The following is a 576,716-nucleotide window of genomic DNA, read 5'->3' as shown; positions in this document are numbered from 1 at the left end:
TATCCACAGTTGGAAAATGCACGTTTAGCATCTTTCTCATGATCCTTCTGGACAACGGGTTCAGTATCGAAGTATTTACACCATTTTTTGTCTACGCTAATACACGTTAACATTATGAAATTGTCCTAACCCGATTACCCAAACTTACGTGACTTCGTGACTTAACTCGGTATATTCTGACTGTAACGGAATTTTAGAAAAGCCATCCTTTATCTTCTGCCTTCTTGTTAACAAAAAGGCGAATGTATTCGATCTCTTGTAGATGACGAAAGATCTCAGTGCGCGTGTTGACTCTCATCTTGGCTTTCGCTTTTCAGTCGCGGAGCGTCTTGTTCACATTCACAGCTGCTCGCACACGAATGCCGCTGCTGTCTGCAGCGAATCCCGTTTGTGAGCTCTCGAGGAATTCAGCTACTTACATTCAGGGCTGACACCCGTGTGCCGTAAAGTTTCTTTAAATTTACTGGCTCGCATTCAGGACGGCTGTCCTCCTTTAGAGATGGAGCCGTCTTCCCGCGCGCAGCCGGACGCTACTTCTGCATTTATATACAATATAAGTCGCATGTGTAGCACATAAACACGAAGACCGTGCGATATATGTGTCTCCATTTCTCCGCTGTCACTCGCTCCAAGCCTTTTTTTTTTTCAGACTGAAGCAGTACCTCTAAGTCGTTTCTCGTAAGTGCAAGGTGTTCAGATAGTTCATTGTACTGTAACGTTCTTTAAAAAAATGAAATAATAAACTTCACGATGACGTTGAATGAATGTCTGATCTGTGGAATGAGTACTGAACTCGAATTTTCGTGTAGGGAGTTGTAAGTGCAAGTGGTGTCCTTACTTTGTGTTATTGTTAGCAAAACGTACACGAATTGATTGGGCAATGCAACTCCCAATACCAATAAAGAAATACAGTCACTGCAAAATACATTCAGTCTCTAGGCACTCTTTCTCTGCCTCGTGATGACTGGGTGTTGTGTGATGTCCATAGGTTAGTTAGGTTTAAGTAGTTCTGACTTCTAGGGGACTGATGACCATAGATGTTAAGTCCCATAGTGCTCAGAGCCATTTGAACCATTTTTTTTTCTAGGCACTCAATCATCTGGCCCTGTTCAAAACTGATAACTATGATCCCTGTGCACATAGTAAATTAAATTGTCTTACCTTTAAAGCAGCATGGTGTAACGCGGCATGTTCTGGTCTCTCATAAAAAATTATGGGTTCAGCAGTGTGCAGTGCTGCCCATATTACTTTGAAATGCACATGCCATTCTTTTGACTGATGAACGAGAACTTCTTTAAAAAATGTATGACCTGGATAAGGAGGCGGTACTGATTGTAGTGATTACTAACACTGATCATTTTTTACCAAAATTATATTGCAAGTTATCTTTTCAAAAATATCTGTCAATTGAAGTTACATTATTCATAAGTGAATTTGAAACAAATGAGCCCTCGGTCACGATTTTTTAGTCTTATTTACCAGGTTTCAACACTTCTAAGAGTGCCTTCATCAGAATTTAGACATTGAAAGTGGTCTATAACATAATTACAAATTTGTGTAATGAAATTTTTTTTTACATAACAAAGTGTAAGTACTGACTAACGATATAAGACAGAGTCAGTTCTTATATGTCACTTATAAAATAACTAACAGGCCAGAAGGGTTTTAGTTACAAAATATTTAAAAGAAATTGGGAAGGGGAGCCTCTAAAGGCTGCTCATTACCTGTACAGCCACAGGTTGCAACAGCATCCCAAATTCGGTAATTCTGTGCATTCATTGCACCCTGTAGCTTAAAAATTTGCCTCGCCACTCATTAGAATATTGCCCAGCAACATATAATCAACTTCGAACAATGCTAGAAACCGAAGAGCAAATTCAGAACGTTTCAGTAGCTGCACCGTCTGGATCTGGTACGGATACCAGTATGATACAGACCGCTAAACTTTCCGTACCGTTGGGCACGGGATGGACACTGCACAAGCATTACCCAGGGCACATACTGATTGGTCAGTTACAGCAACAACACTCTCTTCAATACTTCCTCTCGGCTAAGACTTCTTCTTCTTCCATTTAATGTATCAGACATCTCCTCAGTCCTTCTTGTCGGCGATGCTCTCTCAATGCAGCACTGTAATCGCTGCCGTTCGCAAAACACAGTTTCACTAACAGCGCATGGTCTCTATTCTCGATAGCCATACTATTAACTCACGTTACGGCCTGTCAAATGACAGTGTGGATGTCCTACCCTCATACGAACAGTGTACAGAGCCAGATTTGCACCTGGTGGCCAAAATTGGTACTATTTTTTCCAGCGGAAATCGTTCCTCACTAAAGTATCGTAACATCTAGTAAGCTTCTCTGCCATACGACAGTCACAGGCCACTGGAGCTCTGCGAGTAGCTGCACTTTAATTACAGCCACCCAGTTCTTTTGCAGGAGACTGAATGACAAATGGACATGTGCCGCCAGCGTACGATGCAGGTCAACTTTCACCAAAAGTTCAGACAAAAGCTGTCTTTCGTTTATTCGAAGTTCGGACGGTTTGTATTTAAGTAAGACTCAGAGTTGTTTCAGACTATACAAACTACACAAACATGTACACTCCACACGAGATCGTTTGTAAGATGAAATCCGTTACACTACACCAGCAGTCCGTTGTCCTATAAGTTAGCGTTACAGGCTCTCTAGCAGTGGACCTCGAGCACAATACACATCTGTGTTGGAATTTTCTGTGCTAGGAGCAGTAGTAGGACAAAGAGAACGTCACCCAACTCTGCATTGCTACCAAATTTATTTAAGATAGAGGATCCAAGATGGCGGCGAGAGATGTGGCAACATCGGAATGGCGTTGTGACGTGAAATTCAAATTTTTTAGCCACACAGGGTAGCTGTGAGGTCTGAGGCGTCCTGTCAAGGTTCGAGTGGATCTCCCCCCATCGGAGCTTCGAGTCCTCCCTTTGTCATGAGTGTGTGTGTTGTCCTCAGCGTAAGTTAGTTTCATTTAGATTATGTACTATGTACGCTTAGAGACCGATGACCTCAGTAGTTTGGTCCCATAAGATTCTACCACAAATTTCCAAAATTTTGCATATTTTAGTGGGAAAATAGGGCACTTGGACTACCTCCACTAACCTAAGTCATCCGACTGCCCGCTCTTCCTTGGAATTGGCGGGGAAAGGATTCAGTCTCTGCTGTGCTGCTGGACATAAGTCTTTATTTTGCGTACAGTGTTTATTTAATCAATTTGAGGTCTGGAGTCCAAATGGCCTAGTACACAGTACTGCAGCCACATGGAGCTGTCATCCCTTCCGTGACATAATCCAAGAAGGCGGTCTTGGGGCGAAAATGGCGGGAAAAGGACTCAGCCTGTTCACCGCTGCTGGAGAGAGAATGGATTGTACTTTATTTATTTTTGAATAATTTATTTTTGGGCAGATTACAAGTGGTTCATTTATTACACTGAAACAAAATACTCACCCTGGCGTGCTTCGGGTCACAGAAAGTAGTCTACAGACCTGCAAACTACATGTAAATCACCGAAATAATGCAGTACACTGAAGTGCAGAGGCGCAAAGAACTGTCAAAATAATGCATGTAAAAGGCTCTGCAAACACGCTTGCTGATCGTGAACTGTAGAAATAATGCACTGCACAGCCTGCACAACTGCTCACAAAATAATGCAATGGACATGAAAACAACTCATAAATTGTCGAAAGATAACTCATGCATGCACTGGCACCGCCAACTCTGGACGTGAGCCACTGCCAAAGAGAAGAGCGCAGGGACAGGAGCTATTGCTCTCAGGCCGCTACCGCCTACAGGCAGCAGGTGAAAAATGTTCTGTTTTTTGGGTATACAGTTAGAATTCTTCGAGTGTTGTACTGACATCACATGTCTACGTAAATAAGAGCCTAGTCACCTTCTGGAGGCGCACGTGTCCACCTAACTACCATGCCTGAGGCATACCTGCCAGTCCAGCGCCACGAGATATGTTTGCGTAGCAGCTCACCCTTGCAGACACTGCTAAAGGATTCTCAACGTGATACTGATGTCACACGTGTATGTAAATAACAGCCAAGTCTCTCTCTCTCTCTCTCTCTATCTCTCTCTCTCTCTGAACACACTATAGAAATCTGTTGCAATGCTTCCAAGAATAGCACAGGGTGCATTGTTACCAGCGTTCCTAATGGGACACACGAGACATGTCGGCCATGCACTTGTATTCACCTGCCCAGTGAAGCTGACGCATCACCATGAGATGTGTGCACAGCGTAGCTGGAATTTTTGGTGTTCTACAGCTACTGGTCTGAAGATATCCTAATACCATGTCAGATGAGCGACAGCATCATGCTGGAGATGGATGGTGTGCTTTGAACACATGAACGAAGAATACATCACGTTACACTCAGAACTTTCTGTAGATAACTTGCCTCCCGTCTTGTTCAAACTAGTCTGTAGAGACTCCTGTGTCCCAACACAAAGGATGCCTTGTGAATGAATGGAGCATTCTGATTGGCTCTTACTGAATTTACCTGTCAAATTACTGATTCTGCTGGTGTGGAAACACAGTCTGCCTTCTTTTTTTTCTGCAGACGAGACTCTCAGCGACAAAACTATTTTGTACAGATCGCCATATTGCACTGACTGTTAAACCCCGCAAAAGTGGTCTACAGATCGTCAAATACATTCCACGTACCCACAATCCTGCTGTGCAGAGCCGATGGAAGAATCTGACGCCATAAACGCGGCGCACGACCACAGCTGCAGAAGGGCATGTCAGTCAGAGAGAGACCAGCCGGCCGTGGACGATCCCGCATCCCAGGAGGACCTGAGTGGTAGGAGTCTGAACGCTATCAATACTCCCAGCACAAACACCTGTCGTATTGAATCTCCTCAAACATCCGCAGGGTATACTCGCGACACGCATAGTCCTGAAGGCGACCCATCCAGGGAGCTGCGAGCCAAATCATCATAGGTGAGAATCTTTCTCGGACTCTCTGAACTGGTGTACAATGGCTGGGCAAGTCCCAGTATGGAACAAAGGTATCTGCTGAGATGCTGTTTCCGGCCCTCACCTGCTTCCTTGCTGCTGTGCTTTCTACTGCCAACTCCAGGCTCACAAGAATATTGGGAACCAGGCGTGTATTTAAAGTGTAATTGTAATTAAATATTAGGACTGCTGCCACACCGAGCAATGTACTGGATATGTCTCCCGTTTACAACTGTGGTTCTGGAACGTATCTCAGCATGTACAGCGCACATAACTTTCCATCTAAAAAAAGTCTTTCATTCGCCTTACAGCTATCAATGTGCTGAATCTATACCTCCCTCACGACAGGGCACGCAGTACCGACCGCAAAGACTGTTCTACAAAGGCTGGGTCGGTTCCCCTTGGCACAAAGGCATCACTGTTGCCTGCTTGCTTTCTAGACCTATCTCCAGACTCTGGGATTACAAGAACACATGTGTTTGGACATGGTTTGCCAGAATATCATACCGTTTACGCGATACTTCTCCATATCAAGCACATAGCTGTATGCTACCGATCGCTTGCACAGTATAATTCAGAAGATATAGGCTGAAAATTATTTCCTTAGAAACCCGAAACTTTAGCGAGGTGCAGGGTGCTGCAAACCACTGAGTAACTAAAAACTTATCTGCGTAGATCTTTACGTGAAAACCCGATAAAAATAGCGGAAATACCAAAGTCGGGGATGTAACAGATTCCCAATCATTCATATAATTTACAAAGCCAACTAAGGTATTTCTATTGTCTAGAGAACGAGCAAACGTGTCTTCCACTCATCTTTCACATGCTACATGCGCACAACACAATCGAAAATAAAGGCGCGAAATGTGCAGAAGCAATCAACCGAACAATTTACATGGGAGAGAATCATGATTCAGCGCAAACAAACGTCCATATTGAACCTTCCCAAATTTGCACGCGATCACGACAGCTGTCCAACATACACTAAGTATTAGTTCGCTATTCGACAGTATAGAGGACGACACGATTAAGTCAGCTACATTCCTCCATCCCAACAGGCTCCTACATTCGTACAGCTCCTGCTGTTAGTCAGAAACATGAATCATTCCCTCCACGCACCCCCAGAGAGAAGTTAAACCGCTACGTTGTTTCTTCCACTGTACCAAATTCGAAAGGTGATGATTCTTCCAATGTCATACTATGTTTCTTTCCACACTGTTTATGGTTCACAATGAACGATGTTATGTGTCTCCATAGCATAATACTTTTGTTTGTATACACCGTATGTGTCGCTGCTGTTGTTTATTGTTCATTACTTTTAACTGTCCTGCTATTTTTGAAAAAAAAATTAAAGAGCATTTAAATCTCCAGCTGTTCCTGGAAAATTTTAAAAAGCTGAAATGTGGTAGTCGACTCTTACTTTTATTGTATTAATTTTTTGTCCTTTTTGATTGGAAACTGTAATAAACAAATTCCCTGCGTTCTGACAGGTAGCCCCCTACCTTAAGTTTTCCCTGTGGCAGCATAGGAAATCGATTGTCAGTTATATGTTTGTCCCGCCAACGTTTATTGGGAATCTTGATTTTGATGTAAGTGTGCGTACAATCTTAACACTGACTGGAGAACATACCGTGTTGTCTGTTTGGTATGTATATCCTGGTACGATATGCTCCGTGTCCTGTTATGTTTTCTCTATCTTTGTAATAGTTTACTGGATAAATAGTAATTTTTGCTCCCGTCTCACAGGACTGTGTGACAAATAGATTCAGGTAAGCCGAAACTAGCCATCAATTAAATAAAAACCACTGAATCTTGCAGCTTTGGCTGTTTTCTACATCAAATAAAAAGTTTCTGTTCGAAGGCCTTACAGCCCAGAATAGATATGCCAGTCAGGCAGCCGTACAGTCCAGAATTGGTATGCCAATCGGGCAAATCGCAGTGTGGATTGAGGCAATCAACCTGCCGACTCGCCAGGTTTAAGATATCCATTTGGTAAAGCACTGCCTCCCACTGCGTGAAGAAGTCCGTAACAGCCAGCTGCACATCCTCGCCCGAAAGGAATCGTCGATCCTGCACGACCTTTCTTAAGGGATCGAAGGCGTCATAATAGCAAGGGGTGAGATCAGGACTATAGGACGGATGCTCCAGTGCCACATACGTGACATTTGCAACATGGGGACGTGGATTATCATGAAATTGGCGCACCATTCCACAACTATGGTTTTCGACAGATGTGCTACCCTATACACATTCTTCATTCTCCGATAGATGTCTGCCTGTGATTGTTCTTAAAGTAGCCAAGAAAAGAATAATAGCAGTCCGAGCCTGTTTGGACGCGTTTGGTAACACGTCGTCTTAGTTAACGTTCCGCACGCACGCAAGAGTGACCCGAATACTACGCTAATCCCTTGCCTACAAGTCAGTGCTTATATACCTGTATCGGAGTCGGGTACGTTAAGCATACGCTGCAGCAACGACCTCAAACAGAAACTGTTTGATCGCTCCTTGTAATTCTTTCAGGGAAGTGCAGCTGAAAGGAAGTTGTTAGATGATCATTAACAAAACAAAGCAATGGTAATGGAATCTTGAATTAAATCAGGCCATGCTGAGGAATTAGATTAAGAAAAGAATTACACGAACTTCGCTATTAATACAGTAAAATAACTAATGACAGCCGAAGAAGACACGACATAAAATGTAAACTTGCAACAGCGTTTCTGAAGAAGAGAAATTTGTTTAGCAGCGAATTAAAATTTAAGTCCTAGGAACACTTCCCTGAAGTCATTTGTCTGGGTCCAGCCTTGTACGTAGGTGAAACGTGAACGCTGAGCGCTTGACGCAAGAAGAAAACAGAAGCTTTTGAAATATCGTAAGGGGGGAAAGCATATGTATGTGCGGGAGGAGGGGGCGAGAGGTTGAAATGAGAGGATACCAAGATACGAGTACAGTAAGAAGGAAGTGGGTTCAAATGTACGTATTCTGCAGCTGTTATTCGTAGCAGAAGAGGATGGAGTAGCGTGGAGAGCTGCATCAGACCAGTCTTTGGACTGAAGGTCATAATAGCAACGTATGACATTTATGAGTGACAGCGTGGTTCGAGGCGCCATGTCACGGATTACCCCCCCCCCTTCCCCCACCGGATGTTCGTAGCATAAGTTAGTATAAGTAGTGTGAAAGTCTAGGGACCAATGACCTCAGCAGTTTGGTCCCTTAGGAAATCACACACGTTTGAACATTTGAATAATTGCAGCCAACCTCCTGACAAACGTTCCGAGAAAAATGAGCCCTCTATCCATAGTCACTACTATTGACTTCGCTTCTCCATTCGATTCCTAACGTCAGTACTAGATATTTAAATGAAGTGACTGTCTCCAAAAGTTGGTGGTTAATACGACAATCTTATACTGCATCAGGTTACCTTCCATTCAGAAAGCTGCTGCATTCTGCGTCTGGTATTTTGGCTTGTAAATTACAGATTGCAGCGATTAGTCGTCCTTTTTAAATTTTATTGTGCAGATCTAGTTTTTGGCTAGAAGCTGGCCATTCTCAATGCACTATTATTTTCGCTCAATATATGTAATGCCTGTAGGTATTCAATGAACTGTAGATGAAGCCAGACCAAAAGGCATTACATGCATTCAGCGAAATAATAGTGCATTGAGAATGGCTAGCTTCTAGCCGAAATCTAGATCTGCACAATAAAAAAAATTAAAAAGGACGTCTGATCGTTGCAATCTACAGTTTACAAATCTTATACTGTCGAATTCTTTCATTCTTTGATGTGACTATGTTATATCTGAGGAGAGATCTCTGTACACCGAGTAAAAATCTGCTAAATCATTCTGCAGTTCCAGTGGCGCCTATTCCATGGACCATGAGGGGGGAGCATTCCCTCCCCCCTCTAGCGCTCTCGGAAAGGAAACGCAGGTTTTTAACACGGACGGAACTGGAACTTCTTGATGACTACTTACAAGTCGCCATTCATCTTCGAAAATATTAAAAGTACTCCTTAACCCGGGTCTAGCCCTCTCGCTCCACCCCACCCCCTCTACCCCTCCCCTGCAAAGTATCGTATGGGGGCCCTCGTGCTGTTCCTTCTGTCATACAATAACAAAACAACAATTTTTCCTGTAAGCAAAAAAAAAAAAAAAAAAAAAGTTTCCAGAATGAGATTTTCACTCTGCAGCGGAGTGTGCGGCGATATGAAACTTCCTGGCAGATTAAAACTGTGTGCCGGACCGAGACTCGAACTCGGGACCTTTGCCTTTCGCGGGCAAGTGCTCTACCAACTTTCTTTTTTTCGAGTTGACGCCACTTCGGCGACTTGCGTGTCGCTGGGGATAAAATGATGATGGTAAGGACAACACAACATCCAGTCCCTGAGCGGAGGAAATCTCCGACCCAGCCTGGAATCGAACCCGGGCCGTTAGGTATGAGATGTCGTCGCTCTGACCACTTTTTTTTTAAATATATAACACGATGACCTTTATAAAATAAAATATTTCTGGGAAACGTAAATAAGTGGACTTTTTTTTACATAATGGTGTAACAATAACAAACATAAACTGCTTCTAGCATTTTTTTAATACATAAGACGATGACCTTCATAATATAAAATATTTCTGGGAAACGTAAATAAGTGGGCTTCTTTTTTTTACATAATGGTATAACAATAACAAACATAAACTGCTTTTACGATTGTTTTTTTATATATAAGACGATGACCTTTATAAAATAAAATATTTCTGGGAAACGTAAATAAGTGGACTTTCTTTTTACATAATAGTGAAAAAATATCCTGCTTCTGTCAGTACAAAACTATAACGGAACTGAGCTACCCAAGCACGACTTACGCCCATTCCTCACAGCTTTACTTCTGCCAGTATCTCGTCTCCTACCTTCCAAACTTTACAGAAGCTCTCCTGCGAACCTTGCAGAACTAGCACTCGGTCCGGCACACAGTTTTAACCTGCCAGGAAGTTTCATATGAGCGCACACTCCGCTGCAGAGTGAAAATCTCATTCTGGAAACACCCCCCAGGCTGTGGTTAAGCCATGTCTCCGCAATATCCTTTCTTTCAGGAGTGCTAGTTCTGCAAGGTCGCAGGAGAGTTTCTGTAAAGTTTGGAAGGTAGGAGACGAGATACTGGCAGAAGTAAAGCTGGGAGGAGGGGCCGTGAGTCGTGCTTGGGTAGCTCAGTTTCAGTCAGCCTTCGGCGGCGCAGCGGTTCGGATGGTGTTTACGTCCCTGCCGCACGTCTGCGCGAGAGGTGTTTACGTTAAGTGTGTAGCGGTGTGTCGCGGTATACATAGAACGAATCATGGCCTTGTCATTCCGCAAATCGACACTGAAATTTAGTTTTGTTAACGAATATGCTCGACCGAAGGCTTACGAGATCGAACGTTATTTACGGGACGAGGTGAAAATCGAACCTGACGTTCTAGTTGGCATACACTTATCTATAGTCAGTAGCGTGGTTTATGTCAAGCTCATAAATGAGGCGGCATGTGACGAACTACTACTTCGACACCGACAAGGACTTCGTTTCTGTCATTCGGACGGGAATGTTGGAGCGGTAACAGTTGAACACGCCGGCATGGGCCTCCGAACGATCCGCGTCTTTGAGCTTCCATTCGAAGTGCCAGAAGAATTGGTGACAGACGCCCTGCGTCCTTACGGAACGGTCCTATCCCACGTGGCTGAGAAATGGGCGAGTTTCAAGACGTATCATGTCCTCAATGGCGTCAGACAAATACAGATCGAACTCCGAAAACACGTTCCGTCATACTTGTACATCGCCGGTTGTAGGGCGATTGTCATTTACGACGGACAACCAAGGACGTGCTCTGGATGTGGGAAGGAGGGACACATACGTTCTGAGTGTGCTCAACGAAGGTTATTACAGCTGCCATGGGATGATCCACCCCTCACGCCGCATCCGACTGTGCTCCCCATGACTTACGTCGCCGCATTACGCGATGACGTGGGCCGCGAGACAGACGCGTGCCAGAACACACAGACAGCGGCGGATCGTGGCGCGCCACAGAAAGACGACGTTGCGCTGGACTGCCTGCAGCAGTCACAGGAAGCCATCTCTTCTTTTCCGCTTGCGGCCCCTTCAGATAAGGCACTTGGAGACGTCGATAATACGACAGCGCACGATTCCGACGTGCCCCAGGAACAACTGGAGACCATGCTGACCTCTGATTCCGAGGCCCGGCAACGTAAACAGCGCTCACCCAAACGCCGGAAGAAGCGCCGCCTCACGGTGGAGAACGACCACTCTGATCTAGCAGATAATTCTGAGAAGTTTACGGGTACAGGACAGACGACCATGGATACAGAAGAACTGCCTAGCGTGGATGCAACGCTGGCCAGCGGGACGGCGTCACGACCTACCGCTGACGATGCTCCAGACACAGCGAAGGAGCTCGATAGACGGCAACAGGCTACTGAGGAGGCTACGGCGCCTACACCGCACGACAACGATGGGACACTAGGGGACTGGTCAGAAGAGCCACCCCCGTGGGGAACAGATGATGCCGGAGGAACTGCCCCCACGCACTCCTCCGGTGTAAGACCGGCAGAGTGCACGGAATAATGGCAGACCATATGAGGGGACGGCGGGGGACGCTAGTCCGACGGCAGCCTATGTACGGTAAAATTAGCGACCGTACGGTACCCTATCTACGTTGACCGCCATGCAACAAGCTTATCGGATAGGGTCTGTTAACATCAATAGTATTGGGACGCCGGTAAAAATCAAGATGCTCGGTGACATGATAAAGGCTGCGGATTTAGACATCGCACTATTACAAGAAGTTCGGGTACTTCCCCCCTCGGACTTTACGGTTACGACATTTACTGTTCCCCCTGTGACGAGAGAGGCGTTGGCACAGCTATACTATTAAAGGAAGGGATACGTGCAGACGAAGTAGAGTATTTGCCTTCTGCCCGTGGTACGGCCGTGACCATAGGAGGAATACGTTTGATCAACATATACGCACCGTCAGGCTCGGATAAGAGAAGGGACAGAGCAGATTTTTACGCCCATGAGGTTGCATCGTTGTTCCAGGGACGATACGATGGTTGCATACTCGGCGGAGATTTTAATTGTGTGCTCGACAAAAAGGACCAACAACCTAACTATACTACTAGCCCAGAACTTAGGGAGCTGGTCAACGGGATGGAATTAGTCGATACATGGGACCTGAAGTATCGCGACCAACCAGGATATACATTTTTTAATAGCCACTCCGAGGGCCGTTTGGACCGAATCTACGTATCAAGGGCGTTAGCAATGTCGACGGTGGACGCAGAAATATGGCCGACAGCGTTTACAGACCACGAGGCATATATTTGTACGGTTAACCTTGATAGACAGCAGGTATGGAGACGGAGGGGTAATTGGAAGATGAACGTCTCCCACCTGCGAGATGCAGAATGCCGACGCATGGTGGAGGACGCGTGGCATGGCTGCCTCCGTCGACGAAATTCTTTCGGTTCTGTCCTGCAGTGGTAGATCGAGTGCGCGAAGCCAGCTTTACGGAGGACGTTAATAGGTTACGGGAAGGAGGTTTCTCAATGGCAGCGCACGACCACTGAGTTTCACTTTACGGCTCTCCGGGAACTGTTAGCTCAACCACCTACACCAGAACGCCAGACGGCCGTCCACCGAGTTAAGGCGAAGCTGGTACAACTTGCGAAGCAGAGGATGGCAGGTACGATGATACGCGCGAGGTCGCAGGATTTCCTGCCCAACGAGGTTCCCTCGATGCATTACGTGATAAAGGAAAGACGAAGAAGACGCAGGAATTTAATACATGAGATCGATCTTAGCGATGGCCGTGGTTTTACAACACAAAGGGACATCACACAGGCGTTCACGGATCATTTTAGCAGATTCTATGCGAGCAACGGGGAGGGTCCGAGGGAGCTGGGGAACGTCCTGGAAGAGATCCCAGACGCGACGAGTGTGAACGGGGAAGCAGACGGGTTATTTGAAATTACGTGTGAAGAGCTGGAGGAAGCGATTACACGAGGTGCTTGTAACAAGTCCCCAGGTCCAGATGGATTCCCGGTGGAATTTTACCGTGCCTTTGTGACCATTATGACACCGATGTGGCTATGTATGTTTAATGAGCTTCTGCGGCAAGAAGTACCTGTTCACATTCAGTTCACGGAAGGGCTCATGATACCGATACCGAAGCCCCGTGGTGGCAAACGGCCTTGTGATTATCGCCCCTTGACCCTCCTTAATAGTGACTACAAGATCTTCATGCGCATCCTGGGACGTCGTATCAAACAGTCGCTGGAGAATCGAATACATGCCGATCAGACTTGTCTTGGCGGCATCAGTAATATCCACACAGCCTTGGGAGACTACCGTGACGTCGTCGCCCTCGCGGCTGCATGCCGCCTCCGGGGGGCGATGGTTGCAGTAGATTTCGATCATGCTTTTGATCGCGTGGATCATGTCTACCTCGCGGCGGTGATGAACAGGATGGGTGTCTCTTCATTATTGACCAATGCTGTGATGCGGCTGTTGCACGGCGCCAGATCAGCGATGGTGGTCAACGGAGGGAGAACTGAGTATTTTAAGATCTTAAGATCAGTGAGACAGGGTTGCCCCTCGTCGATCCTGCTTTATGCGATCGCCTTAGAACCGTGTCTCGCAGGCCTTCGCCGCCGTCTTACCGGGATCTCCCTACGGCATTTATCATTCAAATGCAGAGCATACGCGGATGATATTGTGTTCCTCGTACGGAATGAGAGGGAGACTCAAACGGCACTGGATTGGCTACAGACGTATGGGATGGCAGCTGGAAGTGTGGTCAACTACCGAAAATCATAATTCATGCATGTGGGGCGTGGACTGGAACCAGGTACGGAAGGACCCTTACCTGCGGTGGAAACCCTCCGCTATTTGGGTATCACCTTTCATAAAGAGACAGCGAGAACGGCTGCGGACAACTACCGAAGACTGTTACTCAGAGTCCGCACGGCAGTACGACTAAACGCCCTACGGTCGATGGATATGCTGCAGCGAGTGTTACTCGTCAACCTTTATCTCGCGCCCATGATGTGCCACCTGACACACCTTCTCCCCTTGACGCGCACGATGGCTATGAGGATTCAGGCGGCTTTTGGGTACTATGTGTGCCTGGAACAACTCTTTAAGATACAGTACAACACGCTTACCCTCCCAGCGCGAGAGGGGGGCGTTGGTTTAGTGAACGTGCACGAGAAGGCGCGTGCCATGTATATTAATACTATGCTCAAACGGTGGCGCAACAGGAACCACTCCCTTACGGGGACGATCATCGAAGAACTCGTACCAACATCGCATCTTCCTCCAGTCAGTGTCGGCCATATATCGCCCCCTTTAACGTATGTGCGCACGTTCATCGTGGAACACAGTTACGTTCGAGAGCGTTTACCGACGACCCGACAGTCGACATCGAAGGACGTGTACCATCTGCTTCTTCGACAGATCGCCCGGAATAGGGTGGAACGCAAACATCCAGCTGTTAATTGGCACGTGGTGTGGCGCACGGTCCACCACCCCCACCTACCTACATCAGTCAGATCAACATGGTACATTGTCGTCAACCGAAAATACCCTACAAATGATAAAAAGTATTGGCGGATTCGCCCTTGTGTCAGCAATGCGGCGTGCTGGATACGGACGACCATCGGCTGGTCTGCGGCGAGGCATTGGCTGTCTGGACTTTCGCAAGAAAGATAATAGCAGTCTGTTCTGACATAGTATTTTTTCCAGAGGAAACATCCTTTCCGCGTCATAAGACGAACGCAGTGGCGTGGATCACAGGTATGACGGTCCATTACATCTATAGAGACACACGTACGAACTTACTGAACGCCCTGGATTACTGGCAGTACTTGCAAGATCGACACACAAAACTATTACGGCTACAAAAGTACAAGGATTGGTATGCCAATTTCCTCGTAACGGTTTTTGCGGACCCGCCATATACTTGGGGTGTGCCGGGTGCGCAAAGATGAGCGGCGGTGCTTTCGTTGTGAAACCGACCAAGTAATGTGGTCGACTAAGAACACTATGCGAGTATGCGACCTACGAAAAGCTCACGCTTGAACAGTTAGCAAATGGATGTACTTCAAATTTTGTTTTCATATCCAAAATACTTTTCTTTAGGGTGCCGGAGGTGGCCCCACTTCGATTTTGTTGTTATTTCATGCTGCATGGTAGGACGGCAGCGAGGTTCCTTCCAGAACAGTTATCATGTGTCAGGACTTACTATGTTTATTTAGTGAATACTAAAGGTTTGTGTTTTTCCAACCTTCCTTCATATAAAATAAATAAATAAAAACCCTCACTCCCACAAAAAAAAGCGGTAAAAAAAATGACACTAAGGAGTGGGTCGTAAAAAAAATTACGCTCCAGAAAAAATTCTCTTATGGCGTTGGTCGTCTGGCAGAAGACAGTGTTATCTATGCGAAGATTGAAAAAAAAAATTGGTAGAGCACTTACCCGCGAAAGGCAAAGGTCCCGAGTTCGAGTCTCGGTCCGGCGCACAGTTGTAATCTGCCAGGAAGTTTAAAAAAAAAAAAAAACAAATGTTATCGAACAGCCTGAGAGAATCCGTGACCCTGTCTTAGACAATTTGTCGTTAAAATTATATCGCATTCATGACTCAGGCAATTACGACCACATGTTTTAATAGAAGGATGAGCAACACTTCAGCAGGTCGTCATTCACCACAGCTTTATTATTTACTTATTGTAGTGTCGTACAAATTCAGGACAACGTCCGAGAGAATACTAACAGTTAATTTAGGTACCAGAACGGAGGCGAAAAAAAAAAGTTCGGTAATATTTTAACAGACCTAACTAGGTGCCAACAAGCTATCAGCAACGATATGACAGGACCCAGAAGTCCAGTATTAACGCTGCAATACGATGCTGTCAGGTTCTCATCCTTGGGGAAGGTGCTTTAACTCGCAGCGGAGCGGCCACTTGACCATCGCTGAGGTCACTGGCCGTGAGAGCGTAGGACGTTACGGACTGTGTGGAAGGTGTAAGTGTCTCCACTTCTTCTCCTTCACGGGAGATAAAATCGGCTGTCAGGTGTACAACGCCGGTTTCGACTAACGGCGCAGCGCTGCGCGTCCGTCGGCCGCGCGGTCGTCTGGAGGCGGCGGCGGCGGCGGCGGCGGCGGAGGCGGCATACCTCAGACTAGCTGGTCGGGCGGCGAGAAACATCGGCCCTGGCCGTGGCTACCGCCACGACGCGCGCCCGTGTCCGCGCATTCCTGCAGCCCTTCTGACAGGTTCCAGCCTCCACGCTACACAAAGTACCTGTTGTCTTCTCGGAAATTCTGAGGTAACAACAGTAAATGCTCTCCCACTCAGTATCTACGATGGCCCCTTCTGTTACAAATGGCTACGATTGCGGTGAGGCAGTATACATATACGCGGTAAGCATATCCATTACTTACTGTTACTATACAAAAATATTGTGTTTTTGCTCTATTTCATCTTACGAACCCTCCTAAGGACGCCACGCACAGTGACAAGCGAGTCGGCGGTCGCGCAAGGCCGGAAGCAGTGGATGAATCGAGAAATCATTCATGAATAGAAAATCAGGTGACATATTCGGAACCTTTTGATGAGGAACAAATAGCTGCTCTATCCGTAATTTGTATATCAATTTTATTTCCAAGTATCTGAAGAATCAGTCGCGAATTAAAACACCTAATGGTGACAGATGACCTGAAACTTGCCATGGACAGACAATAAGCGACTATCATTTTCTTCTTACATTTCAGCAAAGCATTTGATACTGTCGACTTCGACATCTTACTAGCCAAACTTAGCGGTCTATATTTCTCACCCAGTGCAGTGCAATCGTTTCGCTCATACATGACGTCTCGTCAGCAACATGTCCTCTCCGGGAATATAAAATCACGATGGCGGCAAGTAGTGTCAGGCGTTCCCCAAGGCTCAGTATTAGGTCCTATACTCTTCTCTCGGTATGTCAATGATGTGTCATCGGTTCTGATCTATTGCAAATATCATATGTATGCTGATGACCTTCAGTTGTATCTAAGTGCGAAACCAAGCAATCTTAAGAAAGTTATTGAAAATTTCAATACTGACCTCGATGCACTATCAAAATGGGCACAGGACATAGGACTAAAACTAAACCCATGTAAAACCCAAGCGGTACTTTTTGGTCACTCTAAGCTCATTAGCCCAAAACATCGGGAATCCGTACCATCTCTTATCCTAAATGGAACAAATATTAACTTCTCTCCCTCAGCAAAGAGTTTGGGAGTAATAATGGATGAAAATCTAAATTGGACAGAGCACGTAACTGCAGTGTGCAAAAAAAAGCATCAGCATCCCTTCGTGTCCTACAAAAATATAAAAACTCTCCCCTTTCGAACTGAAAAAGAAATTAGTACAAACGCTTATACTCCCAATCATTGACTACAGCTATGTTATCCTACAAGGCCTCTCTTAGGAAAATTCGCGACGTCTGGAACTGGTTATGAATGCCTGCGTCCGATATATCTGTGACGTTCGACTTTTTAATCATATTTCACCAGCATATGCAAAATTGTCCTGGCTGCGTGCACACAAACGCAGAGATTTCTATACACTCTGTCTCATCTACTGCCTTATAAATGTACACTGTCCCTCATATCTCTCCTCGTCCTTAACGCTTATGTCGGAACAACATGACAGAAACACACGTTCCCATCATAATAAAACCCTCTCTTTTCCACTGCATCGCTCAGTCACCTTCTCCAAGTCCTTTACAGTAGCGGGAACCCGACTAAGGAATAACCTACCTAGTTATGTTAGAGAACTTAAAAACATGTCCGGCTTCAAAAAACAGTTAATGACGTATCCACTTAAGCAACAGCAATGCCTTCCTCTGTACATGAATGCACTTCACCTCAATACTTCCCTTTTCCCCCTCCTTAAATCTCCCTTCACCAAAACTAGCTATACTAGTAAATATCTACTTTACACACCAAGATATTAATGGATATCTGCACAACTCTTCATTACTATTGCCAATTTTTCTCATGTTTATCATTATTATTTGATTTTTTTTACTGTTATTATTATTGCTTTTATCATAATTTGTATGTGTAGCACCTGTTGCAAAAATACTGCCAGCATTTACTTTATTAGGTCTTAGTCATTAATCTTTATTCATACTGTCACCAGAGTAATCTAATTTTCTTATTTAAACTGTTGTCATGATGTAACTCTGATGTGTGAAATGCTGCATGTGTGGAACACTGGTCCGATGTAGGAGAGGGCCTAATGGCCCTAATCTGATCAGGTCAAATAAATAAATAATAAATAACTACAGAAACGAAGGAAATCTCTAATAATAATAATTTCCTGCTGACAGAAGATCCTAAATCTCTGAACAGATTTCGGCTACCGCCATTTTGAGAGGAATTAATAAATTGTTCAGTGTGGCGGCGGTCATTAAAAAGACTAAAGTTCAGAATGAACGTCTCCTTGACTCAAGCAAGGCCACGGAAAAGCCTGTCGTCCCAACGGCCGAGGCTGGGCCACGTTAGGAAATCTGAGGTGCAAAAAGGAATTGGCTAGTTCTCTATCCCAGCAGGTGACAGCTCGTCCGCAACCGTCTCTTGCTGACAGGTGCGCTCCGCCCAGCTATGGGAAGATTAATGGCTTGTTCCTATGGGCACAGTCTAGTAATGATGCTCTGTTTCGATCGCCGGTTTGGTCGTTTGGCGATCTGAAGTATTTCACGATAGTAAGGCAGAGCAGTGGTACCGGCCACTTGCTAAGGTTCTCCTGAGTCTATCACCTCCTTTCGTTGCCGAAATCTAGGTCTCGTGGTTCAGTATTCTCCCTACGAAGTATTCTCAGTTAAACTTTTGTAGGTACAGGTGAATGCCATCCTGTGTGTCCTCCTGTGAATGAGTCTATGAGACTGGAGACTGCCCTCGGCTGAGAGTGCGTTGTTCTGTGACAATTTCAATCTCTTTGTGTTAGTTTCTAATCTTTTATTTGTATTGCAATTTCTACCACCTTCCCAGAGCACCTACTCAAAGCAGCGTCTCCATGCCTTTCCTCGGTCTGATTCTGGGTAGAAAAACAACATAAGACCGCTATAGCCTATTAATATTCAAACTGTGGCAGTCAGTTTAGGTGTGGTAACACAAATGCAGTGTATGTTACCTTGCGGTAGGGTGTAATTTTTCCAAGAATGCGGCAGGGGATAACTCTATTTCTGCTTAAGGAAAAGGCACATCATAGCGTACAAGTTATTGATACACTGTATAGCTTTAGCTAGCATCTTGGCAAAGCAGTACTGCTGGTGACTCGACGAATGGTTCGGTTCGACGTGCCTAGGGCTGCCAAGCATCCAGAGGGTTTCTCCGGATTTCTCCTGGGTTTGAGGGTGTCTGGGGACATCCTGGAGGGGGGTTCTTACAAATTTTAACTATTCTGTTTGTTTTTTATGTATAAATTTCTCCTATTCTTAATTTTCGTTTGTGTGTATATATTATAATGTGAATGATCTGCCGACTGAACAGTGGAAGTGCTATGCTTACGTTAATGCTAGCGGATCAAAAGACTCGCCAAATCTATCTGAAACTGTGTCACTGTGTTCCAGTTAACTCAAACAATATTATTGTCTCCTAGGAGTGACGTTAAACTGCCCGTAACAAACTTTCGTAACTTATGGCAACGGAAACACGGTGAACGTTAAAATTCAGCGCAATTTCAAACCAGCTAAAGGAAAACCTTGTCGAAGTGCAATGCAAGGAAATGCAGCTATGCTAAACATATCATATTTTAAGCTTTGAGCAACTGTGTTCCGATAAGTGGAGTGCGGTAACACACAATTACGAAGTAAACATTAATAAGGGGACGGTGAAACAACTGAACTTACTGAATGATACAGAAGAGACTAGCATGTAAAAACTGTAATGTGAAACTCACTTTTATCGATTACTGAAATATTCACAAAATTCACTTATCACGAAAAAAATATATGATTCTACTTCTCCACTTGTCTTGTATACACCTTTTCCTTTAAACCAGATAAATACAGATTCATTAGGATTGAGTTTTCTTTTGTTACGTGTATACAATACAAGTGGAGAAGTAGAATCATAAGCAGATTTACCAAAGTCTTTATTAGCAAGTTCAAACATATGGTAGGTACGATAGGCAATTACATCCCTATCATTAAAACTTTCAAGTCCTGGTACACTAGACACTCCGCCACCACCTCTCACAATGGTGACAGTGAATATACTATGCCTCGTAACTCGCAAATGATATTATAAGGCATTAGTGAATCTATATCTCTTTGTCCAAGCCATGCCTACAGATAATTTTGATTAATCTCGCCTCGACAATCGAATTAACCGACTCGAAACAATAAAGAAAAACACACCAAAAATTTACTTTTTTTAAGCTCGTCATAAATTATACACAAGCGACCAATGCAGCGACAATATTGCCTGGATATCTTCAGTGTTCTAAAATCAATCGTTACGAATGGTTACTACCAAAAATTAACATCCACTGTATTTGCATTCTGTGTTCCGCTAGTTATTCCCACACCGCTCAGCTGTGTGACCGACACCAGCTTCTCTCACTGAACACTTTGGAATGCAGCACAGGCAACAACACTACTGACAACCAAAGATCATATTATTTCTACTCAGAACCACTGTGGCGTAACAAATCGACTATTAAAGATTTCTACCTGAAAAACTAACCAGTATTTAACTACAAAACATGACTAAGGGAATAAAAAGAGACCTCGCATCCCCCTCATCGAATACCCAAAAGTAAGCTATAAACCTTACAAACTCTCTGGGGTAAAACGAGACCTCTTTTGTGTCTGGAGGTAGTCCATGAAAATAAACAGATTTTTACAAATCTTAGTTAAAATTCAGTGAATGAGGACGGTGGCGTAGGTTCCACTTATATTAGAAAACCAGTGTCAAGCACCCTTAGGCGCTCTCCTATGCACATATTTTCCATACCTCTATACCGAGAACAGTGAGAAGCTGCCGATAATCGATTATCGCATGCACGCCCCGCCGCCCCAGCCCGCCCCGCCATGGCCAACATTTTGTCGACAGACTTTATGTGTCCGGGAAAATATTCGATTTTACATAGACGTCCGAAGTTTTCGGAGTCTTCGTCCGTGGTCCGCAGTTGAAGTAATAGCAAGTCTAACATGCCAGATAGCAGGGATATGGATAGCCATTGTGACTTTCTGTCATCATCTCACACGTCCTGTTATCACACACACACACACACACACACACACACACACACACACACAAATATTAGTTTGGTAGCCCCATCTCTCTTTGGGCTCGGTCATGTTGACCAGATCGGGCAACAGAGAGACGCTTTTGCAAAGTAATCTTTGGCACTGGTTTCAGGATGCACACAGTGATAATGCTGCTGGTACGTGTAATAACAACACCAAACTTCACAGATTTTGCGTAAACAGAAGATGGAGTGGAGAGAGTCGTCCAGTGCTTTTCAACTGGACTGGTTACAGTGTTTTTCCTTTAACGCAGCATTCACAGTTCAGCGAACTTGAAACACATCACATCCTTCCATACAACTTCAATACCCTCCCCTTTCCTTCCAAACTGATCCTTCCTTACGATTGTCATAAACATCAGCCTGCTCTGCATCATTGCTAAATTGTGATCTGAGTCTATATCTGCTCCTGGGTGTGCCCTGCATTTCAACACCTGATTTCGTAATCTTGCCTAACGATGAACCTTCCTGATGTCTCCAGTAGCTAGGTGAAACGTATTACAGAACTTAATTAGTCTGTCTCATCTCGCAGTCCTACTCATCCACCCGTAACCCTTTCTTCTATTTCTTCCGATACAATTATATTCCAATCGCCCACTATCAAAAAATGTTCAAATGTGTGTGATATCTTATGGGACTTAACTGCTAAGGTCACCAGTCCCGAAGCTTACACACTACTTAACCTAAATTATCCTAAGGACAAACAAACACACCCATGCCCGAGGGAGGACTCGAACCTCGGCCGGGACCAGCCGCACAGCAGTCACTATCATTAGATTTCAATCTCTCATTACATTCTCATTTACCCATTCAATATCCTCATATATTATCTCTGTCACTTCATCATCTGCTTGCAACGTCGCCGTAGATGCCTTGGGTTGCTGTCGTTTGTGATAAGAAGAAACCTGTGACTGAATTTTTCACAGTAACACACTCTCTGCCCTACTGACTGGTTTGATGCGGCCCGCCACGAATGTCTTTCCTGTGCTAACCTCTTCATCTCAGAGTAGCACTTGCAACCTACGTCCTCAATTATTTGCTTGACATATTCCAATCTCTGTCTTCCTCTACAGTTTTTGCCCTCTACAGCTCCCTCTAGTACCATGGAAGTCATTCCCTCATGTCTTAGCAGATGTCCTATCATCCTGTCCCTCCTCCTTATCAGTGTTTTCCACATATTCCTTTCCTCTCCGATTCTGCGTAGAACCTCCTCATTCCTCACCTTATCAGTCCACCTAATTTTCAACATTCGTCTATAGCACGTCATCTCAAATGCTTCGATTCTCTTCTGTTCCGGTTTTCCCACAGTCCATGTTTCACAACCATACAATGCTGTACTCCAGACGTACATCCTCAGAAATTTCTTCCTCAAATTAAGGCCGGTATTTGATATTAGTAGACTTCTCTTGGCCAGAAATGCCTTTTTTGCCATAGCGAGTCTGCTTTTGATGTCCTCCTTGCTCCGTCCGTCATTGGTTATTTTACTGCCTAGGTAGCAGAATTCCTTAACTTCATTGACTTCGTGACCATCAATCCTGATGTTAAGTTTCTCGCTGTTCTCATTTCTACTACTTCTCATTACCTTCGTCTTTCTCCGATTTACTCTCAAACCGTACTGTGTACTCATTAGACTGTTCATTCCGTTCAGCAGATCATTTAATTCTTCTTCACTTCCACTCAGGATAGCAATGTCATTAGCGAATCGTACCATTGATATCCTTTCACCTTGTATTTTAATTCCACTCCTGAACCTTTCTTTTATTTCCATCATTGCTTCCTCGATGTACAGATTGAAGAGTAGGGGCGAAAGGCTACAGCCTTGTCTTACACCCTTCTTAATACGAGCACTTCGTTCTTGATCGTCCACTCTTATTATTCCCTCTTGGTTGTTGTACATATTGTATATGACCCGTCTCTCCCTATATCTTACCCCAACTTTTTTCAGAATCTCGAACAGCTTGCACCATTTTATATTGTCGAACGCTTTTTCCAGGTCGACAAATCCTATGAAAGTGTCTTGATTTTTCTTTAGCCTTGCTTCCATTATTAGCCGTAACGTCAGAATTGCCTCTCTCGTCCCTTTACTTTTCCTAAAGCCAAACTGATCGTCACCTAGCGCATTCTCAATTTTCTTTTCCATTCTTCTGTATATTATTCTTGTAAGCAGCTTCGATGCATGAGCTGTTAAGCTGATTGTGCGATAATTCTCGCACTTGTCAGCTCTTGCCGTCTTCGGAATTGTGTGGATGATGCTTTTCCGAAAGTCAGATGGTATATCGCCAGACTCATATATTCTACACACCAACGTGAATAGTCGTTTTGTTGCCACTTCCCCCAATGATTTTAGAAATTCTGATGGAATGTTATCTATCCCTTCTGCCTTATTTGACCCTAAGTCCTCCAAAGCTCTTTTAAATTCCGATTCTAACACTGGATCCCCTATCTCTTCTAAATCGACTCCTGTTTCTTCTTCTATCACATCAGACAAATCTTCACCCTCATAGAGGCTTTCAATGTATTCTTTCCACCTATCTGCTCTCTCCTCTGTATTTAACAGTGGAATTCCCGTTGCACTCTTAATGTTACCACCGTTGCTTTTAATGTCACCAAAGGTTGTTTTGACTTTCCTGTATGCTGAGTCTGTCCTTCCGACAATCACATCTTTTTCGATGTCTTCACATTTTTCCTGCAGCCATTTAGTCTTAGCTTCCCTGCACTTCCTATTTATTTCATTCCTCAGCGACTTGTATTTCCGTATTCCTGATTTTCCCGGAAAATGTTTGTACTTCCTCCTTTCATCAATCAACTGAAGTATTTCTTCTGTTACCCATGGTTTCTTCGCAGCTACCTTCTTTGTACCTATGTTTTCCTTCCCAATTTCTGTGATGGCCCTTTTTAGAGATGTCCATTCCTCTTCAACTGTACTGCCTACTGCGCTATTCCTTATTGCTGTATCTATAGCGTTAGAGAACTTCAAACGTATCTCGTCATTCCTTAGCACTTCCGTATCCCACTTCTTTGCGTATTGATTCTTCCTGACTAATGTCTTGAACTTCAGCCTACTCTTCATCACTACTATATTGTGATCTGAGTCCATATCTGCTCCTGGGTACGCCTTACAATCCAGTATCTGATTTCGGAATCTCTGTCTGACCATGATGTAATCTAATTGAAATCTTCCCGTATCTCCCGGCCTTTTCCAAGTATACCTCCTCCTCTTGTGATTCTTGAACAGGGTATTCGCTATTACTAGCTGAAACTTGTTACAGAACTCAATTAGTCTTTCTCCTCTTTCATTCCTCGTCCCAAGCCCATATTCTCCTGTAACCTTTCCTTCTACTCCTTCCCCTACAACTGCATTCCAGTCGCCCATGACTATTAGATTTTCGCCCCCTTTACATACTGCATTACTCTTTCAATATCGTCATACACTTTCTCTATCTGTTCATCTTCAGCTTGCGACGTCGGCATGTATACCTGAACTGTCGTTTTCGGTTTTGGTCTGCTGTCGATTCTGATTAGAGCAACCCGGTCACTGAACTGTTCACAGTAACACACCCTCTGCCCTACCTTCCTATTCATAACGAATCCTACACCTGTTATACCATTTTCTGCTGCTGTTGATATTACCCGATACTCATCTGACCAGAAATCCTTGTCTTCCTTCCACCTCACTTCACTGACCCCTACTATATCTAGATTGAGCCTTTGCATTTCCCTTTACAGATTTTCTAGTTTCCCTACCACGTTCAAGCTTCTGACATTCCACGCCCCGACTCGTAGAACGTTATCCTTTCGTTGATTATTCAATCTTTTTCTCATTGTAACCTCCCCCTTGGCAGTCCCCTCCCGGAGATCCGAATGGGGGACTATTCCGGAATCTTTTGCCAATGGAGAGATCATCATGACACTTCTTCAAATACAGGCCACATGTCCTGTGGATACACGTTACGTGTCTTTAATGCAGTGGTTTCCATTGCCTTCTGCATCCTCATGTCGTTGATCATTGCTGATTCTTCCGCCTTTAGGGGCAATTTCTCACCCCTTGGACAAGAGAGTGCCCTGAACCTCTATCCGCTCCTCCGCCCTCTTTGACAAGGCCGTTGGCAGAATGAGGCTGACTTCTTATGCCGGAAGTCTTCGGCCGCCAATTCATAATGACTCCTAATCCCCTTACAAAATTTTCTCCTGCTGCTGATACTGTCCTATACTTATCAAACCAGAAATCCTTGTCTTCTTTACATTCCACTTCACTGACCGCCGCTATACCTAAATAGAACGTTACAATTTCCCTTTCCAGATTTTCTAGCTTACCTAACACGCTGAAGCTTCTTACATCCACGCCCCGACTCATGGAAGTTACCCTTTCGTTCTTTATTGCATCTTTTTCTCATGGTCACCTCGCCTTTGGCAATCCCCCTCCCGGAGGTCCGAAGAGGGCATTAATCCGGTGTCTTTTGACAATGGTGAGATTATCATGACCCTTTTTCAGTTACAGGCAGCATTTTTGCTGTGAATATAAGTTATGTATCTTTAATATAACGGTTTCCATTGCTTTCTGCATTCCCATGCCGTGTCCCGTGCCAAGGGCAAGAGAGTGCGCTTGACCTCGGTCATAATACGGGTCCCATTACCCTGAACGTTATTCATTTATGGATCGCACAAGTATTTTTTATGCACTATCTTTCACAGACAAATTGCAGTGCCTTCAATGAATAGGAACAGGTGGTTTGGCTTACCTACAGCTAAGACTTTGTGGTCGTCCTATTTCATAACTCCACGCATAGCTGCTCCCAAATATTAATGTGACATGACGTCCGCAACTTCGCATTTCTCTACGTCAAGGGTAAACTGTCTCTTTTTTCACCAGTCTGATATTATTGCAATTTTTACTGATTGTAGTTGTATAATAAATAACTGAATCACCTGCGAAAGCATGAGACTGCAACTAATACCATTCGCAAATGATTCATGTACAGCATGAAAACAACGAACCACTTACAATCTCCTTTGGTGCACTAGACGTTTCTTCAGATGACTCTCCATTCAAGTTGACGCACTGCGTTCTGCCTGTCAACGAATGTTCGAGCCATTCTAAATGCTGATTAGATGTCCAATAGAAACGTTTTCTATGTACGCAAAATTCACAGTAAGCTCGGTATTCTGCAATGTATTATTCTCTTTCCTCAAACATCTTATGTTTATGATTATGATGATGTTGTTTCATTTATCCACGGGCTTTCAGATGCAATGCTAGCGTCTCACTGGCACATTGAAATACGAGGGCAGTTCAATAAGTAATGCAACACATTTTTTTTCTGAAACAGGGATTGTTTTATTCAGCATTGAAATACACCAGGTTATTCCCCAATCTTTTAGCTACACAACACTATTTTTCAACGTAATCTCCATTCAATGCTACGGCCTTACGCCACCTTGAAATGAGGGCCTGTATGCCTGCACGGTACCATTCCACTGGCCGATGTCGGAGCCAACGTCGTACTGCATCAATAACTTCTTAATCACCCGTGTAGTGCCTCCCACGGATTGCGTCCTTCGTTGGGCCAAACATATGGAAATCCGACGGTGCGAGATCGGGGCTGTAGGGTGCATGAGGAAGAACAGTCCACTGAAGTTTTGTGAGCTCCTCTTGTGTGAGGTCTTGCGTTGGCATGAAGAAGGAGAAGTTCGTTCTGATTTTTGTGCCTAGGAACACGCTGAAGTCGTTTCTTCAATTTCTGAAGAGTAGCACAATACACTTCAGAGTTGATCGTTTGACCATGGGGAAGGACATCGAACAGAATAACCCCTTCAGCGTCCCAGAAGACTGTAACCATGACTTTACCGGCTGAGGGTATGGCTTTAAACTTTTTCTTGGTAGGGGAGTGGGTGTGGCGCCACTCCATTGATTGCCGTTTTGTTTCAGGTTCGAAGTGATGAACCCATGTTTCATCGCCTGTAACAATCTTTGACAAGAAATTGTCACCCTCAGCCACATGACGAGCAAGCAATTGCTCTTTATGATGTTCGGTTAGACAACGAGGGACCCAGCGGGAACAAACCTTTGAATATCCCAACTGGTGAACAATTGTGACAGCACTACCAACAGAGATGTCAAGTTGAGCACTGAGTTGTTTGATGGTGATCCGTCGATCATCTCGAACGAGTGTGTTCTCACGCTCCGCCATTGCAGGAGTCACAGCTGTGCACGGCCGGCCCGCACGCGGGAGATCAGACAGTCTTGCTTGACCTTGCGGCGATGATGACACACGCTTTGCCCAACGACTCACCGTGCTTTTGTCCTCTGCCAGATCACCGTAGACATTCTGCAAGCGCCTATGAATATCTGAGATGCCCTGGTTTTCCGCCAAAAGAAACTCGATCACTGCCCGTTGTTTGCAACGCACATCCGTTACAGACGCCATTTTAACAGCTCCGTACAGCGCTGCCACCTGTCGGAAGTCAATGAAACTATACGAGACGAAGCGGGAATGTTTGAAAATATTCCACAAGAAATTTCCGGTTTTTTCGACCAAAATTGGCCGAGAAAAAAAATGTGTTGCATTACTTATTGAACTGCCTTCGTATTCTACGTGTCAGATACCGGCGTACTAAAGAACGTCCGTGAAGACTTCAGCCTGATGAATCTTTGTTATATATATATATATATATATATATATATATATATATATATATATATATATATATATATATATATATATACATGCAGTCGTTGTTTCTCCTTTCCTGAACATTTTCCACTCTCAATTGACCTTAGCGTTTGCTTTTCTGTTTATTTTTAATGCCACCTTCTTTCTTATTTCATCCTCTCTGTTAACACTTTCTACTCATGTAGCATCCACGTCTACAAGCTCTTTTCACATCCTCATCAGTGCATGTATTTCCTCACCGTGAGAGACTATACAGTTCATAAGAAAAACTTTGCAAACTTTCCCATTTGGCGGCGTATCCAGTGTGACCTGTAAAATCTCGTCATTGAACTGTTTTTCTCTAAAAAGTACAACTGTCATCAATGCGACAGTTGTTTTAATCTCTACAGTGCTTTACTAGGCGTGGTGTTATTGCTGTGCCATTGCCTTCCTCCTATATTTGAAGTGAATCACCCTGCCATTTGTAGAGAGACGCGAGTTTGCCGTGGACTTCGAACCACCTGTTTTCTAGATCATGTGCCAGGAATACAAATGCACGTATTATGCTCTGTCAGTCGCATTAATGTGTCCACCTGCTCAAGACCGTGAAAAGCCACCTTTTGCAGCGCGGCCCGCTTCGAGACGTGCAGGAAGAAAGTCAATGACGATCTGGAAGTCACCGACAGGGACGTGGAGTCTTAACTGACTACAGTGACGTGGCTAGCTGCGATAGGTTTCTCGGTTGAAAATCCGTGGCACGAACAGATTGATAGAGGTGGTCCCACAGATTCTCGATTGGGTTTAAATCCTGGGAGTTTGGTGGCCAGGGGAATACGGCAAATCCATCCTGGAGCTCTTCCACCGTTGCACGTACACTACGAGCTGTGTCCGCCCCCGGTAGCTGAGTGGTCAGAGCGACAACAATGTCAATCCTAGGGGCCCGGGTTCGATTTCCGGCTGGGTCGGAGATTTTCTCCGCTCAGAGACTGGGTGTTGTGTTGTCCTAATCATCATCATTTCATCCCCATCGACACGCTAGTCGCAGAAGTGGCGTCAAATCGAAAGATTTGCGCCCGGTGAACAGTCTACCCGACGGGAGCCCTTAATCAAACGACATTTACATTTACTACGAGCTGTGCGACACGTTGCATTGTCCTTCTGATAGATGCCATAGTGCTGAGGAAAAACAAACAAAATATAGAGATCCCAAAATATAGATGTACTTCTGTTGGTCCATTGTGCGTTCTTGAATGGCCGGCCGCTGTGACCGAGCGGTTCTAGGCGCTTCAGTCCGGAACCACGCTGCTGCGTCGCGCGGGATTAGCCGAGCGGTCTAGGGCTCTGCAGTCATGGACTGTGCGGCTAGTCCCGGCGGAGGTTCGAATCCTGCCTCGGGCATCTATGTATGTGATGTCCTTACGTTAATTAGGTTTAAGTAGTTCTAAGTCTAGGGGACTTGAAACACTTTCATGCCGATGTGCTTTTTGACTATTTATTATTGTATATATACTTGCTTTTATCTTTATATAAATTGATATGTACACGATGTATGAATTAATTTATTTATTTTTCTGTATCATCAATTATGTATATTATGTAAATATCGCTGAGTAATCGCTGAAGGGATGTTAGGGAAACGTTAGGTTTTACTCAGCGAATAAGTATCGTTAGACTAGCGGCGTCTCTGGACGCGGGAGGATGTTACGTCAGAGCGCGCGCTACACAGAGAGAGAACTCTGGTGTGAGACTTGGTGAAGTGCGGACGCATGGATGGCGTGCACTGTAATGGAGGAGTGATTGTTTAGCGCCACGTGGCAAGTGATGAGCGTGGGCGGTGGAAATATTGGCTGCAGCAACATCAAGAACCCGCCACGCCAGTATCATTGCCAACAACTCCCGTGCTCGCTAATTATCATGGAAAGGAGCCAGCAGCAGTATCGTCGTCAGCAACTTCGTCACGGCCAGAATGGACTGAAGTAAGATAGCTGCATCACAGCTTATTGTCAACTAGTTTTGTAACGGCGTTACTCAGCTTTGTGGTGTTTTGCGAGTGAATAATTACCATAGTTTAATCAAAACTGTTTACCTGTGAATCTCCTAAAATCATTCACCAAGTAGGTTCCTGTCCAGTCAAATGGCTCTAAGCACTATGGGACTGAGGGAATCAGTCCCCTAGACTTAGAAACTACTTAAACCCAACTAACCTAAGGACATCACACACATCCATGCCCGAGGCAGGATTCGAACCTGCGACCGTAGCAGCAGCGCGGTTCCGGACTGAAGCGCCTAGAACCGCTCGGTCACAACGGCCGGCTCCTGTCCTGTCCTATTGTTACAATAATCCGAGTACCGTTTATGAAAAATGAAAAATTCAGTGCCAGTTAATTTTGCTTATGAACTATATGATTCAGTTAGATTAAAGATTTGAACTTAAAGCATTCAGTAATTTCAGTCTCACTAATTTAAATTTGAGCTTTAATCTGAGGCGATCTAATTGTTGCAAATAGTAAATGAACTAATCAAATTAAAATGATTCCTGGCACTATGAACAAAAGCACTGACTAGAATTAATGAGTGAGTGCAAATATCAGTGATTATTGTAATTTGTTGGTAGTAAAGTTCTGGTTCACATTTTGACTTGCAGTCGTACTAAAGTATAATTATTACCTTTTGATACAGTAATTATCAATCTCTACTTCCCTGTTCAGAAGTCAATAGAGTTTCTTTTAATTATTTTTTGCTATTTTCCAAAATTCATATGAAAATGGTAGACGTTATTGTGAGGTAGCGCCATTGTCACTTACAACAGTAAGTAACCATTAAACTATGTGTTATCTTGTATGTTTTCAAAATTTCAGCTTTATTAGTTAATGATATTTCGAGTGCAAATTATTTTCTTTCTCGCTTTATTACGTAAATGTTTCAATTGTTTTTGCTAACGTGCGTCCAGCCCTCTGTTGCCACGCGTGTTCGAGTAATCCTTGATACTGACTGTTCGGCTCATTAATTCACCTACCGAACAGAAATTTTGCCCAATTGGGCTGACGACCGTATTTCTCTTAACTCTCATTATTCTGTTCCGATGCACGTGGTACCCCTTCTCGTTGGCACAGTACGTGTATGATAGCACAAACCTTTGGAACAACCATACCAAATTTTACAGTAATTAAGTAGGCGGAACAAGTTGTCCTAGAAGGCGTCTTGTTGTTAACCTCCCCCTCATTTATCGACTTCATATTGGATCTTCGGAACGATAGCCTCTTCAAAATTTCATTCCAATTGTGTAGGCACATGCTTATACGGTCACATATTTCTAACACTGTCGATAGAAGGGAAGGGGGACGTTACAGACTGATGACGTCAGATGTTTAGTCCCATAGTGCTTGGAGCCATTTTGTTCTAGAACGAGGAGATCACGCAGACAATGCCACGGAAACATTCCCTAGACCACAAGACTCCCTTCTTCGCGTTCGCCCCTTCAGATGACTGTTGAGGGGTGTTAGGTTTCATACGTTTCACGCCACAGGAGTATAAAACATGATTCATATGAAAGGGGTACCTATCGCTATGCATTAGCCGCCCAGTTGCGGTGTTGGTTTGCAAATTCCAGTCTTCGTCGCCGATGAACTGCAGTCATCATCGGTGGGTGACCAGCCGCCTGCTGCTGATTCATCTGGGTGGTCAGCAGCTCAACAGCTGTACGTCATTTCGCACATGGACATCGCAGCCGTCCTCCACGCCTGCCGTCTATGGCCCGTGTTGCACTACAGTTGCCTCCTCGCCGCTTTCGGAGAGCGCCATTTTGCCATGCACAGTATAACCACGGCGGCACACAAACAGTTTACAATCTTAGTAGCTTCAATAATGGCTCCACCCATGGTCCTGAAATCCAGTGACCATGCTGAACGTCAGATAAATCGATCCGTTTCCCCAAAACGACAACGACTGCACTGTTTCCCGCCTCCCGCGAACACGCTCTGTACTGTATGCCCTTCACTGCTTCTGCCGTCTATGAATGGCTTTTGCACGTTCACGTCGAACACAGACGATGGTGACTTAAACGAGAGTGGAGTTCGTTGGGCGAGATTGAGTTTGTATGTCAGCCCCGCACTCTGAATTAAAACCGCCACAACTTTGTATCCAGTAGCTGCCTAGATATTACCTCCTGGAACGCCAGCTGTTTTAAGTGTTGATAAAGTGCAGTCCATATCGAGAATGACTGTACTCACCTCCTCCTCCTCCACTGTGACCACTTGAAGCTTATCATTACGAACGAGACGTAAAAACTTTTATGACTGCCTGGCCACTCCATCTCCATGAACTGCCACATATCTCGACTAGTACAGCTGCTTCGTACCCGCTAAATAAATTGTAACAGTGTGTCCTAGAGCCAGAAGAGGTGTGTATGCAGTGGCTATCACTCACCATTCTCTGTTCATGATTTGCACCTAAGCAATAATGTTGTACAAACAATGTCTCTTTTTATCGGTAAAATACTACTTGCAAGAGATGTGTAATGTCTTGGAAGAAGACAGTTAAAGACAACAGAGGTCGGTAATACCTCTCTTAATCACAGCACGTAAAGTTGTTACGTATTTGAGGCAAAATAAAGTAGGTTTTCTTCATTAAATATAGCTATTTACATTTAAGTTGTTGCAACGTTTAAGATTTTTACGTATTTTACTTACTATCATTAGCAAACGAGATATGTTAAGAGAAGAAGTACAGTACGAGGTGCTCAGAAACAGTCTGACAAGTTAGTAAGGGTATTGGAAGGTAGGTTGTGCTGAGAAATAATTGTTAAAAAAAAACATTCGATACGGTGCTCCTTTTCTGAAGTAAAGAGCACTGAAATTAGTCAACCAAGCCGATTTGCACACAAATTGAAGCCGTCCGCCAGACACAACTGTCAGTTGTTCTCATAGTGCAGATGACAGCGCATGAGACTGCTCACACTTTGGTCAGGGTTCGATCTTTACCATCATCCCATGTCCAACTTTCGTATAACTCTCTTGTTCGGTTTTAGAAAACCAAATGAAGGACACATTTGGCAACACCGTCTCTGATTTTGCGCGTGCAAGGGCGTTATTGGTTAACTTCAGTGGTCTCCATACGACAGACGGATCACCAACGTCTTAAATCACGAGTCACTGTAGAGAGTAGAACCTTGGTGCATGGTTAGCTTTTATAGACTACCGATGTTTGTGAAATTTCAGGACGTGGCCTTCCCACGAGAAATCAATTGGAAATCTGAAACTCAAGAGCTACCTCACCATAAATAACGTCCATCAGTTATCTCGGCCACAGAATTAGCTTCCGCCCAATTCGTCATTAATCACACAATATATTTGAAATATACTCTTTTATCCACAACTGTCTTGCTCGGATTTGGTCAAGCCGAGTTGATTTTAAGTGATAACGATGAGTACTATCTAGAAATGTTACTGATTTTTTTGTTCTGATGACGACTCCTTACAGCCTGTAACGGCACATGGCCCTCTAGCATTGCTTTCCCTCAACAGTAATTGCCGATACCAATATTATTTTTCGAATTCTGGTCATATTATCTCAGTTACTTTTCTGAAAACTTTCACATTATTTTATACACAGTATGTTATACTTCAAACTAAAATTTATGAAAAGGAATTAATTTATAAAATATTTTAGTGTCAATGTTATAATCGATAAGTACTAGTTCTGAATGTACAGTTAAAATTATTCTTCAGAAACATTTGAAATTACGAAATATTTGCAGACTTAAAATTTCTATTATTAACTACGCAAACCAGTACTGATTGTTATATTTCTTTCTTGATTCATTTATGAAATAATAGTCGAAATTAATAGAAATTCGTTTGTTAAGAAAAGTTGTAAACCCTTTGGAATATGTTTATTTCCGCAGTCGTAAGCATGCCTCTGATGTGTTCAGACGTATTTTTTGTGCGAACAACGTAATTTCGGCTTTGTTAACGTGAAAAATTAAATACTGTATGATATACTAAAATGTGAGGAAATGTAGTAACGTAAAACCAAAAACTCTGCAATAACAATCTCCAAATTTATTTGGTTCAGTACAACCGTGAAGAAATAAAATGTGAGATTTTCAACTTCAAGAATCACACACGCAGGCAAGAAGAACTGGAGCCATTTCAACATGACAAGCTAAGTAAACTAGAAAGTTTATTGTGATCTTCGCTCGTCTCAAATCTTTTAGTGTGGACAGTAGATGGAAGTAGGAAGGAAGGGGCATATTACAAGCTGAAACCGTTTAACTGCAATATATGTAGTAAATCCGATCAAGATATTTGTGAATGAAAGTATGTATCTGTTGCTAATAGCAACTCATTCTCCAACATTCCACCACATTCAGGGCGGTCAGAGAAAGCCTGGAAGTGTTGTAAGAGTGTCACAGGGCAGGTAGTGCCGAGAAATAATGGTCAAGAAAAAAATTCTACACATTGCCCCATTATTTTATACGCAGTATGTTGTATTTCAAACTAAAATGTATGAAAAGGAATTAATTTATAGAATATTTTAGTGTCGATGTTATAATCGATAAGTACTAGTTCTGAATGTATAGTTAAAATTTTTTTTTAGAAACATTTGAAATTACGAAATACTTGCAAACTTAAAATTTCTGTTATTAAATATATTTCTGTTATTATATTTAACTATATTTATTTATTAAATTTAACTATATTTATTTACTATATTTAACTATATTTCTATTATTATTTCTGTTATTAACTACGCAAACCTGTACTGGTCTTACTCTGGGCTAGTAGCCTCGGACGAGTACCAGATACCATCCTGTCAAGTCACTGTCATATCCCCCACCCCTCCCAAAATAACTAAAAACTACGAACACGAATATACTCGTCACACTCATCTACACACTGCAATTACAACTACAGCACTTACACTTTGCAAAGAGAATGTAGTCACTCGCTACGTATTTTCGTTTTAGGAGCTGAATCATTTAGGTCACAACACGCCCAACAATTTTATGCTACCTTAACATTTATGTATTGGAGGAGAGCAGTGAACAACCTAGAAATATGACGAGTGCAGAACAATTTATATTACATAATACTAGGTTGCACCGGAAAATGAATTATAATACAAGCAAATGGAAGGAAATTATTGTAAGGGTGAGAGGTTCCACGCCCTGTTTTGCATGTCACCTCCCGTTTTCATCAATCTTATTCATATTTTATGTCATTGCACGGTGGTAACAGGCCAAATAAGGTTATTGTAATGAGAGCATTTGTATTGAGAGCTCAAAATACTATTCAGTTGATTACTATGCATGTTGAGTTACTTTCCTGGGTGGCTTGCGCGAGGCGAGAACCGGAGGACAAGACACACTGTGTTTCCGGTTGTGGGCTGCATTTCTGCGGATGCTGAGAGGGTCATACATCAATGGCCTTAAGCGCCTGGCAGGACGACTGACGTCCGTCAAGTATCGCCTATTGTACGCAGGGCGAAACGACCTGCGAGACGTCTGAGTGTCGCCGCAGTTTATGCGTTTACTGTTCCGGCGTGTCTGGAACGAAGACTGCTGGCGCCGAGTGACTGCATTGTCCTCATGATTCTGAGAACACTTGTGGACTGTGCTCTGCTGGGAGCGAATGTCTGGCGCCGGATGGCCGCTGGTCTAGGGATGTTTTTTCATAGCCGGTGAAACGACAAGTTCTGTTCCTTAACCGAATAGCAGAGGCATGACTGGTCAACTTAAACTGAGGCTAGTTGACATCATAAAGCCCTGCTCGAAATAGAAGGGAACGGTCGCTATTGGCGCGAATGATCTTCTTAGATAGTGTGGGAGTATTTTGGAATCAACACTGAATGCTGATTCGCGGTTTTCGAGGGTAGTAGGGAGATGAGCAATGTTGACTTCGCTCTTTCGTTGTGTGGGCGCAATACATTCAGGATCTGTCCTTAGTCGGAGTTGGACGGTCTTGCGACTGAGTCGCACTTTTTCGGCAGAACTAAGATTTCTTGGACAGCCTTCGAGGCGAGGGCTTGAAACAGAGTTGCTGCACAGTAGAAGTCTGTGTCTACATCATCAGAACGCTTCCTACCGACGACGTGCTGCAGACTTCAGGACTGGTACAGTATTTTGCAGCTTCGGCATTGTAGGACCTATCACTTTTATACTGAAACCCTGAGCAGCACGCGTGCTCGCTTTGCTTCAAGTCCACCTTCCTTGTTTCTCCATGTTATCCCATTTGAGCTCTCACTACTAATCGCAATACTGCATTATAGTCAGGGGAGTATTATTTGATTCATTAGGTCCTCCACTCATTATCGGCTCTCTATTGCATCACAGAGAGTGGGAGCCCCTTGTTCTTGAGCCAACTCTTATTCTTATAATAGTTCTGTATAACCTACTCTATAGCTTACTGTTTGTATTGACCATGAAGTACCTTTGTGTTCTGATTTATAATAAAACACACTGTAATATTTAATCCGCATATCATTTCATAGAGAGATGTAGAATCCCATTTCCTGTCGTTTGTTAAGATAAAATTTCGCTTTTTATTTAGTGAGTAGATTACAATTGTTATTAGATTATTGCGTGTGCACTTCTAATTTTACCAACTATCAGGCTTTACCATCAATTCCTTTTGTTACCGTTGCACACATAATCAGTTTGGAGGTAGGTAAGGAGGTGGTCGAGAGCACGTCCAGTTCTCAAGCAAAATTCGCCAGGATTAAAGAGGTACAAACTCTTCTCCACCCCGGCACCTCGCAGGGGAACTACCTCCATTTGTGAAGTTCTTGTAAAATAATCACGTGGTTCAATTTCACGTATAAATTCAAGGCTATAGTGGTATCTGAAATATTAAAAATGAGAGACAAAATATGTGACTAGGATGCAAGGGAAATTATTATAGTTCACAGCCTTCAGGAATTTTTGTGACATCTATGCCATTGTCATGCAAGTAGTGGGGCAAATATCAAACCAAAGCTCTGGAAATAACAGCTACAGGACGCTGAGCAAGATATGAGCAAAATATTGACTGCGGCAATAATTTTTCAATACCAGCCTTCCACAAAATACCAGTCAAATGTACGTAAATGGTGATGACAATGAATGGATGATAATGCATCTCGAAAAAATGAAATCCTATTTCCTAGCACCAACATTGTTAGGCAGCCTAGACAGAAGGGGAAATGGGATTATCCTTTGCAACATTTTTTGAAGCTATGAAACCCAGTTGGAAGAAAGGAATTATTAGTTTATCTGGATATGCATGTTAATCTTAAGGCGTTTTTTTAAAGTATGTTGCTGAAGTGCACTGGTACCGTGCATGTATATTTTCATTTATTGAAGTAGCTTCAATTTATATGAAGTAGAACAGTATCCCAATTTGGAAGAATTCGTGTATTACTGCCCGCAGGCAGCTCCTAAAACTGCCCTCACTCACTGGGTCCTTTTACATACTGGAGAAGATTAAACGCATTCGTAGATGTGTAAAAATCTTTTGCACTTCATTTCAATTAGCAGCACTTGGAAGTTTTCCTAGTGATTTTCAGTTTATAATTCAGGAGCTTCAGGAGGAAGGTCCACGGTGGAGGTAACGTCGCTAGTAAACATTGTTTATTGCCCTCTCCAGAGGACAATTAACGTTTTCCGAGTTGCTTAGTGTGTGCCTCACACGCTGATGAAACTAGCGAGGGTAGCTTTTAGTGGCCGTAAGAAGTGTGTGTCAGCGTCTGTTTAATTTGTTCGGCGGGGTCTAGAGAATTTATTACGCGCAGTCCGCTGTCGCTCCCTCTATCTGGAGAGGCTAAATCAGCGCATTATGTGGCAATTGTGAGCAACACGGAGCCATCGTGTGGGCCTAAACCGAAGGTGATGGGGCACGGGAGGCGATCTTGTGTATACATCGCCGTTAAATGTAGGAAGGCGGCTTGTAGACAGCCGACGAAGCCGCCAGCTCGGTTCCTCGTCGTACAGCGGCAAAATTATAGACACGCGTCGGAGGCGGAGAAGGCATTTCGGCGGCGAGTTACGCTTCTGGCTTCTCAGGCAATTACGGGCCAGCCTGCCACGTCGGCTGCATTCCGCCTTCGATATGCCGGGAACGCGGCTGCAGTGTCAGGGATAACACGCCGGTCGTTATCGGGCAGGTTTAGGGCCGGTATCCGACGCAGGTTGTGAAACACTTGTTCGTCGCTTGCTTTCAAGATCCAGCGTCAGGTTTTGTCATTCACTAACAGCGCTAGTACATTTTGCCGTACGACCATTTCACGAGTGTACCGTGAATATCAGCAATCCGGTTGAACATCGAATCTCCGACAACACTGCGGCCGGAAAAACATCCTGCAAGAACGGGACCAACGACGACAAAAGAGAACCTTCAACGTAACAGAAGTGCAGCACTTTCGAAAATTGCTGCAGACTCCAGTGTTCGGTCATCAACAAGTGTCAGCGTGCGAACCATTCAACGAAACATCATCGATATGGGCTTTCGGAGCCGAAGGCCCACTCATCCAACCTTGATGACTGCACAACACAAAGCTTTACGCTCTCCTGGACCAATGAAACTGTCATTGGACTGTTGATGACTGTGAAACGTCCCCTTTGAACATTTATACACGACTGTCCTTAAACTGACACACAATATTTTTTTTAGCGCAACGCAATCTGACTTTCAAAAATCCCTACAAAAGAATGGCCCTGACTAACATTAACCTATACCTTTCACAAATCACTTACCTCACAAAAATCTTGGTTACTCGAGCTACTGCAATAACCCGAGCGCCACTACTGCCAGCTAAATAAAAGATTCAAACTACTGAAGGCACTAACTACTGATAGGCATACTTAGCAAATGAAAGATTTTGATAGAGAACAACCAATGTATTTACCTCAATAGTCATAATATATATAGCAGTTCATGACAAATTACAAAAGTCCGCCATCTCTCTCCCCACATCCACCACTGCTGGCGGCTCACCTCCAACTGCGCAACGCTGCGCGCTGTTCACAGCCAGCTGCCTAACACTACAATGGCGAGTATTACAACAATGCAAAGCAGCCACAGACTGCACACAGCACAGCCAGTGATTTTCATACAGAGGTGACGTTACCAATAAAAAAACCTAAACAGCCTACTTTCATAGCCCCCATGCTCCCCACAAAAAATTTTACAAATTGGTTTGGACAGTGGCCAATACAGATTTGAAAAAATTTTTCAGAATTACAATAACAAAGAAATCAAATGCACACACTTATTGATACAATGTTGGTCAAAAGCTAAACTTTCTCACAGTCCATAAAGACAGTCCTAATCGTTCATCACAGTAAAATATCAGTGTTTTTCTCAAAGTCTGAGCAGTAAAAGAAAATGCACACGGAAGTAGTGGATTTCCATGCAGTCTTGAAGAAGTAGTGTTGTCCTTCCAACGGAAAGACAGTGCTGACTCTTGACATGCAGGCAGGTCATGGGCCACAACAGAGCAAACCCACAGCGGAGTCAATCGAAGTTTTGAAGAGTATTGGTGGGTAGGTCATCACAGAGCAGACCCACTGTGGTCCTGGTAGAAATTACGGTATTGGTAGGCCACCAGAGGTGCAGACCCACTGCAGTCCTTGTAGAGACGGCCAGCAGCCATCTGTTGCGACTGTGCAGATGCTCAATCACCATCAAAGAGTCTTGCGGAGAATATAGCAAGTCCATAAACCACCACTTGTGCACTCACAAAGTTTTTTAATTGTCCTTAGAACCAGCAATGCTGTTATCCAGTCCCTTGCTGAATTATTAACACACATGCAAACACTAACAGTCCCTACTTCTCACATATTGTCCATATACTATGACCAACAGAAACGTGTGCAGTGAAATGTAACTTACAAGTTACTTAATTTGATGAACTGGTGTCAATTACAATTTTATAACATAAGAATACAATTACAAAGGTACAAAATACATCATTAAAGAACATAACAATACAGATAACATTTGTAGTACAGGCTTTACAAAAGAATCAAAATAACATATACAACAGTGTTACAGGAATTATGACATAAATAAATAAATAAAAGATCAGAATATCTTTTGAAACATCAACTTCACATATGAGCAACGAAACAGAATAAATAATGTCTCAACATCTTTACAAGGTAAATAACATATTATTAATGCCAATTATATTTGAGGATAACAGTATTCCTCATCATAGTGAATGTAGCTTAGTATTAGAAAAATTCTACAACATAAGTCTTATCAGATAAACATATAAATACAGGAAAAACATAAATACACAAGGGAACACAAACACATAGTGGGATAACACAAAAGGAAAGGACAGGGTTTGTTTTACTGCAGTATTTTGCATGGAGATCTCCCTTTGTTCATCATTATTCCCAAAAGTACTATCTAGGCCGGCTTTCTGTATTCTGTTCACATCCTCTTTCAAAATAGTTTTTCTCCACTGTACACTACCTTTTTTTTTGGCCAAACCATTTTATTATGTCTTCTCAATGCATTTCTTCCAATTCATCATAGTTAGTTTCTTATATAGTCTACCCCCTCTTAAGCTAACTTAAATCTACTGAGCTCAGATGCTAAACTAAGGGACGAGGCAATGCAGCAGCACAAAACAATTAACACAAACAGCAATGACAAAAAAAATACAAAAGGCAAAGCAAGCAGCATAAATTACAACTAATATAAGCCAATGAGCAGCAAACAAGAAAAATAAATCAGTAGTAAAACTGGCTTAACAGCGTAATACAAAGTCAAATTCAGTAACATTATGCCTGGCAAACAGCAGCAGAAAATGAAATACCTAAACATGACATAGCTCAAGCAGAAAAAATAGTACACTAAAGATAACAACGCAGACAAGGGAAATGTCTATTCACATCTTAATGTCTAAGTAATTGAAGTGGTGCACCACAAAAATTAATTCTACAAAAATTGCCAAGTACTCGAAAAGAAAATTATATATGCAGTTACTGTTATTAGTCCCTTCTTATTGTTCTTTTCATTCCAAGAGCTCCTTTTTTTAAGAATGTGGATTACAAAATTATTATTTAATAGATCTGTTGACAGAAAGTGTTCACATTAGCAAATGCATTTTATTTTATAAAAGCAATGCTGCAACACAGCTGGAAACTAGATATCAAATGAAATAAGCAACTATGAGAAGCAAAGCATAAAAATATCATTCAATAGTCATGTGACATTTCATAATTTAGTAGAAATTCTCTCAACTCTCGTAGAAAGACACTTGTCCTAATCAGGTGTGCAGTTGTACGAATATTTCCCATCAATTCATAAGCATTTCAGAAAGTAGCACAAAATACGAGTAATCATATGTTTCCAAGTAATGAGCGTGTCGTATTTGCGATGCTTTCTACAAAGGAATGTCAATAGCGAGGTTAATGGCCTCCCTTTTTTTACCTAATGACTGTTTCTCCAGGTGGCTGGCACAGGTGGCCACTCAAGACGCATTACGTCAAGGTCACTTACCTTTCATACCGAAATATTTATGACAATAGTTTCCGCTACAGTGGCAGTCTCGTATAAAAATATTTCACAGGTCAAGAATTTGCGTTACAAATCTGTAGAAACAAAATCCTATTGATATAACAGTGTCCAAAAAGTTTTCCTCGGCATTGTAATACATTCACGCATTTACATACATTTCATAACTCTTAAAGTATGATTCTTGGTTTCCAACAACCTGTTTCACAAACCAGAATGAGTCCCTAACCACTACTCATTATTCCTTACCTTATTCGTCGACACTTCTTCAATATTTTATGATAACAGATATGTAGCATACTCAAATAACTCATATAGCATCAGCTTATTGATCATAAACATACCGCAACAGCATAATACACATAGTCATCGTAGTAATATCATAACACCTCAGTCAACTCTCAAAATCGTCATAGCTTCCTCCAATAATTTCAAAACCTAAAAAAAATTCTCTGCTCATGTCAAAAGTGTCATCTGCCTCAAACGTACTTTAAAAATCATGATCCCAAACTAAATACATCTTTCAAAGCTCTCATAGTATCACAATGGTTCCGAAAAAATATGAACAGTTCACAAAGTACAAACAACATACAATTTCGTAAGTGTGAAGTTATCCAACTGTGTAATTACGTAAACATCTGTCACTGATGTAGTAAAATAAATGTTTCTTTCTCTGTTAAATGATCAGGTAGCTGTGTAATTTATGTGTTAGAGAAATATGGTACCGATGTGTAAAGTTGTATAAGCAAATACCATATTAGCTAGGGCTCCTTGTGCTTGCCAAACACATGGTACACAAAGCAAGCGTGTACCCCCCTGAGGATTAATGTAATTATACCCTCAGGTGTTACAGATTACAGCAATGGAATGAAATCTATCACGGAAAACTTTTGTATCATTGTACTCCAAATATCTTCAAAAATAAATATTTTGAGTACAAAATTAATCACTCAAATACGTGTCCTGTAGCGCTAAATGTGCGTCTTGTTGCAACATAATCTCTGTGGAAGTGTCGTAGATATCGTCCTCCGAAAGCTAAGTTCTGCAGAAGTCAATGTACTTACCTTGCTTTGCGTATAGATATCTTAGTTATTACGCTTATTGCCGTGATGAGGAAACTACTGTACTGTAACGTATTGTTGTGCTACAGAAAACCCTGTCTCATTGTAGCTATACTACAAAAGTTACTACTAAAATATGTTTTACTTTCCAGAAGAATTCAGAAAAACTGTGCAGATATAAAACAGATACACCGCAAAAGCAACAATGTAAATTGTGGCACACATTAGTAGCGTCGTGATATAGTCGTGTAGCTGTCAAATAAACTAACCACTGTGTCATCTGGTATCTCTCAGAAAGCACCTTGAATCCATAATGTATTTTCAAGTAAACCAAAATGTTGCATTAAAATCTCATTACCAGTACCATTATGTGTCCTAAGTATGTAAGCCTTATAGTCGTTACGTAATCGTGCAACTACCAAGCAACAATGTACAAATAACAACATTGTGTCATCTGTTCACTATAAGAATACATTCGCAATTTCTGTTGAAATACGTTCTCTTGGTTCTTGACTGAATATTTAACTTCAAACAGTGTTGCATGTTAACAGTTTCTAAGTCTGACAATGCATACTAGAAATGTGAAGGGAAACGTTTTATGGCAAAGACAAAGTTAAAAAGCAGATTATCTTCCAATAAACGGTTTTACATGTGAAATGTGGTGTAAACTTTTACTCTTCCTAGTACGCAGAGTTTCAACTGAAAAGCAATTGTCATGTTTTATACGTCGGTAAGGAATATTAAATCATTTCTCAAGGTTAGCGTCTGTGTTATTTTTCTCTGAGCCAGCCGGCACAGGTGGCTGCCTGCGGTGCGAGTCATTGTCTGTTCCTTTGTTGGCGCGCGTCGTTATTGGGATTAGGAGACCTAACTTCTACAAATTCGCCTTGCCGAGAGGGCCCAGCTCTGTTAGAATCCCGCCAGTTCTGATGCAATTCAGGTCTGTCGTTAGGTATATATCGTCTGTCGTCATGTCGGTAGATTCCGTAGTTTCTTCCTTGTCCGTCACGTGGTGGAGAATTTCTCCCTGAATCGTAACTGTGCGCCGAACTGTTGCGTCTGAAGTTATTCTGCCTCCCTTGATAATAATTGTTTTGGTTTCCATATCGTCTGTGTCTCTGGCTGTCTCTGTGATAGTCATTACTATGGAAATGCAATCTTTCTCTGTAATTATTTTTACTCTGCCAACGGTTGTCATACGGGTGGTGTCTGTTTTGGTCACGATTTATGTTGTGAGAATAGCCTTGTCGTGTCCAGTTATTATTTCTTTCATCTCGGAAATGTGACGGATGTGACCTGTAATTGTTGTGCTCCAGTTTTCGCGTTCCGCGACTGTCAGTGTCAATTTCCAGTTCTTGTAAGAGCCCCTGAAAAGCTTCAATGTCGTCTTTGCAACGTCCTGCCAAAATAATATGTCGTAAATGTTCAGGCAATTTGATTAAGCAGATGCGGATGAGTTCTGAGGGGCTGTATGGATTTGACAGGTACTGATTCTTGTGCAACATGTCTTCAAAATATTTCACAAGACTGGAAAATTCAGATTGTTCGAAATGATTCATCATTATGATGCTATGTTTTACTCGGTCTTGTGTAGCTTGAGACCAATATGCTGAGAGGAAGGCATGATAAAATTCTCCTTCACTGTGACAATCGTGAATGACCGATCGCATTCTTACAGCTGGTTCATTCTCCAAGTAGCCACACATAAATTCTAACCTGTGCTCCAATGACCAGTTGGAAGGAAAACAATGAGAGAATTGATGGAGCCACGCTTGTGGATGAATGTCGTTGGCAGAATTCTTAAATGTTTTGAATTTACGTGTAGTAATAAACAGCTTATAGTCAAAATCATCGTGTCGGCGAGTAGCATATCTGTCATTGTTACGTCGTGTCGGCGGTTCCATCTCAAAATTCGGTGCACCTTGCCAATTTCTTTCATAATTTCCGAAGTGTCCTGTGTTATTATCTTGTGGGTGTTCCGTATTTCTAAGTCCCTCTTCCCGTGCTGGGGCGCGAGTGTCCTCTGAAATACGTAATTCTTGTATTACCTGTGTCAGCTGATCTTGTACTTACCGGATTTCTCTTTGGTGTTGCGTATTAATTTGATTCAGATTTTGTTTCAGTTTCCTAATTTGTTCGCACTCTTCTGTCTCATTAAAGACTACCGGTTTTGTGTCATTCAGATTATCATCTACCTTTGTAGATAAGTTAGTGAACTGATCTGAAAGTTCGGCTACTTTATCCGATAGTGAAATTATTTCCTCTGTATGTTTTTCTGAACCAAGTTTTAGAGTGTCCATTTGTGTTGAAATTGTATCTACTGTGTCCTTTAAGTTTTCCTGAGTTTTTGCAAGTTGCATAACCGAATCGGTAGATGCAACTGAGTCAATTTTAGCTTGCAGGGTGTCGTGATTTTCATGAACAATAGTTTGCAGTTCTTTTATGGCTGCTTCATGATTCTGTAATGCATTTTCATGACGCGAAAAAATAGGTTGGAAATGCTCACAAATTTGTGTTTTTACGTCATTACAGACTTTTTGACATTTCGATTCGATTTTATGTAACTCAGTAGTTAAATCTTCACGTGTTTGTTCAAGTGTGGTATCTAACTTTTGAAGATATTGTTCCATTGTGTCTAACTTTTGAAGCTTTTGCTGTGTTTGTCTCTGATTTTGTTCCATTGTGTCTAACTTTTGAAGATTTTGTTCCATTGTGTCTAACTGTTGCTGTGTTTGTCTCTGGTGTTGTTCCAATGTGTCTAATTTTTCAAGCTTTTGTCCCATTTGTTGCATTAATTGTAATAACAAAGCACTGGTGTCTGAAACATGTTCCTCAGTGCTTTTAGGCAGTGAAGTTGCACCGGCAACATTCACATTTTGACAAGCAGAAAATGTGTCTTGACTCATTTGAGAAAACGGTGAGAACCCAAAACCTGAGTCTACAGTATTTGCAATATTGTGCTCTGTCATTCCCGATTCCTGAGGCGAGCTGTTGCCGACCAATCGATCGATAATACTTCCTTGTTCACTACCTGTTTCACTGTCTACACCATTATTTGCCGCCCGCTCCATTTCCCTATGCACAATTACCAAATTACTACTTCGAATGTCTGTTAATCCACTACACAGTGGTGCTGATAAGCTACGCTCGTCGTCACTATTATTTCTCAGTTTACTTTGTAGCCTAGTGTTACGTTTTTTACACGCCATTATTGTCACAATATTTCACACGATAACACAGAAAAGCACAATTTGAAGAGCAAAAATAAGAGAACACATTAACATAGCACTGAAAATAATATGTAGTTAATTGCAAGCGCAGCTGCGAAATACTTGGTGCAAATCTACATGCATGCCACAAATGTTTTACTGTACAACAATGAAAAACTACAACTACAATGGAAATTCTCTCTATAATTACGCTCTGGCAATAAACAATAGCTACACTAATTACACAAACTACAAGAAAAAAGTCAGAAGATTCCAGTGAGGTATCCTGGCAGGGTCGCCATATGAAACGTCCCCTTTGAACATTTATACACGACTGTCCTTAAACTGACACACAATATTTTTTTTAGCGCAACGCAATCTGACTTTCAAAAATCCCTACAAAAGAATGGCCCTGACTAACATTAACCTATACCTCCACAAATCACTTACCTCACAAAAATCTTGGTTACTCGAGCTACTGCAATAACCCGAGCGCCACTACTGCCAGCTAAATAAAAGATTCAAACTACTGAAGGCACTAACTACTGATAGGCATACTTAGCAAATGAAAGATTTTGATAGAGAACAACCAATGTATTTACCTCAATAGTCATAATATATATAGCAGTTCATGACAAATTACAAAAGTCCGCCATCTCTCTCCTCACATCCACCACTGCTGGCGGCTCACCTCCAACTGCGCAACGCTACGCGCTGTTCACAGCCAGCTGCCTAACACTACAATGGCGAGTATTACAACAATGCAAAGCAGCCACAGACTGCACACAGCACAGCCAGTGATTTTCATACAGAGGTGACGTTACCAATAAAAAAACCTAAACAGCCTACTTACAACTGGAAGCATGTTGCCTGGTCGGACACGTCTCATTTCAAATTGTATCGAGCGGATGTACATGTACAGGAATGGAATCAACCTCATGAATCCATGGACCCTAGACCGCGCGGGATAACCGCCTGGTATAAGGCGCCTCGTCGCGGTCCGTGCGGCTCCCCACGTCGGAGGTTCGAGTCCTCCCTCGGCTTTGGGTGTGTGTGTTGTAATGTGTAGGCTTGGGGACCGATAAGCTCAGCAATTGGGTCCCATAAGACCGTACCACATATTTACAAAAATTTCCCTGCATGTCAGCAGGGGACTGTTAATGTTGTGACTTGGCAAGACAGCCAAGCCACTAGGAGGTAGCCGAATGGCACTCGTTTAAGCTCACGCAGGCTGGCGTGAGGTCTGGAACAGGTAAAGTAATTATACTAGCACAAAAGGTTCGTAGCTTCTGGAATACTTAACTTTAATCCATAATTGGTGAACATCAGTCTGACGGTACATGCATCACAAGATAAATAGCAAATGATAATGGCGCCTTGCTAGGTCGTAGCAAATGACGTAACTGAAGGCTATGCTAACTATCGTCTCGGCAAAGGAGAGCGTAATTTGTCAGTGAACCATCGCTAGCAAAGTCGGCTGTACAACTGGGGCGAGTGCTAGGAAGTCTCTCTAGACCTGCCGTGTGGCGGCGCTCGGTCTGCAGTCACTGATAGTGGCGACACGCGGGTCCGACGTATACTAACGGACCGCGGCCGATTTAAAGGCTACCACCTAGCAAGTGTGGCGTCTGTCGGTGACACCACAGTTAAAGCTGGTGAAGGCTTTGTAATGTGGGACATGTGCAGTGGAGTTCGACCCCTTACACGTCTAGATACGACTCTTTGAGGTGACACTTACGTAAGCATCCTGTCTGACCACCTGTCTGACCACTTGCATCCATTCATGTCCATTGTGCATTCCGGAAGACTTGACCAGTTCCAGCAGGACAATGCGACACCCCTCAGTCCAGGATTTCTACAGAGTGGCTCCAGGAACACTCTTCTGAGTTTAAATACTTCCGATGGCCACCAAACTCCCCAGATATGAACATTATTGAGCGTATAACTAATGGCTGATGCTTTTGCTGCTAATAAATAGACGTAGTGTGTGATTTAGCATGGTGTAAGCCTTTCAGTGTAACTTACGCGTCAGTTTCGATAATTTTGAGTTCACGCTGGTTTCCACAGACGGAGAATCAAAGCCGTGACCTCGGTGCTACAATCCAAAAACACTGACCACTCAACCACTATTTTATTGTTGTGATATTGGAAAACTAGAAGGGCCACTCACACACTAAAAAATGTTTGAGGACTGCGGAAGCTGAAATATTTTGACGGACGACGAAGCAAAAGACAACAAAATCCGTCGGCATTTTTTTTTCTGAAAGCAGGTTGGTTTTATTCGGGATTCCAATACACCGTATTAGTCCGCACTCTTTTGGATACAACACTCTATTTTTCAACGTAATCTCCGCTCAGTGTGACCGGAAGGGTCTGTACGCCAGCGTGGTAACACTCTGCTGGTCGGCTGGTAGGCGTCCCCATCAACCAGATACTGTTCCAAGCAGAGTGCATCCTTCATTTAGCCAAACAGATGGAAGTCGGAAGGTGCGAGGTCTGGGCTGTAGGGTGGATGAGAAAGAACAGTCCAACATGAAGTTTTGTGAGTTCCTCTCGGGTGATGCAGGGTTGGGTGAGGCCTTGAATTCTCATGGTGAAGCAGAAATTCGTTTGCATTTTTGTGTTGACGAACACTCTGAAGTGGTTTCTTTAGTTTCCTGATGGTGCCACAATACACTTCGGAATTGATCGTTGCACCATGAGGGGGTCCCAGAAAACCGTCACCACCATGACTTTACCGGCTGAGGGTTCGGCTTTGAAATTTTTCTTCAGATGAAAGGTGGTGTCGCACCACTCCATGCATTACCCAATAGATGAACCCAAGTTTCGTCACCTTTGCCAATGTTCGACAAAACAATTGGCACTATCAGCCTGGTAAAGTGCAAGCAATTCCGTAAAGATTGTCCCTCGTCGCTGTCTATGGTCTTGTGTTAGTCGGTGACGAAACCAGCAGGCACGCACCTTTCAGTGCCACAACTGGTGGACGAGTGTGTTAGCCCAACCAACAACAGAGTCGTCCAGTTATACAGCGAAGTGATTCATTGTGATCCGCCGATCACTCGAGTTAGAGTATCCGCACGTTCCAACATTGCAAGAGTCACAGCTGTATGTGGCAGGCCGGCACGCGGAAGACCAGACACTTCAAAAATGGTTCAAATGGCTCTAAGCACTATGGGACTTAACATCTGAGTTCATCAGTCTCCTAACTTAGAACTACTTAAACCTAAATAACCTAAGCACATCACACACATCCATGCCCGATGCTGGATTCGAAGCTGCGACCATAGCAGCAGCGCGGTTCCGGACTCACGCGACTAGAAACGCTCGGCCACAGCGGCCGGCCATCAGACAGTTCTGAGCGACCTTGTTGCTATTATAACAGACGACTCGCCCAAAGACTCACTGTGCTTTTTTTCACTAACAGGTTTCCACAGACCTGCATGCGCGTGTGTATATCTGCCATGCTATGGTTTTCCACCACAAAAGACTCAATGACAGCTCTCTGCCTGGAACGCACTTCCTTTTCAGATGCCATTTTGAAGGGTAGGCACAGCGCAGCTACCTATCGGAACTTCATGAAATTATAGGGGCTGAAGAAGGGGTATTGCACGATGTCCCACAAAAAATTCCGCATTTTCTCAACGGAAACTGGACGGGAAAAAAAGTGTTACTTATTGAACGGCTCTCGTAGTTCGACAGATACTGCCAACGTTGCTTCCCGGGTGTATACTCGTCCATGATGCCACCATGGTCAGGTAATCAGTTCGTCATGCTATGTAAAACTGTAGCGGTGAGACTGAGAAGCTATGAAAGCTTACATCAGCGGTAACTAATCTTCGTTGGGAACTTCAGACGTTACTCAGCTTAACATTCAGAAAGCAGTATCAGCAATCATTTTTTGTGTTAGATGATGATGACACTAAATAACGATTTTAGTAGCGATTGCTTCCTGTAACAGGCTAAACGCTAGCCACAATTAAAAACTTTCTGGGGATGCATCGGGTGAATAATAGAATGTATATTAATAACGTAAATACTGAAAAACAATTGCGGAAAGCTGGAAAACACTATAGCTCAATCATGACTTGGTCAATTCGCCGATTACGATACGACAAGGTTTAAATCATTATATTTCATTGTAGGCATGTAGAGAAACGAAATATTTATTGCAGGTAACGTTGTTTCCTACTCTTTAACGAAGGAATTCGAACTCTCCGTGATTTTGGTATTCTATGCACTATGTGAAGCTACTGAATCAGCGAGCAACTGTTGAACTATTGAGATCGTTTTTCATCTGCATACGAGTATTTTTTTTTATTCAGCCTTCACCAATCCCTGCGCGCTCCATGATGCAATCCTGTTGTGCAAACATTTGTGCGTAATCACAATAGCACTAACTTCGCAATGCATTTCAAAATTGCTACGTAGTCTACTGGATAATTACTACGTGCATTATGAAGGCTTCTAGCGTATCCCCGGTTAGCACAGCGAAACATTTCCATCAAAAGTGGCTGAGTTCCATCAAATGTTTCATACACGCCCCCTTGCGGAAAGAGCCCGCTGATTACACAGGTGTTCCGTCGCAAAATACTACCTTCTGAAATGCTACGATGGCTTCATCAAAAGGTCACTAACACCTTTCATGGACATTTCTGTAACCATCAGATCGATAACTGTACGGAAGCTGCAGAAGGCAGTTGCAAAATTCTTATCGATTTAATATACAGTCAACAAAAATAGCCTAATCTTGATGCCAAATAGTTAAAAAAAAGGCATTTTAGTGACTAGGCAACAACCAGGAAAGAATTCTCATAAGATTCACACTGGCATCCACTGCATTTTCTTGCACATAGTGTTCCAAAATGATTTTCAGATCCTCATTAGGAGACTTTTTTTCGTCCAGCCTCGTAGTAAATGTTTTGTCCCGCCTCGTCATCAATCTTGTTGTGTCTAGGAATCTTGCATACTCGGTTCGCTAGACAAACAATCAAACAAGTCTTATCAACGAGTTTTACTACAACAGGAAAATTACAGATACTTAACTTTGGCAATTACACATATTCGTCGCAAGCAAAGGGCGACATACGAAATAGTCAGCCTTTGCAGTGACTGCTGATCTCTAACTGAAAAAAGTCTTGTCGAAACTGCTATCGAAGTGCCTAACGTTGACGCTGCTATCCAAGTGGCTAATCTTGAAGCTGCTATTGAACTAGGGCGTCTCCAGTCGGTCGCGGCGCTTGTATCCTTTCACATAGGGACCGCTGCTGTCGCGTTGTCGTCCTGGAAGGAGGGTCGGTCAGCATGCTATTGGCCGACCTATTCTCACAGTCTCCCCTTCACTGTCGTTGCCGACTGGCGTGCCGGTGCTTTACGCAGTAACACGTTTGTTACATAATGTTCACACTCAGATAAAGTTTTAGACGTTGTTTAACAGAGATCAATGTATGTATCATCCGTAGGACACAGGATATCTAAACGACATTCGGCTTCTTCCCTTATCAGACCTAGCATGTCCTCATCAGTGTGTCCAATCGCTGCTCCAATGTGAGCTCGCAGTTCCTGCAGGTTCTTCGGCGGAGTCTCACTGACAGTATTCTTCACAAAGCCCTCCAGAAAAAACTCTAAAAGGGTTATGTACGGAGATATTGAAGAGACAGAAACCGGGTCCTCCTTCGCCAGTCCAGAGACCTGGAAATGTGTCGGCCAAAGTCTTCCTTGAAATCGAGGCGCAGTGAGGAGATGCACCATCTTGCTGTAGAAATGCAAACATTTCCCACATATCCAGAGAAAATGTCAATGTTACTGACGTCTCCTCACATTATGTTGGTTTACCTTCTTGAACAGGTGAAAGCAAACTTCGTCCGAGAGCATCGCCTTTTTTTACATAGTCTGGATCATCATCGACGCGACATACAATCCCAACTCCGTAGCTTTGCGCTTTGGCTTCTTATCAGATTTGAAAGGCATGCAGCAGCTGCACCGTGTACGCCTAAGGTTTCAGTTACTTTTGTAGCAACCAGTGCAGCGGGATTGGTGGTAACTGCAACCGCCGATACTCTTGGCAGATTGATTTGGTTGTGGTCTGAGCAAATGGCTGCTGCAATAAATGTCTGCAGGTGAACCCATTCCGCATCTGCATCACTTGTGCTCGGATGTCCAGACCACGTCGTTTTGATGACACTTACGGATTCCTTGAACCTCACTTGCCGTTGTGGGATGATTTTGATATGCTTCTGTAACGTGTCCGGAAGTTCCGCCCGATCTCAGTGTTAGATTTAGTCCTTAGCATTCCAGACACTGTGCTATCTGCTAGGTGTGGGCATTTCCTTCAATACCTAACCTTAAAACACAAAAATAAAAAGTGTTTCATGTTTGTGGACATTATGACGCAAGCCGCACCATTCAACATATCCCTAATTCTGAAATATACATGATCAAATTCGTTTTGAGAGACCCACATATGTGAGTGACGTGCTGTGTAATATGCCTCACGTAGTATCAATATGTTTTGCAGTTTAAATGTGTGCTGATATTAATCTTGTTGGACAGACTACAAAGCAGGGAAATGTCAAATTTTTCATGTTTTCTAATGTTATCTACCGATCCACCACGAGGCGTTGTCTCGTCTTTCCATATGTCTTGACATCTAGGAAAGAAATAGATACATCATCCACGTTACAGTGCAGCAGAGTAAGTTTTGAATCACAATTTTAAACGTTCCTTCTGACAATCCTTAACTTTACTTTAATGAAAGCTATTGTGGTGTATGGTACAGACGATAAAAACATCTATTTTTGTGGTTGGGTATTGTTTCGCTAGTGGCTTGTCTAGCATAAAAAACTAAAACATTTATTTTTGGTGGTTGATTGTGTGAAGGCTGTCAAATACAATACTTTTGGTACAGTTAAGCCACTGTGATACTTCGCAGTCTGCAAACTGACACATGTTACTATACACATAAACAACACTGATACACGTAGCCTACACGCAAAATTATTCCAACCCATTTCTGCAGGACTCTTGCAGATGGGCTACGAAATACGGATTACGTATGTTACTAACAAATTTCTGCTTTTATAATATCATTGTGTCTATATAAAAACTTGTATCTAAGTGTTACTGCCAGTTGTGTCCTAATTAAGAATTTCATCTGCATTAACAGACGTAACGCCTCGAAGGATACAAGATCACTCTTCTCTGTGACCCCATTATTCTCTTATCTTTTATTGGACTTATACCTTGCAGGTAATGGGATAGAAGTGCAGAGTGAATTTATGCATTCAATGAGTGAGGATAGGAACTGTGAGAAAATCTACATCGCTCTGAAGGTAAAATTATAGTCAAAGTTGTCTTTGGTTCTAAGTTGTGTCATTTATTCAAAAGTTGTTCGTACACTGCGCTGGTGTATTTGCATAGGTGTGACAGAAAATAATAGGATGGCAAGTACGCTTTTCGTACAAGGAGTGTAGAGGAGCATGTCGTCCACACTTTCCAGGCGACACAGCAGCACTCTGCGAACTGACATGAGATGTAGAATCTTGCTGAGGGAATCGGAATTCTGTTCTCGTGCTTTCTGTACTAGATTTTCAAATGGCTCTTTTCTGGTTGGGTGAATCAGCGACTCCATTCACGACAAAGAAAAAACTTTGAGCAGCAGTCTGAAAATCTCGGCTCGTTCATAGTTTACGTACTACAGTTTTCTTTTTCAACCCCAGATTCAAAAACACATAAGAAATCATTATACTGACGGTAAGATGTTTGTGACCCAAATTAGTCAAGAGATCACAATCACACAGAAATCCACGAAAGTCTTGTTTAAAACTAACACTTAAGTCTTTCTCATGGGCTCCTTCATTTACGTTCAGCAGATCTTCATCTCTTTACATCAATAATCTACACGCATTATAAAAGGTTTAAAAAAGGTCATCGTGTTTCTGTTGTATGTTACCTATCTAAAACCCTTTAGGGGCAAAAAATTTTATTTTAAGAATTTGATATAACTATTCACCGAATTTAAAATTTTTTTATACGTTGTCGTATACTATTCAGTAAGATGTATGACATTACTGATGTGTCAACATCGAGTCCGCCCCGTCGATTTGTGCTATGCGATATCGCTGATATCGCACTCAAGTGACATGGATTCTGTGGAGCGCGAAGTCTATAAAATAGCACGACACACGCGCAGAGAGGTCGATTGTTGTCGCGGAGGCTGCCAGCAGGCACAGTACATAATGGCGCCGGTAGCTGCTCTGGACGGCGACGTGCAGAAGAAGCGAGACACGGCCGCGAAGCGGGCGCTGTGTTCAGTCTTGGTATACTTGGGTTTCGGCCGTGACGATGGTGTGTGCGACCTCGACATGTAGCTGGACGTCCTTGCAGATACGGATAACCGTTAACTTGTTGAGCTGCTCTTGGGAACTGTGTGGATATGTGGTGACAGGCTAACTTTGTTACACATATCCACGGTGTTGAAGGCAGCAGCTGAAATTTTTATAACTTCAGATGGTAACTGTGTGGCGTGCTGACGGTTCTAGAACCTTTTGCTTAACCGTCAAGTATTTGAGCTGAACAGGGGAGAAGCTGTCATTACGATACTGTGGCCTCAGTACTTTTCTCAAAGACTGTGTTCCTGAATTATCCAATTACACGAAAGGAAGTTTGCGTGTGTGTGTGTGTGTGTGTTACTTCTGATAAACTGACGTCGCCTCTCTGTGTGTTCTAGAAGCCTGCTCATTTTGCCTTCCACAGGTTTGTTTATGACTGCCGGTGACTTGGGGCAGGCTTGACTATTCTGTGTAGGGCCCATTGGAAAAGAGCGCACTCAAAACAAGTCTGTAGTGATTGTAAAAAGAAAAAAAAATCATTACTGATGGTAAACTGTATATGTTGGTGTCTGTAACCTATCCTATAATTTTTTCCTGTTCTAATATAGTTAATATCAGTATAGTGAGTGTTGGCTAAAGTTTGAAGCCTAGAGCGCTAAAGAGACTTCTACTGTTTTTCTTGAGTAATACGGACGCAGATTTGTGGCGGTCTGATCTAATTTTTTACTAAACGTATAAAAACGTGTTATGTCTAAGTTTGAGTGAAGTGTAAATAACTGTTATAACTTACCGTGACGACGCACGAGCGACTCAAAGAAGACAATGGCTATATAAAAGAGCGCTCAATGGACATGATACGGACATAAAAATCTACCGTCATTGTAGTACTAAGCTTAAGGTACGATATATGTTTTAGTTATAATAAATATTTGTTCTGGGAATACTGAATCATTTAGCAGTGCTCATTCCTATTATCTTCTCAGTATTATTTTCATTTTAATTATGCATTTTGCTAATATTACAGACACCAAGCTCAGCAGTCGAATGTGCGTGTTACATTGATAAAGAGAAAACTGTTTTATCGTCTTCTTGCATCAGCTTTAATATTGAATTTCCCTTTTGTGTGATGTTACAGTTGTTTTTGCGCCCTTAAGAACTTTCTGGTCCCTTAGGAAATTGTTTTGTCATAACAATAACTTCACAACCGGGTATGATCGTATCTACGATCATGAAGTAATTAGAAAGACGATAATGCGATTTCTTAATCAATAGCACGCTAGTTGTGACTGCCTCAAGCCACGCGAAACTGCAAGTAAAAACTATTCATATCTCATAATGCAATATTTTATGACAATGGTCAATCCATGATTCTTACGCCAATTGTGATTGATAAAACAGTAAGCTAAATCTCAATTTCCAACTTTCCATTGAATAACAACACCACTTTTATTTTGTAACATCACACTTGGCGCCCGAACAGGGACTTGACCAAAAATTAGTTCATATACTTGGAAAATTTTCTATGTGCTTGTGTTAATAAATGTTCTGTCGTTTCATGTACACATCATCTCTCTGTGAGAATGACGGAAAATATGCTGGTCAAGAATGCAGTTTAATTATCGAGGAAAAGAAAAGAGACGCGAATTTGCTGAGACAACATAGTGCAAACCAAGCCATCAAAAAGTAAGTCAGAATTTTGCATACGCAGTGTAGTGCTTCAGTAGCAACGTTGCTTTTCCAAGTCGATCCACATCCTTTCTATCTCCTTCCCGCTATAGAAAATCTGCTTTATTTCATGTTTCAAAGTAAAATTCTTCGTAGTTTGATGATAGAAATTATTTCTCCCCATTGTTAGTATAGCTGTATTACATTTTCAACATCGTGGATAGTGTGTGCAATTTGCAGTGAAGAGCATCTTCATTCATTTGTCTGAAATGTTTAGGTTCCATCTTGTCTTCTCGCTAGATAGAATTTCATTTGTTGCTCACGCGAGAGCGCTGCTCTTAGCGGACTCACCACGTCACTGACAAACGACGAAAGCCTTGCGTAGCACGTGGTTTACTGACGAAAATGGCAGATAGTAAACACAGACAGGTGACAACAGGAGACGGGAGTGAAGACGTTAATAGTATTCCATACCCTTTACGATCGCGAACGGTAGGTTCCCGTGTGGAAACTGAACTAACCATGTCTGTAACAGGGGAAAGTGACCCTAAAGTCCAAATTCTTCCCGCTGCAGCTACAAATGATCTCGGTGCGTTAATGGAAATGCTGAAACAACAGTTTGACGCAGTAAATGAGACTATAAAAACACAAAATGAGACTGTTAACGCCCGATTAGATGCTGTAAGCGAATCAGTAAAAACACAAAATGAGACTATAAAAACACAAAATGAGACTGTTAACGCCCGATTAGATGCTGTAAGCGAATCAGTAAAAACACAAAATGAGACTGTTAACGCCCGATTAGATGCTGTAAGCGAATCAGTAAAAACACAAAATGAGACTGTTAACGCCCGATTAGATGCTGTAAGCGAATCATTAAAAACACAGCTAGGCACAATCAAAACAGATCTGCATAAAGAAATTACGGCTGAATTAAATACCCATTTGGGTGAGGTGCAAACTAAGATCAGTGATCAAATTCAGAAAATGCAGAAACAGGTGAAAAGTGAAATAGCTGAAGTATCTGGAACATTAAACACAAAAATTCAGGCAGCTACCAAAGAAATAAACTCAGTTAGAAATGCAGTATCTGACATTGAAGGTGTAGTGGAGGATCTGTCGAGGCAGATAGACTCAATCAATATTGAAGAACAGGTTAAGAGCACCGTGAAAGCACACGCGGAGGCATTGTCGGAACACTACGGTGAATGGATAAAGGGTAAAGATATTTTTATCGAAAAGAAGGTCAGGGAGGAGCTTAGGGAGACTGTCAAGGATGTAACTTATGAAATCTTAGCTGCTCCTGGTAAGTCGGGAGACACAGTGGTTTCTGAATTGGGACAGATTCGGAGAACACTTACACGGGATCTTCCCGAGTGGAAGCAGCAAGTAGTGGACGAAGTCAGAATGCTGAGAAACTGGGTAGAAAATCCGCACACGCATACGCAAACTATAGGGAACAACTCTACAGACGGTGACGAATGTCAGTCAACTCCTTATCATTCACCGCCTGATTACATTCAAAACAACAGTCCTGTTGAGCCCCGAGTAGGGAAAATAAATGATCCGCCCACAATCGAGAGTTTAATGCAAGAGGAAAGTGTGATTAAGCATCGCACTTTTCCTGTTTTTCATCCGCAGAAGCGAGAAATACACCCCATCGTGTTCCTAAAGAATTTTTCCGGCATATTTCCCATGAGCTGGACAGACAGACAGCGTATTCAGTTCGTCACTGGCTTTATTTCTGGTGATGCAGCATTATGGGGAACGGAAATGGTAGACACGTGTAGGAATTATGAAGAGTTTGAGAAAATGTTCTTGGCAAAATTTTGGAGTAATGGGGTACAGCAAAGATTAAGGAAGGAGGTGTATGGTGCGGAAATTTTCAATGAGAAGCATGGAAGTCTCCGGCGATACTTCGAGAAGTATCTAGCAAAAATTAAATTCTGGGATTCTCCGATTTCTTCCAAGGACGTAATTATGATTCTCAAAAGCAAACTCCCTGTGTCTATTAGAGAGAAACTAGTAAATGTGTCCGAAGAAGACACGGATGCATTCCTTTCTGTGCTGGATTCCTTAGATTTAATTAGCGAGGATGTGCGCTCCAAGGTTGGCAGCGGCAAATTCTTCCCTGGCAGCCACCAGAATGCATCGCACGCGGACAACAATGCGCCGAAGGAGAGAGCGAGCTACTGCGACCGCTGTTGCCAACCTGCCAGCCGTTATGAAAACGCAAACTTTAAACGGAAGCAGAAAACCAATTACAGCAATCAGCAGAGATACCACCCAATTTACAACCACCAGGTACAACATCAGTACGGAAACCCACCCTTTAATTCTGCGCCTGAGCAGCATGGAAATTCTCCACAAACTAGTAATTTTTCAAATGGGCCAGTGTACAATCAAAGTTATAGGTCGAAAAATAGCAAGTGGCATGGGCAAGGCGGAGGCCACCCAGCACATCAGAACTTTCCTTCACAAGGAAATGGTTCTGCCGGCAACCAAAAGATTGGGCGACAGCAGCCGTCTCAAGTATTTTATTCACAAGTGAATGCACCCAGTGGATTTTACCCCTTTACACCGGCATTTGTACCACATAACCAGCACCAATATGAAACGGAACAAACACTTAAGGCCATGAATGACAAACAGGTTAAACATCCTGCGGAAAATTAGAGGCAGCGCCTTTCAGCCTCCTAGAGGTCGCTGACGGGTCCAGTGGGGGTATTAACGAATACTCTGATTCTGAGTATGTTAATGCGATACGGTACGACCATGAGACCGACTTACGAGATGACCTTGCACCTGACCTAGAAGCTCAAGACATTAATGACACTTATGATGAACAGGTCCAGGCTTCGATTAAGATTTCTATTGCCAACATTCCTGTCACAGCCATTGTTGATACAGGAGCAAACATCAATGTCATGTCATCATGTCTCTTCAGACAGGTGTCTTCTGTTTCAAAAGTTTTATCATTTCCGATTCAGGGTTGCTCCATATCGGGAGCGATTGGTCCATTGAAACAGAGAGTTAGTTTACAGACACAGCCTCAACTGCAGATAGAATCTGTTTCAGTTTCCTGCCTCTTGCGTACTGGAAATTTCCCTGTGTGAACTGTTAATGATAAGTATTGTGTTGAACAGCGCACTGACTACATGGTAACGGCTATTACATGTAAACTTTAAGTATTAAATGTTAAGTATGAAAAACTTGTTTATAGTGATGGACATGAACTGATATTTCTTCAACAAGCTGAAGCAGGAAATTAAGGTTGCAGAAAGAATTTCAATTTAGCTTTAAGTTAGTATAAAAAAATGTGCTTGCGAGGTGATTGCCCGGAGCTATATAAATATGTAAAGGTGAGAAATGGAGGAGGATGCGTAAATAAGCACTTCTTTCAAGGTACAAGCAGATTTATAGATTTATTTTTAGTAATGTAAGTACTTGAAGTTCTGTTGTAAAAGCCCAAATTACCTGCTTTAAAAAAAAAGTTCCATGTTCAAGCACTCCAGACAGTGGACAGGAATAGAAGAAATAGCTTAAAGTTCAGTTAAAGCGTGCTGTTAAATGGAAAAACAAGTGGTAACCCGCATGTGTTCACGCAAGGAGACAATAAGCTGTAGTAAACTAAGTTAGGTGAAATACAGTACAAATAGAGGCAAACCATGAAGCATCAATAATGTAGCGTAAGTACTCCACGAGGCCATTAATTGCTATGAAAGTAAACTATTTCCCTGTGATCTGAGCTCAATGTAAAGAGTATATGAGGAATGTTAGCTGACGAATTGATTTCAGTAGAATCAAGGTACTAAATAACACACAGCAAGCCACCTGTATCATAAATAAGACCAAGTAAAGATCTTCAGAAGATTTGTAGTGTAATGTAGCGACCATTCAATACCCTAATTGAAGGCTAATCTAAAGAACAAGCAATGCAGTGATATTTAAACTTAATACTGACTATAACCAGAGTAAGACGTAGAAGTAGCAAAGCATGCTGTAATGAAAGAGGTTGAAATTTATATATGTGCCTATGTTTATTATGATAATTTTATTTACATACAGATTTTATTGCAAAAATGTCTCCTAAGACACTCCTCTTATGAAATCCATTTTCCTTGTGCCCGTTCCTTTTGATCCTGGTTCATTAACCCAGACCAAGGGTCGACTTGTAAAAGGCACGTGTGCTTCGAGGCAAAGCAGTGCTTATGAGAAATGAGACACGTAGCGTGATGAACTTCGCTAGCTTTGGTAATGTTTGTTATGGACCGGTTGCGAAAACCCAGTGAACTGTCGGTAATTCTATTCATGCGAAAAATAGTAGACACGCCTTAACCTATTTTTTTTTTCAACAGAGAACGATTGCTGAGTACATGAAGCGAAGAGGGAGACCTATTGTTATCCAGTCTGCCCTCAAATATATAAAAAAAAATTTGGCAAGCAAAAAAGGAAAGCACAAAAAAAAAAAAAGATTCAGCGTTAAATGCGTACTCGTTAAGTAGTAGATATGCTGCGTGGCAGTAGAAAATGATCTTGGGTGCACTAAAGAATAAATGCAATGAGTGTTGCGAAATCTGTAGTTTTCATAATGAGGAGATGAGCCCTTAAAAGAAAGTTTGAAAGAATATTTTTAGGTTCACTAGTGAAAGTAAATCGTGAGATATAAAGAGTCCATTCATAAAGCAGTTGTTCACTGGACTTAACAAAAGGAGTGACCATTAATTGTAAATATTAGCTCGTAAGTGATCTTTTGTAAATAGTAGAATATAAGTCTTTCTGTACCAATGGAGGAAACCTGCAAAGTTGATTGTTTTGTAAATGAACTCTATCGGCGAAGGAACTAAGCACGAATGCTGTGTGAAGATGCACACTAAAGTGCGACGTGCATAATAAAAATAACTGTTCACTGTATATTAGTGGTAGTGTTGTACTGCAAGTGTAAAAAGAAGTCAAGGCTACGACAATAGGTGCAACGCAAAGTTCAGTGTTGTTCTAAGTGCAGCGACAGCTAAAACATTCGTCGTCACTTACCTGTGGGCCTCATGGGAGGCAGTTGACAGAGAAGTATGGAGGCAGCTTCAGTGTCCGGCTCCTCCGATGGAAAACGCGCGCGAGGTGTTTGTAGCGATGCACTCGTGTGATACGAAGTTCACAAAAAAAAAAAAAAAAAAAAGAAAAGAAGGAGCAATCGACGACCAGCAGCTCTGTTACAGCCTGAGCGCGAACGGATACTGAGTATTGGAGCTCACGCAACACTGTGCAGCCGCTGTGAGTGGCTGACGTGTGGGTGACGAAACAATCCAAACTTTAAACTGCTAACCGCCATGACTTCCATCGTACATCGTACATTTGCACACTTGTGTGACTACATTTACATACGTAAATTAAGCAATTTTCTTGAGTTGTAGTTAAGATGAGTGAGAAGTAGATTGTTAGATTACTCAGACCTGAAAGCCATTAATACCGGCACTCCTGAACACTGCTAAAATGAATTATAATCCTGTCTCTTGATGGACAAAGAAAATGAATGTGCACTATAGGAAGACCCTAAACTCCAGACCAGTCCCGATCCTTAACAAATGTATCCAATAAGTTGTAAGTTATACTAATAATTTTCCACTTCTTCTGTTTCATATTGTAAATAAAAACCCGGGAAGCCACTTGAATTCCTGGCACCACAGTGGAAAGGACAGATGTACTGCATGATGAACGCCGTAGACAGCTAACACAGAAAGTGAAAGCATCACGAAGTGTAGTGCTACGCTATTAAACTGTAATTGAACCACAATGAGTCAACAGATGCTCGAACATTGTCCACTCTAGTTTAGTGAAAATAAGCACTCACTGTACTCATGTATTAGTTGTTAAGCTCAAGAGAAAGTAATTTCTGTATTCTATCCCCTGAAGAGCGAAACGAACGTTCACTTATTGTTATAAGCAAATATGGACCAAACTTAAATATGCTCATAAATGTTAATCTTGGTATTATGGAATGAAGTGACTGATGAACAAAGAATGAAAAAGTTTATTTTGAAAAATGATAAATATCTGATATATGTTTATAAATGTAATTTCAATTTATGTACATAGTACGCCAGTAACATGATGTAAATGTCACACCAAAAATCACGAATATCTCATGAGGACATGAGGATCGAGGTAATCCTTCGGCATTCCCTCTCTCCTCATGGGAGGCAATGTGATATTCGCTATTTTTGACTTAATTAAAACAGCAAATACGAGTAGTTAATACTTTCAGCCAGAAGGCAAATACTTGCTTGTAAATAATGATTAATGTATAATGAGGCGTCGCATGGCGACGGTGGAATTTTCTAAATAATGTAATTTGTCGTCTTTGGGCGGCAATATAAACAGAAAAATACGGATAGATATGCGATCCTTCACTATTTTGTTCGCTGGAGAACAAATGAAGCCTAGAGCGCTAAAGAGACTTCTACTGTTTTTCTTGAGTAATACGGACGCAGATTTGTGGCGGTCTGATCTAATTTTTTACTAAACGTATAAAAACGTGTTATGTCTAAGTTTGAGTGAAGTGTAAATAACTGTTATAACTTACCGTGACGACGCACGAGCGACTCAAAGAAGACAATGGCTATATAAAAGAGCGCTCAATGGACATGATACGGACATAAAAATCTACCGTCATTGTAGTACTAAGCTTAAGGTACGATATATGTTTTAGTTATAATAAATATTTGTTCTGGGAATACTGAATCATTTAGCAGTGCTCATTCCTATTATCTTCTCAGTATTATTTTCATTTTAATTATGCATTTTGCTAATATTACAGACACCAAGCTCAGCAGTCGAATGTGTGTGTTACATTGATAAAGAGAAAACTGTTTTATCGTCTTCTTGCATCAGCTTTAATATTGAATTTCCCTTTTGTGTGATGTTACAGTTGTTTTTGCGCCCTTAAGAACTTTCTGGTCCCTTAGGAAATTGTTTTGTCATAACAATAACTTCACAACCGGGTATGATCGTATCTACGATCATGAAGTAATTAGAAAGACGATAATGCGATTTCTTAATCAATAGCACGCTAGTTGTGACTGCCTCAAGCCACGCGAAACTGCAAGTAAAAACTATTCATATCTCATAATGCAATATTTTATGACAATGGTCAATCCATGATTCTTACGCCAATTGTGATTGATAAAACAGTAAGCTAAATCTCAATTTCCAACTTTCCATTGAATAACAACACCACTTTTATTTTGTAACATCACAAGTTGCACGGCATGTTTGTGGGCTAAAGGTGTCTAGCTGTAATTCTGTGGTAACTGATGAGTTTTATTTGGTCATGACTGCCGAATTGTTATTTGCCATTCTCAGAATCTTCTTAAGTTCTAGTTAACGAGCGCTACCAGTGTTGGTTAAGCCATCTTTATTCAGGAGTAACTTGTTTCGAACACCCTTTCATGATGACACTGAAATTTAGCCCTGTGCGAGATTTTATTGAAAACTTTTTAATTATTAAAATGGATTCCTGTTTCTTTAAATATTTGCTTAAAGCGATTCTGGTTTGCTTTTTAAATAAATCAAAATGAATCTTTTTCAGTTATTGGAATAATTAATACCTCTAGAATGACTGAAGATGTTTTAAACGCCCACTAGAAATTAGGTGTCTTTGTGTTTGTAGCAAGTAAGTAGCAAGAAATGAAAAAGACCTATCATGAAGGGATTTTGTGATAAGTTAACTTTTGAAAATCTTGGTTCAGCACCTTCCCTCAATGGAACCGTGTTGCCTGACCTTTAAAAACAGAGTGGCCTTTTCAGTTACGTTAGAGGTTTAAACCAATAAAGAATTATTGATGTCAGAAACAGTGTATATGTCTTGAGACAGATCGACTCATAGCACACAAATTACGCAGACTTGTAAGTTAAGAATGCGACCACTTGGTTGTTCCCTACAAACTTATAAATTCAATTTTTTTTGAAACTTTTCCTCGCTGCCACCCCTACAAAATAGTGAAAGGAAAAAGTTTATCACTTATTGCATTTCGCTGTTCATGGAGTATAACTACCGCATCAGGAATGACATTTGAATTTATTACTCGTTTGCTATTAACTCTACTCGCAACACATTTTACAGACAATATCCAGATATAGCACTGACTCATTCTGCCAAATATCATTGTACGACACATAGTTCAGGAGACATGACGCCATAAACATTGACATGCGTCAAATATTTAGCATATTAACTCATTTGTATAATAATCGGATGCTGGAGGCTGTTTTATGCATGGTAGTTCGATACTTTAAACAATCCGGCGGGGGAGGGGGGACGTTACTGGTGTTGTATAATCGGTAACTCAGGCCTGTGGTAGCTGTAATGGAAGCATCTGCTTTAATACAAAAAAGTCAGAAGTCTAAGTTTTAATTTTAATTACCAAATATGAATTAGTCATACTTCCCGATGAATTTAAGTTGATTGTCAAACAGGGTACTGTTATAAGTACCCGAAGGTGAAATTAAAAGCATGGCCGGCAACACTGAGACCACAGTGTGAATTCCACTGTTAAACGCAGAAGACTGAGAAGAAAGAACATTAACGGCCTCTGTGAAGAGAGGAATTTTCTGATGACATGACAGAAAAAGAAACAGAGGTCAGTACGAAAGAAACAGGAGATCCAATAGCAGTTAGAGTATGAAACAGCTTCGTAAGACTAGCATCAAGTAAAGCAGAAGGGATAGATACCATTCCTTAGGAATTTCTTTGAGCATTTGTGGATGTGGCAACCAGATCTGAAAAGGACTGAAAAGCTATGAACCATCCATCCCGAAATTACAAGCTTGGGTTAAATTACATAAAGTGGATAAGAGTGTTTGTCCAGTATTTAACAGTATTAAATGTTCCGGCTATGTCCTCAACAAACAGCTAAACAAAAAACTGGGAACCTCGTATTACCCTCAAACATTTTGCATTAGAAACAGCTGCAAACTAGTTGACCGAATCTTAGATCTTGATATTCCTCACGATATGGTACTAGCATCGCTTGACGTTAAAAATTGGTGTACCAGTATACGTATTAACGAAACCATTCAGATAAGCAAGACCGCTACGGTCGCAGGTTCGAATCCTGCCTCGGGCATGGATGTTTGTGATGTCCTTAGGTTAGTTAGGTTTAACTAGTTCTAAGTTCTAGGGGACTAATGACCTCAGCAGTTGAGTCCCATAGTGCTCAGAGCCATTTGAACCATTCAGATAATTAAAAATAACCTAATGAAGTATAAAAAAGCCAGTTTAGGCGAACTGCAGATCTAGTAATTTCTGGAGTTTACACTCTAAATTTTTTCATGGCTGGCACTGGACCTTGACAATGAATTTTTTTCCGAAAACATCCATTACCGTAAAGTCGAGTTCTTTACTACTAAGGAATGTCAATTTCGCTATTGTTTTATTTCATAGGAATGTGGGAGATACAAAGCAGATGGCTGAGAAAATGTGTACCATGCATCCGAAAATACAGTTTGCTTTAGAAACAGAGAACGATAATATTCGCAGTTATCTAACTTCAAAAGCTAATGGGAAACACAAATTCGTCATTTTTAGAAAACCTACGTGTACTGATATTACAATCCATGCCACATAGTGCAAATCAAAGCGGTATTAGGAGGCCTGCTTCCACTCCATGTAGTGTAGGATGATGCGACTGCCTTTGCACACAAAACAAGATACAAGCAGATAGAGGTATTGAAACAGATTACGGAAGCAAATGGGTATGAAGTTTTATGGTTACGCGCAAACGCAACAAATTAAAGCCTAGAAAATGTGATCACGAACTACGAAGAAGGGTACTTAGGTCCCTAGGTAAATCTAACGTAAAAGTCAGCTTTAAAATTGAAAATACTTTCGGATACTGGGTTCGTCATAAGATTTCATAAGGAAAGAGTAAGTGTTTATACTGCGGTGTTTGTAAGACAACGGGTGTTGACTGCCAAGAGAATTACATTGGGCAGACAGGACGAACATCAAAAACACGCTTTAATGAACATACGCTTACACAAAGTAAGATTACATTAGCTATTAATTTATCCAAGTACAAAGATGAAATTACTAGTACTGACAACAACATGGAGATGGTGCATAGAGCAAACAAAGGACGGTACCGTGACGTGCTCGAGTGACTTGAAATTTATGTTTCCAAAAGAAAAGAACGTGACAGAATGACGACGTTATCGTAGGTACGCAGTGCCTGGTGTTTCTCCTCGTTCCACAATCAGGAATTTGTGTATCTTGTTGTCTACTAGGAGTTGAAAATGCCGCAGACAACAGTCTCTGACACGCATAAACATGCTACTACATCGATTATCACTCAAACTGCTATAGCCGCGGCCGCTCTAATGCATTTCTCACACTATCACAATTAAACATCTTGGTAATTTGTAGTGCTTGCAAGAAACTAGTTATTTTTGTAACCGTATTCCCTCTTCTCCCCCATTTTTGGCTTATAGAAATGGTCCTCAATATATCTGTATTCGTATTCATTAAAATGAAGATAAAATCTTGAAGTCATATTGTGACAGATGGAAGATTCAGACTATGCTGATCTGTGCATGGGGGCTTATTTATTATGAAATGCAAATAATTTTGGTAGCTGTATGTCCGATTACGCTATGTCTCGTAAACGGTTGGCCATGACTAGTATTATTACGCAATCTGACTGCATAGAACAACAACAAAGAATGAAATGGAAATTTTCATTAACACAATTAATTAATTAAGTCCCCAGCAACTATAAAACCTACGAAACCAAAGCACAAGTGTAACTGTTCTGTGTGTGGAAGTATGACTCAACGTACGCATCTGGCACGGTTCTTCTTCAACAACACAAGAAATTTTAAATATCATTTATACTGAATTAATTAAAGAAAATAGAAATACCATAATTACTCAAGAAAACCAGAATTACACTCTAATACAAGAACACAAGCCAGATGCTTTGTTGACTGAACCTGTAATGACGCATTATTCAGGACATTGAAATAATGAGAAAAAAAAGAAAAGTAGTTTGTTACCTTAATTTATATTGATGAAAAGCACTCTAGACATTACAATCTCTCCACACCGACTCGCTACTATCACATCTCAACAAGAACTTTTCAGTATCACATCTCAGCAAGCACTGCCTACTAGCTCATCTCAACAAACACTCCTCACTACGACATCTCAGCACTGACTACCACGAGTTCTCCCAAAGCACTGCCCACTACGACATCTCAATAATCACTGCCAATGGAGGCGGCGGAACAATACTCTCAAGCGCGATCTCTGGCGCTGTGGCTCAGTGTAGCCACCTTTCATATGCCCTTCCTCCACAGGCTAGAATTTGATGGTATTTCTGCCAGCATTGGTGGTGAAAATACCACCAAATTCGTCAAAAAAAATACAGACAAAAATAAAAGATAATATTAATGCGTAAATATCATATAACTAGATAAAATTTTGGCTTTGCACTGACCTTTCAATAACCTATTATATAGAATACAGTAAGCAATACAAATTCTTTCATACATGTGACTTTACATAATAGTTTACACAAGTATTATGTGGTTAAACAATTCAATCCATAGCGTCAGCAATGACGAATATGTGCAGGTAAGAGTCTCATAGCTTTTCACAAACAGTAATACACAAAAAATCAGTTTATACAAATATTCACATAAACTCTTTCCATAGCCCAAGAAACAAGTAGTTGACAGTCCCAGCAGTAGCACCCAGCAATGGTCAACAGGTGCAAAACCAACAAATGACATTTTTTTTAGTAGAAACAGTCCATCAGTGGCACCCAGTAATGTTGAATAGGTGCAGACACCAACAAGTAACACCATTTCAGTATAAGCAGTTCCATTAGTGGCACCAGCAATGTTGAACAGGTGCAGACCGCAGTCCATAATATTCACTTTCACTAATCACACTGTTCATCAGCAGAAATTAAACATGACTAAATGTCACACATCATGTTGAAAAGTGCAGCACCATCACTAATCAGACAGTTCAGGCATGAACAATAGTTTGAATACACATACAATGCTTTTACACTAAACATACAAATCATAACAAACACACAAATGATATCAGATAATTTTCCTATTAACTATTACAATACACAAATACCAGTAAACCTATAATATTTATGGGTGTCAGTGAAAGCCACAACAAACAAGTAAAATAATATTTAGGAGATAGGTTTTGATCACTTCTCTGGGATTATAAAAGGAAAACACACAAAACACACTCACTCATCTTTCATCCACATTTAGTGCTACTGTGTAGTTGAATAGTGTTAACTGTGTAAATGCAATTCTGTCAAAATTTTATGTTCATCATGTGTATCAAGTAGTAGTGGCAGCAATGTATAACAGTCAATAATAGTTAGTCAACGTCATAGTCATCATGTCAAGACCAATGTTTGCCAAGCCAGATCAAAATGTACAGTTGCTGAACAACTGTCAGTGAGCCAAGATATGCAATTACTTCCTCTCTCCAAAAAAAAAAAAAAGTATTTACTGCTTAGTGATTTGACAAAGTGTGTGTGTAGACAATCTTCTTTCTACTTGAGTGTTCTAGTCTGCCATCTTCATCCTCCTTGTTCCATATGGACCAACAAAAAAAAAAAAAATGCTCCTTACTTACTTCACCTCTTATCCACCAAAACTCCAATAATCATCAGCATCACATAATCTCAATACTTCAATAATACCTCTTCAATACGTCGATCATCAATATCATTTACCTTACCTCTTGTCCACGAAAACTCCAATAATCATCAGCTTCACATAATCTCAATACCTCAATCACACCTCTTCAATACGTCGATATATATAAACCTCAGCACCAATATCATTTCACTTCCATAACAACTCTTTCCTCTAGTCAGTCTCCTCGAAAAAGTACAGACAAAATTCTAGTGCAAACTTCAATTCAGCATCCCATACAATCCGAAGACACAGTGTCCACACACAACCTCTGTGTAATCCATCTGACACAAATTTTCTACTCATTATAAATTATAAGATACATTTTGGTTCCTTGTCCATCATTAAATAAAAGAAATGCATACATGACCTCTAACAGACTTAGTTCGAATAACTCTCAGTAATTAAGTACGATTACGAAGTGTTAATGATCGTGATATTTCAGTGTGTACACCACTTCAAAAATTATGGCAAACAGAAGCAAACATGTGGAGTATTTCTTGTGTCAAGTGTCACTACCTATTTCAATTGCTCACGAAGAATGCAGTGTAATAACTGTCAATGGTCTAACCCTAGTTTTGGTATGTCATGTCGTTAGCTTCCTTCCTATTAGTATAACTTTATACAGCTTCCATAAAACCTCCAGCTCATGTGACTTCTATGCAGTTTCTTGTACCAATGTCGTTCGTAGAATTAGCAGTTCATTTTCTTATCTTAAAAATATAAGGCACTGAGCGTAAGCAAAACATGCAATAGCGAGTAAATATACCAGTAGAGAACAGAATGTCAACAAGTGGATGCAGCACAATCCCTACAACGAGGCTCTGCCAAGCGAACAATCTACAATTAATACCATAGTGTAACCTAAACTCCATGTTCGTACACCGTATATCAGCAATTCTATACACCAAATTAAAGAGTACTTATGACAACAAAAGGAAATGTGTTAATATGCAATACATACGCAAAGCAGCAAATATGTATCTTACGTAATAAACAAGTCATTAGCATCATATCAGCATAAGCAAATAAATGTTCATATGTAATCTTAATAAGTAAACATGAAGGCGCAAGCAGATAAATCACAAAGTGTAACCTACATACATAACCACAGTCAGCACAATTAATCAGTTGACAATTACAATTTAAATAAATAAGCACAGCAGGCACATAATAATAAAAATATAACATCAGTGAAAAAGCATAGCAGCCAAGCGATGCATAATATACATAAGTAATAACACTGTTCATTAATCAATAATTGTCAAAATCAGCAAATGTACACAAGCACGTCGCTTCACAAGTAAATTCATAGAACATGAAATTTAGCACAAAGTATGAATCACGTAATCGCAAGCAGCAAATTACGTCTAAAGTACGTACCTAGGTGGAAATATGTTACCTGAAAAATAAACTCAATTAATAGTTACCCTTTTTAGTTTATTACTTTTTTCTTCGAAATTACATTCTTCCTGAAATTTTCTCCAAAGCATGTCGTCTTAACGTCGGACACGCACAGAATTTACCTGAAGGTCTTAAATATTTTACACAACCGTATCCTGAAAAATACTGAACGTTAATAACATAATTTATAAAGTCACCATAGCTTTATACTGAATTTAATCCGAGAAATTAGACTGTGTATTTGTTTACGTCTGTCAGTGCATTCGCACTGAGCGCTCGATCAGCTGTAGACGCGTGACGTAGAAGGTGATTGTTTGCGGTCAACGACAGCCTTGTGCGGCGCGCAGACTGACTGTTGCTTTGAGTATGTGCCGCCGCCAAAACACAGCGCGGTATCCTTGTATTCTCTGCATGTTTACATGTAGCTGTTAGTTTCTCTAAAGTATGTCATTCCACAAAAATTTTAACGTTAGATATGTGATGTATTCCCTTAGAGCGCCGAGATTTAAGAGTTTCTACTTCGACAGTGTTATCATGGATAATTTTGCGAATCCTATATGGACCGTTATAAAGCAGAAAAAATTTGCGACATAAGCCTTTTCCTTTATGAGACAAACGATGAGACATAATTAACACCTTTTGACCAACTGACAAAATTTTTAAACGACCAGGACGTTTAGCTGATTTCTCTCTTCTAGCAGCCGCAGACGCAATATATCGTAGAGCCAGGTTGACAACTTCAGAATGCCGCAGTTTCCGTGAAGGCGGAAAAGGAACGATTTCAGAAATGCGATTTGTTGGTACTTTATTTTTTAATATCAATCGAGGCGGTAAAGAAGTTGAGTCATTAGGAAGTTCATTCAGAATGTTTTGAAAAATATGAAGATACTGATCCCAAGTTCTGTGATTCTGATGACAATAAAGACGGCACAATTAATTGATTTCCTTCATTCATCTCTCTGAAGCATTAGATTGAGGGTGAAAAAGTGAAATAAAAATTGGTTTAACCTTACGGCGCCGTAGAGTACGAAGCCAAATTTTAGAGCGAAACTGTGATCCATTATCTGATATAACCTTATCAACATGACCAACTTCTTTAAGAAAATGTTTGATGAAAGCGTTAGATACTGAACGAGCTGTTGCTTTGCGTAAAGGTGTAAAACACACATATTTTGATGTCAATTCCACTGCTACGAAAATGTACGCAAAACCATTAGTAGAACGAACCACTGGACCGAACAAATCGACTGCAGCCATGTCCCTTAATTTCGCTGGAATGATAGGAAACAACGGTGCTCTGTGAGAAATCGTTGGCGGCTTAGCCTTTTGACATAATTTGCATTTGGCAAGAACAGATCGAATACGTTTTTCCATATTACTGAAGTAGCAATTTTCTTGTAATTTACGAAAGCATTTTCTGGGACCAAATGTGCATAACGGAAATGTGTAAACGAGGTGTGGCCAAATCATCCAATCCAACAAAGCGTCTAAGAAAATTACAGACACCAAGGAAACTACGAACAGCACGTTTTGTGGAAGGAACAGCATAATTACGAATAGCGTCTAGTTTCTCTGAATCAGGAAGAATACCGTCTGTAGAAATAATGTGACCGAGAAATTTCACCTGAGAACGACCAAATTCAGATTTTTCCAAGTTCACTGTCATGCCAACTCGTGCAAAAATACGTAATAATGAATCCCAAATTTTGTTATGCTCACTCCAAGAACGTTTAGCAATAAGAATGTCGTCAACATATGAAGTAATATTGTCACGAAGATAAACAGGTAAAATTTCATTTAAACTACTAATGAATGCTGCAGAAAATATAGTAAGTCCAAACGGTAATTTCCAAAGTCACTTTTGGGTTAATCTTTACCTACTGTCTAGATAGATGGATAGTAGAAGAATTGTTTTTATAGAGACAAAGAATTGTGAAAGAATAGGCAGCGGTGCAGAAAACTAAAAGGGAAATAGCACCACTACAGCTCGGGGCCCTGTGAACGCTACGGCACATATTCACTTAGTATAGTGAATCCCCTGAGGACTTTGATAGCTGCACATAAATTTCAGTTTGTGACTTAGTGGCAAATTTGGCGGAAGTGCGTACGTAAATTGATCTAACCATGCACATGGATGTATGTCATTCTTAGAATTGCGGAAGATCTTAAATTTCCGAACAGTCAAGAAGTGTTTATAGTCAAAGTTTTCGCCTCGTGGCGACAAAGACCTACCGCGTCTGTCCCAGTCCGAGTGTCGATTATTGTCAAGTTCGCGCGCCTGGCGCTCTCTTGTTGCATCCCGTAAATAAAACAAATTACTTTCTTCAAACCCCTCTTCTATTTGTGATTCTAAATTTCTTTTGCTGTCTTTTCCTACAATTTCGCCTTCAATTTGTTTCACTTGCTTTCCTAATGCTTCAAATTCCCATTTAACGCGTTCATTAAATTTTCCGTGATTTTCAACATACTTATTTATGCTCTGGTACTCTTCGGTTTCTGAAAATGGCAATGGAGCTATATCATCTGAATCTCTGTCCCCATTTAAACTAAAATTTGTCAATTGATCTGAAATCTCCTCAACTCTTTCCGATAAGTTTACGTCTTCCGTAAGTGTCGCAATTCGGGTTTCGGTATTGTCACATTTAGTAGTTGACTGTTCACACTGTTGCGTTAAGTCATTTGGTACTGATTCCTCAATTCTTTCAAATATTTCTTCCTTATCGTGTGCTCGTTGTAAATTTAACTCTGAAAAATTTTGTATTATCACGCGATCTTTTTCTTCCCGTTCTCTGTCCTGTTCCTCTTGTCTGATTTCTGTTGAAATTAAACTATTATTGTGAGCCTTCAAAATCGGTTGTACTTCCTCTCTAATTTCTTTCTTTGATTCATCTTTCATGTTTTTGAAACATGTCCCTGTTCGTGAGCCTAACTGTGTTTCCATTGTTTCCATCTCGGTTTTACTTGTTCCTATCTCTGTTTTTAATTCAGATCCTAACCCTCTTATCATTTCTATCATCTCAGTTCCAAATGTTTCTATTTGTGATCCCAACTTTAATATTGCACTCATCAACTGCGCCGTTTCTTCTGCCGTTAACCACGCAATCTGAGAATTTTTCGATTGTGAAAAATTTTTAACTGTTTCCGGCCTATTTTCCCGACTTGTTAAATTGTTTTCAACTCCATTATTCATCATCCCTTTCTCCTGTGTTGGCGAGTTCGCCATGTTAACAATTTCGTTATTCTCACTATTCATCATTTTTTCCTTTTTCATCGGTCACGTAATCATTTACAAAACATACAAAACTCGTCACTATATGAAAATTACACACAATGACACTTTATCTCCAACAATACCATTCACACGAAATGTTTCCCTCAAACACGATTAACCGAACAATTGAAATAATTGCACTAATTTTCAAACCCGTAGACAAGACAACAGAAATGAAATTTTGTAAAATAAATACCATTAGAAGAATGACAATTACCAAATCTACACATGCAATATAGACTACAATTACTAAACTACAAATTACTACAACAATCCTACTGTCTACTATTTTTACAATCAGAAGAATTCCAAGGGACGATCCAAAGCAGCGGTCGCCACGTGCATGGGGGCTTATTTATTATGAAATGCAAATAATTTTGGTAGCTGTATGTCCGATTACGCTATGTCTCGTAAACGGTTGGCCCTGACTAGTATTATTACGCAATCTGACTGCATAGAACAACAACAAAGAATGAAATGGAAATTTTCATTAACACAATTAATTAATTAAGTCCCCAGCAACTATAAAACCTACGAAACCAAAGCACAAGTGTAACTGTTCTGTGTGTGGAAGTATGACTCAACGTACGCATCTGGCACGGTTCTTCTTCAACAACACAAGAAATTTTAAATATCATTTATACTGAATTAATTAAAGAAAATAGAAATACCATAATTACTCAAGAAAACCAGAATTACACTCTAATACAAGAACACAAGCCAGATGCTTTGTTGACTGAACCTGTAATGACGCATTATTCAGGACATTGAAATAATGAGAAAGAAAAGAAAAGTAGTTTGTTACCTTAATTTATATTGATGAAAAGCACTCTAGACATTACAATCTCTCCACACCGACTCGCTACTATCACATCTCAACAAGAACTTTTCAGTATCACATCTCAGCAAGCACTGCCTACTAGCTCATCTCAACAAACACTCCTCACTACGACATCTCAGCACTGACTATCACGAGTTCTCCCAAAGCACTGCCCACTACGACATCTCAATAATCACCGCCAGTGGAGGCGGCGGAACAATACTCTCTAGCGCGATCTCTGGCGCTGTGGCTCAGTGTAGCCACCTTTCATCTGATATATATGTTAAGTTTACACCGTTTTTTTAAAGCATACAAAGGAGAGCAAAAATGTACTATGACACTGTACTGTGAGGTCGATTTTTTAATATCTGTGTTGATCTTTTATTGTATGACGCATCATACATACGGAAATCTATTTCACTACCATTTCTTTTAGTCATTGATTTCATTATTTTAGTTTATTTTATAATGGAGCGAATACTTTACACTGTTTTAATATGCTAGCCTATGACATATGCAGACGTTACGTGGCCATACAAAAAAATTTTAGTCCACCCTCAACCTTCGTATTTTACGTTAGTAGACAAACTGCACTTTGTGGTACCAGGTACGCGTGGCTTCTCACAATATTTTGTTGCCAATTGTGCAGCCTCTGACGGTAATGTTTGTAATGCCACACTTGGTAATTTTTGTTGTTGTTACATCGTTTTCCTTTTTTGTTTATATATAACTTGTGTTTGCTTCTTTGTTACCTAAGTTGATTTGTAGAATCTAACACATCTCATAAGACATATTGAAAAACATCATACACACAATCCCACAGAGAGAATAGCGGATTGAAAGACTTTTAACAAAAAATTCTTAGTTTTACTGACAGTTCCTATTTATTGATTCAATATTGGTAATTGCTTTGCTTCGATTATCTGAAATGTTGTTAGAAAAGCAGCATCTATTGCAAACAATGAAGCATAAAACAAGTTAATTTGACTGCACGATTGCCAATGAAAATGTATAGTAACTCACCTAATAAAGAAAACCAGATTCTACCTAAGTTCTCTTTAAAAACCATGTTTCATACTTTTTTACTTCTGTGGCATGAAATTCAACGACACCTCAACTGATTTCTGGCCGTACGAAACAAAGCCCCTTGAAACTGAAAACTAAATTTTCTTTTTGTCTTTTGCCTTACCTGTGGCAATTAACAGCTCTGGGGCAATTGCTCTCTGGAAACCGCTGCTGCAGCTTTTGAAAGCTACTAGAAAGGCGATTCTCATTTACTTGGCGGCAAACTAACTGCAGGTGAACTCTGTGTTCAGTGAGTCTCATAATGTGTCTACACTTGAAATTGCAGTTGTGAAACTTTATCTAATGAACGACAAAAATTGGGAAATGGATGACGACGCGGTAAATCAAGTTCAAGCTAATTCGTTCAAAAGGTGTATTGGCAGTTTTTAAAAAAAAAGTCACTTTACAAAAGTATTCTCGGTTATAATCAAGAACTGTAAAGAATCGCCAAACTCTGAATAGACGTTAAAGATGTTTGCCCAACAATGTCGTGTTCATAGAATTGTTACAAAATATATACGTTCACCATAGATTACAAAAGGTTGCATTAAGTGAGTTAATCTTTTCCGAATTGTCGTTAATGTTACTTTGTTTGATTCTAAATTTGTTTCAGTTGTAAATATTTGTCATGTATTATTGTTTTCCTGACATTTTCTACATTCTGGAGGACCTCCTCACCACGGATCAATTGGAATGAACGTAAATCTAATGTATAATGGTGTGCAGGCAGCAGCTAGCACATAGTTAAAGCAAAGAACATAATTATTTCCTTACTATGAAGTTCTCGTCAGTCCAATCAAAAAACTTTCATTCTCAGTAAAGATATCAAAAATCATATTATAAAATCAATTTCATCAATAAAGATAATGTATCTGTTGCCTTGCCGCTTCCTTGGACATGGCTCTCTTCACGGTTACACGATGCGAACTAACTGTCACTATGACAAGCATCCGTGGGTAGAGGCTGAGGCAGAGATGTTATTGCGGACGCGCATTGTCGCAGATGACGTTTCGCGCTGTCTGACAAAGTAAGCCCTACAGACGTCCGTGTAACCAAGTTATAAGGGAAGCTGATGGTGAACAATCATCAACACCCCTCTCATAACCGCCTTGCCTCACCGGCCAAAATTTTGCTGAGTAACTTTTGTAGATTGCAAGGCTTAGTCTCCGAAATTCGCTAACGAAGTTGTGAAAGAACTCTCTCTATTGTGTACAGGAGCGAGATAAAACAATTGTTTAAATAAAGTTACGGGATGATATGAGGAACTATCTCAAATTACAAATAACTTTGAAAGATACATAATGAATAAAGATGTAGCAATTGAAGCATATGCTTCGAAGCTGTAACACATTGAAGATATTTACATTTGTTACACTCATTGCTCAAGTGTGTGGTACGTTATTTTTTGTTTTCACATGAATTGCAAAAGTTATACTTACCAATATTTACATGTTTATATACAAATACAAATGACAGGGTTAAGTTGAGTGGTATCCCATCGTTCAAACTGCATAAAGAAGGCACACAACACATCATTTACAATTTCGCGGAATGTTCTGCTCACAGCATGGAAGTTCGTAGCACTTCACGAAAGGTCGTTGTACATTATCGTCATAGTAACCTTCGCCAGAGATTCAGTGCGAGATTGAGTTCCATACTTGATCCACTGACATCGACAAAGAATCTGGTGAAAACTTGGTCCATAGATGATAGGCCAGAGAAGGCTCAGAGGATGTAAAATAAATAAATAAATCCATGTGTGCAACCTTCTGACAACTCAGAGCTCAAATGTTTGTCATTTATTCTCATCCAGAAAATCGCAGATCTAGGCCATAAAGCATCTCGTAATAATTGGTACACGTGTTATGTAACTTGCTAAGAGATGACTCAGAGCCTGAAGTACCAATTTCTAGATCTCCGCTGACAGCTCAAAGCTCAAATATTTATCAGTTAGGCAGAATGGCATAAACAAACAATGAGAAGAAGACGAATTGCCAGTCCACTAAATGTTCATTTGCAATTGTAGCACTTTGCTATAAAGTTGACAGTCTCTTTCTTTGCTGGGTAGATGCATGTTGATTCATAAAACGGGGTTCAGATTGTATTTGCAGGTGTGAAAGAGTGATATGTGAAGCTGAAAGAATATTGTTCTATTTGTCATATCGATTATCGAGGAGTTTTGGCCACAACTGTGAATGAAGTTGCGAATCTGATAAATATACTCAACCTCCGTAGTATCGATGTAACTAGCTACCGGATTATTTGCATTTGCATGTTGCATATGCATTTGCGTATGTGGCTCCTTTTCACCAATTATTGCGTATTTTAACTAGAAAGTAATAACGATGCATATATTCGCTCTATGTTTACAATACTTTAAAAATTTTGACGGGCGGTCTCTAGCTCGATCTAGTTTCGATGTCTCACAGATTGACCACAACCTAGAATTGAGTGCAGTCGCTAACCGAGAGACCATTGCCTAGCGAAATCATGACAGAAGAGGAACAGGAACAGGCAGGCAGAGTCATTGCCCCTGTGCACGCGCCCCCGGCTAATACGCTCCACTGTCATACCGTACGCGTCGGTAACAATTAAACTACGGAAGCTTTTAGTCGCACGTCCTTTGTTTCACTTTAGCTTTCTATTTACTTGTAGACAGCTTAACGTGTTTACGATGTGTTGTGCGCCATGCATCCCGAAAAAAGAAATTTCGTTTCGAGGACAGCTGCCCATCCTCGAACATTTACATATGACGGAATTGTTTTATATCATCGAGTTTGCGAGAAAAACTTTTCGTGCAAAAAACAGTTTCAAAAGACCAGCATGTCAAGACAAGTATTCATATCACCGGAATGCAGAAGAAAAGACCACGACAACAACTTCTGACAGTGGCAAGTTGCAGCAGCAGGGTTTGTCCAAAGGTAACCAAAAAAGTTGGTTTAACGTGGATCTAGGTAAAGCAGTCATTGCAAGCAACATTCCTCTTCACAAACCTACAAGCCCTATCTTCAAAGGCTTCCTGCGCAAATATTGCTCAAATCAAAATATGCCAGATGAATCAACAATGGGTAAAAATTACATACCGACAATTTACGTAATTCTTCTGGAAGAAATACCCAATGAACTCAAGGACAGCGTTATCTCTACTGCAACTGACGAAACTACAGACACTTGTGGCCGTTATATTGCAAGTTTAATTGTTGGTACTTTACAAGAAGAGCCTTCTTCTTCATATTTAGTGGCCGGCTAAGAATTTGAAAAAGTAAATCATTCCACGATAGTTAGATTTGTGAATGAGGGTAGCAAAAGAATATTTCCAGAATCTTCTGCAGATGAAAGGGTGTTTGTGTTTATGTCAGGTGCTGCTTCCTATATGATCAAAGCAGGAAAAGTCCTCCGAGTATTTTATCCCCATTTAATTCACGTGATGTGTTTTGCTAATGGAAGAAATCGGCCTGGTGAAGAAGTACGTTCCACGTTTGTGAATGTAAATAAACTGATTCCATCCACAAAGAAAGAGTTTCTAAGGGCTTCTGCTCGCATTAAGACCTACAAAGAAAAACTACCAAATGTGCCTTTACCTTCTGAATCAGTGGTAAATCGTTGAGGTAAGTGGGTCGACGCTGTGTTGTTTTAAAGTGGACATTTCGAGGCCATTAGAGGGACAATAAACGACTTCGATAGTGCAGAGACTTTGGCAGTTTGCCAATGCAAGGAAGTTTTTAATGATTCCGGTACTAAAAAGCACATTGCTGTGATAAGCACTCATTTTTCCCGTGACCTGCAAGTATTTAAAAGCTTGAAATTCAAGGTTTGGCGTTGGTTTGGCGTTTAGTGAACTCCTCATTGCTGGAGGTATTCCCAAGAAAACTTAAAGAAAGGTTTGAAAACATTGTAAACAATAACCCAGGCTTTGAACCCTTGTGCCAAATTGATAGCTTTATTAATCGGATAGGTGAACTTTTACGACAAACAATAAGCGCCAACATAGCACCCAAATTGAAATACTGCCCAGTTACCTCAGTCGATGTAGAACGGTCCTCTTCTGCTAAAAAAATGTTTTGAGTGATCGAAGACACAATCTTACTATCGAAAATTTGGAACAGTGCTTGGTCGTTCATGTTTACAATACTAGTAAAATGAAAAATAAATTGTAAAAGATGTTTTGGTCCAATCAAGCTTTAAGCGTGTCCCTCAGCTTGAGATATATCTCGAAGTTGGGCCCGTACATATCGATTGTTTCGCTTCGAATCACTCGCATCGCATCCCTTTGTTACCGACAACAATATCAAAGAAGGAACAATTCTTGAAACACAGTATACATCCCCATTTTGCAAATTTCCGAAAATAATCCAAGGCTCCCTCCCTAGGCTCTACCAGAAAGTATTCAGAAAATGATATCAACGTTCTGCATGTTTTCGCGTGGGCGGCGCTCTTCCTCGTAACTGATATGCACAGATTCGACTTCGAGATATATCACAACAAGCATGTTTTTATGCCATGTCTTCTTTTTCACAACCAATATGTAAAATGACTTAATACTGGATGTTTCGTACACTTGTTTGCGTGTATGTAATTTTACTTGTATTTTGACTTACATAACATATTTGTAACACGTTGTCCCTCTTCACTGGTATTTTGTATGTAGTGCCAACCACTTTAGGTATTTGTAACCATACTTTTGTACCATCATTTTGTGATTGTTTCTTATGTAGAATATTTCTGTGTGCTTCCTGCTATTGGATCACCAGAAACCACTCTGCAATATTCTTTTTTATTAGGGGAGGGGTAATGAAAGGGGACTCTCCTATTTTCCATGTTGATTTTCAAGAAGTTTTGGCTACAGTTGTGAATGAAGTCGCCAATTTGACAAATGTACTCATCCCCTGTAATATCGATATAGCCTTCCTGAGACCACAGATCTTTATCACTGAGGTTAGTTTTACTTCGTCAGAGTAGGGGTCAGTGTGTGGTAGACAGCCTTGCAATGTACTTGGTTTGAAAAGGATGGAAGCTGACCTACCATGTAGTGGAGGTAACATTAATTAGAAAGGATTTTGTAATGATACTTTTTGATGAAAAATACTAAGTGTGGTTGTATTAATGAAAGAATTATTTAAACCAACGTCTAAGGTAATCCAATTTTTATATATTCGTAATGGTTTACTTTATTACTGATAACACTGTGTATGGTTAAAGTTTACTGTAGATATTTTATATTGAAGCACATAGATATGTCTTACAGTTGAAACAAGTGTCATGGAAAGTAACTGTACACAGGAAAATTATTAAGAAATATTTTCATAATCTATCAAGTTCTGTGAACTTTTTGAAAGGGTGCATTCTTACAGCATAATGAAGCAAGGTTTAACTGGGAGTCTTCGTTCTCATTTATCAGTCGTGAAGTTTAGTTCCTCATTTTCCATTTTTTGCTATGTGAATGTGTTTGTATACTCGCATTGCTCATTGCGAGTTGTGTACTACCGAAGCACTGTTTACGAAAATTTATAAGACACCTACGTGCACTGCACATCGCAAGTACGGCAAATGGAATTTGTTTTTTTTTTTTACAATTTTATCATTATCTTAATAATAACAGGTTGCAGAACAGAAGACCATTCCGTTAACACAGATAGGCCAACAAATTTAATTATCATCAATTTCATGCCCATTGTAGGTCACAGTAATTGCCAAAATGCTATTTGTGAAAATAGTATATTAGCTCAGAGGCTTAATACCAATGGATGGTCTCAGTAAACTGCAATCTTGTGAGTTTCAAGCAGAGTATCATACACTCAGATGCGTTAATTTATACGTTCATTTTCTGTGTAATTACAGTACGATAAATATTCTGGCGTAGTGATTTTTTACATGATTAATATAAAGATTAGCTATATTCATGGCGAACATTTTTATCTGAATTATTTTGTTTTGCAGTCAGAAAGCATATGTAAATTCTATTGAAAACAGATTCCTCTCTCACAGGCAAATCGTTTGATGTTCTGGCTATCCTGGATTTCGCATCGTGTAACGTGTGGTTCAAATACTTTCGTTCAAAATTTAGCTGTAACACAGGTCTGTTGCCGTGCACTGAGATTTACGTATTTCCGTATCAAAACAAGTTTTACCAGTTTCTCAGATACCAACCAGACACATACAAACATGAACGTAAGTTGAATTTTTTACATTATACTTTCAAGCTAACTACATCTGCAATTACAACAGTTGAAAGTACTACTTTTACAGAATATTCAAGCTCAAGTTGTTTCTAAAGGATACAGCGTTAGTTCTGGGAAAGAAAGGTTTTGTGAAAAAATAACACGTTGTTACTGGTATAATAATGCAGTAGTCATTACGCCACTCAGATGTGAATCGTATATGTAATACAGCTGCAGAAAAATTAAAATCTTAATCTATCCTCTTGTCCATTACCAATATTGGACTAACATTAACATCCTTATTCTACCCCACTTAAGAAAGAAATTTAAAACTTCACACATGCCTTAAAGTTACACATAAAGTGAAGTATTGGTCTACCTGAATGGCTACAAACTGAATTCATTAACAGTACGTACATAATAAGAAAAAATGTCTGAAAGGCGTAATTATTTGTGGGTTAACACATTCAAAATTTTCTTGTCACAGGTTATCTAACGTTAGATGTCAAAATTTCTTTGGAATTTCCCTCCTGTGTAATTTAAGTTTCCTTCTCTCGCATTAGCTCATGTTTTTCACCTTATCTTACGTTCCTATACCTGTGCTACAATTACCAAGGAGAAAAAGGGTGTAAGAACAAACAGAGATGAATTCACAAGGAAAGTTACCAATTCATGGAAACCATACTACTTTCCTCCATGTCAAACTGCATGTACCTACCAGACAGCTATCTAACACAGAGAAAAAAAAATTACTTACTACTGTAGTACAACATCAAAGTATTAGGTCCCTAATTCATGTACTGAAAATTACACATCGACTACGGTACAGCAAATAGCAAGCTGTAAAAACAAAGATAATTGCATAGCTAAAGGAAACTCCCCTGTATCTATAAAGAACATTGCTTCATTGTACTTCAAATCACTCATCATTAGATCCGTGAAATCCCTAACTCAAATTCATATCTCTTATTATTATTAGCAGAAACATATTGTAAGATAAATTCTTAGTCGTGTGCACATTTTCTTGTCAAAATCTTTAACCATGGAAGTCTCATAATTATCATCTTTGTCTCTATCCATATCACACCTCTTTCAGCATCATTATTTGTACTTAGTGAAAATGACTCCTTATGACTCTCAGCTCGTCTCGTCTACCCTGTCCTACTCTTCTACAACATCCATCTCTGAACAGATAATTACCTCCTTCAGTTATCTACCTGCAATTCTAAACACAGCAAACACTATACTCGTACATCTACACAGGCTCACGTGATAGAGAAAGTTGTGATTATTTCTGTCTCTGCTAAATATTAGATGTTACCTCTTCCTCTAACGAAGACTTCGTTAGTAGCATACCTGTTCGATGATGTCTCCAGTTAAAATGTTACAAGAATGTGCATGGTTAGTAAAAGTAAGGTCATTCTTTGCAACGGTAAAAATACATATTTACATGTGAATACCAGATGTGAAAAAATAGTACAAAAACTAACAATCCCTTATAGTCACAGAAGTTATAAAAGAAAACCTTATAAGCCTCCACAAAATAATGTCCAAGAAAAACGTATATACACTACTGGCCATTACAATTTCTACACCATGAAGAAATGAAGATGATAAACGGGTATTCATTGGACAAGTATATTATACTAGAACTGACATGTCATTACATTTTCACGCAATTTGGGTGCATAGATACTGTGAAATCAGAACCCAGAACAACCACCTCTGGCCATAATGACGGCCTTGATACGCCTGGGCATTGAGTCAAACAGAGTTTGGATGGCGTGTACAGGTACATCTGCCCGTGCAGCTTCAACACGACACCACAGTTAATCAAGAGTAGTGACTGGCGTATAGTGACGAGCCAGTTGCTCGGCCATCATTGACCAGACATTTTCAATTGGTGAGAGATCTGGAAAATGTGCTGGCCAGAGCAGCAGTCGAACATTTTCTGTATTCAGAAAGGCCCATACAGGACCTGCAACATGCGGGGTCGCGCATTATCCTGCTGAAATGTAGGGTTTCGCAGAGATCGAATGAAGGGTAGAGCCACGGGTCGTAACATATCTGAAATGTAACGTCCACTCTTCAAAGTGCCGTCAATGCGAACAAGTGGTGACCATGACGTGTAACAAATGGCACCCCATACCATCACGCCGGGTGATACGCCAGTAAGGCGATGACGAATACACGCTTCCAATGTGCGTTCACCGTGATGTCACCAAACACGGATGCGACCATCATGATGCTGTAAACAGAACCTGCATTCATCCGGAAAAATGACGTTTTGCCATACGAGCACGCAGGTTCGTCGTTGAGTACAACATCGCAGGCGCTCCTGTCTGTGATGCAGCGTCAAGGGTAACCGCAGCCATGGTCTTCGAGCTGATAGTCCGTTACAGCTATGCGGATAAGATGCCTGTCATCTCGACTGCTAGTGATACGAGGCCGTTGGGATCCAGCACGTGGTTCCGTATTACCCTCCTGAACCTTCCGATTCCATATTCTGCTAACAGTCATTGGATCTCGACCAACGCGAGCAGCTATTTCGCGATACGATAAAGGACAATCGCGATAGGCTACAATCCGACCTTTATCAAAGTCGGTAACGTGATGGTACGCATTTCTCCTCCTTACACGAGGCATCACAAGAACGTTTCACCAGGCAACGCCGGTCAGTTGCTGCTTGTGTATGAGAAATCGGTTGGAAACTTTCCTCATGTCAGCACGTTGTAGGTGTCGCCACCGGCGCCAACCTTGTGTGAATGCTGTGAAAAGCTAATCATTTGCATATCAGAGCATCTTCTTCCTGTCGGTTAAATTCGCGTCTATAGCACGTCATATTCGTTGTGTAGCAATTTTAATGGCCAGTAGTGTAAAAACCTTCTGTCTTCCTCAACAAAGTTTCCTCGTCTGACATGCCAGTGCAATCCTTTGTCAGTCAGTAAATGCCTTAACGTTAGTTTCTTGGTTTCCAACATTTCTATGTGAACAGCACTGGAATGGGCGATCAGTCATATGTGATAAGGTCTGTCGTGCAAGAGAAAGAATTTCTGAGGCTTACCTTACCTTCGTGACATAGGCAGTGGGAGTGAAATAAAATGTTTTGACCTATGTACAATTCTTTATCCACCATTTTTATCTTTGAGTGTGTTTCCTCTTCTCTGCTGCTCTTTTTATATTTTTGATGGCATTGTCAGTGATTTCACGATGTCATAAACATTGTAGCTGTGAAAAATGAATAATTTCTGTAATGCGATCGACTGGTAGCTTGTTCTTCAACACTAAATGTAGAGAAAGCAATGTGGAGTAATCTGCAAAGAATTCATCAGTTCCTAAAAAAATGTACACATTTAACCCGTTGTGGGTTTCCTGTGACAGTAGAGTCTAAATCATTTAATTCATTCAGTATATGTTCTGCAGGATTTGATTGTTCATGGTACCGGGACGTAAAGATTGGTTGAGTTTTCGTATTTTTCAAAGTGCAGATCGAAAAACTAGATGAAAATTGTGGTCCGTTATCAGAAATTACCTTGTCTACAAGAGTTACTTCTAGTAATAAGTTCTGGATAAAGGCTGCAGATACGGTTTTTGCTGTTGCTTTTCTTCAAGGTGCGAAAGAATCAAATTTAGAAGTAAACTTCACTGCAAAGAAAATGTAAGAAAATTCTTGCTTTGTTAGTAGGAATGGTCCATAGATCAATTGCATCTACATGACGTAATTTTGCTGGAATGATAGGAAAAATGTGAGTGAAGTGTGAGCCATTCTGACGAAGTTTGCATTTAGCAAGAACACCATAAATACGTTTTTCCACTGCTTTTTACTGTAACATTTTTCTCTCAAATTTTCTGGCATAATTGTACACTAAGTGCAGTCTTAGAAGAATCTGTGGTAAAGCAGAAATCACAAGAAAGGTCATGATGGAAAAGCTATGTTTCGTGAATTAATGCATTTTTTAAACTATCAAATTCTGTTGGAGCTTGTTAATCCTATTTCCAGACTGTCTTCTTCCTGTTAATTGGCATAACCGTAGAGTGATAAGAGCTTTGCAGTCAATCAAACGACGAAAAACATTTCTGAGACCAATGAAGTTTTTAACTTGACGTTTTGCTGTAGCAGTTTGAGTGTCAAATTTCTCTGCATCTGTTAGAATGCCTATGCGCAAAATGATACGTCCTAAAAATGTAATGTGCGATTTTTCCAATTCATATTTGCCAATATTGAAATTAATGTCATGATTTGAGAAGGGTTCTAACAATAATTTCAGAGTGGAGTTTTGGTCATACCAAGTTTTCTCCGCAACGAGAATATCAACGAGGTTTGAAGATACCTTGTTGAAGCATAAGCTCAGACTCCAGCTAGATCAGTGAAATATTATATGATGGAACTGTAAATTCACTATGTGGTTTCACCTTAAATTCACTCACAAATCCTCGAATTGTACCTGAAATGCTATCAAAAACGTGGGAGTATGCGGTGTAATTGTTGCTTTTCACCGCCTGTCGCAGCTTCATCTTGTTTGTTCTGAATTACCTGAAAATATCTATGTCAGATTCGTAGTCTTCGTTGATGCGGAAAATTTCTACGTTAGTATAAATAGATGAGTACCAATTCATATTTCTATGTGAAGTCTAAACGTAAAGTCCCTTAACATCTTGTTCTTCTATTGCCGAACAACAGTCGAAATATAATGTAAACACAATGCCGTCATTTCTTAGCGAAATGTGAGAATTATTGAAATCAAGTATATCTTTGTGTATACTCAAGATATCCATATTAATCAGAAGTTCGGTTCATGTAGCGGAAAGATTAAGAAATTTGCAAAAAAAAGTGTGGCCTAGTGCAGTGAATTCTAAGATGTTTGCATTTTAACATCTACCGCTCTTGCCCTCTAGACTGATCATGTCAGTAATAATGTTGTAGGAATGAGTCCTTTTCTGTGTTGACAGTGCGAGCGCATCGTCCAGAGGCGATTTTTCTAGTCGTTGTTGTCCCACCTTGTCGCGGCTCTGGGTGGACTAAGCTCAACAATCTGAACTGAAAATTGCGGTGGTGACTTGCCTCGGTTGCCTTGGATGAAATATCCTGTCAGAAACGGCTAAAGAAAAATGTTGTACATGTCCGTAATGTCATATGTTCCAATTGCCCTGTCCTCTGTTTCTATCCATATCGTGATCTCTGCGTTCGTTATTCTATGGTCTGTAAATGGACCGATTTGGATGGTACGCATCACTGTCGATGACAATGCAGTATGTAATTGTTCCCTGTTTTGTGTGGATGGCTGTATGTTTGAAGATGTGAGTGTCGATTTGCTTCATTATTCATGTTTCTGTCTGAGTTAAATGGGGCTGATCATGTCGTCAGTAATTTGATTCGGATTGAAAGTGGCCGTGTAGTTGTGTGTGACTGTAGGCTCCTTGGCTGAAGTGTCTCTGCAATCCTCTGTATTTTCTGTCATCATAATTACGTTCGTTGCTGACGAGTGTTTGCGATGTATGACAAAGTTACATTGTCTATTTCCGGTAATTGTAATACACCAAGGAAAGCAATGATGTTGTCTTTCTTATGTCCTGTTGGCAATGATATTTTAGTGATCTGGGTAATTTCGAAATGCAAAGCTGTATTAAAGCAGAAGCGCTAAATGGCTCTGTCAGATGATTTTGTTGTACCATGTGATCGAAAAATTGAGTCAATGTTGCAAAATGTGTATTTTAAAAATTATTTTGTCTTTTGACCAAAATGCGGCGAGAAATGCCTTTGGAAATTCTTCAGATGAGTAAGGCTGTCTAGCGATCGGTGGAATTCGCATTTCAGGTTCATCTTCTAAAAAACCGCAAATGAATTCAAGCTTAAGTATGACCAGCCAGCTAGGTGGTAGAGAGAAGCTAAACTGCTAAACCCAGTCTAATAGATGCAAGTCATTCGTACCTTTCCTGAAAAACTTAGAACTTTCAGATGGAGAGGAAGTGTTTGTAACCAAAACTTTCGTGTTTTTGTGTGGCAGAACAGTCACGGCCGTTGAAGAAAGTGTTTGAGAATTCACTTATGTATGTCTTTACCTACTTATTCTGTGATTTCTCCTGCCTTTGTCTGGATTGTGCCAGAAAGTTCCCCCAGGTTCGTCTAAAAAAATTAAATACTTTCCTCCTGTTTATCGATGAATTCGTCAAACCGAGTAGTGAAGTGAAATGTGTTTTCAGTTCTTCTCCTTGCTTTAGCATGTTTTGTAACGTGTACGGTACGTGCGGCATACGTGGGTGACGGAATGGATTGTTTGTGTTCTTCGTGGCGCAGTTTGTCGCGGCAAAATTTCGTCATCTGATTAGAATTGATGCCTGTTGGAATGGGATCCTCGTTTGTCACTCTAAAATCGCGAGAACTGTCGGGGAATGAGATGTTCAAATTGGAAAATTCGTGCGCATTCACTGCTCTGTAACATGTCTTGTGTTGAGCGGAGGTTGACTCTTCGCGCTTGCATTGTTACCTCAGGGTTGCATAAACTGTGCGGTGGGAATTGAAGAATTCTGATTCTAAGGTTGATTGTTGTTCGTGCTTCTGGGCTTAACCTTTCTGTCAGCATTAGGCATATTGCTGAGATGTATTTTTACGAAGTACAGAAAACTGGGAATACAGCACTACTCCTACTATGCTGAAAAAAAAGAATACGCAAATTGTTAGTAAATAGAGCAATGATACTAAAAATATAGTACACTTGTAGCAGAAACTTACTAGTAAACAGTCGTAGACGAGAGCAGTGCACCTAAATATGTAATATTCACAAAAAGTCTACGAGAGCTGTCCTTTGAAGATAAGCCGCCAAGTGAAAGTTTCTTTAAAAGTAAATTATTAGTTTCACTGATAGTCTCTGTTTATTGGTTTTGCATTGGCAGTTGCTTTGCTCATAAAGAAAACGATATTCTATTTAAGTTTGCTTCAAAAATCATAACATTCTTTTTCATACTTCTTTACTTCTCTGACAGGAAATTTAACGAAACCGTAACTCATTTATGGTCATACAAAGGAAGTCTCTTCAGTGTGAAATGTAATTTTTTCTTTTTCCCTTTTGGCTTACCTGTGGTAGTGAATAGCGATCGGGCAACCGCTCTCTGGAAACCACTGCTGCTGCTGCCATTGAAAGCTACTAAAAAGGTGCGCGTCATTTAACTGGCGGCAAACTAACTGCAGGCGAACCCCGTGTGCAATGAGTCCACATAATGTGCCTGCATTTCAATTGGCAATTGTGAAACTTTATCTAATGAATGACGAAGATTAGGAAATGAGTACTGATTCCTTTCAAAGGTGTATCGGCAAATTAAAAAAGTCACTTTACAAAAGTATTCTTAATTACAGGACTTGCAAGGAAATGGCAAACTCTGAAAATAATTTAAAGTTGTTTGTTCAACAACGTCATGCTCAAAGAATTGTTACGAAATATATACGTTCAGCATAGATTACAATATGTTGCATTAACTGAGCTAACCTTTTCCGAATTGTTGCTAATGTTACCTAACTAAGAAGAGGGGGAAAGTTCTGGTTGTTGTAATGACGTGCAGGCAGCAGCTCGCGCGCAGTTAAAACAAAGAATATTAATTATTACCTTATTATGAAGTCTTCATTAAATCAATCAAAAAAGCTTTGTCCCTCAGTAAAGTTGTCAAAAACCATATTATAAAATCAATTTCCTCAATAAAGATAATGTATTTCTCGCTCTGCTGCTTCCTTGGGCGTGGCTCACTTCACGATTGCATGATGCGAACTTACTGTCTTTACAGCCAAGATCCGTAAGTAGCGGCTGACGCAGAGATGTTACTGCAGTCTCGCAGATGACACTGCGCGCAGTCTGACAAACAAAGTAAGCGGAACAGCCATCTGTGTATCCAAGCTATAAGAGAAGCAGATAGTGAACAAATACCAACACCCCTTCCAAGATAAGCGCGAGAACTATCCTGCCATCAGCTCAACAGCTCTTTCATCAGAGATGCTGACAAGAATGGAAAACTGAGGATATGTTAGATGACGATCAGTGTGGTTTTAGAAAACGTGAAGGCGTTAGAGAGGCGGTCTCGACGTTGCGCTTGATAATCGAAGCAAAACTGAAAAAATTGTCTAGACACCTTCATAGTATTTGTCGACGTCGAAAACGCGTTCGACATGGTAAAATGTATAAGATGTTCGAAATTCTGTGAAAAATGAGGTTGAGCTACAGGATAAAGGTAATATACAATATGTACAACAACAAGGGGAAACAATAATGCAGGAAGATCAAGGACGAACTGTTCGGAATTAAAAATGTTTAAGAAAAAGGAAAAGCACTGCTGGGAACAAAAGGAAGGGTCAAGAATAAAGTATAATTCATGGTGAAAAGATATCAATGATAAGATTCGCTGATGATACAGCTACCCTCAGTGAAAGTGAAATAGACTTACAGGAGCAGTTGAATGGAATGACCAGTCTAATGACAACAAAACATGGATTGTGGGTAAACCGAAGAAAGGCGACAGTTGTGAGGAGTAGCGAAAAAAATACCATCAAAAGTACCATCAAAACCGACGGTCACGAGGTAAATGAAGCTACTGGATCCGCTACCTCTGAAGCAAACTGAACCATGATGAGCGACGAAAGGACACGAAAGGCCGACTATCACAGGTGAAGATGGCATTTTGGTCAAAAGAATTTAACTAGTATCAAACAAACGCTTTTATTTTAGAAAGGACTTTCTGAGAATGTACGTTTGGAGCATAGCATGTACTGTGGAAGAACCGAAGAACCGGAGCAGAGGAGAATAGAGGCGTTTTGAGATGTTATGCTACAAAAGAATGGTGAATATAAGGACGACTGATAATGTAAGGAATGATGAGGTTCTTCCCAGAATAGGCCAAGAAACAACCATATTGAATACACTGTCAAGATGGAAAGACAGGATGATAGAACATCTGTTAAGACATCAGGAAATAGTACTCTTGGTATTGGAGGGGACTGTAGAGGATAAAAATTGTAAAGAAGGATAGAGATTGGAATACATCCAAAAAACAACTGAGGACTTACGGTTCAACTACTGCTCTGAGGTAAAGAGGTTGGCACAAAAGTTGGTGACGAGCAGCAAAAAAGCAATTAAGTATAGAGTCGAAAATACGGTGAGCTTCTGGCGCAACACGGTTTTTTCAAAATGTCTAAGAATGCGGGTATACGTCCGGTACGGTCTGCTAACCATTATGTGTGTAGGTATAAAGTGTTATACGTGATTGGAAGAAATGTAGCGTTGTTGTCGTTCTGGGAGAATGAAAATGTTAATTGATGAGAAGCGTATCTGTACCACATGAGTAAAAGCAGCACCACTATATTCAAGTTTTTCTTCGGGTTCAAAGAGTACTTTCCATGGGGCAGTCGAAAACCACCTTTGTGGATTGGTGTTTCTTCATGACAACGCACATTCCGATATCGCAAATGTCGTAATGCTCGAGTTACGCCAACTGAAGTGGGAGACGCAAAAGCACCTGCTCTTTAGTCCTCATCTCTCCCAATGCAAGTATCATCCCATTGGTGTCTTAAAAAAGGCCATGAACGGTCGGAAGAGGATGAGGACACTGTGTTCTACCAAAATGGTATCCTCAACCTGGTGCGTCGGTTGGATGATTGCCTCAGTGCTCACGGCGATTTTGTCTGATTGACCTGCCATTTCCGGACTGCACGGCCTTCGACCGACCCTAATCCGTTTGAACTAACAAGTACTACATATCATACTGCAGCAAGTGGTTCCTATGAACTCACATTTGCAGTCTATTTGTAAACGGCTTGTGTACTGAGACCACGTTTCTTGGAACGTTTTTGCTTCACTGTCGTGTTGTTTCCACCGTGTCAATGTTCGCTCTGGATTATGCTACACCTTGTCTACCTCTCACTGCCTCGCTGTCACTAATGCTTTACCTTGCCCCGCACCACCTCGCAAACACCTAGATGCTGCTTGTGGAATTATTAAGGAGAACTTTGTACATGCTTCAGCGGCTGTCATCCGACGGAAGAGCAATGGCGTCAACGATGTATTGGCTTCACATCTATCTTGCGGACGCAATCCCATCCAAAAGCCTTTCATTGAAATGACAAATGAGTTTGATACTAAACCAAAAAACGTAAATTTTTCACAACAGGTGTCTCACGCTACGTCACATCCAAACAAAAGAAAAATAAACGCAGCTGTTATTATTCTAAGGCGGCAGGTTAAAGCACTATGTTCAGAAGGTGACGAGAGCGCAGCGGAAGACGCAGAGGCAGCTTCCCGTACGCCTCCGCATGATCAAAGGCGCTTTTCAAGAAGCCGACTTTGATGTGATTCACAGGTTCGCTGCAGACAGCCACTGCTCATCGATCCAATCAGCGTGTTAGCACAGCGCGGCAAACACAGACGAGTGACAGCCGCCTGTCAAAATACGCTCACCCCCACCCCCACCCCTCCTCCTCCTCCCTCTCCGTTACTCCTGCCAGCCGCTTCCTGCTGTGTATCCCGCCTGCCGACCGTGTTGGCTCCTCCACGTGTACACCAAACTCCTCTACGTGTAGCCAGCCGCTGCTGGAGTGTCAGCAAGCAGCAGTGTGGGCAATCGGCAAACGTCCTGTTTTCCGATCAGATTGTATTTATAGCACTGGCAAAGCTGTTTCCAGGAGCGATAAATGTATACTAAGGTGACAAACGTCACGGGACAGTTACATGCACATATACAGATGGCGGTGGTATCGCGATCACAAGGTAAAATAAAGGCACTGCATTGACGGAGCTGGGGATTAGCCGAACGGTCTAGGGCGCTGCAGTCATGGACTGTGCGGCTGGTCCCGGCGGAGGTTCGAATCCTCCCTCGGGCATGGGTGTATGTGTTCGTCCTTAGGATAATTTAGGTTAAGTAGTGTGTAAGCTTAGGGACTGATGACCTTAGCAGTTAAGTCCCATAAGATTTCACACACACACACACACACACACACACATTTTGACGGAGCTGTTATTTGTGCTTGCGTTGTCCTCGTGAAAAGGTCTCCCACTTGATTGCGGCCGCAAGATGGGAATTAACTGACTTCGGATGCGGAATGGTGGTTTCAGCTAGACGCACGGGAGTTTGCATTTCGGAAACCGTTAGGGAACTGAATATTCCGAGATTTACCGTGTCAACAGTGTACCGAGAATACCAAATTCCACGCATTATCTCTCCCCACAGAAAACGCAGTGACTGATTCCCTTCACTTGACGACCGAGAGCAGTGGAGTTTTCATTGTTAAAAGGCAAGTTAACAGTGCATGAAATAATCGCAGAAATCAATGTAGTGACTGATGACCTCAGCAGTCAAGTCCCATAGTGCTCAGAGCCAAATCAATGTAGTACCTGTGACGAATGTATACGTCAAGACAGTGCGGTGAAATTTTGCATTAATGGGCTATGAAAGACGATCGACGATAGTGCCTTTGCTAACGGCACGACATCGCCTGCAGCCCTCTCCTGGGCTCCTCGCCATATCCGTCCGAAGCTACAATACTGGGAAACCGAGGCCTTGTCAGATGAGGCCCGAGCTGATGGTAAGGTCCAAGTGTGGCGCAGACCCCCACGAAGCCACGGATCCAAATTGTCAACAAGGCACGGTGGAAGCTGGCGGTGGCTCCATAACGATGTGGGATGTGCTTACGTGGAATGGACTGGGTCCTTTGGTGCTACTCAATCGCTAATGGAGATGGTTATGTTCAACTACTTGGAGACCAATTGCAGCCATTCATGGGTTTCATGTTCCCAGACAACAATGGAATTTTTATGGATGACAATGCTATATCACACCGGGCCACAACTGTTCGAAGAACATTCCGGAAAATTCGAGTGAGTGATCTGGTCAACCGGGACCGCCCGACATGTATCCCATCGAACACTTGAGGGACGTTATCGAGAGGCCAGTACGTGCACAAAATCCTGCACCGGCAATGCTTTCGCAGTTATGGACGGCTGCGGAGGCACCATGGCTCAGTACTTCTACAGGGGACTTCCAAAGACTTGTTGAATCCTTGCCATGTGCAGTTGCTGCACTACACCGCACACGGAGTTAGGAGATAACCGATGACTTTTGTCACTCTTTTGTCACTGCGGTGTATACGATCGTGGTTAAGTTCCTACGAATATTGGCAGCTGTCTTTTGCTTGTTGAAAAATAAAAGTGGCTGTTGTTGTTGTGGTCTTCAGTCCTGAGACTGGTTAGATGCAGCTCTCCATGCTACTCTATCCTGTGCAAACTTCTTCATCTCCCAGTACCTACTGCAACCTACATCCTTCTGAATCTGCTTAGTGTATGCGTCTCTTGGTCTCCCCCTACGATTTTTACCCTCCACGCTGCCCTCCAATACTAAATTGGTGATCCCTTGATACCTCAGAACATGTCCTACCAACCGATCCCTTCTTCTGGTCAAGTTGTGCCACAAACTCCTCTTCTCCCCAATCCTATTCAGTACCTCCTCATTAGTTATGTGATCTACACATCTAATCTTCAGCATTCTTCTGTAGCACCACATTTCGAAAGCTTCTATTCTCTTCTTGTCCAAACTATTTATCGTCCATGTTTCACTTCCATACTTCGCTACACTCCATACAAATACTTTCAGAAACGACTTCCTGACACTTAAATCTATACTCGATGTTAACAAATTTCTCTTCTTCAGAAACGCTTTCCTTGCCATTGCCAGTCTACATTTTATATCCTCTCTACTTCGACCATCATCAGTTATTTTGCTCCCCAAATAGCAAAACTCCTTTACTACTCTAAGTGTCTCATTTCCTAATCTAATACCTTCAACATCACCCGACTTAATTCGACTACATTCCATTATCCTCGTTTTGCTTTTGTTGATGTTCATCTTATACCCTCCTTTCAAGACACTGTCCATTCCGTTCAACTGGTCTTCCAAGTCCTTTGCTGTCTCTGACAGAATTACAATGTCATCGGCGAACCTCAAAGTTTTTATTTCTTCTCCATGGATTTTAATACCTACTCCGAATTTTTCTTTTGTTTCCTTTACTGCTTGCTCAATATACAGATTGAATAACATCGGGGAGAGGCTACAACCCTGTCTTACTCCCTTCCCAACCACTGCTTCCCTTTCATGCCCCTCGACTCTTATAACTGCAATCTGGTTTCTGTACAAATTGTAAATAGCCTTTCGCTCCCTGTATTTTACCCCTGCCACCTTTAGAATTTGAAAGAGAGTATTCCAGTCAACATTGTCAAAAGCTTTCTCTAAGTCTACAAATGCTAGAAACGTAGGTTTGCCTTTCCTTAATCTTTCTTCTAAGATAAGTCGTAAGGTCAGTATTGCCTCACGTGTTCCAGTATTTCTACGGAATCCAAACTGATCTTCCCCGAGGTTGGCTTCTACTAGTTTTTCCATTCGTCTGTAAAGAATTCGTGTTAGTATTTTGCAGCTGTGGCTTATTAAACTGATTGTCCGGTAATTCTCACATCTGTCAACACCTGCTTTCTTTGGAATTGGAATTATTATATTCTTCTTGAAGTCTGAGGGTATTTCGCCTGTTTCATACATCTTGCTTACCAGATGGTAGAGTTTCGTCAGGGCTGGCTCTCCCAAAGCCGTCAGTAGTTCCAATGGAATGTTGTCTACTCCGGGGGCCTTGTTTCGACTCAGGTCTTTCAGTGCTCTGTCAAATTCTTCACGCAGTATCGTATCTCCCATTTCATCTTCATCTACATCCTCTTCCATTTCCATAATATTGTCCTCAAGTACATCGCCCTTGTATAGACCCTCTATATACTCCTTCCACCTTTCTGCTTTCCCTTCTTTGCTTAGAACTGGGTTTCCATCTGAGCTCTTGATGTTCATACAAGTGGTTCTCTTATCTCCAAAGGTCTCTTTAATTTTCCTGTAGGCAGTATCTATCTTACCCCTAGTGAGATAAGCCTCTACATCCTTACATTTGTCCTCTAGCCATCCCTGCTTAGCCATTTTGCACTTCCTGTCGATCTCATTTTTGAGACGTTTGTATTCCTTTTTGCCTGCTTCATTTACTGCATTTTTATATTTTCTCCTTTCATCAATTAAATTCAATATTTCTTCTGTTACCCAAGGATTTCTACTAGCCCTCGTCTTTTTACCTACTTGATCCTCTGCTGCCTTCACTACTTCATCCCTCAAAGCTACCCATTCTTCTTCTACTGTATTTCTTTCCCCCATTCCCGTCAATTGTTCCCTTATGCTCTCCCTGAAACTCTGTACAACCTCTGGTTCTTTCAGTTTATCCAGGTCCCATCTCCTTAAATTCCCACCTTTTTGCAGTTTCTTCAGTTTTAATCTACAGGTCATAACCAATAGATTGTGGTCAGAGTCCACATCTGCCCCAGGAAATGTCTTACAATTTAAAACCTGGTTCCTAAATCTCTGTCTTACCATTATATAATCTATCTGAAACCTGTCAGTATCTCCAGGCTTCTTCCATGTATACAGCCTCCTTTCATGATTCTTGAACCAAGTGTTAGCTATGATTAAGTTATGCTCTGTGCAAAATTCTACAAGGCGGGTTCCTCTTTCATTCCTTCCCCCCAATCCATATTCACCTACTATGTTTCCTTCTCTCCCTTTTCCTACTGACGAATTCCAGTCACCCATGACTATTAAATTTTCGTCTCCCTTCACTACCTGAATAATTTCTTTTATCTCGTCATACATTTCATCAATTTCTTCATCATCTGCAGAGCTAGTTGGCATATAAACTTGTACTACTGTAGTAGGCATGGGCTTTTTGTCTATCTTGGCCACAATAATGCGTTCACTATGCTGTTTGTAGTAGCTAACCCGCACTCCTATTTTTTTATTCATTATTAAACCTACTCCTGCATTACCCCTATTTGACTTTGTGTTTATAACCCTGTAGTCACCTGACCAGAAGTCTTGTTCCTCCTTCCACCGAACTTCACTAATTCCCACTATATCTAACTTTAACCTATCCATTTCCCTTTTCAAATTTTCTAACCTACCTGCCCGATTAAGGGACCTGACATTCCACGCTCCGATCCGTAGAACGCCAGTTTTCTTTCTCCTGATAACGACATCCTCTTGAGTAGTCCCCGCCCGGAGATCCGAATGGGGGACTATTTTACCTCCGGAATATTTTACCCAAGAGGACGCCATCATCATTTAATCATACAGTAAAGCTGCATGCCCTCGGGAAAAATTACGGCCGTAGTTTCCCCTTGCTTTCAGCCGTTCGCAGTACCAGCACAGCAAGGCCGTTTTGGTTATTGTTACAAGGCCAGATCAGTCAATCATCCAGACTGTTGCCCTTGCAACTACTGAAAAGGCTGCTGCCCCTCTTCAGGAACCACACGTTTGTCTGGCCTCTCAACAGATACCCCTCCGTTGTGGTTGTACCTACGGTACGGCTATCTGTATCGCTGAGGCACGCAAGCCTCCCCACCAACGGCAAGGTCCATGGTTCATGGGGGGGGGACTACACTGAAATAAATGTAAAACCTAGGACAGATTTCATTATTAGTCTGCTGAATGCCACTGCATTAACAGTATTCCAGCATTTAATACCGTAATTTTATTTAACTATGGGTCCGTCTAGAGCAACCACTTAAGCTACGGCAAAGTAAATTTGTACAACTTAAGATAAATTCATACAAAACCCATTCATATCTGGCAGTAACGAAAAACCAATGGCCACATTTTCACCGGGAAAATTAGACTCATCTCCAAGTAAATCATCGAGTCATAACAAATTACTTTCTTTCTACTTCACGAACGATTATCATGACAAACATGCTGTTGAAATAGATAATACCGATTATTCATATGTTGCCTAAACAGCTTAAGTCATCTTCCGAATTGTCAGAAAGTGCATTATGGAGGTCATCTATTGTTGCAGTGAACTGCTGTTTGTTAATGCGCCACGTGAATGTCCATACAAAGCGAACATCAGTCTTCCACGTCAGAATTCTTGTTTACGTCATAGATATAAACCGGCCGTATTAGGAATTAAATCAACTCAGGAAAACAAAATAAATGGCTAAATGGAAGATATAATTATTTACTAAACAAGTTCCACTTTGCTTCTCTAATTACTTACGCCTGGAACGACTCTGAAATATCACTCCTAATTAACTTTTTTGAAACCACCAGTTCCTTAACATGTTTCAAGCCCATTATTTTCTAGTCTTTTTCCAAACAAACCCTCACTGATATCTAGTTTTACCTTTACAACTGTTAACACATTTTAGTAACGCAATGTGGGTAGTTTTTATGTTTCACATATTTAATGCATTCTGTGTATCGGTTATTGCTATCTACATTTGTAAGAGTTTCTTTTGTGAATATTCTTTTCCCATTATTCGACTTAAATTTCAGAAGAATCACCGACTAATCCAAGTCGTGGCAGGGAGGAGAAATCGAGGTAGACGTAAGTAGAAGGATCCACCAATTGCTAGAATACATTGTGGCGTTGCTACTGGCGCCCTTGGTGCATACCGAACATAAGTGTACAAAATAATTAGATATTTCCGTAACGAGTACACATGTGGTAGTACACAAACATCAATGGAAAACAGTTGCAGAGAAACACACTCAAGTAGGGAAAAGTTGGATGCATTTACATGATAGGAAAGGCTATGTGCGCTATGGGACTTAACGTCTGAGGTCATCAGTCCCCTAGAACTTAGAACTACTTAAACCTAACTAACCTCAGGACATCACACACATCCACGCCCGAGGCAGGATTCGAACCTGCGGCCGTGGCGGTCGCGCGGTTCCAGACTCAAGCACCTAGAACCGCTCGGCCACTCCTGCCGGCTGATAGGAAAGCCACGCAATTCTGTGTAAATAATAAACAGATTTACTCTATCTTCAACTTCCATGTTCGTTTGGCATTAACCATTTCAGTATTTTCCTTTCTGGCACTTCACTGTTACCAGTAAACGATACTGGATATTACGTTAGTGCTGTGTAGCTCTTCAAAAAATAACCTGTAGCTACTCATCTTTTCAGTAACTGAGTAATTACTGTAAAATAGATATTTCAGAAGATAGTAATTCGCTAATCTACACTATTTGAAGTTGAGTTATAACTGTAAATGCTAGCAAAAGCATGTGAATCGGTAGGGTGTGTGAATTAATAAATGATATGTAATTTTTGGTACTCTGTTTAATGACGCTAAACACTGTCCAAATTATAGATAGAGCATTTTCTTGTATTTCCTTTTTTTTGCACTATGTAATACTATAAGGGACGATATCAAAGATACAGACTGAGTTGTAAAAAAATAAATAACAAAAACATTTATTAATAATTTACATACATACAAAATAAGTAACTTTGCTTGAAACTGCAGCGCTACAAAACGGTGAAGGCACATAGCTACATATTTGCTAATGTCTTTGATATACGATTTCATGAAAACAGAAATCAGGCAAGCATATGTCCTCTGAATTAAAAATAAAAAATCTGACGTTTCAGTTCAAACTTCAGTCTTCCTGAACTGCAACGATTAGGCACACATATTCTATATTTGATCAAAAAAATCAATCAACGTTCTAAAAATGACATAGTAAACACACTGTTAATCGATATCGGCAAACTGATAGTCGAAGAACGAAAGACCTCAGAGAAGCTGGGAAACACACTCAAGTCTGATCACAATTCGCAGTTACAACTAGCGACGTAACTGGAGCTTAAGAATCTGAAAAGATTATCTTGAGTATCACTAGCGTCCCTGCTGTACTGCATCTTCCCCAGAGCATCTGAACTCATCTCAACGACCTCTTAATGAAATGAGTTGATCACCAGCACAGAGCCGCCGTTACACAGGCAGGAGCGAATATAAGCTACGTCTGCTGCACATCTGTAGTTGCCTTTCCCGTGTCTTTCTCCGCGTCACTGTAGATGGCGGAGTCCACTGGAGTGGCTGAAAAAAGACAAAATAATGCTTCTTTAATCTGTGAAGAAATTGCTATCAATATGGGACGAAACATAACTACATTTATGGTAGTGTTCCAGAGCGCATTGTAGCCGAGACCGCTGCAATCGACGTCCGTTGGACAGCAGCTTATGGTCCCTAGAGATTTAATCGTCACGACTTGTGAATGGAGATTTCAACAAAGCAGATATCATTCGTAACCATCCTCACATTAACTGCAGAGCTTTTGTCTATGGTATAAATGGTAAGTTCCTTGGGACCAAACTGCTGAGGTCATCGGTCCCTAGGCTTACACATTACTTAATCTAACTTTAACTTACGCTAGGACAACACACGCTCTCATGCCCGAGGAATGACTCGAGCCTCCGACGGGGGCAGCCGCGCAAAACGTGGCAAGGCGCCCCAGACCGTGCGGCTATCCCGAGAGCATTAGCAATGTCGCAATCCGACCCTTGTAGGGTAACTAAAACAACTGGATATGAGTGCAGAATATACAGGGATCGACCAGTCGCTGTATCTATACAGGTATCAGCGTGTTCTGGGTTGGCGCAATATCTACGCTGTACCGTTATCGTAAAATATACACTCCTGGAAATTGACATAAGGACACTGTGAATTCATTGTCCCAGGAAGGGGAAACTTTATTGACACATTCCTGGGGTCAGATACATCACATGATCACACTCACAGAACCACAGGCACATAGACACAGGCAACAGAGCATGCACAATGTCGGCACTAGTACAGTGTATATCCACCTTTCGCAGCAATGCAGGCTGCTATTCTCCCATGGAGACGATCGTAGAGATGCTGGATGTAGTCCTGTGGAACGGCGTGCCATGCCATTTCCACCTGGCGCCTCAGTTGGACCAGCGTTCGTGCTGGACGTGCAGACCGCGTGAGACGACGCTTCATCCAGTCCCAAACATGCTCAATGGGGGACAGATCCGGAGATCTTGCTGGCCAGGGTAGTTGACTTACACCTTCTAGAGCACGTTGGGTGGCACGGGATACATGCGGACGTGCATTGTCCTGTTGGAACAGCAAGTTCCCTTGCCGGTCTAGGAATGGTAGAACGATGGGTTCGATGACGGTTTGGATGTACCGTGCACTATTCAGTGTCCCCTCGACGATCACCAGTGGTGTACGGCCAGTGTAGGAGATCGCTCCCCACACCATGATGCCGGGTGTTGGCCCTGTGTGCCTCGGTCGTATGCAGTCCTGATTGTGGCGCTCACCTGCACGGCGCCAAACACGCATACGACCATCATTGGCACCAAGGCAGAAGCGACTCTCATCGCTGAAGACGACACGTCTTCATTCATCCCTCCATTCACGCCTGTCGCGACACCACTGGAGGCGGGCTGCACGATGTTGGGGCGTGAGCGGAAGACGGCCTAACGGTGTGCGGGACCGTAGCCCAGCTTCATGGAGACGGTTGCGAATGGTCCTCGCGGATACCCCAGGAGCAACAGTGTCCCTAATTTGCTGGGAAGTGGCGGTGCGGTCCCCTACGGCACTGCGTAGGATCCTACGGTCTTGGCGTGCATCCGTGCGTCGCTGCGGTCCGGTCCCAGGTCGACGGGCACGTGCACCTTCCGCTGACCACTGGCGACAACATCGATGTACTGTGGAGACCTCCCGCCCCACATGTTGAGCAATTCGGCGGTACGTCCACCCGGCCTCCCGCATGCCCACTATACGCCCTCGCTCAAAGTCCGTCAACTGCACATACGGTTCACGTCCACGCTGTCGCGGCATGCTACCAGTGTTAAAGACTGCGATGGAGCTCCGTATGCCACGGCAAACTGGCTGACACTGACGGCGGCGGTGCACAAATGCTGCGCAGCACAGTTACTGCTGCACACCTTGTCTTTAATTTATCCTCACAAAAAGGAGTCGCATGTGTTCAGATTCGGAGAATATGACGGCCAATCGAGGCACATGCCAGTGGTCTCTGGATACCCAGAGCCAGAATGCGGTCCCAAAAGTGCTCCTCCAGGACATCGCTCTCCTGCTTCGATGGAGTCGAGCTACGTCTTGCATGACCCGAATCTTGTCGAAGTCAGGGTCACTTTGGGTAATGGGGATCAAATCATCTTCCAAAACATTCACGTATCGTTCGGTAGTCACCGTGCCATCAAGGAATACCGCACCGACCATGACTGGACATTGCACACCACACAGTCACCTGTTGATGGTGAAAAGATTTCTCCAAAGTTAAATGCGGATTCGCAGTACCTCAAATACGCCAGTTTTGCTTAGTGGCGGATCCATCCCAGTAAAAGTGGGCTTCGTCGCTAAACCCGACCACACCGCGCAAACTAATTCCCATCATGCCCCGCGGGCAACCGTGTAATTCGAACGTCCTAACGGAAACAGTTCAGAAGTAATGACGATTTTATTTCAATAATTGTCAACCTGTACCTACATTGCCGATAGTGTGCAATACTCGATTGATTTGCTACAGACAAGTCGTTTACCTGTTATTGCCTCGACAGTATGTAGAGAGCAGACTAGTATGTAAGACACTATAGTAAAGAAATACACTACTAGGTATCCTCAAAGCCGGCCGCTGTGGCCTAGCGGTTCTTGGCTCTTCCGTTCGGAACCTCGCTGCTACTACGGTCGCAGGTTCGATTCCTGCGTCGGGTCTGGATGTGTGTGGTGTCCTTAGGTTAGTTAGGTTTAAGCAGTTCTAAGTCCAGGGGCTGATGACCTCAGATGTTAAAGCCCATAGTGCTTAGAGGCATTTGAATGATTTTGTGTCCGCAATCTCCTATGTAATGCGGAATTCGCCACTAGATGTCACGAGAGGCGGCGGCCCGTATAAATGGAGGCAGGGGTTATTATATTTTCAATAGTGAAGCAGTAACAGAAGAGTGGATCATGAAGGCCTGACCGGATGCCGTCTCATCCTCAGCCCACAGGCGTCACCGAGTGCGGATATGGAGGGGCATGTGGTCAGCACACCACTCTCCCGGCCGTATGTCAGTTTACGTGACCGGACCGCTACTTCTCAGTCAAGTATTTCCTCAGTTCGCCTCACAAGGGCTGAGTGCACCCCGCTTGCCAACAGCGCTCGGCAGACCGGATGGTCACCCATACAAGAGGTAACCCAGCCCGACATCGCTTAACTCCGGTGATTTGACGGGAATCGGTGTTACTACTGCGACAAGGCCGCTGGCATCAGGGACATTCCAACCCTTCTAAAGCTGCCCAAGGCGACTGTCGGCGATGTGATTGTGAAGTGGAAACGTGAAGGAAAAACCACAGGTAAACCACAACCAGGTAAACCTCATGCAGTGACGAACAGGGATAGTCGACCGTTGCTGACGAAAGTTGTACAAAGTCGCATATCAGCGGACGGAACCATTCCTGAATTCCAAAGCGCTGCCAGCAGTCCTGCAAGCACAATGACTATGCAAAGAGCGTTAAAACCAACGAGGTATAATGGTCGAGCAGCTCTTCATCATCCGTACAGTTCTGTAGTCAACGCTGAACCACGCTGGAGATGGTGTAAAGAGCGATGTCGCTGGATAGTGATTGACTGGAAACGAGTGATGTGGAATGATAAGTCACGCTATACGCTGTGGTAATGCGATGGAAGGGTCTGATTTTCGTGGATGCATGAGGAACGTCATCTGCCATTATTTTTAAGTGCGGAGGACGTGGTGTTAGGTACTGGGTGTGTTTTTCATTGTTAGGGTCTGATCCTTTTATTGCGCTTGAGAGGACGATAAATGTGGAAGGATACGAGCACATTTTACAGCAACTGTACTGCATACAGTAGAGCAGTAGAGGAAGAGGTCAGAGACCATGATTATTTGCCACAGCATGACAGCGCAACCTGTCAAAGCAGCACCTGTGAGGCAATGGTCTATGGAAAATAACATTCCTGAAACAGATTGGCATCTCTGTCGTCCCAACCTGAACCCAACGGAACAACTTTGGGATGAGTTACAATGTCGACTTCGCACCGCATTCCAGCGTGCAAGATCGCTACGTGATTTGCTCTTTGATCTTGAGGACTCACGTTTCACGACACATACACTCCCATTGAAGCTATTCCCAGCAGAGTTGAAGTCGTCGTAAAGGCGAAAGGTATTCTCACCCCATAGTTACGTCGACTAGTATCAGATACTGTGTTGTAAAAGAAAAAGGTGCTTATTGGTTCAGTGCGGAGCTTTGAGAAGCTCCGTCGAAAAATTCTATATGATTTCTAACAAAATAGGGCATGATGTTTCTAAATTTTTGGATTGTAAACCGCTGAAATAATACGGTACTATTTTGTATACCAGTTTATTGCCTCGCGATCGCTTGAACATACATAAAATATTCACATTAGCGGTTTCTGAAAGTACTGACCATCTTCAGACGTGCTGAATCCACTAAACGCTTCGTACAGACATATAAAAAACAGTTATGCATTTGAAGTCATCTAAAATATTTTAATGATTCTATGTCATATTTGTCACATGGCAAAAAGGTTACTTTTAAGTGTGTCAAAAAGCCATACGGCATTAAATAAATATGAATGGAGCTACTACCAAAAAACTGCGTTCAGAGCATGCTGTAATGATAGATAAAGATCTCTTCCTGCAGTAGGAACAGGGAACTAATGAGGCTAAGACTAATAAGCACAGAAATTGGAACAACAGATTGATTGAGAGGCGTAAGTGTATTGAGTTTATCTGTTATGACAGTGTTGTTTACCTCATGCAGTGTTGAAGAAAATATTTGAAGCGCAATCATTTCAAGATTATTAGTTGTAACTATAATATTGAACTCAAATGGGGACAGAGAAAAACCACAAAAGCCTAACTGTTGAACAGGCGAAGAAATTCTATGAACGTTGGGTTAATCCGAAAGAAGAAAACTAGGTAACACAGAATTTTCACAAAACTTGTTTCTGATATAAAGTTGGCTCTTAAAATTACTCAGAAGTCTATGTTCACACTGCAGTATACAAAAAAGCAGACACCATATCTTTACCGTAAGTAAGTTTTCAACTGACAGAAGCAAATCAGCTACAGCATAAGTGCGCACAAATGCCAACCGTTTAAGTTGTTCGCTCACTAAGACATATTTCCAGATTTGTGTTACCCACTGAAAAACAACAGTTTTGTCTACGTAGGAAACATCGCAGATAAGCTATTCCATACGGGGCACTGAGGACACACATCTGCTTTTTTTCCGAATTGCCTTCTACTCTCGCGACATTGATACGAGCGTTATATGTTATGTTTTTCAAAGCAACTTCGGACGAGGTATAGGTAAATAAGATATATATTTGCTTCGAAAAAGTGACCGTTCGAGCACCTCAACTGATATTGGTCATACTGTAAACGACAATGTTAAAGTGATCTTCGTGACGAAGATAGTGTGGTATAGATTTCTGCAACTATAAAATCTTCGTACCAAACAAGTAAGTATTCATTTTTAGGGATTATTAAAGAAGCCTTGCACAGAACTATATGACGTTTTACAGTGTAGTGAAGAACACGGAAAAGCGAGTGGTGCAGTCCAACGAAGTGATTTGTTTTCTAACAATTTACTGTCGCCAGATGATATGCATTTTCTACAAATATACAGGGTGAGTCACCTAACGTTACAGCTGGATATATTTCGGAAACCACATCAAATACTGACGAATCGATTCCACAGACCGAACATGAGGAGAGGGGCTAGTGTAACTGGTTAATACAAACCATAAAAAAATGCACGGAAGTATGTTTTTTAACACAAACCTACGTTTTTTTAAATGGAACCCCGTTAGTTTTGTTAGCACATCTGAACATATAAACAAATACGTAATCAGTGCCGTTTGTTGCATTGTAAAATGTTAATTACATCCGGAGATATTGTAACCTAAAGTTGACGCTTGAGTACCACTCCTACGCTGTTCGATCGTGTGTATCGGAGAGCACCGAATTACGTAGGGATCTAAAGGGAACGGTGATGGACCTTAGGTACAGAAGAGACTGGAACAGCACATTACGTCCACATGCTAACACCTTTTTATTGGTCTTCTTCACTGACGCACATGTACATTACCATGAGGGGTGAGGTACACGTACACACGTGGTTTCCGTTTTCAATTACGGAGTGGAATAGAGTGTGTCCCGACATATCAGGCCAATAGATGTTCAATGTGGTGGCCATCATTTGCTGCACACAATTGCAATCTCTGGCGTAATGAATGTCGTACACGCCGCAGTACATCTGGTGTAATGTCGCCGCAGGCTGCCACAATACGTTGTTTCATATCCTCTGGGGTTGTAGGCACATCACGGTACACAGTCTCCTTAACGTACCCCACAGAAAGAAGTCCATGGGTGTAAGATCAGGAGAGCGGACTTGCGAATTTATGCGTCCTCCACGTTGTATGAAACGCTCGTCGAACTTGTACCTCACCCCTCATGGTAATGTACATCTGCGTCAGTGAAAAAGGCCAATAAAAAGGTGTTAGAATGTGGACGTAATGTGCTGTTCCAGTCTCTTTTGTACCTAAGGTCCATCACCGTTCCCTTTGGATCCCTACGTAATTCGGTGCTCTCCGATACACACGATCGAACAGCGGAGGAGTGGTACTCAAGCGTCAACTTTAGGTTACAATATCTACGGATGTAATTAACATTTTACAATGCAACAAACGGCACTGATTACGTATTTGTTTATATGTTCAGATGTGCTAACAAAACTAACGGGGTTCCATTTAAAAAAACGTAGGTTTGTGTTAAAAAACATACTTCCGTGCATTTTTTTATGGTTTGTATTAACCAGTTACACTAGCCCCTCTCCTCACGTTCGGTCTGTGGAATCGATTCGTCAGTATTTGATGTGGTTTACGAAATATATCCAGCGGTAATGTTAGGTGACTCACCCTGTATACTTTAATAGGTCTACACTTATACAAGTTCGTTAATTTTTTCGCTGAATGGAGAATCTGGATTAATCCTGCCGTTTCGGATATTCTGAAGAAGATGGTTGGGACGGAATTCGAAGTATTGCCCTTGAAACTCGGAAAACACCCGGAAGTATATCATTAATCAGTTACCCCGAGAGAACGTATTTTATTCGTAAACTACTGTTCATGGCATGTAATTACTTTTAAAAAATCGCGCTTTTGTTGCAAAGTAAAGTTCAAGTGCCATCACCGGCTCAATTAAAAAAAGGAATATGTTTACATTTTACAAGGTGTAAGATTAGTTCAAATGGTTCAAATGGCTCTGAGCACTATGGGACTCAACTGCTGAGGTCATTAGTCCCCTAGAACTTAGAACTAGTTAAACCTAACTAACCTAAGGACATCACAAACATCCATGCCCGAGGCAGGATTCGAACCTGCGACCGTAGCGGTCTTGCGGTTCCAGACTGCAGCGCCTTTAACCGCACGGCCACTGCGGCCGGCTGTAAGATTAGTTTTCAAGTACGTAAGCTACAATATTACACGTATCATCCTGTCTATACTTACCGATAGGAAGGGTCTGGTACTCGGGGTGGAACAGTTCGAGCTCCTCAGAAGCGTAACACAGGAACAGCGGAGGCTTCTCGGCAGCGCCAGGGTTCGAGTAGTGGTCAGCATTAGCACCCATCACCTGTTGGACACAACAGCTCACTGCAAATGTCACTAGCAGCTGCCACATTAACTGTACAATCTATAGAATTAAATTTACTCATTTATGGATGACCACTCACATAAAGGTGTCTATTTATCACAATGAACATGTCATTCTGTTGGTAAAATTTACTAAGTTTGACGAACGTTGCTGCAGTAGAAAAATCTGTGTTTCAGTTTTCTGCATAAGCCAATGGCCTTGCCGCAGTGATAACATCAGTTCCCGTCAGATCACCTATCTTAATCCCCAGTTACTATCGTGGGGTCATATTTGGCCCCAGCATAAATATTATTTTATTTATCTCTGGAATAACGCCACTCGTGCGCCAAAGACTGTATGTATTCTTTTAGAAGTCAGTTGTCTTCAAGGAAACGTGTTAGTGCAAGTCGTGACATTGTTTGTTACAGGGTAATTGGATTTTGGGGTCCCTGAAGATCTGAGGATAGTACTTACGTGAACATTATTTCTGCATATTCCATTGTGTTAGATATAACAATGAGTAGTGAATCTATTCGCAACAGCGGACATGTTATGATGGCGGAAGAGGTTATGAACTATTTAGATAACATAGAAAATGAATATGCAGAAGAAGAACGAAGCCTGGAATATGATTTGGATGGAGCAGAAGACGAAATCTCTGAAAATAATTCTGGTATTGACTTCTATGGAAAAAAAAAACATGTTCAAATGGTCGCGAAACCAGCCCAGTAGTTCTAGAAGGAGAAAATCTAATATTATTGTTCAATGACGGGGATTGATTGGACCTGCTCAGCAAAGTAAGCTTTCTACGCCATTTGAAGCATGATCTCTGCTTATTAGAGATGATATGCTGAACACTATAGTAGATCATACAAACGCACAAATTCCTGAAGTGAGTGCAAATTCTGGTGTGACAGCGACTTAGGTTGATCATGTGTCTCTAGAAGAAATGCGAGTTTTTTTCGGATTGATTTATCTCGCGGTTGCCTGTAAATCTAATCATGTGAATGCAGACTCGCTTTTTTCTACCTCGTTAACAGAAAGACCAATATGTAGAGAAATAATGTCCAAGGAACGATTTCTTTTTCTTCTGTCTGTTATCAGATTTGATAATAGGGCAACAAGGGAACAGAGAAAACAATCAGGTGACAAGTTGGCAGCTATTTCTGAATTGTTTAATAAGTTTATATCAACTTTGCAGCACATTATAGCTGCTCACAGTTTGCAACAGTTGATGAAGTGCTAGTAGGTTTTCGTTGACGCTGTTCTTTTAGAGTGTATCTACAAAACAAACCCCAAAAACATTGGTTAAAAACAATGTGTTTGTGTTGTGCAAAATCCCACTGTCTGCTAAAAGCTTTTATTTATTCCGGGAAGGCGACAAAGCCAAAGCCATCAAAACTAAGCATCCCAACACAATCTGTTCTGAAGCTGATTCAACATATTGCTAAGACAAACAGAAACGTAAGTGGAGATACCGTAGGTGTAGAACTGCCTAATGAATTACAAAAGATTGGCCTGACATACGTCGGTACACTTCGATCGTGAAATTCGGGCAGAATTCTTGCCCAATAAATCATATGAATTGGAACATATGAAATTAGGTTTCACAGTTGGTTTAATAATATGCTCCTATGTCCCCAAGAAAAGTAAATCGGTAGTCATGGTGTCTGACAAGCGCCGTGATCAGCAGAGTGGTAAACCTGATATTACTCTACTTTACGATTCTACAAAAGGGGGCGTGGATGCTCTTGATCAGAAGTGTGCTCTCTATAAATGTGGAAGAAGATATAAAAGGTGGCCACTAGCCATATAGTGACTGTAATGGATATTGCTGTGTTAATAGTTACGTAATATGGCAGTACTTCAGTCCTAACACAAAGGCCGGCCGAAGTGGCCGTGCGGTTAAAGGCGCTGCAGCCTGGAACCGCAAGACCGCTACGGTCGCAGGTTCGAATCCTGCCTCGGGCATGGATGTTTGTGATGCCCTTAGGTTAGTTAGGTTTAACTAGTTCTAAGTTCTAGGGGACTAATGACCTCAGCAGTTGAGTCCCATAGTGCTCAGAGCCATTTGAACCATTTGAACCTAACACAAATATGTCACGTTGTCAATTTATGAAAGAACTGTAAACAACTCGAGCTGAAAAGCACGTGAAACTACGTACTGTACCAACTCTATCGACAAGTTTGAAAACGTTAATTAATTCAGCATTTTGTTTGGAAGAATAGTTCCAACCATAAAGCTCATGTGGACCTAAAAAGCGTCAAAGATGTAATTTTTGAAACTTCCTGGCAGATTAAAACTGTGTGCCCGACCGAGATTCGAACTCGGGACCTTTGCCTTTCGCGGGCAAGTGCTCTACCAACTGAGCTACCGAAGCACGACTCACGCCCGGTAATTTTTGCTCAAGAAATCATGACAAAAAAGTGTCAGTCACTTGTTCAAGATGCAACAAATATGTCTGCAAAAACCACTCTCAGCAGAAGACATTATGTGTAGAATGCAACAAAGAGTAACTTTATTACAGACAACAATATTTTAGAAATTGAAATTTTTGTTAGACGTAAAGTAATGTCTGTTAATTTCCTTTTAATGCTTTTAATGCACCAAAGATCGTCGCCAGTGTGATAGTATTTGTCTTCCCATCAGTTACAGCGTCTCTCCTTCAGAGCTCTTCCGTTCACGTGTGAAACTCTGTGTCTCCGTTGTGTACCGTGCCGACTGTTTTTATACAAACAGCGCATCCGTGAACGCCTTCATTTATTGTAATATGTCTGTTTCCTGTTTTTATCCTCCATGTATGTTTGTATATGTGTCTTCTTGATCTATGTATGTTTCTTCTGTGGCCGAAGAGCGGCATAGATAGCCCGCTGTTGGCCTACCTTTTTGTAAAGCTGTTAAAATTACAATAAAGAAAAAAAGTTTCTTTTTTTTCTATATTAGTCATGTTGCTTTTTGTTAAAGGCGGTGTCTTCCTGTATATTTAATTTTACCGAAACCGTGGTCAAGCATATCAATAAATCTTTATCCGGCAATTGTTTGACTGTTATCGTTTACGTTGAAGATTTTCAACAGTTCCTTCTTCAGCGATTTTTAAAATTTTGAAATATGAATACATTAGAATCCTCCGCTGAGGTTGCGACATTCGAATGGTTCACCACTGCCTAGTGCTAGAAACATTCAATGGTGACTAGCTGGGTCTGTCAAGATCGTTAATGGTAATAAAAAGAATTGCTGGCGATCTTGGAAAACTTGATTTTTTCAAGAAAAATACTGAAAAACATTGGCCATTTTTATCTGGTGAAAGATCTCCTGTCCTATGTTCAGATCTTTCCACTGTAACAGAGACTCGACAACATATAACTTGAGAAAACTATTCATTAGACTAATCTGACCCATGAAACCTCACATATTGCTGCATGGTTGAGTAATTATGTTGCTGAAACAGGGAATTCTCTGAACTGAAGTTCTATTTTCTAGCTCCTCAAGACTTTCACTTTTCCTTTCTTTCACATTACGTCCAGCAACAAAGAAATTGGCATCTCCGAATTTTAGAAATACTATCACTTGCCATTGGAGCCGGCCGGAGTCGCCGAGCGGTTCTAGTCGCTTCAGTCTGGAACCGCGCGACTGCTACGGTCGCAGGTTCGAATCCTGCCTCGGGCATGGATGTGTGTGATGTACTTAGGTTAGTTAGGTTTAAGTAGTTGTAAGTTCTAGGAGACTGATGACCTCAGATGTTAAGTCCCATACTGCTCAGAGCCATTTGAACCGTTTGAACTTGCCATTGGACTTTTACCTCAGTCGCCATGTTTCTGTTTCTTCATGTCTTCCGAAAGGTTTTGAACTGTTGATCGAAGAGTATTCTATAATTTTATCGTTCCGCTTAGAGGACACTTTATTTGAATTTCAACGTTTTTAATGACACTCTGCCCTCGGAAAGACATTTTTTTCAACGACTGACCATCAAATGTTTTAATTCTTTGCAATATTTAACATTGCTTCTTGCAATTTGCTACAGCAAAAAGGGATGATCTGCTTTACATTAAATGTAAGGATGGAAAGAAAATTCGAGTTTAACTTCCTGTTGACAACGGGGTCATCAGTGACAGAGCCCAAGCTCAGATTACGAAAGGATGGTGAAGGAAATTGCCTGTACGCATTTCAAAGAACCATCCCGCCATTTGTCTGGAGCAGTTTGGGGAAATCACGAGAAACCTAAATCTGATGGCCCATACGGGAACATGAAGCGTATCCAGAATGTGAGTCAGTGTGTTAACAACTGGGCTACCAAGCTACATGAATTGTTCCTTGTATTACATCTACGAAGTTCTGATCATGCAGCCTAATAATTATTCTCCTCGTTACATACTGGTTAGAAGCATGAGTACTAAAGAACGTCTAAATAACTACAGCGTCCGAACAGATCTGAGAAGGCCCAACGGCACCGACCGACCGCCACGTCAGCCTCAAGGCACAGACGTCATCGCATGCGGATATGGAGGGAATGGGATCAGCACACGACCCTTCCGGCTGTTGTCACGTAGCGTGACCTGCAGCCGCAACTTCTCGCCTCAAGTACCTCCTGAATTGGCCTCACAAGAGATGAATACAGTCCCACTTACCAACAGCTCAAGACCGGCCCATCCAAGTGCTAACCACGCCCGGCTGTGCTTCACTTCGGTGATCTAACTGAAACTGGTGTATCCACAGCGTCAGGGCCTTTGGCATATCAACACAAACGCTCGAATAATTTTATATCTGTTATATCAGGTAAATACTTAGATCCGTATCGTAAGCTAATTGGATAGTATTTGGATTTCTGCTCTTGTGACTGAAAATCTGTTTCATCAGGTGGGTTGTTAGCATCCCACTTAGTAAATGAATCGACTTCATTTACTTCCGCTACGATGGACGTGGAAGACTTATGGGCAAATTTTAAACACTTTTTAAATCACGTATTGGACAAGTACGTGCCGAAAAAATGGGTTACGGACAGAAAAGACCCACCGTGGTTTACAAGCGAAATTCGGAAAATGCTCAGGAAGCAAAGGCAGTTGCACTCGCGGTACAAGAAAGATCGGGAGAACGAGGACAGGCAAAAGTTTGTAGAGATTCGTGCTGCTGTAAAAAGAGCGATGCGCGAAGCATTCAACCACTACCATCGTCATACCTTAGCAAAAGATCTTGCTGAAAACCCAAGGAAATTCTGGTCTTACGTAAAATTGGTAAGCGGGTCGAAGGCTTCGATCCAGTCATTCACTGATCAGTCTGGCCTGCCAACGGAAGACAGCAAAACGAAAGCTGAAATTTTAAATTTAGCATTTGAGAAATCTTTCACGCAGGAGCATCGTACAAACATACCGCCGTTTGAGTCTCGTACAGATTCCCGTATGGAGGACATACTGATAGACATCTCAGTGGTTGTGAAGCAGCTGAATGGGTTGAAAATAAATAAATCGCCAGGTCCTGATGGGATTCCAACTCCGTTTTACAGAGAGTACTCTACTGCATTGGCTCCTTACTTAGCTTGCATTTATCGCGAATCTCTTGCCCAACGTAAAGTCCCGAGCGACTGGAAAAAAGCTCAGGTGACGCCTGTATATAAGAAGTGTAGAAGGACGGATCCTCAAAATTGCAGACAAATATCCTTAACATCGGTTTGTTACAGGATTCTCGAACATATTCTCAGTTCGAATATAACGAATTTCCTTGAGACAGAGAAGTTGCTGTCCATGCATCAGCACGGCTTAGAAAGCATCGCTCCTGCTAAACGCAACTCGCCCTTTTTTCACATGATATCTTTCGAACCATGGATGAAGGGTATCAGACGGATGCCATATTCCTTGACGTACGGAAAGCGTTTGACTCGGTGCCCCACTGCAGACTCCTAACTAAGGTACGAGCATATGGGATTGGTTCCCAAGTATGTGAGTGGCTCGAAGACTTCATAAGTAATAGCACCCAGTACGTTGTCCTCGATGGTGAGTGTTCATCGGAGGTGAGGGTATCATCTGGAGTGCCCCAGGGAAGTGTGGTAGGTCAGCTGTTGTTTTCTATCTTCATAAATGATCTTTTGGACAGGGTGGATAGCAATGTGCGGCTGTTTGCTGATGATGCTGTGGTGTACGGGAAGGTGTCGTCGTTGAGTGACTCTAGGAGGATACAAGGTGACTTGGACAGGATTTGTGATTGGTGTAAAGAAAGGCAGCTAACTCTAAATATAGATAAATGTAAATTAATGCAGACGAATAGGAAAAAGAATCCCGTAATGTTTGAATACTCCATTAGTAGTGTAGCTCTTGACACAGTCACGTCGATTAAATATTTGGGCGCAACATTGCAGAGCGATATGAAGTGGGACAAGCATGTAATGGCAGTTGTGGGGAAAGCGGATAGTCGTCTTCGGTTCATTGGTAGAATTTTGGGAAGATGTGGTTCATCTGTAAAGGAGACCGCTTATAAAACACTAATACGACCGATTCTTGAGTACTGCTCGAGCGTTTGGGATCCCTATCGGGTCGGATTTAGGGAGAACATAGAAGCAATTCAGAGGCGGGCTGCTAGATTTGTTACTGGTAGGTTTGATCATCACGCGAGTGTTACAGAAATGCTTCAGAAACTCGGGTGGGAGTCTCTAGAGGAAAGGAGGCGATCTTTTCGTGAATCGCTGCTGAGGAAATTTAGAGAACCAGCATTTGAGGCTGACTGCAGTACAATTTTACTGCCGCCAACTTACATTTCGCGGAAAGACCACAAAGATAAGATAAGAGAGATTAGGGCTCGTACAGAGGCATATAGGCAGTCATTTTTCCCTCGTTCTGTTTGGGAGTGGAACAGGGAGAGAAGATGCTAGTTGTGGTACGAGGTACCCACCGCCACGCACCGTATGGTGGATTGCGGAGTATGTATGTAGTTGTAGATGTATACGTAACGAGCAGACGATATTTACTCACCAGCTGCCTTTGATTGTTTAGCGGAACTTCTGCTGCCACTCCTCGGTACTCTCCTGCGCCCGACCTGCGTCTCTGTCTCTTCCGCCGATACCTGCAACATTCGATGAACCCGTGACATGAGTAAAAGTCGTAGAACCGCGATTACCTTAGCAGCTACAAGAACCTGTGAAGAATAATTGCATCTGGAACTGGTGAAACTAGCGCGTTCTATTCTGTTTTCTATGACTTGCCAGGTAGAACTTATGCAGACGTCTGGAGGCAAGGAACTAACTGATAATAATCTAGCTAAGGGAACAGCCTGATCACGGAAAACAGTAAACTACAGCAAAATACTTATAAGTGCATAAACGAAAAAAACTAAGAGACGAGTTTAGAAACAAATGGAGAGTGAGTGGCAGCGAATAGAAAATCAGGAAAACACAAAACCGTATTTTCTTATGAGCTGCCAACGTTTAAAGATCAAGTTACCACTATCACAGAACTTTACAGCCATGTTAACACTTAATGGAAAATTGAAAGCATACTATAAACACTTCAAAATATTTAATGATGCGCTGTGCACATGTAATGCGGAGATAGAACGACTGACCACCTATTTAGCCTGCGGTAATTATAGAAAACTGGCTCCCTCAAGAAACAAATAACTGAAAAAGGAGGATGATGCTCTTTCAGCACATCAGGTATAGATCAAAAATTCATAACTTTCATAATTCAACAAGTTCGTCAGTTGTGTGACAGTGTTTTAGTGTGAAACACAGGGTGATTCCGTGACAATGATAGAAACTTTCAGGGATGACGGTCAAGAGTAAATGTATCAAAGAGATGTAAAGGACCATGGTTCGGAAACGATCGAGTCGAAAGTTATAAGTGAAACTCGTTCTTGTAGCTCTGACCGTAGAATACATATACTTGCATTGTCGTTGCTAAGACTGCAGGTTAGGCTACTTTCAGGTATGGACCAAAACAAAAAAAGTCCTCTAAAAATGGGATCTAAAATGCATACCATAAGAGCTCTGGGCGTTTGTTCAGAAGAAGTGACTTGTTTCGTAGTAGCATAGATGAGTAAATGCCCATAGATCTTAAGATATGAATTTTAGATCCCACGTTACTGCACCTTTTTGTCTCGTTTTAGTCCATAATACAGCCTTTCTAAGTTGCGTGTCCTACAATCTTAGCAACAACGATAGAGGTACATGTATTCCACTGTCAGAGGTCTCAGAACGATTTTCCCTTATAACTTTGAATTTGTTCGTTTCCGGAACAAGATTCCTTACATCAAACTGATACACTTACCCTTGTCCAACATCCCCGAAAGTTCGTAACATCGTCACGGAATCGCCCTGTATAACTTAAGACACACTTTGAAAACCCTGATTGTATGCCAGAAGGCTAACAGATTTGTAATGATAAACTAGATAAAGAACCATACACGTAGATACAAATCCGATGTTTCAGTAATTTTTAAGTCTTGGTTTAATCTAATTTTTTATTTGAAAAGAAACGTATCCGAAACAGCTGCAAGAGTTGTTTTTTCCTTGTCAGTAACGTTTTATGTTATCCTTCACATCTGTAACATTATAATGTAATGGTAAAAAATAATTAATGTCAATAAAAAGCAGTATCGTTGCACAAAAAGTAGATGTATACAGCAAATAAACTGAATGGTGGACGTACATATTGTAGTCGAGATGTGCTGCGGTCCTCCCAGGAGATCAGCCTGTGAACGTGTGGATAAACATTACGTCAACGTGTTACACGTACTCTTCACGTTGCCCTATAGGCTACTTTAATTCAGTACACATGGTTTAGGATAGTTCCCCGCTTCGGGGTAATACAAAATTTTCTGAGAGGTAAAAAAAAGTTTTCAATTATGGTTCAGTTATGAAGCTAAATTATTTTAAATATATCTTTATTATGACTGTGTTGCTAGACAAATATTTCACACAGTTAAGACTCACGCTAATCAAGTGAATAATTTTAGCCCGGTAGCCAAATGGTTCAAATGGCTCTGAGCACTATGGGACTCAACTGCTAAGGTCATTAGTCCCCTAGAACTTAGAACTAGTTAAACCTAACTAACCTAAGGACATCACAAACATCCATGCCCGAGGCAGGATTCGAACCTGCGACCGTAGCGGTCTTGCGGTTCCAGACTCCAGCGCCTTTAACCGCACGGCCACTTCGGCCGGCCCCCGGTAGCCATCTAACTACCTCCAGAGATATTCCGTGATTCTATCGGTGAACTGGAAAATACACAGCACTAAATGTCCAGACTCCAGCTAGAACCCAACAACTCCAGCTGATAATTTCCGCAAAGAGCAAGTACGATTAAAGGTGAAAGTCAACAGGTAAACGTCACACGGAAAAAGAACATTTCAAGTTTCCGCGGAAATAGAAGTAATTTATTGGCATCAATCGAAACTCAACAAGTCTGCTTCGTTTACTGAATGCAATATTCAGTACTATCCGCTTTTTGATATAATGCCTCACCTGATGAGCATACGCATGTTCATATTATAGCAACATTTCGCTGGAAAACTGGGAAGGGACTACACACTGTTCCACACCTGTGCATGGGAATGTTTTTCCGGACTGTTGCAGGCTGTCTGTGTCTTGAAAGTAACTTCTGAGATCGATAAGAATCGTTCACAGGCGACTTCACTTCAGAACATCACCTCCGACCTGCGACGGCTGTCCTTTGCCAGGCCTTGCAGCCTATCAGCTTCCGAAGCAGAATGCAGACCGAATTAGTCATTTTCTGGAACCACTAGTAGCAATACTGTGCAAAAACTGATTCCTGTCAAGTGTTTGATCTCTACTCATTTAGGCACGTTAGGTGTTCACTAGTAGCAACACTCCGCAAACCTATTCTCTGTCAGGTGTTTGACCTCAACAATTTTAGGCAGTTTTGGGAAAGATAGGCCTATTGTCGCCAGGCTGGTCAAAAGTCCCCTCCCCCAGATGCCGTAAACCAGCTCTGCCGTCCACAGTAACTAACAATAACGGCCAGTAAGTGACTTGTTACAACTTGCAAGCCAATGTTCTGGAATTTTAACAGCACAGAATGAGTTTTCTTCGTAAATCGGAGCTTTTCCAATGCTGTGTGAAAGTTGATAACGTTTCGATGTTCCCACAATTGACAAAGATCATATACACAAGTAAGGAAAAGGGCACATTTAAAGATTAAAATAAGTCTACACTTGTATTAACAATAAACAACTATTTTCCTGATTTAGAAAATCGACAGAGTAGTTCCTGTATTCTGAGAAATTTTCACTGCATGAGGGAATTTTTCCAGTTAGTAATGTTAGCGTCGTCTCGAAATTTTTGTTTCCCGCGGAGACAACACTCTAAAAATAAGTTTTAACACAACTAGAAGCACTTTGACGATAAGTTGGTCGGAAGTAAAATTATGATAGGAAAAGTGTAATGATTCCTCTCGCCACAAAGCAGTTGTGGAAGGTGATTACGGCAACAGGTACAAAGAAAACCAAGGAGAGGAACTGAGTGACTATAACTTGTGGTACGCATTGTCTGAGTCCAAATCCGAAGACAAGAAAGTATTACCAGACATCTGTAGCCTTTTAACTTGGTTCAAATACTTGAACGTTATTTGTTTGAACATCATCCAAATATTATTTTCAATTTCAAAGACATTAGTAATCATAAACATTTTCTATTAATCTGAAGTTTAGGTAGGTGCTTTACTTTGTTATGGGTAAATGGTCTCAGAGAGAGTGGCAGCCATTGCCTTAATCAGAGGAGGTAAGACATGAGAGCACCTAGTCTACTGAAACCTGCCATTGTAATTGCAGTATCCAAAGCAACAATGTAACTGGATGAACGTATTTCATTTGTCGGAGCGAATTCGGTTAAAATTACGAGGTGTTGCCACTTTTTGGCATGAAATGCATCTGACAGCTATGAATGATCATAGTAGCTTCTTTTAACGTCGGTCGGCTTCTGGTTGTCCAATATGGCGTCGTAGAATGGAGGAATACCAGTATGTGAATTCATAATTTGGATCCGGAAGTTTGGTAGGGCAAGAGGTACTGACGAAATTAGAGCTATAAGGCTGGATAGCTATGAATCACATCACAGACGCCATCACACCCCAATGGAACCACAATTCACGCAGTATTCTCCCCAAAAACGTCTGATAAATTGGATTTCCTGAAATATTTGTAGAATGAACACGGAAGAGAACAAACACGGTAGAAATATTGTTACACCTTTGCTAATTTCGTGACAATATCTTTGCAAAAAGCTTATGGTAATAGGGACTACAATTTATTTGTTCTACTTTTCCTTTTGTATTCTCGTTTCCCTTCATTTAATGATTACGTGATTTGCTGTGCTGTCCGAAGTACTTATTTACTTTTATATGCTAAATTTGCTGAGATCTTTCGTTATGTAACACTTTATTACATAAGTACTAACACACAAACAGACGTAGGAAACTTGTCTCAAGACAGTTCTGAACTTGGTTGGTGTGGTGCACATTCCAATACATATCTCCATATGTACTGGGAATAGGCGGCTTGTCTGCTGCGTGACATTGCCTAAGACTGGAACTCTAGAAGAGCTGGAGGCAACTTCTATTTCAGTTATTTAAGGTACATTACTTTTTAAAACGTGATCTAACCTCTGGAAGTGAACATTTATTTTCGAGTGTCAAGGCTATGCTAAGTTTTATTCAGTATTTCCGTCAGGGTTTTCGAATTAAAAGACGTTTACTTTGTTACAACCATTACTCTTTTGTACGGCATCCAGTGATTATTTTATTTTCCGTCTGACAACCAAGAAAGGCCGCTGGCTTTAAACTCCTGTGAAGAATTGTCAATTCGTCCATCTGCTATTGGCTATGTTTTAGCCTTCGTTCTTTATTTGGCTTTAAGAAATACTGTACGTCGAGATATTCGTTATGAAAATTGCATTATGAAGAAATTCACTTTTTGTTTTGCTATATATTACGAAGATTCAGTTCACCACAAGGAACTTTCGTCGGGGCACATAGATTTTGAGGAACCCATACAATTTTATTTCACAGCATTTATTTCTTGATTTCGTTCTTCATTCCTTGATTTGGTTCTTTATTGCTGTAAAGGTGTGGAGACTATGTATCACTCTTTGTCGGTATATGATATTTACGTTTAAATTTAAAGAAAGCAATGAAGCTCTCCGATGAAGGCACCCTTAGAGAGCGCAAGGAAGACTGTTGCGGGAGAAAGGAGGCCTTTAAAAAAAGGAACTTACTTGGATAATTCAGTCGTTAGAACACTTGAGCGCGAAATGGCAAGATCCAATATTCGAGTCTCGGTCCGGCACACAGCTTTAATCGGCAAGAAATTTTCAAGTATGGTACTTCTGTAGTGTACCAACACGCCTCCCTTTCCACAACAGTCCTCTGAGACGCAGCGATGGCCATAAACAGGCTTATGAACACGTACAACAACGCCAGCAGGTCCTTATGTGGTCGATGCTTTGAATTATTGGGAGTTAATCTTAGGGAAGTCATGGTAACGATAATGAGCGCAGCTAAATACAATCGAGTTGTATACTCTTTAATGAATGACGCAGAGCATTTAGTGGCGAAAGGCTACAGGAAAATATGCTCGAATGGTTTTCGGCCTGAAGTTATAGTTTTCAGATGCAAGAGGGCTATGATGCTGCGGGCATATGTTATTGTTGGTATCTATGTGATCTCTGACCTTAAAATGAGTTCCAACTTCCATTCTTGTCATGATATTGTTTTTACCTTGTATTTATACGTGACTCCTTTCTGTTCGCGTTGGAACCTTGTTAGTTTCACATCATCCCCTTGCTAACAACTCCATATTTTGCTTTCATTTACCGCACCATGCACTTTATGTCAATCAGCAGATGTCTGTGTAGTGGTTGTCCCATACTATGCTGCGTACGTACAAAGCCTGAAACATAACTAATAGCGAAAAGTGAATCGGGTGAAAGTATGCAACAGTAGGAGAAAGAAAGTTCCGATGAACATAAGTCCGCAAATCAGTTGTTTGCTAGATAATTGCGAAATCGTGTTACAAGCCGCCACTGACTTCAGTAAAAAAATATCGTCTTAGTTAGTGAGGTGATAAAAGCCATGGGATACCTCCCAGTATCGTGCCGGATCTCCTTTTGCCCGGCGTACTGCAACAACTGGACGTGGCATGGACTTAACACATCGTTGGAAGTACCCTGTAGAAATACTGAGCCATGCCTCCGCTACAGCTGTCCATAATTGCAGAAGTGTTGCCAGTGCAGCGTTTTGGGTGCACGAAATGACCTGTCTACTGTGTCCCATAAATGCTGCGATTCATGTCGGGCGATCTGAGTGACCAAATGATTTGCTAGAACTGTCCAGAATGTTCTTCAAACTAATTGCGAACAACTGTGGTCTGGTGACATGGCGAATTGTTATAAAGTCCATGAATGGTTGCAAATGGACTCCGGGTAACCGAACATACGAGGTGTGGCTAGAAAAAAACCGGACTAGTACTGGTGAAACAATAAAACGAATGCAATAAGGCTGAAAGTCGCGTGGCCTGTCGCGTGACTCTCGCTCCGCCTACTGCTCGAGTTTCATCTGCCTCCTGCACTCAGTCTGCCCGTGGCGTCTGTTTTAAGTAGTTGACGTTTTGTCTGTGCGTCGGGAAATGTTGAGTGTACAGAAAGAACAGCGTGTTAACATCAAATTTTGTTTCAAACTAGGAAAATCTGCAAGTGAAACGTTTGTAATGTTACAACAAGTGTACGGCGATGATTGTTTATCGCGAACACAAGTGTTTGAGTGGTTTAAACGATTTAAAGATGGCCGCGAACACACCAGTGATGACACTCGCACTGGCAGACCATTGTCAGCAAAAACTGATGCAAACATCGAAAAAATCGGTAAACTTGTTCGACACTTTCCTTGTCAACTCCTTTTAACTCAGACACTGCTCTGATTGTTAAACGGCGATCTTGTCGAACAAGTTTACCGATTTTTTCAATGTTTGCATCAGTTTTTGCTGACAATGGTCTGCTAGTGCGAGTGTCATCACTGGTGTCTTCGCGGCCATCTTTAAATCGTTTAAACCACTCAAACACTTGTGTTCGCGATAAACAATCATCGCCGTACACTTGTTGTAACATTACAAACGTTTCACTTGCAGATTTTCCTAGTTTGAAACAAAATTTGATGTTAACACGCTGTTCATTCTGTACACTCAACATTTTCCGACGCACAGACAAAACGTCAACTACTTAAAACAGACGCCACGGGCAGATTGAGTGCAGGAGGCAGATGAAACTCGAGCAGTAGGCGGAGCGAGAGTCACGTGACAGGCAACGCGACTTTCAGCCTTATTGCATTCGTTTTATTGTTTCACCAGTAGTAGTCCGGTTTTTTTCTAGCCACACCTCGTAACCATTTCCAGTCAGTGATCGTTTCAGTTGGACCGGAGGACCCAGTCCATTCCATATAAACCCAGCCCTCACCATTATGGAGCCATGACCAGTTAGTACCGTGCATTGTTGGCATCTCGAGTCCACGGCTTTTTTTAATTTCAAAAATAATTTATTATTTATTAATTAATTAATAATTATTAATCTCTGAAGATAATATAGATATATTTACAGCAAGTATCACACGAAAGTGTCTTTTGTTATCGGCACATTTCATAAGTTTCACGTTTTATTATATAATAATTAGCATTTCTTTCTTTTAGAAGCTGGACCTACAGCATCATCACTACCAGCAATCTGATCGTTATCATCATCATCTTCTTCTTCTTCAGCATCTTCACTGCCGTCACTTTCACTGTTTACAGAGTCTCCTGGTGCACTGTTGTGGATGAGGTTTGTGAGGTATGTATTAACTTGCTTCTGAACATCCTTCAAAGTTTGTGAAAATTCTTTGAGATCCTGGGATTTATTGCCTTTTATTTCTACCAGAACCATTCCTGTTTTGTCTTTAACTGTTACAGTTGGCACACTGCAAGTTGACATTATGTGGCAGATCTCATCCGGCTTCGTAGGGCCTGTGCGACACTCGAACCCTACCATCAGCTTTCACAAATCCGAAATCGGATATCATCTTACAAGGCCACTGTTTTTCAGTCCTCTAGGGTCCAACCGATATGGTCGCCCAGGAGAAGCGTCCAGGTGAAGTCGTGTTGTTAGCAAAAACACTCGCGTCGGTCGTCTGCTCTCATAGACCATTAACGCCCAATTTCCGTGCACTCTGCTAATGAATTATTTCGTCCCACGTCCCATATTAATTTCTACGGCTATTTCACACACAGTTGCTTGTCTGTTAGCACTGATAACTCTACGCAACTGACGCTGCTCTCTGCCGTTAAGCGAAGACCGTCGGCCACTCTGTTGTCCATGGTGAGAGGTAATGCCTGAAATTTGCTCTTCTCGGCACACTCTTCACACTGACAAGGGAACCTCCCCATCGCACCCCTCTCAGATTTAGTTATAAGTTGGCACAGTGGATAGGCCTTGAAAAACTGAACACAGATCAATCGAGAAAACAGGAAGAAGTTGTGTGGAACTATGGAAAAAATAAGTAAAATATACAAACTGAGTAGTCCATGTGCAAGATATGCAACATCAAGCATAGTGTCTGTTCAGGAGCGCCGTGGTCCCGTGGTTAGCGTGAACAACTGCGGAACGAGAGATCCTTGGTTTGAAGTCTTGCCTCGAGTGAAAATTTTACTTTCTTTATTTTCGCAAAGTTATGATCTGTCAGTTCGTTCATTGACGTCTCTGTTCACTGTAATAAGTTTAGTGTCTCTGTTTTGCGACCGCATCGCAAAACCGTGCGATTAGTAGACGAAAGTACGTTCCTCTCCAATGGGAACCGAAAACATTTGATCGAAAGGTCATAGGTCAACCGATTCCTCCACAGGAAAACACGTCTGATATATTCTATACGACACTGGTGACGGCATGTGCGTCACATGACAGGAATATGTTGTCGACCCACCTAACTTGTACACCTGGCGAATGGGTAAAAAGATTCTTCTACCTTGCCCGATTTAGGTTTTCTTGTGGATGTGATAATAACTCCCAAAAAAGTGATGAAAACATAAGAGTTTGTCACATAAACTGCAACAAATGAATGCAACAGTTTCACAGTCACACAGTTTTCCCTGTGCTCTGTCAAAACATATGTTTTTAACGTTTTCCAATTTTTTCCGTGTGTAGACCGTCAAATCCTGCATATGTCCAAGCAAATCTGAACATGTCCTGGAATTTTCGAGAGCGAAGTTGATTGTGTGAGTGCCTGAACTTTGATAATTGACACACGTCAATTGCTAGAAAATAAAAAAGTTAAAATTTTTACTCGGGGGAAGACTTGAACCATCGTCCTCTCGTCCCGCAGCTGCTCACGCTAACCACGAGACCACGGCGCTCCTTAGATCACGTTGTCCATGATGTGGCTTATGTTACACATCGACTACTCAATTTGTATATTTTGCTTATTTTTTTCATAGTTCGACAAAACTTCTTCCTGTTTTCTCGATTGATCTGTGTTCAGTTTTTCAAGGCCTATCCACTGTGCCAACTTATAACTAAATCTGAGGGGGGTGCGATGGGGAGGTTCCCTTGTGAGGATCTTGGAATATTCAATTCCCTTACGCTTTCCGAGATGGGATGACCCATGTGTCTAGTTCCAACCAGCATTTCGCATTCAAAGTCTTTTAATTTCCGTCGTGCGGTCGTAATCACGTCGGAAATCTTTTCACATGAATCACTTGAGTACAAATGACAGCTCCGTCAATACACTGCACTTTTACACCTTTTGTACGCGATACCACCGCGGTCGGTATACGTGCATATCATTATCCCATGACTTTTGTTACTTCAGTGTAGTTTATATGCTATCTTTTCCGTAAGGCCGCATTAATGGACCTCAAATTTCATCCATGGCCTAGGGTTGGAGACTGTGGTGTGCTCACGATGGAGCACCGTTTCTTTTTACTTCTGATGTAAGAGGGTACCTCACACGCCGACACGAAGCAGGAGGTGTCTGGGGTTACCCAAAAGTTATGTGCACAGCACTCCCGTTGATACGGTTGATGAACTGGAGCAGCAAATGGTACAGTCTTCCCAAAACTTATGAGATAGCCCCTTTTTGCTTCAAACAATTCGTGACCCACCGCAGAGATGAAAGTAGTAGCATTGTATCCAAATGTGGAGACGCGTGAAACACATCTTTTAACAGATATGAGTGTATGAAGCAGTAAGCTAAGGAAGGCCATGGGTGAAATTTGAATGCAATTAGATGAAGCCGTAACCGCGGGACTGCTACGGTCGCAGGTTCGAATCCTGCCTCGGGCATGGGTGTGTGTGATGTCCTTAGGTTAGTTAGGTTTAAGTAGTTCTAAGTTCTAGGGGACTTATGACCTAAGATGTTGAGTCCCATAGTGCTCAGAGCCATTTGAACCATTTTTAGATGAAGCCGTGATGGTAAAGTTTACATGTCTTATATGTTTGTACCAAATAGGGCAATACTTTGTAATGTAGTCAGTGGCGGCTCGTAGCAACAAATTCCGAAATACCTCGCCACTGACTGGTTTCGTCACTTATTTTCACTGGAATGTTTTTCCTTCTAATGTGTATTTTATCCCATGTTGGTTTCTGTTATTAATTATGATATTCACTTCATTACTCGACACGAGTAAAAAACTTTTAAAAATTTAGGGGGCTGTGTAATGTTCCCCAAGTGTTAGCGGATTTCGTGACTGTGTGTTTTCGCGCATTAGCGCTGAGACCATTTTATCGCTGATTAGTAAACACTGCGATTACAATAAAATCCCTCTGTAAACTACAGTATCTATGTAATGTTAAATGAACCGGACCGGCAACTTTTGTTCGCTTCTTCCCCTTCAGCCATTGTCCGGTACGGTCGCAATAATCTATATTACGTAGAGATTCAGTTTTTTTGTACTCATTTTGTGTAATAACAATTATTTAATTTCATTCTGTCTATCATTACGACTAATCATACTTTTTTCCTCAGCTTTTTCATGAATTTGATAAGAAAATGCGGCTTACTTTGTGTGGGGATGTCTGTTGGTGAATGACCGCACATTAACGGCACCAATCAGTGGAATACGACTGGTTTGCTTTCAGAATAGAACCTGCATCTAAAATTTCACTTTTAGCAAAAGGAAGTCCGATAGCGATTAGGCGTAAATCACGCCCCAAAATTATACTCGCCAACAGACTATCCCGGTAGAGAAACCTAGCTAAAAAATATGGTGGTAATTAAATTCCTAAAGTTCAATATTTTAAAAATAAATAATAATATCAAAACAAAATAATAATAATAATAAACCCCCCACCATAGAGACTGCTAGTGGTGTTGGTAATAGTCTGTCATGACATATTGGAACGTGAATGTTTTTCGACCTTGAACCGTGTTCTTAGCTGTAACAAGTTTTATTAAATCGTTCAAATGGTTAACTACAGACGTTCTCCTGCACTCGAGATCCGACTCACATCACAGACACTAGCCAAGTGCTACTAATTTGTGCGCAGCTTTGATGAAATAAAGTTGGCAGTGAACCTTTCACTCTGTAGCAGCAAAGTTTGCGCTGTTCTAAAATTCACTGACTTTAAGTAATGTGCCGGACCAGGACTCAAATTGAATAAAATTTTACATAACATGACAATCTGGAAAGCAATAATGTTGATCGAAATTATTATTTGATTGTCTTGATCGCGAAGTTTTTTGAATAAAATTGCCGGTTGGTAGACGCAGAAACCATCTTCACAATCCACAATAAAATTAAAAGGAAGCAAATTACTAGCCACTACATTAAAAGGTAGAAAACAAATGACAGAAGTGAGAACAAAAACAAGTTATAAGATGCAAAAATAACACGCCCCAAAACTGCAATACATGTTTCTACCAGGTATATATTGGATGCAAAGCGATCCGAGAGGGCGTTCATACATGGACTACGTATAAATAGTCATACAAAGTAATTAAACGGAAGTTCATTTATAAGTACAGATCCTTAAAATATTTTCAGTTGTAAGTAAGAAAGCAGGATTTATAAAAAATTGTTTCACCATATGAAAAATGTATTCCTCCGCTGACGGTTTAAAGCTAGTCATAACGTAACAGAACGGTCGAAAACTAAAAAACCATTACATAAATCAGTCCAAAATTGAGTACATTGTGATGGCTCTAAAATTAGTCCTATAAAGGATGAAGATGAAATAAATTTAAACAGCGTACACACTCTCTTGTGTTTCATATTACATTTTATGTTTTGATTCGGACAGTAAGTAAGAAAAATTTAAATGAAACAGAACCGGACATCAAGTAACGAAATTAATTAAATTCTGACGAGCTATAAACTGTCAGAGGGCGAATACGTTTTTCATAGGGTTAAACAATTTTTTTTAAATATCGTGCTTCTTATATATACACTATGTGACCAAAAGTATCCGGACACCCCCAAAAACAAACGTTTTTTATATTAGGTGATTTGTGCTGCCACCTACTGCCAGGTACTTCATATCAGCGACCTCAGTAGCTGATGACATCGTGAAAGAGCTGAATGTGGCACTCGGTGGGACTCACGGACTTCAAACGTGGTCAGGTGACTGGGTGTCACTTGTGTCGTACGTCTGTACGCGAGATTTCCGCACTTCTAAATATCCCTACGTGCACTGTTTCCAATGTGATAGTGAAGTAGAAACGTGGAGCGACACGTACAGCACAAAAGCGCACACGCCGACCTCGTCTGTTGACTGACTCCGCCGACAGTTGAAGAGGGTCGTAAATTGTAACAGGCAGACATCTATCCAGATCATCACACAGGAATTCCAAAAGTGCATTAGGATTCACTGCAAGTACTATGACAGGCGGGAGGTGAGAAAACTTGGATTTCATGGTCGAGCGGGTGCTCATAAACCACACATCACGCCGGTAAATGCCAACTGACGCCTCGCTTTGGTGTAAGGAGCGTAAACAATGTCCGATTGAACAGTGAAAAAACGTTGTGTGCAGTGACGAATCACGGTACACAATGTGGCGATCCGATGGCAGGGTGTGGGTATGGCGAATGCGCGGTGAACGTCATCTGCCAGCTTGTGTAGTGCCAACAGTAAATTTCGGAGGCGGTGGTGTTACGGTGTGGTCGTGATTTTCATGGAGGGGGCTTGCACCCCTTGTTGCTTTGCGTGCACTATTACAGCACAGGCCTACATTGATGTTTTAAGTACCTTCTTGCTTCCTCCTATTGAAGAGCAATTCGGGGATGGCGACTGCATCTTTCAAAAAGATATAGCACATGTTCATAATGCACCGCCTGTGGCGGAATGGTTACACGACAATAACATCCCTGTAATGGACTGGCCTGCACAGAGTCCTGACCTGAATCCCATAGATCACCTTTGGGATGTTTTGGAATGCCGACTTCATGCCAGGCCTCACCGACCGACATCGGTACCTCTCCTCAGTGCAGCACTCTGTGAAGAATGGGCTGCCATTCCCCAAGAAACCTTTCAGCACCTGATTGAACGTATATCTGCGAGAGTGGAAGCTGTCATCACGGCTAAGAGCGGGCGAACACCGTATTTCATTCCAGCCTTACCGATGGAGGGCGCCACGAACTAGTAAGTCATTTTCAGCCAGGTGTCCGGATACTTTTGACCACATAGTGCAACTGATAATGTTTTACAGGTCTATAGTTTTAAATTAACTTGTTTTTAATTATTCTGAATCATTATTTGTACGTTATGTTAGCATCAACCCCCTCTAGGATCACTTTGCATCATATATACATCTGGTTGAAGCATGCACAGCAGTTTTCATTCGTGTTATCTTTATATCTTATGACTTGTTGCAGTGCAGCGGAATGAGAGGTATATCGTGTTTTTGTTGTAACGACTGTCATCTTGAAACTTCCTGGCAGATTGAAACTGTGTGCTGGACCGAGACTCGAACTCGGGACCTTTGCCTTTCGTGGGCAAGTGCTCTACCATCTGAGCTACCCAAGCACGACTGACGCCCCGTCCATACAGCTTTTTCCGCCAGTACCCCGCCTCCTACCTTCCAAACTTTACAGAAGTTCTCCTGCGAACCTTGCATAACTAGCACTCCTGAAAGAAAGGACACTGCGAAGACATGGCTTAGCCACAGCCTGGGGGATGTTTCCAGAATGAGATTTTCACTCTACAGCGGAGTGTGCGCTGATATGAAACTTTCTGGAAGATTAAAACTGTGTGCCGGACCGAGACTCGAACTCTGGACCTTTGCCTTTTGCGGGCAAGTGCTCTACCATCTGAGTAATATGTCTGTAGTAAAATGCTCAACAACTGGTACTAAGTTCATAGATTTTGATTAAACTTGTCACAGTTAAACTTGTAAGAATAAAGTTAAATGCCTAAAAATAGTTGCGTACTAATTCAACGCAACATGGCCGTAACAGCTGCTGCTCCAAGAGGGGTAGAAACCAACGAAATTTCCAACGAAATTATTGTGTACACAGTACTACAAAGAATAACTGAGTAAATTCGTAGTTACTTTGATGTTACACAGCGTTGCGAAATTTCGTACACAAATCTGACACTTCTACTAGCAACACGAATCAGCAGAGCATAACGTCGAAATTAACAAGGAAGATGGATACGGGTACATCATTGAATGATCCATCAAATCAATGCCAGAGTTCATCAACTGTAGTGGCTGGCGATTGGTGGCGGGTAAGTCTCCCAAAGACAGATGACCAAACGTTTGAGTGAGTGATTTGGACAGACTGTCTAACACTCTCTGCATCAAGTTATACCAGGAAAATACAGAAATATACAAAGTTGCGTTATCGTGTTGAACCATAACGTTAGAGAGACCTCGAAGATAAAGCTCAGTCACCAGCTTTAATACGTTAGAAACATAATGGCTGCTTCCCAAGTTACAAGCTGTGCGAACCAGAAGTGACTATCTTGCGTGTCCAACGTAGAATCCCATACCATCACGCTGGATCAGTATAACAATGGCGAATGCAACGTTCGTTCACCTCATAGTCTACACGTATCGGTATGTCCATCGCGATTATACACGCACAACGGCATTCTTCTGAAAAGACCACATCTTGCCATTTTTCTGTACAGGGTGACCCAAAAGACTGTTAATGTGGGAATATTCAATTCTTCACGGAATAAAGTAGGTAGAGAGGTAAAAAACTCAAACACGTGTATGAAATGACATGGGTTTTATTGAAACCGAAAAGTGTGTACAAAACGGCCAACAGATAGCGCTTCATATCGGCCGTTATTCATCGACAATATCTTTAGCTGTGCGCAGCATATCAGTAGATATGATTAGTAATTGCCGTCAGATGTCGTATATTAGCATTCCCAATGGGGTTGGACAATTACGGTAGACTTACGCCTTGACGTAACTCCACAAGCAATAATCAACCACACGGATTGAGGCTTGGGGACCTGGGATGTCACGGATGACTAAACTGGCGGCTTGTCACGCCAGTCTCACAAAACTTGCGTCTGGTCGCCCACCACGGCACTAAGGCGCGGATCGTCTAAACAGATCGTGGCTTCGAACTTTCTGGTAATTTTCTTCACAGTAACACTTGTCACAGGACCTTTAGCCGTTGTGATACCCTTCTTATGGTGATAGGATTGTAAAGCTGCAGTAGCGGATTCTCCATTCCGATAGTAAAGCTTAACTAACAGTGTATTTTCTGGCAAAGTCAACATGCCGCGACTGTTGGCGCGTCTGACTCCCTCTCTCACTGCGGATCATCTTAAACACGATTCTCATGCGGTGTCACTGACGTGTTACTCTTTGGAGTCATATGTCGGCCGGCTTTTGCCCCCTTTTTGGTTTTAATAAAATCTCACGTCGTTTCAGGGATTTGTGTCAACCTTTAGCTGTCTGTCAAGTTTTACCTCTCTACCTACATTGAGACTGGTTTGATGCGGCCTGCCACGAATTCCTCTCCTGTGCTAACTTCTTCATCTCAGAGTAACACTAGCAACCTACATCCTCAATTATTTGCTGGATGTATTCCAGTCTCTATCTTTCTCTACAGTTTTTGCCCTCTACAACTCCTTCTAATACCATGGAAGTCATTCCCTGATGTCTTAAGAGGTGTCCTATCATCCTATCCTTTGTCACTGTCAGAGTTTTCCATATCTTCCTTCCCTCTCCGATTCTGCGCAGAACCTCCTCATTCCTTACCTCATCAGTTCACCTAATTTTCAACAATCGTCTGTAGCATCACATCCCAAATGCTTCGATTCCTCTGTTTCTGTTTTCCCACAGTCCATGTTTCACTACCAAACAATGCTGTGCTCCAAACGAACATTCTCAGAAATGTCGCTGCGCGGAGCATCCACGGGGTCTAGGGTGTGTTGTCACAGTGCGCACGGCTCCCTCCGTCGGAGTTTCGAGTTCTGCCTCGGGCATGAGTGTGTGTGTTGTCTTTAGCGTAAGTTAGTTTAAGTTGTGAGTAAGGTTGGGGACCCATGACCTCAACAGTTTGGTCCCATAAGACCGTATCACAAATTTCCAATTTTCAGAAATGTCTTACTCAGATTGAGGCTTATGTTTGATACTAGTAGAATTCTTTTGGCCAGAAATGCCTTTTTTGCTATGCTAGTCTGCTTTTGACCTCCTCCTTACTCCGTCCGTCATTAGTTACTTTGCTGCCTAGGAAGTATAATCAATTAACATCATCTACTTCGTGACTATCAATCCTGATAAGTTCCTCCTGTTCTCATATGTGTTACATCTCATTGCTTTCGTCTTTCTTTGATTTACTTTCAAACAATATTCTGTACTCATTAGGCTCTTCATTTCATTCATTAGATCACGTTTTCCTTCTTACTTTCACTCAGGATAGCAATATCAGCGAATCGTATTATTGATATACACTCCTGGAAATGGAAAAAAGAACACATTGACACCGGTGTGTCAGATCCACCATACTTGCTCCGGACACTGCGAGAGGGCTGTACAAGCAATGATCACACGCACGGCACAGCGGACACACCAGGAACCGCGGTGTTGGCCGTCGAATAGCGCTAGCTGCGCAGCATTTGTGCACCGCCGCCGTCAGTGTCAGCCAGTTTGCCGTGGCATACGGAGCTCCATCGCAGTCTTTAACACTGGTAGCATGCCGCGACAGCGTGGACGTGAACCGTATGTGCAGTTGACGGACTTTGAGCGAGGGCGTATAGTGGGCATGCGGGAGGCCGGGTGGACGTACCGCCGAATTGCTCAACACGTGGGGCGTGAGGTCTCCACAATACATCGATGTTGTCGCCAGTGGTCGGCGGAAGGTGCACGTGCCCATCGACCTGGGACCGGACCGCAGCGACGCACGGATGCACGCCAAGACCGTAGGATCCTACGCAGTGCCGTAGGGGACCGCACCGCCACTTCCCAGCAAATTAGGGACACTGTTGCTCCTGGGGTATCGGCGAGGACCATTCGCAACCGTCTCCATGAAGCTGGGCTACGGTCCCGCACACCGTTAGGCCGTCTTCCGCTCACGCCCCAACATCGTGCAGCCCGCCTCCAGTGGTGTCGCGACAGGCGTGAATGGAGGGACGAATGGAGACGTGTCGTCTTCAGCGATGAGAGTCGCTTCTGCCTTGGTGCCAATGATGGTCGTATGCGTGTTTGGCGCCGTGCAGGTGAGCGCCACAATCAGGACTGCATACGACCGAGGCACACAGGGCCAACACCCGGCATCATGGTGTGGGGAGCGATCTCCTACACTGGCCATACACCACTGGTGATCGTCGAGGGGACACTGAATAGTGCACGGTACATCCAAACCGTCATCGAACCCATCGTTCTACCATTCCTAGGCCGGCAAGGGAACTTGCTGTTCCAACAGGACAATGCACGTCCGCATGTATCCCGTGCCACCCAACGTGCTCTAGAAGGTGTAAGTCAACTACCCTGGCCAGCAAGATCTCCGGATCTGTCCCCCATTGAGCATTTTTGGGACTGGATGAAGCGTCGTCTCACGCGGTCTGCACGTCCAGCACGAACGCTGGTCCAACTGAGGCGCCAGGTGGAAATGGCATGGCAAGCCGTTCCACAGGACTACATCCAGCATCTCTACAATCGTCTCCATGGGAGAATAGCAGCCTGCATTGCTGCGAAAGGTGGATATACACTGTACTAGTGCCGACATTGTGCATGCTCTGTTGCCTGTGTCTATGTGCCTGTGGTTCTGTCAGTGTGATCATGTGATGTATCTGACCCCAGGAATGTGTCAATAAAGTTTCCCCTTCCTGGGACAATGAATTCACGGTGTTCTTATTTCAATTTCCAGGAGTGTATTTTCATCTTGAATTTTGTTCTTTTATTTCCTTCATTGCTTCTTCGATGTACAGACTGAACAGTTGGGACGATATGAGACTCCATCCCTGTATTACATCCTTTTTATCCGAGTACTTCGTCCTTTGTCTTCCACTCTTATTATTCCCTCTTGGATCTTGTACATATTGTCTATTACCCGTATTTCCTTATAGCTTACACCCATTTTTCTCACAATTTCGAACATTTTACACCATTTAACATTGACGAACGCTCCTTCCAGGTCGACAAATCCTATGAACGTGTCTTGATTTATCTTTAGTCTTGCTTCCATTATCAACCGCAAAGTCGAATTGCCTCTTTCGTGCCTTTACCCTTCCTGAAAGCAAACTGATCGTCATTAAACATAGGCTCAAGTTTCCTTTCCATTCTTCCGTATATTATTCTTGTAAACAACTTGGATGCATTAGCTGTAAAGCTGATTGTGCGATAATTCTCGCACTTGTCTGCTCTTGCAGACCTCGGAATTGTCTGGATGTTATTTTTCCGAAAGGCAGATGGTATATCGCCAGACTCATACCTTCTACACATCAGCGCGTATAGTCGTTCAAAATGGTTCAAATGGGTCTGAGCACTTAACATCTGAGGTCATCAGTCCCACATAACTTAGAACTATTAAACCAAACTAACCTAAGGACATCACACACATCCATGGCCGAGGCAGGATTCCAACCTGCGACCGTAGCGGTCGAGTGGTTCCAGGCTGAAGTGCCTAGAACCGCTCTGCCACAGCGGCCGGCGCGTATAATCGTTTTGTTGCCAATTCCCCCACTGATTTAAGAAATTCTGGTGGAATGTTATCTATCCCTTCTGCGTCATTTGGTCTAAGTCGTGAAAGCTCTCTTAAACTCTGACTCTATTCCTGGATCCCCTCTCTCTTCTAAATTGACTCCTGTTCATTCTTCTACCACATAAGACAAATCATCCCTCTTATGCAGGCCTTCAATGTACTCTTTCCACCTCTCCACTCTCTCCTCTGCATTTACCAGTGGAATTCCCGTTGCACTCTTAATGTTATCGCACTTGCTTTTATGTCACCGAAGGTTGTTTTGACTTTTCTATATGCTGAGCTAGTACTTCCGACAATCATTTATTTTCCGATTTCTTCACATTTTTCCTGCAGCCATTTCGTCTTAGCTTCCCTACACTTCCTATTTACTTCACTCCTCAGCGACTTGTATTTCTGTATACCTCAATTTCCTTGAACATTTTTGTGCTTTCTTCTTTCATCGATCAACTGTAGTACTTCTTCTGTTAGCTATGGTTTCTTCGCAGTTATCTTCTATGTACCTATATTTTTCTTTCCAACTTATGTGACTGCCCATTTTAGAGTTGTCCATTCCTCTTCAACGGTACTGCCTACTGAGCTATTCCTTATTGCTGTACCTATAGCCTTAGAGAACTTCAAGCGTATCTCTTCATTCCTTAATACTTCCGTATCTCAGTTCTTTGCACATTGATTCTTCCTGACTAATCTCTTAAACTTATGCCTACTCTTCAGCAATACGATCTGAGTCTATATCTGCTCCTGTGTACGCCTTACATTCCGGTACCTGATTTCGAACTCTTCCCCTATCACCGGGCCTTTTTCCAGTATACCTCCTCCACTTGTGATTCTTCAACAGAGTATTCGCTATTACTGGCTGAAGTTTATTACAGAACTCAATTACACTTTCTCCTCTCTCAATGCTTGCCCCAAATCCGCATTCTATTGTAACCGTGTCTTCTGTCCCTTCCCCTACATCTGAATTCCAGTCCCCCATAACGCATCGATTTTCATATCACTTTACATACTGTATCATCCTTTAAATGTCCTGATATACTTTCCCTGTCTCCTCATCTTCAGCTTGCGACGTCGGTATGCATACCTGAACTATCGTTGTCGGTGTTGTCGGTGCTGGTGTGCTGTCGATTATGGTAAGAACAACCTTATCACTGAAATATTCACAGTAACACACCCTCTGTCCTACCTTCCTATTCATAACGAATCCTACTCCTGTTATACAATTTACTGCTGCTGTTGATATTACCCTATACTCACTCAGTAAATCAGAAGTCCTTGTCTTCTTTCCATTTCACTTCACCAACCTTTACAATATCTAGATTGAGCCTTTGCATTTCCCTTTTCAGATTTTCTAGCTGCCCTAACACGTTCAAACTTCTGACTTTCCACGCCCCGAATCGTAGAACGTTATCTTTTCGTTTGTTATTCCATCTTTTTCTCGTGGTGACCTTCCCATTGGCAGTCCTCTCCCGGAGATCCGAATGGGGCATTATTCCGGAATCTTTTGCCAATGGAGAGGTCATCATCACACTTTTTCAATTACAGGCCACAAGTCCTGTGGATACACATTGTGTGTCGTTAATGCAGTGGTTTCCATTGTCTTTTGCATCCTCATTGCGGATTCGTCAGTCTTTAGTGGCAATTGCCACTCCAAGGGCAAGAGAGTGGACTGATGTTCTGTCCACTCCTCCGCCCTCTTTGATAAGGCCATTGGCTGGATGACGGTGATTTCTTATCCCGGAAGTCTTCAGATGCCATTACTGATATTTTTATTCAAAATTTAAGCAGTGACGGTGTTTCAACTCGGGATCGTGGACGTTTGGGTTAGTACTCAAAGACGTTACCCTAAACTACGGATGCAATGCCACTGCAGTGGTTAGATACAAATCAGAAGTCCGGAATGAAACAGGACAGGCTGCGAACTGCGGTGGAACTGAAATCAGACTTTAAACCTGGGCAGAGTACAAGTGCATCTGAACACACAGTGCACCGAACACTTCTAAAGATGGGTCTCCGCAGCCGACGACCCAGCATGTGCCATTGTTAACAGCACGACAGCGGTAGCTACGACTGCCATGAGCACGTTCGGCGCTGGACGTTGGTGCAGTGGCAGAGCGTTGGATGATCCGATGAATCCGATACGTTCTACATCGTGCCGATGGAAGAGCGCGAAGCGATCTTCTTTCACGGGAACATCTCCTTGAGACCTGTTACTGTGGGACGGAGGCAAGCTGGCGGTGGTTCCATTCACGTGGATAACCATGGGTCAAATGGAGCTCATGCAAGACCCCATGACGGCCAAGGAGTATCATATACTGATTGCAGACCACGTACACCCCTTCAGGACCATCATTTTTTCCGACGGCAGTGGCATTTTTCAGCAAGATAATGCGACATGTCACAAGGCCAGGAGTGTGATGGAGTGGTTCAAGGAACACAGTGACGAGTTCCAATTGATGTGCTGGCCACCCCACTCGTCAGATCTGAATCCGATCGAACATATCTGGGATGTGATTGAACTTGGTGTCAAAGCTCATCGCTCCCTTCCCAGATATTTATAGGAATAAGGAGATTTGTGTTTGGAGATGTGGTGCCAACTCCCTCCAGTGCACTACCTAAGCCTCACTGTTTCCATGTCACGACTCGTTGTCGCTGTTATCCGTGCCAGACGTGGACATACAAGGTACGTGGTCATGATGTTCTGGCTGACCAGTGTACGGTATTCCGTTAATCTGAGCGTTTACAGTGTTAACAGACTTCGGGCCAATCTGATCTTCTTGTCTTGAACACATCATTGTCAACACGTATCCATAATTGCTGCCACGTCAAGGGAAGCTACAAGGTGGCCACAGTACTAACAAGTTGTAATGTTCCAGGCATCGTTGTGTCATATGTGTAGATGTCTCACTGTATACCTGCTCATGTCGTAACTTGAGATATATGACGTTTCTGTACAATCCTACACGACCAAGTAAACAATATGTCCTTTAGGGCGCTAATCGCATGGGGCATTTTAGACCAAACACGGGCACGACTATGAACCTCCCGGACCCACTGATTTCATATACCCCATCAAAGCGGGCACCATATCATGAAACAGTAAATGCAGTCTCAATAAGCCACAAGTGTGCACTTTCTAATTTCGGCAAGCGCTGACGTTTCTCTTAAGTACTTGATCCTTTCACAAACAAATTCAAATCGAATTTCTGAAGGAAAACCTACGGCGTGATCTTTCTTTATATACAGAATGAAGGGAGCGTTCTGCGGTTACCCTAAAATGCTATCTAAACATGTTGTAAACTTCACGCCAATTTGAAGCTTGTTGCATGCCCTCTTCACGGTTTTGCAATTGTGATGACTATCAGGGTAGCTGCTTACGAAACAAGTAGTCAGTATTGTTTTATGACGATGTGTCATGCACTAGAAGTGTTGAAAATGCAACATCAAGAAGGATATACGTGGATGAAGTGAAATTTACGGTGCAGGTAATGCACGATATAAAACAAAGTCGTCAGATCTACAGAACTATACGCGATCACTGTCTATGAGCATTCACTGTAGCCCGAAGCCACCACGTTCTGCAATCAGAGCCTGTAATGATAATGACACAGAATAAAAAAGGGAATATTACGTTTGTAGTAGAATTTACACATCACCAACACTTTTGGTTGGAAAACCATTGCCAATAATTTGCCAACCAGCCGTATCCAAGACATATTTGATCAACGAATGTGAGATCTAGGGAATCGGGTATACTCGTCGATCTAAAAAAATGACCAGGTACTGATCTGTTGAAATACGGTAAATGGATTTTATTGAAGGGTGGAAACATTCTTTGCGCCTAGAGCCTCCTTGATGCAGCAGTTCGCTGCTCGTATTTTCGAGAAACCATACTGTGCCTGAAGTAGCTTCACGCCATTACATGCGCTGTTTATCTGTTGTGGTGCTCTGCAATCGAAGCTGTCATCCGTACAGGATAGGCTGAAGCTGATCCCGAATGTCCACACTTTGTTTCGCAGCTCAACATGCAAGAAACAGTATTAATGTACCATCACAGTCTGCGATATACGTGGTACCTGTATAGCGGAAATCAACATAATTCCACGTGAGGCATGGATCTAGCCTGCAAATGAGGCGTATCGAAGCGTCGTCACAAAACAAAGACCCATGCGGCATCGACAGTCATGAAAGCCAAAGGGATTGTTCAACCGATACCCAACCTACTGCTCTCGAATAGCGTATTGGGAACCGCCATATGACGGATGCATCACATCAGCAGTGTCACTTAGTAACATACATTTATCAGTTGCTATGAGCTTATATTTATTTCATATACCTGTCCTGAATCAATGATTATTTGTGCGATCGCAACTTTACTTTTCTGCTCTGAGGCATAGGTTTGGTAATGTGATGATTACGCGCCACCGGCGTACTATTACATGACTAATTCCTTCAGTTACTTTAGATATTGCAGTTTGATTTGCCTTACTTTCGAACTCCGTATTTTTCCTGCCGTGTGATGCGATATATTCCCTCTGCAACTCTACTCGATCGCACAACACCCCAATTTATTGCTGTCCATCAACAAATTCTGCGCCTGTTCCCTCAATACAGCATGAAAAGAAACGGTAATATGTATAGAATCAGAGATGGTTTGAATTTCATTCAATCATATTTTACTAAAAAAATATTCGAAGTCACTTCCTCTCCCGCTGCAGATCTTATAATACACTCCTGGAAATTGAAATAAGAACACCGTGAATTCATTGTCCCAGGAAGGGGAAACTTTATTGACACATTCCTGGGGTCAGATACATCACATGATCACACTGACAGAACCACAGGCACATAGACACAGGCAACAGAGCATGCACAATGTCGGCACTAGTACAGTGTATATCCACCTTTCGCAGCAATGCAGGCTGCTATTCTCCCATGGAGACGATCGTAGAGATGCTGGATGTAGTCCTGTGGAACGGCTTGCCATGCCATTTCCACCTGGCGCCTCAGTTGGACCAGCGTTCGTGCTGGACGTGCAGACCGCGTGAGATGACGCTTCATCCAGTCACAAACATGCTCAATGGGGGACAGATCCGGAGATCTTGCTGGCCAGGGTAGTTGACTTACACCTTCTAGAGCACGTTGGGTGGCACGGGATACATGCGGACGTGCATTGTCCTGTTGGAACAGCAAGTTCCCTTGCCGGTCTAGGAATGGTAGAACGATGGGTTCGATGACGGTTTGGATGTACCGTGCACTATTCAGTGTCCCCTCGACGATCACCAGTGGTGTACGGCCAGTGTAGGAGATCGCTCCCCACACCATGATGCCGGGTGTTGGCCCTGTGTGCCTCGGTCGTATGCAGTCCTGATTGTGGCGCTCACCTGCACGGCGCCAAACACGCATACGACCATCATTGGCACCAAGGCAGAAGCGACTCTCATCGCTGAAGACGACACGTCTCCATTCGTCCCTCCATTCACGCCTGTCGCGACACCACTGGAGGCGGGCTGCACGATGTTGGGGCGTGAGCGGAAGACGGCCTAACGGTGTGCGGGACCGTAGCCCAGCTTCATGGAGACGGTTGCGAATGGTCCTCGCCGATACCCCAGGAGCAACAGTGTCCCTAATTTGCTGGGAAGTGGCGGTGCGGTCCCCTACGGCACTGTGTAGGATCCTACGGTCTTGGCGTGCATCCGTGCGTCGCTGCGGTCCGGTCCCAGGTCGACGGGCACGTGCACCTTCCGCCGACCACTGGCGACAACATCGATGTACTGTGGAGACCTCACGCCCCACGTGTTGAGCAATTCGGCGGTACGTCCACCCGGCCTCCCGCATGCCCACTATACGCCCTCGCTCAAAGTCCGTCAACTGCACATACGGTTAAGACTGCGATGGAGCTCCGTATGCCACGGCAAACTGGCTGACACTGACGGCGGCGGTGCACAAATGCTGCGCAGCTAGCGCCATTCGACGGCCAACACCGCGGTTCCTGGTGTGTCCGCTGTGCCGTGCGTGTGATCATTGCTTGTACAGCCCTCTCGCAGTGTCCGGAGCAAGTATGGTGGGTCTGACACACCGGTGTCAATGTGTTCTTTTTTCCATTTCCAGGAGTGTATATCAGGTCAGAAAGCAAATAATAATCTGTCTTGACAACGTAATTCAACCAACTTACGGGATATATTACAACTTGTCCTCACTTAATTGGACACTGCGCAGAGGCTTGGAATTTAATGCGGAACGTAGGCGTAAATGTGGTTATCAGGAACTTTTAGTCTCACTTGAAAAACGTCTGAAACGTTGTGAAGAATCTGTCATTCTTTAAGAATTCCCCAGAGTTCTTCTTCATTGGTTCTGGAATATTTCATATTCAGTCTACCGCCATGAGGAAGTTGTCCTGTCACCTGCTAGAGGTTGAAATAGGCGCAAATTACTAGCGTGAAGAAGGAGAGAGGTGGAATGCGAAAGAGTAGGATGAAGATGGTAGATGAGACAGGGCAGAGAAAATATGCGAGGGCAGTCGACTCTGCGTACGATCAATGATAGCCCAAAGACATTTAACAAAAAGTCTTCTAGAAGACCTCAATGTTATCTAGGAACGCATCTAGTTCCCCATGATTCAAAGATTGCCGCTGCGATACTTCTGCATCGTGTACGTGATTATCATTGTACAGCGAAGCTGAGAAACAGAAGCTATTCTCGGAATTTCGCAAGAAAGACATCTTGTTTGCATAGCAAAGGAAACAATGCAGGTGTCGTATGCAATGTTTTTATTTACTGACGATTCTGCGGTCGGCGAATAAAATAACGAAACATCGTACACAAATTTATTTATTTATTTATTTTTATCAGACTTTCAGCACTGTAGAATCCGATAATATTTATACGTTGCGTTAACTAATAGAGGACAATTTGTTTGATGTTTTCATCCTTTCCAAATTAGCCTAGGTCAATTTTTTTCTTTTATTTTATTTATTTTAGTCTGTTACCGCCATCCGTAAGGCATGCGTCTCCTCAAGTGTTGTATCCTTCCAGTTCAGTATGCTTTCATCTCAAAAACGTATATCACTTGACCTCTTTTCCATACTCATATTTTGTTTAATCTAATTTATCTGTAACATTTTCATTCTGAAAAAGCTTATTACTTCATTTCCTTCATGCTTGCTGAATTACGAGAAATGTTTCCAGTAGTCTTTTCATACAGGTAACAGAAAGTCTGCGCCGTAAAGTAACTGCCATACAATTTTTATGTTCCTAGTTTGGGAATAAACAAATAACAAAAGTTTTTTGACCAAGGCGGAAGCACAATCCCTTATTGTTGCTTTTGTATGCAAGCACGGACCAATGGAGGAGATTCAAAAACAGCTGTCTTAGTAATTATCTATATTTCTTGTTCAACCAATTATCGCAAACATGTTTCAGTGTATTTCATTGATTCTCGCTCACATTTAATAGCAAATCATCCACATAAAATATATAAATTTAGCGATCATGGTACGAAAATGCTGGCACCAACTGTAGAAGACAAATTCGTGTATCTGTGATCATTACACACAGGGTGCTCTGAGCAAATTCGATACTGAACGGGAAGAAACAGTGTCTATGCTACAATGAGAAAAAAACTGTAAACTATTTATATGTTCTGCGACAACTAGAAGACTCACGCACACACCATAGCCATTTTGTGTTTTAGCATGCCACATAATATGTGGTTCAAATGGTTCAAATGGCTCTGAGCACTATGGGACTCAACTGCTGTGGTCATCAGTCCCCTAGAACTTAGAACTACTTAAACCTAACTAACCTAAGGACATCACACACATCCATGCCCGAGGCAGGATTCGAACCTGCGACCGTAGCAGTCGCACGGTTCCGAACTGCACGCCTAGAACCGCGAGACCACCGCGGCCGGCCATAATATGTGTTACAGAGAACTGCAAAAGGATGATTTTACTCACTTGTAGAAGTAGATTACGGTGGCTGCTGCTCCTCCTGCGACTATGAGGAATGCAGACACGCAGAGGACCACAACTACGATGAGAGGGAGACCGTAGCCAGAGTGCAGCACCTGTAACAGACGCCAAGTGTCCAGTGAATCTGGCTTCTTCGCGAATAATCTCTTCACTGCCACGCAAAAAGAGGAAATGTTATTTCTATAATAGTGTTTGTGGTTACTGAAGCAGTTTGGAGCTATGAATGCCGACAGTAAACGAAAAGAGATTTTGAATTCCTTCAGTTTTAAATGTGTTGTCATGCAATGAATTTTGCACTGCATCCTATAAACAAAAACTAAACTAAACTCAGTTTGAACAGGCCATGATGGCCCTCCGGCACCGACCGGCCTCCGTGTCATCCTCAGCCCACAGGCGTCACTGGATGCGGATACGGAGGGGCATGTGGTCAGCACACCGCTCTCTCGGCCTTATGTCAGTTTAGGATACCGGAGCCGTTACTTCTCAATCAAGTAGCTCGTTAATTTGCGTCACAAAGGCTGAGTGCACCCCGCTTGCCAACAGTGCTCGGCAGACAAGATGGTCACCCATCCAAGTGCTAGCCCAGCCCAACAGCGCTTAACTTCGGTGATGTGACGGTAACCAGTGTTACCACTGCGGCAAGGCCTTTGGCCCCCTGTAAACAAGAGGACCGCCATATAATGCACAACCGCGGTGTAGACTGATCATTCTCTATTTTCTTCCCATAAAGTTTCTCAAGTTAATGTCGAAATGAGAAAAACCTTCATGGCACAAGAATGACGGCTCCGTTGAATGTGGCAATAGTTAATGCAAATGATTTGAAGTATTACTGAAGGATTGGTGAGAGTTGTGGTGTGGACAAAAAACATGGAAACACCAAAAACACTACACATTACCATGCCTAATATAATGTTGTAAAACCGTTGGCATTCAGTCGTCTAGGAGTAAATTGATACAGATCCTCTACGGTTATCAAGGGAATGTTATACCATGTTTCCAGCAAAATAATGGCAAGTTCAGGTAACGAAGATGGGGGTGTATAGCTATCGCGCACCCTTCTCTCCAAAGCAGACCAAAAAGGCTCAACAATACTGAGATCTCTATGACGATGGTATCTGTTCTTTCGGACATGTCTGATACTATCTTCATATAGATAAGGCTTACCGGCCAATGCTCTTCTTCAGTGCGGATGCACTCGCATTGCTCAAACTCTAACGGGAATCGGTAGAATGGCTGCCGCGCGTAATGAGTATAGCGGACAGGGGCACTACAAATGTAGTGTGTGGACAGTAAGTTGGAAATGTGGGTCTCACAGCGTGCCAGAGATAAGTTCCTACAGTAGCACTATCCTGTGTGTCCTTGGTGGCTCAGTTGTATAGAACATCTCCCATGTAAGCAGGAGATCCTGGGTTTGAGTTCCGGTCTGGTCATACATTTTCAACTGTCCCCGTTAATATTTATCAACGCCTGCAAGCAGCTAATGGTTTGAACTTCATTGCAATTTCATACTGAGATCTGGTGACCAGTGCCTCCCGCAGAACGGACGCTTCCTTGTTTACCAAGGCTTGCATCACCAGCGACAAATGATGTTCATCTTCACATGTGGAAATTACGTAGCACTAGTTTTAAGTAAGCAACACGCATCTCGCCCTGCAGAGTCCCAAACAGTCACCGACACTGTGGAATAACGTACGAAATATGGCCAAATGATTGCAATTTCCGCAAATCGTACCTCACAAAACCCGTGACACAATTTAAATGTAGCACATCCGAAAATTCGACTGAAAGAATTAATTCTATAAAACTTATAGTGGAACAGTATAAGCTAGCTTCAAATTTCAAGTAAGTATTGTTGGCTGTAAATTCCATTATATTTTTCTAGTACGTTGGGACGCTTGGCACGTATTTTTCAATGACTTACTAAAAATGCTGTTTTCCATTTGTGTTACTTTTCTTTCCGCGGTGCGATATAGAAAGAATCTCTGTCAATGTGTCTTACATATGACGAGCTAGTATTCTGTACTAATTTACAGCATTGTTGCTTTGGATAGTACAACAAACGATTCTGCTCATTCAAATTATTACAGTGTGTCTCGCCGTTTGGCAGTTGTACACTAATCAACGTAAATTATTTTGATCTGGAGATGGCTTGCAGATAATCCGAAACTCGTAGTTAAATACAACTGTATTTGTGATCTTAAATATTATGGATTTTTCGGAATCCACAATTCTTATATTGTATAAATCCTCCCATTCTATGGCCAAGGTACTGCAATCGTGTTATATCTTCAGTAGGGAAAGCAGTTTAGGTTGTACTGACAGCGGAATCTTTGTTTACACGTTTTGTTTTTTTGAAGAATCTTCAGAATACAACTATATTTATGTGTCAAAATTAGAAGTGTTGCCGTATCTTAGCATAGATGCATCCCTTCGCCGAAGGTGCATACCACAAATTTTAGCTATATATGTCAAATGCGTTACCCACTGTACATAAACAAATTCTGAAGATACCTCAATGAGGCGAAACGATCCATAAAGCTTCTGCTGCAGTTGCCACCTAAACGGTTTTTACCTACTGAGAAGCTTTTATGTCAGTTTTGTCACCTCAAGCGTCATACTTCAGGCGAAAACTTTCGCGACAAGGAGCTGCAAAAATAGAAGTCGTCATCTTGTTCGAAACGCTAACCAAAGAACCAGGCCGCTGGCTTAAACGAGAATTTGGAAAGTTGTCAATAAATACGAAAATCCACGTTTGCTATTAACCAATAAACCGAAGTAGTACAGGATACAGTCGTTAAAATCTTCACGGTAGAACACATCACACCATGTTGATTGAAGAATCTTCCACGCAAGTAATTTAGGGTATACTTCGGGAAAAACTAATAAAGCTATTTCTCGTCATGTCAGATGCTAACGACGAGACTGTAATCACTTACATTATCTGTGAGGAAATGTTATTCTATAAAAACTGTCATAATGTCTAACCCGATCTGAACAAAATGAAAATATTTTGAGGATTTAAAGCTAAATTCTAGTGGGAGAAACGTAAGCTTAAACCGTTCCAGAATTATAAAATTATGCTATGATTCTAACTACATGATTGATCTGGTACGTTAGGAATCAGCTGTTTCATACACTGCCCAGTCACATTAATGTGACCTAACGTCAAAACCCTGAATAACCACATTTTTCAGCGCGAGACGTGCAGGGAGAAGGTCACTCAGGTTCTGGAAGGTAACGACAGGGACATCGAGCCACGCCGAGTCTGGCACCGTAGCCGCCTTTTCTAGGTTTCTCGGTTGTGGGACCTCGGCGCACACAACCCGGTGGAGGTAGTCTCAAGGATTCTCGATTGGGTTTATAACTGGAAATTTGGTGGTCAGGGTCCCCAAGGACAGGTAAATATTGTGTTGATCCGTTGTGCCTTCCAGAATGACGAGATAACCCGAGGAATGCCGCGAAAACATATCCCAGATCATACCGCTCCCTCCTCCTGCCTGAGTACGTCTGATGATTGTTGCAGGGTGTTTGGTTCAAATGGCTCTGAGCACTACTGAGGTCATCAGTCCCCTAGAACTTAGAACTTCTTAAAGCTAACTAACCTAAGGACATCACACATATCCATGCCCGAAGCAGGATTCGAACCTGAGACCGTAGCGGTCGCGCGGTTCCAATCTGAAGCGCCTAGAACCGCTCGGCCACTGCAGCCGGCAGGTCAGGATGTTTGCTTTCAAACATTTCACACCATATACGCCGACGGCCATCTGTTCGATGGAGCATGAAACGTAATCTGGAAAGAGCACTTGTCGCCATTCAGTGAGAGTCCAGATGAGTTACTGCGCAAATTCCAGCCCTCCTCGCCGATGAATAGCAGTCAGCACGGGTGCACGAATAAGGTGTCTGCTACGGAGGCCCGTACACAGCAACGTTTGCCTTCAGGAGACACTACAGGTAACTCCTTGGTTCGCCTGTGCATTCAGCTGTTCATCAGTTGCACGGCTGTTGGTTCGTACACACATCTGCAACCGTCGCTCATCCGTGTCATCTACGGCCCGCGGTGCACCGCAGTTGCTTCGGCGCCGGTTTTGGATAGCGCCGTTTTGTCATACACAGTATACTTTAGCCATGGCAGCACGCAAACAGTTTACAAACTTTCAAATAACTTCCGGGAATTCAGCCAGGTAACACTTTCAGCGACCGCCGATATTTCGGCGGGAGAACACCCCGCCATTTTCAAGGCAAACTGCAACGGACAGGCGGCGTACATGCAAATTTAATACCTCGGTTCTCGGACAGAAGCAGGAAAGATAACACACACACACACCGAACACTAGTGCCACCAAAGATAACCAAAGTCAGAGCTATCGATAGTGAGACTATGAATTCGCAGGTGAGGCAGCATTGACTCTGTTCCTGTGTTTTTTGACAAGGGAGAGAGCCGGTTTCCAAACAGAGTTTAAACAGAAACCTCCATCCCTGTTAACGAGGTTGCTCGCTAATTTAATCTCAACCGCCTCCCTAATGACACTGTCCCAATAGCTGGACGTGCATGCCAATATCTCGGTGTTATTATACAACATGGGGTGACCAGTATCCAAGCAATGTTCGGTAATAGCAGATCTATTTGGCTGCTGTAATCGTGTGTGTCGTTTATGCTCAGTACATCTGACCTCCACGGTCCTGATAGTTTGACCAATATATGCCATGCCGCAGCTACAAGGAATACGATATACACCCGCCTTACGCAGTCCAAGATCATCCTTAACGGAACTCAAAAGTGCTCTAATTTTAGATGGAGGTCGGAAAACACATTTCACATCGTATTTCCGTAAAATACAACCGATCTTATTGGACGTGTTTCCTACGTAAGGCAAAAATGCAGTAGACTTAGGTGTTGACTCAGAATTATCATCAATCACCCAATGTACAGTTGGTCGATAGCACAACGCACGTTCAATCTGTCTATCACTATAACCATTTTGACGAAATGTAACTTCAAGATGGGACAGCTCAGCTGGCAAAGTCTCAGCGTCAGAAACGACATGTGCCCTGTGTACCACGGTACGAAGTACCCCTTCACGCTGAGCCGAATGGTGACAACTATTAGCTTGTAAGTACAAGTCGGTGTGAGTACGTTTCCTGTAGACTGCATGTCCCAATGATCCATCATCCTTCCTCCTAACCAACACGTCGAGAAAGGGAAGGCAACCATCCTCTTCCACCTCCATCGTAAAACGAATGTTCGGGTGGATCGAGTTCAGATGTTCTAGAAAGACATTGAAATTCTCCCTACCGTGAGGCCAAACAACGAAGGTATCGTCAACGTATGTAAAGAAACAGGCGGGTTTTAAAGGCGCCGACTCCAATGCACGTTCCTCGAAGTCTTCCATAAACAAATTTGCGATCACAGGAGACAACGGACTACCCATCGCAACTCCATCTGTCTGCTCGTAATACTGGTCATTAAATAAAAAGTAAGTGGATGTCAACACATGCTCTTTAGGAAATGTCTCCACCCTTCGCCGGAAGGCCAATGAGTATCTCCTTGTGGACGTCAGATAAATCGCTCAGTTTCCGTAATACGACAACGGCAGCACTGTTTTCTGCATCCCCCTACACGCCTTATATGCCCTCCATCGGTAGTGCTGTCACCAGCTGCCTGTGATTGGTTAGTGCACGTTGATATCGATCGTAAGTGGTTGTCACATTAATGTGACTGACTTTGTATAAATAAAACTGCGTAGAGCTACAATGTCGAACGACCACGATGGTTTACATACAAGTAACGCAAATGGTGGACTTCGATTTCGTTGCACTTTTTGGATGCTTAGAGATTGTTGTTTACCTACCAAAGATACTGCTTGCAAAACACTTGTAAGTTGCAGAAAGGCTGGGAACAAATTATTTCTATGAACTCTACGCATTGAGCATTTATAAAGAAGGCCGACATGAAATTTCTCCGGTTTGACTGGAGGCTGAGAGTAAGAGAAATGTCAAAAAGTACAGAATGGCAGAGAGTCAAAACATCGTATTTAAAATATAGTTAAAAATTCCAAGGACGGTTTTCAGTCTTCAACATATTGTTATGGAGGACACAGTGAAGATAAACACATACAAATTCCAGATTACACAGAGACAGTTTTATTCTCTCGCTCAGTCGGTGATAGGAACGAGAGGTAACATAAATGTGTGTTACGATGAAAAATACCATCGTTCATTGTACATCTACTTTCGATGTGTAGCCTGGTTCTAAGTCTAAAGACTAAGAGGTACTTTTGTGAAGCTAAATTAAATTAAGAATAAATAGTGTCATTTGTTTAGGTACTCTAGCCATTCGTTACTTATTTACATGGGTATATTCGCCTTCTTTCAATACAGTGAGAAATAATTTAATCATAAGTAGTTTGCCGGCCTATGTACTAAGTATGGTACAAGTTTCTATAAAAAAATTATACTGGCTCAGATAAGATTGCCAAGATGTCAAATTAAAATGGCACTTAATGGGACTTCACGTATATCTGTCCGCATCACTTCTAGTTCCAGGCACATGCTGAATCACACTTTCAGTATGTTTAGCTTGGAATTAGATTTTTTTAAACATATGAAGCCTATTGATACCCTAGTGAAGAAGACTATTTTTAGGGGTCATAGTGGAAGCCGTTCATGGGTGTATACATCGTACATCTTTCATTGTCCAATATAGGAGAGTATTACACGTGAAACACGACCAAGATGGCGATGTCAAGGCTAGGTTAGCGGTCTGGAAGTTTTCCTGGAGGACCCAGGCCAGTGTAGGCGCGTGCGCTTTGGACTAAGTTCGCTGTTCGTGATGCAACTTTCCAACTAAATTCGCATGGCAATAATTCAATGCAGAATACGTAGTCGAAAGTGTGAAAGAATCCTTCTTTCCGAACCGTTTTCACAAACGCCCTCTCTTTCTACATTTTCTTGCCCCTTCATGAATTAGGTAGCTTCACCCATTCTGCTCTGTTTCCACCATCTGTTTCTATTTAGATCTACTTTCTTACGCTTTGAATCAACTCGTAATTCACTTCTATTGTGCTCGTTTGCGAGTCTATCTTTTCCTGTGCGCCCTTCAACACAACTAAGAAATCACATTTTTGCAGACTAGATCTTTTTCATATCCATTCGCGTAGGAACCCAGGTTTCCATTTCGTTGAACACAGTAAGTATTGCCATAACTTTGTGTCTCCTTCGTGGCCTACTTTTGTGTCGCATATGTGTTACGTTTTCACATAAAGTGTTAAACAGTAGGATCTTTTTATCCATTTCATTGTCGAATTTTCGTCCTACAACACAGGCGAGTTTTTGGAAGTGATTATCTGTTCCAACATTACATTATTCATTACAGTTTGCGACCTCACAAGCGATTTTCCCTTGAATGCCATAACCTTCGTTTCATTAGTGGAGATGATCACATTATACACTCCTGGAAATTGAAATAAGAACACCGTGAATTCATTGTCCCAGGAAGGGGAAACTTTATTGACACATTCCTGGGGTCAGATACATCACATGATCACACTGACAGAACCACAGGCACATAGACACAGGCAACAGAGCATGCACAATGTCGGCACTAGTACAGTGTATATCCACCTTTCGCAGCAATGCAGGCTGCTATTCTCCCATGGAGACGATCGTAGAGATGCTGGATGTAGTCCTGTGGAACGGCTTGCCATGCCATTTCCACCTGGCGCCTCAGTTGGACCAGCGTTCGTGCTGGACGTGCAGACCGCGTGAGACGACGCTTCATCCAGTCACAAACATGCTCAATGGGGGACAGATCCGGAGATCTTGCTGGCCAGGGTAGTTGACTTACACCTTCTAGAGCACGTTGGGTGGCACGGGATACATGCGGACGTGCATTGTCCTGTTGGAACAGCAAGTTCCCTTGCCGGTCTAGGAATGGTAGAACGATGGGTTCGATGACGGTTTGGATGTACCGTGCACTATTCAGTGTCCCCTCGACGATCACCAGTGGTGTACGGCCAGTGTAGGAGATCGCTCCCCACACCATGATGCCGGGTGTTGGCCCTGTGTGCCTCGGTCGTATGCAGTCCTGATTGTGGCGCTCACCTGCACGGCGCCAAACACGCATACGACCATCATTGGCACCAAGGCAGAAGCGACTCTCATCGCTGAAGACGACACGTCTCCATTCGTCCCTCCATTCACGCCTGTCGCGACACCACTGGAGGCGGGCTGCACGATGTTGGGGCGTGAGCGGAAGACGGCCTAACGGTGTGCGGGACCGTAGCCCAGCTTCATGGAGACGGTTGCGAATGGTCCTCGCCGATACCCCAGGAGCAACAGTGTCCCTAATTTGCTGGGAAGTGGCGGTGCGGTCCCCTACGGCACTGTGTAGGATCCTACGGTCTTGGCGTGCATCCGTGCGTCGCTGCGGTCAGGTCCCAGGTCGACGGGCACGTGCACCTTCCGCCGACCACTGGCGACAACATTGATGTACTGTGGAGACCTCACGCCCCACGTGTTGAGCAATTCGGCGGTACGTCCACCCGGCCTCCCGCATGCCCACTATACGCCCTCGCTCAAAGTCCGTCAACTGCACATACGGTTCACGTCCACGCTGTCGCGGCATGCTACCAGTGTTAAAGACTGCGATGGAGCTCCGTATGCCACGGCAAACTGGCTGACACTGACGGCGGCGGTGCACAAATGCTGCGCAGCTAGCGCCATTCGACGGCCAACACCGCGGTTCCTGGTGTGTCCGCTGTGCCGTGCGTGTGATCATTGCTTGTACAGCCCTCTCGCAGTGTCCGGAGCAAGTATGGTGGGTCTGACACACCGGTGTCAATGTGTTCTTTTTTCCATTTCCAGGAGTGTATTTAGAAGCCAACAAATTGAAATTATTCTTTTCATTTTTTTAACTAATTGATCACCTGCATATAACCGAGTATTGAAGCACCTTCATGCCATAAGTGATATTTAGTTTCGAAGCCCTGGCTGCATGAAAGTCAAATTGAGTTGCAGACATGTCGCAGCCTTGTAGACATGTTATCTTCATCCTCGATTGCGGTTTTTGTCTCATTGTAAAGAGCTTTTAGACATTTAATTACATGCGTTAGGAAGCCATTTCTTTTTATAACCTGTCACAGCAGACGTCTACTGACTTTGTGGAAAGCTTTTTCATGATCTACAAACGCTGTGTTCTTCTTTACATTAAATTCTTTTCTCTACCTGTGGTTTTAGACTAGAAGTAATTTTTGCAACGATATTTCACAGCTCACAAACCACTGTGATAGTCTCTGCTACAGTACCTTACCAATAGGCCAAAGAACAGTGGCAGAATATTACTGTTAGAGAAAGTAGTCGATGTCGAGTGATGGCATAGTCTGCCCGTTTCTGCGTCGTTGGCCTAGCTTTAAGTTGTTGTGCCGAACGAAAAAACACTCTTCGGCACTTACATTTACTTCTGGAAGAGGCTGAACGGATACTAGATCATTCTATTATAACTTGAACAACATGGAATACTTAACTTTGAAATAGTCCATGTCCACAGGACTGTCTATGTACTGGGTGATCAGAAAGTCAGTATAAATTTGAAAATTTAATATACCACGGAATAACGTAGATAGAGAGGTAAAAATTGACATACATGCTTGGAATGACATGGGGTTTTATTAGAACAAAAAAAAAACTAAGTTCACAAAATGCCCGACAGATGGCGCTAGACAGCAAAACATGAGTGACCGCGCATGACAATCGTGTATAAAAGGAACTGTAATGAGGGAGAATCAGATGCGCCAGCAGTCGCAGCATGTTGACGTTACCTGAAAAGGTGCTTTTAGTGAAGCTGTATTATCAGAACGGGGAATGTGCTAGTTCAGCGTTACGATCCTATCGACATAGGAAGGGGATTCGAACGGGTAAAGGTCCGTTGACAAATGCAGCTGTGGCGAGACTGATTTCGAAGTTCGAAGCCACGGGTTGTTTAGACGATAGACGCCGTAGTGGCCGACCGAGCACAAGGCGTAATGCTGCTGAGACTGTTCAGGAAGAACTGGAGATTGTAGCGGGTTCGTCTATGCACGGGGAAGTCAGCGCTCGTGCAGTCGCTCGTCGCACCGGCATTCCACACACTACTGTTTGGTTGGTACTTAGGCGTACCCTTCGAAGCTATCCGTACAAAATCCATCGGCGTCATGAACTGTTACCTGGCGGTTTAGTGAAGCGGAGGGCATTTGCGGTGTGGGCGTTTAAAAAGATGGCGGAAGATGACGATTGGTTGAGTAACGTGATGTGGACCGACGAAGCTCATTTCAGGCTCCGAGGGTCTGCCAACGCTCACAAATGCAGAATTTGGGCTACCGAAAATCCTAGAACTGTGGTGGAAACTCCATTGCACGACGAGAAAGTCACGGTATGGGTTGGATTTACCACATCTACCGTTATAGGGCCTTTTTTCTTCGAGGAAATGTGCGATTCTGGTTTTGTAACTGCTACCGTGACGGTGAGAGGTACGCCGGTATGTTACAGAATCGCATCATCCCCAGCCTGGCTGATAAACACCTGCTGCAACGTACGATGTTTATGCAGGATGGCGCTCCACCCCACGTTGTTAGACGCGTGAAAGATCTCTTGCGCTCGTCTTTTGGTGATGATCGTGTGCTCAGCCGCCACTTTCGTCATGCTTGGCCTCCCAGGTCACCTGACCTCAGTCCGTGCGAATATTGGCTTTGGGGTTACCTGAAGTCGCAAGTGTATCGTGACCGACCGACATCTCTAGGGGTTCTGAAAGACAACATCCGACGCCAATGCCTTACCATAACTCCGGACATGCTTTACAGTGCTGTTCGTAACATTATTCCTCGACTACAGCTATTGTTGAGGAATGATGGTGGACATATTGAGCATTTCCTGTAAAGAACATTATCTTTGCTTTGTCTTACTTTGTTATGCTAATTTTTGCTATTCTGATGAGATGAAGCGCCATCTGTCGGACATTTTTTGAACTTTTGTATTTTTTTGGTTCTAAGAAAACCCCCAAGTCATTCCAAGCATGTGTGTCAATTTGTACCTCTCTATCTACATTATTCGGTGATTTATTCAGTTTTCAAATTTATACTGACTTTTTGATCACCCGGTACATTTTGTTACTGTCACTGGACACTAACGTATCGCTTGATATAGTACAGAATAAGAGTGTCTTACCTCGATCTACAGTTAACAATAAACAATACAACTCTTCCTCTGCTTGCTCTGTAGCGAGACAATGCTGTCGTCTTCGGCGTTGATAGCAGAGTGGGCTGAGCGGCACTCCGTTCTGACGTAAGTCTTCAGCAGCGATCGAGTATGGAAACTCTTGAGGGCCTGTCTACGCTATCTCTCATTCGTCATTGAGTCTGGCAGTGACTGACGTTACTTGTGGTTCTGGCCGTAAGGTACCATGTTTGTCATGCTATCTCTTTCTTCGGACGACACCACATAAGCACTATGTGACACAGCTGGCATTACGATCTTCCGACAGATCACGGTAAGTCATGACAGGCGTTGACGCCACACTGGTTTTACATGTGCCCAAGGTTTGCAAGGGGTGTGTAAGCGGGCGTGTACATTGAAAGGCGAATTGCCCAACACAGTTACTACAGCAGCGGAACAAACTGCACAAATTCGCTCAGCCAGTTAACTACGGTACTGACCTGTAGCAGGTGGCAGGTCTCCTCCCAAGTAAGGTCGCATCCCGCCTCTGACTGCGGGAACGGAGGCAGCGGCGGCGGTGGGACACGGAACACGGGCGGCGCCTCCAGGTCAGAACAAGCAGCATCCATCCTGCAACACGACAACACCAGCTGCCACATACTCTGGTTACCCAAACATTACGGCCACTGGCCATCGCGAGATTCAGTGCAGCCTGGTGTCAATGTGAAAACTTAGTTTGGTAAGGAGAGCAGACGGGGCAGAGACGAATGGGAAACCATTCTAGAGTCTATGCGGGCAGCAAATAGGGAAAGCCACTGAAATATGCAACTTCAACAAAGGCGACAATGTTATGACTTGGCGACTGGGAGCAGAATCTCGGGAACTGGTCGGCTGTTAGCGTGCTACTGTCGCGAGTAGAGGCGATTATCTCAGCTGTCGCCGTCTTGTCGTATACACGCAGCAGCCAAGGTCCGAAGGAAGCAGGGTTGCTGTAATATAAACCGATTAAAAAAAAAACCGATGAAGTTTAAAAATTTCTTAAAATCAAAATCCAATTACATTTAATTTTTAAAATTTAATTAACATGCAGAATATTACAGAGTTAACCTTACACAAATTAAAAAGAGGTATCATACTTATTGAAAGCAAACTATTTTGTTTCATAATTTATTTTATTAATACTGTGTTTAACTTTTCTTGCAATATAACAAACACTGTTAGAAGACATTTACACTTTGAGAACAAACTTTAACTTTATGTAGAATGACAATGACTATGAAGTACAATTTAGTTTGAATGCAGAAATTTACAGAGCTTCACTAATTTCCAGGTCTTGTGTCACCTAAATTATTTTGTAATTCTGACCAAACAAACCTGTAGGTAGCGAAGATTCAATGGATGAAGCGCAGGCACAGCAAGAAAACAAACAAAATTGTTATAAGAATGAGTAGATGTTTCGAATAAATTAACTACGGGAATTTAAACTAATTTAGCCACTCGTTTTTTTTAAATACCCTTGTTTCTCTCAACCCTCATATGAAGTGCAGTTGGAGCAAGACCTAGTGACTGACATCTGGCTCAACGAGCCTACGAGACTATCCCCTACGCTCCCAAAGCTCATATGACATTCTACGAGTGTTAGCAGAGAGAACGTACATTCTACTGGACAGTCCCGGAAAAAGGTGAGTTCCAGTAGGGGTAATTTCAAGTTATTAGTTTTTTAAATCGGTACATTTAGTGTCAGATAAGAGGGAGACCCACGCCAGTGTTACCAGCTTTTTCTTTGTTCTTTCTTACAATCACTGGAAATCTGAGTACCTAGGCTTATTTTTATACCTCTTACACTTCATGATAAGTGGCGAGATAAAATCGCAAAACTGAAGTATTTTTTCGCTAATCGATTATGGAAGAACGTTCAGAAATATCTCCGGATATCACATTAAATAGTTAAAACTGGAATGCAAATTAAATTTCGTGAACTGGTTTACAAAAGAGGGTTCCTTTGATTCCTTCTAAAAATCTTTGTTTTCTTGCCCTCTAGATTCTTAAAAGATTATTTCATTATTTTAATGAGATATTGTATGTTAACCGGGGACCTAGAAACGATGGAGAGGCTACGTCCCCGCCGCAGCCGCAGTGGTCCACAACCCCACGACGACTACCGCAGTCCACTTCACCCCTCCGCCGCCCCACACAGAACCCAGGGTTATTGTGCGGTTCGGCCCCCGGTGGACCCCTCAGGGAACGTCTCACACCAGACGAGAGTAACCCCTATGTTTGCGTGGTAGAGTAATGGTGGTGTACCCGTACGTGGAGAACTTTTTTGAGCAGCAATCGCCGACATAGTATAACTGAGGCGGAATAAGGGGAACCAGCCCGCATTCGCCGAGGCAGATGTAAAACTGCCTGAAAACCATCCACAGACTGGCCGGCTCACCAGATCTCCACACAAATCCGCTGGGCGGATTCGTGCCTGGGACTAGGGCTCCTTCCCGTCCGGAAAGCCGTGCGTTAGACCGCGCGGCCAACCGGGCGGGCATTATCACACTTAGTCAATTCTCCTTCCGCTACAAGTATAACCGAGTCGCCTTGCTCTTGAGCGCTTTTACTCGAAGCATGAACCACTTGCTACCCCCCTCCCGAACAGCTGCCAAGGTCACGGGTAATGAGCGAGCTTGATACGTGTGGTAATTCCTCTAGTCATGACTATCTATGGAAAGTGGTGCAAAGACGATAAAACCACGAACAAGCGACTAGATATTCGACGTCCAGTCTTCATTACAGAACATGGAGGCTTGTCTGCTCTGTAAAGGAGGATAGTTGCCGATCTGCAGAAGACGTGATGAAAGAGTACAATACTTGTGCAAGCACCAGTGTTTCTGAGCCAGTCGGTCAGCGCACGTTGATGAGCCCTTTCTTCTTCCCATACTGACCCAACGACATAGTCAGTTACGAACTGCATTGGGCAAGGGATCATCGAGATTGCACTGTGGATCAAAGGAAACGTGACGCCTGGTCGGCTGGCTCACTTTTCGTGTTACACCAGATGGATGGTAGTGTCCGGATGCGCCGTCATTTAGGTCAACGGCTGTTCGAAACGTGCACAGTGCCACAGACGCACGCGGTGAAGGCTATATTATGCTATGGTGGCCGTTCACGTGGGCTTCTACCTGTTGTAGGAATGTACCATGTCTGCTGTGGATTATATGAACATTATTGCAGACCATCTGCATCCCCTCGTGCTTGATGTCTTTCCCAAGACCGACAGCATCTTCTAGCTGGATAAGTGTCCATGTCAGAAGGCCAGAATGATGCTACAGCGATTTGAGGAGCGTGACGATGAACTTGGGACCAAATTCGGCCACCTAATACTCGTGATATGAGCCAATTGGAACACATTTGTGATGCTGTCGAGGGCCAGTCTGCAGTCAGAAACAACCGACCCGTAATTTAAGAGAACTGCGTGACCTGTGCCACGTATCACAAAAGACTTACCTATTCGAAATCATATCATGAAGACTCAGCATTGTATTCAGTTCCAAAATTTGAGCAGCGCGCAATTAAGCAGTTGGTCATGATGTTTAGGATCAGCATTGCATCTGTGTCCACAACCTAGCCTGCATACGTCATAATCTTTCCTAAGTAGGCAGGGAAGAATATATTTGCCGCAGCATATTCGTCCTCCTGTTCCTCTTAGAGGAAGATCTGAGTTCAGTGTCGTATCGGGCGACGAGACAGGAACATTCTCGAACTGGGGAAACGGGTTAAGTGGCGCCGTCGCGTAAGAGGGATGTTCATGAAATTGATCGGAAATGCCAATTTTCAGTTTATTATTTATTTATTAGTAGATCTCATGAACAATAAGTTCCCAAAGTTTCAATGATGAAATCGCATTCAAAGTGACTGAAAAATAATAAAACGTGTGACGCGACCTTGCAGCCACGCCCAATTTTTGAAGCAACGCTACAACATTAGCCCAATGATCAGCGTTTCCGTGGATCACTTTCAAGCAAACTTCTAGGGACGGATTTAGAAGGCTGTGATGTATACCCTTTGGGTTTATAGATCATCTATGACTCTGTTCCATATCTTAGAAACAATAACTAATCAGTTGTTTTGTTTATGAAGAAGCAATTCTAGTTTTACCTGGTGCTACTGGCGGATTTTATCCAGCATTGCAACTTATGATACCATTCTTGCATTTAATGATGGGAACGTAGGAAGGATGAAGGTATCAGACAGAAAGGGCTTCAACATTGGAAATTTAATTCAAGACATCTTGAAAAAAAAAAATACATTAGAGCGCTGCTCTGCAGCTGAAAAGTTAGTTGAAGAGTTGGTAAAAGAAAGGAGGCAGAAAACCAGAAACCAGAAGAAGGGAAATAGGGCCCTGTGATCAAATCTGGGACCTTCTGGATATATTACATAAGAAAAAATGTTAGGTTGAACTTCAAATTGCAATTCCTGAAAATTATGTTTTTTTTTTATTTATGTACTTCTTTCTCATACAAGAATTATGAAATTTTGTACACTTATTTCTAAAAACTCAATAAACGTTGTCGCTACAGTAAGTTTGATAATTCTGAGTGTAGGCTGAGATACGGGGCAAAGTGTTTGGATTTTGCGTGAATTTTATATTGCACTTACAGAATTGAAAGTAAAAAAATTATTCAAATTATCCTATTCGAATATTCAAAACACCTCGTGAGAGAAGCTTACAATATGCAAAGAGATTAAACAGAGAAAATTTTGTAGAAATCTCTGTAATAGTTTTTGAAAGAAAGGTGGATATATTAATTTTTTTAAATAATATTTTTAAATTTCGTAATACGATTAAATACACCACTAGCCATTAAAATTACTACACCAAGAAGAAATACAAATGATAAACATGTATTCATTGGACAAATATATTGTACTAGGACTGACATGTGATTACATTTTCACGCAATTTAGGTGCATAGATCCTGAGAAATCAGTACCCAGAACAACCACCTCTGGCCGTAATAACGGCCTTGATACGCCTGGGCATTGAGTCAGACAGAGCTTGGATGGCGTGTACAGGTACAGCTGCCCATGCAGCTTCAACACGATACCATAGTTCATCAAGTGACTGGAGTATTGTGACGAGCCAGTTGCTCGGCCACAATTGACCAGACGTTTTCAATTGGTGAGAGATCTGGAGAATGTGCTGGCCAGGGCAGCAATCGAACATTTCCTGTATCCAGAAAGGCCCGTACAGGACCAGCAACATGCGTTCGTGCATTATCCTGCTGAAATGTAGGGTTTCGCAGGGATCGAATGAAGGTAGAGCCACGGGTCGTAACACATCTTAAATGTAACGTCCACTGTTCAAAGTGGCATCAATGCGAACAAGAGGTTCTGCTAACAATGGCACCACATACCATCACGCCGGGTGATACGCCTGTATGGTGATGAAGAGTACACGCTTTGAATGTGCGTTCACCGCGATGACGCCAAACACGGATGCGACCATTATGATGCTGTAAACGTAACCTGGATTCATCCGAAAAAATGACGTTTTGCCATTCGTGCACTAAGGTTCGTCGTTCACTACACCATCGCAGGCGCTCTTGTCTGTGATGCAGCATCAAGGGTAACCGCAGCCATGCTCTCCGAGCTGATAGTCCATACTGCTGCAAATGTCGTCGAACTGTTCGTGCAGATGGTTGTTGTCTTGCAAACGTCCCCATCTGCTGACTCAGGAATCGAGACGTGGCTGTACGATCCGTTACAGCCACGCGGATAAGATGCCTGTCATCACGACTGCTAGTGATACGAGGACGTTGGGATCCAGCACGGCGTTCCGTATTACCCTCCTGAACCCACCGATTCCATATTCTGCTAACAGTCATTGGATCTCGACCAATGCGAGCAGCAATGTCGCTATACAATAACCACAATCGCGATAGGCTACAATCCGATCTTTATCAAAGTCGGAAACGTGATGGTACGCATTTCTCCTCCTTACACGAGGCATCACAACGACGTTTCACCAGGCAACGCCGGTCAACTGCTGTTTGTGTATGAGAAATCGGTTGGAAACTTTCGTCATGTCAGCACGTTGTAGGTGTCGCCACCGGCGCCAACCTTGTGTGAATGCTCTGAAGAGCTAATCATTTGCATATCACAGCATCTCCTTCTTGTCGGTTAAATTTCACGTCTGTAGCACGTCATCTTCGTGCCGTAGAAATTTTAATGGCCAGTTGTATACTGTGTATATAAACCAAGAAACTTAATAGTAAATGTGTTAATTTCATGTAAAGAGTGATACAAAATTTCATTGCCGTATCTTCAGAATTGTGAATTTGGTCCATCTTTTAAATAGTGTGTGGTTTTGATGAACGTCTCCCCTAATGGCAACCGCCCGAATCATTCAGTTAAAAAGTTCTGAGTAGATTTCCTTCCTGATCCTACCCGAATCCGAGCATGCGTTCCGTCTTTAGTGACCTATTTGCCGACGAAACGATAAGCCCAAATCATCCTTCCGATTGGGGAACGCCGGGGATGGAAATTGGTGCTGCCTTTTCAAATAAATCATCCAGTATTTCCAGTATTTGTTTAATCTTGCAAGGAAATGAAGAAAAAAACTCTTTGCTGCAGCGGCATAGTAGCACATTGTATCTCGTCGTTAAAAGAATATGTCAGCAGTTTGGATAACTACGCACCCTTAGGCTTTATTAATGTTACGTTCGAACTATATAAAAACTATAAGTGAATAAGTCTTTTTCTTTTTTTGTTCGAAAAATCAGTGTTCGAAAAAACAAATCCCTATACGGAAATGCGGCAACGGCCTTGCCGCAGTGGATACACCGGTTCCCGTGAGATCACCGAAGTTAAGCGCTGTCTGGCGTGGCCGGTACTTAGATGGGTGACCATCCAGCCGCCATGAGCTGTTGCCATTTTTCGGGGTGCACTCAGCCTCGTGATGCCAATTGAGGAGCTACTCGACCGAATAGTAGCGGCTCCGTTCATATAAAACCATCATAACGACCGGGAGAGCGGTGTGCTGACCACACGCCCCTCCTATCCGCATCCTTACTTGAGGATGAAACGGCGGTCGGATAGTCCCGATGGGCCAGTTGTGGCCTGAAGACGGAGTGTCTATACGGAAATGCAGCGTATCACTAAGAGAAGCCGACCCAGAGCAGCTTCATGATGCTCATAAGGCTGCAAGTCTAGAAGGCGAGACGTCTCAGCAGAGTGGGTTTCTTACAGCGGTGTCCGGGTAAGAATGTGGTGCGCAGTTCGCATAGAACGAACTGGATATGAACCCAACACTTCGCCTGAAGGTAACGGGTAGGAAACACTTAGAAGCTTTGATACAACACCCGAGAAGGTTTCATCAAAAAATATTCCTTATTTTCATCGTCCTAATAGTTTATCATCGAATTTTCTAGGCTCTCAGTGTGATGTACATCAGCCACGATGCCGCTTGTAACATCGAAACCTGACAGAAATTTTTTTCATTACAACGCTCCGGGAGATCATTCAAATGTTTTTGCTGTTCTTTTACAGTGGGTCTGAAAATTGTTGACACTCCTACTGAAAGGTGAATAGACCTATAGGGTCAATCAGTTAAATCTTGCACCGAAAATATTGCGGAAATGGAAAGTGTTATTAATGTGTGATTTTCACAGAATGAATTGGTAGTCATAGATTCGTGTTGTTAGCCAATCAACAGATTGTAATAACATTTAGAAAGTATGTTTTAATGCAAACATACACTTTTTTAAACGAAACTCTGATTATTGACATAAACAAACTAAAATTAGGGAAAATTAGAATGTCAGTGGTGCTTATTGCAGGATTCTACTGCAAGTCATTTACGAGATATCGTATTTTGAAAAGTTGCCACAGCCACACTTGCACAATACCTCTTGTAGCCCACACTGAAGAACAACATAAGTGCATACGATAGATATGTGGATTCTGACCAGTAACGAGACAATTGACCATCACAGGTTGTGTTCAAACTGACCACTAGCAGCGACAATATATGCTTCAGTCTGTTGTGGGACGACAGCTACTCACATCTTAGCATTGCAGCAGATATGTCCGAGCAGGGTGCAGTAATACGTCGTTGCATGTCATTGGATGTGGTTGGCATGTCCTTGTAGACAGCGCCTTTCAGCTTGCCCCAAAATCACAGGTGTCAAAACCGGGGAACGTGTAGCATCTGTGGAAGATGGTTTGTTAGGAGGCTGCTATACTGTGCACACTCAGCGTTTCGTCTATAAAAAATGGGCTTGTGATATTTCTCTATCCCACACCACATGTTTCCACTACATGGACACTGACGTTCCAATCGACGAAGCCAAAGAGGATTTTCAGCAGATCAACAGTGCATGTTTCGGTGGTTCACCTGGTCATGATTCGTAAATGTGGCTTCATCACTAAACAAAATATGTAATATATCTGGAGTATCCTGTCTTACCATGTACAGAGGTTAACACGATTCTCAGAATCGTTTTCATACAGCTCTTGATGGAGAGAGATGTGAAAGGGATGGAACCGATGTCGATGGAAAATGCTTAGGACACTTGCCTGACTGTACCGCTTCCTCGTGCGATTGGGCGGTAGTTAAGTTGCGGACCAACTGCAGCAGCAGCAGCAAGAACAATAATTTACTCCTCTTCTGTTGTCGCTTGTTTCCTTCTGTCACATTTTCTAGGTGTTACACAAACACCTTCACTTAACTGGTTGAAGAGATTATAATTGCCGAGTTGGTTGACTTCTATTGTGATATTTTGCTGCATATACCGTACGAGAACGTTCTTCCTACGCGCTCCATACACCATGAGTATGTCGGCTATTTCTGCATTGGTAAATCCCATCTTCGAACACTACCTACTGCTTAGATTGTCACGCACTAACTGATTAGCAAGGAACACACAATTATGGACACTATAAGCAAACACAACACCGTATCTAGCAACTACGAAGCTGGAACGGCACAAACAAGTGTCGGTGTGGAAAATTTTGAAAATACGATACCTCGTAAACGAATCAGACTAGAATCCTGCGACAAACACCACTGATATTTTAAATTAGACTTCTTTCAGTTTGTTGATGCCATTTTTAAAAGTGTTTGTTGGCACAAAAAATACGTTTTCTAGATATTATTATAATCAGTTGATTGGCCAACAATAAAAGCCCCTGACTACCTATCTATTCTGTGAAAATCGCACATCATTAGCACTGCCGGCCGGGGTGGCCAAGCGGTTCTAGGCGCTAAAGTCTGGAACCGCGCGACCACTACGGTCGCAGGTTCGAATCCTGCCTCGGGCATGGATGTGTGTGATGTCCTTAGGTTAGTTAGGTTCTAAGTTCTAGGGGACTGATGACCTCAGAAGTTATGTCCCATAGTGCTCAGAGCCATTTGAACAATTTTTTTCATTAGCACTTTCCATTTCCGCAATATCTCCGGTGCAAGATTTAGGTGATTCGCCCTGTATAGCATGAGAAACTGGAGTCTGTTTGAAATGTTTTCCACTACGAGCGTCTTTGGATGCCTCAACACGTGAATTATACGTATTCTTCGGCCACCAGAGGTTGTGTTATTAGTGGAGCACGAGCGGGAGGGTGGTCCGGCTGCAGTGAGTCAGTGTTGAGTGGCTGCTGAGTGAGGAGCTTCGATGGCGGAAGTGCAAAATTAAGTACACAGTTTTATTTGCTGTATTCCCTTATATGTAACTGAGGAAAAAGGACCAGTATGGAATGAAGGTACGGAGAAAGGACACTTTCAGAGAAGGACAATGCAATGAATTTTATCTATTGCAAGCTGAGTAATGATTGTAATTTAGTACCCAGGGAGAATTATTTGTCGTATGTTGAGAATCTTAATTATTGTTCTTCACACTCCACCTTCAGTTACAAGTAGTTCATTAGACAAGCAATGAGTAAATTTTACGTAATTTACATATTACTTGCATGAGTTAATTTTTATGGTGGATTAGAATGCTAGGAAATAATCATAGTTCACTTACGAGTCTCTTCTGTGTTATTAAAAAGACGTTACCGTAATATCCAAATACCGTTTTACTCGTTTACAAATATTTCACTGAATCTTATCCAGACTAATTGAATCAGAATTATAATTTACGTGCTCTGTCATGCCTTGTACTATTGCGTGGAGAGAGAGTTGCACGTCTGGAAAGATTTTGTGACCTATCAAAAGCCTTTGACTATGTGAACCACAGAATATTCTTAAGTAAATTAGAATATTATGGTGTCACCGGCAATGCTGCGAAATGGTTTGAGTCTTATATATCTAACAGGAAACAAAGGGTGTCGTTGTGAAATACCTGTGCAGTATGCAGTCAGTCTTCATCTGACTGGGAATGAATTACAATGGTGTTCCGCAAGGTTCCATCTTGGGTCCATTGCTTTTTCTTGTGTAGATTAATGACCTCTCATCTGTTACTTTGCCAGATGCTAAGTTCGTTTAGTTTGCAGATGATACAAACACTGCAATAAGTAGCAAGTCAAGTACAGATTTAGAAATAGCTGCTAATCAAATTATCACTGGAATTAATAAGTAGTTTAAAGCTAATTCACTGTCATTAAACCTTGGGAAGACCCACTATGTGCTGTTCACAACCTGTAAGAGAATTCCTTCAAACCTGTGGATAACATATGAAGACATGCAGATCGAAGAGGTTGACAGTCTTAAATTTCTGAGACTACAACTCAATAATAAATTCAGTTGGGAAGGGCATACCACAGAATTGCTTAAGCGCCTAAACAAGTCTCTACTGGCCTTGAGAATGATGTCAGATGTAGGAGATATAAATATAAGAAACTTGCGTACTTCACTTATTTTATATGGGAACATATTCTAGGAGAACTCATCAAACCGAGTAAAAGTTTTCGAGTCCAAAAGTGTGTGACAAGAATCATTTGTGGTGAAAATTAAAGACCATCATGTAGAAACATGTCCAAGGAACTCTGTATTCTAACCAATGCTTCTCAGTATATTGATTCCTTAGTTAATTTTGTTACAAGCAATACCTCTGTATTTTCAACCAATAACTCAATACACACAATACACAGCATCAGTACTAGGGATAAGAACAGTCTACATAAAGACCTAAAATCACTTATCTTGGTCCAAAAAGGGGTTCAATATTCAGGAACACACACTTTCAATAAATTGCCAGCTATCATTAAAAACTTGGTTTCAGATAAAGCACGATTTAAACAAAATTTGAATGACTTTCGAACAGGCAACTCCTTCTACTCCATAGATGAATATCTTAACAGAGACTGTGAAGCCAGCTTAAGTAAAAATATCTGTTAGATTTCTGTTTTGACAGCACTTGGTCACAACAGTCAAGATTACGTATTTTGTATGTCATAAATTTATTAATAGTGCATAACAATGTTTAATTCTGACAGCGTGTTAATTTTATAAATATTAGCTGTTCCAGTTTACCGCATTGTATTAACACATTTCGACAATCTCCTGATAAATGATCAGGGTAGTAAGTATTATATTCAAAAGTTTTATGTTATTTTGTATTATTATATTTTTTTATATTATTATATTTTCCGACACGTTCCACATCCACGAGAATCATTTCATTTTTTGGGTCTATGAAACGAAAACTGAATCTAATCTAATCTCTCTAATCTAACAAAAGTCTCTTTTGGCTGACTAGCCTAATGTAAGATAAGGCAGATAACCGCGCAGGTCACGCAGTTCAGTACTTCATAGTCCTGCACTATGCAGGCCGAGCAGAGCTGAGTTATCTATTCCAAGGTAAGAAACAATTGTAAGGACTAAACGAACCTTCTGAGCTGAAATTAATACAGTATACATTTGCAAAATTTCCATGATATTAAGTTCTTTTTTTTTTTTTTTTCTAACAGTGCACAGTTTTCCACACGCATCAGTTGGTCTTGCGTGTGGCTGTTTTGTGAGGAAGCCATTCTGCTTATTATTGATAAGCATTGTATGCATACAGTTTCATGTATAAATAGTAATATTTAAATGTGCGACTCTACAATCGGAATTTAAAAACTCGTTCATTGACACTTTTAGAGAGAGGTTTTGGCACACTTATCAAGTTTACGCGAAAGAATTTCATTGCTAATAGATGCATATTTCTCTCAAGTGAGATCTCGGGTGAAGGAGTTGCTAGTTTACACTTGCCAAGAGGTCTAGGTTACACCAAATGGCATTTTTCGGAAAAAATTAAGAAAATGAGGCGACTATATTATAGAACCTGCCTTATACGAGAGAAAGGGTCAGTGTTTCAGTATGACACAGAGATATTGGTGATATTAAAGACTTTTTGTCAACTGTGAAATTAATTTGAAGAGTATTTTTATTTATATGGTTTTCTAAAGTAATTGCAACGCCAATGTTTCGTTGAAATGGTTGAAATGGAATAGGATGTAGCCTTTAAAAAGAAATCTCTGTTTTGGGTGCTTAATCTCCGAGTGAAATTAAACCAAAGTTCCAGCTAGTTGTTACTTTATCTGGAGAGTTCTTTGCTATATTTTCCGAGCACTCGCTGGTCGACTTCGATGTCCATCTGCTACACAGCAAGTATTTAAGTTTCACTGGCGATATTTGGAGTGGGTATCTCAGTCAATCAACGGTTAGGGCGCGGTGGTGCAACGTCAGTACGTTATATTTGAAGGAGAGAAGGGAAGTACTTGCGAAAAGAATAGAGGAGCATATACTGTATTCAAACATTATGAATCACCTCGAAGGCAACGATCTATTGATACGCAATCAGCATGGTTTCAGAAAACACCGTTCTTGTGCAACGCAGCTAGCTCTTTATTCGCACGAGGTAATGGCCACTATCGACAGGGTATCACAGGTTGATTCCGTGTTTCTGGATTTCCGGAAGGCTTTTGACACCGTTCCTCACAAGCGACTTCTAATCAAGCTGCTGGCCTATGGGGTATCGTCTCAGTTGTGCGACTGGATTCGTGATTTCCTGTCAGGAAGGTCGCAGTTCGTAGTAATAGACGGTAAATCATCGAGTAAAACTGAAGTGATATCAGGTGTTCCCGAGGGAAGCGTCCTGGAACCTCTGCTGTTCCTGATCTATATAAATCACCTGGGTGACAATCTGAGCAGCTCTCTTAGGTTGTTCGCAGATGATGCGGTAATTTATAGTCTACTAAGGTCATCCGAAGACCAGTATCAGTTGCAAAGCGATTTAGAAAAGACTGCTGTATGGTGTGGCAGGTGGCAGTTGACACTAAATAACGAAAAGTGTGAGGTGATCCACATGAGTTCCAAAAGAAATCCGTTGGAATTCATTTACTCGATAAATAGTACAACTCCCAAGGCTGTCAATTCAACTAAGTACCTGGGTGTTAAAATTACGAACAACTTCATTTGGAAAGACCACATAGATAATATTGTGGGGAAGGCGAGCCAAAGGTTGCGTTTCATTGGCAGGACGCTTAGAAGATGCAACAAGTCCACTAAAGAGACAGTTTACACTACACTCGTTCGTCCTTACCAGGTGGGATTGACGAAGGACATCGAAAGGGTGCAAAAAAGGGCAGCTCGTTTTGTATTATCACGTAATAGGGGAGAGAGTGTGGCAGATATGATACACCAGTTGGGATGGAAGTCATTAAAGCAAAGACGTTTTTCGTCGCGGCGAGATCTATTTACGAAATTTCAGTCACCAACTTTCTCTTCCGAATGCGAAAATATTTTGTTGAGCACAACCTACATAGGTAGGAATGATCATCAAAATAAAATAAGAGAAATCAGAGCTCGAGCAGAAAGGTTTAGGTGTTCGGTTTTCCCGCGCGCTGTTCGTGAGTGGAATGGTAGAGAGATAGTATGATTGTGGTTCGATGAACCCTCTGCCAAGCACTTAAATGTGAATTGCAGAGTAATCATGTAGATGTAGATGTAGAAGTAGCAGCTGGCAGGAGTCAGTACTATAGAAGCAGTTGTGCTACCCGATATTATTGCACTTGGCCTCGCGTGCCCGTTACAGGATACACGTGGTGACATTACAGTAGACAAGTACAGTGATGACTAAGCAAAACGCACTGCACTGTGAATGGCATCAAGACAGCTGACCATATATTATCAGATGGTTCAGCGTGACCTACTGAAATATCACGATAAAAACTCACGATCAGGTGACCGAAAAGCCCTCACTCCCAGCTGAAACAATACTGTGTCGACTTACACTGAGGCAGTCAGGCTACTGCTGTCACATATGCGCAGCCCTAAGCGGACTTGCCATAAACTGCAGTGCATATTATTATGAGTTAGTTCGCGCTGTCAAGGAGACAGTACGAATCTTCCCTTACCGATTTGATTCTTACTGTCGGGAAGTGTAGAGGACGACTACGAATTTAACATAAGTAAACAGGAAAACTTTTAACCGTTTTTGAGAAAACCGAATTTGAAAACTATAAGAGTGTTCATGTTGTACGTTTTGTAGGGCCACTAGTGTTCACGGGATCCGCAGCCGAGCGAGTAAATACTTAGTTCCACGAGCGCCAGGTTTTTGGATCGAATCTCGCTGCCAACATTTTATATTTAAATCCAAATTACGTCTAACAATATACTTATTTTGACCATGTACAGTATAAATAAGTAATCATTCATCGACTTTTTTTCTAATTTTTTAACATGAAAAAGCGGAATCTTTCTTACTGAAGGAGACTGGGAATCAGAAAAGGATACGCAAGAACTTTCAATCAAATCAGTGAAACCATTTTATTTATATTGTTGTATCTAAGTTTGTGACAAGTATAATGTGTAACCTATGCACGAATCTGGGTGGTACTGACCGTAGAAACACGGAAAGCAATAAACATCGCGACATACAGCAGAATTAAGGAACGCAGAATTGTGCATAGCCATGGTTTTCTTTCCACTGTGTCTACTATAATTCAAACTTGGTTTGCATTCGTAAACAGTTCTCAGTCGGCATTCAATTGCGTACGACGCATGTCGAAACTTAGCACCGAGCATTGGTGCAGATAATTCACAAAAATTACTAGTACCGGCAGCGAGATTGGACCCAGAGAACTCGCTCTGATGAAAATAAGCGCTTACTCTCTATGCTGCAGAGTCGTTGCGTATTGCCGAGTATAAAAAGTACAGGGTGACAATTATTTAATTATAGGAAAAAAAACATAAATTAGTTACAAACTACTGCGTGCACACACTTTATTCAACAAGTAAACGTCATTACAGATATTCGGATTTAGGTTATGACATGTTCGATATGCCAGACGTCATTTACGGTGATGTGACGCACACGAATAGCGAAATTCTGCATGACACGCTGAAGTGTCGGAACATCGATGCTGTCGATGACCTCCTGAATGGCTGTTTTCAGCTCAGCAATGGTTTTGGAGTTATTGCTGTTCACCTCGCCTTTAATATAGCCCCATAAAAAGAAGTCGTATGTGTTCAGATCTGGAGAATATGGTGGCCAATAGAGACCCATGCCAGTGACCCGTACTTAGATTTAGTCATATGTTCTTCGTTTAACAGACGCCATACAAAATATGACATTACCCATGGCGAAGTTAATCCATGAGAAGGAAAAAAAAAAATTTAGCTAAGGATGAAAACGTCAAGAAAGTGAGCAATATTGTGACAAATAATAGCTATTAAATGCGCTTGAATGGTTTAGCACTGTTAGCATATCATAAGAAAGAGTACAGCGCATTCTATGTAAAAGATAAACATTGAAAGGAAATATTTGAGGTTAGATCTAAGCGCGATGGTTACGAATATCAATTGAAATAAATAAACAATATTTATGTTTGCGTTACGTGTTTCGATTATACCTACAATATCGGAGAGCTTCATTCATATTGAATGTATCTTAGACTATTTACGAGAACGAACTAGTTGTATTACGTTAACCTAAATTCTATTTGTATATTTCAAATGATGGGTATCGGAAAGTTTTGCGTAAGAGCAGTCACACACTTGTTGAATACCGTCAAAAAGTAAATGAAAAGAGGATTGCTTGAGTGGTTTTAAAAGGAATCTAACTGAGGTCATTTTTGATTCGTTACCGTTGTTGAGACATGAATCCGTTGATTCGCACCTGACGTGAAACAGCGATCAAAGCAGTGCTCTGAAATGAAAAGGGCAAAACCGATTTCATCTACCGGAAAGGTCATGGCCACAGTTTCCTGCGACGCAGATGGGGGTTGCTTTCATCGATTATCTTTCAAGGGGTAAAAACTTAACTGGCGAATATCCGGCATCAACGGGACGAAAAACTAAGCAACAGGCTTGGTTTCAAAGTAAAATATTTCTCGTGAAAAGAGTGCACGATGCTTTGGAAATGGAATACCTTCGAGAGAATAAGCTGCTGGAACATACAACCACAGTTGCTGTTATACTACACTTACGTTGGAACGTAAGGACATTTCCATATCCGAGAAACGTTTTGGAATCAATGAAACGGTTATGTCAGCTGCAGACAGGTAATTTGCAGACCTCCGAAACTCGCACTAAAGAGGTGGAGTCCATCCACTGTAGAAAAAGTACATTCATGTAACTGGGTGTTACGTCACACGAAAGTGTTATTTTTTCTAAATAAAACACACACATCCTTGACAGTTGGGAGAGAACAGCTGACATCTTGAAGCCTTCAAGGAACCGATGTATTGGCCTTCGGTCTACTGACTACAGAGCTGGATGCTATTCCCTAACACCGAACCACGTGGTACAGTGGCTACGACACTGAACATGTATTCGCGTGAGCACTGGTTCAAATTTCTGTTAAGATATCCAGAGTTAGGTTTTCTTTTGTACACGTGAGGCAAGTATTGAGATGATTCCTTTGAAAAGATCGCGGCAGGTTTCTTTCCTGGTCCTTCCTCAATCCGAACTTTTGATGAGTCTCAAACGACTTCGCCGTCTACAGAACGTTAAGCCCTAAGCATCAACCCCATTTATTAAGGAACTTTCAACGTAGTTTCTGTAATAATGCTTAAATTGCACTGACCTTAATGAATGCTACATTAAGAGTTTTATCTAATAGGCGTGCAAACAAAGAAATCCCCAACGCTTTCCGCATTCATAATCCCGGTACTGGAACCGCATTTCTACTCCTCTATTTTTCCGCAAAGCTGTTATTCTGCAGCGCAAACGGAGGTCCCGCTAAATGTGAACAAGAATTACCGCTATGAAAAACATCCACTGTGTATCCTGCTATATCCGACAGTTACAACTTCTGCGACGCAAGTACGCTGAAATGGAAAGAAGGTTACAATTTCCTTCACAAAAAGGAGTTTTTGGAATTCACAAATGTATTTGAAAATGCATCAGAGAGATATCTTATAGAAATGTAGATGTAAGTAGCGACTCAAAATGTTTTCGCTAATAGATACGCAATGAATAAACTAAATTGTGGAACTTTCAAAATAACTCCGTGCGAGGGTGGGCTGGCAGCAGCGAGTAACTGATTTCAGCCAACAGTTTTTTAAATATAAAATTTGCGTTACAAAGATCATATTATTAAAAAAAAGGGTGATATTATGTGGTAAAGCTGACTTTGTCTGGCGAGCTGCCCGGAAGTGATGACTTCAAAATGGTGATGCAGAAGTCGTTTCTTAATGACTAAATTACTAACTCCGGGTAATAGTTGTATGAAGAGATCATGGAGGAAGTAGATGGAGGATTAGGACAAGGAGCTGACATTAGAGTCACTGGGGAGGAAAAAAAGCTATTGGGCTGTGGTTGGCGACAGCTGTAATGATGGGCTTGAGGATGGATGGTCCAGGATAGGATATGCCGCACAAACGTCTGGGGGTAAATATTTGGCGAGGATGTCTTGGAAAAACAGGAAGCGAGAGTGCTTTTGGGATATGTGGCGATTGTCTTTAAATACAGTACGGAAGGTGTAGCCATGTTCAACTGATGGGTGATATGTAGATGCTGAAATTGGCGTATATTTTAAAAGGCAGTGGTAATGAAGCGGATGATGTCTTCAGTGGTGAGGCAGGGCAGGGTTGTTTGGGTGACGTGGTGTGTCGATAGGGCAGACTGCGACGGGAAATTAAGGTATAGCTTGAGGGGGTATAGCGTTACAGATGTAGGAGTAAGCATAGGGGGATTGGTTGCAGGTCTTACGGAGGAGTGGGGACTGAAGGTTAGAAGTGGGGGAATATGGATGGGTTTTGGCAATCTGGAGTTAAATTGTCATTGTAGAGAAGGCGTTTGTGGCAACAGTACGCTTGGACTTGAGATGTATCTGCGGCCCCTGAGTCGAGTCTGCTCAGCGTTCCAGCTTCCCTCACAACTACACTGTTCTGAGAAGGTATATGAGGCAGAAGGCTATATATTGAAGGCTGTAAATGCAGTAAGCTTACGAAGACATTTCTGCAACACTTACAACTACTTCTAAGAGCAAAAACAGCGGCATACTTTTATAAGCAGCAGTTTATCATGTCGGTCTATTTTCAACTTTTTATTTTTCTGTCAAAGTAATAACCTTTATTAGTTTACTAAAGATGTACATTGCATAGTGCTAAAATGGTGAGCAGAATTACAAAAAGCTTTATGTACAGGTATTAAATACTACATTGTGATGTTTATATTCGCCTCGATTTTATAATATGTGCTATTTCAAGAACTGTTCTTCGTGATACAGTCGAACGCATGGAGTTATGCAGATTACAATCTGTTTTAAACCTGAACATTGGCGGGACATTGTCAATTTCATAAACACAAAAAAAGTACACACACATTGCCGAACAAAACATTGAAATGCGCCGGCCGGAATGGCCGTGCGGTTCTAGGGGCTGCAGTCTGGAGCCGAGCGACCGCTACGGTCGCAGGTTCGAATCCTGCCTCGGGCATGGATGTGTGTGATGTCCTTAGGTTAGTTAGGTTTAATTAGTTCTAAGTTCTAGGCGACTGATGGCGTCAGAAGTTAAGTCCCATAGTGCTCAGAGCCATTTGAACCATTTGGACCATCGAAATAATTATAGTAGCTTGTCTGTGCAGTTGAGAATATTGCTCTTTGGGTAACATTTTATAAAAGTTTTGTAAATACCTGGATTGGACAAACAGGTCGTTCAGGCGTGCACTTCATTGTACGTCTATCAGCTCAAATTGGAAATAATGAGGTACATAACCATTATATCCCAAAAGAGAGAACAATCCGGCAAATAAATCGAAATATGTTTTCAGTTACTCAGTGTCTTGGAATCTCTTTCAGAAATCATGATGAAAATTTTTAGTTTTTAAAATGTAGTCAATCATGTCTGGTTCACAAATGACTGCCTTGAATTATGGGAAATGGTCCATGTCATGAACTTGAAGCTGATTTTTTCCACAGGATTACCTTTTCTTTGATGACACCAATCTTGTCCAGTATATGTTACCAAATGATTCTTCCCTTGCATTAAGACAATTACTGTATTCAAGTAATATGTGCTGTTAACCACAATATATTCTGTCACAACTCTTCTTACCTTTAACTCAGTTTCTTCCATAATGGCTGCCTTCAGCTGAGCAAGCATTCCCTGTCATTTGTCACAAGACAAGTGCATTATATCGTCTTTATGGTTCGTGTTGTAATGACGTTTCAGTAATTGTTTTCTAGCCATAATAGTGCGATGGCATATTCAGCACTTTGCATGGCCTTTCAACCATGTGAAAAATAAGGAAATTCCCATTCAGCATTATTTTTTAGACAAGTATGCAGGCGCCAAAATAAGGAGAATGTAAATCTTATTTAACGCAAGTGGTATTGTCAGCAAACTGCTTGGCGCCCGACAAGACGAATGCTTTGCCTTAGCGCCGTCTTTCCTTTCCCTCCACATCCCTTTGCCCAATCCACCAATCTGCTCGGAGCACTAGGCGGGAATGCGGCCGGAGCCGTCGCGGTTGCGGAGTGCTGTTTGGGCATGCCTGTCCTACGTCTTACATCTATTAGACATTTCCAGGTAGCATGCTGGCATTGCAGTTCCTACATGACAAAATTAGTAGTAAACGTCATAGTAAAATTTTTCCAATCAAGCAGAAATGTCGCCAGGCGGCAGTCAGGAAGTAAAAAAGTACCTACATCGTTACTGGGTCAGGGAGACAGCCAGCTCGACATTTTTGACAGAGACTGCGAGCATCTCAGCAGAAAATGGTTGCAACAGCGCACACCAAACAGCCCTTGTCACTCCGTAACATTGCATCAGAAACACTAGATAGGATGCAACAACGCCTAGCGGGAGTTTGACTGAGCCGTAAAGTCCCTGTAACAAATTCTTTAAGCAAATGTAGCGTAACTGAAGACTACTGACGACATGGGAAGAGCAGAATAAATTCGGTCATTACGAATGACGTCGTGCAGCAGAGCCCCTCCTCGGCGGCATAAATACTCCACCCGACTATGGTCGAGACCACATAAGAAGTTGCAAGCTTTCAGCTGTGTAGTGGTGGCGCCTGCAGATGAAAACAGTAACCGTCTACAGAGCTGTCACAACAGTGAGGCTTTGCCATAGAGGCGCTTACAATATCGCGGTAGTTGTTGTTACCGATACGCCCGCAGAGCTACTATGTCCAGTCCACTGTAACTATCAGTGATCATCTTACGCCGACCTCAACAATAGCTCCTGGTAATTGATTAGTTGGACTGATGGTGTTCATGTCATTCACAATTCCCTGGTTAACGTATGGTAAAATCTTTTCTGTGAGATTTTTCTAGTCTTGCTCTTGCTGCGCTAAGGACGATCAGCGATCCGAAGCCAGGGCTGATGGAGTCCACCATCTGGTACAGACATCATCACAGCAACCAGCGCTGACGGGTAGTCTGAGGGTCTACGTGCACGCCTCTGGTCAAGGGCAGAAGCCTGCCCATAACTCTAGTGTTGCACGGATCTGAAGGTCTACAGTAGCGGCGGGCCAGGCTCAGCATTCACCACCACTAAACAGGATCCGAAGTCGCAGTCTAGCTGAGGGGAGATGTGGCCAGCGCTTTGGGAGGGACTGAGTACTCCGCACTACGGCGTGTGAACCAAATCACACAACTCGCGGCCACCGTCACCTCCAAGCTGACTTACCGACGGCGTTCGCCTACCTTGCCAGCGGGCAGCATGACGACCGCAGGGTGTAATCGATCTCTACTCCGATGTGACGCAGTGTCCTCGCAGCCATGAGTCCGGTGTTGGGTTCAGCGAATTGTTCTCCTGATTACGTAGACACAGAAGAAGCAGGAATGATTTGTATTTTAGATAACAACTGGAATTCTTTTGGTTATTGTTTTATTATGTCTGACGACGCCACATGAGTACTCGACCTGCGTCCTGAAGAATCAGTACTGGATTCCAGCCCGGCAGAGAGCGGAACCTACACATGGTAGGGGATAAGTGTGATTTAAACCACATTTCTGCTGAGTAGCACAAATCTCTTTTCTGTTTAGATGACATTGATTAGTACACTGTTAGTGTGTATTTCTCTGTACCGCCTTGGAGGAAAATTCACAATTTTAAAATTATGCTGTGGATGGAAAATGTACAATGTTGCTTTGGGCCTTCGATCTGGCTTTCGATACTCCGCCCGTCCATCAGGCTTTGATCACCTCTAGAGACATACACTGAGGTGACAAAATTCATAGGATACCTCGTAATTTTGCGTCATGTCTCGTTTTGCCCTGCTTAATGAAGCAACTCGACAAGTCGTTGGAAGTCCCCTGCAGAAATATTGACCCATTATGTCTCCATAGCCATCCATAACTGCGAAAGTGTTGCCAGTGCAGGATGTTGGCCACGAACTGACCACACGATTATATCCCATACACGTTCGACGGGATTCATGTCAAGCGATATGGGCATGTTGGGCTATGAGTGGCCAAATCATTCGCTCGAATTGCGCAGAATATTCTTCAAACAAATTGCGAACAGTTGTGGCCTGGTGACATGACCTCGTTCTTTGGGAATATGAAGCCCATGAACGGATGCAAATGCTCGCCAAGTAGCCGAACATAAACATTTCTAGTCCATGATTGGTTCAGTTGGACCAGAGGACCCAGTGCATTCCATGTAAACACAGCCCACACCATTATGGAACCACCATCAGTTAGCACACTGCCTTTTTGACAATTGGGGTCCATCAGCTCTTACGAAACAAAATCTGGGCTCTCCTGTCCAGGTCACGGTTTTCCAGTGGTCTCTGATCAAAATGATGTGGTCAAGAGCCAGGAGAGGCGCTGCAGGCGATATCGTGGAGTCAGCAAAGGCACTCACGTCGGCCATCTGCTGTCATAGCCCATTAACGCCAAATATCGCCGCACTGTCCTAATAGATACGATCGTCGTACGTCCCACATTAATTTCTGCGGTTATGTCTGTGTTGGTTGTCTGTTAGCATCGATAACTCTGCGCCAGTGCCATTGCTCTAGGTCGTTAAGTGAAGGCCGTCGATCACTGCGTTGTCCATGGTAAGATATAATGCCTGAAATCTGGTACTCTCCACTCACAGTTGACACTGTGGATCCAGGAATACTGAATTCCCTAACGATTTCGGAAATGAAATGTCCCAAACGTCTAGCTCCAACAACTATTCCGCATTCGAGTCTGTTAAGCGACGTCGTGCGGCCATAATCACTTCGGAAGCCGTTCCACATGCATCACCAGAGTGAAAATGACAGCTCCAGCAGTGTACTGCCCTTTTATACCTTGTCTACGCGATACTACCGCCATCTGGATACGTGCATACACCTATCCCAACACTTTCGTCACCTCTATTTACATGCAAGGCACCGTTATGACATCAAAACCAGTTTGAGGCAATGTAGTGCTGGCATGACGGCCATTTGAATTTGTGAGTCCTTGCAGTGCTGCAATCGTACGGCAACTGCTAAAGGTGACATTCTAAATTCCCTATGTTATGCACTGTCATTTGAAAGAGCTGTAAAATTACGTTGGCTCCGTCACGTTTTGTATGGTTTTCTTCTGATGTAAGGCAAGTAATCACTTCATCCAGTTATTACCAATTTTCATAACAAGCTAGGCTTTTCTGGCATAATTTAGCAACAAATTCCCCTGTCGACGAATTCGTCATCGGAGGTCATCTGTTAATGCGTCAGGATTGTCCAGGAGGGGAAAGCGGTAGGCAACCGTTGAGGTGAAGAATAAAACATAGTTAAACCTGTGTGAAGTTTTAATGCCGTAAAGAAAGGCAGATCTGGAGAAGCCGTCGAGAGTGAATGGGCAGCCGCCCAAGAGAGCAGGTGAGGAGGGCGTCTGATCGGTTTGGAAGCTGCCAGCAGAAGAGGGCGAACGGCGTGTCCGCTCCCGGCAGCTGGCTGCGGTTCCACACGCACTTGACCACCTCCAAGCCTCCCTATTGGTCGGTCAGGTCGTAAGACGCGCAGTTCGGTAGCGTTACCTCGTCAGCAACACGTGAGTTTAGCTGCTGATGGTTCAACACGTGAGTTTCAGGGTGGTTCTATCCGGTTCTGGGCAACGTGGCTGAGACGCTGCAGCTTAACGCCAGGCAGAAGGCACTGACGAAGTGAAAAAAAAAATCAAATTCTTGTCTTAATAAACCCATTCAGTAACAAACCCCTACTGTGCACATCATATGCCCGTCGCTGTGGCCACTACATCCATTCTATACTAAAACCTTTTTTCTTCTATTTTACTATTGTTTATATGAACAAACGTAAAATGTAACTATAATAAATAAGATTAATAATAAAGGGGTGGACACAAATATATAGCCCGCATCTCGTGGTCGTGCGGTAGCGTTCTCGCTTCCCACGCCCGGGTTCCCGGGTTCGATTCCCGGCGGGGTCAGGGATTTTCTCTGCCTCGTGATGGCTGGGTGTTGTGTGCTGTCCTTAGGTTAGTTAGGTTTAAGTAGTTCTAAGTTCTATGGGACTTATGACCACAGCAGTTGAGTCCCATAGTGCTCAGAGCCATTTTGAACCACAAATATATAAACGGCAATATCAAAACACAATGCTTAACACGTTGTAGGAAACCTCTTGGCATTCAAAACAGCTTCCAGTCGTCTCTACATCTACATGGATACTCTGCAAATCTTATTTAAGTGCCTGGCAGAGGCTTCATCGAACCACCTTCACAATTCTCTATTATTCCAATCTCGTATAGCGAGCGGAAAGAACGAATGGGCAGCCGCTGATGTCCAGCCCAAATCCTGTATCATTTCTGTGACGCTCTCTCCCATATTTCGCGATAATACAAAACGTGCTGCCCTTGTTTGAACTTTTTCGATGTACTCCGTCAGTCCTACCTAGCAAGGATCCCACACCGTGCAGCAGTATTCTAAAAGAGGTGGGACAAGCGTAGAGTAGGCAGTCTCCTTAGTAGATCTGTTATATTTTCTAAGTGTCCTGCCAATAAAATGCAGTCTTTGGTTAGCCTTCCCCACAACATTTTCTATGGGTGTCTTCCTATTTAAGTTGTTCGTAATTGTAATTCCAAGGTATTTAGTTGAATTTACGGCTTTTAGATTAGACTGATTTATCGTGTAACCCAAGTTTAACGAATTCCTTTTAGGACTCATGTGGGTGACCTCACCCTTTTCGTTATTTCGGGTCAACTACCAATTTTCGCACCAATCAGCTATCTTTTCTAAACCGTTTTCCAATTTGTTTTGATCTTCTTGTGACTTTATTAGTCGTCATCTGCAAACAACCTAAGTCGGCTACTCAGATCGTCTCGCAAATAGTTTATATAGATAAGGAACAGCAAAGGGCCTACAACACTACCTTGGGGAACGCCAGAAAAAACTTCTGTTTCACTCGCTGACTTTCCGTCAATTACTACGAGCTGTGACCTCTCTGACAGGAAATCACAAATCCAGTCACATAACTGAGACGATATCCCATAAGCACCCAATTTCACTACAAGTCGCTTGTGTGGTACAGTGTCAAAAGCCTTCTGGAAATCCAGAAATACGGAATCGATCTGAAATCCCTTGTCAATATCACTCTCAGAATGGATAAATAGAGGTCGTGTATGATTTTCAAGTGAATATTATACCAGTCTTCCGGCAAAATAGTGGAAAGTTTAGGTAAAGAGGTGGATAGCGATCATGCACGCTTCTATGCATTAGACGATAAAGGCTCACTAATATCGAGATATGTTGGCTGTGGCGCCCAGGGGAGGTGCAACAGTTCATCATCGTGCTCACAAAATCAGACGGTATTAACAGCTGCCCTGCCGGAACGTGGCATCACCACTATGGAACAAACATTGTGCCATGTGAGCCGCGGCGGCTCACATCGATTCTATTTTCACAGGAGTCGCTCTCTTTGGTTTCCGAATGTATGAGTGGTCTAGGTGGGGTGTGGCGGCGGCTGGAGTGTTGCGGCGAATGAGGAAGTTGGTTAGTTGATTTGGGGGAGTGGACCAAACAGTCATGTCATAGGTCGCAATGAGAGAGTGGACGCGAAGCGGTACATACTCGGAGTGCCTCTCAGTACTGCCGGGTATCTGGATTTGGCATCTGCTTGGAAGTAACGTGATGTGCCCGGGGTCGTGTTGGTCCTGCCATAGAGGCTTCCTGAGCGTTACCATGTTGTGGAACATCGGAATTTGTTTTGGTCAATGATCTACTCCGTGTTTTGTAATTGCTCCATACTTTGTAATTGCTTTTGCTTTTGACGCCGTTCATTGCGTGATATAGAAAATTCCTTTTTAGGCTGTTATATGAGGTTCGAGCAGCGATATACTGTTCTAACATTCTGCGTGGTGTCTGTTTGTTCTGTATCGTGTCTCCCTACCACTTTCGCGCAACGACGCTCTGAGCGTGTTTTTTAGGGAATTGACTAGTTTGATCCTAGGACCTGTTGCTGGTAAGAAGACGCCAGACCACACATGACATGTAGAATTCAGAAAAGTTCAGTGAGACTAGCAATGATATAACCAAATACTTAATGATTTCAGCGTCAGCTCCACTGCACTCCCTGTAAAAGAATCTTAATACTAACTAAATTTAGTGGAAGGGGTTCAAGGTTTTCCTATTTTTAGTTAGCTGGTAAAATAACGTCGAAAAAGCAGTTAAGTTTACCATTGGAAATTTTATTCTACTCACAAAACATTGTTTATAAATTGCACTATTGATAAAAGGAAATGTTTTAATACAGGATGGTAAAAACCAACTGCGTTCAAGAAAAATGTGAACGAATATTCCCTGAAAGGATTTCCAAGTTCTACAATGGATCGAAGGATGACCTATGCCATATCACATCTATAATCTAAGTTTAAATTAAGTTTCACAAAAGAGAAAACTATCAAAATGGTCTACAGTGACCCTCAATTATCTTTAATTACTTATCTAACTTGTCGTAAATTACAGTGGCTGATGTGGTTTCTCAATAACTATATAACAGAAAAATCATCGCGTTTCAGATTTTTACTTCAAGTGGCAAATGTGAACACCATGAGCTTTAATTGACGATCGACACTAATATTACGCAAAAAGGGGGTGTAACAGATGAGACTTCTGCAGTTCTGAGTGAAGCTTCGTGCGCTGTTATGCGGCATCGCGTGCGTTCATTACCTTGTCGGTGTTCGTCAGGGGGTGCCGGGCAGCACAGCTCCGCTCACCTCGCCGTCTTGGAAGCAACTCTCTCCTAACTTCTCCTTACTACAATTTACCGAAGTTGGTTTAAAAAAACTATCTGGCTGTGTTTTCATCTGACCAATCAGGGTCTCAATGTTAACCTTAAGCTCTGCCTACAAAAATTCTGTCTATCCAATGAGAAACGTTATACTTTTCGTGGTGGGGCAATGTTTTTAAACTTTGCAACGTAACAGAGACGCGAAAAAGTCTCACGCTAAAACTTGCGGCTGGGGTGGTCCTAGCGGTTAGCTGGCAACGTGGGTGTCCGTCCCTTATCGTAGGGCCTTCCAGCTTAACACGGTTCTGCTCTCGGCTTCTGTTCTCGTTTCTCCCCTCGGAACTGCGTCTGTCTCACGGTGGGAAGGTATGACTTGCATTTAGGCATTCTTGTGTTAGTCTGTGGTATTCCATTTGCTCACTCGTTATTCATATTACTTTGGTTAATTTAATGTCACGATTTATTCGGAGGTATGTGCCATACTACTGGATTTGCTTATCATGTCAGGGTTTTCATGGAAGGTGTTGGATTTGCCTGACACCTTACACTGTGCGTTACCTCGTCTTTTTGAAACAAAGAAAAAGAAAAAATATTGCCGCTAATGTGAGGGTTATTTAAGCTTGTTGAGCTGGCGTTAACTTCATCTTGATAAGAAAGGAGCTCTTTCTATGATACTGAGAATAAACTGTGAGCTATCATTTTCTTTTTTTTTAATATTGAAACTTTCGTGTGAACTTGTTGTTTTCATTCGAGCACCGGTAAGAGTCGTTGCGTGCTGGAGCACGGTCCGATTGCGGCGTCTGACGTTTTGGGCATGTGCTAGTTTGTACCAGCCTGCGTATTGGGTGAAGGATAGCAGGTTGAAAAAAGCACGTGTCTGTGTGCTCCTGGATATTTAAATGCCGTTTATTTGAATTACGACGCTTGAGCTCCTCCGAAGACTAGTGCTATTTCGTAGCACTAACATTATTAGAGGTGTTTGTTTTGAGTACCTGTGCTTTGATTAGCAAGTCCTCACAGGGTGCATAATTGTCTGTTATATGTAATTAGACGAACCCTACCTGACACATTTTCTCTTAATTCGGCTTTAAAGTTTGTTAATGAACTGTTACCACAGATGAACTATTGTCACAGGAATGATTAAAGTTAGAAAGCATATTTTAAAGCTGCTGTATTTAAATTATTTGTAGCTTGCTTTTACTGACTTACTTGAAACGTACCCATTCTACTATTTCGTGTCAAGTATTATACTGAATAATTATTAAATGTTAACTAATAGTCAATGTCTGTACTACAGGTGCGCCTAGGCATACCTCTGATATTTAGAGGCTTGGTAAAGGTTACACTGTTCTTGTGTTTTGACCTATCTCAGCAGTGGATTTTGTTTCGCGATCAGTGTATCAGAAAGGTCAGCCATCAATTCAGGCAGCTTGGGTTGCATGTATTCCGCAAATCAGTATTTTTTTGGGGCTGCTCTCCTGTCATGAGCAAAGAAGGAGTTAATTGTTTTTTCAAATTTTAAAACATTTGTAATTTTAGGACTGTTTCTGTGGTTCTTTTATTTGTTTGAATTTTAAAGGCTGCTTTCCTCTATGAACTAGTGTTTCGACTGTTTAGTACCGTTAATTTATTTTACCGCGCTTTTACCTTGGGTGCCGCTACTGTTTTATGCAATTTAGAGTTACTATAAATTTGAGGCCACCTATTGTTCACTTGGACGGTTAAAAGGATGCTCACGTAATTTCATACAGGTGAAATTTGAGACCGCTCACTGTTTTCTTTGAAAGTAAAGTAAAAAGGAAAGTTTTAGCTATGTTTGATTCCGAAATTGTTATTGTCAATCCTTTTAAATTCTGAGTGTGAAATAAGGGTGTTTTTTTGTTCAATGATGTTTTAAATTATCCGAGGTCCAATCCTTCCACTCAATAGCCTTTACTGGTGCCCACTTAGACGTAGTAACTAGGCTGACCACAGGGTGGACCTGATCAGCCGAAACGATTAGATAGTCCTTGACAGTAATGCGACACATAGGGGTCCATGAATTACCTCGATGTGGCTGCCCAAATCATCACCGCACTGCCACCACTTTTCACTTCTGGGACATAAACTCGGCCGTAAGTTGGAAACAGCATTCAACAAGACTTACCCTGCCGAATTACTTTGTTCCTACGCCGCAGTTCAGGCTTCATAGCTTCGGAACCACGTTTTCCTATTAACGTCATTTGCATCTCTGATGAGTGGTTTTGGAATTCCAGCTCGCATCATTTGAGAAAATACGTGGTACGTAGCTGCAACAATTTAGGAACAAACAGTGCAACTTAGTAATGTTTGAAATGTGTACTGCGGGTATATAGGGATTGGATTGGATTGTTTGGGGGAAGAGACCAAACAGTGAGGTCATCGGTCTCATCGGATTAGGGAAGGACGGGGAAGGAAGTCGGCCGTGCCCTTTCAAAGGAACCATCTCGGCATTTGCCTGGAGCGGTTTAGGGAAATCACGGAAAACCTAAATCACGATGACCGGACGAGGGATTGAACCGTCGTCCTCCCCAATGCGATTCCAGTGTGCTAACCACTGTGCCACCTCGCTCGGTGGGGGTATATAGGGCGTGAAGTGTAATGTGTACTTCAATGACTAAGATGTTGCTGTCGACTGTTTACCGCCTAATAAACTTATCATAGCTTACGATAATCCCTAAGGATGGAAAGAGAAAGTGTCACTTTTCGGATGATAACACAAAAGAGTGTTCTTTTGTCATGAGAGGACGCACGGGTCAGGAAGCGTTGTGCGAGATTCGTAGCTGTTTCATCTTAGTAGTGGCATCACATTTCTACTAAGAATCATATAAACAGATTCGCGGTAGCATCGGCACCAAAGCCTACTTCTACATTCATGATCAACTTAGATACGTCGGAAGAAATGCTCGTTGCTGCTGCATGACTAACAAGAGCTTATAATCAAGCATCATTAGTCCTTCAGTTCTCTTGACCTACTACTTCTGCCATAACAAGTTCCATTTAATTGTGGTGGTAAGTTCCTATGGGACCAAACTGCGAAGGTTATAGGTCCCTAAGCTTACACACTACTTAATCTAACTTAAACTAACTTACGCTAAGGACAACACACACACCCATGCCCGCTGGAGACTCGAACATCCGACGGGGAGAGGCCCGCGAACCGAGACAAAACATCTCATGTAATTACACTCCTGGAAATGGAAAAAAGAACACATTGACACCGGTGTGTCAGACCCACCATACTTGCTCCGGACACTGCGAGAGGGCTGTACAAGCAATGATCACACGCACGGCACAGCGGACACACCAGGACCCGCGGTGTTGGCCGTCGAATGGCGCTAGCTGCGCAGCATTTGTGCACCGCCGCCGTCAGTGTCAGCCAGTTTGCCGTGGCATACGGAGCTCTATCGCAGTCTTTAACACTGGTAGCATGCCGCGACAGCGTGGACGTGAACCGTATGTGCAGTTGACGGACTTTGAGCGAGGGCGTATAGTGGGCATGCGGGAGGCCGGGTGGACGTACCGCCGAATTGCTCAACACGTGGGGCGTGAGGTCTCCACAGTACATCGATGTTGTCGCCAGTGGTCGGCGGAAGGTGCACGTGCCCGTCGACCTGGGACCGGACCGCAGCGACGCACGGATGCACGCCAAGACCGTAGGATCCTACGCAGTGCCGTAGGGGACCGCACCGCCACTTCCCAGCAAATTAGGGACACTGTTGCTCCTGGGGTATCGGCGAGGACCATTCGCAACCGTCTCCATGAAGCTGGGCTACGGTCCCTCACACCGTTAGGCCGTCTTCCGCTCACGCCCCAACATCTTGCAGCCCGCCTCCAGTGGTGTCGCGACAGGCGTGAATGGAGGGACGAATGGAGACGTGTCGTCTTCAGCGATGAGAGTCGCTTCTGCCTTGGTGCCAATGATGGTCGTATGCGTGTTTGGCGCCGTGCAGGTGAGCGCCACAATCAGGACTGCATACGACCGAGGCACACAGGGCCAACACCCGGCATCATGGTGTGGGGAGCGATCTCCTACACTGGCCGTACACCACTGGTGATCGTCGAGGGGACACTGAATAGTGCACGGTACATCCAAACCGTCATCGAACCCATCGTTCTACCATTCCTAGACCGGCAAGGGCACCTGCTGTTCCAACAGGACAATGCACGTCCGCATGTATCCCGTGCCACCCAACGTGCTCTAGGAGGTGTAAGTCAACTACCCTGGCCAGCAAGATCTCCGGATCTGTCCCCCATTGAGCATGTTTGGGACTGGATGAAGCGTCGTCTCACGCGGTCTGCACGTCCAGCACGAACGCTGGTCCAACTGAGGCGCCAGGTGGAAATGGCATGGCAAGCCGTTCCACAGGACTACATCCAGCATCTCTACGATCGTCTCCATGGGAGAATAGCAGCCTGCATTGCTGCGAAAGGTGGATATACACTGTACTAGTGCCGACATTGTGCATGCTCTGTTGCCTGTGTCTATGTGCCTGTGGTTCTGTCAGTGTGATCATGTGATGTATCTGACCCCAGGAATGTGTCAATAAAGTTTCCCCTTCCTGGGACAATGAATTCACGGTGTTCTTATTTCAATTTCCAGGAGTGTATTTTCTAAACACAAAGCAATTACACTAAATAAACATTTTACTTAATTTCTACACCCCATATCAGAATGACCCGAGGTGGTCCCAGCTAGATAGGGCAATCTTCCCCTGGTGCAATAGTACTGTGGTTCACTACAGTGCCCCATTTGTATAGGCAGTTAGGGCCGCAAAGAGTGTTGCAACGTACACAACGCAACGGAATGCCACTCGCCTCTAATGCAATTTTATGCAGCACTGCTTCCCACACTAGCTCTGGCCGTGAGAGGCATGGCTGGGTCGCCCACGCCAAAGCGCTCCTACACTAGACGCCGCCCACACGAAATATTCTAGCTGCTAACTCCGAGGGAGATACCGCGCTGGTGACTGAGAAATGTGCAGTTCGTGCTGTTTCTATGGTGACCACAAAACTGAGCTGGAAAGCGCTTACGTTTCTTCACCTACAATGTCTGCAACATACACTGAAGCGTGTAATGACACATTCCGACGCAGAGACATACCTTAAAGGCTGCGTCAAAGATTAAATTGGGAGACATGTAGAATATAATCTTTGTAATGTTCATATTGGATTCTCATTTGTTTCATATTCCAAGGAGGAGTTAAGATACCCTTTCGATTGTTACCTTGTAAGGGACGGACGTAATTTTTGATATGTGTAGAAAGCAGCCATCTTGTTAGTATTTATGGTTTGTGCGACGAGTAGAGCAAGTCTTATTGTCTTGTGAATAAAAAATAGTGAGAAGTATCGAAGTTTTACGAGAATTACTTAAAGTGACGTAGCATTGTCTTCCTTGGTTTCCACCGTCTTCGTGAAGTAAACCTATGCCGACTTCGGAAGATACACACGGTCAACAAAGAGAAGAACATCGATGGCGACTAATGAATTAATATTGTTGCAGAAGGACTAATTCTACGTCTAAGGTGAGAAATCTGATTAAATCAACAGTGACGTAGAATACAAAAATGTAATTAATCGGAATCGTAAATTATATCACAGGAAAATTTTACGCAGCACTAATTTTGTGCGCATTCAAGCCGGTCAATACAGTCCGTAAAAAAGCCTTTCAAAAATTCTAAAGTTACAGTTCCATATCCATATTTTTTTCCTCTTTTCAAAAAAACAGTAGATTTATTTATTTTTTATTTATTTCACCATAAGCGCCAAAGAAACTGGTATAGGCATGCGTATTCATATATGATGATATGCAAACAGGAAGAATATGGCGGGTAGCACCATTGTCGATCATGAGTAGTTAGTATAGTGTAACTAAATGTATGTTAACTATGAAGTGTTTATTCTGTATGAGTTAAGATCTTTGAATTGTTGGAGGGAAATGGAACTTAATGATGCAACTTCATAGTGTGCTTGAATAATGGAATTTTATAAAATATGTCTGTTTGTAAAAAATAAATTGTATGTAAATAACATGTTCATACTTAGGGAAATTATATGATGTAAGTTAAGAGACGTAGGGAACACACTCCACTACGGAAGGAGTTTGGCGCGCAAGCAAACGTGGAAGTGGCGGTCAATCCGGGTGGCAAGAAAGAGAGTTCAGTAGGCAGTCAGTGGCCAGCAGTCGCACTGTCAACACCGCAGGTGCAAAGTGAGGCGTTCTGAAACCAAATCTATGATGGAAGGGCTGTAAAATAGTGCTCTCGTATTTGGAATTGCTCTAAACATGATTAACTCGCCGCCAAGAAGAAACGAAATAGAGCATTAAACTGCCAGGGTTGAGACCAGGTAGCCGCCACGTTATTGCCATCAGTGTTGACCAACTGCTTCAACAACTTTGGAGGATAGATATGTATACCAGTATGAACCAGTGTGCTTGCGTGTGTTTGTTTGCCATAATAATTCAAGTGCTGCAAAATTTGTGTTTGACCATTGAAATTGACTACTTCATGATACCAAGTAGGATTATATCCTAAAAGTGCTAAAGACCGGGGATCCTGTTTGTGCAGTACTAATAATTTGTTTTTCATTTAAATGTGTCTACGTTTTAGTGCTAAAGATCATAAATATTGTTACTTAAAACTACTTGCTGCACAAGTAGTTAAAGAGGAACATAATATTAAACTGGTGAAAAGTTTTAATTTGCTATAAACTGCTTTACTTTGAAAGTGCCAAAGATTTAGTACTAATGAACATAAATGTGGTCAGTTGAAATCACTTGCTTCACATGTGGTGTTATGAGGCACTTAAATATAATCCAGTTTGAAACGTAACTTGAACTTGAATTTATTTCCAAAGCTTAATAAGAATTCTGCTAGCGTACATTGTTGTAAAGCACTGAGGGCTAAATAATCTGAAGTTGAGTTTTAATTCAGCATTTCTGTGATGTAAAGTGTTTCTGAAATGTGAGCATAGTTACCTATAAATAAAGGGACAGTTTAAGGGCCCTCACTTTAATCTTTATTAGCAGGGGAAAATCAATTTGAATCTGGGTTTTGCAAATGAATCTGAAACATTGCAACAGTGGTATGAATATGAAATGTGTCATATTATTGCACTTGTGATGTGTATTGTAGGGAAGCAGCATACTCACGCCTTATAAAATTCACATCAGTCTTTCCATTGTGTGCCAGCCTAGTCCGCTGTAACTAGCTCTGATGTCATAAATATTGCGCAACACTTTAAAATGAAGTAAATAACTTGAAATGCTTCTAGCATGTCAGGAGTAATAGAAAATCAATATGTGTTCGATATCAGTTCAATAACTTTAACCATTTTCGAAATTTGGATATTTTTCTGTAAAAATCATTGGCGCAACAGAAAAGAGCTCGAAACTTAAAAATTTATATTTAGATTCCTTTTGCTTAATAATTTAGTAGAAACAGTATTCTGGATCTCGCAAATTCAAATTTTAGTTGAAATTCATGATTTTCTGGTTTTTGTCTTAGAAATTAAGGAAGCAAGATAGATTAAGTAGGCGAATATACAAAGCTAGGATGTTTAAATTTTTAATCATAAATATGTGAGAAGTTTCAACTGAATAACTATAAAACTATAGCTATAGCGTATCTCCAAAGAGCAAGTTCAAAGCTCGTCTACTGCGTGTAGTGTAATTAAATTAATTCTCTCGCCCAAAATATGTGATTTAGCCACGCCAGACTTTTATTATGATTACTTACTTGTGTGCTGATTGCACAATTAAATTGAAAGCTTCATCGGCCATCAGCAAAGGAAGCAATGATTTCTTCGATAACTTAAAGTGGTGCATTACTAGCCCAGCGGCTAGTCGGGAGAGTAGATTTGATCAGGCGTTCCCTTAGCCGTCCGCACCGCGGCTTTATATGTAAGAACGCTGCGCGAGAAGGAAGGCCCCAGTTCTCTCCAGACGCTGATTAGAGCACCACCTGTGCCGGGAGTCGCGTCGGTATCGTTGATATAAACAGCCTCGGATGCAGTTACTCGGGATATGCGTAACCATGAAATCGTTTTCGAGTGAAGTGTTAATTTTGGGATGACGTTAATGATCTATCTTTAGTTTGCATATGTCATATTTTCACGTGCCGCCGCAGGACAGACATTCTACCATTATTAGTGTGGCGTTTGATGAACATTATCATCAAATTATGGCGAGCATTCACTTAAACATTTAATTTGAACAGTTATAGTTGCATCAGAGCATTAGACTCTGAACTGCTCTGGTAGTTGGATTGTGTGGATTCTTTTTGGTCTGTGACTTTCAGAATATAGTGAACATTTTAGAGAGAATGGTTGTTGATTATGAATCCCAGACAATCTCCTAATTCCTCAGAGCTATAAGCTGTAGCTATAAATGTATTTCTCAGATGAAGTGGGCACTAGGAATTCTAATTACAGGCTTCACGTTTTGCTAATCACTTTCTGGTTGCCAATATTGTAGTTAAGAGAGCCAGTGTTGAGAACGGCAAACAGCATAATACAAAACCCATTAACAATTATTCCACCCACCTCCCCACAGTATGTTAGTTAAACTTTAACTCTTGTCAGGTACTACTTAGTCTCCTGTTTTCAAAGGTTGAAATGATGATTCTAGTTAACAGGGGTAAAGTTTCTTTTCATGTCTGTGATTGCTAACCTATGCTACCCACAATGTAGTTCTTATTATTGTTGTAGGTGTTCATTTCATTTTACTAAGAAAGAATTTATGAAACTTCCTTTTGCTAGAGTAAATACAAATCCATCGAGAATAATGTTTGCACATTATTATGCCTAACTAGGTTGGGACCGTTGTTTTTGTTTCATTTACGTAAACTTTCACTACTTTCATTATTTTCTAAATTATAGTCTTTCTGATTACTACTAATTACCACAATACGAAGTTCACGTTGAATACCCTCTATCCGTTAGGCTAATGCACGGTCAAACTTTCCAAAATTCCTCCCAGAGGGTAACGCTTGCTGCATGTTAAAGTCATATTTGGCACATTTAACCTTCTGCAGTACCGTTATATTTGGTTTTCCTGTGACAGAACTAGAAGTTCGGTTATTAGGAAACAGGTAGTGTTACAGGCTCTGCGGTCGGCAACGCCTATATAAGACAACAAGTGTCTTGCGCAGTTGTTAGATGGATACTGCTGCTACAATGGCAGGTTATCAAGATTTAAGTGAGTATTAACGTGGTGACGCAGTCCGCGCACGAGAGATAGGACACAGCATCTCTAAGGTAGCGATGAACTGGGGATTTTTCCGACCAACCGTTCACCAGTCTACTGTGAACATCAGGAATCCGGTAAAACATCAAATCTCCAACATCGCTGCGGCCGGAAAAAGATCCTGCAAAGTGAGTCCAACGACGACTGAAGATAATCGTTCAACGTAACAGAAGCGCAACCCATCCGCAGATGTCAGTGCTGGGCCATCCACAAGTGTCAGCGAGCGAACCATTCAACGAAACATCATCGATATGGTCTTTCGGAGCCGAAGGTCCAGTCATGCAACCTTGATGACTACACGACACAAAGCCTTACGCCTCGCCTGAGCCAATGAACACTGACATTGGACTGTTGATAACTGGAAACACGTTGCCTGCTCGGAGGAGCGTCGTTTCGAATTGTATCGAGCGGATGGACGTGTACGTCAGTGCAGACAACCTCATGAATCTACGGACCCTGCATGGCAGCAGGGGACAGTTCAAGCTGGTAGACACTCTGTAATGGTGTGAGGCGTGTGCAGTTGGAGTGATCTGGGACTCCTGATACGCCTAGATGCGACTGTGACAGGTGATACGTACTTAAGCACCGACGGACTTGGGCAATTCCAGCAGGACAATGCGACATCCCACACGTCACTAATGGCTACAGAGTAGCTGCAGGAACACGTTTCTGAGTATAAATACTTGCGCTGGCCACCAAACTCGCCTGACATGAACATTATTGAGCTTATACGCGGACCAAGGCGCTGCAGTCATGGCCTGTGCGGCTGGTCCCGGCGGAGGATCGAGTCCTCCCTCGGGCATGGGTGTGTGTGTATGTCCTTAGGATAATTTAGGTTAAGTAGTGTGTAAGCTTAGGGACTGATGACCTTAGCAGTTAAGTCCCATAATATTTCACACACATTTGAATATTTTTTGAGCTTATGTGGGATGCTTTCCAACGTTCTGATCAGAATAGATCTCAACCCCCTCGTACTCTTTCGGATTTTTGGACACCCCTGCAGGATTCATGGGGTGAATGCACTCTGGCACTACTTCAGATATCAGTCGAGTCCAGTTCTGCATGCTCGCGGGAGTCCTACACGATATTAGGCAGGGGTTTCTTTGGCTCTTCAGTTCTGCATGCTCGCGGGAGTCCTACACGATATTAGGCAGGGGTTTCTTTGGCTCTTCAGTGTGGTGAATATCGACCTGTTTGTTAAAATGAAGCTCATAATTAGAACTGAATTATTGTCCTCTAGAGCGACACAGATATAAAATCAAACCATGCTCGTACCTTGCGAAACACGGACAGATAATGAGGAAATTGCGATACTAGCAGTGTGCTTTGACCAATGACATTGTGAACATGCGATAGACGAGGTATGGTGCCTATAAGGTCATATCATTGTCGATATTTAAACATAAATCACACATACAGATCCGATTAAGAGAATTTACTATCTCGTGAAAAACAGTTCTAATTACTATTATGATCAACCACGTATAAATAATAGAAACGGATCTAGTATTGGAAAACAAGTTGTAAAGAAGTAATAGGCCTCAAGAGACACAATACGAACTAACAATTACGAATCTGAAATAAATTTTGGCTACTGTGAAAAAATACATTTAGCTGCGTAGCTCAAGTGGAGACTACGCTGTTTCAAATACACGCACTTTCCAGTAGTAAATTGTAAAAATACGAACAACTGTAGAGGTTACCTCGATACACAGTACGTACTAAGCTAGTATCGGGAGATACACGAGTTAAATAAAAAAATTCTCGTCTACGAAGAAACATCAATAAATCGACAACATTTTATAATTCTTTCCGAAACAAAGGAGACAGTAATCTGTTTATCACAAGCAGGAGAGATTTAAAATAATTTTTTTCTCAAAATCAATGAAAATAGGACACTACATAGCGCTGCGAAGAAATGGAGTTCAAAATATCCACGAAGAAGTGACGTCACACCATCCCTTACCATTACGTCACTGGTCAAAGCCGAAGATAAGTATCGAAAATTCCTCTTGGGCACAACTGGAACTATTTTTAGAGTTAGAGCTATAGTTCTGTTTCAGGACAATAAGATGATGAGAATTTGATGATTCCCAGAAAGAATCTCATGGGACAACAAGAAAGAAGCGAAAAGATGGCCGCACTGAGAGTTCGATTCCAGAGATTCCTCTAGACTCTTGGATAGAAACGTAACCCGTTTCTTCAAACGTGCTTATTGATGATACCGGGCAGCACTTAAGGCTTGTTGGCCAGCTATCGGTAGCAGCCAGTAAAACGCGAGTTTTTACATCCGTCATGTTCTCTGGCCCTCTAGCATCATCAACCGCCTGTTTTGCTTCGGCGGAATGATACGTGGCAGCCTACCAAGCATCGTCTTCTGTGAATTCAACGACCAGCTGGGCGGTCCAACGTTACGATTTTTCACTGGTCTCGCAACTGAACGTGGCATTTGTTCTTTGAGTTCCGATTAAGTGTATTTCTGTTTCAACAGCATGCTCGAAAGCGCACTGATAGTTTATTTCCACAATGTATCGACTTCGTTTCTTCGTAGCAATTAGCAGATCTATGTCATTCGGACTGCTGTATCAAGATGACTCTATAGTGACGATGTCTGTCACATAAATAACAGGGAACGATGAAACATCAATCCTGCCTCTACTACTATCATATGATCGTTAATTACCTAGCGGTAAGTTTCAAGTTGTCAGGTGTGGGAAGTTGAAGAGAAGTCAACGGATAAACATATCATAAGAGGCTACTGATTTGTGTCGCGTGCGATACATCGTATGACAACATTTTGCTCCTGCGAGATGGAAGAGTACAGGGAATGCTTGCCCAAACATTGTAACGAATCTTCTCCGATAAAGTAGAACGGTAAACCGACACGGATTTTAAGCCAGGGAGTTATTTTATAGCGGTTTTTCGAGAAATTTTCTTTTTAATTAGACATCAATTACAACCGTGGGGCATTGTTTGTCCAAAAGCTGCTACCAACCAGTAACACATGAAGTTTCAACGGCGTATGTTACTCAGTCTTCGAACCTGGGATTCTGCCGAGAGCTATCACATATGAACAGAGCTCAAATCACCTGCGTTTCAGTGGTAACAACCACGTTTCGATAGTCAAAAAAATGGTTCAAATGGCTCTGAGCACTATGGGACTTAACTTCTAAGGTCATCAGTCCCCTGGAACTTAGAACTACTTAAACCTAACTAACCTAAGGACATCACACACATCCATGCCCGAGGCAGGATTCGAACAAGCGACTGCAGCGGTCGCGTGGTTCCAGATTGTAGCGCCTAGAACCGCTCGGCCACCACGGCCGGCTTCGATGGTCACAGAGAAGAAAGAACATTTAGCTCTGAAAATACATTGAGGTGACAAAATTCATGAAACATCTCGTACTATCGCGTCGGACATCGTTTTCCTTGCGTATTGCAGGAGCTCAATGTGACACTGACTCGCAGGCCGGAGTGGCCGAGCGGTCTTTCCTGGCACGGTAGCTCAGCGTGTTCCGTCAGAGGGCCGGCTGCTCTCTGTAATAAAGAAACTGAGTTAATGGAATAACGACGAACTGAAACGGGTGTCTCTCGACGTCCGCCCAGAGCAGATACAACGAACGTAAACGATCAAAATGAGATTTTTTAAAAAAAAAAAGAAAGAAAAAAAGTGTTTAAAAAAAAGCTATTCTAGGCGCTACAGTCTGGAACCGCGCGACCGCTACGGTCGCAGGTTCGAGTCCTGCCTCGGGCTTGGATGTGTGTGATGTCCTTAGGTTAGTTAGGTTTAAGTATTTCTAAGTTCTAAGGGACTGATGACCTCAGAAGTTAAGACCCATATTGCTCAGAGCCATTTGAACCATTTTTTGACATTGACTCAACAAGACATTCGATGTTCCCTGGAGAAAAATTTAACCATGGTGCCTCTACAGCCGTCCGTAATTGCGATAGTTTTGCCGTTGCCGGATTTTCTTCACGAACTGACCTATTAATTATGTGCCATAAATATTTGATGGGATTCATGTCGGGCGGTCTAGATGGCCGAGTCATTCGTTCGAAATGTCCAGAATATTCTTCAAATCAGTCGCGAACTGCTGTGGCCTGGTGCCAATGGTGCATTGTCGTCCATAAAAATTTCATCGTTGTTTGGGAACATGAAGTCCACGAATGGATGCAGTGGTCTCCAAGTAGACGAACATAACCATTTCCAATGAATGATGTGTTCAGTTGGACCGGAGGACCCAGTCCGCTCCATGTCAACACAGAGGCCGGCCGAAGTGGCCGTGCGGTTAAAGGCGCTGCAGTCTGGAACCGCAAGACCGCTACGGTCGCAGGTTCGAATCCTGCCTCGGGCATGGATGTTTGTGATGTCCTTAGGTTAGTTAGGTTTAACTAGTTCTAAGTTCTAGGGGACTAATGACCTCAGCAGTTGAGTCCCATAGTGCTCAGAGCCATTTGAACCATTTTTTGTCAACACAGACCACAGCATTATGGAGTCACCACCAGCTTGCACAGTGCCTTGTTCATAACTTGGATCCTCGGCTTCATGAGGCTTGCACCAACCGTACCAGCTGAAGGCGGGACTCATCTGGCAGGCTACGGTTTTCCAGACGTCTGTAGTCCAACCTATATAGCCGCGAGCCGTACCTTACGTACGTTACCTAAAGATTCTTCAAATTAATCTTAGTACGACAGCTGCTTTCTGTAGAGTTTGCCTGAAGTGATCATTCCATTTACATCACTCTGGACGAGAAGTCACCGACGAGTAATTTGTTTCTTGCAAGTGAAGACTTGTTTATTACAAGAGATGTGTATCACTGTAGCGAAGATGAATAAGGTGGTCATAGGTCTTAAGGTATGCGCTTTAGAGGTCTTGTTTACTGGACAGTCTTCTCTTGTTTTGACCCATACTACCAGCTCTCAAAATACGGAAAGCAATGAGCTTGCCGTAGAAGTCGTTTGTTTCACAGTATCGAAAAAGAAGAAGTGTTCACAGCTTTAAAGCTATAACTCTCACAGCCTACACGAGCTACCTACCCTAGCACGCCTCCCAACATACCCGGATTCCCAGCTTACCGACACACAATTAACGTAGTGCTCACTGCCCATTATTCTCAAATCTCGCGGCATTTCGCCGATTCCCTTAAGCGTTCGAGACTGGTGTACAACCATATCGAAGAGTTGATTAGCCGTCCTCGCCTGGATAATATGGTTCAAATGGCTCTGAGGACTATGGGACTTAACATCTGAGGTCATCAGTCCCCTAGACTTGGAGCTACTTAAACCTAACTAACCTAAGGACATCACACAACATCCATGCCCGAGGCAGGATTTGAACCTGCGACAGTAGCAGCAGCGCGGTTCCGGGCTGAAGCGCCTAGAACCGCTCAGCCACATAGGCCAGCCCCTGGATAATATATTCGTTCGTGAGTATCATGAGTAAAAGAACAGAGACAAGTTACAGGGAGGTTTCAGGCTGGGAAGGACAGCAGAAACGAACATTCAAATGGTTCAAATGGCTCTGAGCACTATGGGACTTAACATCTATGGTCATCAGTCCCCTAGAACTTAGAACTACTTAAACCTAACTAACCTAAGGACATCACACAACACCCAGCCATCACGAGGCAGAGAAAATCCCTGACCCCGCCGGGAATCGAACCCGGGAACCCGGGCGTGGGAAGCGAGAACGCTACCGCACGACCACGAGATGCGGGCGAAACGAACATTAATGAAAGTGTGGTAAAGGGGGGACAAACAGCAGAGTGATAAAACGCAATTAAGGGAGGTAGGGAAAAACCCAGGGAGGCTTTAGACTAGGGTGATGATGATGATTGGTTTTTGGAGCTCTCGACTGCGCGGTCAGCAGCGCCCGTACAAAGTTCCAATTTGTTCACAGTCCGATTTTTTACACAGTCCATCACGAATGATGATGTTTAAACTAGGAGGGACAACAGCAAGTAACATGAATGAAGGGGTGGAAGAAGGACACAGAGGGGAGAGCGATAAGACACAGTTAAAGGAGGTGGAGAAAAAGAACACGACGTGACGGGGGAAAAAACGGAAAGAGAAAGAAGCGTAAGTGGTAGAAAATGGGAGCATTTGTTTTACTGTTTGATGGAGGGAAAACTGGCCAACTACGTTAGTTTTAGGGGATACGGTATGAGGATGAGAGGAAGAAATGCCTCAGCTTTTTCTTAAAAGCAAGAGGGCATTGAATTGTGCAGACAGTGCAGGGTACTTTGTTTCAGAGGCGGACAGCAGCGACAGAGAAACAGTTTTCGAATGTTTCTGTTTTAAAATGGCTGCATCTTTCTACTGAAGTAGGTAAGTGACACCCTGAAGTTTGATTAAGATGGGATGACACATCGTATCTGCTGCGAAGTAGCGGAGAGCACGTGCACTGAGGAGCGAATGCAGTAAACATAGCGTGTCATGTCACGTGACTTCCCCAGCCGCCACCGACATAACGGGGTGTATGAAGCACTGACATGGTCAAATATATAAAACAAACAAACAAACACCGTACGAAACTGGCCTTGAAGGCCGAACGGTACGGACTGACCGCTGTGTCATTCTAGTCTTACCATAGTTTTTGGTCCAATCCAAGACGTCTTACCTTTTTGGTTCAAACCAGGACACATTCTTGAAATTAATTAAAAGTGTTATTGAAATTACAAAAAGGTCTTAACGTTTACTGAAACATTAAAACGTTATTTATTCAGCAGCATTTTTCACTAAACATGATTTTCGTCAGACATGATTTTTATGTACAATGTGGGTTAAATAACAAGTTCCTAAAATAGGTCTGTCTAAATCACTTCCAACTTTTCTGAAGACATTTTCATTCCCCTTCGTCCTCACACTGCGAGAACCCCAGCACTTGAACTAAATCTGCAGAAATGCCTCAGTTTAGTCACTGAGTCGTTAGAGAATAGTAGAAGAGGTGTACAGTAAGACCCACCGTGCTTTTCGATTCGAGTTATGCGGAGATTAAATCAGCCCGTCCTTGGACTACTGTTGTGATTCGTCGTGTAGGATCCCTTCTACCTGTTATACGCCGATCCCTCGAATTTTATGTCACTCGCAGAACTACAGGTAGTATCAGCGCCATCGGATTCTCTGTAAAGTGCAAGTCAACTTCATCTGACTGTAAGTGATGAAGCGGGAAGCTACATTATTCAGAATAACGTTCAAAAGGGGTGCCACTATGATATAGTTATTTACTAAACACGATAAACTGATGACACAGACACAATTTATAATGATTAACTGAAAACTAACAATTTCCTAAGAGCATGGTTTTACAACAGAGCTAAATCGGAAGGCATCCTAACGGTGACGTGACTGTGGCTAGCAGCCTGTACCTAGTACTTCCACTCGTGATATTTCGTAACCGTTCGTACAATTTCGGTGACCTGAACAGTATTCATTTATTTATGAAGACGGTCGATTTCTTGCGTTGTAATACTATAAGAAAGTACTCACGACCTGTAGGATTTTCCTAATATCTGTATTGTAAAAAGCGACTTTTATTAGCAGATATACATTAAGCACGATTTCTCTTGCTTCGCGCCGGAATAACTGTACTTTCCCCACGTATCTCGCTGCTGACGTAACTGGCGTTCTCATGTCTAGCCATAGCTTTTCACCCCTCCGTCCATTGGCAACGCCATGTGGTCGTCCAGCTCCCTTAGCCAACGGGGAAACTGAAATCTTACTCCCGACTATGTGCGGTCTGCTGTACCGCTTTACTCACTGAATGCTACAGCACTTTTGCAGATGCGACACAAAATTGTAAAACTGGGATATAAGGAAATGAATTGTGTATTGAACAGAAGGAGTAGCTTACAACATCACCAATATTACTGTTAGAGGTACCAGCAGTCTAACAAACCAACTTTCATTCAAGTTTTTATTTTTTTACACACTGCCGAATACAATGAATCAAAATTTGAGCAGTTTCACCTGGCACATAATCTTTTAGAAGTTTAACTTGAATTCGATCCACCAGACTGAAATATCTTACAAATCGAGAAATATCTTACTGCGCTTGTGTTTGAGCCATCCATCGTTACTGTTACCGTCAACAATAACTGCACTGATTTCGGTTCTAGTAGATGGAAATTTTGCATGATATAGCCTTTTAGCCACTTTAGATGTGTAGTCTGACGTCTTCAGACATTGTTAGGGTCTAGTAAAGTATTATAAATTCCCATCTTTGGCTCTATAAAAAAAGCTCTTACGTTTGGTAAAGCAGTAACATTAACAGCACTCTTATGTTAATACCACACTCTTCCTCATCTGCAAGAGAGAATCCCGTATGTAGTGTCCAATAAACACGTTCATTTTGCTGTCATAACATAGTTCAAGAAATTTTTATTCCTGTTGCAGTTTAACAACACACTCTTACTTTTACTCATTGCTAAACGATGAGACAAATCACGAATAAGAATAAAGTGATCAAAAACTTGTAGACGAGCTACTTCACAAACGAAAACACAAACACAACGCCTCCTTTGTGTCACCAGCTGACTAACGGTAAGTGAAAAATTGTGGCGGAACTGGTAGCATCACCTCCCAATCACTGGTCATCGCTTGCCCCAAGGTCGGCTGAGAGACGCACGTCCGTACGAGTATGTTTCAAAACGCATTGTCGATCATACACGACGTGTGTGGAAAAAGCAACGAAACTTGAGTCTTTACCTACCAAAGTTTATTTTTTTTCTAACAACAACATTGTCCCCTTCAAAGTAGTTCCCTTGGGGAACTACCGGTATACACTGGCGGAACCGTTTACCCCAGTGCTGTTAGCAACGCTGAAAGGCTTCAACTGGTTGGGGATTTAACATGTCAGTCACATTCTTTTGAATGCTGTCAAGAGTCCCAAAATGACATCCTCTAAATACATTTTTCAATTTCGGGGAAAGAAAAAATTCACAAGGACTAGGACAAGGTGAATAGAAACGGAGGGGTGGGGGGTGGCTGTGGGAGGGGGGGGTGGGGGCTGTGGAACAACACGAAGGCCTTTTATGGTCAAAAATTCCGTTAAGGAAGTGGCCGTGCGATATTGGCCGTTGTCACGGTGCAGCATCCACTTGTTCGCAATGTCCTGTCTCTCCCTTTTCCTGAGCCTTTCAAAGATATCTTTCTAAGACAACTGCTTGACAGTTTGTCCTGAAGGTCTTGATCTCACAAGAGCACACATATGTTCCACGTTTATTCGGTTTTTGAAGATTTCCCTTAGTGAGGTTCATCTTCAAAGTGTTCTCTGCCTTCCGAAAATGTTTTGTACATTTGTGCTCTTCGTAAGGAATGTTCCCCATAGACATGTCTAAACTTTTCGAAGGTCACATTCACGGTTCCCCAAGTTTAACACCAAAACGTATGCATGACGTCGCTCTAATTTCCGCTGTTCTATTTTTGTAACACACAACTAAAATACAACTTCACTGACGGCGGTCTGAAAAATCACGTGACGGCTGTAAGGAGTTGAAACTCGAACTGAGTTGAACACACGGGTCTACATAAGAAGAGCAACACATTGTTGCCATATAGCTCGCAGCGAAGTCAGCCTCATCATTTTTCTCGTATCTCTACCAAAACTGGTTATGGACTGTGCGGCTGGTCCCGGCGGAGGTTCGAGTCCTCCGTCGGGCATGGGTGTGTGTGTTTGTCCTTAGGATAATTTAGGTTAAGTAGTGTGTAAGCTTAGGGACTGATGACTTTAGCAGTTAAGTCCCATAAGACTGCACACACATTTGAACATTTTTGATTTTACTAAAACTGGAAAACTCCTCGCCAGTATAAAATTCTCAGATAGCGGACATGTCTGAAAATTCTCAGATCGCGGACATTTCTGCAATCCCGGATAGCGCTAAAACGTCAGGACTGTCCAGCCAATCCCGGACTAATGGAGCGCCTACAAATTGACGGATGTTGCCGATTTAATGCACACTTGCATTCATGATTAGTTCCAGCTTTCTGCTGTTCTCAGTACTCGTGCGGTGAGGCGATTCTGCAGAATAATTGCAAATGTTCACGTTTCACATCCTGTACAAATGTTCACATTCCGAATGCTTTTAGGGCTATATAATGACAGGTGGATGTCTTCCTACATACGGTAATAGTATTTTGTGCCCAGCTGATATATTCATTCAAAGGTACACCCAAATCCTCCAGAATATATGGACAGTGTAAAATCTGAGGCTGAGTCCTACAAATGAGCCAAGATATGTAGATGTAGATGGTTGGAATGTCGGTTACTGAAGGTATCTCAAATTCTTATACGTTTGGTGGATAGCTTACTACATTGTGTTAACTGTAAGACGGCCGAGTTGTGAGGGGAATGCAGGGAGAGGAGGAAGCAAGCATTGGCTGGCGAGGTGAGAGGAGCCGTTGGGGGGGGGGGGGGGGGGGGGGGGGGGGACAAGACACGCCTACTAGTTGCAGTGCTGACACTGCAAATAGCGCGTCATGCTTACACGAAAGCAGACGAAAGGCTTGGAAGTAAAACTCGCTTTAAATGTTGTTCGTAAACGAAACTGAAATCGTCATGTACATTATAATCTATTTATATATATATAAATGAATGTATGTATGTTTGTCTACTATGCGGACACAAACCATTCATCCGATTGCAATGAAACTTTGGTGAGTTGTTCTCCGAACGCCCGAAAAGAGAAATGGACAATGTATCAACGGTTAGGTCAGTGTAGCATCCGTAGCGTAATTGATAAGGTAAAGGCTTGTCGTGCTATGGACCTGGGTTTGATTGCAACTGCTCGCGATTTTTTTTTCATTTTATTTCATTCCCCGCAATGTTAAACTATTAATTATAAAATTTAAATATACTTAAACATATCACATAGTAAAACGCAACTGTCAATCTCTATATATAAAAATAAATGTACATATGTATGCCCTCTCTGCGTTCCCAAACCATTCATCCGATTACGATGAAATTTTGGTGATTTGTTCTCCTTACGCCCACGAAGGTTCCTAGCCGAAAAAAAAAGAAATAAGACACATTCTGGAGGAGATATGACGTCATAAACAATGAGATGCCACCGCGGGAAAATGCCCAGATTTATACATCCACTATTAGAAAATGAGAGCACTTAGCGACTAGCAACAAACGTTACATACAATTTCAAACCTTTACGAAAATTTTTCTCGCTGACACCCCCCACAAAATAATGAAAGGAAAAAAGGTTGTCGCTTACTACATTTTCTCAGTGCAAACCGTAAATCTGCCGTAGTAGGCATGAAGTTTTAATGTATTATTTCGTTACTATTAACTCTAATCGCAACATATTTCGCATGCAGTATCCACATATATCAGTAATTGCGCCGGCAAATTTGTCTCTCTTTACGACATATAATTCAGGAGATATGACGTGGTAAACATCGAGATGTGTGAAAAAGTGCCAGGCATGACGTTTTGTTCTATTATTTCTTCACTACTAACAGTATTCGCAACAAGTTTCGCAAACGCGTTTAAAAAAAAGCAACTGCCTCTTCACTCATTTTGATAACGTTTAGGACAACTGCACAATAAAAACACGCACAACAGTACAGCGCAAAACAATAACGAAGCAGACGGCAATGGCTACCTTGTACAACACAGTGAGCTACGTGATGTTGGCAGCAGTCGAAACTGCGTGCCTACCGAAGCCTCCCGACGTTTACCGACTTGTGCCGATTTAGGACTAGGGAGAGGTCTGCCATCTAAAACTTTACAGTTTACACACTGTACTGAGACATCGCACGTCCGAAACAGACAAGTGGCGGGAAAATACAACTCTTCGTGCAGTTCTGCACATACTTAACGGTATTTCCACTCACGAGCAAATCGCTGCAAGTTTTCACTTTCTCAGCGACACTGGTAGCCGCCCGCAGTGGCAATAGAAATAGAAAGCGGAGCCAAGCTCAGGCAGTCCTTTGTTTCCGGCGGCGCCACGCATCACTGGCGGCCGGCTGGAAAAAAGGTTCCGCGGCGGTGGACACAGCACACCGTGACTGACCGACTGGCGGCGCGACGCGGGGAGCAGCCGGGGCAGCGCGCCGCGGCTGTTCTCACAGCACGCTCGCCAAGCTTTCGACTCGGTACCACAACAACGGAAGTGCAAACATGCACTATGAAGCGAAATTTCTAACTGGATTTAGGATTTCTAAGTAGGGAGGACGCAACATGCTATCTTCGATTGAGAGTTATATACAGATGCAGGATTCAGGTGTGCCCCAAAGAAGTGTGTTACGGCCTTGCTCCACATCTTGTACACAAATTTCAGCAATTTAGTATATTCAGACTTTTTACAAGTGATGCAATTAGATCTTGACAACATTTGAAAGTGGCTACTTGCTTTAAATGTTGAGTTGCCGTCACAGAATTTGACAAGTCAAGGTCATATGCCCACTCCCACCAGTCTGCGGGCCGGGCGCTGTGACCGAGCGGTTCTAGGCGCTTCAGTCCGGAACCCGCTGCTGCTACGGTCGCAGGTTCGGATCCTACCTCGGGCAAGGATGTGTGTGATGTCCTTAGGTTAGTTAGGTTTAAGTAGTTCTAAATCCAGGGGAGTGATGACATCAGATGTTAAGTCCCATAGTTCTTAGAGCCGTTTGAACCATTTGGACCACCAGTCCGTGGGCACTAAGCGCTGTGATTCGTCCGCCGCATAGCTCTGTTGGCGCACGTACACTGTTAGCAGTGCATTAGGTCAGCGCCGGCTGAATGATCTATGTATCAGTGAGATATCGTGTCTTTGCCTGAAGTTTCCGTCTTAGCGTTGAACGGTGCATTGATGTGTGTTTTGTAGTGTGTGAAATGCAGGAGAAACAGCCCACGCGTAGAGCTACTCCAGTTGGGCGTTGAGGGCGAAGGACATTCGTAATCAACGTAAAATTGTCACATTGAATGTAGTGAAGTTTTTATGGATCTGGCCAAGAGTAAAGAAGCCAAGAATAACAAAAGTTCGTAAAATGACAATGGAACGTTGTGCCTATTGCGAATCGGCTGCATCCCGTATTAACAGTGCAGTAAAATCGGCAGAACCTCTAGATTCACGTGTTTTGATTCTCCATGAAAGGGATATAAAATGAAAACGGAAATTTACAGAATTTGACGAGTCGTACAAGAAGCTATTGCGTGGAACTGTACTTCGATACTACGACAGAGGAGAGTATCCGACGGCAACAAAAATACAGTGCCATCTCCGCGAAGAAATTAATTATTCTTGCTCAGAAACCCTCGTTCCTTGTCTTCTCCGCTCACTTGATTTTTGAATCAGAAAATGTAATGATGGACAAAAATTTTTAATGGAATGCAGTGACATTGCAGCAGCAAGAATGAAGTTTTGTATAAATTGCACTTAATGCGAGCTGAGGACAAGTTTCGTACTATATTCGAGAAACCTTGCGTTTCACAAAACCATACGCAAAAAATATGTTTTGCTCGACTTCAACGGAAAGTACCTTACTTTTGTCTAGCGTATATCGGCTGTTTGAGTGATGGGGGCAGCGACGAAGGATCATTCAAGAGCAGCAAATGAAAAGTTGTCGGGAGGCTTATTATGGCCAGCGGTCGAAATTAAAATCCAGGCGACGGTGTACAAGTACTCGCACTTTGTCTCGCACGGCGTCTGCCATAAGTAAAATGCGTTCATACGTCAAGCGATACAATAACGATGACTCAAATGTTGCCAAAACTTATTTCTTAGTTTTCTTAACAACTTTCTCTCTGGAAGTTTCTACAAGGTGCAACAGAACGCAAATTCATTAGCGACGATTTTTTCCTTACACAAGCGTAACAGTTTCACACCTCTTACAGAGTTTTATTTTTTATCTCGGAATACTTGTACGTTTTCACGATAAAATATGTATCACGTGCATCTAAACTATGAGAATGTTCATAGATTATTTTCAGTCCACATAAGTCAGCGGTTTGGTTTTTTCCACAGGTTGAAGTAAAAAAGTATTTTTCTTTAAAATATGTTGTAATGTTAGTTTTTACATTTTTTCGCAGTAGCGGACAAGACTTTTGTTTTGGAAAGTACTCAGTCGTATCGTTAGATAAAAATGTAGATGTCTTATATTTTTCGGAATTTTTACTAACGTTTGAAATTATAATTACTATCAATGCTGGAGGAAGATGAAATGACCTTGAGGTGCATATTTTCGTGACGGCCGCTGTAGGAAACTGTAGTTCGTCTGCAACGGAGATAGCATCCTGGAATATTTTTCAATTGTGTAGGACCCATGTCAAATAGGACTAACTGGGAATATTAAACGTCTCTGAACTAGCAGGTGCTTGAAGACAAAAAGCCAACTATTCTGCAAAAGCCTACTTACACAGTTTTAAGAGGCAGTATTACGCAAGGAGTCTGGGAAAATATTACTGCTTGCTAGATATCACTCCCGTGGGGAACGCGTAGACACGATTAGACTATTTACGGCGCTCAATGAGTCGTTTAAACAATCATTCTTCCCGCACTCCATACGCGAATGGAGCTGGAGGGGGTCATGGTATGCGGTACAATGGCAGGTACCCTCTACCACGCAGTTCACAGTGGTTTGTAGGGTATATATGCAGATGTAAATTTAGATGCTTGTAGCAGTGCGTTTTCTTAATTCAAGAGTGGCTCGTATTGCAAGTTAAGTTTGACTGGTCCATTATGGTAATAATAGCAATAAAATAAAATAACATAATATAATAATAAATATAATAATAAAGTAAAATAAAATAAATAAATAGATACAGGTTCTAAAAATCCCTCTACAGCTGTTACTTTCCTGGAGTAAGAGTTGCGTATTAGTACAAACCACAGCTTCTTCAGTTATTCTGCTACACTTTGCGAAATTAGGGCTAGGAGCCGTTTATAGATATTGACCCGCCAGGGTAGCCGAGAGCGCTAACGCGCTGTTTCCTAGACTCGGGTAGGCGAGGGCCGATATGCCGGCTAGCCTTGATGTGGTTTTTAGGCGGTTTTCCACATCCCGCTAGGTGAATACCGGGCTGGTCACCATGTTAAGGCTCGGTTACACGGCTCGCAGACATCTGAACACTTTCGCACTATTCCATGGATTATACTAGACGCAGACAGTTGGGGTACACTAATTCCGTCCCGGGGGGTACGGGGTGGCGGCAGGAAGGGCATCCGGCCACCCCTTAACCATTAACATGCCAAATCCTATCAACGATGGCTGACACTGTGGGACAAGGCTCAAGCGATAGAAGTCGTTCATAGATATTGGCTAAATAGTAATGGCTGTACGCTGTTTGGAAGAGGGGGGGGGGGACCAAAACTATTGGTTCTCTTGCCAGGGTTAATTGTCACACATCATAAATGCGACATTGTGCAGCTAACCCTCAAAACGACAGCTAATCCGCAACGAGTGCACAAAAGTGCAATTACCAGAATCGAATTTTTAAAGGTTTCGATAGTGAATTGTAGATACAATATCTCTGCGTTGTCCATCGCCCTTCTCTGACAGGTGGACGATGTGCTGGCAGAGATTTGTGAAATACAGTTGCATGCAATATCGTACTTGTAATATATTTTTCTGTCATCCCGTGTCATGTGAACAATATTAGTCGCTTCATTGTAGTAAGAGGGTTCATCGTCGTAAACCAATTTCACTACCACTCTCTCGACAGCCCCTATGCCACCTTCTACCTCTCGTTGTGTTTATTTTCTAATGCCACTACACCTCTCACATACTTATAGCAGACAAACTACGGTCAATCTCTTACCTAACGCCGGCCGGAGTGGCCGAGCGGTTCTAGGCGCTACAGTCTGGAACCGCGCGACCGCAACGGTCGCAGGTTCGAATCCTGCCTCGGGCATGGATGTGTGTGATGTCCTTAGGTTAGTTAGGTTTAAGTAGTTCTAAGTTCTAGGGGTCTGATGACCTCAGAAGTGAAGTCCCATAGTTCTCAGAGCCATTTGAACCATCTTACCTAACAGGACGTTGTGGAGCATTTGGCATGCTTCACTGATGACCTTGGCTAAGTATCAGAAACATTAATTCGTTGTTGGTTTCCACCTATCTATCTAACATATAGCTTGTGTTTCGCAGTAAAAGTTGAAATTGCATCGTTATATGATTGTGTTGTGATGGAGAAGGGAGATACAATGAAACATTACACCAGGGATAGGTAGTAGAACGTAGTATATCTACGTCCTAATTTAAGAACAATACCATAGCTGTCGGTGTCACTTTCGGCAGAAATTCCTAGCCACCCAAGTCTCTTGCTCAGTGAAACTGCTTGTGTTCCCGCACTGTCTCGTTTCTCCTACTGCCTATGACCTAAACGCAGTCACACATGTAGATAGAGACGCACACCTGTTTGTTATATGCTCAGCAGGAGAAGAAAGTAATCACATCAGTTACTTAGCATTAACATTCTTGCAGATGTCACTTCATTCTTTGGTATGGAACGAGTTGTGACGATGGACTGTGACACTTCATTCATATCCCAAAGGAGATGGTTTCAAATCGCAGTTCTGCCATCAAGACCTAGATTCTATGTGGTTTCACTAATTCACTTCTGGCAGTGACATGAAGGTGTCTTCAACAACGCTGCAGTGATTCTGTTGTAATTACGCTCGTGCCCTCCTGACTTCATCGTAGATTCTTTGAAAAATTGGCTGTGCTGATGCACGAGTTCAAATTCATAACCGTTTATTATCCAATTAAGACATCTTTGCAACAAAACGCACTTTTTTTACACATAATAATTTCATGTGTGAGATAACAGTCCAGAAACGTAAACAAGGATAGAAAAAAATTAAAAATAAAACGAACACGTACAGTAGTTTTCATCGTCAGAGAGGGATGTTAACACCCTAAGTTATTTGAAATGTGGCGTAAAATGACATTTAGCAATTCGTTACTACGTGATAACTAACCGTTTGCCACAATATACCCTTCATGTCCCGTGCAACCCCCAAAAGTGTACTTCCATTCAGCACGTTGTAGGGTGTACATTCCTGGTGTATCCAGGCCAAGACAACTAGTTTTGTGTAGGTTCTGTGATACATGGACCAAGGAATGAAAGTACTCTTGGTTTATAATGGGCGTGAAGATGGTGTAAGTGTTGCGCCGAAACTAGTTATGATACAGCTGTTTCGGGTCCTTTTCTTTATTTGAATTATTTATGGTCTAACACCAGAAACAAATTGAGTGTCGATATAGTAAAAGAAGAATTATGCATTCGTTGTAATCTGAAGGTTGCTACATTCAACGGCTTGCACCGAAAACTTAAAAGGTAACAAAATTCTGTTGAAAGCCGTAAGTAGTAGTAATAAATGTAATTTTTAATATTTCATAAATGTTTCACTGGGTTCAGCCTCAGCCCTGAGGACAGAAATTCCTTTCGCCAGGAAATGTACGGTAATTTTGTCAGTTCTTAGTAAGAGCAGTTGTTCTGATTCAAAATCGCGTTAGTGGTCTTGTTCCTCCATTGTTCACACTGCCATAGTGACTCGGCAGGTGCTGTCACTGGCGATAGAGTTTACAAACTGCTCTTGTACGACACAATCTTCTGTGCGATAATACCTGATCTTCTCCTAGCCCACCCGTCTTCAGAGTGGGTGAAGTGGAGGGGCGCAAAAAATAATAGAGAGTGGGGGCGCAGGATTTCTGTAAAATATTTCATATTTGTATTATGTAAGAAAGACACTTTCGGCGAACAAATTAGTGATAAGTAGTACCTGTCAGCAGGAACGGTGAGAGAAGTCAGCGATTCATATTTCATAACACAGTCTCTTTCAGCTACTTAAACAAACATTTTACAACCACTATTGACAGAAAGTCGCTTGACAGTGTGATAGAGGCACTTTCCTGCTACACAAACTACATGAATAGATTGTTATTCACAGCCATTTTGACTGTCCGCCTGATTTCAGGCAGGCTTCTGCAGTCACATCAACGGTAGTGAATAGCTAGAAGTTGGAGTCTAGTGGGTGCTCAATGGAAATAGTTAACTGGAATTAAAATAATGTGATACAAGTTCCGACCTTGTCATGCATAAGTGGCTGATTCGCAGTGGTAACATAAGAGCCGATGGAAGTGATTCAACTTGTGCCTCTTCTCGTTCGAAAGTACGTAGTTCTATTACGGAAACAGATTCGAAATTAGGGAAAATACGTTGTTCTTTGGCATCTTCTTCTGTCCCTATCAACAAAGTTAGGTGTAAACGCAAAACCAAAGTGAGTAAATATCTAGTTTCTTTGTCTGATATTAGACTTCCAGTATTCTTTTGAAAAATAAGGAACGACCACATTAGCTAACGATAACTTGATGCCTACAAAATTAAAGACACACATATAGACAAATAAGTAGTGAAGCACACATATTTGCTCAATTCCAGAAACTACACTCGTAACCGTAGTTATTATTTTATACATCTTGCACCTTCTTTGAATAATAAAAATGTATTATGATTTTTTTTTAAAGTTTACCTCCGATGAGCTCGAATGACACACTAATTATTGTTGACGTCATTGTTGTTGTAGCAGATTGTTGCAATGATTAGACGCAAGTAAATAAAAAGTTTGATAAACCTGCCCTAATCCATTGATAATGGCAGAACTCTACTGAAGCATACTTCAACAATAAGAATTCGTTAATCAAGCAGAATCCCATTGCCATAATTTTGCCTGAAAACACGACTACTGTTAAGAGTGTCAAAAAGTAAATTATCTTGAGTTCCATGTACAGTTTTCGATAAGTGTGTCTAAATGCTTTGCGCCTTAGAGCGAATAGCTAAAAACTCCATCTACAGTTTCGGATATGGCGTCCAGCACACACGCTGTTGCAAGACCCACCTAAATTAATAAAAGGGGGGAGAAGCATATTGTTTTTCTTTTGTTTAGTGGCAGGTAAATCTAAAAACAATGTGAAGCGCCGTCGCAAAATGATAGATGGCTATCTCGCCTGTCGCAACAGCGGCGGCGACAGCTCCTGCCGTAATCAAGCGGGCACGCCCCCGCCGTCGAACTGATACGAATTTCATGACCGGCATTATTAATTATTGTCCCGTAATGGCGGCGGGAGCGGGGGTGGGAGACATGGAACAGGCGGGTGGAGTGGGGGGAGGGAGAGGGGAGAGGGGCAGAGTGTCGCCCACGCGCAGATGTCGCTGGCCGGCGCGGCTTTTTGCGACGGGCGACATCGCCCCAGCTGCCCCAAAGCACGGCGGGCGATCCCTGGAAATGCACGGACGCTAGGGGCGGCTGTGCGAACCGCTGGAGCATAGCGCGGTACCTGGAATTTCAGTCGAGAGCGTCCTCTTCACGCGCGTCGGCGGAGTGGTGCCATCTGCAGTTATAACCGAAATGGAAGCATCTGTTGTAGCAAGCACACTTGAAGCGAATTCGACCAGCAGACTTTAGAATATTGTGCTCGAAGTTGTAGAAGCAGCAGTTAAATCTAAAAATAATTTCATGATGTCATGTTATGCAAGTAGAGGAAGTAGTCCTAATTTCGGCTGGGGTCTAAATTATGGTTAGCTTGTTATTTGGTACTGAGAGGTGCTGCAGCCTAGTAGAAACAGGCCAACTCGTCAGACGAGCTGGTCTGGTATATTACGGTTACTTCAGCGGCAACTGCGAAACTGGAGATTTATATACATTATCCTAACGATAGGATATAATATGCAACCATTTTGAGATTTGCCGAAAGAATTTGAAAATCGATTTCAGGATTTTCGGAAAAAATAATCAAAATTTTTGTATTTAAGCCACACCTTTTACAAAAATACAGAAATGTTGTCAAAAGATTTTCTTGTGGAATGCCTAGAGCTGCAGTCTCACGTTCAACTGCAAGAAGTACCTGATCACGCCTTTTTGTTGAACTGCTACAAATCATACCTGTCCAGAAGCAAATATCCTTTGCTGCACAATCATGCGTTATACATGTCATTTATGTCTGGAAGCACATACGCTTGTGAAATGCTACTTTCAAAAGTAAAGCACACAAAGTGCAGAAATAGAACCAAAATCTCACATGAACACCTTGAGAGCACCCAGAAAATTGCAGGCACTTCCATCCAGCCTGAAACTGATACATTAGTTTTCCAAATACAAAATCAAATGTCACATTAATTCTATGATTTGTAATGATTTGCCGCGCGGGATTAGCCGAGCGGTCTAGGGCGCTGCATTCATGGACTGTGCGGCTGGTCCCGGCGGAGGTTCGAGTCCTACCTCGGGCATGGGTGTGTGTGTTTGTCCTTAGGATAATTTAGGTTAAGTAGTGTGTAAGCTTAGGGACTGATGACCTTAGCAGTTAAGTCCCATAAGATATTACACATATCTGAACATTTTTTTTGTAATGATTTGAATACAAAATTAGTAATGAAATCTCATATATGAGTTGTCAAATCAATTCCATCTTATTTTTTTACATTAATCAGAAGTTAATAAATTATGAATTACGTAAATGTGTTAACAATAGTGTATACTAATGGGCGTCCCCTTTCTCGTCTGACAGGTTATTGTTAATATTTAGCATATTGCATGTGACCCAAAAAATAATCGACTTCCTTCAGTGTCGCCCAGGTAAGATAAAAAGTTGGACACCCCTCTTTTGGAGTATAATTTCAATAGTTACAATTTTTTTGTTTTGTAACATAAAAATTACGCAGTGGTAATGGATTAAATTCAGGCGATTTACGATGGTCTACATTTGGGCTACAGTAAGATCCTGAGGAATTTTCTCAGTCGGCTACCCTGTCCCGTTTTAGCTCTGGAATTCCGAGAACGAAGTTAAAATATGTTTCCCAGGGAAAGAAGAAGAAATTATTCGAAAGATACATGACAAAGGCGATTCGTGCAGTCAGATATAAAGCAATGGGGACAACCATGTCAAGACCTCCCGTCCTTCTCGGATAGTCTTCCCTTTTTTTTTTAATTCAACAGTCTTCTTACTGGTTTGATGCGGCCCGCCACGAATTCCTGTTCTGTGTCAACCTCTTCATCTCAGAGCAGCACTTGTAAACCTACGTCCTCCATTATTTGCTGGATGTATTTCAAACTCTGTCTTCCTCAACAGTTCTAGTTCCCTGCAGCTCCTCTAGTACCATAAAGATCAGTCCCTGATGTCTTAACAGATGTCCTATCATCCTTTCCCTTCTCCTTGTCAGTGTTTTCCACACACTCCTTTCCTCTCTTCTGCGCAAAACATTCTCCTTCCTTACCTTATGAGTCCACCTAATTTTCTACATTCGTCTGTAGCACCACATCTCAAATGCTTCAGTTCTCTATGAACGGCTATTTCCAGGAGTAAAGCACACCAAGTTTAGAAACATAATCAAAATCTCAGATGAACACCCTGAGAACTGCAGGCAGTTTCATGGAACTGTCACATTAGTTCTATGATTTGTAAATTATTAATGAAATCTCATTTGTAAAATATCAAAGTAACCCCATCTGGCTTTATTACAATTATCATAAATTAATAAATTGTAAATAGCGTAAATGTGTTAACTGTACTGTACACAGACCGCCCCCTTTTTCGGTTCAACTGTTATTGGTAGTTCAAATGGTTCAAATGGCTCTGAGCACTATGGGACTCAACTGCTGAGGTCATAAGTCCCCTAGAACTTTGAACTACTTAAACCTAACTAACCTAAGGACATCACACACATCCATGCCCGATGCAGGATTCGAACCTGCGACCGTAGCGGTCACGCGGTTCCGGACTGTAGCGCCTATAACCGCTCGGCCACTCCGGCCGGCTCTTGTTAGTGTCTACTGTGTTACATGCGGCCCAAAAGCACTCGACCTCTTCAGTATCACTCTGGTAAGCTAAAAAGTTCGACACTTCTGTTTCGGAGTATAATTTCAATAGCTTCAAATTTTTTTGTTTTGTAATTAACATAAAAATTAGATAGTGGTAACGGAGTAAATTCGGACTATTTACCTGTGCTCTAAATCTGGGCTGCAGCCAGATTTTGGACAATTTTAGTTCTAGAATTCCGAGAAAAAAACCAAAATATATCGTCCAGGGAAAGGGGGAGAAATCAGTCGAAAGAGATATGACAAAGGCGAAAGTGCAGTCAAACATAAAACCACGGGTACGACTTTCTCAAGACCTCCCACCCACTTCGGATAGTCCTAAGCCGAGAATATCTGTCATTTTAGTCCCTTTGATTCATGCACCTCAGGCAAACTGGTCTTCTTCACCAGCTCTTAGTCCTTAGAGCCATGCTCCTGTTCGTACGGCAAACAAACTAAAAGACAACAACTGACACACAGTCGTAGGATGTGTTCTGACAACTGGCACTATTTATAAAACAATGTTATAAATATACCTGGTTCCTCCTGAAGAACAAATTTGTACTAACCCTCGCAGACGAAACGTTGTTAAAAATAAAGAAAAGTTTCATAAAGAGTGTGAAATCTCATTCAAAAAAGTGAAAAAATGGTTCAAATGGCTCGGAGCACTATGGGACTCAACTGCTGAGGTCATTAGTCCCCTAGAACTTAGAACTAGTTAAACCTAACTAACCTAAGGACATCACAAACATCCATGCCCGAGGCAGGATTCGAACCTGCGACCGTAGCGGTCTTGCAAAAAAGTGAATTTTGAGAAAAATAAAAGAAAAGAAAAGGAAAAAAATAAATGAAGAAAGCAAGAATATAGCTCAGAGGACTCACAGACAGATGAATGGACCACGTACTCGCTGATGATGACTTGAGTGTTTTAGACTTACCTGCTGGAAGAAAATAAGCCAGACACCGTGACGCAGAATGCATTTTTTGTAATGGTAACTTCTCTGATGACGTGCAAGGAAAGGTGTGTGTTATGTGCATCAGGTGGACACACAACGAATCTGCATGGACTGATAGATCGTAACCACATTTTTTGATTAACCCCAGTGATTTAAAGTTAAAAATATGCCACATTATTTTTTTGCATTCTGTAAATAAACTGTTTTTCATTCCTTGTAGTGACTTTTCTCATTGATTCCTTAATGTTTGTAGGACTAGAGCAGGTTCAGACAACACCTCTAAGTTGTGTCAACATTCCCATATTTTTTTAAGTCCAAACTACAGTTTACGTGAATGTGTTTTACATTTTACATTAATGGTTTTGAAGCAGGACACTTCAAAGTAGTAATTACTGCAACATTCTTTAATTTATTTGAGCATCAGTTATGTATTGAAAAGTAAATGACAGCATGAATTTATACTGCTTACTTTACCATATCAGTTGAAATATAGTCATCGGCGACAGAAGAAACGTATCGAAGAGTGGGAAAGGTTCTAAAATTAACATCTTTTTTTTTATAACTGATTCTATGAATCTGAGAACGTTTCATGCTCCAATAATTAGACTTTACAGGACGTACAAAAAGTGTATTGCATCTGAAACGATAGATATCCAGGCCTTGGTACAAATTTAATTCATCGCTTCAGCCTGATACATGATACGTGATAGGTATGTGCCTGCTCACTTAGTTTAAGATAGATTACTTTGATATCTAAGTGCTAACATATTTCATTAGTATATGCAAAGCATATATTTTATAGTAGGGAAGAGTGCTGTACTTGGGAACACGTTTCAGACTTGCCCCTGCAGTAGAAGTTTAAAATATTTTCTTATTCCGATTTTAAATTATGGTATTCAATTTTTGTGTGCTGCAGTTCTTTTCTGAAATTACAAAATTTGCTCTGAAAAAATTATTTTATTCTGAATGTGAAAAAATGCTCCGAAGTACAACTTGGCCATGTTCCTGGGAATAAATTTTCCACTGAATAGCAAAATTGCTGAAATGGAGAAAATACAATAGTGACAAGATTTTCTCTACTATACTTCACAGTCTATTTGGCACATATTACTCTCCTACACACCAAATAAAATTAAATAGAAGTATTATTAAAAACAGTTGAAAGTTAAATATATTTTGAAATACAAGCTATTAGAAAGTAACAAAGTAACAAAAGTTTCCATTTTCAAGACAGGTTATATTGTAAGGACCTCAAAGAAACTCTGTTGATTTGCAAATATCATACGTTTCATGGGAAAAGATGATCTTCCGTTTCAAGGTATCGAGATGGTACACGACCGAGGAAGCGCGGCTAAATCGTCCACACGTTATATAGCTAGTTTTCAAGCCAAGTCCAATGGACAAAAAGTTAGTCACTCAGTGCGCACGCGCAGATGAATCGTTAAGCCATTACAAATAGTGTAGTGTTCGATTCACGTGCTCAACCGCGCTCGCACTGCGTCTACGTGAAAAGGTAATTGAAATCAGTGAGATATTTACCTTTCAAGAAGACATCGTATGTAAACATGGGTAGATGTATCGAAGCGACAGAGTGTCAAAAGGTGGCAATCCTATTTGGCCGTCTCGATGGCCATACGATGTTTGATGTTGCTGGATTTGTTGATCATTCACGGCACACTGTTCAACATGTACAAGCATTGGTGTAACGCACGTGGCAACGGAACACGACGTCAGACTTGTAGTTGGTAGAAGATCTTGACTGAGAGGGACGGGGGACGTGTTTCACGGATTGTGATCCATAATCGCTTTCAAACCCGACAGGTATTGCCACAGGCAGTGAATAAAGGTCCATCCCAACCTGACAGCGAAAGAACATTGCGCGAAATCTGTGGGACATGGTGGAACAGCAGGTAAAACGCCGACTTCAGCATCCCCTCATTTCAGCTGAATTACGCTGTCAGATCCTCAGTGAATGGCTGAACCTGGATGCGACGTACCTGCAAAATCTTGCGGACTCATTGCCAACCGAATCCAGACAGTTATGAAGTCCAGGGGCGGAATTACACGGTATTGAATGATGCTTGTAATGATTTCTGTAGGGGTGACAATTTTTTTGTCTTGTGCGCTTATTTCGGTTGCCATAAAATTTATAACTGAAGACTTAACAATATCTTCCAAAAAGCTTTAATATATCGGTCACTAGAGGGAAGTACTGAAAAGCAACATCATGTGATCCTGTGTACACTATCTTCGAGGTAAAACACGCTCTCTTACTCATATATACTCCACCTGTATGATTCAACAACATTATTCCATCTTTTTTACAATTAAATCGTGAGTAAGCAAAGAGTTATTCGCGTAAGACTATTTTACTCGCAACCCGGTAACTTTAGGTTACGTGACCCTAAAAAGTAATAAATAGAAATGAAAGAATAAGAATAACAGAAAATCGTGTTACTAGCAAAGAAAATAGCCTGCAACAAACGTCACATTAATTCACCACAGAGAGCAGTACAAGGAAATAAATTTAAGAACCGCTTCGGTGTCATTTCTTACACTGTTCGCAGATAAAATTTCACACTTGACAATTGTAATGGATTTAGTGTATTATTTTCATAATTTTTGTTATTTAATATTGACTGGCGTCATTAGAACTGAACAAAATGTAGTATGAAAACTACGTTTTTAAATTGTTTGGATAAAGTTTAACACAAGGATCATTCGATTACATGACCATGGGAAACCTTCCGCAAATACTTTTAACGGCCTTGGATTGAATTATGTTGCTGTTCATCTCCACTGTGGGACGTCATTGGGCAGTAGTACCAACTGTACGGCAGGAATCGCAACTCTTACTGCACACACAGAGTTTGAGAACGTTCCGATTTCTGGAGAGATGTTTTTGATCTTCCTCATTTACACGGTATTTTCCATTTTCTCGGTTGGTGCAGTTGGGTGCGTAGATGTATAGATCTACACACCTCGAATATAGCATATCATAGCTGTTGTTGTTGTGGTCTTCAGTCCTGAGACTGGTTTGATGCAGCTCTCCATGCTACTCTATCCTGCGCAGGCTTCTTCATCTCCCAGTACCTACTGCAACCTACATCCTTCTGAGCCTGCTTAGTGTATTCATCTCTTGGTCTCCCCCTACGATTTTTACCCTCCAAGCTGCCCTCCAATACTAAATTGGTGATCCCTTGATGCCTCAGAACATGTCCTACCAACTGATCCCTTCTTCTGGTCAAGTTGTGCCACAAACTCCTCTTCTCCCCAATCCTACTCAGTACCTCCTCATTAGTTATGTGATCTACCCATCTAATCTTCAGCATTCTTCTGTAGCACCACATTTCGAAAGCTTCTATTCTCTTCTTGTCCAAACTATTTACCGTCCATGTTTCACTTCCATACATGGCTACACTCCATACAAATACTTTCAGAAAAGACTTCCTGACACTTAAATCTATACTCGATGTTAACAAATTTCTCTTCTTCAGAAACGCTTTCCTTGCCATTGCCAGGCTACATTTTATATCCTCTCTACTTCGACCATCATCAGTTATTTTGCTCCCCAAATAGCAAAACTCCTTTACTACTTTAAGTGTCTCATTTCCTAATCTAATACCCTCAACATCACCCGACTTAATTCGACTACATTCCATTATCCTCGTTTTGCTTTTGTTGATGTTCATCTTATATCCTCTCTTTAAGACACCATCCATTCCGTTCAACTGTTCTTCCAAGTCCTTTGCTGTCTCTGACAGAATTACAATGTCATCGGCGAACCTCAAAGTTTTTATTTCTTCTCCATGGATTTTAATACCTACTCCAAATTTTTCTTTTGTTTCCTTTACTGCTTGCTCAATATACAGATTGAATAACATCGGGGAGAGGCTACAACCCTGTCTTACTCCCTTCCCAACCACTGCTTCCCTTTCATGTCCCTCGACTCTTATAACTGCCATCTGGTTTCTGTACAAATTGTAAATAGCCTTTCGCTCCCTGTATTTTACCCCTGCCACCTTCAGAATTTGAAAGAGAGTATTCCAGTCAACATTGTCAAAAGCTTTCTCTAAGTCTACAAATGCTAGAAACGTAGGTTTGCCTTTCCTTAATATTTCTTCTAAGATAAGTCGTAAGGTCAATATTGCCTCACGTGTTCCAGTATTTCTACGGAATCCAAACTGATCTTCCCAGAGGTCGGCTTCTACTAGTTTTTCCATTCGTCTGTAAAGAATTCGTGTTAGTATTTTGCAGCTGTGACTTATTAAACTGATTGTTCGGTAATTCTCACATCTGTCAACACCTACTTTCTTTGGGATTGGAATTATTATATTCTTCTTGAAGTCTGAGGGTATTTCGCCTGTTTCATCCATCTTGCTCACCATATGGTAGAGTTTTGTCAGGACTGGCTCTCCCAAGGCCGTCAGTAGTTCCGATGGAATGTTGTCTACTCCGGGGGCCTTGTTTCGACTCAGGTCTTTCAGTGCTCTGTCAAACTCTTCACGCAGTATCGTATCTCCCATTTCATCTTCATCTACATCCTCTTCCACTTCCATAATATTGTCCTCAAGTACATCGCCCTTGTATAGAACCTCTATATACTCCTTCCACCTTTCTGTCTTCCCTTCTTTGCTTAGAACTGGGTTTCCATCTGAGCTCTTGATGTTCATACAAGTGGTTCTCTTATCTCCAAAGGTCTCTTTAATTTTCCTGTAGGCAGTATCTATATTACCCCTAGTGAGATAAGCCTCTACATCCTTACATTTGTCCTCTAGCCATCCCTGCTTAGCCATTTTGCACTACCTGTCGATCTCATTTTTGAGACGTTTGTATTCCTTTTTGCCTGCTTCATTTACTGCATTTTTATATTTTCTCCTTTCATCAATTAAATTCAATATTTCTTCTGTTACCCAAGGATTTCTACTAGCCCTCATCTTTTTACCTACTTGATCCTCTGCTGCCTTCACTACTTCATCCCTCAAAGCTACCCATTCTTCTTCTACTGTATTTCTTTCCCCCATTCCTGTCACGTCTTCCCTTATGCTCTCCCTGAAACTCTGTACAACCTCAGGTTCTTTCAGTTTATCCAGGTCCCATCTCCTTAAATTCCCACCTTTTTGCAGTTTCTTCAGTTTTAATCTACAGGTCATAACCAATAGATTGTGGTCAGAATCCACATCTGCCCCTGGAAATGTCTTACAATTTAAAACCTGGTTCCTAAATCTCTGTCTTACCATTATATAATCCATCTGATACCTTTTAGTATCTCCAGGGTTCTTCCATGTATACAACCTTCTATCATGATTCTTAAACCAAGTGTTAGCTATGATTAAGTTGTGCTCTGTGCAAAATTCTACCAGGCGGGTTCCTCTTTCATTTCTTAGCCCCAATCCATATTCACCTACTATGTTTCCTTCTCTCCCTTTTCCTACACTCGAATTCCAGTCACCCATGACTATTAAATTTTCGTCCACTATCTGAATAATTTCCTTTATTTCATCAAACATTTCTTCAATTTCTTCGTCATTTGCAGAGCTAGTTGGCATATAAACTTGTACTACTGTAGTAGGTGTGGGCTTTTTGTCTATCTTGGCCACAATAATGCGTTCACTATGCTGTTTGTAGTAGCTTACCCGCATTCCTATTTTCCTATTCATTATTAAACCTACTCCTGCATTACCCCTATTTGACTTTGTGTTTATAACCCTGTAGTCACCTGACCAGAAGTCTTGTTCCTCCTGCCACCGAACTTCACTAATTCCCACTATATCTAACTTTAACCTATCCATTTCCCTTTTTAAATTTTCTAACCTACCTGCCCGATTAAGGGATCTGACATTCCACGCTCCGATCCGTAGAACGCTAGTTTTCTTTCATACTAAACACAATGCACTATATTATCTCTGTATCCGTGTAAAACTGAACCTGGACTCAGGAAGGCGCTACATGTCTTTCTTCTTTATTCACAGTTTTAAACAAAGTATAATGCTAAAACACTGTTGTGATTAACTCGTGCCATATGGGCAGTAGTTGTCCTTGTGAATGACGACGGACGACGGGCAAGTATTCGACTTCCTTATTTATGCTGCTTATTGGATCAGTCCTTCTCCGCAGTCGATAACCTCTCTGCGAGGAACAGACAGACCGAAACCGCCTTCACGCCAATGAAACGCCATAATTGCACGGAGTCTACTTGACAACCAAGCAAAAGGCAGAGACGACCAAACAAACGGCAGACAATTGTTGCCAGAAAAATGTTGTGAGAATTCCAATACTTCCAAATTCCAGTGGAGGCTAGTACCCCCTCTCGCCTACCCTTGCCCACATATATGAACATAACACATAGAAAATAAAGTAAAAGTGTCGTCAGCTACTACACAGCTTGACTTCTCAGAAAGATGGCGGCAGCATTGCTCCTTCCCGGTAACAGAACTTTGGTTTCGAGCCCCGGAACTTGAAGACAATTCATCCGCTTTATTTACTGTTGGAAACCAATGACCTCCAGAACCGATGACTATGTTCATCTTTACTCCTGGCAAGGAATCTTCACGAGGTCCTACTAGCCGGATCAGCGGGACAAAGGTTTTCTGGAGAGGTGTTACTCCTCTGCTACTCACCCTTTACCTAGGCTGGTGGCAGGCAGAGCCTGACTTCCCAACATTGGGAAAATGTTAGCGGGTTCAGAGGTCTCGACTCTTAACACACGGGGATCAGTCGACGTATCACATAAAAGAAATCACAGGATATTCAGAAAGATTTTAGGCAATAGATAGATTAATGGACACATATGTATCTAGTCAAATGAGGAACTGTACAGAGAAACATAACCGGTAACATGAACGATTTGAGAGAAAATGTGGTTATTCTGTGTGAACATTTTCAGAATATCCGATGATCGCCTAACAAAGGAAATTTCATATGACCCAAGGCAAAAAGATGGTCTAAGAAAGTGGCAAACATCCTTAAGAAATAAGTATCCCAGAAGACAAAATGTAGGATACGACTGAATTTAGAAAATGGTGGAAAACAACCGGGGTTTTAAGCTAGGAGGAACCAAGTCAGAAGAAGAAGGGGCCTCTGTCAGAAGACCAGAAGAAGGCAATGAGTGATGGGCTGAACAGATACTGGCAGCACATAAAAGCTGGCAGACGGACAAGAGCTAAAAATGTAAAATGATAGTGACTGTTAACTCGTAGCACGCAGTGCCTCAATTCGAATGTAAAAATATCTGAACTGCCCTTAAGGTACGTAAAACATTATTTCCGTGCGATTTAGGATGAACGATTGTAGTATTAATTACCAGATGTGGGGTTTAATTCTAACAGCGGTTTTATGGACATTAATCATGGTGCATGAGACCACCGCAGTTGGAAAATTATTTTTGCTATTGTCGAAACAAACCGTGCACACGTACGTATTTTTTTCTGCACAAGCCACAGCGGGGTATGGCTGAGGATTGCTACTCATCGAATTGGCCACAGTTCAGTGGCGACAATACTTCCAATTTCTCTAATACAGTTGGATTTCCCCACAGACACACAAAATATATAAGTATATGGGCAGCCATAGAGTGAGAGGGAAAATTCTGTTCGAGGCAAAATGTAGGTAACTCTGCCAGAAGTCAGAATGCCGCAAACAGGTGCCTACAGCAATACTGGAGGCAAACATCAATCCATCTGATTGGCTAAATGCCTAAGCGTTCAGCAATTTCAAGGAGTTGTTTTGTAGTGGAACAATCGAGGGGTCTCTTCGGCTCTCGTAGAAATTGTTCCAGCGTCTTCACAAGTATGGGACTACAGTCGCCGATTTGGTCAGTTTTTTTGTTTTCTCTCTCTGTCTTTTTTATGACAGGGTTGTTATTAGCAGTGATCTGAAAAATTATTTTCGAATGCAGGGAGTTGCCGTGGAATCGAAGTTGAATGCCTGTCTCCTTCCGTGGGCGAAGAGTTTTATCGGCAGTTATAAATTCTGAAGGCAAATATTGTGATATAGGCCAACACTGGAGTATTTTACGTACAGTGTATACGTAACTAGATAATTTTATCGGAAGATAGTACCAAAATCTGACGACAGCTACTGACTGAAATTTGGGAAACGTTATTCAATATAGCTGTGACCTCGACAATGTTTTAACAAAACATGTTATGAAAAGTGAGTACGTGTTCTTGTCCAGACTAGGTCTTCAGTTGTTGACACAAGTGTTTATTAAGCCGCACATTGTAGCATAATGAATGCCGGGATGGTTCCTTCGAAAGGGCACGGCCGATTTCCTTCCCCATCCTTCCCTAACCCGAGCTTGCGCTCCGTCTCTAATGACCTCGTTGTCGACGAGACGTTAAAACAACACTAACCTAACTAACCTAACCTAGCATAATGCTCCCAAAGCTGCAGCAACAAAGCGGAATTGTTCACTATCTGCTTCGGCAAGATAATACTGCTATTGACAAAGCAAGAAGCACTGAAACTTGGATCAAAATAAGCAATCCAGTATGCTACAGTTGTACTGAGTTCAGAGCGCCGATTGAGTAGATCTATACGTTCAGGAATATTGCATAGAAATTTGTTTTGAAGTGTAAACGAATTTTGTGGAGAGGTTGTTCAAAGATTATAAGCAGTAAAAGCTGTAAAAGGCAGCTCTAGACGTTGTTAGTCTTTGGATCGTTGGTGTTCGAGCATATAATGTCCTTCTGTTACACGGTTTTGGAAAAAAATTTAGAGAAATTTATTCCTTTATCAGGTAATGTGCAGTGAAATCTAGTCTTCCTCTTTCGACGAACAGAAGAAGTCAGTTTATAACTTCGTGCTGTATTTTTCCATTCAGTTCGCTAAAACACAAGTAGCGATTCGATACAATGTCTTCACCACGTACGACCACCTGCTTTCCATCATTCATCAACTTATTGACGTTTAAAATCCTCCTAAATGGCGTTCATGACACTAAGTAATTTACTATAAGGCACAAAGGGCCGCAAATATCGGGAAACGCCCAAAAAGTGGGCGAAGCATTCACGTCGGTGTGGTGATTCTAGGCCCACGTTCGCGATTTTAGCGTGTGGAGCTCAGGGTTCGACTTTTGCGTCTGGCCGTAAGTATTTTTTGCATTGCGTTAGACCAGTGGTACCCAACCTAGGGCTAATTACCCCCTGAGGGGTAAAATGAACTTTTCTGAGGGCTACAAAACAAAACAATTCGATTCTGTTTCAGTCACGACACTAAATTATTTTCAAAAGATCGTTACTATTACCACAACTTTGTAAGACTCTAATATTGATTGTATAAGCTAATAATAACTACTTTTTCTCGATAAGTAGTATTAATGCGGTGGAAGTTACAGGTTCCTCACGTAGTCCACTCTCTACGCTATACGTTGTGCGTTGTCCCGTACATCGCTGATAATAGAAGTGAGACACATGTGTAACACAAGGTAAATATTTCAAGAAAATGTGTTCTCCAAGTTGTAGATAATATCTGTAGTAGTCCAGAAATTAATTCATTACTCGCTTCGGAATAGATAAATGAATTACTTGACAGCAAGACGCAGCAGTAACTACAGAAGGGCTACTATAGTGCTGTAAATGGCATTATTATTATTATTATTGTTTTGTTATTGCTACTACTACTATAAGTGGCTGTGGTCAGACAAAAAGGATTAACGACCTGAAAGTCTTACAGTTCCTGCTAGTTCAGAAGTAACGAGTGCAGTAAGCAAGTGATTTACGAACAGTAAGTGTAGTGCACACACTTTAACATGGTTGTGTTTGAGTGGCATTTCGCCGACCAGGTCAAGAAAATGCAGCGACAGAGAGGAGTAATGCACGGGAAGTATGTTTTGTGACACGTGTCTTCCCTCACTGTGGATAGTTTCTTTCTTATCTGAGAAGGAGTTGCAGGTAGCACTTGCGATGCACCATGAATTCCTTCGTCATTCATTTTAACACACACACAGGCGCGCGCGCGCACGTGTAAACTAAATATCACCCATCTTTAGTTATTTTTAAAAATAAAGTGTTCCAAGAAAAGCCTTTCATTCTACAGTTTAGTTAGGTGATAAATTTGGTGATAATGTGGGGAGGTGGGGGCAACAGAAGGAGAAAGGGGAGGGGGCACTAGCTAATGTCTTATTGCACTCAGGAGTAATGGTGTAATCGATGTTGGGCGCCATTGCATTAGACAGTTATTTGTTTACCACGACGTTAGACTTATTATTTTATTTACCGGCCTCGCGGTCTTCGCTGGTTTATTGTCAAGTACAGTACAGGAAAAACCTATCGTCCTGCGTCGCAAGTAAATGAGTACAAGCTTCCGAACTATGTCGTTACTATACCAGTGAATGACTACCTTTTCTTTACTAAATAATGTCAGAAAACGAAGGGTCAGCAGGAAAGAAATACAATATGAGAACATCTTTTAACTTTTAGCAGTGAGGACAATAATTTTGTAACTTCTACGAGGGCAGTTCAATAAGTAATGCAACACATTTTTTTTCTCGGCCAATTTTGGTTGAAAAAACCGGAAATTTCTTGTGGAATATTTTCAAACATTCCCGCTTCGTATCGTATAGTTTCATTGACTTCCAACAGGTGGCAGCGCTGTACGGAGCTGTTAAAATGGCGTCTGTAACGGATGTGCGTTTCAAACAACGGGCAGTGATCGAGTTTCTTTTGGCGGAAAACCAGGGCATCTCAGATATTCATAGGCGCTTGCAGAATGTCTACGGTGATCTGGCAGTGGACAAAAGCACGGTGAGTCGTTGGGCAAAGCGTGTGTCATCATCGCCGCAAGGTCAAGCAAGACTGATCTCCCGCGTGCGGGCCGGCCGTGCACAGCTGTGACTCCTGCAATGGCGGAGCGTGCGAACACACTCGTTCGAGATGATCGACGGATCACCATCAAACAACTCAGTGCTCGACTTGACATCTCTGTTGGTAGTGCTGTCACAATTGTTCACCAGTTGGGATATTCAAAGGTTTGTTCCCGCTGGGTCCCTCGTTGTCCAACCGAACACCATAAAGAGCAAAGGAGAACCATCTGTGCGGAATTGCTTGCTCGTCATGTGGCTGAGGGTGACAATTTCTTGTCAAAGATTGTTACAGGCGATGAAACATGGGTTCATCACTTCGAACCTGAAACAAAACGGTAATCAATGGAGTGGCGCCACACCCACTCCCCTACCAAGAAAAATTTTAAAGCCATACCCTCAGCCGGTAAAGTCATGGTTACAGTCTTCTGGGACGCTGAAGGGGTTATTCTGTTCGATGTCCTTCCCCATGGTCAAACGATCAACTCTGAAGTGTGTGCTACTCTTCAGAAATTGAAGAAACGACTTCAGCGTGCTCGTAGGCACAAAAATCAGAACGATCTTCTCCTTCTTCATGACAACGCAAGACCTCACACAAGTCTTCGCACCCGAAAGGAGCTCACAAAACTTCAGTGGACTGTTCTTCCTCATGCACCTACAGCCCCGATCTCGCACCGTCGGATTTCCATATGTTTGGCCCAATGAAGGACGCAATCCGTGGGACGCACTACGCGGATGATGAAGAAGTTATTGATGCAGTACGACGTTGGCTCCGACATCGACCAGTGAAATGGTACCGTGCAGGCATACAGGCCCTCATTTCAAGGTGGCGTAAGGCCGTAGCATTGAATGGAGATTACGTTGAAAAATAGTGTTGTGTAGCTAAAAGATTGAGGAATAACCTGGTGTATTTCAATGCTGAATAAAACAACCCCTGTTTCAGAAAAAAAAAATGTGTTGCATTACTTATTGAACTGCCATCGTACGTTTACAAAGGACCACATTTACAAAAGATGTTCGAAATTTGCACCGTTCGCTCGAATGCATGTACTGCATCGTTCAATGATGCCTTCACGCCCAAGCCCAACCTCTGCATGTACGGTGCGATGGATCATCTGGTGACGTCACCTGTTGCACATTTCTCACCCATTTTTCAGGTAATTACCGACATTTGCGACCCCATATGTCTTTTATTAAACTACTAGTCTCAGCGTCATTAAGTTGCTGCGGGGGTTTCTGAACGTTAATAAGAATCACCCTGTTGAATACTATTTGATCTATTTCTCGCTCCACGCACGCACACACACACACACACACACACACACACACACACACACACACACACACACACACAGACTTAACTCGTTTTGTTACCGCAGTCACCTTTGTTTCTGTGTAATTACCTTCACAACAGTGAAACCTGTAGAGAACGCAATGAGAAAACGTACAGCACGCACCTCAGAGTAATGCAACAACGCTCACATACAAAAGTATGGCAGTCAGGTTGCCGTCGGTGCGGGAACAGCCCAGCATAGTGTAGTTGTCTCGATCTTCCATTGCATTCAGTGAATCCATACACGACGTATTTATCGGTCAACTCCTCTCATCAGTAAACCTATGCATATTACTTACGAGTACCACAGTTAACGCATAATTGCGAGGGCGTGCTGAAAAGTAAAGTCTCCGATTTTTTATGTGAAAACTCTTAAACCTTTTGGAATAAAACAAATTGTATTAACATTCTACATCTTTATTCTTTACGTCTACATTTTTTTCTCTCAAAATAATCATTCTAGCGACGAAGGCATTTCTCCCAACGAGAGACCCATTTATTGATACCGTCAGAGCCGGCCGCTGTGGACGAGCGGTTCTAAGCGCTTCAGTCTGGAACCGCGCTGCTGCTACGGTCGCAGGTTCGAATCCTGCCTAGGGCATGGATGTCCTTAGGTTAGTTAGGTTTAAGTAGTTCTAAGTCTAGGGGACTGATGACGTCAAAAGTTATGTCCCATAATGCTTAGAGCCAGACGGGGCCACAACCTCAGCTCTGCTTGCACAGCTTCTTCACTGTCGAAGGTGTTCATTAAGTTTTGGAAACAGATGTAAATCTGATGGGGCCAAGTCTGGACTGCATGGAGGATGGTCGATGAGAGTAAACCCTAGGAGTAGGATTGTTGCAGACGTCACAGCGCTCGTTTGTGGTGTGACACTGCTGTGCTGAAGGAGAGGGTGCTCTACGTGTGGACGAACTTTTCAAATTCGAAACTCGATTACAGTACTCTGTTTCTTAGCCTTACACACTGTTTTGATACACATCACTACTTCGAGCCTTCTAGCAGCAGAGAGCTGCAAATATGTAGACATGAAGACTAATGATGCAGAACCTTAATAACGTTTGCTTTATTTAAAGTTCAGAAATTATCACATACAAATTCGGAGGCATTGCTTTTCAGCATGTACTACCGGAAAACAAAACGTGTCCTTATCGATAGTGTGTAAGGGTTCTGAGGGTTGCCCCATTACTCTGTATTATGTCTTATACGTTTTGGTGATTGCATATTGCACGAGTATCGTCCAGGAGTTTTCACAGAAACAAAGATAATTGGAGTAACAAACCGAATATATCATAATTATTATTCACAGGAGAGCACAGGTCCCACAACGCAAAATACTCAGGAAATATCCCTGAAGCAGCTCCAAATATTTTCCGTGCAGTTTGGGTTCACTCTACATACAAGCAAACACACACAAACTCACTCACTCACACTCACACACACGCGCACACACACACACACACACACACACACACACAGGAAGCTTGTATGGATGTTGCATGGTAGTTTGTGCTGAAAAATAATAGTAAAAAGAAATTCGATGTGATGCGCCAAGTCCGAGATAATTAGCATTAAAGACAGCCAGTCAGGCCGTTGGGCGTAGAAATTCATGCGATCCGCCAGCCAGGGTGTCGCCAAACGCGTGCTTCGTTTGGTTTCCTAAAACCACGATAATAGAGCGATACAGAAATTGGACTTGGGACGGTACTAAGGACCCAACTTGCGTCAAAGGCGGAGCAGTCTCGTGCACTATCATCTACGCTGTAAGAGCAACTGACACTAACTGATTATGGTGGGCCGCTTGAATCTGCGACCAAATCGGCGATTCACTAACTGCAACGCTAATTAACTCTGGCATGGTGCAACACATAGAATTTTTTTTAGCAATTGTTTCTCAGCACATCTTTAGGGAGAGCTCTGACCCAGAACGCCCTGTACAGTTCATTTCACTGGCACCAAACCATCGCCGTTTGCGTCTTCACTGGTGTCGAACGAGAGCTCACTGGAGGGCAGGGTGGAGGTCTGTTGTGTTTTCTGGTGAAAGCCAATTGTGCCTTCGAGCGAGTGACGGTTGTCTATCAATTAGAAGAACAGTCGAGGGTCTGCAACCAACATGTCGGCGTGCTACACACACTGGACCTGCAACTGGAGTTATGGTCTGAGGTATGATTTGGTATGGCAGCAGGAGCACTCTCGTGGATATCCCATACACCCTAACTGCAAATCCGCACTCCAGTCTGGTGATCCGACCTGTTGTGCTGCTATTCATGAACAGCATTTCAGCGGGTGTTTTCCAACAGAGTAACACTTGCGATAATACCGCTGTTGCAACCCAACATGCTCTGCAGAGTGTCGAAATGTTGCCTGGTCTGCTTGATACCCAAATATGTCTGCAAATCGGGCACACATGGGACATTGTCAGACGACAATTACAGCGTCATCCACAAGCACCATTAAACCTCCCTGTATACAGGGTGGTCCATTGATAGAGACAGGGCCAAATATCTCACGAAATAAGCATCAAACGGAAAAACTACAAAGAACGAAACTCGTCTAGCTTGAAGGGGGAAACCAGATGGTGCTATGGTTGACCCGCTAGATGGCGCTGCCATAGCTCAAACGGATATCAACTGCGCTTTTAAAATAGGAACTCCCATTTTTATTACATATTCGTGTAGTACATAAAGAAATATGAATGTTTTAGTTGGACCACTTTTTTCGCTTTGTCATAGATAGCGCTGTAATAGTCACAAACGTACAAGTACGTGGTATCACGTAACATTCCGCCAGTGCGCACGGCATTTGATTCGTGATACATTACCCGGGTTAAAATGGACAGTTTACCAATTGCGGAAAAGATCGATATCGTGTTGATGTGTGGCTATTGTCATCAAAATGCCCAACGGGAGTGTGCTATGTATGCTGTTCGACATGTATGCTGGACGACATCATTCAAGTGTCAGGACCGCCGGCCGAAGTGGCCGTGCGGTTAAAGGCGCTGCAGTCTGGAACCGCAAGACCACTACGGTCGCAGGTTCGAATCCTGCCTCGGGCATGGATGTTTGTGATGTCCTTAGGTTAGTTAGGTTTAACTAGTTCTAAGTTCTAGGGGACTAATGACCTCAGCAGTTGAGTCCCATAGTGCTCAGAGCCATTTGAACCATTTGAAGTGTCAGGACCGTTCGCCGCATACTTACGTTATTTAAGGAAACAGGAAGTGTTCAGCCACATGTGAAATGTCAACCACGACCTGCAACAAATGATGATTCCCAAGTATGGGTTTTAGCTGCTGTCGCGGCTAATCCGCACGTCAGTAGCAGACAAATTGCACGAGAATCGGGAATCTCAAAAACGTCGGTGTTGAGATCAACATTGATCGCACCCGTACCATATTTCTATGCACCAAGAATTGCATGGCGACGACTTTGAGCGTCGTGTAAAGTTCTGCCACTGGGCACAAGAGAAATTACGGGACGATGACAGATTTTTTGCACGCTTTCTATTTAGCGACGAAGCGTCATTCACCAACAGCGGTAACGTAAACCGGCATAATGTGCAGTATTGGGCAACGGAAAATCCACAATGGCTGCGACAAGTGGAACATCAGTGACCTTGGCGGGTTCATGTATGGTGCGGCACTACGGGAGGTAGGGTAACTGGCCCCCATTTTATCGATGGCAATCTAAATGGTGCAATGTATGCTGATTTGCTACGTAATGTTCTACCGATGTTACTGCAAGATGTTTCACTGCATGACAGAATGGCGATGTAGTTCCAACATGATGGCTGTCCGGCACATCGCTCGCGTGCGGTTGAAGCGGTATTGAATAGCGTATTTCATGACAGGTGGATTGGTCGTCAAAGCACCATACCATGGCCCGCACGTTCGCCGCATCTGACGTCCCCGGATTTCTTTCTGTGGGAAAGTTGAAGGATATTTGCTATCGTGATCCACCGACACCGCCTGACAACATGCGTCAGCGCATTGTCAATGCATGTGCGAACATTAGGGAAGGCAAACTACTCGCTGTCGAGAGGAAAGTCGTTACACGTATTGCCAAATGCATTGAGGTTGACGGACATCATTTTGAGCATTTATTGCATTAATGTGCCATTTACAGGTAATCACGCTGTAACAGCATGCGTTCTCAGAAATGATAAGTTCACAAAGGTACATGTATCAAATTGGAACAACCGGAATAAAATGTTCAAACGTACCTACGTTCTCTATTTTAATTTAAAAAACCTACCTGTTACTAACAGTTCGTCTAAAATTGTGAGCCATATGTCAGTGACTATTACAGCGCCATCTATCACAAAGCGAAAAAAGTGGTCAACTAAAACATCCATATTTCTTTACGTACTACACGAATATGTATTAAAAAGTGGCGGTTCCTATTTAAAAACAAAAAAAAAAACGCAGTTGATATCCGTTTGACCTATGGCAGTGCCGCCGGCCAGAGTGGCCGAGCGGTTCTAGGCGCTTCCGTCTGGAACTGCGCTACCGCTACGGTCGCAGGTTCGAATCCTGCCTCGGTCATGGGTGTGTGTGATGGCATTAGATTAGTTAGCTTTAAGTAGTTCTAAGTTCTAGGGGACTGATGGCCTCAGATGTTAAGTCCCATAGTGCTCAGAGCCATTTGAACCATTTATGGCAGTGCCGTCTAGCGGGCCAACCGTAGCGCCATCTGATTTCCCCCTTCAAGCTAGACAACTTTCGTTCTTTGTAGTTTTTTCGTTTGACGCTTATTTCGTGAGATATTTGGCCCAGTCCCGATCAATGGACCACCCTGTAGACCAACCAACTGCAACAGACGTGGATCTCCATTCCACAAACTGACGTCCGGCAACTGCACAACACAAAGCATGCGCTTCTGCATGCTTGCCTTCAACATTCTGCCGATTACATAGGTTATTAATATACAAGCATTTCCATTTGCAGTGGCGCACCTCGCGCCGACATTAACCTGTGAAATCGTAATGATAATCACTTAAATATATTACCTAGACATATGTATACACTAAGTTCATTACTCTTCAGTAATTATTTTTTGGTGTTGGGATATTTTTTCGTCAATGTATTTAATTCAGCACAAGAAATGTGTTTACATTAGCGAAGATCAACAAGCGCTCGTAGCTGTGAAGGCACGCACTTTTGAGCCCATGTTTACTGGATTTTTCTCTAGTTTTGGTCCATAGTACCACGTCTCAAAATATGGAAATCAATGCGCTTGCAGTAGAAGAGATTTGTTCCACAGTAAAGATGGGGAAATGATCATAACTCTTCATGTACACATTTTACAGCCCATATTTGAGACATCCTTCAAAGTCTTTACACCCAACGTCTCCACGTGATACATGACGTCATGGGGAAGAAACTTTCTTTGGAGACAAAACTTTCGCTAATGCTCCCAGTGACGCTAGGGGTCCTATTGTCTCGTTTATGCCCGTGAGAGTGGCGGAGGCAGGCAGCCTCCAGCCAGCCTGTGCCCTGTGTATTGCCCATAATCGAGTTAACTGTCCAGTATGAAATAGGGTTGTTGTTGTGGTCTTTAGTCCAGAGACTAGTTTGAAGCAGCTCTCCATGCTACTCTATCCTGTGCAAGCTTCTTCATCTCCCACCGACATCCTTCTGAATCTGCTTACTGTATTCATCTCTTGGTCTCCCTCTACGATTTTTACCCTCCACGCTACCCTGCAATACTAAATTGGCGATCCCTTGATGCCTCAGAACATGTCCTACCAACCGAGCCCTTCTTCTAGTCAAGTTGTGCCACAAACCCCTCTTCTCCCCAATCCTGTTCAATACCTCTTCATTAGTTATGTGATCTACCCATCTAATCTTCAGCATTCTTCTGTAGCACCACATTCCGAAAGCTTCTATTCTCTGCTTGTCCAAACTATTTATCGTCTACGTTTCAGTTTCATATGTAGATACACTCCATACAAATACTTCCTGTCACTTACATCTGTACTCGATGTTAACAAATTTCTCTTCTTCAGAAATGCTGTCCCTTGCCACTGCCAATCTACATTTTATATCCTCCGTACTTCGACCATCATCAGTTATTTTTCTCCCCAAATAGCAAAACTCCTTTACTATTATGTCTCATTTCCTAATCTAATTCCCTCAGCATCATTCGACTTAATTCGACTACATTCCATTATCCTCGTTTTGCTTTTGTTCATGTTCATCTTATATCCTCCTTTCAAGACACTGTCCATTCCGTTAACTGCTCTTCCAAGTCCACTCCTGTCTCTGACAGAATTACAATGTCATCGGCGTACCTCAAACTTTTTTTTTTCTTCTCCATTGATATTAATACCTACTCCGAATTTTTCTTTTGTTTCCTTTACTGCTTGCTCAATGTACAGATTAATAACATTGGGCATAGGCTGCAACCCTATCTCACTCCCTTCCCAACCCCTGCTTCCCTTTCATGCCCCTCGACTCTTTATAAGTGCCATCTGGTTTCTGTACAAATTGTAAATAGCCTTTCGCTCCCTGTATTTTACCACTAACACCTTCAGAATTTGAAAGAGAGTATTCCAGTGAACATTGTCAAAATCTTTCTCTAAGTCTACAAATGCTAGAAACGTAGGTTTGCCTTTCCTTAATCTATCTTCTAAGATGAAATATCGTAGGCCCGTAAAAATTAAGAGTTCCTGGGCTTAGATTTTCTTGTTGCAAATTGCTCTAGCAATTTATTGGCGTGGGTATTGCGCAGCACACATGGTTACCAGACCCTGCTAGTTCGGTGAAATCTCGTCATGTCTGGGCCGGCGAATACTAAAGGACGTCTAGCATCAATGGGATGCATCAGCGAACATTTTGTCTGTAACAAACGTTGTTGCCCATGACGTGATGTATCACCCCTACACGTTTGAAACACCGTGCATGTAATCAAACATCAGTCGCTGACCTGTTACCAGAGCAGATTTCCGTGAATAAGTCGGCCTACACGAAATTACACAATTCGTCCAGCTTGTACAACGAGACAGCCGATAACATGGATTGGCCACGGCCCGTTTCCAGGCGCCCCCCTAATGACATCCTCTTGCTGGAACTAACAGCCGAGACCGCCGCCCGACGTGTGGATCCGTGCTTAGCGCAGCTGCCATTGCTGGCACTTCGTCTGATTTAATTTGTGACGGTTCTCTCCCTTTTCGAACTAGCCGCGAGACAAAAAAAGAAAAAAAGAAAGAAAAAAACGACAGAAATAAATTAGAGTGATTTACAGAATATCGTTAAACCCATCTCTGACACTCTGGCAAACCTTGTATTTGGAAGATAGGTCTGCGTTAACTGAATTTTCCAGATGAGTTTTTGAAAGATCTATAAGTAATCAGAAATACGTAAAAAATACAGTAATTCTTTGTGATAGAATAACATGGTCGTCAGCAGGATTGTGCGCTTCCCATTTGTCGCCGCACCAATAAGAGGGCTACGTATGTAACACAGTCATAGACGTTTCCAGATATCAGGGAAATAATGAAGATAAAGCTCTTGAATGAATTAGTTTCTCGACTGCAGTATCTTTAAATCTGAGTAGAATATTTGTTTCTAGGAACACGCCTATATTATAAGAAATTTCGTAACATTTTTTGACTTTCGAAAGAACCTTACTTTTCTGGAGCAGTTCTTGTAATTTCAGAAAAAATACTGCAGCACAGAAGAAGCGAAAGCTATCATTTAAAAATGAAATAAAAAATATCTAGAACTCGCTTTTGTTTTGGACGAAGAGGTGCACGACCGGTTACAATCATGGTTCCGCAGTCAACAGCAAACATTTTTCTATGAAGGCATCTACCGAGTGATCTCAGAGTGGGACAAAAGTATTAAAAGTTGTGGTGATTTCTTTTGAAATAATTAAAAGTTTACTTGTTATTTTCCCAACATTCTCGTTTACATTTGGCTGCCCCTCATACACATCGAAGTGTCAAAGAAACTGGTATAGGCATGCGTATTCAAATACAGAGATATGTAAACAGGCAGAATACTACATTGCCTTTGGAAACGCCTTTATAAGACAAGTGTGTGGCGCAGTCGTTAGATCGGTTACTGCTGCTACAATGACAGGTTATCAAAATCAAAATGTGTTTGAACGTGCTGTTGTACCGTGAATATCATAAATCTGGTGAAACATCAAATATCTGACGCCGCTGCGGCCGGAAAAACATCCTGCAAGAACCGGACCAACGACGACTGAGGAGAACCGTTCAACGCGACAGAAGTGCAATCCCTCCGTAAAATGCTGCAGATTTCAATGCTGGGCTATCAACAAGAGTCAGCGTGCCAACCATTCAACGAAACATCATCGATATGGGCTTTCGGAGCCGAAGGCCGACTCGTTTACCTTTGATGAGTGCACGACACAGAGCTTTACACCTCGCCTGGGGCCAACAACAGCGACACTGGACTATTGATGACTGGAAACATGTTGCCTTGTCGGACGAGTCTCATTTCAAATTGTATGGAGCGGATGGACGTGTACCTGATGAATCTATGGACCGTGAATGTCAGTACCGGACTGTTCAAGCTGGTGGAGGCTCTCTAATGGTATGGGGCGTGTGTATTTGGAATGATATGTGACCCGTGATAACGTCTATATGCGACTCTGACAGATCACCTGCATCCATTCATGTCCACTGTGCATTCTGAGGGACTTGGGCAATTCAAACAGGACAATGTGACACCCCACACGTCCAGAATTGCTACACAGTGGCTCCAGGAACACTCTTCTGAATTTAAACGCTCCTGCTCGACATCAAATCCTCAGACATGAACAATATTGAGTATATCGGGATGCCTTGCAACGTGCTGTACGGAAGAGATCTCCACCCCGTCGTACTGTTACGGATTTATGGACAGCCCTGCAGGATTCATGGTGTCAGTTCCCTCGATCACTACTTTCAACATTAGACGAGTGCATGTCACGTTGCGATGCGGCACTCCTGCGTGCTCGCAGGCGCTCTACATGATATTAGACATCCACATCTACATCTACATCTACTTTTATACTCCGCAAGCCATCCAACGGTGTGTGGCGGAGGGCAACCCACGTGCCACCGTCATTACCTCCCTTTCCTGCTCCAGTCGCGTATGGTTCGCGGGAAGAACGACTGCCGGAAAGCCTCCGTGCGTGCTCGAATCTCTCTAATTTTATATCCGAGATCTCCTCGGGGGGGGGGGGGGGTATAAGTAGGGGGAAGCAATATATTCGATACCTCATCCAGAAACGCACCCTCTCGAAACCTGGACAGCAAGCTACACCGCAATGCAGAGCGCCTCTCTTGCAGAGTCTGCCACTTGAGTTTGCTAAACATCTCCGTAACGCTATCACGCTTACCAAATAACCCTGTGACGAAACGCGCTGCTCTTCTTTGGATCTCCTCTGTCAACCTGGCCTGGTACGGATCCCACACTGATCAGCAATACTCAAGTATAGGTCGAACGAGTGTTTTGTAAGCCACCTCCTTTGTTGATGAACAACATTTTCTAAGGACTGTCCCAATGAATCTCAGCCTGGCACCCGCCTTCCCAATAATTAATTTTATATGATCATTCCACTTCAAATCGTTCCGTACGCATACTTCCAGATATTTTACAGAAGTAACTGCTATCAGTGTTTGTTACGCTAACATACACTCCTGGAAATGGAAAAAAGAACACATTGACACCGGTGTGTCAGACCCACCATACTTGCTCCGGACACTGCGAGAGGGCTGTACAAGCAATGATCACGCGCACGGCACAGCGGACACACCAGGAACCGCGGTGTTGGCCGTCGAATGGCGCTAGCTGCGCAGCATTTGTGCACCGCCGCCATCAGTGTCAGCCAGTTTGCCGTGGCATACGGAGCTCCATCGCAGTCTTTAACACTGGTAGCATGCCGCGACAGCGTGGGCGTGAACCGTATGTGCAGTTGACGGATTTTGAGCGAGGGCGTATAGTGGGCATGCGGGAGGCCGGGTGGACGTACCGCCGAATTGCTCAACACGTGGGGCGTGAGGTCTCCACAGTACATCGATGTTGTCGCCAGTGGTCGGCGGAAGGTGCACGTGCCCGTCGACCTGGGACCGGACCGCAGCGACGCACGGATGCACGCCAAGACCGTAGGATCCTACGCAGTGCCGTAGGGGACCGCACCGCCACTTCCCAGCAAATTAGGGACACTGTTGCTCCTGGGGTATCGGCGAGGACCATTCGCAACCGTCTCCATGAAGCTGGGCTACGGTCCCGCACACCGTTAGGCCGTCTTCCGCTCACGCCCCAACATCGTGCAGCCCGCCTCCAGTGGTGTCGCGACAGGCGTGAATGGAGGGACGAATGGAGACGTGTCGTCTTCAGCGATGAGAGTCGCTTCTGCCTTGGTGCCAATGATGGTCGTATGCGTGTTTGGCGCCGTGCAGGTGAGCGCCACAATCAGGACTGCATACGACCGAGGCACACAGGGCCAACACCCGGCATCATGGTGTGGGGAGCGATCTCCTACACTGGCCGTACACCACTGGTGATCGTCGAGGGGACACTGAATAGTGCACGGTACATCCAAACCGTCATCGAACCCATCGTTCTACCATTCCTAGACCGGCAAGGGAACTTGCTGTTCCAACAGGACAATGCACGTCCGCATGTATCCCGTGCCACCCAACGTGCTCTAGAAGGTGTAAGTCAACTACCCTGGCCAGCAAGATCTCCGGATCTGTCCCCCATTGAGCATGTTTGGGACTGGATGAAGCGTCGTCTCACGCGGTCTGCACGTCCAGCACGAACGCTGGCCCAACTGAGGCGCCAGGTGGAAATGGCATGGCAAGCCGTTCCACAGGACTACATCCAGCATCTCTACAATCGTCTCCATGGGAGAATAGCAGCCTGCATTGCTGCGAAAGGTGGATATACACTGTACTAGTGCCGACATTGTGCATGCTCTGTTGCCCGTGTCTATGTGCCTGTGGTTCTGTCAGTGTGATCATGTGATGTATCTGACCCCAGGAATGTGTCAATAAAGTTTCCCCTTCCTGGGACAATGAATTCACGGTGTTCTTATTTCAATTTCCAGGAGTGTATAATTATACAATAAAGGATCCTTCTTTCTATGTATTCGCAATACATTACATTTGTCTATGTTAAGGGTCAGTTGCCACTCCCTGCACCAAGTGCCTATCCGTTGCAGATCTTCCTGCATTTCACTGCAATTTTCTAATGATGCAACTTCTCTGTATACTACAGCATCATCCGCGAAAAGCCGCATGGAACTTCCGACACTATCTACTAGGTCATTTACATATAGTGTGAAAAGCAATGGTCCCATAGCACTCCCCTGTGGCACGCCAGAGGTTACTTTAACGTCTGTAGACGTCTGTCCATTGAGAACAACATGCTGTGTTCTGTTTGCTAAAAACTCTTCAATCCAGCTACACAGCTGGTCTGATATTCCGTAGGCACTTACTTTGTTTATCAGGCGACAGTGCGGAACTGTATCGAATGCCTTCCGGAAGTCAAGGAAAATGGCATCCACCTGGGTGCCTGTCTCTAATATTTTCTGGGTCTCGTGAACAAATGAAACGAATTGGGTCTCACACGATCGCTGTTTCCGGAAACCATGTTGATTCCTACAGAGTAGATTCTGGGTTTCCGGAAACGACATGTTGTTGTTGTTGTTGTTGTTGTTGTGGTCTTCGGTCCTGAAACTGGTTTGATGCAGCTCTCCAAGCTACTCTATCCTGTGGAAGCTTCTTCATCTCGCAGTACTTACTGCAACCTACATCCTTCTTAATCTGTTTAGTGTATTCATCTCCTGGTCTCCCTCTACGGTTTTTACCCTCCACGCTGCCCTCCAATGCTACATTTGTGATCCCTTGATGCCTTAGAACATGTCGTACCAGCCGGTCCCTTCTTCTTGTCAAGTTGTGCCACAAACTCCTCTTCTCCCCAATTCTATTCAATACCTCCTCATTAGTTATGTGATCTACCCAACTAATCTTCGGCATTCGTCTGTAGCACCACATTTCGAAAGCTTCTATCCTCTTCTTGTCCAAACTATTTATCGACCATGTTTCACTTCCATACATGGCTACACTCCATACAAATACATTGAGAAACGACTTCCTGACACTTAAATCTATACTCGATAATAACAAATTTCTCTTCTACAGAAACGCTTTCCTTGCCATTGCCAGTCTACATTTTATATCCTCTCTACTTTGACCATCATCAGTTATTTTGCTCCCCAAATAGAAAAACTCATTTACTACTTTAAGTGTCTCATTTCGTAATCTAATTCCCGCAGCATCACCCGACTTAATTTGACTACATTCCTTTATCCTCGTTTTGCTTTTGTTCATGTTCATCTTATATCCTCCTTTCAAGACACTGTCCATTCCGTTCAACTGATCTTCCAAGTCCTTTGCTGTCTCTGACAGATTTACAATGTCATCGGCAAACCTCAAAGTTTTTACTTCTTCTCCATGAATTTTAATACCTACTACAAATTTTTCTTTTGTTTCCTTTACTGCTTGCTCAGTATACATATTGAATAACATTGGGGAGAGGCTACAACCCTTTCTCACTCCTTTCCCAACCACTGCTTCCCTTTCATGCCGCTCGACTCTTATAACTGCCTTCTGGTTCCTGTACACGCGAGCAAAAAACATGTTCCATAATTCTACAACATATCGATGTCAGTTTCTTTGGCTCTTCACTGCATAGCACTGTATTTAACACCTTGATTCACCTCAGTCTCGTCTGGCATCAGAAGCTTTCATGCACAAATTGAACTCGCAAACACGGTTAATTAATGGGAATGAGAAACTTGACCTATTTGTTCTACTTGTTCGTCATGCAAAACTTCGCCCTGGATACTGTCGACCCGGTGTGAATGCCATATGCACGTGCCAGGAGACAAACTGATGTATATTTCCCCTTGTGCCTCAGATCAAGGAAGAAGTTGTGCCGCGATCCACTTGTGGAGGGAGGGATCGCACCGCTCTGGTCGGTGAGCGCGTTCAGCCCCTCTGCCACCACTCCACGCAGAGAGCAGCGATGCGGGAAAAAGGCAGTCCCTCCGTCCCCAGCGGGGCATGTTTATCGCGTCCTGCCCAGGAGTGATCTGCACCCGTCTCCGGCTGAGTAATGCCGCCTGAGAGCGTTTCCGTGTACGCCGCTTCTCTTCTGCGGGGCTGCGGCCCGAAAATGACGGATGCACCCCCTGACCCCTCCGCCGGATTCCTCAGGGGTCGCCGGCCGTGCGCGTTACGTCCACTCATAGCCCCACGAAGTCCTCGCCGGCTGCACCTCTGGGCCCGACTGACCGACAACTGCTTCATTTCGTAATCCTGCAGGTTAGAGAGAAACGACCTAAGAATAACGTCAGAACAGGGTACAGGGTGTCGAATGGAGCCAAATATTCCATATAACAACCGTCGGGATAACACCACTCTGGACCTACGGCCAGAAGCGATAGCTGGTCAGAGAGAACCGCGTGGAAGTATGTCCATTTAAACTAACTTCATCATTTAATTTTGCTGCTCTTGTATTGGCTGTGTTTGCAGATAGCATTACTGAATATAAGGTATGTCTGTTACGTGTTTTTTCTTGTAGACCCAAACATGCTTCAGCACATTCGTGTCAGTGGATTTTCTTGACTGAAATCTGTAAAATGCAAACTTTTTAAGCACTAATTACTGTACGAAAATTGGGCCTAAAACAGTTATTATTTGTTGTTGTCATGACATTAATTTTACGTTATAGAATTATTCGCAACCCTTTGTACATTATCGGGTCCTTGTAACTCTTGATCTGCAACATGATGGTAATGCGAATTTGATCAGCGAGTTAATACATTACTTTGGATTTGAACGTAATTTGGATTTGAACATTATTGCAGTAAGGTATTTCGCCGCTATATTTGCGATTAGTTCGTTTATCTTTCGCAAAACGTTTTTCATGTGCATCCTCATGAGTTGTTGAGAAATACACACAAAAACTACATGTATGATGTACAACTATGTTTGTAAATAACACTTTTCGTCTTTGCTAAAACACATTTTAAATGTTGTAATGTATCCAGTCCAGTTTGCGCTATATATATATATATATATATATATATATATATATATATATATATATATGTGTGTGTGTGTGTGTGTGTTTTTAAATATTTGTCACCTTTCCTGTCGACTGCTACGGTCGCAGGTTCGAATCCTGCCTCGGGCATGGATGTGTGTGATGTCCTTAGGTTAGTTAGGTTTAAGTAGTTCTAAGTTCTAGGGGACTGATGACCATAGATGTTAAGTCCCATAGTGCTCAGAGCCATTTGAACCATTTGAACCTTTCCTGTAAAGTTCAATTTGATAATCTGCTTTCCTTCCGCTAACGCATTCAAATTTGGCGCCAAACTCACTTGAGAACAAGTGAACGCTAACTGAGCTGGACACACCACGACATTTACAATGCATATTTCCCAACCTGAAAAGTGTTATTTACAGACGAAGTTGTGCATCATACGTGTAGTGCTTTTGTGTGCTTTTCGGCAACACACGGGAATGCACTTGAAAAAAGGGTTTGCGGAAGTTAAACATAAGTCATCGCAAATAGAGTCGCGAAATATTAATTTTTATTTTAATAATCAACAGCCTCAGTTGCACCGTTTACCTAAAATTTACCTTGGTTTCAGTCGGGATAACCCAACCTTATTCAGAATAATGGTAACTAACGTTTGTCCAGTACAGCACTCGTGGCTGCCCCATCGCGGTCGCGAAGTGGGGCCGAGGCAGTTCCAGGTAAGTTTTATAGTCTGACGATAATTTATGAATTTGTAGTTTTAGCTTGACGATGTCCACTATGGACAAACGGTAGTTACTGTTATTCTGAAGAAGGTTGGGTAATCCCGACTGAAATCTAGGTAAATTATAGGTAAACGGTGCAACTGAGGCTGTTGATTATTAAAATTAAAATTAATATTTATACAGTTGCTTTTAAGGGCCGCGAAATGTTGAAGATATTTAAGTCGCGAAATACCTTTATACGAGGAAATTACATTCATATATAATGTATTAACTGGCCCACCTAATTCAAATTAACATTATTTAGTTGCAGATCACAAGCTACCAGAGCCAATAACATACAAAGGGTCCTGCATAATTCTATAACGTAAAATTAATGTAATAACAACAACAAACAATACTGTTTAGGCCTTATTTTTTTAGATTAATTGTCACTTAAAACATGTTCAAATTTTTAGATTCGAATAAAGAAAACCCACTGGCAATGACACACATGTGCTGAAACGTGTTCGGGTCTATATGAAAATAAAGTGTTTTGCATAACAGGCGGACATTATCTAGTAATTACGCTAATTTGCCTCAGCTAATATCTGTTATGCTAGTGTGCACAGTTGCAAATTAAATTAGCTGCAACAGTGGCTTCGGCAGCAAAGTCAAAGCTAAGCAAACTTCAATTAAACTTTAAATTCATATCCATAGTAACTTTATACGTGCTAATGTTACCAGCTGCTCTATTACAGCATTTGTATTACATTCCACGTCTTTCACAGTGAACCTTGTGTGATCTACAAAGAGAAAATTTTTTCAATCGTCCCTCGTGTTTTGTGGCAGATCACTGATGTATATCAAGAAGAACAACGAACCCACAACAGCACCCTGTGGCACGGCTCACATTACTTCGCTCTGGTCACATACATTAATGTCTTCCCTGGTTGTTAGCAAAGAACAGCTTTCTGCTGCCTAATTTCCCTTTCTCCTTAACACCACGGCGTTTCAACTCAATATGGTCCACATAATCAAATTAGGTTAAATAAAAAGAGAAATACCTACTGCCATAACAGTTAAAACTACTGCAATGCTCTTGATTTGGTAAGATAATAAGCTGTAATCAAGAAACAAGTCCGGAGTGTGATTACATGTGACGCTAAGATGCAATGTTATTAATTAGATGATCTAAAGGTTCAAATGGTTCAAATGGCTCTGAGCACTATGCGACTTAACTTCTGAGGTCATCAGTCGCCTAGAACTTAGAACTAATTAAACCTAACTAACCTAACGACATCACACACATCCATGCCCGAGGCAGGATTCGAACCTTCGACCGTAGCGGTCGCTCGGTTCCAGACTGTAGCGCCTAGAGCCGCACGGCCACTCCGGCCGGCGAAGATCTAAAGGCGACACGTTTTAATTTAATGTACACAGAGCATGAATGAACTTTTAGTCTCAGAAGTACAGTAGACTAGTCAGCATGAAGTAAGACGGTGGGGAAAAAGGTAAACATAAATTTAACATTTTTTCCTCTCGAATCATATTTTTAGAGCAAACGCTCGAAATTTCTGCTTCCGACACCGCTACAAAATGGACCACAACAAACACAACAGCAACAGAAGCATAATCGGACGAAACAGCGTGGCCAGACCCAGACTAACAGCTTCATTTACCGGAATAACGTCGGTAGTTGTTCCTCAATGGGGTATTTCAGAGCTATGGTTATTTGTAAAATTTTCCTCACTACGTTTCCTGCCCCGACCTTATTATCAGACTGCATTTCTTTACCTTGTTTATGTAATCTGGTTCAAAATGGCTCTGAGTACTATGGGAATTAACCTCTGAGGTCAACAGTCCCCTAGAACTTAGAGCTACTTAAACCTAACTAACCTAAGGACATCACACACATCCATGCCCGAGGCAGGATTCAAACCTGCGACCGTAACGGTCGAGCGGTTCCAGACTGTAGCGCGTAGAACCCCTCGGCCACTCCGGCCAGGTACGTAATCTGGCAAATTGGAACCCAGCAGCAATATTTCTGAGACAAGACTCTGTGGAGGAACAACATACTGTCTTGGACTGCCTTCTTTCTTTTAATTTTTTTTTTATTTCTAACTACGAAATCACAAGCGGATTTCACAATCCTGTAACCGCTTTCGACGAGCCAGTTGTCGTCTTCAGACTGTCAACAGATGAAAGGGGGAAACAAACTGAGAAACATTGCATAATCTATAAAATTTGCCGAACAATTACGTGATGATTTTACACTTTTTATCATTGAATAGACTGGTACTTGTTAGATATTATTGATCAGTGGCTGATCGAAACCGGCTATAGCAATTTGAAATGTTCATTTAATTGTGTCACAAGAAACGTAGAAAAATAGAAGAAGCCACAGGTATAAAATGGGTGTGCAGTTAAATGTCAGCATTCGGCTATTTTTAGCAGCCAATGGTTTCAGAAGAGTGAGCAGTGAGAGAGCGGCTAGAGGATGTGTTGACTTCTGACCTCAATATAAGCAAATGTAACACACGAACGTTTGTATTTTTAGTTTGCAACAGTAGCAGACCAAGGCGCGCACAAAACGGTATGTCTTGGAAAGACCACATAATACGAGTATATGAATAATGTGAAGCCGAAAGACAGATAGAGACGAACTGACGAAACCCGGTGGGACAAGTCAGTTCGCTCACCAACAGATTTCTTCAGCAGTGTACAGCGAAGTAAAAGAGATTATTGTTTGATTAACCATTAAATATTTGGCGATTTTAGGTTTTCCTGTCGCATAAAGATTTCAGAATGTTCTTAGGTGGTCAGCAAAAAGTTATTGTTCAAATAGTGCGATATTTCGGCAAGCCGGCTTGCTACCATCTTCAGACAGTCCTGATCATTTATTTGTCTTCTGCTGTTTTGAGATATGTAGTGTTTCATAGTAGCACTTTTCCTGATACTTTACTGTTATAGGATGTAATTGAGCACTTACTGTAATGTGTCCGTCGTTAACTGAGAGGAAGTGGGAACTGCTGAGGATAGCTTCAAAACTCTCTTCAGTTTTTCTCACACATTGATGAGATAAAACTATATGATGACGTGCTCAACAGACCACCTCTGGAACCCAATAGAGTAGTAATTCTCCATGGCGTGAATTAGACAAGTGTTGGTAGGTTTCCGGAGGTAAGCCGCTCAAGACGTCTACGCACAGATCACATAAATTACAGACCTGTGGTTGTGGTTTGTGGACCCTTAGCTGGCACCCGATAGAGTCTCAGATGGTTTACGTCCGGCGAAGGAGGTGGCTAAGACATCAGTGTCTCTTCATTGTTAGTGTTTTCAGATCACTGTAATACGAAGCTGGCCTTTTCAAAGGGACAATTATCCCACTGGAAGGTGCCATCGCTATAGGGGAATAAATCAAGAATGAAGGGATGCAAATGCTCCGCAGTACTGTTCAAGTAGTCGACAACTGTCATAGTGGAGTACTGCCACAGGTCCCATGGACGCCCAGGTGAATGTCTACCTTAGGCTGCGTCCGTGGTATTGCGTGTTTCAAGCAGCTCGTATCAAGATATAAGATTCGTCCAACCTTTGATGCATGCTGCAGTCTCGATAACAGTGTAGCCACCGTAATCATAACTGGCAATGTACAGGGTGATTCAAAAAGAATACCACAACTTTAAAAATGTGTATTTAATGAAAGAAACATAATATAACCTTCTGTTATACATAATTACAAAGAGTATTTAAAAAGGTTTTTTTTCACTCAAAAACAAGTTCAGAGATGTTCAATATGGCCCCCTCCAGACACACGAGCAATATCAACCCGATACTCCAACTCGTTCCACACTCTCTGTAGCATATCAGGCGTAACAGTTTGGATAGCTGCTGTTATTTCTCGTTTCAAATCATCAATGGTGGCTGGGAGAGGTGGCCGAAACACCATATCCTTAACATACCCCCATAAGAAAAAATCGCAGGGGGTAAGTTCAGGGCTTCTTGGAGGCCAGTGATGAAGTGCTCTGTCACGGGCTGCCTGGCGGCCGATCCATCGCCTCGGGTAGTTGACGTTCAGGACTCTCCATACAGTTGATTGTGGAATTTGCAGCTCTCTGCTAGCTCTGCGAGTCGATTTTCCTGGGCTGCGAACAAATGCTTGCTGTATGCGTGCTACATTTTCATCACTCGTTCTCGGCCGTCCAGAACTTTTCCCTTTGCACAAACACCCATTCTCTGTAAACTGTTTATACCAACGTTTAATACACCACCTATCAGGAGGTTTAACACCATACTTCGTTCGAAATGCACGCTGAACAACTGTCGTCGATTCACTTCTGCCGTACTCAATAACACAAAAAGCTTTCTGTTGAGCGGTCGCCATCTTAGCATCAACTGACGCTGACGCCTAGTCAACAGCGCCTCAAGCGAACAAATGTACAAGTAAATGAAACTTTATAGCTCCCTTAATTCGCCAACAGATAGTGCTTAGCTCTGCCTTTTGTCGTTGCAGAGTTTTAAATTCCTAAAGTTGTGGTATTCGTTTTGCATCACCCTGTAGTTGGCTCAGCATGAGAACACATAGGGATTGTCTGCTTAGGAACTCCATGTCCGACAACGTGCAGTGAACGGTGTGCTCCGAAACCCTTGTTCCTCTGCCGGCCGGTGTGGCGGATCGGTTCTCGGCGCTTCAGTCTGGAACTGCGCTACGGTCGCAGGTTCCTACCTCGGGCATGGATGTGTGTGATGTCCTTAGGTTAGTTAGCTTTAAGTAGTTCTAACTTCTAGGGGACTGACGACCTCAGATGTTAAGTCCCATAGTGCTCACAGCCATTTGAACCATTTTGAACTTTGTTCCCCAACGGTGTACTACTAGGCTGTCAAGTGTGCCACAGATCGCCACCTATCCTGCTTTACAGAGCAATGAAGCCTCCAATCTCCGTTGCGAGACGTGGATGTCTAACAGCATGTCGCCTACTCATGGTTTCCCGTCCTTCAACCACTTTGTATAATTGCTCACGACAGCAGCTCGGGACCAGGCTACCAGTTTCGCCGTTTGCGAGATGCTAGTTCACATGCGGCAGACCATAACAACCTGCCCGTTGTCAAAGTCGCTAAAGTCAGAAGATTACCTAATTTGCATCGTCGCAAGAATGATTCCCCGTGCGACTCTACGCCCTTTATACACTTTCCTTAGCGCGTCACATGGCCGCAGCGTCACTGGGCGGCATTCAGTCTAGCGTTGGCCAGTGGTCACAATGTTTTGGGACACCAGTGTTTGGCGTTACCAGTCTCGGTGATTCCTCTGTCTCGCAGCTGATCTAGAATTCAGTATTTACCTTCAACTGAGTTGCCAGTTTCGTAATAGACGAACTAGAATTTCCGCTTTGGGACACCGCTAAATTCTGACTTGATTCAGCGCCGCCAGCACAGGAGGTCGATGAGGACACCTGAATGAGGTTATTTTGAGTCCGTTTTTGCCTGTTATCGATATCGATACTGACAAGATATCACAATATGTGACATAAATAGCCGTATATTTTGATTCCATTGACGCAGATACTTCAAACTCTTACACCGCCAAGGGACGGCAGGATTTCGTATGTGGCATAGCCGTTCGTGAGAAAAAAGTGGTTTAACAGACGGACAGACAATCAGATAACATGACCAAAAAAATTTGTTTCGTGTAACATGATCACATCTTAACAATTTTCTTTATTTTCCATTACTTTTACAGTAAAACCTTGTTTCATACCAAATCTCATGGTTCTAGGTCAAAGGGAAGTACGCTATAAGTTTTAATTAGTGAGTTCGCGATATTAAAGTATGTGACATAAAATACCGTATATTTTGACTGTATGACATATAAGCTTAAATTTTTCGTGTGGATCATATATTTCAACATGTTACATCTACACGTTCCTAATAAAAAAGGGCTTTAACAAACGGACACACAGACGGATAAAACGACAAAAGAAAATTGTTTCTTGTGATATAATTTCAGCCGGCCACTGTGGTTGAGCGGTTCTAGGCGCTTCAGACCGGAACCGCGCTGCTGCTACTGTAGCAGGTTCGAATCCTGCCTCGGGCATGGATGTGTGTGATGTCCTTAGGTTAGTTAGGTTTAAGTAGTTTAAGTCTAGGGGACTGATGACCTCAGATGTTAAGTCCCATAGTGCTTAGAGCCATTTGAACCATTTGATATAATTTCAAATTAACCATTTTCGTACTTTTTTCCCCTTTACTTGTACTGTAAACCTTTGCTTCATCCCAAATTTCACAATTCTAGGTCAATTGGAACTACAGGTTTTGCCAAGTGAGTTTGCGGATATCAAAGTATATGTCATAAATGGCCGTACCTTTAGACTGCATTGACGTAAAATCTTAAATTTTTACTTGCCATGGGAGCATTGTATACGGTTTGTGACATAAATTTCAACTTGATACATATACCCGTTCATGAGAAAAGGGACCATCTACAGTTTAGCAGACAGATAAACGGAGCCGCGCGGGATTAGCCGAGCGGTCAAAGGCGCTGCAGTCATAGACTGTGCGGCTGGTCCCGGCGGAGGTTCGAGTCCTCCTTCTGGCACAGGTGTGTGTGTGTTTGTCTTTAGCATAATTTAGGTTAAGTAGTGTGTAAGCTTAGGGACTGATGACCTTAGCAGCTAAGTCCCATAAGATTTCACACACATTTGAAAATTTTTGAACGGATAAACGGACAACAAAGTGATCCTTCATGATTTCTCTGTTTTAAGCGTTTGAAGGACGGAATCTTAACAAGAACGAAGTTGTTGCACTTTACCCTACTTGCTAGTAGTTCTTCTCACTTTTCCGTCCGTGGCCAAAGTGTTCGCCTTCTGTAGATGGTCTGCTGATTGGGAAAGAAGCCAATATGCTGTGCTGACGGGAAGGGGATTTTTAGGCGGCCAAGACTGGGAGAGTGGTGATAGTGCAGCTGGCTGAGTGGTGTGGTGAGGTGTGGTGTGGGACGGGCTGATGTTGGTGGGGGTGGGGGGTGGGGGTGGATGGCGCCATGACGCGGCCGCCGCCCTGCGTGAGTAATGCGGGCCGAGAGCGTTCCCGTGTAGAGCAGCGAGCGTCCCCAGCACACACCTGCCGCGGCGCCGTCTCCTGGCTGGACACCTGTGACGCTCTCACATTAACTAACGGTGCGGCTGGGGACACACAAAGTTCTCCTCACTTACTTACACCACACAGCTATACGTATGTCTTCTTCTCCCCCCCCCCCTTTTTTTTTCGACGATACATGGCTAAACTCATTCGAACGCTGTAACGCTCAACTACACGCTGTTGTCGTCTTCAGTTAGAACAACTCAATATTCGCATCAGCTGAGCAGACGTTGTTTGCCTGTCTCTAGTCTAATGCAAGTGCTAGAGATGAAAAGGTTGGTAAAGGAATTCGTGGCATCACATCAAAGCAGTCAGAAGACTGGACAAAAAGTGTAACGGATAACTGGCAATTATGCTGTCGTTGTCGCCTTTGACACGAACACCTCCCCTCCCGCCGGAGGTTCGAGTCCTCCCTCGGGCATGGGTGTGAGTGTTGTCCTTAGCGTTAAGTTAGTTTAAATAGTGAGTAAGTCTAGGGACCGATGACCTCAGCAGTTTGGTCCCTTAGGAATTCACACACGCACACACACGAACACCTCAAGATTCACATCAGCCGAGCAAACGTTGTCTGCCAGTCGCTAGTCTAATGGAGAATAGGTAACATTGTAGAATACCTTTGGCCACTATGTTTTTGTCTTCGTTGTTGTCGTCTTTAACACGAATAGCCCAAAATTTGCTGAACAAACGTTGTCTGCCGGTCGCTAGTCTAATGGAGAATTGGCAACATTGTAGAATACGTTTGGCAACTAAGTTGTTGTTGTCGTTGTTGTCGAATAGATAAAAACTTACTGAGAAATCGTTGTCTGCATGTCGCTAGCATAAATGCAGAATTGGTAGCATTGCAGAATACATTTGGCAGCTATGTTGCTGTTGTCTTCAGTACGAACAGCTTAGGATTCACATTGGCTGAGCTAATACTGTCTGCTTGTCGCTAGTCCAAGGGAGAACTGGCAACATTGTAGAATACGTTTGGCAACCATGTGGCCATCGATTTTGTTCCTGGTTTGGTTCATAATGATCCTGGTAAGTTCATTCTATTTTTTTTCTTGTCATTTAGATTAAATGGCTCAAATGGCTCTGAGCACTATGGGACTTAACTTCTGAGGTCATCAGTCCCTAGAACTCAGAACTACTTAAACCTAACTAACCTAAGGACATCACACACATCCATGCCCGAGGCAGGATTCGAACCTGCGACCGTAGCGGTTGCGCGGTTCCAGACTGAAGCGCCTAGAACTTCTCGGCCACACCGGCCGGCTTAGATTAAATAACCTGATTTATTCTCACTTGAGGGATGACACAGACGTAGCAAATTTATGGTTCTGTGTGTAGGAAGCTCTTTCGAACAGAATGCGTAGTGTACGTCGCCATTAACATTGCGAATTCTATGCCTTAGCCATCATTCGAACAAGGGAGCGCTGGTTGAATTAGTGGACTGAACTTATTTCAGTTTAGTACTGAAATTACTGACGGCAGTTTAACCAACTTTTACTCACAAATACGAGGGCCGTTCAGAAAGTAACCTCCGGTTGATTTAAAAAAATACACCAAGTTAAATAAAAATATTTTAATATATACATCTTACAACTACATCTTTGCACTATTTTTCTACATAGTCTCCATAGCGATTGAGGCACTTATCGTATCTCTTCACAAGCTTTGAAATTCCTTCTGCATAAAAATCACCCGCTTGTGCCTGGAGCCAGCCTGTGACCGCATCTTTGAGCTCTTCGTCGTCATCAAACCGCTGTGACCCGAGCCATTTCTTCAAATGCATGAAGAGGTGATAATCACTTGGCGCCAGGTCTGGGCTCTAAGGTGGATGGTTGATAACGTCCCACTTGAAGGACTCAAGAAGGGCCGTTGTTCTGCGAGCAGAGTGAGGACGGCCGTTATCGTGCAAAAAAACGATACCGGAAGTCAGCATACCACGGCGTTTGTTCTGTATAGCCCGTCGTAACTTTTTTATTGTTTCACAGTACACGTCTTGATTAATGGTCGTACCACGTTCCATGAATTCAACCAACAACACCCCTTTGGCATCCCAAAACACCGTTGCCATCAGTTTTCTGGCAGAAAAAATCTTGCGAGGCTTTTCTTAGTTTGGTAGGCGAATTTGAACGTGCCCACATCTTTGATTGTTCTTTTGTCTCAGGGTTCACGTACTTAATCCAGGTTTCGTCACCGGTCACGATTCTGTTTAACAATGGTTCTCCTTCGTCCTCATAACGTGACAGAAAGTCTAATGCAGAGGCCATTCTTTGAGTTTTGTGGTGGTCGGTAAGAATTTTGGGCACCCATCGTGCACAGAACTTACGGTAACCCAATCTTGCTGTCACTATCTCGTACAAGAGAGTCTTAGAAATCTGTGGAAAACCAGTAGACAACTCCGACATTGAGAAACGTCGATTTTCACGAACTTTTGCATCAACTGTCTGAACGAGTTCGTCAGTCACCAATGATGGTCTACCACTCCTCTCTTCATCATGAACGTTTTCTCGTCCACTTTTAAATAAACGTACCCATTCACGGACAACTCCTTCACTCATAACTCTTGGTCCGTACACGGCACAAAGCTCACGATGAACAGCTGCTGCAGAATATCCTTTGGCTGTAAAAAACCTTATGACAGCACGCACTTCACATTTGGCGGGGTTTTCTATTGCAGCACACATTTCAAACTGCCACAAAAACTAAACTAGCGCAGGTACGACGTTCACTCGACCACGGCTTGATGCCGACTGACCTGTTGAGTGCGTGAACGCACAGATGGCGTCGCTACTCCCCCCACAACCCGCACTGTGACAAATCGGAGGTTACTTTCTGAACCGCCCTCGTACAATATTCAACAAGAACTCAGACAACTCTAGTACTGTGTTCTCTGGCGTGACTCTCATATCAGAATTTTCAAAAAATGGTTCAAATGGCTCTGAGCACTATGGGACTCAACTGCTGTGGTCATAAGTCCCCTAGAACTTAGAACTACTTAAACCTAACTAACCTAAGGACAGCACACAACACCCAGCCATCACGAGGCAGAGAAAATCCCTGACCCCGCCGGGAATCGAACCCGGGAACCCGGGCGTGGGAAGCGAGAACGCTACCGCACGACCACGAGATGCGGGCTTTTGTAGTTTCTCTCAAAAGCAATCACAACAATTCGTTGTCTTGTTAAAAATTATTTATTAAGAACCCTCCAGTTCAAAACTCGGTATTTTGACAAGGAGACTACCGCCGGCGAATAAAGTACTTGTGTAACTGATTTATGTTTAAATACTGAGGCTGGTACAGATGCTCTAGTATCTGAGATGCAATCTGATGTGAATAGCTGAAGACAGTTTATAAATTGTTCCTAATTTACTCGTAAAATGGGAAATAAAATTTCTTCGCTTTCCCATAACTGTACTTCACCACACTTGTGTATCCGGTTTAAGATGCGTGTATATTACTGTCAATAAGTAAAGCTTCCTAGTTAATGTAAAGACTGATACCGATCTGGTTTATCTTCTCATTCTGTGTTGAGGTTGTGAAAACTTGATACGTGTTGTAGAAACTCATTCCTGATATTCTAAGAGACTGAATTCAATCGCCACTGCAATAAATTGAGTACTTGGCTGTGCACACAAAAATATTGCCACTTTGTGTATTCAGTCTTAATGCTTCAAATAAACGTAACTTAAATTATTTAAAAAAAGTGGTCAATCATTCGACCTTCAGGTGAAAAAGTGCTTTAGTTTCCGATTCTAATCTCGCTGAAGACAGCATTTTTACCTCTTCGATGACCGGCAGATCGACAATTACGAAAGCAATCTTAAAGACAACTTTTGCCACATAAGTTTTGTCAGTGTCTTTGATCTGTACCTTGTAGATCTAAATGTGAAAAACATGCTGAATTGCACAGTTGTTAGTGCACGCTTTTTTTGCTTCTGACAACTGCTATGACTTACTTGTAACAGAATATGATCTATTAACTGGATTTTGTTATGTATCTGGCCCTACTACTACATTTGTATGCTTTCGTGGTAATCCTGTAACACTGCTTCAGTACGACTGTGGAATGAACGTAGACATAGGCCGTTTCGAGCCGACAGGTTGTGTAATCATGCTTAATCGCGACAACATGGGACACTTTGTTTTACTAAAAAAGACGTTTTTCCTAACTTTATCATGATTAGTTGTAACTTTTTTGTATTGGTATAGTGCATATTACATAGCGATTCTTATTTAGTTTATTGAACACAGCATATAAACCTAAAAGACAAATAAATTAGCAGCAATATAGTCTCCCACATTATCTAAAACAGTCTCAGAATGTTCAGATAGTTTTTCGACTTCACACCTGTAGAAAATATGTTGGTAGCACTTCATCTCCTTGCATGTGATATTGTGTTAACAGACAGTAAAGCCGTGCAATTCGGCATAACAATGAGCCGAAGGATCTCGAGAATTCTGCCACCGACCGAACAACTCGGTGCAACAGTTAAAATGAAACCACAAATTTCGTGGTCAACGTCTTCAAATGACGACGACTGTAGATTTATTTGAAATGTGAAATTCTCTGTTGCCTGTGCGCTGGGCTGCACTGTATTGTTGTGCATGGTCTTAGGTGCATATGCTATGCGCGCACATTCACTACCATTTTGCTTATTTTATATTGTAGCTTCTTTCAAGTGCGTATCATAACCACTCTCCACTGATTGTTTGGTTGGGTTGATTTGGAAGGAGGAGACCAAACAGCAAGGTCATCAATCTCATCAGATGAGGGAAGGATGGGGAAGCAAGTCGACCGTGCCCTGTCAAAGGAACCATTCCAGCATTTGCCTGAAGCGATTTGGGGAAATCACGGAAAGCCTAAATCAGGATGGCCAGACGCGGAATTGAACCGTCGTCCTCCCGAATGCGAGTCCAGCGTGTTAACCACTGAGCCACCTCGCTCTGTACCACTGATTGTGTTTAACTTCTTGGCGTAGTTACGTTATTTTATAGGTGTTTTGCTTATATGTGTGGCATGTATGCAGGAAATTTATAACAAGATACTTTTAACACCTCACAGCCCAAAAAATAACAGTTCAAGATAATTTGATGCCCACTTAGTAGTGCAAAATCAACAACCAAATAAACAGAAACAGGTTTAAAAATACTACAATACAACCACATCCTATAACACAAACTTACAATAGAAAAAGTGTCCACATACAAGAAGGCACTAGCAGATGGAAAACAGTTCATAAACAATTACATTACATACACTGAGTGCAGTCCTATAACCATAGACTGTACTTCGACCAGCGCAGCACCGCGAAACGGCATCAAGAAGTCGCTGACCCGCCACCAATGGAAAGAGCTGGCAGCGCCACACATTGGTGTTCGCAGACTTAGAGAGCATGGGTACTGAGTAATAAGAAGACGATACTTAGCCTGCGTTCTGCGAGTAGCAATAGAATGTAAAAGTAATTGCATGTAAGAGACACAGGAAGCAAATCAAGCAACCTCATCACGAAAAGTTGAGCTACGTTTCTTTCATTTTAAGAAACAGTGTTACATTAATATGCAAGTGTTATGCAAATATCATTTTGGATTCCGGTCGGCTGCAACTTCTTTCCTTCCTTGTTTGTGTCGGTCCTGACTCACAGTAGTCGTCACAATGCCCTACGTAATTTACACACCACTGTCTGGCACATAACAAGACCGATGCGAAAAAGTAGATTCAACAGATAAAACTAAGACACACACACACACACACACACACACACGCACGTACATACACACATACACACACACACAGAGAGAGAGAGAGAGAGAGAGAGAGAGAGAGAATGAAGAAAGTCTAATTTGGCGCCGCATTGATATGAAAACAAGTGAACATCAAAAGCGACACAGGAGCAACGTAAACATTCTCTTTGCGAATTGCAAAAATCTAACTTCCGAGCCGAGTCCCTTAAAAATATTTAACGTGTTTCGCTGTGCATTCCCACGACACAGGAGCGTTTATATGAGGACGGATACCTCGATAATAACTGTAAGTAACTGCAAAATATTTCTGCGCAAATGAATTAGATTTATAGGTAAAATTATGAGTCAATTCGTAATCCAAACTCACAGTAACACAATTTAGTTGCAGATGACAAGCTACCGGTATAGGTTCCTACAGAATCCAGTTATGCAGAAAATAAGGTAATAGCGGCAATAGATATAAACTGTTTTTTAAGTCTAAATTTAATTAAAATAATTAGAAGATAATTTTTTTTTTTTTTGCTTTTTACGGAACTGAATAACAGTACCTCGTGATGATGGCAAAAAGGTGCTGAAGCATGTTTTGGCTTTCATAAATAACAGTTATTTGCTTAATAGGCGGACATGAATTCCTACAAATGGCTCAAATGGCTCTGAGCACTATGGGACTTACCTTCTGAGGTCATCAGTCCGCTAGAACGTAGAACTACTTCAACCTAACTAACCTAAGGACATCACACACATCAATGCCCGAGGCAGGATTCGAACGTGGGACCGTAACTGTCACCCGGTTCCAGATTGTAGCGCCTAGAACCACTCGGCCACCCCGGCCGGCTGAATTCCTACAATTTAGTCTGTAAACACTGCTGCTGCTGCTGATAGAGCTTCGAAATTAGACATTTATAGTCTACGAACCTTATTTATTGCCGGCCAGAGTGGCCGAGCGGTTCTAGGCGCTACAGTCTGGAATCGCGCGACCGCTACGGTCGCAGGTTCGAATCCTGCCTCGGGCATGGATGTGTGTGATGTCCTTAGGTTAGTTGGGTTTAAGTAGTTCTAAGTTCTAGGGGGCTGATGACCACAGCAGTTAAGTCCCATAGTGCTCAGAGCCATTTTTTTGACCCTTATTTATTGTTAAAGCAAACACAAATACAAATATTGTAGTTCCACAAAGGAGCAACACCTCAAAACGGAGACGTGAAAAGAATTGTACAGTACAGAAGGAAGTGCAGTACAGCACGAAGGAAGTAATAGGGCTGATGACTACAGAATAAAGAGAAGGAAACCCGTGGAAGGAAAATAAATGTCGACAGTTGCCAAATGTATGTTTATTACCGCGTGCCGAGCTTCAGCATAAGTAATGACGTTAGATAGTTGCGGTTGCCGAATACGGACAAACATTTTCCAACGCTAGGCAGAGGCGTGAGCAGGTTTGGTCTGGCCTGCACCATGTTACGCAGCGGACGCCGGAACGAGCGTTTATTGGTTCTGCAAACACTGTGATTCTGTTTACGGATGGTAACTGCGTCATAATTAAACGAAATCAATTAATATGCAGCAGTGGAGGCAAACAGTCTCTCCATTCTGTTTGACGTGACCAAACATTGCAGAGCTTTATTTATTGACTTCTTCGGTTGGGCTAGCGTGTGACGTCGACGTTCGTGAGGGCGAGAGATGGAGAGAGAGAGTGGGAAGGGTTCGCTCAGGGGAAGGTGTTCTATGGTCATGTTAAACTGAGCTCGGGTTTTAACGCAATTATTGGCCTGTCTCAACACTGTAGACGAATCTCTCCTGTCCACTGATATAGTGACGATTCAGAAAGCACGTGGAATTATGTATCATTACATAGGCCTATATCTCGGACTAGCTCGTTGTGTTTTTCCTTTAGATTCGCATTTGCCTATTCCTGACACTACGCCTTGAATAAGAAATCAATGTTGTGCCAGCAAGGCCATCTTATCAAATACTGTGCTTTCTGTTAAAAGTTACTATAAAGGTGTTGAATATGTAAGTTGCTGTTATTTTGTGAGGCAGGCAGAGAGAGAGAGAGAGAGAGAGACAGAGAGAGAGAGAGACAGAGAGACAGACAGACAGAGAGAGAGAGAGAGAGAGAGATGGACAGACAGACAGAGAGAGGGGGGGGAGGGGTGCGTGATCGTGTCGTTATGGAAAAAATACTCATAACGAGTACTAAACTGGTAATGGGAGAACAAAATGGATAAAGAAATTTTCTGCACATAAGTGTATGCGTAAAACAATTGATTTAAATTACATCTCTCTGCATATTTTCTCCTTGTTTGTACTGTTCGCCTTCTACAAAATACAAGATGCACTATGTGATCAAAAGTAACTGGACACCTGGCTAAAAATGACGTAGAAGTTCGTGGCGCCTTGCATCGATAATGCTGGGATTGAATATGGTGTTGGCCCACCCTTAGCCTTGATGACAGCTTCCACTCTCGCAGGCATACGTTCTATCAGGTGCCGGAAGGATTCTTGGGGAATGGCATCCCATTCTTCACGGAGTGCTGCATTGAGGAGAGATATCGATGTCTGTCGGCGAGGCCTGGCACGAAGTCCGCGTTCCAGAAGATCCCAAAGGTGTTCTATAGGATTCAGGTCAGGAGTTTGTGCAGGCCAGACCATTACAGGAATGCTATTGTCGTGTAACCACTACGCCACATGCCGTGCATTATTATCGAACGTGTTGAAAAATGTAATCGCCATCCCCCAATTGCTCTTCAACAGTAGGAAGCAACAAGGTGTTTAAAACATCAATGTAGGCCTGTGCTGTGATAGTGCCACGCAAAACAACAAGCCCCCTCCATGAAAAACATGACCACACCATAACACTACAGCCTCCGAATTTTAGTGTTGGCACTACACACGCTTGCAGATGACGTTCATTGGGCATTCGCCATACCCACTCCCTACCATCAGATCGCCACATCGTGTTCCGTGATTCGTCACGGCACACAACGTTTTTCCACTTGTCAATCGTCCAATGTTTACAGTTCGGAGTTGATGATTGTATCACCCTGTCATAAATAAGCATCTGTGAGGCAGTGATTGGGGATAGTAACATTTCTGAAATGGACTGGCCTCCCTGAAGTATTGTATAACTGGTCCCACCTGATAATCTGACCCTACACTGCTGACATAACTGACAGCAATGAAGTGGTGTGAATGTGCCTGTCGACTGTATGGAACAGCGCATTAAAGATAAGTCGACGAGGAGACGTGAAAGAAATGCGCTATGTGTTTGAATGTGCTGAGAATGACACCTTGAATGAAAGTGCCTGATTTGTTTGCGTACGGGTAACAAATGGTGTACTTCTCGCAGCTGTGAAACAAGGCGCAAGAATAGTGGTGATAAAAATGTCCTAACCGACAAAGACCAGAGACGAGTGTCACATCCTAGCCATCCTTGGCTTCCTTGCCAATGAAGACGGTGTCAAGCCCGACAGGAGTGTCTGCTGTCACTAAATTCGGATCCCTCTTAATCTTACTCCGAACGGACAGTGCGAAGGAAGCTGCATCATGTAATGGACATTACCAGTCGGGTATATCACAAAAGGCTACAACTCACAGCGCCACATATGGTTGCAATCATGCACAGTGGTAACGATCGGACACCGGGCAGGGGGGAGGGGATTCAGATGATGCGACGGCCTAAGAAGGCTTTTAAACAACGGCGTGCAGAGGGTGTAGTTTCTGCTGGAGATAGTCTGTAATGTTTTGGGGGTGTTTCAGGTACCGTTAGTTGTGCTCTCTCATTCAAATTTCGCGGACGTGAATTAGCATGTTTATGTCAACATTCTCGACGACCAAGCGTTATGTTCCTTCTGCATCTTCCAGGTGATTATGTTGCACATCCTCTCGACACCCTGCCAACAGCAGCATCAAGAGGCTCCACTAGTACGTAGCCGGTTTGCGGAACTATCAGGCACTCTATCGCGTTTGGACTCATGCGCTAAATCACCCCCTCTTAATGCCATACAATACGTCTGGTATTGTTTGGAACAGCAGGTGAAACGTACCATCAACATCACCGCAGTTTAGTATATCTATGGGATATGACCTCTCTCTTCCTCGCGGAATTGTGGCCATTATCAAGGCTAGAGGCCGTGTTACACGGTATAAGCCTGATGTCTACTGGAGTGATATAGTTTCCTCCCCCCCCCCCCCACCCATGTCTTGTGTCAGAATCTCATCTCACCACCGTGCATGATTGTATCTTGTAAGATCTGCTCAGCTGGTGGCGGACTGCCTGTGAAAGGCATGTACAGTTCACTCTCGAAAGCTGAAGATCAAAGGCCCTAAGTCAAAGTTCAGAAGTTTGATTAGTCAAGGTGGAATCAAGAAATAGAGGAAATAAGGCTAATCGGTACAAATAAATAGTAAAATAAGAAATCACTGATCTTTCTTCTGATTCACTGAGGACAAGCGTGCGTGGGCAAGCGCGACCGCAGTCGGAAACACATTTTCGTTCTAAAGATATGGGCTATACACTGAGAACCAGAATTCCACCGACAAACTTTGAGAAGGAGTTCAGGTGCTGTGCTATAAGGGACGATCAATACGTTTCCGTTTGAGGGCGTTACTGCAGCATGTATACAACGTAGTGCCACTCCAATGTGGGTATACACTGAGCAGACATATGTCGTGAGGTAGCATCATACACACATAGATATGGCAGTAGTATACTGCGCACAATGTATAAAAGGGCAGTGCATTGGCGGAGCTGTCTTTGTACTCAGGTGATTCACGCGGAACGATTCGCGGCGTGATTATGGCCGCACCACGGGAATTATCAGACTGTGAACGCGGAGTAGTAGTTGGAGCTAGACGCACGCAACATCCTATTTCGGAAATCGTTGGTGAATTCAAAATTCCGAGATCCACAGTATCAAGAGTGTGCCAAGAATACCCAACCTCAGGCATTATCTCTCACCACTGTCAACGCAGTGGCCGACGGCCGTCTCTGAACGACCCAGAGTAGCGGCGTTTGAGAAGATTTGTCACTGCTAACAGACCACCAACAATGCGTAATTAAAAAACCACAGACATCAATGTGCGACGCACGAAAAACGTATTCGTTAAGACAATACGGCAATATCTGACGTTACTGGGCTATTGCAGCAGGCGTTGTACGCGAGTGCCTTTGCTAACAACACGACAGCGCAACAAGTGCCTCACCTTGTCTCGAGACATATCGGTTGGACCCTAGACGAGTGGAAAACCGCCCGCCTCTCGTGGTCGTGCGGTAGCGTTCTCGTTTCCCACGCTCGGGTTCCCGGGTTCGATTCCCGGCGGGGTCAGGGATTTTCTCTGCCTCGTGATGGCTGGGTGTTGTGTGCTGTCCTTAGGTTAGTTAGGTTTAAGTAGTTCTAAGTTCTAGGGGACTTATGACCACAGCAGTTGAGTCCCATAGTGCTCAGAGCCATTTTGAGTGGAAAACCGTGGCTGGGTCAGATGAGTCTCGATTTCAGTTGGCAAGAGCTGATGGTAGGGTTCGAGCAAGGCGCAGACCCCACGTATAGACACAAGTTGTCAACACGGCATTTTGCAAGCTGGCGGTGGCTCCATAATGGCGTGGGCTGTGTTTTGCTTGATAGGGTCTGGGTACTCTGGTCCAACTGAACCGATTACTGACTAGGACGATTCTAGGCGGTTCTAGGCGGTTCTAGGCGCTGCAGTCTGGAACCGCGTGACCGCTACGGTCGCAGGTTCGAATCGTGCCTCGGGCATGGATGTGTGTGATGTCCTTAGGTTAGTTAGGTTTAACTAGTTCTAAGTTCTAGGGGACTAATGACCTCAGAAGTTGAGTCCCATAGTGCTCAGAGCCATTTGAACTGACTAGGAATGGTTATGTTCGGCTGCTTACAGGCCATTTTCTGCCATTCAAGGAGTTATTCTTCCCAGCCAACGATGCATTTTTTATGGATGACAATGCACCTTATTAGAAATTTTCGCAACTGGTTTGAGGAACATTCTGGACAATTCGAAGCCGGCCGCGGTGGCCGTGCGGTTCTGGCGCTGCAGTCCGGAACCGCGGGACTGCTACGGTCGCAGGTTCGAATCCTGCCTCGGACATGGGTGTGTGTGATGTCCTTAGGTTAGTTAGGTTTAAGTAGTTCTAAGTTCTAGGGACTTATGACCTAAGATGTTGAGTCTCATAGTGCTCAGAGCCATTTGAACCATTTTTTTTTTTTTTTTTTTGACAATTCGAAGGAATGATTTGGCCATCCAGTGAGCCGCTCGTGGCTCGTGTCCCCCCCCCCCCCCCCAATCATGTATTTTACACCCTCTTTTTAACGTACTTCGGCGTCACTACGTTAATTTGAATTATTACGGTCACTGAGTTGCTGCTTTGCCTGACTGTGACCGGCGCTAGCAGTGCGTATCGGTATATCCCCTTTCGTACTGTCTTTGCTGTACTACTTTATTTCCCGGTCGTTGTTGGTCGTAGGCAGTTCGGGTTGAGACTTCGGGTCTGCCAGTGAGTTGGAAAGCGTCTGGAGGGCGGTCCGGACCTGTAAGTCGGGGAGTTGCAATTTGGCAATAGTGCAGTCTGGTTGGTGCAGTGAGGTCTACATGACTCGCCCGACCATTCGCCACGCATCACTTGAGCCGGGCCACGGTCTTGCTGGATCGTCGGTCGGCTGACGCGTTTTGGCTAGCTGATCGTTCATGCGTCGGCTGTGTGTGTGTGTTTGTGTGTGTGTGTGTGTGTGTGTGTGTGTGTGTGCATAGACTCCAGATTTGTCTTCGTCTGTGCTTTAGTTACCGTTGGGTATCGTTCAGGTCTTCATGAAAGTGTTTGTCAGGTTGAGTGTGTAGTTGCCTTATTTCCACTGACGACTATTTAAATGTGGTCGGCATTCTGCTGTGAGTCGGTCGGTTGCTGCGGACCAGGGAAGTTATCTCCACGCGGTGCAGTCGGCTGGGTCCGCTGCCGGTCCCTGCACAGTGTCGGAGCATGTGTGGAGCTGTCCGATCGCTACGAGCTTCGTGGTTCACCGACGCAGGACGTCAAAGTTGAGTAGTGGTTTCGACTACCTAAGCCACGTCCATTCATGTTGTGTGGTTCGTTTTGGTGGTTTGCTGTGGGGAGGTTTTCCTGTGAGCAACACCGAGAGTTTCTATTGCTGAAATTTAGCCGCCATGCAGTGCACTTAACTATATTGGTTGACTACAATTCAGGTGCACCAGCGGAATTTTCTGCCTTGTGGCCGTTAATGTTTTGGTTACCCGCCCTGGCCAGTAGCGTAATTTCCTCACCTGTTGTCGCTGTCAAACATGGTGTGTAGTTTTGACAGGTTAATACATATTTCATTGTGGATAATCACGTTCGTAACCTTTTGTGTTTGAGTTCTCATGTACCGATTGGTGGCAAGCAAGTCGTTTTGTCGGTCGGTCCGTGGCTGTCCCCTGGTTGGGTTCCGAATGGATCAAGTGTAGTTAGGCTCACCATCTGTCTCACCTAAGTGCACCAGAGCAGACCGACCTCCATGGCAGCTTCTGAGTGCCATTTTCTGTATTATCCTCCTCACTGGTGTTTAATTGTCTGTTTAAAATCTATCATAGCCAATAATTTAAAATTTCTTGCTTTTAACGGGTTTTATGTATTTTTGAATTCTGGAAAATCAATTGTGGGCCTTCAGCCACTTAAATCCTTATTCTAAAAAAATAAAAAGAAAAACAAATAAAAAGAGACATTGGAGCCTTCTGCCCTTGAAAGGTTATGGTGATTTATTTTAAAATCTTGAAAATTTTGTTGTGGGCCTTCAGCCGTTTGTACCTTCCCTTGAGGCTCTCAGCCTCGCTGTGTATATATATGTCTATTATTTTATTTGCGCCGGCCGGGGTGGCCGTGCGGTTCTAGGCGCTATAGTCTGGAACCTCGAGACCGCTACGGTCGCAGGTTCGAATCCTGCCTCGGGCATGAATGTGTGTGATGTCCTTAGGTTAGTTAGGTTTAAGTAGTTCTAAGTTCTAGGGGACTGATGACCTTAGAAGTTAAGTCCCATAGTGCTCAGAGCCATTTAAACCATTTATTTTATTTGCAATTTTAACTGCATGTTTTTATCACTTGAGATTTATCGTTTTGCTTAAAGATTTCTTGTTTGGAGGCCTTCAGCCGTGAAATTTTTGCCTTTTTGAAACTCGTGGTTCTAAAGGTTTGGCTATGTGCCGTTTTGGTGTAAAGGTGTTATTAATTACAATAAATTACAATTTTGAGTGAACCTGACAGACACCTTGTTTGGCCCTTTCCACAATCCTAATCACCTGTTCTGCCCAGCAGGTTTAGCGGGCGTTTCACCCAGATCGCCCTACACGAATCCCACGAACATTTGTGGGACACAATCGACAGAATCCTGCACCGACAAGACTTTCACAGTTATGGACGGCTATAGACGCAACATGGTCATTATTTATGCACGGGGCTTCCAACGACTTGCTGAGCTCATGCCACATGGAGCTGATGCACTATGCTAGGAAAAAGGAGCATCCCATGACTTTTGTCACCGCATTGTATAAGCACTACATTACCAAATGCTTCCACATAGGACCAACGTGAAGTTATTCCTTTCTTAGACATCCATCGGAGATTGAAGAACGTGTATGGGGCAGCATGTCTGTCGAAGACCGCCGGTCTACCTGGGAGGCCAGCCTCGTCCATTACGCCAAATCAAGTGAGAGACACTCGAGCCCCCGCCCCATGGTTCTGACCTCTCCCCACGCGAGTGTCACGCCTTCGGTATCTCGAAAAAGACCTTGCAGTGTCGACGATTGCTGTCCGACGAGCAGGCAGTTACGGACTTCTTCACGCAGCAGGACACGAGATTTTAGCAGACGGGTATCGTCAACATCGTGTGTCGGCGAGACGATCGTACCAATGCTCAAGGAGATTTTGCCTGATTGGCATACTGCTCTGGACTGTACGGTCTTCGAAAGGAAACTTTTTGATCGCTCGTTTTATAAGCGACGCACAGACTCCGGCAGCTCGTTACAGAGTAATGACGCATTTATGATTTGAACTGACTGACACTTCCGTCGGTTGTTGGCAGCATACTTTGCACTTTGTAAATGAAAACACTAATGTAATATTCTACAATATTTGTTATTTTATAAATCGGTTTTCCACCGTTGTACAACGACAGGTTACTAAGATAAATATATGTTAAAATTTTTACTTTGTGGTATCACAGCTGTTTCACTTACCTGCATAATCTCACTTGTCTATCTATCTGTTTGTAATACTGGATCTCTTAAAGATAAGATTACTTTGTCCAACCATAAGCTTGGAACGTGTCATCCAAGTTTATTTTCGTCTCAGAACAATTGTTTTATTTTAATATATAGTTTATTGTTCAATGTGTCACATATTTTATTTAAGTTCAATAACTTTACACAGGACTTTCACTAACATAGTTGCTCTCGTTTTAGTCCTAAACCAAATGCGGGAGGTGTCCAGAAAGTAGAACACCGCATTTTTTTTCTCAGCCGAAAACAATGCTACCATTGTGAAACGTTACGTACGTACATATTATTTGGAGTCTCCAGAGTGAGCACGCCTAGTTTCCGTCACTTCTGGCAGATAGTGTAGCTGCAGGACAGTTTCATAATGGTGTCTGTAGGTGATATACGTTACGAGCACGTGCCAACGTTGAATTTCTTACTGCAGCGAAAGAAACGGTGGGGAATATTCACAAACGCTTGTCCATAGTCTGTGGAGCACGGACGGTGAAGACGTCAGTAGGCGGTTCGGCGGAGCTCCACGATTTGCAGCGATCGGGGAGACCATCGAAGGCTGTCACAACTGACCTAGACACCTCGGATTTCCACTTTTTTGGACGATTAAAGGATGCCATTCGTGGAACACATTTTGAGGACGATGAGGAGGTGATTCACACAGTGAAGCACTTTCTCCGCCACCAGGACAAGGATTGGTACTGACAGGGCATACACGGCCTTGTTTCGCGCTGGAGGAAGGCCATAGAACAGGATGGAAATTACATGGAAAAATAGGGTGTGTAGATAAAAAAACCATTCTTTCGTGTGTGTAATTCTCATTATGTTCAATAAAGAACTGTTGACGAAAATAATGCGGTGCATGGTGCATTACTTTCTGGGCAACCCACCAATTACGAATTGTCATCTCTGGAAACCTAGTGAGATACTCTGTGATGGACTAGTTTAAAATCCTAGATCTTACAAAATTTCACAGCAACATGTAATCTATGCACCTGATGATGGCATAACAGCTGAAAATCGGTTTGTAAAGTAATTAATATCGTAGAATATTACATCAGTGTCGTGTGTATTTTCATTCGTAATACAATTAAGATTTATTCGGTTTGTTACTGCATTCAGTCTTGTTTCTGTAAAAGTACGTTCACAACAGAGCTGACGCCTGTTATATGCAACAATCAAACCGAATAACGCACAAACCAGAGAAATGCAAGATCCATGAGAGGCAGTAGTACCGTGGTGCGGATGCTGTCGCTGTGGAAAGAGCTAAGCATAGAGTCATTATGCCAGAATTCCACTGCATTCAGGGAAGCGATACTCGCGGTACATACCAACCACCTTTGCACCAGTAAACCTATCCACAGTACTGCACAAGAAAAGTTTACAGTAATTTCAGAACCATCGAAAGTCTTTCCAACCATTTTGTTGGTACAATCCATCGAGCTAAAACTCTGGTGGGGTTTTACGGTATGAAATCCACAGAGTGCGGCAACTGATGCTATCTACAGATCACTTTCACTGTAGGTTTGCTGGAAGAAATCACCAGTTCTTCGCGATGTGCGTCGTACTTGTTCACTTTTTTGTGCTTTTCGGCATTAACATGATCCGTGGTATCTGATGTGCCACCGTGCGAAGCACCTAGAAGTTAATAAACTTAAAATGAGACTAGTAATAAGCTACATATAACATACCGGTCACGCATGGACGCAAGACGCGAGATGTGAAGCTGCAAAGCTGCATTCTCTGCACTCATTCTTTTTGTGCACCTGATCATATTTGAAACTTACCTGTACATCGGGCATTCTGCCTAGTATACGGTTCTTCCTTCTCTTTAAAATGTACATTCATTCAGGAAATATTCTTAAAAGTTGCATTTATCGTTATCTTTACGCTTATTCGAAACGTCCTCTGGTAATCACAACAGGTAGTATCAATGCTGACGCCACGACCACGGCCGACTCGATGCGTGGTACGCTACTCTAGAGGATCGAATCTGAAGGTCAGTCGCTATGCCACGACAGTCGACGATCGCCTGAGGTATTCTTTTACCTCTCCCAATTTATGCCCGGTTTTACTTTCAGTCGTCCAGATGACACTTGACATCAACAGCTTGACATGTAAGTCCAAAACTTATTTTTTTACTGTTTTACGCTACCGTGGATTGAAATAGAGAATTAAAAACCGGTTGGAATCCGGATAAACCGGGTACCGGGTGCTTTGCTAACACCACATTTCCAAGATCGTAATGCTTTTACATCATAGCTGCCTCTGAGACAAAAGCTAGGTTAAAACGTGTGCTTTGCTAACTCTAAACGAAGTAATAGTCCCGTAAATTCTAGGAATCCTGTATATTTTGGTACACTATGTAAATAGAAACGACTGCCATTAGTACCGCCTAAAAACACTCTATATTTAGAAGACAGCGGCATCACCTGGTAATTTAAAAGTTTCGTCAATTGTTTCGGTAAATGCTTCCACATTCATTTTATATAGTACATAAATCAGTTACAAAAATGGCTTCAATCAATTAAAAATCCTCACTGGAGACGTAGCGTGTACAGGATGAACCAGAATTACACCGAAAAACTTTCCGGGGTTACTTAGATATATCTTCTGGATATTTTCATATGAGGGATCCGCGGTCTCCGGCGGCTCGTTACAGAGTTACTGCATTTCGTTTGTGTGGGATCCTGCCCCCTCGTCTCTTATATGGTGCCTAGGTATCTGCTATCTCGGATACCTAGACAACATACATGCAATTCATATTAACTGAGTTTCTTACAGTAAGTGAAGGGACAATACTTAACTTTCGTATGTACACTATGTGATCAAAAGTATCGTGATATCCCCAAAAACATACGTTTTTCATATTAAGTGCATTGTGCTGCCACCTGCTGGCAGGTACCACATATCAGCGACCTCAATAGTCAGTAGACATCGTGAGAGAGCAGACTGGGCCGCTCCGAGGAACTCACGGACTTCGAACATGGTCAGGTGATCGGGTGTCACATGTGTCCTACGTCTGTACGCGTGATTTCCACACTCCTAAACATCCCTAGGTCCACTGTTTCCGATGTGACAGTGAAGTGGAAACGTGAAGGGACACGTGCAGCACAAAAGCTTACAGCCGACCTCGTCTGTTGACTGACAGAGACCGCCCACAGTTGAATGGGTCGTAATACGTAATAGGCACACATCCATCCATACCACCGCACAGGAATTCCAAACTGCATCAGGATCCACTGCAAGTACTATGACAGTTAGGCGGGAGGTGAGACAGCTTGGATTTCATGGTCGAGCGGCTCCTCTTGAGCCACACATCACGCCGGTGAATGCCAAACGACGCCTTGCTTGGTGTAAGGAGCGTAAACATTGGACGACTGAACAGTGGAAAATCGTTGCGTGGAGTGATGAATCACAGTACACAATGTGGCGATCCGATTGCAGGGTGTGGGTATTGCGAATGCCCGGTGAACGTCATCTGCCAGTGCGCGTAGTGCCAATAGTAAAATCCGAAGGCGGTGGTGTTATGGTGTGGTCGTGTTTTCCAGGGGGGGCGGGTGGCTTGCACCCCTTGTTGTTTTGCGTGGCACTATTACAGCACAGGCGTACATTGATGTATTAAGCGCTTCCCACTGTTGAAGAGCAATTCGGGGATGGCGATTGCATCTTTCAACACGGTCGAGCATCTGCTCATAATGGACGGCCTGTGGTGAGGTGGTTACCCGACAATAGCGTCCCTGTAGTGGACTGGTCTGCACAGAGTCCTGACCTGAATCCTATAGATCACCTTTGGAATGTTTTGGAATGCCGACTTCGTGCCAGGCCTCACCGACCGACATCGATACATCTCAGTGCAGTACTCCTTGAAGAATGGGTTGCCATTCCCCAAGAAATTTACCAGCACCTGATGTTTGCCTGCGAGAGTGGAAGCTGTCATCAAGGCTAAGGATGGGCCAAGACCATATTGTATTCCAGCATTACCGATGGATGGCGCCACGAACTTGTACGTCATTTTCAGCCAAGTGTCCGGGTGCTTTTGATCACATAGTGTACGAGGTGGTGTCGCAAGCAATTGGCGACATGCAAATAATTAGCGTCCTTCAATGTATAAAATGTCCATGTAAGCAGTTAATATGGATTACAAGTCACGGCGCTTCTAGTGCGGCTCTTCTAGTGCGAGTCTTCTAGTCCTCTCTTCTAGTGCGGCCGAGGCTAGGCGGCGCGTCGCTTTTATTCTCTTCGTACAGGGGCCGCTCCAGCCGTGGTGACGTCATTGTCAGCGTGCTGTTGGCTGACGTCGTTTCACAGCCCTCTCTACTGTGTCGTTCTTGATCTTCGTGCCAGCACTTGTTACGCCGGAACAGTTTGCCGTATTTGCCCAGTTAGATTTGTATCTCTATTGCAATGAAATTAGTGCACAACAGAGCAAGAGTCTCGGTTCTATCTACGGCAGTCATTCCCAACCTTTCTTAGACTATTACCTGTGAGTACAATTAGACGTTAGCTGATACCCCGTGCCATTTGCTGCCCCTTCTCCTCCCCACCCCTTCCCTATCACCAACGTTAGCACCTAATCAAATCCTTAAAATGAGAAAGGTGAACGACATTTAATTTGTGTGTGTGTGTGTCTTAGAATGATGAAGGATTTCGTGATGCCTCGCAAGTACTATCCGCAACCTCTTATCAGATAAGGAAGCTAACTATACGCAGTGAGGGAGGAGCCGCTTGTTACAAAACATGCTTCCCCTGCATTACTCGTCTGCATTGCGGCACTTGCTTGACCTGCACACTGCAACCCCATTTAAAATCAACCAGGTTAAAATGTGTCCACTATACGTTCTTAAATCACTTGATTGGTACACTCCACTTCTCAACCGGTGTCGTGCTGTCAGTTAACTCATTTATCTGTCTCGAAGCGAGTAAAAGCAATTTCTGGACCACTGGAGGTATTGTCTACAATTTGGAGAAGATATTTTCTTGAGATATTAAGCATTTGTTACGTATATGTCTTACTTTTATCATCAGCAGTATACGGGTCAAAGCAAAACATAAGTGTGTAGTGGTTGGACGATGTGAGGAACCTGTAACCTCCACCGCATTAATGCTACTAATTGAGAAAACATATTTTATTGCTAACATATAAAATCAATAGCAGAGTCTTACAAAAGTGAGAGAAAAATGAAAATAATCTAGTTTCGTGACTGAAACAGAATCGAATCGGTTTTTTTTTTTACCTCTCAGAAGATCTCATCTAACCCATCAAGGGGTAATTACACCCCCCCCCCCCCACACCCCCGGTTGGGAACCACTTGTCTTGGGTTTTGTTGTTCGGTAGTGTTAGCTGTGCTTCGGTAGTGATTGTACCAACAAAATGGTTGGAAAGACTTTCGATGATTCTTAAATTACTGGAAACTTTTCTTGTGCTGGACCGAAATGTGAAGCAATAGCCAGCAATGTATTAACCCCTGTCCGACTAGATCAATTACAAGTTCAATCGGAAGAAGTTAATTTTCTTAGTATTGCTACTGATGCAAGCAACCATGCCACTATTAAACTTTTTCCTGTATTTATTGATTTCTTTCCTCCAGCCATGGGTGACACATGCAAGCTAAACTTCTGACACGTCTAATCCTCCAAACGAATTGTTAGACACTGTAGTCAACTATATATTGGAACTGCTTTAGAAAAACAATACGACACAAAAGTGTGTTGAATTTGGCGGTGGTAACGTCAATTTCAACTTTGGGAGACTATAGCCATCTGGTTCGAACAATGCCTTCAGTAAACTCATGAAATGACTGAGGGACCACATTTTAGGAAGTGGCTGTTCATGCCATTTTATACTTAATAGAGTTAGGATTGTTTCATGCATTCTGGAGATGGATGTGGAAGTTTTTGTCCAGAACGTATACCCCCTTTTTTTCAGTTCAGCGGAGCACAAAACCTGGGAGCACAAAACTGGTCGAATTTTGTAATTTTGTAAAAACTGAAAATAAGACAATACATTCTCATTGTAAGACGAGGTAGCTATCACAACAGCAATAAAAAGGATTTTGCAGACATATGACGCTCTTACATCTTACATCATGTCTGAAACTAATATCCCCACAAAAATTAGTTTTTCCTGGAAAAATCCTCTGGCTGAAAGATACCTATCGTTTCTTCATAGTGTCTCCAGTTACCTGCACACACAAATATTGGGCAATGAAGGTGAAAAGAGACTGTAGTGGAAATGTCAAGTGTCAAGTCGGCATGAGAGGGCTAAAAAGAACATCGTTCCCGTGAAAGTAAGATATAGCATCTATAAATGTAATGCTTCTTAATGTATTCACAAAAGCCATGACTGCTTTTTTTTTGTAGGTATTACATTAGCAAATATATGAGTCAGTACGATGAATTAACAGTGTTCGATTGGTTAACTCTTAGCTAAGAACTTGACTTGGAAAGTGTGCCTATTTGAAAGTGTGCCTATTTGAGAATTAGAAATGTACTGTTAAAAAGTGAAACCAGAGCAACATTTCAGTGAAAACTGTATGTGATAGATGGTGTGATTTCATGAACAATCAGAGATGAATATTCAGAACGTCTGGAAACTGTGCAATACTTTTTTCCAAATCATTCCCACAATGCAGCGGTGGAAATGAAAGTTTCGTAATTAAATATACATTGGACGGATGAAAACAATATACATTCCGTAAAATGTGTAAAGAATTTGTTGATCGTCAGTTGTAACTCTAAAGATCTCAAAAAATGGGTCTGAGCACTATGGGACTTAACATCTGAGATCATCAGTACCCTAGAACTTAAAACTACTTAAACCTAACTAAGCTAAGGACATCAGACACATCCATGCCCGAGGCAGGATTCGAACCTGCGACCGTAGCAGTCGCGCGGTTCCGGACTGAAGCGCCTAGAACAGCTCGGTCACCGCGACCGGTCTCTAAAGATCTCCATTGCTTCTCAGTACTGAGATCAGATCCAAGAAAGAATTCGAGAAAGCGAGAAATACGCTTCTGTTAAAAATGAGGCATTGTGTTTCACATGAGGATTGTTTGCTCCGCCCCCTCCTCCCCCCTTATTTTTCATCTGGAAATACCTTAAGGAACTGAAGAGTGGCGATGAGGCAAATGCAAGGATTTCTGTTAGAATTCAGAGTAGTTGTTAATTCCTTTTAGTAAACACCGGTATTTCTTCCTATTGAAAATCACAAGCTGCGTTTATGATACGCGAATAAAAAGACAGCCTTATCTCTCGTACAGCACGCCGAAAACGACTCCATAAAACTGCACGGAAACTGTAGACTGGCAGTTACATTTATTTTTTATTACTTCAGGTAGCTTTGGTCTTTCACGTTGAAGACAATTTAGTATCTGCAGTTCCAGAGTTCAGTCAGATGGAGTTACAAGGGGCTTAGAGCTGTCGCATCAAGGAAATTATCTACAGGCGCCAGGCACATTAAGAGTGGAAGTGGATTTGGCAAAAGAGTGAGAGCAAGAGAGAGAGAGATGGAGGCAGGAGAGGAGGGGGCGACAGAGCAGGTGAAAAGAGGACTGCACAGAGATAGATAGATAGAGAGAGAGAGAGACGGGTAGAGCACGGAGCAGGTACGTCGGCAAGAAGGGACCGCTGCGAGACTTAATCGAAAAACTAATTGAAATTCTAGGCCGGCCGCCGTAACTCGAGACTCTGCGACAGACATCCTGATTCCCGACGTGGACAGCGATTCTGCTGTCTGTGCGACGGCTGAGCCGGCTCGGTAGGATCCCTCGAGGCCGGGCCCTCATAATAGCGGCCGCGCTGCCACGCCCTTCACAGCGCTCAAGACTGCCCGGCATGTGCGCGTGGGCGCCGTCAGCCCCGTGTGTGTGTGTGTGTGTGTGTGTGTGTGTGTGTGTGTGTGTGTGCGTGTGTGTCGACGCGGCTCTCAGGTAAGACTGCCAAGCTGTCAGCCCGGCGACGCATAACTCATCGGACCACTCGGCTTGAGTCACCACGCCACGATTATTGCCCGCGCGCACACACGCACGCACGCACACGCGTACGTACGGGAGAGAGGCGGCGCCCACGGAGTTGCCGTCCGCTTCGCGGAGCGCCGGTGTGGTCTCCACGTCCGGCTGTCCGCACGTGGGCGGCGGGCTCTACTTACTCTCGTATCCCAGTCTCTCTCAGACCTTTTTACGCCGTCTTACCTGCAAGCGACACGAGACGCACCGGCCGCTCTCCGCGGAGCTATAACCGGACAATGGCAGACAGATTCTCCGTCTGGTGGGCACTGTTGGCGCAGCTCTCCCCCTGTCTGTCTGCGCAAACTCTTCAGCGGCAGCACTACCTCTTGAGTACACTGCGAGGCTTTCGTTCAATGCGGGTTCACTGAGACAGCTATACCACTTCCAACGGGAATTTGGACTTTGTTCCTTTACGTTCGCATCCCTTCCTCATATCCCTTGTATCACCAGGATGCGTTGAACATAGATTATCCGATCGAAAGTATACGGACACATATTAATGGACATTACTACGGAGGAGGATAATATTTATCTCTTCGTATTGCAAGTGCAATGTTGAAATTTCACGAGCATATATACTACTGGCCATTAAAATTGCTACACCACGAAGATGACGTGCTACAGACGCGAAATTTAACCGACAGGAAGAAGATGCTGTGATATGCAAATGATTAGCTTTTCAGAACTTCACACAAGGTTGGCGCCGGTGGCGACACCTACAACATGCTGACATGACGAAAGTTTCCAACCGATTTCTCTTACACAAACAGCAGCTGACCGGCTTTGCCCGGTGAAACGTTGTTGTGATGCCTCGTGTAAGGAGGAGAAATGCGTACCATCACGTCTCCGACTTTGATAAAGGTCGGATTGTACCCTATCGCGATTGCGGTTTATCGTATCGCGACATTGCTGCTCGCGTTGGTCGAGGTCCAATGACTGTTAGCAGAACATGAAATCGGCAGGTGCAGGAGGGTAATACGGAACGCCGTGCTGGATCCGAACGGCCTCGTTATCACTAGCAGGCGAGATGACAGCCATCTTATCCGCATAGCTGTAACGGATCGTACAGCCACGTCTCGATCCCTGAGTCAACAGATGGAGACGTTTGCAAGACAACAACCATCTGCACGAACAGTTCGACGACGCTTGCAGCAGTATGGACTATCAGCTCGGAGACCATGGCTGCGGTTACTCTTGACGCCTGGGTGCACGAATGGCAAAACGTCATGTTTTCGGATGAATCCAGGTTCTGTTTACAGCATCATAATGGTCGCATCCGTGTTTGGCGACATCGCGGTGAACGCACATTGGAAGCGTGTATTCGTCATCACCATACTGGCGTATCTCCCGGCGTGATGGTATGGGGTGCCATTGGTTACACGTCTCGGTCACCTCTTGTTCGCATTGACGGCACTTTGAACAGTGGACGTTACATTCCAGATGTGTTACGACCTGTGGCTCTACCCTTCATTCGATCCCTGCGAAACCGTACATTTCAGCATGATAATGCACGACCGCATGTTGCAGGTCCTGTATAGGCCTTTCTGGATACAGAAAATGTTTGACTGCTGCCCTGGCCAGCACATTCTCCAGATCTCTCGCCAATTTAAGACGTCTGGCATCATCGCTTTTATCATTTGCTCAATTTGCTATTTGTGCGACAACTTTTGGCAATCAGTTAGGTCCCGATCCGTGTTTACTTTGTAATCCCGCTCCCATGCATAAGAAGAGCGTTTCCTGGCCGCGCGCATGCGCAGTGATTTCGATAGCCGCTCTTGTGAGCAGCCTGCGGTGCCTCAGTTCGGTGGAGAGCCTGTGACCATGGCAGCACCCACATGGTTGAGATAAGTAATATTAATGACTCGGTACGTATGTACCGTGTATTTGTAAACAAAAAAAATATGGGGTCTTGCCGCTGTGGGTGTTGATTTTAGCCTTTGACTATGCCTATTTAGGCAAGCTGTTTTACATTTGTTCTGAAGAAGGCGTGGTTACCCACACTGAAACCTAGGTAAACACCAGGTAGTTTGTGAAATCGAGGCGGATTTTTCATAAATATTAAACTAAATGGCTTGCTAAGAAACGCAATACAAGAATTCACTGAATCAATAAGAAGAACTGTCAATATAGTATTTCAACTGCTGGTTACCGTTTCACCAGGCAAAATCGAAAACGACAACCGTAGCACTGATACTCAGAAATTCAGAGACATTTCTCTATCTGCACTACTACATGTGTAATAGCAATACAACAAACAAGTTGTTCAATTGTTAAAATCAGTGCTCGATTTCAAATGTAAATGATAACAACTGTGAATGTCGGCTTCTCTTTGCATATTGCGTAACTAGAGATACTAGACTTTTTACATTCCCTCAGGTGACTTAGGCATTGGTTTCAAAACTTAACATGGGAGAGAAAGAAGCGCGCGATACCAGGACGCTGTTTAATCAACAGAGTCCGGACACCCCCATGTTAATGTGGAATTGACCACTAGATGTTACAAGAGGCGGGCGCTGACCTCCTAGTATAAAAGTAGGTCGGAAGTATTGTATTGTCAGTAGAGAAGAAGAATGGGTCTTCAGGAGAGCTCAGAGAATTCAAACGTGAACAAGTCACTGGATGTCAACTACATAACAAATCCATCAGTGACATTTCAGCCCTTCTAGAGCTTCCAAAACCGAGTGTTGGTGATGTGACTTTGAAGTGGAAACGGGAAGAAACACTCACAGCTAGGAAGACCTCATGTGCTTGTAATGCCACAACCAAGCATAGCCAAGGCGCAGCAGTTGAATAAGTGAACGCTCATGCCATCTGTTGGATAGTTGCGCAAACAAAAGCACAGGTGCTTCCGCCTGGCGGCAGTCAAATGAAATAGTGCTACGAGTAAGACAGTATCTGAATAGTGCTGCGCTCGGACGACGAAATAAAAAAGCATTAAACTAGGATAATATTATTACGTACAGTAAAAATATTAATTTAATATTAGTTTAAAAAATGTATATATATACATTTTAAACTAATATTAAATTAATATTTTTACTGTACGTAATAATATTATCCTAGTTTCACACTGGTAGCATGCCGCGACAGCGTGGACGTGAACCGTATGTGCAGTTGACGGACTTTGAGCGAGGGTGTATAGTGGGCATGCGGGAGGCCGGGTGGGCGTACCGCCGAATTGCTCAACACGTGGGGCGTGAGGTCTCCACAGTACATCGATGTTGTCGCCAGTGGTCGGCGGAAGGTGCACGTGCCCGTCGACCTGGGACCGGACCGCAGCGACGCACGGATGCTCGCCAAGACCGTAGGATCCTACGCAGTGCCGTAGGGGACCGCACCGCCACTTCCCAGCAAATTAGGGACACTGTTGCTCCTGGGGTATCGGCGAGGACCATTCGCAACCGTCTCCATGAAGCTGGGCTACGGTCCCGCACACCGTTAGGCCGTCTTCCGCTCACGCCCCAACATCGTGCAGCCCGTCTCCAGTGGTGTCGCGACAGGCGTGAATGGAGGGACGAATGGAGACGTGTCGTCTTCAGCGATGAGAGTCGCTTCTGCCGAGGTGCCAATGATGGTCGTATGCGTGTTTGGCGCCGTGCAGGTGAGCGCCACAATCAGGACTGCATACGACCGAGGCACACAGGGCCAACACCCGGCATCATGGTGTGGGGAGCGATCTCCTACACTGGCCGTACACCACTGGTGATCGTCGAGGGGACACTGAATAGTGCACGGTACATCCAAACCGTCATCGAACCCATTGTTCTACCATTCCTAGACCGGCAAGGGAACTTGCTGTTCCAATAGGACAATGCACGTCCGCATGTATCCTGTGCCACCCAACGTGCTCTGGAAGGTGTAAGTCAACTAGCCTGGCCAGCAAGATCTCCGGATCTGTCCCCCATTGAGCATGTTTGGGACTGGATGAAGCGTCGTCTCACGCGGTCTGCACGTCCAGCACGAACGCTGGTCCAACTGAGGCGCCAGGTGGAAATGGCATGGCAAGCCGTTCCACAGGACTACATCGAGCATCTCTACGATCGTCTCCATGGGAGAATAGCAGCCTGCATTGCTGCGAAAGGTGGATATACACTGTACTAGTGCCGACATTGTGCATGCTCTGTTGCCTGTGTCTATGTGCCTGTGGTTCTGTCAGTGTGATCATGTGATGTATCTGACCCCAGGAATGTGTAAATAAAGTTTCCCCTTCCTGGGACAATGAATTCACGGTGTTCTTATTTCAATTTCCAGGAGTGTATATAATGACTGTAATTGAATATGGTAATGTTATGGTATGTCCATTTGTAATTAGAGAACTTGGCAAGTGTAAATTAATGTTTAAATGTGAGGGAAATCCCAGAGAACGCGGAAAATGCACGTTGGCGCGTGAATTTGGCAGTAGAGAGAGATGTGTTCTGGAATTGTTCAGATGCAGAACAGAGATTACGCGGCGCGAAAGTGACGGTTTAAGTACGGTACGGTAACGTTGCTTATAGACAGTTAAAAGTGAGCTTACAACAAACACGAACTGGATTTATGGTGTGTCAGCAAGTCAAATGGACAACAAGGCTTGCAGGATGCAACATTTGGACGGAGACGGCTTGTGAGCGATATAGTTGCTATTCCCGCTCCAAAAGCACATGGCACGGCTTGTGGAAGTCTGCGTAATTTACGACTGACTGCAGCGACCAGCAGCAAGGTATGAAGTGACCAGTGTCTGCAGCTAATGTTGCAATGTGATCTTACTACCATATGAGATCCATTGATGAGCTCACGCCAGCACAAGCAACGAACTAGTAGCTATCGTACGACAATGTTTTTATGAATAGTGCATTTTATACCGCCGCCATAACAAGTACATTTATCCGTAGCGAACCAGTTTATGTATTTATCAAGTCAAGTTCTCTACAGTGTAATGTCTGAGTGAAATAATAAGTTTGTGATTCAAAGTGCATTCCATGAGTGTCATCAATTATTTACAGAAAATAGTTCATTATTACCCTAATCCATCACTGTGTGTGCAGCAATACCAGTAAAAAGGCTATATTACGTGAGAATCGGCGTATTAATGCAACAAGAGGATATAATTTCCAACAAACGCCGGATTATACAACTGACAGAAGACCCCAGGTACTGTGCCACAATAATTGCAGTTCAACTCGATGTGGTGGCTTTTCAGTAGACTATCAACGTAAAAACTCTTTCAGTTTCATTAGAACAAAATGATTATAAAGTAATGTTTTTAACATCTCTATTAACCATCAGTTCTATAGTGTTCATTGATTATTCAATTAAAGAATTTATTGCCACCACAGTACTCAATGTACCTTCAGTACAAGGCAAATTCTGTAACATTAAAATCATTACTGACAGTTGATGTAGATCAATCTAACTTACAGCAAGTTCAAATGTTTATCATATGTTTGTGTATATTGTGTTACGTAAATGTTGTTCGCCTGCTAGGCGTGATTAACGTACACCAGTTGGTGCATTCTGTTCAGTCACTTCAAAGAGGTTATTTTTGTTAATGAAAATCAGAATTCATTTTACATTCCATTTCTTGTACGCCATCGCCAATATTTATTCAGTGATTCCGTGTAGTAGTCTGAACTACATAGCAAAGCTATTCAGCAGGCTTATTACACGCGATAGCCGCTTTCCAGACGTCCGATGCCGCATGATCTAAAACTATTACAGTACATTCGGATAGTGGCATCGCATGCTGACGGACAGTCCGGGGGGTGGCTGTGAGCAGTCACACGAAATCAACAGAAAGAATAATCCGTGAATTCCGAGTTGCTACCAGCAGCCCATCTGGCACAATGACTGTTCGTAGGGATTCAAAGGAATAGAATACGGTACAACTGGTGAGCAGCTCCTCAGAAGCCCCACTTGTGTGTAGTCAGTGGTAAGCGACGCTTTAGGTGCTGTAAACAGCGACGGCACTGGACAGCGCATGACTGGAAAAGAGTGACTTGCAGTTATAAATCACGATATATCCAGTGCCAACCCGATCGCAGTGTCGGTTTGGCGAATGGCTAGATAACATTACCCACCACCATTTGTAGTCCCGACTGTGAAGTACCGAGGCGTTTGTAATGCGGTACGGATGGTGTTTTCCGTGGTAAGAGAGTGGGCCCCTTATCGTGCTTAAGAAAATGCTAAATGCGGAAGGATATAAACACATTTTATAGCACTGCGTATTGCGTACATCAGAAGAACACGTCTTCTCTGTTGGATACTTACCTTGCATAAGGTCATAATACGACATCGTCTTTATAATTTTACAAAATTAGCAGCAAATAGTATATTTCTCGTCCTTTTTACATAGATTCACGACGAGATTGTTCCGGCATTTTTCCGTTTTCAAGTTTTCCTGTTGACATTACATTGTTTTACGTATTATTTTATACTACACATATGTAAGAGAACTATGAGATTTCTAACTTACATTATACTTACGTCTAGAGGGGGTAAAGTGCGTAAAACACCCTGGAACGTAATTTCTTTTGTTTACTACGTTGTTAATATAGGTAAAGTATTTACGTTCTATAAAAAATTCGTATTATTTTTTTAGAATTATGAAATGACTGATCGTTCCATTGATACGTTCTCTTCACAATAAAATACCTCTGACTGTCTGAAATATAATTTATTTGTGAACACGATGTATCAATGGGAGGATCTGTCATTTGACAGCTGCGAAAAACACGAAATTCCTGTAGGAAGTAAATGCTTGACTTACATTAACAACGTAGTAAATAAAAGAAATTACGCCCCAGGATGCTTTATGGTCGTTACTCCATCTAGACGTTAGTATAAGATTAAAATCTCATGGTACTGTTACACAGGTGTAGAATAAAATGATACATAAATGTTATGTCGACAGGAACATTTGCCGGCCGCGGTGGTCTAGCGGTTCTGGCGCTGCAGTCCGGAACCGCGGGACTGCTACGGTCGCAGGTTCGAATCCTGCCTCGGGCATGGGTGTGTGTGATGTCCTTAGGTTAGTTAGGTTTAAGTAGTTCTAAGTTCTAGGGGACTTATGACCTAAGATGTTGAGTCCCATAGTGCTCAGAGCCATTTGAACCGGGAACATTTGAAAGACACTAATTCCGAAACAAGCTTGTCGTGAACCAATGTAAAAAGACAAGAAATAAGCTATTTGCAGCTAAATTCGTAAAAGTAGAAAGAAGATCAGAGGAACTGCTCGGAGACGATGACTGCATCAGCATAAAAACGTACTCTGTCGTAAAGTAGTGTCTGTGGTCAATGGTGTGTGGTCAACAGCGCTTTAGGAATGTGTCAGAACGACGACTTCGCTCCGGACCACATCGCACCACATCACTACTTTCTCTGGTGTTGGCTCTTGAGCAATAATGGGCTACCATTCCTGCACTGACATTCAAACACCTCACTGAAAGTGTCCCCCAGCAGAGTCATAAGAGCCAAGTGTGGACACGCAGCATACAAGGGGGGAGATCGGGGAGCAACTTACAATAATTTTGTTACCAAAAAGTTTAATAGGTAACAAAAGAAAAAATCTCACATGAACTTACATCTTTTGTCTACTTTGCTACATAGTTACCAACGTTCTCAACATTTTTTTCCCATCGTGGTACACGTTTCAATATCCGCCGTTTGTAGAAGTCTGTTTGGTTGGATGTCTGTTCGTAGGAGTCTGGTTGGATATAGCCACCTGCAGACTGCTGATTTCCCTTCCACATCTGTCACAGATACTTACTATACTTTCGATACTTACGATTGTTGCCGCGCTGCAATGCTGAACGTTCCATTTAGTTTACTGCTTCCACACAAGTAGAAGGCAGTATACTGTTTCTTGGCGGGAAGCGTTTAGTTTTGTGAAGACTCCTCTATTGTACACGTTACTAATGTCGTCTGTTTCTGTTCATAACATCTGGTCTTTATACAAAATAAAGTTTTATGTTTTATGACTTTTGTTTAATCCAGTACAGATATCGAAACAGTTTCAGGACAACGTTGATCGCTGAGAAAATGTTGATAGTGCGTCAGGTAACATTCGCTGAAGGATCTTCGTTATTCATTATACAGGATGTCCCACTCAAACCTCCATTATTTCAAAGAAAACCTCAGCAGTTACGACAACAAGAAATGCACCACAGTGTAGAGCACTTCAAAGAATTTATATTCCCGCGTCAGACGGGCCGAAGTGTCGTCGCCAGAGTGCAGGACGGTCGCACGAAGTGAAAATGGCGACTCCACAGCAGCGAGCACAAGCAGTAGTGTGGTTTGCAGAAACAAAATCGCCGATTACTCTGCAAAGAAATTATCGTCGTGTGTATGAATGTGATCCAGCTGATGTGAAAACAATTAGGGAATGGTATAGGAAGTTTCTGGCAACAGAAAGTGTTCTGAAACATTCTGGCAGTGCACATTACAGAGTTTCAGAAGAGACAGTGGAGGACATCAGAAAAACGTTTCTCAAAGCCCACGCTAAGCACATAGGTAACTTGATTTACCTCGATCAACATTACATCGTGCCGTTCACCATCTCTTTGTATGTGTTGTAACCTCCCCGCAAGAAATTTGAAAATCAATGATTATAAAAAAAAATGTGTGCCAAATGTTGTCTTCCCACAAAAGTGAATAATAAAAATGAGTCAAGCGTAACCTCCTTGCAAAATTAAAGAATAACAATGGCCCAAATGTAAACTCCCCACAAAATTGATAAATGCAAATTGACCTAAAACCCACACAATAATATTAATTAGATAATGAACCATGAACTGAATGTAACATCGCAACACAAATAATTAAACCTGATAAATCTTATAAGGGCAGCAATGCTGACCTTCGGCCCTGAAAAATAATTAAACCTGATAAATTCTTACCTCAGTAAAACTGCACCTACATCTGCTCTTATTTTTCGGCACAGCTCCGTGCAATGCTGCCCCATATTTAATTCTGATTCTTGGAGGGAATGCATGGGAAATATTATTTAACTTGAAATGAATCCTTTTCTTTAAAAAAGTTACTTTATAGAAAAATTATTATTGGGGCATTTTTTGAACAAATTAATTACAATTAACATACGTTATTAGCTGAGCGCAATGCTGCTTCATTACCTTCTACAATAATACACATCGTCCACCACAATCCTGACCAGATTCGGAAGAACAGCACGCCGTCGATGCATGCCGACGCCCGCTCAGTACAACCGTCCACTCGCTACATGCAACTGCTCCAGACTGCTACTGCTCTCCAACCGACTACTCTCTCTCCCCACTCGCCACACACTACTGCCGACTGACTACTACTGCAGATAGAGTGCAACTGTTCCTGCCGACTCGCTACATGCAACTGCTCCAGACTGCTACTACTATCCAACTGACGACTCGCGCGGTCAAGCGCAGACTAGCAACGATAAATAACTCTCTGGTCAGAGATTTTGTCATGCCTCGCCATCGCTGGTAATGAATACATACGTGTTTCAGTGTGTTTACGAAGTGCAAATTCAGCAACGTCTGACGCCAAACGACAAACAACGCCGAGAACAATGTGCTGCGGATATGCTGCAGCGTATTGATATGGATGCCAGCTTCCTGGAAATATGTTTATTTTCAGATGAGGCGACCTTTCATCTATCAAGAAGGGTAAATAGCCATAATGTTCGGATTGGGTGTTCGCAAAATCCGCACGTTGTCATTGAACATGTTCGTGATAGCCCTAAACTAAACGTCTGGTGTAGGCTGATGCACGACAGGATTGTTGGACCGTTCTTCTTTGAGGAACAAACAGTGAATGGATCAGTGTATCTGGGCATGTTGGAGCAGTTTGTGTTCCCTCAGATACAAGATTTTTCGACAAGATGGAGCTCCGCCGCATTGGCCAACGGCAGTTCGCAAGTTCCTGGATAGGAAATTTCCCAATCGTTGGATCGGACGCGGAGGACCCACCACATTCACCCGACCTTACGCTGCTTGATTTCCTCATGTGGGGATTCGTGAAGCACCTCGTGTATGCGACCAAAGTGGACGATGTTCCTACGTTGCGACATCGTATCACTAATGCGATTGCAACAGTAACAAAGGAAATGTTTTAAAGACGTTGGAAAGAAATTGAATATAGAATCGATATTCTACGTGCTACAAATGGTTCAAATTTAGAGGTGTACTGATGATAAATAAATAAATTCTTTGAGATGCTCTACAATGTGGTGCATTTTTCACTATCGTATATACTGTAGTTTTTTTTTTCCTTGGTCTTTGAAATAAGGGAGGTTTGAGTGGGACACCCTGTGCTATTTACATCTGAGGACCAATGCACTTTTACGAGACAGATATATAATGATCCTTACGATTCCACTCATAATATTTAGACACAAATAAACCGTATTGTCAAATACAAGACTATTCACATCTACTTGGTAACGATATCAGTCCTTAGCTTCAACTCGTAGATGCGCTGACGTAATCTGGAAGTTGTATTCGCAAATTATTTTGCATTTTTAAAACAAATTTTACTGTGGAACGAAATATAACTTCCTGTGAAGTGTTAACATTCACGACCGGAATTGTCAAAGTTAATAAAATGTTTCGGGGTATTATGCCGTAGACTAAGGGATTTCACTTCAAAACCGGACGTTTCGTCCCCATCTGTGGAGGACATTTTCAAGGGGGATCGTAGCTTTGTTGAACGTCCTATTCACAACCTGGCTCGCTACTGACTACAGCAAAATTCCGTTTCCGCGCAGTGACGTGACGTCACATGTTTTGAATACGCTAGTGGTTCAAAAAATGGTTCAAGTGGCTCTGAGGACTATGGGACTCAACATCTATGGTCATCAGTCCCCTAGAACTTACAACTACTTAAACCTAACTAACCTAAGGACATCACACAACACCCAGCCATCACGAGGCAGAAAAATCCCTGACCCCGCCGTGAATCGAACCCGGGAACCCGGGCGCGGGAAGCGAGAACGCTAACGCACGACCACGAGCTGCGGACAATACGCGAGTGCAATTGCCCGTTGTCGACTGCAGTCGTCCGCTGTTACGTACTATCATCCCACGGTTACGTACTATCATCCCACGGTTCTTCTTCAGCACCGACGTCAACATTCCATTCATTTTCACGCCCTCCTCCTTCCTTTTAAAATTCCTGGGGTGTGCTACAATCTCTATGGCCTCTCTCTGTATAGTCATTCGTGGTATCCGTTTGTGGCTGCAAGTACTTGAGTCCGGCCAAAATGAATGTGATGGTCTCGTGGCTGTAAAGCATGTTCCGCAGCAGCTTATTTGTCTATCTCCCCTCTTCTGCAATTGCCCGTGTGCTCTTCGAGTCGTTTTTTGACACTTCTTTTTGTAGTACTCACGTACACCTCCCCACAACTACCCGGAACCCTATAAATTCCACCTTTTTTTCAGCGGTTGGCAGGCATCCTTGTGTAAACTACCGCGATTTTCCGCATTCTCCATATTTTTCGTATGCCGTCAGTCACGTCCTTAATGAATGGCAGGAAAACTTTCTATTTCACCAGCGCTTGAGCATCACTATGATTTCTACGCTCCGGCCGGGGTGGCGCAGCGGTTCTAGGCGCTACAGTCTGGAACCGTGCGACCGCTACGGTCGCAGGTTCGAATCCTGCCTCGGGCATGGATGTGTGTGCTGTCCTGAGTTTAAGTTAGGTTTCAGTAGTTCTAAGTTCTAGGGGACTGATGACCTCAGAAGTTAAGTCCCATAGTGCTCAGAGCCATTTGAACCATTTTTGATTTCTACGCGGTGGTGTTAACGCTCTTTTCACCTCACGGAACGAATAACCATTATTGAGCAATGCGGTGGTGAGATGTTTTAATTCGGCTGCAGTTTTCAAGAAGGTAGATGGTAGCTTGGGCCACACAGTTTACCGAAAACACAACCACACAGACCGTTACCTACACTGGGATTCGAACCACTACCCACAACAAACGCGATGCGTCATAAAAACTTTGGCGGATAGAGCAAGAGAGATTGTGAACCAGAGCTGCTTGATGCATATATTTGCTTGGTTGGTTGATTTGGGGGAGGGGACCAAACAGCAAGGTCATCAGTCCCATCGGAATAGGGAAGGATGGGGAAGGAAGTCGGCCTTGACCTTTCAAAGGAACCATCCCGGGATTTTCCTGACGCGACTCAAGGAGATCACGGAAAACCTGAATCAGAATGGCGGGATGCGGCTTTGAACCGTTGACCTTCCGAATGTGAATCCAGCGTCCTAACTACTGCGCCACATCGCTCGGTCATGATATTTGTTATCATTACTTATATCTAAAATTGTATCGATACCTCGGCAATATCAGAAAGGAATATTAATTCCTACAGTATCGCAATGTATTGATTCTTTTTTATGTATCTGTACGTTTACTTAAAGTGCTTGGACATGTCAAGGACCTTTGTCTATATTTTAACGTCTGTATTAGGAAGTATTTTCGAATAACTATCGAAAAAAAATCTGCAGTGAGTGGGGCGCGCTAGTCAGCAATTTCAGCAATTTCAGCACAGGAGGCGGGAGTAAGCGTATATGTTATTCCAGTACGAGCAGCAGCAGCAGAGGCTGCAAATATTACTGCACGTGGAAATAGCAGTGTGAGCTCGGAATATGGAATGGATGGTATTTGGTAGTTTATGCGAGGTGCGTGTTAATACATTGTGAGTGGAGAGGTACACTCACATAATTCGATAATGCAGAGCAAACAGCGTATCTAGCTAGCAATGCTACATTGCAGCGAAACAACAGCAACTCGTTTCGAGTCATATTAGAGGTATACGGTAGTGCCATGGCGTTGTGAAAATTTCGATTACAATGCAGTCATTACTCTAACGTATTTATGTTTGCTTAAAGATCTTGTGCAGTCATCATTGTCTCTATTATAATCTAAACCTATTCCGAATCCTGACATTCCGATGGTCATTGAACAAGTGAAGTTCATCGACAGAATTTAACTAATTTACAAAGAAAGGCAGTTTGCGCCGTAAAATATTAACGTGGGTTTGCAGTCAGTTTTGTTTGAAGAATACCGGCAATAAATCTTCATTGATGGTTACAATATTTGTAATCTATACAGTGCCTGTTTCTTCACATTAAAATATCCTCAGACACAGGTGTGTATCTCAAGGAACAGACACTGTTCTGACGATACCAGCCGCGGTAAACATTGCAGTATTATTCCCATTTTGTTAATATGGATTGACATTAACTTTTTGCGACAGGTGAAAATTTGAGCTAGGCCGGGACTCGACCTCGGATCTTCCGCTCATCGCAAGCGGTCGGCTTAATCACTTCAGCTATCCGAGCACGTCTGCAGTAACACAGTTAATTTCTTTCACTAGTAACTAATAATTATTCACTATTACACTGCCGAAATGAATAAAATTTATTTTTTAAATTAATTTTCTGTGAATAGAGTTGCGGTGTTGTCATAGCATTTCAGGAGCTAGGAAGTCATTAAACACTGAATTCGTGATTAATAACTTGGGCGCTGAACAATGTCGATACGTTAGTTTCCACACAAGCGTTTTTACTGCATAAAGCGACTTGTATTGTCCAGAAAACAGAGAGTGAATCTTACAATATACTATGTTCTGTATTACTGTTTTTAACTTTGAACTACAGAGTATGCACAATTGAGTGGATTGCCTTTGCTCAGTGAATATTGGAGATTTCTGTTTTTTAACTACGTGTCAGCATTGGTGTGTTGTAATATACAACTATTACATGTCCGAAAAAAAGAGACAACATCTATATTACGTAAGTTATTGCCATAGCAACAGTGGAAACCCCAGGTTCAAATATCAACAATGTAAGGAAAATATACATTGCTATTTACCGCAAAGACGGCTCATTAAGTTGCAAACAGGCATAACTAAAAGACACTTACACATTAGCTTTCGGCAACACACGCATTATCTCACACAAGCAAGTACAGCTCACGCACACATGACCACAATCTCCGGCAGCTCGCACCAGAGTGTCATAGCAGGTCTTTCTTATGCAGAATAAATTTGTTCATATTTGGGAGGCGCGGTTCTATATTTTTATCTACAAAAATTCCTTTCAGATTCTGAACTAAATAGTAATGCTTAACGTTACTTTAGAGGTTCAACTGTTTCTTGTTCTTATTTGACTTTGTTTTAACAGTGAGTAGTTTAAGAGTATATTGATACAACTTATTTAATGAAAACAGTCGTTATCGCATTTAAGTCACTTTTTATTTTTTGGATGACCAGTTTCGATCTTCTTCCCTGCTGACAGTATGAATCGCTGGCGTGGAAAAGGTCCCGTCCATGCTTGTGTGGAGAATACTGCAGTTTGTGAATGTTGCTAGAAATTAATGATTAACAAAGGCGAAACTGGCCATTAGTACATGAACTGAAAGTTGTGCAGCCCATAACGGACAATGTTGTCTTTTGAAAACTATCTCGAAGCTGTGGACCCATGCGCAAACGAATTTATTTAAACAGCTTGTTTATATTTAAGTATCAAGCGTCTGGTTGTGCCATTGGTTTTGTGTGTTATATTTCATGTAGAGTTCTATTTATATTCTAATTTTGTATTGTGTGTGTCACACTCTCGTATTTAACATTTCAAGTGTGTCAATATGCTCACTTTTCAAAAGCGCAGCGTCAACACTGTCACGTCTGTGAGTATTCTTCTGTCTACATACGTACAATATACCAGCTGTACCAGGAAAAACGAAGGACATCAACCACCCAACAAAACTACAGCAGATATCACGTAATCCGCGCAAAGACCGACACGATTTGCGCATTGTCTCCAGTCTCCTGGTACAACCATCGCATAACTCTTGCATGTTTCGTAGCTTAGTTCTAGTTATCACACCACACACTGTTTTACTCATAAGCTGTCCGGCAGCATCTTGGTCGACTTCGCTTCACCGCCCTACTCAGGGTGTATGTCTTATGAGGAAGATGCTAACCACACTTTTTTCATATCCCCTTCCATTCCCAAAAAATCCGCTTATAAACACGTCTAGACGGCTATTAATGACTAATGTGAAGACTCCAGTGACATCAAAGGACATTTATTTCTATGATTACTCGTATTGATTACTCGGCTGTTGCCCGAATAAGAATAGAATCTTCCGACGCAGTTTACCACCAGTTAATTGTATATACACTCGAACTCCTGTTACGTAAGTACAAAGTATTTTCAAATCACTTGGTACGACGGGCAACCACAAGTTTGATAATACATTTCAACTGATGAAAACCTCTACATCTGCCTCAAAACTACACTCCTGGAAATGGAAAAAAGAACACATTGACACCGGTGTGTCAGACCCACCATACTTGCTCCGGACACTGCGACAGGGCTGTACAAGCAATGATCACACGCACGGCACAGCGGACACACCAGGACCCGCGGTGTTGGCCGTCGAATGGCGCTAGCTGCGCAGCATTTGTGCACCGCCGCCGTCAGTGTCAGCCAGTTTGCCGTGGCACACGGAGCTCCATCGCAGTCTTTAACACTGGTAGCATGCCGCGACAGCGTGGACGAGAACCGTATGTGCAGTTGACGGACTTTGAGCGAGGGCGTATAGTGGGCATGCGGGAGGCCGGGTGGACGTACCGCCGAATTGCTCAACACGTGGGGCGTGAGGTCTCCACAGTACATCGATGTTGTCGCCAGTGGTCGGCGGAAGGTGCACGTGCCCGTCGACCTGGGACCGGACCGCAGCGACGCACGGATGCACGCCAAGACCGTAGGATCCTACGCAGTGCCGTAGGGGACCGCACCGCCACTTCCCAGCAAATTAGGGACACTGTTGCTCCTGGGGTATCGGCGAGGACCATTCGCAACCGTCTCCATGAAGCTGGGCTACGGTCCCGCACACCGTTAGGCCGTCTTCCGCTCACGCCCCAACATCGTGCAGCCCGCCTCCAGTGGTGTCGCGACAGGCGTGAATGGAGGGACGAATGGAGACGTGTCGTCTTCAGCGATGAGAGTCGCTTCTGCCTTGGTGCCAATGATGGTCGTATGCGTGTTTGGCGCCGTGCAGGTGAGCGCCACAATCAGGACTGCATACGACCGAGGCACACAGGGCCAACACCCGGCATCATGGTGTGGGGAGCGATCTCCTACACTGGCCGTACACCACTGGTGATCGTCGAGGGGACACTGAATAGTGCACGGTACATCCAAACCGTCATCGAACCCATCGTTCTACCATTCCTAGACCGGCAAGGGAACTTGCAGTTCCAACAGGACAATGCACGTCCGCATGTATCCCGTGCCACCCAACGTGCTCTACAAGGTGTAAGTCAACTACCCTGGCCAGCAAGATCTCCGGATCTGTCCCCCATTGAGCATGTTTGGGACTGGATGAAGCGTCGTCTCACGCGGTCTGCACGTCCAGCACGAACGCTGGTCCAACTGAGGCGCCAGGTGGAAATGGCATGGCAAGCCGTTCCACAGGACTACATCCAGCATCTCTACGATCGTCTCCATGGGAGAATAGCAGCCTGCATTGCTGCAAAAGGTGGATATACACTGTACTAGTGCAGACATTGTGCATGCTCTGTTGCCTGTGTCTATGTGCCTGTGGTTCTGTCAGTGTGATCATGTGATGTATCTGACCCCAGGAATGTGTCAATAAAGTTTCCCCTTCCTGGGACAATGAATTCACGGTGTTCTTATTTCAATTTCCAGGAGTGTATTTATTAATCATGACTTGTTTCAACAGATTATAGTCACATCTTCGGGTGAGAAACAGTTGATCCTTCAATACATAATGTTCTTAAAATCCCCGTAAGAAATCCTCTGTCTTCCAGCACAAAACGGACATCATAAAATAAGCAGTCTTCAGTAATAAAGTAACCAGATGAACAAGAGCAAGATGTAACCCGGGCATATACTCGTTGACCATATTTAGTAGTAATGGGGAAGCCGCAGTACGTGAGAATAGATACTGCATATGTCCAGGTTACGTCCTACTCTTGTTCCTCTTTTTGGCTTATTGATGTCGGTTGCCTTTTTTATGACGCCACTTTTGTGCAGGAAGACAGAGTACTTGTGTTGTTTACCCTTACGGAGATTTTAAGCATAGTATTCATTGAATGATCAACAGTTTGGCTCCTAAGGATGTGATTATTACATTATGAAACTAGTCGTGATTAACAAATAATTTTTACTAAGCCGTTCCGATTTTCGTTAGTGGGAAAGAAGTATTTGGTGCTTTTTGTTTGATGAGCATCAGGCTGTGGTCCAATGCATATTTTTCTACAGGATGTTTTCATCTTGCAATGCTGGAGACACTGTCGGATGCTACAACGCCGAAACTTTATGTCACAAAGTCTACAGAAAGCCCACACGCACTGATACATACCCTCACAGAATTTGCAGTCACCGTCGCAAACAGAAAAGAGAATTGATCTGAACATTACTGGTCTAATCTAAAAGACACCGTGAGCCACACTAGTTGGAGGAGAGCTCGGGCATTTAATAAATACCTTCAGAAGAAACAACTGCTCTGACGAAGAGACAAATTGGACACTACATGGTAAACATCTGGAGCTTCTAAAGAAAGAACCAACAAAAGGGGCATTTTTCCTTCCATTCGTAAAACCAGGAACAGGTCGCACCAGTAGAGAACCTCGACGCCACCGCATTGACACTGTTTGAACCAAAAATTCAGGTGCGCGAATATTTCAACCCTGCATAGAACGTACGCTTGCTGCTTCCGCAATGAGAGCATATAAAATCTTCTACACATGCGGTCTCTTGTGCGAAAGGAAAGAAGCATTAACATTATCCCTGAGGAAGACAACAGCACTTGTCGTGTGGGCAACACGGATAAAGCGGCAATAGCATATCATGCACCGGGACCACGGGACAACGGAATTAGTTTCTCGAATTCGGTGCTTTGCTAGGATGCACAGAGAAGCAACAAAAATTCAAAAGCACGGAAAATGGAATGGAAGAAGGAATAAAATTGGACAATTTGGAGGCCTCGCTGCTAAATAAAGCAAAGAGCCTGAACTCTTCCCCACTACAAGCGTCTGTGTTACTCAGCGAAAAGCAGCGATCTGATGACGTAACGAACCAACAGTTGCGTGGATACGTATGCACACTTCGGTATTGCTGACCTTTCTTGAGACTGTAACTGCTTTCAGGGTCAACAGCCTAGCCGCAACGGTAATACCGGTTCCCGTCAGATCACCGAAGTTAAGGGCTGTCGGGCTGGGCTAGCACTTGGATGGATGACCGTCCGGTCTGCCGAGCACTCTTTGCAAGCGGGGTGCACTCTTGTGAGGCAAACTGATTGAGAAGTAGCGGCTCCGGTCCCGGAAACTGAGCGGTGTGCTGACCACAAGGCCCTTGCTATCCGCATCCAGTGACGCTCCCGGCCGGTACCATTGGGCCTTTTCAGTTCTGTTCGGACGGAGTTTAGTTCAAGTGCTTTCCGGGTCGTTGTAATCTCTGATGATGTCATCAGCATAGGAAGATGAAACTGCAACTCATATAAATACGCCTTGAATCCCTGCCTAATGCCCAAAAAATAAATTTGTCAAACATGCAAACAACGGCCGCAAAAAACTGCAACGTTTAATTAAAGTATCGGAGCTTTGAATTAATGGGTGGTTCTTGGCTTCGATTTATTCAGGGCTTTTCGAGATTTCGATAGATACTGTTGATTATCTGAAGGTTAGAGTGGACGTGCGAAGTGGAACCGGCTATTTAACTTTTCGTAAGTCGGTGCTGAAGTATTACTGACATTCAAAGGTCCGTTATCACTATTGTTTCAGTTTTTATTTTACATTACGGGGAAAATGGAGAACGAATCTTGCAGTAATTACTGTACTATAATTACTGTACAATTTCTGTAATGTTGCTTTCAAAACTGAACTAGAAATACTATTCTCGTATTACTTAGTCTCCAGTGAGCTGTGGTTTTGTTTTTTGTTTATTTGGTATCCATTCCTAAACAACTATGACTTCATTTTCAGTCACCAGATGTCTGTGTTATACCAACACATGCATATGCGGATAACGTACTCTTAGTCTCCACTGAGCTGTGGTTTTGTTTTTTGTTTATTTGGTATCCATTCCTAAAAAAACTATGACTTCATTTTCAGTCACTAGATACCTGTGTTATACCAACACATTCATATGCGGATAACGTACTCCAGAATAACGCGTTCACCCATCGTAGTCTGTTAATTACATCACCAGGGAGAGCCTTTAGGGATGTGGAATGAATAAAGGGATACTTCAACAGGCAGAAGTAGGCGCTTCTGGCTACTTCCGTACACTACACTAAAAATGGTTCAAATGGCTCTGAGCACTATGGGACTTAACATCTGAGGTCATCAGTCCCCTAGAACTTAGAACTACTTAAACCTAACTAACCTAAGGACATCACACACATCCATGCCCGAGGCAGGATTCGAACCTGCGACCGTAGCGGTCGCGCGGTTCCAGACTGTAGCGCCTAGAACCGATCAGCCACACTGGCCGGCCTACACTACACTAGCGACAAATTACGACTAGTGCTAATTACTGTACTTACTTTTAGATTATGTATGTGTATTTCAAGAAAAACAGCTACTTTGGGAAAAGATACACTAATCCTCCTTCTATAATGCTCAGTTGCTATAGTACTTTAATACTCCAAACAAATCATTTTAACTTTACAAGACCATTATTAGCTATCTATATACTGTCAGAATTAAGATATGTCTGATACAAATATTAAAAGTCAGGTGAATTACATTCCAGAGTCCACGTACTCTGATACTGTCAGCGCGGGTGGTTGCTACCCGTACGGCTCCGGTTTGGTTCCCGGCTTGGTCAGAGATCTCCTCTCGAGGACTGGGAGTTGTGTAGTCCTCACGTTCGTGTCGTCATAACTGACATTGCACTATTGAGAAGAATGTATGTGCACGATCCGAAAGCTCATTAAAACAAAAAGTATTCTGATATACACACATATACACACATCACCGCCGGCCGGAGTGGCCAAGCGGTTCTAGGCGCTACAGTCCGGAACCGCGCGACAGCTACGGTAGCGGGTTCGAATCCTGCTTCGGGCATGGATGTGTGTGATGTCCTTAGGTTAGTTAGATTTAAGTAGTTCTAAGTTCTAGGGGACTTATGACCTCAGCAGTTGAGTCCCATAGTGCTCAGAGCCATTTGAACCATTTGAACACACCTCACCCCGGAAGATAGACGTTGACTGTGGATATTGTATGACAGACACAGTCCCTTGGACTGTTCAAATGGTTCAAATGGCTCTGAGCACTATGGGACTTAACATCTCAGGCCATCAGTCCCCTAGAAATTAGAATTACTGAAACCTAACTAACCTAAAGACATCACACACATCCATGCCCGAGGCAGGATTCGAACCTGCGACCGTAGCGGTCGCGCGGTTCCAGGCTGAGGCGCCTAGAACCGCTCGGCCACCAGCGGACGGCCTTTGACTGTTCAGAGATGGCACTAAATCCGCCCAAAGACGTAAACAACCCTGCAAGAGCGACGCCTATTAGACTGAAGGGGTCCGACAGCCGATCGGTTCCAGTCATTCCAGCAGGAAGGAGGTACACGACTCGTGTTGTCTGTAGTTCAACCATGCCTAAAAGGTCAATACCGCGGTTCGATAGCGTCTGCATTGTTACTTTGTGCCAGCAAGGGCTCTCAACAAGGGAAGTGTCCAGGCGTCTCGGAGTGAACCGAAGCGATGTTGCTCGGACATGGAGGAGATACAGAGAGACAGCAACTGTCGATGACATGCCTCGCTCAGGCCGCCCAAAGACTACTACTGCAGTGGATGAACGGTACCTAAGGATTATGGCTCGAAGGAACTCTGACAGCAATGCCTCCATGTTGAATAATGCTTTTCGTGCAGCCACAGGACGTCGTGTTACAACTCAAACTGTGCGCAATAGGCTGCGTGATGCGCAACTTCATTCCCGACGTCCATGGCGAGGTCCATCTTTGCAACCACGACACCATGCAGCGTTGTACAGACGGGCCAAATAATATGCTGAATGGACCGCTCGGGAATGGCATCACGTTCTCTTCACCGATGAGTGGCAAATATGACTTCAACCAGACGATCGTCGGAGACGTTTTTGCAGGCAACCCGGTCAGGCTGAACGCCTTTTACACACTGTCCAGCGAGTGCAGCAAGGTGGAGGTTCCCTGCTGTTTTGGGGTGGCAGTATGTGGGGCCGACGTACGCCTCTGGCGGTCATGAAAGGTGGCGTAACGGCTGTACGATACATGAATGCCATCCTCCGACCGATATTGCAACCTATCGGTAGCATACTGGCGAGGCATTCGTCTTCATGGACGACAATTCGCGCCCCCATCGTGCACATCTTGTGAATGATTTCCTTCAGGATAACGACATCGCTCATCTAGAGTGGCCAGCATGTTCTCCAGACATTAACCCTATCGAACAAGGCCGGGATAGATTGAAAAGGGCTGGTTATGGACGACGTGATCCACCAATCACTCTGAGGGATCTACGCCGAATCGACTTTGAGGAGTGGGCAATCTAACAGCAGTGCCTTGATGAACTTGTGGACGACGAATACAGGCAAGCATCAGTGCAAGAGGACGTGCTACTGGGTATTAGAGGTACCGGTATGTAGTGCAATCTTGACCAACATCTCTGAAGGTCTCGCTGTATGGTGGTACAACAGGCAATGTGTGGTTTTCATGAGCAATAAAAAGGGCGGAAATGATGTTTATGTTGATCTCTATTCCAATTTTCTGTACAGGTTCCGGAACTCTCGGAACCAAGGTGATGCAAAACTTTATTTGATGTGTGTATTTCTGAGAGTTTGATATATAAAAATATTCGAGGTAATGTAAGACATGTAATTCGGTCTTAAGTGTTTCAAAGAGCAGTGCCACGTTTCTTCACACAGCATTCTTCTATTGCAAGTCACTGAATTTCGCTTTGTGGAATTCAAACGTGTATATTTTGTAATGGAAGCCATCAAACCTGCAGTCAGGACAGTGAAAATTAAAATGTCCTGTGGTGCCTCACCTGGTTCCGGTCGGCTGGTGTGACATCTTACACCCCTTAAAAAGAAAGAATCACAATTAACAGTGCGTTGGATTATTTCTGACAGGGAGAATAAGACTCTTCAGAAAAGTTGCACTTTTTAGTGAGTATAACTCTCATAACTCTAATAACATAAAACTAAATATAGGAAACATGAAACCAGTAAAGACAAGAGACATGCATGACAGTACACTTGGCCTCAATCTTTAGGTCCCAGCATTTTTCCTCTCTAATGTTGCTACAGCTTTACACAGCGTCTTTCCTTCCTATGAAAGAATCTATTACCCCATCAAAATTCGGCAAACGTATTGCTGCACGAAAAATCAGAAAATCTGGCTAATACTGAAAAAGCTGTTAATATGAACAACACCCAAGACTGGTGTGGTTTCTCGATTTGATTACGTCTATTTTGTCACTGTGTGCCAGATAAAACGAAATAGGCCTTTCTAATATTGCAGCAGTTGTAGCACACCCAAATAAGTGAGACTATTGAGGCACAAATGGTCATTTTTATGTACCTCAGTTACATAAATAGCACGACAATCACAATTAACGAAATACCAATTTCAAACTCCTATTAGGACTACTACCAGCATAAAGTTTTATGTTAGGAAATCGTTTTCTCATTTCATTAAACCGCTCCAGTTTCTCAAGCATGAAATCAAAAATTAGTAGCACAAAATTTTTATACAAATTTGGAATCATCATGTTTTCCATATACAGTAATTTCTTCGTTCTAGCAAACAATCTTGTCATCACTAATGGCTCTGAGCACTATGGGACTTAACATCTATGGTCATCAGTCCCCTAGAACTTAGAACTACTTAAACCTAACTAACCTAAGGACATCACACAACACCCAGTCATCACGAGGCAGAGAAAATCCCTGACCCCGGCGGGAATCGAACCCGGGAACCCGGGCGCGAAGCGAGAACGCTGCCGCACGACCACGAGCTGCGGACATCGTCACTAATGATGAAACCACTCCTGCCATTGTCAAAATTTAGTCTCCGTTTAACTTCACTAACCCTGCTAGAATAACAGGTTTATTCTCCGGTTAGGCGTTATTATGTGTTCGTGCGACGCGTTTACCGCCCTGTTCCTAGAATATAATTTAAAGCGGCTGCTAACTGGGGACTGTACAACTGGTAGTGTAGCGATCTGGCAAAAATTTTCTGTCACAATTTCGTTTTCTTGGATACATCGAGATGATAATATATAATCTTTCTTGCCTGTTATTCCTATTAGACGTTTATTTCCAATCTGGTAATCTAAATCTAAGGATTCAGCTAAAAATTAGAACAACGCTGATCATTCGCTTACCCAATCAACCACATAAGCAAACGGCAACTGGCATTCACCCGTTCGGGTTTATTCGGCAGAGACATCACGTGCACTATGCACACATCCAAAAATCAGCTTACGATTCGTTTAAAAATCAACTAAGAATGTGTTCAAAAGTAAGTTGCCTTTAATTTACGTCTATGATCACAAACGTTTTGCTAACAGATTACCTGTTTCGGTCTATAATGATCATCATAAGATCTGCAGCAAAAAATGGGAAAAACTTAAATACACTCGCAGATTGGCTACAGCTTAAAAACAATAAATAGACCATAACGAAAAGTACTACTGACATATATAAATGCATTTGTGTGCTTTAAGTATGATGACGCATACCTGTTTTACAAGAACAAAGTCCTAATGTACTGCAGCCATAGTGGCATCGTCAAATGTTAAATGCAAAATCAGTACCAGCATCGTCAAATATATATAAATAGCAGCATATGCACGAGTCACGTTGCAGTAGCGCTACTTTTCAAAACAAGCTGCCGTAAAGTAGCCACAAGACGTTTGTGTTGTACGTTCACCAGATGTCGCTAATGTAGGCATACACTAGTTTTCAATGATTAATTGAACATCGTAAAATAAAGGGGGGATACTATAATTGAGGTCTGTAATGAGCTTATAATGTATAAAAGGCGTTACAGTAATAAAAAGCGATAAAATAGAACACGACAAAAGTCAGATTCTTAAAAAGAGGAAGAATTGAGAGACATATGCTCAAGTGCCAATTTTCTAGATGGTGACATAAGTAATAAACACCTTTGATAGTGCACAGAATAATAATCAAAATGTTCAAATGTGTGTGAAATCTTAAGGGACTGAACTGCTATGGTCATCAGTCCCTAAGCGTACACACTACTTAACCTAAATTATCCTAAGGACAAACACACACACCCATGCCCGAGGGAGGACTCGAACCTCCGCCGGGACCAGCCGCACAGTCCATGAGTGCAGCGCCTTAGACCGCTCGGCTAATCCCGCGCGGCACAGAATAATATTAAAAAACTATAAAACAAATAGCTGAAGAAGCTAGAATGAAACAAAACATAGTGCTGCACATGTTCAAAAACCATTGGGATGCGTGTCAAAATCATATGAATAATCGGTAGAGGAACGTGCGCTGGACGATAGGCGCTTTGTGGAACAAGGTTTTTTCTACAAGATTATGAATTTGGCTCCCTCTGAAATTTTTACCCTTGGCGGACACCCCGGTCCATCCCCCTTTCTAGATCCGGGCCTGACGCAATTGGACCACTTCGGCCTATCCATGTTTCACCATATCGCCTGTTGAGATGTCTCCGAACCGCACTTGAGGAGTGAGGTGGTGCACCATCACGCTAAAACCATATTTTCTAACAGACGTCCAGGGGCACAGTACACGTCGTCCCGTCTACCCTGTCGGTACCAGGACAAGCAACTCTGCGACTTTACTCTTTTCCTCAACAGATGTCGACGCTTTACATATGTTTATTGAAACCGTCGTAGAACGGAAACGTTGCTATTCAAATTACAATGTACTCACTCCCTCTGCAAGTCCTAGAAGTTTGTAGCTGAGATTTTGCAACGCCCTGTACAGATGTACATTCATTTTTGGAAATGTACGAGGTGTGGCTAGGAAAAAACCGGACTAGTACTGGTGAAACAATAATACGAATGCAATAAGGCTGAAAGTCGCGTGGCCTGTCACGTGACTCTCGCTCCGCCTACTGCTCGAGTTTCATCTGCCTCCTGCACCCAGTCTGCCCGTGGCGTCTGTTTTAAGTAGTTGACGTTTTGTCTGTGCGTCGGAAAATGTTGAGTGTACAGAAAGAACAGCGTGTTAACATCAAATTTTGTTTCAAACTAGGAAAATCTGCAAGTGAAACGTTTGTAATGTTACAACAAGTGTACGGCGATGATTGTTTATCGCGAACACAAGTGTTTGAGTGGTTTAAACGATTTAAAGATGGCCGCGAAGACACCAGTGATGACACTCGCACTGGCAGACCATTGTCAGCAAAAACTGATGCAAACATTGAAAAAATCGGTAAACTTGTTCGACAAGATCGCCGTTTAACAATCAGAGCAGTGTCTCAGTTAACAGGAGTTGACAAGGGAAGTGTTAGGCAGATTCTTCATGAAAGTTTCAACATGAACAAAGTGTGTTCAAAAATGGTTCCAAAGTGTCTCACAATTGAACAGAAGGAACGCCGAAGAATGATTTGTCCTGACATCCTGGAAAACATTGAAAGTGATCCCACCTTCTTACAAAATGTTATTACTTGCGATGAATCGTGGTTTTTTACTTACGATCCCGAAACTAAACGCCAATCGATGCATTGGAAAACTCTTGGTTCTCCACGACAAAAAACAAGCACGAATGTCAAAATCGAAATTCAAGTCAATGATGATTGTTTTTTTTGACATCAAAGGGATTGTGCACATTGATTGGGTACCAGAGGGACAAACAGTGAATCAGCATTACTACATTAGCGTCCTGGCTACCCTACGTGAGCGAGTACGGAGAAAACGGAACGATTTGTGGAGAAAAAAGTCATGGATCCTTCACCAAGACAATGCCCCAGCTCACAGTGCGTTGTCAGTGAAGACGTTTTTGGCAAAACACAACATTCCCATCTTAGATCATCCACCCTACTCACCTGATTTGGCCCCCTGTGACTTTTTTCTTTTCCCTAAAGTCAAGTCAGCTTTGAAAGGAACTAGATTTGAGACTGTTGAAGCAGTAAAAGAAAAAGCGACGGAAGTAATGTATGGACTTACCGAAAATGATCTGCAGCATTGCTATGAACAGTGGAAAATTCGTATGGAGCGGTGTAGAGACCGAGGAGGAGAGTACATTGAAGGAGATAACATGAAATTGTAAATAATTGTAAATAAATGTTTTTTCCAGCATCAGTCCGGTTTTTTTCTAGCCGCACCTCGTATATGGATTACCTAACGTATCGCATTGTTGTTTAGTATGAAGAATGGTCCAATGTAATCTTCAGAAAAAATTATAATTTCGAAATATTTTTCGCGTTCGGTACTACCCGGCCTTATGCTCCGAGATTGTGCAGTATAAAACTTCCATCATATCTAAACCTGATTTTAATGGGCCTACAGTACGGTGCTAAGCGATTACAGCCGCCGCGGCGCACGGCAGGGTGAATACGCGAGGCGTGGTGGTGGATAATACCCGTGTGATCCCGCGCCAGCCAGACAGAAGCCGTCCGCGCTGTGTGGGCAGGGCGCGTCAGCTGCAGCTACGGGTCAAGTGGGTAATTCATGGCACAATTGCGTTACCGGCGGCTCTCCCGCGCTGACACATCATCGACCACGTGACGCCGCGCCGTCGCTCGCTGCGAGCAGCGACAAGCAAGCAGCAAGCTGCCGCCTCCGCGCTTTGCCGGCTGATTGCAGCTGCTCTCGTCGTGTGTCCTAGAAGCCATTGCGGACAGGCAGCGATGCAGGTCGCCGGGAATGCGCGCCTTGTTTCCATCCCGCGGCTGATCGACAGTCAACTTCACGACTACGTGTAACAATCACAACGAAAGTGCTGCTACGCAGCTAGGCGAGTCTGAGAGGCATTGCTGTGTTTTCGCGTGTATCAGATATCTAGGTCGTTATTGGAAAGACGTTTACTACGATTTATTCCGCGGGATTTATTCGACGGAACGGCCCCTGAATATATTGAGATAACGAGAGAGAACAGCGGTTTTTTTTCCAGTGTGGCTCTAAACCGGAAAGGAGTTTGGTATTCAGAGCCATCGCGAATTCTGTGTCAATAGAACAGCAGCGTTCCGTTTCCGATAATGTAACGTTCTAGCCGGGAATTGTGTGCCGCAGTCGTGAAGGAGACGAAGCAATAAGTGCTTTAGTACTACGGTGGAATCTACATTAACAGAGCAAAGCACGCAGTTCTGTTCGGATTGTAATTACCGAGAGCTAATAACAAACATAATAGCAGTTCTTAAAATCGAGCTCGCAGTACAAATCCCATTTCACCGGCAGGTCAGTAAAAATGACGTGTACACAACGTTCGCGGACTAAAACATGTTCTGCAGTCGTATAGAAATTAAAGTACACTTATATATAGGCTTTGGTTTTGGTAGATATGAAAAGACAATGTACAAAAACATTATTGTCACGCGCCTACGACGAATTTCACATGATATACAGTATGTCGACTAGCGCCTCATATGTTTCTTCATGTTGAATGTAGATGACTCTAGCCTAGCCGGCCGTAGTGGCCGTGCGGTTCTAGGCGCTCCAGTCCGGAGCTGCGCTGCTGCTACGGTCGCAGGTTCGAATCCTGCCTCGGGCATGGGTGTGTGTGATGTCCTTAGGTTAGTTAGGTTTAAGTAGTTCTAAGTTCTAGGGGACTGATGACCACAGCAGTTGAGTCCCATAGTGCTCAGAGCCATTTGAACCATTTTGACTCTAGCCTAGGCTCTTCAAACGTCCCGGAAAACCGGGATTGTCCCGGTGTCTTGGAAATTTGTTTCGGGACGCTCAAAAGTCCCGGAATTCAGTTTTTAAATACATTTCCTGAAACTTTCTCAAATTTTTGGGATTTCGCTATATTAAAGGAAATACAACACAAAAAATTAATATATTTTAGCTTATTTGTCTAAAACCTCCATTGTCCCATACTAGTAATCACCGTATCAGTATTGATACACTCAGGCAATAATTTACTTTGAGCGGTACTTTGGCCAACAAGTAGTAAGTTGTATTATTGTAACAGAGCTATGAAACCGTCCGATTGTCGCGCCACTTACTCACACACTCATTGTCAGAACAGTGTAGTAGTTGATGTTTTGTCAGACAAACTGCAATAGTTTTTTCTCATATTAGCGGTATTATTGCTGCAGTACTGTGAAACGCAATGCCGAAACGTGCCTGCCAGTTCAGTGACTGTTATTCCAAGGAATGGAAGTTCATTAAGAAAGGTCATTTTGATCACGAAGCAGAGTGTTCCGTATGTAACTGTTTTATTAGTATAAGTCATGGTGGACGTTCCGACATAGTTGATCACATCAGATCAAAGAAACACATTAACAGATACAGTGCACCGAGCTGCAGTAAAATTCTACAAAATAATTTTGTGAAACATCAGTCAAGTGAAGAGACGAAAGTTCGAGCAGCCGAGCTTACACTAGCCTACCACACGGTGAAACATCACCAAACTTATAGATCTAGTGATTGTACTAATAAGCTTAACAGCATTATGTTTAATGATTCTTCCATTGCACAAAAGTTTAGTTCAGCAAGAACTAAAGTGTCAGCCCTAGTGAAAGGAGTTATTGGTCCCCAGAGTGTAAAGGAAAGCCTTGAATACATCAAAAAGTCTTCTTTCTACGGGACATCCACTGATGCCAGCAATCATAAGGCCACTAAAATATTTCCGTTTGTTGTTCAGTTTTTCGATATTAATCAGGGAATTCAGACCAAACTTTTGAAGGTGAGTTCCCTACCTAATGAAACATCTGACGAAATTTCAAGATTTTGTATGAATACTATCGAAATGTTTGATCTTGAGAAAAATAAATGTGTGGCATTTTGTGAAGACAACACCAACACAAACTTTGGTGGTTTAAAAAGACAAGGCAAATGCAACGTATTTACCAAATTAAAGGCAACATTGCATGAAAACATTGAAGGCATAGGGTGCCCTGCACATGTTTTACACAATAGCTTGCAGACATCTGCTGACAGTTTATTTGTGATGTTGAAACTATCGTCATGAAGGTATACTCACACTTTTACATATATACTGTTAGAACAGAGAGGCTTAAGGAGTTCTGTGATTATGTGGGAACTGAATATATGAATGTAATGTGTCACTCGAAAACTCGCTGTTTATCACTGTTTCCAGCAGTTGAAAGAGTAATCCGCCTGTTTGAACCGTTAAAAGATTTTTTCCTTAATGAAGACAAAGCCCCCAAAATATTGGTTTAGTTTTTCAGTAACCCTTTAAGTGAAGCCTACTTATGGTTCATTCACAGTCAGCTTAGCACTTTGCAGCATGGGATAAAGGAAATTGAGGGAAGCACGAAAAGTGTAATAGAGGTAAATAATGTTTTGAAAAATAGTCTGGAAATTGTTACTAAGAGGAGAGAACAGCAGTTCATTTCTTTTAATATTAAATGTGTCCTTAAAAGAGCAGAAGTATCAGGAGCAGCGGATAGAAGTTTTAGAGAAGAAGTTGACAAGTTTTATGACACTTGTGTAGAATATCTCAGCAAGTGGAGCGCCTCATATTTACCCTCATCACCGGTGTTTGATTGAATGTTACTTAAGAGAGTACCAAAATGGGAAAGTGTTGAAGAGACAGTTTCTAATTTTAAGAGTAAAGAGATTGAAATCGATGATTCCATTCTCTTTGATCAGTTCGGCATACTGACAAATTTTGTTGAAGAAAGCCTTCACAAGTGGAATGATGAAAAAAAAACCACCATTGGAATGTCATGAGAAGTGGGTGAGTTTTTTTAAAAGCTGTGACTGTCTTTAGCATTACTCTAAGTTGGTAATAATTGCAAGGCATTTATTTGCAATCCCAGCCCATAATGCCAAAGTGGAAAGAATATTTTCGTTCATGAATATCCAATGGACTGATGAAAGAAACAGAATGGAGGTGGACTCTCTTGAAGCAATCCTGCAGATCTTGTACAACTACAAAATTGATTGTGCCGAGTTTTATCACTGTGTCTCAAAGAACAAAGACATGATCAAGAAGGCTGGAGGCAGTGAAAAATACCCTTTTCTCCAAGGACAGTCAATTCCATCTACAAGTGCTCAGTAATATTAAAGCCCATGTCAATATTTATTGATTAAAAGTTGAATGGCTGTAAAATTTTGTAAAATCGTAATACATTTCTTTATTACTGTATACGTTTATTAAATGTCGTTAATTATACAGATAATATAGATTATATCAATCTTTTGTATCCTCTTATTAGTTATAATAATTGGGTTAACAAAATGAATCAACAAAACATTAATATTTAAAATTAAGAAACCTGGGTACAGGAGGAATGAGGTGTCCATTGGCACCCGGGTGAATGTGCCCCGGTTTTCACCGAAAATACACTCCTGGAAATTGAAATAAGAACACCGTGAATTCATTGTCCCAGGAAGGGGAAACTTTATTGACACATTCCTGGGGTCAGATACATCACATGATCACACTGACAGAACCACAGGCACATAGACACAGGCAACAGAGCATGCACAATGTCGGCACTAGTACAGTGTATATCCACCTTTCGCAGCAATGCAGGCTGCTATTCTCCCATGGAGACGATCGTAGAGATGCTGGATGTAGTCCTGTGGAACGGCTTGCCATGCCATTTCCACCTGGCGCCTCAGTTGGACCAGCGTTCGTGCTGGACGTGCAGACCGCGTGAGACGACGCTTCATCCAGTCCCAAACATGCTCAATGGGGGACAGATCCGGAGATCTTGCTGGCCAGGGTATAGTGGACTTACACCTTCTAGAGCACGTTGGGTGGCACGGGATACATGCGGACGTGCATTGTCCTGTTGGAACAGCAAGTTCCCTTGCCGGTCTAGGAATGGTAGAACGATGGGTTCGACGAAGGTTTGGATGTACCGTGCACTATTCAGTGTCCCCTCGACGATCACCAGTGGTGTACGGCCAGTGTAGGAGATCGCTCCCCACACCATAATGCCGGGTGTTGGCGCTGTGTGCCTCGGTCGTATGCAGTCCTGATTGTGGCGCTCACCTGCACGGCGCCAAACACGCATACGACCATCATTGGCACCAAGGCAGAAGCGACTCTCATCGCTGAAGACGACACGTCTCCATTCGTCCCTCCATTCACGCCTGTCGCGACACCACTGGAGGCGGGCTGCACGATGTTGGGGCGTGAGCGGAAGACGGCCTAACGGTGTGCGGGACCGTAGCCCAGCTTCATGGAGACGGTTGCGAATGGTCCTCGCCGATACCCCAGGAGCAACAGTGTCCCTAATTTGCTGGGAAGTGGCGGTGCGGTCCCCTACGGCACTGCGTAGGATCCTACGGTCTTGGCGTGCATCCGTGCGTCGCTGCGGTCCGGTCCCAGGTCGACGGGCACGTGCACCTTCCGCCGACCACTGGCGACAACATCGATGTACTGTGGAGACCTCACGCCCCACGTGTTGAGCAATTCGGCGGTACGTCCACCCGGCCTCCCGCATGCCCACTATACGCCCTCGCTCAAAGTCCGTCAACTGCACATACGGTTCACGTCCACGCTGTCGCGGCATGCTACCAGTGTTAAAGACTGCGATGGAGCTCCGTATGCCACGACAAACTGGCTGACACTGACGGCGGCGGTGCACAAATGCTGCGCAGCTAGCGCCATTCGACGGCCAACACCGCGGTTCCTGGTGTGTCCGCTGTGCCGTGCGTGTGATCATTGCTTGTACAGCCCTCTCGCAGTGTCCGGAGCAAGTATGGTGGGTCTGACACACCGGTGTCAATGTGTTCTTTTTTCCATTTCCAGGAGTGTAATTTGGTCACCCTACTCTAGCCGTGAATCCAGGGTCGGTGTGGAGAAGGGGGTGGGGTCTCTCCCCACCTACTCCCCCGAATGTAACTTACAGTCACACCCAAATTTAAAGTGCCACACATGCCTAGCATTTTATACGTAGGTTGGAACTTAAATAGCCTGCCGAAGTGGCCGTGCGGTTCTAGGCGCTGCAGTCTGGAACCGCGAGACCGCTGCGGTTGCAGGTTCAAATCCTGCCTCGGGCATGGATGTGTGTGATGTCCTTAGGTTAGTTAGGTTTAACTAGTTCTAAGTTCTATGGGAGTAATGACCTCAGAAGTTGAGTCCCATAGTGCTCAGAGCCATTTGAGCCATTTGAACTTAAATAGTGGCAACACTGCTGTGGAGATACTATGCAATGGAGTCTACTATTTTCGCTGATAGCACACGTTGTTGGCATACCTACCTTACCTCCGAGCAAATGGACTCGCCCGTCCCACGTCACCGGCGTGCGCACAATCGAGGGAAACACAGTCACTTGTGAGCGAGCGGTCTAACGTAACGGTGTCACAGGAACAACGGAGTTGGATCAAGATTGAATGTGCCACACGTCGTACAGCACGACAGTGTCATCAAGGTCTTCAAGAGGCATGCGGGTATCAGCATTGCCGTACAGAACAGTGGCACGTTGGGTTAAAGCCTTCAACAAAGGTCGGCAAACTGGCAGACATGCATCGGGCAGGTCGTCCTAGCGTCTCTGAAGAAGAAGTGCATGCTGTTGCCGCGTCAGTGGACAGTGATCGCCCACGAAACCGGATTAGCGCATACGACTGTGCTTCGCATCCTGAAGAAACGCCTGGGCATGCGAAAAATTGCATCACGATGGGTTCCGCATGAGTTGACGGAAATTCAGAAATGGATGCTTTACGACGCTGCTCAAACGCTCGTGGAGCGCTATGAGTGCGAAGGTAAGGCTTTCTTACGCCGTATCCTAACACTGAATGAGACTTGGGCCATATCGTACGAGCCAAAACTGAAACGACAATCCAACGAATGGCGTCATTATGGGTCGCCGCGAAAGTCGAAAGTGCGTCAGAGCCCCAGTATGGTGAAAGTTATGGTGATGGTGTTATCCTAACGCATTACGTTCCTCCACGGCAGACTGTGAAAGCACAGTATTACTGTTCGTTTTTGGAGCATCACCTGCGACCAGCTTTGCGGAAGAAGCGGCGACACTTTCTACGCAGCCTACCCATCATTTTGCACGACAATGCGCGGCCGCACACAGCGCAAGCTGTGGCTGCTCTGTTCGCTCGATGCGACTGGGAAGTACTGTACCATCCACCATACTCCTCGCACTTAAGTTTTTGTGACTTTGATTTGATTCCGAAGATGAAGGAACCACTTCGTGGCATTCGCTTTACAACTGTTCCAGAGATTCGACAGGCAGTAGACCGTTCCATTCGCACCATCAACAGAACAGGCTGCTAACGGTATACTACGCCTTCCACATCGATGGCAACGGGTTCTTCACAACACAGGTGACTTCTTTGAAGGACAGTAACATGTGAATACATGTAACTCTTTTGTATCGGTTGTGAATTAATAGTTGCCACTAATTAATATCTAACCCTCGTAAAATGTTTCAAAATAAGCATAATAATTTGCTTACATCACTAGTTAGTACAGTCCTTTCGATTGTCTTTGGGGAAGGGTGTGTCATGACCCCACCCCACCCTCCCCCCATCTTTTGGATCTTATATAATTAAGACACAATTGAATTACAGACTTAGTTATTACAGATTCATCAGAACAAATTGGTGTCAAAAATAATTTTGTACGAGTCACAGAAGCGACAAATACATGATAAAAATCGTAGGTTGTTATTTTTCGCAATGGCGTATAGTTACAATTCCTGTTCTTTTCTCGTGAACAATGTTATCAAAAATCCATGTTAACATAAAAACGAGAACGATCGGTGCCTAAATCAAACTGCGTAAAATTATGTAATGTTGGTAATATTGCACTGTGTTGCATCAGAAGCCAATATTTTAATTTCTATGCTAAATATGTAGGATGTTCAAAACAAAAAATGCAAATTTAATTATATGTAATGCTGCCAATGTTTGTGGAGAAAATTTAACAGTATTTATATGTTGTGTAATATTAATGTTAATTCGAAAGGGTCACCACCTGGTGTTTGTTCCATCATTGAATTAAGTTCACTTTTAAATGTTAACCATTCGTTCAGTTTTTCTTGGTAGAACAATTTCACAATTCTGAATGAAAACCACGATACCGTGTAAAACTCGTTTTTGACAGTACAACAGTAAAACAATCAAAAATGTCAAAATTAAATAGTAAATATGTATAAATGGAACAAACCAGAGAAACATTAACGAAAAATTCGAAACCCCAGTGCCTATTTAACTATAACAATCTCAAAAAATTTTGTATTTTACATATCTTTATCAACTATAGTCGTACATATAGAAATAATCAGGAGCCATATGCATAACAGAAATTTTAGTTCCTTGACCGGTTTCTGGCACTTAGCACCCTTCTTCAGAAGTAGTCGCATTGTTTGCGAGTGTCAACCATAAGATGCATGCAACATATTGCTGTCATCTTGTGGTTCACAGTGCCTTTTCCAAAATGGTATAAAGAAGCATAAAATTAGCATGTGACAAGAGGATTGAGGAACTGGTTGAAGACGTATTACATAACAGAAACAGAATTGAACACAGACAGTTGTACCAACATAATGTATGGAGTACAGCTTAAGTATTGACCCCAAGTTCTTCTGCAGTATTCTTGTCACATACTAATTCTATTTTGTTGGGACTTTTAATGTAATTTTTACCCTTCATTTTCAATTACTGTTTACAGTTTTCAACTGCAATACCACAAAACTGTCAAAGATGGCTTTCACGATACGTTCGTACCTTACTCTCGATGTGTAAGCTCACGTTGTTACAAATGTTTTACCCTCTTTCACGACGATAGTCAACTGAAGTCTGCTTCTAAGCCGGTAACTGATTAATAAAGTAAATTAATAATGTAGAACATACAACATATTGTACTTTCAATTTATAATTAAACAGAAAAATTGGTGAGGACGAAAGTAACAATAAGATGTCGATCGGTATTCGTGGACAAAAGAGACCAAACATCTCTCGTTATAGGGCACAGTATAAAGGTGTCACCTGGTAACTCAGTGGGTAAAAAATCCAAACTTAACACATCTCTCGGTTATTGTCACTGTGAAAACTGCCAAGCGGCACTTTGGCTAGGAGTCCACATTAAATCCCATGTTCTCCCTGTAATTACATGACATCAAGCACATATCATCTCCAATAGGACCGGGCCTAATAGCGCACTATGGTATGCAAATCAAATACGTTGAAGACAAATTTAGCTTTTTAATTGCTATGAAATTAACCGAATTTTTTATCGTAAAGAGAGACACGCAGAAAATTCATAAAGTATGAGTTTTATATATTGTGGAAAGAGCAAATGAATAAATTTCAAAATTATTTATTCCTACAGTGCCTGTTTGTACTGCCACACAAGATGAAGAACGACCTTTATCATATCAGTATTTTTTTCGATTTAAAGCTCCAAATATTTTAACTGTTTTGGAAAAACAGTAAACGTACTTTGGAACTACAAATTGCAGATTTGCGACAAGAAGTCGTGTGCTGGATAGCGTGCTTGTGAAATCTGTCTTGCATCGATTGTTAAAGTTTTTTGTCACGTTCGTTTTCAGGGAGTCCCAAAATGTCATATGAAGAATATACTGGTAAAATCGGACAACCTCAAATTGAAGTCGCCATAAAGTCTTCAGTCAGCCAGTACAACGATTTCAGATTTTTATTTTACGCAGTACGAAATGCTCTACAGTAGCCTTGAAGGTAGGAAATACTTTGGCCAACATTACCCGAAGCAATAATTGCCACTATACGTGTGCTAGAACACATTTTACGTGTGTATCTCCCACGCAGGTGGATAATGTTAATTACCTCTTTCTACAAGAGCGAGAACAGAGATAAAAAACCTGTATGATTACTTCAAGTGTAACAGATGGAACCGTTTTTGAATAACCTCATATAGAGGACTAGCCAATTACGAAAGTATGTGTTTTTACTTTGAAGGGTTATGTGCAACGGGCTTTGTGCACATTGTGTACGTGTCTACATTTTGGTCTTCTGACAAGTTAGTGGTTAAACTGGACTGGCACCAATGTTTTTACATGCTTTAAGTAACTCCAGATATGTTTGGAAATTTAAATTAGTCTGAGAGATGATTTTGACCTGGGTGTACCGAATACATGCAGATAAGAACTAACTGTTAGATAATAAAGAAAAGAACAGCAGGTTTAGATTGCAACTATTATGTAGTCATCTTCAGTGTGTGTGACAACATGTTCCAAGATGCTACTCCAGGCGGGTGTAAAAGTGAATGTGCGCAATGGAAAATACTGGACGTGAAATGAAGATTTTGCCCTGTCTGACTACCCCCTGAAGCAGATCTTAGGATCTCTTTACTGTGATATTATTTCCTCGTTCTTAGTCTTTAACATATAAATTACAACATAAAATATAAATTGATGGTTAAGGGAAGTAGTAACTACAGAGTGATAAATGTTGTTTCTTATTATACATTTATTGTAGATTAAAACGCCTTTCTATATCACAAATGTTTATATATCAATGTCCAATGGACATAAAGAGATACAATGAATTTTATAACTAATATTACTGATCAATTGCCCAAATCTGCCCTTTTCATGGCTACGCGATCTAATATAAATAACGCGAGATGACTGACATCATCTAGGTACCAAATACTGGAAGACACTACTTTGAAAGGTGATCTACAGTGGTGTGCCATCTCAGTGGAAATAAATTTACGTCATCATAACTACTTAGCTTTATAGCCCTCATAAGCCGAGGCGATTAGCAGTATCATCGTATGTAATGCGTCCGATGCTTCGGGGCGATGGTCCTCGTACACGTCCACGTCTCAAAACTCATTCAAACACTAGGACAGCAGAAGGCGGTCTTCTGACTTTTTTTTTGCATCAGTCTTCTGACTGATTTGCTGCGGCCCGCCACAAACTCCTCTCATGTGCTAACCTCTTCATCTCAGAGTAGCACTTGCAACCTACGACCTCAATTATTTACTTGACGTATTCCAATCTCTGTCTTCCTCTACAGTTTTGCCCTCTACACAACCCTCGACTAGCATGGAAGTCAGTTCCTCGTGTTAACAGATGTCCTATCATCCTGTCCCTTTTCCTTGTCAGTGTTTTTATCTACATATTCCTTTCCTCTCCGATTCTGCATAGAACCTCCTCCTTCCTTACCTTATCAGTCCACCTAATTTTCAACATTCGTCTGTAGCACCATATCTCGAATGCTTTGATTCTCTTCTGTTCCGGTTTTCCCACAGTCCATGTTTCACTACCATACAATGCTGTACCCCAGACGTACATTCTCAGGAATTTCTTCCTCAAATTAAGGCCGATATTTGACATTAGTAGACTTCTCTAGGCAAGGAATGTCTTTTTTGCCATGGCTAGTCTGCTTTTGATGTTCTCTCTGCTCCGTCCATCATTGGTTGTTTTACTGCCTAGGTATCATAATTTCTTAACTTCATCTACTTCGTGACCATGAATACTGTTGTTTAGTTTCTCGCGGTTCTCATTTCTACTACTTCTCATTACCTTCGTCCTTCTTCGATTTACTCTCAGTCCATACTGTGTACTCGTTAGACTGTTCATTCCGTTCATCAGATCACGTAATTCTTCACTTTCACTCAGAATAGCGATGTCATCAGCAAATCGTGTCACTGATATCCTTTCACCCTGAATTTTAATTCCACTCCTGAACCTTTCGTTTCCATCATTGCTTCCTCGATGTATTGATTGAACAGTTGGAGTGAAAGGCTAAATCCTTGTCTTACACCCCTTTTAATAAGAGCACATCGTTCATGGTCGTCTACTCTTATTATTCCCTCTTGGTTGTTGTTCATATTGTATATGACCCGTCTCTCCCTATAGCTTACCCCTACTTTTTTCAGAATTTCGAACATCTTGCGCCATTTTACATTGTGGAACGCTTTTTCCTGGTCGACAAATCCTACGAACGTGTCTTGATTTTTCTTTGATCTTGCTTCCATTATTAACAGCAACGTGAGAATTGCCTCTCTCGTTGCTGTACTTTACCTAAATCCAAACTGATCGTCATCTAGCACATCCTCAATGATGACCTCAGAAGTTAAGTCCCATAGTGTCATAGAGCCATTTGAGCCTTTTTTTTTTTTTTTTTTTTTTTTTTTAAAGCAGTGTTCACCAACCTGCAGTCTTCTATAGGAGTTGTTCCCTGCACAGAACCCAGAGCAGCCGGTGGTCTAGCGGTTCAAGGCGCTCAGTCCGGAACCGCGCGACTGCTACGGTCGCAGGTTCGAATCCTGCCTCGGGCATGGATGTGTGTGATGTCCTTAGGTTAGTTAGGTTTAAGTAATTCTAAGTTCTAGGGGACTGATGACCACAGATGTTAAGTCCCATAGTGCTCAGAGCCAGAACCCAGAGCGTAGGTCGTGAAACCTTTACCTCAAGGCTGTAATAAACTCTTAGCGAGGAACTTATACTGTACAAATAATTAAATTTTCAATTAGTTTGCTTTCGGTTAGGCTGCTTATACGCGATGCCACTCTCTTTCTATTAGGAGCATACGAGATACTGCGCTATTATTCCACTTTATGAATGACAAGCAATTTCCATTCTTCGCACCTTCATAGACATTAAGCAAAACAATGAACTGCGTATTTGCGTAATTACTATGAAACTGTTATCAATTACATATCCAAAGAACCAGAGATTGCTAGTTAAGTTCTTAACCGATACCGACCAAGGCAGACAACATGTCTTCCGAGACTGCCGTACCAGCTCTGACCTTACAGCCGAACCACTTCGCCCGCCGTCAAAGTTAGGAGCGATCCGAAGATCTCCGAAGTGCTTTGCCTGTCTTTCCATTAACAACTGTTTATTATTCTGCTGTTAATTAACACTTTTGAAATGATGGAATGATAGCCTGCTATTGGAAGATGCTTTTATGTGAAAGGCAAATAAATTCACGGTTTAGGCGGTCTTCCTCACGATACCCGCACCGAACAAACTATCCGTCATTGGTACCTCACACCACATTACCTCATCTTCCCACTGCTGCCTTCTCAACTGCTCTAAGAAGAGATTCTTGTTTCTGAATATCATGGCTGCAAAGCCAGAAATATTACACCGGCTCATCAGTATTACCCGTATTTTTGTTCAGCTTCCGAGCAGAAGTAAGCACATCAAAACATAACTTCCCCACATATGATGTGGGGAGGTTCAAAATGTAACACCCACCTTTCCCGTGACGACCCTGCTCAAGATCTTTCATGGGCAACAAGAGGTGCCAATATTTTAAAAATATAATGCACCGCCGGCCGGAGTGGCCGTGCGGTTCTAGACGCTAAAGTCTGGAGCCGAGTGACCGCTCCGGTCGCAGGTTCCAATCCTGCCTCGGCCATGGATGTGTGTGATGTCCTTAGGTTAGTTAGGTTTAATTAGTTCTAATTTCTAGGCGAATGATGACCTCAGAAGTTAAGTCCCATGGTGCTCAGAGCCATTATAATGCACCCATTTCAGTCTGAATCTGGATTGTCGGACGCGGATTTGAATCGTCGTCCTCCCGAATTTAAGTGTGTTGTGGATTGGCCAGAGCGTCAACCCACAATGAGAGGAAGCCTAAAGGCACGCGTTTAAGCTCACGCAGGCTGGCGTGAGGTCTGGAACAGGCCAAGGTATTAAGACTAGCAAAAAAGGTACGTAGCTTCTGGAATACTTAACTTTAATCCATAATTGGTGAACATCGGTCTGACGGTACATGCATCACAAGAGAAATAGCAAATGATAATGGCGCCTTGCTAGGTCGTAGCAAATGACGTAGCTGAAGGCTATGCTAACTATCGTCTCGGCAAATGAGAGCGTAATTTGTCAGTGAACCATCGCTAGCAAAGTCGGCTGTACAACTGGGGCGAGTGCTAGGAAGTGTCTCTAGACCTGCCGTGTGGCGGCGCTCGGTCTGCAATCACTGATAGTGGCGACACGCGGGTCCGACGTATACCAGCGGACCGCGGCCGATTTAAAGGCTACCACCTAGCAAGTGTGGTGTCTGGCGGTGACACCACAAAGTGTAGTCTGCTACACGGCTTTCCTCGGTATAGTGTTGTTTAGTGCGACGAATGGTCTGGTACAACATTCAGAAAACATTACAATTCGAAGAAGCTTACATGTCCAATACCACCCGACATTCGCCTAAGTGAGTCTGCGTGCACTATTGAGCCACCAGGTATTGTGATGCTGATAGTGGACATCAACTAAAGTTAATCACTTTTACTACGTCATGCCATTGTGAAACAAACCCATTGTACAGTATTAATGGACTGTTGCGCAGAGTACAATCAGCTCTGAAGGAAGTCGTAAAACCACTTCTCTTGGTTAGCGAAGTGTCCATTACCTGGAATGCTCCATGAGCGCTCCGGACACAATTGTAGTCCGGAGAGTGCTTACACACCTTTCTGGTGGAGCGTATCACCTTGCGTCACGCAGCGCAGGCCCCACAGCGCGACAGCAATGCCGTAACGAGTTTATTCCCGGCCGAGCCCGTCGGTCGTCTCCCGCGTCTGCAGACGCGAGCAATCAAGAAACCAATTTACACTGGCGGCCGCGCCGTTTACGCGTCGGCGCCCTGTTGACAAGCGGGCGTTACACGCCCAATACGCCGCGCGGCTCAGCTCGCCGGCGGTCTCACACGGTGATTCGTAGTCACCTGCTGCAGCCGTAAAGCGCCAGGTTAACAGCTTTCCCGGCCCTGAACAACTATCGCCTCGTTGCTTTATGTGACGGCTTAACCTTGGCTAGGTCACCCACTGCTGGAAAACTTCATGGCACTGTGAGCTTACACAGTGCAACAACAACGAAACCTGCAACTAATTTATTGTGTATACAAGGAGTCGCAGGAGGAATGGTCAATATGACAATAACGCCCATTTGAAGCAAAAATCCTCATGTGAGTATGTGCCCTGCTCCCAATTGTTTCCGAGATAGAACACAATTAATGTACATTGATATCTACACCGAATACCCAAAGAAACTGGTACACCTGCCTAATATCGTGTAGCCCCCCACGAGCACGCAGAACTGCTGCAGCACGACGTGGCATGGCCTCGAATAATGTCTGATGTAGTGCTGAAGGGAACTGGCGCCATGAATCCTCCGGGGCTGTTCATAAATCCGTATTGCAATGCATCCCAGATATGCTCAAATAATGTTCATGTCTGGGAAGTTTGGTGGCCAGTGGAAGTGTTTAAACTCAGAAGAGTGTCCCTGGGGCCACTCTGTAGTAATTATGGCAATGTGGGGTGTCGCGTTATCCTGCTGGAATTTCCCAAGTTCGGAGGAATGCACAATGTAAATTTGTAGTAAAATCTTATGGGATCAAACTGCTTACACACTACTTAATCTAACTTAAACTAGCTTACGGTAAGGACAGCACACACACCCCTGCCCGATGCAGACCGCGCGGCTACCCCGAGCGGCAATACACAATGGACATGAATGGATGCAGGTGATCAGAAAGGATGCTTACGTACGTGACACCTGTCAGAGACGCCTCTAGACATATCAGTGGCCCCATATCACTCCAACTACACGCGCCCGACACCATTACAGAGCCTCCTTCAGCTTGAACAGTCCCCTGCTGACACGCAGGGTGCTAGGATTCATGACATTCGTCAGACCAGGCAACCTGTTTCCTGTCATCAACAGTCCAATGTCGGTGTTGACGGCCCCGGGCGAGAAAAAAAATGGCTCTGAGCACTATGGGACTTAACATCTATGGTCATCAGTCCCCTAGAACTTAGAACTACTTAAACCTAACTAACCTAAGGACAGCACACAACACCCAGCCATCACGAGGCAGAGAAAATCCCTGACCCCGCCGGGAATCGAACCCAGGAACCCGGGCGTGGGAAGCGAGAACGCTACCGCACGACCACGAGATGCGGGCCCCGGGCAAGAAGTAAAGCTTTGTGTCGTGGTGTCATCAAGGGTACACTAGTGGGCCTTCAGCTCCGAAAGCCCATATCGATGATGTTTCGTTGAATGGTTCGCACGCTGACACTTGTTGATGGCCCAGCACAGAAATTTGCAGCAATTTGTGGAAGGGTTGCACTTCATTCACGTTGAACGATTTTCTTCAGTCGTCCTTGGTCCCATTCTTGCAGGATCTTTTTCCGGCTGCAGCGATGTCGGAGATCTGATATTTTACCGCATTGGTGAAATGGTCGTACCGAAAATCCCCACGTCATCGCTAACTTGGAGATGCTGTCCCATCTCTCACGCTCTGGCTATAATGCCACGTTCAAACTCAATTAAATCTTGATAACCTGCCATTATAGTAACAATAACCGATCTAACAATTGCGCCAGACACTTGTTGTCTTATGAAGGCGTTGCCGATTGCAGCGCCGTATTTTGCCTGTTTACATATTCCTGTATTTGACTACGCATGCCTATATCAGTTTCTTCGACACTACAGCGTACTTTCTGTGTTATTTAATATGTTATTAAATTTACATGTGCACACTTGTACAACTGTTAGTAAACATTACAAGTTGCGTTTTACAAAGTGTCAACTGAAAAACGCACTCACCTCCAAGCGTTATCGTACGCGTTGCAGTAAGACTGTCGCACAGTGTACAATAAATTTTCAAATATCCCAACGTCAACTTCAGTGCCTTTGTGCACTCTCGGAAGACCATGTTGTGTTGCCTGTCTGAGAGCGCTCCACATCCGTAAATGCACACATGCAAGGTAATGTATAAATGAGCGCAGCGTCAGTCAGTGAAGTACTGAGAAGGGACAAGAGCAGAAATGCAAGGGAACAACTTCTGTAAAATTAACGGTTGCGACTAGAGCAACATACCACATAGGAAGAATTTTTCAGAACACTGCTGTAGGGATAACTCATGATAAGAGACTTCTTCCGACCTACAACGCACGTGCTTAACCACTTCCGTACTGCAGGAGTGTATGAAGCGACGTGTGATTGTGGCAAAATACAGGGTGTCCAAAAATGTTCCATTTGCTGGGATATATAACAGAATAATTTAGACTATTTACAAAAAAATTTACATCACACTGACGGTAAAATAGTCTAGATTTTCTTCTGTGGGGAATCACAGTTGAACTTTAACTTTGCGGCACACATCCAACCTAAAATCCAGTTCTTCCAACACATTGATTAACAAGTCGAGAGTAATGGAAATATGGCCTCTTCAATTCTGTGTCTCAGCTCTAGCAAATCATTAGGTTGTGGCGGAAGGTGAAGAAGATTTTTTATTAAGTCCCGAAAGAAAATCCACATGGCATGAGGTCAGGTGAATGTGGAGGCCAGCAGAAAAAAGCTCTTTCGTATTCACTGTTACGACTAATACAACGGCCAGAAACTGCGAAGCACAGCCGCTCTCATACAACGATATACCAAAAGGGGGGGGGGGGGGGGGGCTCGATCTTGTTACCAAATGAAGTTTTCAGGTTCACATTATAGTTGGCAAATTGCCATTCTTGCAACATATCCATGTAAGTCACACAAGTTACGGTAGTTTTGGTGAAAAATAAAAAAATTGTTCTATAGGCTTGACATCGGGAAACAGTGCAGTAACATTTAATTTTTGGGAATTTCTCTCATGTTGTACACGTTCATGAGGATGTTCCGACACCCACATACGAACACTATAGATACTTACCATCCCACTTAGATGAAAAATGAAAAGTTGCCACAACACTAAACACCACGCGATCATGGAAGTCATATTAACGCTGCAACACTTCACTTGCAATGTTGTAACGCGTACCATTGTCATCTGGTGTCTAAGGCATCTACCAACCATAACCAGTTTGGACGCATGTGTAATGTTTTCGTAAGACCCTCCCCACTGATGTCTTTGGAAACTGAAGTTCAAGACTTGCTTTCCGAACAGTCTTGTTACGACTACGAAGGTAAGATGCTCCGACACGGTCAACATCCGCTTCCGACAGTTTTGGTCGTCCCGTGCTTTTCTCTTTACACTAACATCCGGTCGATTCGACTTGACTATAACATTGGCGGATTTTTTTGCCACACGGGGAGTCACAATTAAACTTCCAGCAAAACTAGCGTAGAATTGAAATTAACAGATTCACTATTAGCAAACTGCAGAATATAAATCTCTTAACTTTATTAAAATTCCAATCTTACATCACAGTTTATTTGTTGTTAGGTATTTAATTCCGGTGGGTAATGACCATCTTCAGACTTGAGAACGAACATGGTGCATTATACGTATCACGCATTTACATGTGACGATGCAGTCAAAATCATTAGCAATTTCGGCTTCGTCAAACAAATAAAACTGTGGTATGTAAAGGGCATCGTTAAAGCGCACATACTGCAAATGAAGAGAGACACAGTACAGTGGCGTGGTATGTACAATGCTACACGTTTCTACTGAAATCTGAATATTGTCATTACCGACCGAAATTAATTACCTGCTTCCAAATAAACTAGTGATCCAGGACTTTAATTATAATAAAGCAAATATTATCCCGGATCGCTGAAAACGTTTTCGTAGAAGTAAGTAACCAGGTTATAGATTTTAAGAATATACACGTGCTTGCTAGAGAAAGTAAGTCACAGAAGGAAAGTCTGCAGAGCTGTCGAAATATATAAGAGTGAGCACAGTTTCATTACAAGCCGCTCGGATAGCCAAAGGCGTTTAAGAATTTGTTTCCGAGGCGGGTATGTTTCCGAGGCACATGGAGACTCGTCAGGGGCCCCATTCTATATCATTCATATCGATCGGTGCAGTAGATTAGTCTCGGTAGTGACGTCATTTTCGTTTCTTTATCCGAATTTCATATTCACTAAGCTTCTGAGACCTGTTACCAAATGGTCCTCGCGCCGATTTTTCGACAACTGTACCGAGAGATTTTGGATTTCGGTATGACCCTGTCATTCCGTTAGCTGTGGTTTATTTACACCTATAATTTGTTATTTTAAGCATATTGAGCGGTTTTATCTTTGAATTTAATGATTGTGTTACTAAAGATTCACCACAGGACGCGTCCTGTTAGAAAGTGAGTTCATAATAGACTATTTTCTTTTGTTAGAAATATGGTTAGGTCAAGTTGTTACTGTGAATAATTACAACATAAAAAAAACAAACGGTCAATATTCTCCCAAAATACCTGTTATTTTTATGCAATTTAGAGTTTAAAGATAATTAAATATCAAGACGTCGGCTCTGCTTACGTATATTACATGAATGGTTAACTGAAATTACTAGTGACTTCCCGTACTATTTTCCGGAAATGTTTCACTTATTAATGATCGAAACGCGTTTAAAACTTTTAAGTAACAATGCAAAGGAATTTTGTGAAGTCTGATAGAGGAAATCTTCCAAAATTTCATGCATTTACGGCTTACGCACACATCATTCGGCAACGAAGTCAGCCTGCGTCTCTCTCGAATGTAATTACATCAAATAAAGCGCCAACAACATAGCGAAGTTGGTTAGGCGACGACCTCCCATGGCAGAGCGTGTAGGTTTGTATATTGCTGAGTGCGAAAATTTTATTTCCTCTTCCTGTTTGCATCACATTCTGCTACTTCGTTAACTGTCAAAGTTAAGCATTTTTCTGAAATATTCGTCGTAATTTACACGTAAGAGCACGCTTTCTCTGTAACGAGTATCTCCCTTTTCGTGACTTCCATATTTTTAAGAAATGAAAGATGAAAATACTGTGCGTGAAACAACTGACAGTGACATTTATACTACTTCTTGTCACAAATCATTCGCGGTTTTTTTCAGAATACATAGCGATTTCCGAGAGTGTGGTCAGACAGGAATCTAAGAGGACAACGTAAATTACTGCGAATGAAACGATCAGCAATCGTCTTTATACTCTAGCTTGTCACAAGTATTTATCTGCGATCGAATCCTTAACAACGGTAGACAGAGGTGAAAGGTTCCCGCCACAATATTTTCAGACTATACCACCATATATGAAACATTTTTATTCGTCAGATGCATGTTATAAACTACATCGAACTTCTATAGCTGCACTCGCCACACGCTCTCGAAAAGGCGATTTTCTTAATTTTGTTTTTATGAACCAAATCGTTGATATATCATATAGAGAAGGAGGCTACTTCATCATTTGGTTCTCTAGGAGTGAGCTACAACCACATTCTCTGCATCTTCTTATACTTTGGCACTCCCTTAAACAATTTTTCGGTTTCGTGGAGATGTGTTACGTCTATGCAACTAATTGAAGGCAGTTTATTCCCATATGCGTTTCCCTTCTTTTATTTGTAAAGCATCGTCACTAATAAGGGAAGCGAAACGCGTATGGCAATAAACAAACTGCCTTCAATTAGTTGCATACGTGGGACGTACCTCAATGAATTTTGAAGCAACTAAGGAACGACGGAAAATAGAAAAAATGACCAATTTTTCGGGTGTTTGTACAACGTATTTATACATTTTGGTACTACACTCCACTTCTACCTCATATTCCGAAACGTAAAATCCAAAACAAGATGTCGATGTGAATGAGAATAAACCCATATAATGTGACATTTACGACAGTTTCCAGAACACAGTCAATATTCTATCGTTATCATGCATTCATGGAAGCGTGTGGTCGGTGAAATTTGAACAGTATTACGTTCTCTAACCACACTTTTTGGCACTGTGAAGAATGGCATGCCTTTGTCGGTTGCTAGCCGCTTCGAGTTCATGCTGCAGTGCGCTTGCGCCGATCTGAGGCAGATTGCTTTTCATTGGTTGGCGCGAGAACTGACAACAGCGTTTTGGTTCACTAGGAAATGCTTACTGAATAATGTTGGGGCTCTGTTTCGAAAAAAAAACACCCTTCGGTGCACTCGCGTACTGAACCGAATGGCAAAATGGCGGAAAGATATAGAATAGGGCCCCAGCCCCGGATCGAATGCGCCCTGCAGATTAACGACAGAGGCCAGACGCCGGCCAGCTTTGGTGTGGAAAAGCTGTTTCCTACACCCGACTAGATGAAAACGAGGCTGGTAACCACGGCACGCCTCGGTTATACGATTCGTATTTAGAAAACGTTCTCACAGTTGCACATGAGTTAATGACAGAGACCGATGAGGTACACGAATCCAGTCCATTGGGGAAGTAGTCACATCAGAAAGAGCATCTGGTCACCCGCTGCTGCTAATAATGGCAAACCCGAAATAAACAACATGATTTTGTACATACTTAGATACGAAGTTTGTCCAAAATATTCCGGAACATTCGTAATTTCGCGCCAGTGGTGTGTTAGAGCGAAATGCGGTTGGCATTCCTGCACACGCCTGTGTTTAATGTGTAACTGCCGGAAGTTCTATTGTTGTATGTCTGTTAGTTTCTGTTCAGTGCTCTATTGAGTAGAACGCTTTGTCGCACAGTTTGCGATCTTCGAAATGTCAGAGTTAGAGAAGCAACGTGTCTCCATTAAATTTTGCATGGAACTCAAGGAAACCTTTACAGAGACATACCAAATGACGCAGGAAACCGATGGTGATGACTGCTTAAGCCGTACTCGGTGTTGCGAATGATTCACACGGTTTAAAAATGGCGGTTTGGAAGATAAAGATGACCCTCGTTCAGGACGCCCTTCGAAGTCTACTGATGACTCTCGTGTGAGGAACGTCAACGAAATTGTGCGTGCTAAACGAACACTGACGGTCCGAGAGATTGCAGAAATATGTAACATTTCAGTTGGATCATTTTATAAAATCGTGACACAGCATCTTGGAGTGCACAGCATTGCGGCGAAGTTCGTCCCACGGCTCGTGAGTCCAGACCAGGAAGACCTCCGCATCGCGATCTGTAAATAGCTTTTGGATCACAGAAATGAGAATGAGATGTTCTTTAGAGAATCGTAACTGGTGGTGAGTAGTGGGTTACGCTCCTGATGTTAAGACCAACGTTAAATCTTCACAATGGATTGAGAAAGATTCTCCGAGACCAGAAAAAGGTCTCCGGTCAAGTGCCAAAACCTTGCTAACAGTTTTCTTTGACTTTGAAGGATTAGTTCACCATGAATTCGTGCCACCGGGACAAACCGTTAATCGATACTACTATCGGGGCGTGTTACGATGCATGCGAGAAGATGTGAGAAACAAACGGCATGAAATGTGGCGAGACAGTACATGGCTCCTGCATCACGATAAAGCACCCGCACATTTTTCCCTGTAGGTGCGTGACTATCGCATAAAAAAAAAAGAAATCACTGTGCTCCCTCATCCTCCGTACTGTCCCGACCTGACCACTGCGGACTTTTTTTTTTTATTTCCGAAGTTGAAAACCCCTGTGGAAGGACGAAAATTTGCAACGATAGACGAGATAAAAGAAAATTCGCAGACGGTGCTCCGCGAGACCCAGCAGGAGGCGCTGCAAGACTGCTTCAGGAAATGAAACGGCGTTTGGGAGCGGTTTCTCAATTGTGAAGGAGAGTACAGGGTGTCCCACTCAAACCTCCATGATTTCAAGGATCCGGGAGAGAAAAACCACAGTAGATAAGACAATGAAAAACACACTATATTGTAGAGCATCTCAAAGAATTTACACTCCTGGAAATTGAAATAAGAACACCGTGAATTCATTGTCCCAGGAAGGGGAAACTTTATTGACACATTCCTGGGGTCAGATACATCACATGATCACACTGACAGAACCACAGGCACATAGACACAGGCAACAGAGCATGCACAATGTCGGCACTAGTACAGTGTATATCCACCTTTCGCAGCAATGCAGGCTGCTATTCTCCCATGGAGACGATCGTAGAGATGCTGGATGTAGTCCTGTGGAACGGCTTGCCATGCCATTTCCACCTGGCGCCTCAGTTGGACCAGCGTTCGTGCTGGACGTGCAGACCGCGTGAGACGACGCTTCATCCAGTCCCAAACATGCTCAATGGGGGACAGATCCGGAGATCTTGCTGGCCAGGGTAGTTGACTTACACCTTCTAGAGCACGTTGGGTGGCACGGCATACATGCGGACGTGCATTGTCCTGTTGGAACAGCAAGTTCCCTTGCCGGTCTAGGAATGGTAGAACGATGGGTTCGATGACGGTTTGGATGTACCGTGCACTATTCAGTGTCCCCTCGACGATCACCAGTGGTGTACGGCCAGTGTAGGAGATCGCTCCCCACGCCATGATGCCGGGTGTTGGCCCTGTGTGCCTCGGTCGTATGCAGTCCTGATTGTGGCGCTCACCTGCACGGCGCCAAACACGCATACGACCATCATTGGCACCAAGGCAGAAGCGACTCTCATCGCTGAAGACGACACGTCTCCACTCGTCCCTCCATTCACGCCTGTCGCGACACCACTGGAGGCGGGCTGCACGATGTTGGGGCGTGAGCGGAAGACGGCCTAACGGTGTGCGGGACCGTAGCCCAGCTTCATGGAGACGGTTGCGAATGGTCCTCGCCGATACCCCAGGAGCAACAGTGTCCCTAATTTGCTGGGAAGTGGCGGTGCTGTCCCCTACGGCACTGCGTAGGATCCTACGGTCTTGGCGTGCATCCGTGCGTCGCTGCGGTCCGGTCCCAGGTCGACGGGCACGTGCACCTTCCGCCGACCACTGGCGACAACATCGATGTAATGTGGAGACCCCACGCCCCACGTGTTGAGCAATTCGGCGGTACGTCCACCCGGCCTCCCGCATGCCCACTATACGCCCTCGCTCAAAGTCCGTCAACTGCACATACGGTTCACGTCCACGCTGTCGCGGCATGCTACCAGTGTTAAAGACTGCGATGGAGCTCCGTATGCCACGGCAAACTGGCTGACACTGACGGCGGCGGTGCACAAATGCTGCGCAGCTAGCGCCATTCGACGGCCAACACCGCGGTTCCTGGTGTGTCCGCTGTGCCGTGCGTGTGATCATTGCTTGTACAGCCCTCTCGCAGTGTCCGGAGCAAGTATGGTGGGTCTGACACACCGGTGTCAATGTGTTCTTTTTTCCATTTCCAGGAGTGTATATTCCCGTGTCAGAAGTGGCAAGTATCGTCGCCAGACTGCAGCATGGTCCCATGAAGTGAAAATGGCGACTCCACAGCAGCGCGCGTAAGCCGTAATGTCGTTTGCAGAAACAAAATCACAGATTACTGTGCAAGGAAATTATCGTCGAGTGTATGAATGTGATCCGCCTGATGTGAAAACAATTAAGGAATGATAAAGGAAGTTTCTGACAACAGGAAGTGTTCTGAAACATTCTGGCGGTGCACGTTACGGAGTTTCAGAAGAGTCAGTGGAGCACATCAGACAAACGTTTCTCAGAAGCCCACGTAAGTCAATTTGTCAAGCATCTAGGCAACTTGATGTACCCCAATCAACATTGCATCCTGTAGTTCAGCACCGTCTTCGTATCTGTGCTTACAAAGTGCAAATTCTGCAACATCTGACGCCGAACGACAAATCACGGCGACAACAATTTGCCGAGGATATGCTGCAGCGTATTGATATGGATGCCAGCTTCCTGGAAAGATGTTTCTTCTCAGATGAGCCGACCTTACATCTATCAAGAAGGGTTAATAATCCAAAATGTTCGGATTTGGGGTTCGCAAAATCCACACGTTGTTATTGAACATGTTCGTGATAGCCCTAAACGTCTGGTGTAGGCTGATGCACGACAGGATTGTTGGACCGTTCTTCTTTGAGGAACAAACAGTGAATGGGTCAGTGTATCTGGACATGTTGGAGCAGTTTGTGTTCCCTCAGATACAAGACATGCAACCCAACACCATTTTTCAACAAGATGGAGCTCTGCCGCATTGGGCAACAGCTGTCAGCAAATTCCTGGATAGGAAATTTCCCAACCGTTGGATCGGACGTGGAGGACCCACTGCCTGGACATCACATTCACCTAACATTACGCCGCTTGATTTCTTTATGTGGGAATTAGTGAAGGACCATGTGTGTGTGACCAAAGTGGACGACATTTCTACACTGATACATCGTGTCACTAATGCGATTGCGACAACAGAGAAAATGTTACAAAGAACTCGGCAAGAAATTGAATATAGACTCTATATTCTTCGTGCTGCAAATGGTTCACATGTACAGGTATTCTTTGATATACTCTACAATGTGATGCATTTTTCATTGTCGTATCTACGGTGGTTTTTTTTCCTGGTTTTTGAAATCAGGGCGGTTTCAGTGGGACACCATGTATATCGGAGACCATGCACAATACGTAAAAGGTAAGCGTATTAAATTTTGTGGATGAAGTTACGGAATTTTTGATCAGACCACGTACATGTATACTTCTGCATCGTCTTCTTTTTTCCTGGCTATGTTCGACGTCCTTGTAGCTCTATTAACGCCAAAAATCTGCTCTTAACAATTGCTGTCACACTGATGTCCGGTAAACATCAATCTGAAAGCAAATGTATGTGTTCTTGAGTGAGTGAGTGTGTGTGTGTGTGTGTGTGTGTGTGTGTGTGTGTGTGTGTGGCTGTTTGCCCTCAAGCATGTAAACGCTCTGCATGAACAGATATGTGCTATTATAGCCACACGTTTGCTTTGTGGCTGGTTTCCTGAGAGGAACGGAATGATACTGTTATCTCCAGCTGGCTCCTGGTACTGCTGTCGACCAAATAAAAGCACCTTGTGCGCTGTACTTCAGACAGATCGTTTTAGTGTTGGTAGCAGAGCGTTACTGGTGGTGTAGTGCGGACAGTTTAACGTGGCAGTCGGCCGCGAGCGTAAATAAAGGTCAGCTTCGACCGCCCGAGGAGATAGTAAAGTTGCGGAGATACAAACACTGTCTCCATCTCGCAGACAGCGTTTTCAACTTTTGCGAAAGCATAATTGCTACATTGTTGTGAGAATTTTACTCAAACACCGTAATGGACAAGGATTAGTCTCATTGGAAAAGAAAAAAAAACCTAAACAACGAACAACGCTCTACTCAAACAAAGCATAGTACACAAAGCATTTGTTGGTAATGGCTACAGGACACTGATCTCCTAAGCCAGCAGCATCGTAGCCGTCGTAGTTCAGGCCTGCGCTCTAGCGGTGATCTTACGTAACGAAAGTTTAAAACGAGTCCAACCAAAAACTCTCAATGCGTCAAAAATCCGCCTCAGTTGCGAAATGTCACTGGTCTTTACCCAAGTTTCAGCTAGGGTAATCTAGCCTTCTTCAGAAGCATAAAATGAGCTAATACGTGACAGAATAAGGCACGGTCAAACATAAAAAGCTAATGCACCGTGGTACCATGTCATGTTACGTTACTTAGCTGAGGAACAGCCCCGGCCCCAATAAAAATTTTCTAACGCATATATTTCAAATCGATCTGTTTATTTAGATCGCTACTATTCGTACACAAGAAGAGAGACCGAAAATAAAGTACTCAACAAAATCAAGACCGAATCCTTCAATAAAACATCGGCTTGAAAAAAATAAAAGCCTAATGGCAAAGGTAAAATGAAATCGGAGTCGTTTGTAACGGTTATCTGTCTTTAGTAACCGTATTGTACCGCACAACTCGAGTACAAGGGATCGGTTGATAGCACACGTACTGAGGCAGCAAGGAATCGTCAGTTTGGTTCTGGAGGGGAGAGAGAGAGAGAGAGAGAGAGAGAGAGAGAGAGAGAGAAAGTATGTGTGTGTGGTGGTAAGGTGGGACGGGGAAGGTTCAAATTGTAGAGGGAGATCACGGGTTAGCAGCAGTATTCAGGTCCAGATTCAGAAGGATGTAGGTGGTAGTAGTTACAGATGAAGAGGCTTGAAAGAACAGCATCTAGCATCGTATGGAGAACTCTATCAAACCAGTCTGCGAACTGAAGACCAACACAACAACAACATGTCTACTTACGGCATGTTCTTCTAGTAAAACCAATTCTTTTAGCTCAAACAGAAGGAGCTCTGATCATGAGAACTTCTGGTTTGTAATATAAAATAAATAGCGGAACAAGACAGTAATAAAAAAAATGAATATGTTGATGTTAACATTTGAAAAATAAGTTTAATATGGGAAATAATACTTTAGGCAAAGGCTTAAAGGTTCTAGGGAGGGACATGCTGTGGAGGGACACGTTGAAAATGGTAAGACCATTCCTCGTAAACCATCCTGAGCGTAAAAATTCCGTAGTTCACTAATCAAATAAGGGTCCACTTCGATACTCGTTAAAAAGCGGTGTACATTAAGAATAGCGGTTATCGCTGAAACAATGGTTTTTGGTTATGTCAGTTTTTTCCACGGCAGATTAACCTGTCTTTTAAAATTGCTGAAAATAACCGATTTTCGGTTGTTTCTTCCCATTATTTTCCGTAACGAACGTAGAAATCGAACAAATATTGAAAATCTTTGTTTATGTCAGTTTGAAGATGCAGAGAATCAAAATATTAGGTTAAACAGGCAAATAAAAGAGAACTTAGTCCGTCCACAGTCCGCTGCTTTCCTCGAAAAGTGGTTAAGCGAACGAATACTTCAAAAAAATCACTGGTATTCTCCCAGTGATTCTAGTTTTTTTGAAACTCTGCTCAAAAGTCATGTTGGAATCGGGGATCAAATCACTCTTTGTGCCTGACGATTAGTCAGTGCTACAGAGTGAAGAACTCTATTTTTCTTGATAATTTGTCCGTTTTCAAGTGTTACAAGCAGATTAAGGTATATTATGTAAACATAGGCAGCAGATCAGCTCCTTTCTATTTTTATTGTATTACTATGAATGAATTGTTAAGTTTTTAATTTATTACTGTTACCATAATGTGCTTCCTCTTTTATTATTCCATAAAAATGGTAGACAAATCTTACATCTTTTAAAGCAAATGAAGCACTGTACTTCATTGCTACGTCACTTCGTAAAAATATTTCCAGACTAAGGTCAGCACCAGTCTGTGATACAGGCGTTCGGCTACAACAGCGAGAAACTACTTCATAGACCAGGTGGGGACAACTCTTGTACACTGCAGGTACAAGCGTATCTTAAGCCACGACACACTGCCACAGAGACATTATCGTTATCAATTCATATACCATGTATTTGTTCGTCGTTTCTCATGGAATTGTTATTAAAATAACACTGTTGGTTTTTCGCAGTTCCTGCAATAACGCAATATTTCGAACCGAAGCAAATTTTAAGAATAAAATTTACTCTTTTTTAAGAAGATTTAGTTAAAAACGAAAACTTTTAGCACAGCTTCTATTGCTAATTGATATTTCGTTCTTTTTTACTCGGTAATAAGAAAATGAAAAACACATGTTATAACAGAGACCATACCAGCTATTCAGAACCAAAAATCGGCATCGGTTTTAACTGGTCGGTTTTTCCCATCCCTACTCTAAGTGTTAGAGAGTTACTAAACGTAGTGAATGTTAGGCAAATGTAGTTCTAAGAATATGTAATTTTTGTAATTTATGTTTACGTAACTCACTTTGTTGAAGAAGAAGTGAGCTGACACGCGAACGCAGTGTTCAAAATATTTCCCATGACTTTGTCCACCAGGTCTCATTTGTCATGAGAACGTCGTAGCCGTGCGTGTTGAAAGCGGGCGTCGAGATCCAACTAATTCTGTATTACGTCCCACCTGTGCCATTAGTTAGGCTAGACTGACGTTGGAATATATTCAGGGAAACTTTGTTACGTCGAGGTACTGGGTCGTACCAGTGGCAAAACAGTGTTATCCGTAATCTGAGCACTAATTTCCCGATTACATTAGAACTTAGCGGAGCTCATTAGTTATTCTACTTCAAGGAAACAGTATTATACTTCCGAAACGAAATTTCTGAATTCAGAAGTGCTGTATTATATCTTTCCACTGTTCAATAACTAGCTTCCTACATGGCATGAGCACACTCCACTTTAAAGATATTATTTCGCCCACATCCTGCAAATAAGTAGGTAGTCTGTTTCTCTTATGCATGTTTGTGATCCTGAGTACACAGCTTTAAAGTAATGTGACGCTATTTTCAACTTTAGCTTTCCGTACCGTGATAGACCTGTAACTGGAGTTAGGCAATTAAGCATAAGAGAATTCCTTTTTATTATGCACAGTAAGACTACTAAGGTCGGTAACAAGCACTGTGTCGTACGGGAAGGAAGACGTTAAAGCCGGGTACTTCCAGCGCAGGAATTTCTCGAAGCAAATTCAAACCTCACTGCAACGGAATAGCATGCTTCCGTTTCCGCATATCATTGGCCTGATATAGGTTTATTATTCCCTATGCTGCCATACAATAGCTGCACCGACAGCACCATTAACAACCATGAAAGCGTAACACATTTGGTCAGTGAACCACTGATTTAATTGCAGCCAAACCAAACTATAGAAAACAGCATGTCGATTTTACTATTATGACCAATGTTTCTGAAATTATTCTAAATGGCGAAATGAAGACATCAGCAGTAGTAGGCTATAAGGTACTCCTCGCTTTGTCAGTAGATGGTCCATGTAACTGCTATCATTTTTAAGTAACTAATATCGCCCCATAGAAAATGTGCTAGTGCACTAATTTTTTACACTGACTTTAGAACCAGACTGACCTAACTACATCCGACAAAGTCGTTTCCAAGAGAATGAATTTTTATAGCCATTCCTGTGACACATGACACCTATATATAACTTCTCGTAACGTACAGTTATTATATAATCTGCACAGTTCACGCGGTTATCACCAACTCAGTGTCTTTACTCATCTTTACATAACTATTAAATGTCGAGAAGTGTTGATATGCGTTATTTAGAAGCCATACTCATTATATACCTTTTAATTATTTCAAATTATTCTGACAAATATCTAGTGTTGCACATTAGACGGGAGCACGATGTAAGCATTATTGCGTAGAAGAGATTATTAGAAGAAATGCAGAAACTTAGACTCGATACTTATATGTGACGCGGCAACCAGCAGTCAGTAATTTGAACGTTAGGTGAGTCTCACACAAACAGTTGCATCTCGTGTAAACTGTTAATGACAGCTTTTTGTACTAGCAGAGGCGTGACGTATTATTAGTTTCATGATACCGAAGTAACTGGGAGAGATTAAAAGTTAAGATTTCCATGAAGTATCAAAATTTCGCTGCGATATTTCCATAACATAAATGTCAAAATTACTTCAGTTCTCCTTAGACAACGTGAAGCACCTAGGTACTTGCCGCTTGAAGTAATGTAACGCCCCATTACCAGCTTGTAAGCAATATAGGTGTGACAAATGAATAACATATCATCGTGAGAGCGGATGAAATTAAAAACAGTTAGGAAGCTACATAATTATGTGTGTTCGCTTTAGTTACTCCATCTACGCGAACCAGGTGTATACAGTTGTGACGCTAGGGAATACGTGAGTGGCGGAAAAAAAAAAAAACGACATTAGATGCCAGCAGAAACAATAAATGTTGCCAGCAGAAACATAAGAGTTGACATTAGGTTTGGAATACGTCAAGAAGAATACACTGATTCTGTCCAGGGGAGGACAGAGCGGCGACAGGAAGGGCATGTAACATAGCCAAATCCATAGTAACAAGGCCGACCGCGCACTGGAGTGGGACAACGGCCCACAAAAATTATGATGATGATAATGAAATGCAATCTGACTTGAAATAGTCACAAAATAAAATACTGCTCAATACAGTAGAAAATAGCTCTTTAAGATAACCAGCAATGTTCATTCTAAATTAATTTGCTTACTTGGCACATTTGGAAATTCTGACTACTTATAGTTACTCACAAGAATGTAAAGTCAGATTTGCCCTGAAATAAAAGTGACTTACCCCGTGTTAAGCATACTGCATTGTGTCTGGTGTACTGACGTTCTCTAAACGAAAGTGAATTCAGCAAATTAAGCAGCTAAAGAAACATAATTCCTCTAAATTTTTCTTTGCTCGTCAGAAACAATCTGTGACTGAGTGTGGCGTAAGGTGCAATGCACACACGACAAAATATTTTAAACTTCACAAAAAGGAGGAAGGTTTTACGTTAAAGAGAAGCGCACTTGAAAAATTAAACTCTGATTATTGTGAAAACAGGCTGTACAACATTAAAAGACTCTAACAGTTACGAAATTCCTTCATTACAAAAATTACAGATATATTAACGAATACCGTAATTTGAGACGCAGTGAAAACACAGAGATCACATTAACACTAATCATGAACATTATTATTTCTCTAACGGACAAAGATTTCCTTCCATTGATAGTTCTGGCAAACGAACGTTTCATTCTTGCTCTTGCATAAGTTAACAGTGAACTATTCCTCCAAAAATCTTCTGCATCAATAAAGAGCTTTATAAACAAGTTTTCATCTCCATAATAAAAAAATTCTAGATAATTTCTCCCAGATTCACAAATATTAGGTCCCCTTCTCCAAAACTCAGTTGCTCAATAAAATACCTTTATAAAAAGTTTTCAATTCCATAATACATAGAGTTGAACGGAATGGATAGTGTCTTGAAGGGAGGATATAAGATTAACATCAACAAAAGCAAAGCGAGGATAATGGAATGAAGTCGAATTAAGTCGGGTGATGCTGAGGGAATTAGATTAGGAAATGAGACACTTAAAGTATGAAATGAGTTTTGCTATTTGGGGAGCAAAATAACTGATGATTGTCGAAGTAGAGAGGATATAAAATGCAGACTGGCAATGGCAAGGAAAGCGTTTCTGAAGAAGAGAAATTTGTTAACATGGAGTATAGATTTAAGTGTCAGGAAGTCGTTTCTGAGAGTATTTGTATGGAGTGTAGCCATGTATGGAAGTGAAACACGCCCGCATCTCGTGGTCGTGCGGTAGCGTTCTCGCTTCCCACGCCCGGGTTCCCGGGTTCGATTCCCGGCGGGTTCAGGGATTTTCTCTGCCTCGTGATGGCTGGGTGTTGTGTGCTGTCCTTAGGTTAGTTAGGTTTAAGTAGGTCTAAGTTCTAGGGGACTTATGACCACAGCAGTTGAGTCCCATAGTGCTCAGAGCCATTTTTTGAAGTGAAACATGGACGATAAATAGTTCGGACAAGAGGAGAATAGAAGCTTTCGAAATGTGGTGCTACAGAAGAATGCTGAAGATTAGATGGGTAGATCACATAACTAATGAGGAGGTGTTGAATAGGATTGGGGAGAAGAGAAGTTTGTGGCACAACTTGACTAGAAGAAGGGATCGGTTGGTAGGACATGTTCTGAGGCATCAAGGGATCACCAATTTAGTATTGGAGGGCAGCGTGGAGCGTAAAAATCGTAGAGGGAGGCCAAGAGATGAATACACTAATCACATCCAGAAGGATGTAGGTTGCAGTAGGTACTGGGAGATGAAGAAGCTTGCGCAGGATAGAGTAGCATGGAGAGCTGTATCAAACCAGTCTCAGGACTGAAGACCACAACAACCACAACAATATATAGAATTCCAGATAATTTTTCTCAGATTCATAAATATCAGATCCCTTTCTCTAAAACTCAACTGCTCGCTACTACGCCTCTAACAAGAATGCAGCAGTGTTGCACAACAGACTGGCGACCAAGCGCACCGCAGATTACATTAAACACAAAGTCAAAGAAGTTATTCTTTACTCGTGCAGCGCGTTCATGCATCTTTGTCCAAGTACAGTAAAACAGTAAAGGTCAGTTACTTACAATGACAGAAAATACATGAAAATCCTACAACAGGAGAAATAATCATTATTCAGGGATATGACACTATCGATTATTCAAAATAAAAAAATAGTGTAGTAAACGTAGTCTCTAAAATGTATACCGTACCTTAAGAGCTATTAGCACTTCTTCATCTTCGTTACTGCGAAACAAATCTCTTTTACTGCAAGTTCCTTGCATTCCGTATTTTGAAATGTGGCAGTATGGACCAAAACAAGAAACAATGCATGTCTTGAACTATGACCACTTGCACATCTTCGCTACTGTGAAACACATCTCTTATACTGAATAAGTGTTCACAGCTATTAAGGTTTGCATTTTTGAGCCCATATTTACTAGACTTTTTTTTCTTATTTTGGTATGTACTACCTCCTCCCAAAATATGGAAAGAAAAGATGAAGACGAGCTCACAGCTCTTCAGGTATGCATTTTAGATATTTTCTGTCCTTTGTTTTTGCTTCGAATGATCGTTCCTGTCATATCATTGAATACTGACCACTGCTCCAGGAAGTACCTGTATATCAGGAGATCACACCACGCACAAATTTATTCTTACAGTCGTTTCATATGGAGTATCCTATTCAAGATAATTTTAGTCTAGATACACATACAAGTTCTCAATTTAAAAAGTGTACAAAGTAGCAATAATCTGAGTCTCCATACGAATATAAATACATATATAAAAGTCTATATGTGTATGTATGTATGTGTGTGTGCGTGTGTGTGTGTGTGTGTGTGTGTGTTCCACACGTCCTCCAAAACCACTGGACCGATTGCAACCAGACTTGGTACACATATCCCTTACTGTCAGGCAGCAATCGCTGTCGTGGAAAGAACGACCTAAGTGTAATAGTTCAGGAGATATGACGCCATAAACAATGAGATGCTTGAAAAACTGCCGCATCATACATTTTTAAATTTATTACTTCTGTTCTACTAACTTTGTTCGCAAAACAATTCCCACACAGTATCCACATATGATGCTTAATGCACCTATAAAATTACGTCATGTTACTACACATTGTTCAGGAGATAGCCGGCCGGAGTGACCGAGCGGTTCTAGGTGCTACAGTCTGGACCCGCGTGGCCGCTACGGTCGCAGGTTCGAATCCTGCCTCGGGCGTGGATGTGTGAGCTGTCCCTAGGTTAGTTAGGTTTAAGTAGTTCTAAGGTCTAGGGGACTGATGACCTCAGAAGTTAAGTCCCATAGTGCTCAGAGCCATTTTTTCAGGAGATACGGCGTCATAGACACTGAGAAGCTTCAAAAACTACAGCATCGTGCATGACGTTTAAATTTATTACTTCTTTGCTACTAACTCTGTTATTCGCAATACATTTTGCGGACAGTATCCATAGATGTTTATAAATGTACCTGCACCAATATGTCATTGTACGACATATAATTCAAGACATATGAAGACATAAACACTGAGATGCGTGAAAAACTGGCGCATAACGCATGAAGTTTGAATACATTTGTTCTTTACTGCTAAGACACGACTACGGTAGTCAACTTTAGGAAATCTCTTACTCTTGGCAACGCTTCTGACAGCTGTCAACTGCCAAATGCAATAGCAATAGCAGTAGGGCTATGAAGAGGAATTGCCATTGACATGTTTACAAAATCACGTTGTAGACACGCGAAGCAGATGGTCATTTACATTTATACATTATGCACTTTTCTTTGTACAACCACTTCATAATGTCAAAGGTGTCTCCACAAATAGATGAAATGAAATGTTTTCGACATTGCACTACAAACACAGTTCATTTTTTGTTTCCGTTTATAATAGAAAACTGGCAAAATGAATACCCGGGCAATGCCGGTTTTGTTAGCTAGTACAGTGATATAGGTAGAACGCATTATTTTTGCCCGCTGTTTCCATGAGATTAGTTGTGGCACGTGCACTTATAATTCCAAGTTAATCTCTGTATAATTACCAGCTTCTTTTAAGTATTCCGATATCGAATTGTACAAATTATACATAGAACCTGTAGCGTAAGGACACTTGTAGATATATGATGTCCATAAAGTTAATTTTACCATGTTATTTTAAAAAATGCTCAAATGTTTGTGAAATCTTATGGGACTTAACTGCTAAGGTCATCAGTCCCTAAGCTTTCCCACTACTTAACCTAAATTATCCTAAGGACAAACACACACTTCCATGCCGGAGGGAGGACTCGAACCTCCGCCGGGACCACTGTTATTTTACTTTAAGTTAAAGTTTAATGTTAACTCTGTACAGTTAATAAAACATTGCTGGTTAATGTTGCCTAAAGGCAAAATAAACAAACAATTAAAAAAGATCCATCCAGTAGTATGTAGTAGCTATCTCGACGACGCAGAAACGAAGACGACAGCAGTGACGACGATTGTGGTTTCAACTCAGCAACTGTGGAATAACAACTCGGCTGTGGACAGGATAATAATAATGCAGTACTCACCACAGGTTAGGAGCTGGTGTGACAAGCGCCGGCTCCGACCGATGTGACTGCTGCGGTCGCCGTCCTGGCCACAGTACGACCGCCTTCCTCTACGCCCCCTTACGCGCGTGCGTGCGTTTGTGCGTGCTGGGAGCCAAGTGCGTCGCCGGCGGCACTTGCGGGCGGCAATCGTCATTATTTCAATTTACACAGAAACGGACTTGGCCTGAATGCCGAATGGGCCGTTTCGCTTCCGCGCCTGAGTTATGGCGGACGGTGTTGATACTATCGTCACGTGTTCCCGGCGTTCGTGACCGAGCTTCCCGACACGCGAGCCGTCCCACCCACTATCCCGCCCCTACCTCCACCTTCTCCGCAGCCCTCTGTCCGCCAGGCAAAAGTATTCTCTGGCCTTACTTCAGCGACACGGCTCGATCTCGAAATTACACGCGCACCGAGCTACGTCATTATCGAGTTCTTGGAAATCCTACAAGAATGTGCAAGTTCTTGTCGGATTTTTACTCAAAGCTGCATTTTTGTGCATTGAGCGTGAAAGCTGTGTGTGCGAGATTGTATACATGAGATACAGGGTGTAACTGGTATAAGCGCAGAGATTTCTGTCGGTGAGTGACGACGGTGTACTGAACATTACGTAAGTATTTATGTCGTTTGCAGATTTACAGCCATTATAAGTCTATGTTTATAGGTTGGTTAGTACCACCTAGTACTCTGGCAAGAACAACCCATTAATGTCTACTCTACCCTAGGTAGCATGTCACGTGCTTAAGCGTGGACGTGTGGACGCAAAACGGTTAGTCTATACTGACAGGCGTATTCGCTGTGTGATCATGCAGAAAACATCAGGTTGTTAAGTTTGTGACGTGTTTGTGGGAAGACTGTTTGGCACAGAGAAAAGTAACCAACGCAGAAGGATGTAGGTTGCAGTAGGTACTGGGAGATGAAGAAGCTTGCGCAGGATAGAGTAGCATGGAGAGCTGTATCAAACCAGTCTCAGGACTGGGTGTAAATTTTAAGTTGACAAACCAGAATAACTCGAAAAATAAGCTTCACACGAAAAAATGTGTAGAATCCAAAGTTGATTATTTTCGAGCGGGACATCTGCTGGTGTTAAAATTAGACCGACACCCAAGCCCCGTGGGGGTGGGGCGGGAGGCAACTTAAAAATTTCAAATGTGAACCCCCATTTTTTACTGCAGAATCAAATTCTTCATAAAAAAACTATGTACATTTTGTCTTAAACATTTGTTTTGATTCTTGGTAGTTGGCGCTGTAATTCAAGAAAATCCATGTTCTTATTTTTGCTTGGAAAATAGTTACGGATAAATAAAAACTACTTGTTTACTTCGTAGGATGTTTGATTAGTTAGTTAGCTAGTCAGACGATTTGTTTGATAATTAAAAGTTGTGTGGCCTCATGACCACGAAACAAACAAAACAAATCCGAATCTGCGGAAAAAAATTAATATTTGGGTCGAAAATTGTAAAACTCTAATTCCTCTCTCCTAAACCCCACCCAATGGGGCGAGAGGGAGAGTTTTTGTTTAAGCGAATCAAAATTTAATAAGTAAATAAGTATTTTTTATATATTCGTAACCATCTTCTATGCAAAAATGAGAACATAGATTTTCTTGAATTGTAGCGCCAACTACCAAGAAGCAAAACAAATATTTAAGACAAAATGTAAAATCTGATTCTGCCATAAGAAATAGGGGTTCCCATTTTAAATTTTAAAGTTGCCTCCCGCCACACCCCCAGGGGGCTAGGGTGGCGGGCTAATTTTAGCACCAGCAGACGTCCCGCTCGAGAATAATCAACTTTGGATTCCACACTTTTTTTCGTGAGAAGCTTACTTTTTCGAGTTATTCTGGTTTGTCAGCTTAAAATTTGTACCCTGTATAAAAGTATCTGCACTTATATTCGTTACTCTCTGCATGACGAAAAGCTTCCGTCCTAGACTGTTTATCAATAATTTTTTTAACAGGAATTTCTCCACGTTATTGCTGAATCTTTCTCTCGAAGAATGAGCATGCATGCACGAAAAAACACGAACTTGTGTGAAATACATCTAACTTTGTTCATACACAACTGACGGCAAACAGTAGATCCAACTGTAGGTGAACATTTTGCCTCCGACTTTCTGTATTCCAGTAAGGCATTCGACACTACCCCACTTCGAATACTGCTGACCACATTACGATCATATGGAGTATCATCGCAAATATGTGGTTCGTTCGAGGAATACAGTAGTGGAAATCAATATAGAGACTTCGGAATTTGTAGGAAAACTTACTTTGTCGATCGGAATACTTATACAAAGTGTATATGCAACAGTATGCCATTCAGTATGCCGGAAAATGCAGTCAAATGGTATCTCATTTAATAACAATAGTACAGTATACAGCAAGGCGTCAAAGATGTAGCTGACGTTAGGTGGTACTCGGCATGAAGGCAGCCGGTTGTCTGCGATGTTAGTGTGTACATACATGCCTTTACTACAGGTAGGAAACAGACTAACCACGATTGTGACCCGAAACAGTTGTCATGTGATCGGGACGTACAAAGAAATGGAACCCTGTACTCGTCAAATCGCCAAGAAGTTGAACCATTCAAGTGCAGTGACTGATAATTTCGTTAGGTTGGGCTCACTATATACACAGAACGGAATATTTGGGCAAAGAATAAAATTATCTGACGCATGGAAACGGTTACTTTTGGGCAAAGCAAGGGCCACAAACCGTTATTCACCTCAACGTGTTGTGATTTATAGTCCCCAGTAACTGCCAGCATGTACGACAAATTTTGTTTCATGAGAGATATTGAAGAAACAAACTGCAGAAACCTGCTCTAAAGCCCAAAAATAAACACGCTAGATTTTAATTAGCTGAAAAACGTATGTCATGGACTTCAAACTGAAATAAAGTGATATTCAGTGATGAGAAGAGGTTTAGATGGGCTGGATGGATTTCAGTATTATTGACGTAATTTGAGAACAGAGCAGTAGACATTTTGGTAGTGGAAGGGTTATGGTTTTGGCAGCCTTCTGAGCTAAACATAAATTACGTATTATTTTACTAACTCTAATATTTACAGTGATGTATTAAAGACAGAACTGATCAGAATGCATGAGGACCTAGGGAAGGAAAGCTTAACGTTTCAACAAGATAGTGTATCTGGGATTGTTTCTGTTGTAACCAAAAAGTGCTTTGAAGACAAAGTTATCAATGTACTGCCCTGATCTGCACGCAGCCCGGATCTGAGCCGCACCGAAAACGTTTGGGAAATATTTTCAAGGCGTGTTTACTACATTTAAAGCCAATTTGAGTCCGTATGTGAGCTGAAAAGAGCGACGTGAGAAGAGCGGCCGACAATTTCACCGCAAGAACTACAAACCCTAACGAAATGAATGTCGAAGAGAAGTTTTGAGGTAATTAGGAAGAAAAGAAATTGGTAAAAGTACTAACTGTGCAGCAATACAACAGGACAGTGTATGCCTTTATACCATTTTCCACCCATTAAAAGCGAACGCCTTATTTTGTTACTCGCGTTGTGAAAGAAACTGCGTAATTGCGACATGATTATTTATATTTTATCTATTACTTGCATAGGCAACGGCCTTGCCGCAGTGGCTACACCGGTTCCCGTGAGATCACCGAAGTTAAGCGCTGTCGGGCGTGGCCGGCGCTTGGATGGGTCACCATCCCGCCGCCATGTGCTGTTGCCATTTTTCGGGGTGCACTCAGCCTCGTGATGCCAATTGAGGAGCTACTCGACCGATTAGTAGCGGCTTCGGTCAAAGAATACCGTCCTAACGGTCGGGAGTGCGGTGTGCTGACCACCCGCCCCTCCTTATCCGCATCTTCCTCGGAAGATGACACGGCGGCCGGACGGTCCCGGAAGGGCCACTTGTGGCCTAAAGACGGAGCTTTTTTTTTTTTTTTTATTACTTGCATAAGAAATTCGATGCATGTTGCTTCACGCATTGTAAATTATTTCCGTAGAAACTTGCATTTATGCTGATTTCCACTACTGCATTTGAGTAATAGAATCCAGTACTTTATGTTGGACGGGGAATATCCCGCATAAACAAAAGTAGCAACGGATTTTACTGTGTGAAGTCTAATAGGGCTGATAAACAATCATTAGACACGATCATTGCAGTAAAATATTGTCGGCTGATAATTGTACCGAGTACTGCAGTCTCTGACGTCATGACGTATCGATATTGCACGCATTACTTATCGCTGACTTCTGGAACTTTCAGAGTGAGCGCGCCTTTTCTGCGATTGGGCGCTGTCTTACAAGACAAAGGATACTAGGAATGTTTTGCAATACGACGCAACAGTAAGTCGCAGGAGGCTGATTGATGCTGTGTTCTGAGAAAAGTTCACACTTTTATTGTAGCCGCTGTGCCAAGTCTGTGGGCGCAGCTGTTCACTAGCAGGGCAGTACATTTATAACTTTGTCTTCAAAGCACTTTTTGGTTACAGCAGAAACAATCCCAGACACACTATCTTTGAAGAAACCACGACCAAAGTCAAGAATGGACACTTGGTTCCTCCAGCACGACACTGCTCCAACTCACCGCGTCAAAGCATGCACCGAATATTTGTGGAGTACAGAACCGTGGTCACAAAGTGAGATTTCGGGCAGTTTTGCGGTGCACCTTCGAAGGAGTTTAAACGTAGACCAGTGCTTTGAACAAATAGCGCTTGCACTCGGTGATGTGTGTCCATGTCGTAAAGGTATATTCAGATGGTACAGAGAATTCCAGAGACGAAATTTCAATCTAGAGGGTGGGAAGGACACGATCATTAGGAGGAAAATGCTAGACGAAGACAGGCGAGACACCTATAAGCAGTTAGAGGATATTGTAGGGCTAAATGCGCCAACAATTCCTTCGATTCTGCAAGATAATTTGCATGGGGAACATGAAAGAAAATTTCTAAGGGACACTCTCAATAAGTGATCAACATCGTGACAGGTGACGAGACTTGGCTGTACCATTATGATGTGCCGACTAAGACTCAAAACAAAGTCTGGGTCTTTGAAGATGACGACACACCCGTAGCTGTCAGAAAATCGTGATCACTAAAGAAAAAAAAAATGATACCTGCTTTTTTTTCAAATCAAGTGGAATTGTGGAGGGTGCTGTTTTGGACACATAGAAGACAGTCATAGCTACATGATACACTAAGCAGTGCCTGTCAAGAATCATCCAATCTTTGAAGAAACCACGACCAAAGTCAAGAATGGACACTTGGTTCCTCCAGCACGACACTGCTCCAACTCACCGCGTCAAAGCATGCACCGAATATTTGTGGAGTACAGAACCGAAACTTCTTGAATATCCTCCTTACAGTCCAGACTTTGCTCTTTGTGACTTTGCACTGTTCTCACATGTGAAAATGAAGCTGAAAAGAGTGCAGTTCTCGAGTGATGAGGACCTCCGAAGGGCTTGGGACGACGAGTGTGCGTTACTCCCGAGAGCAACTTGGGAGAACTGGTTTAGGGATCAGTTTCGAAGGATGGAGAGGTATATTCAATGTGGCGGAAATTACTTCGAAAAAAATTTAAAGAAATAGAGTTATACGGCAAAATATTCCTCGTACCCTTTGTACAATCACAACAAGGGCTCAGCGCTACTGGTCACGCGCCGTCAGGTGAGTACTGTACACCTATCTGGCTTAATAGTTCACACGCAAAAAAACAGATAGATCTGTAACAGAACTAGCCCATACACATCGTTAGAGGGTCAATAGTATCTACTTCCACATACCGGTTGCCGGTCGCTGGTGGCCGAGCGGTTCTGGCGCTACAGTCTGGAACCGCGCGACCGCTACGGTCGCAGGTTCGAATCCTGCCTCGGGCATGGATGTGTGTGTTGTCCTTAGGTTAGTTAGGTTTAAGTAGTTCTAAGTTCTAGGGGACTTATGACCTCAGCAGTTGAGTCCCATAGTGCTCAGAGCCATTTGAACCATTTGAACCACATACCGGTTACCTATCTTGAGCCACATTCCACATCATGATACCAAACGGAAGAGCGCCTTAATACGTGAATACCAGAAGATTGCTGAAAACACCGACATTCCACTATTGAACTATGTTTTCTGTGCGGACTGAAAAAGACTAAGATCAAGACATCTCACTCTCATCACAGCCAGAACTCTCGCGTAACTGAACCCAATACCACCGATGAACGAAAACGCTACCGGCAACAGAACTGTCTTCCAAAACGCCTGAAAGTCCCTTGCAGACAGAAGAAACTCTCTAGATTCGAACAGCCTCTGGCAATTGGGATTCGCCTGAAGCGCATCTGATGGGCGTAGGTGTGTGTTTTGTCTTTAGCGTAAGTTAGTGTAAGTAGTGTGTAAGTCTAGGAAGCGATATACGTAAGCAGTTTGGTCCCATAGGAATTCACACACATTTGAACATTCTTTTCTTTTATTGTTCAGAGGTTGATGGGAATCGCATGCTTTATTTGAGGTGATGTAAACTGAAGTGTTCGATACCACATTCTCTTGTACGGATGTTTCTCGGTATCAGCTGCTTCATTTGAGCTGTAAACTCAACTGAAGAGTCCGATACCAATTTTTTTGTAGTTCGAAATGTTGATGAGGTCATGACTAAAAGCAGACGGGTGCTTTCTCATGCTTCAGTTATAAGTAATTTTCGCTGCATTATATTCAATGTCAGAGTATCCTCAAACTTTTTTTTTTAGAAAAATAGCACAGAAGAAATAAATAACGGCTTTATGACACCGTTCCCAACGGAATCAGTGCACTCGTCAAAGCCAGGCGGGATCCAACGACATACTGATAAGTAGGATCATACTGCCAAGATTTTTGTTAACTGGAACCAATTTTATTGCCAAAATAACTTATATACTCTGTCAAGCTGTGAAGTTTCATTTGGAATCCTTCTCCCGTTCTGGGTGCTCTACTTTTATGTGTGGCAGTATAGATCCATTCACAATTGTCCACAACATGAAGCAGGATATGTTTACACATGAAACGAACCATACTTCCAAAACACACGTTCTTGTGGCAGAAACGAGCTGCAGATCTGGCAGAAAATATCCACACAATGCCGAGTAACTCGATGAGAGCCACATTCATCTCGCTTTATATACATATTTATTTATTTATTTTTAGTTCCTCTTCTCCTCTCGACAACTCCGGCAGGCCATCCCACCCCAACTCTCTCTCTGTCTCTCCCTCTTTCAAACACACGCGCGCAAACAGAGACAGAAAAGCACTGGAAGAGCGAGGCCGTACTTAATCGCTGGCGAGTTTGCCGGTAGCGGGACGGTAGCCCCGGGTTCCCTTTTTAATGAGGGCAGCCTGGGATTGTTATGGCGCTGTAACTCGCCGCCGCTGCACAGCACTGGAGCACAGTGCGGACGAGACGTGACGGCGCGGCCGAGTTTTAGGGAGGACCCCGCCGAATAAACAAGCGCGATAACCCCTGCGTTATGCCCGCCTCTGGCCGCGTTCTTGATGTTGTTGTCGCTGCTGCCCTCGCCATTGGCCTAACAGCCACGTGAATTGCGTGCCGGGGCAATCCTCGTACGTGGGCGAGACTCGCGTGTTTGCATCACGAGCTCAAAACTGGGGACGCCAATTGCGTTACAGATATAGGCCAGAGTTGTACGTCGTTTCGGAGCCGTAACTGTGCCGTAAAGTTTGTGGGTCGGCGTGCTGGAATCTTTGCACGTCGCCTTTTACCAGATATCTCGGAATTATAATCCTTTTATGACTGTCTGCCTCAACAATAGAATAAATGATTTATATAGGAGGGAAAGACATCATAAACGCTGGAACAGAACAGCATACCATCTATTCATTTCTTCATTCTGCCTGCCTCTAGGAGATACAGAAAGAGAGGTCACCTGCTAGCAGTTATGTTCTGAGGGCTTGCGTGAATAAAAGGTAATTAAACTGAAACGGCGACACGAAATTGTTGTTGTTGCGTGTGTGTGTGTGTGTGTGTGTGTGTGTGTGTGTGTGTGTGTGTATCATTACATGATAGGGGCAGCTGTGATAGTATCACAAACTACAGCGGGCATGCAAAAATTTTGTTGATGATATACAGGGTGATTACAATTATAGTTAAACTTTCAAAACCCAATAGAAATAACACCACTGGTCAGAATGACGTCAAATTGCAACGTAATATTATCGGAGACGGGGGAAAACTATGACAGAAGAAAAAAATAGTGTGAAAATTGGTCAGTAGATGGTGCTATATGTGTCAGAATACGTAAATGAAAACACCTGTCATGCGCACGACCCATTGAAGTTGGTATAAACACGCCAGGTACACGGCTTTTCCTCCTTTCACGTCTGCGACGTTCGCCGTGACAGTCTCAATGCAGGATCGCGCTCTGTTTGTAAAGCTGTATTACAATAAGATGACTGTGCACACGTCGCTCTGCAGAAGTTCGGGAACTGAAGGGTTTGAAAAAAAGGCGTTGGTCCGATGACTGCAGTGGGTCTGGAAAAAATGATTCGGAAATTCGAAAAGACGTGTTCTTTTAGTGTGCAACCTGGTAGAGGGAGGAAACGAATTGATTCGACGTCAGTAGAAGCAGTGGCTACAGCAATGCAGGAGGAGACGAGTGGTGGTGTGCAAAAGTGTAGTGCACGGAGAACTGTCCGAACATTGGGCATACCCGTGAGCACGGTGCGTAAAATTCTACGAAACATCCATCTTTGCTATCCATTCAGAATTACCCATGTGCACGAGTTGCTTCCTACTGATCTGACAGCAAGAGAGACCTTTGCTTTAGAATTTTTTGCTCACATGAAAGCGGACAATGATCGGCCGTGGAAGATTTTGTGGACAGACAACGCCCACGTCCATCTGACAGAATATGTCAATTCACAGAATTGCTGAATATGGACAACGGAAAATCGGCACAAATCGACCAGTACCACTTTACCTGAAAAGTTCACTGTGTGGTGCGGGTTTTCGGCGTCATTTATCATAGGGCAACATTTTTTCGTAGATACAGGTGCTTCCGGTCCTGTTATCTGTACCGTCACTGATAGGGGCTATTAGTGTCTTTTGCGCAGCCACGTCACTCCAGCTCTCCAACAGCGTGGATGTATGAATGGGATCATTTTTATGCAAGATGGTGCAACTCCGCACATTGCAAATCCAGTTAAGCAGCTGCTGAAGCGCCATTTCGGAAATGATAGGATTATCAGCAGCCATTTCCCTACAGCCTGGCCGTTCCGATCACCTGATCTTAATCCTTGTGACTGCTGGGTACGGTCCGCAGCTCGTGGTCGTGCGGTATCGTTCTCGCTTCACACGCTCGGGTTCCCGGGTTCGATTCCCGGCAGGGTCAGGGATTTTCTCTGCCTCGTGATGACTGGGTGTCGTTAGTTAGGTTTAAGTAGTTCTAAGTTCTAGGGTACTGATGACCATAGATGTTAAGTCCTTTAGTGCTCAGAGCCACTTGAACCATTTTTTTTCTGGCTGTGAGGCTATCTGAAAGATGTTGTGTTCAGTGTTCCGATAGCAAACTTAGCTGCATTGAAGGCACGCATTGCGCATCACATTATGAATCACGATTTCAACTTGTTGCAGAAAACGGTGGATAGCATGTTGAACATGTTTTGTGCCAGTCACAAGGAAATTAATTATCCGATTTGATTTTGATTTATGCTTGTTATGCGGTTTTTTGGCCTGAGGACAATTAAAAACCGATGTGAGTGATGCTTTTTATCGGATTTTGGCCTCAGGAGAATTAAAAACCGATTTTTCCCATCCGATTGGTATGACCTTGCTGTGGTGGATGGGCTTACGTAACTAACAGTATTCATACCTGTACAGCCATGGACACTGAGTAGTTCAGTTTGTTTAACGCCAAACATACACCTTGTATGATTCATTTGTCAATTCTAGTCGACCACTACCATGTACCCGTGTTCTAGGTGTAGCGTCTTTGATTCATAATCAAAACGTCTTTGGTCCCGGGTTTGATCCCCGCCACTGCCTAAATTTTGATAAATAATCAGCATTGGCGGCCGAAAGACTTTCGGCATAAGAAGTCAGCCTCATTCTGCCAACGGCCTCGTCAAAGAGGGCGGAGGAGCGGATAGAGGTTCAGGCACTCTCTTGTCCTAGGGGTGGGAAATTGCCCCTAAAGGCGGAAGAATCAGCAATGATCAACGACATGAGGATGCAGAAGGCAATGGAAACCATCGCATTAAAGACACGTAACGTGTATCCACAGGACATGTGGCCTGTAATTGAAGAAGTATCATGATGAGCTCTCCATTGGCAAAAGATTCCGGAATAGTCCCCCATTCGGATCACCGGGAGGGGACTGCCAAGGGGGAGGTTACCATGAGAAAAAGATTGAATAATCAACGAAAGGATAACGTTCTACGAGTCAGGGCGTGGAATGTCAGAAGCTTGAATGTGGTAGGGAAACTAGAAAATCTGAAAAGGGAAATTCAAAGGCTCAATCTAGATATAGTAGGGGCCAGTGAAGTGAAGTGGAAGGAAGACAAGGATTTCTGGTCAGATGGGTATCGGGTAATATCAAAAGCAGCAGAAAATGGTATAACAGGTGTAGGATTCGTTATGAATAGGAAGGTAGGGCAGAGGGTGTATTACTGTGAACAGTTCAGTGACCGGGTTGTTCTAATCAGAATCGACAGGAGACCAACACCGACAACGATAGTTCAGGTATACATGCCGACATCGCAAGCTGAAGATGAACAGATATAGAAAGTGTATGAGGATATTGAAAGGGTAATGCAGTATGTAAAGGGGGACGAAAATCTAATAGTCATGGGCGACTGGAATGCAGTTGTAGGGGAATGAGTAGAAGAAAAGGTTACAGGAGAATATGGGCTGGGACGAGGAATGAAAGAGGAGAAAGACTAATTGAGTTCTGTAACAAGTTTCCGCAAGTAATAGCGAATACCCTGTTCTAGAATCACAAGAGGAGGAGGTATACTTGGAAAAGGCAGAGAGATACGGGAAGATTTCAATTAGATTACATCATGGTCAGACAGAGATTCCGAAATCAGATACTGGACTGTAAGGCGTACCCAGGAGCAGATATGGACTCAGATCATAATATAGTAGTGATGAAGAGTAGGCTGAAGTACAAGACATTAGTCGGGAAGAATCAATACGCAAAGAAGTGAGATGCGGAAGTACTAAGGAATGACGAGATACGTTTGTTCTCTAACGCTATAGATACAGCAATAAGGAATAGCGCAGTAGGCAGTACAGTTGAAGAGGAATGGACATCTCTAAAAAGGGCCATCACAGAAGTTGGGAAGGAAAACATAGGTACAAAGAAGGTAGCTGCGAAGAAACCATGGGTAACAGAAGAAATACTTCAGTTGATTCATGAAAGGAGGAAGTACAAACATGTTCCGGGGAAATCAGGAATACAGAAATACAAGTCGCTGAGGAATGTAATAAATAGGAAGTGCAGGGAAGCTAAGACGAAATGGCTGCAGGAAAAATGTGAAGACATCGAAAAAGATATGATTGTCGGAAGGACAGACTCAGCATACAGGAAAGTCAAAACAATCTTTGGTGACATTAAAAGCAACGGTGGTAACATTAAGAGTGCAACGGGAATTCCACTGTTAAATGCAGAGGAGAGAGCAGATAGGTGGAAAGAATACATTGAAAGCCTCTATGAGGGTGAAGATTTGTGTGATGTGATAGAAGAAGAAACAGGAGTCGATTTAGAAGAGGTAGGGGATCCAGTGTTAGAATCGGAATTTAAAAGAGCTTTGGAGGACTTACGGTCAAATATGGCAGAAGGGATACATAACATTCCATCAGAATTTCTAAAATCATTGGTGGAAGTGGCAACAAAATGACTATTCACGTTGGTGTGTAGAATATATGAGTCTGGCGACATACCATCTGACTTTCGGAAAAGCATCATCCACACAATTCCGAAGACGGCAAGAGCTGACAAGTGCGAGAATTATCGCACAATCAGCTTAACAGCTCATGCATCGAAGCTGCTTACAAGAGTAATATACAGAAGAATGGAAAAGAAAATTGAGAATGCGCTAGGTGACGATCAGTTTGGCTTTAGGAAAAGTAAAGGGACGAGAGAGGCAATTCTGACGTTACGGCTAATAATGGAAGCAAGGCTAAAGAAAAATCAAGACACTTTCATAGGATTTGTCGACCTGGAAAAAGCGTTCGACAATATAAAGTGGTGCAAGCTGTTCGAGATTCTTAAAAAAGTAGGGGTAAGCTATAGGGAGAGACGGGTCATATACAATATGAACAACAACGAAGAGGGAATAATAAGAGTGGACGATCAAGAACGAAGTGCTCGTATTAAGAAGGGTGTAAGACAAGGCTGTAGCCTTTCGCCCCTACTCTTCAATCTGTACATCGAGGAAGCAATGATGGAAATAAAAAAAAGGTTCAGGAGTGGAATTAAAATACAAGGTGAAAGGATATCAATGATACGATTCGCTGATGACATTGCGATCCTGAGTGAAAGTGAAGAAGAATTAAATGATCTGCTGAACGGAATGAACAGTCTAATGAGTACACAGTATGGTTTGAGAGTAAATCGGAGAAAGACGAAGGTAATGAGAAGTAGTAGAAATGAGAACAGCGAGAAACTTAACCTCAGGATTGATGGTCACGAAGTCAATGAAGTTAAGGAATTCTGCTACCTAGGCAGTAAAATAACCAATGACGGACGGAGCAAGGAGGACATCAAAAGCAGACTCGCTATGGCAAAAAAGGCATTTCTGGCCAAGAGAAGTCTACTAATATCAAATACCGGCCTTAATTTGAGGAAGAAATTTCTGAGGATGTACGTCTGGAGTACAGCATTGTATGGTAGTGAAACATGGACTGTGGGAAAACCGGAACAGAAGAGAATCGAAGCATTTGAGATGTGGTGCTATAGACGAATGTTGAAAATTAGGTTGACTGATAAGGTGAGGAATGAGGAGGTTCTACGCAGAATCGGAGAGGAAAGGATATGTGGAAGAAACTGATAAGGAGAAGGGACAGGATGATAGGACATTTGCTAAGACATGAGGGAATGACTTCCATGGTACTAGAGGGAGCTGTAGAGGGCAAAAACTGTAGAGGAAGACAGAGATTGGAATATGTCAAGCAAATAATTGAGGACGTAGGTTGCAAGTGCTACTCTGAGATGAAGAGGTTAGCACAGGAACGGAATTCGTGGCGGGCCGCATCAAACCAGTCAGTAGACTGATGACCAAAAAAAAAAAAAAAAAAAAGTCGACCACTATTAATTTATGATGCTTACAGCGCCATCTATTGCTACATTTTGTAACTATTTATTTTTCTTCTGCTATACGTTTTCCCCCTTCTCCGATAATATTCCGTTCCAAAGAATGAATCTGAGCACTATGGGACTTAACTTCTGAGGTCATCAGTCCCCTAGAACGTAGAACTACTTAAACCTAACTAACCTATGGACATCACACACATCCATGCCTGAGGCAGGATTCGAACCTGCGACCGTAGCGGTCGCGCGGTTCTAGACTGTAGCGCCCAGAACCACTCGGCCACTCTGGCCGGGTATTCCGCTACAGTTTGACGTCATTCTGACCACTGGTGTTATTTCTACATTGGTTCGAAAGTTTAGTTATAATCACGCTTTACATAATAGAAAGTTTTTCTTCTCTTTTTATTGGCTTTCGGGACGTGCCCATACCGCCAGCTCAACAGTGAAAGGTCATTTCTGACGATAGGAACGTGAGGCCAGCGTCGTACTCGTCCCCGAGTGGAGAAAATTTCCGACACGGCCGGCAAACGAACCCGGGCCCATTCGGTTAGCGTTCCGCCGTGCTGAGCGCGGAGCTACCAAGGCGCGAGTAAGAGTGAGTTTTGTGATGTAGGGAGAAGAATTAAGAGATAGAGAATAACAGAGAGGCTGTGGCGCATTTTTCAGCGCTTCCTGCGGGGCCAGGCCGCACTATTAGGTGCCATATTAGTGAAGACATTTTGCGGTTGTTTCGAGTCTAAGACAGTTTGCGAATGGTTTATAAGGCACACAGTTACTGAAATTCTTCTCGGAATAGTACCAGCCATGTGCTCAGAGCATACATGCACTCACATATCTCGAAAGAGGATTGATGGTTGATGTCATAATTTTTGCATATGTTCTGTAATTGTGCTGTGTTTTGTGTACAGTAATGTGTTTGTTTACTTGTGTAACAGAGTTTGTTTCATTCATGTGCTCGATGCCAAATACCTTGAACCATACATCATTCCGAGGATCCGAATGAAGGTTTGCATCACACTTCGTAACATTTTGAAAACGTCTGGAACACAAGATCGTATTATTTTTTTTATTTTTTATTTTTATTTTTTTATTTTTTTTTGTGACTGAATACTTAGTTGCTGAATGGAAGGTATGACGAATTATGTCTTTTTTCTATGATTTAGTTTTTGACAGTTGCAATAGGCGTTACTCCAATGCTGGTCGTTTTGCTGTAATTTCCTGTGAAGAGATAATTACTTGTTTTAAATTATAACTTCACATTAAAACACCAGCCAAAATGTGAAGTTAAAATTGCTCTTTGGATAGTCATTTTCCAAACTTTGGATTTACAATAGATAGTTTCATATTCTAAATTATAATTTTAAATAATCGCGCAAACAAAGTAAAAAGTTCATCTGGCTTTATCCCATGGAGGTAATTGTATCCCACGACCTCGATGCAGTCCAGGGCAAAAATGATCAGCATCGGTCGTAATACCATATGTATTTTATTGCAGATCTAGATATCAGCTGCGCTGTTGGCTGAAATCTGGATTTTCAAAAAATACATACGGTATTACGACCAGTGCTAACCTTCTTTCCGCGCTGAAGTAGACTGTGCGAGGGTAAATTAATCTGATACTGTAATTCTGAAATCGAAATGTAGATGGGTAGTCATGGATCTAAAGTGTGATACTGAATCCCCCGCCCCCTTCCTCCCTTTCTCATCGCTGAAATATTAGTTGTGGTGACAGACTGACCTGCCATACTTAACGCAAATGCAATGAATGAAGTAAGACTGTCGTTTAAGCAACGCAAGTCTGCATTAAGGTGCAATGGCAATGGCGTAATGCGTACGAAACTCAGCCACCAATTGGTACAACAATTTATCGTATTCGGAATAAATTTGAAGCCGACGGTACTGTTGAGGACGTGTATAAGAAAAGATGTGGCCGACTACAAAAATCATTATGTCCAGCTTGCGGCGCTGATTTCTTGCAAAATTTTACTATGTTACCTCAAAAATCCCCCCCATGAACCATGGACCTTGCCGTTGGTGGGGAGGCTTGCGTGCCTCAGCGATACAGATGGCCGTACCGTAGGTGCAACCACAACGGAGGGGTATCTGTTGAGAGGCCAGACAAACATGTGGTTCCTGAAGAGGGGCAGCAGCCTTTTCAGTAGTTGCAGGGGCAACAGTCTGGATGATTGACTGATCTGGCCTTGTAACATTAACCAAAACGGCCTTGCTGTGCTGGTACTGCGAACGGCTGAAAGCAAGGGGAAACTACAGCCGTAATTTTTCCCGAGGACATACAGCTCTACTGTATGATTAAATGATGATGGCGTCCTCTTGGGTAAAATATTCCGGAGGTAAAATAGTCCCCCATTCGGATCTCCGGGCGGGGACTACTCAAGAGGACGTCGTTATCAGGAGAAAGAAAACTGGCGTTCTACGGATCGGAGCGTGGAATGTCAGATCACTTAATCGGGCAGGTAGGTTAGAAAATTTGAAAAGGGAAATGGATAGGTTAAAGTTAGATATAGTGGGAATTAGTGAAGTTCGGTGGCAGGAGGAACAAGACTTTTGGTCAGGTGATTACAGGGTTATAAATACAAAATCAAATAGGGGTAATGCGGGAGTAGGTTTAATAATGAATAAAAAAATAGGAGTGCGGGTTAGCTACTACAAACAGCATAGTGAACGCATTATTGTGGCCAAGATAGACACAAAGCCCATGCCTACTACAGTAGTACAAGTTTATATGCCAACTAGCTCTGCAGATGATGAAGAAATAGATGAAATGTATGACGAGATAAAAGAAATTATTCAGGTAGTGAAGGGAGACGAAAATTTAATAGTCATGGGTGACTGGAATTCGTCAGTAGGAAAAGGGAGAGAAGGAAACATAGTAGGTGAATATGGATTGGGGGGAAGGAATGAAAGAGGAAGCCGCCTTGTAGAATTTTGCACAGAGCATAACTTAATCATAGCTAACACTTGGTTCAAGAATCATGAAAGGAGGCTGTATACATGGAAGAAGCCAGGAGATACTGACAGGTTTCAGATAGATTATATAATGGTAAGACAGAGATTTAGGAACCAGGTTTTAAATTGTAAGACATTTCCTGGGGCAGATGTGGATTCTGACCACAATCTATTGGTTATGAACTGCAGATTGAAACTGAAGAAACTGCAAAAAGGTGGGAATTTAAGGAGATGGGACTTGGATAAACTGAAAGAACCAGAGGTTGTAGAGAGTTTCAGGGAGAGCATAAGGGGACAATTGACAGGAATGGGGGAAAGAAATACAGTAGAAGAAGAATGGGTAGCTCTGAGGGATGAAGTGGTGAAGGCAGCAGACGATCAAGTAGGTAAAAAGACGAGGGCTAATAGAAATCCTTGGGTAACAGAAGAAATATTGAATTTAATTGATGAAAGGAGAAAATATAAAAATGCAGTAAATGAAGCAGGCAAAAAGGAATACAAACGTCTCAAAAATGAAATCGACAGGAAGTGCAAAATGGCTAAGCAGGGATGGCTAGAGGACAAATGTAAGGATGTAGAGGCTTGTCTCACTAGGGGTAAGATAGATACTGCCTACAGGAAAATTAAAGAGACCTTTGGAGAGAAGAGAACCACTTGTATGAATATCAAGAGCTCAGATGGAAACCCAGTTCTAAGCAAAGAAGGGAAGGCAGAAAGGTGGAAGGAGTATATAGAGGGTCTATACAAGGGCGATGTACTTGAGGACAATATTATGCAAATGGAAGAGGATGTAGATGAAGATGAAATGGGAGATAAGATACTGCGTGAAGAGTTTGACAGAGCACTGAAAGACCTGAGTCGAAACAAGGCCCCGGGAGTAGACAACATTCCACTAGAACTACTGATGGCCTCGGGAGAGCCAGTCATGACAAAACTCTACCATCTAGTGAGCACGATGTATGAGACAGGTGAAATACCCTCAGACTTCAAGAAGAATATAATAATTCCAATCCCAAAGAAAGCAGGTGTTGACAGATGTGAAAATTACCGAACTATCAGTTTAATAAGTCACAGCTGCAAAATACTTACGCGAATTCTTTACAGACGAATGGAAAAACTGGTAGAAGCCGACCTCGGGGAGGATCAGTTTGGATTCCGTAGAAATGTTGGAACACGTGAGGCAATACTGACCTTACGACTTATCTTGGAAGAAAGATTAAGAAAAGGCAAACCTACGTTTCTAGCATTTGTAGACTTAGAGAAAGCTTTTGACAATGTTGACTGGAATACTCTCTTTCAAATTCTGAAGGTGGCAGGGGTAAAATACAGGGAGCGAAAGGCTATTTACAATTTGTACAGAAACCAGATGGCAGTTATAAGAGTCGAGGGGCATGAAAGGGAAGCAGTGGTTGGGAAAGGAGTGAGACAGGGTTGTAGCCTCTCCCCGATGTTATTCAATCTGTATATTGAGCAAGCAGTAAAGGAAACAAAAGAAAAGTTCGGAGTAGGTATTAAAATTCATGGAGAAGAAGTAAAAACTTTGAGGTTCGCCGATGACATTGTAATTCTGTCAGAGACAGCAATGGACTTGGAAGAGCAGTTGAACGAAATGGACAATGTCTTGAAAGGAGGATATAAGATGAACATCAACAAAAGCAAAACGAGGATAATGGAATGTAGTCGAATTAAGTCGGGTGATGCTGAGGGGATTAGATTAGGAAATGAGACACTTAAAGTAGTAAAGGAGTTTTGCTATTTAGGGAGTAAAATAACCGATGATGGTCGAAGTAGAGAGGATATAAAATGTAGACTGGCAATGGCAAGGAAAGCGTTTCTCAAGAAGAGAAATTTGTTAACATCGAGTATAGATTTAGGTGTCAGGAAGTCGTTTCTGAAAGTATTTGTATGGAGTGTAGCCATGTATGGAAGTGAGACATGGACGATAACTAGTTGGGACAAGAAGAGAATAGAAGCTTTCGAAATGTGGTGCTACAGAAGAATGCTGAAGATAAGGTGGGTAGATCACGTAACTAATGAGGAGGTATTGAATAGGATTGGGGAGAAGAGAAGTTTGTGGCACAACTTGACTAGAAGAAGGGATCGGTTGGTAGGACATGTTTTGAGGCATCAAGGGATCACAAATTTAGCATTGGAGGGCAGCGTGGAGGGTAAAAATCGTAGAGGGAGACCAAGAGATCAATACACTAAGCAGATTCAGAAGGATGTAGGTTGCAGTAGGTACTGGGAGATGAAGAAGCTTGCACAGGATAGAGTAGCATGGAGAGCTGCATCAAACCAGTCTCAGGACTGAAGACCACAACAACAACAACCTCAAAAATCCGTGAAGCAGGGCGCTCGTGAAAGCGGGATAAACCGACCAAACGTACGACGAATTCTGAAGGCTGCAAAGCGGAAACTCTACATTCCAAGATCGCTGCACGCTATGAACGAGGACGACTCTGATCGAAGGATGGAGTACTGCGAGTGGTTTGAAGGCAACCGTCGCTAGAATGAGCGGTTTGCAGGAATTGTTATCTGGTCTGACGAGGCACAATTCAATCTGAACGGTACTGCAAATCGCCACAACTGCGTGTACTGGGCTCCTGAAAATCGTCAAGTTCACTATGACAACCATGGTAGTCTACCGGGTGTTAACGTGTGGTGTGGTCTGTCATTGCGCGGTTTGATTGCCCCATTCTTCTTCGAAGGTAATGTAACTGGTGAAGTGTATCTTCATATGCTGCAAGCATCGATTCTACCTGCCATCCGAGAGGTGTTTGGCAGTGAAAGATTGTTCCTACAAAAATGTGGCGGTCCGCCTCACTACCACAGAGTTGCAAGAGCCTACTTGGATAAAAATCTACCTGGAAGATGGATAGGTCCAAGAGGAGCTGTTGATTACCCATCACGGTCTCCAGACCTAACACCCCTTGATGTCTGTCTATGGGGGATCTTGAAAAATGAAGTTTATCAACAGGAGTCAGTTACACTGAACGAGTTACGAGAAACCATCGGGGGCCCTGTGCGGCTATCACAACGGCGACACTGACATTCGTAGTTCGGTTAATAGTTCAGCGGCGTCGATATTGTTTGGCTGCTAATGGGTGTCACTTTGAACACATAAAATAACTTTCCCCCGTGCAAGCATTGTAATGGTATGTCATTTGGTTCCATTAATATTGACTACAAAAGAGTGTCTACATTTTTCTGAACCGCTCTGTAGAACTGCAAGGTAAATTCAGAAAACGTATATTACATAATGGGAAAGTCACGAAGTGTTATGATGCGTATTATGTAAATATATCGTAAATAAACAACGAAAAATGCGAGAGGTGTGGCCAGTACTGTGCAAAATTTATACATAAGCGGGGTAATCTGATTCATAAGAAAGACAAAATAGTTTATTTGCTATTATTTTTATTAAGCTTACTGTCATCCAAAAATTTCATTACATATTCGACGGCCTAAGAGGCTTAAACCGCAGTATACCTGTTGTGTGGGGTGGTGTCTCCTCTCTCAGTGCAACACAGTTTTTGTTTCGAATGTTAAATAAATGGTACATACAGTCCGAACTAACGCAATCTTTCTGAAGAACGTTCGTCTCTGAAACCTTTGTCATTCTTCGAAATATTTCTGTAGAAAACGGTGTACTTAAATATACGAAGATAGATCATAAACTAAACTTTATATACCGTATGATTTACTAGTAAATTCTCCGCTATTGACCTTCTAGGGTAAAAGTACTTAAACGATAGCTATAAAGTGTTAGTATACTTCACTCAAAGGTAATTTTGTTTCTGGATATAACTGTTAAAAATAAGCAACTGCAATTTCGTAACTTCCCTAAGCACTGTCTAGTCCCGCACCCCCTTCTTTCGACTTCTGGAAACATGGCGGAATGTAGGTCAGTTTGCTTATCTGGGTCTGGCTGCGGCGTTGCCTCTCTATGGTATTCTATCTCTTTGGGGGAGACCGATATATGATATAATCACTAAGCTAGTTTCTCAGGAATGTTAGACGTTCGCATTAATTGGATTATATCACTAGTTATCTTACTGTAGTAACACTTTCACAATAATGTCAAGAATGATTCCTCTCATCACACAAAGCCAAGTTACCAAAATCTCATTTTTCCTCCTTCACTTCCTTAAATTATATCTGTAATCATCGTACATTATCAGATTTATTTCTTTCTTCGCCGCTTCTATTTTTGTAGCGATTTAATTTCCTTTCTTCCGTTTCCCTTCGTGCCCAGTATAGCCGCAGTTCATAGTACAAAACCGGCCTTTCTCTCTGTTATCGTTGTAGTAGGCGAGATTGGACTCTAATGGGACTCTAATGGACCACGCAGAGTTCAGTGATTAAATTTTATTGTTTTCCCCTGTGAACACTTTCTTTCTTGTGTCCTTTTAATTCCTGTAACCACCTTAGGTTCCTTCACCGACGGCACTATCCCACCTATCCCTCCGTGCTTGTGTCTAGAATTTCCGACGAATTTATCTGGGTTCTTTCCTGACATTTGAGTTGTTGAATACAGGGTATAGTTCGCGCTCGTATGTTAAAGTTTTATTAGTAAGTGATGTTGTTGGAAGTCTGTGGATTTTTCCATCAAGTTTCAAACTTTGTAGGATGTCTGCTGCAAACTCTGTATTATTTTTATTTCATTTCGGTTTACAATATATCATGGAAGCGTCATTTGTTCGTTAAGTCATGGTTGACTGTCAGTCAGCTCAGCGAACTCTTCATTGTTCTTGCGGCCATGTGGTTGTTATCGTTCTATTTCCGAATCTCTCGACCTCATTAATAGTTTTCGTATTTTCACATCTTTTTTCCGTGTTCTTTCCTTTCCTATCGTTCCTATTCAGATCTAGCTGTGGTCAATCACTTCAGAACTCTGCTGGCGTTGTACAACGTCTGTCGTTTCTGCTACGTATACAACAGTGGATCCAACACAGCTCAACGGAATTCACGTCCGTAAAAGTTGTGACCGTTACCACCACGTTCATAAGTAACCATTGTTATGGACAGCATCACGTGGCGCTTCCTCCACGCTAATATGTGGAACATAACATATGTGACTACAGGTTTTCACCGAGCGAGGTGGTGCAATGGTTAGCACATTGGACTCGTATTCTGGAGGTCGACGATTCAAACACGTGTCCTGATATAGGTTTCCATGATTTCCCAGATCACTTCAGGCAAATGTCGGAATGGTTCCTTTGAAAGGGCACGGCCGACTTCCTTCTCCACCTTCCCTGATCCGATGGGACCGGTGACATCGGTGTTTGGTCTCCTCCCCCGAATTAACCAACCAACAGTTTTTCAGTGTGTCGGAGATAGTTGGAAAATGGGGGCGAAATTTATTAATAGCACAAAAGCATTTAATTTTTAAATAAACTTCAATAGCCTGTGCAGAACAATAACTTCCCTGTGGATCCTTCCGTGCAAGACAGTGTTGAATTGCCAACGACAGTTTTTTTCTCGGAACGAGAATCAGCTACAGGCAGAATTAAAAGTTTCCTTACAATGTAAATGAAACTGTAGAATGAAATTTGGAAGAAATACGGATGAAATATCTATATAAATATGTGTGAAATATATATGTGACAGCTGAGGAAGGCATTTCTGGAAAGACGAAAAAATATTGTCTCTCGCAAAATTTTGAATAAACTTTTTCAAATTTATTGTAACTCGCAAAAAAGGATGTTACAAGCCGTGCACTGAACACCGCGTGCGTACGTTTCCAGTTCTACCGACTGGGCCAGCTGGTGCAGTCACCATCCGTCGTGCCATCGCGCTGTCGCGCCGAGGGCAAGTCGGGCGCGAGCGAGACCTGGTCGATTCATCACTGTCGACGGGATCAGATCCTGAACGTGCGAGAGCCGCCATCTCGACGAGTCGACCCGCCACCCGGTCGATAATTCCGAGTGACAGGCGGGGGGCCACTCGTCCGCCTCATTTCGTGGACCGTGTAATCCGACAGCGCTCAGGCCGCGAGGCTGCTCCACACGACAGCCACAATGAGGCACACCTTCACGGCGCGTTCACGTGCGAAAGGCGCCTCTGCTATCCTTGGCAACTGCTGTCTCCTGCTATTGCTGTCCGATAAATACGAGGAGGCATTTTGTTCCCGGAAAATACGCAGTCTTGCACGTGGACATGAGAATACGATGCTGAAAAACAGCAACTCATTTCCGGCGTGGCAAATTACTGAATATTTTCACGGACTACTCTTGCCCGATGATAATGTTACGTTGTCATCTGGCTTTCCTCTTTGTCAGTGGCAAGCAAGAAATGGATCGTCGGGTCACAGCACAGCTTCATTAGCATTGGTGATGAATACTCCAGAGGCTGAAAATCCTAATTCTGCTCTCTAAGATAAGAGTCAAGAAATTAACTGCAGGAATTTCACGGTTTATGTATTTTTACTTCATCATGCCATATGTGACCCGCCAGGTTAGCCGAGAGCGCTAATGCGCTGCTTCCAGGACTCGTACGAGGTGTGGCTAGAAAAAAACCGGACTAGTACTGGTGAAACAATAAAACGAATGCAATAAGGCTGAAAGTCGCGTGGCCTGTCACGTGACTCTCGCTCCGCCTACTGCTCGAGTTTCATCTGCCTCCTGCACTCAGTCCGCCCGTGGCGTCTGTTTTAAGTAGTTGACGTTTTGTCTGTGCGTCGGAAAATGTTGAGTGTACAGAAAGAACAGCGTGTTAACATCAAATTTTGATTCAAACTAGGAAAATCTGCAAGTGAAACGATTGTAATGTTACAACAAGTGTACGGCGATGATTGTTTATCGCGAACACAAGTGTTGAGTGGTTTAAACGATTTAAAGATGGCCGCAAAGACACCAGTGATGACATTCGCACTGGCAGACCATTGTCAGCAAAAACTGATGCAAACATTGAAAAAATCGGTAAACTTGTTCGACAAGATCGCCGTTTAACAATCAGAGCAGTGTGTGAGTTAACAGGAGTTCACAAGGAAAGTGTCGAACAAGTTTACCGATTTTTTCAATGTTTGCATCAGTTTTTGCTGACAATGGTCTGCCAGTGCGAGTGTCATCACTGGTGTCTTTGTGGCCATCTTTAAATCGTTTAAACCACTCAAACACTTGTGTTCGCGATAAACAATCATCGCCGTACACTTGTTGTAACATTACAAACGTTTAACTTGCAGATTTTCCTAGTTTGAAACAAAATTTGATGTTAACACGCTGTTCTTTCTGTACACTCAACATTTTCCGACGTACAGACAAAACGTCAACTACTTAAAACAGACGCCACGGGCAGACTGAGTGCAGGAGGCAGATGAAACTCGAGCAGTAGGCGGAACGAGAGTCACGTGACAGGCCACGCGACTTTCAGCCTTATTGCATTCGTTTTATTGTTTCACCAGTACTAGTCCGGTTTTTTTCTAGCCACACCTCGTATAGGTGCGCTGGCCCCGGATCGAATATGCCCGGCGGATTAACGACGAGGACCGGTATGCTGGCCAGCCTGGATGTGGCTTTTACGCGGTTTTCCACATCCCACTAGATGAATACTGGGCTGGTCCCCAAGTCCCGCCTCAGTTTCACGGCTCACAGAGATTTGAAAACGTCTGCACTATTTCATGGCTTACACTAGATGCAGACAGCTGTGGTACACTAATTCCGTCGCGGGGGGTACGGGGTGGCGAGAGGAAGGGCATCTGGCCGCCCCCCGCCACTGACATCGCCAAATGCATAGTAGCAAGGCCGACCCCACGTTGAAGTGGACAGAGGCCCAAAGGAAGTGATGATGATGACTTCATGATCCCATAGTTAATAACACAAATACACATAATAACAATCGTTTTCAGACTAAATTATGGGAGCTAAGGGCCGCTAATCGCGCAAACGAAGTGTTCTTTCCAGGTGAACACCAACCGGCACTAACAAGGAGACCATCAGACTTGCTAGCTGAGGGTTTTGATGAGTCTCCAGTATGTTTTAGAGACACCTGTACTGAGTACATGGGTAGTGGCGACGGCCACTGGTTTCCAGGAAAATCGACGTTAAAGTTTAATAGGTACTTTCTGCAACCGTGACGTTACGAAGCAAGCGTAGCGCAACGGCTAAGGTTGCTAGCAGTTCGCATTAGTCCAACGTGTGATGTTTACCTTTACAGTCAGGTTAAAATTTTCATACTAAAAAAGAAAAAAATCAAAATATTCCCGTCCTGCTAAGAACTTCAAAAATGGTTCAAGTGGTTCCGAGCACTATGGGACTTAACATCTGTGGTCATCAGTCCCCTAGAACTTAGAACTACTTAAACCTAACTAACCTAAGGACATCACACACATCCATGCCCGAGGCAGGATTCGAACCTGCGACCGTAGCAGCCGCACGGTTCCGGACTGAGCGCCTAGAACCGCTACGCCACCGCGGCCGGCTGCTAAGAACTAATAGAGAAATCGCTTCGAGGGAAGATTCCATAGGAATACATTATTTGATTCTGCATCAATTTAGTTCATCTGCTTTCACAGGAATAATTAAACAAGCGTGATTCGCATCGAAGTTTATCGAAGAAGGAACAATCTTTTGGAATGCAAAAGAACTGTGTCCTCTGGTATTGCTTCTGCAAGATCCGTGTGCCTGCTAGTCACTAGCTTTCATTAAATCTTCTTGGTGCTATACGAATCTGTTTCTCTTGCCTGTACAACAAATGCCGTCCAGAATTCTGTTCTAACACAACAAGAAATGCAAGTGATAGCGAGTAAGGTGATTCTGTAATCTATTCTGGAACAAACCGAATGCAAATGTCAACAAAGTTTGCTCTAATGATTATTAATGAAATTATTGCGTCGAAGACGATACTATTGAATTTTGCATGACACATACTATTTAATGATATCCTGTACGATGAAGCTGGAAAAAATAAAAAGTGTACATGTAAGATTTGACTCCGTACCACCATAGTCGTAGCCGTGAACTTTAAACCACTGCGCTTCTCTCGTTTCTACGGAACTTGACGAACGGTATGGGTATAGGAGGTACCTGCAGTATTTCTTGGAAACTAGGGACCGAAATCCGTCATTAACAAGACCGACGGTCCCTTTGCAAGCACACACCAGCAAAATAAACGCTGTATTCTGTGAGGTTCAAAACTATAGACTGCGAATGTGCGTCATCCAATAGTTGAAAGGAGAAAATACAAAAATGCAGCACATGAATTATGCAAAAGGGAATAGGGACATCTGAAAAATCAGACAGACAGGAAGTTCAAACTGGAGAAGCGGAAATGGCTAGACGAAAAATGCAAGACTGCAGAAGCCTGCATGACTATGAGATTCGCGATTCTAGGCGCTCAGTCCGGAACCGCGTGCCTGCTACGGTCGCAGGTTCGAATCCTGCCTCGGGCATGGATGTGTGTGATGTCCTTAGGTTAGTTAGGTTTAAGTAGTTCTAAGTTCTAGGGGACTGATGACCACAGATGTTAAGTCCCATAGTGCTCAGAGCCATTTGAACCATTTTGACTATGAGAAAAGTAGATGCAGCGTACACAAAAATTTCGTGATAAGAGAAGTAGCTGTATGGATATTAAGAGCACAGATGTCAGCTATTAGTAAAAACAGATTGAAGGGATGAAAGGTGGAAGAAATACAGAGAGGAAACGAAGCCAGTATTACAGAAAACGAAGAAAAAGTAAACGAAAGAAGAAGGGAGACACGGTGCTGCTCGAAGATTATGACAGAGCATTGAAAGCCCTAAATCGACACAGGTCCCCTGCAGTAGACGACATGCCCTGGGAAGGGTTCAGATATTTGCGAGAGTAAGTCGTGACAAAATTATTCCGCCTGGCGCAAAAGATATATGAAACAGGCGAGATGTCCTCAGGCTTCAGGAAGAATGTAATAATTCTAGTTCAAAACAAGGGAGGTTCTGAGACGTAGAGAAACTTCTGAATCATTAGTTTAATAGGCCATGATGGCAAAATAGTCCACGGGTTATTTACAGAAGATTGATAGAATCCGACTTCGAGAAAGATCAATCCGGGTTCCAGAGAAATGCAGGAACGCGCGAGAGAGTACTGACCCTACGATTTATCCTAGAAGATAGGTTGAAGAAATGCAACCAATGTTTATAGCATATGTAGATTGAGAGAAACCTTTTCAAAATATTGACTGGACTACACTCATTGGAATTTTGAGGACATCTGGGATAAAATACAATTTGTACAGAAACCAGGAGGCAGTTACAAGAGTCGAAGGGCATTAAAGGGAATAATAGAACAGGTAATGAGGCACGTTGTCGCCTCTTGCCCATGTAATTCAATCTGTCCATTGAACAGACAGTAAAGGAAACCAAGGAGAAATTTGAGAAGTGGAGTGAAGTTCATGGAGAAAAAAATGAAAACCTCGAGTAAACAGTTTTTACAGAGTCTTTGATTTTTGACAGAAACACTTTTTTATTACACAGTCATAAATGTTTTCGGCCTACAATGGTCAACTTCGGATAATACAAGAGAGAAATGAAAAGCTTGTATTAAGACCTGAAACCAGTAAAAATATTTTCACTAGGTCTGCTTGTGAGCTAAATAAAGTGGAATTAAAGTACATGTCGATCATAAATATGGGCAGAATTTGCTAAACAAATGTTTATCCGTTGTCAGATAAACATAATATCGGAAATCAGGGAATTATGCACATACAACTAGGTGTACTACTCCTTCCCTATTCTTTCGCCCGCATCTCGTGGTCGTGCGGTAGCGTTCTCGCTTCCCACACCCGGGTTCCCGGGTTCGATTCCCGACGGAGTCAGGGATTTTTTCTGCCTCGTGATGGCTGGGTGTTGTGTGCTGTCCTTAGGTTAGTTAGGTTTAAGTAGTTCTAAGTTCTAGGAGACTGATGACCATAGATGTTTAGTCCCATAGTGCTCAGAGTCATTTTGAACCCTATTCTTTCCGCTACACGCGCGGGTACTCCATAAGGCAACCTTCACTTGTGGAAACCATAAAATATGACAAATATTGCAATAATATTTCAGTCAGTTATTCATAAAATATTAAAGTAGAATACAGTTCATTGAAACAGTATATACATATTTAAAACTGTAGGTAGGAGTATTATGTTAATAGGACATTAATTAGCTCACAAGTATACGTACAGAAAATATTTGTACTTGGCTTTAGTCGTAATATAGGCTTTTCATTTTTCTATTGTAGATTCTGAAGATGCCACTGTATGCCGAATCCGGTTATTTCTAACTCATAAAAAGCTGAGTGTTCAAAATTAAATAAAAAACTTCTTAATAAGAGAATCATCATCTCCTTAAACAGAAAGTAGTTTTTTCCAGAAACTTTGAAGTGGCATTATAATTACGTCAGAGGTGGTAAATAACTTGGAAGAGCAGTTGAATGAAATGGATGGTGTCCTGAAATGAGGCTATAAAACGAACATCAGCAAAAATAAAACAAAGGTAACGCAATGTACACGAATTAAACTTTACTCCTTTTGGTTGAAATTGACTATTTGTTCAGATCTACATTGAAACAAATACGTTTTGGAAATGGTTTTTACCTTACGGTTTGTCATCCATTTATGTTTAGTTTAACCACAAAAAATAATAAAAACAATTTCCAGAACCATTCTCCCCACTCTTATGCCAACCCCTCTCCCCACCCCCAATCACAAATACAAAAACTGGCCAATTTCGAAAGCCCACAACAAGTAACATCTCCTCAAAATCGATGAGAAGATAGTTTAAAAAATAATTACATATCAAGAAATAACTGGCATAACAGAGCTGGCAGCCGAAACCAGGATAAAATAGCGTTAACAAAGCACAAAAGTCAAGCAGCAACATTTCATACTAGACCTAACACCTTCTTTCAAGATAAGCGATTTCCTGTAGAGGAAAACTTGGTGGTAAGTTCTGTGGGACCAAACTGCTGAGGTCATCAGTCCCTGCGCTTACATATTAATTGTTGTTGTTGCGCTCTTCAGTCCAGAGACTGGTTTGATGCAGCTCTCCATGCTACTCTATCCTGTGCAAGCTTCTTCATCTCCCAGTACCTACTGCAACCTACATCCTTCTGAATCTGTTTAGTGTATTCATCTTTTGGTCTCCCTCTACGATTTTTACACTCCAAGCTGCTCTCCAATACTAAATTGGTGATCCTTTGATGCCTCAGACTATGTCCTACCAACCGATCCCTTCTTCTAGTCAAGTTGTCCCTCAAAGTTCTCTTTTCCCCAATTCTATTCAGTACCTCCTCGTTAGTTATGTGATCTATCCATCTAATCTTCAGTATTGTTCTGTAGCACCACATTTCGAAAGCTTCTATTCTCTTCTTGTCTAAACTATTTATCGTCCACGTTTCACTTCCATACATGGCTACACTCCATACAAATACTCTCAGAAACGACTTCCTGACACTTAAATCTATACTCGATGTTAACAAATTTCTCTTCTTCAGAAACGCTTTCCTTGCCATTGCCAGTCTGCATCTTGTATCCTCTCTACTTCGACAATCATCAGTTATTTTGCTCCCCAAATAGCAAAACTCATTTCATACTTTAAGCGTCTCATTTCCTAATCTAATTCCCGCAGCATCACCCGATTCAATTCGACTACATTCCACTGTTCGCGTTTTGCTTTTGTTGATGTTCATCTTATATCCTCCTTTCAAGACACTGTCCATTCCGTTCAACTGCTCTTCCAGGTCATTTGCTGTCTCTGACAGAATTACAATGTCATCGGCGAACCTGAAAGTTTTTATTTCTTCTTCATGGATTTTAATTCCTACTTCGAATTTTTTTTTTGTTTCCTTTACTGCTTGCTCAATATACAGATTGAATAACATCGGGAATAGGCTACAACCCTGTCTCACTCCCTTCCTAACCATGGCTTCCCTTTCATGCCCCTCGACTCTTATAACTGCCATCTGGTTTCTGTACAAATTGTAAATAGCCTTTCGCTCCCTGTATTTTAGCCCTGCCACCTTCAGAATTTGAAATAGAGTATTCCAGTCAACATTGTCAAAAGCTTTCTCTAAGTCTAGAAATGCTAGAAATGTAGGTTTGCCCTTCCCTAATCTATTCTCTAAGATAAGTCGTAAGGTCAGTATTACCTCACGTGTTCCAACATTTCTACGGAATCCAAACTGATCTTCCTCGAGGTCGGCTTCTACCAGTTTTTCCATTCATCTGTAAAGAATTCGTCTTAGTATTTTGCAGCCGTGGCTTATTAAACTGATAGTTCGGTAATTTTCACAGCTGTCAGCACCTGCTTTCTTTGGGATTGGAATTATTATATTCTTCTTGAAGTCTGAGGGTATTTCGCCTGTCTCATACATCTTGTTCACCAGATGGTAGAGTTTTGTCAGGGCTGGCTCTCCCAAGGCTACGTAATCTAACTTAAACTAACTTACGATAAGGACAACACTCACACCCATGGCTGGGGGAGGACTCGAACCTCCGACGGGGAAGCCGCACGAACCCTGACAAGGCGCCTAGAGGGCGCGGCTACCCCGCGCGGCTTTCTTATTGAGAAATGCTTATTAGTTGCAGCTGACATACAGTAGCAAAATCTCAGCCGTACTGCAGGCGTCTGACAGGTACACGAACATCAGTATGTGCTACGAAGAAAATAAAATGAAACCACTGACGATGGTGGAACTCCACCGAAACATGTACAGGTATAAAAGAAGAAAATTACGTTCGCGCAAGGCAGAATCCTTTTCCAAAATACATTTTTTTGAATTCTACCTCCTCCTGCTGGAGCAGGAGCAGGAGCGTCTCGGGTGCCGCCGGCTGCTCCAGTTACGGGACGCATTGTAATCCCTTCATTAGTTATTTTGTGCGGAGCGGGTGGCAAAGTCTCCCCTGGGTGCGCTACGCGTGCGCCGACGGCCACAGAGCACTAAAGAGAGAACAGACGGCAAAACATGGCAACACGATTACAATTATCCCCCCCGTCATTCGATTCTATTAAATAACGGGGATTAAATTAAAAATTGACGCGCCGCTATGCATGTCGGACATCCGTGTAGGTTAATGAACGCAATAATGTCAAACGTTAAACACACAGAGGATCATGTCATGAAAGTAATTAAATTCGATGAAAATATGCAAACGGCAGAAAAACGGCACTGTACTACAAACGAAACAAGCCCCTGGTCACTACGTAATACACGCGTACCGTTGTGCCGTTATGAAACAGCCCGGTGTGGCGAGCGTTCGGATCGGATGCTGGGGAAAAAGTGCGCTCCGATTCCTCATTTCTTTTCATCCCTAAAAATTATTGTGCACATCGTGATGAAAGTAATTTGTGATGAGACTACATCAAAGGCCCGGCTCCTCTGTGAATGTGGTTTCAGCTTTAATTTATACTTCTCATCTGGATATATTTGTTATCGTATTACACGGCTACATTTTTCATTTTTCTTTCCATCCGTAGAGAGCATGTAGTCATGTGGAAGAGTGGCAGACACTGTTTTGGAACTTTTGCAGTTTTTCTGTAATAGGTCGTTACGAATGAAAATTCTTCATATTTCCTTATAGAATACCGTAAAAGAGGGGAAATTTGTGACTTTGGTATTACTTTGTGACAACAGCAGGCCTTAGCTTTTTATTCCGAAATACTGTAACTCGGTTCAACACTAAACAGCTCTGCTGCATAGTGCTACTATTAATGATGGAAACTATAAATATAATCGTTACATCTGAGCTGGCCACAAAGTCATTTGGTTTGCAGGTGGAAAAGGTTGTTGAAGTTTTTTTAGAATGTTTCTGCTACTGCCGACTAATTTGAAGGAGCCGACTAACTGTAGGTAAGCTGATATAAATATGTCACATGTGCAGACCATTCTGTATAAGAGTTTAATTTTGTGATAATTTTCATCAGCAATTAAAAAGCGAAAAGATTTATTTCTGTAGATTGTAGGGGTAACTTTCTGACAGTTCTCATACGTGCAGAAACAAGTGTAAAAACTGAGATTGTAGAAAACAAAACCGATTAATGAAAGTATGGGCGCTTGCGAATGGTTTGGTAAATAAGAAAAAGTTTTATTTAGCATTACCACTTTGTTTCTACATATAATACACAGTTGTTCAGGAAATTGTATTAAATATATCATGACTGTTTTCTCTCATACCAACTGAATCTGTGAATAAGCTACCAACAGTTTTTTATAATTACCCTGTTTTTAGAGGATACTGTGTTTAATGTAAGTATTTCGACCTGTTTTCTTTTTTCTCACGCGGTCCCACTCAACAGAGGCGTAAATAAGCGTGTCATTTTGTTTTACTTACATTGATTAATATAGTTTAGATTTTTTCATTCTTATTTTCATTCAATGAAAAAAGGCCTGTAATTATTTCGATTTTAAGAAAATTAGGAAAACAAATCTCCCAGACTGGCAGACATTGTGACAAATTTTTTTCTGTGTATTGATACGTATGACCAAACTCATTAAACTGTGCAAATTTGTAACAACGTTATAACGATATGTCACAGAGAAACGATAGGTGAACCCATCTTTTGAGAGATTCGTGTAACTCTGCTCTCCCTCTCATACACTTCACGTCACAAAGTTGTCCTGAGCTGGGGAGAGGGGAGGGGGGACTTATGACATTTAATATTCCTTATTCTGAATATCTCAGTGCACAAAAAAACTTTATCGTCAACAAAATTAAACGATAAAATTGAATGTCGCAGCACATATTTATATAAGTTATGATACAATTAGTGGTAAATGTTTCATAAAGTTACCCACTTTTACGGTCTCTACGATTCTCAAGAATTAAATAAGTGTTATCTACGCAATTAGATTTTTTTCCTGAGTCATCACTCTGCTGACTGGTTTGATGCAGATCGCGACGGATTCCTCTCATTCCCTTTGCCTGTTTTTTTATGCCTCCTTCTTTCGTCCGTCATGTGTTATTTTTTTCCAAGTTTGCAGAACTCTTTCACTTCACCTACTTAAAAGTCATCAGTTTTGATGTTAAGTTTATAGCTAATCTCATTTCTGCTACTCCTTATTACTTTCGTATTTCTTCGCTTTACCTTCATTCCAAGAGCACTGCTAAACAATTACTGTAAGTAGACTGGTTATATGATAGTCTATGTAGGTAAGGCGTAGATAGGGTTTAGGTAATGTTCATTTCTTTCCACGCGTCCTGTAATTCTTATTCATTTCTACTGAGGACAGCAAAGTCATCAGCGAGTCTAATAAGTGATATTCATTCATCCTGAATTTTAATCCCACTCTTGAACCATTAATTTAATTTTCGTCATTGTTTGTTCGATGCATAGCGTAGACAGAAACGCCGGAAAGACTGCATTCCCATCTTACAGCATTTTTAATCCAGGAATGTAAATATTGCTTATTTTATTTAAAATGCTTTAGGAGTTTTCACATAAGAAATTCGGAGGCATTAAGTTTTAGCACGCTCAAGCAGAATTTATGACACTGGAGGTATACCGTCAGACTTTCGGAAAAATATCACCCATACAATACCGAAGACTGCTATGGCACATCAGGTCAGAAACTTTTGTATATTAGCTGGTTTTCCCTATAGTTCCCTCCTGTTTTTTCTCAGAATTTCCAAGACCTCAGACCAATTTTACACTGTCGCTTTTTCTAGGTCGAATAATCATTTGATCGTGTCTTGTTTTTCGTCGTCGATCAAACCGCCAACCACCTTTTCCTGTAATTCTTGTCAGCAGTTTGGATGCAAGAGATGTTCAGCTGACTGTACGATACATCTTGCCGTAATCCATCCAAGTAGTATTCGGGATTGTACGGCTGACACTTTTCCGAAAAGTCTGATGGTATGCCTCAAGTGTCATAAATTCCGAGAGGACGTGCTGAAATGTAAAGCCTCCGAATTTTTTATGCGAAAACTCTTAAAGCTTTTTCAATAAAACAAATAATAATAACATTTTAAATCTTTATTCTTCATTTCTACATATTTGAAGTCCTCTACCGCTGGAGGGCTCCAAATGGTAACGGTACACATGGCGGTGTGTAACGTTAACTATATCGGTGTGTGAGAAGAGTTCGTCCACACATGGAGTACCATGGCCTTGAACATGACCATGCCAGACCACACACGAGCGCATCAGCATTTGCAGCAATCCGACGCCTTGGGTTCACTGTAACTGATCATCCTCCACACAGTCCCGATTTGGAACATCCGGTTTTCATCAGTTTCCATAACTTATTGAACACCTACGAGAACTTCACTTTGATAATGATGAAGCGGTGCAAGCAGACGAGTGGGTGTGGCTCCGCCAATAATGTCAAATGTTCTACAGTGACAACTGGTCCCTCGTCTCCAGAGTGACGACGTTGTGAAATAAATATGTAGACATGAAGAACAAAGGCGTAGAATATTTATAACGTTTGTTTTATTTAAAAAGTTGAAAGGCTTATACATAAAAAATTCGGAGGCAATACTTTTCAGCGAATCCTCTTACATAGAACTTGAACAGCGATTTCGTTGCCAGTTCCCCCAACGATTTTTAAAAATTCTGAAGGAATGTTATCTATTACTTCTGCCTTGTTTGATATATGTCTGCCGCAGTTTTGTTAAACACTGACTCTAATATCGAATTCCCTATATCTTACGTATAGACTTCCATTTATTCTGTCACGTCATCGGACACTTGGTCGTCCTCGAAGAATCCTTTAGTGCACTATTTCAACCCGTTAGCTCTGTCCTCTGCGTTTAGCAGTGGAATTCTCATTGCGCTCTTAGTGTTGACTCCCTCGTTTTTAAATTCGCTGAACGTTGTTTTGACTTTTACTTGTAATGAATCAGTCATTACGGCGATCATTTCTTTTTCGATTTCTGCAGCCGTTTTACCTTGGTTTCCCTACACTTTCTGTTTATTTTATTTATAATTGATCTATGTTTCTGTATTTTTTCTGATCATTTCTGCACTTCCTTCTTTAGTCACTCAGTTGAAGTATTTCTTCAGATATCCAAAGTTTCTTCGCAGTTACCTTTCTTGAAAATACGTTTGTGTGTCCGACATCTGCGATTGCTCATTTAGAGACGTCTATCCCTCTTTAATTGAACAGCCTACTGTGATATTCGTTATCGCATTATCTTGGAGAACTTCAAACGAACCTCATCATTCTTCAGTACTTGTATCCCACGTCTTCCCACGTTGTTTCTTTCGGATGATCCTCTTAAACTGCAGTCTACTCTTCATCGTAACTACATTGTGATTCAAGTCGTGTATGCTCCCGGATACGCCTTACAATATACAGGGTGAGTCACCTAACATTACCGCTGGATATATTTCGTAAACCACATCAAATACTGACGAATCGATTCCACAGACCGAACGTGAGGAGAGGGGCTAGTGTAATTGGTTAATACAAACCATAAAAAAATGCACGGAAGTATGTTTTTTAACACAAATCTACTTTTTTTTAAATGGAACCCCGTTAGTTTTGTTAGCACATCTGAACATATAAACAAATACGTAATCAGTGCCGTTTGTTGCACTGTAAAATGTTAATTACATCCGGAGATATTGTAACACGTGGTTTCCGTTTTCAATTACGGAGTGGAATAGAGTGTGTCCCGACATGTCAGGCCAATAGATGTTCAATGTGGTAGCCATCATTTGCTGCACACAATTGCAATCTCTGGCGTAATGAATGTCGTACACGCCGCAGTACATCTGGTGTAATGTTGCCGCAGGCTGCCACAATACGTTGTTTCATATCCTCTGGGGTTGTAGGCACATCACGGTACACATTCTCCTTTAACGTACCCCACAGAAAGAAGTCCAGAGGTGTAAGATCAGGAGAACGGGCTGGCCAATTTATGCGTCCTCCACGTCCTATGAAACGCCCGTCGAACATCCTGTCAAGGGTCAGCCTAGTGTTAATTGCGGAATGTGCAGGTGCACCATCATGCTGATACCACATACGTCGACGCGTTTCCAGTGGGACATTATCGAGCAACGTTGGCAGATCATTCTGTAGAAACGCGATGTGTGTTGCAGCTGTTTGGGCCCCTGCAATGAAGTGAGCACCAATGAGGTGGTCGCCAATGATTCCGCACCATACATTTACAGTCCACGGTCGCTGTCGCTCTACCTGTCTGAGCCAGCGAGGATTGTCCACGGACCAGTAATGCGTGTTCCGTAGATTCAATGCCCCGTGATTTGTGAAACCCGCTTCATCGGTAAACAGGTAGAACTGCAACGCATTCTCTGTTAATGCCCATTGACAGAATTGCACTCGATGATTAAAGTCATCACCATGTAATTGCCGATGTAGCGACACATGAAACGGGTGAAAGCGGTGACGATGCAGTATGCGCATGACACTACTTTGACTCAGTCCACCGGCTCTCGCAGTGTCCCGTGTACTCATGTGTGGGTTCATGGCAACAGCAGCTAACACACCAACTGCACCCGCTTCTCCTGTGACGGGCCTGTTACGGACCCGTTGGCGTGCTACGACCATATCTGTTGCATACAGTTGGCGGTAGATGTTTTGCAATGTGCGGTACGTTGGATGCTCTCTGTTCGGGTACCGTTCTGCATACACCCTGCAGGCTTCAGCTGCATTTCGTCGAGACTCGCCATAGATGAGTATCTTCTCCGCCTTTTCAGAGTTCGAATACACCATGGTCACAGTTCCTACAACACTACACTATCACAGACGTCTGGTAACACGGTGTACTACAGTTGGTCTGCGTGCGGAGACGAATCCAGAATAACAATAGCAGCAAGCGCTACATGCGGACACTGCGACAGCTAGACCAAACCGCAACAATGCACTACAGCCACACTCATAAACACGGTCGTCATCGTAAACATGTCCCTGCAGATGCTTCTCGCCGACCGTGGCCCGTGTTTGTTACAACACGCAACTGAACGTCGGAGGTTTCAAGCGTCAACTTTAGGTTACAATATCTCCGGATGTAATTAACATTTTACAATGCAACAAACGGCACTGATTACGTATTTGTTTATATGTTCAGATGTGCTAACAAAACTAACGTGGTTCCATTTAAAAAAACGTAGGTTTGTGTTAAAAAACATACTTCCGTGCATTTTTTTATGGTTTGTATTAAACAATTACACTAGGCCCTCTCCTCACGTTGGGTCTGTGGAATCGGTTCGTCAGTATTTGATGTGGTTTACGAAACATATCCAGCGGTAACGTTACGTGACTCACCCTGTATATCTGACTTCGGAATCTCTGCCTGACATAATGTGTCTTTAGGCCTCTCCCAAGTATTACCAGCAGAAATATATTGCAGAACCATCCCATTCCTACAACCAACCCTTTATTCTCCCGTAACCCTTTCTCCTTTTCCCTCCACTATTGCAGCGTTCTAATCTCCTATGATTATTAAATTTTCTTCCCTTACTGAATTTCCCTTTTACTATCGTCATATACTTTCTCTGTGTCTTCATCCACTGCTTGTTTCGTTGTCATCGATGTCTGAACTGTAACAGCCGCTGTCATATGGGTAGGCGTTTACTAAAATTAATTTTTTTAATCAACGTCAGTTATCAGCCACTCTGATCTATGTATAACCGTCGTCATCATAATCATCAGCATAATGAAGAATTTAGGAACTATTTAAATTCCGCTCCAAAATGCCTTCAATCACCACATTCATTGTATCGTTATTACTCCTTTACTTCGACACATAAGTTCAGTACAACGAAACAGAATACCCAAATAAAGATGATTTCTCGTAAGTAGTTTGTACAGTATTATCGCTCGAAATGATCTGAAACTACTGCACCTCTTTATCGTGAACCTGCTACATGTTCGTAAAGAGTATTACGTACAAACTACACACCAAACGAATAAATAAATATGTAATCAAAATGAAAGTACGAAATTTATTTGGACCTGAACAAACGTTTAGAATTTTTTTTACATCTTCGTATTATATACCTCATCCATAGGGACCTGAGCTTTTTTTATTTTAAATCCAACTCATTTACAGTGGTTAGCAGTAGGATCTACTGAGATACATTATTTTACTATCATAATACTTACAGCAGTCGGTAAGAATAAATACCTGTGTGTAGGCAGCACAGTAAGTGAAAAGTCTTTAATTAGAGAACTGCTTCTAGTAGCACTATACAGTTTTCCCATAAGTGTTGCGGAAGAACTGCGAACCTTTGTGCTAAATAAAGCTAACACTGCCGACTGTCCAACACTGCATTCTCCATAAGACACGTCAGAACGACTCCACGGTGTCAGGCAGGGGTGAAAGTCGTCACGTTGCGTGCGTACGAGTCAATAGTTTGGTCTACTGAAATTCCTTGAGTTTGATTAGTTTCGTTTTTATAGTCTCTGATATTGTCTCCAGTATTTAGAGACGAAACGTCGCTATCAGACACTTTCTTAGATAAGTTCCTACTGTTTGTACAGCAAAATTACCATAGATACTGCGCATGTCTTTTTCACCGCTTTATTTGATCGTTAGTAACAACAGTCTACTTGGTGTTAAGAATTGTGTTTACGCGTTTTGGGCATAGCTCATCATCAGAACGTAGGATAAAAGGACTTAAAACAGGAAGCATTGTATTAACTCCTTTTATTTGATGTCCTGATGATGGGCTACGCCCGAAACACATGAACAAATGGATTTTTGGTAATCTCCATGTTCTTACTACGTACAAACCGATCTACAACATTAGGGGAATTTAGCCGTAACCATCCTCTGTAAGTTGGTAACTGGCTGAAAAAGTGTGGTTACGGTAGCATTCTCGTAATTTTATGGACCGAATAAATTGTAACAACAAAAGGACTGTTGTTATTAACGATCAAATAAACCGGCGAAAAGACGCGACCAATATTCACATGATGGTCGCAGGCATCCTGAACGACTTTATGTCGGAACTCAAACTAATTACCAAAGATAAAATATACTGCTTTTATCCTAGGGATATCAGGAGTTCTCATACGTACTGTACATGTAAAAGAAATGTGAAGCACCAACAAGAGCGTTGCTACACCCTACACATAGCCGTTTCACCAGCGGTGCTGTTTCCACAGACCCCATGTGAGACACTCTGGCTGCGGAACTCAGAAGTAATGGAAAGTCACATTGGAAGCTTGAGCCGATATTTCGGACTAATTCGTTACGAAGTCCGTGCATGACCGAAAGAACATTGCATCGTACTTCTTATTACCACAGGCACTGTATTCTCCATACCAGGCCCTCGGCGCTCAGTAAATACAGTATGTCCTTTCAGGACGAAAATGTACATGTACTAGTGTAACGTCCGGGTGCATGTTGTGACACATGGACGCAGACTAATGAACCTCTTGACCTAGCCGTGAGTCGTGCACGGATAGCCGAAGTGCTTAGGGACTGAAGTAGAACGAAATACATTCTTGTATTTAAACATGTATGTCTCCAAAAATATTAAAGCTAAAGTAGTAAAGCTTGAGACTGTTATGCATAAAATAATGCTTGATATTCTATTCAATTTTTGTTTTAAAATGCGCATAGATATACATTTTATAAGGATTTAAATTTTTAAGTACCATTGTTTCTCTAATATACCTTTTCTCCTAAACTAATCATGTAATAAAACTGAAATTTCACTGTTTACATCTGCTGTGGAACAGCTTTTTGTTTAAGGTCGTAGTTGTTCTGAAATTAATTTGTTAGCTTTGTGTTGCCCGAGAATGCTCTATTTTTCTCATATGTTATAGAGCAACTTTTCTCAGAGAAAAGGTAACAGAAAAGTGCTGCACATGGTTACTCAGCAAGTAATTCTTAAGAACAATGCCAAATTTCAGGATGTTTGCTTTCCAAGTTCCTGAGAAACGGTACATTATAGCACAAAAACTCAGGCAATTCGCATTTAAAGTTTTTATTTCAGTTTTTGAAAATATTGCTATACCTCTAGTAAATAATGCTGTCATTATCGACAATCTTTGTTTTCTTTCTCGTCTTCCTGGAGTGATCTCTTCTCCTGCCTTTTTTGCATAGCCAACTTTTGCATTTTTTCTTCTGCTGTCTGAACTTTTATTCAGTCGCACTTTACTTCAGTGATGCCTCCGAGTATTTTCAGTGTTAGTGCAACCGAATGAAAGCCTAGTCTCCACAGGCACTTAATCCTACCTACATTTCCACTATTGAACAGTAGACAGACGTCACTTGCAGATTCTTCACAACAATTGAGGACACAAATACTGCTTTTGGGCCACGTCTCCACATAAGGTAACTGTAGCTCTCATTTGTATTCTGTATTTTCCCATATACACACAGTTGCCACAAGCACATGAAACATTAATCAGACGAGCACGTATTTCTAAGTCACTTAACCTAAATACACAGGAAAACTCGTCTCTGGCACCGAACAGAGCATCATAAATTGTTTCACTAATTTTCTTCTTCGATGAACTCTGTGGCTTTGTCGAAAATTGTTCTTTACACTTTACACGTGAAATTTGACATTTCCTCAATGTTTTGAATAAGCGTCCACTGTTACGACCCATTTAGAGCAAAACAAGTTGATATATGCAAAACTAAGAACTGAAATAAGTTTGTGGCGAGTAGCAATAAAAAAAAAAAAGGTTCCACACAAATGCACAACCATAGATAATCTTTCTCACAGCCTTCTAGACTCATCTCAAGTTCGTTTCGATTATGTGAACGAAAAGTTTCTAGCGTAGAGAAGGTGTGGATCACAGGATAGAAAGCGGGGGCGTGGCAGGTGCAGATGCCCAAACAAACTTCTTTAAAACGTATTTCAAGCCATAATTCTATTATGAAACTTTGCGATGTTATTCTTAAAGAATCAGTGTAATAAAGTATACGCAATTAGAAAAAATTCCTTTTTTCGCAATTTTTCCCTACATCTGCCCTTAAGGCGACCGCTCGCATAAAGGGGGAAATACGGGGTCGAGTCCCAGTCTGACTACATTTTCACTGTCATCTGTCTAATATACAGCCGATTGTGGTTCATATTTACAATTGCGAATACCTTTCCTGTGCTAATTCGTGAGTTGCGTTTTCAGCAGAAGCAGTTTCGAACCTCGGTCTGGTAAAGTGTTTTCAAAACAAGTAGCTTTTTTTATGCATCACAAGTAAAGGCTACGTTGCGAGCTAACATCCCAAAGATGTTCAGGTTCACATGCGGTTCCTCTTCGTCGAAATGTCTTGGCTCGTACTCGTCTAGGGGTTGAACAGCGCGTGTCGCATTATACGCCCTATATTAGACACTTGTGATCCTTTGGTTAAATTGTCTGTCTGATGGTAAGTTTGCCAAATACAGAGTTAACATAACATATAATAACAGTAATAATAATATCGGGAAATCAATTAACGACCCATAAGTGATATAGGCCACACAGTTGCTATTTAGTTAAAATAGTGTTTATTCAGAAAGCAAACTAACAGCGGAAGTGGTCGTATTTAAAGTTACTGTTACACTCGAGCGCATAATTATTTGCCACAGTTCGATCATTCACAATCTCATTGCGAAATACGTTATTTACGCGAAAAGTTAAGAGTTCACACCGCACAGAGACTAAGTCCCGCGATACCACAAAACGCGGCATTTTCTACGTCGTTTCACTTCCTAGCTGCCTAAAGACCGACTGTCCGCTTTCGCGTCTCAGTCCGAATTGTACCCTTCGGGTGTCTCCAGCCGAACTGTCCACTTTCGCGTCTGCACCAGCACTGTCTCTACTCGTTCCCGGCCGCGTTTCCCGCGCGCCGAACATCTTCGCTGAACTCACTAGCGCAGTCCCCTTTCCTGAAGCCGTCCATTTGATTAGCTACAGCTTATCCTAAATTACTTCATATTTTAACAAATTTAAATAATCAAAGGTTGTCCACTTTCACGTTCTAAATAAAGTAACAATAATGTCCATTACATAGTAAACGTGACATTCTTTTACATAAAACCAATACAATTTCCTCCTTAGCTTGAATGCCACTACCAGTAGCCTTGCACCAATGTGCTTTCTGATAAGTAAATAAACAACAAAAGTAACTATTATGCACTAAACTTTACAACAAATATTCTATTACCTGATGATTCAATAAGAGGGCATGCTGTCATCCTTCAATGTGTTTTGTGTGGAGGAAATGATGATCTGATGCTTACCTGAAAATACAGATAATTTAAATTTACTATATCTTTTAAACAAATAAAGTTACAGAGTTGATATTTACACCATTTGTCATTTTAATTATGCGCCTATATATGAAATGTCGATCGTTAAGATCGACCAAAACGTTCAGATTTTAGCATCAGGTGTTTGTTACAAAACTTGTTAATTTCACTTCAACAGTAAATCCTAAACTATTATAGATACGATCAATATTCAAGTTTTATTGGGATCACCATGAAGTTTTATGGAGGATGGGAGATTAAAGTTACTGTGGCTTGATTCCCTGCATTACCAGAATTATACAGTTTTCGTAAATGAAGAATAGTAACTGTTCCGAAAGAACAGATACCAATGATGACCATGAAGCTTCTCTAGAAAGAAATGATAATCAAGCGAAACCCTCAGCTGCCAACAGGTGTTGTTGATATACTTCAATGGGGACAGTTGAAAATGTGTGCCCCGACCGGGACTCGAGCCTGGGATTTCCTGCTTACATGGCTGACGCTCTATCCATCTTGAGCCAACTTAGTTGGTGCGAGTAATGAGTGAATGGGCAAATATCCTTTAGGAACATTACGAATGTAGGTTGTGGAGAGTTGGGAATGTGGGTCTCACGGGAAGCGTATAAGGGATAAGTCCCTGTAGTCGCGCTATCTTCTGTGCCCTCGGTGGCTCAGATAGCCAGTACATAAACCGAAGCCAGGAATTATGGTCACACATTATCAAAAAAATGGTTCAAATGGCTCTGAGCACTATGGGACTTAACATCTATGGTCATCAGTCCCCTAGAACTTAGAACTACTTAAACCTAACTAACCTAAGGACAGCACACAACACCCAGTCATCACGAGGCAGAGAAAATCCCTGACCCCGCCGGGAATCGAACCCGGCAACCCGGGCGTGTCACACATTATCGCCCCATCACCCTGCTTAATGCCGACTATAAGATCTTTGCACGGTTGCTAGCGTCCCGATGTCGTATGTGAATTCGTAGCGTCCTCTCTCCAGAACAGACGACACCGGGTGGATCTGTGAATGTGCAAATAGCTACTGGCGAATGCCGTGATGTGATAGCGCCAGCGGAGGAGTGCCGGCTTAAAGCGGCGATGGTGGCGGCTGATTTTGACAGTGCTTTTGATAAGGTGCGCCATAACTATCTGTACGCTCTACTGGAACAAATGGGATATCCAGACCGTTTTACTGGTCTCATTAGAAAGATTTATGGGGGCGCACAATCCTTGGTACACGTTAATGGGCGTATAGCAGGGCCCATTCAAATTCGACGATCCATTCGCTAGGGCTGCCCTCTTTCGATGTTGCTGTTCGCGATAGCGTTGGAACCATTAATTGGGAGGCTAACAAATTCTCTTTCTGGGATGGAACTACGGGCTACACCTTCAAATGTCGTGCCTATGCGGACGACCTCCTGCTGCTCGTTCGTTCTGAGGCAGAGGTGAAGACGGTCCTTAAACTGTTGTTGGACCACAGTGTGACGGCGGGTAGTGCAGTGAACATGAACAAATCGGCGGCAATGCCGGTTGGAAGGGGCCTTACGCCGGAAGAACTCAGTCCGTTTCCTTATGTACACCGATTCCGCTATCTCGGCATAGACTTTACCTCATCTGTAAAACATACTGCGGCAGTTAACTACCGACGTATTTTACAGACAACACGTACCATGGTCCGACAACATCTCCTACGGCGCCTTGATCCTTTGCAGCGAGTCGAGTATCTGAATAATTATGTGGTTTCTCGAATAGTGCATATTTTGCAGATCCTGCCCCTACCACTCACGCTCGGACGTCGACTTCAATCAGCACTAGGCTATTTTGTGATGATTGGATCGCCCCTCAAGGTGCGATACGCAACGCTCACGCTCCCTACGGAGAAGGGGGGACTCGGAATTACGAATGTTCACTGCCGAGCGACGGCGCTCCTTCTAGCCACGATGTACAAGCAATGGCGTAGCGGGGGTGATTCCCTTATATCCCGCCTACTGGATTTCCTGGTTCCAACGTCCCTCCCACCTGCGGTGGCGGTGGGCAACATTACGCCACATTTTACGCAAGTATCAACATTTATCGTGGAACTTAGTTGTATCGGAGACGAGCTTCCACGCACGAGACCGCCATGTGTGAAGGATTTTTATGTTTGGCTGCTACGACGGATAAGTCGTAATGTCATTGAACTCAAACACCCCAGGTTGCATTAGCCCAAGATTTGGAGACATGTGCACCAAAAATTCCTTCCTACCTTCGTTCGGGCACTGTGGTTCTCTGTCGCCTGTGGCAAGTTCAACACCAACCAACGGCTCCATGCAATTGGACTAGTGGACACTCCACTATGCCCGAAATGTCGCCAAGTGGATGACGACCATCACCGCTTAACTTGTATCGCGGTGGAGGACGTCTGGCTTCTAGGAAGACAGATGGTAGCTTGCTACCCCAGTGTGACCCCGCAACATATTACACCTGCTTCCTTCTTACATACGGAGAGTGACTACTTTTCGGTGACTAAATCACAGTCGATCATCTGGGTCAAAGGTTGGACGATCGCGTACCTCTATGGGGATGCTGCCAAGTCGTGAGTTGACTTTTGATATTTCTTGCAGCAAGCCCACAATGAGGTTCATAGATGGTCACACTATCGGAAAACCTTTGCCAACTATCTTCAGGCAGTCTTCCTCGACCCACCACGCAGTTGGGATGTGCCGGGTGCAGTCCGTGTGCACATTTGACAGCTGATAACACGCTTCAAAAAAAAAAAAAAAAAAAAAAAAAAAAAAAAAAAAAAAAAAAAAAGTTTAAATGGCTCTGAGCACTATGGGACTCAACTGCTGTGGTCATTAGTCCCATAGAACTTAGAACTACTTAAACCTAACTAACCTAAGGACATCACACACATCCATGCCCGAGGCAGGATTCGAACCTGCGACCGTAGCAGTCGCACGGTTTCGGACGGCGCGCCTAGAACCACGAGACCACCGCGGCCGGCACCTCACGCTTCTCTCACCACTCAGTATGTAATGCACATACTATACCATGAAATGATCTACATGTTCCTTTTAATAGCGTGATCTTTATTGAAAATAAATAAATAAATAAAAAAAAACATCCCTGTTCCTTTAAATTTGTTTTTTTTTTTTCAGAGGATGCATTTCATTTAGTGTTTGTGAACTGCCTATTTTTGTATACAAATAAAAAAAAATTTAAAAAAAGGTGGATAGAGCGTCTGCGATGTAAGCAGGAGATCCAGGGTTCGAGTCCCAGTCGGGGCAAACATTTTCAGCTGTCCCCATTGAGGTATATCAACGACACCTGTTGGCAGCTGAGGGTTTCCATTAATTATCATTGTTTTCATAAATGTTTCCCTTTATGGCCGATCTTACATCCGCCATATTTAACACTGCTACGTTTCCCAGCCCACAAAAGGCTTCTACTGGGTTTCCCTATGACGTAGGTTCTCGTCTCTCTCACTCGCACACTACAGCGCTTCGGTCTCAATAGACGCCTGTGAGTTTCCCCATCCGTGGTGAATCTGCGCCCTTTTTGGCACGCGACAGGGCTTGTTTCACAATTCCTATAGGCTGACTCTTTCGGCCATATATTTAAATGAGAGCGCAATGCTCGTTAACTCACAGCGTACTCGTCACAGTTCAGGAGAGTTTTGTAATCACGGCGCTACAATACGGACACTTCTGCAAGGCTACCTTTGGCAGTATCAGATCGGCAGTGAACTTGACCTTTGGCGGGAGCGCGCTTGGCGTGCCGGCAGCTGCAGCTGCAGTCCCATCAGCTGGCCGCGGCCCAGCCGGTACCAATTTGGAGCCGGTGGGCGCTCCACGCCCCCTCAAACGCTCGGCTCGTTACGGGCGCATAACGAGCAGCTGCGAGCGCCCGTCTCGCAGATTGGCCCAGGCTTTGACGCGGCCGGCCGGCCCAAGTGCCGCAAGATTGCCTGCCCCGCCCTCCATCACGGGCGGTCACCGCACTGCGGCGATGGCCATCAGCGGCTTCACGGCTGAGGGCTCCCTCTGTCGCGCATTATAGCGCGTTGTCTTCGGGCCGGTTTCCCAGCACAGCGCGGCAGCACGGCAGCGGCAAGCGTCTTCCGTGGTGTCGAGGCAGTGCGCAGAATTGGCGTTTCCGTCTGAAGTGATAGTCATTAGCGATAACCAGTGACCAAACGGACCTACGTATGCGAACCCAACGACGAGCGCTTAAGCACTGGCTCTCTGAAAGCAACATACCATTTTGGTTCGGAATGGGGCGTTAGAAGATGCAGTTGCAGCAGTTTTAAATGCATCTTCAATTTCTAGTGTAATTAATGTAATTAAATAGTTTCTTAAAAATTTCCATCCCCTATTCCACTCCCTTTGGGTCTGAACTTCCAGAAACACTGAAACGTCAATTAATTTGTTTCTAACGGAGAACACAAATACCAGTTGTCATAGATGTGGCCTTAAAAATCCTTTAGTAGTTCTACAGAAATTATTTATTTTAAAGAAAACACTTTTCACCGGTGTGGTATCCCTAGATGTGCAGAACTCAATATGGTGCATCTTTTTAAAAATTCAGAGTGAGACCATTTGCAGAGAACTAGTCAATGATACTTTTAAAAACAATGTCTACTACTTCTTTTGTTTCTGTACATATGCTTGGATTGATTACAATACTAGAGTCATCCGCAAAAAGATCTTTTACATATATACGGAACAATAGAGGATCCAAGACTGAGTGTTTGGGAACTCCATACATTTCTCCCCAGTCAGAATAATGTCCATGGACTACATCGATTGAATAACTTTCCGCATTCATTTGGTTAGATATGACATTATCCAATGGTTGGCTAGAATATCAATTCCATGAAACTTCAATTTATTGAGGAGAATATTGTGATTCACACAGTCAAATACTTTAGATAGGTCGCAGAAAATGCCAATCTTCATTATTACTTATTGCTTGTAAAATTTGGCGAGTGGACATGAAAAGCATTCTCAGTAGAACAACTGTGATTACCTGAGGATATTATTGTTGCTCAGGTGAGATTCTATTCCAGAATACACCATCTTCTCTGAAATTTTAGAAAATGATGTCAGCAATCAAACAGGTCAGTAGTTACTGACATCTCTCCCATCATCTTTCTTATGTTCTCTGTTAGTACAGTCATTTGCAGCTCGCAATGGGGGCTACGTGTTAAATTTTCGGAGAGTTTGGGAAATACGTATTTTTTTAATAGTTTTTGATGTCGTTTTTTTCGAATTTTGTCTTCGCCACCTCGTATCTTCGCCGTTCGTGCCCTCATATTGGGAAAAATAGAGCCCCAAAACAATATTTTGACAATATCTCCGTTCTCACTCATTTTACGAAGGAAATAGTTACGTAATAAATTTAATTAGAAAAAAATTCCTATTGAGCCGTGCTACGATACATAGTCGCGTCACTCCTTTAACTTTGATGATTGCCCGAGAAGTGGAAGTGTGGTCAGGCTGCCAGGACGTGTGGTGGCTCACAGTGTGTGGCTAGTGCGACTTCGAGGCAGAGGTGCCAGGGCAGGGCTTGCGAGGGTGGACTGCTGGGTCGTGTTATGAGGCGCCAATAGTTGAGTGTACAGAGTCCGTTAAGCCCCTATTACACAATGCGTGTAAACCGTGCGCCTATGCACCAGCGCCTCAAGCGTGCATATCCGTAACTACAGGCTGGCTCACGTAGACCATGTAAGTAGGCTGTTTATGTTTTCTTATTGGCAACGTTACGTAGCGCTCTGAATGAAAATGGTTCAAATGGTTCAAATGGCTCTGAGCACCATGGGACTCAACTGCTGTGGTCATAAGTCCCCTAGAACTTAGAACTACTTAAACCTAACTAACCTAAGGACAGCACACAACACCCAGCCATCACGAGGCAGAGAAAATCCCTGACCCCGCCGGGGATCGAACCCGGGAACCCGGGCATGGGAAGCGAGAACGCTACCGCACGCCACGACATGCGGGCTCTGTATGAAAATCACTGGCTGTGCTGTGTGCAGTCTGTGGCTAGTTTGCATTGTTGTCGGCCATTGTAGTGTTGGGCTGTTGGCTGTTAACAGCGCATAGCGTTGCGCAATTGGAGGTGAGCCGCCAGCAGTGGTGGATGTGGGGAGAGAGATGGCGGAGTTTTGAAATTTGTAAGACTGGATGTCAATTATGACTATTAAGGTAAATACATTGTTTGTTCTCTATCAAAATCTTTCATTTGCTAACTACGCCTATCAGTAGTTCGTGCCTTCAGTAGTTTGAATCTTTTATTTAGCTGGCAGTAGTGGCGCTCGCTGTATTGCAGTAGTTCGAGTAACGAATATTTTTTTGAGGTAAGTGATTTGTGAAACGTATAGGTTAATGTTAGTCAGGGCCGTTCTTTTGTAGGGATTTTTGAAAGTCAGATTGCGTTGCGCTAAAGAATATTGTGTGTCAGCTTAAGCACAATCATGTATAAATTTTTCAAAGGGGACGTTTCATATGTCGACCCTCTTTTCTTGTAGTTTGTGTAATTAGTGTAGCTTTTGTTTATTGCTAGCGCGTAATTGTAGAGAGAATTTCCTTTGTAGTTGTAGTTTTTCGTTGTTGTACAGTAAAACAGTTGTGGCATGCATGTATATTTGCACCAAGTATTTCGCAGCTGCGCTTGCAATTAACGAGATATTATTTTCAGTGCTACGTTAATGTGTTCTCTTATTTTTGCTCTTCAAATTGTGCTTTTCTGTGTTATCGTGTGAAATATTGTGACAATAATGGTGTGTGAAAAGCGTAAGACTAGGCTCCAAAGTAAACTGAGAAATGACAGTGAAGACGAAAGCAGTGTGTTAGCGCCACCATGTAATGAATTAACTAATATTCAAAGTAGTAATTTGGTAACTGTGCATAGGGAAATGGAGCGGGCGTCAAATAATGGTGTAGACAGTGAAACAGGTAGTGAACAGGGAAGCATTATCGATCGATCGGTCGGCAACAGGTCGCCTCAGGAATCGGGAATGACAGAACACAATATTGCAAATACTGTAGACTCAAGTTTTGGGTTCTCACCGTTTTCTCAAATGAGTCAAGACACATTTTCCGCTTGTCAAAATGTGATTGTTGCCGGTGCAAATTCACTGCCGAAAAGCACTAAGGAAAATTGTTTCAGACACCAGTGCATTGTTATTACAATTAATGCAACAAATGGGACAAAAGCTTCAAAAGATAGACACAATGGAACAAAATCAGAGACAAACACAGCAAAAGTTTCAAAAGTTAGACACAATGGAACAAAATCTTCAAAAGTTAGACACAATGGAACAGCACCAGAGACAAACAAAGCAACAGTTAGACACAATGGAACAAAATCAGACACAAACACAGCAAAAGCTTCAAAAGTTAGACACCACGCTTGAACAAACACGTGAAGATTTAACTACTGAGTTACATAAAATAGAATCGAAATGTCAAAAAGTCTGTAATGACGTAAAAACACAAATTTGTGAGCATTTCCAACCTATTTTTTCGCGGCATGAAAATGCATTACAGAATCACGAAGCAGCCATAAAAGAAGTGCAAATTATTGTTCATGAAAATCATGAGACCTTGCAAGCTAAAATTGACTCAGTTGCATCTACCGATTCGGTTACACAGCTTGCAAAAACTCAGGAAAACTTAAAGGATACAGTAGATACTCTGAAAATTGGTTCAGAAAGACACATGGAGGAAATTAGTTCATTATCAGAGAAAGTAGTTGAACTTTCGGATCAGCTAAATAATTTATCTACGAAGGTAGCTGATAATCTTAATGACACAAAACAGATAGTCTTTAATGACACAGAAGAGTGCGAACAAATTAGGAAATTGAAACAAAATCTGAATCAAATTAATACGCAACACCAAAGAGAAATCCGGGAAGTACAAGATCAGCTGACACAGGTAATACAAGAATTACGTATTTCAGAGGACACTCGCGCTCCAATACGGGAAGAGGGACATAGAAATACTGAAAAGCCACAAAATAATAACACAGGGCATTTCGGAAATTATGAAAGAAATTGGCAAGATCCACCGAATCTTGAGATGGAAGCGCCGACACGACGTAACAATGACCGATATGCTACTCGTCGACACGATGATTTTGACTATAAGCTGTTCATTACTACACGTAAATTCAAAACATTTAAGAATTCTGGCAACTACATTCATCCACAAGCGTGGCTTCATCAATTCTCTCATTGTTTTCCGCCCAACTGGTCATTAGAACACAGATTAGAATTTATGTGTGGCTACTTAGAGAATGAACCAGCTGTAACAATGCGATCGGTCATTCACGATTGCCACAGTGAAGGAGAATTTTACCATGCCTTCCTCTCAGCATATTGGTCTCAAGCCACACAAGACCGAGTAAAACATGGCATCATAATGATGAAACATTTCGAACAATCTGAATTTTCCGGTCTTGTGAAATATTTTGAAGACATGTTGCACAAGAATCAGTACCTGTCAAACCCATACAGCCCCTCAGAACTCATCCGCATTTGCTTAATCAAATTACCTGAACATTTACGGCACATTATTTTGGCAGGACGTTGCAAAGACGACATTGAAGCTTTTCAGGGACTCTTACAAGAATTAGAAATTGACACTGACAATCGCGGAACACGAAAACAGGAACACAACAATTACAGGCCACATCCGTCGCAATTCCGCGATGAAAGAAATAATAACTGTGCATGGGGGCTTAATAAAAATGTAGAATGCAAATAATTTTAATTTTTGCTTTAGTAGCTGTCTGTTCGGTTACGAAGTCTCGTAACGGTTGGCCCTGACTATTATTATTACGCAATCTGACTGCTTAGAACAATAACAAAGAATGAAATGGAAATTTTCATTAACACAGTTAATTAATTAAGCCCCCAGCAACTATAAAACCAACGCAACAACAAGCACAAGAGTAACTGTTCTGTGTGTGGGAGTGTGACTCAACGTACGCATCTGGCACGGTTCTTCTTCAACAACACAACAATTTTTAAATAACATTATACTGAATTAATTAAAGAAAATACAAATACCATAATTACTCAAGAGAACCACAATTACACTCTAATCCAAGAACACAAGCCAGATGCTTTGTTGACTGAACCTGTAATGACACATTATTTAAAACATGGAAATAATGAAAAATAAATCAAGTTTCGTTACCTTCATATATTGACCAAAATCACTCTCATAATTACAATATATCTCCACACCGCCTCGCTATTACCACATCTGAACAAGAACCTTTCAGTATCACATCTCAGCAAGCACTCCCTACTAGCACATCTGAACACCAACTGACTACTACGAGTCCTGGACAAGCACTGACTACTCGCACATCTCAATAATGACAGCCCGTGGAGGCGGCGGAACAATGCTCTCTAGCGATCTCTGGCGCTGTGGCTCAGTGTAGCCACCTTTCATATGCCCTTCCTCCACGGCTAGAATTTGATGGTATTTTTGCCAGCATTGGTGGTGAAAATACCACCAAATTCGTCAAAAAAATACAGACAAAAATAAAAGATAATATTAATACGTAAATATCATATAACTAGATAAAATTTTGGCTTTGCACTGACCTTTCAATAACCTAATATATAAAATACAGTAAGCAATACAAATTCTTTCATACATGTGACTTTACATAATAGTTTACACAAGTATTATGTGGTTAAACAGTTCAATCAATAGCGTCAGCAATGACGAATATGTGCAAGTAAGAGTCTCATAATTTTTCACTAACAGTAATACATAAAAAATCAGTTTATACAAATATTCACATAAACGCTTTCCATAGCCCAAGAATAAGCAGTTGACAGTTCCAGCAGTAGCACCCAGCAATGGTCAACAGGTGCAAATACCAATAAGTAACATTTTTTCAATAGAAGCAGTCCATCAGTGGCACCCGCAATGTTGATCAGGTGCACACAGCAACAGGTGACTTCATTTCAGTAGAAGCAATCCATCAGTGGCACCCAGCAATGTTGAGCAGGTGCAGACACCAACAAGTAACACCATTTCAGTAGAAGCAGTCCATTATTGGCACCAGCAATGTTGATCAGGTGCACACAGCAACAGGTGACTCCATTTCAGTAGAAGCAATCCATCAGTGGCACCCAGCAATGTTGAGTAGGTGCAGACACCAACAAGTAACACCATTTCAGTAGAAGCAGTCCATTAGTGGCACCAGCAATGTTGATCAGGTGCACACAGCAACAGGTGACTTCATTTCAGTAGAAGCAATCCATCAGTGGCACCCAGCAATGTTGAGCAGGTGCAGACATCAACAAGTAATACCATTTCAGTAGAAGCAGTCCATTAGTGGCACCAGCAATGTTGAGCAGGTGCACACAGCAACAGGTGACTTCATTTCAGTAGAAGCAATCCATCAGTGGCACCCAGAAATGTTGAGCAGGTGCAGACATCAACAAGTAATACCATTTCAGTAGAAGCAGTCCATTAGTGGCACCAGCAATGTTGAGCAGGTGCAGACATCAACAGGTGACATCTTTTCAGTAGAAACAGTCCATCAGTGGTACCCAGCAATGTTGAGCAGGTGCAGACATCAACAAGTAACACCATTTCAGTAGAAGCAGTCCATCAGTGGTACCCAGCAATGTTGAGCAGGTACACACAGCAACAAGTCACATTTCTCAGCAGAAGCAGTTCCATAAAATACACTGTCACTGATCACACTGTTCATCAGAGTTTATAAGCAGAAATTAAACATGTCCTAGTGGCACCAATATTGTAGAAAAGGTACAAGTAACAGTCCATAATTTTTTTACAATCACTGATCACACAGATCATCAGCAGAAATTAAACATATCCTTGTAGCACCAATCATGTAGAAAAGGTGCAAGTAACAGTCCATACTATTCACCATAACTACTGAGACAGTTACGTCATGAACAATAGTTTGAATGCACATACAATTTCTTTAACAAAATATAATCAATGCTCTTACACTAAACATACAAATCATAATAAACACACAAATGATATCAGTTAATTGTCACATTAACTATTACAATACACAAATACCAGTAAACCTATAACATTTATGGGTGTCAGTGCAAGCCACTACCAACAAATAAAATAATATTTAGGAGATAGGTGGGTAGGATTAGAAAAGGAAAACACACAAAACACATCCACTCATCTTTCATCCACATTATTGCTACTGTGTAATTGAAAAGTGTTAACTGTGAAAATGCAACTCTGTCCAAGATTTGATGTTCATCATGTGTACCAAGTAGTAGTGGCAGCAATGTATAACAGTCAATAATAGTTAAGTCAACGTCATAGTCATCATGTCAAGACCAATGTTTGCCAAGCCAGATCAAAATGTACTGTTGCTGAACAACTGTCAGTGAGCCAAGATGTGCAAATACTTCCTCTCTTAAAAAAACGTGTATACTGCTTATTGATTTAACAAAGTGTGTGTGTAGGCAATCTTCTTTCTACTTGGGTGTTCTAGTCTGCCATCTTCATCCTCCTTGTTCCATATGGACCAACAAAAAGAATATGCTCCTCACTTACTTTACCTCTTATCCACCAAAACTCCAATCATCATCACTTAATCATCCTCACTTACTTTACCTCTTATCCACCAAAACTCCAATAATCATCAACTTCACCCAATCTCAATACCTCAATAATACGTCGATAACATATAAACCTCAGCACCAATATCATTTTGCTTCCACAGCAACTCCTTCCTCTAGTCAGTCTCCTCGAACAGTACAGATAAAATCCTAATGCAAACCTCATCATCCATACAATCCGAAGATACAGTGTCAACACACAACCTCTGTGTAATCCATCTGACCCAAATTTTCTACTCATTATAAATTATAAGATACATTTTGGTTCCTTGTCCATCATTAAATAAAAGAAATGCATACATGACCTCTAACAGACTTAGTTCGAATAACTCTCAGTAATTAAGTACGATTACGGAGTGTGAATGATCATAATATTTCACAGTGTGTACACCACTTCAAGAATCATAGCAGAAGCAAACATGTGGAGTATTTTTTGTGTCAAGTGTCACTTCCTGTTTCAATTGCTCACGAAAATGCAGTGTAATACTGTCAATGGTCTAAACCTAGTTTTGGTCTGTCATGTCGTTAGCTTCCTTCCTATTAGCATAAATTTATACAGCTTCCATAAAACCTCAGCTCATGTGACTTCTATGACTTTCTTGTACTAATGTCGTTCGTCGAATTACTGCAGTTCATTTTCTTATCTTAAAAATATAAGGCACTGAGCGTATGCAAAACAAGCAATAGCGAGTAAATATACCAGTAGAGAACAGAATGTCAACAAGTGGATGCAGCACAATTCTTACAACGAGGCTCTGCCAAGCGAACAATCTATAATTAATACAATAGTGTGACCTAAACTCTATGTACGTACACAGTATATCAGCATTTCTATATACTAAACTGAAGAGTAGTTATGACAACAAAACAGAAATGTGTAAATATGCAATCCATAAGCAAGGCAGCAAATATGTTATCTATCATAATAAACAGGTCATTAGCATCATATCAGCATAAGCAAATAAATGTTTATATGTAATCTTAATAAGTAAACATGAAGGCGCAAGCAGATAAATCACAAAGTATAACTGACATATCTAACCACATCAGCACAATTAAGCAGGTGACAATTATAATTTAAATAAATAAGCACAGCAGGCACATAATAGAAAAATATGACATCAGTGAAAAAGCATAGCAGCCAAGCGATGCATAATATACGCAAGTAATAACACTGTTCATTAATCAATAATTGTCAAAATCAGTAAATGTACACAAGCACGTCGCTTCACAAGTAAATTCATAGAACATAAAATTTAGCACAAAGTATGAATCACGTAATCGCAAGCAGCAAATTACGTCTAAAGTACGTACCTAAGTGGAATTATGTTACCTGAAAAATAAACTCAATCAATAGTTACCCTTTTTAGTTTATTACTTTTTTTTTTTTTTTTTGAAATTACATTCTTCCTGAAATTTTCTCCAAAGCAAGTCGTCTTAACGTCGGACACGCACAGAATTTACCTGAAGGTCTTAAATATTTTACACAACCGTATCCTGAAAAATACTGAACGTTAATAACATAATTTATGAAGTCATCATAGCTTTATACAGAATTTATTCGGAGAAATTAGACTGTGTATTTGTTTACGTCTGTCAGTGCATTCGCACTGAGCGCTCGATCAGCTGTAGGCGCGTGACGTAGGAAGTGATTGTTTGCGGTCAACGACTGCCTTGTGCGGCGCGCCGACTTGACTGTTGCTTTGAGTATGTGCCGCCGCCAAAACACAGCGCGGGATCCTTGTACTCTCTTCGTGTTTACATGTAGCTGTTGGTTTCTCAAAAGTATGTCATTCCACAAAAATTTTTACGTTCGATATATGATGTATTCCCTTAGAGCGCCGAGATTTAAGAGTTTCTACTTCAACAGTGTTATCATGAATAATTTTGCGAACTCTATACGGACCGTTATAAAGCAGAAAAAATTTGCGACACAATCCCTTTCCTTTGTGAGACAAACGATGAGACTTAATTAATACCTTCTGACCAACTGACAAAGTTTTTAAACGACCCGGACGTTTAGCTGATTTCTCTCTTCTTGCAGCCGCAGACGCAATATTTCGTAGGGCCAGGTTGACAACTTCAGAATGCCGCAGTTTTCGTGAAGGCGGAAAAGGAACGATTTCAGAAATGCGATTTGTCGGTGCTTTATTTTTTAATATCAGTGTAGGCGGTAAAGAAGTTGAATCATTAGGGAGTTCATTCAGAATATTTTGAAAAATATGAAGATACTGATCCCACGTTCTGTGATTCTGATGACAATAAAGACGACACAATTTATTGATTTCCTTCATCCATCTCTCTGAAGGATTAGATTGAGGGTGAAAATGTGAAATGAAAATTGGTTTAATTTTACGACGCCGTAGAGTACGAAGCCAAATTTTAGAGCGAAACTGTGATCCATTATCTGATATAACCTTATCAACATGACCAACTTCCTTAAGAAAATGTTTGATGAAAGCATTAGATACTGAACGAGCTGTTGCTTTGCGTAAAGGTGCAAAACACACATATTTTGATGTTAATTCCACTGCTACGAAAATATACGCAAAACCATTAGTAGAACGAACCACTGGACCGAACAAATCGACTGCAGCCATCTCCTTTAATTTCGCTGGAATGATAGGAAACAACGGTGCTCTGTGAGAAACTGTTGGCGGCTTAGCCTTTTGACATAATTTGCATTTGGCAAGAACAGATCGAATACGTTTTTCCATATTACTGAAGTAACAATTTTCTCGTAATTTATGAAAGCATTTTCTGGGACCAAAGTGCGCATAACTGAAATGTGTGTACCAAATCAATTTATTGACCCACTCATCAGGAATACAAACTAACCAAACAGAGTTGTCGACCGATTTTCGTTTGAAAATAATATCATTGCGAACTAAATAATACTGTCTGATCGCTACGCTTTCCTTTCTCCTCCACTTCTCCTTAATGTCCTTCCAGATTGGATCCTTATTTTGCTCCTTAGCGATGTCCTGGAGCGAAGACGAAATAAAGTTCTCAAACGCAACACCTTGAGTGTACATCAAACAATAATGGTTTTCTTTGCCGTCCTCTTCGGCACTTTGTTTCAAACCCATAGGTGCACGTGATAAAGCATCAGCAACAATATTTGAAGATCCCTGTATGTAAACAATACTAAAATCAAATTCCTGTAGGTACAACGCCCATCGTGACAATCTGCCATGAGTTAATTTTGTCGACATAAGAAATTCCAGAGCTCGATGATCGGTGTAAACCTTAGTATGTCTGCCAAACAAAAATGTGCGAAATTTTGTGAAGGCCCATACAACAGCCAAAGCTTCAAGTTCCGTAATCGAATAATTCTTCTCTGATTTAGAGAGAACACGGCTTCCAAAGGCAACAGTTTTCTGTACTACAACGCCGTTTTCTTCTATCTCTTGAAATAAATGTGCACCTAGGCCTTTGTATGATGAGTCCGTCGCCAAACAAAAATCTTTAGATAAATCCGGATGTGAAAGAAGTGGGGCAGCAACTAAAGCATCACGAAGTTGTTCAAATTCTGACTGAGCTTCCTCATCCCAACACCAATTAGAATTTTTTCCAGATAATTCACATAAACGAGGTGTGGCCAAATTGTCCAATCTAACAAAGCGTCTAAGAAAATTACAGACACCAAGGAAACTACGAACATCACGTTTTGTGGTAGGAACAGCATAATTATGAATAGCGTCTAGTTTCTCTGGATCAGGGAGAATACCTTCTGTAGAAATAATGTGACCGAGAAATTTCACCTGAGAACGACCAAATTCAGATTTTTCCAAGTTCACTGTCATGCCAACTCGTGCAAAAATACGTAATAATGAATCCAAAATTTTGTTATGCTCACTCCAAGAACGTTTAGCAATAAGAATGTCGTCAACATAAGAAGTAATATTGTCACGAAGATAAACAGGTAAAATTTCATTTAAGCTACGAATGAATGCTGCTGAAGATACAGTAAGTCCAAACGGTAATTTCCGAAACTGGTAACAGTTACCAAAGGCTAAAAAAGCAGTATATTTTCTACAATCAGGGTGCAGTTCTATTTGCCAAAAACTTGCGCGCATATCAATCGTGGATAAAACTTTAATTCCATGGAAATGTTGAAGAAGTTCATCTAAATTTTGTGGACGGTCAGTTTCAGGAATAATAATATTATTTATCTGTCTGGAATCCAGAACCAAACGAATTGACCCATCCTTTTTAAGAACAACGTGTAATGGGCTGGTATAAGGACTGACTGCTGGCTCAACAATGCCCTGATCTAACATGTATTGAAGTTCATTCTTAACCTTGTCTCTGTAAGCCAAAGGAATAGCGTACGTTTTTCCGCGAAATGGTGTGTGTTCTTTTACTTTAAATAAATATTGTAAGCCTTGTATAGTTCCTGTGTGATGACTAAACACTGTAGCATGTGAAGTCAAAATATGGTGCAGCTCTTCTCTTGCAACGTCATCTGGCACTTCAGCTTTCTTAACCTTTTCATTAATTAATTCTTCGCTATTAATTACATCATCCATCGCGTCCCTGTATCTATTGTCATTGTCATGAATAAACACACTGTCGTCATAATGCTCAACAAAAGCATCAGAAGTAAGAAACCTTAAACATTTTGTATCTGATTCAGATCTTGCTAAACACTCGAAAAATTTCAAACATTTCAGCATTCTGGCAACAGTCAAATTCACACTTCCTTCTTTAAAGTTCAAAATTGCCTTATGTGCGTTAAGAAACTCCATACCTAAAATAATCTGTGTACTGAGTAATGGAACAATAATAAAATTAGCAGAAAATTCGTATCCTTGACAAATGAAATTTAGGTTGGTCTGTTGTTTAACTTCCACACCTTTTCCAGAAATCGCTCCTCGAATTGTAGTTTTAGAAATAGGTAACACGGGACAGGCAATAGTTCTTTCACATATACGAAAAACTGATTCACTAATGACGTTCAATGGGCTCCCAGAATCTAAAACTGCAGTGAACTTATTCTTACCCACACATACTTCAATAACAGGATGTAAAAATGCGTCTACATTAGTTTCCTTTTCGTCTAACAAAATGTCTCTCATGTCTTCCAGTCGTACGTAGTGTAAAGTCGAAGTGTCATTACTTTCTGAACCGTCTATATTGCTGCCAGAAGCCGAAGCTGCTAGTCATTGTCGATTGTTTGCGTCACGTCTTTGATTATTCGCGTCATTTCGCGGATCAATTTCTACTAATTGCACTTGTCTCTCTGAAGTTCTGTCACGTGGAGGATGCCAATTAGGTCCTTCCTGTCTGTTAGATGCAAATTCTTGGTTGTGTCTGTTATTAAAATTTCTGTTTTCCTGTCTGTCTGCATAACTACTTCTTGTGTAATTTCGACTGTCACTTCTGAAATTATTGTTGTATCTACTACCCTGGTTATTTCTGTAGTAAGAATTTCTGTTATTGTATGAATAATTTCTATCTTGATGATACCGATTACTGTTTCCGTATGGTTGATCATTCCGGTAGGAATTACCGTTATTATAATTGTCTGTGTAATTTCTGTTAGAACGTCTGTTATTGTCATAAGGCTGGTATCTATTGTCCTGTCTGTTACGTCTGTCATTCTCAAAGTTACCCAAATAACGTCCGTTCCGATCACTATCCCTTTTCTCTGAAAATGTATTGTAATTACTGCTACTGAAAAAATTACAAGAAGTCCCGTCGTCGTTGTCATACTCAAGTTCTTGTAGCAAAGTCTTAAAAATCTCAATGTCGTCTTTACATCTTCCGGCTAAAGCAATTTGTCTTATGGATTGTGGCAGCTTAGTTAAACAAATGCGAATTAATTCAGTCGGACTGTAAGGGTTGGAAAGGAACTGATTCTTTCGAATCATGTCTTCAAAATATTCTGCTGGCGTGCGGAATTCAGACTGTTTGAAATTACGCTGCATAATAAGACTGTGTTTGACTCTGTCTTGCGTGTTTTCGGACCAATATGCCGATAGAAATGCATGATAAAAATCATTCAGATTATTACAATCTCTAATGAGTGCACGCATCCGCGTCGCCGGTTCGTTTTCTAAATATCCACACATAAATTCCAGTTTGTGACTTAGTGGCCAATTTGGTGGGAGTGCATACATAAATTGATCTAACCATGCACATGGATGTATGTAATTTTTAGAATTGCGGAAGATCTTAAATTTCCGAACAGTCAAAAAGTGTTTATAGTCAAAGTTTTCGCCTCGTGGCGACAAAGACCTACCGCGTCTGTCCCAGTTTGAATGTCGATTATTGTCAAGTTCGCGCGCCTGGCGCTCTCTTGTTGTGTCCCGTAAATGAAATAAATTACTTTCTTCAAACCCCTCTGCTATCTGTGATTCTAAATTTCTTCTGCTGTCTTTTCCTACGATTTCGCCTTCAATTTGTTTGACTTGCTTTCGTAATGCCTCAACTTCCCTTTTAACGCGTTCATTAAATTTTCCCTGATTTTCAACATGCTTATTTATGTTCTGGTACTCTTCGGTTTCTGCAAATGGTAATGGAGCTGTATCATCTGAATCTCTGTCCCCATGTATACTAAGATTTGTCAATTTATCTGAAATCTCCTCAACTCTTTCCGATAAGTCACCTAATTGTTCTTTCTGTTTATTTACGTCTTCCGTAAGTGTCGCGACTCGGGTTTCGGTGTTGACACATTTGGTAGTTAACTGTTCATATTGTTGTGTTAGATTATTTATTCTGTCATTTGGTACGGATTCCTCGATTCTCTCAAATATCTCTTCCTTATCGTGTGCACATTGTAAATTTAGCTCTGAAAATGTTTGTACTATCACGCGATCTCTTTCTTCCTGTTCTCTATCCTGTTCCCTTTGTCTAATCTCTACTGCAATTAATCTATTATTGTGAGAATTCAAAATCGGTTGTACTTCCTCTCTAATTTCTTTCTTTAATTCATCTTTCATGTTTCTGAAACATGTCCCTATTCGTGAATCTAATCGTGTTTCCATTGTTCCTATCTCAGTTTTAATTGTTCCTATTTGTGAGTCTAACCGTGTTGCCAAAGTTCCAATCTCTGTTTTTAATTCAGATCGTAACTGTGATCCCATTGTTTCCCTATCTGTTTTCAATTCAGATCGTAACTGTGATCCCATTGTTTCCCTATCTGTTTTCAATTCAGATCGTAACTGTGATCCCAAATTTAATATTGCACCCAACAACTGCTCCATAATAGCCGGTTCGAAATTCTTTTCGCCCCTAACATTTCCCGCAAAACCAGTTTCCTTCGTCATAGCTGTAAAGCTATCTGTGTTCGATACTATTCCAGAATCTTCTATCGTTAATCTCGTATTCTCTAAATTTTCTGATTGAGAAAAATTTTGAAAGGGTTCTGGACTATTTTCCCTGCTTATTAAATTGTTTTCAACTTCATTATTTATCGTACTGTTGTCCTGTGTTGGCGAGTTCGCCATGTCAACAATTTCGTCATTCTGACTATCCATCATTTTTGCCTTTTTCATCGATCGCGTAATCATTTACAAAACATACAAAACTCGTCACAGTACGAAAATTACACACAATGACTCTTTATAATCAACAATACCATTCACTCGAAATGTTTCCCAAAAAACACGATTAACGAACAATTGAAATAATTGCGCTAAATCGTCAACGCGTATACAAGACAACAATCAAATTCAGAGAAAAAAATACCATTATGAGAATGACAATTACCAAATCTACACATGCAAAATAGACTATAATTACTAAACTACAAATTACAACAACAATGCTACTGTCCACTATTTTTACAATCAGAAGAATTCCAAGGGACGATCCGAAGCAGTGGTCGCCACGTGCATGGGGGCTTAATAAAAATGTAGAATGCAAATAATTTTAATTTTTGCTTTAGTAGCTGTCTGTTCGGTTACGAAGTCTCGTAACGGTTGGCCCTGACTATTATTATTACGCAATCTGACTGCTTAGAACAATAACAAAGAATTAAATGGAAATTTTCATTAACACAGTTAATTAATTAAGCCCCCAGCAACTATAAAACCAACGCAACAACAAGCACAAGAGTAACTGTTCTGTGTGTGGGAGTGTGACTCAACGTACGCATCTGGCACGGTTCCTCTTCAACAACACAACAATTTTTAAATAACATTATACTGAATTAATTAAAGAAAATACAAATACCATAATTACTCAAGAGAACCACAATTACACTCTAATCCAAGAACACAAGCCAGATGCTTTGTTGACTGAACCTGTAATGACACATTATTTAAAACATGGAAATAATGAAAAATAAATCAAGTTTCGTTACCTTCATATATTGACCAAAATCACTCTCATAATTACAATATATCTCCACACCGCCTCGCTATTACCACATCTGAACAAGAACCTTTCAGTATCACATCTCAGCAAGCACTCCCTACTAGCACATCTGAACACCAACTGACTACTACGAGTCCTGGACAAGCACTGACTACTCTCACATCTCAATAATGACAGCCCGTGGAGGCGGCGGAACAATGCTCTCTAGCGATCTCTGGCGCTGTGGCTCAGTGTAGCCACCTTTCAACTGGACACGACAAGGCTATTCTCACAACACAAATTGTGACCAAAACAGACACCATCAGTATGACAACCACTGGCAGAGTAATAGTTACAGAGAAAGATCGCATTTCTGTAGTAATGAATATGACAGAGACAATCATAGAAACAGACAATATGGTAACCAGAACTATTATTATCAAGGGAGACAGAATAATTTCAGACGCAACAGTTCAGTGCGCAGTTACGATTCAGGGAGAAATTCTCCACCACGTGACCGACAAGAAAGAAACTGTGGAATCTACCGACATGACGACAGACGATATAATCGTAACGACAGACCTGAATTTTATCAGAACTGGCGGGATTCAAACAGAGCAGGGCACTCTCGACAAGGTGAATTTGTAGAAGTTAGGTCTCCTAACCCCAATAACGACGCGCGCCAACAAAGAGACAGACAATGACTCGCACAGCAGGCAGCCGCATGCGCTGGCTGGCTCAGAGCAAAATAACATAGACGCTAACCTTGAGAAAAATTCCAGTATTCTTTACCGACGTATACCGCATGATAATTGCATTCAAGTTCAAACTCTGAGTACTATGAAGAGTAAAGGATTGCACCACACTTCACATGAAAAACCGCTTATTGAGAGGTAATCTGATTTTTAACTGTCTTTGCCATAAAACTTTTCACTTCACATTTCTAGTACTCTTTGTTACACTTATAAACTGTTAACATGTAACTATGTTTTAAAATAAACTATCCAGTCTATAACCTAGAGAACTTATTTAAACAGAAATTACGAATGCATTGTTACTGTGAACAGACGACACAGTGTTATTGTGTGTGTACATTCTTGCTTGTTAGTTGCACGATTACGTAACGACTATAAGGCTCACATACTTACAACATTTACCAGTACTCCTAATGAGATTTTAATGCAACATTTTGGTTTACTTGAAAATACATTCTGGATTTAAAGTACTTTCTGTGAGATACCAGATGACTCAGTGGTTAGTTTATGTGACAGGTACACGATTTTATCACGACGCTACTAATGAGTGACAATTTACAGTGTTGCTTTTGCGGTGTTTCTGTTTCATATCTGCACAGTTTTTCTGAATTATCCTGGAAAGTAAAACATGTTTTAGTAGTAACTTTTGTGGTATAGCTACAATGTGACAGCCTTTTTCGTAGCACAACAATACGTTACAGTATAGTACTTTCTTGATCACGGTAATGTATGTAATAACTACGATATCTATACACAAAGCATTTCACTTTTGTTTATCATGAGGTAAGTACATTGACTTTTGCGGAACTTAGCTTTCGGAGGACGATAACTACGACACTTCCACAGAGATTATCTTACAAGATGCTCAGTTTAGCGCTACAGTACACGTATTTGAGTGATTAATTTTGTACTTAAAACATTTATTTTTAAAGATATTTGAAGTACAATGATACAAAGGTTTTCCGTGATACATTTCATTCCATTGCTGTAATCTGTAACACCTGAGGGTATAATTACATTAATCCTCAGGGTGTACACGCCTACTTTGTGTACCATGTGTTTGGCAAGCACAAGGAGCCCTAGCTAATATGGTATTTGCTTATACAACTTTACACATCGGTACCATATGTCTGTAACACATAAATTACACAGCTATCTGATCATTTAACTGAGAGACAAACATTTTTTTTACTACATCAGTGACAAATGTTTACGTAATTACACAGTTGGATAACTTCACACTTATGAAATTGTGTTTTGTCTGTACTTTGTGAGCTGTTCATATTTTTTTGGAACCATTGTGATACTATGATAGCTTTGAATGATGTATCTGGTATGGGATCATGATTTTAAAGTATGTTTGAGGTAGATGACACTATTGAAATGAGCAGAGAATTTTTTTTAGGTTTTGAAATTATTGGAGGAAGCTACGACGATTTTGAGAGTTGACTGAGGTGTTATGATGTTATTATTACGATGACTATGTGTATTATGCTGTTGCGGTATGTTTATGATCAATAAGCTGATACTATATGAGTTATTTGAGTATGCTACGTATCTGTTATGATGAACTATTGAAGAAGCGTCGAAGAATAAGGTAAGGAATAATGTGTAGTGGTTAGGGACTCTGGTTTGTGAAAAAGGTTGTTGGAAACCAAGAATCGTACTTCAAGAGTTATGAAATGTATGTAAATGCGTGAATGTATTACAATGCCGACGAAATTTTTTGGACTCTGTTACATCAATAGGATTTTGTTTCTACAGATTTGTAACGCAAATTCTTGATGTGTGAAATATTGTTATATGAGACTGTCACTGTAGCGGAAACTGCTGTCGTAAATATTTCCGTAAGAAAGTTTAGTGACCACCTGCACGTAATGCGTCGTGGGCACCTGCGCGACAGTCGCCTGGAAAAAAGCCATTAGTGTGTGCCTTTCAGAGGCACAGGTAAAAAAAAAAGGGAGGCCATTACCCTCGCTATTGACATTTCTTTGTAGAAAACATCGCAAATACGACACGCTCAAACTTAAAAACATATGATTATACTGTGGAGCTTTTAATTTATGATATTTATTAAAATGCCTAATGAAATGATGAGAAACATTTTACATCTATTGTCTTTCTAGTTGAGAGATTGCTCATTTTGTTTAATATCTAGTTTCTAGCTACACTGAAGCATTAGTTAAAATAAAATTTTATAGATGTACTAATATAAATATTTTATGCCTACAGATCCAGTAAATCATAACTTTATGATGTACTTAAGAAAAAAAACGAAGGAGCACAAAAAAAGACATTTCCCTTCACAGGAATTGTATACATAATTTTCTTTTCAAGTACTTGCTAATTTCTTTTGTAGAATAAGTTGTGGTGCACCACTTTAATGACATAGACATTAAGATGTGAATAGACATTTCCCTTGTCTGCATTGTTGTCTTTAGTGTAATATTTTTTTTTGCTTGAGCTATGTCATGTTTAGATATAAGTTATTTCATTTGCTGCTGCTGTTTTCCAGGCATAGTGTTACTGAATTTGACTTTGTGTTACTCTGCTAAGCCAGTTTACTACCGATTTATTTTTCTTGTTTGCTGCTCATTGCCTTATATTAGTTGTAATATTGTTGCTTACTTTGCCAATTTGTATTTTTTTTTTTTGCCCTTGCTGTTTGTGTTAATTTGTTATGAGCTGCTGCATTGCCTCGTCCCTTAGTTTAGCATTTGAGCTCAGTAGATTTAAGTTAGCTTAAGATGGGGTAGGCTATATGAGAGAACGAGTTGTGATGAATTGGAAGAAATGCATTGAGAAGCTGTAAGAAAATGGTTTGGCCAAAAAAGTATTTTGAAAGAGGATATGAACCAAAAAAGTAGGGTTTAGGGACAACAGGTTTAGGTAGGATTTTCTTGGAAATAAATAATGAGGTAAGAAATATGTGAACATATAAATACAGAAAGCATGCTTGGATAGGATTTTTTTGGTGGAAACAAATGTTGAAATAAGACGAAAGATCTATGGAATGAAGTTTTGGGTTGGACTGCAGTACCAAATGTTACACTGAAAACAAACCCTGTCCTTTCCTCCTGTGTTATTGTGGTATGTGTTTGTGCACTCTTGTGTATTTGTGTTTTTCCTGTCTTTATGTGTTTATCTGATAAGAGATATGTTGTAGAATTTTTCAAATACTATGTTATTTTCTTTGTAAAGATGTTTAGACATTATTTATTCTGTTTTGTTTTAATGCTCATGTGCGAAGTTGATGTTTCGAAAGTTATTCTGATCTTTTATGTATGTACTCATGTTATAATTCCTGTAACACTGACATATATGTTATTTCGATTCTACAAATGTTCTCTGTATTGTTATGTTCTTTAATGATGTATTTTGTACCTTTGTAATTGTATTCTTATGTTATAAAATTGTAATTGACACCAGGTCATCAAATTAAGTAACTTGTAAGTTTCATTTCACTGCACACGTTTCTGTTGGTCATAGTATATGGACAATATGTGAGAAGTAGGGACTGTTAGTGTTTCCACGTGTGTTAATAATTCAGCAAGTGACCGGATAACAGCATTGCTGGTTCTAAGGACAAAAAAAAAAAAAAAACTTTGTGAGTGCACAAGTGGTGGTTTATGGACTTGCTATATTGTCTGCAAGACTTTTCGATGGTGATTGTGCACCTGCACAGTTGCAACAGATGGCTGCTGGCCGTCTCTACAAGGACTACAGTGGGTCTGCACCTTTGATGACCCACCAATACCATTATTTCTACAAGGACTACAGTGGATCTGCGTCTTTGCTGACTCACCAGTACCATTATTTCTACAAGGACTGCAGTGGGTCTGCGCCTCTGGTGGCCCACCAATATCGTAATCTCTACCAGGACTACAGTGGGTCTGCTCTGTGATGACCTAACTACCAATACTCTTCAAAATTTCGACAGACTCTGCTGTGGGTTTGCTCTGTTGTGGACCAATACCTGTCTGCATGTCAAGAGTCAGCACTGTCTTTCCGTTGGAAGGACAACACTACTTCTTCAAGATTGCATGGAAATCCACTACTTCCGTGTGCATTTTCTTTTACTGCTCAGACTTTGAGAAAAACACTGCAATGTTACTGTGATGAATGATCAGGACTGTCTTATGGACTGTGAGAAAATTTTAGCTTTTGACCAACATTGTATCAAGAAGTGTGTGCATTTGATATCTTTCTTACCGTAATTATAAAATTTTTTTTCAAATCTGTATTGGCCAGTGCCCAAAACAATTTGTAAAATTTTTTGTGGGGAGCATGGGGGCTATGTAAGTAGGCTGTTTATGTTTTCTTATTGGCAACGTTACGTAGCGCTCTGTATGAAAATCACTGGCTGTGCTGTGTGCAGTCTGTGGCTAGTTTGCATTGTTGTCGGCCATTGTAGTGTTGGGCTGTTGGCTGTTAACAGCGCATAGCGTTGCGCAGTTGGAGGTGAGCCTCCAGCAGTGGTGGATGTGGGGAGAGAGATGGCGGAGTTTTGAAATTTGTAAGACTGGATGTCAATTATGACTATTAAGGTAAATACATTGTTTGTTCTCTATCAAAATCTTTCATTTGCTAACTACGCCTATCAGTAGTTCGTGCCTTCAGTAGTTTGAATCTTTTATTTAGCTGGCAGTAGTGGCGCTCGCTGTATTGCAGTAGTTCGAGTAACGAATATTTTTGTGAGGTAAGTGATTTGTGAAACGTATAGGTTAATGTTAGTCAGGGCGATTCTTTTGTAGGGATTTTTGAAAGTCAGATTGCGTTGCGCTAAAAAATATTGTGTGTCAGTTTAAGCACAGTCCTGTATAAATTTTTCTAAGGGGACGTTTCAACCTATTACACCATCTACGCGGGATATACCTGGCACACACGTGCAGTAGACAGTAATAGCGCACGAAACGCAAACAGAACCGTCTGATCCCTTGTTGCTCCACTGTGTTTTTCGCATTTTTTGAGCCATGGTTTCTAAGAAAGTTAAATGTTTTATTCCTGAAAACCCATTGCTGCAAAGTCAGGTGACTTACGTGATGAAAAAGGAATTGGCGACATTTCGTAAGACAGATGTTCAAAGAAAGGACAACAACGGAAAACACTTAAAGGGACAACAAGGGAAAACTCTTGGAGGGACTGAGATCGATACTGGTTCCCGATGTGTGTCGAAAACTGTATAATAATGAGAAATCACTCTCTGCATCTTTGGGTAGAGGAAGTGATGGTTTTATCTTCCGATTCAGATCTGCAGTCCACTATTCCAGCATTCTCATAAAGAGATCATTGGATTTTGTGCGCTGCTAAGGTAACAGCACGCCCCGATAGCTGAGTGGTCAGCGCGGCGGTTTGTCACGCCAAGGGGCCCGGGTTCTATTCCCGGTTGGGTCGGAGATTTCCTCCGCTCAGGGACTGGGTGTTGTGTTGTCCTCATTATCATTTCATCTTCATCAGTGGGAGGCAACTGTAAACCACCACTGGAATCACTTCCCAAGACGTTCATACGGTGGACCTCTCTGACGAGGATTCCCCCAAGGCAAGACCTGCCATTAGGCCGAACAAAAGTAAGTTTAAGATAACAGCAGAGTTTGTTGCGAAACAAAAGCAGATGAGCTTAATCAGTTGTTATACTGTGTACAGCGTGTGTAAATTTTCGATGAGAAACAGCATTTAAGAACTTGTTAGCTCGTAATGAAATTTGGGGTCGAGTGATTGTTGAGCATGTCAGTGATTTGGTCGCAGCCGATGCACAGTATCGCAACTCGTGCACGAATAAAATTTTACCATGCGCCACCGACGGGAAAATTTTAAAAAAAAAGGTCTGTATGCAAACGAGATCGAACTGCAGTGCAGTATATTTACTCTTCCCTCGGGCAGAGTTCTGAAGACAGTCAGTTTTCTCTGGATGAAATGATGGCCAAAACTGTGAAAGGACAGCTCCTCAAGAAATATGGTGACGATATTGTGATCGCCTTCAGAGCCAATATAATTCCTGTGGTTTGCTTCTGAAATACAGGGTATATACGTAGAAAGGCTGGGTTAAAATAATCCGTTATTTCCACGAACTGCAGTGGTATCTGTGGCGAATCGAAAGTTCCACTGCAAGATAGCTATGAAAAAAAAATGGTACAAATGGCTCTGAGCACTATGAGATTTAACACCCGAAGTCATCAGTCCCCTAGAACGTAGAACTATTTAAACCTAAGTAATCTAAGGACATCACTTACATCCATGCCCGAGGCAGGATTCGAACCTGCGACCTTAGCGAGATATCTATGAAGAGGAAGACTTTTCTCGACCAAATGTACGACGAAATCGAGTAATAAAATTATTTCAACGAAACTGATGATCCTACTGCGGATAACGTGGAAGATTTTTCTATATCCAACGATTCACTCGCTACTGAAGACGATGAACTGGAAAAATTCTATCCATCAAGGATAGGGGATCAAAGGAGCATGAGGCAAATTTCGTGATAGCGCAATACATGTAGATTAAGCTTCCTACGAAATGACAAAAAAGAAAAAAAAAGCGTCACTTTACTTATTGGTGTTGTATGAATGCGTTTTTTGGCCAAAACGCGTGTTAGTATATCCTTTGCGGCGCTCGTGTCCTAAAACTACCCATTTTACACAAGAAAAGTATGAATTATAAGAAATGTTCTCTAGTTTAATTTATTACACAAATATTTACATCGTAAAATCAGTCGGAAAGAAGACATTGTCCAAAAAGAATTATCGGTCGCCATTTTTGCAATTCAGCGGCGCTGGCGGCAAAGATACAAGGTGGCGAAGTTGAAATTCGTTAACAGCAGGTCAAAATAAAAAAAAAATACAACTTTTCAAAACTCCCAGAAAACTTACCATGTAAAACTACCAAATTACTAGACTGTATGTAGTTCGGAGACAGCATGACTTGCAAGCACAGCAGTGCTCATGATTAACTGTACCATGAAACTATATGCAGGAAAGATGAAGTTGGTTTTGTTATTATCGTGTGCATCAGTCACAACTGCAAAACTGTTTTGCGTATTTGAAAAAAAGAAACTATGTAATAATTCAATGTCGGAAGACTCAATCTAATGGAGCGCCTTGTCGGATGCCTCATATACGTTCTTGATATCACCAGGGAAACGGCGGTTACAGCACTCACTCACAATATGGCTCATTGTGTGAATGTCACCACAGTCAAACGTTCTGTCAGTGCAAAGGGTACTTGTGCATATTGTATTTGCACATACTTAGCCTAGTCCGGAATCTGTTGAGATATACACATACCTCCCTAAGAAGATGTAAGCTTTGTATTTTAACAGTTCGGCTAAATTCGTGGTTTTAGCCGCTTGCTTGCCATTCACGTTTCCATTCAGTGTTGTTGTTGAATCCAGTGGATTATTACTATGTTGATCATTACTTAAAGTTATTTTATTTAATACGTCCTCTTTCATCATTTCGTTATTTAAATTTTCTTGTTATACCGTCAACAGGTTCGATAAATTACCATTCATGATTATACACAATCTCATTATACCAGGTGTATAAAACAGAATAACCTAATTTTAAAAGTGGCTTAATTACGAAACAGGGGCCTTGCCGGACAGGAAATGTGTGTTGATCGAATGGGCGTGGCCTAGGTTTTAGAGAATTGCCGCTAGACGCCAGTCCACGCTTCTGTGTAGTTAATCTGAAACAAGATGGCAAAAAGATGGCCAAAAAAGGCATTTTGCGTACTACAGGGTAACAAGAGTGAGTCAGTAACTACGGTCCAGTATGTTTTTCGTCGGCGTTCTGGGAATGATCCTTCTTTGCTGCAAAAACATACGTCGTTGGTATCGTCAGTTTAAACAGAAAGAAAGTTTATGCGAAAACAAAGAATCAAGGACTCCCCTGCACTTCTGATGTGCGAAAGTCCGCGAATTTCTCACTTAGATTGTTACGGTGACGTCTGGAGTATAAACCATGCACAGATTAGTGGAAGTTCTTCGGGTTGATGACAAAAGAACACGTGTTGACATAAGCAATGAATTGCTGGCAGGCATGGGAGACGAGAGATTTTTATCACGGTTAGTTCCCAGTGCTGAAGCTACAGTGCATGTTGCCAGCCAAGTGAACATACGTCGTTGGTATCGTTAGTTTAAAGAGAAAGAAAGTTTATGCGAAAACAAAGAATCAAGGACTCCCCTGCACTTCTGATGTGCGAAAGTCCGCGAATTTCTCACTTCGATTGTTAAGGTGACGTCTGGAGTATAAACCATGCACAGATTAGTGAAAGTTCTTCAGGTTGATGACAAAAGAACACGTGTTGACATAAGCAATGAATTGCTGGCAGGCATGGGAGACGAGAGATTTTTATCACGGTTAGTTCCCAGTGCTGAAGCTACAGTGCATGTTGCCAGCCAAGTGAACTGACAGAACGTGCGTGTTCAGAATCCTCATGAAGTTCTTTAGAATGAAAAAGACTCACCTGAAGGGAACATATTTTGTGCCATTTCTTGCGAAAAAGTTTATGGCCTCCTCTTTTTCGAGGCAGACACATTGGCTGGAATTAGCTAGCACTGAATGCTACAGGCCTTGCTTTTCCCACAACATGAGAAGGACTTAAATGATTTAGTAGGCTGACAAGATGGAGCTCGATTACAATGGCACAACATTGTATGGCAATTCTTGAGTGATAGGCTGCTGCCTCACCCCTGCATAGGGCGCACGGGATCCCAAAAAACTGCTCTACGTTCCTGATTTCATATTACTCCAGACATGACCCCACGTAACTTACTTTTTTCCTTGTAATGATCTGTGATAGAAAGTGTTTTCGTCGGCCCTTCACTGCGTAACATAAATGAGCTGAAGAATAGAATAAGAGCTACAGTGACACCTGTCTGTATAGACATTTTACAGATAGTTTATGGCGAATTTACCTGTCGTCTAGCTGTTGTCCGTACTGCTGCTGGTCGACTTAGAGCATTTGTAACATCATAACAAATGTTTTAAGATTTTGTGGGTATTTTGCAATCTGTCTCCATTTTCTAATATTTTTCCATAAATAAATATGAAGTTGTTAATCAGGTCATTTCTTTTGAAACGCTCAATATAGTCGGCAACATTTAGAAAATAGATCGCTCCAGAAAAACAACGTATTAGGCTCCCGTAACAGCTTTTAACAAATGTGTTTGCCGTCCCTAAATACAGTTTGCTACAATGATAGTACATTTTTTTTATGCCTTAGGTATTTATTTATTACAGCAAATACCTGGGAGTTGCTCCACATTATTTTTATATGAAATTCTTATATTTGAACTACTCTGCCAGTGTGTTAGTGACAATAATGGTTAATTAGCAAATAAATAGAAGAGGAAGCTGCTTGGTGATATTTTACACAGAGCGCAGTTTAATTACAGCTGATGTTTGGCTTAAGAATCTCTAAAGAATATTGTATACAGACTCCGGGAGGTTATAGATTCATTATGTAATGGTATGACATAGATTTCGAAACCGACTTTTAAGCTGGAAAACATTTCAGGGGCAGATGAGGATTCTAATCGTAATTTGTTGTGCAGATTGAAACTGATTCAGTTATATACCTGTTGGTTTAGTTATTTGCCAAGTATCGCAGTAACTACGGGCATCAGCGAAAAGAAAAGTTGTGGTGTGAGACTATAAATTGCAAGCAAGTGTTCTTCTTCTTTTTATTTTTTTACCAAACTGTTTCCTTAGAACTGAATGAGAAAAGTGGATCTATAACTGTGATGTTTAATTTTGTGCGCAAAAAGTAAAAGCGTTACTAGAAAACTAAGTAGAAAGACCGACGTAGCTTTGCTTCATTTACATAGAACATTTTTAGGCACATCTGATGACTCGAAGTGTGTATCATACAACAGAGGTTGTAAGAGGTCCGAGCAGATGTAATTTCGATGTATTGCTCATGCGCTGCCTGCGATATGCAAGGTCTCTGACCAGAGAGCAGTGTTGACTGCAGTAGGAACTGTGTAGCTGTAGCAGTAAGTTGTTGCTAGTCTGGAGTCTGCTCTGGTCTTGTCTGGTGTATCATGTTGGCTGGCCCGGTCGTGGTGCAGCAATGCCGGAGCCTGAGTATTATTGTATAAGGTAAAAAGCAGCTTCGCGCATATGTAGTAATGTTATCTCAAGTCGCATGTAAATGTTTTAAAAATCTCGTAATAATAATCTTCCTCATAAAAAGTAACTTTTAACAACCATTCATTTCAATTTAAGGAATTTACTAATTTCTCCCATTAATGATCATCCCGATTGTTGCAAAAGAAAAAAAATCAGTTGCTTCCTTTCATAAATGAGAGGTATATTGGCCAGCATTGCACAGAGCTCTGCCGGAAAAATTTATTGTAAGAGCAGATATATCCGTCGACTTCATTGAGGTAAGAATTTTTCCTTTTTTTATTCAGAATGATCTTTCAGGGCCATGATGCAGCACTGCTGTCGTCCAAAATTTATCAGGTTAAATTCAAAGTGAATTATTGAAAAGTCATAAGTGAGCGACAATTTAATTGAGAGGTTAGTTACATTGTTTTATTACCAGGTTACTGAATTCATTTTTTATTGGGACATTACACTGAATGTGAACGACATAATTATAATTTTTACTGTTGAGAGGTTTAGGAATTTTTCTGTTTTGAGCTTACACTAAACGTGAATATTATTTATGTTAATATTTTCTGTTTAGAGGTTACACTAAATTAGAATCATATTCATATTATTTATTTTATTTTGTGGGGAGGTTACACTTGGCGACAACCGGCCAGGATCGTATTTCTTTGTGACTTTCTGAGAAGTAGTCATATATCTGCTCTTATTTACTTAAATGTAGTTTGCATCTGGCGCAACGCATTTACTAATTTGTCACTCTTTCTTTCACAGATCATTGGCAATTTATTGCTCTTTGTTGTAATTGTGTTTGTTCCATTTTTGCTTTGTCTTTGTTTCATTTTGTGCTTAATTTTGATTAGTGAAAATGCCACGAAAAACTGTTAACAGTACATCGCGATGTGCAATGAGTGAAATAGCCGACTCTAATAATTTGACCGATAATTCTTGCGACACTCAGTGTAATAGTGATATTCCTCTAATTACAGATAATCAGTGCCTGCCGATCACTAGTAATGATTTTAATTCTAATGATGGGCAAACAAATTCAATTATGTCCACAGTAAATTTAACAATTGATGACGCGGCACGTTCCGATTCAATGAACGCTGCCCAGTTTGACACACCCGGTTTGCAAAATCTGAATTGTGAACAGATAAATTTTTCTCACGAGGATGAACAATGTAGTCAGAATACGTCAGATTTATTTGACTCCGGTGTAGTGACCAACAGTGCACATCCAATTGACGAACTTTTTCAAGAATCAGAAAATGACCAAATGGTTACACAAAACGCGACAAATGCAGATACATCATCACACAGCACAGAGAATAGAGCAGGTAATATTGGCATGGATCAAGTTATGGCATTATTGCCACAAATTAATCACTCGTACAAACAACTAGACAACAATTCCAAACAGTCGAATGAAAAACAAGACAACCTAAGTGAACAGAACAAACAACTTAGTGAACAGATGACAGCCGTTGCCGTGCAATGTCACGATACTAAAGAACCATTACGTGAGGAAATTAAGGCTTGTGCTAGGAACAGTAGTAAAGAAATTAGATCTGTCGCACAATAATTAAGTAATACATATGCAGCCACAACGAAATTACTTAGATATGAAATTGGTGCAGTCGCTAAACAATTTTCTGAAAACGCAACACAGTTACGCGACGAGTTTAAATTAACGTCATCAGAACTTTCAGGCACACTGGATGCGAAAATAGACACGAAATTTGAACAACAAATTAGTCAAATTGACGAACGTTTTAATCACCACAGTGAAACGCGTTACAGTAAATTTATATAGGAACAGAATAAAGTAAAGCAACAAGTCATGGAAACAAATACTGCACAGAGACAGGAAGATAAGCGCAAATTGTTTAAGAAAGCAAAAACATACGTAGACAACAATATTGCTACAGTATCGGACGAAATCAAACAGTTGAACACCGAATTGAAAGATGAAATCACCGATCTTAAAACAAAAACATACACACACACATTAGACTTTCAGACAATGACCAACAGACTTGAAAAGTTGGAACTAATACAGGATCCCGATGCCATCAAAGCAGACGTTAAAAAATTGAACAATACCACACGTAAAATACAAAAACAAATTAATGCTTGTGATACTAAAAACGATGATCAGGTAAAACTACTGACTGAAAAATATGATGAATTGGCCAGTCGTATTGACGTTATTGAAAGTAATAATGACACCAAATCAGACGATACGTCACCCGTTTCGTTTAATCAAACACCCGAATTCCAAAATTTACAGCAGACGATCAGTGAGATAAGTTCGTCCAATAATACATTACGTAGAAAATTGGCAACTTTACAGCACGAATTGACGGAGATGAAAAATATTTCAGCCTCGAACACGGCACAGCATACGCCACATTCGGAACATTTCTCACACTCACACAGCCAGTATAATTTAGGTAATTTACAGAGAGTACGTGACTTAGATTCCGAACAGTCACAGACAAACAGACTAGCATACAATCCTGAACCTCTTCAGACATTCAGAGACGAAAATTTTGATTACAAGCACTTTCTATCCGTTAGGAAATTTAAAGTATTTAAAAATGACAGAACACAGATTCACCCCTTGGATTAGATACAACAATTTAGCTTTGCTTTTCCTCCAACTTGGCCCGTAACACACAAACTTGAATTTATTTGCAGTTTTCTGGAAGGTGAACCGGCAACTCGTATGAGACCGATCGCGAGACAATGCTATTCGGTAGAAGAATTTCAGAATGCTTTTCTGTCAGCGTATTGGTCGAAGACGACACAGCGCGGAATCAAGGATCAATTAATTAGTTTACCGAATTATTAGAACTCAAATTTTTCCACTGTCACGGAATTTTTTGAACACATGGTCCAACAAAACCAGTACTTACGTGAGCCATACAGTGAATCTGCACTTATCCAATTATGTATTTCTAAATTACCACGATCGTTAAGAGTATCACTTTTAACAGGTCAGCAGAAAGAAAATATTTCGGCATTTAGAGATCTGTTACAGCTTTTGGAAGTTCAGCAATCAGATTATTCCTTCATAAGCAAAAATTTTTCACGTCATAACCAAGGGGAACCAACATACAGTAATTACGATTAGCCACGCTATTTCAATAGCAAAGGTAATAGACGCTCCAGGAACGACAACCACCAGAACTTCAATAACAGACAAAATTTTAATTATCAGTATCGTCAAAATTATCAGCAACAGGAACCACATTTTGGTAACAATAGAGGTTTTTCCCAACAACAGCAACAAAACCAGTCGGTTAGAATACCTAACCAACAATGTAATGTGCAAGGTCAACCAAGATTTAATGTTTCGCCGCCTACACGTATAGCGTCGGCTCCGCCAAATAGTAACGCACAGCAACAAGGAAATAACTACGTACAGAAAACACATCATTTCAACTAATATCGCAATTCACCCTATAGCAATGACTATCATGACAGACGTAAAAATAATGAGCACAATTTTCAGCGTACGTTTAATAACAGTCGGTCTTACCAGCATCAAAATCATCCGCAACAACAGATTATCATGAATGAACCAGACATTCGGTATCATCCCGAACCTAATGCGTCAGGACGAAATAACAGAACAGTACAAATAGTCGAAATGCCACAGCATCCTCCCGCAAATAATAGCACGTCAGATAGAATTTGACTAGATACAGTACAGGTTGCATCTTCCAGCAACGCAAGCAATACTTTTGGGACACAGAATCTTGTTCACGATAATGTTATTACTTTTGACGACATCCGAGACACTCTTTTGCAGGAAAAACCAGTTATTCAAAAAACCATTTCACACCCTGTCATTGAAGTAAAGATTGGATTATCCAAATTTTCAGCAGCAATCGATTCTGGATCACCTATGTCAGTTATAAATGAGGAAACTTTCAACGAATGTAACAAAAAGAATACCTGTCCTACGTTACCATTAGGCAAAACTAAAGTAAAAGGAGCAGTATCTAGTAAAGGAGTAGATGTAAAATTACAGACACACTTATCGTTTTGTATTGCAGGTCATACGTTTCACTCAAATATTTGGATTGATCTCTTATTGACAACAGACGTTATTTTAGGTACGAATTTTCCAGTACAACACGACGCAATTATTGACTTTCAAAATTCCTGTTTCATGTTAAGGACGAAAATTTACAACTGGCATTGGAATTTCAGCACTCTTTATCTGCAGAAGAACAAACAATTAATCGGACAGAGGTCATTTCTGCATCACGTAACATAAACTGTCATTCCACATTGATTACAGATACGTATGTTCACAACTACAATACACCAGACAAAGCCGACTATGACGTTATGCAAATGATTTCTGATAAAGTTAAACAGAGCAGTGCAAATACAGACGACGAACGTACTCAACTACTCAATATTCTTTTACAGCAAGCTCCAGTTTTTGACAACGTCCCTGGTACTATGTCCGGTTTTATGTATGAATTTCAAGTTAAACAGCACGACACATTTAAAGCCAAACATTATCCCATTCCTTATATTCACACAGAACAAGTTAAGAAAGAATTGCAAGCTATGCTTGACCAAGGTATTATTGAACCGGCAGTTAGTCCGTACATAAACCCGCTCCATATTGTTAAGAAAAATGATGGTTCACTTCGCCTCGTACTTGATTCGCGTCATATCAACGACCTTATTATTAATGAAACAGATCGCCCACAGACACTAGAAGAACTTCTACAGAAATTTCATGGTACTGCTGTTTATTCCACATTAGATTTGAAATCGGGATTTTTGCAAATTCAGCTCCATCCGAAATGCAGAAAGTACACAGCATTTCTCTGCTGTTATCAATTTTGCAAATTACCGTTCGGTCTAACAATTTCTTCAGCTGCATTTATTCGCAGTTTGAATACTATACTTCCGACAGAACTTAGAGACAGAATCACAACGTATGTAGACGACATTCTTATTGCAGAAGCTAACTGGTCTGAACACAATCTGATTCTTGAACAGCTGTTGCAAACTTTTCGTGCACAAGGGCTCACAGTTAATCTTAGCAAATCGCACTTTGGCAAAACTTCTATAAAATTTCTTGGACATGTAATTTCAGCAGAAGGCATTGCGCCTGACCCGGAAAAACTTCAAGCTTTACGTGACATTACTGTTCCTACGACGAAGAAACAACTACGCAGCTTTTTGGGTTTAATTAACTTTTTTCGTAAATTTATTCATTACTCTGCTTTAGACACCCCTAGATTATGCCAATTGACGGGTAAATACGCTATTTGGCCGTGGGATAGCCAAGCGCAGTCTGAATTTGTCAATCTGAAACAAGCTTTGTTGAATGCAACACTTTTATCACATCCAGATTTTACTAGAAATTTTTCCATTGCCACTGACAGTTCTAACACCGCTTTAGGCGTACACATTTTTCAGGAAATTGAAGAAGATGGTTCTACAGCAATTAAAAACATCGCCTTTGCGAGTCGCATTCTGTCCCCTGCTGAACACAATTATTCTGTCACAGAACTTGAAACATTAAGTGTTGTATGGGCATTTGCGAGATTTAGGCACTTTCTTTATGGAAGACACACTACCGTTTACACGGATCATAGAGCTATACCGTTTTTACTTTCAGCAAAATTTACACATGACAGGTTAAGCAGATGGAAACTCTATTTACAGGAATTTAATTTTACAATTGTTCATATTCCCGGTACACAAAATATTGTAGCAGACGCACTATCCCGTTCTCTCAGCAACAATCAGCAAGACATCGCAACCAACTTCTGCCAAGCAAATTTTAGCGTCATGTATATTCAACAAGTTGCATTTGAAAATTTTATTTTGTCATCATTACGAGACATAGCACAAGAGCAGAGTAAAGACAACGTATGGAAAGAAATAATACACCTTTGGCAAGATAGGAATAATGTTACCATTAGAAACCATTACACTGTACGCAATAATATTCTGTTTCGCCGCTCTCACCCTGACAGCAACAATTGGTTACTATGCATTCCTGACGAGCTTGTTAACAAATTAATTTGGTATACTCATTTAAGTTACGCACCTTACGGAGCCAGAAAATGTTTTCTTATACTGAGACAGAACTGTTATTTTGCCAACATGGAGAAACGTATTCGACGAGTTTTAGCGTCATGTAAAATCTGCCAGAAAGCTAAGTCAGACACGACTTCACATATTCCTCCGTTACGCCCCATTGTACCTGTTAAATTGAGACACATGGCCGCTGTAGACATTTTTGGTCCGATTCCCAGATCTAATAGAGGTTTTTGCTACATCTTTGTCACTGTTGAACTCACTTCAAAATTTGTTACCTTCACTCCGTTACGCAAAGCTACTGCTAAAACTGTTTCGAAAGCATTTGTAAAACGTTTTCTATTTCATGTAGGGCATGTATTGAAAGTAATTTCCGACATTGGACCACAGTTTCGATGTGCTATATGGACACGTATGTTACGAACAAGAAACATTTCTCCGATCTATATATCCAAGTATCACGCTTCTTCGAACCCTTGTGAACGACTAATGAAAGAAATTGGTAAACTATGTAGAATATACTGCTATAAAAAACATATTGATTGGGATAAACACATACTGTCATTCCAGGATGTAATTAACTACATACCAAATGAATCTATTATGTTATCTCCGACAGTTATACTGAAAAATGTTGAACCACCTAACAAAATTAAAGAATTAGTATCCTTTCCTACATCTCGTCGACTACGACACCATGAAATAATTGACATTGCGCTGAACAACATCAAACGTGCCGCAGAGCGCCGGAGAAGACAGCGAAAACAGGTTTGTACATGCCGTGACTTTCACATTGGACAGAAGATATTAGTACGCACACATTATTTATCCAACAGAGGAAAGAGTAGATGCAGTAAATTAGAGCTTCTATATGTAGGTCCATACAGAATTCGCAGCATTCCTCACCCCAATGTAGTACACGTCGAAACTTTGAGAAACAGAAAAAGTAATGGCAATCACCATGTCTCCAATATTAAACTCTTTATTGAATGAACATACTTTATGATTTGTCGCACTGTAATGCCATTTGCAGATATTTATATGAACACTTACTGATGATTTTCGTATTTTTTCTTGACAAGTGCCCGGCAAGATAAGGTTAGCAGGTCGCTTTTCTTGTCATTATACATCAGACCGTGCACATTTTCCATTTTTCGTGTCTTTATGATTGTTTTCCTGTTTTGTTTGTATGCACTACGAAATCTTTAAGATATAACAAACACCAGTTGACTTTGACATTTTACCTTATGATATCTCAACATCGTGACTATTTTACATTTTTTTACTACTACATTATGATACTCTGTGTACATTTTTTGCACTTGAAAACTGTCTATGTTTTTGACATAATAAGTTTTCTGTCATGCAATGCTGTATGCTTAATTATATCACTAGAAACAAGTTTTTATTTAATGGGTATATGATGCAAATGCAAGATATTAATCCTTATTCATCATTTTCAGAAAGCAATAACGTGTAAAAAAATAAATTAAACAAACCACAGTGGATTACTATGAAATGGGAATTTGTCCTTCGGAATGAACGAAAGAAAATGGAATAGCTTGTGATGAAGAGTAAATGGATCAGAATTAACAAGCATTAACTAGAATATACTATACACTTCGTATGATAGCAGTCTTAACTAATTTTTTTTCTTTCAGAATACGAGGCGATTGATGCAGGCTGTCAGACAGAACTATACATCTTAGTTTTAGTGATGAAATATGCTAGAAATAAGAAACTCTATACTATGAATAGTTGTATGAAGTAAATGGTAATATGAATAATGAATAATGAAGTGTCTTTTTTGCAGATGATAATGAATGATGATGAATAGTTGTATGAAGAATATGCTAATATGAATAATGAAGTTTTTCTTTGCAGCTGATGATAGTGATGAAGTTATGGTAATATGAATAATGAAGTTTTTCTTTGCAGATGAGAATAATGATGAAGTTTATATATTTACTGTTAGTTAAGAAATGCTATGTAGTTATTGAAGTATTTGTTGCAGTTCGTTTTGACAGTATGCCTTATATCGCATGGTATAATGACTGAATGTTTTGGAAAGGACAGCTAGAGTACATACATATTGAGTACACGTTTCATTACCTGTTAACTCGAAGTTCACTACTTTTCAGCATAATATGCGATTCTTCTTTCAGCTGAATAATCCATTTTGTATTTTTTCCAGGAGGAGCTATTCATGAAATTAATGTGCTATAAGCAGTTAGTTATTAAACCTGTTCTAGTACTTGCATTTTTTTACCCATTTGTGTGTGTCATTCATGAATGTGATCACATATACTCTACTTGTTTCATAACCTTGCTACAGCTGACTCATAACGAATGACGTTATTAATCGTTATTTGCAGCAATAAGTCAAAAGCAAATATTTTCATGCCCCAGCAATTAATTATCGATCCCAACGCAATGCATTGCTTGCACAAAAAAATGTATTACCAGTCCCAAATAATGCTACTAGTTTAAGCGATATTTATAGTACTAAATATAATGCAGATTTCTCAGATGTATTGAATACATTATGTCTATGTATTATTGGACCACAGACCTTGAGTAATAGTTGCAGTGTGTTGCATTTTAAATATGTCTTATGTCACTTGAATGATGAGTTCTGAGTAATACTGAATGATGTTTTCTAACCACAGACCTTGAGTAATAGTTATAGTGTGTTACATTTTAAATATGTCCTATGTCACTTGAATGATGAATTCTGAGTATTACTGAATGATGTTTTCTAATAATGCATAACTGCTATGCCAATAATTTCTGTAAATAATATTTTTGTTATACTCTATAAATGCTATGCCAATGATTAACTCTCATTTTTAATGATGACTTCTGAATAATACTGAATAATGTTTTATAAAAGTATATGAATACTTTGTAACTGGCCAATGAATGCCACTGTTTTTTTATATTTTTAAATTTGTCTTATATCACTTACAAGATATCATATACGAATACCAGTAGCTTAATGCTTCACACATTAACTCCTGTTTTGAATGATGACTTCTGAATAATGCATAAAAATGGTTTGTAACTGGCCAATGAGTGCCAATGATTACTATAACTAGATGAATTATGTAAATGGTATGCCATTAATTAACTCTTGCTTTGAATGATGACTTCTGAATAACGCATAAAAATGGTTTGTAACTGGCCAATGAGTGCCAATGATTACTATAACTAGATGAATTATGTAAATGGTATGCCATTAATTAACTCTTGCTTTGAATGATCACTTCTGAATAATGCATAAAATGGTTTGTAACTGGCCAATGAGTGCCAATGATTACTATAACTAGATGAATTATATTAATGCTATGCCATTAATTAACTCTTGCTTTCAATGATCACTTCTGAATAATGCATAAAATGGTTTGTAACTGGCCAATGAGTGTCAATGATTACTATAACTAGATGAATTATGTTAATGCTATGCCATTAATAATCTCTTGCTTTGAATGATGACTTCTGAACAATGCATAAATATGGTTTGTAACTGGCCAATGAGTGCCAATATTTAGAGTAATCAGATGACTTATGAATACTGTTCTGTAATACTCCATACATAGTACAGAAATGTTTAGTAACTAAGCAATGAGTGCCAACAATTACTCAAATCGGTTGATAGACTAGTGTAATTCTCTATGATGACTAGTGTAAGACTAAATGTCCTTCACCTTCTGACCTAATTACCAGAAATTACTACAATATCCGTTTGTCCTGTCTATCCTCATGATCATGGAGCACTATATTTGGTTTTTGCACTAATTCTACGTTGGTGTACCTTACAATAATGTGGTGCTGACACATCATGCTGTCCACCACCTTGAACGATGGAGATGTTATTATGGTCCCACTGTTTGGTGTACCTAATGTACTACCAAAATGATAACATTGAATATTAATACGACATTTCAGTGTCTTGGCTACACTGATTAATACTTCAGGGAAGAGAACTTCAGATTGTCTCACTTGGTGTTGTGCTTCTGTAGAAAGATATGGACTTTCAGTGCAGCTACGTGCAACCTACTGTGCTACAACCACGATGCAATCCTTCCCTTTCCTTTCCTAGTTCTTATAAAATGGTAAAAAATATATATATATTATACAGTGCGTGTGCACTTTATGTCATTTATTAATATGTTTTGTACTCATTGCGTATCCTAGTTCTTGTAAAATGGAAAAAATATATACAGTGCATGTGCACTTTATGTCATTTACTAATATGTTTTGTACTCATTGCGTATCCTGGTTCTTGTAAAATGGTGAAAAACTATACAGTGTGTGTGCACTTTATGTCATTTGGTAATGTGTTTTGTACTCATTGCGTATACATTTTGTCATTGCTTGATATGTTCTGTACTCAGTGCATGTGCACTCAGTTTCATTTCATGTTCTGCACTTATATATATATATATATATATATATATATATATATATATATATACTCTGTGTCTGTAAACTTAGTTAATTAAGTAGATTTTAGAAAAATTTGTTGCTCATGGCAAGTCCAATTGGCTCACCATCGCTGCCAAATTTTTTTCCCCCCAAGTGGAGGGTTATGTAAGAGGTCCGAGCAGATGTAATTTCGATGTATTGCTCATGCGCTGCCTGCGATATGCAAGGTCTCTCACCAGAGACAGTGTTGCCTGCAGTAGGAACTGTGTAGCTGTAGCAGTAAGTTGTTGCTAGTCTGGAGTCTGCTCTGGTTTCGTCTGGTGTATCGTGTTGGCTGGCCCGGTCGTGGTGCAGCAATGCTGGAGCCTGAGTATTATTGTATAAGGTAAAAAGCAGCCTTGCGCATATGTAGTAATGTTATCTCAAGTCGCATGTAAATGTTTTAAAAATCTCGTAATAATAATCTTCTTTATAAAAAGTAACTTTTAACAACCATTCATTTCAATTTAAAGAATTTACTAATTTCTGCCATCCATGATCATCCCGATTATTGCAATAGAAAAATCAGATGCTTCCTTTCATAAATGACAGATAGGTCGGCCAGCATTGCACAGAGCTCTGCCGGAAAAATTTATTGTAAGAGCAGATATATCCGTCGACTTCATTGAGGTAAGAATTTTTCCTTTTTTTATTCAGAATGATCTTTCAGGGCCATGACGCAGCACTGCTGTCGTCCAAAATTCCCAGGTTAAATTCACAGTGAATTATTGAAAAGTCATAAGTGAGCGACAATTTAATTGAGAGGTTAGTTACATTGTTTTATTACCAGGTTACTGAATTCATTTTTTATTGGGACATTACACTGAATGTGAACGACATAATTATAATTTTTACTGTTGAGAGGTTTAGGAATTTTTCTGTTTTGAGCTTACACTAAACGTGAATATTATTTATGTTAATATTTTCTGTTTAGAGGTTACACTAAATTAGAATCATATTCATATTATTTATTTTATTTTGTGGGGAGGTTACAAGGTGTGTGGAGCATCCTGCCGGGCGATATGCTAGAGATACGTGTCGGTGCGCCTCACTGTGGTCCCATTGTGAACAATTTAAGCTGCCACAGCTACTTTTTTATGCGCTCCACCTATGCGTGTAGCTTCTGCGTCGTATCACGGGCCACACTGCGTACCGTATCGCCCCGCTTGGGAACTGCCCCTAAAACTCTGCGAAAGATGCGGAATTTCAATGCAGCAACCTGGATGGAATTGATGTATTCAGCATATAAGCAGATGTTATAATAGGAACATTTGGTTTACTTATACTTTCTAACTAGATAAGTGGGTCCTTCGACGTCCGGGCATCTACAGTTTAATGGAAATTAAAACTGATTGCAGACTTGCTGTGGTAGCAACTTTGGTATAGATTCAACATCTCTGTTCGTGCTACAGAGAAGAGCGACCTGTATTCTCTTTGAATATGAGCCAGTTACTTCTTCATTTGGGAAGTTTGTCGTCGTAGATCTGCGTCAGCACCGAAACTCCTACTTGTATTACGAGTGGGGTTCAACAAGTACTACAACATCTTTTTTTTCGAAAGTGGGTTGGTTTTATTCAGGATTCTTGTACATCATGTTATTCCTCATTCTTTTGGCTACAAAACCCTTTTTTTAAACATAACCCCCGTTCAATGTGGAGGCTCACGCCACATTACTGGGAGGACTTGTATGCCCGCATGGGACCACGATCAGCCATGTAACGTGCAAGCAATTCCACACAGATGGCCCCTTGCTCTTTATGGCCTTGTGTTAGGCTTCGAGGAACCCAACTGGTGTACGAGTTTCTTAGTACTACCAACAGACCGCGTGGGGTAGCCGTGCGGCCTAAGGTGCCTTGCCACGGCTCTCGTGGCTACCCTCGTCGGAGGTTCGAGTCCTCCCTCGAGAATGGGTGTTTGTGTTGTCGTTGTCGTAAGTTAGTTTGAGTTAGATTAACCCTGTGGTGCATGAATTTCACTGCAATGGACAACTTGTTTGTCAATTTTCTGGCGTTTTCAAGCAGTCATGAGGCTGCAAATGCATCCAGGACACAACACCATTAGGGAATGCCCACTGCAATGAACCGTGTGCATTTGCAGCCCCAGGACTGATTGAAAATCCCAAAGAAGCGACCTTTAACTGCTGTCCACTGTAGTAGACACCATGCGCCACAGGGTTAAGTAGTGTTTAAGCCTAGAGACCGATGATCTTAGCAGTTTGGTCCATATGAACTTACCACAAATTTTACTACCAACAGAAACTTCCAGTTGAGCAGTGTTTGCAGGTGTTTGACTGCGATCCGTCGATCATCTCGAATGAGTGCCCGCACGCGCCAACACTGCAGGAGTCACAGCGGCATGCGGCCGCCCGGAAACTGGAGATCGAACACGTTTGCACGACATTGTTGGAATGATGTCAGAATCACACCCAACGACTCAGTGTGCTTTTGTTCACTGCAAGGTCTCCGTAGACATTCTACAAGCTCCTATGAACATCTGCGATGCTGTGATTTTTCGGTTTTCCGCCAAAATAAAATCGATGACAGTTGTATGCTGGGAATGCACCATTTTGAAGGCTAAAAACTGCGTCGCCACCTTTCGCAACTTCATGAAACTATAGAGGCTGAATCTGGAATATTTCACGGTGTCCCATAACAAATTCCGCATTTTTTAAAACCGATATTGACCGAGAAAAAAAGAGCTGCAATACTTACCAAACGCACCTCGTACGTTTGCTGTCTACGCTGGCGTTACTGCTGGTAACAGCCTCTCTCACGTAGTTATTATGTTAAAAATAGTTGTGTAGTTACGTAGAATGAGCTATGAAAAATCCTACTACACACACTGTCTTCAGCCCTGAGACTGGTTTGATGCAGCTCTTCATACTGCTCTATCCTGTGCAAGCTTCTTCATCTCCCAGTACCTACTGCAGCCTACATCCCTCTGAATCTGCTTAGTGTATTCATCTCTTGGTCTCCCTCTACGATTTTTACCCTCCACGCTGCCCTCCAATACTAAACTGGTGATCCCTCGATGTCTCAGAACATGTCCTACCCACTGGACTCGCATTCGGGAGGACGACGGTTCAATCCCGTCTCCGGCCATCCTGATTTAGGTTTTCCGTGATTTTCCTAAATCGTTTCAGGCAAATGCCGGGATGGTTCCTTTGAAAGGGCACGGCCGATTTCCTTCCCAATCCTTCCTTAACCCGAGCTTACGCTCCGTCTCTAATGACCTCGTTGTCGGCGGGACGTTAAACACTAACCACCACCACCACCATGTCCTACCAACCGATCTCTTCTTCTAGTCAAGTTGTGCCACAAGCTCCTCTTCTCCCCAATTCTATTCAATACCTCCTCATTAGTTATGTGATCTACCCATCTAATCTTCAGCATTCTTCTGTAGCACCACATTTCGAAAGCTTCTATTCTCTTCTTGTCTAAACTATTTATAGTCCACGTTTCACTTCCATACATGGCTACACTCCATACAAATACTTACAGAAACGACTTCCTGACACTTAAATCTACACTCGATGTTAACAAATTTTTCTTCTTCAGAAACGCTTTCCTTGCCATTGCCAGTCTACATTTTATATCCTCTCTACTTCGACCATCATCAGTTATTTTGCTCCCCAAATAGCAAAACTCCTTTGCTACTTTAAGTGTCTCATTTCCTAAACTAATTCCCTCAGCATCACCCGACTTAATTCGACTACTTTCCATTATCCTAGTTTTGCTTTTGTTGATGTTCATCTTATACCGTCCTTTCAATATACTGTCCATTCCGTTCAACTGCTCTTCCAAGTCCTTTGCTGTCTCTGACAGAATTACAATGTCATCGGCGAACCTCTAAGTTTTTATTTCTTCTCCATGGATTTTAATTCCTCCACACACTGTGTCGTATTATTATGACCACTCTCGCAAAAAAAGGAAAAAAATATGTTTACGTGTACAGTGCTCGTGATGAGGTATAATAAACAGCGTTGCGTTTTGGTGCAGTGAACGCCCGACTCCTCTTCCGGGTGCGCTCATTTTATACGCACGTCAGCGGAAAAATTTTCCCCACTCCGCTCTCGGCAACCTCACGCAAGGACGCCGCCGTTTACAGCCGCGCCCGCGACCATTTCCAGCGCCCCTACAGCGACAACGTATTGCAAATTTAACCGGGAAGAGCTGCGTGCCGCCGCTCCGTTACCGCCCCCGCGAGACAACAAGGGAAGCGAACGCATTGCGTGAGCGAGCCGTCGCGCGGCCCCGGATTGCCGTATCAGTGCGTGACGCAGAAGAGCGCGCCGCCGGCCGGGATATGGGATATGGGTCCCAGGATGGGCCACAGCCGACGCCGAGCCGAATGCAGTGCCAAAGAGGCGACAGTCTCACTGCCCACCTGGGGGCACGAACCTGAGTGTGACACGCGAGAGTACACCTCATGCGTTCCCAAGTACAGTAGCGCTCGCAGGATACAGGCGTTTCCGGTCTCCGACGATGGTATTTACTTCCGATGACTCATAGCGTAAACTTTTATGAATTGTACCTCCTTTTATACAGGGTGTTACAAAAAGGTACGGCCAAACTTTCAGGAAACATTCCTCACACACAAATAAAGAAAAGATGTTATGTGGACATGTGTCCGGAAACGCTTAATTTCCATGTTAGAGCTCATTTTAGTTTCGTCAGTATGTACTGTACTTCCTCGATTCACCGGCAGTTGGCCCAATTGAAGGAAGGTAACGTTGACTTCGGTGCTTGTGTTGCCATGCGACTCATTGCTCTACAGTACTAGCATCAAGCACATCAGTACGTAGTATCAACAGGTTAGTGTTCATCACGAACGTGGTTTCGCAGTCTGTGCAATGTTTACAAATTCGGAGTTGGCAGATGCCCATTTGATGCTGTGGCGCGGTACTTTTGTATCGAGACAGATTTCCAGAACGAAGGTGTCACGACAGGAAGACGTTCGAAGCAATTGATGAGCGCCTTATGGAGCACGGAACATTCCAGCCTATGACTCGCGACTGGGGAAGACCTAGAACGACGAGGACGCCTGCAGTGGACGAGGCAATTCTTCGTGCAGTTGGCGATAACCGTAATGTCAGCGTCAGAGAAGTTGCTGCTGTACAAGATAACGTTGACCACGTCACTGTATGGAGATTGCTACGGGAGTAACAGTTGTTTCCGCATCATGTACAGCGTGTGCAGGCACTATCAGCAGCTGATTGGCCTCCACGGGTACACTTCAGCGAATGGTTCATCCAACAATGTGTCAATCCTCATTTTGAGTGCAAATGTTCTCTTTGCGGATGAGGCTTCATTCCAACGTGATCAAATTGTAAATTTTCACAGTCAACATTTGTGGGCTGACGAGAATCCGCATGCAATTGTGCAATCACGTCATCAACACAGATTTTCTGTGAACGTTTGGGCAGGCATTGTTGGTGTTGTCTTGATTGGGGCCCATGTTCTTCCACCTACGCTCAATGGAGCACGTTATCATGATTTCATACGGGATACTCTACCTGTGCTGCTAGAACATTTGCCTTCAAAAGTACGACACAACATATGGTTCATGCACGATGGAGCTCCTGCACATTTCAGTCGAAGTGTTCGTATGCTTCTCAACAACAGATTCGGTGACCGATGGATTGGTAGAGGCGGACCAATTCCATGGCCTCCACGCTCTCCTGACCTCAACCCTCTTGACTTCCATTTATGGGGGCATTTGAAAGCTCTTGTCTACGCAACCCCGGTACCAACTGTAGAGACTCTTCGCGCTCGTATTGTAGACGGCTGTGATACAATACGCCATTCTCCAGGGCTGCATCAGCGCATCAGGTATTCCATCCGACGGAGGGTGGATGCATGTATCCTCGCTAACGGAGGACATTTTGAACATTTCCTATAACAAAGTGTTTGAAGTCACGCTGGTACGTTCTGTTGCTGTGTGTTTCCATTCCATGATTAATGTGATTTGAAGAGAAGTAATAAAATGAGATCTAACATGGACAGTAAGCGTTTCCGGACACATGTCCACATAACATATTTTCTTTCTTTGTGTGTGAGGAATGTTTCCTAAAAGTTTGGCCGTACCTTTTGGTAACACCCTGTATAGTACTGCTAACATATCTAGCAAACTATCTGCTTTATGATGCTTTGTTGGACAGAATGTGTATTAAGTTGTATCTATAGTCCGTTTAAAATCAGTTGATAGTTTCCAGAATGAGATTTTCACTCTGCAGCGGAGTGTGCGCTGATATGAAACTTCCTGGCAGATTAAAACTGTGTGCCCGACCGAGACTCGAAGTCGGGACCTTTGCCTTTCGCGGGCAAGTGCTCTACCAACTGAGCTACCGAAGCACGACTCACGCCCGGTGCCCACAGCTTTACTTCTGCCAGTATCTCGTCTCCTATCTTCCAAACTTTACAGAAGCTCTCCTGCGAACCTTGCAGAACTAGCACTCCTGAAAGAAAGGATATAGCGGAGACATGGCTTAGCCACAGCCTGGGGGATGTTTCCAGAATGAGATTTGATAGTTGACGCCTGTCACTTACCGCTGTGATCTTGCCACATCGGCTGCTGGCTACCGCTATGTCACAGGTGACACACAAACACAGCGGGGCGCTTCACAAATGCTGCTAATACTCTACTGGCCATTAAAATTGCTACACCACGAAGACGATGTGCTACAGACGCGAAATTTAACCGACAGAAAGAAGATTCTCTTCAGAGCATTCACACAAGGTTGCCGCCGGTGGTGACACATACAACGTGCTGACATGAGGAAAAGAAAAATGGTTCAAATGGCTCCGAGCACTATGGGACTCAACTTCTGAGTTCATTAGTCCCCTAGAACTTCGAACTAGTTAAACCTAACTAACCTAAGGACAACACACACATCCATGCCCGAGGCAGGATTCGAACCTGCGACCGTAGCGGTCTCGCGGTTCCAGACTGCAGCGCATACAACTTCACGGCCACTTCGGCCGGCCGACATGAGGAAAGTTTCCAACCGATTTCTCATACACAAGCAGCAGCTGACCGGCGTTTCCTGGTGAAACCTTGTTGTGATGCCTCGTGTAAGGAGGCGAAATGCGTACCATCACGTTTCCGACTTTGATAAAGGTCGGATTGTAGAATATCGCGAATGTGGTTTATCGTATCGCGACATTGCTGCTCGCGTTTGTCGACATCCAACGACTGTTAGCAGAATATGGAATCGGTGGGTTCAGGAGGGTAGTACGGAACGCCGTGCTGGATCCCAACGGCCTCGTATCACTAGCAGTCGAGATGACAGGCATCTTATCCGCATGGCTTTAACGATCGTGCAGCCACGTCTCTATCCTAGTGACAACAGATGGGGACGTTTGCAAGACAACAACCATCTGCACGAACAGTTCGACGATGTTTGCAGCAGCATGGACTATCAGCTCGGAGACTATGGGTGCGGTTACCCTTGACGCTGCATTACAAACAGGAGCGCCTGCGATGGTGTACTCAAAGACGAACCTGGGTGCACGAATGGCAAAACGTCATTTTTTCCGATGAATCCAGGTTCTATTTACAGCATCATAATGGTCACATCCGTGTTTGGCGACATCGCGGTGAACGCACATTGGAAGCGTGTATTCGTCATCGCCATACTGGCGTATCACCTGGCGTGATGGTATGGGGTGCCATTGGTTACACGTCTCGGTCACCTCTTGTTGGCATTGACGGCATTTTGAACAGTGGACGTTACATTTCAGATGTGTTACGACCCGTGGCTCTACCCTTCATGCGATCCCTGGGAAACCCTATATTTCAGCAGGATAATGCACGACCGCATGTTGCAGGTCCTGTACGGGCCTTTCTGGATACAGGAAATGTTCGACTGCTGGTCTGGCCAGCACATTCTCCAGATCTCTCACCAATTGAAAATCTCTGGTCAATGGTGGCCGAGCAACTGGCTCGCCACAATACGCAGTCACTACTCTTGATGAACTGTGGTATCGTGTTGACGCTGTATGGGCAGCTCTACCTGTACACACTATCCAAGCTTGTTTGACTCAATGACCAGGCGTGTAAAGGCCGTTATTACGGCCAGAGGTGGTTGTTCTGGGTACTGATTTCTCAGGATCTATGCACCCAAATTGCGTGAAAATGTAATCACATAATACATTTGTCCAACGAATACCGTTTTATCATCTGCATTTCTTCTTGGTGTAGCAACTTTAATGGCCAGTAGTGTACATGGGCGCGGGGATATGTTGGTAGCGGCTGCCCCGACGCATGACGGAAAAAAATGGTTCAAATGGCTCTGAGCACCATGGGACTTAACATCTGTGGTCATCAGTCCCATAGAACTTAGAACTACTCAAACCTAACCAACCTAAGGACATCACACACATCCATGCCCGAGGCAGGACTTGAACCTGCTACCGTAGCAGTCGCGCGGTTCCGGACTGCGCGCCCAGAACCGCTAGACCACCGCGGCCGGCGCATGACGGAAACGGGAGATGCTCTGTCGACACTTGATTTTAAGTGACCAATGACTGAGCTGTGGCAGACGACGCGATTTGTAGCCCTGAATTTTAACGCATGTCCTAACCTAACCATAACCTCCTGACGTGCAGTGCATCCGAGAAAACAGCAGTCAACAATCAGCAGTAGCTCATGTGTGAGCTACTGTTTTATTTAACTGGTATACGCGACGTTCGATCCTTTATACTGATGCAATTTTATATATTTTGCTTTTGATTTTTTATCAGTCATTGTTCTGAGGGAATATACGAGGAAACATCGGAAAGTAACGCACATAATTTTATTACCAGAAAGTTTAACTGGTTACAAAATCAAAAACTTACAACTTTTACCTACTTTCATACATGGTTATCAACGTTCTCAACGCATTTCTCCCGCTGTGATATCAGTTTCAATATGCCCTGTTCGTAGAAGTCCGTTTGGTTGGAGTGTAGCCGTCTGCGGACTGCTGATTTCACTTCCTCATCTGTCGCGAAGTGTTGGCCAGCCAGGAATTTCCTCATGGGACCAGGCAGATGGAAATGCGACGGTGCAAGTTACGGACCGTATGGTAAATGCTGGAAAACCTCACCACCCCCACCCCCACCCCCCAAAAAATGGCGATTTTCTTACGCACAGGTGGAGCTACATGGGGGCGAGTACTGTGACGAAGAAGTTTGACAGCGTCAGCATTAATGTTGAGCGTTTGTCACGAAGGGAAGACGCAACTTAACCGAAGTTTTAATGTAGGCTGCAGTACTCACAGTCATCTTATGTTCAGCGAAATCAACACGTAACACACCACACATATCCCAAAACATTGTCACGAGCACATTCCTAGAAGGCTGAGTCACTGAATTTTTTACATACTGGGGAACCAGAATGTTTCCATTCCACAGAGGCATGACTGGTTTCGGGCATATAGTGATAGGCCAACGACTCATAGCCGTGATGATTCCTTTCAGAAAATCGTGCACTTATGTGGTGCAACGCGTTAAGAGATCCAAGCTCGTCACCAGGCGTTGGCCCTTGTGCTAGTCTGTCAGGTTCTTAGGCAACCAACGAGCAATAACTTTACCAAGTTTGAACGTATCACAAACTACATCTTACAATGGTTGAAATGCTCCGATATTATTTGATTATTTGCAGCAGCACACGCCGGTCGTTCAAAATTGCTGCGTCAATGACTCCGACATTCTGTGGTGTTGCAGTTGTTGCCCGCCGCCCGGAGCATGGCGAATCAATAATGTTTACACGGGCCACCTTGAAGAATGCACACCACCTGGAGACATTGCTACGGTCCATACAGTCGTCCCCACATGCGCCTCGCACGAACCTGTAAATTTCTTTCGGCTAATGCCCTTTGGACCACAAATATCGAACAACACTTCGTTGCTCTTCGCAAGTTGACGACAGTAACATGCGCGCCTTGTTTGTTACATACTTCAAGCTTCTTCCGCCAAATCTGCAAATGAAAACAGAATACCCTCTATAGTGCAGTTTCAAACAATATCGCCGTGACATTTCAACATTTGAGCTGCAAAAGCTATTGTGCGCTACTTTCCGATCCTCCCTCGTATTACGAATCAGTTATCAGCAGCCAGATAGGGTATTACTGATTCTGTTTTACTTTCTGAGGGTACAGACTATAATATGATGCTATTTACGGCGTATGTGACACAGTTCTGACTGGAGGGGATGTAGTTAAATGATTTTTAGCCATAATATTGTAAGGCCACTGAGAAATTGGTTCTCTTGGTTACCTCGTGCAGGTTTTATTCGTTTGCGCCACAGCAGTATTTACTTTTATACTTTCTTTTTTTTTAGTTTATTTTGTTATATGCCCACTATAGTTGTTTCTGTCCGAAATTTAGCCCAACCTTACCTGCCACTCTATAAAAGTCTCCGGACTACTAAAACTATATCCCTACAATCTGTCATCCAACTTAAACTCGTACGCTATCCTTTGACTAAACAGAAGCTAATTTGAACTGAAGTTTAACTGATCTGAAATCAACTTGTCTTTATGTTAAAGCGCAACTGAAGTAAAACAATTATCTGGCCCTAATCAAAATCCGTCACTTACCACACCTCTACTAAGAAAGTATCAAACTGCGCAGAGCAAAGCTTGTGCCAAGACAAGACCAAAGATTTTTTAACAGTAACATAACTTGCTCTCTCTCTCTCTCTCTCTCTCTCTGATGTGCACATCGATGATATACAAAAATCAAATGACATGACCACCTTACAATTTTCTCTCGTTTATTTACGACCCATCTGTATAAACATTTAACCTGCAATTTTAAGCAAGATCTTTATAAGGCTTTACTCTTTGTAATGTTTCTCTTTGTGATTATATCTGGAAATCTAATGGCTATTGCAACCCATCACCTACATGCACGATCTGCAGTGGGCTGCGTATGCTAGCTTTACACTTTTTGTACGTTTCTATAGAGGTACTAAGTGCACAGCCGGTAACATGAGAAATTGCGCCTCCTACATATTTGCTGTGTGATGCATATACGTAGGCTTGATCCCCGTTTTATGCACATATAAGCACTTCTTGTGAGACTATATCGGTTATTTGCTTGTGAAAACTTCTTGGCTATTCTCGATGTGACGTGTGTTATCAGACACCGCACGAAGCCTTTTTAGAAAATTTTTCAAAGGCAACTACCTGATAGAGCTTTCATGAGTTTTACACGCAATTTCCCGTGTATTTAGCATCTTCTGTATCAGTAAGTCACCTCAGGGAGTCACACTTAGTGATACGTGGCTGGCGACCACGGGGCCCCGACCTGAGTCCTGGCATTGCTTCCACTTACTTATGCCAGGCTCCTCACTTTTATCTTTCCTATCTGGCCACCCTCAGCCAGCTCTTGTTCTTTTCCGACCCTGACGCTATTAGGCTTCGAGGGCTAGGGGTCTTTCATTTTCCAACCTATACTTCTCATGCAGCGTCTGACCCGGAGCGGGCGGTTGCAAAAGGCGTCTGTATCCCATGTTAGGGGCGGCCTCCAGAACTGCGGAAGGCAACGGAATACCACCGCAGATTATCTTCCCTGCATAATGCAGTCTCCATTTTATGCACAAAAAATGGCTTCCTCTCATGTTAAATCAGTGTCCGGAGGTAAAATAGTCCCCCATTCGGATCTCCGGGGGGGACAACTTGAAAGGGCAAAAAATCAAAACGAGAATTGGTACCTGGAATGTCAGAACTCTGCTACAAGCAGGAAAACTAGAAAACCTTAAAAGAGAGATGGAAAAGAATCCTACCTCGTAGGAGTTTCTGAGGTAAGATGGAATGGACATGGAGAGTCGCAGTCAGATGAATATGTATTCTACTACTCAGGAGGAGAAGTAAAAGGAATTAATGGAGTAGGAATGATTATGACAAAGGATTTGGCTAAATGTGTGGAATATGTAAACTATGCAAATGACCGGGTTATTGGTGTAAGGCTGAAAGGAGCACAAAAAGATTTACTGATTGTCCAGGTGTATATGCCAACTTCAGAACATGATGACCAAATTGTAGAGGAAATGTGCAGTGTAATAGAGAGGATAAAGGACGAAAATAAAAAATGCTGCAAAATAGTAATGGGAGACTGGAACACCATTGTGGGAGAAGAGAAAGAGGGAAACATAGTAGGCAGTCATGGTCTTGGAAAGAGAAATGACAGAGGTGAATGGTTAATTGACTTCTGCAGGGAAAGGCAGCTGATAGCGGCAAACACATGGTTCAAGAACCATAAGAGGAGGCTCTACACTTGGAAATCACCAGGGGATAAATACAGAAACCAAATCGATTTTATACTGGTAGAAGAAAGAAGGAATGGAATCAAGAAGGTGCCCACATTACCAGGTGCAGATATTAATAGTGACCACAACTTACTTATGGCAGAAATAGAAATAAGAATGAAAAAACTGAAAAAGGCGACAATGGTGAAGAAGTGGGATTTAGAGAAGACAAGGTCCAACAAAGAACAAATTACAGAAATTCTATCTCGGGACTTTCTAAACACATTACGAGACAAAGAACCACCTGATAATGCCAACGATTACTGGAATATGCTGAAAGAAGGAATCATTAAAGCAGGACAGCAAAATATAGGATATGTAAAAGGGAAAAGGTCAAAAAAACCATGGGTAACACAAGAAATGATTTCCAAGATGGAGGAGAGAAGAAAATTGAAAAACAAGAACACTGATGATGCAAGAAAGATATACCGAAGGTTAAATAACGAACTGCGAAGAGAAACAGAGCAGGCTAGGAAAAAATGGCTAAAAGAGGAATGTGATGAAATTGAAGAACTGGACAGGAAGGGAAGATACGACTTACTATACAACAGAGTAAAGACTATGACATGGGAACAAAACAGAGCAGGAAGTGCTACTATGGAAATTTTGAGTAAAGACGAAGAGGTAGTGTACAAAGATCGTGACGATGTCCTCCAGAGATGGGAAGAATATATAAAAGAGCTATATGACACAAATAGCAAACCTGAAACTCTGGAACTTGAATCACACAACAGTGTAAGTGATGAAGAGAAAGGACCGACCATCATAATGGAAGAAGTAAAGTCTGCCATTGCTGCAATGAAAAATGGCAAAGCAGTAGGTACAGATACAATACCGGGATAAATACTAAAATGCTTGAACCACAATGGAATAAGAGAAATATTGAGGTTATGTAATAAAATATATGACAGTGGTGAATGGCCTGAGGACTTTTTGACAACAGTAATGATTCCGTTACCGAAAAAACAAGGAACCAAGAAATGCAGCGAGCACAGGACAATCAGCCTCATTTCACATGCAGCCAAAGTGATGTTCAGAATAATTAATAAAAGACTAGAAAAAGTAATAGAGGAGAATCTCGGCGAGGAGCAGTTTGGCTTTAGACGGAATACGGGCACCAGAGATGCAATAGGGCTCCTACGAATCTTGTGAGAAAGGTTTATTAAAAAAGGAAGAGACCTATATATGTGCTTCATCGATTTAGAAAAGGCATTTGACAATGTGGTTTGGGACAAGCTGGCGACTATTATGAGGGAAAAGAGAGTGGACTGGAAAACCAGAATACTTATAAACTCATTATACCTTAATCAAAAAGTTTCAGTTAAAGTGAGAGGAGAAAGTACAAACTGGATCAGACTAGGGAAAGGAGTAAGACAAGGATGCTGTTTATCACCTACTCTTTTCAACCTGTACTTGGAAAATATGATTGACCAATGCTCATTAGATGACAAAGGAGTAGAAATTGGAGGAAGAAGAGAAGGATACTTGAGATTTGCTGATGACATGGTCCTTCTAGCCACAGGGGAAAAAGAATTACAGGATTTGGTGGACACCATTGCAACTAACGGAAAAAATATGGAATGAAAATTAACACAAATAAAACAAAAGTATTGGCAATAGGAGGAAATAAGGAAATAAAAATTGTGCTGAATGGAGAAACACTAGAACAGGTGCAAAATTTTAAGTATCTTGGAAGCAGGATAGACACCGACTGGGAGTGCACCACAGAAATTAAAACAAGGATAGCAATGGCAAAAGAGGCGTTTTATAAGAAAAGGAGAATCTTCTGCAGCGGTCTGGACAGAGAACTCAGAAAGAGACTCATAAAATGTCTTGTATGGTGTGTTCTTCTATATGGCGCTGAAACATGGACTATGAGGAAAAAAGACAAAGAAAGGCTGGAGGCTTTTGAGATCTGGACATGGCGGAAGATGGAAAGAATAAGTTGGATGGACAGAGTAAAAAATGAAGAGGTACTGAGAAGAGTGGGAGAGAAAAGACAGTTACTAGATGTAATAAAGAGAAAAAAAGAAACTGGATTGGGCATATATTAAGAAAGAATGACGGACTGATAAAAACAGTTTTAGAAGGTTATGTAGAGAGGAAAAGGAAGCGAGGAAGCAAGAGATTCCAGATACTGGATGACATGATGGACGGTACAACATACAGCAGCCTTAAGAAGGAAGCAATGGATCGCAGAAAATGTAGAGGCAAAGGACCTGCTAATATAGCAGATAACTGATGATGATGATATCAGTAAGTTTCTTTTATACATATTTTGAAAATTTTTTTTGACTGTGTTTTAGGCTTTTAGTCCGTAACAATGTATACTGGCTTCTGAACATTTTATGAGCCATATTCCGATATATTTTACTCTTGTCTTGTAGGACGCCGCACAATGTTCTATTTTTTTCTTGTTTCAAATTCTGAAAAAAATGGTTCAAATGGCTCTGAGCACTATGGGACTCAACTGCTGAGGTCATTAGTCCCCTAGAACTTAGAACTAGTTAAACCTAACTAACCTAAGGACATCACAAACATCCATGCCCGAGGCAGGATTCGAACCTGCGACCGTAGCGGTCTCGCGGTTCCAGACTGCAGCGCCTTTAACCGCACGACTCAAATTCTGACCGTGGCCGTTACTTACCCAAAGCCAATACCAGTTCCCAGATCCAAGTCATTTTTGATGAACTATTTTTCTTAGGAAGTTATTGCCTCAGTCATATTCGATTTAATTGAAATGTATGCTAAGCAATAGCCTTGGGCAACAGCTGTTTGCTTACCATACATACGAACAGAGAGCAGGACGATGAGCGTTACCATTGTGCAGATAAAGGTAAGAAATTTTATTATTTCAGGGAGATCAAGTTTTGTTTTATTACCAGGGCATATTTTAAATCATTAGTGTTGCATGAGATTCAGTTTTTATGTTATGTAAATTCATGAAATTTTGGTTTATTTTAAAGTTATTAGCACTTAACATTCTCGCAGCCAAATTAAATTTACATTCTCGCAGTCAGAAAAGTTCAGTACAGGGCAAAGAGCATAAGCGACGAGATAAAATTCACGTACCCATGCTATTCCCGTTCTAGCAGTTGTGTTTCAGACTGCCGTCAGTTACGTAATGTCGATCTTATTTCAAACGTACATGTTTCAGAGTATATTTGTCGTAATAAACGAACTGCTTGCAATGAAACGGTACAAAGTAACGTTCCTTTTGCTAATTACTATATGTAGTGCACAAAAACTACGACGCGTTGTACGAGTACTCATCGCTGTACAGCTGTTAACGTACAGCTTTATGTGGGATAACACTTAAACCGGTGGTACCATGCGACAGCTATGATGTTTTATACAGACAGACTGGTACATTCGTCGAACTTTTCTTTTTTTTTTTTTTTTTTACACTGAAATAAAAGAATTTCAGCTATTTCGATTTCATTTAAGTTTAATAGTAAGATATTCCTAACCTGCACATGTACCTTGTTTGTTAATTGGTTAATGTTGGGAGAATCACCGCGACGGAGTGGATGATCAGCAGCCTTCTCCTGTTTCAAGTCAAGTTAGTTGACGAGCCCTCTTTAAGTAGCAATTTTACTGTCAACTCATTTTAAAACATATTATAGAAACCATCTTGCATTTAAATGTTTTAGTTTTATGTTTTCGGTTCATAATAGCTTCTCCCATCGATGTTGTCTCCAAAGACGAATTCTCATCAAACAGGATGTAATACATGCTGAAATCTGTATTCTGTCACCGTCCATTCACTCATATTGTGTCACAATTTGATCCGGGGCTCTTTTGCCTTCTGCGAATACGAGTTGTAGTCCCTGTAGCATGCGGAAGTGCTAAGTACATGGTGGAGAAAAATACCTGTGAACCGCTGAAGGAAAGATGTTCTTCTTGCAAAAGACAGCTGAGTACATTCAAGGAATCTGTTTATGAGGTTCTTATACCTCCTCCATATACTTCTCAAACGACAGTAACCATAGGACAAAGCGGATTACGACAGTTATCAGTTCTCAGGTTTGTACGCACGATGCTCCATTCTTGAATATTATATGAGAAAGATCGACCATTAACAAGACAAAACAAAGCCACATGTGCTACCGTACTGTATGGATAATTAGCATACATTTTTATTCATTATAAGCGCCTCTCGTTTCTGGGTTGCTATAAAAGACAGTCAAATGAAAACCGAGCACGCGCCACAACGGGACCATGGAATGGTTCTATTCATAAATAACAACCACACGCGTTAAGACATTTATTCCGCTGGGAGTTGAGACGATCAGTTCCTGTTTCGTAGAACGCGGTCGGCCAGTGATGGGTCCACAACCGGACCTACTCTAGCACTTCTCTGACCGACTGAAACCAACGCCCACGCATGTCTATATCCACGTCGCCAAAGATTGAAAATCACACTGTGAAAGATCCAGGGTGTACGGAGGGTACTTCAGTGTTTCCTAACCAAATCGCTCAAGTGTAGTCTTCGTCCGATTGGCAGCGTGGGGGCGGGCATTACCGTTCAACAGGATGATTTGGTCCATCAGCCCAGGAGCAAACAGCAAAGTCAACAGCAGAAACGTCCCACATCTTCCCCGCCAAACAGATCCACAGATGTTCACAGAAGTTCCGGTCATAACAGTCATCAACTGCAGCGCCCTCTACTTACCGATTTTCTCGTGCGTGGAACCAAAATTAATGCTCACCGATATGAAGACCCTTTGCAGAAACCGCGACGCGCTATAAAGCCAAAACGCCTAGGAATGCTGTCGGACGGCATCATCTTGATGCCCCCTCACTGCCAATTGGACGTAGGCTACACTTCAGCGGTTTGGTAGGGAATCACTGCAACATCCTACCGGATGTTGTTATTTCCGACTGAAGGTCGTGCCTGTAGTACATACCTTGTTCTTTTAAGTAATAATTTAATTTAAAAAATTATCTGTCCTCGCAAGATTAGGGCCATAGGCTGCTCTCTTAAGTGCAGCGTGGCATTCGTCGTTATTTATCTTTTATATTCATCATGCTACAAATCGCACCCCGGCAAGATAAGTAACACAAGTTAAAAAAGGACAATATTTAATTTGTGTCACTGCAAAATACATTAGAAGTGTCCCAACGTACACGAAAATGTTTAATGGAATTTACTGCCAACAACATTTACTTGACATTTAAAGGAGGCTTATACTATTTCAGTCTACGTTTTACAGAACTCTTTAAATCGAATTTTCTCACTTACTGCAGTTTTGAGTAGCGTCATTGTTCCTGCCAGGGCTACTGTAAATGTTAAATTTACTACAGAATCTAATATTCAGTAATGTTAGAGACGGAAAGTATAGAAACCGTAATGCTTTCGTCAGGGAACAAACAGCTGACAGTAGGAGAGTAGAGCAATATAATCAACAAGTAGGTAACGCTGAAATGGGGGCCGATGGACTTGACGGAAGAAATAGGAGAGACAGAAGTTGAACAACCAGGAGAAGTGATAGAAAACACGTAATAAAGAGATGAGAAAACAAAACAATGTAAGTGAAAAAGGAAAAGAGCATGAAATTTATCTGGAAGAAAAATAAAGAACTATAAATGGCCATTGTGTTACATTAAGTTTTTGGAGAGAAAAATCGACACAAAACTGTTTCCAATTCTTCTTTCATATAACAATCTACTGAATTGTACCTGGAGTACTATAGGTTTCCTTTTAGGTGCTCATCAAGGTTACATCTCGATTATTCACAGTTTTTGGCATGGTGCTTAGGTATCATCAAAAAGCAGCGAAGGCGGAATGCAAGCCAAATGAACTTCCGATGAGACGCTATAATTATTTGGAATATCTTCACTTATAAATTTGTGTTCAAGTTCTGTCTTCATCTGAACACCGAACACAGGTCTTCATTAAATCCAGAGAAGGCACTCTGAAGTATATGTTGCCAAAAAGATTTTCTCGGGAAAATATTCTTTGCACCCGAAAAATCAAGTTTCAATGGAAGCTTGCATACGCCCCCTCTAGCCGCTCTCAGTGCTTGGGCTGTTTGCGACTCCGATCAATATCCCCTTCTCTATAAATCTGTTGTAACATTCTAGGTAGAAGAAAATATCGATGTGGGAGTTGTTGTTGCCCACCAGATGTCTTTCGACGAAAGTGAGATGAAAAAGCGGTTATGATGAAACTTTATAACGAAAGTTCAGAGAATGACAATCCGCAGGACTATTACTGTACTAAAAGTTGGTGTAAATGGATACACACTGAGATGAACGGGGCACTGGACACTTCTGATCATAAGCCACCACTGAGAAGCAAAGTTACTGAAGCTATTGCGGGTTACAAACATCTGACTGATGACAGTTTGACAGAGAAATACCTTGGAGCCTATATGCAGAACAACAATGAAGCACTGCATGTATTAATTTGGGCCTACGCTCCAAAACACATGTTTTTTAATTTAAAATGAGTCCACATTGCGAGTCTAATATTGACTCTCTCCTCTGCCCAGTACGACACAGGTTGCGTCTTTTTCCTCCTGGACTAAAAGGGAAACATATAACAGTAATCCGCTCGAATTTCATTTGGGAGTCGAGTAGGTAAGAAGGACGTTTATTCTACGAAAACAAAGGAAACAGTCATGTCCCGTGTAGAGTGGACTTCGACGTAAACTGCATCGGCGACTTTAGAGAGCGGGCGGCTAGACGGGAAACTTAAGTTGCGAACTGCAAACGTCCATTAGGAGCTTAGCGCCTTTCCCCAAACTGGAAATTCAATCGCTTTTGCGGAGACAAAGTCCGTGGAAGCCCTCTCTGCGACGAAGAACGGTCGAGTCAACAGCATTTCCGATCGTCCTCCTTCCAACGGAATCGGGTAGGTGCTGTCGGATTCTGTAATGCATTACGAGTTACAACGATTGAATAAAATCGTAACGCAAAACTTCCGAATGCAAAGCATATATTTAAAAAACCGCTTAATAATTTCTACCACTGTTGCAAACGATTAAGGTGTACCGTCCTGTCGACAATGAGGTTATTACAGCTGGCTAAGGAGTGGTTCGACAGTGGTATATGAAACACTCAATTACCATTCTCCTGAAGAAAATCGGAAATTTAATGGTCAACAGTTTTGCTTCTGATTACCTGTTAAGTTCTGTCACACTGTAATTGAACCGAAAGAAGACTACAATTTTCTGACTGCAGGTTTCAACTTTTCGTACTTGGAGGGAGTTTTCTTGGTCCTTCGATGCACTTGATGATGAAAATATCATTAAATGACGTTGAAAAACTGATTACCGAATTCAAGGCTGCCTCGTATCACAAGGAAAACCTCTCATTGGATTTTTAGTTTTTCTCTAAAGACAATATTTATTCTAGCACCTGTTGCAGAAATGAAAAAACGAATACACTAGTATCATATTATCCTTAACTGAATATTTTTCAGAAATTTTAATATTGGACATCATAATCATCAGCATCAATAACAGCATTGTAGCGTGCTAGATATCGAGTGTGTTTTATGCATAGGGCTACTTGACACGGAGACAGGTTATATTCTAGTTTTCCTTCGGTAACTGTCAGATGAAACTCCAATAGAAACTTCGTCTCACCTTGAATTCAGTTGTCAATAGTATTATTTTGCTGAAATCTTCAAATTTCTCCCTTTGTCGATATTACAGCTTTAAACCTCTGCAGCTCCCTCTAGTACAATGCATGGTATTCCCTGGTGTCTTAACGCATGTTCTTTTGTCCTTCCCCTTATTCTTGTCAGTATTTTCCACATGTTCTTTCTTCGTCGATTCTGCGGAGAACCTATTTATTCCTTAGCTTATCAGCCTATGAAATTTTCAACATTCTTCTGTAGCACAACATCTCAAGCGCTTCGGTTACCTTCTGTTCCAGTTTTCCTACTGTCCACTAAAAATGCAGTGCTCCAAACTTACATTCTCAAAAATCTTACCCTCAAATTACGACCTAAGTTTGATAATAGCGGAATTCTCTTGGTCACAAATGCCCTCTTTGCCAGTGATAGTGAGTTTTTTATGTCCTCCTTGCTTCCTCTGTGATGGGTAATTTGGCTTCAAAAGAGAAAAATTCCGTAACTTTTTCTACTTCGTGATCACAAATTTTGATGTTAAGTTTCTCGCTATCCTTGTTTCTGCTACTTTTCATCATTTTTATATTTTTCCTGTTTACTCTCATTCCATGTTCTGCTCTCATTTGACCGTTCAGCCCGTGTAAAAGATCCTGTAATTGTTCTTCACTTTCACTGAGGATAGCAATGTCATCAGCGAATCGTATCATGGATATCCTTCAACCTCGAATTTTCTTCGATGAATAGATTGAACAGTAAGTGCGAAAGACTGCCTTACGTTCTTACATCTTTTTAATACGAGCAATTTCCGCATATACGTCGTCAGTCTCATAGATTCTGCGCACCAGTTTGAAGAGTTTTTGGTTGCCATTTCCCCCAGTGATTTTAGAAATTCCGATGGAATGTTGTGTATCCCTTAGGCCTTATCTGGGCTTACGTCTTTCAGTTATCACTGTAATACTGGATTCCATATGTCCTCCATACTGACTCCAACTGCTTCTGCTATCATCGGACGAGTCCCCCTCTTCATAGAAGCCTTCAATGTAATCTTTTCTCCTATTCGCTCTCTCCTCTGAGAGCAACAGTGGAATTCCCACTGCAGTCTTAAGGTTACCACCCTTGCTTTTAGTTTCACCAAAGAATGTTTTATATATGCTGGGTCTGTTCTTCCGACGCTCATTTCTTTATCGATTTTTCCACATATTTCCTCCAGCCATTTCGCGTTGGCTGCCCTGCACTTCCTACTTATTTCATTCCTTAGTGACTTATTTTGCTGTATTCCTGTTTTCCCCTAGACATTTCAGTACTTTCTTTTTTCGTCGATCACTTGAAGTATCTGTTTGTTAACCAAAGATTCTTCGCAGTTACATTCCTTGTACTTACGTTTGTCCAAAATCTGTGATCATTCTTTTGAGCGAGCTGCTGAACTGCCTACTCTGGTATTCCTTGTCGCAGTATCCACATCTTTGGGCAACTTCAAACGCATCACGCCATTTCTGAGTACTTCAGTATACCAGCTCCTTCCTTACTGACGTCTCCGGACGATTCTCTTTAAACATCGGAGTACTCTTCGTTGCTACTAAATTGTGATCTGAGTCTACATCTGCTTCTGGGTACGCCTTGCAGTCGAATATACTGCACAACTTCGGAATCTGTGTGTGACTTTCATGTAATCCAGCTGTAATCTCCCCGTTATTCTGGGTATTTTCCAAGTATATCTCCTGCTTTAGTAATTCTTGAACAGAGTATTAGCTGCAAGAGTAGGCTTCCGCGGCTATTGTCACTGTCAGTAAAATTACTCAGTGCATATGGATGCATTGTCAGTACATAATATTCTCCTTCCTTTCACTGTTGCAAATGGCCTTACTCAGGTTGTTTTTCTTAAACAAAGGAAGGCCATTGGCAACAGTGACAGAATCGTTGGAAAATTTCCTATATTGACAACGCGATCACATAGCCTGTAAAATGTTATCTATTACTATCTGTAATTTATTGCGGAACCCAGTTAGTCTCTGAAAACAGAATTAAAAGCTATAAACAGCCACGATCGCTTTTGTAGAGCAGTTATTTTGATTACGGATTTCACCTTGCTTTACTTATTGAATTACCTTCAATATCCTCATATACGTTCTCTATCTGTTCATCTTCTTGCAACGATGACTTGTACACCTGCACTCTCGTTGTTGGCGTTGGCTTACTGTCGAATCTGACGAGATCAGTCCTACCGGAGAAATGTGCCCTACTCTCTTATTTATAACGCATCCTACCCCCTCCCCTGTTATAGCATTTTCTACTGCTGTTAACATTACCAGAAATGCTTATCTCCTTCGCATTCCACTCACTGAAACGAGCAATAGGCCTATATCTAGTTTGAGCCTTTGCATTTCCCATGTCAGATTTTATAACTTCCCTAATACGTTCGAGATTCTGACATGTCAAGCTCCGAACCGCCGTTGGGTATTCTATCTTTTTCTCATGGTTACCTCCGCTATAACAGTCTTCTCCCGGAGATCCAAATGAGGGATTTATCAGGCATCTTTTGACAACGCAGAGAACATCATGTTTCGTTTGCAGACCACATGCCTTGTGGATATACAATACTTGTCTTTAATGCAGTGATACTCATTGCCTTCTGCATCGTCGCGCCGTTGATCTTCGCTGAGTCTTCTGCCTTTTAGGAGTTCTTTGTTCTTTCCCACATCAAGGGCAAGAGAGTGCCCCGAACCTCTAAAAGCTCCTCCGCCCTCTCTGACAAGTCCGTAGACAAAACTTCTAACGCCGGATGTATTCGGCCGCCATTGCAGATGATTTTCACTCAGGATTCAAGCAGTGGTGAGATTCAAACATGGGACCGATTTTTTTTTTTTCGTTATTTGATATGGGCGGACGTCACATGACGTCAAGTGCGTAGTCTTAACTCAGTTTTTGGGTACAGCGGGCAACCAGTCCTCTGACCCTACTCGCTGTGCTACCATGTCGGCACCCTAGACAAGAGATTATTCTGTTTTAGCTTGGAATCGTTGTACTAGAAAATGATATGACTACTACAAAGGCTGTTTTTTTTTTTTTTCGTCAAGGTAACAACGGCAAAACTCTCTGCATTCTGTCAACCACAGTTCGTAAATGTATTTATTGTTGACAACGTTCACCAATCGAAAATCATCTGTAGTATCTTTATCTAGAAATTAGCATGAGCGCCAGAGAAGTTAGTAGACTGTCAAGTCCAGGCAATCAAGAACTAGGTCTACGACGTCACAATGTTAAGAAATTCGCCATCGAAATGTTTTAATCTTTGTCCGAGGAATCTTAGCAATCACAGGGCGATAAAATTGTGGGGAAACTTTCTTCAGAACAGTAGAAATAATCATCCCAACTGTTGAACAAGTTTGCGTTACTGATGTAAAATCACTGGACAGATTAACAGACACCTCTTTAAACGCGCAGACTGTGAAGCTGTCCAGTTGGTGTCTATGAAACCTTTGTGGATTTAGCAGCAGAAAAAACGAGTCCCAATTCAGTTACCCCAACACTCTTCGACTACAACTGCAGACCAGGTGAGATTAAACAATGTCATCGAATCACTTCAGCGGCCTGTTGCTAGATTTGTTACTGGTAGATACGATGAACACGGGCGTACGACGGGAACGCTACGTGAACTCAAATGGGAATCCCTGGAGGGAAGAAGGCTTTTGAGAAAATTTAGAGAACAAGCGATTGCGATATATTATACTGCCACCAACATTCACATTGCGCTTGTATCACAATGACAAGAAAGGAGAAATCAAGACTCATACTGAACCATATACACTACTGGCCATTAAAATTGCTACACCACGAAGATGACGTGCTACAGACGTGAAATTTAACCGACAGGAAGAAGATGCTGTGATACGCACATGATTAGCTTCTCAGAGCCTTCACACAAGGTTGGCGCAGGTGGCGACACCTACAACGTGCTGACATGGGGAAGGTATCCAACCGATTTCTCATACACAAACAGCAGTTGACCTGGCGTTGCCTGGTTAAATGTTGTTGTGATGCCTCGTGTAAGGAGGAGAAATGCGTACCATCACGTTTCCGACTTAGATAAAGGTCGGATTGTAGCCTATCGCGATTGCGGTTTATCGTATCGCGACATTGCTGCTCGCGTTGGTCGAGATCCAACGACTGTTAGCAGAATATGGAATCGGTGGTTTCAGGAGGGTAATACGGAACGCCTTGCTGGATCCCAACGGCCTCGTATCACTAGCAGTCGAGATGACAGGCATCCTATCCGCATGGCTGTAACGATCGTGCAGCCACGTCTCGATCCCTGAGTCAACAGATGGGGACGTTTGCAAGACAACAACCATCTGCATGAACAGTTCGTTTGCAGCAGCATGGACTATCAGCTTGGAGACCATGGCTGTTGTTACCCTTGACGCTGCATCACAGACAGGAGCGCCTGCGATGGTGTACTCAACGGCAAACCTGGGTACACGAATGGCAAAACGTCATTATTTCGGACGAATCCAGGTTCTGTTTACAGCATCATGATGGTCGCATCCGTGTTTGGCGACATAGTGGTGAACGCATATTCGTCATCGCCGTACTGGCGTATCACCTGGCGTGATGGTATGGGGTGCCATTGGTTACACATCTCGGTCACCTCTTGTTCGCATTGACGGCCCTTTGCACAGTGGACGTTACATTTCAGATGTTTTACGACCCGTGGCTCTACCCTTCATTCGATCCCTGCGAAACCCTACATTTCAGCAGGATAATGCACGACCACATGTTGCAGGTCCTGTACGGGCCTTTCTGGATAAAGAAAATGTTCGACTGCTGCCCTGACCGGCACATTCTCTAGATGTCTGAAAACGTCTGGTCAATGGTGGCCGAGCAACCGGCTCGTCACAAGACGCCAGTCACTACTGTTGATGAACTGTGGTATCATGTTGAAGCTGCATGGGCAGCTATACCTGTACACGCCATCCAAGCTCTGTTTGACTCAATGCCCAGCCGTTATTACGGCTAGAGGTGGTTGTACTGGGTACTGATTTCCAAGGTTCTATGCACCCAAATTGCGTGAAAATGTAATCACATGTCAGTTCTAGTATAATATATTTGTCCAATGAATACCCGTTTATCATCTGCATTTCTTCTTGGTGTAGCAAATTTAATGGCCAGTAGTGTAGAAAGACAGTCGTTTTTACATCGCTCCAGTAGCGAATGGAACACGAAAGAGAACGACTAATAGTAATGCTAGGTACCCTCCGCAATGCACCGTATAGTGGCCAGAGGATTGTGTATGATGGTATAGGCTTTCGATACTTCGGCTCTGTGCGCCGTAGACTGGTGCATGCAGCAGCTCACTGCATCTACGACTTCCGTCTGTAAGTGGACAAAATTTTTGAAGCATAGCCGTTATAAGACGGCTTTCACAAAATAACACAGATGCCTCTGCAGAAGCCTACCACAAAATAACACAGAGGCCTCTGCACAAGCCTACAACCGCGTCCACACCGGACGTGCTGCTCTTCGACGGGCGGTGCAGAGCGGCGTACATCGGAGCAGAATGTTCACAGGTTCGCATCTACGTTCCAGTGTGTGAGCGCTCGTCAATGTAGTAGCAACCGTAGTAGTAGCAGTAGTAGTTTCATTCACCGTGGATCACTTTTACTAGGATACTTGATTCACTTTGGTAATAGAATTTAAGAACAACAAAAATAACTAAGCCATCCGTACTTACTTACTGTTCTAGTTCAACAAAATGGAAGAGGGAATTGAAAACTGCAAGTGTTGCATCGGTAATTGTTTATCATAAACTTGGAGGGTGCAGGAGCGTAGGAAACGCCTTCAGCGAGTGACACCACAACTGAGAAGTCGGGGAGTTTAGCCTTTAACTGATTTATGTAGGACATCAGTGATCAATAGGATATGAATTATAATCTTCGCTGATAACGGAACCATCTTCAGTGACAGTGAAGGAGACTTACAGAACATGCTGAAGGGTAATGAAAAGTCTATTGAGCAGAGAATATGTGTTGAGAGGAAGGTGAAGGAAGACTAAGGTAATGCCGAGTTGAGGAATAACATTAGTGAGCGCCGTTAAGTTTCTCATTGAAAATTTGTGGTGAGGACTGTGGGACCAAACTGCTGAAGTCATCGGTCCCTAGGCTTACAACACTACTTAATCTAACTTAAACTAACTTACGCTAAGGACAACACACACACCCATGCCCGAGGGAGGACTCGAAACTCCGACGGGGCAGGCCGATCGAACCATGACAAGACGCCCCGGACCGCACGGCTACCCCGCGCGTTAATTTTCTGGTAAATACAATTTCCTTACTACATTTCCTTAGACTTCCTTCAGTTTCCTCTCAGTGCATATTCTGTGCTCAGTGACTGTTCACCACAAAGTAGACAAAGCGAAGAAAGTGTGCTGTCTTGGAAGCAAAATCATAAATGGCACACTCACAGCCAAAGATGGCTTTTGTTGTCAAAAGAAGACTGCTTGTATCATCTATCGCACATCATTTCAGGAAGAAGTTTCTGAGGGTATATGTTTGCAGGACAGCGTTGTATGGAAGTGAATCCCTATAGTAAAGGAGAATCGAAGCGTTTGTGGTGTTGTTCCATAGAAGGATTTTTTGCAATATTTTCGGGAAGCAACCATCTTGTAATCTATATAAAGTCAGTGAAAAAACAGTCCAGATCGCGATGGTACGATGTTAAAATGATCGGTTTCAGCCTAGATACCGGCTCCCAGGCTGATGCCATTTTTCTCGACTTTCGAAAGGCGTTCGACTCAGTTCCGCATTGTCGCTTGCTACAAAAAGTGCGCGCTTGCGGTCTATGCAATGACACATGCGGTTGGATAGAAAGTTTTGTAACAGAAAGGGAGCAGTATGTCGTCCTGAACGGAGTAACAACAGAAAAAAGAGTAACTTCAGGTGTGCCCCAGGGCACCGTAATAGGTCCTCTGCTTTTTATGAGTTACATAAACGATCTGGTTGATGGTACTAACAGCGGCCTTGGACTGTTTGCAAATGATGCTGTAGTCTACAGGAAAGTAGTGTAAGTAGGCTGTTTAGGTTTTTTTATTGGTAACGTCACCTCTGTATGAAAATCACTGGCTGTGCTGTGTGCAGTCTGTGGCTGCTTTGCATTGTTGTAATACTCGCCATTGTAGTGTTAGGCAGCTGTCTGTGAACAGCGCGTAGCGTTGCGCAGTTGGAGGTGAGCCGCCAGCAGTGGTGGATGTGGGGAGAGAGATGGCGGAGTTTTGTAATTTGTCATGAACTGCTATATATATTATGACTATTAAGGTAAATACATTGTTTGTTCTCTATTAAAATCTTTCATTTGCTAACTATCCCTATCAGTAGTTAGTGCCTTCCATAGTTTGAATCTTTTATTTAGCTGGCAGTAGTGGCGCCTTCTGTATTGCAGTAGTTCGAGTAACCAAGATTTTTGTGAGGTAAGCGATCTGTGAAATGCATAGTTTAATGTTAGTCAGGGCCATTCTTTTGTAGGGATTTCTGAAAGTCAGATTGCGTTGCGCAAAAAATATTGTGTGTCAGTTTAAAGCACAGTCGTGTATAATTGTTCAAAGGGGACGTTTCAGTAGAATCACACGAAAGTTGTGAACAAATCAATGAGTATTTACAGAAAATAAATGCGTGGTGTAATGACTAGCAGTTATCTCTCAATATTAGTAAGTATAACCTACTGCGTATAACAAGGTGAAAATCCCCATTAGTGTAAGAGTACAAAATAAATGATCAGTCTTTGGAAGCGGTAACAACACTCAAGTATCTGGGTGTGACTATTCGAAATGATCTCAAATGGAATGATCAGATTACACAAGTAACGGGTAAGGCGAACTCTAGACTGTGGTTTATTGGTAGAATCCTGAAGCGACGCAGTCCTTCAACAAAGGAAATAGCTTACAATACGTTAGTTCGTCCAGTCTTAGAGTATTGTTCGTCTGTATGAGATCCTTACCAGTTGGGTCTGATTCAAGAGATTGAGAAGGTCCAAAAAAGAGCGACTAGATTCGTGACTGGTACATTTAGCCATCGCGAGAGCGTTAGAAATCTCATAGAAAGTTTGAAGTGGGACACACTTGCAGATAGACGACGCTCTAAACAGAAGGGTCCAATCTTCGCCGAGGATGTAGAGCATATATCATTACCACCAACTTTCAAATCGCGAAATGATCATCATTCAGAGATAAGGGAAATAGAGCTCGTACTGAGGCTTTCAGACAGTCATTTTTGTCTCGCACGATCCACGAGTGGAACAGAGGGGGGAAATATGACTTTGGCGCGAATTGTGCCTTCCGCCACACTCCGCTTGGTGGCTAGCGGAGTATATATGTAGATGTAGATGGTGATCTGTATTATTTTAATGTCTCAGCGGTTATTAAGACATGATTCCACATGCAGTACTGTCATAAAAGTGCTAAACTTTTCTAAATGTGATAAAAAACTGAAGTACATACAGTGCCCATTATGTCTACAGTTCTCGAAAAAGGAGTTCTCGAAAAAGGCTTTGGACAGAAATCAGAAAATAAAAATATTGTGACTGAAGACGGAATATTATTAATTAATACATCCCTAGTCTAGAAGTTACAGTCACGGGCAGGCCACGACATAATATCTATAAATAACGGAATCAGGGCAGCGGAGCACTAACGTCTTGTTTTGGCTCGCTAGTGAGAAATCCCGTTCAAACAAAGCGCGCACGAACGAGCCGTTCCTTTTGACGTACCGGCAGTGGGCGTAACGTCTTCATTTCGTTGTTGCCCAGAGCGGTGCGGTTTACTGCGCACACAGGACGCGCCACGCTTGCGTGGCGGTGGCGACCCGCTACGTGGCGGTACGTGTTCCTTGTGGACGCGGCTTTCAGGCAAGAAGTTACGGAAACCGGCACATGTTAGTCGTGGGCGGCGAGGAAGGCGCAAAAGCGCGCCGCTGCCGACAAAGCGACAGTACTGTCGCGCGGCTGCCTCCTTTGAGAGGTGGCCGAAGCAGCGATATATCGAGCGGAAACATCCAGCACAGCGCTGCGCGGAGCGGTACTGCTTTGTTCTGCTTAGTGTCTGCCTTTGGCCAGTTCTGAGGCTATGCTGGTAGGTCGCGGTCGCGTTTCTGCTTCTTCTTTATCAGCTCCCGTTTTGAAATATTTTAAGTGACGGAAACGTTACAGTCGGCATCAGATTCCGTTCCTCGGACCTTGACGGGGATTATCGTAGAAAAAATAACAGCTGAAGCTGTCATCAAACAGGAAGTCGGTTTGTACGCCATCCTGCTTCACCAGGCGACGTGGCGTGCCCCTGCCTTCCTCCGAATTTTGAACTTATTCAGTCAGTTGTACCCCGTCCGATGAAAAGTACACTACTGGCCATTAAAATTGCTACACCACGAACATTACGAGCTACAGACGCGAAATTTAACCGACAGGAAGAAGATGCTGTGATATGGAAATGATTAGCTTTTCAGAGCATTCACACAAGGTTGGCGCCGGTGGCGACACCTACAACGTGCTCACATGAGGAAAGTTTCCAGCCGATTTCTCATACACAAACAGCAGTTGACCGGCGTTGCCTGGTGAAACGTTATTGTGATGCCTCGTGTAAGGAGGAAAAATGCGTACCATCACGTTTCCGACTTTGGTAAAGGTCGGATTGTAGCCTGTCGCGATTGCGGTTTATCGTATCGCGACATTGCTGCCCGCGTTGGTCGAGATCCAACGACTGTTAGCGGAATATGGAATCGGTGGGCTCAGGAGGGTAATACGGAACGCCGTGCTGGATCCCAACGGCCTCGTATCACTAGCAGTCGAGATGACAGGCATTTTATCCGCATGGCTGTAACGGATCGTGCAGCCACGTCTCGAGCCCTGAGTCGACAGATGGGGACGTTTGCAAGACAACAACCACCTACACGAACAGTTCGACGATTTTTGCAGCAGCATGGACTATCAGCTCGGAGACCATGGCTGGGGTTACCCTTGACGCTGCATCACAGACAGGAGAGCCTGCGATGGTGTGTTCAACGACGAACCTGGGTGGACGAATGGCAAAACGTCATTTTTCCGGATGAATCCAGGTTCTGTTTACAGCATCATGATGGTCGAATCCGTGTTTGGCGACATCGCGGTCAACGCACACTGGAAGCGTGTATTCGTGGTCGCCATACTGGCGTATCACCTGGCGTGATGGTATGGGGTGCCATTGGTTACACGTCTCGGTCACCTCTTGTTCGCATTGACGGCACTTTGAACAGCGGACGTTACATTTCAGATGTGTTACGACCCGTGACCCTACCCTTCATTCGATTCCTGCGAAAGCCTATATTTCAGCAGGATTATGCACGAGCGCATGTTGCAGGTCCTGTAAGGTCCTTTCTGGGTACAGAAAATGTTCGACTGCTGCCCTGGGCAGCACATTCTCCAGATCTCTCACCAATTGAAAACGTCTGGTCAATGGTGGCCGAGCAACTGGCTCGTCACAATACGCAGTCACTACTCTTGATGAACTGTGGTATCGTGTTGAAGCCGCATGGGCAGCTGTACCTATACACGCCATCCAAGCTCTGTTTGACTCAATGCCCAGGCGTATCAAGGCCGGTATTACGGCCAGAGGTGGTTGTTATGGGTACTGATTTCTCAGAATCTATGCACCCAAATTGCGTGAAAATGTAATGACAAGTCAGTTCTAGTATGATATATTTGTCCAATGAATACCCGTTTATCATCTGCATTTCTTCTTGGTGTAGCAATTTTAATGGCCAGTAGTGTATTTGGACACCTGTAAGTGGGAAGTAATACTGGATGTGACAACCTTTCACCATTATGACGGCTTGATCTCTAATGGGGACATTTTCAATGAGGTGTTTCAGTATCTGTGGAGGAATGGCAGGCCATCCTCCTCTAAGAGCGCAAACCAGAAAACGTAATGATTTTCAGTGCTGCAGTCTGAAGCGAAGTCGATTTTCTGGTTCATCCCCGTGACGTTCCATTAGATTCAGGTCGGGATGCGGAGCAGGCTAGTCCATTTCAGGACTGTGTTTATACATCAACGCATCACAGATGCTACTTTATGGCTGGGTGAATTCTCATACTGATACAAATAATAATCATCTCCGAACTGTTCCTCCACATTAAGCACTGCAAAGTGCTGTAAACATGTGTCCATATGTGTCTGTATATAGCGTTAAGTGCGATAGGGGACCACAACCTAACCTCGAAGAAGACGCCTGTACCGTAACACTATCTCCACCGTGCTTCACATGTGATGGCAGGTAACATTCTCCAGGCATTTGCTAAACCCAAACACTTCCATCGGATTGCCACAGGGGGTAGTGTAATTCATCACTACAATCACTATTTTCCACTCATCCACCGTCCAGTGGCGTAGCTCTTTACGCCACTTCAAGCGTCACTTAGCACAGACTAGAGAAATGTGTGGCTTCTAAAGAACTGTTCGACCGTTGTACCCCATTATTTTTAATTACATGCGAACAGTCATTGTGCTAGCTGGACGATTAACTCCTTCTGATGATTTCATACGATTTTCTACAACTATTCTCCACAACGCTCGACGGTACCATCCATTAGTGCGTAAGGTCTGCTTGATCTTGATTTAGCTGTGGGCGTTCCTTCGCGTTTCTTCATACGCACATCACCAACTGCTGAATCGGACACCTTGAGAAGGGTTTCGTTGTCCGTGGTGATTTATTACGCAGGTGAAGTCCAATGATCAGCCCACGCTCGATGTTGGTTGGTTGGTTGATTCGGGGGAGGGGACCGAACAGCAAGTCCCATAGGATTAGGAAGGATGGGGAAGAAAGTCGGCAGTATCCTTTCACAGCAACCATCCCGGCATTTAACTGAAGTGATTTTGGGAAATCAAGAAAACCTAAATCAGAATGGCCGAACGCGGGTTTGAACCGTCGTCCTCCAAAATGCGAGTCCAGTGTGATAATCGCTGCGCTACCTCGCTCGGTGTGCTCGATGTTAGTAAGCTCTCCGTACCTGTCGATTCTGCTCTTACTGCTTTTCCACTGGCAGCACAATACTCCCCATCTCGTTTTAGACTGACGGGTCCATCTCTGGTGACATCTAGTGAACAATCCCGCATTGCGTAGGGTTGTTGGAGTACTGTAGATCAGATACTCAAATCACAGTTTACTGTGGTTACCGAACCACGATGGACCTAGGAATTTTGCACATTAACAAACACTGCAAGAGATGGTAGAAGTGAAAAGGGATATATGCAATTCTATAACTTCTGAGCCTTTGTACGACACTACCCAATTGGGTCGTAATGGACAATGCTAGGCTATTTATCTCGTTTACTTCTTTCATCCTTCGCAATGTTCATTAAAAATGTGGATCTGCACCGTGGTTCGGAGTGCCGGTAAGACTGTGGTTCACCCTGTAACTGTCAGGGTTAGTCGGTTCAAATATAGGAGGAAGGCATCGTACCACCTCTCATTAGGAGCTTGCCTGGAAAGGCACTGTGTTGTTCAAACCAAGCTTCAGGTAGATGTCAAGCGTTACCTAAACAGTTAAGACAGCTGCACAAACGCTTCTGAAATGTTGAGTTACAGAAGACTGCTGAAGATGGGTAGACCAAGTCTGTATAGAATTTCTGAGAAAACCAACTCCATTGGACAATTGACGTAAAGAAGTTGTACGTTGTTGAGACCCATGCTAAAGCATCAAGGAATAGTTAATTTGGTATTGGAAGGAAGTGTTGCGAGCGAAGTTTGTAGAGAAAGAACAAGGCTTCACTGCAGTAAGAAGGTTAAAGTAGATATAAGTCGCAGTATTTATCTACATCTACAGCTGTACTCAGTGAATCACTCTGTGCTGTTTGGTGGAGAATACCTTGTGTATCACTCACTTCCTCGTTTTCCTCTTCCAGTCGCGAAGACTACTTGGGAAGAAAGGTTGTTGCCGAGCTCTCATCGCCCTAATTTTACTTTCATGGTCTTATCGCGAAATATTCGTTGCAGGAGGCAATGTATTGCTTGACTTTTCTAGGAAAGTACACTCACCGAATTTTAATAGTAGCCCACACCGTGATGTGTAACAGCTCTTTAGTAACGTCTGGCACTGAAGTTAGACAGCATTTCCGTCACAGTTTCGAGCTTCCCCAACGAATCTGTGAGAAATATGTTTCTCTTGTTTTGATCGTGCGTATTGCGGGTCCCAGACTGACGAGCAGTATTCAAGTATCGGCTGTGCAAGGATTTTGTGTTAGTTGCCTCTTTCGTTGGTGGATGACGCTTACTGAGGATTCTTCTATTGAATCAGTGTCTGTTATCTGCCTTCTATGCGATTCGTTTCATGTGATCGTTTAACTTAAAATCGCTTCGTATGCATATTCCACGACAGTTAACGCGCGTGACTGCTTCTAGAGCTTGCTCCGGAATAATGCAGTCATACAATAAACACTATTTTTATGCAGATGTGAAGAGACCTGAAAACGATAGACTAGTGCGGAGAGCTATATAAAACTTATTTGTCATCGGACTGAAACCACAACAACAACATAAACATGTAACTAAACTTAAGAAAAAAGGAGGAAGGAAGTCACCCCTCACTGACCCATAAAAAAAATGTCACAAAAGTTCAGTAGAAGGTGCCTTGCAGAGAACAGCACACCTTAAGGACTTGGACAACGGCTGGAGATATGTCGCTCCCATCTCATTTATTTTTGCAACACGCTGCCTTCACAGGGATCTGCGTGCTGCTAGCACTAAAGGGCACCTTTCCTCGTGTTCTCAGTAATGCCAATCGTTCCCTCGCGAACTTCCCACGCCTGCTACGACGCTCAGAGATGGCCATCTTTATTGCGTCACTTGAGTCGCGCGCACTTAGCAGCGCTGCCGCGTCCCCCTCTCGTGCGCATGCGCACAGGCAGCTCTTCAAATTTCCGACGCTAACGCACGCCCCGCGCGCAATGACACTTTGTTTCCGTCCGCGGTCGAGGAACTTCCTACCAGCAGGGCGGCCATTAGATGCCAGATAAAGCCTCCCCGCATAAATTACCGGCGCCGTTTCGTGTCATGCAAATAAGAAGCGAGGCGTGCGGCGCGGAAAACACGTACGAAACGCGCCGTATTCCTTTCACCTGCAAAAGAATAAACGTTTGAAACTCGATACGATCTCCCATAGAATTGCTGTTTATTGCGCCGGTCCTAAGATGCAATTTATTCACGATTAGGCATCCGATAAGATGAAGTAAAGTGCTGGAACCTCTTATACGCGCGTCCTTTCGGCAGTCGTTATAACGATACATAAAATACGCGAGGCTCTCCAGAAACCACATGTTTCCAAAAGCAATGCGTCATTGGCAGTGATTTATGATATCTGCTATCAAAGACTTGGGTAAATGTATAAATTTAATAGGTTACCAAAAAAGAGAGCTTTGACTATCTCGTAAATCCTGCCCAGTTGTAATTTAACCATTGTGAGCTTCAGTCTACGAAACCAGAAACAATTTTCGTCCAACGTCCTGTGAGCGAGGACGTGTCTTTAAATTTGATTATCTTGCTTGAAAGGTATTACCTAATAACTCCAGTGTTAAGGTGATCTGTCGAGTGTTCTTCCACCGAGCGAGGTTGTGTAGTGGTTGGAACACTGGACTCACGTTCGGGAGGACGACGGTTCAAACCCGCGTCTGGCTATCCATGTTTAGGTTTTTCGTGATTTCCCTAAATCACTCCAGGCATATGCCGGGATGTTTCTTTTGAAAGGGCATAGCCGATTTCCTTCCTCATCCTTGATACCATCCGGGCTTGTGCTCCGTCTCTAATGCCCTGGGAGTCGACGGGACGTTCTTTCGTTTGATATCAGCAGCAGAGTTGTGAACATAGTAGGCTAAACCATGCTTCTACATTTCTTACCAAATGTTTTTGTAACAAACGTCATATTTATAAGCAAGTTAGCTAGCTATTGACAGGTAATTTTGTATCGAACTGATTATGGCAGGACGAAGGCAAGTGTCCCCTTAAGAAACAAATGAAGCCATTTCGCAAATTGTGGGATCACAAAGAATGAGAATTTTATAGACAAGAAAGTACACAGTCATCTACCTTTAAATAGCAGATACGTCACTCATTAATTGCCACTGGAAAGTGGGCGAATAGTGCATGGGGGCTTAATTAAATGAAATGAAAATAATTTTAATTTTTGCTTTGGTAGCTGTTTGTCCGATTACGCAATGTCTCGTAAACGGTTGGCCCTGACTGTTATTATTACGCAATCTGACTGCTTAGAACAATAACAAAGAATAAAATGGAAATTTTCATTAACACAATTAATTAATTAAGTCCCCAGCAACTATAAAACCAACGCAACAACAAGCACAAGAGTAACTGTTCTGTGTGTGGGAGTGTGACTCAACGTACACATCTGGCACGGTTCTTCTTCAAAAGACAAGAATTTCAAATACCATTTATACTGAATTAATTAAAGAAAATACAAATACCATAATTACTCAAGAGAACCACAATTACACTCTAATCCAAGAACACAAGCCAGATGCTTTGTTGACTGAACCTGTAATGACACATTATTTAAAACATGGAAATAATAAAAAATAAATCAAGTTTCGTTACCTTCATATATTGCCCAAAATCACTCTCATAATTACAATATATCTCCACACCGACTCGCTATTACCACATCTCAACAAGAACTTGTCAGTATCACATCTCAGCAAGCACTCTCTACTAGCACATCTGAACACGAACTGACTACCCCGAGTCCTCGACAAGCACTGACTACTACGACATCTCAACACACACTGTGCCAGTGGAGGCGGCGGAACAATGCTCTCTAGCGATCTCTGGCGCTGTGGCTCAGTGAAGCCACCTTTCATATGCCCTTCCTCCACGGCTAGAATTTGATGGTATTTTTGCCAGCATTGGTGGTGAAAACACCACCAAATTCGTCAAAAAAAAATACAGACAAAAATGAAAGATAATATTAATACGTAAATATCATATAACTAGATAAAATTTTGGCTTTGCACTGACCTTTCAATAACCTATTATATAGTATACAGTAAGCAATACAAATTCTTTCATACATGTGACTTTACATAATAGTTTACACAAGTATTATGTGGTTAAACAGTTCAATCAGTAGCGTCCTCAATGACGAATATATGCAGGTAAGAGTCTCATAACTTTTCACAAACAGTAATACACAAAAAATCAGTTTATACAAATATTCATATAAACGCTTTCCATAGCTCAAGAATAAGCAGTTGACAGTTCCAGCAGTAGCACCCAGCAATGGTCAACAGGTGCAAAAACCAACAAGTGACATTTTTTCAGTAGAAACAGTCCATCAGTGGCACCCAGTAATGTTGAATAGGTGCAGACACCAACAAGTAACACCATTTCAGTAGAAGCAGTCCATTAGTGGCACCAGCAATGTTGATCAGGTGCACACAGTAACAGGTGACTTCATTTCAGTAGAAGCAATCCATCAGTGGCACCCAGCAATGTTGAGCAGGTGCAGACATCAACAGGTGACATCCTTTCAGTAGAAGCAGTCCATCAGTGGCACCCAGCAATGTTGAGTAGGTGCAGACACCAACAAGTAACACCATTTCAGTATAAGCAGTCCATTAGTGGCACCAGCAATGTTGATCAGGTGCACACAGCAACAGGTGACTTCATTTCAGTAGAAGCAATCCATCAGTGGCACCCAGCAATGTTGAGCAGGTGCAGACATCAACAGGTGACATCTTTTCAGTAGAAGCAGTCCATCAGTGGCACCCAGCAATGTTGAGCAGGTGCAGACACCAACAAGTAACACCATTTCAGTAGAAGCAGTCCATTAGTGGCACCAGCAATGTTGATCAGGTGCTGACCGCAGTCTTTATGGACTATCACTATCACGAATCACACTGTTCATCAGCAGAAATTAAACATGTCCTTGTGGCACCAATCATGTAGAAAAAGTGCAAGTAACAGTCCATACTATTCACCATAACTACTGAGACAGTTCAGTCATGAACAATAGTTTGAATGCACATACAATTTCTTTAACAAATTATTATCAATGCTCTTACACTAAACATACAAATCATAATAAACACACAAATGATATCAGGTAATTGTCACATTAACTATTACAGTACACAATAACAGTTAACCTATAATATTTATGGGTGTCAGTGCAAGCCACTACCAACAAATAAAATAATATTTAGGAGATAGGTGGGTAGGATTAGGAAAGGAAAACACACAAAACACATCCACTCATCTTTCATCCACATTAAGTACTACTGTGTAATTGAATAGTGTTAACTGTGTAAATGTAACTCTGTCCAAGATTTGATGTTCATCATGTGTATCAAGTACTAGTGGCAGCAATGTATAACAGTCAATAATAGTTAAGTCAACGTCATAGTCATCATGTCAAGACCAATGTTTGCCAAGCCAGATCAAAATGTACGGTTGCTGAACAATTGTCAGTGAGCCAAGATATGCAAATGCTTCCTCTCTCAAAAAAAAAGTATATACTGCTTAGTGATTTGACAAAGTGTGTGTGTAGACAATCTTCCTTCTACTTGAGTGTTCTAGTCTGCCATCTTTATCCTCCTTGTTCCATATAAACCCACAAAAACAATATGCTCCTCATTTACTTTCACATAATCTCAATACTTCACTAATACCTCTTCAACTTCACATAATCTCAATAATACCTCAATAATAAATCTTCAATACGTCGATACCTATAAACCTTATTGCCAATATCATTTCACTTCCATAACAACTCTTTCCTCTAGTCAGTCTCCTCGAACAAGTACAGACAAAATCCTAGTGCAACTTCAATTCATCATCCCATACAATCCAAAGACACAGTGTCCACACACAACCTCTGTGTAATCCATCTGACCCAAATCTTCTACTCATTATAAATTATAAGATACATTTTGGTTCCTTGTCCATCATTAAATAAAAGAAATGCATACATGACCTGTAACAGCCTTTAGTTTGAATGACTTTCAGTAAGTAAGTACGATTACGAAGTGTTAATGATCGTGATATTTCAGTGTGTACACCACTTCAAAAATTATGGCAAACAGAAGCAAACATGTGGAGTATTTCTTGTGTCAAGTGTCACTTCCTATTTCAATTACTCACGAAAATGCAGTGTAATACTGTCAATGGTCTAAACCTAGTTTTGGTCTGTCATGTCGTTAGCTTCCTTCCTATTGGCATAAATTTATACAGATTCCATAAAACCTCCAACTCATGTGACTTCCATGAAGTTTTTTGTACTAATGTCGTTCGTCGGATTATAGCAGTTCTTTTTCCTATCTTAAAATATAAGGCACTGAGCGTAAGCAAAACATCCAATAGCAAGTAAATATACCAGTAGAGAACAGAATGTCAACAAGTGGATGCAGCACAATTCCCACAACGAGGCTCTGTCAAGCGAACAATCTATAACCAATACCACAGTGTAACCCAAACTCTATGTTCGTACACAGTATATCAGCATCTCTACACACTAAATTGAAGAGTAGTTATGACAACAAAACAGAAATGTGCAAATATGCAATCCATACGCACAGCAGCAAACATGCCTTACACAATAAACAGGTCATTAGCATCACACCGACATAAGCAAATAAATGTTCATATGTAATCTTAATAAGTAAACATGAAGGCGCAAGCAGACAAATCACAAAGTATAACTTACATACCCAACCACATCAGCACAATAAATCAAGTGACAATTATAATTTAAATAAATAAGCACAGCAGGCACATAATAGAAAAATATGACATCAGTGAAAAAGCATACCAGCCAAGCGATGCATAATATATACAAATAACAACCCTGTTCATTAGTCAATCATTGTCAAAATCAGTTAATATGCGTAAGCACGTCGCTTCACTAGTAAATTCATAGAACATGAAATTAGCACAAAGTATGAATCACGTAATCGCAAGCAGCAAATTACGTCTGAAGTACGTACCTAAGTGGAATTATGTTACCTGAAAAATAAACTCAATTAATAGTTACCCTTTTTAATTTATTACTTTTTTTTTTTTTTTTTTTTTGAAATTCCATTCTTCCTGAAATTTTCTCGATAGCAAGTCGTCTTAACGTCGGACACGCACCGAATTTACCTGAAGGTCTTAAATACTTTATACAACCGTATCCTGAAAAATACTGAACGTTAATAACATAATTTATGAAGTCCTTATAGCTTTATACAGAATTTAGTCGGAGAAATTAGATTGTGTATTTGTTTACGTCTGTCAGTGCATTCGCACTGAGCGCTCGATCAGCTGTAGGCGCGTGACGTAGGAAGTCATTGTTTGCGGTCAACGACTGCCTCCTGCGGCGCGCAGACTGACTGTTGCTTTGAGTATCTGCCGCCGCCGGAACACGGCGCGGTATCCTTGTACTCTCCGCATGTTTACATGTAGCTGTTAGTTTCTCTAAAGTATGTCATTCCACAAAAATGTTTCAAAATTATATCATTCCACAAAAATTTTAACGTTAGATATATGATGTATTCCCTTAGAGCGCCGAGATTTAAGAGTTTCTACTTCAACAGTGTTATCATGAATAATTTTGCGAACTCTATATGCACCGTTATAAAGCAGAAAAAATTTGCGACATAAGCCTTTTCCTTTATGAGATAAACGGTGGGACTTAATTAACACCTTTTGACCAACTGACAAAATTTTTAAACGACCAGGACGTTTAGCTGATTTCTCTCTTCTTGCAGCCGCAGACGCAATATTTCGTAGAGCCAGGTTGACAACTTCAGAATGCCGCAGTTTCCGTGAAGGCGGAAAAGGAACGATTTCAGAAATGCGATTTGACGGTGCTTTATTTTTTAATATCAATAGTGGCGGTAAAGAAGTTGAATCATTAGGAAGTTCATTCAGAATGTTTTGAAAAATATGAAGATACTGATCCCACGTTCTGTGATTCTGATGACAATAAAGACGACACAATTTATTAATTTCCTTCATCCATCTTTCTGAAGCGTTAGACTGAGGGTGAAAAAGTGAAATAAAAATTGGTTTAATTTTACGACGCCGTAGAGTACGAAGCCAAATTTTAGAGCGAAACTGTGATCCATTATCTGATATAACCTTATCAACATGACCAACTTCTTTAAGAAAATGTTTGATGAAAGCATTAGATTCTGAACGAGCTGTTGCTTTGCGTAAAGGTGTAAAACACACATATTTTACTGTCAATTCCACTGCTACGAAAATGTACGCAAAACCATTAGTAGAACGAACCACTGGACCGAACAAATCGACTGCAGCCATGTCCTTTAATTTCGCTGGAATGATAGGAAACAACGGTGCTCTGTGAGAAACAGTTGGCGGCTTAGCCTGTTGACATAATTTGCATTTGGCAAGAACATATCGAATACGTTTTTCCATATTACTGAAGTAGCAATTTTCTCGTAATTTATGAAAGCATTTTCTGGGACCAAAGTGCGCATAACTAAAATGTGTGTACCAAATCAATTTATTGACCCACTCATCAGGAATACAAACTAACCAAACAGAGTTGTCGACCGATTTTCGTTTGAAAAGAATATCATTGCGAACTAAATAATACTGTCTGATCGCTACGCTTTCCTTTCTCCTCCACTTCTCCTTAATGTCCTTTCAGATTGGATCCTTATTTTGCTCCTTAGCGATGTCCTGGAGCGAAGACGAAATAAAGTTCTCAAACGCAACACCTTGAATATACATCAAACAATAATGGTTTTCTTTGCAGTCCTCTTCAGCACTTTGTTTCAAACCCATAGGTGCACGTGATAAAGCATCAGCAACAATATTTGAAGATCCCTGTATGTAAACAATGCTAAAATCAAATTCCTGTAGATACAACGCCCATCGTGACAATCTGCCATGAGTTAATTTTGTCGACATAAGAAATTCCAGAGCTCGATGATTGGTGTAAACCTTAGTATGTCTGCCAAACAAAAATGTGCGAAATTTTGTGAAAGCCCATACAACAGCCAAAGCTTCAAGTTCCGTAATCGAATAATTCTTCTCTGATTTAGAGAGAACACGACTTCCAAATGCAATTGTCTTCTGTACTACAACGCCGTTTTCTTCTATCTCTTGAAATAAATGTGCCCCTAGGCCTTTGTATGATGAGTCCGTCGCCAAACAAAAATCTTTAGATAAATCCGGATGTGAAAGAAGTGGAGCAGCAACTAAAGCATCACGAAGTTGTTCAAATTCTGATTGAGCTTCCTCATCCCAACACCAATTAGAATTTTTTCCAGATAGTTCACATAAACGAGGTGTGGCCAAATTGTCCAATCTAACAAAGCGTCTAAGAAAATTACAGACACCAAGGAAACTACGAACATCACGTTTTGTGGTAGGAACAGCATAATTACGAATTGCGTCCAGTTTCTCTGGATCAGGGAGAATACCTTCTGTAGAAATAATGTGACCGAGAAATTTCACCTGAGAACGACCAAATTCTGATTTTTCCAAGTTCACTGTCATGCCAACTCGTGCAAAAATACGTAATAATGAATCCAAAATTTTGTTGTGCTCACTCCAAGAACGTTTAGCAATAAGAATGTCGTCAACATAAGAAGTAATATTGTCACGAAGATAAACAGGTAAAATTTTCATTTAAACTGCGAATAAATGCTGCAGAAGATACAGTAAGTCCAAACGGTAATTTCCGAAACTGGTAACAGTTACCAAAGGCTAAAAAAGCAGTATATTTTCTACAATCAGGGTGGAGTTCTATTTGCCAAAAACTTGCGCGCATATCAATCGTGGATAAAACTTTAATTCCATGGAAATGTTGAAGAAGTTCATCTAAATTTTGTGGACGGTCAGTTTCAGGAATAATAATATTATTTATCTGTCTGGAAACCAGAACCAAACGAATTGACCCATCCTTTTTAAGAACAACGTGTAATGGGCTGGTATAAGGACTGACTGCTGGCTCAACAATGCCCTGATCTAACATGTATTGAAGTTCATTCTTAACCTTGTCTCTGTAAGCCAAAGGAATAGCGTACGTTTTTCCGCGAAATGGTGTGTGTTCTTTTACTTTAAATAAATATTGTAAGCCTTGTATAGTTCCTGTGTGATGACTAAACACTGTAGCATGTGAAGTCAAAATATGGTGCAGCTCTTCTCTTGCAACGTCATCTGGCACTTCAGCTTTTTTAACCTTTTCATTAATTAATTCTTCGCTACTAATTATATCCTCCATCGCGTCTCTGTATCTATTGTCATTGTCATGAATAAACACACTGTCGTCATAATGCTCAACGAAAACATCAGAAGTAAGAAACCTTAAACATTTTGTATCTGATTCAGATCTTGCTAAACACTCGAAAAATTTCAAACATTTCGGCATTCCGGCAACATTCAAATTCACACTTCCTTCTTTAAAGTTCAAAATTGCCTTCTGTGCGTTAAGAAACTCCATACCTAAAATAATCTGTGTACTGAGTAATGGAACAATAATAAAATTAGCAGAAAATTCGTATCCTTGACAAATGAAATTTAGGTTGGTCTGTTGTTTAACTTCCACACCTTTTCCAGAAATAGCGCCTCGAATTGTAGTTTTAGAAATAGGTAACACAGGACAGGCAATAGTTCTTTCACATATATGCAAAACTAATTCACTAATGACGTTCAATGGGCTCCCAGAATCTAAAACTGCAGTGAACTTATTCTTACCCACACATACTTCAATAACAGGATGTAAAAATGCGTCTACATTAGTTTCCTTTTCGTCTAACAAAATGTCTCTCATGTCTTCCAGGCGTACGTAGTGTAAAGTTGTAGTGTCATTACTTTCTGAACCGTCTATATTGCTGCCAGAAGCCGAAGCTGCAAGTAATGGTCGATTGTTTGCGTCACGTCTTTGATTATTCCCGTCATTTCGCGGATCAATTTCTACTATTTCCACTTGTCTCTCTGAATTTCTGTCACGCGGAGGATGCCAATTAGGTCCTTCCTGTCTGTTAGATGCAAATTCTTGGTTGTGTCTGTTATTAAAATTTCTGTTTTCCTGTCTGTCTGCATAACTACTTCTTGTATAATTTCGACTGTCACTTCTGAAATTATTGTTAGACCTACTACCCTGATTATTTCTGTAGTAAGAATTTCTATTACTGTATGGATAATTTCTGTCTTGATGATACCGATTACTGTTTCCGTATGATTGATCATTGCGGTACGAATTACCGTTATTATAATTGTCTGTGTAATTTCTGTTAGAACGTCTGTTATTGTCATAAGGCTGGTATCTATTGTCCTGTCTGTTACGTCTGTCATTCTCAAAGTTACCCAAATAACGTCCGTTCCGATCACTATCCCTTTTCTCTGAAAATGTATTGTAATTACTGCTACTGAAAAAATTACAAGAAGTCCCGTCGTCGTTGTCATACTCAAGTTCTTGTAGCAAAGTCTTAAAAGTCTCAATGTCGTCTTTACATCTTCCGGCTAAAGCAATTTGTCTTATGGATTGTGGCAGCTTAGTTAAACAAATGCGAATTAATTCAGTCGGGCTGTAAGGGTTGGAAAGGAACTGATTCTTTCGAATCATGTCTTCAAAATATTCTGCTGGCGTGCGGAATTCAGACTGTTTGAAATTACGCTGCATAATAAGACTGTGTTTGACTCTGTCTTGCGTGTTTTCGGACCAATATGCCGATAGAAATGCATGATAAAATTCATTCAGATTATTACAATCTCTAATGAGTGCACGCATCCGCGTCGCCGGTTCGTTTTCTAAATATCCACACATAAATTCCAGTTTGTGACTTAGTGGCCAATTTGGTGGGAGTGCATACATAAATTGATCTAACCATGCACATGGATGTATGTCATTTTTAGAATTGCGGAAGATCTTAAATTTCCGAACAGTCAAAATGTGTTTATAGTCAAAGTTTTCGCCTCGTGGCGACAAAGACCTACCGCGTCTGTCCCAGTTTGAATGTCGATTATTGTCAAGTTCGCGCGCCTGGCGCTCTCTTGTTGCATCCCGTAAATGAAACAAATTACTTTCTTCAAACCCCTCTGCTACCTGTGATTCTAAATTTCTTTTGCTGTCTTTTCCTACAATTTCACCTTCGATTTGTTTGACTTGCTTTCGTAATGCCTCTACTTCCCTTTTAACGCGTTCATTAAACTTTCCCTGATTTTCAACATGCTTATTTATGTTCTGGTACTCTTCGGTTTCTGCAAATGGTAATGGAGCTGTATCATCTGAATCTCTGTCCCCATGTAAACTAAGATTTGTCAATTTATCTGAAATCTCCTCAACTCTTTCCGATAAGTCACCTATTTTTTTTTCTGTTTACTTACGTCTTCCGTAAGTGTCGCGACTCGGGTTTCAGTGTTGACACATTTGGTAGTTAACTGTTCATATTGTTGTGTTAGATTATTTATTCTGTCATTTGGTACGGATTCCTCGATTCTCTCAAATATTTCTTCCTTATCGTGTGCACGTTGTAAATTTAACTCTGAAAATTTTTGTACTATCACGCGATCTCTTTCTTCCTGTTCTCTATCCTGTTCCCTTTGTCTAATCTCTACTGCAATTAATCTATTATTGTGAGAATTCAAAATCGGTTGTACTTCCTCTCTAATTTCTTTCTTTAATTCATCTTTCATGTTTTTGAAACATGTCCCTATTCGTGAATCTAATCGTGTTTCCATTGTTCCTATCTCAGTTTTTAATTCAGATCCTAACTGTGATCCCAGTGAGTCAAACCGTGTTTCCATTGTTCCCATCTCAGTTGTAATTGTTCCTATCTCTGTTTTAATTGTTCCTATCTCTGTTTTTAATTCAGATCCTTGTGAGTCTAACCGTGTTCCCATTGCTCCCATCTCTGTCTTAATTGTTCCTATTTGTGTTTTTAATTCAGATCAAAACTGCTCCATTGTTCCCCTATCTGTTTTTAATTCAGATCGTAAATTTAATATCGCACTCATCAACTGCTCCATAATAGCCGGTTCGAAATTCTTTTCGCCCCTAACATTTCCCGCGAAACCAACTTCTTTCGTCATAGCTGTAAAGCTATCTGTGTTCAATACTATTCCAGAATCTTCTGTCATTAATCTCGTATTCTGTGAATTTTCTGATTGAGAAAAATTTTGAAATGGTTCCGGACTATCTTCCCGACTTATTAAACTGTTTTCCACTTCATTATTCATGATAGTGTTTTCCTCTGTTGGCGAGTTCGCCATGTTAACAATTTCGTCATTCTCACTGTCCATCATTTTCGCCTTTTTCATTGATCGCGTAATCATTTACAAAAAATACAAAACTCGTCACTGTACGAAAATTACACACAATGACTCTTTATCACCAACAATACCATTTACACGAAATGTTTCCCTCAAACACGCTTAACGAACAATTGAAATAATTGCACTAAATTGTCAAACGCGTATACAAGACAACAATCAAATTCAGAGAAAAAATACCATTATAAGAATGACAATTACCAAATCTACACATGCAAAACAGACTATAATTACTAAACTACAAATTACTACAACAATGCTACTGTCTACTATTTTTACAATCAGAAAAATTCCAAGGGACGATCCGAAGCAGCGGTCGCCACGTGCATGGGGGCTTAATTAAATGAAAAGAAATGCAAATAATTTTAATTTTTGCTTTAGTAGCTGTTTGTCCGATTACGCAATGTCTCGTAAACGGTTGGCCCTGACTGTTATTATTACGCAATCTGACTGCTTAGAACAATAACAAAGAATAAAATGGAAATTTTCATTAACACAATTAATTAATTAAGTCCCCAGCAACTATAAAACCAACGCAACAACAAGCACAAGAGTAACTGTTCTGTGTGTGGGAGTGTGACTCAACGTACACATCTGGCACGGTTCTTCTTCAAAAGACAAGAATTTCAAATACCATTTATACTGAATTAATTAAAGAAAATACAAATACCATAATTACTCAAGAGAACCACAATTACACTCTAATCCAAGAACACAAGCCAGATGCTTTGTTGACTGAACCTGTAATGACACATTATTTAAAACATGGAAATAATAAAAAATAAATCAAGTTTCGTTACCTTCATATATTGCCCAAAATCACTCTCATAATTACAATATATCTCCACACCGACTCGCTATTACCACATCTCAACAAGAACTTGTCAGTATCACATCTCAGCAAGCACTCTCTACTAGCACATCTGAACACGAACTGACTACCCCGAGTCCTCGACAAGCACTGACTACTACGACATCTCAACACACACTGTGCCAGTGGAGGCGGCGGAACAATGCTCTCTAGCGATCTCTGGCGCTGTGGCTCAGTGTAGCCACCTTTCAATAGTTGTACTTAACTATCGAATAGACGACATTTCAGGCAAGATTTCTGATGGAGTTATACTAAAAAGGCAGGAAAGGTATATGTCACATTACTGTTAATAGTGGCGGTTCTTTTCTTTTTTTATCCCCCATGGAAGGCGGCGCGTGGGTCTGCTCCTGAAAGCTGACAGTGAGGCCGAATGAAAGGAAGCGACTAGGAGCAGGTGGATGAAGCACGATGGTACTGCAAGTAAAGTAAAAGAGGTTGTGGCTGGTGCGTGAATATATGTAAATACTTACGTAACTTTGTACAGATGTGCACGTAAGTGCGAAGCCAAAGTCCAGATAAGAAAGTCTCAATAGCAAGCTAAGCTAAAGCGATGGTTCTCGGTCGTCTGCTCTTCATGAACTGGGCGAAAGTGGAGCCACGCTCGTAGAGCTGCACAACGTCGCATAGAGGGCGCAATGGTCGGCGAAGATCGTCTGCTCTCGTAGTGCCAACGTACTCTGTGGCATCGGAACTATCCATACCATATGTCCTGCCATGTAGTACTGAAACAACTAATTTTCATGAGAACATCAAGGTTCTGCTGACAATTTGATATTTATTTCTGGCCCCAACGTTTATTCGTCTGAATCACTAACTCAATTAAAATCTTAGTCCTGCCGAAAATTATTGGTACAAAATGAAATCCTACCAAAATTAAGCGATTCGATGCGTTTCAATATAAGATTCCGAAAATTTGGTGTACATTCAAGTTCACTTTTATGTTATCCGCCATAGAACTGAAAATTAGAATTAAGCATCTCGTTGCCTGCGAGACAGTTAGAAGAAATGGATACTGTGGTCTAACTTAGTCAGTATGGTGACGCTATCAGAGGCGGAGCAGGTTAGAAGTGGGCAAAGATGGGGAAGGAAATTGGATCTTCTACATTCATAAGAACTAGTCCTACATCAACCTTAAGGGATCTAATTGTATTTTGGTGTACACCGACAGACCAAGAAGTTTCCAGAAAAGATAAGACGTTGGTTTTAAACCTTCAACTGTTCTGCATAGCCTCTCTCTTTCTTTCCCCCCACCCCCCACACGCTACTCGAGTACAGTGCGTAGAACGTTCACATAACCATGTGAAACTGTTAGAATAGTCCTTCTATGGGATGTTCTACCCGCGTGTCACACTACCTTGAATGTCGTTTATACCGTCAAAGCGTTGACCTTTGATGTGAATTTCCACAGTTGGACGTCCTGTGGTAAGGTTCGTACTGATGGTAACAAGTCTCGTAACCTGTGATGATTTCTTCCAGAAAAGAATTGTTCGCGTTTTGCATTTCAGTCTACTTCTACAACTACATCTACATTTATATTCCGCAAGAGACCAAACGGTGTGTGGCGGAGGGCACTTTACGTGCCACTCTCATTACCTCCCTCTCTTGTTCCAGTCGCGTATGGTTCGCGGGAAGAACGACTGCCGGAAAGCCTCCGTGCGCGCTCGAATCTCTCTAATTTTACATTCGTGATCTCCTCGGGAGGTATAAGTAGGGGGAAGCAATATATTCGATACCTCATCCAGAAACGCACCCTCTCGGAACCTGGACAGCAAGCTACACCGCGATGCAGAGCGCCTCTCTTGAAGAGTCTGCCACTTGAGTTTGCTAAACATCTCCGTAACGCTATCACGCTTACCAAATAACCCTGTGACGAAACGCGCCGCTCTTCTTTGGATGTTCTCTATTTCCTCCGTCAACCCGACCTGGTACGGATCCCACACTGATGAGCAATACTCAAGTATAGGTCGAACGAGTGTTTTGTAAGCCACCTCCTTTGTTGATGGACTACATTTTCTAAGGACTCTCCCGATGAATCGCAACCTGGCACCCGCCTTACCAACAATTAATTTTACATGATCATTCCACTTCAAATCGTTCCGTACGCATACTCCCAGATATTTTACAGAAGCAACTGCTACCAGTGTTTGTTCCGCTATCATATAAGCATACAATAAAGGATCCTTCTTTCTGTGTATTCGCAATACATTACATTTGACAGCAGGCGTCCATGTGTCATCTTTGTTCAGAAGTCAGGGTGTGTCGGACAAATTTTGCACAACATTTTTCTCTTATTCATAACATGCTGCAGATTATGATGAACACCTAACTACACTGTGGACACTGGCTCGCAACAGTGTGGTCCAATACATGTCTTTTGTTTATAGCTGTTAGTTCAAGCTACCATCAGAGTTAGTGTGCTGACGTCGATTATACGGCAGGAAAAAATGAGTTTCGAAACTTTTTTTAAGTGAACGTTGTATAGTTCCTGCTCACAACTGGAGACTCTAGAGTAGCACAGTACACTCAAGGGTTTATTGTTGCACCGTGAGGGAGGACATCAAAAATAATAACACCTCCAGTGACCCAGAAGGTCGTCGCCATGACTTTACCGGTTGTGGGTGCGGCTTTGAACTTTTTCTTCGGAGGAGAGGTTGTGTGGCGCCAATCTACGGACTGCCGTTTTGTTTCAGGTTCGAAGTGATGAACCAATGTTTCATCGGCTGCGACGGTGTTCGAACAAAAGTTTTCATGATGAACTACGTAAGGTGCATGCAGTTCCGCACAGATGGTCCTTCTTTGCTCTTTATGGTCTTCTGTTAGGCGATGACGAACCCAGCGTGCACACATCTTTGACTACCCCAACTGGTGGACGAGCGTGTCGACGCTACCGACAGATACGCCCAGTTGTGCTGTGAGATGTTTGAGTGATTCGTCGATCACCTCGAATGAGAGTGTCCACACTTTCCAATATTGCAGGAGTATCAGCTGTGTGCGGCCGGTCTGCACGCGGGGGATGGGACACGTTTGCTTGTCCTTACTGTGGTGACGACTGACACTTCGCCCAACGACTCATCGTGCCTTTGTTCACTGCCTGGTCTTCGCAGCCATTTTGTAACGGCCTATCCATATCTGTGATACTCTGGTTTTCCACTAAGAGAAACTCAGTGACAACTCTGTTTGGAACGCACTTCCGTTACAGACGCCATTTTGAAGGCTATATAAAGCACCCCAAACAATCAGAACCTTGTGTAAATATAGGAGCTGAAGCGGGAATATTACACGACGGACCACAACAAATTCTCCATTTTTTAAACCGAAATTGGCCGATTAAAAAAATTGTTGTATTACTTATTGACCACCCCTCGTAACTTGAAATGCTCCTGTTGCCCCTATCACGGGAACAGTTTACCATAGCGTCGCTGAGCGACTCTCCCAGTGAGTTCTCTGACGCTATATACACAGTGCGTATCAGCAAATCTTCGTCACCAAACCTGTCGATACTGCTATATATTACTGTTAACATGGAACTTATACTCTCGGACAAGGGCAAAGATAATGTGGACCTTACTGTTGTCGACAGTAAATACCTTGTATCAATGGGACACGATTGTTTTCAAACAAGACACACTGCGTGTGCCGTCTTCAAATGGTTCAAATGGCTCTGGGCACTATGGGACTTAACATCTGAGGTCATCTGTCCCCTACAACTTAGAACTATTTAAACGTAACCTAAGGACATCACACATATCTATGCCCGAGGCAGGATTCGAACCTGCGACCTTAGCAATCGCGCGGTTCCGGACTGAAGCGCCTAGAACCACTCGGCCACCGCGGCCGGCGTGCCGTCTTCATTTACACTGTTATGCAGGTATTTTCAGTAAATCAGTTGCATACTGGGGGTGCGAAATCAAACGAAATATACTTATCGCGTCACTGCCGCAGACCACGGTTCCCATATCTCAAAATACACTACTGGCAATTAAAATTGCTACACCACTAAGATGACGTGCTACAGACTCGAAATTAACCAGCAAGAAGAAGATGCAGTGATATGCAAATGATTAGCTTTTCAGAGCATTCACACAAGGTTGGCGCCGGTGGTGACACCTACAACGCGCTGACATGAGGAAAGTTTCCAACCGATTTCTCATACACAAACAGCAGTTGACCGGCGTTGCCTGCTGAAACGTTGTTGTGATGCCTCGTGTAAGGAGGAGAAATCCGTACCATCACGTTTCCGACTTTGATAAAGGTCGGATTGTAGCCTATCGCGAATGCGGTTTACCGTATCACGACATTGCTGCTCGCGTTGGTCGAGATCCAATGACTGTTAGCAGAATATGGAATCGGTGGGTTCAGGAGGGTAATACGGAACGCCGTGCTGGATCCCAACGGCCTCGTATCACTAGCAGTCAGGATGACGGGCATCTTATCCGCATGGCTGTAACGGATCATGCAGCCACGTCTCGATCCCTGAGTCAGCAGATGGGGACGTTTGCAAGACAACAACCATCTGCACGAACAGTTCGACGACGTTTGCAGCAGCATGGACTCTCAGCTCGGAGACCATGGCTGCGGTTACCCTTGACGCTGTATCAGAGACAGGAGCGCCTGCGATGGTGTACTCAACGACGAACCTCGGTGTACGAATGGCAAAACGTCGTTTTTTCGGATGAATCCAGGTTCTGTTTACAGCATCACGATGGTCGCATGCGTTTTTGGCGACATCGCGGTGAACGCACATTGGAAGCGTGTATTCATCATCGCCGTACTGGCGTATCACTCGGCTTGATGGTTTGGGGTTCCATTTGTTACACGTCTCGGTCACTTCTTGTTCGCATTGACGGCACTTTGAACAGTGGACGTTACATTTAAGATGTGTTACGACCCGTGGCTCTACCCTTCATTCGATCCCTGCGAAACCCTACATTTCAACAGGATAATGGACGACCGCATGTTGCAGGTCCTGTACGGGCCTTTCTGGATACAGAAAATTTCGACTGCTGCTCTGTCCAGCACATTCTCCAGGTCTCTCACCAATAGAAACGTCTGGTCAATGGTGGCTGAGCAACTGGCCCGTCGCAATACGCCAGTCACTACTCATGATGAACTGTGGTATCGTGTTGAAGCTGCATGGGCAGCTGTATCTGTACACGCCATCCAAGCTCCGTTTGACTCAATACCCAGGCGTATGAAGTCCGTTATTACGGCCAGAGGTGGTTGTTCTGGGTACTGATTTCTTAGGATCTTTGCACCCATACTGCGTGAAAACGTAATCACATGTCAGTTCTAGTATAATATATTTGTCCATTGAATACCCGTTTATCATCTGCATTTCTTCTTGGTACAGCAATTTTAATGGCCAGTAGTGTGCAAATATCCCTGAAAAACGTCCAAAATTTTGTCAATAGAGTTCGGGTTTGCCCTGTATAAAGAATACTGCAGTGCCTGTGTTAATCTGAACTGCGATACGAAGTTCCTCTGGACACTCATGCAGTATAATATTTGTCCGCCGACACCGGACAACCGAACGTCTCACCCGTACGGGAAAATACGTAATGAACGTACGAGAACAGCACCGATTCTAGACGCATGGTTGACGACATATAGAAATTTGGGTGTGGCCGTTAGTCATGCACGGATAGCCTAATGATATGGCGACCGCTCGCGGCAAGCAGGAAATCCGGGTTCGAGTCCAGATACGGCACAAATTTTCATTGTCTTCATTCCATTCTGCACCTGATAGTTGCCCGTATTCGCAGTTGCGAATGCATGTAATGTGCTGTATACAGAAATACACTTACGTCGTTGTCGCCGTTGCTTTCCTGTAAGCACGTGCACTTACTGTCCCCCCCCCCCCCCCCCCCCCACGGTCATGGTAGACCAGTCGAATATCGTGAAACTCTGCGTTACTTGATACCGGTAGGTTATAGCGATACTCTACTTTCATGTCGCGCTGCGTGTTTAGCAGGCGATACTTTCGGTGCTAGATTGTGGAGCTACCTAAAAAGGAGCTTGCTTTGCTGTTTGTGTGTGCACGCGAGCTGCCGGCTCCCAGAACGGCCTGCGCTAGCGCGCCACGGAAGCGCGTTATGAGGGAGTCGGCACACGTAGCGTCTGTTGGCGATTGGGCGGATTCTTTGTTAGGCCGACGCCACGGGAGCGGCGGGCGTTCGTCCTCGCCCTGACGGGAATGTGACGCGAAACCGTGACTCACCACCGCTCAAGTTGCCAGCACTGCAGGACTGCTGTGCCGTTCTCCGCTGTCCTTCATCCACTCACTGTGGAAACTCAAGTTCACGAACCCACTACAGTTTACGGTTGCTCCTTACGTCTCGTCCATACGTGTTGTTCTTGTTCCCGTTGAATGTACCTAACTTTCCATAGCTTGAGGAAACGTTTTAGGAAAAGAGCATTAACTTACGAGAACATCAAGCACTAAATTAAAAAGAAAGGTTCAAATGGCTCTGAGCGCTATAGGACTTAACATCTGAGGTCATCAGTCCCCTAGAACATAGAACTACTTAAACCTAAGGACATCACACACATCCATGCCTGAGGCAGGATTCGAGCCTGCGACCGTAGCGGTCGCGCGGTTCCATCAAGCACTAAATGAGAAAGAATTAATCTTTATCGGTTGCAGTTACTTTCACCCCATCTACAGAAGATGAACATTTAGATCAATACAACAAAAAGCAAATAATAGTTTTATCTTAACGCTCATTCAATGCGCTTCCTTCTTATTATCGTAGCACAATGCGTCGCACACAATTGGCATCATTTGTCTACATGAAGTTAATTCACAAGTGCCTTATAGTATTGGGTAGGAAATGAAAGCTACAATCGACTTCCAAATAAATAAGATGCGTAGTACTTCTGTTACATTTTTTTTAACACAAGTAAACATCGGCTGTGAAAGCATATGTTATATTACGGGTAACATTTATGAATCGATCACGTTCGCCGACCGCGGTGGTCTAGCGGTTCTAGGCGCTCAGTCCGGAACCCCGCGACTGCTACGGTCGCAGGTTCGAATCCTGCCTCGGGCATGGATGTGTGTGATGTCCTTAGGTTAGTTAGGTTTAAGTAGTTCTAAGCTCTAGGGGACTGACAACCACAGATGTTAAGTCCCATAGTGCTCAGAGCCATTTGAACCATTTGTTAAGTCCCATAGTGCTCAGAGCCATTTGAACCAAGCCATTCGATCACGTTCGTCGTTACGTGGTGTAATCTCTGTAGCATCCAGTAACAATATTTTGTCTGTCTAATGAGATTAATGTTTACCAGTTAAATGGTTCAAAATGGTTCAAATGGCTGTGAACACTATGGGACTTATCTTCTGAGGTCATCAGTCCGCTAGAACTTAGAACTACTTAAACCTAACTAACGTAAGGACATCACACACATCCATGCCCGAGGCAGGATTCGAACCTTCGACCGTAGCGGTCGCGCGGTTCCAGATTGTAGCGCCGAGAACCGCTCGGCCACTCCGGCCGGTCCAGTTAAATGAACTGATTCTTAGGTATAGCTATGCTTAAACATACTCACAGCATCACTGACGTAGGCGCAAGTAAATGATGGCAGATGCCTTGCTCGCGATTTTCATGGGCAAATTATTTATGGGTGTCCAGGTGTTCGATTATATCCTCAGTGCTGACAATATTCTGTGATTAATGAAGCCACGTCATCACTTGCAGTTCATCGCCAACCTCTGTACCAGGTTCTGACGTCGTGGAAAGAACAACACTGATGGGATGCAAGCTTACTACAATAACAACAACTACGTTTCGCTAAATCACTTCAGCCATACACCGGAATGATTTCTGCAATCAAGTCGCGCCAGAGCATCTGTTGTCCCACCTTCGTCAAACTGGACCACTAACCGTGTGTAAATGCCTGTATACATGAATTACGTTTTTCTTATTTGATAAATCGTAAAACCACGACCCGTGTAATATTCTTCTGAAAGTGACCGAGGGATGAATAAAAAAAAAAAAGAATGATTGTGTGGCTTTGTTGGTCGGGAGGCGCCATGCGGAGAAGTTCGGCCACCGGGTGCAAGTCTTATTTCAGGTGACGACATAGTGTGCGGCTTGCGTGTCGGTGATGGCGAAATGACGACGGGGACAACGCAACACGCATTCCACGAGCGGAAAAATCTCCAAAACGGCACAGAATCGAACCCGGGCCTGCTGTATGGTAGGCAAACACGTTACCACTCTCCTACACAGGCGGACTACGGATAAATACCATTACCATTACTAAGTCTACAGCTTCCATAAGGTCTCTTATACCAAATGCACATCACAATGATTTATTTTACTTTCAAAGCTCTACCTAAAAGTTATGTTTCACTTAAACAAGTAAAACCCAATTACATATTGTAGTGTGCTAAAAAATTTTGTTGCGATTTTTTCGTTTCGCATTACGTAATAGAGTCGACTAAACTTAGTCTCGACAAGAAAATGGATGTTTAAACTTTGTAAAAGATATGATTTAATGTATACTCCTTTGTCAAATTATAGTATCTAAAGACCGAGAGAAAAAGCTGACGGAAAGCTGATCGCGGACACCAGAGCGAATGGGTAGCAGCGCGAGTAAGCGACGCTACAACTACTGCAGACAGGAACGTTACCGAAGGCTACGATGAGTGAAGTTACCGTGTACAATGGATAATCACCGTTCTAAGATTGTTCGATAACTGGTTCTTAGTTCGATCCCCGAGGAAGAAAGCGTGAATAGTCGCTGTTATGACGCAGACGGGTAACGGTCGGTTGTAGTGGTGCATAACAGGACACTGACGTGTCATAATTTGATTGTGAATTCTCGTTCGTCATCAGTAACTATATACTCCGACATGTTAATTGAAATTAAATTGTTCAAGATTCAGAAGCCAGTCTTGAGGTTGGGAGTTTAATCGATTGGATTACTACTGAGAAGTGATGGTGTCTGCGTGGCAGCCGAACACTATTGCTATATGAGCAAATGATAATTTAGATTTGGAAGATAGCTAGGTGGGCGTCCGTGTAACGCTACGTACTGTGGAATACGGAAATACCGTTTGCGATTATATGGTAGATCTGTTGATGAATTTTGAAGAATTGTTGGTCGTACCGGCTGTTAGATGTAGCGGAGGTTTCTTTTCTTTGGTTAGGTATTTGTGTGCCTGTTGGAGAACTCATCCGCTAACTATTCAATATTTTCGATAATTTTTAGTGTTGATCGCGTGCACCATAGAAGGTGACTGAGTTGACATGGTAGTGGGTGTAAAGGAATACCGAGTGAGTATCGGCCAATTAGGATTATTATTATTATGGCGTGTTCTAAGGTATTTGAACAACGCTTGAGAACCCCACGACCACCGACTGAGGCGAGACTTGTACTTTTGAGGTCCGGACGACGCCACTTTACGTCTTAGTACGTTAATATACTGTACCGTATATCGCGATTGTCTTTGGAAGCAGACTATTTTCCTATATTTTGATAGTCAGAGCAGAAAACGATCCAATCAAGAACCATTTAAAGGAGGGACAAACGGTGATTATCTCGTACGATTTAAGTGTTGTAACTTCAAGGTGTAGTGTGTACGCGAATGTCAACGCCTGAAGAGGTCTGAATTTTGCTAAAATCTTAAAATGGAATACAAAGTGGCGGTGACACTAGTTTTTTTTATCAGTTTGTTTTCCTATTCCAAGGGGAATAGTTTATAAACAGCACTTGAACCAACAATTTTAAACTGTGACCATTGAGATTTTCAAGACAAAAATTAAGTTGTTTAACTATGTGGAAGTTTAAAAACGTGTTCTGCGTACGTCATTTGTAGTACAGAGAAAGTATTAAAAAACGTTTTCATTCTTTCAGTAAAGAGAAAGAACTAGATACAGAGACTAAAATGAAGAAAGAAAGAGAGAGAAAAGGTGATTTTCTTAGAGTCGATTTAGGGAAAGTTAATTAAAATAAAGTTAATCCCATTTATTGGACCAAGAATATAATATTATGTAAACGTAGAAAACGAAAGATTTAGCTATACCGTACAAATACTTAAAGAGAAGCAACATTATGAAAGTGTAGGTTCGCAATAGATTTGGAACACTGGAATAAAATGATGAATTCTCAGTCTGCAATTAATACAGTCGCTGGTTCGCAACGGAATGTAAATAAGACGTAATAATAATATCCTTGCTTCATCAGAAACTAATGACATTCAAATATTTAATATTTAATGAAAGTATAATAAGCCTGTGGGATTATTGCACAAAGTTGTGTATGCTCACGTTGATCCGGAATGGTACTCTATTGGTGTTTGTCAATTTGGTTTCGTACTAGAAGGTCGTCACTTTTATTTGTGCGAGTGCATATCCTACAGAAAGTTTAAGCAGACGACAGCATTGTGGTGGAATCAGCCAAATGAAACTTAGGTCTTGTTATCACCAGTAGTAAACGTTTGTTAGTGATATTGGTGCATACAAAAATTCAGCAGTGCTAGGTTCAAATGGTTCAAATGGCTCTGAGCACTATGGGACTCAACTGCTGAGGTCATTAGTCCCCTAGAACTTAGAACTAGTTAAACCTAACTAACCTAAGGACATCACAAACACCCATGCCCGAGGCAGGATTCGAACCTGCGACCGTAGCGGTCTTGCGGTTCCAGACTGCAGCGCCTTTAACCGCACGGCCACTTCGGCCGGCTGGCAGTGCTAGGTAATAGAATATTAATTAATACTGTTCCTAATACTGATTATAGGTTACGTCGTTGTGACAGTGTTGACGGATGGTTTTTTTGAAAGTGCATAGAGCTTTTGGCTAATTTCATATCAGTCGATCGCTGTTAACGAGTGTTCCATTATAATCCTCGGGGAGTGACGTCGATTCGATGTGTCGACGTGAGCCCTTATTTTCCGGACTGCGAAAAGTTGCATGCTAGTGAGGAGAGCATACTCATGTTTCAGCGTTGTTGTATTTACAGGGTGTTTCAAAAATGACCGGTATATTTGAAACGGCAATAAAAACTAAACGAGCAGCGATAGAAATACACCGTTTGTTGCAATATGCTTGGGACAACAGTACATTTTCAGGCGGACAAACTTTCGAAATTACAGAAGTTACAATTTTCAACAACAGATGGCGCTGCAAGTGATGTGAAAGATTTAGACGACAACGCAGTCTGTGGGTGCGCCATTCTGTACGTCGTCTTTCTGCTGTAAGCGTGTGCTGTTCACAACGTGCAAGTGTGCTGTGGACAACATGGTTTATTCCTTAGAACAGAGGATTTTTCTGGTGTTGGAATTCCACCGCCTAGAACACAGTGTTGTTGCAACAAGACGAAGTTTTCAACGGAGGTTTAATGTAACCAAAGGACCGAAAACCGATACAATAAAGGATCTGTTTGAAAAAATTCAACGGACTGGGAACGTGACGGATGAACGTGCTGGAAAGGTAGGGCGACCGCGTACAGCAACCACAGAGGGCAACGCGCAGCTAGTGCAGCAGGTGATCCAACAGCGGCCTCGGGTTTCCGTTCGCCGTGTTGCAGCTGCGGTCCAAATGACGCCAACGTCCACGTATCGTCTCATGCGCCAGAGTTTACACCTCTATCCATACAAAATTCAAACGCGGCAACCCCTCAGCGCCGCTACCATTGCTGCACGAGAGACATTCGCTAACGATATAGTGCACAGGATTGATGACGGCGATATGCATGTGGGCAGCATTTGGTTTACTGACGAAGCTTATTTTTACCTGGACGGCTTCGTCAATAAACAGAACTGGCGCATATGGGGAACCGAAAAGCCCCATGTTGCAGTCCCATCGTCCCTGCATCCTCAAAAAGTACTGGTCTGGGCCGCCATTTCTTCCAAAGGAATCATTGGCCCATTTTTCAGATCCGAAACGATTACTGCATCTCGCTATCTGGATATTCTTCGTGAATTTGTGGCGGTACAAACTGCCTTAGACGACACTGCGAACACCCTATCCGAAACATACAGGAGGCGGCGTGGATTGGCCTCCCCATTCGCCAGACATGAACCCCTGTGACTTCTTTCTGTGGGGACACGTGAAAGACCAGGTGTACCGCCAGAATCCAGAAACAATTGAACAGCTGAAGCAGTACATCTCATCTGCATGTGAAGCCATTCCGCCAGACACGTTGTCAAAGGTTTCGGGTAATTTCATTCAGAGACTACGCCATATTATTGCTACGCATGGTGGATATGTGGAAAATATCGTACTATAGAGTTTCCCAGACCGCAGCGCCATCTGTTGTTGACAATTGTAACTACTGTAATTTCGAAAGTTTGTCTGCCTGAAAATGTACTGTTGTCCCAAGCATATTGCAACAAACGGTGTATTTCTATCGCTGCTCGTTTAGTTTTTATTGCCGTTTCAAATATACCGGTCATTTTTGAAACACCCTGTATTTAATGCCTGTCCGACTACTCTCATAGGTGTTAGTTATCGTAGGAACTCTCCAATTCTTCTTGTTAACATCGGCCATCTACCCCGAAATTAGTATTACGTCAAGGTTCAGATTGGTATTGTACATGTCAATTTGCGGCGGCGCGGTTCCTTCCGTCCCTTTACTACGTACCTGCACCTACCTGTGAACATTGTCTCAGCATTTCATCAGTAGGGAAGCCGAGCGAAACATACTGTACTTCGACGTGAACCAGGCTGCAATTAACGTCACTAATCTACGTTTCGGGAGAAAGTTTTCACAAGAAATGAAAGGTTGGAAATTTTGTCCTCAATTAATATATTCTGAAACTTAGGTGAACAAGTATCACTGCCAAGCCCGTGATAGTCTTAACACAGTCACTCACAATCCCTTTCATTCACGTTCGCAAGTTTATGGTGTTGCATTTCCCGAAAACGTAATAGCTACAAAAATACTGATTGTTTTTGATTGAGAATGGTTGCCAAATATTAAGCCTGTCGGTACCTAATGCAGTCACAGTTTTTAGCCACCGACCTGCTCAATACGCCACGCGGAATATATGTATTTTCTCGTCACAAAATTCACTTAAAAATTCCGAAATTTCTACACGCCCATCGGATTAATTATGCCGTCACTTTACCACACTTTTGATGTATGAAACACTGCTAGATCGGGAAACATATCGTTTCCATCGAACTACTACTATACACGTCCGAGCTGTTTCATGGCTAGGCTCCCACTCTTCCCTAGAATACTCTAAGTCTACTCTATCAGCAGAGAAAGGCGCGCGAAGAATATTGCTTTACCATTGGTCAGTTTATTCAAAAGCCAATAGCAAAACAACATTCTCCCGCGTCAGTCCGCGCTTTTCATCAATAACCAATCGCAAAATAGTAAACCTAACGACTGCACTTTTTACCGACGTAATTATCTAATATGCTGAAGTTTTGTTTTTGCATAAAGTTATTTACTATTGTTATTTATAACTGAATTAACTTTCCCTTTACCATAAAGTCACTTTACAAATCTATTCTACAAAAATCCCCTTTGTCCATATCCATACTTCTTCGAAATGTTACCACACTAAATCCTACTTCATAACTCGTTAAACAATTATCTTCATATCAACCTTAAACCACACTCACGCATCATTCATACTGCTAAAACACATTTATAACAGTTTACATAAACAAAAAGAAATAATTACACTTTATGAAAATACTAGAACAGTTTATGAAAAACATTCTGTTACTTTAGCGCACTCTACTGGGCACAATCGAAGCTAAAACACAGTCCTCTTATCCAATATTGTCCTCTATCGGCTGATACATAAACTACGTGCGCGTCCAGTCTCACATCACCATCTGTCACTCTCCAGCTCTGAGACACATCTCCCACTTAACCGCCTCAAAGGCAGGATCGTTATACGGAGCTACGCCTCAAACTATGGAACTCAGATAATATACATTATTATAAAGGAAAACATTTTGTTTTATACACCAAATTCTGAGCATAGATAATATTAAAGTACCCACCGGTTTTCATGACCCTCTGACCTGTACTGGATGCTTTACATGTGTGCGTGCCAGGGATTCCTCGAACTGAAAATGTACCACACTAGTGTTAGATTTCACTGCCGCGCCGGTCGAAATCATTGCGTGTCACTCTGTGAGTCTGTTGTGATATTATGCAATGCATATAAAGCTGATGTTATTGTGATCAACATGAATTTGCGCCAAAACTTTTGCAATGCATATGTTTACCAGCATGCCGACAGTTCGAAGCAAACATGCGAGCAAGAATTCAATCGTTTCTGGAAGTAAGGTAAGCTAAAGTTCAGCTACAAGAATTCTATAGTCAGCATATAAATCGACAGATTGAAAAACTACACTACTGGCCATTAAAATTGCTAAACCATGAAAATGACGTGCCACAGACGCGAAATTTAACCTACGGAAGAAGATGCTGTGATATGCAAATGATTAGCTTTTCAGAGCGTTCACACAAGGTCGGCGCCGGTGGCGACACCTACAACGTGCTCACATGAGGAAAGTTTCCAGCCGGTTTCTCACACACAAATAGCAGTTGACCGGCGTTGCCTGGTGAAACGTTGTTGTGATGCCTCGTGTAAGGAGGTGAAATGCGTATCATCACGTTTCCGACTCTGATAAAGGTCGGATTGTAGCCTATCGCTATTGCGGTTTATCGTGTCGCGACATTGCTCCTCGCGTTGGTCGAGATCCAATTACTGTTAGCAGAATATCGAATCGGTGGGTTCAGGAGGGTAATACGGAACGCCTTGCTGGATCCCAACGGCCTCGTATCACTAGCAGTCGAGATGACAGGCATCGTATTCGCATGGCTGTAACGGATCGTGCAGCCACATCTCGAGCCCTGAGTCGACAGATGGGGACGTTTGAAAGACAACAACCATGTGCACGAACAGTTCGACGACGTTTGCAGCAGCATGGGCTATCAGCTCGGAGACCTTGGCTGCGCTTACCCTTGACGCTGCATCACAAACAGGAGCGCCTGCGATGGTGTACTCAACGACGAACCTGGGTGCACGAATGGCAAAACGTCATTTTTTCGAAGCCAGGTTCTGTTTACAGCATCATGATGGTCGCATCCGTGTTTGGCGACATCGCGGTGTACGCACGTTGGAAACGTAATTCGTCATCGCCATACTGGCGTATCACCCTGCGTGATGGTACGGTGTGCCATTCGTTACACGTTTCTGTCACCTCTCGTTCACATTGACGGCACTTTGAACAGTGGACGTTACATTTCAGATATGTTACGACCCGTGGCTCTATCCTTCATTCGATCCCTGCGAAACCTTACATTTCAGTAGGATAATGCACGACCGCATGTTGCAGGTCCTGTACAGGCCTTTCTGGATACAGAAAATGTTGGACTGCTGCCCTGGGCAGCACATTCTCCAGATCTCTCACCAATTGAAAACGTCTGGTCAATGGTGGCCGAGCAACCGGCTCGTTGCAATACGCCAGTCACTGCTCTTGATGAACTGTGGTATCGTGGTGTAGCTGCATGGGCAGCTGTACCTGTACACGCCATCCCAGCTCTGTTTGACTCCATGCCCAGGCGTATCAAGTCCGTTAAATACGGCCAGAGGTGGTTGTTCTGGATACTGATTTCTCAGGATCTATTCACCCAAATTGCGTGAAAATTTAATCACATGTCAGTTCTAGTATAATATATTTGTCCAATGAATACCCGTTTATCATCTGCATTCCTTCTTGATGTAGCAGTTTTAATGGCCAGTAGTGTATGTAATCATATGATTCAACCACATTTAAAACAAATAAATAAGTTTTCATTTTTAACTATTTACCTGACTACGGGGTCAACGTCATTTGACGGGGAGGGAGGGGAGGGAAAAGGCTGGGGGGGGGGGTGTGAGGGGGAGGTCTCACCACATTTCACCAAATCTCACAAAGAGTGGAGGCGGTGTCCATATCTTAAAGAAATTACATTACTTAATTTGTGAGGTAGTCATGTCATTTCGATTTTTGTATGGTATCGATGTGCACTTCAGAGAGAGGGAAAATTACGTTACTGTTAAACAATCTTTGGTGGTATCGTAACACAGTCTTTACCTCTGCGCACTGCGATACTTTCTTCCTTGAAATGTGGTGGGTGATGGACGTGTTTAGTAGTGCTGTGTGGACTTGTGATTGTATCTGTTAGACGAAGAAATACTTATTGTAAAGGACGGCAAGAATGAGTAAGATGTACATATTAGAAAGCGAAGAGAATATAAATTTTGAATAATGTTATTATTTTTTGAAGAGAAGAAGCTTGAGGTAAGACTGCACCACTGAGCAGCTAGTTTCTCAGAACGATTATTATCAGTTAGTTTGTTCACTTGCTCAGAGCTGATACAAAGACCATCCCACTACCCTGAGTCATGCATTAACATACTGATTGCTTAAGCTGTTCGATTTTTACAGAAATTCTCTGTTAATATTGTACCCTCTTTAAATCATTGTTGACTTTGTTAAGGCTGGTATTGTTCAGACCTATGTTAGGCCGGTATTACACTATCAAATTTCTTTGTCAAAGATTTGATCAAAGATGTGATCCAATATTCCGTCCAATATATTTGACAAAGATCTTTGACGTAGCGCTACAAGGGGTATTACACTGTCATCAAATTTTTCGTCAAAGTTCAAGATGGCTGACAACAACTTGTTATTAACCGCAGCAGTTCTACGTACTCCAATTGCATTGTGTGCACATGGGGAAAAGAAGTGGGGGGGGAAAAAATGGAACCATACATAGGAGGTTGACAGTCTTAAAAGTCCTGGGATTACAACATGATAATAAATTCAGTTGGGAGGAGCACACCACAGAACTACAGAAACGCCTTAACAAATCCGTATTTGCAATTCGAGTGTTAGCAGACATAGGCAACATAAAAATGAAAAAGCTTGCATACTTTCATTCCATAATGTCATATGGGATAATATTTTGGGTTAAATCTTGAAGTCAAACAAAAGTTTCCAAGGTCCAAAAGCGTGTAATACGTATTATTTGTGGAGACGGACCTCCTGCAGAAACCTCTTCAAAGAACTGGGTATACTAACTACTGCCTCTCAGTATATTTACTTCTTAATAAAATTCGTCGTAAATAATATATCTCTTTTTCCAACAAACAACTCAGTTCATACATACAATACCAGGAACAAAAATGATCTGCACAAGGACTTAAAAGCACTTACTTTAGTTCAAAAAGGGGTCCACTACTCAGGAACACTCATCTTCAATAATTTGCCAGGAAACATAAAAAATTTAGTTAGAAATAAAGATCAGTTTATCAGTTTAAAAGGAGCCTGAAAGACTTACTACTGGCCAACTCCTTCTACTCCGTTGGCGAAATTTTTAATAGAAACAAATGATGTATTGTATTTATTCATACTATTAGTATTTTTATTTCAGCTTTAAAAAAATCGACATGTTCCACATCCACGAGGATCTCCTCAGCACGGATCTATGGAACGAAAAACTAATCTAATCTGGGTGAAGCCGTGGGTTTTACGACGACACGATAAAAGCATTCAACAAAACTTGTTACGTGAGCTTACAGTGGAAGACGTCAAGTCGTACATCAATTACTTAAGAATGGATGAGCATACATTGCTGTATGTGCTCAATGAAGTGTATCCTCATATCACAAAGCACAATTTTCACTTAAGAACTGCTACATCTTCAGAAGACAGGCTCACTATAACACTCCGATTCCTTGCTACAGGAGAGGGTTATGTTAGGTTAGGTCAGGTTAGGTCTCCAATCTTCTTAATCTATTTTTGTATTCAGGGTGCCTCACGTTGTAAAGCGCCTCATCAGCTTCAGACATCTCTATTAATTCTGTAGTTGTCGGCACATACCAATTGTATTTACCGGCAATGGTTATAAAAACACTACAGACGACAGAACGCTGCAGCGATGCTAGCGCTCCGCGTGGTAGCATATCGCATTGCAGTGAACAGAAGACAAGCGATTTCTTTGATCAAATATACGGCCTCGGCCTAGATTTGATCAAATATTGGACGACATTTGTCAAAGATCCCTATTACACTATCAAATATCTTTGACAAAGATATTGGACAAAGATATTGGACAAAGAAATTTGATAGTGTAATACCGGCCTTATGTGTGAAGATCACGTGAAGTTTTAATCTCTCTTTTTGAATATGTATTCCATTCTAAAATCGTTGTCTTGGAATATCATTTCATAGGAATAGCTACTGTCTCCACCCTACTGTTTATCATAAATTGGAAATTTTTTTTAGCAGTAGAAAATGTTGTACCGGTGCATGCTTGCCGTTTGCTATCGCGTTTTAGAGAAATCTGCAACAACGTTGTCAAGACGTAAGTGGAAATTTTGATTAGGTCCGGATACTTTTTTTTACTTCACTTGCAAATTTAGTACGACGACAAGTTGTATTCAGACCAGTTACAGTTCAGTTCAAATTAGGTTCTGTTTAGTCGAAGGTTAGCATACGAGTTTAAGTTGGATAACAGTTTGTTGGGACATAGTTGTGGTAATATGTAGACTTTTATGTAGTGGGAGGTAAAGTTGGGCCGTATTTCTACAGAAACGAATGTAGTGTGGAGGTTACAAATTGATGGACGTCCCCTAAGTTGGTCTTGGGGACAGTGGACCGCCTGTGGATCGCCAGCGGTCGAAATGTCGTCTTGTTAATGCACTGGACGCCCATTAAAATAACCGGCTATCCATAGCTCCGATATGTACTTACTATACTACACCTATACTTATATATTGATAACGCGATGGAAACCTGGCGGAACCGACTGCAGCACCTAGCAAATGGAGTGCAAAGATCAAACCTCAAGCAAGACTGAACTGTATGGTGAATACTGATCAGAACCAATATATATTAGTGGAGGAGTTCCTCAAGGTAGCGTATTAGGACCGCTACTCTTTCTGATACTCGTACATGTCTTTCACAATAGTGTTAGTCGCGGGGTCGGCGTTATATTGATTTAAAGAAAAACGCCACCATATGTCTCAGATCGAAGAAAACTGACACTGTCAAATTAAATGTAGAAGGTTCCGTTATGAGCAACAAACACGAAATTTCTAGGAATGAATGTTGATCCTCTGTTGGATGGGGCTGAACATGCCGTGATACTAGCAAACAGAATGCTGTCAGCATGTTATGCCCGTCGAGTCTTGTCATGAGTGTGTAAGAGCCGTGTATTCACACGTACCGTCAGTTCTTCGCTGTGGGATTCCTTTTCTGGGGAACAAATGCACATAACTACAGAACAGAAGAATATTAATCAGAAATAATCGTACTAAAAACCTGTTCAAAACATTGGGTATCTCAACTACATCCTCTGACTACATTTTCCAATCCGTTATGCACATCGAAAATTAGGTTGATAATTAGTGCACAAATAGTCCTGTCCGTGACCTTGGATCAAGTTATGGATTGAATTTACATTACCAAGAATGAAAAAATAAAACTATAAACATCATTTTCTTCCAAGGAACTAAACTGCGAAATAATTTGGCAAAGGAGTTTAAAGATGCTAGTAAAACGAACTTATTTAAAAATGCAGTTAAAATATCCTGTTGAGCAACGAACTTTATGTACTGACAGGTAAGGTAGATAACATTGAGTACGGGTTTGGAAAAAAATGTTACGGAAATAGTGAAATATCTCTTTCACTTGCCACAACGCTTACGCATTATAATGTTGTCTTTTCCTATTCTGGGAAACCTTACTTCCAAAACTCTGTAAATGCATAATAGTAACACCTTATCCACTTTCTGAGTTCGACACCTTACTCATCTAACTCAGTTTTTCAGGCAAGCAGACGAGAAGTCACAGTGCAAAAAATCGAAGCCCAACATCATCGTTATGTTCCTGTATGTCAGATAATATTGTCTGTAGCGCTACAGCATGACTTAATGTGTGTTCAAATGGTTCAAATGGCTCTGAGCACTATGCGACTTAACTTCTGAGGTCATCAGTCCCCTAGAACTTAGAACTACTTAAACCTAACTAACCTAAGGACATTACACACATCCATGCCCGAGGCAGGATTGGAACCTGCGACCGTAGCGGTCACGCGGTTCCAGACTGTAGCGCCTAGAACCGCTTAATGTGTGTGTAGGGCGTGAAGTGGTCCTAAGTGACGAATAAATAGATAGTGTAGCACTAGCTTTGTAGATTATTAAATAAATTTGACACTAGGGATTACTCAATCAAGTTAGTATGCATTAAAGAAACCTGCTGTGTATGCAGAATGGTGGATGTTCCAATCTCCATCCCTTCATCCTAATTTGGGTTTTCCGTCGATTCATGAAATTACTTTACCTTTACGCCTGGATCGTTCCAAGTAGACTGTCGAGTCACAGTAATATGTCCAACTGTCAAAAGCCTGAATAGCAAGCTTTTGCAGCGCGGACGTGCGGAAAGAGAGTTGGTGAGGTGATGGAAGTTACGGTCAGGGATATGGAGTCAAGACGCCTCTTGCGCTGCAGCCAGCTGCTCTAAGTTTCTCTGTTGAGGATCCACGGCGCGAACAGCTCGAGAGAGGTGGTCCAAAGGATTCTCTACTATGTTTAAATGCGGGAGTTTTGTAGCCAGGGAAGTACCGTAAACTCATCCTGGTGCTCCTCGAATCACGCACGTGCATTGCAGGATGTGTGACAGGTTCCATTGCCCTGCTGCTGAATGCCATCTCGAGAAGAAACAAACTGCACGCAGTGGTGGACATTATCCGTGGTCCTCAAGGACAGATTCGTACCTGTGTTGATCCACTGTGCTTTCCGGAATGACGAGATTACCCAGGAAATGCTACGAAAATATTTCCCTTCCGACGATTTTTGCAGGGTGTTTGCTTTCAGACGTTTCACGCATTACACGCCAACAGGCTATGTCCGACGGAGCAGAAAACGTGATTTATCTCGAAAGGCCACCTGTCGCCACTCAGTGGGCGTACAGCTGCGGTTGTTGTTGTTGTTGTGGTCGTCAGTCCACAGACTGGTTTGATGCAGCTCCCCATGATACTCTATCCTGAGCAAGCTTCTTCATCTCCCAGTACCTACTGCAGCCTACATCCTTCTGAATCTGCTTAGTGTATTCATCTATTGGTCTCCCTCTACGATTTTTACCCTCCACGCTGCCCTCCAATAATAAATTGGTGATCCCTCGATGTCTCAGAACATGTCCTACCAACCAATCCCTTCTTCTAGTCAAGTTGTGCCACAAGCTCCTCTTCTCCCCAATTCTATTCAATACCTCCTCATTAGTTATGTGATCTACCTATCTAATCTTCAGCATTCTTCTGTAGCACCACATTTCGAATGCTTCTATTCTCTTCTTGTCTTAAATATTTATCGTCCACGTTTCACTTCCATACATGGCTACACTCCATACAAATACTTTCAGAAACGACTTCCTGATATTTTAATCTATACATGATGTTAACAGATTTTTCTTCTTCAGAAACGCTTTCCTTGCCATTGCCATTCTACATTTTACATCCTCTCTACTTCGACCATCATCAGTTATTTTGCTCCCCAAATAGCAAAACTCCTTTACTACTTTAAGTGTCTCATTTCCTAATCTAATTCCCTCAGCATCACCCGACGCGGTAGTGACATAAAAATTCCAGCCTCAGTCGCCAATGAACAGCAATCAGCATAGCTGCATGAACCAAGTTAGCGTGGGAGCGGCCGATACGCAGTAACGTTTCGCTGAACGGTAGTTGAGCAGACACTGTTGGTAGCCACCAGGTTCATCTGGGCGGTCAGTTGCTCAAAATTTGCACGCCCATTCATCCGTACACATCTTCGCAGGCGTTCACCCCTGTGATCTGTGACCCTTGGTATACCACAGTTGCCTCGGGGCCGCTTTCGGGTAGCGCCATTTTGTCATGCACTGTATACTTTAACCTCGGCGGCGTGAGAAAAGTTAACAAACTTAGCCGTTTCGGAAATGCTTCCACCGTTGGCCCAATGATGGTTCGCTTTTGGACATCAGATAAAGCGCTCCGTTTCCGCACTACGACAATGACTACACTGTTTTCCGCATCCCCCCCCCCCTTACATGTTTCATATTCTATCCACTGCTAGTGCTGCCACCTGTTGTGTGTGAATGGTTGTTCCACGTTGACGTCGAACGCTGGCAGTGGTCACATTAAGGTGACTGGCTGTGTATAAGGTCACGGCCGACTATCGGTTCCATCCTCGTGAAACTAGACGTGTTAGTGCACTGGCTGGCAAAAAAGTTAAAGCACCCAGAGGAGAATGAGGATACGAAATGAAACTTCACGACTCCAGGCGATATTTGATGATATTCAAAAATTACGAAACCGAGTCATATTTACAAGCAACTGGACTGTTTCAGCCCACTTGTGAGCATGAATTTGCTCCCTCTCTGGCCGCACGCATGCCGTGTGAGCTGGTGCGCTGCTGGCACCAGTGTCCATCGATTGTCATCCCGATCGTGGCGAGTCGATTTTCGATGCCTGCTGGTCTTCTTCGCATCTTTGGCGGACGTCTGTTTAACTGCGGCGCGCGCGCTCTGCAGGGGCTTGCGTTCGGCTACCAGCCGTGTGAGCGACACTGACGTGTGGCGCTGGCGAGTGACCGAGTCGGTACGACGAAGGAGCGTGGGCAGCTGCTGCGGCGTGTTTAGCCGTTTGAATGCAGATCCGCTGCCGACGGTGATTGGAATTTCCTGGACATTTGAAGGACAGATTTCCTTCGCGTCTGTTACATGTTACTCAAAGTGAACGAACAGGAGTTGTCGAAATGTTTCTTGGTGGGTTCTGTTCACCTTAATTGAATACCCGAGAGCACTGACAAGGGAACCTCCCCATCGCACGCCCCCTCAGAATTAGTTATAAGTTGGCACAGTGGATAGGCCTTGAAAAACTGAACACAGATCAATCGAGAAAACAGGAAGAAGTTGTGTGGAACTATGAAAAAACTAAGCAAAATATACAAACTGAGTAGCCCATGTGCAAGATAGGCAACATCAAGGATAGCATGAACTAATGGAGCCGTGGTCCCGTGGTTAGCGTGAGCAACTGTGAAACGAGAGGTGCTTGGTTCAAATCTTCCCTAGAGTGAAAAATTTACTTTCTTTATTTTTGCAAAGTTATGATCTGTCCGTTCGTTCATTGACGTCTCCGTTCAGTGTAATAAGTTTAGTGTCTGTGTTTTGCGACCGCACCGCAAAACCGTGCGATTAGTAGCCCAAAGGACGTGCCTGTCCAATGGAAACCGAAAACATTTGATTGCAAGGTCATAGGTCAACCGATTCCTCCACAGGAAAACACGTCTGATATATTCTCTACGACACTGGTGACGGCATGTGCGTCACATGACAGGAATATGTTGTCGACCCACCTAACTTGTACATTTGATGAATGGGTAAAAAGATTCTTCTACCTTGCCCAATTTAGGTTTTCTTGTGAATGTGATAATCACTCCAAAAAAAGTGTGAAAACATAAGAGTTTGTCACATAAACTGCAACAAATGAATGAAACAGTTTCACAGTCGCACAGTTTTGTCTGTGCTCTGTCAAAACGACTTACGACCTAAGATGTTGAGTCCCATAGTGCTCAGAGCCATTTGAACCATTTTTTTCTGTCAAAACATGTTTTTAAAGTTTTCAAATTTTTCCGTGTGTAGACCATCAAATCCTGCATATGTCCAAGCAAAACTGAACATGTCCTGGAATTTTGGAGAGCGAAGTTGATAATATGTGAGTGCCTGAACTTTGATAATTGTCTGACAACAAAAAATTAAAATTTTCTCCCGAGGTAAGACTTGAACCTAGGACCTATCGTTCCGCAGCTGCACACGCTAACCACGGGACCACGGCGCTCATCGGTTTACACCCACCTAATTGTCACCTATCTTACACATGGACTACTCAGTTTGCATATTTTGCTTATTTTTTCATAGTTCCATACAACTTCTTCCTGTTTTCTCGATTGATCTGTGTTCAGTTTTTCAAGGCCTATCCACTGTGCCAACTTATAACTAATTCTGAGGGGGCGTGCGATGGGGAGGTTCCCTTGTGAGAACTATCTTGGTTGTTTCAGTTATATGTCACTGTACTTGGTCTGGGCGCCTGATATGTTGACGGTATTTAAGGGACTACTAGCTACGCACAACAAATAAGACATTAAGTCGTGCTTAATGCGTAGCTAGAGGTAATGCCAAATGTACCTGTGTCTGACGTTCAAGAGCGGGCCGAAATAACTTCCTACTTCCTGTTCCTGTATTATTATTTTATTTCTCTGTTCTAGAGAACTGGCTAATCAAATGTTAAGAGCCGTTACTGGGCAAGTGCTCATCTAGGTTAGTCAGACTTCGGTTCATTGGTGTCGTGTATAATTAAAGGTTTATTTATAATCACTTGGGCAGATATGTTGGTCTATCTGATGCGCCAGAATGTTGTCTGCCGCAAACTCCGATCGGGTTTCACGGTGGAAGATGTACATGTCAGTCGTTACGTTGTTAGTGGCGTGCAGTTCCATCTTTCCGGTGGAGCGTTGTGTTTTTCTGAAAGCTTAATTGTAGCCCAAACTTGAGTATAGCTCCATTTTACCTTCATTGGGAGAGTCCTTTATGTAGTCCATCGACAAAGGAGGTGGCTTACAAAACACTCGTTCGACCTATACTTGAGTATTGCTCATCAGTGTGGGATCCGTACCAGGTCGAGTTGACAGGGAAGATAGAGAAGATCCAAAGAAGAGCGGCGCGTTTCGACACAGGGTTATTTGATAAGCGTGATAGCGTTACAGACATGTTTAGCAAACTCAAGGGGCAGACTCTGCAAGAGAGGCGCTCTGCATCGCGGGGTAGCTTGCTGTCCAGGTTTCGAGAGGGTACGTTTCTGGATGAGGTATCGAATATATTGCTTTCCCCTATTTATACCTCCCGAGGAGATAACGAATGTAAAATTTGAGAGATTCGAGCGCGCACAGAGGCTTTCCGGCAGTCGTTCTTCCCGCGAACCATACGCGACTGGAACAGGAAAGGGAGGTAATGACAGTGGCAGGTAAAGTGCCCTCCGCCACACACCGTTGGGTGGCTTGCGGAGTATGGATGTAGATGTAGATGTCTGTGGTTACGTTGTTAGTGGCGTGCAGTTCCATCTTTCCGGTGGAGCGTTGTGGTTTTCTGAAAGTTTAATTGTAACCCAACCTTGAGTACAGCTCCATTTCACCTTCTCGTCCGTGAATCTCCTCTATCTGGTAGCACCTTTCGGTCTGCTCGCGTCCATCACTAATTATCAACGTAAAAATTGTAATGGCTCCATGTTAAGACTATTTAATATTCTATTATTATATTCTGGCCATGAAATGTATGTGAACCTCGTAGCTGTGAGTAATACTAAAGAGGAGCTTAGTCGAATGTCTTAATCTGATAATACCTTTAATTTGTGACAATTGCTTAAAATCAGTCCATGGAAGCAGTTTTAGAATTTGATATGGGTTGTGTAAGCCAGTTCCTATGTGAGTCATGAAGCCTTTAGTCATGTCAGTTAAATTTGATTAATTAACATTGTTTTAATTAGTGAAAATTGCCTGAGTAGATTTTGAAAGAATTCAAACGGCCTCATGTTAAGACTATTTAACATGCTATTATCATACGCTGGCCGTGAAATGTATGTTAACCTCGTACCTGTGAGTAATACTAAAGGGAAGGTTAGCCGAGTGCATTAATCGGATAATACTTCAATTTGTTACAATTGATTAAAATCAGTCCATGGGAAGCCAGTTCCTATGTAAGTCACGAAGCATTAAGTTATGTCATTTAAATTTTACTAATGGGGTTTTTTGAACATTGTTTTAATTAGTGAATATTGCCTGAGTAAATTCTGACAGATCTGGGTCTGCCACATTTAAATGCATTAATGTTTCAATCTGAGTACTGCTGCTGGTTCTATAGGCCAGGTGCCTTTTACTATAATAGTGTTACTCTTGCTTTTATTAACAGCGTGTGTTTCTAATAAAGAAGTGTTTGACAACTGCAAACTGGTTATGTGTTTAATTCCGATGTGTCGAAAGGAATGACGCATCACCGTGATTCGGTTGGGAAGCGTTTCATAAATCCGTTGTATACTCTCCTGAAACAAGCTGGCCTACAGCTATTGTAATTGTTCCTTGATATCCTGCGTCCTAGCACTGGCACGGAGTCGACGTCCCAGCTGGTTCCAGACATGTTCTATCAGGGACAGATTGCCGGCCCGTGTGGCCGTGCGGTTCTAGGCGCTTCAGTGTTTAACCGCGTGACCGCTACGGTCGCAGGTTCGAATCCTCCCTCGGGCATCGATGTGTTTGATGTCCTTAGGTTAGGTTTAAGCAGTTCTAAGTTCTAGGAGACTGATGACCATAGATGTTAAATCCCATAGTGCTCAGAGCCATCTGAACCATTTGACAAATATGCAGACCTTGTTGGCCACAGGAGTACCTCAATACCATGCAGACGGTTCATTGAAACATGTGCCATGAGCGGACAAGCATTGTCTGTTGGAAAATGGCACCGTGAGATGATGCATGAAAGGTAACACATGGGGACGTAGGATGTCCGTTACATAGAGCAATGGCTGTTAGCACCCGGTGGGAAGTATGGGTTCCTTGATATTTCTCGTGTTTGCCGTTGTTTCCACCACGTTTTAGTGTACAATGTAAGTCGAGTAGCATGGGTCGTACCACTGTCGGGTGGTATGGGCCATATATTTAAATATTTTTGTTTGTTTTAGAGCGCAATACCAAGGCTCAAAAAGAAGCCTGCCAGTGAGGATCGAGGGGAGTGTTCTTAGACTGGAATGAAGCAGGCAGTTTCCTTTGTCTTGGAGGGCAAAACGACTGAAGGGGTTGCTATCAATCGTTTTAATGTGCTAAGAACTAGACTGATAAGGAGATCAAAATCTGTTTTAGGGATTCAGCAGACATCTACGACAACCCAGGTAGGGTTTTCAAACTAATATCTTTTCTGGGGATTTTTTTTTTGAGAAAAAACTGATTCAAATGTGAACAATGTAAGGGCACGAAACATGAACTTCTTGCAGACAATGAAGATTCATTGTATTATAATGAGGTATTTTTTATCTAGCCTGTGTCGAGTGAAGGAACAAAAACACTGCTTTCGATAGCAAAGTTACATTTCTGTTGTAAGGTTTTACTTCAGTTTTTTTTATTATATTGTATTTTTGATAAAAAAATGTTATATTTGCTTGTGAACCACGAGAAACACCTTTTTATTTAAAATCATATAACTTTCTGTATGGCTCGTACTACACAACACGTTTACTAGCATCTCGAATTGAAAGTCTTAGAAGAATTTTTATCGTATTTTGCTATTTTTGGTTAAAATTTTTTTGCCTTTTACACAAAAACAGCTGTTCGAATAACATTTTTATACATTTATATCTTAGTTCGAAAACAACAACAGAAGTTTTAAACCAATTTTCACTGAGGTGGCCCAAAGAAGCCATGATTCCTCTACCGTTGTGGGTCAGATTGCTCTCAATCACTACCACCCATGACCTGAAATCGTACCCTCTGGTTCCTCACACCTTGACGCCGGGAGTAACATTGCTGTAACGTTACAAGAATGGGACATCTCCCGACTTTACCACTATACTCGCCGACGAAGGTCATCTGTGGTAGCGTACACTCGTGATTCATTGCTGAACACAGTGCGACGTGGGTTACCAGCAGTCTATGTTTCCTGGTCACAGTACCACTCAAAAAGCAGACTTTGTATTGTGGTGTTGTTGGCAGCATACACATGGGACAGTAACTCCCCAGTCTGGTTGCTGCTTGTCTCTGAGTAGTGTTGTAGGATGAGACAGGATGTTGCAGTAAGTCCATTATTTGCTCTTGAATGTGGAGTACAGATGGGAAGCATATCACAGCCATCCTTTGTTTTCATGGCGAGATGTGGTCTACCAGGACCTTGACGATGAGTATACATGAACTCACATCCTTATGCAGTCCAACGTAGGGTCACTGTGACTGTCCACAAATCTGGATATTGCATGATTCCACAATGTGGCCTCTTTCAAACCTCCAGGTGCAGATAATGCTGTCACATGTGAGTACATTGCTTGTCCATTTCAGCTCCCTTCTTCCTTTTGCACCTGCCCATCACCTCTCTATACCTTCCACATGCCTCATGCATCTCTCCCTCCTCTCTCAGTTCATTTCCTCCTCCACCTCGCTCTGTCCATCATGTCTACCCATCTCAACCTGTTTACAGTTATGCTCATCCGCACATGTAGCCGCTGACGTGCAGTTCATAAAGCACGTGAATACTGCTCCCACAACATGTCTGTCATACAGGGTAGGCTATACATCGTGGGCTTCAGAAACATTTATTTGCCCTGTCTGACAAGCCACCATGTAAAGCAGGGTCATAAGGAAGCACACAATGCCTGTCATGCAGGGCACTGTACACATCAGTGCCCGGGAAACTGTTTCTTGCCCCTGACATGTAGGCTGCCCTACAAAGCAGACCGATACTGTTTCCACACAACATGCCTGTCATGCAGGCAGCCTCTGCACGAGGCTAAACAAGGAACACATTTTTGTTCGTATCTCTTCTACTATTGGAGCGAGGATGTTATAAACTCCAGAGTGCTGATACTCGTGAAGCCTGCTGTTTGGTTGAGATCGATTGAGGGGTTTTGAAGGAGATTCCAGACAACCAAACAGCATACATGTAGATATAATAGATAATGATCCTTGTTGTCTCACTTTTGTGTATAGATAGTCTCATGGCCACTGGTAGGTCGAAACTGGTAACGATTCTCTAACGTTCTGTGATTGTTCTCGCAAGAAAATAAAAGAAGACAGTCAGATATAGATTTTCCGTGACTTTGCTAAATCACTGAAGTCGAAACGCACGTCCAGTTTCCTTCCCTCCGTTTGCCAATCGGGTCTTGTGTTCTGTGTTTAACGACCTTGCTGTCGACAGGACGTTAAAACTTATATCTTCCTTACTAATCGCCAAAACATATGTAATTCCTCGACCGGGTTTATGCGATTAGCGATGTCCACTGACCATTCGAAAATTATCTGCCGTGAGCCAGTTCCATTGCATTGCATGGGCTCCGGTCATTAACGTGTGTTTTCGTAATAGAAGTCACTACTTCACTGCCAGCAGCTAATGAACTGGCATAATTAGGCTGGCTGATTAGTTCAGATTGTGCTAGCAAGGGAAAAGCAAGGTCTTGGGAGGCACTGGTCTTCCGTGATCCACTGACCTGTTAATTGGAGGTGGACCGTATAAATCACCTCTTGACAAAAAGATAAAAATATGAAAAATATGGATAATATCTTGTGGTCAGAACTGAAGAAGCATGAACAGCCTGAAATGAGCTCTAACTACACTCCTGGAAATTGAAATAAGAACACCGTGAATTCATTGTCCCAGGAAGGGGAAACTTTATTGACACATTCCTGGGGTCAGATACATCACATGATCACACTGACAGAACCACAGGCACATAGACACAGGCAACAGAGCATGCACAATGTCGGCACTAGTACAGTGTATATCCACCTTTCGCAGCAATGCAGGCTGCTATTCTCCCATGGAGACGATCGTGGAGATGCTGGATGTAGTCCTGTGGAACGGCTTGCCATGCCATTTCCACCTGGCGCCTCAGTTGGACCAGCGTTCGTGCTGGACGTGCAGACCGCGTGAGACGACGCTTCATCCAGTCCCAAACATGCTCAATGGGGGACAGATCCGGAGATCTTGCTGGCCAGGGTAGTTGACTTACACCTTCTAGAGCACGTTGGGTGGCACGGCATACATGCGGACGTGCATTGTCCTGTTGGAACAGCAAGTTCCCTTGCCGGTCTAGGAATGGTAGAACGATGGGTTCGATGACGGTTTGGATGTACCGTGCACTATTCAGTGTCCCCTCGACGATCACCAGTGGTGTACGGCCAGTGTAGGAGATCGCTCCCCACGCCATGATGCCGGGTGTTGGCCCTGTGTGCCTCGGTCGTATGCAGTCCTGATTGTGGCGCTCACCTGCACGGCGCCAAACACGCATACGACCATCATTGGCACCAAGGCAGAAGCGACTCTCATCGCTGAAGACGACACGTCTCCATTCGTCCCTCCATTCACGCCTGTCGCGACACCACTGGAGGCGGGCTGCACGATGTTGGGGCGTGAGCGGAAGACGGCCTAACGGTGTGCGGGACCGTAGCCCAGCTTCATGGAGACGGTTGCGAATGGTCCTCGCCGATACCCCAGGAGCAACAGTGTCCCTAATTTGCTGGGAAGTGGCGGTGCGGTCCCCTACGGCACTGCGTAGGATCCTACGGTCTTGGCGTGCATCCGTGCGACGCTGCGGTCTGGTCCCAGGTCGACGGGCACGTGCACCTTCCGCCGACCACTGGCGACAACATCGATGTACTGTGGAGACCTCACGCCCCACGTGTTGAGCAATTCGGCGGTACGTCCACCCGGCCTCCCGCATGCCCACTATACGCCCTCGCTCAAAGTCCGTCAACTGCACATACGGTTCACGTCCACGCTGTCGCGGCATGCTACCAGTGTTAAAGACTGCGATGGAGCTCCGTATGCCACGGCAAACTGGCTGACACTGACGGCGGCGGTGGCGGTGCACAAATGCTGCGCAGCTAGCGCCATTCGACGGCCAACACCGCGGGTCCTGGTGTGTCCGCTGTGCCGTGCGTGTGATCATTGCTTGTACAGCCCTCTCGCAGTGTCCGGAGCAAGTATGGTGGGTCTGACACACCGGTGTCAATGTGTTCTTTTTTCCATTTCCAGGAGTGTAAGATTAAAAAATAGGGTTGGGAAGTGTCCGTCAGCAGAGTACCGTCTGAAATTAAAGGCTGAGCTTAACAAATGAAGAATGGACGGTTGTTCTGTTTACTCCATCTCCCCCAGTACGGCGGTCGCAAACCGCGGCACCGACGAGAAGAATTCGCTGTCCCGAGTAAATCAGCACACGCGCGAACGCGGTGCCTCGTAATAACAGCACTCGCGACGCATGGAAAGAAGTTATTTCCTTGTTTAGCCGGCGCGCACAAAGTAGCAGTTAGGTCGCTTAGGGCGGCCGTTCCGCAAAACGAATGCCCCGCCGGCCGACGTCGCGTAGGAAATCCTTATGAGCCACTTCCTACGAAACGAGTTTTATTCTACATCCCGTAATAAACCCCGTACTTTTTTCGAGCCCGTCTCCTTTTTTTTTGCCTGTTTTCCTCTCCGTTCTCCTCAAATCCCTTTCCCTTCTTCCTCGGGCGCGAGGCGAGCCGAAATTAGCGACCCATGAAAATCCCCGCGTGGCCGGGAAATTGTCGCAGCGCGCGGCAGAGACGAAGTCGCCGCCGCTAATGGAATGTAATTGCTGCCCCCGGGAGCGCTGGTCTGCGATTTATCGCCGAGGTAATAACGCCGGTCGACCGGCCGTTTACACAGATGCTCGCCCGGCGGCTTTGCTTCAGCGACAACGACATATTTTGGTACGCGTTGGAGGAGTCCGCCGTTAGTGTTTACTTTGGCAGCGGAGCTAATGGAGCCTAACTGTCCGCTGTGTTTCTGCCACTTCCCGTTTTCTTGTTCATCAGACTACACCTAGATTAGATCCGGCTTTCTCGCGATCCGATGTTAGGCGATTATGTGAAGCGATGTGATCCGTCGTGCCTACATTGGTTTCATTCGACGCAAGATCTGATCGCAGTTGCAGCTGCGTTTTGGAGGCACCACGAGTTTCAAACCGATCACTCACGAGAGCTACGAGGATGCACGAAGTTCGAAGTTATGACAATATCGATGCCAAGGCAGTGGTGAGATTGGCTGCAAAGGTATCGGCTTCTCGAAAAGCAGTGAAAATATTACAGTTCTTGAAATTTTCGCAATTTAAACAGTGTTCCATTAAGTTTCGGGATTGCAGCCGATAACTTCTTGCCATGGTGTCGCGGTTCACAACCATACTGCCATTTTCAAGTGAGGTTTTACACTGACGATTGATAGGTTTCTTTTTCTTTATTGTGATTTCATTCTTTCTTGCCCACATGGGCTGGGGGGAGGGGGGGGGGGCGCAGCGGTACACTCAACCCGCTCTTCAGACAGGAGACAATACACACTTAGGCGCTAACATACAAACATGAAAACATAATTACAATGATTGAGATTGTTAGGTCACATCACAAACTTTAAACAGGAAAATGACGCGTAAAGACAGCTACTACATGAGCAACCTCTGTCGAGTTTCGCGCCCCATAAAAAAAAACTTTCATTGGTCATGTCATTAATCATTAAATGTTTTCATTCCCAATATATTAATGAAATCATCGTGTCCCACGGCTTATCCAACTGAATCCATTGTAGAGTAACCCATGGAATGTCCTGTGGAGATACAATGCTCAGCCATGGCTGACTTTCTGGGCTGCGAAACTAGTGTGTGGCGGTAACGTTCAACGCAACTTCCACACACTGTGCGCGTTGCCTGACCAATGAAGGCTTTGGCGCACTTACAAGGTATTCTCCCGAGTCCAACATTCCGCAATCCCAGGTCGGCCTTTGCCGAATCGAGCACAGCATACATCTTTGTAAATGGGTGGAAGATTACTTTGACTTGATGTTTTCTTAATATTCTGCCCAATTTCGACGAAATATTGCCGACAAACGGGAGGAACGTCCTGGACTTTAACCGCTCCTTCTCCTCTTGATCTTGCGGTCGTCACGTTTCTTCTTCCTTAAAGCTGCGCTGATGTGTTGTGGAGAGTATCCATTATCTCTTAACACAAACTATGGGTTTCTTTGCAAGGCTGTCTCGGTCAGACATACGTGCCCAGTGCACCAACATTCAAACGACGACCGTAGTTTGTGACAGGTTGTGGCAGCTAGACCCCTGCAAATATAGGAATGTGAACTCTTAATCCCCAAAGCAAAACACTCACCTCAGGATGGCTGTCCGTCAAAATATCGCGACAAGAAGTCGACGTCAACTGGATTCAGTTCCGAAGCTTCATGCAATAGTGGAGGTACTAGTTAAGTTGTTCAACTTTAGACAGTTCTGTCTGAAGTAAGTATGAGAAAAGTTAGGCAGAGGATACTGTAAATCATTTTAGTGATGTAATGATTCCCGTTCCGTGTATATTGTGATTATTTGTCAATACTGAACTGCCTTCAACACTAGACGTAAGGCTAAATAAAAGTATGATACAAAAAAGTGTTTTGTGCTACACTGGATGATCCGAGTATCCAACCAAAGTTATTTTGAACTTAGTTTGAAAGCCGAATGGGTCACGGACCCACAAGAGAGACTCTTCGCGGTAGGTGACAAGAAACAGTATTAGCGGAGTGTCGACAGGTTTATGAAATAACATACACTGTCCCTTTGTGCTATAGGTCGGTCCGTGGAAAATAAATGATACCGATGGGCGGATTAATATTGCTAGGTATAAGGAACTTCAAATATGGAATCCAATGAACAGGGGAGGATTGAAGCTTTCGAGATGTGGTACACTAAATCATCATCATCATCATCATCGTTTAAGACTGATTATGCCTTTCAGCGTTCAGTCTGGAGCATAGTCCCCCTTATAAAATTCCTCCATGATCCTCTATTCAGTGCTAACATTGGTGCCTCTTCTGATGTTAAGCCTATTACTGCAAAATCATTCTTAACCGAATCCAGGTACCTTCTCCTTGGTCTACCCCGACTATTCCTACACTCTACTGCTGAACCCATGAGTCTCTTGGGTAACCTTGCTTCTCCCATGCGTGTAACATGACCCCACCATCTAAGCCTGTTCGCCCTGACTGCTACATCTATAGAGTTCATTCCCAGTTTTTCTTTGATTTCCTCATTGTGGACACCCTTTTGCCATTGTTCCCATCTACTAGTACATGCAATCATCCTAGCTACTTTCATATCCGTAACATCAACCTTATTGATAAGGTAACCTAAATGCACCCAGCTTTCGCTCCCATACAACGAAGTTGATCGAAAGATTGAACGGTGCACATATAACTTAGTCTTGGTACTGACTTCCTTCTTGCAGAAGAGAGTAGATCGTAGCTGAGCGCTCACTGCATTAGCTTTGTGTTTGCTACACTTCGCTTCCAGTTCTTTCACTATGTTGCCATCCTGTGAGAATACGCATCCTAAGTACTTGAAACCGTCCACCTGTTCTAACTTTGTTCCTCCTATTTGGCACTCAATCCGTTTATATCTCTTTCCCACTGACATTACTTTCGTTATGGAGATGCTAATCTTCATACCATAACCTTACGTTTGCAAACTAAATAATATTGGAAATTAGTCGAACTTATCAGAATTGTAGAGGTTCTCTGTATAAATTTCGGGAGACGGAATGTATAGAGCAAAATGGGTTAGAATGACAGGAAATGTGTTACAATATCAGGGAATAACTTCTGTGGCACTGGAAGGAACTATAGAGGATAAAAACTGTTGTTAAAGACAGAGGTTGGAATGTATTCAACAAATGGCGCAAGTACTGTTCTAAGATGGAGATCTTGGTACAGGAGAGGAAGTCATGGTAGGGAGCATCAGCCCAGTCAGGACCATAAGGTGAATTCCGAAACGCGGTGCAACTTAACTTTTTCATGCATTCATTTCTAGAAATGAAAAACCGACACTTGGTAGAGAAAATCCCAAAGTTCCAGGACCTTCGGAATTGCAGTATGGCACTATGAGACGCTGAGCTAAAGTATCGTAGAAGAAAATCATAACTGTGAGACGTATAAGAAACCATTTCATAGCAGACAAAACAGAGGAAGTTATGAGATTGACATGATACATTATGCAGTCTTTGCCACACACTGTACGGTGGCTTTGGCAATAGTGATTCAGATGTAAACTACATTGAAAATGCACACAGAGCCGGAAATAGAATGGCTGTTCACCTAGTCCAAACAGTGCTGTAGAGCATACGTCGTTACCTTGTTCCAAGAGTAATCTTAACATTACTGTAAACTGATTTAGACATTACACGAGAAATATGGGCAAAATTTTATTGCAGCTAGACTCCCATCATTTAAGATTCCAACGGGTGTTAAATTATCGTCCTGTCGACACAGTGACGAAATTTTCAAACGAATTGGTTCCAAGTGCTTGCGAAACCCCCATTTTAGATTTCCTTCAATTGGCCTGTTATTTAATAAATAGAATTCTAGTAGGTAGACATTAACACGATCGCAACCACTGATACCGACGATACAGACTGCTAAAGAGATGAGCACTTTTACCCCTCATTATGCACTGCAAAGTGAACTGCACTCGATGGCTAGTTTGACTGCAAAAAGTATCATGCTTTCAGTCAAATTCGTTAAAAACGCGAGTGCAATCAACAGTGTTAACATCAAAAATGTTTAAATGACAAGGAAACAAGTAGTCGTCAAGGTGTTGGACATTCATTAACCACCAAAGGGCGCTGAAGGTTTTCCGGCAGCGCCAAACAGAAGAGGTGGTGATCTGTGGCGCTATTAAATACATTACTGTGAAAGCGAGAAATATTATTGAACACACTGTTTACAGTACATTAAGGTAGTTAGGGTTCCGAAGCACGCGAAACGCACGTACTACATCAACATTAATGATTCCAGTACAGGGGCGACAAGAATGATTATGCCATAAAGGTAATATTATCGTCAACTCGAAGGTTGGTTTGAACTCAATAAGGTTTTAATTTTGTGATCGTAATAGAGATGGTATACCCTTTCCTTCTCCGACCTCTGAACTAACAAGAGATGCCTGTCCAGTCGAATGAAGTTTATTACAGCACATCTTTGTGTTAGTAATAGTATATTACGTGTTGCAGGGCGAAGACCGCTCTATAACTGTACAACACTACGTAAACATGGCCAGAATGTTAGTTTTCCGTTATGTTGAGATCAACAAATACACTCCTGGAAATGGAAATAAGAACACCGTGAATTCATTGTCCCAGGAAGGGGAAACTTTATTGACACATTCCTGGGTTCAGATTCATCACATGATCACACTGACAGAACCACAGGCACATAGACACAGGCAACAGAGCATGCACAATGTCGGCACTAGTACAGTGTATATCCACCTTTCGCAGCAATGCAGGCTGCTATTCTCCCATGGAGACGATCGTAGAGATGCTGGATGTAGTCCTGTGGAACGGCTTGCCATGCCATTTCCACCTGGCGCCTCAGTTGGACCAGCGTTCGTGCTGGACGTGCAGACCGCGTGAGACGACGCTTCATCCAGTCCCAAACATGCTCAATGGGGGACAGATCCGGAGATCTTGCTGGCCAGGGTAGTTGACTTACACCTTCTAGAGCACGTTGGGTGGCACGGGATACATGCGGACGTGCATTGTCCTGTTGGAACAGCAAGTTCCCTTGCCGGTCTAGGAATGGTAGAACGATGGGTTCGATGACGGTTTGGATGTACCGTGCACTATTCAGTGTCCCCTCGACGATCACCAGTGGTGTACGGCCAGTGTAGGAGATCGCTCCCCACACCATGATGCCGGGTGTTGGCCCTGTGTGCCTCGGTCGTATGCAGTCCTGATTGTGGCGCTCACCTGCACGGCGCCAAACACGCATACGACCATTATTGGCACCAAGGCAGAAGCGACTCTCATCGCTGAAGACGACACGTCTCCATTCGTCCCTCCATTCACACCTGTCGCGACACCACTGGAGGCGGGCTGCACGATGTTGGGGCGTGAGCGGAAGACGGCCTAACGGTGTGCGGGACCGTAGCCCAGCTTCATGGAGACGGTTGCGAATGGTCCTCGCCGATACCCCAGGAGCAACAGTGTCCCTAATTTGCTGGGAAGTGGCGGTGCGGTCCCCTACGGCACTGCGTAGGATCCTACGGTCTTGGCGTGCATCCGTGCGTCGCTGCGGTCCGGTCCCAGGTCGACGGGCACGTGCACCTTCCGCCGACCACTGGCGACAACATCGATGTACTGTGGAGACCTCACGCCCCACGTGTTGAGCAATTCGGCGGTACGTCCACCCGGCCTCCCGCATGCCCACTATACGCCCTAGCTCAAAGTCCGTCAACTGCACATACGGTTCACGTCCACGCTGTCGCGGCATGCTACCAGTGTTAAAGACTGCGATGGAGCTCCGTATGCCACGGCAAACTGGCTGACACTGACGGCGGCGGTGCACAAATGCTGCGCAGCTAGCGCCATTCGACGGCCAACACCGCGGTTCCTGGTGTGTCCGCTGTGCCGTGCGTGTGATCATTGCTTGTACAGCCCTCTCGCAGTGTCCGGAGCAAGTATGGTGGGTCTGACACACCGGTGTCAATGTGTTCTTTTTTCCATTTCCAGGAGTGTACAACAAAGGTGCCATGCAAGCTGTTGACCTCTTTGGTATCATTGTTGATAACTTGCTTTCCATTATCGTACACACTGTAAACGCTATTTTCCGCCAAGAGGTCTACAGCTACACGACGATGAATTGACAGTGATGTGATGCTGGCTGTAGTAATGAACGTATACTAAAGGCATGCGAGTCGTCAAGGAGCCTCAGGTCACCGTCAAACAATTTGCCCAAAATCAACACTAAATGTGAATCCTGCACCCATGTTACTGACACTGTGACCAACTTTCATCACAGTGTGTCATAAGTATCAGTACAGTTTACTACCAAACATTAGGAGACCTACTGTGAGTAAACCGACAGTAAATCTAGTATTGTTGAGCCGTGCGCGGTGTTACATGGATTCCTGTGCTTGAGTAAATTGTGGGTACGAACAAGTATTCAGTGATTTTGTGAATTAAAAACCGACCTCTGAGGAAAATAAATAAATGATTTTGCTAGTGGTTCAAATGGCTCTGAGCACTTAACATCGGAGGTCATCAGTCACCTAGAACTTAGAACTACTTAAACTTAACTAACATAAGGACATCACACACATCCATGGCCGAGGCAGGATTCGAACCTGCGACCGTAGCAGTCGCGCGGTTCCGGATGAAGAGCCTGATTTTGCTCCACACATTATTTTATTTTCGCTCAGCACCTTACTACTATCAGGCGGCGAAACGTATCACAGACATATCAGTACAGGAAATGACAAGAGAATGCAAAAGGATTAGGATCGTAATATCACTAGCGCCCATGATAAGTAAAATAGGAATGTTAATGCTCACAAACTTCTTTGTTTATATATGTAGAGACGTGAAGAGAGGAAGCAATAGTTTACTCAAGTGCTACTGTAGATGCAGATAGAATCTCCAGATGTTGCCCTGTAGACCAACAACGAAAATGCGTAACGGGCAGCTGTGACTGCAGATTTACAACACGACAGGGCGTAGAGGCTGCAGTTTCTGAAGAGCTAATCGAATAATAACCATTGTTGAGTAATGTATTTATGAAATGCGTTTCTTAACAGTACCCTGCTGACATGCAGGTTCCACGGATTCATGAGGTTATTTCCATACCCATACAGGTCCATCCGCTCGATACAATTGGAAAAGAGGCTCGTCCGACCCCGCAACATGTTTCCAGTGGTCAACAGTCCTACGTCGCTGTTGACGGGACCAGGAGGAGCCTAAAGGTTCCTGTCGCGCAGTCCTCTAGGGTACACGAGTGGGCCTCCGGCTCCGCAAAACCATATCGATGATGTTTCGTCGAATGGTTCGCATGCTGACACTTATTGATGGCCCAGCATAGAAATCTGCAGCAATTTGTGGAATAATTGCACTTCTGTCAGGTTCGACGATTCTCCTCAGGCATCGTTGGTCCATTTCTTGCAGTATCTTTTTCCGGCCGCAGCGACGTCGGAGATTTGATGTTTTACCGGATTCCTGATAGCTGGCCGGTGTGGCCGAGTGGTTCTAGGCGCTTCAGTCTGGAACCGCGCGACCGCTACGGTCGGAGGTTCTAGTCCTGCCTCGGGCATGGATGTGTGTGATGTCTTAGAATGTTGTTGTGGTTGTAGTCTTCAGTCCTGAGACTGGTTTGATGCAGCTCTCCATGCTACTCTATCCTGTGCAAGCTTCTTCGTCTCCCAGTACTTACTGCAACCTACATTCTTCTGAATCTGCTTAATGTATTCATCTCTTGGTCTCCCTATACGATTTTTACCCTTTGCTGTCTCTGACAGAATTACAAAGTCGTCGGCGAACCTCAAAGTTTTAATTACTTCTCCATGGATTTTAATACCTACTCCGAATTTTTCTTTTGTTTCCTTTACTGCTTGCTCAATATACAGATTGATTAACATCGGGGAGAGGCTACAACCCTGTCTCTCTCCCTTCCCAACCACTGCTTCCCTTTCGTGCCCCTCGACTCTTATAACTGCCATCTGGTTCTTGTACAAATTGTAAATAGACATTCGCTCCCTGTATTTTACCCCTGTCACCTTTAGAATTTGAAAGAGAGTATTCCAGTTAACATTGTCAAAAGCTTTCTCTAAATCTACAAATGCTAAAAACGTAGGTTTGCCTTTCCTTAATCTTTCTTCTAAGATAAGGCGTAAGGTCAGTATTGCCTCACGTGTTCCAACATTTCTACGGAATCCAAACTGATCTTCCCCGAGGTCAACTTCTACCAGTTTTTCCATTCGTCTGTAAAGAATTCGCGTTATTATTTTGCAGCTGTGACTTATTAAACTAATAGTTCGGTAATTTTCACATCTGTCAACACCTGCTTTCTTCTGGATTATAATTAGTATATTCTTCTTGAAGTCTGAGGGTATTTCGCCTGTCTCATACATCTTGCTCACCAGAAGGTAGAGTTTTGTCATGACTGGCTCTCCCAAGGCCGTCAGTAGTTCTAATGGAATGTTGTCTACTCCCGGGGCCTTGTTTCGACTCAGGTCTTTCAGTGCTCTGTCAAACTCTTCACGCAGTATCGTATCTCCCATTTCCTTAGGTTAGTTAGGTTTAAGTAGTTCTAAGTTCTAGGGGACTGATGACCTCAGATGTTAAGTCCCATAGTGCTCAGAGCCATTTGAACCATTTTTTTGATTCCTGGTATTCACAGTACCGTAAAATGGTCGTATGGGAAAATCTCCACTTCATCGCTACCTCGGAGATCCTGTGTCCCATCGCTCGTGCGCCGACTATAATACCACGTTCAACTCACTTACATCTTGATAACATACAATTGTAGCAGCAGTAACCCATCTAACGACTGCGCCAGACATTTGTTGCCTTTTACAGGCGTTGTAGACCGCAGCGCCGTGTTCTGCCCGTTTACGTATCTCTGTATTTGAATTTGAATATGCATGCCTATACCAGTTTCTTTGGCGCTTCAGTATATCTGATAAACGTAATTATGCAGATTATATTCTCAAGGTGAATAGTATAACAATCTCATTACCACATGGAATAGTTACCAAAATGCCCAGGTAGGGTTAAAATAAGTACCACAACAAATTGTTTTCATGATTTTTGTTTAATCAGTTGCCACCTATAAGGCCGCAGCATAAAAATATGAAACGAGTGTGGTCGCAAGAAAATAAAAATTAACGGTCACTTACATATCTACATTCTTTTTTGCCTATCAATGTAAGAAATAAAAGATGGTGATGAACACACAGTAGAAAACAGAATGCCTTTGCTTTATGATGAGCGAAACTAAGTTTAAAATCTGAGTAAGATAATACATCCAATTAGAAGGAGTGGAATTATTGAGGTTTAACGCCCCATGAGGTCTTGGTTGGTGAAGGACCCATCTCGTCATTTGTCTTACGCGATTGAGGGAAGTCATCGACAACCTAAATTTGGATTGTCTGTCGGGGATGTGAACTAAGGTCCTCCCAGATATAGATGTCTTGAACTGGTGCGCTCCCATGTTCGGTACTCAACTACTCGCATTGAACACAACGCGAATCTCTTTTAATTTAGTGGAGCTGGTATAATTAAATCCTGAAAAACTCCCCAGCCGTCTGAAGTTCGGTCAAAATAAACGATCGACATCTTCGATAATTTCCATATACACTGAGCTGACAAAAGTCTTGGCATAACGGAGTGCACATATACATATGGCGCACACAAGATATGAAAGGGCAGTGCATTGGCGGAGCTGTCATTTGTACTCAGGATCTTCATGTAAAAAAGTATCCGACGTGATTATTACTGTACGACGACCATTTGAACTCGGAATGGTGGATGGAGCTAGACACACGGTGTAAGAGGTATGCGATGTATGCGCTGCCTGCAACAGGCAAGACTTAGGAGAGTCTCTGACCAGAGAGCAGTATGTAGTTAGTTGTTGCTTGTCGCTAGTCTGCGCTTGTCTGCAGTAGTCTTCAGCAGTCTGCGCGAGTCGGCAGTAGTCGGCGGTAGTCGACGCGTGTCGGCAGTCTGGTCTGGTCGGGACTCTGGAGGATGAGTATTATTGTAGAAGGTAAAGAAGCAGCCTAGCGCATATCTAATAATGTATGTCAACTGTCATTCAATTTCTTTTAAAAAATGCCCCAATAATAATTTTTATAATATAAAGTAATTTTTTTTTAAAAAAAAGCATTCATTTCAATTTAAAGATGTTATTCAATGGATTATCTTTTCTTTCATGAATGACAAAGCATAGGCCAGCATTGCACGGAGCTGTGCCGAAAATTTTTTATGTAAGAGCAGATATATTCGCAGTTTTGATTGAGGTAAGAATTTTTTGCTTTTTTATTCAGAATGCAGGGCCGTGGCGCAGCGCTGCTGTCGTCATAAAATTTACCAGGTTACTGAATTTTTTTATTATTTTGGTGTTTAGGAATTTTTCTGTTTCGAACTTAACATTAAATGAGAAAAGAATTTTGTGGGAACATTAAATGTGAACGCATTTTTGCACTGAGATTATGAATTGGAACCAATTTTGTTCAGAAGTAAAAATATTTAAAAATTCATTTTTTATTATTATTTCCGTGGGGAGTTTACACATGGTTCATCATTAAATTATTTTGTGGGGAGGTTACAACGGGACATTCCACTTCGGAAATTGTTTGGGAATTCAGCATTCCAAGATCCACAGTATCATGAGTGTTCCGAGAAAATCACATTTCAGGCTTCGCCACGGACAACGCAGTGGCCGATAGCCTTCACTTAACGATCGAGAGCAGTGGAACTGCGTTGTGTTAACAGAAAAGCAACATCGCTTGAAATAACTGCAGAAATCAATGTGGCACGTACGATGAACGTACGCGTTAGAACAGTGCGGTGAAATCTAGCGTTAATGAGGTACGGCAGCAGACGAACGATGCGAGTACCTCTTTCAGCGCCTCTCCTGGGCTTGTGACTATATCGGTTGGACACTAGACGATTGGAAAACCCTGGCGTGGTCATCTGAGTATCGATATCAGTTGATAAGAGCTGATGGTAGGGGTTCGAGTGTGGCGCAGATCTACGAAGCCATGGACCTAAGCTGGTGACAAGGAACTGTGTTAGCTGTTGGTGGCGCCATAATGGTGTGGGTTGTGTTTACATGGAATGGACTGGTTCCTCTGGTCCAACTGAGCCGATCATTGACTGGGAGTGGTTATGTTCCGCTTCTTGGGGACCATTTTCAGGCATTGGTGTTTTTCATGTTCCCAAACGACGATGGAATTTTTATGGGTGACATTGTACCATGTCACGTGCCACAGGTGTTTGCGATTGGACTGAAGAACGTTCTGGACAAAACCGAAAAGAATAATTTGGCCTCCCAGATCGCCCGACATAAATCCCACCGAACAGTTATGGGACACTATCCAGAGGTCCGTTCGTGCACGAAAACCTGCACCGGCTATGCTTCCACAATTATTGCCGGCTACAGAGGTAGCATCGCACACGATTTCTGTAGGAGACTTCCAGGGACTTGTTAAGGCCATGCCACGTCGAGTTGCTGTACTACGCCAGGACACGATATTATAATGTATCCCATGTAGTTTGTCACCTCAGTGTACAGTCCTGCTATGGTTACAAATTTCACTGTACGATTCTCACTGAAACCACATGAGTATATCTGTTACCAAACTCGCGGTGAATTTACAAAAGTAAAGTAACTGGTAACAGATATTTCGAACATATACACCGATGACATAAGTGGTGTTGTTGTTGTTGTGGTCTTCATTCCAGAGACTGGTTTGATGCAGTTTTTCTCTTCAGTTTTTCTCACACATTGATGAGATAAAACTATATGATGACGTGCTCAACAGACCACCTCTGGAACCCAATAGAGTAGTAATTCTCCATGGCGTGAATTAGACAAGTGTTGGTAGGTTTCCGGAGGTAAGCCGCTCAAGACGTGGTTGTGGTTTGTGGACCCTTAGCTGGCACCCGATAGAGTCTCAGATGGTTTACGTCCGGCGAAGGAGGTGGCTAAGACATCACTGTCTCTTCATTGTTAGTGTTTTCAGATCACTGTAATACGAAGCTGGCCTTTTCAAAGGGACAATTATCCCACCGGAAGGTGCCATCGCTATAGGGGAATACATCAAGAATGTAGAGATGCAAATGCTCCGCAGTACTGTTTAAGTAGTCGACAACTGTCATAGTGGATTACTGCCACAGGTCCCATGGACGCCCAGGTGAATGTCCATCACAGCCTGCGTCCGTGGTATTGTGTGTTTCAAGCAGCTCGTATCTTTGTTGTTGTTGTGGTGTTCAGTCCTGAGACTGGTTTGATGCAGCTCTCCATGCTGCTCTACCTGTGCAAGCATCTTCATCTCCCAGTACCTACTGCAACCTACATACTTCTGAATCCGCCTAGTGTATTCATCTCTTGGTCTCCCTCTACGATTTTTACCCTCCACGCTGCCCTCCAACACTAAACTGGTGATCCCTTGATGCCTCAGAACATGTCCTACCAACCGACCACTTCTTCTTGTCAAGTTGTGCCATAAATTTCTCTTCTCTCCAATTCTATTCAATACCTCCTCATTAGTTATATGATCTACCCATCTAATCTTCAGCATTCTTCTGTAGCACCACATTTCGAAAGCTTCTATTCTCTTCTTGTAAACTATTTATCTTCCACGTTTCACTTCCATACATTGCTACACTCCATACGGATACTTTCAGGAACGACTTCCTGACACTTAAATCTATACTCTATGTTAACAAATTTCTCTTCTTCAGAAACGCTTTCCTTGCCATTGCCAGTCTACATTTTATATCCTATGCAATAAGTACGATTATATTATTGTTGGTGCATTGTAAATGCTTTTTTTGGAAGTTAATTTAAGGGACAGCCTAAATCTGTACGTTTTATGCTTCATCTGTTCAGCTCCACACAACTTTTTAAAAAAGATGTTATATAAAGGTTAAGTAGAGAAAATATAATCGTAGTAGGAGTTTTGCACGCTGTTGGTATTGTTCAGACACTATATCGTGGCAGTTTTAGGTAGGGGTGTTTTGATCCACGGTTGCTGAAGTTACCGGTTGAGGTCGGACCTATCCCACCGCTTTTATAGCACTGCTAACTATTACCGAATGCCTCCTGTATTCTCCGTCGTGTTTTGCGTTATTTGTTGCTTGTATTGTGAAAAGAGTGAAGACGCTACTGCAGGTCCATCACGCTGTTCGAGTATGATTCCCCTTACCCCTAAAATGGAAATGATGCATAATGTGCTGGAGTGCTGCTGCGTGGAATAGAAAAGCAAAACGTTGCTACACCCTATTACTCAGGCCCGCAAGTGAGCTCCCACTTACACCGCCATAATTGTCGGAACCGTAGAGGGGATTAGAAACTTTGCAAGCTCCTGTCCATGATACTCCAGGAAAGAAAATGTCAGTTCTAGTCCTAAGTTGTACTGTACAAGTGTAAAGCTGTTTATATTCAAGAATGCTTCCAACTAGGAAGCTGCTGAATTAGAATTACGTTATTTTTATGTTGTTTCACTTAGGAAGAGACGCAGAGATACTCAATAAGCCGACGACTTTAGTAAGTTAATTATGAGGAATACGACGTCCATTCAAGTTCTAAGGCCTCCGATTTTTTTTCTAATTAACTACTCACCCGAAATCGATGAAACTGCCCTTACTTCTCGACCTAATCGCCCTGCAGACGTACACATTTTTCACAACGCTGACGCCATGACTCCATGGCAGCGGCGAAGGCTTCTTTAGGAGTCTGTTTTGATCACTGGAAAATCGCTGAGGCAATAGCAGCACGGCTGGTGAATGTGCGGCCACGGAGAGTGTCTTTCATTGTTGGAAAAAGCCAAAAGTCACTAGGAGCCAGGTCAGGTGAGTAGGGAGCATGAGGAATCACTTCAAAGTTGTTATCACCAAGAAACTGTTGTGTAACGTTAGCTCGATGTGCGGGTGCGTTGTCTTGGTGAAACAGCACACGCGCAGCCCTTCCCGGAGTGCAGTGCAGGAAGGAATTTGGTCTTCAAAACAATTTCGTAGGATGCACCTGTTACCGTCGTGTCCTTTGGAACCCAATGGGTGAGGATTACGCCCTCGCTGTCCCAGAACATGGACACCATCATTTTTTCAGCACTGGCAGTTACCCGAAATTTTTTTGGTGGCGGTGAATCTGTGTGCTTCCATTGAGCTGACTGGTGCTTTGTTTCTGGGTTGAAAAATGGCATCCACGTCTCATCCATTGTCACAACTGACGAAAATAAAGTCCCATTCATGCTGTCATTGCGCGTCAACATTGCTTGGCAATATGCCACACGGGCAGCCATGTGGTCGTCCATCATCATTCATGGCACCCACCTGGATGACACTTTTCGCATTTTCAGGTCGTCATGCAGGATTGTGTGCACAGAACCCACAGAAATGCCAACTCTGGAGGCGATCTGTTCAACAGTCATTCGGCGATCCCCCAAAACAATTCTCTCCACTTTCTCGATCATGTCGTCAGACCGGCTTGTGCGAGCCCGAGGTTGTTTCGGTTTGTTGTCACACGATGTTCTGCCTTCATTAAACTGTCGCACCCACGAACGCACTTTCGACACATCCATAACTTCATCACCACATGTCTCCTTCAACTGTCGATGAATTTCAATTGGTTTCACACCACGCAAATTCAGAAAACGAATGATTGCACGCTGTTCAAGTAAGGAAAACGTCGCCATTTTAAGTATTTAAAACAGTTCTCATTCTTGCCGCTGGCGGTAAAATTCCATCTGCCGTACGGTGCTGCCATCTCTGGGACGTATTGACAATGTACGCGGCCTCATTTTAAAACAATGCGCATGTTTCTATCTCTTTCCAGTCCGGCGAAAGATAATTGGAGGCCTTAGAACTTGAATACACCTCGTACCATTGCAGAGTTCTACAGACAACAGAGTATTTCCTAACGTCACAAAACTTCTAGAGCTGTGTTAAAAGATGAACTGGCGATAAGGCAGTACCTCATTAAAAACTTTATTTAAATAAATGGGATTCGTTTGGAAATCCTATTGAACAAACGAAATCTCTTGCTAGAACGTGGTGACATTGTTCTTCTCGTTTCCTTGCACACATGAGGAAAATTGTAAAATTAGAGAAGATCAACAAAATATTTTTTATCTTGACGAGTCGTGGGTTGACAGCCCTCTGACATGCGGCAAATGATGGCAGAGGCCACAAGATGTATTTGGTGTTATGGCCTGTTGAAGCGCCTCCAGAAGAATGAAAATGGCAAGTGTTGGTTCGAAAAACGGGTTTGTGAAGCAAGAGGAGCTAAAGTTCTGGGCGAAATCGGTGCAAGGAGATTATCATGGCCAAATGAACTTTGAGAATTTCGAGAAGTGGTTTTCGGAGATGGTGCTCCCAAACATTCCGCCAAATTCTGTCACTGTTATTGGCAATGCATCGTATCACTGTAGGCTCACTGTAGGCAGGTGGTTAAAACACCATCAAAATATTACCCAAGGGTTGCTATGACACAATGGCTGCGATAAAGGAAAGTTAAATACAATGACATCATGACAAGCGCTTAACTGTATGCTGTGGCGCAGGCGAATAAACAAAGTGAAAAGATGGATGTAGCAGATGAAATGGCTAAGTGTGCAGGCCACACCGTGATTCGTCTGCCGCTGAGCTTGCTTGGGCGAAAATTAAACGGTACATGAGGGAGAACAACGTCTCTGGCGACATGTCTGCAGCCAATCTCAAGAAACTGAAACACGATGCCTTCACTTCTGCTACTCCAAACTGCTGCGAAAGGTAGTACAGAAAAGTGCAAGAGGTGGACCATAATTACAGCAGGTGCGATGACGTAATAACTGCAGCCGAGGACATCATAATACGTGCTAATGGCTCCAGTGAGGACTCTCCTAATACAGACACAGTGGAACATGAAAGATCGTCCGTCACGGACACAGCTGATAAATGAGTTTCACATACCAAAACCCCCGAGAGTGACTGAAAGTGACTAAAATAAATCGTCAAACCGTTTCATGCCAAACGTAAATGTTGGATATATTTAATTACATTGGTTTTCTATCAAAAGTTGTGTCCTTTGTTATTTCATAATATTTCTGATAACTGTTGCGCACTTCGTAGCAACAGATTTCTTCACTAGTTTCGGCATTCACTATCCTTCGGATTTTCTGCTTTCGCTAAAGCACAGAGCACGGGTGTAGGCTGGCTGCCCTGCGAGAGGGAGGCGGTGCTTACCACGCCCCCCACCCCCTCCCTCCCGCACCGCTCCCCACTACTGGCCGTAGTCCTCATTTGTTTAGGCTGGCGGCCGACCGTCACTATACACTGCCCGAGTGATACGTAAGCTTGACATGAGGAACAATAACAATTCCCTTTCTCGAATGAGATTTTCACTCTGCAGCGGAGTGTGCGCTGATATGAAACTTCCTGGCAGATTAAAACTGTGTGCCCGACCGACATTCGAACTCGGGACCTTTGCCTTTCGCGGGCAAGTGCTCTACCAACTGAGCTACCGAAGCACGACTCACGCCCGGTACTCACAGCTTTACTTCTGCCAGTACCTCGTCTCCTACCTTCCAAACTTTCCTTTCTTTCAGGAGTGCTAGTTCTGCAAGGTTCGCAGGAGAGCTTCTGTAAAGTTTGGAAGGTAGGAGACGAGGTACTGGCAGAAGTAAAGCTGTGAGTACCGGGCGTGAGTCGTGCTTCGGTAGCTCAGTTGGTAGAGCACTTGCCCGCGAAAGGCAAAGGTCCCGAGTTCGAATCTCGGTCGGGCACACAGTTTTAATCTGCCAGGAAGTTTCAATTCCCTTTCTGGATGTCAAATAAGTTGGTATATCAGCGACCTACCTAAGGCAGGGCTGGATTAGCTACATCCGCGATCAGTCTCCCGATTTCCGTATACTATGTCACGGAAATACACAGGCTCAGCCCAGTACATCAAACACAGCGCTGGAACTGTGTTTCTTGACATTAAAAGCTTTCGATAAAGTGTGGAATCGAGGTCTCATTTACAAATTAATTATATTCAACTACCCACAACACTTGGTAAACATTCCTCGGTTTTGACAAGCGGAACATTTTGCGTATTAATCGAGAAACTGAACAGAAAGCCGAGGCCAATAGAAGCCAGAACACCTCATGGCCCTATTGTGGGGGCCATCATATATTCAGTTTATACAAACGACATCTAGCAACAAGAAACCGGTATTACAATGAAATGAACACCCTTAGCTGCTTACAGGCGTTGACATACGTCAACGGGGGACAGATGAAAATGTGTGCCCCGACCGGGACTCGAACCCGGGATCTCCTGCTTAGATGGCAGACGCTCTATCCATCTGAGCCACCGAGGACACAGAGGATAGCGCGACTGCAGGGATTTATAGAAGCCGGTAGTTCATCTAAAATCCCGAAAATTTATGTCACGACTCAGGAACAATCCCAAAAAAAATCTATGCACGGGCACAATCTTCACACCATGTACTCATCCGTTCCGCAGAACAGCTTCCAGCGATTCCACATAAAAGTTCCCCACAATGACTGTTCACCGTAAATTCAACATTTTAATTTGCATCACCCCCAGCCTAACATCGACCACAGAAACAGAGACCACAACAAATTTTTAAAAAAAGTTCAATACACGTGACACCTTCTCTCGTAACCTTACACCCAGACATCAGGAATGTGACCTTGCTATTCCGGTCGTTTAACGAAATGAGTCTCGAACCATTCACAATGCACCGCAGCCGCGGTCCTACATTAATCTCCAAAGACAACCCTTAAGAGAAACTCTTCACTGACTCTCCTGACGCAACAGAAAAAAATTAAACTAGCGTTTCGGAACTCTACTGCTCCATCATAAGGTGCTGTGATTTCCTAACTTTATCTGTACGAATTCTGAAACGATTTCTCGACAAGATGATTTGTCTTCTATTCGAACATCCTACAAATACGCTTGTGTGCCCATATCAAAATATAAACTGAAAACTTAATCGTGACATAATTTTCGTAGAGCGAAAAAACCGTGGGAGCCCGTTATAGGAAGTTTTAATTGATAAATGTTCTAAAGTGTATTTCTTCAGAGAAAACGAAATTTTCAATTACATCCCTTAAGCTTTATTAATTTGTATGGAATAATTTCGTGACCACGCATTACATTGACTTCGTCTACTACTGGACGTACGGTTATTGTTTTATTCTTGTCCTCGTTTGAGAAATATAGTTTTTTTAATGGAGCAGTTTATCTTGTTACAATGGTATCTGGTGACACATACATGCCTTGAAACGTAATTTCAATTTAATTACGTGTTATTCTGTTTTGTTCTTTCCAGGTTCTCTCTCATTGTTTCTCCGTAACTGATTGATACTGTAGAACTGTGAAATAACGTTGTTCTGTAGATTTAAATATAATAGGTGATTTTTCCAAAGTACTGGAGAAAATTATAGACAATTACATAGACAAGAAGTCATTGTTTTTAGCAAGTTATCCCACACAACAAGTTAGTGCGACTGCTCCTTTAGCGAAACATGTACACGCATAATTTGCAAAAGAGAACATTGTTTATAAGTGTATGGAATGCAAGACGAATTGGGCCCCCTGTCATTGGTCCTGTTGAAGAATACATGAGGAAGACGAGAACAATGGCTGGACGCTTAATCGAGCTGAACGTAGCTGATGCGGCGCTGAAATTTAATACTGTGTGAAAATCAGCGTCGGGGCGTAACTAGAACGGGAAAGAGCGGAACATTCGATTACGTTCAGCCGGTAAGCTTCCTTCCTTCCTTACGTGAGAAACGTGCGTAACCCGCAAGAGCTACTACGAGTCTAAGTAAGTATGCAATGTGTATTTCTGTGAAACGAATACATCGTTTTGGAGATACTCATCAATAAATGTCGCTACGCGATCCTACGGGCAAGTATTTACTGACAGTGATCACAGGCGTGGTAGTAAATATTGTATCCGTCTTATTAGAGCTCCTAACATCTTAATTAACATATGACTGACCAGAAAACATGATGCTGATTTGATTCCTAAATAAATCTAAATTAAGCGATAGGAAATAGAAAGCTGAAAATGAGGCTGATAGTCTGGAAGGTTATCGAAACTACCACATTCAGGAAACAAATTCTTCGTAACGCTTATTTCTCGTTGTTACATGTCATTTAAATATTTCTTTAAAATAATATTTCCCCTTCCATTGCCGCCCAACTCTTTCCCCCTTCATTCGCGGATTTCCCCCCAGAAGATAATTATTTGTTGATACTGTTCTGCATATTCCGAAATTCCTCCAAAATAGGCACTCGCTAAATACGCGAATTTTAAAGGGTGCGGGGTGAGGGTCTAAAACGTTTCCTGACTGACAGAGGACTGTCGGATCTTTGTTTGGTTTTTTGGAGGAAAGCTCTACATTTTGCACATCGCCTTCTTCGTAGTATCATCATCTGGAAGGATTGACCATTTCTGTGGTGTATCTGAAATCCTCAAATTGATTGAACAATCTTCTGACGATACGTTTACCTCCTACTTGACTCTTTTTCTCTCTCTTCCTTTAATCTTACCTAGTAAGCGTTCCTGATCGACTCGAGGAAATGGTTAAACGAAGATTTTGTGTGTGACCTTCTTTGTAGGTTATTATCGTTTCTTATGAAACTTCTTAGAAATTTCAGTCCCCTTAACTGACATCACAATCATATTTGTTCACACCTGAAATTTACGACACTATTCTGTCATGTTTCGCCTATTGAGAAATCATTACTATATGCTTTAAGTTCTCGGCCATAAAGCTCTACAGCTTTTATTGTTCTTAATTCCAGAAAAGAAATTTCAACTAAACTATACACACGCCGGGACGCGGAATAGACACGATGACTTTAAACTCATATTCCAACCATAACAGAGCGTCAACATTTCGAATTATAGTACCTGGTGCGAGCAAAGGGGAAAGTATCAGCACGGCGAGCTGAGGAAAAATAAATAGTTTTAAGGAACTACAGCCACTGAACTACATCGACGGAATATCAGAAACTAACCCGGGAACAACTCTAGTCTCCCGTTTTGTTTATTCCTGGCGACTGTTTTCAGCTTACGCAAGTAGTTCATATTACTGAGTTGCCTCATCAAGTACACTTTGGTTCAAAGACAGTTAAAATAAAAAATTACCGACGTTAACTAGAAACGACTCACACTGTTTCAAGATTAGCTTATGTGGAAAAATACTTTTCATCCAGGTCTCTGATCTGTTTACAGTAATAGAATTTTTATTCAAACAAAACACTTTAAGGACATTTATTGCCTCAAATATAGGAAAGAAATCGAATGTCGCGAAAAATATTACCATGTTCTTTCTTAGATGCTTACCATTTTGAGGGACTAAACACAGCTAAAAAATGCTTTTTTATTGGTAACTGTTTGAATCGATGGCTGAATGGACAAGTGCCAGGCTACAAATTCAAAATACGTAATCTTCAATCGCGCTGTAGCCGATTATAAGCCCATTTCAGAAAGGAGGAAGGGAAGGAGTAACATTGCTTTAAAAACCCACGGTTGACCTGACTCAATGTTGGTAGGAATCAAACAGTCCCCTTGTCAGACTGACTATGACGAAATCAACTGCACCGACGGCGGAAGAGAGGAGCTTCAATACGGTTCAGCCGACGGAAGAGGCAATCCTACCTAGTCCAGGACGGGGATTAAATCCAGCGTAGATGAGACTCCGAAACGGTGGAGAAAGCAGCTCATCTAGCGGAAAGAAACCCCGGACAAAAGCCGGGAGGATCACGATGCCTCATAGTGGCTGCCCCATCACGTAACTTAATCTACTATAGGCTGGTAACCTACTCAGAGCACATCCATCATTAACTGTATAGTTCACATACAGAGAAAACCAGACGGACTTGAAAGATGACGGACGAGGCAAGAAAAGGTCAAAAGACCTGGTGTTTCACAAACAATTAATGTAGGTACGTGGAATGTAAGAGGGCTAAACAACAAAGAAGACAAATCTAAAATTAAATTAAAATAACTAAAATTAAAGAAATTTGATATAGTCACGATAACTGTAGCAAAACGGAAATTAAAGGTTACAAAATCACTTGGGAGACTATGTGATGCCATATAGTGGAGAGTGAAGTTGTACAGAATAGAAGAGCTGCTCTTCTAATGACACATAATTTGTGGAACTCAAAAGCAGAAAGAACTGTAAAATTATATATATAGTGTTTGCTCTTTTGGACCACCAGCTACTATGAATTAAGATCCAAAGGAATTACACATACTGGCTGCTAGTGGGCATTGATTTAAATCAGTGGGATTTGAACCCTGGTCTCTTGCTTACTAAGAAGAGGAGCTGACTACTGCCGACCACATAGGTATCGTATCCTGGTCTAGCACAATTTTTCAACTTCCTCCACTGATTTAAATCAACACCAACTGGCAGGTCATTAAATCCCTTGTGTCTTGACCCACAGTGCCTGCAGAATCGAAATGGTGTCTGATCAATCGGACGTGTTCAAAAGAACACACACCACATATGTAGCTGAGGCGGGTTCGGCCAGTGATCACTTCAGTGCAGATACTCACCAGGCTCGAACTCTTATGGGATCGTCGAAATTCCAGTAATGAGGTTAATAGGCAAGAGGCACTACATTAGTACTGAATGAGTAAGTTGAGAATTTGTGCCTGACGGGAGATGTGCTAGGCTACTCTGAGCAGTTGCGATGACCACTGTGTGCAGATCGTGCAGTGGTCAGCACATCTGCCTTGTAAGTGGGAGACCCGGCTTCGAATCTAAGTCTGGCACAAATCTCCAGCGTTTCCCATTAAGTTAAATCACTTCCCGGTTCGCATCCAGCGTCTGTAATTCGTTAGTGTTATAAATATAGAGAGGTGTAAAATGACTGTTATCATGGTTTGTGCCCTAGAAGAAAGGAAAAATAGATGAAATAATCATATTCTGTGACACACAGTGGTTCACAATCCCGTAGGTAGCTATTTACTAACAGTAAGTACAATGCACACATATGAACTTGTTTGATGTTAAATGGGTTCCAGTGTTCAGGTCAAGAAATGGACAGTATTTATGCTGGGGAAGCATGTTTTGTAATAAGTGTCTGCTCTCACAGTGGATAGTTAGCTTTCATTTTCAAGGACTAGTTGTGGGTAACATTGCGATGCACCACCAATACCTTCGTTATTCATTCTAACAGACACACATACACACACACACACACACACACACACACACACACTAAATATAATTCATCTTTCATCATTTTAAAAATTAAAGTAGCCTATTCCAAGAAAAGTCTTTAATTCTAAAGTTTAGTTATGTGCTAAGGTTGGTGATAATGTGGGGCAGTGGGGGCGGGCTAGGGGGGAGGGTGGGGTGGTGGTGGGAGGGGGGGAGGGGGAAGGCAGGGATACTCGCTAATATCTGACTGCACTCGGGGGTAATGGTCTAAGAAAGGTTGGGAATCACAGTTCTAGAAGCTATTGGTACTTTGTTTTTTTCCCACAGCCTTTTAGTATTATTTTCATACAACTCGCACATTTTAATATTGCGTGTTTTCGTGATGTACTGTGTGTGTGACACCATCCATCATGTAAATATAAATTTAACATTATAATTCAATATACTTGGTGCATAACATGAGTGATGTGCGTTCGATCTGACCTTTCTCAGCTAATGTTACGAACCGAATATACTATGTGTTGATAGTATAATTGTCTGTAGTATTTTGGCTTCTACATACTAGTGTCGCTTGTGAATGCTAGTCGCTGGCCGTTGTGGCCGAGCGGTTCTAGGCGCTTCAGGCCGGAACCGCGCTGCTCCTACGGCCGCAGGTTCGAATCCTGCCTCCGGCATGGATGTGTGTGATGTCCTTAGGTTAGTTAGATTTAATAGTTCTAACAAGGGAATGGTCAGACTTGTCATGCCGAAACATGTATTGCTCTTTTTTAGCACTGTTATTTAACTGTGCAAAAGGTCCGTATGCAAAACTGTAGCTGCTGACATGAACTGGAAGTCACCTAAAAAAAAATCACGAACATGGCTGAGTTTCCTGCTTGGCGCTTGCAGTGACGGCTGGCCACCCCTGGAAATCGCGAGTCGCGAGCGTTGTGCGCATGGTCGGGAAGAGCGGCCGTCTTATAGCGGCGTTTACTAAAGAGGAATATCGCCGCACGGTTTTGGTGGAAAGGGGAAGCGAATATTCGTTTCTGTGGCATGTATGTCCTTTTAATTTCTGGTACGTATTTCGAAACATACCGTCCTGAAACTGGTTAGAGATGTTCATCTATACTCCGCAAGCCACTTTACGGTCAACATTCAATCTCCCCTCACAGGTGATGGCGAACCCCGTAAATGTTTTGCTGCTTGCCATGGAGATATACCACAGACGCCAAATGAAGCAATCAACAGGAAACATGCGTGAAACTATGTGTTGTGCGACATGGTTGTTAAACTTCTAGACGAGCATGTAAATGGTGCAGAGATGTGGCTAGAAACAACTGAAACACTCGATATTGCAGACTGTGAATCTACAGACGGCGAAGACACCGACGGAAGTTGCACTCATGAAGACTCTTCGAGTGATAGTGCCACGTACCATCATCAATTATCTCCGAAAGTAACACCAGCATCTACAATTACCTTATCAGACAAAGAAAAAGAGGTGACGTATTGGTTGAACGAAAGTGGTAAGAAACGCCTACGTTTCAGTACTGTTCAAAATAAGTATCGCTTTGTCCGTTCTGAACGTGAATTGTATAGATGGAAAAAGGAAGTTGCTGGAAGACGTAAGAGTCCACTGGAAATTACGACGGAGATAAATGCGCGACTTTTTGAGCTATTTACCGATGCCAGACAATAGTCATTTAGTGTCAGCGATACAACTTTGCGTGATTGGGCGTTAGAGATTGCCAACGCGATGGGCGCTAAAGAATTTACAACTTCTCAAAGTTGGATTAGTCGCTTCAAAAGATCACATACAATTGTGGCAAGAAAAATAACAAAATTTGTATTGAGAAATAGGTCGGAAAATGGAGTGACACAAATCGAAATGACAGAAGCTTTTCTTACGAATGCAAAAAATGAGATCGCTAGTTTTAGTGAATCGTACGTGTACAATGCAGATCAGTCAGGTTTTCTAAAAGAAATGCGTGCGAAAAGAACACTGTCATTCAAAGGGGAAAAACATATTGAGGCGATTGCGCAGTCCACGACTGCACTCACCCATTCATACACTATAATGCCCATAATTAGTCCGGATGGTTCATTGCTGCCTAAACTATACGTGTGTCTTGAAGGACCAACTGGACGTTTAGGACCACGTGTCAAAAGCACAATGTTCTGCGCAAACTGCGCATCGAAGTCTGGAAAAATGGGAAATGAAAACGTTACACTTTTTATGCGTCATGCTTTTCTTCTGTTCTGCGGGAACAAATCTCTTCTCCTTCTAGATTCATGGTCAGGTCATAAAAGGCCTGATTCATTAAAAGCTGTATTTCGAGCCCAACCTGACAAAGAAGTAGAGATACTTCAGATTCTACCCGGCACGACGAACGTTATTCAACCTTTAGAAAGAGAATTTTTCCGTCAGTGGAAAGCATTTTACAGAAAACTAGCAGAGAAAATTATTGTGTGCAGATTACTGCAATTTCCTGTCTATTACCGTGACAATATTCTCAAGCTGCAGTCAGTAGTACATTATCAATTTTCCTCCACACGGTTTCAGAATTTGATTAAATATGCGTGGCACTCCTCGAAATATACTGATACTAGATTCATTCCTAACACCAGCCCAGTTATGTCTACGGACATGTAACAACGTCTGTGACTCGCAGGGCTGTCATATGCCGTCTTTGCTTGTATGTTCTTGGTGCACAAAAAACCTATGTTTTGAACATTGTATCAATATTTCGCATTTTTGCGGTAGTTACAAGAAATAAAATTTGGACGTGTTCTAAACCGTATATTTATTTGTGCCTATTTCATAGCTATTTGGAAAGAATGTTGTAGATAACATATCAGCCATATTTGTCAACGAATGTTTAATTATCATACGAGCCGTCCGAAGTGGCCGTGCGGTTAAAGGCGCTGCAGTCTGGAACCGCAAGACCGTTCCGGTCGCAGGTTCGAATCCTGCCTCGGGCATGGATGTTTGTGATGTCCTTAGGTTAGTTAGGTTTAACTAGTTCTAAGTTCTAGGGGACTAATGACCTCAGCAGTTGAGTCCCATAGTGCTCAGAGCCATTTGAACCATTTAATTATCATACGATCGCTTTCACAGGGGAAATCAGCTCTCTCACTGCTGTGGCAAGAGAGCGTCGCGTAGCTAACGCCACCTTGTCCCTAGATGGCGTTGGTATAACGTAGCGAGAGAGGTCAGGGTTGTACAAGAGGCAGTTATAAGCGAGGAAACCATGCGACAATAATGTCTTACTTCGTAAAATTGTTTACAGACTTCCAGGTCATGCCAGCAGCTAAAATTCTGCATACAGACTTCTTGCAATGTTAACTCACAGTGGTAAAAAAAGCAAACACAGGTTTCGACATGACAAGTCTGACCATTCCCTTGTAAGTCTAGGGGACCCAGATGTAAGGTCCCATAGTGCTTAGAGCCGTTTGAACGCTAGTCACTTCTTTCTTGACGACGGCCCAGTAAGCCGAAGACCGTTTGAAAATGAACAGATATTAGGAGAACAACAACGCATATTTGTTTGTTTTTCAACCGTTACGAAAATGTTAATTTTTCAATTTTCGCCGGCCGCGGTGGTCTCGCGGTTCTAAGCGCGCAGTCCGGAACCGTGCGACTGCTACGGTCTCACGTTCGAATCCTGCCTCGGGCATGGATGTGTGTGATGTCCTTAGGTTAGTTAGGTTTAAGTAGTTCTAAGTTCTAGGGGACTTATGACCACAGCAGTTGAGTCCCATAGTGCTCAGAGCCATTTGAACCAATCAATTTTCAATGCTCGCGTTTCTGTGATTCACTGTAGTCCTATAAAAAAAAAAAAAAAAAAAAAAAAAAAAAAAGGAGAGAGAGAGAGAGAGGTCCCGAGCCTATTGATTTCCTAACCGTTTCAGATCTGATCAACGATGAGACTTTAATGCATCATTGATGTGAAACACTGCAACTGTGATAGGTCGTCACAAACGACTGCAACCCTTCGCCTATTAGGACCTACCGAACACCAGCCGATGAAGGAGAATACCGAGCTGCAATTCCAAAAAACGTATGATGACCGAGGCACCAATTACTGTGCACTTAGGAAAAGAAACTGACGAGAGCAAATTGTTTTCTCGGTGAGAGTCCCTCGGAATTCGCCTTGAGCCCGCAGCTTAGGCCCGTGTTTACCGTGCTGAGCGCTGGGAACCCCGCCGTCCCCAACAGGTTGTAACGGGAATGCTGCGGCGCCGGCGCTGATTTGTGCGTCTGCAACCTACGCAGTAATTACGCGTGGCCGGAGGAGTGGTGGCTGATTGGCTGCTGACTGCTGATGTATGTGCCGCCGCCGCCGCCGCCGCCGTTTCCCCCTGGGCACCGGCCGGCGCGCCGACTGAATGCCGGCGTCGAGTGGCCCCGAGGCGCGGTGCTGTGCTGGCTAGTCAGCGGAATGCGCGAGATAACCCGGCACTGCGCTAGCCAACGGTTTCATCGGCTGTGGTCGCCTCAGAACACAGCGCAAAACTCCGCATCTGGTGCGCACAGCTTGCCCAGTATGGAAAGAGAAATGCAACTTGCACTAACTGCGATCGCTGACTGCGTGGTTGTTGCACAATTCCATGAACTGCAATATTCACGGAACCGTATATAAGCCCAAACGTCCTCACATAACACGGTCACCTCTAGTAATTCATATTCGATCACTTCCCTTTTGGTAGATACCACAGTAATTCAAAAGACTTCAAAGACAACTGTAATTATTACATGACTCAAATTCTATTTTTCATTATAAGTGATTCGCATTATATTCTGTCACCTTGTATTGTGTTGTATGTTAACCGGGGACCTAGAAACGACGGAGAGGCTCCGTCCCCGCCGCAGCCGCAGTGGTCCACAACCACACGACGACTACCGCAGTCCACTTCACCCCTCCTGCCACCCCACACCCAAACCCAGGTTTATTGTGAGGTTCGGCCCCCGGTGGACCCCCCAGGGAACGTCTCACACCAGACGAATGTAAACCCTATGTTTGCGTGGTAGAGTAATGGTGGTGTACGCGTACGCGGAGGATTTGTTTGCGCAGCAATCGCCGACATAGTGTAACTGAGGCGGAATAAGGGGGACCAGCCCGCATTCGCCGAGGGAGATGGAAAACCACCTAGAAACCCAACACAAACTGGGCGGTTCACCGTACCTCGACACAAAACCACCGGGCGGATTCGTGCCGGGGACCAGGCGCTCCTTCCCGCCCGGAAAGCCGTCGCGTCAGACCGCACGGCCAACAGGGCGGGCACGTATTCTGTCAGGTACTGTTACGTATACGTATGTATTGTTTAAAAAACCTAGAAAATAATGACTATTATTCATGAGACTGCTGCCACCTGGTGGCACTTATCCCTACTACTCTATAAACCCAAAAGATAACTGGCCTCCAACTCTGACAACTTTTACGAAGGTAATTTTACGTTACAGTTTTAAACATGGCTGTTCCTCAGCAACAATATATAATTTTTTAACATAGGAATTATACAGCAAACGTATTGCAAATAACTATTTGGTACACTGACCTAGGTTTCGGCACCTATTAGGGCGTCTTCATCAGAATGAAATTTTGAGAAATCGTAAAATTACATTGCGAGAAAGATATAGTCAGAATTCAGAGCAGCTATGTTCAAGTAAAAAATATAATAAAACACGTTCCAGCCTTGTTACGTGTGCCTAGCTAGGAACAATATCAGTCCTAGCTAGACATACGTGAGAAACCGTAAAACTACATCGCGAGAAAGCAATGGTCAGAATTTAGAGTAGCTCTGCTCAAGTCAAAAATAAAACATTTGATTCTGAATAGTCAGAATTTAGAGCAGCTATACTCAAGCAAAAAAAAAAAAAGTACACTGAGGGTACATCAAAAGGAACTTAAGTAAAATGGTTAATGTACGATTACAGCTACGACAGTGTACTATTTTTGTAACCTTGCAGATCTGAAGATGGCAGCTTTGCCCTGTGGAAACTGGTAATACAGTGTCTTTAAACGCAAGGCAATAAATACTACTCATCTGAAGCTTTCTTTATACTGAATTCACAATCGCTCTTCAGCTGACAATGTCAGGTATTTGTAATTATTGTTTATTTTTCACAATTGGCCATTTTCGGTCATTATTCCATCGTGAAGTTGTAGTTTACGTGCATGGGTAAAGAAAATAGCTGCCCACCTATGACGATATGGCAGGCAAACATAAAATTACGTCATCGACTCCTTCTGAGGAATAGGTGCTACAATCATCTGTTCCGGTCTCTTACCATCCATCCACCTCTTATAATGCCTCCCTAGTTCTCTCTTTGCAGTTGAAGGACAGCAGTTTCCCTTTTGCTTTTGGTTATCTAATTTCCTTTTTATTTTATTTTCTTCAGTCTTGTTTAACTGAGAAGATTTTTAAATCTGACCTTATTGTTTTACTTCTTACATTTTCAATTTTCTTTCAGCCCCTTACATATGTCTTCAATTTCAGATCTGCTGCCTCTATATGTGATTTTTTAAATATTTGGTTACTGAGCATGATTTGGAGCGAGATACAAGAGTAGGTACAAACATAACATATAGAATATAATTTGCGTTTTCTGTCTTGTTTTCCTTCCAAAAGTCCTTCCAGATGTTCTGCAGATAACTTAAAATTTATTAACCATCTTCGCAATTTCTTTGTGATAGTTAAAACTAATATAACATATTAGATGATGGAAGTGGGATATTTGTTCTAAAATTTTCTGATTGATTATTATTTTTGAGAAATCAGTGGTCAGAATTTAGAGCAGTCAAAAATAAAATTTCATAACCTGTACACTAAGGGTACGACGTAAAATCGTTAATCTACGATTACAGCTACAACAGTGTACTGTTTTTATTTTTTTATTTTTGTAATCTTGCAGATCTGAATATGGCTGCCCTTATCTCTGTCTTATACTCAGATATACTTAAATTGTAGTACTTTGCATTTTGGCTCAATCTGTACGCTACTCTTTGTAAATTATATTCTGTTTCCTGTATAATTACCTGATCATCAGCATATAGTATTTAGTGGTATGATAGATTCTATTTTAATCCCTAATCCATAACTGTATTTCATATTTTCACTTTATAAGTAGGTCATCAATTTGTATATTAAGTAAGGTGGATGATAGACTACACCCTTGTCAAACACCATGGTTTGTTAAAATTTTACCTGACATTTTCGAGCTTGAACTTATAACTGTTGTCATATTCACACATCGACTCTTTATAGTATTAATAAGATGTCTAGAAAAATATTTAATTTCTAATATTTTCCACAGAAAGGATCTTTTTACATTATCAAACACTTTCTCAAAATCGATAAATGCTAAATAAGTTTCTAAGCCAAGTTTCTGAATTTTTCGATAATTTGTTTTGTTATAAACATATTATCATTACACAAACATCCTTTCCTAATGCCTGATTTGTTGCTCTGATGTTATTGTGTTAGTGACAGTGATTAAGAATTTTGCTGTTAATTTTATACCCTGAATTTAGTAAATTATGATTTCCTATATATTTCCTATTGTCTTTTTTAAATACAGAGATAAATTCAACTATGTTCCAGTCTTCAGATATGGAACAGTTCTTTCAAAACATATTTGAAAAGCAAAGAAAGCAAAATTCCAAAATTATTCCTCCACATTTGATTACTTCACTATCAATTGCATGTAGGCCAGCAGCTTCCTGTTTGTGTTACATTCATGGCTCCTTTAAATTCTATTATGTCTATTTGCCTTACAGAGTTATTATCAGTTTCTATACAATAACTTTTTTCATTATGTTACAAATTTCTATAATGCTGTATCCACAGATTTTCTGTTTTACATAAATGTTTGCAGTACCTTTTGATTTGTTCACATGTTTCATAATTTTAAAAAGTGTATTCTGCCTGCTGTGAATAGCGTGATCAACATTAGCAGTGAATATTTCGCAGGATTCACTACGTTTTTATTAAATTATTCATTTTGTTTCTTTTCTGTTCATATGTTTCCGAGGCTTCATTTGTCTGTGCTTATAAACAGGCATTACAAGTATTTCGTGTTCTGTTAATATTATCGATTATTACTGCATTCTGTATTTTCATCCCTTTTCTGGCTTGATACGTTACTTTTACGTTACCTATGTTTAACATTGATGATTGTAATCTGTTTTATTCTTCTTCACCATTGTTTTTAGTTTCAACAATTTGCAATTCAAACATAAGTCTTTATGTACATGAATTACTTGCACTTTATTGTTTAGAATATGAACTTACAATTTCATGTTTTGGCTTTGGATTTTCTTTGCATTTTTTTGTTCCTGCTTTTCATTCAAGAGGTTTAAAATATATATGAAGACGAAATAACATAATTAAAAAGTGAAGTACTTACAAATGCTTTTTTTTTAAAGCTATCAAAAAGATGGATTTGTTGTGTGTTTTTACATAAAATTAAATTGTTGAATTTCTTGTTTCTTAATTTAAATACAAATAGACTACGAAAATAAAAGGTGAAACTAAAGGACAAAATACATTTAAAACTCATTGCAGAATCCATGACTTTTTAAAACGCAGCACAGCACTTTCACTAAGAATTGAAGGACTTGGATTGGAGTAACCTTTCTTTTCTGTGGGAGGAGGCGGTTCGAGAAGTGTAGAGTTGTGAGTCTAAGTATACAGATCTATTGTGTAGTGCCTTTGAAGCTGAAGGTAAGTGTTGTGTGGAAAGACAGAAGAGGAGGAGTGTATGGGATGTGTGAAGGAAAGCAGGACAAAAACAGAAACGCAGGCAACGAGAGGAAAGCGAGAGGAAAAGCGATACAGAAAGATGTTGAGGGAAGAGTGAGCCTCGACGCGAGAAGGGGTGGTTGGCTGAGATTTATAGTGATAGGATGGTTAAATATCGGGACGGATTTAGTTATCTGGAGGGGTTGTCGACAAAACTTTCGATGGGAGACGATATGGAGTATGTGTAGGTTGACGCCCGGTAGTGCACCGTGACAGGAAGCTGTAGCGGTGACAATAACATTGCAACCGAGTTTGCCGATAGTGTAGCTTGAACGGAGTATAAGTGGAAATTTGATGAGACGATAAAGCGTCCACGTGGCGGACATATAGTCATGCGTAAAATTCGTATAAAACTGTTCAAAAGCAGTAGCAGAAATGTGAACATTAACCAGTACCAGTCAACTGTTATAAAGTAATCAAAGCACCCGGCAATCGTCAAGCAGGCAGTAAAGTAAGCAATTTAGTGCGTGTGGAGGCGTTATTCTCGGTCGTGTCAACACAAAGACCACTTGTAAGTTTTATGTTTTCCCGCCATATGCTAGTGGCTGGGATGCTTGGTTGTTTGTCCTCATGCATTAGCCACCGCTTGACAATGGGATACTGTATACTGGCCATTAGTGGGCATGGGAAATAAACAATAATTGCAGTCGACAGCGAGAATGTCGACATTTCAGATATTCCATTCTCTGTTGAAAATACTGAAACGAAGTTTTTGGCAAGTCACTACACACTAAGGAGACGACCACTACGCTCCATGAGTAACTCTATAAAACAATGGCAGGGCATAGCGTCGTAGACCTCTCACAAGGAGCTGCTCTGTCGCGTAATTGGCAAGAATAGTTTTCTTCTCATCACCATTCGTCAATGTGGTGCATTACTAATACTGGTTTGGTACTAATGATGAGCCAGAAGAAAAATGGTCGGTATGGCTTTGTATAAATTATCTAATTTGTGAAAGTGGCGATTTTGCGAGATATACATTGTAGGAAGGTATATACTTCTTGAAACTTCCTGGCAAATTAAAACTGTGTGTTGGACTGGGACTCGAACCCAGGAACTTTGCCTTCGGTGGGCAAGTGCTCTGCCGACTGAGCTACCCAAAAACTACTCACGACCCACCCTAAAAGCTTTACTTCCGCGAGTACCTCATTTGCCTTATTTATTAACTCGTTTTGAATCCATCATTTTAGGGAGAAAATAATCTACATAATCCGGAAAATTTGTCTTGCAATAACATTTGTTTAAGTGAGATGGTAATCGAAATCTGTACGCCACCAACTATCGACATTTGCCAACCAAATACTATCAATGGATCTGAACTAGCTACGTTCGCGTCGACAGGTATCAAATTTGAATGAGTTACTGACGGCTACAGAAGCAGATTTTAATGACGGGGCAAATATTTTAACGGTACTGTAGAGCCTGAAGTGTCAGGCCTTTGCAAAGACTCGGATCAATGACATTTAATAGAGATACAACTCAAATGACACAAAGACATTAGTTTTAAATTTACATACCAGTGTAACAACTTTTATATGTTAAGAACCAGCTTTGGTGAGTGGTAACAGTCGTTGCACAGTATTTGTATCAAATTTAAATTCGTTTATCGGAAATGAGGGTCTAGATAAATTATATGCGTGTCCAAAATCTCACGTTACCAGTTATATGGGTTGCATGTAGCAACTGATTAGCCTGTTTTCTAAATTCCAATCTTCTTGAGAGGTTATTTATTACGTAAATGGGTTATACAAGAGCATGAACATTCCGGACAACATTTGATAGTGTTTTATTCTAATGACATTTAGATCAGCTCTGAACTGGTGGAAGAATATCACTTGAAACTATTTTTTCACTGTCCTGATCTAATACTACTCGCAAGCAGTGGCAGTGACTAATCAAAACTCATGCAATCTCTCCAGTTGTTCCACTTCGACATTGGTTTACATGCATTGTTTCACATATATTCTGGACTAGATGTTTAAAGAAGGAAGTGAGGTCGCCAGAGCAAACGATTTGTAACCAATCAGCAATGTTGATAGTGAAAGACAGGAAACCTTTGTAGACGTCTGCGACGATAAAGCACTTCACGAAAAAATTATGCCTGAATCGCACTTCATTTTTTTTAATCAGTAATAATTTAAATAATCGGTACAACGTATTACATCAAATAGTACATCACTGAACGGAGTACAAACGCTAACTCGTTAAGATCATCTACTGTTTCACGATATACGTTGCATCGATACTTTCAGTTACTGATCTCACGATGGCAGTTAGAGGAAATAAAGAACAATCTAGATAGAAAATTCTTGTGTATAATCATCAACAAACTGTCCATTTTTATGAGTCTCATCATAGCTGGAAGCCTCTTAGGTTTTGCAGCTGAGCATGCAGTGCAAGTGAGATACTTACGCTTTGAAATCGTGAACCTAACATTGCTAGGGCTGTACCAATGTTCGAACACTGGCTAACGATTCAGATGAAGTTCTAAGGCGAGCAAGTGATGTGTTCATCAATCCATTTTGATGTAAAATCTCGTCTTCTACAGCCACTTTTACTACTTGTCCGCTTCTCTCCGAAACACGGCTTCGCTGGATTCCCATTGCTCTCACACAGAAGAAGTGCAGCTGTCTAACTCGGTCTCCACAACTTGATCATTTGCCGCTTTGCTGTCACCGAGACAAAATGCTCCACTACTTCTACCGCTTTCGGACAAACATACGTGTAACACTCAGTTCTCCTGTATCATTATGTCACGCGCTGAAAACGGCGACTCTGAAAAGGGCGTGCACACGCTGATTTTAGTACCGGTAATGTAGTGCGACTCAGTTTTGGTAACGGCCGGAGAGGCGAAGACTCCGAGGACGGTGTGAGCCTACGTGCTTGTGAGGTTAGTCGGTACTATCAAGGATGGGTTTACGACGCGCCATGGTGGCGGCGAAGTATACATCCGTTTGCGTAGGTCAAGCTTCTTATCGCAGCGGAAAGCGAGCGATGGATACAGGCACACTCGCATATCATTACTTTCCTCATGCTCTCCTTGGCTTAGCGGCAGTGTCTGAAGAAACGTTCCTCAACTCGGAACACATATAGGATTGTGATATTGCGGTGTCTGTGTTATTCCGACTTACGATGCAATGTTCGTTCGTTCAGACAAGAATGCATGCGTCTCCAAAGAAATAGGCACTGCGGCGACTACAGCCGTTATCAAATACATTAAATGTACACTCCTGGAAATTGAAATAAGAACACCGTGAATTCATTGTCCCAGGAAGGGGAAACTTTATTGACACATTCCTGGGGTCAGATACATCACATGATCACACTGACAGAACCACAGGCACATAGACACAGGCAACAGAGCATGCACAATGTCGGCACTAGTACAGTGTATATCCACCTTTCGCAGCAATGCAGGCTGCTATTCTCCCATGGAGACGATTGTAGAGATGCTGGATGTAGTCCTGTGGAACGGCTTGCCATGCCATTTCCACCTGGCGCCTCAGTTGGACCAGCGTTCGTGCTGGACGTGCAGACCGCATGAGACGACGCTTCATCCAGTCCCAAACATGCTCAATGGGGGACAGATCCGGAGATCTTGCTGGCCAGGGTAGTTGACTTACACCTTCTAGAGCACGTTGGGTGGCACGGCATACATGCGGACGTGCATTGTCCTGTTGGAACAGCAAGTTCCCTTGCCGGTCTAGGAATGGTAGAACGATGGGTTCGATGACGGTTTGGATGTACCGTGCACTATTCAGTGTCCCCTCGACGATCACCAGTGGTGTACGGCCAGTGTAGGAGATCGCTCCCCACACCATGATGCCGGGTGTTGGCCCTGTGTGCCTCGGTCGTATGCAGTCCTGATTGTGGCGCTCACCTGCACGGCGCCAAACACGCATACGACCATCATTGGCACCAAGGCAGAAGCGACTCTCATCGCTGAAGACGACACGTCTCCATTCGTCCCTCCATTCACGCCTGTCGCGACACCACTGGAGGCGGGCTGCACGATGTTGGGGCGTGAGCGGAAGATGGCCTAACGGTGTGCGGGACCGTAGCCCAGCTTCATGGAGACGGTTGCGAATGGTCCTCGCCGATACCCCAGGAGCAACAGTGTCCCTAATTTGCTGGGAAGTGGCGGTGCGGTCCCCTACGGCACTGCGTAGGATCCTACGGTCTTGGCGTGCATCCGTGCGTCGCTGCGGTCCGGTCCCAGGTCGACGGGCACGTGCACCTTCCGCCGACCACTGGCGACAACATCGATGTACTGTGGAGACCTCACGCCCCACGTGTTGAGCAATTCGGCGGTACGTCCACCCGGCCTCCCGCATGCCCACTATACGCCCTCGCTCAATGTCCGTCAACTGCACGTACGGTTCACGTCCACGCTGTCGCGGCATGCTACCAGTGTTAAAGACTGCGATGGAGCTCCGTATGCCACGGCAAACTGGCTGACACTGACGGCGGCGGTGCACAAATGCTGCGCAGCTAGCGCCATTCGACGGCCAACACCGCGGTTCCTGGTGTGTCCGCTGTGCCGTGCGTGTGATCATTGCTTGTACAGCCCTCTCGCAGCGTCCGGAGCAAGTATGGTGGGTCTGACACACCGGTGTCAATGTGTTCTTTTTTCCATTTCCAGGAGTGTATTTGAAATTTCGAATACGGACAACCATCAGCTGCAGAATCAAATGACGACAGTGGAAATTTGTGCCGGACCGGGACTCAAACCCGGATCTCCCGCTTATGGCGAGCTGTCGCCTTACCATTTGGCTATCCGAACACGATTCACGGCCAGACCAAATGATCCTTTAGACATGTATGCATTACACAGGCACTACAATATGCTACTTATCCGCCGGCAACGAACAAACGGCTTTCAAGTAAAATGTTTGCAATGTACGAGTATAGGTTGTCGACGCATGGTTGACGATATAAGGAAGTTTGAGTCTAGCCGCAAGTTGTGCTCGGATAGCCTAATTGTTTCCGGCATGGTAGCTCAGCGTGTTCGGTCAGAGAGGCGGTGGACCTCTGTAATAAAAAAAAAAACTGAGTAAAGGAATCAACGATCAACTTGAACGGATGTCATGTGACGTCCGCCCAGACCAAACGCAACAAAAAAAAAAAAAAAAAAAAATGTTAAGGCTACCACTCGCGATAAGCGGGAGATCCGGTTTCGAAGCCCGATCTAGTACAAATTTTCACTGTCGCCATTCCATTCTACAGCTGATGGTTGTTCATATTCGCAATTGCTAATACATATAATGCAGAAGTAGGAATTTTCCATGACAAGTTCAGCGCTATGTGTCTCAAGAGTAAAGAATGTTCCTTTTGATATGACTACCAAAACCATTTAGTTAGCCCAAGAATTATAAAAAAAATTATAAAAGTGCAATAAATCAGTAAAAGTTGAGGCAGCTGATATGAAAATTATGTACTGCTCTGAAAACATTGAAGAACATTGTCGCGTGCAAACCAGCGACGCTTCACTTCGAGCACACTACTATGACAGCAAACAACCGGACCAAGTGAAAGATGAAACCATCACAAGCTCGGATTAGACTAGGACCGAAAAGGAAATCGGTCGCGTCCGTTTCGAAGGAACCGTCTCAGAATGTGTCCTAAGCGATCTGGGTTGACCACAGAAAACTCTTTCGTTAACCCTATTATACGAGGTACCTATGTGTATGCCTGCACCAGCGCCACAAGGGAACATCTTCGGAACTGCAAGCTTGTTTACGTAGTTGAATGTGAAAATATATAGGTTTTTAAAGCTGTTGCTAATATTTACTCACAATGAAGCTTCTGAGATATTTAGGTTTGTGTTTATTAAGCACTTGTTGTTATTGTGGTATCATACAGAGATAGCGTTGCCACACCAAAGTTGGCATAGCGAACCGATACCACAGACATCATCCTGAAATACGAATGGACCAAATGCAATGTCGCCTTCATCTATCTCTACATCTACATACATACCTTCCAAGACACGGAAAAAGACAGATTACATGCTTTTGTACGAGTCCTAATTTCTCTTTGCCGGCAGCAGAATCGTTATGCAGTCAGCTACAAATGCCAGTCTTTGAATTTTCTCAACAGCGTTTCACGAAAAATAATCCTCTTCTCTCAAAGGATTCGCATTTGGTTTCACGAAGCACCTTCGTAACACTCGTATGTTGTTCGAACCTATCAGTAACAAATTTAACATCACACTTTTGAACTGCTTCGATGTTTTCCTTTAATCTGCCTCGCCGAAATTTCAAACACTCGAGCAGTACTCAAGAATCGGTCGCAGAAGCGTTCTATACACGGTCTCCTTTGTGGATGAGCTATACTTCCCTAAAACTCTTCAATTAAAACGAAGTGTAATGGTGCCAACAGTCTGAATAATGCGGCACAGATGCGGATCGAGAAGTCCACATGTTGCACCGCAATATTTCCATCTTTTCGGCAAACTGAAAGAACATCCGTGGTGAAAGAGATTTTCCAACGATGAAATTAGTAGAAAGTTCCAACCATTGTTTATATAGACCCGGAGACTACGTGGTAAAGGAGTGTCCTTCTTTTTTTTTAATTGTTAGCGTAGAGTGCCATTGGACGAAACTAAAGAGCAACTCTCGGTAGTAACGTAACGAGTCAGTACATGAAACTAACATCAGAAAAGTTATAGCTATACTAATAATAAAACTGTAAAACACTCATATCTATGTGTCTGCTTGAACACGCTAATCTCCAAAACTACCAGATGAATTTTTATGGGTTTTCTATAGGTAACTTGAGCGTAGCTCGGGGGCAACATATAGGCTTTATTTCATCAAAAACTGGACGCAGAATGAAAGGTATCGTAATTTACTATTTTATCCGGAATCGCCTGTTCAGCTTAGTATTTCGGATTTTTAATCATCACGATGTAGTACGTCAAAGAACCAATAGATGCCACTGTTAATTTGTAGTACACCGGAGAACCAATAGCAGATGTTGTTTTATTTTTAACTCAGTGACAGATGTATTTTCGGAAGATTACGTCAGTCACAAAATTAAGCGCCGCAACGCCGAAATTTTACCGTTACAAATGCAAACTAACAGCTAATGTACTTGGCCCAGTCTATACGGATTTACTGATTGCATGTCATGTATTAAAAACTTAATGACATTGCTTTTCTTCTTTTGAAAGGGTTCATTTATATCCTTTGTTAGGAAAAAGAAATGAATTCGCTAAGTTCGCTTTGTAATTTGAGTGCCTACTCACAGCGTTTTAATTTCTTTTTTTTTACGAGAAAAAATGCGTAGAACACATTCGAGTCTTTCTCAAAACCACGAGAAAGACAGAGAACTATCTGGTCTCAAGAATCCAATGAAGGTCGTGAGATGAAACTTGCTGCGGCTCGAGAACATCATGTTTTGACTCGCTCTTCGGAAACTTCTTCCAAAAGCGAGGAGCGACGTAATTCTGCTCGAGAACGTCATGCATTATCTCGCTCCTCAGAATACTTCGCTCAAAGAGGATTAAAGTTACTTGCCTCCAGGGTAACATCATAGAAGCATTTTGGTAGCAAATGACGCAGGCGAGCGAACTTTTGTACCCTAGATCCCGCTTATTCCTTAAAATTTACTATTTCGCTTTAAACGTGTACAATTCCTGGGGAGTTTACGTTATGCCATGACCATAAACGAAGTACAAGGCCAGACACCACATGTAGCGGAAGTAGACCTTAGTAAGCCGGCCGAAGTGGCCGTGCGGTTAAAGGCGCTGCAGTCTGGAACCGCAAGACCGCTACGGTCGCAGGTTCGAATCCTGCCTCGGGCATGGATGTTTGTGATGTCCTTAGGTTAGTTAGGTTTAACTAGTTCTAAGTTCTAGGGGACTAATGACCTCCGAAGTTGAGTCCCATAGTGCTCAGAGCCATTTAGACCTTAGTGTCTGTTGCTTTCCGTACTGCCATTTCTCGTGGCTCTCTACCGTGTTAGGGAAGCAGACAAGCTCTTCGTCCCCGTCTTCAATCATACTATTTCAATCTATAAATACAAAGAAGTTTTATAGGTGAAAAATAAATTCCATGCGCAGGACGTTTCGGACAACGACGGGTTTCTCAGCTAGTAGATAAAATGAAATGTATAAGAATCCTTCGAAGATGACAAGCTGAAAGTTTATATTAACCTAACGAAAGTTGCAGGATATCGATGTGACACATACAGATGGCGATAGCATCGCGTACACAAGGTATAATAGGGCAGTTCATTGGCGGAGCTGTCATTTCTCCTCAGATGATCCTTTGTGAAAAGATGTCCGAAGTAATTATGGCCTCATTACTGAAATTAACAGACTTGGTAGTTTCAGGTAGCCGCAATGAACATTCCTTTTCGCAGTTCGTTAGGGAATTCAATATTCAGAGGTCCACTTTGTCAAAAGTGAGCCGAGAATAAGAAATTTCAGGCATTACCGCTCATCACGGACAACAGTGGCCGATGGCCTTCATTTAACGATAGAGGGCAGCGGCGTTTATGTAGAGTTGTCAGTCTAACAGTCACGCACCATTGCGTGAAATAACCGCAGAAATCAATGTGGAACGTACGACGAAAGGATTCGTTAGGACAGTGCAGCGAAATTTAGCATTAATGGGCTATGGCAGTACACGGCCGACGCAACTGACTTTGCTAACTGCAGGACATCGCCTGCAGCACCTCTCTTGCGCTCGAGAGGATAATGATTGAATCCTAGACGACTGGGAAACCGTGGCCTGGTCAGATGAGTCATCATCAGCTTGCACAGTGCCTTGTTCACATCTTGGGCTTCGTAGGGTCTGCACCACAATCGAACTCTACCATCAGCTCTTACCAATTGAAATCGGGACCCATCTGACCAGGCCACGGTTTTCCAGTCACGAGTCCAGGAGAGGTCCTAATTTCACTGTACTGTCCTAACCGATAAGCTCGTCAGACGTCTCACATTGATTTCTGCGATTATTTCACGCAGTGTTGCGTGTCTGTTCGCCCTGAAAACTCTAACAAATATCGCTCTATAATGGTGTGGGCTGCGATTACGTGGAATGGGCTGGGTCCTCTGGTCCAGTTGAACCGATCATTGAATGGAAATGGTTATATCCTGCAACATGGAGACTATTTGCAGCCGTTCATGGACTCCATGTCACCGGGCCACAGCTGATCTCGATTGCTTTGAAGAACGTGCTGGACTGTTCGAAAAAATGATTTGGCCCCCCAGATCGCCCTACATGAATCCTATCGAACATTTATGGGACATAATCGAGAGGTCTTTACGTGCTCAAAATCCTGCACCGGCAACGTTCTCGCCAGTATGGACGGCTGTACAGGTGCATGAGCCAATATGTCTGCAGAGGGACTTCCAGTGACTGGTTGAATCCACGCCACATTGAGTTGCTACACTACGCATAAAAAAAGGAGGTCCGAGTCGATATTAGGAGGTATCCAATAACTTTTGTCATCTCAGTATATAACGCAGGAATGTGCTTAACTATTTCCCGGAATTCCCCGACATAATACAAAGAGTAATCCACGAGGAAACTTTTCAGTATACAGTTGAAAGTGCTTGGATTACTACTAACAATTTTAATGCTTGTGGTGGCTTCATGAAAGTGGATGCAGCACACTACTCGACCCCGGAGGTATGATCCCAATGACAATTGGATTTCTGCCTCATATTAACTGACTGAAAGTTGTTGATTCTTGAGAACAAAGCTCATACTGTTAACAACTAACGACATTAAAGATCTAACATTCTGCGTGGTGTCTGTTTGTTCTATATCGTGTCTCCCTACCACATTCGCGCAACGACACTCTGAGCGTGTTTTTTAGGGAATTGACTAGTTTGAACCTGGGACCTGTTGCTGGTAAGGAGACGTCAGACCACACATGACATGTTGAGTTCAGAAGAGTTCAGTGAGACTGGCGATGATATAACCAAATACTTAATGATTTCAGCGTCAGCTCCACTGCACTCCCTGTAAAAGAATCTTAATACTAACTAAATTTAGTGGAAGGGGTTCAAGGCTTTCCTATTTTTAGTTAGCTGGTAAAATAACGTCGAAAAAGCAGTTAAGTTTACCATTGGAAATTTTTTTCTACTCACAAAACATTGTTTATAAACTGCACTATTGATAAAAAAAATGTTTTAATACAGGATGATAAAAACCAACTGCGTTCAACAAAAACGTGAACGAATATTCCCTGAGTGGGTTTCCAAGTTCTATAATGGATCGAAGGATGACCTATGCCATATCACATCTATAATCTAGCTTTAAATTAAGTTTCACAAGAGAGAAAACTATCAAAATGGTCTACAGTGACCCTCAATTATCTTTAATTACTTATTAGCCGGCCGAAGTGGCCGTGCGGTTAAAGGCGCTGCAGTCTGGAACCGCAAGACCGCTACGGTCGCAGGTTCGAATCCTGCCTCGGGCATGGATGTTTGTGATGTCCTTAGGTTAGTTAGGTTTAACTAGTTCTAAGTTCTAGGGGACTAATAACCTCAGCAGTTGAGTCCCATAGTGCTCAGAGCCATTTGAACTTTAATTACTTATCTAACTTGTCGTAAATTACAGTGGCTGATGTGGCTTCTCAATAACTATATAACAGAAAAATCATCGCGTTTGAGATTTTTACTTCAAGCTGCAAATGTGAACACCATGAGCTTTAATTGACGATCGACACTAGTATTACGCAAAAAGGGGGGTGTAACAGATGAGACTTCTGCAGTTCTGAGTGAAGCTTTATGCGCTGTTATGCGGCATCGCGTGCGTTCATTACCTTGTAGGTGTTCGTCGGGGGGCGGCGGTCAGCACAGCTCCGCTCACATCGCCGTCTCGGAAGCAATTCCCTCCTAACTTCTCCTTACGACAATTTACCGAAGTTGGTTTAAAAAAACTATCTGGCTGTGTTTTCATCTGACCAATCAGGGTCTCAATGTTAACCTTAAGCTCCGCCTACAAAGATTATGTCTATCCAATGAGAAACGTTATACTTTTCGTGGTGGGGCAATGTTTTTAAAGTTTGCAACGTAACAGAGACGCGAAAAAGTCTCACGCTAAAATTTGCAGCTGTTGTGGTCCTTTTTGTGTTATCGTATGATCTATACTGTTCTTCTGGAGGGCTCTAGCTTTTAACATGGGCTGGGGGTGGTGGTGGTCCTAGCGGTTAGCTGGCGACGTGGGTGTCCGTCCCTTATCGTAGGGCCTTCTAACTTAACACGGTTCCGCTCTCGGCTTCTGTTCTCGTTTCTCCCCTCGGAACTGCGTCTGTCTCACGGTGGGAAGGTATGACATGCATTTAGGCATTCTTGTGTTAGTCTGTGGTATTCCATTTGCTCACTCGTTACTCGTATTACTTTGGTTAATTTAATGTCACGATTTATTCGGAGCTATGTGACATACTGCTGGATTTGCTTATCATGTCAGGGTTTTCATGGAAAGTGTTGGATATGCCTGACACCTTATAAAGAAACAATATATTTAAGGGCCGGCATCAGAATTCCCAAACTCCCGAACAGGGGTTGACAAAAACTTCGTAATGTTACACCACATATTGCTCGAACTGCAAGTTTCTGGTCCAAAAGTACGTTTGGCGAACGGGGAGAGTTACCCCTGAATATAACACCATATGTCAAGACCGACGAAATTAAGAAAGGAGGCTAGTTTTCACGTTGTGTCAACACTTACTTTAGACACCGCTCTAATGGGAAATGTAGCAGCATTAAGTTTTTGTGCAAGGTGGAGAATGTCGGCCTAACATGACAGCTTGACAACTACCTGAACATCTGGGAGTATTGATTGTTCAGACTCAGTAATCATAAGCCCATTCCGCTTAATCAGAATGTCAGTTTTAAAAGAATTCTTTGTCAGAAACTGTAAAAGTTGAGTCTTGTCATTTAGCATTAGTTTACTTTCGACGAGCCATGAACTTACGTCTTGAATTGCACTGTTTGATACACCGTTTATGTTGCACACAACGTCCTTCATTACCAAACTAGTGTCATCAGCGAACACGAATATTTTAGAATCATTTGTCAAGTAGAAGGCCTTATATAGGAAACAGAAGTGGAATGGTCCCAGCACTGACAGCTGGGGCAAGCCCCCCCCCCCTCCCCCACACACACACACACACTTAACAGTGCCCAGTTAGATTCCACATCACAGCCATTCTCAATACTGTGGAGAATTACTTTTTGCCGTCTGTACTTGAAGTAAGAGGAGGATCACTTTTGAGCTACTCTGCTTATTCCATAATGGTCCAGCTGTAATATTTCTGGTTTTGAATCCATCATATTGAGCTCTTCTTCGAGCAGTTGAGAAGACAGCAGCAGCAAGATGTTATGTGAGGTAACGAAGATAGGTGATTTTTTCGGTACGGGTATCGTGAGAAAAAAACCACCGAAATTGTGGTCCTCTTCAAATGGTTCAAATGGTTCTGACCACTATGGGACTTAACAGCTATGGTCATCAGTCCCGCCGGCCGCGGTGGTCTAGCGGTTCTAGGCGCTCAGTCCGGAACCGCGCGACCGCTACGGTAGCAGGTTCGAATCCTGCCTCGGGCATGGATGTGTGTGATGTCCTTAGGTTAGTTAGGTTTAAGTAGTTCTAAGTTCTAGGGGACTGATGACCACAGAAGAGTGCACCATGGTAAACATTAATTGGAACATACGTTTCAGTAAGAGGAAATTCGCTTATCTTGATATCTTAGTACAAATGAGATCAGTGACACGTCATCTGTGGTAAGACAGAGGAGATACGAAGGAGAGAAATTTCCGATGGAAGGGGTTTATCATAGCACCCATATATCTCCCTCTCTACTTGTACATCTTCGGCAGTAATATTTTGTGATCAGGAAAATCAAATGACTTAGTTAAATCAAAGAAGAAGTATCTGTCTCACTTTGAAGTTCAACATCCAATAACAGTTACTTGCCCTGTAATAATGATGTATAGCTTATTTTTTGAAATGCCCTCCTGTTTGTTGGCATCTCAGAAGTACACTCCTGGAAATTGAAATAAGAACACCGTGAATTCATTGTCCCAGGAAGGGGAAACTTTATTGACACATTCCTGGGGTCAGATACATCACATGATTACACTGACAGAACCACAGGCACATAGACACAGACAACAGAGCATGCACAATGTCGGCACTAGTACAGTGTATATCCACCTTTCGCAGCAATACAGGCTGCTATTCTCCCATGGAGACGATCGTAGAGATGCTGGATGTAGTCCTGTGGAACGGCTTGCCATGCCATTTCCACCTGGCGCCTCAGTTGGACCAGCGTTCGTGCTGGACGTGCAGACCGCGTGAGACGACACTTCATCCAGTCCCAAACATGCTCAATGGGGGACAGATCCGAAGATCGTGCTGGCCAGGGTAGTTGACTTACACCTTCTAGAGCACGTTGGGTGGCACGGCATACATGCGGACGTGCATTGTCCTGTTGGAACAGCAAGTTCCCTTGCCGGTCTAGGAATGGTAGAACGATGGGTTCGATGACGGTTTGAATGTGCCGTGCACTATTCAGTGTCCCCTCGACGATCACCAGTGGTGTACGGCCAGTGTAGGAGATCGCTCCCCACACCATGATGCCGGGTGTTGGCCCTGTGTGCCTCGGTCGTATGCAGTCCTGATTGTGGCGCTCACCTGCACGGCGCCAAACACGCATACGACCATCATTGGCACCAAGGCAGAAGCGACTCTCATCGCTGAAGACGACACGTCTCCATTCGTCCCTCCATTCACGCCTGTCGCGACACCACTGGAGGCGGGCTGCACGATGTTGGGGCGTGAGCGGAAGACGGCCTAACGGTGTGCGGGACCGTAGCCCAGCTTCATGGAGACGGTTGCGAATGGTCCTCGCCGATACCCCAGGAGCAACAGTGTCCCTAATTTGCTGGGAAGTGGCGGTGCGGTCCCCTACGGCACTGCGTAGGATCCTACGGTCTTGGCGTGCATCCGTGCGTCGCTGCGGTCCGGTCCCAGGTCGACGGGCACGTGCACCTTCCGCCGACCACTGGCGACAACATCGATGTACTGTGGAGACCTCACGCCCCACGTGTTGAGCAATTCGGCGGTACGTCCACCCGGCCTCCCGCATGCCCACTATACGCCCTCGCTCAAAGTCCGTCAACTGCACATACGGTTCACGTCCACGCTGTCGCGGCATGCTACCAGTGTTAAAGACTGCGATGGAGCTCCGTATGCCACGGCAAACTGGCTGACACTGACGGCGGCGGTGCACAAATGCTGCGCAGCTAGCGCCATTCGACGGCCAACACCGCGGTTCCTGGTGTGTCCGCTGTGCCGTGCGTGTGATCATTGCTTGTACAGCCCTCTCGCAGTGTCCGGAGCAAGTATGGTGGGTCTGACACACCGGTGTCAATGTGTTCTTTTTTCCATTTCCAGGAGTGTATTTTGCACGAATGAAGCGTCATCTATTGAAATATAGACGAAGTCGCAGGGGTCATTGTGTTGATTCATTAGTTCTACGGGCACATGCCTTTATAACGAACGTCTCAAGAAGAACTTTGAAATTTTCTAAAACTGAAGTGATCTAAGCTCTGAGATGTTTGCAAGAGACGTTCGTTGTCGAAAATAAAAGAAAGGGCAGGGATGGTTTCAGAAGGGTTGCGAAGAACTATTAGTGTTTTACGCTGAACTCAGAGATGGAGAGAGCCTTTACCAGAGAAGCAAAAGAAAAAAAAACTGATGAAGTCAGGAGATACTGGCAGGATGCCAAAGCCGGCAGATGAACAAGATCGAGACACTTGCAATGTCGTTGGGTGTTGACATGAAGTCAATAGAGGCTCAGCTTGAAATTTTTTTTAATTATGAAAATAATTAAAAATAAAACTTTTCACGGTATGTCGAATTTCGGAAACGAAAAACTGTAATGCACGTTTAAAAAGAACCAGTGCTCGCACTCTCGTCTATGCAGATTTCTCCCTATAGGCGGGTGCACGATAAACGTTCAATGAGGAACGTCGGTTCACATAAGGATTACTTCAGCAGCAGTTTTCAGCCGATAATCCAGGTTGCCGGCTGTCTGCCCGAAGCGCGTTCCCGACCCGTAAAGCCGTAGGAGTGTTTTCTGCTCGGCAGCTCGCGTCGAATTCCTTTGATTTAGCCGCACGCCGCAGTGTTTGCTGTTTTACGCGCAACACAGATGCGGACGAGGGAGCAGCCGATATACTGTATAGCCCGTGCCGTCAGAATTCCGTCAAGTATTTCACGCACCGTTTTACGCAAATGCCTGGCCGCTCCTCCCACCAATCAGTGCTCCCAACTTCAATCAAAGCAGGCGGCCGGGAAGGGCTTGCCGTTTCGTCTTTGATCCGCGCGATTTTCGCGTACGTAAGCAAGAGGCCGGGGCGCCCGTGAAACCGAGCTCCGTGCACTGAAAGCCTTTCGGCCCCTTTCCACACCGGTTGCGTGAGCGGTTTAGCCGGCCCAAGGTGCGGGCAGGCAGCAAGCGCGCGCTTTGCTGAATCGGGACAACACCCGGCAACCGTTTTCAGGCGTTAGCCGGCCAAACTTCCTTGCTGCCTGACGATGCGAGTCGGCGTTCATTTGCACCGTTTGGGTCGCTCAGTGTAATGCCACTGGCGATGCCGAGCTATATCCACGGTCCCCCTCCCCAGTACCTATCCGTCCGTACCTACACAGTACGTATTCAGCGTCCATTTATAGCAGTGGGAAATGCTCTCTCGATAATCAGGCGTCAGCACCCTTTGTGTACAATGCACACAGATGCCCTGCTCGGCTGGTCACCTGCCGGCAGCACAAGCTCGTTTGTAAGTTCTTACCACTGGGCCGCAAAGTTGACCGCAGAGTAAAGCGTCGTGGTACAGTCACATTGACAACGTTGTTCATGGACATATTTACCCAAGAGGTTTGGTTCGCCTTTTACACTGAAGATACAAAGGAACTGGTATAGGCATGCAAATTCAAATACAGAGATATGTAAACAGACAGAATACTGCGCTGCTACAAAGGCAGTTTATCAAGATTTAAGTGAGTTTGAACGTGGTGAAGGATCCTGCATGTCAGCAGGGGACTGTTCAAGATGGAGGAGGCTCTGTAATTGTGTGGGGCATGTGCAGGTGGAGCGATATGGGACCCCTGATACTTCTAGAAATGAGTCTGACAGCCCTTAGGAATTCAGACACACACACACACACACACACACACACACTGACAGGTGACACGTACGTAAGCATCATGCCTGGTCAGCTGCATCCCTTAATGTCCATTGTGCATTCCGACGGACTTGGGCAATTTCAGCACGACAATGCGACACCCCACACGTCCAGAATCACTACAGAGTGGTTCCAGGAGCATTTTTCTGAGTTTAAAGACTTCCGCTCGCACCAAACTTACCATTTCTGAACATTATTGAGCGTATCTGGAATACCTTGCAACGTGCTGTTCACAAGAGATCTCCAGCACTACTTTACACATTAGTCGAGTCCGTGCCACGCCGTCTTACGGTACTTCAGCGCGCTTGCGGTCGGGGGGAGGAATGGGGGGGTTGGGGGGGGGGGTTACGCGATATTAGGCAGGTGTACCAGCTTCTATGGCTCTTCAATGTATTTAGACAAGGCCCAAATCCCAACCACTTGAAAAGGGTACGTAGCAGGGAAAGTCAAGTTCGTGTTTGTGGGCTGACAGCTACTCACGAGCATGTTGTCATTAAATGTAATCGCTACACGCTACAAACTAAAGTTCGCAGCGTCTGTATGTGAATCCTTATTTTTTTTTTTTCTAAGCTTGTCCATTCAGCCAGCTAATCAAAAGAAATGTCATATTACCATTGGAGTTGACAATCATGGGGTACACATTATTTAAGTCGTACCCTGGTACGATGTAGCAAAGGATTAATAAAGGAGTGATTCGTCATAAAGTAAGAGTTACAATCAGAGTATATAAAAACGAGTGAACAAGATACACACTGGGAAGACACTATAAAAATCCTATAATTAACACAATAAGAAACGATAAACTGCCGTTGTTTCACACCTGGAATACTTCGAATTCAGGTCCATGACTGAGGAATTCATTACTAGCGTACTTGAGCAGATGTAACTTCGATGGACTGCTCACGCGCTGCCTGCGATATGTAAGCTATAAGAGAATCGCAGACCAGAGAGCAGTGTCGGCGGCAGTAGTGGCAGTAGTAGCTCGCAGTCGGGCGGTTAGGTCAGGTCGCTCTTAGAGAGCAGTTGTCAAGGTGTATAGCTCACAGAGAGCACTTGTTTCCTGTACGGAGTTGTCAGGGCCGGTCGTGGAGAGCGGTAGCTGTGCCTGGCGATGTAGTATAAGGTAAAAGCAAAATTTATTATTATTTATAGCCACGCGCATATGCAATTTGTAACAATTGATTTTGTACGATTGTTATACCAAGTCCCATGTAAATGTTTTTAAAAATCGTTTAATAATAATCTTTCTTATAAAGATACTTTTGACAATTATTCATCTGAATTTAAAGAGTTCACTAATTTCTTCTATGCATGATCATCCCGATTATCGTAAAGAAAAATCAGTTGTTTCTTTTTATACATAACAAATCTAGTGGCCAGCATTGCACTGGACTGTGCCAGAAAAAATTATTATAGGAGCAGATATATACGCGTTATCTGGCGACATAATTGAGGTAAGAATCTTCAGTTTATTCAGAATGACTTTTCAGGGACATGACGCAACGTTGCTGACGTCTAGAATTACCAGTTTGCATTCACAGTCAGTTAATTATTGAAAGGTTATATAAGAGTCGCATTTTTATTGAGAGATTAGACACATTTGTATTCCGAGGTTACGGAAACAATCTGTTGGGATGTTACAACATTAATGACAATATATATTTAAATTAACAATAAAATGTTCTTGGTATGTCCTGTGAGAACAGTTTACAAGAACTAGACTTGTGTTTCATACGTACAGGTATTTTACCCTCTTCAGACTCATCAGATAGGTAAAAATGGAAATGACAGTATGGCATCGTTAGCCGGGAGGCCCCTATTCGGAGAAGTTCGGCCACCAAGTGCAAGTCTTTTTTCATTCGACGCCACATTGGGCCACTTGCGCGCCGGTGATGAGGATGAAATGATGATGAGGACAACACAACAGCCATTCCCCGAGTGGAGAAAATTTCCAACCCGGTCGGGAATCGAACCCGGGCCCGCTTCTCTATGGGAGGCGAGCACGTTACCACCCAGCTAAGCAGGCGGACATACGGATAACTAGTACATAGTGACATACATTGACAAGCTCAGCGTTCCATATTCTGCATTGTAGCACGTAGGGATATAGTCCTAATTCGGCTTTGGCCTTCCTCTCGTGTTCTATGTACCAAGATCATTAGATTAGCAGCGAATGGAGCTATATCTTGATATAGGCACTGATGAAAAAATCGCACAAAATGGCTCAAATGGCTCTGAGCACTATGGGACTTAACTTCTGAGGTCATCAGTCCCCTAGAACTTAGAACTACTTAAACCTAACTAACGTAAGGACATCACACAACACCCAGTCATCACGAGGCAGAACTTCCAGTGATTAGATTTTCAGCCGTGCTGTAATTGTCGTGGAACTCCTTGAAGTTGTCTTATTATACTATGGTACTCTTAGATTGGTGGGGTGAACTCGTGCGTAATGACACCTTTGAGTTTATATAACCGCGACCATTCCTCTAGCCAGTCCGATAACAACCGGTTTCTAAGCATAGGATTTTCTCACATCTAATTAGTCCACGAAGAGACGCCTGCTTTACTATCCCGTCTACTGTTTCATTTTTAGATATCCCGTAGTGGCCTTACATCCATGCCATGACAATGTTGCGATAGTTCCTATGCACCCGAAACAGAACATCCACAATTGCTGCAACTATGGTGTTCGTACATCTATTGTCATGATTTCTAATGAAATGTACGGCTGAATTATCAGAGATGATAACTACGACTCTGGTGTGGAATAGTAGGGCTTCTAAAATGGCAATCAGCTCGGCTGTCATAATAGTGGAATGTGGATCCAGCTTGTGTACGCCTTGGCGTTTGCTTCGGGGTACGCAGCAAGCACTACCAGGGCCTGAAGGCTTACCTCAGGAACTACTGTGGAGACTTTGGTAAGTTGGCTGGTGGAGTGGTTCATGATAGAGGTTTGTGTATGTCCTTATCTAAGCGTAAACTCCGTCTACAGTCCCTAGAGGGCCCATTGGCACCTACCGACTGCCATGTCATCTGCCACTAATTACGTCACCGGATACGGTGTGGAACATACCGCTTTCCCGGCCGTTGTCAGTCTCCGTCACCTGTATCCGCTATAACTGGATCAGCAGAAAAAACCGCGTCACAGAATATTCGGTTTTGGGGTTTTCATCCCCCAGCCTTCTTTACTTTACGACAGACAGATGTCGCTATAATATGAGATTCAAAAGGCGCTACAAGCCCTCTAAAACGAGAGAAGAAAAATGCGCTGATGGCAAAGTGCAGTATGTGCAATAACCATGCACTTGCGAAGCTAGCAGCATTCCAGTGCAGATACAAAAGCCGGTATATTCACCGCAGTTCTTAAGGCTACCGTCTTGTCGTTGAGTTTGCAGATACAACATCAGCTACATTTTCCTACCTCTGCAGTGAGCTCTTCTCTCTGGGAATAAAAATTAATGTTTATGCTGCAGTCAGCAAGGGAAGTGCAGCGAGCGAAGACGATATTTTTCTTCACTCTCTGAAGGAAACAGCTTCTCAGGTTCTCATTTGCTCTCTGCTGAGCCTGCCAATAAATGCGTATGATAATGCAGGCGTTCTGCTCTTCTGTTACTAATACTCTTTATCGGATTTTACTTTATTGAGATATGTTGAGTGATAGAATGGAAAGCGAGTTGCTAGAAGTAGAATAACCTTCAGTAAAGTCACAAGAAGAAGAAATGAGTATCGCAAAGGGTGCAATAAAATTGCTTCAGCACTACATCACAGATCACGGAACCCTGCTTTAGAGGATCTTTCAACAATAGGGTCTACGTTTAAATCGTGACGGTTGTGGCTGTCAGAATAAGAATAAAGGAGTGTTTGGAATGTTATCGCGCTGTTTGATTTTTGAAGCTCTTAAAATATTAAAAGTGATGAGAAGATTTTCCCTGTTGTCGGACATTCATTCATTCCATCAAAAAGAATTTTTGGTAAACTGGAAGGAGATTCCAGGCACAGGGATATGATTAAGAGCCCTTGAGGAGTACACAGATCTGATAGAAAGGCATGTTACGGCAATCCACTTGGAACAAAGCAGTACAGACAAACTCTGGTAACCGTACTATGATGGTATCTTCAAACAACCAGGCCAATAGCATTTAGAATTCCACTCGTAATTTTGTAATTAAAACGGGAAGCAAATTAAGTGAGAATGGAATTTTAATTAACTAAGGAGTTAAGCAAGTTGTAATCTTTCTCCAATTTTATTCAATTTATATATAAATAACATTATTAAAAAGTGGTCTGATGGGATAACAAAGAACAAATGAACAGAACTCGATAAGGACCATTACATAAAAACATTAATGTATGTCGACGACTAGACAATAACAGCCAATTCAGAAGAATAGTTGCAATGAAATATTTAAATTAAATAACATTGTCCAAAACTATAATTTCAAAATGTGTGTAGACAAGACAATAGTAATGGCATTCTGAGGGAAACAACATGTGCGCTCAAAAATAGTGAATTACGAACAAGTAGTTCATTAAACTGCCTGGAAATTTCTGTTCGTTATTATAAAGATACAAATAATAAAACAGCAACATTTCAGTATAAACTAAAACCAAAATCGCCTAAATATTTCTTTATTTATAACAACCAGTTTCGACAGACTTTGCTGTCATCTTCAGGCTTTCAAGAAGTTTTGTTATAAAACGTGTTCATTTTGAGTAGGAACTTCCCGCCAAGTTATCATGTTGGTGGATAAAATACAGCACATTATTCAAAGGTTTGTAATAAATAAAACATTTACAATCGAAAAGCAACTTGTGCACATCGCGGTGTCCTTACATGTAGCGGTAACATGGACACGGCCATGTCCACAAGTTACTTTTAGATTGTAAATGTTTTATTTATGACAAACCTTCGTATAAAGTGCTTTATTTTATGGCAACTAGGCATGAGGCTCCAACTCAAAATGAACACGTTTTATAAAAAAAATTTTTGGAGATCAGAAGATGAAAGCAAAACCAGTTGTTGTGAATAAAGAAATATTTATGTGATCTTGGCTTTAGTAAGTTTTTACTAAGTGGAACACACCTCTCAACGTGAGAAAATTCAGTTTTAAGGTATCTTTGGAACAATAAAAAAAATTACACAAAATTAAAATTAAAGACACGCAACTGAAATTCTAAAGAAGCTCTAGCGGTTCCACTGCTAGTTTAGGGATCTGAGGCTTGGACAGCAAACAAGGAAAACATAAACCGAATAGTGGCGTTAGAAGTGAAACTTCTCAGATCAGTTAAAGGATGTAAGCTAGAAGACGGAATATGTAACGAAGATATTAGAAATGATGTTGATAATTCTTCCGGGTTATATGGCCGTGGTCCATGGAATTCTTCTATCCCAAGCGTTTCGTCCAATACTACGTTGGACATCCTCAGAGGTATGGCTGGTCCTGCTGAGTCCTGCCGACTGACGAGTCAGGCGTCGGAGAGCGGCCTAAATACCGAGGAAAGTGGGCGTGGTCTAGCTTGCACATAGTAGCAGAGAGAAAACTAGTCAAAGATATAATGTAACTATCGTTAATAGTCCGTCAGAGATAAAAATACTTATCGATTCTTTAACGCCACTGTCCATATCTCGCTTAATTTCAAGGCCTCTTCTTTTCTATTAAAATTATCTTCATGTTTATGAATTTCAATAGCCTCCAATACAGTCGTGGATAATAGTTCGTGGTAGCACTTAAAACTGTAGTTTCAGAAAACTTAGCTACATGGTCACCTGACTGAAGTGCATGTTCCGCAACGGCCGATTTATCTATTACTCCCAGTCGGCAAAGACTTTTATACTCCTTTACCCTCGTATTCACACTTCTTTTCGTAGTAACAATATAATAGACCTTGCCACAAGTACACGGAATTTTATACACACCGCTAGATTATCATCTAGCGGTGTGTATAAAATTCCGTGTACTTGTGACAAGGTCTATCATCTAGCGGTGTGTATAAAATTCCGTGTACTTGTGGCAAGGTCTATATTGGTACTACCAAAAGAAGAGTGAATACGAGGATAAAGGAGCATAAAAGTCTTTGCCGACTGGGAAAAATAGATAAATCGGCCGTTGCGGAACATGCACTTCAGTCAGGTGACCATGTAGCTACGTTTTCTGAAACTACAGTTTTAAGTGCTACCACGAACTATTATCCACGACTGTATTGGAGGCTATTGAAATTCATAAACATGAAGATAATTTTAATAGAAACGAAGAAGCCTTGAAATTAAGCGAGATATGGACAGTGGCGTTAAAGAATCGATAAGTATTTTTATCTATGACGGAGTATTATCGATAGTTACATTATATCTTTGACTAGTTTTCTCTCTGCTACTATGTGCAGGCTAGACCACGCCCACTTTCCTCGGTATTTAGGCCGCTCTCCGACGCCTGACTCGTCAGTCGGCAGGACTCAGCAGGACTAGCCATACCTCTGAGGATGTCCAACGCAGTATTGGACGAAACGCTAGGAATAGAAGAATTCCATGGACCACGGCCATATAACCCGGCAGAATTATCAACAACAGTACGATCCCGTCGTGAAAGCCTTCATTGTATGATATTAGAAATGAGCTTAAAATATTTGCGGGAACAGAAGAAAATCCACACATTTAAACAGAAATTGAAGAAACATGTAGACAGAACGCAACAAGATAGATATCCCAAAATTTTGGCAGTATACTGTGTGTATACCCAAAGGCGAAGCCGAAGTAGCGCAGTAGCGCGCCCCGGGAAGCGTTGGACATGCAAATGATGTTAAAGGCACACGGAACTGAGTGAAATCTATACAAAATGAAGTGGGCAAAGAAAAACTAAAGGTCACAGAGATTAAGAAAACAAGCCTTGGGTGACAGATGAAATCTTACTGATTAATGCTGAGGCCGGAAAAGGTTCCTCTAATTTAATCCATGATAATGATGATGAGTAGTGATGATTACGTTGTTAACTGTTCCATGTTTACAGACCACTTTATACCCCGGGCAGCCACGGCTGGAGGAATACTTCTTGATCGATGAAGAACAACAACAGCCGTCAAATTATCCTGTGAAACAAATGGTTTCGCATTCTCAGGTATACAACTAAGCAGAAAATGAGGAGCGCGGGAATAAAATAACCAACATTGTCTTCACCCCAAGCTAAAAAAGGATGTAGTAAATGAGGGGTAACAGTAGTCACAATCACTTCATATAAAATCCAGACTAGGGTTATGTGGAAGACCCAACAGGAGAAGAAGGTCAAATTGACTACATCCTCGTGAACAGGCGCTTCAGGAATTCCAGAAAGAAGTGTGAGGACACATCCTACGGCCAATATTAACTAAGATCACATCCTTTTACTAGCCACAGTCAGCATTAAAATGGAAAACTGACTCACGTTGCAACGAAGCAGTCAAATGGGGATCGATCAATTCGAAGAAACAGTGCTGAGGAACGAAATTCAAAGGGTATCCTGTTCAAAATTAAATTTTCCAGTCAAACATATACATAATATTACAGGCACATGGAACTAAGTCAAATCTATGGAAAATGAAGAGGGCCAAAAAAAAAAAACTAAAAGTCACAAAGAGTAAGAAAAGCAAGCCTTGGGTGACAGATGAAATCGTACTGATTGATCGCAGAAAATTCTTCAGGAGTAAACACCTGGTAATGTCAGGTGTCTCTCTGCGTCCCTGTATCATATTATTTTTTTTACTTTGTTTTATACGTCGTTATCACTGTAATAAAAAGTGATTTTTTTTAAACTTCCTGGCAGATTAAAACTGTGTGCCCGACCGAGACTCGAACTCGGGACCTTTGCCTTTCGCGGGCACACAGTCTCGGTCGGGCACACAGTCTCGGTCGGGCACACAGTTTTAATCTGCCAGGAAGTTTCATATCAGCGCACACTCCGCTGCAGAGTGAAAATCTCATTCTGATTTTTTTTTATTTGAGTCATCAGTCTTCTGACTGGTTTGATGCGGCCCGCCACGAATTCGTCTCCTGCACCAACCCTTCCCTCAAATCGAAATATTCGGGGACAGACTTGAGTCTGGAGCTCGAGGAACAGACCAAACTCGGGCGCCCACGATGTGGTTGTGTCCAAGATGCCACTATCGCGAGTCTCGTCCTATAATGGACTGTAGGCCCAACGGCCTCTACAGTGTGTGACAGTTCAGTTACTTGATTCTCCTCAACATAACACCTATCTCTGGTTTAAATGCTCATGAGTGCACTACAGCTACTGACACTTTCAGTGATGAACATACCTTCTGGTCGAATATGTACCACATGCTGCCATAGATCTGACGTAACCAGTATACTAAGGTGCTAATACCGATTCGTAGGGAGAGAGACCTTCGCTTCCGATCATGTTCATGCGAGACGTCGGTAGCCGGTAAATCGGGCGAGTCCTGCAACAGGCAGTTTTAACGTAACCAGCTAACAGTGCTAGAGAAAAGAGATAACTGGGGTCGCATATTGAACAAGTACTTCAAGGTTAAGGGAGAATACGAGCTTGTTAGTAGGAATCAGAAAGGTGAAAGACTTCCTGAGTTCTACAGTAAATATCAGTTGGCAATAGCGAATACTCCATTAAGAATCACAAGAGGAAGAGGTATACTTGGGAAAGGCCGGGAGATATGGGAAGATTTAACCTAGATTACATCATGGTCAGGCAGAGATTCCGAAATAAGATACTGGTTTGTACGTCGTATCCAGGCGCAGATACAGACGCAGATCACAGTTTAGTGATGATGAAGAATAGGATAAACTTTAAGAAAACAGTCAGGTCGAATCAATGCGCAGAGAAGTGGGATAACGAGGTACTAAGGAAATGCACTTGAAGTTCTGTTAGGCAATAGATACCGTGATAATGACTATAGCAGCAGGCAGTTCAATTGAAGTGGAATGGGCCTCTCTAAAAAGGGCAGTAACAGAAGTTAGAAAAACATTGGTAGAGGGAAATTAGAATCTCTTAGACGAGGATCACTTTGGCTTTAGGAAAGGTGAAGGCACCAGAGACGCAGTTCTGACGTTGCGGTTGGTAAAGGAAGCAAGATCGTGAAAAACTAAAGACGCGTTCATAGGATTTGTCGACCTGGAGAGAGCGTTCTTAAATGTAAAATGGTGCAATGTATTCGAAATTCTGAGAAAAGTAGGTATAAGTTACAGTTAAAGATGGATAATAATGGATAATACACAATATGTACAAGAACCAAAAATAAACAGTAAGACTGGAAGACAAAAAACGAAGTGCTCGGATTAAAAAGGATGTGAGACAAGGATGTAATCTTTCGCCCATATTGTTCAATCTGTACATCTAGGGAGCAATGATGGAAATAAAAGAAAGCTTCAAGAGCGATATTAAAATTCGAAGTAGAAGTATACCAGTGACAAGATACGCTTATTCTCATTGACAATGAAGAAGAATTACAGGATCTGTTGAATGTAACGAAGAGTCTATTGAGTACAGAACATGTATTGAGAGTAAATCGTAGACAGGGGCATTCTTGGCCAATATAAGTCTACTAGTATCAAACACAGACATTAATTTGAGGAAAAAGTTTCTGAGAATGAACGTTTGTAGCATAGGATGGTACGGTAGTGAAACATGGACTGTGGGGAAACCGGAATAGAAGAGAATTGAAACATTTGAGATGTGGTGCTACAGAAGAACGTTGAAAACTAGGTGGACTGATAAGGCATGGGATGAGGAGGTTCTCCACAGAATCCGAAGAAAAGAATATGCGGAAAACATTGACAAGAAGATGGGATAGGATGAGAGCACATATTGCGTTAATTCGTTGGGGAATAACTTCCGTGGAACCAGAGGGACTGAAGAGTGTAAAAACTGTAGAGGAAGACAGAGACTGAAACATATCCAGCAAATAATTGAGGACGTACTCATGGGTTGCAAGTGCTACTCTGAGACGAAAAGGATAGCACAAGAGATGAATTCGTGGTGTGCCGCATCAAACCAAAGACTGTTGACTCAAAAACAAAAAAAACAAAAAAAGTTAACTTCATTCAACATGCCTCTCTACAGTAGGACGCAGCGTCCCTGTCCAAGCTAACTTCCAAAGCAACACATCTGCCGTACATCAGATAGATCATTAGACTGTGCCGGTGCAAAAAGCATCTTTCCACTGTAACTAACTTAACTGACCCTTATTTTGAAAGTGCTAGCGAGAGGCCACAGAGTCTAAGTAAACCACATAAAGCCAAATAAGACGCTCTGTGGAGGCCAAAAGCTGAAAATAGCAGGCTAAAAACTATTTAAGGGGAGCCGGAGGTGCCTACGCTGCCCATGTTAAATTCACTAATTTTGAGGAACATTTATGAATAAACTACCAAATAGAAGAATTTGAATTTTTTTACATAAAGAGTGGTTTAGTATTGCAGTTATGAAAGAGGGATTTTGGAGTATCTTTTCTAGTTCCCTTCCAATTATTTTTTTTATTAATGACCGAAATTTTTTTACAAATAATTGCTTTATAATTAAACTGAAATGAAGCTACTGAACATATTGCCAAATGGCTGTGTTACAATGTAAGTTTGACCACTAGGAGTGCTGTATAAAAATTTCATCTCTCTAGCTTGAGTGGATTTTGAGAAAATGTTCCTTATATTCGAAAAATTCTAATTTATGGGAAATGGCTATCAAAGTTTCTCAATACATTCCTCCACTATAGGATGGATTATCAGGGTCTTCTTCTTCATCCTCCAAAAGCTTCCTCTTCTGTCTTCTTTTCTGGCCTGTTGTTCCATCATACCTCATATGCGTTTCTCTTCTTTCTGCTCCTCTTATCCTTTCGCTGTCATTATTTCTTAGTGCTCGTACAGTGTTCACCCCAGCTGTAAATCCTAATGCCTTCAGAACTTCACACTGTTCCCTTGGTTGTAGGTTGCTATTGCATCATAAATGCTAAAGTGCAGTGTTTTTATGCTTACAAACACCCTTTTAGGAATCACTTTCCAAATCAAATTGTTTACGCTCTCATTAGGATTCTGCGTCTTTCCGTGTAGACATTTGTGTAACAATTCTGGCTGTGCTAAGTCATGAAAAATTGGTTTTATTGTTCCCTCCTGATTCTTGTACATACTGCATATTACCCACTTTACACAAGAAGTATAATACTACCAACAACAGGCGCAACACTGAACTAATTCGAAACGGTAAACAGCAAAGAGACGATGCTCCGCGCTCTTATCATTGTAGTATCGCAACTTGGTATTAGTGTTAATTTTCTTTTCCGTACGTTCTTCCTCTTCTTATATACACGGTTACTAAAACGTGGCATCGTAACCAGAACAAAAGTGTACGACAATATTAAATGGAGCAAGATGTTCGAAATTCTGAGGAAAATAGGAGTAAGCTGTAAGGAAATACGGGTAATATTTGTCACAGGAAACAATGTAGCCAACCCTTCCACAGTCGCTGTATGCGTAACATTAGGTGCTGTATGCGTAAGAGGCCGAGAAAATCCCAAGCAGTTCGCCAGGAAGTCACGAGAGGGTGTTAGATGCATTCAGCGGCCGCCCATTTCCTCTGCAGGCGTGGGGGAAAATGGTAATAACTCCACTTCTAGGGCGAGTAGAACAATAATTAAAAGTTTACATTAAAGAGGAATGTTCCAATTAATTTTCGGTAGCAAAAAAAAAATCGTAATTTTTTTTGGATTTGACCACCTCCGGCTCCCCTTAAGGTGTCTACCCTTGCGGAAGGCCAAACCGATCAAATGCTTATGTAGCACTGTCACTGGAAAGCAAAACGCAGATAAACTTAACTGTAACAATGAATACATCTGATTGGTTTGGCCTTTCCTAAGTGCTGCTCGTGGCCTCCCACAGGCCGTCTTATTTGGCTCCAGCTGTTTAAGCTTAGACTTGGTGCCCTCTCGACGGTACCTTCAGGACAAGGGTACGTACGTCAGATCAACTTGAAGTACTTTTTGCGCGAGTACATTTGGATATTCCATCTCATCAGATCCCATGTACGGCAGATGTGTTGCCTGGGAAGTCAGCTTGGACAGGGACGCTGCGTCCTACTGTTCATTGGTATGGTCAATGGAGAGCGTTTATGTGACCCCAGTTACCTCTTTTCTCTAGTAATGTTGGCCTGTTTTGGTCTTTTTGTTTAGAAATATTGTTTAATTGTAACTTACAGGTATAGGTGAATTTGGGGCTGAGTCTCTGAAACCTGGTAGAGTAGAGACTTCAACCAATAAATAACTGTACGTCTTTAGCAGGTATAAGTTTGTAGGCTTTCACAGCGGGTGTCGTTTTGAACAAAATACTTTTGTGTATTGGGTCGCGTCATTGTAAGCGACAAAAACAACTAAACTGCCGCCGTTTCGACCGACTTTCTGTGCTCCTATTCAGTCCGGTTAACTTTATCTAAAACTGTAGCTGATGTTTTAAACATAAACGTTTCACATCACAGCTGTGAATGTCCCAAAGAAAGAAAAGAATTAAATTACATTTATTGTTAATTTTTAATAGATTTTTCACAATAGGTGTTGATATTTATTTCAAGCAGGAGTGCTGATGAGTCTGCTGTTGAGCGCTCTGAACCACCAACCACCACTATCATCATCATCTAGCCAGTAGGCGAGAGATTTTAATGCCACGTATACCTCTCTAAGCCAACACATTCTGTCCGCATATGAAGGCGTCGATCACGTTCCATTACAAATTCAGTTCAGTGACGGAGCAGCCTGTCACATTATCCAAAAAGACCGCTGCGAACTGCGCGTCTCGTCAGTTCAGGTCCAAGGTCCTTTTGCGTGGACGTCTTGTTTGGCAGGGAGCAGAAATGACTCATTCTGTCCACCCACCACGCGCCTGTGCTCATCGTTAAGATACCAAGCCTGGCTCTTATCTAGGGTCGCGTCCAGGTATACGGCGCTCTGTTCCAGTATGCGGTTCCGGCCAAGATAGTGGCTGAGGAAGCACGGCGGGAGGTGGGAGGGCTGGTGGGGGAGGGGAGTTACCTGAAGAAGGGGACGGTGAGGGGTTCAGACGGTGGGAGGTTCAGTGAGCCAGTGACGAAAACAGACGATACTTCTTTGCTGCGCTTTTAGGGCCAGAAACGATTTTGTGGTGCATTCAATGAGAGGCGGCGCTATGCGAAATGGACGCTCACACCTCACTACTACGCTGTATAGTCTGTGACAAAAAGAGAGGAAATAACCTGGACTGAGGTTAACAGCTTCAAATAAACGAGCAAAACGTTTTCAAATGAGCACAACATAGTATGGCTTAAATGGTTCGAATGGCTCTGAGCACTATGGGACATCTGAGGTCATCAGTCCCCTAGAACTTAGAACTACTTAAACCTAACTAACCTAAGGACATCACACACATCCATGCCCGAGGCAGGATTCGAACCTGCGACCGTAGCAGCAGCGCGGTTCCAGATGGAAGCGCCTAGAACCGCTCGGCCACAGCGGCCGGCTTTTATACTTGGTGTACGCGTCACTACCGCCATCTGTATATGTCAATATCGCTACCCCATGACTTTTATCACCTCAGTGCCCATAGTACTCACTTGAATATTGGTCTGCTACTACCGCCAGCTAGCCACTGCGACAAGGTACCGCTAATGCTCTACAAAACTACCTGCGCATCTGCCTCAATAAACTCCTGTACAATAATACAAATTGATCACTCACACAGAAAAAATAACAATGTGACTTCCATTGTAGAAATGGCTTCAACAAATTAGCCACCTTCACAGTGTATTACAAACTAGACCACTTTCTGTATGAGACAAATAAATCACACTCACAGCGTGCGATTTAGCAAAATCCAAATGGCTCTTACTTTCACGGAACTCACCTGCACGCAGAACTGGCCATCAACCCAACAACGACGGTGTGTCACACGATAACCATAGACTTCCGTCTATAATACTGCTAGCTAATAAGTACATCTAATGCACCGTTTGTACTCAAAAGGGGACTACGAATTTCCCCTCACCGACTTCGTTCTTATTGACAGGGGATATAGGACACGACTAGGAGTTCAACATACGTACACAGAACCCTATGTGTGTTCGTGTTCTATAGTTTTGACATAGGCGCGTATTACCCTAGTTGTTTTTTGCGCTTTGAAGCAAAATAAAACAAACAAAGCAGGAAGACGCAACTCTCAACCGTTTTCGAGAAAATCTAGTTTCAATATTTTAGGCTTGCTTATTGTAAAGTCGCTCTTATTCCGGCGGACGTTGCATGATATCACTTCAAGTCCATCGTTAAATACTTCATTTCACTTTTTCTTTTAATTGCTGATGGCGGTCAGCCCTTTGACCCAAGACGCTGTGCTACCGTGGCGACGCCGTTCAGCTGAGGAGGCCAATACGGTACATGACTGATTATAAGTTGGATTTGTATAGTGCTGGTCGACGTTCACAGAGCAGCAGAAAGCAGTTATCGTGACGTTGTGCTTCTCCCTGGTGGCGGTTTAAGACGGAGTCAAGTGAGTTGTATGTCTATGGCGTCAGCGTTTATGACCACGCATCATACAGTAACTGCACAGCAGGCCGTTTATTGCTCCCACCACGACGATGGGAGACGACAGTCATCGAATTTTGTGTGGGCAGATAGTTGAAGTTTTTTGGTCACCTCTCGCTTTCGATTATTGTTTTTGTTTTCTGTTCCTACATGTGTAATTTTGAAAAACCATTCAACAGCAAAGATCAGTTGTCTTTTACTTAAGACGACCGGTTGCCTTAAACAAACAAAAAAAAATTATGCGATCTTTGCTGTTGAATGGTTTCCACACTTAAACAAATCGCCCTTCAGCTCACTCAAAAAGAGAAAATTCAATGCGTAATTTTATGGGTTGTTTCCTCGCATTAAGCTTTAGATATGCAGGTGGTACGTAGATGTACAACTCCGTTTTGATATATTTAGCATCGTAGATTCTGTTCGCTGTTTTCTGCGTCTGCTCAGTTAAACCTTAGCGCATCGGCAAAAACGTGGCTTGCCAAGGCTTTTACTCGTTAATTTCTGAAACGCTTCTACTATTATGCGTCAGCGCCACATAGACAGGTAAGTAAGATGATTAGCGCCACATAAACAGGGACAAATAGGTGTAAGTAACATTGATCATTAAACTGTCGAAAAACAGATGCACGCTAGTCATCAACTTTAGAGGAGCAGTATAAAAACTCCAGACGTTCGGTAAGACACACGCACGCATACACACACACACACACACACACACACACACACACACACACATACACACACACACGATATTTTTACAAGTGGTTAGCGGTTAGCGACGTCATCACTTAACTCTGTGTCTGCCGCAATGTGGCTTGTTAAGCTTTGCATCTGCGCTTTCTACTTATCCACTGACATCAGCACCGACATCTATTTCCGCGTCGACGTTATCAGCTGACCCATCACTATACGTCTATGGAAACAAACTAATTCTTTGATCTGTGTTGCGGAGTACTACCTTAGGTGGAAGGGGTGCGCAAAACAGACTGGGGCTTTCACAAAGGATCTTGAAACGATCTAATTTAGTTCTCTAAGTTTATCTGTGGAAAATATAGCTAAGAAACCTTTGTGATAACTACATGGAAATTGCCAAATTCCTGCTATTTTATACGGTATGCTTGACATGAAAAGGTTCTTGCTGCTGTTTCGGTGTTAGTGGTTCAACAGATTTCATCCCTGAAATCGCAGTGACGTTCGCACTTCAAATGGTTCAAATGGCTCTGAGCACTATGGGACTTAACATCTGTGGTCATGAGTCCCCTAGAACTTAGAACTACTTAAACCTAACTAACCTAAGGACATCACACACATCCATGCCCGAGGCAGGATTCGAACCTGCGACCGTAGCTGTCACGCGGTCCCAGACTGAAGCGCCTAGAACCGCACGGCCACACCGGCCGGCACGTTCGCACTCATGAACCACTTTCATTTAGAGCAACATATGTGTTCACAAATAATTGTTGAGCAGTCGTACTAGAAAACGTTAGATATACCAGTTACCTTCTTCCACAGGAAATCAAATTAGTTGACCGGTACTTTTTTTGGTCTTAATGTGAATATGAGTTTCATGAAGTACACTCGAGGCACAAGGGCCGGCGAGCGCTCGCTAGGCAAATAGACCGTTGAACTACTGGTCACGCAGATAAGAGCGACAGAGGGAGCACAGTAGTATCACCCATCTCTCCCTCTTTTATTGGATGACAAAATATATAGATACACGGCTTGCTTACTTACAAAACATTTTAGCGACAGATGCTAGTAGTACCGATCCGTTCACAGTAGACCTGTTAAAGGAAAGCGAAATTAGGTTGGTCAGTTCTCATTTCACACTGCTATGTTTTTCCTCACGGTTACGATATTACTGTCACCATAATTCTCTTGAGAATGCGCTGGGCGTACATACAGGCATGTGCTTAGCACTACTAAACGTATCGCAATTAGTGATTGTCAAATTTGTTTGCACACTTATTTCTACCGTATTAGTGTGGTTCTCAGAAAAAAAAAAAAAACAAAATGTGTATAATTTCTTCAGAGCACTGCTAACATTAAATTCCAGTCTTGATTCAAAGAAGCTGATCTTGGTTCTGCATGCTTTAATACCAGCATGCCTCGGGAATCAACAGTGATATTAATGATGTTTTTACTTACGTCTCCGCTATAGGTGTTGCTTGCAAAACCGTGCTGACTTATGGAACCATATTTAATGGAGATTCAAAGTACGAATGAGTTTTGTATAGCATTTGTACTCGGACGATAGTAACAGTTAGACGACTAACAAGTTTCAAGTAGAGAAGATGGCGAAACTCTACTTTAGGTTCACTAACTACGGAGTAATTTCTACGGATCCAAACAACTTCGTGTATAGTTTGTAGGCGGGCATATATCGGATGGTTATAATTAAAGTGTATCTGCCCTCAGAGGTCCAAGGTGGGCTGTAATTATCGTACTGTAACGAAATTTATTATATGTTATAGTTCGCTGCACCGTGATCGATTACGTTGAAAAGAATTAGTTCCAGTTTTGGCCACCAGGTACAAATCTGTCGCTGTGAATGCAGGAAAGACGAGTATAAATGTTTCCATATGTAATGCATTAGGAACAGGACATGGACAAAAAACGTCAGGCAAGTGAGAAAGGCATAATTTCGATTTTATTATTAACCGGCACTAACACAATTTGTTCGAAGTGAGCACCGGAGACATCAGCGAGATGCAGCATCGTAAAACGACGAGATCAACAGCAGCAGTTGCGGAGAAGACTGGGAAACATGTTCTGGATACTGGCCTTCAGATCAGTTACCGACCGAACGTTTCACAGGCATGCGTATTCAAATAAAGAGATATGTAAACAGGCAGAATACGGCGCTGTGCTCGGCAACTCCTGTATAAGACAACGAGTGTCTGTAGCAGTTGTTACATCGGCTACTTCTACTACAATGGCAGGTTGTCAAGATTTAAGTCAGCTTGAAAGTGGTGTTACAGTCGGCGCACAAGAAATGGGACACAGCATCTCCGAGATAGCGATGAAGTGGGGATTTTATCGTACGACCATTTCGCGAGTGTACCGTGAATATCAGGAATCCGGTAAAACATCAAATCTCCGACATCGCTGTGACCGGAAAAAGATCCTGCAAGTGTGGAACCAACGACCATTGAAGAGAATCGTTCAACGCGAAAGCAGTGCAACCCTTCCGTAAATTGCTGCAGATTTCAGTGCTGGACTATCAATAAGTGTTAGCGTGCGAACCATTCAACGAAATATCATCGGTATGGGCTTTCGTATCCATGGACCCTGCACGTCAGCAGGGGACTGTTCGAGCTGGTGGAGGCTCTGTAAAGGTGTTGGCCGTGTGCAGTTGGTTAGAAATGGGACGCTGGTACGTCTCGATATGACTTTCGCAGGTGACACGTAACTAAGCATCCTATCTGATCACATGCATCCATTCATGTCCATCGTGCATTGGCAATTTTAGCAGGACAATGCGACACCCCACACTTCCAGAATTGCTACAGAGTGGCTCCAGGAACACTCTTCTGAGTTTAAACACTTCTGTTGTCCACCAGACTCCTCAGATATGAACGTTATAAAGCATATCTGGGACGTCTAGCAACGTGGTGTTCAGAAGAGACCTCCACCCCCTCGTACCCTAACGGATTTATGGACAGCCGTGCAGGATTCATGGTGTCAGTTCCTTCCAGCATTACTTCAGGGATTAGTCGAGTCCAGTCCACGTCATGTTGTGGCACTTCTGCGTGTTCGCGGGGGAGCCTATACGATATTAGGCAGGTGTACCAGTTTCTTTGGCTCTTCAGTATACAGGGTGAGTCACCTAACGTTATCGCTGGATATATTTCGTAAACCACATCAAATACTGACGAACCAATTCCACAGACCGAACGTGAGGGGAGGGGCTAGTGTAATTGTTTAAGACAAACCATACAAAAATGCACGGAAGTATGTTTTTTAACACAAACCTACGTTTTTTTAAATGGAACCAGGTTAGTTTTGTTAGCACATCTGAACATATAAACAAATACATAATCAGTGCCGTTTGTTGCATTGTAAAATGTTAATTACATCCAGAGATATTGTAACCTAAAGTTGACGCTTGAGTACCACTCCTCCGCTGTTCGATCGTGTGTATCGGAGAGCACTGCAACATACGTCGCGTTTCTACAGAATGATCTGCCAACGTTGCTCGAAAATGTCCCACTGGAAACGCGTCGACGTATGTTGTATCAGCATGGCGGTGCACCTGCACATTCCGCAATTAACACTAGGCTGACCCTTGACAGGATGTTCGACGAGCGTTTCATAGGACGTGGAGGACGCATAAATTGGCCAGCCCGTTCTCCTGATCTTACACCTCTGGACTTCTTTCTGTGGGGTACGTTAAAGGAGAATGTGTACCGTGATGTGCCTACAACCCCAGAGGATATGAAACAACGTATTGTGGCAGCCTGCGGCGACATTACACCAGATGTACTGCGGCGTGTACGACATTCATTACGCCAGAGATTGCAATTGTGTGCAGCAAATGATGGCCACCACATGGAACATCTATTGGCCTGACATGTCGGGACACACACTCTATTCCACTCCGTAATTGAAAACGGATACCCGTGTGTACGTGTACCTTACCCCTCATGGTAGTGTACATGTGCGTCAGTGAAAAAGACCAATAAAAAGGTGTTAGCATGTGGACGTAATGTGCTGTTCCAGTCTCTTCTGTACCTAAGGTCCATCACCGTTCCCTTTGGATCCCTACGTAATTCGGTGCTCTCCGATACACACGATCGAACAGCGGAGGAGTGGTACTCAAGCGTCCACTTTAGGTTACAACATCTCCGGATGTAATTAACATATTACAATGCAACAAACGGCACTGGTTACGTATTTGTTTATGTGTTCAGATGTGCCAACAAAACTAACGGGGTTCCATTTTAAAAAAAACGTAGGTTTGTGTTAAAAAACATACTTCCGTGCATTTTTGTATGGTTTGTATTAAACAATTACACTAGCCCCTCTCCTCACGTTCGGTCTGTGGAATCGGTTCGTCAGTATTTGATGTGGTTTACGAAATATGACCAGCGGTAACGTTAGGTGACTCACCCTGTATATCCCCTGAGTTGAAGGTCACAAGGATTCAGCTGAGGTGATGTTGCAGGCCAAGCATCTTGAACAGGTCTGGAAATAATATTTGTGGGAGGTTGCGTCAAACAGATCTTTAGTGAAAACAATGATTTCCACATAGTTCTGCGCCTCCCAAGGAGGAATCATATGCTGTACAAGGAGGTGTCGATAACGTGCACACGTCACGGTACACCTGACAGGTCCTCTGGATGTATTCTCTTCAAAGAGGAACGGACAGTGAATAAAGTACTTGTGAATCTACACCAGACACGTGTAGTACGTCTCTTCGTTCACAACACGCGCATTTAATGAGCCGCAAATTCGGTAGTTGTGTGTATTTACTGCATCCTGTACTGTTACATGTGCCTCGTTATTCCACAGAATATTGTCCGGTCACATGTCGTCAACTTCGATCCTTGCCAGAAATTCAGAACATTGCTACGGTTCGTGAGGTTCAGAAGCTGGAATGTCTGGATCTTGTACGGGTACCAGTGTAAAATAAACCCGTACTGCTGACCAAGGGATGGACAATTCTCGTGACACGGTACGAGCACTAGCACTACCTGGGGCACGTGCTGCATGATCAGTTACAGGAACAGCAACCTCGTCAATAACTTCCACCGGAATAGATCGCCTTCCTCTTACAGGTGCGGCACCAGACTCACCCGTATTATTATCCTCCTTAAAGCATTTAATGACATCACGCCTTTTCACAGACCTTTCAGTCGATAGTCTCTCAGTGCAGCACTGTGACTGCTGGCGTTCACATAAAACAGTTCGCTAACAACGCACGGTCTCCTCGATGGCCATACTGCTCACTCACGTTATGGCTTGTCAAATGACAGCGTGGATCTCGTAACGGCATCCAAACAATGTACAGCGCCAGATTGGCACGTGGTGACCACAACTGGAGCTTATTTGTTTTGGTTCAAAAATGGTTCAAACGGCTCTGAGCACTACGGGACTTAACATCTTAGGTCAGGAGCGGGCAAACGTTGCACGCGGCTCATGAGCACACAGCGCTGCACGTGTGCTGCTCGCGTGCAATCGTCGAATGGGGCTGTGGCGACAGCCGGCAGGTTGCGGCAGTGTAGTGCCAGGCTAAGCTGCGGAAGTTGAAGCGAAGCGACCACTACGTAGTGAACGTTGTATTTCAAGAACCGGAAAATGCAGAGTGAATCAAGGAAACGGTGAATTGGAGATTTGCTATCTTTTAAAAGGAATGGGAGAATCATTTTTTCTCTGTGCAAAAACGTGAAATTTGGAAATGTATAATATGTGACAGTATTCTCGCTGGTCAGCGGAAGTTTAATATTGAACGCCACTATAATAAATTTCAGTATGTTGCCGTTCTTAGTGCAATAAAAGAGGAATTTCTCAAGCGATTTGGGGATATATCTTACTTATCCAAAGGTTTTGAATAGTTCTCGAGACAATCTGCTGTTTCTGTAGATGATATTCATCCCAGTTTGCAAATGGAATTAATAGGTCTACAGCGTAATTCTCGTCTGAGAGACAGGTTCCTTTTGGCAAGACGTGTGATAGATTTTTATCACGACTTTCCACAGCAAGTTTCCTCGTCTCCATCGCGAAGCCGCGAAGATAATGTCAACGTTTGGCTCGACATACGTTTGTGAGAGTTTTTTTCTGTTATGAAAATTAGTAAGTCTCGGTTAAGAGCAAACACCAGTAATGAAAATTTACGTAACTGTTTGCGTTTGTCTGTGTGTAGAAATTATGGTTCAAATGGCTCTGAGCACTATGGGACTTAACATCTATGGTCATCAGTCCCCTAGAACTTAGAACTACTTAAACCTAACTAACCTAAGGACAGCACACAACACCCAGCCATCACGAGGCAGAGAAAATCCCTGACCCCGCCGGGAATCGAACCCGGGTACCCGGGCGTGGGAAGCGAGAACGCTACCGCACGACCACGAGATGCGGGCTAGAAATTTTGTTCCAGACATTAAACGTATTGTAAACTCCACCTGTGATAATTAAATAAAACGTATCGTAGGTAAAAGGCATTAGTTCAAACGATGATTACTTTCAAGCACTCCTACTAACCTTATTCCCTCATTCAATAAAACAAGCTAGGAAACAAAACGCGTTACAGAGGAAGAAGCGGAGAGACGGTATGGTAGGGAGTGGAGAGAAGCGGGTGGCCAGCTTGCCCCTGTGTGCACGCAGAACACCTGTTAACTGCACACGTGCATGTGCAACGCACACGTGCAGAATTCCTGCCCGCCCCTGTCTTAGGTCATCAGTCCCCTAGAACTTAGAACTACTTAAACCTAACTAACCTAAGGACAACACACACATCCATGCCCGAGGCATGATTCGAACCTGCGGCCGTAGCAGTCCCGCAGTTCCGGACTGCAGCACCTAGAACCGCACGGCCACCGCCGCCGGCTATTTGTTTTCCAGCGTAAACTGGTTCCGCTACAGCGTTAGTATATCTACCAAGCTTCGTTGTCATACGATAATTACAGCCCACCCTGGACCTCCGCGAGTAGATGCGCTTTAATTATAAATACCTGGTGTATGGAGGGTGGGAGGAAGGATAGGGAGACGCGTATTAAGAAAAGTTCGCCTACTAATTGCATTGTTTACTCTGCATAGTGCACTCTGCAGGGAGAGATCAAGGAGGGATGTGCCATTACACCTGTTAGCTTAGCAGAGTGCAAGTACTCCGGGTACCGCTCAGCTATTCGTAACGGTGGAATGTTTACGTTTACCAGGTAGCTCTTAGGCAAGTCGGCGCATGCGCAAAGGCCGCATTGGCGGGGAGAGCACGTGGGAGAACCGGTGTGTGGGCTGGCGCCAAGTACTCACTTGCGTTCCCTCGGACGGCGACAGCGGCGGCGGCTGCGACTGCGTCGGACGTCATGGATGAGGTTACGTTCGCAGCGCGCACGAAGCACTCCCGCGATCGCCTGCCATGTCGACGAGGCACTGCCTGCAGCTCCCACACACTCGCACGCCGCACGCAACACGCACAAGGGCAACGCAGCCGTGGGCCGGCGCCACGCTGCTAGCGCCCCTACCGGGAACGGGCGCAGACGCCACGCGCCCAGCTGCTAGTCTCCAGCTGGTACAGGCGCGCGGCGATAGAATGTGGCAGTCCGGGAGCGCACCCAGGATATGAGTTACGAGTGGCAGCTCACAGTTGTTGTTCGGTGAATGCCGAAATACACTACTGGCCATTAAAATTGCTTCACCACGAAGATGACATGTTACAGACGCGAAATTTAACAGACAGCAAGAAGATGCTGTGACATGCAAATGATTAGCTTCTCAGAGCATTCACACAAGGTTGGCGCCGGTGGTGACACCTACAACGTGCTGACAAGTTGCCTGGTGAAACGTTGTTGTGATGCCTCTGCCTCGTGTAAGGAGGAGAAATGCATACCATCGTTCAAAAATGGTTCAAATGGCTCTGAGCACTATGGGACTTAACAGCTATGGCCATCAGTCCCCTAGAACTTAGAACTACTTAAACCTAACTAACCTAAGGACATCACACAACACCCAGCCATCACGAGGCAGAGAAAATCCCTGACCCCGCCGGGAATCGAACCCGGGAACCCGGGCGTGGGAAGCGAGAACGCTACCGCACGACCACGAGATGCGGGCATACCATCGTAAAGTTCCGATTGTAGCCTATCGCGATTGCGGTTTATCGTATCGCGACATTGCTGCTTGCGATGTTCGAGATCCAATGACTGTTAGCAAAATATGGAATCGGTAGGTTCAAGAGGGTAATACGGAACGCAGTGCTGGATCCCAACGGCCTCGAATCACTAGCAGTCGAGGTGACAGGCATCTTATCCGCATGGCTGTAACGGATCGTGCAACCACGTCTCGATCCCTGTGTCAACAGATGGGGACGTTTGCAAGACAACAACCATCTGCACGAACAGTTCGACGACGTTTGCAGCAGCATGGACTATCAGTTCGGAGACCATGGCTTCGGTGAAAATGTAATCACATGTCAGTTCTAGTATAATATATTTGTCCAATGAATACCCGTTTATTATCTACATTTCTTCTTGGTGTAGCAGTTTTAATGGCCAGTAGTGTAGTTTTAAGCTAAATAGTAAACACTTGCCTCCATAGTCGAGATCTCTAAGACCCGCCGCACGCTGCTCGCAGCAGAGACAGAGCAGAAGTAGAACAGTTCTCCCGGCCTTTTTTAAAGCAAGCACTCGAATGAGGCACAGCACAAGGACCAAGCAAATACCGGGCGAGGTGGCGCAGTGGTTAGCACACTGGACTCGCATTCTGGAGGACGACGGTTCAATCCCGTCTCCGGCCATCCTGATTTAGGTTTTCCGTGATTTCCCTAAATCGTTTCAGGCAAATGCCGGGATGGTTCCTTTGAAAGGGCACGGCCGATTTCCTTCCCACTCCTTCCCTAACCCGAGCTTGCGCTCCGTCTCTAATGACCTCGTTGTCGACGGAACGTTAAACACTAACCACCACCACAAGGACCAAGCAGAAGCGCAGGGCAGGCTGTCAAACGCGGCAAGCCTTCCTCACTCTGTCCGAGCGACTTAGTTAGCTTCTGATTCTGCCGCACAGTTGGTCTGCGCCACCTGTTCCGTCACACGTATCTCCGCCTGCACTGAGCTTTCAGGAGCGGTCTGCGCGTCTGAGGCCACGATTCACTTTCCTTGTTCATATAAAAAGCATTTAATGATGGAATACCTGGTGTACTGTCTCTGTCTACACCGAGAAACGATGGCAAATGAAATCTAGTTCCTTAGTAGAACAGACAGCAAGGCTGCGCATTATCAAAGCTAATAAGACTTCTAATACGACTGACTACTGGCACAGACGAGATGAAAGGTAAAAGTTGCTGCATAACCCTACCTTTATTCCTCTTTGAGAAGTACGTAGGTCAGGAGCCGGTGCGATCAGCTACTAAGCTCAGCTCCACTTGCAGTTGCATACGAAACAAAATGCAATGCTTTCATTACTATTTCACCTTAAAATTACAACACTGTTACACAATATTTACAATACAACTTGGTCGGCGTCCGGGTACCACATACACTGTAATATGCTATCTAATGCATGAGTCAACTGTATTTTGATCTTCCATTCTATACTATATCCGCCAGCATAGCCGATAGCGCTAATGCGCTGCTTACTGGAATTGAGTATGGGCGCCGGCCCCTGATCGAATCCGCCCGGCGGATTAACGACGACGGCCGGTGTGCCGGCCAGCCTGGATGTGGTTTTTAGGCGGTTTTCCACATTCTCCTATGTGAATACCGGGCTGGTCCCCACGTCCCGCCTCAGTTATACGACTCGCAGACATTTGAAACACATTCACACTATTTCACGATTTACACTAGACGCAGACAGGTGAGGTACACAAATTCCGTCCCAGGGGGTATGGGGTGGCGGCAGGAAGGGCATCCGGCCACCCCTTAAACATTCACTATGCCAAATCCGTACTTAACCCTGCCGACGCTGCGCACAATGCGGGATAAAGGCTGTAGCAAAGAAAGAATAAAGCAAAGATTCTATACTAAGTATGTACAAAGTTCATTTGGATTTAATGTATATGTATTATGTATTTATATTATGTATATGTATTATGTACTATGCTGACAAAAAATGGTTCAAATGGCTCTGAGCACTATGGGACTTAACTTCTGAGGTAATCAGTCTCCTAGAACTTAGAACTAATTAAACCTAACTAACCTAAGGACACCACACACATCCATGCCCGAGGCAGGATTCGAACCTGCGACCGTAGCGGTCGCTCAGTTCCAGACTTTAGCGCCTAGAACCGCTCGGCCACCCCGGCCGGCTGTATGCTGAGAGAAACATTCTACTTTCCGTCTCTCGTTTTGCGCGTAGCGTCGTTGTGACTCTGTGTGTTAAAAGCTCCTCTCACGAGACAGATCTTGTGTGGATGAGCAGCTGGTGACGTCAGCCTGGAATTCCACGTTCCTCTACACTGCGGAGCGCGAAATAAAGAATCTGGCATGTCAGATTTTTGCCTCTTGGAGAAGAAAGTGGCCAATGAGATGCAACATCGTTTTACGTCACAAGCAGAACGTAGGTGTCGCTATATTGTATAGCGTTAAACTTTGCATTTGGCAGGTTTTCTTTCTCATCGAGTACCAGGAAACTGCTCTCGAAAACGCATTGTGTTAGCGCTGATTTGTTATAATAAAATGAGAGAAAACTACCAATCGGTAGGTTAAGTTTCCTGTAATTGGTGTTTTTAGAGCTAAGATTTGTGTGCTACGAAAATATACCGTTTCAGTGCTACGGCACAATAATGATCTATCAAAAGCGCAACTCTGTACAATTTAATATTAAATATCAACTAATGACATCTCGACATGCAGGCTTTAAACAGTGTATGTTACATACGGAGCCACAGAGGTGCTGAGCACAAGCAGTCTGATCTTTGGTTATGGGCAATAGTGTCGTTGGCAGTAGCATTCTGTGCGTCATAAGGGAGTGAGTCGGATGTTGATCAGCTTACTAAGCGATTTTGAAATTGCTAGCAGAGATCAGGTGCAGAGGATGCTGAATTTTGGAAGTATGATTTGGTAAAAACTGATATGAGAGAAGTGAAGTTTTTCAGGTAATGCTGCATTTCATGTTTCTGACAAGGGAACCTCCCCATCGCACCCCTCTCAGATTTAGTTATAAGTTGGCACAGTGGATAGGCCTTGATAAACTGAACACAGATCAGTCGAGAAAACAGGAAGAAGTTGCGTGGAACTATAAAAAAATAAGCAAAATATACAATCTGAGTAGTCCATGGGCAACATAGGCAACATCAAGGATAATATGGGCACAGGAGCGCCGTGGTCGGGTGGTTAGTGTGAACAGCTTATAAAATAAATAAAATAAAATAGAATAAAATATTAATTATTCTATCTGTATGATAGTGATTGGTTGTAATTAATATTTGCTTATCTGGAACGTGGACGTTTAATTATTTGGTGTCAGACGCTTGACAATGGCTTTTTCGTAAATGCAATGTTATTCGTAGTCGACCGTGAAATAAGACTCAAATAATCGGACTTCGTATTTAAAGTTTCCAAAGACTGCTGCGGTAGGTGCGGACTCAAATCTAAATCTCAATATTAGAATAATTTGCCAGCCATGTCAATACGTCGTACAGAGGTGACTGTCTACTAAACATAAAAAGTTTACACAGTTAGTTAAATCAGATATATTCAACGAATAAGCCTACAGTTAAATAATTCTACTTACTTTCATAAATATAAATTCTTTACAGAAACGAGTGCCTAGTAAGATTGCAACTCGCAGTGTTCTTATACAACATCAAATATGGCGGTGTGCCAGTCAATAAAATATACGAGCTTCCCGCACCACTTGTCCAAGACCTCTTCCTTCTTAAAGAAACATAAGAGTATCCTAATTGTGTTCTTGTTTTATCAGCGACATAGCGCTGCAGTTCTGTGCCATAGGCTTTATTTATTTGTCAGAGATTAATTATTTAATTAAGATTTCGCGTTTCCGAGGAAACTCACGCACGGCATGCAAATGTGCCTTTATATTGCCCCCTGAATTGCGAGGCGAAAGGACACACCTGCAGGCGAGCAATTCACCTAAAGGCACTAGAAAATCTAAGTTATCTACAACTATTTACATGACTTACATTATACTGTATATTATATACAAAATTTGAATGACGCGCGTGCGCCGTAAAAGTTCTTATGTTGGCAAAATAGAGGGCGCACATGCGCAGAAGCGTCAGTGTGACTCCGGCACTGCCGTTATATCGTTAATTTAGATCACGCGGCACAGTATTGCAGTTCATATTGTTCGTGTGCGCGCGTATTTCTTAGTCGTTGCACAAAGAAAATATTCCACCAAGATTACATATGAAGACTACATTCTATGACAGGTAACTTAGTTTTAAAATTACAATATTTGTTATAATACAATACAACTTTAGATTGTTGAATGTTCTTAGTTACATAGTATTGCAATGAAATGCTTCAAAGAAAAATGTCTTTTTGTTTCAGGTGCGTTGACCTATACACATCGTGTCGTTATTACAGTTTATAATCATCTGCTGCACAATAATTTTTCACAGGTTAGTGTCGTCGTGGTAAAGTTTTTTTTTTTTTTTATCACAGTAACATCGCTGTATAACAACGTGATTGATACATAAGCATGTCCATTTCCTATTTCCATTATAGTCGTTGTGATGCAGTTCGTTGTGACAAAAAGCATTGTTTATTACAGATCAGACGTGACCCGTCGAGTAATTGGTCCATATGCAGTTCGTTTTCGATATTCCTTGGAAGCTTGGTTGCAGAACCTCGGACGGCACATAGCTGGCGTCGATCCTTGGACAGTCCAGGTAAGTGTGTCCGTCACATTTCGAGAACATTCCGTTCCCTGAAGTTCCAACCAAAATTCTTCCACTCGTCGTGTTGTTTTCTGGACAGGCACGTTGTGACCATTTAATCCAGTTAACATCTTGAAGTTAGATACTGTAGTAATGTCACTAGACGATGCACCAATTACGCACTTCACATTTTCAGTTTTTTTTTGCTAAATATAGCTCACCTAAATGTTCGTGGTTACTTATCAAAGAAATCGTTCATCGCGTTTACAAAGGTACGATGCATGTTGAATGTCATTAACAGTTTCTTTCACATAGGTTTCTGCGTAGTTGCAGACTTAGTAATGTACGTTAATGTCCGTGAACAGTGGTTCACTATGCAATGCTTTTTTGGAACTCGTTATTGTTCAAATTTTCACATAGTAACAGTTACATTATACATCTTTTTATTTAAAAAAAAAACATAAGTAATCATACATATACACGTCACATTTTCTTTGCATAAACATAATACAGTTACACATAAACATGTTTACATCATCATTACATAGCTATAAATTATTACATTGTGTCACATTTGATTACATGAATTGCAGATAATTACGTCCTCTTTAACGGTTTTGCTGGGATTTTATCGATGTTTTTAACGGTTTTGCTGGGATTTTATCGATGTTTTTTGTGATGTCATCTGAAATTAAGATAGGTTAGACACAACATTCATTACATCAGTAGGCAAGACCAGGCGTTTTCACTACTCAATAAATATTCAAAATAATAAGAGACGGAAAACTGTTCGATTCCTCGCGTTTTGTGCGTGTGTGTATAGTGTCTGTGTGGCCTTGGCTACTGGTAGATGCTTTTCTTGCTGAGAGATGTGCGTCTAATCTATTTCTCGAAGTAAAAGATCGCTTCACAGATGACGTCTGTCGGTTCGTCAGGTGTCATACCAAGTCAGTGGTACCTACAGTCACAAATGTTCCGTGAAAAATTAATATATCATTCACTGCTACGTAATCATAAATTTTACTTTAATATTCCGTCTTCTCGGTGGTGCCGCGGCGTTGAAAGAAAAGTTCTGTCTTCAACTGCGTCACTGGTACAGCTGAAATGAAAATTTCTATACTACTTATTATCTATGTTGTAATTTGTTTTAGTTCTTGCCACACAGCAGGTCGTTGAGATAACGGTACGTTATATGTCTTGTGGTAGAAGATCTTGTGAGGCTTAATTTCAATCTTGTTCACATACGTGTTGATAACACCTAATCGTTTGGTAAAAACTTGTAAATATTTGGATAGCACTTCCTGTAGTTTCATACGTTCATGCACACTGAGAGCTGTAGCTTCATTTATCTTATGATCAAGCAATGTTTTCAAGTCCATTATCTCTGTGTCAGATGAGTGTGTGTGCGTGTCTTGAATGTCATTGTCAAGTACTAACTGAACCTTGTACCCTGTACAGTGTTTGTCATGCTTTAGAGTTCTCCTGTCCAAATCAATAATAATTACACTGCCTTTATCATTTAAAATGCATTTACTTTTGGAGAAGTCTATAATGCAGTCCTTCTCGCTCATAATATCTATTCCTAATATGCAATTTGTCACAAGGTTTTGTACAACCAGGAATGGCCATTGTACGGTTCCATTCCCTATTTTAATGTTTACAAAAACTTGCTTCGTAACCCTACATGACTTATTACCTAGAGCAGTAGTTATATTACAGTTTTGGGCAGGAAACTCAGGCACAGGCTCCAATTCACACATCTTTTTATAGAAATTAAAAGACAAAACGCTCACAGCTGCATCTGTATCTAAGATAATAGTAGTTGGAATCCCACCTACTACACCAGTAGTAGATGCTAAAACAATTTCATTTGTGTTTGAACGACATTGTGTACTGTCTTGCAAAAGTTCATCTGATATATTGTCATTGTGGTTGTATCTTATAAATAAAACAGGTAGTTTTTGTTTTGAATTATTAGGCATATCATTATTTTGTTGTTCAATTGTGGTGTCAAATAACTGATTAACATTGAAGTCGCCCCCCCAAGAATTCTTCAGCCACGACCCGGGGCATAGAAGTGACTGTTTCTAGTTTGTTGGATTAGCATTTGTATTAGGTACTGACACAGATTGAGGTTGTGTGTCAGGTGTCATTTCTATTATATTCACATTCGGATATTGCCTGTTGTGATCTCCAAACTTTTGCGGTTGTTGTTGCTGTTGCGCATTATGACTTACCTGTCGGTCGTAAGGTATGCTCCAATTTTGTCCTGGTGGCTGCTGTGGTATAGCAGTGTTTGAATAAAAGTATTGATCGCTACGAGTCCAGCCTTGATGCTGTCTTGGCTCGTAGTTATTATTATTTCTATTTCTGTTTGTGTTTTTGTTGTTACATTTGTATCCGTTGTTACCGTTGTTGTTATTACCGCGGTGCCTTTTGTATGGATTGCCGCATGGAGTGTTATTACTGTTGTAACTGTTGTTTGTATTGGAATACGCGTGTTGATTTTGATTTCCGTATTGAGACGGCATGTGAGTTTGCTGTTTTTGCTGTACCGCGTATCCAACTGTGGGCGCGCCAGAATTGAGTTGGCAAGCCTGCATGTTTTGCATACCACTAGTATAAACATTGTGGCTGCTGTTTTGCCGCGCGAAGCGCTGATCTTCTAGTAACATGTCGACCGAATCTAAAGCTGTTAAAAAATAATCTGGATCGTCATCCGGAATATGTAAGAGTTTTTCTTTAATGTTGAAAGGCAATTTGGCCTTCAACGCACGGAGTATATCACGTGTTGCTACTGGTTCGTCTAAAAAATGTCCCATGTTCAAGTATTTTTCAAAATATCTGCGTAAGTTGCCATTTTTACTGTTGAAAGTTTCAGGTTCTAAAATTTGTCTTCTGAGTCGCTCCTGGACGGATTGCGACCAGAATTTGTTCAGAAAGGCACGCTCAAACTCACTGTACGTGGTACATACGTCAGCTTGACTGTATGCCCAGACAGCTGCATCGCCTTGGATGTAACCGACAATATATGAAACCTTTTTCCGGTCACTCCAAGTGTGTGGAAATGCGTTACTAAAAGATTTAAGAAAAATCACCGGATGAATGGTTCGTTTTTCTGGGATAAAAGCCTGAAATTGCCTGTGTTTTATTAAGCTTTCTTCTTCCTTTGCATTATGATATGGATTTGTTCCACTGTAATTACTGCAATGTTCAGCTGGCGAGTAATTACGATAATGTTGCTGTGGTTTACCATGATAATAGCTTGTGTTTGTGGTTGCACGTCGTGGTATGTGTTGTAGTCGTAGTGTGTTTTGTTCTTGTGTGTTTGTCGTGTGCGGTATGTGTGCGTCATACTCGAATGTATATTGGTTTCTGAACTGTACATTTTGACTGATATTTTCGTTACATTCAGACTGTGGTTGATCGGTGAATTGTCTCATGGGTGCAGTGACGGATTGTACTGCGTCACTAATCAGCTGTTTGTTATTACTGATGTATTCCGCTACGGAGTCGTGCACAATTGTTGGTAAAATTTCACGTATGCATCTATCAAAATGTTTGTCTTTGTTCTCTACCCAATCATGAAATTCTTTATTAATATTTTGAAAATGAGCTGTGGCATCAGATTGTAAGATGTCAGTCAGGTGTCGTTCAACATTGTCAAATTTATTCTGCACGTCAGTAATTCGTTTTTCAAGGTTGTCGTGTACTGAAGGATATGTTTTGAATTTGTTCAGTAAGAGCTTCACACGTGACATTAAGGTTTTTTACTTGTGTCTGTAAAAGTGCTACGTCATTTGTAGTCTTTTCTTGTCTCGTATTAAGCTTGGAAAATTTCGTACTGAGTTCAGTCATCTGTTTGGTCAGTGTGGCGTCTATAAGTTCTACACGTTTACATAAAGTGTCATTACCTGTCTTGATTGCTATGAGATCAGATTTAATTTCGTCATTTTGTGTCTGTGTCTGTGTCTTTAAGGTTGCCATGTTTTCCGCGTTCTGTTTCATTAGCATTTGTAACATGTTGGCAATGTTTACTGTTTGCAAGGTCTCTGCCCCCGCCGCGTCATTAGACGTGACGTCATGTATTAACATGGGCTTTAACTGAGACTTTGAAATTTTTGTGGTGGACGGCCTATTGTCAAAATTTCCGTTAACACTTGCGTCAATATTTGATGAATCGTCACTACCGTTTGCTGTCGTAAAGTCATTTTCTAACACTTGTCTCTCGTCCGAGTCGGATTGTGTCTGAATAGTATGTCTTTGCTGTTCCATCTTTGCGTATTGTTTTCTAGTTATGACCATGCCACACGTGATATATGTTTCAAGAAAATAATGTTTGACACTGGTTTTAAAATAAAATGCAGTTGAGCATGAATCGCTCGTAGCAACAATGGCTGTTGGTTAATTTATAAATGTAAACTGAATATGGGATTATTGTTAATGGCTGCTGTCCATGTTACAACGTATCGTACAGAAGTCGGCCATATTGTACACTCGTGTATTGGTATTGTTGCAGAAGTTATTGTTTAAGGAAAAGTACTGAGAATGAAATTTATCATTGAAAACTGCTACGCGCGAAAGAAATACTACAGAATCTACTGAAGAGCTAATACACTGAATTATGCGTCTGGTCAAGCCTGCCAATGCAAAGATGCTGCGTCTTATCTTATTTTGCTGGAAGCTTCATTGCGTCTTCCCGCAAAATTTTATAATTGGCAAATATCTTCAGATATTTGTTATTTCTCATATAGTCAAGTCCAGGTCCAGAAAGTTGATTTTTCACATGAAACAAAGAGAACAATGTAACAAATGACAAAATAACAAGTCCGACACGCAGTCGCCAATATAAAATAAATAAAATAAAATAGAATAAAATATTAATTATTCTATCTGTATGATAGTGATTGGTTGTAATTAATATTTGCTTATCTGGAACGTGGACGTTTAATTATTTGGTGTCAGACGCTTGACAATGGCTTTTTCGTAAATGCAATGTTATTCGTAGTCGACCGTGAAATAAGACTCAAATAATCGGACTTCGTATTTAAAGTTTCCAAAGACTGCTGCGGTAGGTGCGGACTCAAATCTAAATCTCAATATTAGAATAATTTGCCAGCCATGTCAATACGTCGTACAGAGGTGACTGTCTACTAAACATAAAAAGTTTACACAGTTAGTTAAATCAGATATATTCAACGAATAAGCCTACAGTTAAATAATTCTACTTACTTTCATAAATATAAATTCTTTACAGAAACGAGTGCCTAGAAAGATTGCAACTCGCAGTGTTCTTATACAACATGAAATATGGCGGTGTGCCAGTCAATAAAATATACGAGCTTCCCGCACCACTTGTCCAAGACCTCTTCCTTCTTAAAGAAACATAAGAGTATCCTAATTGTGTTCTTGTTTTATCAGCGACATAGCGCTGCAGTTCTGTGCCGTAGGCTTTATTTATTTGTCAGAGATTAATTATTTAATTAAGATTTCGCGTTTCCGAGGAAACTCACGCACGGCATGCAAATGTGCCTTTATAAGCTGCTGAATGAGAGGTCCTTAGTTCTTCCATTATTTGTACTATACTGAATAGGAAACAAGCATTACTTAGTGGAAAGTGCCAACTACTCATTATTATTATTAGATATTTTTTTACAATGATTTCCTTTACTTTGTGCCTATAAAATTCTATTGATTACTCACACTATCCTTTCTGCTTCTCTTATGTAATATGACAAAATTTTCCCTCTTCTTCAATTTAGGTATATTCTGTAGTATATATAAAAAAAGTTTCTTCTACTTCTGCTCCACCTATAGTTATGATCTGTCCGTTCGTTCATTGACATCTCTGTTCACTGTAATAAGTTTAGTGTCTGTGTTTTGCGACCGCATCGCAAAACCGTGCGATTAGTAGACGAAAGGACGTGCCTCTCCACTGGGAACCGAAAACATTTGATCGCAAGGTCATAGGTCAACCGATTCCTCCACAGGAAAACACATCTGATATTTTCTATACGACACCGGTAACGGCATGTGCGTCACATGACAGGAATATGTTGTCGACCCACCTAACTTGTACACTTGGCGAAAGGGTAAAAAGATTCTTCTACCTTGCCCGATTTAGGTTTTCTTGTGGATGTGATAATCACTCCCAAAAATGTGATGAAAACATAAGAGTTTTCACATAAACTGAAAATAAAAAATTAAACTTTATACTCGATGAAAGATTTGAACCAAGGACCTTCGGTTCCGCAGCTTCTCACGTTACCACGAGACCACAGCGCTCCTGCGTTCGAAGTGTCCTTGATGTTGCCTGTCTTCCGATGAACTTCTCAGTTTGTATATTTTGCTTATTTTTTCACAGTTCCACACAACTTCTTCCTGTTTTCTCAATTGATCTGTGTTCAGTTTTTCAAGGCCTATCCACTGTGCCAACTTATAACTAAATCTGAGGGCGGTGCGGTGGGGAGGTGCCCTTGTGAGTAACTTACTGTGTGTTTAAAAAACGGGAGGTTTTAGTAGAATTTTTTCTGTGTTGGTTCGGGTCAGTTAGTTAAAAAAAAAAAATGGCTCTGAGCACTATGGGACTCAACTGCTGAGGTCGTAAGTCCCCTAGAACTTAGAACTACTTAAACCTAACTAACCTAAGGACAACACACACATCCATGCCCGAGGCAGGATTCGAACCTGCGACCGTAGCGGTCGCGCGGTTCCAGCTGTAGCGCCAGAACCGCTCGGCCACCAGCGGCCGGCTGGTCAGTTAGTTCGATTGCCGAGATGTGATTAAGTAGAAGCTATTTGTTCACATAGCTTGCACTCCTTTATGATATCAATAATTAATTTCGTGGCAGAGACATATTTTAATATGAAGTAATTTTTGTAAAGAGAGTAGTAATTTTTATGGAGGAAATCAGAGTTCCAGAATAGTTTTTGAGTGCTAGTCTCTCTTCTACATCAATCAGCGAATGCAATATCCTAAACCGGCTCCTCATGAAAATTTGAATTTTTAATTTCGTGCCGTCGTATTTCTCTTTTGGGAACACAGTGACTAAAGTCACCTTAATGTACTTGGAATAGCTGCATGTCCTTGCATCGCACTGCATAAGACTCTCTTCCCTTTCTAGCTACTCTGCTGCTGCGCTTTATTTTTTATGTTCATTATTTTCGAGCAGTACCGAGTTTCCGTTGCTACAGCTAAGCCACAAAAATTTGTTAGGGCCAGTTTTACATTGCAGCCAGGACCACGAGGTCAATCACAGTTAAGCATTGCATTTTCAGATTATTGTCGGGTTCAGTTTAGGTAAAATTCAGTTCAGATCTCATTCCTTATGCAGACAAATGGTTCTATGCGACTTAACTTCTGAGGTCATCAGTCGCCTAGAACTTAGAACTAATTAAACCTAACTGACCTAAGGACACCACACACATCCATGCCCGAGGCAGGATTCGAACCTGCGACCGTAGCGGTCGCTCGGCTCCAAACTGTAGCGCCTGGAACCGCACGGCCACTCCGGTCGGCTTTATGCGGACATTCTCATAATTAAAGAGCAGCGTTAGATTTGCGAATGTATCATTTGGAATTTTCTTTACTTAGTTTGCGGACGTAGAATCACAGAAAAATTTTATACAAACACTTTGGGTATTTACTCTTTCAAAATTAGGTTTGCAAATTTGTGCAGCGTTTTTATTGTGTTATCTTTGTGTGTTGGTACTGGAAGTCACGTAATGCGACGTCATGCATTGTAGCTTTGTTCACTGCACTTCACAGTACAGAAATACTGTATCTCTAGCATACAGCTTTGGTTTTCTAATTAATTTTGTAGAAATTAGTTGCAGTATGGATGTAAAGTTATACAGTTTCAGGCATTTGGTGACTCATTCTATCAGGTAGTATTGTGTAAGTACACCACTTGCATTGTTGAAGATAACAACACAGTCACACACGAAGCTAAGAACTGGAAGCCAGTTCAGTTCATTTCAATTTTTAGTTCATAACACCAAAACAAAACTTTGTTATAAACAAGTTTCAAATGTTCATCATCCGGCCCGAAAGGAGAAGTTTGCCTAACAAGACCACCCGCATTTCGAGATATCTGAAAAAGGTGTTCCAGAAGGATGTCTACAGTGAACGAAGTACTGTGTTAAGTTAATCATAGAAACCATAGAAATACTAATCATCACAAGGTGATCAGCTTATACCACAGCTTCCTTTCTTCGGAGGTACATCAAATAAAACAGAGTCTTGAGCAGACACTATTCAATCCATTTACCGACCACACGAGAAAATCGCCTGGTGGAATACACCTTCGTTCTCATTGTTTCTGCGACTTGTAAAATTCCTTGTGAAAGTGGTGGTACTAACATTGGGAGGATTTCAGAATGCTGCACAGAACATCGACGCCTCATTAAATATCGCAATTTTGACGAAACTGATGTTGCCCAATGTGGCCTCACGAGCAAAAATATGATTATGTATTACGAAGCGAAAATACAGGGTGTACAAAAGGTACTCTACAACTTCAGCGTATTATAACACCCAAACTCGCTGAGATATTCACACCATGTTTGTCTTATGTTTTGTTTGCGTGTATTTCAGATTGTCGTCAGTGGACTACAATAACAACGTTTCAAAAATGGCTCTGAGCGCTATGGGACTTAACAGCTGAGGTCATCAGTCCCCTAGAACTTAGAACTACTTAAACCTAACTAACCTAAGGATATCACACACATCGATACCCGAGGCAGGATTCGAACCTGCGACCGCAGTAGCAGCGCGGTTCCGGACTGAAGCCCCTAGAACGACAAAGTTTCAAGGAAAGGCTCAGCATGTAGATTGGTTTATGGACAAAATCAGACATGCAGGTACAAAGGAACTTCCAAACGTCTTGTAGGAAGCAGCCACCATCGCGGACATTGATACGCCAGTGGAACAGGAATTTTATGCAGATAGGAAGCACTGATGTGAAGCATCATACTGAATGACGTCCAACCAGTGAAGCCGACACAGCACGGATGCGGTTGGCTGTTCAGTTATCTTGATATGCTGACACTGTTTGCGTTGCCACAACTGGCAGCTCACCAAGACACACTCGTTTTCCAACGACATTGTCAACCACCACATTGGACTCAGACTGTGCGAGATGTTCTACATGAGGTGTTTGCAGGTCGCTGGACTAGCAGGGATCGTCCAGTTCCCTGGTCTCCTAGGTCACCCGACATTACTCCGATGGACATATGTTTATTGGGGTGAGTCAAGGACAGAGCTACCAAATGCCTGTCAAACAAAAATGACTTTAAGAACCGAATCGTTGCTGCCATTGCAATAGTTGATGCGTATATGTTGCGCCGAATGTGGATAGAACTTGAATACAGATTGGATGTTGTGCGTTCAACCATACGATTCAAACACACATGTTGGCTGAATGGAATGGAAACTTTGTGAGATAGTTTGCCACATAAGCCCAAAATGATGTGAATATCTTAAAGCAGGGCTTAACAACTGGCCGGTTTTGAGCGCGAGTACTCGCGTCTGCTCAGGCACGTGCTCGCGAGCAGGTGCAAGGTCGTGGAGTAGGGAAGGAGGGGAGGGAGGGGAAATGCGCGCGCACGTTTGAATAGGGCCGCAGCGTGCCTATTGAATTCGCGCCGACTGTGTAACGTTTAAAGTACTACGATCAGCTCTTAACAGTCACTTCGCTGGTTAAGAATCATGTGAAGTCGCCGTTGTGTAACCCCAACCATGCTTTAGCTGTTCAACCCCCATTGGGAGGAATTGTATCTGTTTACAGAAAAAGATGGTGTTGCAAAATGTTTAGTATGTCATAAAACGCTGAATTCTTTTATGAAATTTAATTTGCAGCGACATTGTATGTCGTACCACGCGAAAGACTACGGACGTGGAAAATGTGATTGACCAGATCGTGCACAGGAAGTTATTAAACTTAAAAGGAAGCTATCCGAAGAAGATCTGGACGACGAAGAAAAATCAACTGAGGCAGCTCTCAGAGTGGGTTACAAAATTGCTTTGCTTTTAGCAAAATCCCTGCGCCCCTTCTCTGATGGCGATTTAATAAAAGAATGTTTGGTAGTTGCAGCGGAACATCTGTGTCCATCTCAAGTTGAACAGTTTGGATTGTGCCATTATCTAACATGACCATTATGCGTCGCATACAGGACATGGCAGACGACGTCCAGAGCCAGTTTGCAAATATCTGTAAAGATCTTATGGCCTATTCTCTAGCTCTGGAGGCCCGCATCTCGTGGTCGTGCGGTAGCGTTCTCGCTTCCCACGCCCGGGTTCCCGGGTTCGATTCCCGGCGGGGTCAGGGATTTTCTCTGCCTCGTGATGGCTGGGTGTTGTGTGCTGTCCCTAGGTTAGTTAGGTTTAAGTAGTTCTAAGTTCTAGGGGACTGATGACCATAGATGTTAAGTCCCATAGTGCTCAGAGCCATTTGAACCATTTTTCTAGCTCTGGACGAAAGTGTTGATATCACTGGAACAGCGCAGCTTGCCATATTTATTAGAGGTGTTAACAGAGATCTTCAGGTGAGGGAGGAGCTCCTCGATGTAGTAGCCATGAAGAACACTACAACCGGAGGTGATATTTTAAGTAGTATTGAAGAAAGTGTTGAAAATATAGGATTGTCGTGAAATTCTTTAGTTTCAGTGTCTACAGATGGTAGAAATTATGTGGCACGTGTACATTCTCCTTTATTTGTTTCATTTGTCGCAGTAATAATTCGTGAGTGATATCCCTGCAGGTGGCCGCGGATTTACATCTACTGGCGGCAGCTGTTGTGTACCCCACGTGACTCTCCCCACTCTCCGCTCTGGTCCGTTAGTGGGGGTAGCGTGCTCGCGCTGCTCCGTGCTCGCGCCTTGCTGCTCACAGCTTGCTCCGCGAGCACGTATGTTGTGAAGCCCTGTCTTAAAGTGATGTGATGTGATGTGAATATCTTAAAGTTGTATCTATCTTTTGAGGCTCCCGTTAGTATCCCACGCATCTATCTACGGGATTTCTGTCATCAGAGATGGCACTGGTACCAGAAGGTCGCAGAAAAACTGTAATCGGAGAAGCAGCTACGCCGCTTGTGGTCTAGGAAACGGGCAACTTGACGCTGAAAGGCTACAGAGAAATGAAATGATTTCGCTAATACGCTTGTACCATTACCGACACTGACATACTCCCTGGCAGCATACGGAAGTTCAGTGACTTGACTCGGTGATCTAATTCTGCCAACCTATTAATAAGACAACTTCTAAAAACGCTGACAGAAGAAGTCTTTGAAAGCCTAAGTATACAATTAAAGTCGGCAAAGTATCACGAAGCTGTGGCTAGGGAAGCGTTAAAACACGACAAATACGATTAGTGTCACCATTTAGCTCGACGGAAAATATTCCTTTCTGTTGTTTTTAACATCTCTAAAATTACATTTCAGTAAGCTTTATTTGCCTCTTCAGCAGTGTCCGATACTTCTTGGACACTACGCTAACGTCAGTTTGCTCGGTGATACCACTCTGGCACAGTCAAACGCTACACTGCCAGTGAACACAACATCTCTGAGGCTCTAACATTCAGTTCTGATTTACACGGTACCTAACGTAGTTACCGGATGCAAATAACTCTGACGGTAAATAATAGTTTACTGTAAATGTTTACGCAGCTGTAATATTTATAACGTGCTTTTATCCGCACTACTTAGTTTACCTAAAATATTGTAAATCAGAGTAACGTTAACTGTATTGAACATCGACCCAAGAGCTGCGTATTCGTTTTAATTACGTGTGTGCACTTCATTATCTTCAACGCTCAACCTACAAATTTACAGATACCACTTTTGAACGAATGTGAGCTGGACCATCAGAAGTTACCCACTTCGATTCTAACACAGTTTCATTTTAAAAATTAGCAACATACTTTTTTAGAATATCTGGAGATAACTTTCAGTCGATTATCTTTTCTACGCATGCGTATCTTTGTTTGTTTTCAGTTGTGCGGGTACTATATCTAATACAGAGCTCACGACAATCCACTGTGGATGGTGAACTGCAACTATAATTTAAACTGGAGATTCGTCTGGGTATAATATCTAACCAGTGTTGTTTTTTTAATTTTCCTATTATTTATTTTATGTACCACTAGTGTGTTTTCAAGCCACCGCAGGTTCATCATCAGATGGAGGTGTTACAGAAACTTTATCTGGACCATGTGCACCTAGGCGCAGTGGTCGTGTTGCTAGCGGAAATAACGGAAATAATGCTAACGAAAAACTCATGAAACTAAAACTTTCTTTTACGATGCTTCAGTTGCACTGTCTGTTGGTAGCCACGATAAATTCGTTCTAATAGGATCCATTTTGCGAATTATAAACTCACATATACACAGTATTTAGCTATTTAGCAACCTAAGTACTGTCTGTGTATGCGTATAACACACAAAATTTACATTATCAGAACAAATTTGTCGTGGGTACCACGAGGAACGCCAGCATAATATTAGGTATCTAAATAGTGTGCATACGTCTGTATAACAAAAAATTTACACTGTGAGAAAAAATTTGTCCTGGACACCATGAGGCAGTTGAACGTAATGTTAGGTAGCTAAATACTGTGTATGACTGTGTATAATCTGCAAAAAATACGTCATCAGAACAAATTTGACATGGATACCACGAGGCAGTGCAGTTCAGGACATGGCTCAGATTATGCTCCTGTAAAACCACCATCTGATGATGAGTCTGCAGTGGTTTAAATACTAAT

General features: G+C 42.5%; 1 protein-coding gene and 2 non-coding genes across 3 annotated transcripts; 1 reads left to right on the top strand and 2 right to left on the bottom strand.

Moving 5' to 3' along the window:
* Positions 1–98,538: 98,538 nt before the first annotated feature.
* Positions 98,539–558,520, bottom strand: LOC126259740 (uncharacterized). The gene is made up of 7 exons (XM_049956726.1): positions 558,434–558,520; positions 289,664–289,698; positions 152,508–152,637; positions 140,809–140,918; positions 113,694–113,784; positions 106,613–106,736; positions 98,539–99,123 (listed from the first exon to the last, which is right to left on the bottom strand). Exons 2-7 carry the CDS (start codon positions 289,687–289,689, stop codon positions 99,044–99,046), a joined length of 561 nt encoding a protein of 186 aa, XP_049812683.1. The 5' UTR covers positions 289,690–289,698; positions 558,434–558,520; the 3' UTR covers positions 98,539–99,043.
* Trnar-ucu (transfer RNA arginine (anticodon UCU)) lies at positions 506,026–506,099 on the bottom strand. Its single transcript has one exon. It is a non-coding gene; the product is annotated as a tRNA-Arg (tRNA).
* Positions 558,521–559,843: 1,323 nt separating the features above from the next.
* On the top strand, positions 559,844–559,916 carry Trnaa-cgc (transfer RNA alanine (anticodon CGC)). Its single transcript has one exon. It is a non-coding gene; the product is annotated as a tRNA-Ala (tRNA).
* Positions 559,917–576,716: the final 16,800 nt, after the last annotated feature.

The sequence above is a fragment of the Schistocerca nitens genome, chromosome 5 (assembly GCF_023898315.1).
Source record: "Schistocerca nitens isolate TAMUIC-IGC-003100 chromosome 5, iqSchNite1.1, whole genome shotgun sequence".
NCBI classification, from domain to species: domain Eukaryota; kingdom Metazoa; phylum Arthropoda; class Insecta; order Orthoptera; family Acrididae; genus Schistocerca; species Schistocerca nitens.
This window is presented reverse-complemented; position numbering and strand designations above follow the sequence as displayed.

Bases quoted from the DNA above. Each gene is read 5' to 3' on its own strand.
- LOC126259740 (XM_049956726.1), bottom strand. From the start codon at position 289,689: ATGTCACACCAGCCGACCGGAACCAG. The intron at 152,638-289,663 runs GTGAGGCACCAC...GTCGTGTTGCAG, and splicing joins CACCAGCCGACCGGAACCAG to GATGGATGCTGCTTGTTCTG. The intron at 106,737-113,693 runs GTGAGTAAATAT...TGTGTCCAACAG, and splicing joins TAAACAATCAAAGGCAGCTG to GTGATGGGTGCTAATGCTGA.